This window comes from Colletotrichum phormii (assembly GCF_030913505.1).
Source record: "Colletotrichum phormii strain CBS 102054 chromosome Unknown BDP81scaffold_3, whole genome shotgun sequence".
Lineage (NCBI taxonomy): Eukaryota > Fungi > Ascomycota > Sordariomycetes > Glomerellales > Glomerellaceae > Colletotrichum > Colletotrichum phormii.
The window spans coordinates 494,046-1,017,398 of NW_026851445.1; the positions used below are offsets into that span (position 1 = coordinate 494,046).

Sequence of the window (523,353 nt, forward strand, 5' to 3'; positions counted from 1 at the left end):
GTTCAGAGGGGAAGTCACGAAAGAATAGCGAGGTCTAGAACCTCGTCTGAAAACACAGACCGTTGCATCCGGATCAGCAAGACGTACGGCCCGGGCAAATCAGTCTACGCCGTTTGGGGTGTGGTTGTGCCGACGTAGTACTCAACGCGTATAGACTTTCCATTCGCGCTTCTAGGTCGTCTTAACACAGGGAATAACGCGGTATACACCCGTACAGCAAATGAAACATCGTTGAAGGCCGACCTAAGAATTGATGTGACAAGTAAAGTTGGAGAAGCCTAGAAATAAGTCGAGATTCGCCTGTCGCAAGTGTCAAGCTTGTGGGCTGTGGTATATCGCTGAGAACTTTCTCTTCGGGGGATCAGACACGCATTCGCCGTCGCAAGACAACGTATATCTCAGCCTGGACAGTGGCAATACCACTAGATATCTTGCCGTGGACTGGTAAGATCGACGTTGGCAATAAGCGCTGCAATGGCAGCTAATAGGCGCGCGTGCGGATAAATGACTGTCTTGGGCTCAAAAACATGCCTCGCCGAGGACTGATTATCCTCGTATACAGGGTGAAAGTGCTTACATCGCCACCCACATTGCAATGTACGCATTACCATCGCACGCTCGTCCGTCGAGACGTCATTGAGACCGCATAGTCAACGTGCCATTGCGGCGACAGAATATAGACGATCTTGGGCAAACACTGCGAAGACGGGCAACTTGCGTAATTCCAGGAGACGAATGGCGCTTGCAAGGCATCATTGCGTCAATGGCGAAGAAGACAGCCACCATACAGCTGTAGATGCTGTATGACAACCCCGGCTTCGGACGCTTGCATGTTGGACGCAGGTTGCCCTCCTCAAGCTCAACGGATGATGAAGTTACCCAATCCTGTGAGTCGACACAGACTTACGTTGCAAAATACTGTATGTTTCGTGCAGGAGTATATCTTCTAGACCCGACAATCAGGCCCAAAACGCGGCAGGTAGGGACACATCCGTACCGTAGCGAGGAGGCTATCCAGTAAATGTCGAAAGCCAGTTCCACGGGATCATGAGCACAACTGAGCCGCTCAACGACAATATTGATCCATCCTTACGTCGAGGAGATGTTCCGTAAAATCTGCCATTCTTGGTAAGGTCTGCCGAGGGCCAAGCGCCGGGTAGTAGCCCGAGAGGAACGCGGACCAAGGAACGCGTACGAGGAAGTCGGCGGGAGTGTCGCTGCCGCACCGATCGGCGGTAACTACTGATTGATAGTTGGCCAGAGATTGATGCCGCCTATGACACGTTTAGCAGTCGTATGCAGAGACTGACAGAATCCTTGCACTATGACTCTAAGGTTATGAGACGCCGCATAATCTGGGCCGCAGGGTGAGGTCGATTAAGCACGAGAACTGTGTGGTAGACCAACATGTCCCGAGGGCGCCGGAATCGATGCCATCTGGTCGCCTGTCCCATAAACGAGATGGAATCTGGATGCCTGATTGTTCACCCTGTACCGCATCATGGTGAAGTGTGCGTTGGGCCGCCAGTAGACCCTGAAAACGCAGCAGCAGTTGATAGGGGCGGGACTCCGCGCCGTCCTACGGAGTACAGCATCAGTCGAAGAGGCCTGTCAGAGAAGACTCAGAGCAGCGATGAGATAGCACGTGTTGGGTGCTCAAGATCTGTCGTGAGCAGGGCCGATTCTCGGGAGTGGTGAAGTAGTAGATCCAGCGAATCATCATCTGACACACGGCGGTGGTCGGAAACCAAGATGACAGCAACCCGCATAAGCGAAGGTACAAAGAATTTGGCAGAAACGGTCTCTGAGCAGACGCAGGTTCGGTCATTCTGCTGCAAGTTCGTAAGACAAGCGTGTCTCAAATGCCTGCAGATGGGGTTGCAGGAGCTGGACACTCTGCATTCTCCTCTGGAAGACCTGATGGACTTCGTCATACCGAGCTGTCAAGCAGCACAATCAATCGAGGATTGTGAGACTTCCATCGCAAGGCCCTGGGTAGGAATTGAATCTGGCAACCACATAACCATGAAGGCCGCCCTGTAGCCTCTGCGAATCGATGCTAACCAATGACAGAGCTGAATTTGGGCTGTAGATAGGATGCATGCCGAGTAAATAGGGGTTCGAAAGTTTTTGCGCACCAGACGCAGATGCTAGGTAGCATGCACATTGTTGCCAGGTCCCAAATCCCAAGAACGCCTGCCGAGTCGGAACTGCAGGAACTTGAGCCTGGTACCCAGAGGACAGCGAAGCGAGAGCGGGCTCTGGGGCTTTGATCGTGACCGCCTGCTCCAATGAATCAAGTGCGGCATGCAGCCTCGACTCTGACCAATTCGTGGGGCTAGCTCGGCCGTTGGGCATCAGCGAGGGCGACGCTCGAAACAAAAAAGAGGCGGTGGATGATTCGTCACGATGTTGTTATTGGGGCATCGGACAGGGCTTGGAGATGAAATGCGGTTCTTGACGCCGCGGCCGCTGTAGGCGAAAGGGACGTCGGTGTCGAAGAGGACCGTTTGGCAATCCCCGAAGCGTTACGCAAGACACATCGGCGCGTCTTCATAGCACGATGCAGGCAGCCCTAGAGGCCCCCAAAGATCCCACCGCCATCGTCATCCCAGGCCAGCTGAGGACGAGGTTGCGGTGTATGAAGACTGAAGCGGCAGCATCGTGGGGAAAGACGGCGTAACGATGGCGGCTGGTTGTGGCTGACGATGGAGGAGCTAAATTAAGCGCAAGAGACCAGGCGGCCAACAAAGCTGGTGGGATTCGTCAAAGACAGTCCCTGACTCTCTGGGACTGCGGCGTGCCTCGTGCTCCGTATCGAAATGGAGACGACGCAGAACTAAAGTCGGATATATTGACTTTTGTCAGACGCCATGACAGCAGCCACAGTCCACAAAAGTCAGGTCTCCAAGGGCGGGCCGGCCTGAGGGCTGTGTGTATCCGTACAGTAAGCGTTGCTTGTGAACCGTGGGGTACAGAGCAGGGTCTGGTGTTGCGCACGATGTGTCATCCGTTCCCTCTGTGATCAACAGGTTGGATACCTGAGCTGGACTGGACTGGCTGACGCAGGATTACGGCTATGCAGTGCAGTGGCTATCGACGGGAATTCTAGAAGGCCTTTTTAGTCTACACGTGTTGATGGGGTCTTATGGGGCGCTTGAGGGTGGCATCGCGGATGTGACGACGGGAGGCCGTCGTCGATTGGGCAGCGGGGCAGAGGGGCAAGTCGAACGTTGCGCCGCGATGAATTCATTGCGTGAGACGGAGTTGGACGGAGTATTGCGTAGTAAGACGAAGAAAAGGCCAAAGGTCGTAGGTGGCACGTCAGTATCTTGAAATCGAGTGAGTGGTGCGGCGTGGAGCTTGAGGGACGACGAAGGGGTATTACACAGAGATAACGGCGTTGCCAGCGAATGAAGAGAAGATGACGGAGAGGAGGGGGGCGGGTGAGGGAAAAGAGGACATTCTAGATGCAGGTCGAAGTGTCGGGAAGTTGGCAGGCAGGCAGGGAGTCATTTCCAAGCTGGAGGAACTCAAGGAGGCAAGGAGGGTAAGCTGCGAGTCGACGAGTCCAGCCGGTGACCAAGAAAGCGGGAAGGGATCCGGGAAGGGCGATGAGTGCCGATCGTTGAAGCTACGGATCAATCAGATGGGCAGGAAAGAAAAATCGGCAGGAGGAAATTCTCCCTGGTGGACGGACGATCCTCGCGAGATGATTTGGTCATTTTGCATTCTTTTGGGCGAGTAACAGCATGATTCTGCCGGCGTTTCCCTCCTTCCCTTCTTCCGTACTCTTTTCGCTGTAGTAATCCCCTACCTAGGTGATGAAGTGTCAGGTATTCCTAATAGCCGCGCGAGAAAGAACGATGATGACTGAAAATGGCAATGACACAAGAGCCAGAATTGTTCGGATAAAGTCCCTTCCCTACCCGATGACACGACGACATGTTCAATCAGGCTTGAGTCGCCGCCCAAACCACAGAAGGCGGCCTACGATGTACTGGGTCATTGGCCGTTGAGGAAAGAGACCATCTCCAAGAGGGTCGGGCCAAGCAGGCACGCAGGCAGGAGTGAATCTTTTCGGTCACTGCTGGGATATCCAGTGGCCTGGAGACCATCCGAAAGACCGCCTTGACTTTGGAATTCAAACCGGCCTGAGTCTTGCCGTGGGTTTCGATAGCGATGAGTGTGACTTTTCGCTCAGCCATGAGAGGCGCCAGCTGGTTCAAGAAGAAGTGACTGTATTCGTAGTAGTGAACATGGGGGGACGTGGGCGGACGTGGCGGTCGTCGGGCTGGAATCGTTAGCTCACAAACAGAGTTTTGGGGGCTTTTAATCAAATGGATGGGCAAACCGAGTGTTCCCGGGCCTGCCTTGCGGCTTGCCTGCGTCTCCAGCGGGAACGACGCCAGGAATAAGCTCCAAAGCAGGTCTCCATTCCGACCGTTCCAGCGGGACACTCCCAAGACTTGCTCTGTCCACAGTCCAGGTCCTTGAACTTTGAAGTGAAGAATCTGGGTGCGACTGTGGGCTGGCTCACAGGCTACCAAGGACCCTTAACGGGCAGACAGGGTCAAGGTCTCTAGGAAACATGCCACCGGAAGCTAAAACCGCGAGACCTGTGGTGCCACCCTGGCTCCCTTTCGAGCATGCTGCGAGACGTATTCGTTGTCGCCGGCCGGGTGTCTCTGAAATCTTCAGTGTTGGAGTCGCGAATAGGTACTGTGGTAAGGTACCAGCGAGAAATTTGCAAATGCGACACGGCGCCTTATTCGTGGGACATTGTTGCTCCCCTAAAACTTCCTTCGGCCAGGCCTGAATCAAAAGACAAGAGGTCACCAGCAATTCGTACCGTTTCGGGCAGGGAACATCCCACGGCGGGCCACCGTTCCTGTTTTCCCCGTTTCTTACCCAAGCACCCAAGGTAAGGTACGGAGTACGGACACCTTATTACTGAGGAAGGAGGAGTGAGAAGGCCGAGAGACCGCTGGCTCCTTCCCGATGTTTCTTTCCCTCGGCCGGGTGACTTGTCTGCATTGCAAAGCCAAGCCCAGCGAGACTTCCTCCCATCTTTTTCCCCCACACATGCAGTGCCTTCGTGTCTCTCTCGTTGTCGCCAAAAATGGGGGAAGGAATCAGAGAATGAGCAAGGTAGCTGACAGAGTACGGGTTTGTGTACTTGTTGCCATGTTACGACTTGACCATTCCGAGTCCTCCTTCACGCCAACTCGCCCGAGGATGAAGCACCGAATGACTTGTCGGTGACTTTCAACTCGTCCTCACCGTCGCTCACGCATCCACATTCCCCAAAAGGCAGACCGTCCGTCCATTTGGGCGACTCACGCCTCTGGCGGCGGCCTGCCCTCTCGCCAGCCAAACGGAAAACCCTGTCGCTCCTCTCCCTTCTCCAACCCATCCATCCCGTCTTGTCCAATCTTTTGGGGTTCTGAGGGAGAAGACCACACGCAGCACCTGGCAGTGGGCACCGTAAGGCATCTCGGGTCAAGCAGGGGGGAAGACGTACCTTACTAATAGGTACTTCTGAGTTGTACCCAAGGGAAGGTAGCAGTGCAGGGCCTGTTGTTCCAATTCCAGTCGTGTGGTGTCGTACGGTCTGGGGTCCATCTCTTGGTACAGCGATACTTGGGTATTCGTATCTACGTACCTTGAACTGTGGGTGACTTTCCCTGTCTCTGCCGTCGCTGCCTCTGCCATCTCCGATCCCCGTCCCACGTATTCCCTGCCCGTCCGCACAATAGCTGCCCACCCTCCGTTAAGAAGCAAACCACCTCCCACCCGTCGCGCCCCGACCCCCAGCATCACGTATTACTCTTTCCGTCTCTGCACTTTTTTTTTTCCCTGCTCTCATCGGACTGCTCTCCTGCCTGATGGCTATATTCTTGCACTTGTATCATATCCACCAACTCTTGACCATACTCACTTTATAATCACTCTCACATCTCAATTCCTCTCCATTCCCAACCGCCTCGGAATCATACACCCCCTGCTTTATCCAACCGGCCCCATCGCCTCAGGTCCTCGTCGGAAACCAACACCCTGGCTTCAGGTCAAACACACGTTATTGCCTAATCCTTCACCAACCTGCACAATACTTCACGCCCTCTTCCCCCAATCTCTAGAGCCCAATCCTCCAGGTCGCTTATTCAGAGACCTTATTCCATTCGGGTTATATGAAGCCTTGCTCCCTCCCCTAGCATCCTTGGCATACATACCTCTACTACATCGTACAACACCAACAACACACACTCCTCTCTCAACCTCTCGAGTCTCCCATTCGGCTCACCCAACACAACACACAACAACACATCACCATGTCACATTCATATCGGAAAAACAGCTCCAAGAGCTCGACAAGTAGTCGGGACTTCCCTAGGAGTAGTGAGTCTTGCGACTCGTACGAGACGTATGAATCACAGAGCACAACACCTACTTCTTACTATGCGAGCACCGAGGCCTCTTCAGTCAAAGAAGCCAGGACCGTCTCCAACAAGATCCCGCCTGTCTACGAAGAAGACATATCACCTTCCACCAGCAACTGTCTGAGATCGTCCGTCGACACCTTCGACTCAAGTCTGGCCTCGGATGACGAGGACGAGCTTGAACTCCAACGGGAAGCCGAACTAGATAACTTCGACAAGCACCGCGACATCCCGCCTTTGCCCACCTACTACCGCGACATTATCGACACCGACGTACGACCCTCAACGCCCCAGAATTTTGGCAAGCTGTTCCCCTCCATGAACAGGTTATCCGTCTGCCATGACGAGTTTACCCCGGACGGCAACATGAACCTCAGAGTAGACACCGTCGCCCCCGGTCGTCGACCCTTCAATATCCAGCTCTTCCACCTGCGCATGTACGACCTCAGCAAGCGTGAGTTCTCGCTTCGCCGGTACTGCCGCGACTCCGGCCGCGAAGTCTGCAATTCCAAGCGCAAGTACGTCGAGGAAAACAACCAAGAGCGACCAACTCTCCAGCGATCCGTCTCAAGTGCCATCAAGACCCTCTCCATGAGGAAGCCTCCTCTGTCGCGCACCAACTCGGGCGGCTTGATCTTCGGAGGGAAGGGCAAGGAGGGAGCTTCACAGCGCCCGCAGTCAAGCTCCTCGTCTACGCGCACTTATGGTGACGACGCGGCAAGCTTCAAGCGTTCAGCCTCGTTCGAAACGAAGTCCAAGGCTCGACCGGTTCCCAGCAACACCTTGAAGCTCGAGTTCTCCAACTATGCGCGCGTCGACGTCTCACGCCGCGGCGGTGCCAACAACAAGCGCTACGAGTTTGACTGGTGGGGTCACAAGTACCAGTGGAAGCGTGTCACCGACAAGAACCTTGGCGTCGTCTCTTTCCACCTCGTCAAGGACGGCAACAACGACGCCCGCGATGCCGTCGCGCACATCGTCCCCGAAACGCGATCGCCCAACCAGATTATTGAGGATGAAAGTGCCGGTGGCTGGGTGCCCCCTTGCCACATGTGGATCAGCGACCGCAGCGTCCTCGATGCCGTCACCGACGTCGCCGATGTGATCATCGCCACCGGCCTCATGGCCCTTGTCGACGACTGCATCAAGACCCGCTGGCAAACGAAGAAGTTCACCCGCATACCGGTGCCCATGACCTCCCGGTCCGTCGATGTCGAGCACGTAGGCCCCAAGGCCTTTATGCAACACCTTTTCCAGCGTCGCCCCTCTGATCAAGCTTCAAGTCCATTGCGGCAACGTCCGATTTCGACTTATTGAGATGAAAACAGGATGCATTGGTTTTTGACGTCCATCTTCCATCCTTGGGTTTTTCATCGTTGGAAAACAAAATCATCACTTTACTGCGAATTTCTCATTTCTGATGGGGGAGGAAAAAGAAAACAAAAACAAAGCCCACCTTCAGATGGAAGCTCCAAGTCGACTTCTGATCGACTTACACAGACTCCAAGAAGGGGAGCAAAACACAAAATAGCGGATTGCGCGCAGCACATACAGAACAGAACAGCACACAACACACAGATGACAGCAATGTGGATATGATGGGCAGGATACGGTACCATGGGGGAAATTCCTCCGGCTCACGGCATGGAGTGGAATGGCGTTTCAGGCTCCCCCTTTTTTTTTGTTTCTTTTTTCTTTTTGAGTGTGTGCATCCATCTCTCTGTATGTATTTTCTTACTTTTTTTTTCTTCTTCTGCGGAAGATGCATCAAACAGGCGCTGGATCCGGTTTGGATTGGAAACCCCCAAGAGCTGGGATGGAATGGATGAATTGCGGAAGCAAGCAAGCCCTGTACGAATTGAAACGACTACCCTTGAAACCTCTTCCTCCTTTATGGATTAGGTATTTCGTAAATATGAATGAAGGCACAAAGATGCATCATTGCCTCGATTCTGATTTTGCCCATACTATTTTGTACCGCTGAGGAATAAGGTGACCATGGTATATTTTTCAACGCCCAGTGCTAATGCTAATGCTCGAAGCTCAAAAACGGGGAGAAGAGGATAAGATAAATCCCTTGTACAAAAGCCGATTATACGAGTTTGACCAGAAAAACAGAAGCTTTCCCGTTGCCAGTAAACAGATCATCGTCAATGTCACACCACCACCCCCGGCCCCATCATCGTGAGATTTCGGTACGACGCCAAGGAAACCCCACGTCAAACGATATCCGTACCGACCTGGCGACACCAGCTCCGCTCTGGCGTGACCCATGACGTCCTAGCCCGGTCCGTCCCGCCGGTATATAAATAAATAAAAAAGAAAAGACAAACAGCCAATTTACTACTGCTGGGCCCCGGCCGGCCGAAATCACCCCACATGCGCTGCACGAACACGTTCTTTGTCTTTCCCACGCATCGTGGCATCGTAGTTTGCAACGGACCTCCCCGCAGATAAGCGTGTGTTTATGTGTTCCCCGTTTTTTGGAGAGCGGTTTCAAGATTCGGGTTTATGACGGCATGTCCTTTGCATCGTCGTACTACTCGTCCCCGCTTCAATACCCTCGTTCCACGATCTTCATCGGTTGTGGTGGTTGTTTGTATTGGATGAAGTCTCTTCTCTCCAGCATCTGCTCATTGCGGGGGGAGGGGTGGCGAGATGTTCCCTTCCACAGGGCTCTGTTCTGTGTGCGTATTGCATATGTGCGATCCCAACTCTTCGTAATCCATGTCCATGTCGCCTTGTTCAGTACTCACTAAACACGAACCCAAAATCATCCTTCCTCTCCCCAAACCACCCCGCCAAATCAAGCTTCATCAACAACCTCTCCACGCCACCGACCCTTAGGGGCACATACTCCCCCTCCTCCTTCAAAACCCCTTCCTCCCCGCCCTCCTCCTCGTCCGCAAACGCCGCCGGGTCCGCCTCCAGGCTCCGCAACGCGGCAATCACATCCCGGATCCCGTCCTTGACATGCTTCTCCACGTCGCGGATCGCGGCGCGGACCTCCGTCTCCTCAATCTCGAGGTCCACAAAGGCGTCGACGACGCCCGCGTCCGCTTCGAGGTCCATTGAGGTCCAGACGGCGTGGAGACGCTGCGTCAGGGCGACGAGGTGGTCCGTGTGCGTGAGGAGGTTGTACAGCGGGTCCGTGTAGGTGGGAAAGGTGAGGAGGAGGCGGGTGGAGAGGGCGCGGAGGTAGGCTCTGTGAGCTGTGGCGAGACTTTGGGGGTCGTGGGTTGTGGTGGGCTCTGTTGGTTTGGGTGACTTGGTTGTAGGTGAGCTCTGGGCTAGCCAGATGTCGTCGTCTTCTTCGTCTTCTGCCTCGACTTCTGTCGTGGGTTTCGATGCCGCCTTGGTCGACGAACCAGAAGGTCCTGTTTCAGGGCCGTCCGTCTCTTCCTTGGGAGTCAGCCAGTCGTGAAAGCCGTCCCATAGCCCAGCCACTACTTCCGTTTGCAGATATGCCTCCGTCTCGGAGAGGAAGAATAACGCAGAGCTGCATGTCACCCAGGCACTGCGCAAAGCATTGGACCTCTCCGTATAGCGCTTACGCAGCAGTATCACCTTAGATCGCCCTGCTCGAGTGCTTCCGGCTGGTGGTCCCGGAGGTGCCGGGTGATGCCGGCGTAAGGATGTAATCTTCCATAGCTCAGTGAGACGGATGTGTGCTCGGCGGATAGAGAGAAGATATGAATTAATAGTAGAGTAGATCTGCAAGTCGGAGGGGGTAAGAAACATATCCATGGGCGAAGGAATCTGCATCGTTAAGACGACGGGGACTGATAAAAGGAGGTTGCGGAAAGGGGTCGTGGCCAGAGTCTTCGTCGTTGGCCGCGATACGCTAGCCTCGAGCTTGAGAGGCACTGCCGGCTTAGACTTTGTGAGAGTCAACCGCAGAAGCTCCCGCGCAATCTCCAACCCCTCGTCTTCGTCTGCGTGCTGCCCCTGCATCAAGCCCATGGCCGCCCACGTCTTGGCCAGCACGGCGGCGACCTCGCCCTCCTTGACGGCAAAAGTGCCAAGGCCTTCTCGCTTTTCGTACGCGAGGTTGTCGGATCTCTTCCATCGACTCCGAAGCTTCTCGTCAGCCTGCTGTGTCAGAGCCATGGCGAATTCGCCGCGGCCAAGGAGGAAGAACTCTCGCAAAACCTGGAGTGCCTCAACGACTTTGGTGAGAGGCAATAGCTTCAGCAGGATCGTCCGTGAAAGTGTAAGGCGAATCGACGTAATGGCGCGAGAGAAGCTCGCCGTGTGGAGAGGGTAAGTTAAGGCGGATAGCTCTTTCAGTTGCGAAGATAGGTGATCGAGTCCTTGAAGGCCTGATTCGACGCTGCCCTTGACACGAACGTGGTTGAGTGACCTGCCGATAAACAGCATTGATGATGCTGTTGGTAGGGTTACGAAGTTGGGCAAGAAAGATGGTACTGAGACGTATTCCTATGACGGTCAGTCACAAACCTCACAAACCACCCAATGTCGATGACATACCTGGTCACCTCCCTCAGACTTTTGTACGAAAAAGTCCTCTCCTCCAAACGTAGGCAATCGCCCGTAAAGGATCCAGGCAGAAACCTGCTTTAGCCACGCCGTTTCTGCCACAGACACAAGGCTCATAGCCGTCCTCTCAATATCGACATAACCGCTCTGAAGCTCACTCCTCAGTCTGTCAATCAGCTGTGCGCCGCGACACGTCTGACCTTGCTGCTTCTTCAGCATGAACTGCACAATCTCCCACAACCACTCCATCCGTCTCGTCCATTCGGAAAACTCCCCCACAACGGCCGTTAGTGGCACAATGTTGTAGGCGCCGACAAGACTTGAGTCCTTGCGCAGTATCGTCTCCTCGACCTCGAGGACCTTGCGCTGGAAAGCGGCTAGATGGACGGACTGTATCGCGGTCGCCGTGGCGCGACATATCGTCGACGGGTGCTCGGCGGCGATGGGGGCGGTGTAGCTCTGCAGTTTGACGTGGAGGTCGCTCAGGTGGGCGGCGGTGGCTAGGAGTTCGCGCTCCGGTGGTGAGATTGCCGTTGATAGCGCATTGGGATCTGAGTTGTCGGTTCGGAGGAGAGGGGAGGGGTGCCCAGAGAGGGCGAGGAGGATTTCGTGGAGCATGCTGGCTGTTTACTTCTATCGAGGGAAGAGAATCGAGGTGTTAGTTGGTGACAAGGTACAAACAGGGATCCGATCATGGGTTCAAGGAGGAAGACGGAGGAGGAGGATGTGGCACATTTCGCGTGGTTGAGGCGGCTTCTTGGACTTTGACTTTTCGCCAAAGTCGCGGAGAAGCAAGATGAAAGCGCCTAATAGCTCGAAGCGACACATTTACTCGTCTGTCGGCAAGTGTGGAGGTTGGCAGTACGGCGGAGAAGAAAATCGCCGGGTGTCGTCCAGGATCTGGCGGGATGGCGGGGCAGGTCGGCGGGAGGAAGCAAAAGACGGGGAGAGTTGGGCTGCGTTGCAACAACAGACGGCGGATGGTTGGCAAATGAATAAATTACCTGATCGGTTTGGGCTGCATGTAACTAAGGTATCGTAGGACGAACCCAAAAGGAAATCCCTCTTTTTCTTCTCAGTCTCTCTCAGACGGGAACAGGAGAGCGCGAGCCAAAACAAAACAGCACCGACGTCAAGGAGGCTCCATGCTGAGGGCCTGATCCCTTTCAATATCACAGTAGTCGCATTGATGGAAGTGGGCGTCGGAAGGAAAGCGCGATCTGACGCGACCGGACGGGCTAAAGTGGCTGCACTGAGACCCAGCGAGGCGTTTGCGGGTCCACGTGACCTAGCGTCTAAGCTTATGTAATCGCCGACGGCTGCCGGCACACCGGCACCTGGCGGCATTGGATGTGCACTCCCGTCCGTCTTACCCGTCCAAGGCTTATCCCGAACACACTTGGATTAAGGTAAGTTACTCCAACCAGAGTTCTGACTTTACAGATGCGGCCAGTGGACTCCAATATTAGTGTCTTGAGGTTTCTTAATTGAGCTACCTACGTTTCGTTTACTCGTATTGAATACGCACTGGTTGGACCAAACTGCAGAGTGGCCCACCATTCCCTTCGTTCCAAATCTTTCAACACTGAGCTCAGTACCTCATAAATGTCCACGGGTCCCATCTATTCCATTCAGAACCATTGTCATCCATTGCACGCTCATGGCCTCTTGCCAGCTGGCTGCTTGCCAGTACCCTCATACGCCGTGTACATACTGGCCGTATCGCTCTGGTCGTCTCTGCGAGTCTTCTGGTCTTCCAAATAACCGACTGCTCCGCCATCGCCGCCTCCGACGATGATCTGTCCGCCACCCTTTACCTTACCGACGACCATACCCTTTGCTACGCTCTTCAGGATTGCTCTGCGGGAAACACCTGTTACATCGATGTACACCAAGCCAACGTTCTTGAAGCCGCCGCCAATGTTCCTCGACACTTGGCCAGCCTCAGAACCCCAACGATGCTCCACCATCTGTGATACGCTGGACGAGGTGCCAGTCAACAGATTGCGTCCTGCTTGATCAATACCATCCGCAACAGTGTTGAAAGCCATCAAGCTTCTGTTCAGCAGGCCAGGCTTGTAACCCTCAATGGGGTTGCCATCCTTGTCGTAGCCTCTTCCACTGCCATCCTTCTTTCTAGCAAGGGTGGCGCCTAGGTTTTGGGCTACTTTGCCCACTGCACCAACCGTGGTCGCCGACAAACCAGCCGCCTTGGTGGAAAACTGGTTGATGCGTCGGACACGATCGTGCGCTGCAGGAGTAAACGTCACGGGTTCGGTCGTCGCCTTCGTCTTCTTTGTGAAATTGTCGGCCGAGGACTGCAAACCCTTTGTGATCAAGTCCGACGATGTCACAATGAGTCGGGATGCTTTTGAAGCATTCGACACCAAGAACGACTTCTTGTACGATGGGTGCATAATCATCTCGCGATATTCCTGCGACACGGGCTGAACGGTAATGGCTTGGCTGTTGTCGGCAGGGAGTGTAATCTCCACCGGATCTAGCATGCCATGTGAGTCAAGCTCGGCCGAGGTGCCGCCAAACTTACCTTTTGTTCCAGGCTTGACGCCCAGCTCCTCTACAACTTGATAGTTCTCGGTCAGCTCCCCAATGACACTACCGTCTTCTTCGTCAATCAAGACGATGCGACCGCCATTGTGCTGAGAGCTGTGGGCTCCAGGAGCATAGCCCTGTCCGGGCTGGTAATCGGCCGGGTTGTAGGCGGGGAGGCCATCGGCGGCGGCAGCTCTAGACTTGGCAGAGGGAGCGTCGGTGACGGGGTCATCGAAGGGGTATGCGGAGGCCGCGGCGGCGGCTTTGGCCGACTTGGACGAGGTCTTCGGCGGCGGGGCTCGCTCGAGGAACGCGGTGCATTGCGCAAGGATCGTTTCGAAGGTGTCGACGTCCTCCTGCAGTCCTTTCCGGCTACCGGTATCCGGGAACTCAATACGGGTGAAAGCACCACTGTCTGGGCCCAGATCCCATCTCGGAATCAGGTAGCTTGTTGGTGGCTGGTGGTAGATCTGGGTTGTCGCAGGAAGAGGAAGATCGAGCTCGGGAGGTAGATGGAGGTGCAAGTAGAAGTCCTCGGCGGGGGAGTCTGCGTCGGTGAAGGGTGAAGAAGTCGGTACCATCAACAGCGACAAAGTCTGGGGGCCAGCGGGTGTGAGAGACTCCTCCTTGCCATTGGAGATGTGGAAGGCTTGGACGCCGTTGATGGCATACAGGAGCTTGGGGTCCTGGTTTCAAAGTCAGTGAGGGCGGTCGCAATACTTTGTCCTTCTTGGAGGGCGTACGTTGTGTCCCGAAGCCATGGTGAAGATGGGTGCGCAAAGCAGGCGCAGAAAGTTGAGATCTTGGTTACGTCAGGTCAGGCCAGGCCTCGCACAAGATGGTTGCTCGTGGGCGGTGGTTGTCTCGAGATGCGACTGGCGCGTAATGTCGTGAAGAACTTTTTGGTGAGAGACCGCGGGGTCCAAAGAGTCTAAGGGGGTTCTGTTTGCAAGTGGGAGAGAGAGCGTTTGTTAGGATGGTTGTCGAAGCGAGATGCGCTCCGGAGGATTAAAGGTCTGGTTGGTAGGTGGAAGCCAGCGATCAGACAAAGTGACGACTGTGTAGGGGAACCGCGACAGCTATTCGCCAGCAGGAAACCTGGCCAGGAATGGCAAAAGGCGAGGGGCACTTCGGATGGTGCTCTGAGACTTTGTGACGACGAGCCGAGCTCTGTCTATTCAAGGACCGGGGGTGTAGTGAGGGCGAATATGGTTGGATTGCGGGTGTCGAAACAGCTTGCATGGCGCTTAAAACCAGCTATTGGTGGTGGTGCGCCGTGCTTTAGCTTGGTGATGGCGCTGGTGCGTGCCCGAGAGGCCTCTGGGCGGCGAGCGACGTCATTGGCCACTGTTGATACTCAAGGTGTTCCCTGTCCTTGCACCAACGACACCTTGTTGAATGGAAAACTGGACGACAAGTGACGGACCCCTTTTTCGCCCCCCCTCCACTCTCTCCAGTGGATTCGTCACTCGAGCATATTGATTGTTCAGTGTCGATTGCTTGCACAGCCACCTTGATTGCTGCAAAGGAGGCGGGGTTCCAGGTGCTTGGAGGAGGAGGAGCAAGACTTGGCAGAGAGAACCAGAGACATGGGAAGCTCTGACCACCTTTTGATGCTCCTTCCAGCGGCTGTCACACGCACTGACCCCCCCCCCCCCCCCCCCAAATGTGCTTTCTGGCGCGCCCCACCCGCTCATCGTTGATTGCAGTGACGAATACTCCCAAGTCAAAGAGAAGCAAGCAATCCATGGTGAAGGTGAAGGTGGCGGCATCAACACCTTCGACAAGGGTACAGATAGGCGCTTCACCTGATTGGTCAAGACTTCGAGATCCTCAACTGCTCGTTAGCTGTGTTGGATAAAGAAGCTCAGAGACTTGACTTACCCGTGGAGCATGTGACCCGAACCACCAACACCAGTAATGGAGAGCAGCTTCATCAAACATGAAGTGAGCCATAATGGAAACCAGACACGAGCTGAGGGGCACAGAACCTGCAGAAGACATTAGTTGCGTGTTCAGGTAACAAAGAAAAAAGGCAAGGAAGCCATACCATTGAGTTCGTGCAGATAGCTATCCTCAGACTTGGACGTAAAGACCAGGACAGATGATCGAGAAGCCTCCTCGTCCGGAAGTCCAGTCTGACCAAAGATGTTCGACGATGATGTTGACATTGACAAGTTTTCTGGAGACTGTCCGGGTGGGAACGACACCACGACAGCCAGGAAGGGCAGTCACCCTACAGCACCCGATAGACGACAAGTCTTCGTGTTCAGACCATTGACAAGAAAGTTGTTGGGATATAGCAATGGGATAGAGCAATCAGTCGGTCATCTTATGGAAGACAGACTCGTGAGTCGAGATCATGACGAACAGCTTTGGCAGTGACCTTGGACAAGCCGAATAGAAGTACAATGACTTCGTCACGGCACATGGGCCCGGTGAATGAAGATAAGCCAGTGTAGACGCCTTGGTAGATGACACCATGCCGTGAGATGCTGTGGTAGGAAGCGTCGTGATAGCAGACGGCCATGACGAAAGACGTTTTGATAGAAGACGTCGTGAAAGAAATCGTCGTGATGGAAGACTTATAATGGGAGATGCTGCTGTACGAGATGCGGTGACGGAGATGTTTGGATGAGAGACAACCACGACGGAGAGCGCTTAATGAAGGACGTCGTGATGGGGCATCCAAGCTGAGAGACGATGATGTAAAAGATGCCGTGATAGAAGGATGGTGTGATGGGAAATCTCGTGATAGGGGACAGCCATGGCAGAAGATGTTTTGGTGAAAGACGTCCTGATAGGAGATGCCGTGATGGGAGAGGCCGCCGTACAAGATGCCGTGATGCAAGATGTCGTAAGAAAACTCGTCGTCAAGAAAGCTCCCGAGAGAGCACATAATACTTAAAGTCCCCCGCTGGAGCCCAAGTACCGGGCGTCGGAGATTGTCGAAAGAAGACACTGTCGGGCGAGACACCCTCTGTGAACCACAATGGGTCCATGGGAGCAAACGTCCACCAGCACCACCCTGAGCGGCACTAGGCGTCGGCATGCCCGTCATTCCTCTCCAGATTAACAGAGAGATCTCCTTGAAGATCTGCTTCCCGGGCATGCTGATTCCTCTTTCCCCGTTCCCCAGTCCAACACGGTTCAGCTGGCATTCCTGCCTAACCTCATCCCTGTGGACGATAGGTACTCGATACCTTCCCTCGCATCGGCCATGGCAAACAGCTTCCCCATATCCTTCTGCACAGTGACGTCTCGGCCATGATCATCATTGGCAACAGAGCCTGATGGCGACGCTTCTCTGTGAAATCCTAGTAAAGGTTACCCGTAATAGAGCATTTACGTCCGTTACTGAGTGGTTCCAGTCTCGATTCACTATCCTTCATGGAAGAATATTGCTGAGAGGTTTGTCATGTCATCTCGCCCTCAGCCCTTGAAACGTTTGGAGGGCGTTGTTGCAGAAGATGTCGCTACGTGACCGTTGTTACTGAGATCAAATGCGACAGTGGAACAACAGTCTACGTATCCGACTCAAAGTAATCCTCTGTCCGATTATTGCTGCGGAACAGTATGGTTCAGCAGCAAGCGTTTTTGGCTCAGGCACGCGGTCTCATTCAATGAAGGCATGGACCCTATTACCTAAACTAGGAGAAGCTTCCCACTCCTCTTGATGTTGCTTGATCTTCTCGTTGCATTGATCCGCATGAAATATTCGCAGCCCCTCTGATCTTCCCCGTGAGTAGTGGTTGCAACCCACAAATTACACCAGGGTTAACGACTTCGGTTTTTTTTTCTTTGATCTCTTCTCTTGTAGTGTTGGTAATGTCGCTCCTTTTCCAACCTCTTTCATCTTTCGCATAATGCTCCTCCACCCGCGGCCTCCCCTTACTCGCATACCTTCACACATCCTCTACAAGTCGGCAGCGAGCGAATTTGGCTAGCGTCTGGTTTACGTGCTCCAGCACAATCAGAGCAAGTATCGATTCGAATGGATGATCATAGTAAGACTGACTGCCCGCTGAAGAACATGGGCACGAGCGACAAGATGTATATGATTAAGTGCTTCAGCTCGAGTTCCGGGTTTTCAATGCCGCGCTCTTTCTCGGCGAGTTGATGAGCGGCTATGCTAGTGCGAGCGTTGTGTATGGCCCAGTGCACGATGGGTCCGAAGATTTTCCATCCATCCAACCCATCAATGCCATCACCAACACCCTTGCCGTATCTGCGCAGGACCAACCTGTAGTTGGGCTCTTGGCCGGGCGTTGTTCCGTTCAGGACATCCAAACTGTCGATGTTCCCGTTGTTGTCACCCTGTTGCATGTCGTATTCTTCAGTACTGCCGACATCGTAGATCTTGGTGTGCTTGGACATAATGAATCCCCATGGGTCGTGGCCGAGTGTGTGCCACGGCTGTTCCTCTGCGTCGAATCGAAGCACGAGGAGCAAGAAGAAATAGTCCATGATGCCGAGGAGGACCGTTCCGTATATCTCGCAAATGATGCGCATGCATTAATTGAGGAAGTAGTAGTCTGATAGTGTGCCGTCATAAGCTTCGATGGCACTACCGACTGCGTCGAAAACCCGCCATAAGTACATTTTGTATGCGGTATGAGTGTGCTTTGCGAGTCGAAGAGTGACGAGGCGATGGGTTTTTTTTTTTTTTTTTTCGATGGTTGGTATATGTGATCGGAAGACCAGGGTGGCGAGAGGATGGTCGGTCTCCCAGGGATGGGAACATTGTCCCTTTAATAGTCCAGGAAGAGCCGGAGAAAGACCACAATCATCCATAAAGGTAGACTCACAAGAGTGGCCGAGGGATAGTCGAGGACAGTGAGTGCTGGCAAAGTGACCGGAGATGAATAGACGCTGCGGTCGCCATGGTTCAACGAAACCTGGCCAGACAGGTATCCTAGAACCATCAATATTTCAGTAATGCCGCTGTACCCCATTTCTCAAGGAAGCCGTGATTAACTAAGTAGAACCCCTCCTGTATCTGTCCCCAAAGAAAGCTTTGGCTCCTTTCGCCAAGGGCATCGTGGATCATGCGTCAATAGGTATCGTCTGGCGTTGTGACTAAAATTTGCCTTGCCTTCCTTCGTGAAGATTTCGTCGAGAAAGATCGTGGCAAGTGCCTTTCCGCCTAGGGCTTCAGTAAGGGCGGAAAGGAAACTCTTGGCGCCCTTACACGGGTGTTGAGTTGATCCGTCTCGCGGAGCATTTGGTGTAATAGGTCTGGTAGCCTTGGCTGGTGGCCTGTTTTGGTTTATTCGCTATAGAATAACCTCGGTATAGAAGAGGGCGGGAATGAACGATTTGCAAGTGCTTGCTTTCGGTCGATATGGCCCACGGCATGATCTATGTTGCCCAAGACACACAAACAGGTAAGAGACCCAGCATGCTCTCCACGACAACTTACGAGCTCGAGTATTGCTGGGCTCAAAACCCGAGATACAGGCCAATGAACGCTGTATATATGGCATCCGTAGATACGGTACATGACTACCAGCTGGGTGGGTGGATAGGTAAGTAAGTAGGTGGTCAAATTAAGCAGTCATTCAATGTAGCCGATCTGTATCAAGCTCTCTTGTACTAGCAGATACAAAGTACAACTAACGGCTTCTTTCTATGTGTATGTGTACAGGATTCTCATCCAGATGCCCAAAGTACACGCAGACAGGCACAATCTACAACATGCTATTCTAATGCATCATATCCGACTCCACGACCGGCCTCTTGATCCGCCTGACACGCCCAGATGAGAAACATCCTCAAACCCCTTTTGACTCATTTTCCACCCTCAAAAAGCTCCTCCAAATCGTTTTTCTCACCACTATGATGGACCATGTCATAAAACATGCCCCTCGCCTTATACAACTCTACCGGCCGTCCCGCCTCGACGACCCTTCCGGCCCCCATGACAACAACCGTATCATAGTCCGCAATCGTCCGCAGGCGGTGGGCAATCGTGACCAGCGTACGGTCGTCGCCGTCGCCGTCGCCATCCCCGTTAACCTCCCTCCTCAACACAGCCTGAATCCCCCTATCCGTCTCATAGTCCATGCTCGCAGTCGCCTCGTCCAGCAACATCAACCTGCTACCCCTTACCAGCGCACGGCACAGCGAAAGAACCTGGCGCTGCCCGTGGGAGAAGTTCTCACCCTTGGCATTCACCACCGTCGACAGCGCCAGCTTAGAAGAGTCATCGTCCCGCGCCACCACCGCGTCATCCGCGTCGGTATCCACATCCGAAGACGACTGATACTGGAACGACGCAATCCCCTGACACGACTCGAGCGCCCTCTCAAGCACCGGCTCCGCAATCTTGCCCGTCGGATCGAGGTTCGTCCGCAGCGTGCCGTTAAAGAGCACAGCCTCCTGCGGGATAATCGTCAGCGCCTCGCGGAGGCGGCGGCGCGGGATCTTGGTAATGTCGATGCCGTCGTAGAGGATCTGGCCCGACACGATGTGCGTGAAGCGCAGGAGGGAGAGGACGAGCGTGGATTTGCCACTGCCCGTGCGGCCGACGATGGCGACGCGCTCGCCGGCTTTGAATCGGAGGTTGACGTCTGTGAGGATGTTGGGCCCGTCTTGGTCGTAGCGGATGGTGACGTTGCGGAACTCGATTTCGCCTGTCGCGGGCCAGGTTTTGGGGATGACGTGGGTTGGGGTGTCGGTGTATTCGACTTGGCCCTCTTCGGGGTAGGATTCGTCTTCCTTTTCTTCGGTGTCGAGGCCGGCGTATTCTTTGATACGTACGAACTGTTTTGCAATGTTAGCCGGCCAGCACTTCTTACACACGCAAGACAGGGGGGCGGAAAGAGACGGAAGCAACTTACACTCTGCAGCTCAACCTCGAGATCGTTCATACTACGGACGAGACCAAGGATAGTCTGACTCAGACCAGTCGCATTGTGCAGCGAGAAACCCACCAGACCGGCGCCGACAAGGCCGGCCTTGGACACGGCAATGATACCCGCGCTCAAACCGACCAGGGCCGTGATGACATCGACGCGCATCGCAACCCACCGGTTGCAGTTGAAGTGCGCCTCCGCCGCCCTAGACCAGACGCGGAGCTTGTCGGCGAGGTTATCGCCAAAGGTATCGGGCATCCCAGCCCGCGCGCGAATAATAGGCAGACCCGCGAGGGTATCCGCAAACTGCGAAAAGATGGGCGACTGCGAGCTCGCGACGAGGCGCTTGATAGTGACGGCGGTGCGCGTGTAGATCTCGCCGACGACGAGGCCGCACGTGGACGCGACGGCGGCGGGCACGATAAAAATCGGCATGATGGAGCTAATGGCAAAGATGCGGATGACGAGGGCGAGGGAGCTCTCGAGAAAGGCGCGGAGCTGCGGGCTGACGCTGAGGTCGAGCGAGGACATGTCGCTCGAGAAGCGGTTGATGATGCGGCCGACGGGCGTCTGCTTGTACCAGCTCAGGGAGACGCGCATGACGGCGCGGATGAAGTCGTTGTGCAGCTTGCGGGCGGCGTGCCAGGCGCCGTTCTCGAAGACGAGGAAGACGGCGGCGTAGAGGACCGACTCGGTGACGGTGACGGCGGCGTAGACGCCGAGGTAGAAGGCGATGTCGACGGCCGTCTGCCTGTCGTAGGCGTCTACCCAGACCGAGAGCCAGAGGGTGCCGCCCATGACGGAGAGCTGGGAGAGGAGCATCAGGAACATGCAGAATACGGCGTAGCCTGGGCCGCCAAAGTAGGTCATGTACTTGAAGACTGTATTTCATGACGTATGTCAGCTTTGCCCCTTTGAGGGCTGTCGGGGCAACACTTACACATTAAACGGGCGCTCTTCCCGCTGGCCTTCATCTCCTGAGCCACCACATCCTTCGTCCCCTTATCGACGGCGACCTTGCTCGTGTCGTTGAGCGCATCCGTCTGCGTCTCGACTTCGGTGTCCGAGTTGTCGGAAACCTCAGTGCTGCTCTCGCCCTCAACGTCCTTCGCAGCAGCAACCGGATGGCGGGCGACACCAATATTCTGTTCGACGTGCTTGACCGCTCCGTCCTCGAGAGTAACGGCAACATCAGCCTGAGCCGCAACCCAGGGCTGCTGCGCCACCAGGACCACCGTCCGCCCCTTCAACAAGTCAGAGCAGAAACACCGCTCCCAAAGCGAGGCCGCCGTCTTGGCGTCGAGCGCCGAAAAGATGTCGTCGAGAAGCAGCAGGGGCGCCTTGGAGTACAACGCCCTAGCCAGCGCAACACGCGCCTTCTGGCCACCCGAGAGGGACGCTCCGTTTTCGCCGACGACGGTCTGGTCGCCGGCGTCCAGCTCCCGTAGGTCGACGGGGAGACAGCACGCGTTGACGACGCTGTCGTAGCGCACCGGCTCGAGGGGGCTGTTGAAGAGGATATTCTCCTTGATGGTGTCGTTTTGCAGCCACGACGTCTGCGACGCAAATGCGACGTCCTTGGGTCGCGTAATGGCACCGCCCTCCTTGACCGTCTCGCCCAGGATCGCAAGCAGCAGCGTCGTCTTGCCACTTCCGCTGACGCCCGAGACGACGTTGAGTCCGCCTTGGGCAAAGTCGATAGAAAGGTCCTTCAGTTGGAATGAGGCCGTCTTGTTACGGCGGAAGGTGGCGTCTTGCATGCGGAGGGGTCCCTCGGGGTACTCGTCCAGCGGCGTCGTGGTAGCAAAGTACCTATCGAGACGGCTGACGGCGATAGCGGCACCGGTAATCTGGCGCGACATGAAGGCGACCTGGCCGACGTTGCGGCGGATCTGCTTGACAAGGTACGTCGTCGTAAAAGCCGTAGCGGCCGTCATGGGCTGCCCGCAGACGCCGACGTAGAGGGAGAACATTGTAATCATGGAGACGTATGGCACGAGGGCGCTGATCTGGTTAAGCATGACAAACGACAGCGACACGCGCCAGAGGTCGCGCTGCTCGCTGGCGCGCGCGTCCTCGATCGTCTCGATGATGGCGTCCTCCCACGCAAAGTATTTGACGGCGCGGATGGAGGCGAGGTACTCGGAGACGAGCGAGATGCGGGCGTCCTGCGCGCGCCGGGCCTTGCGGGTCAGCCGGCCCATGAGCCGCGAAATGGTGACGGACACGGGCGCGGCGAGGAGGAGGATCAGCGTGCCCACGAGGGCGGGCCAGCCGAGCATCCTGTACAGGCCGATGCCGGAGAGGATGGTGCCCACGGGCACACCGGTCCCGGCCATGACGACGTCGCGCGCGCCAAAGATGGCTTGCACGTCGGCCGCCATGAGGTTCGCCAGACGACCGGCCGACGTCGTGGATCGCCCGGCCTCCTCTTCCTTCTTGTTCCTCTTCTTATCCTTGTCCTTGTTCTTGTCCCCTGCGCCGTCGGGCTTGGGTGCGAAAATGTCCTCCTCGAGCTCCATGGACCCCATGGCGCGGTGATACAGCTCCTGCGTCAGAGCAGACCGCAGACGCACGACCAGACGGGTCGACGTGAAGACATACTGCTGGAACAGGACAGAGCGCGACAGCGGGCCGCAGAACATGAGTACGAGCCAGAGCCAGGGCTTGATGGACGCGCCCTGAGGATCCGCGAGGTAGCCCAGGAGGTGGTACAGGCCGTACGGCGCGATGAGCTCCGAGGCGTAGGCCGAGGAGATGTAAAAGGCCATGAGGTTGACCTCCTTGCGCAGCAAATAGAACAGAGTCCACGTCGTCGTGACGCCCCTGGCCCTCGCCTTCTTCATCCGCGCGAGCAGCAGCAGCGGCTCGTCGTACCAGGGCAGCTGGGGCAGGTCCTCGAGGACGACCTCGCCGGTGCGCGCGCCCTTCCACATGACGGGCGTGAGCCACTCAAAGGTGAGGTAGTAGTTTGCCCAGCTGCACGTCTCCTCGGGCGCCGGCCCGCGCTTCTCGTAGCCCTCGGGCACAGGCACGGGCACGGGCACGGGCACGTCGTTTGCGAGCGAGGGGGGAACCCATTCTCTGGGCGTGATGACGGAGATCACCACGGCGGCGGCCAAGCTCGCGAGGCCGCCCTTGACTGGCGCCGCGACGGCGCACTCGGACGAGGCCTCGATGCAGGGCAGGGCGGAGGAGGCAGCGAAGATGAGGAGCTCGAGGCCGAGGGTGAAGTTGACCTGGTGCAGGGCGACGTGCCGCCACTCGAGGTCGTTGACGAGCCTCGAGAGGCCGAGGACGAGGGCGTAGGCGGCGACGAGGGCGTTTAGCCAGGGTGTCTGGCCGCGGGCGGCCGCGAGGGCGAGGAAGGCCAGGGTGGAGGCGCGGACGAGCTGGGCGAGGAGTTCCCAGGGCCATCTGATGCTGGCGGCGCGGACAGTGGTGGCTGTGGTGGGTTGAGATGATGATGATGATGATGATGAGGGCTTGTTGCGGCGCTGGATGAGGCGGGAGACAATCCAGAGCGCAGAGATGGCGAGGACGAGGGCTTGAGGGTATCCTGAGTCGGCGAGCTGGGTCACGTCGTTGATCCAGGGCAGTTCTGCATGGCTATCCGGGGTCTGTCAGTCCTGTTCCTTTTCAACGTCTACTCAGATACGTGGGAGCAATGGATGAGACTGGAATTGCCGACCACACGCTCTCACGCGCCATCACACATAAGAATGTGCAAAAAGCATTTGATGACATAGATCCAGTGGGCTCTGAATCGAGCCCGGAAAAGAGTTCCATAAGACTGTTCGGTCGCAGTCTTTGCATCCCACATCTAAACCCGGAACTTTTCCCCTTCCATGACCATGTGGCGGTCAAGCTTCTGTGTGGAACTCACCTCTGAGCAGTCGCCAGTAAAGTCTGGGACCGCAATCGCGCCTCAGCCGCGAGCGCGAACACTCGCTGAGGTATGAGATCCATCATCGTTGGAGGGCGCGCAGCGAAGGGGGCGCCGTTGTCAACCCCGTAGCCTCGTCTCTGTTGTGGCTCCTCGTGGTGTAGGATTCTTGAAGACTGCTGCGAGCACCGCGTGTCATGAGTGAGTTTGACGAAATGTCGTGGAAACGAAGGAGTGCGATTCACTAGGGATCTCGTCCAGTCGAGTTCCCGTTCAAACGCAGATAGGCAGCCAAGTCAGAAGCAAAGTCTACGCAAAAGAGCGAAAGTGCTACAATATATCAAAACATGTCAAGAAGGCATTCATAGTAGAAGGATAAAAGAGAATCCCGAGACGTTGTATTCGTAAGAAAGGTCGATTAGATACGGCGAGACAGGGGATCCCTAGCTTCCTAGGCTGTGCACCCGCTCTAGAGCAAATGGGAAACGGTCAATTGAGGCCTTCTACTGGGGTCCCCCCAGCTGTGGAGCCAGGCCTATTTGGATGCGTTCATCCTCATTGCTCAAATGTTCGTTCGTCCATCCTTCTGGGGGTGTGGTTTGTGACGGGAAGGGGGGCCGATTGCTGAGAATGCGGGAGTGATGACTGGTAAGAATGCTAGTAGCTAATGAGATGGGGTATCCGCGCCGTATTTGGGAGGGTCACCGGTTGCGAAAGCGGCATCCAGAGTGTTGCAATTCAACACCGACATGGATATTCCTCCCGCCCTTGGATTTGCATACATAGTACGGAGTAGGTATTAGATCCAAAGCCTGGCCCCAACTGATCGACAACGTCAGATCGAACCCCCCCAAAGCTTCTCCTGTGCACTGGCTTTCACAAGGACGCCCTTTGCGAGTTGCACTGGAAGAATCAAGTTCCAGCAATACAGCTCTCGGGCAACTTTGCCGGTCTCGGGACCGGAAAGTGGGGCATCCATATCATCATCCAAACGTCGGGGAGCGGATGCGGAATGGGGTTGCCGGCCGAAGCAGCAAGCAGCCCAGCGAATCACTGAACGCCACTCCCGTCAGTACCTACCAGGGAACCTTTGATAGTTGGTGACGGTCGAACTTGACCAAAGTCCCCAAGATACAAAGACCTAATTACCTTTTAATGTACTTTTGGTTAGCCTGCTGATAAGAAATCTCGACTGCACTGTCCCAAAGAGACTTACTTCGCTTTAAACGTATTCCTAGTTTCATGTCCATGCGGTCCAGAAGGGTAATACGGCGGGCGCCCCATCGCATCCCGTCCATCTAGTTCCCGTCCCTTGTAAAAGCTTGACATTTACAAGGAACCAAACTTCTCACTCCCCGGGAGGGCCATGTCCAGTCTGTCTCCCCTTGCTTGAAATAGACAAGCAAGTGGGAACAGAAATTCGTCCCAGGAGCATTACCGTCTCTCCAAGAGCGATATGAACGGTCTCTGACTGCCACGTAAGTACCTAACCTCATGTAACCCTCGTCTTACCTCTACTTCCCAGAGCCCTGTATTGGACTCGTACCCCGTACGTAGCCGAGTACAAAATCCTGCAATGTGCTGTCGTTGAGAAGTCCTCCCGAGAAGTATCAAAAGTGCAATTTCCTACATCAAACATGGCAACGCAGCGGCCGCCGCACCAAGTAACCCCTACCTACCTACCTACCTACACCACATTTCATTCCAAACCCCGCCTGTGAGCCTAGTTAGCTGACACCATCGGCATCAAGGGTTCTCTCGTCGCTCAAAACGGCAGGTCCAGCTCCCTTACCACCTACATCTCATTGGATCATGGCCGTCACCTCGAGAGCTCATCGGTCTTTGGGAAATCTAGACATGGCAATCATGCCATAGCATCTTTTTGGGTTGCCACCATATTCTCGCCGTTTTAGCCGTGATTTGAATCACCATCGCAGGCAAGCGATTACCATCCTTATTTCAACAATTATCAGCTAACGATAAAAGGCGAAAGAAAGAGCCCCGGTAAGATGGCAACAAAACAAGGCAAGGCCACGAGACAAGATAGGCACAAATCACATTCAAACGTTGAGACAGAATCTAATTATACGTTTGATAATCTTTGCCCCCCCCCCCCCCCCCCCCCCCCGCCGAACCTATACAAATTCTCTGAAACACAATACACACTTTGGCCTTCTGGCCGTAAGGAATCTGTTTTCGTCATATGTACTTTGTGTGCGATGATCCATCTTCCAATGGCTTCTCGCGCCTCATGGCTTTCCACGTTACGGTAGACAAAGAGACGAACAGAGAGAGACCGATAGATAGACGAGCACATACTCAACCACCAGTATAAAACGCCAAAGCCTCAACGCACCTGGTTGGACTTTTGTTTCGCCCCAGAAACTTGTTTTGACGCCGCCAGGCAATGCAATTAATGAGCGCCTCCTCCCCCGCCGTTCTTTCCTTTCCTTTCCTTTCCATTGTTTCCTCTCGTCGTGTGTCGAGAATCAACATTAGGGAACACCCGCTGTCCAAACTAAAACATTAAACGACGAAACCCCCGCGGGTTTTAGTCTGCCTTGATGGCTCTGTCACAAACGTCAGCTTCACTTCAAGGTAAATATAAAGGGGAGTAGAGGGAGGTGCTTACCCGTAAATCCTCCGAACAAACGCGTACGCGCTCAGGAACCCGACCGTCCCCGTCAAGAGACCGTACACGCAGCACGCCATGAAGCTGTAGCTGAAGAACAGCATACTGCTCACGAAGCCGGTAATGTGCAGCTTGAAAAAGTAGTACCACACGCAGTACAAGAACACCCACACGGCACTACCACCGCCGACGGCAAACGACTGCCACCACCAGCTGTAGTTCTCGGCGCACAGCCGGACGTAAATCGTCACGACCGTCACCTCGGCAATCGTCACAATCAGGATCACCGACACTACGGCCAGAAATCCAAACACGTAGTAGTAGCCGCTCTTATCCTGCCAGACGGACTGGAACACGAAGAGCAGCTCGATGAAGATGACCGCAAAGGGAATCAGCCCCGCGAGCAGGACAGACTGCCACGACTTGATGTACCACGCCTGCCTGGGCACCTGGCGGGGGGCGACGCTCGTCTTGGTCGGGTGCTCCCAGTTGCCGCTGCGGACGAAACCGAACCAGGAGCCGGCGTAGACGAGGGGCACCTGGATGCAGAGCCAGAGGAAGATGATGGCGACGAGGGTGCCGAACGGGATCGCGGTACTCGAGGCCTGCGCCCAGACGAATAGGTTGAGAATGAAGACGACGCCAAAGAGGAGACCCGGGAAGAGGACGGCGGTGACGAGCGCGTTCTTGCGGAAGTCCTGGCCGTCAAAGGTCTTGTAGACGCGCGCGGAGAAGTAGCCCGAGAAGAGGCCGGCAAAAACGAACAGGCCGACGCCGACGCTGATGAAGCCGCCGCGGAAGCTGGGGTTGAGGACGCCGAGGGCGCTCAGGAAGACGAGGCCCACGGCCATGAAGAGCAGCTGCATGCCGGACCCGACGAGCGGGGCCAGGAGGTAGCCATGATGGGGTGTCCGGAAGACGTCGGCGTGGAGCAGCTTCCAACCCGTGACGTCCTCGAGGGCCTCTTCGTCGGATGACACATCGGCGTCATTTTCGGCGTCGATGGCTCCCCCCTGGTCGAGCAGTCCGCCGGTCTTCTCCGAGAGTCTGGGGGACTTGCTTCCGGTCGTTTTCTTGCGCTTCAGCTTCGGCTTGCCGTCCTCGAGAGGCACCTCCTTGTATCCCTTGATATCGGAGCGGATCGTCCTCGCGAGGATCATCAGGACGATGCCCGTAAGCAGACCGCAGATGATGAGGGAATTGACAATAGCCAGCCAGTGGATCTTTTGGCCCTCCTCCTGGTTGACAAAGTACAGATCCCATCGGCGCGACCACTCGACGTTGTTGTCCTCTCGGAAGTAGACGGAGTAGGTGTAGGGCACGGTCAGCTTGGCGCCGTCGTCAGTGAGGTCCTCGTCGTCGTCGGCGGGGTGGTACGAGGAGTCGAGGTTCTGCTGCTGCTTCGGCGTCTCGGAAGACTTGTTCGGGGCGAGGTAGAGCTCAAAGTTCTGGTCAATGTTCTGCAAATCCGCGGGGCACCCGTCGTCGTCGCGCTTGTTGTTTGGGCCGATGCTCTTGGGGTACACCTCGAAGCCGACGACGACTTTACCGCCGCGCTCGCCGGCCTTCCCCGGGGCCTTGCGCCAGCGAACGACAATGGTGTGGTGGTTGTTGAGGAAGTAGCGCGGCTTGCCGCTGCTGGCCGAGTAATCCGTGAAGCCGAGCTTGAAGCCGGCGGCGTAGTACTTGCGACTCTTGTCGACGGTGACGAAGCTCGTGGCGCCTGGGAGGTTATCGACGATCCACTCGGTTACGTAGCCGTCGTGCACCATGTCCTTTGCGCGGCGCATATCCTTGCGGCTCATCTCGCGGTTGCACAGCAAGTTGCACGGCTTGTCCTGTCCGACGACCAGGTCAATGTCGGACGTCTTGATCCTGTCGCCGCGGAGGACCTCGCCGAGGTTCAAGGGGATGCTCTGTCCGCTGAGGAGTCCCGTGCCGGGCTTGCGCTGGCCCGTCGGCGGGCACACGAAGGGGAGGTCGTAGTAGGCATACTGCAGCTGGGTGTTGTCGGAGTAGACCTTGTTCACGAGCAGGGGTACCTGCTCGCCGTCCTTGTAGCTCTTAACCGACCAGCCTATAGTTTTATTCCGAGGTACTGTCAGCGGGCAATTGCTCGAGCGAGAGGTAGAGGTTGGAGGTCATGAGCTGGGACTTCTTTCTGAGGGCGCCGAACCTGGAATGTAGAATGCGTCGGCTGGTGCGGCGAGCAGCAGGGAGACGAGGCACCCCAAGCCGGCCTTGAGCACCTGTCGCATCGTGATATGGTAAGGTGTTTGCGAATTTGTCGCCGTCGGATTATATCCGCGTAGACCGTCTCGGCGAAGCTTGTGTAAGTGGTGAAGAGGTGTCCAGATAAGATGGGCGACCTGTCTTCTGTGGTGTTGGTGGTTGTGGTATATTCGGGGTACCTTTTCGGATTCGAGGGAATTGAAAGACGATTGAGGATAAAATTAGCCAAGTCAGGAACGCAATCAAGGTAAGACGGGTCCGGTCGCGTTCAGGTTCAGTCGAGGGTCCGTGGCTGCACGGTGTCTCTCTCCGCGCCACGCCGCCGCAAATGGGTGAGAGGGCGGAATTCAAAAATTGGATCGAACTGCGCTGCGCAGATGTCCCGAATCGAAGGATCGAAAGAGGAGGGTCTCGGGAGGTAAAAAGGTAAAAAAGGTGAGGTAAGCTGCGGTGGAAACGAGTGGAATTGGTACCAAGTACCCAAGAAGAAGTCTAAAGGTAAATAGCTAGTATCAAGCTTCAAAATCTAGAACTTCCGTCTTGTTGGGGATGACGCAAGTGAGCCCGCCGTCGGCCGTTATCGTTTTTGTTTCGAAACGGGGCGAGTTGGGATGTTGTTGGAAGTAGGTAGGTTGAGTGGCGGGAGATAATGCGCGCGGAACGGAGGGAAGAGGGACAAGAGGAATACAAGCACAAGCACACAGTCCAGATGGAAGGGGAGGGGAGGGGATGAAGAGGCAATTGGAAGAAACCGAGGACGTTGACGGGACGCAGCTGGCAGATGGAGGAGGACGGGACGGAATCGGCGGGCAATAAGACCAGTTCACAAGGGGGAGGAGATGGAAGAGCATGGGAATGAGAATGGAAATGGGAGATTCACTGGGGATTGCATTGCATGGCATGGGCACATGGGCTGCAAGCATGGGGATGGATGGTCTGGTCAGGATGGATGGGGGGGGGGGGGGGGTTCGATGATGGGCGCACGCTTCAATACCACTTTACGACCACTGAGAGGTGAAGCATCGATCAGAGAGAGGCCCGGAATAATTCATAAATTGTTTTTAATCACTCTCCTCAATGTGAGATGCCGTCTTCCAGCGTTGCATCGCGGCCATCGAGTGCCATCGCCTCGATGCAGTCCCCATCCAGCATCTGGGGGGTTCCATCTTCCCCTCTCTTCTCTTCCGTAGACACTTACGGATACCTCACCTCACCGTAGCTAACACCCATACCCCTATCCTAGTCTCTGACGGATAGGCACGCTTCCCTACGCGCTTTAGTTCCTATCTCGCGCCTGCCAAGACCACATGTCTCCCAAGCAGCACTTAAGACATCGGCGGGAAGGCTTATCGCAATTCACCAATACAATCCGTACCTTGAAATTCTTCCAACACCCCGTCACCCAATCCCACAAACGCAAGCGGTAGCACAGGCATTTCTACAGGTTAAGACCCCCTAAGAGGAGACGGGAGTGCGCCCCCAACCCCTATATCTGCCGCCGCCCGCTGTCCCGCCGCACCAATCAAGGGCTGCTGTTGGGGAAGCTAAATCCAACCGACACGAGGGGTTCACTCTTTGGGCAGGTCGCAGCCAAGATGAAAGGGGTGTCGGCGTCGTCGTCGTCACGTGTATTGTTATCCGATGTGCAATTGCGAACATTTTAATTGAATTGGATGTGCAATCGGGATTGTGGAAAAAATTCAACACCTAGTAAAACGACGAATGGCTGATTATTTGTGCACAGCTTACCTCACCTCAGAACTTGCGCATCAGCCTCATCCTCGGCTTACAAGCCTTCGACTCACGAGTCGCCGCACTAGAAACGGTGCCATGTGGAACAGACGATCGATCCTCTTAGTGTGGGCAGTTTACGGGGCTCCCCTTCCCTTAGTCAAGGTGCTATCAATAGAAACACAGGACAAACCGCTTCTGTTTGTACAAACCCTCGATGGCGATCGCTCCCTCCCTTGAATAAACAGCACCGGGAGAGTGGGCTGTTTAGACAGTGACAGGCCGGTGTTAAGACCAACAAGATATCGTCATCTTCCCCATTCCCAATGTCACGGAGGAATCGCATGCACTGATGCAGCTTGTCAGGTCATGCGCAGTGCCAGCTTGTGCCGGATAATCACCCCCACCTTTCCTCCTCCTCCTCCTCCTCCTCCCCCCAAATCCCCTCATTTGCCCAGTGAGTGCCCAGCCACTGGCAGTGACCTTCCAGTCCGAGCTTCTTGGGAAAAAAAAAAGTTGATCATCATGCTGGGCGTCCGGGGACAAGAAGCAGGAAAAAAGCGGGATACCAGCAAAACTCCACCGCAATCTTAAGTCTAGAAGCAAGAGGGGGGAAGTGGAAAAACAAAATCAACGGGCCTAGAACTTTCTGGGTTTTCCGGCACCTTTCTCCCGTCTTTCGTCTCCACCTTTCCTCCGGCCCCGGCTCCTTTGGGTGCCGGCCCCTTCAACTCCCGTCCCATCATCCCGTCTCCGGAGTGCCAGACACTGCCCCGGGCCGCCTTCTCTTGGCAATTCCAGTTCAGAGACGGATCCGGCCACTGATTACGGATTGTACGGCCCATGTCCAACATGCCGTGTGGGGTCAAGCATCATTCGAATCCGACTTAAACTAGGCTCTAGACGCTTGGGTCGGTGCCTCACTTCCATCAAATTTCTTGTACTAGGTGGTTCATCTTTTGTACGCGGGAGAACACAAGCTTCTTCCTGTGTAAGATTCAGTGCCAAGGTAAGTAGGCAGGCTTCATCAGGTTGTATAACGGAACAGTCGACTCGGCAAGATCACACACGAGCCCGCGGTTGAGTGATTTTGTCATATTATTACTAAGTATTGATGTGCTTATCCAATTTGCCTCTTGCTCTTTGGGTATCTTCAATTCCAACAGACAAAAATTCCAAATGAGTAGCAGAAATACACCAAGTCCAAGTATCCCAAATTTTTAATATCCAAAACTCCAATAACCAACCAGCTTGATCCTCTACTGGTATCATCGTCTTCAAAACATTGAAACAAAGGAAATTGCTGAAAAGTGGCATCGTCCGTGAAAGAATACCCCCATAAGTCGTAATTCGTCAATGCAAGGAAACAAGAGCTCAGACTGCAAAATCTTCAAGCAGCAGAGACCTCGCCTCGCCTTGCAGACAGATCGCCGTAGCTGGGCAACACAGCAGTGCCCTGAAATTCGGGCGCAGGTTGCTGCATCAATCTCGGCTGAAGGAACGCATCGGCGTCCGCCTCCTCTTGCTGCGCCATCACGGCCTCGAAGCTGGGAAGACCCATGTCGAGCGAATCGAGCTGCACGGGCGGCTCGAGGGCGATTTGCAGAGGGATGTTCAAGTTGATCTTGGAATCGCCAACGACCAGTGTCAACTGCAGCGAGTACGTGCGAGAAACGAGGCAGGCGTGGAAGGTCGGGATAAAGGTCTTTCGGGCCGTGGGTAGCGTGAAAGGGATCTGGAGAGCGGCCTTGTGGAAGATGGGAGACGAGCGGTCCTTGCTCGAGCGGCGGCTGTTGCTCTGGCGCTGGCTGTCCGAGTCGGAGGGACTGCCTTCACGCATGCCATCGCTAGAGTATCCGGAGTCACGGCGAGCGGTGGAAGCCAACTGTTGGCGCCAAGCAACCTTGTCGACTGATGTCGAGAAGAGGGAAACCGAGGTCTGGTATGCGAGCTGCTGGATCATGGCATATGCCTCTTGACTGTTTCCCATGTTGGGGAGCGACGACATGGGTGCTGCGCCATACCAGGTCTGGGCTTGGACCTTGGCCGAGACGGTGCTGACCTTGGGAGGCAGGATATCGGCAGACGCAGGCTCGAAGTTGAGGTTGACCAGGACTGAGCCCTCGGAGGCTCCGCGGCCGTCGGCAGTGAGGTAGACAGCACCGGGCTGGGCGGTTGCAGCTGTAACAGTGCCCTGCTTGGAGGAAAAGATGTTCTTGCGAATGGTCTTGGTCTTGCTGAGGGCGTAGTTCCTGTCCTGCTTGGTGATGTTCAGGGGCGGGTCCTCGGGGGATCGAGGGAGAACTTTGATGTGGTGGGTGTCCTCCATGACCTTAGTCGGCTTTCCACCGAGCTCGTCCTGTCGCACAACGCGGGCCTTGATGACATACTGAATTTGGGCCATGTCAGGAGCCATATCGTCCCTCTCCCAGCCGCCCATGGTCGGGGGCAGGCGCATGTGGTAGTCTTGGATGTAATCGGACTGGGCCTTGTGGGTGCAGGCGCTCAGTGTCAGCTGGTGGGGGATGACAAAGTTGAAGGGAATGGTGTAAGCCCTGCCGGCCTCGAAGATCCGGGGTACGGGGTAGGCGGATGCGGGAATGGGCATCTCGAGCTTGAGAAAGGTGTGAGAAGAGAGCTGGGGAATCTGAACGGCATCGAGGCGAGTCCTTGAGATGCCAATGAGGATAATCTGGACAAAGTCGAACCGGCTGTCATGGCTGGGCGTGATTGTGACCTCTCCGAAAATGGGGTTGCCCGATGTGTAGACCTTGGAGCTGTAGTGGTCGTTGATCTTGACCTCGATGCTCTGCTTCCTGGTGGAAGCAGGCTGTCGGGCAAAAGAGATGACCGAGCTCATGTCACTGTGGCTCGACATTTTGGGCGATTGTTGATAGATGGAGCCTGCTAAGCGTGACGATGACGATGGTGGGAATGTCCCCGAGGTGGGAGTGTAGCTTATATGTATGTAGACGACGGCTTAAATGAAGATCCCCCGGGTATTGGATGGGAACCAGATGGAGTCTTGTGAGTGACGATATGGTAATGAAACCAAGTTGAAAGCCTGTGAGTGGTACGGAGAAATATAGACATTTCCATGGCAAGAGGGTGGGCGAGGCGTGTCTCTTTAAGGTCGGGTCAAAGTCAAGGATGGGAAGGGAGAAGATGGATGGGCAGGAGTGCAATGCAGCAGCATGTTTGTTTGACTCGACTCGACTTGAGCAGATCCATGGCAGCAAACGCCAGGGCCGGAAACAACCTGGAAACCCTCCACCGTCGACGTCTTTGCACTTGCAAAGGGCGGGCTCCTCATCCTCAGCCTGCGTGATGGAGGGAGGTGGGAAAACGTACCGGTACCTGGCCAAGGTACATGTGGTACTACGGGTGAGGTACCGAGAGTCGACCTGGGAACCTACCTAAGAGTGGTGGTGGGTGGCAGGCAGGTGCCGGGGCGGGAGACTCGCGCTTGCACAGGCAGTGGCCGACGGGAACTTGAACTGTTGACCGGCTGTTCAGTGTGTTCAGAGTGCAAGAGAAGGTGGAAAAAGTGGAGAAGAAGACAGCAGAAACAGAAAATCTAAAGGATGGGATCCACTAGAATGGTGGATGGCACGGCGGATGACTGGCGCTCCCAAAGACGAGCTTGGGTGCTTGGTCTCGACAAGTGACGCCCTTCCTGTCGAGCTTACCTTATACAACAATACGCTAGAGACCCCCGACTTCCATACGCTCTGTAACTCCCGTCTCTAGACTGTACGGAGGAGCCCAGCGGTTGTTGGCCGCAACTAGGTGGAGACTCCGAGACTCCGACCTCAAAAGGTCGCCAACAGCTGTGACAAAACGGCGTGAAAGGCGTGAATGGCAGCTATGACTCCGTCTCCTGCTCCGCAACTTCTCTGGGCCATCCAGGTTTCTCGTCCCCGGTTCTCTACATAGTAAGGTGAGGAGGTATTGAATACCTATTGAAGTTGCCTATGTTACCTAAGCTCCCGTAATCGAAGATGTATTGATATGAAAGTCCACTGTTGCACAGAGAAGTATTCAGCTGCAACAGACTCTGATTTCCAATGCTCCAAATGATGCCATGCAGACCATGCAAGACGCATCCAACCCCCAAGCTCATCTTTACCCAGTAATGCTTCTACTGTCTCTCCCTGCTGTTTCAAAATTAAAGGCTGCTTAGAATGCTTTCAGATTGGTAATCCAAGGTTGGGAATCTCAGACTCAACTTTGCTAGCGTGTCGCACTTGCTCGCCAAAAGAGTCATCATGTCAACTTGGACGTCGTGGAAAGGCGCGGGACCCGCTTTAACATGATGAGAACCGAGCAAGATCCTTTGACTGGACCTTCCTCCACCGCAACACACGGCGCCGATGATCGGCAGGTGCTCCTTGCAACGCACCTCACTTGCTTTGGGAAGAACGAGACAGCAATTCCCGCCGACTAACTTCAAAATGCTTGCTAAGGTGGTAAAGCACCTCAATAGTCTCTGAATCAAGGGAAACTTTCATCTTGCCGACCGATGCTTCTGACATGCATCTCCACCCACTCGGATTTCCAACCATCGCCAACGGAACCCGGCTCAAGCTTCTGGTACAGTCAGTCTGCTGACATGACGGATCAAATTCGACCCTGATGACTGTGACGCCAGCGCCAGTCAATTAGTGAAAGTCCAAAGCTCTCGCCGATCGCATCCTCGAATTGACAATGGCCAACAAGAACCAAAACAGTGTAAACAACACGCAGCCCGCCGAGGCACTTGGCTGCAACCTTGGTCGAGAACCTGTCGTACTCTATCCGTACAAACGCGTTATTCCATTGGATCGGCACCCAACTATTGTCTATCATGCATACTCAGGCCACTGATATGGCTCCATGCCCTGCTGCCGTCACGCTGTCGTCCGACCCCAAAGAGATAGTCAGCCGAATCTCCCAGCGCCCTACCGGATGACATTGACGCAAAAGACAAAGACTGCACTAGCACCTGTTCAAGAATCTTTACAGCCAATGTCGCGGACCACTGCTCTCGGAGCTCAATCGGAGCCGTGCCAGACTCCAGCCGTTGCCATCTCCAGACTGGGGAATGGGGAATCGGAATAGAGCTAAGAGAGCCGCCCCCGCGACACCACGCAAGAAACAACTCAAACCGAGGGCAATGCGGGCACGCGGGGAGCAATCATGGGACTCAAGATCCGCGACCCCAGCAATCTGTCAACGGCTGCAGCAGACCAGCATCCAGACAGTCACACTGTTATCTGCCTCTCGCATCAACAACTCACCGTCGCCCCCTGCGGCCTGCCGCTTCTTTCAACACCAAGCTGTGATGAGACGCACGAGGCAGCAGGAGAACCACAGCTGGGTAGCCAGTGGCACACTTCTCAGCCTACTACCGAGGAGAAGTCTTGTTCGCTGTCCTTCAATGATCGACCCCAATCGCGTTGCCAGTCCGACACCGCTGTCCCAATCAGCAGCTTAAACTCGTTCTACCACCCTCCACGACGACTGCAGGCAAGGGTGGGAAATTTCCTCCCCTAGCACTTCACTTCGTCATGGCTGCAATACTCAGTCACACGCACCAGGCGTATTTTCAAGCATGGGAGTAGGTGTGTCGTTGGTCGAAAAATCCCAAGCCCGTCGAACAAACAAGGGCGGCCTGGGTAGACTGACGAAAGGTACAAGCACACGACAAGTACAACAAGTATCGCAAGTACCTCTACCTCGAATCAATCATCTTCACCCTCAAACACACGCGAGGTGGATATCGCAATCCAGTGGACAAACGACGTGGATGAGAAAGAAAGAAAAAAAACCTAATTCAGTTGCAAAGTTCGCAAAAACACACGACAACCGGCTGGGCTTTACGTACACGGAATCGATGTCTAATGAGATCCATCCAGGGGCGCGGCGCTTTGCCTTTAGGTGCCTGGCGGCTGGTGCTGGCATTACACGAGATCCATGCCATCGGGTCCCCTTGACGTACACGGTCGAAAGTGGACTCCCGCGGCGGAGGCACATCGGCCACCCGCTTCGGCCTCCCGTTAGCGGTCGATGCGCTCTGTCAAGCCGGTGGATCCCCCGGTTGTCTGGGGCCCTGGAGATTGCCCTGATCCATCTCAAGGGTGCGCTTATGGGGGCGTGCCTCGCGAGTTCTTAACGTTAGGGGACGCCGAAAGTAATGAGATCCATCAGAGCTACGACCATGACCATCGTGAAGTGAAAATTTTACATTCGATCCCACGCTTTCGAAGTTTCGAAGGTCTCGAATGGCCACTTGCCAAGGTAGTGGCCGCATGGACCATTGGATGGCACACACACACACACACACACACACATGGAACATGCAAAAGAACAAACAGAGAGAAGCCATTACTGTCACATCACGACTCGTCAACCAATTTAGGGAACGGCAGGAGAAACCCCCGGGCGTACAGCTGACCACGTTGCCGCCTACCAGGAGCGCAATTGGATGTCAAGCAACACCAGCCGCACGACGATGGTGAGCTTATGACTGATGAGATCCATCGGGACGATGACGCTAGAATGCATGGAACGCCTGGATGGAAGGCTAGAACGAGCCAAGTACGTCAGGCCAAGGCACGGCAGCAAGCGGATCTTGAAAGTTAAGACAAGACAACTTGAGGCTCCATCGCGGAACAGGATGGGGCTCTTCGGGTTACGGCCTACGGCGTAACACTGCCTGCAATGCTGCATGGCCGTGCTGTGCGGCTCATCTGCGAGCAGCAGCTGGAGCCGCCGTGAGGTTCTGATCGACTGACCCAAATCAGGGGTGCATACGGGAAGCAGGCCAATGTTGAACGGGCATGCTTGAGAACAACAGGAGACAACTGTGGGTTTGTTTGATGTGGATTGTGGATGTCAGTGACGATGGTGCAATACCACGAATATCCCAAGCACGATATCCACTTTGAGCCGACGACAAACGAGCCGTGAATGGCCGCGTTGCGGTCTACGATGGCACATGGGTATCTACGATGTCGACAGTCGGGGCTCGGACAATGTGGTTGAAGTTTTTTTCGAGAAAATTCTTACGAGCACTTTGTTGCCTCTTTTGCGAAGAGTGGAGTGCCATAAGCGCCATTTGTCCAAGGGAAAAAGGACCCACGATGCGCCTTTGGATGGACAGCACTGGAGACATCCTGGAGACATCCCACGCTCCGGAACGAGAGTCCGGAAGTATTACCTAACACTCCCGTTAACCGCCCTTCAGCACATGGCCTCATCGACAAACGTCTTTGGCCAGACCCCCAGCGGGCCAACGATGATGGGATTCCGCCTCCAATCGGGACGGAGAGATCCTTCGGACGACGGATGGGACAACCTTTTTTCCACTTCCAGGTCATTCCCGAACCAAAAGGCGTCATGCACACATGGCCATGCACGCACCCACATGAAGGTGTATAGACTTTGCAAGTCAAGCGCAAGACTCATATTAACTCACGCGCCCAGGGCGCCCAGCTGTTCTCATGTACACCGCGCCCTGCAGGGCGCCTCATGTCAATGTCGCTATTGCGCTAGGCGGTGGTAGGCCATAGACGTGGACAACAACGCATATTACTTGGGCATCTCCCGGTTCATTGGCGACCAACCCAGAAGAGACAAGAGCTGACCAAGCTCTATGTTGAATAATTATCGTCTTTTTGCTGGACCGGAAATCATAATTCTCAAGGCTGAGGTGAAACCAAACACCATCTCTAGGACTGTGTTGCGTCAACCCTCTCGACATTTGCTCATCAAGCTCATTGCGTGCTTGACAGCCGCAAACTTCCAGACCGCCCAGAAAGTGCATCATACACACCTCCACTGGTTCTATGCTGCCTGAGTTACGGAGTAGGGAGGTAGCAAAGCGGTCAGGCCAAGCTTGAGCAACACTAGGTACTCCGTACAAAGTGCGATTGCATGCAAACCCACAAGCCTACTCGGAATACCCAAGGCTCATTGAAACAACGGGAGTCCTTAACCCCGGCCTTGACAAGCTTATTCCTTCGTGGGGAACAGCGTCGTGTGTGTATTATTCAGCTTCCATTGCTCTTCAGTAGTCGAGCACACAAGAAGTTCCTCTACATTGTCTACTTCTCCTTACCCCGACTTTTCGACGACGCCACATGCCTTTTCTTGCGCCCGCACTTCTACCAAAGACGGTCCGACGGTCAGGACTAGACGATCCGTCAACCGAGTTGTTGGAAAAATGGGTTTTCGGACGGTCTCTGCTATGGGATGCGCCGTTTTTGGTTGGAGTTGGTCATGCTTCCTCGTCCCCAGCTTACTTTAACCGTATGGATGCCGCTTGACATGTCTCCAATTTTTCTAGAGTTAAGGTTGAAGAAGGCTTGGCGACGGCTTGCTTTGAAGTCACTTTTTGGCTGGAGCAATACCAACTCATCTAGCAGCGATGGACGGTCTTGCACGGTCTATTGTCTCTATATATTCTACATTGGACTTACGCCTTTTTGGCTTTTTTCCAGCAGTCACACCTCATCTAACGTGAGGCATGTTTACATGTGCACGGAGGCAAAAAAATTCAAGCACCATTTTTTTTATTTTTAAAAAAAAAAGGGGTGCATTCATCTAGTCGTGCCACGAGATGTACAGCATGATGCCGGCACCGACAGCGATGGCGGCAAACTGAACGAGGGTCTTGCGCAGCTCGGCCATCTTGTTCGGGCCCGTCTCGAGCAGCTCGGGGATAACGGCGACGGTGCCCACGTAGAGGAACGTGCCCGCGGTGAAGGGGAGAAGCAGGTCGCCCAGGGTCTGTCCGTCACAGTCAGCACTTGTAGTCGTCACGCAGGGGTAGTGTGAAAACCAATGAACCAGGTCAAGTTCCAGAAGTCCGCAAGAGGGAGAGAAGAGAGAGAAAGGAAAGAAAGAAAAGAAACTCACCAAGCTGGTACCCCAGAGCCCCGCGTTGCGCGGCATACCGCCCTCGCCGGAGCTGGAGCCGCTTCCGCCAAGCTCCTGGACGGCGATACCGATGAGGGTGCCGAGCAGGGCGCCGAGGGCCGTGACGAACTGGGCGCCCATGGCGGCGCGCTTGCTGAAGCCGGACTGCACGAGGAGGGCAAAGTCGCCGACCTCGTGGGGGATCTCGTGGAAGAAGACGGCCACCGTGGTGGTTGCGCCGATGGTCGGGGATGCGTAGAAGCTGGCGGACATGGCGAGGCCGTCTGTGATGTTGTGCGTGAAGTCGGCGCTGTGGGGATCTAAGTCAGTACAGAGCAACCAGTCATTTTAGTAGAATTCGTTGCCCGGCGGCCGGAGGAGAGTAGGTTAAGGGAATGGCCGTACATCAGGTTCAGGTAGCCTCCGAGTCTCACGCTGGGGTTCATCTCCTTCTCCGGCTTGTCCACGGCGTCGTCGCATCCGGATCCGGAGTCGGTGCCGGCGCCGCCCTTCTTCTTCTTGTTGCGCGAGGTGACTTCGCCCGCCTTCTCCACGGCAGACGACACGCCCTCGGCCTTGGCCTCCCCGTGCTCCTGCGCGTGCGAGTGTCCGTGATCATGCGAATGCCCTGCCCCGCCCGTAGCGATCCTCAACCCCTTATCCATGGCCACGAACGTCATGAAGCCCACCAGGATCGCGACGCCGAGCAACAGGTTACGGTTCGGTTCGACGAGCACCAATCTCGCGCGCTCGGGCTCGTCCTCGCCGAGGAAGATTTCGGGGAGGAGGTGGAATAGGGTGTCGCCCATGAGCCCTCCGACGGCGAAGGCGACCATGACGGAGAGGGAGGAGGGGTCAATGTCGGTCGGGCAGAGGGCGAGGAGGAAGTTGGGCGGGCCGGAGATGTAGAGGGTTGCCAGGAGGGCGTTTACGGCGGGGGAGCCGGGGAAGAGGGTTCCGAAGGCGCGGGAGAGGAGGGAGGGGGTTTCGGAGAGGGAGGCGAGTTTGGACGAGGTTAGAGATTGGACTATCGAGCATTGCTGGGCATCGTATGGTCAGTTATGAAGCTCTAGGCTGATGGTTTTCGATGCTCTGAGCTCTCCCGTGGGATTCGATCGGGTTGGCCTTCGTCTTCTTCTTCTTCTTCTTCTTCTTCTTCTTCTTCTTCTTCTTCTCTTCGCACTTACCTGCAGCTGCTCGTCAATCTCCTCGAGGCTCAGCGATGCCACGGGTTTGCTCGTCAGACCAATTTTCTCGGCGACGGTGGAGGCGAGGCCGAGCTGGACCATCAGGAAGAGGGCCCAGAAGGCGGGCTTCGAGGAACGAGCCATTGTCGTTGTCGTTGCCTACGAAGTTCGGAATTTGATTTTGAGAGTTTTCTCGAGCTAAATCTCGTGTTCAATCTCACCGTGGTCAAACGATTGACGGGAGGGAGGTGTTGTGGGAAAACGAGTGGAAGCTCTCGATTGCACGACGAGAATTGTCGAGAGAAGCGAAGAAAGCTGTGGCGGTGATCCTAACACTTGTTGAGATCTCTCGTTGCCTACTCCAATGTCCGCATAGTGCAGAAGGCCCCCCTCCCTCCCTCCCTGGATAAGCTGTCATCTTATTCCTCCAACCTTGGCGAGCACGTCCGCTGCCGCTGCCGCTGCAGTGCCGGCCGAGGGAGACCACTGTAATTCCGACCATTTTTCGGCCGGGGAACGCTTACGCCGATAACCGGTGCGAGCTGTCCAGTGCTTTCTCGCTGGAGGAGCTTGCTGGAAGGAGCTGAGAGGGTCGCGTGCCCGCTGATTGTGAGGTGCTGCTCGATGGAGGGGGTAATGCGAGCTTGCTGTGCAAGCCGGGAAGCATAAAAACGCCGCTATGCCGTTTTCGGGAGTTGTTGTGCAAGTCTTGCGTCCGATGTTGGAATTGGTAGGATAAACTCATCCGTATTACCTACCCGATAAGCGATATGGGATGGAATTTGGTCCAAGGACACGGTCAGAGTTGCCAAAGATACTTGGAAACAGAAAGTGCAAAAGGAAGGGGGGTCTCGAAGCATTTATTCATTTTTCTCGACACTCCTGCTTGGACCTTACGAGAACGGACTAAAGCTCTTGGTACTGGGAAAGAAGCTGGGGCTCCCGAGGTTTCGAGTACCCGGACGGGTCGGTGACCGTTTCCACCACCACTTGCCGCGTAACGACATTCCCTCTTCAGCTCGCAGGAAAGAGCAAAGGCAGGGTCTGTTTGGCCAATGCTGTTGCAGAGTACTTGAGCACTGACAGAGGATGGGTAATGCTTGGGAAGTGATGGACCCTGATTTGCTGGGGACCGCTGGGAGGTTGCATCTTGCTCTTCGGGATGTGGGAGCGGAGGCGGGTGTCACCGAGCTTTTTGGGTGTGAGTTCTGACGTCGCTTCGTCAATCAACTTTGGCGAGCTCCTCGACGCTCTGTCTGTTGAATATGATGTCTTCATCTGCTCTCCATGAGTCTTGTAAAGTACCATTGACTTTGTTCGGAATGGTGCGAGTGAACAATGGCACGATGGCTATATGCGCCTACTTCACTCGAGAGGGCCGAATACTACCTATGTGCGCCATGTTGCATGCCCAGGAAAGAGCACGCATGGCATCTATCAACTAGCTGGATATCAAAAAAAATGAAAGCCCGAGAGCTGTATCCATGCTCTATGCGGGATGAAAAGCCCATGTTTTAGGCTCGAAGTGGCCCGGATTTCATATAAACCAGTATCTCTCGAACCGGCGCCTTCCACCAAGAAGCACCTACCGAGCGACCAATGATCTTACGCTAGTGACTCACCGTTTGGGGTTCTAGGGACTGCAGCAAAGCCTTGACTGCCAGGTCTCCTGCATTTCTTTGCGACTTCATCCCCATGATTATATTGTTCCTCTTGGGAGCGTTCCTGTAGATGGCTTCATTAATGATTCTGAGTAGTTCCTTCTCTGGTCCTTGGAGACCGCATGCTTTGCGATAGACATTATGTAAGTAGGGACGTTTGGGTAGATCGTACTCTACAGTTCCACTCGATTCTACTGAATATATTATTTCAGCTTGTCTGTAGAATTCTTTAGATCGCCCTTGAAACTTGGAGGCATCCAGAGTGACATGACATCTGAGGAAGCCCCCATGGGGCGTTTGTTGATGAGTGAACGATGGAGAAGCGATATCGATTAGACCTGACTATGTTCACTTGTTTGCTCGCGGCTTTCAAAGTGGTATATAAAAAGGGGTTGGTCCGGGTCAAATCTGATCTAAGAGAACCCGACCTCGTTCTTGTCTTCTGGGTCCGTTCGGGTGCGAAGCCTTCTTTCTGGGGTCCTTGGTCTTGGGCGATGCAGATTGGGGAAATCCAGCGAGATTATCACAGCCGACACAAGTACTAACCAAGAGTCTGGACACCCTTGTTCCCGTCCCGTCATTATTTATGTCGAACGTAGTACATGACGAATACGTGAGGAAGCCCGTCGGGACGTACGAACCGCTGGATCTCTCTTTGATGTGACGGCTGAGGGGTTCAGTCTGATGTACCTTGCCTTAGGCTAGCCACCAAAGCCGGTATACATGATGCTCCAGACCAATGACCGGTCGGGATGCGTACCCACTAAGTCCTGGAGACAACGATTCACTATGGCGTGGTCTCCCTATCATATATCTATGTTTACAGGTCACTGAAGATGCCCAAGGTATTCTAGAATTCCCTGCTGACTCCAACAAAACGGCAGGCCACTCTTCATTGCCGCCAAGTACCAGTCACTCGGAACGCAGATTCAGGTCACATCAGATGCTGATAGAGACAGATAGAGGCAGAAATGTAGTTAGTACCCATGACAGCATCTCAGCTTATCTGATCGTAATAGTCCTAGGGATCCTGTCCGGCCAGTGAGAAAGAACCTCTATCTGTAAGTTGGCATACGACTCTTTGTCTTATGATGGGAGACTCACGTGTTTGTTATAATATTTAGCTGCTCTTTGCTCATCGCTCTTAGTTACGTACATGTCTCAAGGTATGATCCTCTACCTTACTACCTTACATAGCGAGTCACGAGACTATAAAGTACTACGGCCAGGGGAGCTTCGGTATGTGAGCCCATGTAGGGTCTCGGGATAGAGATTGCGGTCCCACTTGACAGGATTCTCCTGTATTTGTTTTCAAGAAAGAATACCTCGCCTTAGCGCTCCTCTCCCTAGGTACGTATTATTGAATATAAGTAGAGGTTCCCACAAACATGGCCTCCATTTTCGATTTGATGAGGTCTCGGGTTTCGGGTTTCGGGTTTCGTGACTAAGGTTGAGGTCGTTTCTGACGTCTCTCTTGATGAAGTTTTCTGGGGTTTGGATCCAAGCCCCCTGCATCTTCGGTCGGCTGGTCTTCTCGGATTCCAGAACGAAGTGTCGCTTCCACCTGCTGGTCATGTGTTGGATACTCGTTTTCTCTTCTTCACCCCAGTGAGTTTACTGTACATGGAATCAACACGGGACGACGACGGGGGATGAGTAGACTTCTTGTTAAGTAGGTTAGTGTAAATAGCGTTCTATAGAAAAGGCAATAAGTGAGTGGCTAAGAGCTCCCGTACCAAAGTCAGATGTTGCGAGATCTATCGATGGAGGGAGCGGTTCAACGTACACCACTTGTTGTGGGGAACAAAATCTAGTCATCGACGCTCTGGAGACAACTTCTTATACTGTTTCTGGCAGGAAGACTTGTTTGACTTATCACGTTGTTCATCTCGCGCAGCTGCAGACAGGACATACATATCATTCCCACGCAACATTGGAGGTAAACTTCACTTGTCGTCAAAGTCACTAAACCTTTTTAGTGACAATCGAAATCGAAGCTGCTCATTCTGCTTGGAATTCACATTCATTATCAACACCCCCATCTCAACTCTCACATCTTATACGCCACACCCGACTCACGCTCCATCATATCAAAAGTAGGCTTCCCCGAAAACCACCCCGTCATCTCGGACCCGATAGACTTGTACGTAAACTCGGCATCCTCATCATCAATCTTGACCGTCTCGTGTCCCCTACCCCCGGCAGCAGCATCGGCAAGTAGCTGCTGGTGACAGCACCGCTCGAGGCTGAGGAACCAGTAGACGCAGCTCTCGACGCTCTTGCCGCAGGTGATGAGCCCGTGGTTCTGCAGGATGGCGGCCTTCTTGTCGCCGAGGGCGGCGGCGATGCGCAGACCTTCCTCCTTGCCGAGGACGATGCCGCCGAACGAGTTGTAGAGGACGACGTCGTTGTAGAAGGCGCAGGTGTCCTGGGTGGTGATGTCGAGGTTGCGGCCGAGGGCGGAGAAGGCTTGGCCGTAGAGGGAGTGGGAGTGGGCTACGCAGTTTATTTCTGGGCGGGCTTCGTGGACTGCGTGATGGATCATGTATGCTGCCGGATCGATGTTTAGCTTGGATCATTTTGAGATGGCCCTAGTGATGATGATGAGCCTTTGAGAAGGGGGACGAACCGGCGGTGTTCAAGAGCCTGACGGGGCCTCCTTCGACTACGTCACCGTTCTCATCTACGCGGATGAGATCCGATGCCTTGAGCAGTGGCCAAGGAACGCCAAAGGGATTCAGCCAGAATGTTTGCGGCTCAACGGGGTCCTTTCGCCAAGCACGGTCAGTTCAAGATTCCGAGCCGTCCCCAATGTTTCTGAGACGGGAGAAGACGTACCCTGACTGTGATGTGGCCAGCGACGCCAGCATCGAAGCCGTTCTTTGCGAAAATGCGGAAACCCAGGGCTAAACGCTCCTTGAGATGCTGACGCTGCTGGTACGGATCATCAAACTTTTGAGGCCGGGGGAAGCCCTTGGTCTCCAGAGTCTTGGACTTGTCTTGCCCGGTCTTCTTTTCAGGCGCAATGGTAGAGCTGGGCAGGATGCCGTTGCCGTTCGTGTGTTTGACGGCGGAGGCGTCTGCGTGGGGGATCTGGCTGACTGAAGTTGATGGTGCCATGTTTGCTTCCTGATGCCGGGTTGTCACTTCACAAAGTATGTATGTGTTGTGTGCTTCAAGCGGGAATGGGCGATATCAACGGGAAGTGCCGACGTGGATTCGAGCTTCATAAGAGTGAGGTGAAGTATGAGAGAACTATCCGTACTCGCCACGCAAATGTCCATCCGAAAGGTTCGCACTTAAGCTTTATTCATGCGGGATAGCTCAAGCTTCGGCTGCCGATATCCCACCCCGTCCACTGGGCCTATTCGGGGAGATAGCTTCCACATCACTAACAGAATGGAACAATAATCTGCGGGTATCAAGACGGACATCAATGCCGGAGCTGCTAAGGGTTGGCCACGCCCTCCCCCCGACTACCGGTACGCGGGTCCCGAGGCAAACCCCGCATTATACGTCGATTGTGCCGCTCTGGCGTTTTGGCCCCCCCAGTCCCTGACGATGCGTGCCTCGGTGCCCACCTCCATTTAGGCCAGGTATCCAATGGTTGTCGAAATATTAATACGACGGAGAGGATTACTTGGTTGTTTAGTGAGAGAGCGGAATGAGCTCCGCGACGGCGATCGGGGAGAGGCTCTTGAAAACAACGAAAGGCGCACGATTTACGATTTGCTTGTTACGCCCTGCAGATGCTACGGGTCCATGAGGTGCAGACTTCCAGGAAGCTTGGGCCCCCGTATGTAGAGTAATCGGCGCCGCGTCTGCGGTCTCATCCCGTATTGGTGAGTCGCCAAAGTATGTTCACATGGAAAGCAGTCGATATCGCCAGAATACAAATATCACCCCAGACACCGAAGATGGGAGGATGATGAGATGAAGGTTGAGTAAGGTATCTTGAGAGACTTGTGTATGTACACACTGAGGTGATGAATGCGGGACGCTTCTCAGCGGGCTCCAGCGGGCTCCAGCGGGCTTCAGCGGATACAAGCCGGGCGGGGGGCCGGGGCGGACCCTGAGGTTACAGGGGTGCGATGCGGGGTGATTAGATGCTCCCCATAGCTGACGTTTGATTGGCCAATCATCTCCAATCGAGGGGCTGGCCGCAGGTTGGCGCAACTTTTTTTTTTTCTCCATTACTCTTTTCTGGTGACGGCAAAATTTCACACCGCGCGACACCACCAGCGCTGATAGGATCGGAACTACGTGCGACTCTCACCTCAAGACTTCCCTTCCTTTCGAACAACACACGCGTGCGCAACCTATACCCCTCCACGCACGTCAACTTAATCTCCCCCCCCCGCGACGCATCATGGGTCGCAAGTTCAGAGTGAGTTTTCCGATCGCTTTCAATTCACTGATGCCCGTTCGCGCGCGCTGACAATCATTCCATCAGGGAGGCAAGAAGGGCAAGTCCCGCGGCGGCAGCAACGCCGAGGGCGGTGGTGACCGCGGTCGCCAGCCTCGCAGCGAGTCGTGGCAGAACTATCCCGCCGTAAAGAAGGAGAATGAGAGACTCCAGCGCTACTACAACACCATCTTTGGCCTCTCCGAAGAGGAGCAGGGTCCTTTCTGGGATGCTCTGCGCAGAGATCTGCCCAACAGCTTCCGCTTCTGCGGCTCCAAAGGGTAAGGCATCTGTCACTTGACAGCATCGACATTTTGTTTCGCGCGACCTCGACTGACCTCAACTTTAGTCACGCCTTGGCCGTGAAGAAGCTGCTGCAATCCCGATACATGCCCGAGATCCAGAACATCCAGCACGCCGATGGACGCACCGTCGAACCCCCCCAGCCCTTGTCTTGGTACCCCAACGAGCTCGCCTGGTGGATGACCACCCCGAAGAACATCATTCGCAAATACCCTCCCTTTGCCGCCTTCCAGAAGTTCCTCGTCTCCGAGACGACCGTCGGCAACATCAGCAGACAGGAGGTCGTCAGCATGATTCCCCCCCTCTTGATGGACGTCCGCCCCGGCATGACTGTGTTGGACATGTGCGCTGCGCCCGGCAGCAAGGCCGGCCAGCTTCTCGAGATGATTCACCTGGGCGAGGAGGCGAGAGTCAGAAAGGTTCTGCGCGCCTTCGCCCAGGAGGACGGCCTCGACCTCGGCGACGAGACGGAGGAGGAGCGCCAGGCTGACCTATCGGCTGACCCTTCGGATTCTGGCCGCACCACCGGCCTCCTCATTGCCAACGACTCCGACTACAAGCGCGGCCACATGCTTGTCCACCAGCTCAAGCGCCTCGGATCCCCCAACCTGCTCGTGACCAACCACGACGCCACTCAGTACCCCGCGATCAAGCTCCCCTCGAACCCCGAGACCCCGACCAAGCCTCGATACCTCAAGTTCGACCGAATCCTCGCCGATGTGCCGTGCTCGGGTGACGGCACCATGAGAAAGAACATGAACCTGTGGAAGGACTGGCAGCCCGGCAATGCGCTGGGTCTTCACGTCACCCAGGTCAGAATCTTGCTGCGCGCGCTCGCCATGCTCAAGGTCGGAGGCCGCGTCGTCTACTCCACCTGCAGTATGAACCCCGTCGAGAACGAGTCCGTCGTCGCAGCCGCCATCGACCGCGCCGGTGGCCCTGACAAGGTCGAGATCGTCGACTGCAGCAACGAGCTGCAGAGTCTGGTTCGCGCCCCCGGTATGAAGAAGTGGCAAATCATGGACAAGTCTGGCAGGCTGTGGAGCTCCCAGGCCGAGGTCGATGAGTGGACCAAGAACAGCACCGAGGGTGTTGCTCCTGGAAGACTCGTCGAGACCATGTTCCCGCCGTTGGAGGGCAGCGTCTGCGCCGACCTGCCTCTCGAGCGCTGCATGCGAGTCTACGCTCACCAGCAGGATACTGGTGGCTTCTTCATCACCGTCCTGCAGAAGAAAGCCGAGGTCAAGATCCGTCCCGAGGACCAGAAGCAGGGCGACGAGACCACCAAGTCAAATGGAGCGACCGCGGCTGCCACACCCGCTATTGCTACACCCGCGACTGAGACCGCGGCCGAGACCGAGAACACCGAGACGAAGATGGAGGTCGACGCTGCTGAGAAGACCGAAGAGGTCGTCGAGGCTGCCGAGGCTGCCCCCGAGACGGCCCCTGAGACCACTACCGAGGCCACCGAAGAAGTAAAAAGTGAGGAAAAGGCCGAGGAGGCAGAGCATGATGCTACGAACGGTGTTAAGCGACCGAGAGAAGACGAGGCGGCTGACGGCGAGACTCAAGAGACCAAGAAGGCCAAGCTCGAGGCGACGACGACGACGACGACACAAGAGAAGCCCAAGAACTCGAACCGTAATATCCATGGCCGTGTCGAGGAGCCATTTAAGTACCTGGACCCCAAGCACGAGGTCATCAAGAACATTCGGGAATTCTACCACATCTCGTCGCGCTTCCCTGACGACCGCTACATGGTCCGCAACGCCACGGGCGAGCCCGCCAAGGCCGTCTACTACACCTCTGCGCTGGCTCGCGACATCCTTTCGGAGAACGAGGGCCGCGGCATCAAGGTCATCCACGGCGGCGTCAAAATGTTCATGAAGCAGGACGCCCCCTCGGCCGAGATCTGCCGCTGGCGCATCCAGTCCGAGGGCATGCCCATCCTCCAGGGCTACGTCGGCGAGCAGCGCGTCGTCCGCCTGACCAAGAAGGAAACGCTGCGCCGTCTGCTGATTGAAATGTTCCCCCGCATCGCCGACGGCGAGTGGGAGCAGATGGGCGAGATTGGCGAGCGCGTGCGCGACATCGGCATGGGCTGCTGCGTGCTCCGCGTCGAGCCCGACGGCTCCGACCCGGCGTTTAGCGAGCGCATGGCGCTCCCCCTGTGGAAGAGCATTCACTCGCTCAACCTCATGCTGCCCAAGGAGGACCGGACGGCCATGCTGCTCCGCATCTTTAACGACACCACCCCGCTCATCAATAACAGTCTGCAGAAGCAGCGGGCCATTGACGAGGCTGCTAAGAAGCAGGCCGCCGCGGAGGACGCCGCGGAGGACGCCTATGTCGCGGAGAAGGAACTCATTGACATTGAGGACGCCCCCACGCCCGAGGGGATGGAGATCGAGTCTGCGCCTGTTGTTGCAGAGGCTGAGGACACTGCTGCCGCTGCTGCTGCCGTTGCTCCTACCACTGAGGAGGCTTAGAAGGCGAACTCGGACTCGAGCGAGTTTGACCTGGACGCTCTGTTGGGTAGAATGGGTAAACGTGCGGCAAAGCGCGCGAGAGCAGCCAAGCGCCGGCAGACTGATTATGCGCAGAGGAGCGTGGACTTGGTCATGCGTGATGCGGCGGAGGGAGGATGGCTTGTCAGCGATGACGATTGAGCCTTGTCCGTAGATGTCCTGCCTTGGAAGTATCACGATACCTGGTATCGTGGGTTGATATAGACAAGGGGTTATCCGAGATGGACGAAAGAAGGAAAAGTAAATGTATGAGTACATGAAAAAAACTCGTCGAGATGGGCGTTTTTGCATTTTGCACAGTTTAGAGAAATACACAGGGAGATCAAATCAGAGACCCAAGCTTATATTGCTCTTTCGAAACGCATTCCGGAGGTTGAGTTGACATAACTATATATAGAAAACTTTGGAAATCATGTATGCTTGCATAGACTCGCAAAATCTTGACTCTCAATCATCAAACTCACTCGAATAACCACACACACACACCATCCAACCATCTACTCGATCGGATTGCAAAATCAAATCTTCCTTCAACCACCGCCGATTTCCCCAAAGACCTCCAAAAAGGATGAGTGCGCTTCAATCGCGGACGGGAATTGAGCCCGACGTGGCTGGGAGGAGTTAGTTTGAATGTTTTGAACATCGTCAAACAATGAGTCGTAACTTACGGGTCGAACCCACAACCTTGAGATTAAGAGTCTCACGCTCTACCGATTGAGCTAGCCGGGCAGGCTTTGTACATATGGTTGGTGACGAGGTGGGAGGATGGGAGGGTCTATGATGCGGGTCGAAGGGGAGGGGAGAGGAGGTGGATATTGTGTGTTGTGGGTTTGGGGGGTTTGGATGTCGACCTTTTGCTGGAGGATACCTGGAGTAACGAAAAGTATGATTGAAAAGGTCTGAGGGGTATAGCAGGGAGGCAGGACTTGGTTCAAAAAGCAGAGTGTAAGGATCCTAGGGTTGGCTCAATAGACTGCTCGGAATGCTCTCAATTTGGGTTGATGATACTTGCATAAGACGAGAACAAATTGCGAGGCTTGCACATGCACATACTGGTGTGGTTGTGGTAAACATTGACTTATCAATCCATTGAATTCTACTCAGGAGCTATGCTCGAGTTTTTTGTAATCCCTACCACGCAATTATCCTAACAATACTTCTTTCGCCGCTTTACAAATGAGAATTCTTTTTTGATATGCTTCTAGCAACACTCCTCATCAACGTGGACCTTGCCATGTGTGCTGGAGCTCTTCATCTCCTCAGCATTAAGCTTCTTCAAGACTTCGGGCTCGAAGCCAGCCGCAGCATACGTAGCCTTGTCCTGGTTCAGGTTCTTGCCATTTGACAGGCCGTACTCGGGTGTCGAGGAACCGTTGGAAGAGACAGTGTCGTCGCGGGTGACGGCCTGCTCAACGCCGTTCATGAACTTGCGGGACTCGTCCTCTACGGAGGAGCCGTTGATCGTATAGCCAGTGTCGCTGGCATCAACGTAGGCCTCGAGACCGGCACCCTGGCGGGGGTACTCCTTCATGAGCTCCTTGTGCACCTTGAGGGCAGCACACATATCCTCGTGAGAGACGTCATTGAGGAACTCGCAAGTGCCGATGGGTGCAGGAATGGCGGCGCGAAGCTTGCCGTCACGGGTCTTGAGGATGGCAGAGGTAGCCTTGTCGAGCATGCTCTCGTCAAACAGGGGGTGGTCCATGGAGAGACCGGCGCGAGAGAAGAGGTTCAGCAGGCGGCGGTGCTCATTCGATGATAGCTTTCCGAGAACGTGCGCGAGAGTTGCGGAGTAGGCCATGTCAATAGAGATGGCGTGGCCGTGGCGCAGGGGCACATCAGGGGAGAGCTCGTGGAGAGGGGACCAACTGCGCGGGATTAGCTTCTAGGGCCTCGTGGCGCATGCAGGGCAAAAAGTGACTTACGTGTGGCCGTAGGCAATGACACGGTCGAGCATGATCTCGTGCAAGTTGGGAGTCTCAAGCTTCAACATCTCGTGGATACCATTGCGGTTGATCTTGTCAGCCGCATCCCTGACCTCCTTGCTAGCTCCATCAGTGCGACCGAAACCAGTCTTGATCAACTCCTCACAGAAGCGATCAAGCAGGTCAAAGGTCTCGAGGTGGGCACAAGTAGAGATCTTAATCAGCTCTGCGAAACCATTGCGGATCTGTGCGGTGGGAAGAGTTCGCAAGAAAGTGAAGTCGAGGAAGGTGTGTGTCGGTGCGTGGTATGCGCCCAGACGGTTCTTGTAGTTGCCGTAGTTGACAGCGACCTTGATGGATACGGAAGCATCGATCAGGCCAATGACTGTTGTGGGAATGCGGATGAATGGCGTGTTGCGGCGGTAAGCAGCGCATGCGAAGCTGGGTTGTGTGAGAAGTCTAGCAGACCAGGGAGTAATTCGGGGGAAACATACCCAGCAACATCTGTGACCAATCCACCTCCAACAACAAGAACAGGCTCCTTCAAGGGGTGTTAAACAGGTTCAGGAACTTCAAGACAGACTACATACCTTGCGGTAGACACCAAACTCAGTCATGGAGTCGACGATGCTCAGCAGCGTCTCCATGGACTTGGCCTTCTCGCCAATCATGGTCTTGTGAATCTTGAGCTCAATGTTGTAGTGGTCAAAGTACTCCTTCATCTCCTTTCCATAGATGTTGAAGATGTTGAGGTCCATGACAGCCAGGCATCGCTTCCAGCGCGAGTAGCAATCAGCCAGCTGGCTGTTCTGCTTGTTGAAGACACCATCGAGGAACTCGAAGTCGTACTCGATCTTCTCGTAACCACAGACGGAGAAGCCCTTCTTGGTGGGCTCAACCGTCGCCTTCATGTCTGATGCCATCTTGAGAAAAGGGGGATTGGGATTGACTGAGTCTGGGTATTGCGCAATGGGGAGAAGAGTGCGTTTGTCAAGATGAAAGGAATCTGCCAGAGAGGTGCTTCCAACACCAGGCTTTTGAATGAATTAAGCTTCCACAGTCAGAATTGCGAGACAAGACCGCAGCCGTATGAGATACTTCTCGTTCCAGTAGACAATGCTCTTTCGGCGAATGTCAATCCCCGGAGAATTGTCGACGAATTGTCGACATCATCACTTGCGCCTCCAACGCTCACCTAGGCCCACTCCAGGTTGACCGACTCCTCAAAAGAGGATCAAGTTACACAATCCCAAGGCAGACGAAAGCAAGTCATCGGAAGACGACAAGCAAGGGTCGGAGCCCAAAAGGCAAGACCCCGGCTTGTCCCGGGCGCGTAAGCTTGGAGCTATGCTGCTTTACCTTTGGGGAAAGCAGCTGGCGCAACGCGGTAGTTGACAAGAGAGGAGAAACGGTGACAAGTACATTCGACTCGATGCTGCCGTCAAACTTTGGTGGCGCAAGCGAGTTGCTAGTACGGGCAAGCTTGGATGGGATCGCCCTCGTTGAATGCGTGGTTTTTTTTTTTCCTTCATCAGATCTCTTTCGTTCCTCTCGTATTACGGTTGCTGCGTGACGGCAATGTGCAGAGGGAGTGTCGTGATGCTCATGACGTTGGCCAATGAGGCCTACAGCTTCTGGCCCCGGAGACGTCTAGAAGCGAGGCCTGGCGTCCGTTCTGGCGTTAGTTCCGCATGCCACAGGCTCTCTGCTTGTTGTGTCACGTAACCAATGCGGTCCGCGGGGCGGGAAGATGGCGTGCTATACTCGGAGTGTCTTCCGATGTTCCCTATTTGCCGCCTGTCGAGCATAACGGCAAACAGAATGAGAGCTAGAGAAATTCCATGTTTCAGTCTGGAAAGTCGATTCCGTCATCGACATTCGATAATTCTTCGGTAGGAACGCGGAGCCAAGCGTAGCTAGAGCAAGCTAGAGCAAGCTAGAGAGGAACGAGAGGCTGGCTGTCAGAGACAAGCCCAGGCCCCAAGTGCTGCTTGCCTTTGCTTCCAGGAGATGATCGACACGAGTCGTGAGATCTAGATCTCGCACGTGGGGAAAAGGGTGGGAGGACAAACCAGGGGAGAAAACCCTCCGGCGAGCCGCATCGGGTCGTTGACAGCTTCTCGTTGGCTGGGGGAAGCACAGCGTCCGTTGCGAACATGGATTCAGGTGGCATTTCTGGTTCATCGGATTTGTTCGAATGCTGTCAAGCGTGGGAGCCATGGATCGGATGAAAGCATCGAGTCGCATGCTGGTTGTTGGATCAGCGGCGTCCCCCCTGGTTTCGTGCTACCGTTGGCTTGACGCACCTTGATTGGAAAAAAGACAAAAGGCAGTTAAGACGTTTGGAAAACCCCGCAGTCGGCCGAGAAAGCTGGCATGAGCTGAGAAAGCTGCAGTTGGTCTGCAGTTGGGAAAGCTCGAATGTAAAACTCAATTACATCTTTGACGCGGTCGATGAGGCGTTATGCGCGTCATGACTTGCCGTGCCCAGCCAACTGCCCCTCTCCGCGTGCCACTACCCGCAATCGTCGCGAAAGCACATGATTTTGTACTCCCGTACTGATGTACCTTTGTAACTGTCTATGTACCTGACCGTATTCTTACTCAACACATTGCGGAAGCTGCGAATCACCATCTTTGCGGGATGCAAGGTCCGGTCAGTTACCCCGCCATGGCCAGATGTCTCTCTTTCTCAGGTCGGAGCTACATAGGTACCCTGTGGCGCCTAACCTCAAGGCAGCTTTCAAATAGCCCAAAGGCATGTCAATGATCATGGATGATGGCTGAGCTTTCTTCCCGCTGCTGCTGTGCTTCGCCGGCAATTATTGCCTGGTCGATTCAATTTGGGAAGATCGGAGGAGGGGAGGGGCAGCTCCACAGGTGTGAGGGGGGGGGGGGGGGGGGGGGGGGGGGACGGGAAAGTTGGGGTAGGAGGGTGTGGAAAAGGTGGTCAAGGTCGCCGAGAGCTACGGTTCCCGTCAATGTTGCCTGCTTTGCTCGGAATTCCTTGCTTACGCGCGACGGAGTCGGCGTTTAGTGGTGGGTGGAAAGGTCTGTTTCATCCATCGTGATGATAACTAGGCCTGTGGCCCTTGGTATGAACTGCTTGGGGAACGCGTTCTGTTCTGCTTTTCCCTTCCTTCTCGCCCCCTTCTTCAAGTATTTTGTCTACATAGATCTTTCTTCAGAAGGACCCATCGATCCCAATTGAGGTATAAGCAATACCAGAACACGAGTGGTGTTTCCCGTCACAATCAACAGCCAAGATGCCTCACTTTGACGAAAGCAAGGCATACGCCGTCCAGGAAGAAGTATTCTTCGACGACGGCCGCGAGATCGAACTCCTACACTTCGTGTACAGCCAGCCCAATCTCGATGAGATCCGCGGCTCGCCCGAGGGCGTCCTGAAGGCGATTGACGACTTTGGCCGGACCAAGAAGTACCTGATGAATGTGGGCGAGGACAAGGGCAAGATCGTGACAGACTTGATCGCCGAGGTCAAGCCCAAGGTGATGGTAAGAAGCAACATCTCATCTCAAAACTTGGGTTTCCGTCGCAAGTTGAGCAGACTTGAGACGGAAAATTGAACATGCAAACCATCCGAAGGCTTTGTTTTGTTGGTGTTCTGTTCTGACCATGAACGAATGATCTGAAACTTTTTTTGAGAAACCCTTTCATCCAATCTCATCTCATCTCTAACACCCACCAACAGGTCGAATTAGGAGGCTACGTAGGCTACTCCTGCATCCTCTTCGGCGCCGCCGTCCGCAAAGCCTCCCCCGGAGGCGGAGCGCAATACTTCTCCCTCGAGCGCAACCCCGAATTCGCCGCCGTCATCGGCTCCCTCGTCGACCTCGCCGGCCTCACCGACACGGTCAAAGTCGTCGTCGGCCCCAGCGACGCCTCCATCGCGCGCCTGCACTCCCTTGGTTCCACCTCCGGCGGCTTTTCCAAAATCGACCTCATGTTCCTGGACCACTACAAACCCGCCTACACCACAGACATCAAACTCGCCGAACAACTAGGCCTCGTCACGCCCGGCTCCGTCCTCGCCGCCGACAACGTCATCAAGCCGGGCAACCCGCCGTACCTCGAGTACGTCCGCAGCTCGGTGGCCGAGAAGCGCGCCGCTGCAAAGGACGTCGGCGCGGCGCGCAAGGCGGCTGGGTGGCATGACGAGCGAACGGCGAAGCAGTACGAGAAGAGGGAGGGGGAGGAGAGGTTGGATTTGTCGCGTATCGGGAACCCGAATCTGCGGTATGAGAGCAAGTTGAGCAACAGCTTTGAGCCGACTGGTGTGCCTGTAAGTGCTCTCTCTCGGTCTGGAGATTGATTGCTCTAGCTCATATGAGTGCTGACGATATTTTCATTAGGATGGTGTTGAGATTACGAGATGCGTTGGCGAAGAGAAGGAATGAAATTGATGAATTACGATTTAGAGTACCATGCCCCTGTTCCATATCTTCGGACACATCCAATAGAGCGGTCATCATATACATCTCACAGTGAAACGCCACGGTATTGGCATGTAGCGCAACAAATCCAGAAATGTATTGGATGTATGGCATGTGCAGAACAGCCGCCATTTTAGTGCTCCTTCTTACTCCTTTGGTTTGGTCCCAAGAGAACTGCTCCTCTAAACCGCGTGTTTCATGAAAAAAAGAAAATCCCCCCTAAAAAATGCTTGTTTGTCCCAGTGTTCCAACAACGCCAAACTCAAACAGCCCCCACGCAACAGAGGATAGCCGGTCTAAATTCCCAGCCAGATCTTGGATCTCTCGTACGTGTAAAAGGCGACCGCTGCCATGGGCACAACCTTGACGTAGCCAATAGTCAAGCCCACGAAGAACCCCGGCATACCCCTCTCCCGGAAAATCATGGCGGCCGTCTCGCTGATGCGCAGTCGGTGACCGTCGCCTACAGCGCCACCGACCTGCATCCGCCGGCGAATGACCTCCAAGGGGTACGACGCAGTCTGGGAGATGAGGCCGGCAACACCACCGGCGAGTAGTTCGGCCCAGGATCGCAGCGGCGTGGGCTTGCCCGCAGGCAAGTTCTCGGGCCGCGGAAGCGTTGTCCATTTGGCGAGCTTGGGGTGGCGGAGAACGTCGCCGGCCGTGTCGTGCGTCAAAAAGGACATGCCGGCGTAGGGGAGCATGCCCAGCATGGTCGGTGTGAAGCCTCTGTAAAAGTTGATCAGACCCGAGCGCGGGGCAACGGCGGTGACGGCGGAGGCGGCCGCCTCAGTTGCCGAGGTGCCGGCCGCTTGCGAGGCGGGGGACGTCCGCACAAAACGCTCGTTGTAGATCCGCCGGCAAATCGCGGATAACGAAGAACCGCCGTGTTTTGTCTCAAACGCTAACCGGACCCGAATCACCTCCAAGGGATATGTGAAAAATACGGATGTAATGCCCGCCAGGGAGCCGCTGATAAGCCGGCGCCAGGGCGTCTCTTGGTCTTGCCTCCGGATAATCATGGAGCGGATCTGCTCGTAGGCAAGAAACTTGATTCCGGCGTAGGGGAAGATGCGGAGGAGAGTGGCCGAGTGTCCTCTGTACAACCCCGTGAAGCCTTCGTGGGAGCGGATATCCTTCATTGCCGTCACGACACCGAACCATGACCCCGTGTATTTTGCGAATTGCGGACTGCTCGCCTGGAACAGGATCTTGACTCGGTCAAGGGGTGCGACAACCGTCTTTGCCTGTGATGCAAACCTGCGTCAGCTTGGCGGATCTTCCACTCCCAGGTTTCAACGCTGATTTCTTCTGCTACTTACAGCACATCCTGCCAGGCCTCCCGCGACACCAGATCGCCAGATATAGTCGAACGTCCGCGTCTGCTTCCTAACGGCTACCGTCTCGTCGTCGTCGGTCGGGCAGACGGGAGGGGCCCTCGCGTCTGGCTTCGGTCGCGCAGCATTTCGTTGGTTGTTCGGTGCTACCTCCGACATGGAGGCATGTTCCAGCAGCGCTGACGGCATCACCTAGTCAGCGCAACCCGCGAGCGCGCTCGTTCGCTTGGCTGGATGTTTGAAAGTTGTTTGGCCCGGTGTTACTCGAGAAGCATTCCGCAAGTCGTTCTTTCGAGGTGTGTGTTTCTAGGTTTTCGAGGTCGAGGGTTTCGGGGACTGGTATAGGAGAAACAAAAGGAGCCCGAGGCACGAGCTGGCACGCAAGGAGTGTAAGGATCGTGGGGGGGGGAGTGGTGATCGTGGAGAAGGTTCCAAGGAGGCAGAGCGCGGGAAGGGAAGGGTAGGGAAGGGTCTAAAGCTGAAATGCGACGGGGCGGGACGTCATAAAGGCGAGATTTTAAAAAGGCTCCCTCTCATTGCACACAACTGTTGCTCTACGGGGGGGGGGGAGGAGCGTGGCGCACGAGCGGTAAATTGGGGGTTGCCCGCTGAGAGTTCTAGTACGGAGTACAGGGGTCTGGGCCACGAGCCGAAGATTGCCGAGCGTCGACGCGGGCGGATGGTCATTTTCAACTTCTCGACCTCTACGGAGTACAGCGGGCTGTCTTTTCCAGGATCTTCTCTGCTTTACTCAGCTCCGGTCCGGGGTTAGGCCTTTGATACCCACGATACCTCCGCAAATTCACTCCATGTGGGCAGTCGAATCGGGGACTGCAGAGAACTTTTCTCACACAAAAAAACTAACACCAGACCGCTTGTCCAAGGGGGAAACCACACCAACGCAGGAGGGCCCTCGGTAGGATTGGACTACAAGCACCGGACTATTTTCTCCCACGGCCACCCCAGTTAAGCCCCCGGGTCCGGTCGAGGGGCACTTGGACTGCGCCGGGCCTCAAATCAAGCCTCCGGGGAAGACGCCCCGGGTCAAAGCCACGAGGCACACTGGCCCTGATTAAGGTGAAGAATGAGAAGAAGAAACAATTCTATCTATGGCCTCTAGCCTTTCATCAATGTCCTCTCAGGCATGCCCGTCGCCAAGATGCGTCTTATTCCACAATGAAGACCGATCCGTCTTCCTCATCGACATCCCCGCCTCGCTAGAGGGGAGCCAGTTCTTACCGGGCCAAGGTGCCGAGACAACAGGACAACCACCACAGAGACGGCTCCTCTCGGTTGACCCCGTTTCCGCACCATTTACGCTACCAGAGCCCCGGGACCCCCAAACCAACAACCAGACGCCGGCCAGCCAGCTCGCAGACCTCATGATCGAGGCAGCGGTGAAGACTGCCCTCGACACGCTAAGACGGGGCTACGACGCGCCGTTTTGTCTCCCTCGTGTGATGAGCAGCGGGAGCAGCAACGTCAGCAGCGGTCGTGAAAACAGCGCGAGCAGCCCGCAGGATCATCCCGCGCGCAAGGACGACAACGATGCTGCCGCGGCTGCGGCGCACTTTATCCCCCCAGAATCTACGTATCTGAACGGCTCGATCCAGGAGACTAGAGAATCCTTCCTTTCCACGGCGCCCAAGTTTGACCTCATCATCATGGACCCTCCCTGGCCGAATAAGTCCGCGAGGAGGAAGAAGAAGAAGACTGGCGGCTATGCCACCGTCTACGGTCTCAAGGAGACGCGCGCGCTGCTGGAGCAGATCCCCGTCGCCGCCCACCTCGCGGACGGCGGTCTCGTTGCGGTCTGGGTGACGAACAAGGCGACGCTGGTGGACTTGCTCACCTCGCCCAAGGGCGTCCTTGCATCGTGGGGCCTCGAGGCCGCTGCCGAGTGGCAATGGGTCAAGATTACGTCGCAAGGCGATCCCATCTTTGACACGGAGTCTGCGTGGAGGAAACCTTGGGAGAGGCTGATTATTGCGAGGAAACGGGGTGACAATAGAAAGGTGCCTGGAAGGGTCATTGCTGCCGTCCCTGATGTTCACTCGCGGAAGCCAAATCTCCGTTGCATGTTTGACGATCTGCTGCCCCAAGGGCACCGCGGCCTCGAGGTGTTTGCACGTAATCTGACTGCCGGGTGGTGGGGATGGGGCAATGAAGCTCTTCACTTTCAAGAGTCTCATTACTGGGTCGCATCATCTGAATCAAGGCAAAATACGACTGAGAAACATGAATCCAAAGACACCAAAACCAATTGACACTTTTTCTATATCTCATGCCATCCTTGTTGTGTGTTGTATATTGTACAAAACATGCCGATCCGCATGCTCACCACTCTTCTCGCAACTTTTTGTACACGCGATGGCTCCCCCCTTTTGTCGCCATACCTTCTCCGACAGGACAAACCCATTTACTCTTTGCTCCTACACCCGTGCCCGTGCTTCCTGACCCACGACTAATTCCTCTTGCCCTTCTTCTTCACAGGCCGATCCCACTTGCTGTCCAAGTCAACCTTCTCCTCACCCTTATCCCACTTGCCGGCGGCAGAACCCCTCAAAATTCTACCCGCCTGCTTCCGCAAGAACTTTCTCTCAGACGACTCCTTGTCCTTGCTCGGGTTCGCCAGCTTGCCGAGCTGCTTGCGGATATCGCCGCGGTACTGCTCCCGCGAGACGCCCTCGCGCGCCTCCCACAGCTTCTTGTTCCACGGCTCGAGGTCCTCGGGCGGGGTCGGCCAGACGAAGGGCTTCGTGAGCTGCACCGTCATGACCTTGGTGTTCTGCGGGCGGAAGTAGCCCGACCCCGTCGACCGCCGTTCAATGGCCGACTGTTTGACTTGCGAGCGCACCGCCGTCGTCTCGACGCCGTAGAGGTTCCAGAGGTAGTCGCGTATGTCGAACTTTGTGAAGGTTAGGGGCACGTTGAAGGTGGCCATCTTTGGTGGGGACTTGTCCTTGCGGACGAAGGTGACGACATGGTTCGGCCTGGGGATGAGAGATGTTAGCTTTCTGTAAGCGATGTTTTCGAGGTGCGTGGCGCCAGGGGGGAGGGGGGGGGGAGGCGATTTCGGGTGAAGGTGTCTGTGATTGGGAAAGTGAACGTACAAAAACACCGCCTTCGTTCCCAGCTTGAAGGACGCCGGCCCTTGGCGGGCTATCGCTTGTGTCAATGCCTCCGCCATCTTGTCGTCGTTGATCTGCTGAGCTTGAGCCGACCGTGGAGCTTCTGTGATGCGAGAATCCAAAAAGTTGATGGTCAGGATTGATCTGATTGCTGATTGGTTCAATCGGGGCTACGTATTTCCGTCCTCCCCGAGCAGTGAGGTGGGTCCAGACAGGTTCCGGGCGCAGATGCGGTAAAATTGGGTCACCGGTAGCTCCCTCAAGGTGTCTCCACAAGAGGTGGATAACTCCGACCGGACCCGCACCCGGGCTTCGACTTTCTGGTTTATAATGGGCAACTGAGCTTGATCTCATGCATCACCAGTCACGGCTAAATTCAGAGTGCCAACAGACGCACATCAACTCATCGCTCTGTTCCTGAGTGCACTAATCATTCGCAGCTGGCAGAAATGCTAAAACCGAGTGCAAGGATGCACTGCTCGTGTGTCGAGCAGATGTGGAGTCAAGGCATGTCACGCGACGTCCTGCCATGCGTAGATCTCGGACTCCGAAAGTTTGAGCCGGACAGATCAATACTCGCTCTCGCCAATTCAGTCTGTATTGCCGATGCCCAATCATGAGAATCTGCCGAGCTGCTCCTCTGCAATTGCGGACACAACTGTCGAGTCTTGGCCGCCTCATTCTGAGGTATCTTCGACTACATCGAGATGTACAAGACCAGCGGTACACTCACCTCCCTATCCGATGTTTTACCTGGCACGAGCAAATAGCCAACGAGGCAAGAGCAGTGCCGATCAAGGATTGGCCTGGTCCGTCAGAGCTCCAACCCCAGATTCCAAGACCAGACGGGTTATGTAAGGCCGCGCACAAACCTGAGTCTAATCTCCACTGGTTTATGAGGGGAATTGGGAATGCCACAGCTGGCAGTTTTTGGGATTGAGAGACGCATTCCCCCCTCCGTTGCGATACCATTTCAATCCGTTTGTTTAAGAGATGTGCACAATTCCTGCGGGACATGGGGTTGACTACAAGTGGAATTGTGACTGATTTTGGACTCACACGACGGACCGCAGAACTTGTTTCCCGAAAAAGAAGTAAGGGTGGATTGTACTAATAAACACAGCATTGCTAGCAACATGGAGACGCAATTATCCCGTACACATCTGGAAGGCTTTTCCCGTCCTTCTTACAGATCTTCGTGAATCATGATGAACTTCTACCATCCATCTGTCATGGCTATTGGTGTCTGACTTAGACATCAAGGCCGTCAACAACCACACCCTTGTTCCAGGTCCAGTTCATGTAGCGAGCGGTCTCCTCGGCCGAAGCGTCGTCGACAAGAGCGCTAATCAGGTACAGAGCGGCATCGACGCCGGCGCTGACCCCACCGGCGGTAATGACACGAAGGCCGCCGAGACGCATCGCGGCACGGCGGGTAATGGACTCGCGGCGGCCGGAGCTCTTGAAGGACATGCTGCCCTTTCTATTCAATGAGTTAGCTTTGCTGATAGTAGTGTAGATAGGAGGGGAATTTGGTAACGTACCTAGCATTAGAGGGTCGGCGACCGGAGTCGGACTTGCGGCGGACATAGGGGTTCTCGTCCTCATCTCCAAGCTCGAAGCGGAGGTTGTTCACGACGTAGCGAGCATCGTCAATGACATCAGTTCTCTCAGTGAGGTTGCGGGTAGCGGCCTCGCTGCAGAGGATCTCGAACTTGGTAATGTAGTCGGAGTGGGTAGTGGCGGACAGGCCAGCGAGGACACCCTGCTTGGCGAGGAAGAGGGAACCAGTGCAGATGGAAAGGAGAGTACGCTCGTGGGAGGGGTCCTTCTGCTGCAGCTCGGAGAAGGCCTGGATGAGAGGAAGGGGCTCGGAGTTGTTCTTGAGAATGTTCTCACTGTCGCCGCCAACAATGACAAGAACGTCAAAGTCGCTGAGGCGCTCATAGGCCTCCTTGAAGGGGATCTGGGTGCCAATGGTAACACCAGAGTCGGAGACGACCTTGGGCTCTGCGGCCGTGATGGTACACTCGAAGGCCTTGGAGTCTGCGGGGTTGGGCACTGATTAGCATGGCTGGGTCACAGCGGCGTGGCGGAAGGAGCGGGGAAGGAAGTGAGGAGGAGCTGCCCAGGAGCTTTCAGGAACAAGGTAGGTACTTACTCTTGTCCTTCTGATCGTGAAGGGCAGTAGACAAAGCCTCCATTGGGCCTGCCATGTCAAGAAGGTCGAAGTTGGGTTGCAGGGCGAACAGAACCTCAATGGGCTCGTCCGCCACTGCAGAGCTCTTGTTTGCCATCGTGCCGGTTGTTATTGGGGTTGTTCAAGGGGGGAAGAGTAAGTAATACAGCTTGTGCTAGCTGTTGGTTTGTGTTGGAGTAATTGGGGTACCGAGATGAGTTCTCGGAGAAGGTCGTTGCCTGGAATTGGGGATTGATTGATTGATTGATTGATTGATGGGATTGGATTGTTCGTTGGTGATGATGGAAAGAAAAGAAGGAGAAGAGGGAAGCTCTGAGCTATTTGGATGGAAGGAGGGAGGGGGACGGAAGTAATAAGGGTCGAGTCATCTGGACAAAGGAGGGGTTGGCAGTTGCACCACCAACCGACCTCTCCTTCTCCTTACCTCCTTACGGTTTACCTGACCTTACCATACTTGACTTCCCGGAATGTTTACCTCCAAACGCATTACACTTGAGGTGGACGTTGAGGTACCTCATCTCGCGGCATGTCCCCCTCACCCCTTGGATCTGCGCAGCTGGCCGGCTTCAAACCAAAGCAACCCCTCCTGCCCACGCGTGCTACGCTTGCCTCCAGCTCAGCTGAGTCAACTGGCCATTGAGTGAGTGATCAGGTGCGTTTCTGGAAAAGGCCACAACCCACAACAGCTTCAAGTGGTCCAATGGTCCCACTGTCTCCCGTACGTTTTCTGGGGTCGGGTGCATCGGTGGCCCACGGTGCATGGCGCTCTTTCGCGGATTGCGGGGTTAGTCTCCCCGTGAGGTCACTGGTGGGTCCCGGTACATGCCTGCAGGGCAGCCGGACCACCGAGATCCAAGTATCTCCACTTTGAACTCTCCTCGTTGCGGCGTCGCCCGCCCTTGTCGCACTGGCAATTAATTGAGCCTTGCGAGTTGCGACAGCACTGTGAGACCCAGCAGGTTAAAGACCCACAGCAACACTAAGCGAGACCAACCAGAAGCTGTGTTGCAGGCTGTTTGGCCGCGTGCTGCCGAAGAGTGGTCTTTCGTCAGGCCCCTCCCATGCCTTGTAGCGTGCCGTCCAATGATCCAACCTATCTTATCGGCCATCTACAGCGTTCCCGGCCTTGTTCGACAGAGGGTCCCCAGCAAAGCTTGTACCTTGCATCAGCAGATTCCGTTGCCGTTGCCTGACAGTTGCATGATATCGACTTGCCCACCTGCGCCCACAGACGGACGTTGCCTTGCTTTTTCGACAAGCACCTAGAACATCGTGAGGCTCGATGAAGAGTCACCGCTAAGAAAATGGCGTCGTCAGCGTAAGTGGCCAGACTTCTTCTTCGTATTTTTCCTCATTTCCGCTCAACCTTGGTCGCTGCGTTATGTGGTGCGCGATATTCCGTTGCGCAACTTACCTGCACCTGCAACTTGCGACAACGTACACGATAGACTGACAGCGAACTCACTAGGTCTCTCAAGGACCTGTCCAAAGCCTTGGCGTCCTTCTTTGCTTCGCCTTCCCTCCCACTACCCGACGATGTCGCCGAAGTCATCGATGCCTACCTGAACAAGCACGAGAAATACGAGGATTCGAGCGCCGAGAGACTACAAGATGACTTCCTCAGCATCTGGGATAAGCACGTCAAGGGTGCACCGCCCAAGTATGCCGCCTTCATCCACGTCTTCCGTCTTCTAGTACCCGCGATCCGCACGCCGACCCGCCTTCTCAAATGGTGGAACCTGCTCAACGACCCGATCCTGGAGAACTTCACTCGGGAGAAGGGCTTAATGGAAGAGTCTCACCATGCGACGCTGGAGGTTCTGATGCTGGACGCGCACGAAGAAGACGATCCAAACGAAGAACGAGTTGTGAATCCTTTTGCCAAGAGGCTCTTGTTGTCTTGGTTGGAAAAGTACTACAAGATACAGTATGAAAGTGACTTGACTGCGCAGTCCAGCGAGCGCGCGATACGCCAGGCCTTAATTACGTATGGCAGGAGGAAGCCCAAGGTACGTCAAACATTATATTTGTTGTGAATGCGACTAGTTGTCTCATGTCATGAAAGGACTTTCTTTTCACCCTGGATACGTGCTTCGTGCGGAGTGAATTCCGCGCGAGAGCCGCCAAACTGTTGTGCGAATTTGTCCAGAGCCAGCCACCGCACCTACACCTGATACTGCAGACGCCGCTGTTCAATAATCTGCTGCGATGCCTGCAACAGGACACATCGACAACTGCCATTTCGATGGCCATCACCGCCCTCATCATGATATTGCCACATATGCCTAGTTCCTTGGTGCCACATCTCCCGAATTTGTTCAACATCTATGCGCGGTTGCTCTTCTGGGACAGCGAACGGACGGGCATCATTGCGGCGATATCAGATGAAAGCGAGCAGAAAAGCCTCGCGTCGCCTTCAGGGTGGGAAACATGCCAGTACTCTCCCGAGACCGACGATATCGAGGTCCCCCATCTCGCCAATTACTTCACCGTCCTCTATGGCTTGTATCCTATCAATTTCATGGACTACATTCGGAAGCCACAGCGGTATCTTCGTCATGCGAACGCGGCCAATCTGGACGAGGTCGAAGTTCAACCAACAGAAATCAGGTACAAGTCTGAGCGATATAGGCAAAGCCATCTTCTGCATCCCAACTTCTACACTCTGACGATCGAGTCTGAAAAGACTGATTTCGGGCGATGGATGACGAGCGAACCGGCAGAAGTCGTGGCTGAGTGTATGGCGCTGCGTTCCTCCCCAGAGACATTCGCGCCTATCGAACCGGACAGCATGCAGACGGCTGAAGGCGACATCTCCCTTCTCAGCGATGAATCTGATCGAGACGGTCTCGGGCCCGCCTTGCTAAGTGGATCCAGCTTGGAACCTGGCGCCGAGAGCTGGAGAAGCAATCAAGATCTGGACCAGAACTCGAGAGCAAGCAGCCGTGTATATTCAACCAGCCAACGACAGAGCTCTCTTTCCAGTCAGCCCTCGCACAGAAACTCCTTGGAAGCCCCCAAAGCAGACATCGTCGGGGACAGTCCGACCTTGCCCCCTCAGCTTGTCCCGTCGACCTCCCACACCCATTTGCAGGACATGATCCAATCGAACAAGGCCATCAAGTCTGGACTCCACCAGTCTTTGGCCAATGATAGCGTTCCATCACTTGCACTAAGCCATCCAGACTCAGCAGCAGAGAAGGCTCCTACTGGCCACATGCCTCCACCTCTGCCAGTCATTTCTACACCGAGGTCTGTTGCTGAAGGACAATCTCAGGTTGCGCATTTGCAAAGGCAGATTCTTCTACTCCACAATGACTTAAACTTTGAAAGGTACCTAAAGCAGCAACACATGGCGCATATTGGCGAGTTGCGCCGGAAACAGGTGCGGGAAGCTGCAAGTGAAGCCGAAACGCAGAATCTGATCTTGACGAATCGAACGTTGAGGAAACGATTGGAAGACTCGAAGAAGGCCGAGAGTCAAATCAGGAAAGAGTCAGAAAAGAGCCGAACGTTGGCCAAGAAGTGGGAGTCCGATCTATCCGCAAAACTACGAACCCTGCGTGAGGAGTCGAGGAAGACCAAGACAGAGATTCAGTCTCTACAGCAGGAGTTGCAGGGTGCACGCGAGGAGAGCGAGAAGCTGAAGAAGCTGGTGTGTGATGCTGAGGTCAAGGAGCTAAACTCAAAGCAGACTATGCAGTCCGTCGAAATCAATGCTGCCGAGAACGACCGCTTGAAGGCCGATGTAGAACGGCTGTCGATCTCTGAAAGAAATCTGCAAGCCAAGGAGTCAGAAAGACAGGCGGCAATCACATCGGCTGCAGAAGCGGAGAACCGAGCCGAGATACTGCACTTGAAGCTTCAAGCGCGCGAAGGGGAACTTCAGAAGACAAAGAAGCTCTTCCAGACGCAGATTGGCGTGCTCAACTCGAAGCTCCTGGAGGCTCATGAAGGCATTCACAGCAGAAGAAACGCCGAAACCAAGGCGGCGGTCGAGAGTGCGCTGGCTGCGAGCCGGGCAAAGCAGGCTGAGCTGCAAAAGCAGTACACGAGTCTGATGAGGAAGTACACGGTTCTGCAGTCGCAGCTAGAGGAGAACCGATTCTCGGTAGGATCTTCGAATTCTCACGGCCGTGGCGACTTCGTCTTCCGCATGGACGGTGATGGAGAGGGCTCAACGCACTCGGGCAGCCCGGTCACGACCAGAGGTAGCCACTCGGGGATCCATAGGGTCTTGTCGGAGCACGACTTCCTCAACCTGACGTCGTACAATGCGACGCCGCCCATTATGTCGAAGCCGTCGACTCCGGTTCCCTCGAGCTCGCATCTCCCGCCCGTACCTTCCAGTCCGATAGAGACGGACGAGGCCATTAGCCCGACCACGACAGATCCGAGATATTTCGGCAGAGGTGAGTCTGGAACAACGGCCCGGCTTCGGCTCCGAGATGGGTTCTGGCGGATCAACTAATCGAGACTTGTTTTTCTTTTTCTTTCCAGGTGGAGTACAGAATCGACGGAAAGATGAAAAGGGGAAGAAGACGCAAGAGGGTGGTGGTGGCGGCGGCGGCGGCGGCGGAGTTAGCGACAAGAGGGAGAAAAAGTCAGGTGTGATACGGGGTATCCGTGGATACATGTGATTAGCCAGCATGAGCGAGTCTTTGGCGTGGTCGAGAGAAGACGGAAACGTGGTCCATGAAGAAAGATACCCAATCACTAAAAGTTTTGCTAGATTTGTGGCCAAGATGAGATCACCCCCGGTATGACACACATCGTTCTTCTAAGATAAATCGCTACGGGCAATCTGGTGGGTTTAATTGCCTCTTGAGACCTAGAGGCCGCATCTGGGGCATATCTGACTACTGCTGAACGAGAACAGAAAGCTCAGCTCGTGGGAAAGCTGAGCACATGAAGTAGGTACTTGCTGTTGGGTAAAAGGACAGAGCAAGATCCTACAGAGCCTCTGACCACCATGCCACCATCCAGATACAGAGCTTCTATCGACTTCCTAGAACAGTGGCGTTCCTCAACATATCAACTTTCGGAGAATAAGAAGTGCCCGGGCTGACAAAGCAGGTAGAATATACTGGAGCAGACGACATCAGCCAAAGAAAGACTCCCTGCTACAAGAATCCGCCTCGACAATTGGAAACCAGTCAGTGGTGCGCAGCCTCATTATGCAGGAGCTCCCACGGACACGGCGGAAGCGGTCTGCTCTCTGTCTCCCTCTGGAGCTTAACACACAGCCTGCCATGACTCTATTTCTTCCGGACAAACTTGAGATCATCAACTGAATTCGGTCACCTGAACTCGCTTACCCTCTAGGAAAAGGACGGGAGCGGAGGCAGGCCCAAGGGATCAAGTGAGGCTTACGAAGAGATCAAGTCTTATTGAAAGGGACTATTCGACGAACGACAGCTTTGGTCAATCGTTCCCGAGATTGATAGCCTCAGTTTCTCAGCTTTGACTCCTTGCCTAATTGGTCAGAGGGAAGGAAGCTTGGAAATTACCTCCTGTCAAGCGCAAGCGCAAAGACATTGACGCAGCAAAGTCCGCCTCACAGAATTCCATGCCTTAGAGTTGAAAAGGGGGAATACCGATCACTTCCTTCCTCACATCGATACAGTGCACTCTGCAGCTTGCAGCATCGCCACCCGTATCAGTCTTGCAAGTGCAACTCCGAGCCCCGAGGACGTTCCACCGATGCATAAGTCTTTGCTTTGGACTGCTTACCATATTGTTACTTGAAAGATGTCTACGGAGAGTCGGGTATGAGAAGACTACCGTGATTGGTCCAAACTCGCCGATTATCTCTTAGATCGAACCCGGATTCCCGAGCGCACGGCTCTTCCGCCTTTCAAAAAACGGTGGTTCGTGAGGCCCTGGCAGTAGTTTGCATATCTGTCAAGTGTTCTGTCTGAGACAGCTTCAAGCGTGGGAAGAGCTTCCCAGAGACGAACTGTTGGAAGAGGTACGGAAATGAAAGGGGGGAATCGCATCGGACCTTCATCAAGTCCCAGGTCTATGGAAGACTGAGAATTTTACTTCAACTCGTCATCAGATCTTTTTATGGTTTTTTTACTTCGGTCTTGCCGTCGCGAAAGGAACAATCTCATCATGGTAGCTCTCAGCTCGTTTTTTATTCTCGGACCTCCACTTACACGGCCTATCGACAGCAGTGCCTCGTTTCGATTTGCTGCATGCACATTGCCATCCAGAGGGAAAACGAGATAGGGCAAAAGAAGAGGCCCAAGAACCCAGAGAAAAGGACGTCCGTCTCTTTGAAGCACGAGGTCAGACCTTCTGACGTCAAAACATCAGTGGGACAAAAAAAAAGTGATCAGAATGAAATGAAGCAAGCAGGAAAGCATCCGGACGGACGGATTTCTCACACCCCCAAAAGTAACCTTGAATTTCCTTCTCCTGTCAAAATCTGGAAGGAAACTGTCAGACTAACACACGGAAGAAAAAAGGGGCACTAATCTAGGACGGAAAGCCTCCTTGCACGACATCGACATCTATACGCCATAAACAGAAGATCAAGCTCAAGAGGCACGACGACAACACCTACGAAGGGTGGTGCCAAACAATGGCGAAGAGTCCAGTCCGAACCGACGAGATCACCTCGACGACGGGTACACAGGCTCCATTGCGAAAGCCAAAGTTTGCGGATTATCTCAGGGTCTTTACTTACGCGACAAAATGGGACTTCTTTGTCTACGTGATTGCGGCGTTCGCGTCCATCGCGGCGGGCGTGACGCTTCCGCTGATGAACATCATCTTTGGCCAGCTCGTCGGCCAGTTCACGGGCTACTTTGCCAACGGCTCGACCGTTACTACGGCACAGTTTGAGAGCCTCCTGAACCGCCAGGCCCTGTACATCACGGCTCTATTCCTCGGCCGATGGTTCCTCAACGCCATCAACAAGTTCTGCTTTCGCATGATTGGCATCCGGCTCTCGTCCGCTATCCGCCTGCACTACCTCCGGTCGCTGTTTGACCAGTCGATTCACGTCATTGACTCGATGCCTCCCGGCGCCGCCGCGACGGCTATCACGGGCACGTCTGCCACCTTGCAAATCGGCATCTCTGATCGTCTGGGGACGTTCTTACAGTTCAACGGCACGATCTGGGCCGCCCTGGTCATTGCCTTTATTTGGAGCTGGGATCTCACCCTGGTCACTTCCTCGCTGATCCTGTACATCCTCCTGGTTCTGTCCTTCTGCTTGCCGGTAATTGTCAAGGGAGAGACCGCAACGACCGAAGCTGATGCTCAGGGTACCGCCATCGCCAGCGAGGCTCTCGAAGGAGTGCGGTTGGTTATGGCTTGTGGTGCTCAGAAGCACATCATTTCTCGTTACGAGGGATGGGTGCACGAAGCCAGGAGACGGGCTCAGAAAACTGCTCCAGTTGTCGCAATTCAATTTGGCCTCATTGTACGTCCTCCCCTGTTCAGATAAGTTCCCAAAGCGTAAGCGAGAGCTAACATGATTTCAGTTCTTCGGCGTATTCGGCGCTTTCGGCCTGGCTTTCTGGTATGGCACTCAGAGATACATCGCCGGCGCCCTCAGCGATGCCGGCGTGGTTGTCGTGGTGCTCATGTCAGTTATGATGATTCTGACTTCATTGGAGAGAATTTCAACACCGGTCATCGCTGTCAGCAAGGCCATGGTCGCGGCCTGTGAGCTCTTTACGGTGATTGACGCTCCTTTGCCGCCTTCTGGCACTCTGAAGCCGGAAATCGACGCAGAGGATATTGTCTTCGAGGACGTGGCATTTGAATATCCCAGCCGAGCCGGCGTCAAAGTTCTCAACTCACTGAGTTTCCGCATCCAGCCAGGTCAAAACATCGCCCTCGTCGGGCCATCTGGGTCAGGCAAGAGCACCATCGTCGGCTTGCTGGAGCGGTGGTATAGTTTGAGGGAGCAGCACGCCTTGCCCCGGGTTGTTGAGGATTCGGCGTCCGAGAAGCCGGGAGCTGAGAGCGTTGAGAGCGTCACGGATGAGTCCAAATCGCTCATTCGACCCGAGTTATCCGGCTCAATCACCGTCGGCGGCGTGAACCTGGAAGATCTCGACCTCAAGTGGTGGAGATCGCAAGTTGGTCTGGTGCAGCAGGAGCCTTTCCTCTTCAACAACACCATCTTCAGTAACGTCGCAAATGGTCTCATTGGCACCGAGTGGGAGAAGGAGCCTGAGACGGTGAAACGGGAGCTTGTTCGTGACGCATGCCAGGAATCATACGCCCATGAGTTTATCAGCCGACTACCTGATGTGAGTTCATCGCTGCTGTCTCTCCCCTTCAGTTGATTGCGCTGGGGAACATCTGGACTGACTTTGGACTTTTTAACAGGGCTATGATACGCGAGTCGGTGACGGCGGAGCGAAGCTTTCGGGTGGCCAAAAACAACGACTTGCCATTGCCAGAAGTATCATTAAGAAGCCGCGCATCATCATCCTCGACGAAGCGACCAGTGCTATCGATGCCAAGAGCGAAAAGATAGTGCAGGCAGCACTCGACAGAGTGACGCAGGGTCGAACTACCATCACCATCGCCCATCGGCTTTCAACAATCAAGAAAGCCGACAACATTGTGGTATTACAGAAGGGCCAGGCGGTCGAGCAAGGAACACATCAAAGCCTCCTGAGCGACCCATCCAGCGTCTACAGCTCCCTCGTCAGGGCTCAAGCATTGAACTTGTCAACGCCTGGAAAGTCATTGTCCGAGGCATCCACCTCTGGGCTTGATTCGGAAACAGAGGAGAAGGTCAATGGCCATGAACATTTCAGGAGTGCCGCCTTTACCGACACTGCCGAGGGTGATTCGTCTCACGAGTCCCGAGGCCTAGTCCGTAGCTTTGGCAAACTTCTCTTTGAGAGGCGAGCAAAGTGGACGTCGTATGCCGCCGTCATCTTATCTTGCATGGCGACCGCGGCCGGCACGCCGATACAGGCATGGCTGTTTTCCAAAGTCATTGCCGTCTTTTTACTATCTGGCGACGAGCTGAGGAGACAGGCGAGCTTTTGGGGTCTGATGTGGCTCGCTCTCGCCGGAGGCGTCGGTCTCGCGTACGTCGCCCAGGGCTGGGTAGGCCTGCGGCTGCAGTACTTTGTCAGCGCCGAGTACAAGAGGCAATATCTGACCGACATGCTTCACCAGAAGGTTAGCTTTTTCGACCAGGATAAGAATTCCCACGGCGCCCTGAGCGCCAGAGTCTCGGGCGACGCGAAGCTGCTGGAGGAACTCCTCGGGCTGAACCTGGCCATGTTGCTCTCTGGTGTCTTTACCGTTCTCGGATGCGTCATTCTTGCTCTCATCTTTGGCTGGAAGCTCGGTCTGGTTGCCATGTTCATCACCATGCCCATCATGTTGGGTGCAGGTCTCTGGAAGTACAGACACGAGGTCCAATTCGACAAGATGAACATGGCTGTTTTCGGAGAGAGCTCGCAGTTTGCCACCGAGGCCATTGGGGCAATCAGAACGGTCTCTTCCCTCGGCATGGAGTCCACCATCAACGCAAGATACGAGAAGCTCCTCAACGGTCACATCCTCGAGGCACGCCGCAAAGCACAGTGGACAGCTGCGCTGTATGGGTTTGCCGACAGCGTGAGTCTCGGTTGCCAGGCGTTGGTGTTCTACTATGGTGGCAGGCTCCTTGCTACTGGCGAGTACTCCATGGAGTCATTCTTCGTCTGTTTCATGGCCATTATCCAGGGTGCCGAGGCGGCGAGTCAAACGTTGGCCGTGGCGCCCAGCGCTGCGCAGGCAGCCGCAGCCGCTGATCGCATTCTCGACGTCCGGGAGTCGGCAGACGTCGGCCAGAGTGCGACGAGAGGGGTCGAAGACATTGCTGAGTCGGAAGGTGGCGTGCGGATCGAATTGCAGGATGTCCATTTCAAGTACCCTACGCGCGATGTCGTCGTTTTCGAGGGCTTGAACTTGACGATTGAGAAAGGTCAATATGCGGCCTTTGTCGGACCCTCGGGATGCGGTAAGACGACAATCATCTCGCTGCTGGAACGCTTCTACGACCTAAACCGCAACCACGGTTCGATTCTCTGCAATGGCGTCGATATCAACGAGCTCGACGTCTACGACTACCGCCGGAACCTATCTCTGGTCTCCCAAGAACCCATCATGTTCCGGGGCACGGTCCGAGACAACATCCTCTTCGGCATCGACGACCCAACCGCCATCTCGGACGAGAGGATCCACGAGGTCTGCATTGACGCCTTCATTCACGACTTTATCATCTCGCTGCCCGAAGGATACGATACCGACGTCGGTGCAAAGGGTGTCTCCATGTCGGGCGGCCAGAAGCAGCGCATCGCCATCGCGCGCGCCCTCATCCGCCGTCCAAAGCTCCTGCTCTTGGACGAGGCCACGTCGGCGCTCGATTCCGAGTCGGAGAAGATTGTGCAGGCGGCGTTTGAGAGGGCGCGCGACGGCCGCACCGTCGTCGCCGTGGCCCACCGGCTGTCGACGATTCAAACCGCCGACGTGATTTTTGTGTTTAGCGAGGGGCGGGTGGTGGAGAAGGGAAGCCACAGCGAGCTCATTAGGAAACAGGGCGTATACTGGGAAATGGTAAGTTGTGCTTTTGTTCTGCCTAACTTTGATGTTGCTTTGCTAACATATTTCGTGAAAACAGTGTCAAAGTCAGGCATTGGACCAATAGTTTCGGTCCACAGTAGGAGCAAGGCGTGGGAATACTTGCAGTTGGAAGTAAACGAAGTGAGAACATGTGGAGGTCTTGAGCAGAAATCATACTCATCAAACAGGCAGCGTGTTGTAAATGTACTGTTGTGTTGTTCAGTTTCATTATCGGGGGTATCAAACTAGCATATTTAGAGACGTCACTTGAATCTACTCTAGAAAAATACCTCTCTTCCAACCTCTCAGCACGGCCTGCCAATTGGTAACCTCGAGTCCATGTCACCCTGAGCCACGGCATTAAACAGGTCCAAGATGAGCAGTCCGCTATGCATCGTGAGAGGTTGCCGCTTCCACTGGGCCTCCCCGCCATCTCTGGGGATATCGGCCGCCTCTTCCACCAGCTGCCATTTCCCCGCAGCCTCGTCTCTCTCCATGTACCGCAACACGACGCGGTCGCCGCTGTCTTCGAAGACGAACTCGCGGCGCCATAGCCGCCGCCACTGTTCATCAGGCGTGCCCATCGCGTTCACCCGCTCGACGTGGCGGTTCCGCAGGGCCAGGGCGTACAGAGCGCGGATGCTCCATATACCGTCCTGGCCCGGATATTCCTTCAGTATCCACATGGCCTCGTCGCGCACGAGGGGGTCGCGGCAGAAGAGGGATATGACGAGCAGGCACCAGCTCAGGCTGCACTGCAGCGAGAGGTGATGGGCCGGGTTTGTCTGGAACTCCTTCTTGGCGGCCCTCGTGGCGATGTGCGCGAGGGAGATGTACTCGCGGTACAGCGGCGTTATAGCCCGGGCGCTCTTGTCTTCTATGAAGGCGGGCGCGTTGCTGAAGATGTAGACGCCCATGAACTCGATGCGCAGGAGGATGGCGCGGAGGTAGGTGGGGGATCCGACGTCGACTTGCATGATTTGGTTAAAGAGGGGTTGGAAGCCCGTGTTGAGCTTGACCATGGACTTGTGGAAGTTTTCGCAGAAGCTGACGATCCGAGGATTCCTAAAGAGTTCGAAATGAAGCTTGTTGATGGTGACGTCGTCGTCGGCACCGCGGAGGCCAGAGGTTTTGAATACGTCCTCCATGACGGCGCCCATGGCGGCTTGGTGACGTCGTATGGCTGGCCATATCTGCTCAAACTGCTCGAGGGTGTCAAAGGAGTCGGGATACGAGTCTGGTGAGTTGGCGGCTTCGCTCTGCGTCTGGTTGAGGAGCATCATGAAGGTCTCCATGGTCTGCTTTGTACTCCGCAGGCGCTTTGCGAGATTTGGGAGGGGCGGACCGTCGACGATACGACCCCTGAAGACGGTGCGGGCCTGCTTGGCTAGGTGGTTGAAGACATCTGCCACGGCGCCGATGACGGGCTTCGGGTTGGGGGCCAGGTCGGCTAGGCGATGATGGGCGTCTGTGTCTGTCACGATGGCGAGCAGTAGGGACAGGGCGTGGTTGACGTGGTCGAGGGCGGCTTTCCTGTTGCCCCTTAGAGTCTCAAAGAAGAGGAGGAGAACGGACAGGAAGACGGCGTCCTGAGCGGAGGCCCGTCGGCACTGCATCTTGAGAGAGTCGCAGTAGTGAGCCACAGCCTGGAAGTAATGGGTGTCCCCTTGGGCGATGGGTTGGTCGGGTACGGTGATGGCATGGAGAGAGACGTGGGCGGACTGGCGATACCACACGCTCAAGGCACCGATGGCCATGGCGGCAGAGCGGAGTGTGCCATTGTTGCGGGACAGCTGCGGCAGCATGACTTCCCACAGGTCGCCGGTAGAGACAGCTCTCATCCAGGGGCCTCGAACCAGGCCGACGAATTCCTGGAAGTAGGACATGCTGTTGTCATCGCGGAAGTCGACCGTGTTGGTATTCAGTTTCGTCTGCGCCGTGGGTGATGCTGCTGCACGAGGGATGATGGCCTGAGTGGAATTCCAACACAGCTCTGCGGGCCCCGAGGACTTTTTGTTCTTCTTCTGATCCGGGAGATAACCTTCACATTGACCCCGGGTTTGGAGGCAGTTGGTACAATGTGGTTTGGATTCGTCACATTTAATGTGGCGTTTCTTACATGTAATGCATCCAGTGCGTACTTTGCGTGTGCTTGTACGCGATAGCTTCACTTTGGTCACACGGACGGCTGGCGTTGGCTCGGGGCCGTGTTAGAGTCCGAGATGATGGACCTGAGAATGTCAGTTGACTTCTTATGACTGATGCCGATGCTTTCATTCCACTTCTTACCCTTGTGGGATGACGGGTAGTATTGCCTTGTATTCTGCCATGGCGATACGTCCCCACGATAAGCGTTGGTTGGCATCTTTTGAGAACGTATCCGTAAGGCGAGTAATTATCGGCCGGTACCTTATGATGACAATGTGAAGTTGCCTAGTTCCCTGTCCCACTTTTACCCGTCTGACGACGGGACGTTCGATGAACCAAATTGGGCACTTTATCGACCGAGTTGCCAGATGTTGCCAGATGTATTTCTAAGTTGCCAACTGTCCGTCAAGAGATTCCAGTCGCCTCTTATATTTGGCGCTTTGCTGTCCGTTTCCCAGTTGGCGATGACCATCTCCTTCAGCTAGGTGGGGTCAGTCCAGAATAGACGTGATGACATCGAGCATTGAATCCATCCCAATGGTTCAGGTCAGGTCTTCTTTGCCGGAATGATCAATGAAAAGAAACGTGATGAACTTTGCAGAATTAAGGTCCAGGAATGCAGTCAGAATCAGCCCCGGCGTCTACTACCCAGAGCCCCTGCATAGTAGGCAGGGAAGCAGGCGCTTTGCTTGCATTGGTACCTGCAGATGTCACGCTGCTTCCCTGCTCTATGGCTTTTCCCTCCAGTCCTCAAAACTTCTTTCCGTCGTCAATATTTCCTCGGCCGGCTTCTCCTGCAGCAGTATGCTTTCTTCCAAAGGCATAATAAATGCCTGAGTTCGCTCTTATTCGGTTTGTGGGCAATGGTCGACAGCGCCACTGCATCAACACGTCGGGACGGGAAGAGCAACTTGGGAGGTTGCTGATCATTGCAACACGAGGATAGATAGATTGGCGGGATTGACAACTAACGATTGACACATCAAACGTCTCGCTCGTAAATTTTTTTTTTGCAGAATAACCCCGCGGGACAACGGCACCAAAACAACTCGGTAAACAGTGGTGAGTGACAGACAGTGTGATGGCCTGAATGGAATGTCCCGCATACAGGTGGAGTGTTTGTGTTGGTCACCGGGAAGGGCATCGATGATCGTGGTTGCTGGAAAATACGGGGGAGGGGCGCCACGGCCTGGCCGGACGACAGCGACAGGGGCATGGGGGTAGGGAATAGTGGGTGTGGACTGCTAAATATGGGCAAGCCAGCAGGGACCCACCCGGCCGTCCCAGTTGGGAGCAAATGGAAGCCCTGGGACGCCGGTAAAATGGGATGGCAGCCGTGATTGGGTCGGTGTTTCGACCGGGCCTGCCCCGAATGCCTTGCCCTGCGCCCAGCGTGACCTCATCGCCACCATCGTTCCAGGGGCAAGACCATACCTTATAGCACCTTTTGTATGGTGCTAAAGTTGTTGTGGACGGAGTAAAGAATACAGTCCACACCAGTGACCTCACCTTGGCTCGTTCCTGCATGTGAGTTGTGTTGTTGTTTTGATGGAGGTACCTTAGGGGATGAGGAAGAGACACACTAGTGCTGTCACGTTGGTGCGGTGGCACCACTCAACTGGCTTCTTTACTTGCCTCTTTCAGACTTTTTTACCTGTGCCATCCTTCAAGGTTCTTCTTGTTGAGAGTGTGGCACGCGTAGGAAATCCCAAAGAGCGGAAGAGAGCTTCCCAAAGGGGAGAGACGGGGAAGCCCAAGGAACAGGGAACCCTGCAAGACACCCAGCTTCCCAAGCTTGTGATGTGATCTGATCAAGCATCCCTCCTACTGTCTGGGGAATCCCTCCTTACCTGCTCTGCCCTACCCTGTCACTTGCTTTTTCCCTTTTCTATCCTTTCATCGCCCAGCCGACTTCATCACTCTTCTTCCTCCTTACCTTCACTGTCACTCACGATACCTTACCTGGCCCTCATCCTTCTCTATACCTACGGGACTCTGGGACAATCTCACCAATCCGTCTCTCGTTTTTGGAATACCTTGGACCTACCTGCCTGCCTCTTGTGTATTTACTCGTAGTCAACACTTCGTACTCCTACTAGAGTGCCCGGTCTCTCCTCCAACTGTAACTTTGGATCTTGCCGCCAACCTTCAACCGAAACCCAATTCCACACAACGCTCATCATTTTGCCCACCTCGCATCACATCGTCACCGTTGTAACACATCAAGACCTCCTTCAGCGTTGCAAAAATGCGCGCCTCTCTGAGCTTGGCGGCTGTGTATGCCGCAGCCACGGCCAGCGCCTTTCAGGGGTTCAACTACGGATCTACCTTCATCGACGGTAAAGCGAAAGCACAGTCAGACTTCGAATCCGAGTTCAAGACCGCAGCTAGCCTCGAGGGCACCAATGGCGCCTTCACGTCCGGTCGTCTCTACACCATGGTCCAGGGAGGAAGCACTAACGATGTCATCTCTGCTATTCCCGCCGCCATTTCCACAAAGACGACTCTTCTGCTCGGTCTGTGGGCCTCCGCCGGTGATGCTGCTTTCGCCAACGAGCTTGAGGCACTGAAGAAGACTGTCTCGCAGTATGGAAGTCAGCTGAATGGCCTGATTGCTGGTATCTCTGTCGGTAGCGAAGACCTCTACCGCCACTCGCCTACCGGTATCGCCAACGGCGAATTCTCCGGCGCCGAACCCAGCATTCTCGTCAAGTACTTTGAGCAAGTCCGAGAGGTCATCAAGAACTCGCCCCTGAGCAGTGCTCCTATCGGTCACGTCGACACATGGACCGCCTGGGTTAACGGCAGCAACAAGGCGGTCATCGACGCCTGCGACTGGATTGGAATGGACGCTTACCCCTACTTCGAGGACACCAAGCCCAACTCCATTTCTGACAGCAAGGACCGCTGGGCCGAAGCTTTGGCTGCCACCCAGGGAGCTGTTGGTGGAAAGCCCGTTTGGGTCGCTGAGACTGGTTGGCCCGTCAGCGGCAAGACTGTTGGTGCTGCCGTTCCATCTCTCGAGAACGCAAAGAAATTCTGGAATGACGTCGGCTGCCCCATGTTCGGCAAGACAAATGTCTGGTGGTACACATTCCAGGACTCTTCTCCAACAACACCCAACCCCAGCTTCGGTGTTATTGGCTCGACCTTGACCACCAAGCCTCTCTACGACCTCTCATGTGACAGTGTCAGCTCTAGTTCATCCGCATTGGCCTCGGCCTCCTCTACGAACACTGCGTCTGCTAGTGCGTCTACCCAGGCCAGCAGCGCAGTCTCAGCATCTGCTACTGCAACGGCTACTGCTACAGGAGGCGGACCCGGTGGTTCAGGTTCAAGCCAGCAGAGCTCTGATGCTGGTACCGCTACCACTCTCTCGACTGTGGTGCCTACTGATGGTGGCTCGGGTGGAAGCGGTGGTGGAAGTGCCACTGCTACGGGCACTGCTACAGACGGTGCTTCGCCTTCTGCCTCTCAGAGCTCCGGCTCCGGCGGTGGCTCCGGCGGAGGTTCCGGCGGAGGTTCCGGCACTGGTGGCCCCGGTACTAATGGCACCGTCAGCGTTCCAACGACGGCACCGACGGTTGTCCCTGGTAGCAGTGCAACCACGACGACCTTCAGCGTTGTTGTTCTGGCTGGAGCGATTGTTCTCGCCATGTTGTAAGGCCTTCGTGACGAGGAGAAGAGGAATTGATCTCAGCATGATCATTATTGACCTTGTAATATTCTAATTGTTATTCGGGTTGACTTGGAACGTGGGGGACGTACACTTGGGAGGCAGAAGTGGTCTGGAAGGTCGACCTCTTACGGTTGAGCAGCAACTCCTAGGCCTTGCACGGCTTTGGGTCTTCGAGCACGTGTCCAAACCCTGGATACTGAGTTGGATGGAAGCACCTACGCATCCTCGAGGCGATAAGAGTCGCCCTAGACGGAGTAGTCATTACGAATGAATGCCAAAAAAGTTTCTGATGTTAAATTCTGAGTGTGGATTCTACCTCCTCTCTATGCATTCCACCTCCCTTATTGACTGCACCTGAGGTACTTTCCTGGATGAATGACCGAAGCTCTGTAGTGCTGGAGACGTCTTGGATACACCTTACTGTATCCATACATTCTGAGTTCGGCAATTCTGCAAGGCGCAGTCATTGACGTTTCCCGTACATAGAACTGCCTTCTTGTTCCGGTACTCGAAAACCGGGTTTCAGGGGCTGGACCAAGTGAAGCAGGTAGAAAGAGCACAGCACGTTCTTTCATAAAGTGGCATTATACGGTGGTGATACACAAATCATATGATACAATTATCTCTCTTCTCCTTTACTCGTCGAGTAATCCCACAGTCCAGTGGACAATCCGATCAACACCCTGGCCATTGATAGCACTAATGGGAATAGCGGTGACGTTCTCCGTCCACGCATTCTCGATCCCGCTCGGGTGCGGCGTGGTCCCTTGCTTAATCTCGTCGAGATAGGTCTTGAGCTCCCTGAAATTCTCCTGCGTCTCGGGGAGGTCGGCCTTGGTGGCGACCACGTACCACGGCTTGGCCGCGATGTGCAGGCCTGACTCCTGCCGGGGCGCCGGCGGGGCGTCGGCCACCATCATGGTGCCGGTGCCGTGCGTGCCCCGCAGAGCGGCCTCGCTGCTGGTACCCGAGTTTAGGTCCCAGTCGACGCGGGCGTCGATCTCGCGCGCGCGTTCTTCTTCTTCGCGCATCTGCGCGTAGAGGCCGACTTCGTTCCATAGAGCCTTGAGTGCCTTGACGGCGGGGCCGGCGGAGAGGTCGACGACGAAGGCGAGCACGCCGGCACGCTCGACGTGGCGTAGGAACGCGATGCCGAGCCCGCGGTCTAGGTGGGCTCCCTCGATGAGACCCGGGATGTCGGCGACGGTGAACCGGGTCCGCTGCTCGACCAGGACCTCCTCCGCGCCGGGTTGTCCGCCGCCGTACGCGGGGTCGGCGGCCGGGTACCGCTTGTAGCTCTTGATCACGGGCCGTCCCTTGTAGCTGTCTAGCACGACGGTGCCGATGTTTGGCTGCAGCGTCGTGAAGGCCCAGTTGCCGACGCGCGTGCGCGAGTTGGTGATGGCGCGAAGCAGAGTGCTCTTACCGGCGTTGGGCAGTCCCACGAGCCCGACGTCGGCGAGGAGCTTGAGCTCCAGCTCGATATCCATGGTCACGGCGCGCTCGCCCTTTGTGGCGAAGATGGGCCGCGGAAACTCGCGCGACGTAAAGTGCGGGTTGCCGAGCCCGCCAATGCCACCGACGGCGAGCAGGATGGGCTGCGGAGACGGGCGCGACAGGTCGAGCTGGATCGGACCAGGTGGCTGGTGGTAGAGACGTGTGCGTGTGGGAGCTTTGGGTAGGGATATCGTCTTCAGATCCGACTTCGAGAGGCCGGGGTACAGAAGAAACTTGTTGCGATCCGGGTCTTCGGGCTCGTCAAATTCATCCTCGGCCTGCCTTTTCGCCTTCGCCTCCCTTTCCGCCGCCATCTCTTCATCCTCCTCTTCAATTCCCTCCTCCAACTCCCGCCTGGCCTGCTCCGCCAATTCAGCCTGACGGGCCAATTTGGCCCTTTTCTCGGCCTTTCTTTGCGCCTTCATGGCGCGCTGCATTATCGCATCCTCAGCAATAGGGTCCTCCCGGCTCAGCTCGCGGACGACAGTACCAACTGGCACAGTGATGATGACGTCGTCGCCTCGCTGACCGCCTTTGGAGCTGCCCTGACCAGACTTTCCCTTTCCTGCTCGAATGAAGCGCCGCCTAGCTAATTTGTGCAGTGACGTCTCGCCGTGTACAGCTTGGATGTAGATGTTGCCTCCATGACCACCATCGCCGCCATTGGGGGGTCCGTCGGGAAGGTATGCGTCGCGGAAGAAGGAGATGCAGCCGTGGCCACCAGGGCCTGCGTAGAGGGTTACCGAGGCTTTGTCGGCGAAGATGGGCTGGGAATAGTCGTCGGGAGCTGGGTTGAGTCTGGTGGATTTCGATTCTTGGGCTACCTGGGTGGAGCTATGGCGGCGACTTGCGACTGCTCTCGCAGCGAGACGAGGTGCAGCGGTACTCTTGGAAAGAAATAACGAAGGGTACAGAAACGGGAGCAACACCGCATGTCCGCCCGAACATCTTGGCGCCATGTTTCGTTTCTTGTTCGGCACCAGATGATGCCGGTCGTTGTCGTCGCCGTTATGGTCGTCGCCGAGTGCCTGTGACTCGGTGGGATGAGACAAGCTCGAAATTTTGGATGCCCTGCTTCCATCCCATCTGAAGTGCCTTATCCGTAGCTGTCGATAAGATAAGAAGATGGGTTACATAATCTGGCAGGGGCGGGAGCAACCGTTGTGAGACCAGGATCAACGACCGAACGGCATTGTCAAACGGGCCAGTGCCCAAATCATCGGGAAACAAACTGGGGCTGACATGATATCCGGCGCCGCGCACTGCCTCGTAAGCTCCCCTTGAGTTGGCTGGGGAAGATTAGAAGACTGAAAAGGGAAACGGGACCTCACTTGTCTTTTCAGCCTCTTCAACGTCACTCCTTCATCTCCCGACTTTGAGATGCGGCTCCATGAGGGGCCACTGTGAGCCTGTGAGGCAAATTCGACCGACTCAGGCAGAGGCATGGTATCATGTATGGCGGTGCAGCTTACCAATGGCGACTTGCCACAGCTTCTTTTCGAATCCATAATCTGACAGAAAGGAATTGCTCGGTTATGTTTTGCGCGCATGCAGCGGGCTCTAATCGAGAAGCGAGGTGCATAAGGTAGGGCAAGATGCGGTGAGCCAACCAGCCTGATCCCATGACCCAATGCATTGTAGGGCCATCAGAAAAGCAGCGGCCATCGTCGAGACCAAGAGCATCTTGCTGGAAGGGGCCGGTGGTGGATGAATAGTCGATGGAGAGATGCCAATAGGTAGTATGGCACTGAGAGCACCTAGGTAAGGTAAGTTAAGGTGGCCCGAGTTGGGCTTGATCTTCGATACCTTAAGGTAAGGTAGGCGTTCGTTGGCGTTCTGGAAGCACACGTTCGGACGTTGCATCAGATGGAACCAAGTGGTTCCCAGCTGATCAGTTACAATAGGTAGTGACTTGCCCCCCTCCTTCCTGTCTAAGGCACGCAGTAGTGTGGACTGGTTCGTCCCTTGTGCATCGTACTTTCCCTCAATGAGATGGATGGTGTTGCTGGCCTGGTATCTCCAAAGTTGGGCCACTTCCATTGACGAGAACCTGTGGAAGGTGCTCTGGTGTCTGGGTCCAGGTCTGGGAAGACGGGGCAGTCACAGTCCAGCCACCCCACCCCGCCGGTCGTCTCGGCCTACAGACGCTGACCCGCCCGACATCTCCTGCCCCTCTCCGCTTTCTTTCCTCTTCGGTGTCTCCCGTTGGACCATCGGCGCTGTCTTGCTTGTAGACCCAGGTAGTACTCCGTAAGGTCAGGTACCTGATGGATTCACCCAACCTCCCGTACTGTCAAGTACCCCCGCTTCACTGCAAACCCTCCCCTGGCCCTTGACCGCCTTGAAGCCCAAAGCTAAAGGCGGGAACGGCACCGGAAGGACAAACGAGGGGCGGCGACAACGCACACACATAATCTGCCCCTCCACTCATCGACCTGCTTCTTGTCGTGCTCTCTCTCTCTCCTCTCGTCTGCCGACTGACTGCAATTTTCATCAATTTTCTCTCGTCTTCCACCAACCATCCCTTCTCTTAACATCTCCTTCAGCAGACCTACCTTGTCTACGGATACCTCAAAATAACCGGCCTCTTACTGGTCCCTCTTATTGGAGCTCATTGGGACTTGGTCAGGCAGACGACCTCTCTCGCTTGGCGCCCCCTTCATTGGGCCATCGTCGGACCCCCCAAGACTTGCATATTGGAAGCTGCTGGCATTCGAGCCACGACACTCGCGCTGCAGTCAAAACCCCCTTCCCATTCGATCCTCTCTTCATCTACCTGCGTTCTCGTGGATCAAGCTATCTCTCTCCCCACGTCTCCTCCGCATCTTCTGCTTCTGCTTCTGCTTCTCGTTGAATGAGAGCCCGCCGTTTGTTTGCTACGACTACGACTTCGTTGCTATCGATTCGATCTTCTCTGTTGTTGCAGGAAACTTAGGAAGCCTACCTTAGCCTGCTGCTTTCTTGCTTGCTTGTCTTATTGTTTCATGCTTCGATGCTGCAGGATACATAGCACCAACACACGGGAGCAACTCGCTTTATTCGTCCTAGTTTTGTTTATTCCCATCTACCTTACGGATATTCACTCTCTCACCCTACAACCGACGCTCTGCCGGGCTGTAACCATCCACCCCCTCTTAATAATCTCTTAAGCCAGGTCAGTCCATCACCGCTTTTCCTTCACTCCTCTCTTCTTCCACTCCTTCTGCCCGTCTGCCGAGCCTCATCCCCAACCCCATACTCTCCAAATTCTCTCCATGAGACCCAATCTCAGGGTCTCGAGAGGAATAATGACATTTGTACTAGTAATAGATGACCCATCTTGACCTCCTTGTACAATATCCTCTCATCTTCACCTCCTCTCCCCCTCCGCTAGAGACAGACCCCTAGTGTCCCATCTGGTGATCCCTTCGCTAAGATGTATCCATATTCCCACAGAGACTACAGGCCGCGCACTCCACGCACTCCGCGTGTGCGCAAGACTACCACCAGGATGGACCCGGACTGTGCTATATGTCACGCTCCTGCCTCTGCAGCTTGCGACTGCGAGGCCAAGGGACTTGATGTTGCCATTAAACAGGCTGAGCAGCGCATGATGCAGTCCATATACACCGATATTCGGTAAGCCTGACATTTCATGTTTGCCTATGGAAGACCTCTCATGCTAACTACATACACAGGAGCTGGGTTCGGGCTCACGCGCAAGACTATATCCTGGAATATTTCCGTCTCCTCACCGAGCGCCGAAAGACAGCTCACGCCTCTAACCTTGAACGCATCAACGCCACCGCATACCATTACTATCACGCTCCGCCTCATCCCAGCGAGCTTGCCCAGGCGCAGGCCGCATTGAAACATGGCATTGACGAAGATTGGCAATCCAGTGTCCAGCGATATCCCGAAGTCCTCGAGTATTTCTTCAGTCTGGTCGAGCTGAACGTCCCTCCAGATGATGACCCTTTCGTTAAGGATCCTCCATTGAGCGCCCTCAGTGGCGGGTCCAAGAATAGATCTGGAAGAAGAATCGGAGGAGGCGGACCTCCTTCAGGCGGGCCTCCAGCCATTGCTGCGCCTAGCAGTCATGACAGAGATCCGTTTGGAAGAAGAACCCCACCCCCACCCATGGACATGCCACCGATGCCGATGCCTAGTAGAATGGGCGGGAGAACGCCGGCCTTGAGGGAAAGAGAAAGAAGGTCATTGCCGCCAGGTATGCCGCCTATGGGACCGTCAATGGGACACCCCGGACACCCCGGACACCCCGGAGGGCCACCGCCTGGATATGGACGAACCGCACCTCCGCCTGCGGGTGCGTACTATGGATGGGGTCAGCCATGAAAGCCGACATGGACGAAACACACCATCCAGAGCTAGGAGCTCCCGAAGTTCGAATATCATTTGGTACGAATTACGGCGTCTTTTGCAATTTTCTTATGATATTATTTTGATGAGACCCACGAACTGCATTAGCGGTCTTTTTGGTGTATTGACGCGGGATAAGCAGGCATATATATGCATTGCAAAGCGTAGCGGTGGCCTTGGAGGCCCCCCATTTTCTGCGCATTTTCCCTTCATTATGTTCGAGACGACCCGGAATTTGTGATTGAGTCTCGTACGTTTGTATCCTTTATTTGGTTTCATCCTATTCCATTTTCTTTGGGAGGGTAGGCACCGGAGTACGGATCACGGAAAGAGGGCATTGTTTGCATTTGCGACGGCGCAGGCCGGATACTATTTGTTTTCCTCTTCCTGGATGTTGCGGGAGGAATTCTCTAAAGGATCAACAGCCCTCAAACCAGTGGCCGCTAGAGCAATAATCCATAAACCATATAAATATTGTCTCACGTTTTATCCAACTTCGTGCTGCCCAGATCCGTGGTGAAGGAAAGTGAGGTGAAGCAAGAGGACCGATTGGCAATCATTCTGCACGCAAACAACATCATGAGACTGCAACATGGGACCCGAAGCGTTACTGCCGAGGCTACACACGTGCTTGTCTTGTGCCATGATACCCTCGACGACGTGTTTGCTCAAGTTTCCCCGGAATCATTCTAGGACATCACGTCATGGCTGTATTGTCCTGGACATGCCCGGCACGACATGACTTGCCTGCTGCACAAGCACACCTGCCCGACGAGGACGGCCCAAGGCAATGGACCAATGGGCGTTGATGTTGATGGTCTATCCTGTTGATAGGGGGGATGGACCTACCGGATGGCATTACGCTGGACAGCTGGACGGATCCTATTATTTCAAGGCTGCTTAAGGTACTGTTAAATGGCTATTTCCGATAGTCACGCAACATGCCCCGTCAATGATTAGGGACGTTTCCAGTCGTTGCTGCTTTTTAAAAAATCGAAGAAAAGCTTTTTCTCTTTTACCTCTCATTTTTCAAGTGTGGCTGGGACTACAAACGGTTATAGGGGGGTGGAGGAAGCTGCTAAGTACAAGAAAGCCACTTTTGCCTCGAGGGACAAATTTTTGGCTAGGAAGACGCAAAACAAGGCCAGAGAGTTTATAAAAGGTTTTTGCATTCCCCGCCCCATTTTGAATCCGAAGGAAGTTCCTTTGTTTCCTCTTTTTTGAAATGCCAAGAGTGCTTTTGTGTGAGAAGGGGGTGTCGTATGCGTGTATCGGGTTGAGTGGGGAAAAAAAGAGGAAGAGAGGCAGAGAGGTGAGAGAGTTCACGTTCCCCCAGTCGATGACATCGGCAAGAGAACGTCAGGCAGATGTATCGGACTTGAAAGTCAGTGGGTTTCAGTCAGGCAAAAGTTGTAGGCGGAGTCAGTGAGAGGACTATGCCTTCTCCTCAACGGAGGTCTCCTTGAGGTCCTTGGTAACCTCCTCGACCGAGTCGCCGTTGCTAACACCGTTGGCCTCATCGGCCTCAATCTTCTCGAGCTGCTTCTTCGCCTTCTCAATGTTCTGGAAGTCGAGTCAGCATGGAAAATCAAAGAGAACAACAGGAATCATTAGAACTTACGCGTTGGGTCTGGGCCTCCTGGTCGCTCTTCCAGTGATCGAGCTTGGCCTTGACCTTCTCGGCGACGGCGGGGACGTCGGAAGCGGCCATGGGGGGATCGATACCCATGAAGGCGCAGTCCTCGACAACGGAGGGCGGGCAGTTGTACTTGCCGGCCTTGTCCTCGGAGGCACCACCCTTCTTGCCCTTCTTTCCCTTCTTGACGGCAGGGAAGAAGTCATCGTCGCGGTCCTTCTTGGAAACGACCTTCATGCCCTTAATACCTGAATCGTCAACAGTACGCGAAGCCTGAGCGGTGAGGCCGCTGGCAGCCTGGAGAGGAGCCTTCTCGACCTTGTGGGTGGGGTCGAGGAACTGGAGGAGGCTGTTGGCGCGGCGGATCTCCTCGAGGTAGGCGGGGTCGCTGGCGTCGGCAAGGAACTTCTCGGCATCGGCCTTCTTGCGCTCCTTCTGGTAACGCTCGGCCTCGTTCTTCCTTCTCTCGCGGGCCTTCTCGCGAGCCTCACGCTCGTGGGACTGGGCCGCCTTGCGCTGCTGCCAGTACTCATCCTTGATGGTTTTGAGGGCAGCGTACTTCTCGTTTTGGAGGTTGTGCAGTCTGGTGCGCTCGTCGCGAAGGGTAGACAGGCTCTTGTAGGCCTCGTCGCCCTCGGCCTTGATGGCGTCCAGCTCGGCCTGGATCTTGTTGTACTGCTCAGACATGGCCTTGGCCTCGGGGTCTTCCATCGAGTCCTTGATCTCCTTAATCTTGGCCTTCAGGTCGTCAATGGACTTCTGGGAGTCGTCGAACTGGGAGAAGTTCTTCTTCAGCTTGCGAAGCGAAGAGATCTCGGCAAGAGCCTTCTTCTCATCGACAATCTTCATGCGGCCAGAGTTGACCTCGGAGTCAAGCTTCTCGATCTGGCGGTCGACCTCCTCGACGCTCTTGAAGTTGACCTTGGAGCGGGCCGTCTTCTGCTCGTTGATGCGGGAGCGCATCTGCTCGTCGAGGCGCTTGATCTGGTCGAGCTTGGAGGTGCGGGCGTTCTTGCCGGCGCCCTGCTTCTGGCGGATCTCGTTGGCCTGAGCAATGAGCTCGGCGCGACGCTTCTGGGTCGGGGATTGCTGCTCCTTGTTCTTGTTGGGCATAGCGATCTCGATCTTGGCCTTGATAGCGCTCTGGAGAAGTAATTGTGTGAGCCATTCGCGGTCCAATGGCAATGTGTCATTTTCAGATATCTGGGGCTCGACTGCGATTCTCCCAGCCAGGAAAGGGATTCGAGAAGCAAGTCGCCAATGGAACTGGAGATGAAACTTACCAGCTGGTCGAGGGCCTCCTTATGCTCCTTCTCGGCAACCTTGAGCTTCTTCTGGTACTCGGCCTCGTCAGGCATGGTGGGACGAGCCTTGGTCTCGGTCTTGGTCTCTGCCGCCGCAGGAGCAGCAGCAGGTGCCTGCTTGGTGTCGGCCATTGTGACGGTAGGAAGAAGCTTGTTAATTGATGCAAAGGGTGATCAATTAGACAAAGCTGGCGATTGCGCACACTGCCGTAGTGGGAGTGGACAGCAAAGTCGGGTTGGTGATGTGGAGGATGGAGGATGGAGAAGTGGAATCGGAATTAACCACGCAAAAGGGTGAACTTTTCGTCAAAAGGATCCCCCAATTTTTGTTGAAATTCACTCTTTTGGGTTCCGTGGCAGGTACCTTCTGGAGAAGGTAAGGCCACCTGCCATCCTGGACTCGATTGTGGGGTTCGACTCAAATATGGCACGTGCGTGCACTGTGACTCTGGACCCTTGAAAGGCCCATGGCTGGAGCTGGCTGGAGCGTGCACCTGCCACCTGGTCAACGCTGCTGGGGGTCTGTCAATTCCCATCCACATAGGAACCTTGGTAGAATATTCCGGGCTGTCTCCGGATTATCCTCTCCGGAGTTATTCCAGAAGAACTGCCCGCTGCCCGGGACCGAACCAGGATTAAGCAACCGCGGTCAAAGGCCCCACTCAAACTTTTGCTCTAGCCTGCAAGGCTGAATCCGCCGCCAGAACTTTTTGGCTGAACCCGTTTTGCGACGCCAATCTTTTTCGAGGTTCTCGAACTTTTCGTCGCGACAAGAACCAATCCACCACCGACGCCCTCATCTCGATCAACCATCTTTCCTCGGCGATTACGATACCAATTTTGACCACGAAATCGACGGGAGATTTAATAAAGACGCAGCATCGCGAAGATGTCGGACCAGAAGGACGTCAACAAGGAGGTTACCAGGCTGTGGAGAGCATGGAGGACAGCCCACGAGATGGCTGCGGACCGCGTACGGAACCCTTGATTTTCCATCGACAAGGAAGAGTGTGCGAATAGACGCTCCTCGTCCTCCGACGGACGATGCATTCCCGCTGTTTGGCAACATATGTGCTGATGACGGATCGCAGGGCTATGAACTCGCCGAGGACGAACTCACAATCTCTCTCGACCGCTTCAAGATGGAGTACACCAGCGCCGACGGCAGCGTCAAGTACGTCCATCCGCAATCTGTCAAAGTATATGTGTCTCCAGTACTAACGCGATAACCCCCTCAGCCGCGGCAAGCTCCAGTTCTCCGCCAACCCCTCCGCCGACATGATCCGCAAATTCACACCCCCCGCGACGCCCAACAACCCGAGCCCGACGCCCGACTGCGGTACCCTCTGGGTCGAGTTCCTCGCCGACACGACGTTCGGCATCAAGGAGATCAAGAAATTCATCCACCACCTCATCAGCAACAAGTACTCGTCCGGCATCATGGTCACCCACGTGCCCCTCTCCCCGGCGGCCCGCAAGATGCTCGTCACCATCGAGTCTTTCGCCAAGGTCGAGTGCTTCCTCGAGGACGACCTGCTCGTCAACATCACCCAGCACGAGCTCGTGCCCAAGCACATCCTCCTCAGCCGCGAGGAGAAGATTGCCCTCCTCAAGCGCTACCGCCTCAAGGAGACGCAGCTGCCGCGCATCTTGCAAAAGGACCCCGTCGCAAAGTACCTCGGTCTCAAGCGCGGGCACGTTGTCAAGATTATCCGTACCTCGGAGACGGCGGGTCGTTACGCCAGTTACAGATTGTGCGTGTAAAAGAAAGGGGGTCTTGCTTGTGGCAGTTAAAAGGCTTGCGGCGGGGAAGGCAAGGTTTGAGAAAGAGGGGAAACCCGGTAGGAGAAGGGGTCAACGTTGGCGCTGGGATTGGGGACTCACCTTCTCAGCAGGATGACTTGACGCCCTGGTAGACGGGGGGGGGGGGGGGGGGGGGGGAGGGAAAGGGAGTTCTTAGTATACTCTTTGCATCACTCTTGAGTCTGGCGTTGAGGGTACGGCTACGGTCTACTGTTTTGTGTACGACAACCGAAAAAAAGAGATGGAGGGCTTCCTCTAGATGGGCAACATAAATAACTTATTTTTTTCGACCGTTTTGCTCCTGTGACTTCACGTCTCTTCATCAACTGGAGTGAAAATTAATGTGAAAATTAATGTGAAAAATACCTGCATTTTATAAAGTCTGGCCGAATTCTTGCAAATGCGACAATCACTCATTGTAGTAGTGATATACAACCCTCTGTTTTCATCTTACTTTAAAGGCTCAATCACTCAATATTGCACCTTTCCCAATCGCCCGTTAGAGAAAGTTACAATCCACTTCTCCTTCCAAAACATTCTTAAGCAACGGAGATCTCAGGCTACACATGGCATCGACAATTTTCCCTTATCCCAATTGACCTCTCTCTCAGTTCAATCGTCTTTGGACACTCAGTCAGCTAGAACACGTTCGAGATACTCCCTTTGCCTCTTCCTGTAACCAAGCAGAGCCATCGCCTGCATATATCATCACGATAATCCCTTCTTCTTGGTCACTGCTTTGATGCATCTTCATCTCACAAAGTATGAGAGCACCTGCTCCGGTGACGAAGAGAAAATGGAAAATCCTCTACACCACCGCATCAAGAATTAGAGAGCCCCAGGATACCACTATGATGAAAAAATGGGAGTTCGAGAGAGACTAACACACGGGATGAACACCTCAAGCACCACAGTTCCCTTCATATTCCCATTCATCGCCACCGGGTTGGTTCTCCTATATCTATCGAAACCCCGATCGTAGCCCAGAAAACACCAAACCCCCTATATCCACCGCGCATAGTATAAAGTAACTCCCATCACAAACGAAAGAGAGGCTGTGACACGGGATTAACACCCCACCGGGCTGTGATACATACCATCATATCCTCTATGTCTTCAACATGTCCCATGTGTGGGTTTAGTATATATCAAAAACGATCTCAGCCCCCACTCTCCTCCTTATCTACTCAGTAAAGGTATGCCAGACTAAGCATTGTACACTCACACACCAGCAAGCTCCTTGCCATAAAAGCTGCTCGAAACACAAGTAATTATGCTTCCTATCCCGAACACCAGCGGCGTATTCGGATTCTCGGGTAGGGATGAAGTGGAAAGGGGCAGAGTCGGGCGCTCGGCGTCAAGCGGCCGCCATTGAGTCATGGGAACGCAATAGATAGCCAGATAAGAATACCCACCTAGTAACAAAGTTGAATGCACATTTCTTGATCCGTCGGACTCGAGACGACTCACCCCATGAGATTATAGGAGTTAAAAAACAAAAAAAGATAAGGCTAATAATGAGAAAGAAAAAAAACGTAAAAGGCCAAGGAAACTCTAAAAGGAAAGGGTCAAAAAAACAAAAGAAAAAAGGGAAGAACCATTACCACACTACAGTAAGTACACCACCTCAGGGGTAAGTTGAAGAAGGGATTCTGCTGGTAGCGGGCAGTTGCGACAGAGTCAGTCGTTGGATTTTTGGTGGTAGGGAACAGGGTCGTCGGCCAAGATGCGAAAACAAACGTTGTGCAGGGAGCAGGCATCATGGAAAGGTCTCCCGGGACCGGGCTTTTACGCGTTGTTGCGGATGCGGAAAAGCAAAGCCGGCAGGACAAAGATTAGTAAGGGCGGCAACCAATTCTAGATGTGGAAAAAAAGTCATTCGTCGTTTGTATATGGTGATGATATTGGAACAAGTTGTTCGGGGTAACAAAGCATGACGGCTATTTGCGCCGGGGGTATATATAACGATAAACAGTGAAGCAAAAAAATGACGGCTTTCAGGTATCATCGTGAGGGCCGCTCCGGGGGCTTCTTCCAACGCCCATTTCCCTTCGGTCGTAAGTAGTTCTTCCCTTTAAAATTCCAAAACGTAAAAGTATGTTCGTATCCGGTCCCTCATTGACCTAGAGAAACGCCGGTCAAAGGCTCTAAACCTCTAATAACTCCTCGTGTCCAAAAAGGGTCCCCAGCAATGTCGCTGAGATCGTCAACATACATATACATATACTGTCTCATAAAATATAGTCATGGTTTCGTAGTCGTGATATGTTGTGATTAGATGATTGTGTGTTGTGTCACAAGGTGGCTTCTGCGTAGTTGTGTCCCAACTACTTCAGTAAGCCACCGGGATCAATAAGGGTTGGCTCGCCGGGGCGAGGGTTGTAAGACGGATGGTCATCGTGTTGCGATTGAGGAATCGGTTGCAATTCGGTGCCGGTCCGGGATCTTTGTCGCGACGGTTTCGTGGGTCCCAAAAGTCCCCCAAGATCTTGCAAGAGTGCAGTAGACCCGCGACGTAATCCATTTGATCCAGCGGGCAAAGTGGGCGATGGGACGCCATGGACGTTAGATGCCATAGGATCCACGCTTGAGACGATGCTGTCCCTGCGGAACGTCTGGCTGACTCCAACCTGATCCTCTGATAGCAAACCCCCGACGTCGAAAAAGGAGACCCTGCGCGGTGTCGTGGTCGAGTTGCTCCTCGAGGAAGAGAGGTCGTGGGGTAACAGAGAAGCGTCGCTGCGCTCGGCGTTGCTTCTTTGCCGCTGAGGGAATTGCCACTGTATCAGCTCCTCGCCGAACGGTCTAGCCATCGGCGCGGGAGTGTATCGTTGTTGTTCGTTGTCGAACTCATCTCGTTCCTCGTCGCGTTCTCGTAGGCCAGGATCGACACCAATGCCGACATCTCGGACGAGATCCTCGTCACTTCCCCAGTGACGATGAAGAGTGGGACGGCGCGAATCGGAGCCTCTGCGGTCTATCGAGTCTTCTGCCACGGATCCGTATTTGAACTTTTGTTTCTTCAGGCCGCGATCACGAACAAATGAGCCCAAGACCAGAGCATTTGCGGCCGTTGTCGCGAAGAGGAGCTCAACAGATGCTAGCACAGAACGCAGCTGCTGTCTGCCATGTGCCCTCATGACGTGAGGGACACGATAGATAGTAACACCGACGACGGCCAGGCTGAGCGAGAAAAGTAGTGTGAGCTGTATCTTTCTCTTCACATTCATCTGACTTCGCAGAATAATGGGAATCGGGAAGAAGACCAGTAAGAAGTCGGTGATGATGTTGCATGTCGCCATAGTGAGGAGGTGAGCGAAACCTTGGCGACATTGACCGCCCGGGTCAGGGGTGACCTGCCAGTAGTGGTTGAAAGGTCGACATTCCGCCAAATCGCTAATGACGATGGCGATGAAGGTTGCGACCAAGGTGCATCTGATGAAAACGAGCGTCTGTTCGTAGGAACGTGCCCAAGTCACGCCAGTCAGACGCTTAAAGAACTCTAAAATAGTGTTCTTGAGAATCCACAGTCTGCACAGACAAAGCGTTAGCAAGCCATCCTACCGTCCCACTGGATGCAGTGATGAAATTGCTGCATAGAATGCTGTGGGCGTAAGGCGCAAAGGGGGAAAAAAAAAAGAGTTCATGAAGGGGATTCCGTGACATACGTTGCTGCGTAGAAGATGCGGCTGGCAAGCACGAGACCACTTGCGATTTCCTTCCTGCGCTCGACTTCCGCAGATAATGTGATGCCGTCAAATTCGGCATTGTTAGTCCCGTAGAGCAAGACAAAATGCACGCAAACCATGCGGAGCCATAGAGGGATCAGGGCGAGTGCTGCGACTTTGTCCTCTTGAAATAGTTTTTCGGTTCGAATGAAGCGGCCGGCAACCCGCAGTAGGATGATAAGAGTGCAGAATGACGTTATCCACCAACAAACCAATAGCGAAGGCTTGTCCTGCGAGGAACTGCGCAGCTCGGGCGGCTCAGTATAGAGGCTCATGGTGGACTGGAGCAATCCACGCCCGTCGACCTCCGCGGAGGGCACGACGAGCGAGGAAAAGGATGCGTCGTCGAAGGTCGAGACGTGACGTAGCGGGCGGGTCGAATTTCGTGCAAGGAATCGGCTCGGCTAACTGTCCCAATGGCGAAGATGTTGGTGGCTATTTCGAGGCTGAAGCAGCGCAACCTATCGGTTGATCGAGGAGCAGCGCAATATTGCTAGGGAGGTTGGTGAGGGTATTGTAGCGTCTGTTGTTGCGTCTGATGCATGAACTTTGCGATTGCGAAGGGACGGACGGTGCGACATGAAGCGGGCCGGATCCGGGCGTGAATGGAAGCGGTGATGAAGGCGAGTGTACTCCGTATAAACCGTCTTGGCCACGGTAAGAGCGAACGAGAAACGCTTCCGAATTCTGTGAACCTCAACCTCTGGACCGACTGAATGGCGAAGTAGAAAAGGCGGACAGATGTCGAATGTGGTGGAAGGAGAACACGGAACGGAGCCTAGTCTAGATACTACGGAGGAGTGGGTGGAAGTAATAAGCTGCACCGCCGAGTAGACGCAGATAGAGGCAGGTCTCTGGTGAGCATACCGCCGCTCTCCTAGTGGCTTCTAGGATGACATGGGCGATGAGATAGGCTGGGCCGGGATGGGCCAAGTTGGGGGGCAGTCAAGGATACCTGGTGAAGGTCCCTTTGCACGCTAAGGATGAATGGGGGAAGGAGTAGGGAAGACTCGAGAGTCGGGGGGTGTGGGACGGAGTGACAAGGGACTGGGCGAGGGTGTGCCGTCAGGGACTTGGTGGTGTGCATCACCAGCTTTTCTTGGCTGGCCAATCCTGATCCTGTCGGCTGGAGGGCGACAGGTGAGAGGATGTGAGGAGGTCGGGTGGGTGAACGGATTGGCGGCGCACTCGACGAGAGTACAGGGGCATCAGTCGAGGCTGGCCGTGTCCTTTGCTTCCCACGTCCGTGGCGGACCGAGATGCTGTCAGGCATTGGCATTGGCGTTGTCGCTTGTCGTTAGTTGTCTGCGTTCCTCGGTCCCTTTCCAGCGCCATGTATACGTGTCTCTCGTAGGTATCCGTACTGCGTACCGAAAGAGAGATACGGCGGTCAGCCGTGGCCCGTCGCAGAACTGCCAACGCTGATTGGAATGACGCTAATCCGCGTCCAAGATGTAACCGATTCGCTCATCTGGTGGGAGTGATTCGGAGCTGGCTGGGAAGCTAGGAGCTAAGGTGGTAAAGACAAGTAGCCTTGAGCCTTGAGTCGTTCGCCTCGACCGAATGTGTCCCGCGGCACCCGGGCCCAAGGTAAGGTGAGTTGAGGCAAGAATAATACTCCGTAGCCCGTCTTCGCTTTACGGTCAGCATGGCTTCTTCGCATACTTCGGCGGGCTCCAGTTTGAACGCGACAATAGTCTTTTGGGGCCTCGGCGCTTGTTGCGCAGACACTGCGGCTGGACGGGCAAAGAGTCGAGACCGATGAAAAAACGGGTATTGAACCGGCGCTGCTGCGCTTGTTGCAGCACGCGCGAAAAAGCTCACAGAACTGCCTCCACATCTCTTGCCACAGCACTTTCCACCTGCAGTAGGATACTCGAAGAATTTGCCCATCGACCGAGTCTGATCAGCTGGATTCGCAGCATTGTCTTCTCCATAAGCAAAGAGCACATGTCCTAGCAGTCGGCGTCGGAGCTGCCCGTAAGCTGTTCCATGGACTTGGCCGCACCTTTCTCAGGTTGTCGACGTTCCGCTATCAACCTCGATTCGTGGTATCCGTAGGAAGCAAAAGTATCTGTAATCCCAAGAAACCGTACATGGCCCTAGAGCCATTGGCTGCATTGGCAAGCCTCTCCGTTATCGTATGTATACCGGCATACGAAGTACAAACAGAGCGCCAACGAAACCCCCTCTCCACTTGTCTCGTCTTGTCTTGACTGCCTGCGAGGTGGTCTTGATTTCCCAGTCGTGTGCGCCTCTCCACTTAGATAAGGCGACGGCAGACGAGAGGCCAGCCTTTCTTCGCAGGATTGGTGGACCGGCCGTTGAACGGCCGTGTTGCGCACGCCCCCCCCCCCCCCCCTTGACCGACATGGGCGGAAAAGTTGCGAATTCAGTGCCTTGGTTCATCGCATCAGAGTATGGATACACAGTACCTAGCTCACATGCTGACTCCCTTTCAAGAGTCAATCATTGTATAAACTAACCGTACGGAGTACGAGCATAGTGTACTCCGTACGGATCCTGCTTTACTGCGTGCATTCGAGGACCCCGTACGGATAGTCCGTACGTAGACGCGCAGAGAAGATGCGGAGGCGATTTGGCCCTTGCCCTCTTTCTTTACCGGGGAAGAGTCGTCCACAAGGATGTCCAATGGCTGTCAAGTTAAATCGACAGGGGAAGGCTTTCACAGGCTGTGGAGGGTCAAAGTGTCTCTGGATGCCAGTGGTTGTTGCCCTGCCCTGCACTGCTCTGCACTGTCCTGCTGACTGAAGAAAGAGTGGTGGCATGGTCCGACGCGTTGGTAAGCTTTGCAATTTAATTAGTAGATCAGGGCAGACAGGTTTTTGGCACTTGGTAGTACCAATGGTCGCCGGCACGATGCATACCTCCTTGGTTGCTTCGATGCAGTTGATGGCCGCCATGGCCTGATGGCGCTGCACGGCTGAGGGTTGGGATTCCTAGAGGAGGAGAGACATAGATAACCGCGGTTTGTTTAATTGGACTTTGCCAGGCGGCCGAGCCTGGGCTTATGGACTGACTGATAGTTTGACATTGGCCATGTGGTGGATAGTTCGGAGGTGTTGGCTGCACTGCCAGGATTCTTGGTAGACCGGAGGTGAATTGGAGGCCCCATTGATTGCCGCTGCGGCGCAGACAGGCGAAAGGTTGTCGCTGCTGGTGATAGAGCAGGAATGGTGGTGATAGGATTGAGGCGATGGGTGGGCTCGGCCGGCGGAATTGGATAGCGCAGCAGGAGCTGGAGAGGAGCTCAGTCGCGTCTCGGCTGGCGTCCTAAAGTGGACGGCTGCATTGCCTCGTGTGCCCCCGCATTTTATCATTGCTTTCTGGGAAGGTTCATGTAATATCAGTCGCCCAGTCGAGTACGTATGTTACTTTAGCGTTGGCGCTGCGCAAAGTCCACGATTCTCGGCCTGGAGTGCCTGGGCATCTGTTGAGCTGGCGCGGGTGGGAGGCAACAGCCGATGCCGAGGAGTCAAATGGTCGGCGAGGAATATCCGTAAGCGGATGACATAAAACCCATGGCGGACGCCTTTGAGATCGAGGGGGTGAAGGTTGATGATTTGCCAAGCCAGTCAGGTGGCTGACGCAGGAGACGGAAGCCATGGCCGTTACGTTGCCGCCCAGTGAGGTGAGTCAACTACTTCATCGAAAAGAAGTGCAATATCAGAGCGTCGTCTGATGGCTCGAGGTCAACGCTGTTTGTTTCCTCCCTTGGGTATCAGCATCTCACGATGGCAGCCAAGTGCTCCGTAGACTACCTAACAAGGAGGGATGTGCGCAACATGGGCCGACGATGGCACAGACCAGGCATCAACCGCGGTCCGATAGCGCTGGCGGTTGAGGTGGTAAATCAACAAGACCAGTGAACAGTCACGGGGTTCTTTCCCCTGCCTGATCAGAAGATGTCTCTTTCTCGCCAGAGAAAGATCTCCGAGGAGGGCTGCCGCGTGGGAAAGTCGAGACTCGAGACTTGAGAGCATGGTTGACGTGAGGCTAGACCGTTCCTGAATCGAGAGTGTGCCCAAGTGTTGGGTAACTTGGGTCCCAAAGAATTTAGCGGTGCTAAGGTGATTAAGGTAAGATAGTCGACAGTCCAGCTGAAATTTGAGTTCAATCGATGGCAGGTCAAAAATGCAGGGTATATGCGGGCAACGAGTAAAGTTAGGATAAGGCGGTGGTGGGGGAGGATTTGGAGATCGGAGAAGAGGAGAGCTGCGATCCAGTGACTGAGGGTGAGGAAGAAGAGGGACGACTGGGACTGTGGGACGTGGAGGAGTGGGGAGGAAGGGGGGAGGGGGGGCGTGGGTGTAAAGAGGGGGCGTGTGTTGAGCAAGGGTCGGAGGGAAGGAAGGAAGGAAAGCAACGCAGATTGCAGGCAGGCACGGCAGGCTGGCAGGTACCGTACGGAGAGCAGGAGCAAGTTAAACAAGTGCAAGAGCAATGGACCAGGTGCGTTCGTATCTCACAGTTACAGATACGGATGCTCTTTTTCTTTTCCCCCTTCTGACTCTCCGTCAGGGCCTTATTGCTGAGTATCCGTGCTTATTCGTACGGCAACGAAAGATACGGGCATCGACCTGATATCTTTCAGTTTCCGAGTCAGGTGAGAAAACCATCTGTGTGCCTTTTCCCTCCCACTCTGAGACCAGACTAACCGACTGTGGCGGGCACTGCCCTTGGAGATTTGGAGCACTATCTGTACGATACTATCCGTACAGAGTACCTGAGATACCGCGATATTCGTTACCCCATGTGCTCGGGATACCTTGCCTTGGACACCAGAACGCCATTGCCGTGTCCTCACGACCACAATTACCTAGCAAAACGCAACGGTCACGGCAACGGCAACTGCAAGTCGCAGTCGAGTCCACTCAAGGCACGCCGCACATCGTGTCTTGCCCTGCGATGCAGCGATGCACCTGTGTCTCTGCCGTACCTTGCTTGCGATTTACCCTGCCTCGCCTGCGGCTTGCCCTGCTCTGCTCCCCTGCGTGCGGCCCCAACAGTGGACAGCGCGGGAGAGGCCATCTCGTCATCTGTTGGTCAGGCCCCCCGCCAGCAACAAGTGGATGACACCCGCTCAACCACCACTGACCAGTGAACACTGAGGTGAAGACTACGGAGTACGGAGTGCGGATACTACTCTGGGGAGGAAGGGGCACGGGTGGGAATTTGGGAAGAAAGCACACAACTTGAACATCGGGGGAGAAGCATGGGCCACCGCTTAGGTTGCCCTCTCCCGCCTCCCACTGGCCAGATCTATCCGGTTTCCTGTCACTGGGAACCACGATGGAGTCCACGGCTTGCACGGGGTCCCGTAAGTGGCCCGATTCGGCCGTGACAATCGAGATGGATCAATGGAGATGGGTTGGTTGCTCTGTCTTTACGTACTCATCATGTTTCAACCACTCTACGTATACTCATACTTCACGGCCCGGATACAGCACCCTCTACCTTATGGATGCCATGTATATGTAAGCCGTCCAAGTACTCCGTATACAGATACTAACATCTCTTCCGTCTCACGCACCTCCCTACCTTGCCACGCCGTGCGGGTCAGATCCGGTCCCGCCCGTAGTCACGGGCAGTAGCGGAGGTGTTGCAGCGGCTGTCAGCATCGAGCAAGAGGGTGCCTTGCGGATTTAATCTGCTTCCCCAACGGAAGGCAAGGGCAAAGGTATCTCATGCGCATCTGCACCTGCTGCTTACCTAGCTTTCCCTATCTCCGCCTCGACAGAATACCGCGCCGCCTGCCCCATGTCATGCCATGCCACGCCACGCCACGCCACGCAAACCGCATCTCATCTTATTCTACGGATACCTCATCCTACCTTTTATCGGGAAGACTGCCTGAACTCTGGACGCAGTACGGAGTACAAGCCCGACAATCCCAGAGCCACAAGATCAAGAGAAAAGACGCGTGCGTCGAGTGGCATCTTGAGAATCATTCGCTTGCTCGCCCCTTGCAAAGTCGGGTTTAGCTACGGATACTTACGGATACCTAGTACGGATAGTAATCAAAGTTTCAGCACACCACGTTTCGACGACGATACGGAGTAGAAAATCATCGAAATGCAACCCAACTTCCACACCAGGTACCTGTCCACTACCTACCATCAACCCTGACCTCCGGCCAGAATCGGCGCCACCAGCCATCAAAAACATCGATACTGGCGCCTGGGACTCGAGGTACCCTTGCCACAGATGACCTATCTCAGCACCTTACCTCAGATATGCGTATCCCTTCTAGGTACCTCCCTAGCCATGCCATTCCCAATCATATCTCTACCGGCTTACACCAGCTTCGGCCATTCGGCTGGAACAACAGATATCCAACTTCAGCGTTGACTAACGCCTCTTCAAGATGATGAATACCATAATTATTGCAGTCTTGATTTGCCCTTCTTCAACGCCCAGAGCTCGCGAAACTGATTGGGATGCACGAGACAACACCAACCAACAGGCGGCGTGGCGTTCCCGAGTCTGCCTCATCACACCGCTCCGAGCCTCGATTCGGACCAATAATGCTAATCCCAAAGTCGGAGGACAAGAAACCCCACACAACCAACAGATACGATACCAATGGCGCCGAGTCTTTAACTAGTAACTAGTATCCGTCTAGTAACCGCTTGTCCGGCATGCCTTCAGACACCAGTATCTTAGCTTACCATAGGAATTGTTCCCGACCCCAACATCCATCCTTAGCCAGGCCCAGTGGCTGAGTCTCGCAATCTTCGTGCTCAACCGGCCGCATCGAAGCAACTCCTGAAAGTGCATGGGCTGGTTTTACCTGTCAAAGAACAACCACTCGGTCCCTTCGATATGTTGAAGAGTTTCACTGCATATCTGCCAACTTGCCCGACTGAGCAGGTCCTTTCAATGATACCATTTGGGGGGAGTTCCACGCTAACCTGACACCCGTCAATCGACCAATCCCAGCCCCTCTCTCCATCCAAAGTAGCTCAAGATAATACTCTGTACTTATCAAAATCCCACATCGATGCCCGCACCCCCATCCGTCTATCGCACTACGCCTCCGACTTACCCCTCGCCATATTGGGTCGCCTACTGTCACTGGCCTGGCCTTTCCTTCTTCGGGCTTGGTCTTTCACCCGTCCATCTCCTAGCGCCCACCTGACAAGCCCTCAATCTGGGGGGAGAAGGGCTTTTTTTTTTTTTTTTTTTTTTTTTGGTCTCACCAGCTTGCGCCTTGGGGAATCCGAGGTAAACCTTGTCCGCCACACCATGGCTAAATCGAGACTAACTCCCCGGCACCCATCATACTGCGTCCCTTGAAGCTGAAATTGCTTTCCAGGGTTCTTTGTGTCAAATCCACGTGGAAGAGTAGAGGACCGTCAGGGAGAAACGAACGGCGAGCCAGACTATCGAAGAATGGCAACAGGCACGCACAGGTTGACAAGGGGATCACCAAGCCTTGCACCTGGTTATCAACACAGCGACTTGTCTGTTACGTGTGCAAAACGGCCTTGGATAAGGTGCCCAAGTCAAATGCCTCCAGGGCCTCGCTGCCACTTGCGTGTTGATGGCGTTGCCAAAACGCGGCGCAGGCTACTTCAGTCTCCCAGCCTCTACTGGCATAAACAAATTCCCGCGGGAATATCAGCCAAGAGAGCGGCCGCTGTACCAGACATCACATTATCTTGAGACATGAAAGGATCCGATCACATCCTCCCAAAGACACTCCCACGGCTCCTAGACAATTGGCTGGTTCGAGTTATGGCACGGTCACAACGGCCCGATTCTGCGCATTGGACGACCCCCCAAAGCCCAGAGCACCAGCCTCCATCGTCATACTCAACAGTTGGCTACGGGCTGCAGACTTTGCCTGTGTGCCTGTGCACCTGTCGATTGATCCGCTTCGGCATCTGATACTGGTGGCTGCTCACCAGGCAGAATTACTCTACGCCTTACAGTCTCACTAGCCGTGCGTGTCATCCGATCGACAAAACGTCACCAACGTCCGTGTATAGTGTGTATACCTCGTACTTCTCCAACCTACACGACGCAAAGACATGAGGGAGGGTTGTTTTGCGGATGCTTGGCTCACATTCGTAAACAGGAGACATTTAAAAGTACGACGGTGTCAACCCGCAATCTCTGCTAGCCAATGCTCTCACTCACTACTCCAGAACGTCGGAAACTCGGTCTCGGGTCTGAGTTTCTGCTGAAGGATTTTCCCAGCCCAAGGATTTCCAAGCTAAAAAGCGTGGTTGGACCAGGCATTTGGAGACCTACAGATACAGTCCAAGATCGACCAACCATCGCGGATTTTTGAACGAGAGGTGAAGAGTTTGCGATTAGGTAGGTGCCTGGGGCCAACGGGGGGCTTGGCATTATTCAACAACAATTCACTGGCTTTGTTTCGGACCCAGCATCTCGTTTCCGCTGGATAGCGGAAGTCAAAAAAAGCTGATCGACATGAAAGTCGACAAAAGTGACAATGCACCAGATGATACTAGTGTATTTTTCTGCTTTTGCTGCCCCGGAAGCGATTCATCGGTAATCTGTCGGTAGCAAAATCCCGGCGAGATGTCCGTCGAACCCCGGCGGCCGCGGGAGATGGTCTATGCATTATACCGCCAGCATTGAGGGCTTTGATGATGGGGGCCCTGGCGATTTCCGTGTACTTCGGCCTCATAAACCGAGCTGAATATGGCTGTCGAGTCCCATGGATATATCCAGAATGCAGTTGGTTGGAGGGTGTATATGTTGAATTCACTACCGTATCAGAACTACAACGAGGAAACGTCTTGCCATGCCGTAACATAACACGGCAACAACTCGGGCATGAAGGGTTCGGCCCTCTCTCATCAGCGAGCATATTTTTTCCCGTCTTCTTTTGTCTGCAACCCTATTCCCAAACTCACCCTTCCTTGCCCGGTAACACACCGTCTGGGGAGCGGCAAATCAAACCCACCACCCCCTCCCGCCGATGAACTGACTGAACCCTCATGAAGGCGTGCTTTTGGATAGGCTGTCACCACGTGGATATGTCTGAGCTTCTGCTTTGAGTTTCTGTCCCGACTTGGTATTGTTTACTTGATTTTCAACTGTTTTTTTGCCGGCCAAAGGACCAAAAGTTTCAGGGATGAGGCCGAACCTTGATATCTGGCGGGACGACGGGAAGGGGGCAGTAGTGTTCCCTTTCTGTTGACAGCCCGCCGTCCCTCTTCTTTCCCGCCTCCCGCGAAGCGTCGCGATCCGGCAGATGAATATACACTTTTCTTCTCGAAGAGACTGGCCCGCACTGACTGAAAAAGGTACAACCTTGGTTTGGGACGAAAGGAACATTCTCTGTCACGGCGTTCCGCGCAACCCACGAAGCCGCATTGTATTATGCTATGCTTGACTACGCTGCCCGAGACAATGCAAACCGGTCCACGACGCGGTTGATGGAAGCTTTGTCGGCTTTACTCCAGTCGACGCTCTTGAGCGACTCGGCGCCGCCGCCATTCTCACCCTCCTCCCCGAACAATTTCCACAGCTCGTCGACGACCAAGCTTCTCACCCTCGGCCAGGGATGAAACATCAACGCACCAAGACGCTTCCTGGCCTCTGAGATGCCGTCCCGCCTCTTACCCCGGAGGATCTCCTCCTCCTCCTCCTTCACACCGGCACACTCCTCATCGAACCCGGCCACGCAGCCGTACACCTTGATGCAAGCCTCCAGCTTCCTAACATTGCCAGTCTTGTAACCCGCCTTTTGGACCTGCAAGCACAGGTGCCGCAAATCGACCTCGCGACATTGTTGAAAGAGTCCGACGTGGCATAGGAACGCCACAATCTCGAGCGTCGGCACCACCACGCGGTCTCCCTGGCCCTGGCCCTGGCCTGGTGTCTGCTGCTGCTGCCTGGTCTTGACGTTGCTCACCAGCGCCACGCAGACGGCGTCCAGGTTCCGCGGCGACGCGGCGCAAAAGTCGGCCAGCGCCGCGCGGGACGCAATCACCAGGTCCTCGTTGCCCGTGTCGGCCGACGTGACGTAGCCCGCCAGCAGCTCCGCCATCCAGGCACCCGCGTCGGCCCTGGCCGGCTCCGCGATGGGCGGTCGGAGGCTGTTGTCTGTTGCGTAGAGGTTGAGCAGCGTTTGGAAGTAAGGTTTTGATGAAAAGGTGAGCTTTGTAAAGGTTGTTGCGAAGCTGTGAGTGTGTGTATTTCTTGTTAGTCAGGGGGGACTATTGGGGTTTTCCTTTTTTCTCTCGCCTCGTGGCTCGTGAGAAGATTGTGATGATTAAAGGGGAAAAGGGGGTGGGGGGTTTCTTACCTAGACTCAACAGTCAAAGCAAGGACCGCGTGCGCTTCAGTACGCACGCGATCCAGCTTCTCGGCGGCCAGACGTAAGATTCGGAGGAAAAGCTTCGAGACCGCCTCGGGAAGCCAGTCCATCTTGTTTGTTCTTTCCCCTGACAATGCCATCATCATTATCCCCAGTAGAGTGAGAACGATCCACGCTAAGAGCCATAGTCCACAACGACTTGGTCGCCTTGAGCGCCTCCAGCCTGACGTGGGACCCGACGTCGCCCCTCGCGTTGGTCGTATAATCGTTCAGGCCCTCCGCCAGCAGATCGAGGAACACAAGCGCCTGGTCCCGTAGTAAACCGCTCTGCGAGAGGGCCTGTAGGATCGCCACGCGCGTGTCAATGTCGTTGTCGGTGGCCCATCTTGCGAGGATCGTGTCGCAGACGACGCAGCAGCTGCTGCTGCTGTTTCTGTCGTCGCCGCCAAAGGTAGTCGTGACAGCGTACGACATCGTCAGCGCGAACAGCGTGCCCGTATCGCTGGCCGCGCGCGACGTCGGCCGCTGCCTCACGGCGCCGGCCCATTCTGTGACGATGCGCTTGCGCTCTTCTGCTGGTGAGAAGACGAGGAGGACGAGGGCTGCTTCCGAGGACGCGGCGACGGCTTCCTTTTCTGTGCGGGCGAGGCCTGCGCTGACGATGGGGTGGAAGGTGGAGACTAAGTTTGCTATGCTGTCGGGGATCTTGTTGTTGTTGTTGTTGTTGTTGTTGTTGTCCTGGGCGTCGAGTGTCTTGATTGCGGCGATTAGGCTTTTGGTGTTGTCTGTTGAGACGACCTTGTAGCCTGGTTCTAGGTTTGTGGTTTGGCTGCTCGGTGATGATGTAGCTTGTAGGACAGGGAATGATGAAGTGATTAGACGGCTGTATGCTTCGGCGATGAGTTCTGGTCGACGGTATGTTGTCGTTTGGAATTCTGTGAAGAGTGATTCTAGTTCGCGGATGATGCGGTGAGCAATCTCAGTGATGACGGTATCGATCGGTTTACCGGCGAGCAGCTCGGGGAATTTATCCAGGACGGAGGCGAGGCAGAGCACGAGACCATGTCGTTCGTCGACCTGGCGCGTCTGGAGCGTACGCAGGCGCGCGAGAACCCTCTCGATGGACGCCGTGAACTGAGCAACGCTCCCGTCGTCATTGTCGTCACTAGACTCGCTAGACGGGGACGTTGACGAAGAAGCAGCCGAAGCCGAAGCAGAAGCCGTCGTCTGCCGCGCGAGTTCCAGCGTAAGCGTACCAAACGAAGCACCAGCCACGCGCCGCGAGACGACGTCGGCGTCGCCTATGCCCCGCCAGCCGAGCAGGCCGTCCAGTAGCGCGGCGCCGTACTGCGACGAAAGTTTTGTCGCGCTGAGGGCTACATCGTGTACCGCGCGCGAGCGCAGTGCGACGGTGTGGTAGTCTACGGCCTGGACTACCCAGATGCCCTTTTCGACGGTATCCGGGTGCCGGCCGATGAGTTCCTGCAGGGCGGCGGAGGCACCGCGGCGGATGTTGCCTGCTGGGTCGAGGGAGGCTGTTACGGTGAGTTCTGTGGCGAGGACTTGGAGGATAGAGACGCTGGAGGCGGATACGTTGGACGAAGCGTTGGAGGAGGTGGAAGAGGTTTGATGGTAGCTGCGTGCCGCGACGACGGACGCGGTGGGAACGTGGAGGAGTTCTGGGGTGGTGTAGCGGCGTGCGAGGGCCCAGATGCCGAAGCAGGCTGCGTCGCGGACGTTTGTGCCGATGGAGCCGCCTGAGGTGCTGCGTTTCTCGAACGAGAGGCCGAGGAGGAGGCCGTGGACGATGGAGGGGAGTTGGGAGGCGGGCGGGGAGCGGCGGTAGAGGAGGTGGGAGAGGGTGAGCATTAGGCCGTGCCATTCTAGGGGGTCGACGGCTGTGAGGTCGCGCGTGGAGGTGGTGGTGGTTGCGGAAGAAGAGGTTCCTTTGGAGGTGCCCGGGTCGCGGGTCCAAAAGACGTTGCGGTTGAGGGAGTCTAGCACGGCATCGACGACTTGGGAGGCCATGTCTGGGTCGAGTTTGAGGGTGACGATGCTGAGGGCTTTGGAGGCGGCCAGGCGGACGGGGGTGTCGTTGTCGGCGAGGGATTCGAGGAGGTAGCCTATGGACATTTCGACTAGCTCGTCGGTGCTCTGGTGGTCTGATGGGGACTTGTTGCTGCGTAGGAGGAGGACAGTGACGGAGCGGATGACTTTGATGAGCATTTTGCGCGCTACGGCGACGGAGCGGATGGCGGCTGAGACGGACGGGGCGGCCGCGGCCGTGGTGTCCGAGGCGTCTTCGGCGGAGGCGACTGCGTGCGCGGTGAGGAAGATGGACGAGAGGTAGGCGTCCATGTCGGAGGTGTTTATGGAGGATCGGAGGACGCCGGCAAGGAAGGAGAGGACGCCGATGTAGAAGTAGGGCGGCTGCGGTGATGATGCCGGTGTCGTGGCGTCGGAGGAGGATGGTGAGGGTGAGGGTGAAGGTTTCAGGGAGGCGAGGGACCAGCGGACGAGGGCGGAGAGGACGCCTTGGGATTGCATGTCACGGCGCATGGCGACGCGAACGAGGAGAGCGCGGGCGCCGTCGCGTTCTTTGCCGGAGGAGGCGAGATACTTGATGGCGATCGGGAGGATGCGGACGGTGATTCCGGGGAGGTCCTCGGGCCAGTCAAAGTCTGGGATCGAGGGAAGGGTGAGATCCGGTTCGGCAGAGGCGGAGGAGATGGTGGAGAGGTCGAAGGGGGCGAGGAGGAGGTGGGAGAGCCAGAGGAGGACGAGGTAGCGCTCTTCCCAAGACCATTGTGCGGTGCCGACGGGGGTTGCTGATGAGGACGCTGTGGCGGACTGGGGAGAAGAAAGGGGGTTAAGCGCAGGGCGGGCGGTTGACGAGGCGCGCTCCGAGGCCTCGAGGGCCGAGAGGAGGGGCTCGATGTGGCGGGACTCGACGTTGAGGAAGCGAACAATGACCTTTTCGCCGCGGATCTTGGTGAAGTGGTAGATGATTTTGGCAATGGCGAGACTCAGGGGCTCGAGGAGCTGGGAGCGGGTTGAAGCCGATGGCCGAGCCCGGGTGCGGGTGCGGGTGTTGAGGTGCTCTAGGTACGTTGACGCAAGGAGGGGAAGCCATTCCGGGAGGTGAGGGTCCAGTAGTTGAGGGAGTTCTTGGAATGGGTCAAGGAGCTGTGAAGTGTGTCAGCATCATGAGTTCTACGTTTTTTGATAGGGAAGAATATGAGATTGAGTGCAGAGGAGTAGTTACGCTTGAAGTCAGACGTGAGGTCTCCGACACCCTGACGCGGGCGCGGAGGGTCTTGCCATCGGGCTTGCGAAGGAAGAGCGGGAGTGAGCGAGAGAATTCTGCAATGAGTTCCGACGATGCCTTTTGCAGCTTGATGTCGCTATCGTCTTCATGGGCGTCCATGTTGGCTGATCGCCGATGGTTGAAATAGGTTGAGAGGTTCGTGGATAGTTGGCTGGGCTTTTATTCCATGTCTTGTAGCGGCGGCGTGAGATGAGATGCCCGAAGATCCCTGAATGCCGACTTGAGAACTTCAATCTGAACCTCAAATGTGAAATTTTTGTCTTGATCCTCGTTTTATCTGGTCGAGGAATGTTAAGCACCAGACCTCGGATGAGAAGTTGATCTGATGAATGAGTGAGGTTGAAGTTGTGGATACCTCGAATTCAGGCAGTGAAGTTGGGACAGTGCCGGTCACTGGGTGGGCACATGCTAGTCGTACTGTACGCGAATTGTACCTTCTCACTCCCAGGCCCAGTTGCTTTCGGTATCCCTCTCTCAACATCACTTCCAACTGCCATCAACACCAGCTTCCATTAAATAATACCCTTTGTCCCTCATTTTTGAAAACTCTTCAGTCTGACTCCTCTTTCCATACCAGCTACCTATAATTCCTGAGGGTCATCTGCGAACTCACAACAGATTCTGGGGGGAAAGGAGCGGGTCTGCGTACATGGTGTCCATCAACAGCTGTGTATGATTCAAGACGACAGTCACTCTGTCCGATTTCTGTGCCAGATTTTATCTCGAAAACCAATCGAGCCCTATCGTAAAATGAGTGAAGAAACAAATCAATCATCTACCGGAAAAGGGCCGACGAAACGGACCATACAATTCGACGACAACCCACCCCCAAAACATCGTCAGCTCCATCGTCCAACCCTCACCCACTCAAACGACACCGTTCTCTGCACCGCGTGCAAAAAACGCTTTCAGCAAAGACGCAGTGAAGGCCGATGATTCTCGTCGAAGACGTCGAAATCAGCATCATGAAACCCACGAGGATCTTGTAAAGGCGGTCAAAGAGGGGTGTTACTTCTGTAAGCGCTTTGCGAGGCACTCCGCAGACCCGGGCATTTCGACTTCCCTGAATGAGGACATCATTCTTCATCCAAGACCTGATCCCGTGAGACTTTTCTTCGCCGGTTCTGAACAGCATACAGGACCTGCGTAGAGAGAAGGTGATCTGAACGACCTAGTTTGTTTTAATCTCTTGAAACGTGGTCCCGGTGAGTTATTATGTCCCGATTGCAAGTTGATACGAGGATTTGAGACTTGTGAACTTTGCCACTGAAATGACTGGCGGTGCTTCATATGACGAGCCACCTGCGCGGTTGGGCCCTCGTATGGACTCGCAAGATACACTGGGGACAATAAGCAAGTGGCTCGACGACTGCGTCCAAAACCATCGCGAGTGTAGAGTCTTCTATAGCCATTCGACTTCGCTACCTTCTAGGCTAATTGATGTTGGAGACCCCGGCAGCTACTTGTGGAAGATCATCACCACCGAGGAACACATAACTCCTCTCAATTATCGAGGCTATCTCACATTGAGCCACCGCTGGGGCTTTTCGCCATCCGTACAGCTCACATCGGACACGCTTCCCACATTCCGAAACTACACAGCTATCGAGAATCTCCCCAAGACTTTCCGCGATACCGTTACTTTGGCACATCACTTGAATATTCGTCACATCTGGATCGACTCACTATGCATCCTTCAAGATAGCTCATTTGACTGGAAGAAAGAGTCTTTCAGAATGGACCACGTATACTCCAACTCCACCTGCAACATCGTTGCAGCACACTCTGAAGGATCTGACGGTGGTCTCTTCGCAGTGAGAGACCCATCCGTTTTGGAAACGTTTGTTGTTTGCTCAGAGAGGACGGATATCCCATCCGGCGAGTACACCGTCTGGGATCACACGTCCATCTTAAACGACTACAACAGAGCTCCGCTGTACAAGCGCGGCTGGGTCTTTCAAGAGCGCCTACTGCCCAAAATAACTCTTCATTTCCGGCAAATACCAAGTCTTTTGGAAATGTTCAAGGTGCTTTGCCTGCGAGAGCTTGCCCGACGGCATACCAGTGGTTCCAGACAACGAAGTGGTCGAGCGCGGAAAAGCCGTGACCCGAATTCGCAGAATGCGCCCCCCAGCGGACCCATCGCCAGGTGATTCACCAGAGGATGACGATTTTTTTCGCAGATATCTGGGAGCACCTGGTTGAGGAGTACTCGGGCTGTAGCTTGACCTACGAAAAGGATAGACTCGCAGCCTTGAACGGAATGGCAGGCCTCTTTTCTGATGCCTCTTTGAGTAGATACATCTCCGCTACCTGGAACATACGCATCGCCCGACAAATCTGCTGGAGCTTGAACCCTGCAGCGGAAAAGAAGCCCCGACCTAGTCATCCCGTGCCATCTTGGTCGTGGGCATCCGTGCAAGACAAAGTCTCAATCAAGGCCATCATGAATAGCGATGAGAGTATCCTACACCTCGCGCGTCATTTTTACCACAGTGCCCATGACAGCACTCCCGCAGGACGCCGGATACCACCTGGAGGCTACGTTGGCTTGAGCGGTAGCGTCTACACTCTCAAAGTGTCGGACATGTCCGACGACGGGGTTTCGCTGAGTCTTGATGGAAAGTAGGAGCGACTGGATTACAATCCTTTTGTCTTTGACTTTTATCGGGATGACCTCATTCCAACGGAGCTGGTCATCTTACCCCTGATGTGTACCAAGGAACCTCCCGTCAACGCAAAGGGCGTCGAGATTGCCGGTCTGATACTGCAACCGTTGAGCGACAAACATCACCGAGACGCCATAGACGATCCCCGTAACACCACGCGTCAATTTCTGGACGCCATCGAAGACTCGATTCTGCGGAAACATTGCAGGTACGAACGTGTGGGGTTCTTCAACTTCAGGCCATGTGACGGGAAAGGACAGCACTTGCTCTATGGTTCACATATGACGCAGAAAATGGATGGCCGATATTTTTATCGACAAGAGTGATCAACGTATATTACTAGAGTAGACTCTCTTTCCCAATGATAGCGGACTCTCAGCATCCATCCTTTGCAAGGGAACCATGTATATAATCGTGTCGGCCGAACTTCAGCCTTCTAGAGTAGAAATCTTTCCTCGACTGGCAGCTCAAGACTTCTCGAGACCGTGTTCTATTATCTGAACCATTCACTTCTTACCCCATTTCTCGGTTGGTAGACTTGAACAGAGGCCTACTTGCTTGAGTCTGTCTGCCTTGTCCCCGATTGCTCAGGATGAGTCGGGCACCCACAGACAACTGAGTTGAAATATCACAATGACGATCAAGGGGCTTTTTTATACTCCTAAATCCGACTCACTCCCCCTTCCTTCCTCGACTGCCTACCTTACATTTAATGATACTGGTCGAGGAAGCCCTTAGGCAAGCAAGCATTCTTCACGTGGCTCCGACGATGACTTATCAGGTCTTCCAACTCTCGCAGCCTACAAACTTAGAGAGAGGGCGGCCTTGTTGAACCCATCGACGAAGACTCCTGAGTAATTTCAAGGAAGAAATATCACTAAAGACTAGGTAGAGAATTTGGTCAAGGTATGACACACACACACAACAAAAGTGATAATTCTATAAAGTCTAAAAAAGAGGATAAGAGATATAAAGGCGTATCAAGAAAATAATACCTGTATTAGGGTAATGATAATGATGATGGCGGTGATAAGGATGTGAGGGTTGATAATGATGCTGAAGTTGGTTAATAATACCCCAATCGAAACTCCCCCTTTCCTCCCTTCCATCCTTCCCCCCCTCTTATGACAGAACCCAGCAAAAAAAAAACAAGATTCTAACAAAGGAGATTGATCTTTCGTCCCCTTTTCATCCACTGAAGCAGTTTCCATCCCGCCCATCCCCCAGTCTTTCACCCAGGTTCTAGCGGAATACTGCCATGAGAAATGCTGCTGTTTCCCCATCCGACAACAATCTTCCCTCTTCGTCTAAAATTCCCCAATGCAAGGTAAGAAAGTATTCTCCTCATCTCTGGGCGTAATCGGGCGTAATACAATAACGGGGCGTGATAAAACAATGATGATGAAAGAACCAAAACAAAAAACACACTAAAACCAATAATGATATTGTCAAAACCTTGGAACCACCAAACATCCCTAAAAAGCTTTTGATCGATGGTTGGTTTCCCCCAATTCTGGAGTTGGCAAAACCACACTCTCCCCGAAAACCGTCCGCAAGGAAGAGATGACGATTGTAAGAAAGAGGAAAAAAAAAGAAACCCGTCAACTCATACGAGTGAGGCAGAGAGAAAAAACAGAGTGAAAAAAAGAGTGCAGAAGGCGCAGACGAAATCTGGCTTCACTTCACCCCCTCCACTTCCGTCCATCCCTCCCCACAACACACACACAAGTCTCCAGATCCCCCCTCCCCTCTTTGGAAGTCTCTCCCCATTACCGAAACGGTGAGGAAAGAATGATGCGCAAACTCATAAAACGAGAGAAAAGAGCTTCGGAAAATTGTAGGGAAAAGCTGTTGGGGGATGTGTGGTCTTTGCAGAGAAAGTGCGTCTCCCCCCTGCCGCTTTACAGAGCCAAAACGGCAACGAAGCCAGCAACGAGAGCAACGCCAGCAGCAGCGACGTTCTTCTCGGCACCGGCGACGATGACGGTGGAAGGCTTGGCGCCGCCGCTGCCGCCTGCGCCGCCCGCGGCGGTGCTGGAGCCGGTGGCGGGGCAGTTGGGGCTGCCGGGGCAGACGAGGGCGCCGGTCTGGCTGGGGGTAGCGGCACCGCCGGATCCACCAGCACCACCAGCACCACCAGCACCGCCGGACGCACCGCCAGAGCCGCCAGAGGCAGCGGGAGGGCAGTCGGGGCTACCAGGGCAGACGAGGCCGGCACTGCCGGTCTGAGCGGGGGGCGCGATGGAACCCGAGGCGCCGGGGGGGCAGTAGGGGCTGCCGGGGCAGGTGATGAGGCCGGTCTGGGTGGGGACGGCGGGGGGCACGTCGCCGGTGCCGGTTTGGGCCGGGGGGTTGGGGACGACGTAGCCGGTTGGGGTTTGGCACTCGGAGCACTGGTTGGTGGTCTGGTATTTCGGGGGGTGTATGTGTTAGTCTATGGTTCCCTAGCTAAAGAGTTGGGGGGTGGGGAGTGGGAGACTGGAGAGAGAACAAGAGAAAATACTCACGTAGGTCTGGGTGCAGGGGCAGTCAGGGATGATGAAGGTGGTGGGCTGCTCAATGGTGTAGGTGCGGTTGTTGAAGCAGAGGGTGGTGGGCTGGGGGCAGTAGGTCGTGACAGCGTCCCAGACCTTTGTGATGGTGAAGGTGCCGTTGGTGTAGACGTGCTCGTAGGCCGAGGCCGTGCCGGCGACGAGGGTGAGGGAGATGAGGGCGGATTGGATCTGCATCTTGACTGTTGGTTTGGTTTGGTTGGTGTAAAGTGTGTGTGTGTGTGTGTGTGTGTGTGTGTGTGTGTGGTGAATTGGTCTTGTTGTTTGATTGTTATCGAGGTATCGAGTTACTTGCTGAGCGAGAGAGAGAGTGTGTGTGAGGATTGTCCGGAGAGCAACAGAGCTGGTTAATGATTGTTGAGTTTTTTTTGGTTATTTTGGTTAAGGAGAGTGAGTTGCAATGTTTTGATTGTGATGTTTCAAGAGAGTGACTGAGGCCAATTAAAGCAATAAACGAAAGGGGGGGAACCTCCGAACAAACGAAAGAGTTCTAGTCCTGTGGGATGATATGTGAGAAGTGTGTGTGTGTGTGTGTGTGTGTGAGGGATGGAAAAGAAGAAGTGTGACACAAGAAACGGTTCAAGAGCCTCCTTCTTATGTCAATCTCATACCGATACAAACAACACACCAAAACACACATACACATACCTACACACACTTAGTTACACATGAAGATATCCACCTGAACGGCACGCTCAGGGGTCGGCGATACCTAGACAAGCTGACGAAAAGGCTTAGCCTGGCAGACGGGAGGGGAGGAAAGGGAGAGAGAAAATGCTAAGCCGGGAACCCAAAAAAAGGTCTCAGGAACACGACGACTCTCACTGGCAAAGGGAAAAAAAGGAGACTTCCTCTGGAACACGGCAAGATTAGATGGCTGTGACTTTTTGGTCGTTCAAGACCAATGAGAGGCTCCGGACTCGCGGCCGGGAATGCTGGTGGAGTCGTCCCGGGCCCGTGTTTGTTGTGGTCCGTCGACTTGCCAAGAATGTTTCCACCGGCCGCCGGTAATGTGGCGCATTCCAACCGTTCAGGTCCAGAAGGGAAGAAGTCGGCAAAGACGGAAACTAAGGGTAGATAGATGGGATGAATTGGACAAACACGTGGAGGAAGGGACCAGGAGTAAACACACCTTCCTGTCTGGACTGTGCACTTCCTCTCATCCTATTTTGAGCACTGCGAATTTCATCATTGAAGCATTCCTACCGCACGGGGGGGGGGACATGAGCATGTAAAGGATTGGTGGTACCACTTTCATTTGCTTTCCTTTCATTCGGAGGCGAGTTGGAAGGTCGAGCGTTGTGTGCCCCCCCACTCGGTTCGCGGAGCTCTGAGATATGTACAGTTGGGTCAGAATCGCTCCTCGACCGCTCGTCTCCCTTTTTGTCCTTCCCCCTTATCCCACAGCAAGTTAATCGCTTCGTAATGTCCACACGACATCCACTTCCGGCATGCCAACTGGCAGCGGAATCGCCCTCGTCCTCCACTCTGTGACGAATAAAATCGTTCATCCGTCGCCGTAAGCTCGTCTCGGGGGTCGTGGTTGAGACTGCGCTCTTTCATGCCGTCCTTCTATGATCGTCCGCCCACCCAGCCAGTTATGATTGAAACAAAATGAGAAATTAGAAGAGAAAAAGAAAAAAGAAAAAAAAAACGGAAGAATCAAAAAAGTCGAGTCCGCATGTGATGATGACAACGTGGTCATGTACAAGCGGTTTCAGTTTCGCCGACTCATGGGGTCTCCCTCTAAGAATAGTTCCATCCCCAACGCCTTCATTTCCAAAATAATCCAGATGGCGGCCAAGATCAGCCCTGGTTGGGGGCCCCTCTGTTGGAAAAACTGAAAGATCTTGCCCACCGCCCGTTAATGAATCAAAGACCATCCACCACGTATGCACAAGATTATGGTTCGAGGAAGTGCCGAGAATTGCCAAACGGCCTGCGTGTACCAGCATCGATGGAGTCGATCCTAGGAACGCGATCCGGTCTTGTTGTGACGAGATTGTGCAAAAAAAAATTATGCTGTCTCATATTGAGTTTGGGGGGAAGAGTTGCGTAATATCAAAAAAATTGTTCATTTGCGGTTCGATCGGCTCGTGCTTCGCTCCAAGCCGCGGCCGCCGCCGGTGACTGAGTCGAAATCGTAGTTCTTCAGGGTGTGCTCATACTTGGGGCTTCTCAGGAATTTGGGAACCGAGTCCTGGAAAGACAAGTCAGGTTAGCATGAAAAGTTCTCACATTCCACAGTTATCGGCGGGAACAATAAACATACGCTTGCCATCAGTTTAAAAACTGCGTTCTGAGCATCCTCGAACAAGGACATGACTTCCTGCAGTGTGTCGATCATGGCTACATCCTGTCCGACAGCCTTGGTCATTCGGGTCGCCAAGTTGTTGCGAAGCTGATGATCAATGTTCAACTCGCAGGGAGAGCCGGGGGCGAGGAATGCGTTATAAATCCCGTACGCCTGGGCCATGATCTCCTTGATGCCGTCCATTGAGCTCGCGTTGGGGTTCTTCTGCGCGACACGAATCGCCTGCCGGCAGCTCCGAACAAAGTCATCGACGTCCAGGTAAAAAGAAAGGTTCTCCTCGCAATGTGTTTCGCGCAGGTTTTCTCTGAACAGCAGGCGAAGGGCTGCGTCGTTGAGAATCTTGTCCAACCGTTGGGTGTTGGAGTCTCGCGCGATAGCGTTGCGAGAGGGTGCGACGACCTCGCTTTCTGACCTTCTTCCCCGCGAACCGAGACCGTTGATCAGATCCTTGCCCTTTGCCGTCAATTGGTAAATGGCATGCTTTGTGGGCTGGAACAGGTTGTTGCTGGGATATTGTGCCATATGAGCACGGTCTTGTACCACGGGCTCCACCAAGTCGTACTCCACGAACAGGGACGCGATGTCGTACGTCTCCCGCCTGTCTACGGTTGTGCAGCAGTCCATCAACCAATCAGTGGCGGCCTTGCCAGTAAAAGTATCTTTGTACGTCTTGCCGTTCACCTTACGCTCGCTAGCCATCTTGACACCAGTCAAGCCATCCTTGTAGTCGCTAAGTGAGTCTGAATCGGCTGAGCTGACGCTCGACTTGACGTTGGGGCCGTGTTCCAATGAATCTCCTGAAAATGACCTCAATTGTGCCGCGATCCGTGATGAGCTTGTCCGTCTGGCCGTCCCGCTCGAGAATGACGAGTTGCGACAGGGTCGCGCCGACCAGGTCGGATATCGACTTTTGTTGGATACCATTGCGTGAGCAGAAGCGATCCAACACGGTCACGCCCTTGGGCGTCAATTGCCACACGGAACCCTTCATGTTGTACACCTGCTGGTACTTTCCGTCGGCCGACTCGATAAATCTCGCTTCGAGGAACTTTTGGCAAATGGAGCGTGCCATGTCCTTGGCCATGGAGAAGGTCGTCGTTGTGGTCGTCGTGACTATCCTAGAGGGGTCTTTGGGGTCGGGCATACGGTTGGATTGGGAAAACTTGAGGGATCCCAAGTTGTTGATCGCATCTTCGGACAAGAACGTGTTTTCCACACGTGTTAAGCGTACTCGGTGTGCGGACAAAGGCAAAAGGCTGACAATCAGTGTTGAGTAGAGATCCTTGAAGTCCTGTCATTGTTCCACGTTAGCCATCTCTGAATCGCGGGGTTCGATCGAAGCGACTAGGAATGCGACCGTCACTGGATGCGCGATTCTCGCCGAGCAGATCAGAATTGAGACAAATGAACTGACCTTTGTGAATGGCCGGTCGTCATCCGTCATGCGGAGAAGCCGCGAGGAGGTTTGGTGCATTTTGCTTTCAATACTCGGCAATCGAATGGGAAGGGGCCTGGTCGGATCGGTCTCGCTATATGGCTGAGAGGGGATATCCTGTACCAGCGACACCTGGCTTGGGTACTTGCCCTCTATGTTGTTCAGGGTGCTGCTGGAAGAAGACGAGTAATTGGAGGGGCTCGTATATCGTGGGTATTTGTCTTGAGAGCCCAGATTGGCAGAGTAGTCGGAGACAGAGTCGGGGGTCAAAGAGGCGCGGCCCAATGCGGAACTGGAGGCGCGCTGGCGGACAGACTGGTCCGAGGAGAAGGCAGCGAGTGCAGATTGGGTCTTGTCAAAGGCGGCAGCAGCGAAGCCGAAAATACCACCAGACCGCTGAAGTTTGTAGAGAGAACTGGTAGAAGGCGAGTGGTGATGAGAGCGATAATTCGGACGCTTCACCGAGGGGGCCTGTTGTTGTTGGTGGTGTTGTTGAGCGTGGTAGGGATCGGTCGATGATGATGCAGTGGTGGTGGCAATGGTAGTTGCAGCAGAAGGAGGAGTGCTGGAAGTGGTGGTGGTAGTAGCGGTGGATCGTGGATTAGCACTGGTAGGGTTGGGGTTGGCTTTGTGTGTGATAGTTTGAGAGCTGGCCTCGTTTGACAATGGCTCGTGGTTCGGAGGTCGGGATGTCTTGGAGACAGCGGCCATCTAATGGGAAGAAGAGGGTTAGAAGAGGCGCGGACGGCAAGACGGGTGTTCAAATAAAAGGCACGGCGCAGAAAATGGAGAGGGAAAAAAAAAAAAGAAGAGAAAGCGGGTGGTTTGGTGAGGCAGGGCGTGAAGGAGGAGAGGAGGTGTGTGGTGGTAGTGGTAATGATGGAGGAGAAGGAGAATAAGGGACAAGGGCTGCGAATGGAGCGAGAGGGAAAAAAAGGTACTTGGCCGGGACGAGGTACAGTACGGAGTACACAGGCCTCAAGGGGCTGGTGTACATGTAGACGGTGGAACCCTGTAAGTAAAAGATACAAGGGGGGGAGGCTAGTGGGGGTGGGAAGAGCGTGGGAGTGAGACTACTGACTGACAAGGGGAGTGGGGGGGGGAGTGCAAGTGGGAGGAGGGTAAGGTACGGGAGTACTTGGGGACTTTGCTTGGCCTGACGCTTCCACGCTACCGCTAACAGCGAGCAGAAAGAGCGGGCAGTAGGCGGGCAGAACTAAGGCAATGGGAGTCAGGGCCAGCAAGAGAGCAGAGCCCAGTACCCCGTACCTTAAGTTGATTGAACCACCACCTCTGCCACAATTGAGTGGATGTAGACGGAGTACGAATACCTGTGTAATCAGAGCAGAGGGGAAAGGGAAGAGGAAGGGAGATGGGATGCCGATGATGAGCGAAAACCAAAAGCGAGATAATGGGATTAGACAGGCAGTCATTCCAGGTAAGGTAGGTACACTCCAGGACGAGAGAGCGAACGAGACGAGATGATGTCGGACGTCGCGAACAAGGCTCTCTCTCTCTCTCTCTCTGTCTCTCTCTTCTCTCTATGCACGCCACACTTGTTCATTGCTGCTTGAATCTGCCACCACCGGGGACCTGCTCACCTGCTGCTAGGTAGGGGGGACCACGGGAGGAGAGGTAATTCGCACTAGGTATAGGGTAGGTTGTAATGTACTCGGATGGCAATGGTTCAACAAGATTGGATAGAGAAAGGGAATGGGGAAAAATTTTGAATTTTGGGCGCTGGCATACGAGCAAGTCGAGACTTGGAAGGACGAGACGATGACTGGGAAGAACGTGGATGGGGGAGATTTGAGAAATGCGGGCTACGGATATGACCGTCGTGCCTGAGCGCCGGACAGGGTAAATAGGTAAGGTAAGGTACTGACTTGACTTGAAGCTGAGATACGATGATCCAACAATTCGATGGGGGTTTTTTTTGTGGCCAAAGGTCCAGGCGTGACGTGATAGTCAAAGCTATTCGTCTCTGGGATGGCACCGGCGGCCTGGGCTTGGAAGGATTCTGTCTGCAGATTTCCTCACGCCGCGCTTGGTGACATGTGTGTTATGTGTGCCAGTGTGTGTGTGGTGGAACGGACGGGCGGCGCGGGCGGGCGCGGACGATGGATGACTGGCGACGGTGATGTGCGAAAAGGCGACGGCTCTTCAGAAAGAAGGCCGACGAAAGGGTGGACGATGCAGATGATGCGCTGCGTACGGAGTATGTGTGTGTGTGTGTGTGTGTGTGTGTGTGTGAGATGAGACGGGAATAAGAGGTTGTAACAGATGGCAATAAGCCCCAGCCTAGCATCCAATCCCAAGCACCTTTCACAGTACCGTACTGCAGAGAGGAGCACGAGGGAATTGGGATTGGTGTATGGATAGTGACAAGTTAGGCGTGGTGGCTGACGCTGGGATGGAGTAGATGGGAAACGAGGGCGTTGGTCTGGCGGGTTGCCCTTCTCCTTTTTTCCCAGGTTCGAGGTTTTACGGAGTGGTCAAGGTCAAGGTGTAGTAGGTAGGGTAAGTAAAGTATGGTAAGGCCAGCCAATGTATCCGTAGTATAGGTAGTCGGTATCCGTAGTTCCAGGTCCAAGGTGTGAGGTCTCAGGTGTGGACGGTAAGGTCAGGCCATGGGGGAGGAAATTTCAGAAAGAAAAATGATGCGCCTTTGGAATAGCGAGGTATGGGAGTGTGCTGGTGGTAAGAGGCTAGAGCAGGATCGGAATAGGGTCCTGTTTGATATTTTGCGAACTATGCCGCCCCCGTACGATATAGGAGCAGTGGTAGTTCGATTAGACTGAAAATTGGCGTGCGGGTTGGGTGAACTAATTTTCCCCTCTCTCTCATTCCTGGGTTTCTCTCTCGTGGTTCTGCATGAGAAGAGGTACCCTCTTCTCGTAGGATTCGGGAAAGGTAAACCGAAAAAGAAGAAAATAAAATAAAAACGGGGTGTGGACTCGTGGAGGCAATTTTGGCGTTTGACTGATGGATCGATGGATTGATCTAGAGTCCCAAGGTACGGGATACTAGCTGGGCTAGCTGGATGGAGATTCGGGTCGAGAGTTGAGTTTCCCCCCCCCCTTGATCGCAACTTGTCCAGCACGAGTCCCACGAACAGGCGAAGAAGAGTGGACGAAACGTGAAGAAGTTACGAGACTAAGAAATCCCAGGACAAAAAGTCAACCAGGCCGGCGCGGGTTCCAAACATGGACCAGGGGGCAAGGGAAAAGGGAAGCCAGCGAAACCGATCTTTTTTAGGGGCGAGCGAGAGCTGCTGACGGGTGAGAGAAGTAGGGAATGATGTGCAAGACGGAATAGGAATAGGAACAGGAACGGGATCAAGAGGGGCACGAGGTAAAGTAAAGCAAAGTATCCGTAAAGTTGGGGGAATCCATCCAACGTGTTTTATTCTTATTTTGCCCAACTTTTTGTTGTTTTCCTTACGCTCTCTCTCACACCCGACACGACATGTTTGTCGTACTCATAGTCTCTTTCTCTGATACCATCTACCTTATACTTACTCCGTACTGTGAAGGGTGGGCCTGGAATGGGCTGTCTGTCTGCATTTCTCATTCGATAGCATGCAAGGCGGGCTTTCGTCCACGCACCAGAAGACGGGAGCTATGCCGTGTGGCCAGCCATGCCGCAACCCCTTCATGGAAGAATAGAGCTGCTTGCCACGAGGCAGATTGATAATGGTGGTGCCGCTGCATGCATGTCCCTCCGTGGCCGTCGCTCACCGGCCGCCGTCCACCGTTCGCTATCCACTGTCTGTAAGGTACCTTTTTTTTTTAACCCGATGATGAGCCCATCATATGCATCCGTGGCATTGTGCTGTGAGGTTGTTTCTGTAAGTTTCCGACGTTCTAGAACGGTTGCTCCTTAGTTCCCTTCCATTCTTCTTTGCCCATCCGGAAAAATGCCTTTCCCTAACGGTTGACGATGTGGGCCTATGGAATGTCGTTATTGTATCCGTATTGTACTTTTATATCCGTAATAAGGGTTTTGTATCCGTATCGCACCGTTCAGACTCCAGAGTATGGATGGAGGAGGAAACTGCCACCTGCCGTTAGTCCAGGTCCCGGTTGAGAGAAATCCACCACCAAACAAGTCCCCGCTGGACGGCGGCCCATTGCAGTGAAAAAAAAAAGTGTCGTGTGTGGACCCTCTGGCCTGGATCCTCAATGGAAGGTCCCCATTCCAGCGCACTCCCCCCTCTTGAGAGCACACATGGCCGTTCAGAAGTTGTAAGTGATGGAACCCCCCTCCACTCCGTTGCTCCTTCTTCACCCCTCACCATCCGGGACGGAGTGACGGAGGACGGCGGGGAGTGAGAGACAACTCTCTCATATGAGAGCTCCTCTCATCCACTCATCTCGAAAGACATACCTCTTTCACTCACATTCATCCACTCACTCACTCACTCACTCACTCACTCACTCACTCACACTCACAGCCACCAATACCCTACCCAATCAACGTCGCATTCCAAACTGAACCGCCGCACATGCGAGCAATGAAGCATCCATCCATCCAAATACCTAGGCCACACTTCAAAAGTTGTATACCTTACCCTTGCTCAACACCACCCCCCCGTTTTTCCTCAACTCAACGCCCAGGGGGGGGAGGGGGGCTCCTCACTCTGGCTGCCATGTGCCCTGCCTGCGCCTTCGCCATGAGGCACGGCGCCTCCCATTCCATCACTCCTCACTCAATCACACCTCACCCTACCCAAAGGTGTGCCGCTGGCTGGCTACCCTACCCCAGCACGCCTTACGCAGCACGTCGTAGGGATATCATATCTCGCCACGCGCCGCACCTTCGCCTTATTGCAGAACTCCCGACTGTGCGCCGCCGCACGCCGTATTGCCTCCGTCCGCCCCCTCCCCTTACCCTTACCGTTAACCCTTTGCCCCCGAGCGGCTCCCCTGGTTCGATGCCGTAGGTATCCATAGGGACCATTCCCTCTTTCCCTAGTATAGGCTCCTTGTCACCCTGGCTACGTGTGCGTGTGACCCCGTCCACTCATCCTTACCTCATCTTCTCGAATGGGAGAGAAAAAAAAAAGCTCCTTTGTGATATCAATGGAGTTGAGATACGCGGTGTGCTGAGATTCGCGGCCATCGGGGGAAGTCAAGGGGGGGAGGCTGTCCGGGCCCCATGAGCCTGGCTATGTCCCATATGGGGGGGTGGTGGGCAAGGGGAGAAGAAGGGGGGCCGTATTCAAGGTGTGAAAAAAAGGTGAGAGGGTCATGAATGGACGACGGCGGTAGGGATTATCATGCGCTCCCCCCCACCTCCTTGTGGTGGGTAGGGAACAGGGAGCCATGGAGGTGTTCCTCAACCCATCGCGCCTAGCTCCATCAAAAGCCGTTGCCTACAGTGTGAACCGGGAGAGGAATGATGCAAAGACACGATTTTGAACAGCCGCGAGTTCTATTGGGTTTTTTTTTTCTATTGCCGTCCGGCAAGTCTGGCAGTGCTGTATGGTTTATTTCTATTTTTGCTCAACAACCGATCGTTACTCTAGGGCCGGGAACTAAGAAGAAGAATTCCAAGAGAGAGAGACAACAAGTCGCCGGCCCGCGGTGTATACTACCGGAAATGGTTTAACTTGGTAATATGGACATATCCCCGAAAAGATACGACAACCTCGCGAGACCTTGGACCCTCGCGAAAGCTTTTACGTTTGACAGAAAGATACCATGTGGTCAATGTGATACGGACATTCCGCTGGTCTTGTCCGGCCAAGTGGATCACTAGCTCCCGAAGCCGTTCGAAACTAAAAAGCTGCGGCCTTGTGCTGCATCGACATCACATCAACAATTATCAATCGTTGCTAGCAAAGAAACCAGAACCCATCTGCCTGGTTCGGCGCCGTCGTTTCCCCTTTGGCATAATCCACTTCGCTTTCCCGAAGGCTCGCTTGTTTTTGGTGACACTTAGTGGCTCGTGTTGATATCAACTTGCCTACTCCTTTTTGTTTTTTTGTCTTTTCTATGATACGAATATAGATGCACAGAGAGTCATGAACCTTCAGGACCCGACAATTCTGCTCTCTCTTCTTTATCAATCTTTCTGCCACACGTAAATCTGAGTTCGTCCCCCCCCTCCCCCCCCTCCCCCGTCTTCCGATATCGACTTCCGATATCGACTTCCGATATCGAATTCCGATATTCGATTCGGAAGACGGACGCATGGCCGAGGTATCAAAAGGGACGCAATGACCCGTCCGTCCAACTCTCTCCGTTCAAGGAACGACGTTGCCCCCTTCCTAACCTTTTTTGTCCTTTTCGTTTATTTTTTTTTCTTCTTTTTCTTTCCGCCCGTTTGTACCAATCCTACTCCAGTAAGAACCAGGAACAGAGTACCTAGTTTCATAGGCCACGCGCCGGGTGCCATTTGATCGGATGCGACGGACAGAACATCTGCTATGTCATTACATCCGGCCGCGCCTAAGTGCGCTGTTGCCATGCATACATACCTCCCCCCTCGCTCCCTCATGCGCCCAGCCCAACCCCCAAAAGGCAAGACAGGATATGGGCACAAAAAAAAAGGCAGATATACCTCGCAGGTACGGCGTTACAGAGCGTTTCGCAACCCATAGAGCCCTACCAATCGAACCTTACGGATACTCCCTCTCTCCCAATGACTGGATAGTCTTGGCATAGCATAGTCTGATAAGGAAAAAAGTCGATCATATGCTGGACCACCCTTTGGCAACGAAATGCCCCTAGAATGGTTCGCAAAACAGCGTAATGTGGCTGTTGTAAGGAGCCTCTCCCGCTCCCAATAGGTTTTGACTTTTGCACTATATTGCAGGCTATATATAGTATGCAGCATCCATCTCGCCATCTGGCCCCCGTTGACTGCACCAAGACAATGTGTGAATGAGCTATCACCTGCAGGCCATGCATCTATGAGTCCTTTCACGGGAGGCAGGAAGTGGCGCAACTGTGATACGATTTACATACTACGTACGACCTTGCGATGTCGGGGCTTTCATGCTCCCAGGCACACTTCCTCTATCGGTGCCTGCCGCCGCCGCTCCTGGCAATAGACGTCCATCTTATGTTGTGTGCCTTACTCTGATGTCAGAGGACTTTGGACAGGGCCTAGGCCCCCGGGTAAGCACGCACGCACGGCACAAGGCACCTGCGGGGAACCAACGGGGAAGAGATAGAGAGAAGGTTGAGAGAGGTCAACTAGGTAGGCTCGTTCGGAAGACATGGCCAAGAGGGCGTGTGAGGTGCAGCGGACATGCTAGGCGGCCAGGCAGGCAAGCGTGCGGGTTCTTCGCCGTCTGATATCTGGTTCTGAACTCAGATTACCCCCGCCATGTCGGCTCCAGGAGGAGAGTGCCTAACAAGGACGACTGTTGAGCTCTGTGAGGATTGGCGCGGCAACACGAGCGGCCGGTAGATTATACTACACTATACTAGCCCGCCCTGAACTATCCATCGCAAGAGGAACCTGCAACGTGGGGTTGTTTGGTTGTGAAGATGAGCGGAGCGTGGGATAGTGTAGAGAGAGGCGTTGTCAAAACACGTGCGTATATGCTATGATCTGTAAAGCTTGGATTGAGAAGGGGGACTACCTTAGTCAGGCGGGCTTGGAAATCGGGACATGAGCGTGTATTTCGAAGAACCGAGAGAGTCCACAGCTTCGATTATATCGGCCTTGCAGGTACAAAACGGTCATCTAGCTGGCACAGTGAGGATACCCGATTGCGGGTAGACGAACACGTCCAGACTCCATCGAACGGGATCCAGAAATTGGGAAACTCGTGCGGCGGGTAGTCCCACCGGTGGATGAGGCTGGGGGGGGGGGGGGGGGGGGAGGGCCTAGAGGGGAGGTTGAAAAGGCGGTGATGATGATGTTTTGATGCGAATACGCTGCGCAGCGAGAGCGAGCGAACGAGAGGTCTTTTTTGGCTGACGACGCCGTCGGGTTACCGTGAAGGGTCGCGGTTGATAGTCCATGCTGCTACCAGTTGTGGTGGTTAATTGGATGCTTGAGGACGGACCAAAGTGGATATTGAGTGGGAATGAGTTGAGAGATCGTGAGGGTGACAGGAGAGCGAAAGAAGGTACTTCTGAGGAAGCGGGGGCTTCGCACTCTTCCCACTGTGTACACACACTTTCGGCAAAAAAAAAAAAGAATTGACAAGAGGCGTGCAGAAACAAAACCGGGTGGCTCCCATCTCATGGCTCCCATGTGTCGCCGGATGATCCAGGCAGGTACCCATATCTATCGACCAATGATGGTGGAATGACTGGAGAAGAAGTGGAGATGATAAGGGTACGAGGCAAGATGCCTTTCGAGTACGGATACAAGGTGGCGAGGCGGTGGAAGGCAGGCAGTAACGAGTACTTACTACTCCGTACTTCCTGCCCATCCATGAGCGCAGGGAGGTGCGGAAAGGAAAGAAGAAGGGAAGAAAAAAAAGGAGACAAGCTTAACGCAGCCTGGCATACCTGACAGGCAGGAGGAACTGCCCGTCCGCCGGCCGCCGTTGTCTCTCTCTCCGTTTCTTTCCTTATTTCCGTTGCCCGCGTGCGGCGTGCGGCATGCCTGAATACTCCATTACCTAAGCAAGAGAGAGGGAAAAAACTGTGACCAAAGTCTGGAACATGACCGTACGGTCCGTACCTCATCCCACCGGCACATTTGGTCTGCGCCCACCAGACGCCTGACGTTCCTAATGTCAGATGTACCTCAAATTTCCCCCGGTTCCGTAATCTTTCGCGCAGTAGTGGTGTAGCGAGTGAAAGTGTATTTGCTGGGTCTGCACCGTTTTTTCCCACTCCTTTGAAGCGATGCGATGGTCGACATTACCTCAGGTTCCCTGTCACACCTGTTTACGGCGTGTTCTGGTGTTCTGAAGTTCTGAGGTACTGTACGGAGTAAGGTACAGGGGAACCACCTGCACTGCACCGTCGTGGAAAAAAAAAAAAAGAGACGGGTATCCATACGGAGGTACAGCAAGGCGGGTCTCCGCCAATGAGGCATGAGTTATGGGGCCGCACCTGGAAGTCTTACCACCAGGCCGAACAGATCGGCGCGTGGCCTCAGGGATCCTTCCCACCAAGCCAAGCTATTTTGGGCCCGCACCTTCCCTGCAGCCACGCAGTGGATCCAGATAGGCCCGCGTCTTTCTTTGGCGGCGTCACGTTGCTGCCATGCAGAGCCACCACACCCCTGGTCCTTCCTTCCTAGGGACTGGCCCTGCCGCCCCTCCCCTCATTTCCCCTTTAATCCTTTTCGGCTGCCATCTTTCGCACCTATCCACATACCTACCTTACCTATCCACCTACGAATACCTACCTATCCAATGTACTCCGTACTCCGTACCAAACGCTGCTACGCTGCCTTTTTGAATTTTCGACACAACCACGTTCTCGACACTCCAAGGTCGGGATGCTCGTCGCTCATTGATCGTCAGTCACCATGCAGGACATCCAAACCCAAATTCGCCCACGCCACCTCCAATCCTCCCCCCGGGGCCCCTACCTGACAATACCACAGTAATTACCTTACTACGCATTGTGGCATCCTACGGTACCCGTAACTAACCTTTCTCTCCCACTCACCTGCTGACTGATTGAAGCCCCGGCACCCCAGCCGACCGGCACCGTCGTCCCAATCGACGCTCGCTATGCCTGCCCATTGACATTCTGCCCAAGCACAGCGTCACAGCATCCTACCTTACGTTAGCCTACGAATACTTCTTTGGCTTCCGCACCCGTCCCCTCACTTCACCTCAACGGGCTGGTGCGGGAAGCCCAATACGCACCCAACGTCATCCAATGTTTGTCTGCACTTGCATGGTCAACCGAGACTGACAGAGACTGGCAGAGTCAGAGCATCTACACCACAGAGTACCTACTCTGTAGGATGGATACCGGTACGGAGTACTCGTATCTAGTCTAGGACCCTCGGTCTCTTGACTTCACCTCAAATTCACCCCACTGGACGAGAAAGTCGGCGTTCTCTCCGTCGGCGATTCAGGACGCCTGAAACAACTCGACGGCAATCGAAAGAGTCACTGCCACAATATTGAAGACAAACCACGACAAACGCAAAATAGCAGAAAACACAATCCAATCGGCGATGTTCTTCGGCAATCCATCTCGGATGTTGCACTGCAGTTTCTTCACCACTCGTCACGGTCGCGCGACGCATTCAATCGCGCACAGGCACTCTGCTATTGGCAAAGGGGCAACAGCCTTCTGAGTGGTATCCCGTTGGCAAACCCGACCTCACGGTACCCTCTCTTGACACCATAGAGAAGCTGACCGAGCCCGCCTCCAGCTCAACGGCCCGTATCGACGATGTGCACTCGATACCTTCCTTGCCCCGCTGCTACGCTTTAACAGTCTCACATATGTTCGGATACGCTGAGCTGACTGATGGGTATGTGCTCAGATATCCGTAGACGCGCCCTGGAAATACACGTAAACTTCGGAGTCACCGTAATGATGGAGGAGCTGCTGGATGGACCCTCCGTGGCCCGTTATTTCCGACAGAGTTGCTTTGGTGCCTTGGTCCCTGGACGCCGATCTTTACCCCCTTGGCAGTCGGAGCCTTGCGTCCCCCAAAACGCCCACTCGGACGCCGTTTGCCAACCAGGCCTACCTTTCCAGTTGACTAACAAAGGATGGATGGAGCGCTAGGCGACAAGCAGCCTCTTCAGGTTCATCTGCAGCTTGGCGCCTTGCTACAGAAGTCGTCTTTGACTCCATGTTCTCGGCCAATCAGCGTCAATAGGCAACATAGGACACTAATGTGTCTATCAATCCACGGTTCACACCGCAAGCTTTGGCCTCTCCCGGCTTACGGATACACAGGGTAACATCAACGAAAGGCGCTCCAGGCTGTTCGAACTTCGGCGGTGACAGGTCGACAACCGGTTGCATCATCCACCTGCTCTCTTTTCAGGCTACGAACTACAGCCCTGCTGCAATAACCAGACACGTTTCATCAAAACCTCTTATGCCAACTAATAAAGCCCACGCAACGCAGGCCCTGCCGGGTCTATAATTTGGCTCGGCTGCTTGTCTACCGGCCCGCTACCTATCAATACATCCCGTAGCATCAAGCCACGCGGTGACAGCACAGAGACAACGGATGCTACGGATGGATGCGCTCCATGACTGGTCCGGCCTATCGTTTCTGTGATACCGGGGTGGGTGGGGTCTAAGGATACTTGCAGTCTTGCACCGCCGCCTGACGCCCACATCTAAGTTCCGCACAAGTATGGAGTAACGTCCAGGCTTCTAGAAGCCTTCGTGGAAACACGAACTAAAACCCCCAGGCCATACAGGGGTTGGTGACTGCGGTTTGATTCAAGCTGAATGGGTCTCACCTCTCAAAGTCCCATAACGGAGGTGAGGACAACCGGGCAACCTTGCTGTGGAATATCACAATGATGACGAAAAAGGAAGACGGGCCCTGCTTACAATTAGCCAGTTCGACGACGCCTTATCCCATTCAGTCTGGACTTCTAACCTTCGCTTCAGCCAACCTTGCTATCTCTCGGTTTCAAACGTCTGACGTTTCGCTCGTTGACCTCCCGCGTCTGTCCCTGATGTGGAAGCGAACCAAGTTTTGGTAGCGATTGGGTAGCCAAACTTCCTGCACTGCTGCTGCAGTGCCAGCACGAACCTTACATTCTATCCGCGCCCAAGTCGAATTTCAGCTCAAACGAAAACCCGCGGAAGCCCGGCGCAACGGACCAAGTCTATTATGCTCGCAGCACACCATCAGAAGTTGAAGATGCAAAAGGCATCTAAACATGCAAGGCATGGTGGATGCTAGACCACTAACCGATCTTGGCTTGTCACTTCCTTCGTGGCGCATTATCGCGAGCAATGGGTTCACGTTGGATACACACATTCATCCATCTAATCGATCCTATGATAGGTGGATACCGCGTTGTGTTTCATCCACGACGAATAACGCCGCGGTGGTGCTAGATGAGCCTCGCTGCCAAGAGCTACATCGCTGTAGCAACACAGTCACCAGACGCTGGTAGGGCGCATTCAGCGATTATGCAGCAAAGATAGGTTCACGAGTTGAAAGCTGCTAGCACGGGTCAGAGTTCGTTGGGATGCTCCCTGTCAAGGGAGCTACCCATGATAGGCCACTACACCAATCTTCAGTCAATATCGCAGCGCGAGGTTCGGATACCTCTGCCCATTTCGCTCTCTTAGGCCCTGTGGGTCGCGCCACAGTGCACCAAGCTCAATACGGAGCAGAGAACAATCCGACTACCGCTCTGCATTTGAGTCTTGTCTTTCGGCTGTAAAGCATTTGCGCTCTGAAACCTGACGAGAACGCAAGCATAGGGGCAGGATTCCGGTGACGAAATGTGGCCTCAACAAGTCCGTACTATCAAGCCATAAGTTTGCATCGACGATTCGACATACTTCCCCCCAACAGCTAGAATGATGAATTGTGGAGAAACTTGGCGGCGCCATGTGGCGCTCACTCAACACGTGTCGAATCTCGTGGCTAATCAGCTGAAAGCCGTTTCAGAGGCATCTGAGACGGGCTGGCGATTGGAGGCTGGAAGGAAAAAGCAACCAAAAATCGACAGATCAAAGACATGGCTCATCGTTCGCGGGGCCGACAGGGGTTGTGACGAAGCTATCGACTTGACACCGTGTGGCCTGGCCTGGGGCTGATGCTCGCAAGCAGATGCATACGGCTGATCCTGCAGCACGAAATGGCTCAACAGCCTAGCTTCAGGGCTAGCGACCTGGGGCATCGATCGTCCCATCACCGAAGCAATCATCAGGTGTTACTCAGTCATAGCCAATGGCGATTATTCCTAGCGAACGGCGAGTTGTTTACCTTTGATTGGCCTACCAACTACCAGTACGGCATCTTGGACGTTCGACGTTGATCTTCCATGGGCCGTTGGAGAACCCCACAATGCGTCAATTCCCACAGACTTGAGGGAAAACGTTACTGCTACACTGCGCGCGTGGGTGGCAGCTGCAGTTGCTGGTCCAGGAAAATTTCCCGCGACTGACAGGGAGAAGGCCGCATAAATCACTCTGGATCAAACAATCCCCACCTCCTCCTTTGCATCACGCGCATATCCGTATGGAATCTAATGCTAGGGAGCGAGGAGCGCTCAAGATGGAGTCGCGAGATCATACGATGGGTGCCCAGCGGTTGGAGATGCCCTGCCTCTCATCAGTTTGCTCACCCCCCTCCCCCTTTATTTCCACGTGGATATCTCGTGAGGGGGTTCTGCAACTTCTTCTCCCGTTTCTGCCGCCAATCCGGATGCGGGGTGGCTTCCGTCATTCTGCAGCCACACGTGTGTTGGGAAGGCTTATCTCGAACGGTTGGTTTCTTCTTGCCGTTGTTTGTTCGTTGGGGGTCTACCCTGAGAGCCTGGCGAGCTCCCGCATTTTCTGTCCACGACGCTACGGAGACAGACAACTTTAGTATCGAGCAAGCGCGTGACTTGATGCGGGTTGAAATAAGCCAGGCCGGCATCTCGGTTCGTGGCTCAGGGGAGGAAACGTTTACTGCCACTTTCGACATGGCTAGTCTCGATAGCGCCAATACCAAGGTCATCTATACGGATATCTCTGCAAGAGTCATGGTGCGGTAAACTTTGCGCGCAAGCCCTTGCACACTCAAGAGTCAAAGAGCTTTCCGGTGCCGTTCACCCATCGGGCGTCAAACCAGTTCGTCTTATCGACCACAAACCCTGTTCACCACACAAACCTATTGATAAGCGCGCGATCCCGCTTCGACGAAGCGAGACAGCCTACCATCGACGTGCAGATGTCAAAATGTCCAAGTGCCCCAAGCATCCTAGTCTTCAGTTCTCGGCTGGATACCATGCACGATCGAGCGCCTCAATTTACATTCAACTGTCACACACTCTTCTTCTAGCGGCTGTCGAGAGCTCGCGGCGATGCGTATTGGTGCAGTGTGAAGGCACGAACCGTACGATGCGTTTCTTGGCCCGCCCAACGGTACTCGTGCCCGCCCCCACTTTAATTGGATTTCGACACATCTCACCCACTAAAAGTGGGTGCTTTTCACCCAAACGGCCATGTCACCCAAACGCGCATTTCATGCAATTCGGGGGTTTTGAACTCGGGGAAGAGACCAAAAGAAAGAGAACCTTGAGGGTATTATGGTTACATAGTTGCTTAATGTTGCTGATAACGGGTGGTCGTTGAGAAGGCAATCTGTAAACTGGGATTTGAACTTTACTATGGGTGCGCGTTTGGGTGACATGGTCGTTTGGGTGAAAAGCACCCACTTTTAGTGGGTGAGATGTGTCGAAATCCAATTAAAGTGGGGGCGGGCACGAGTAGCAAACACTGTGGGAAGCTTCAGGCAGAACACAAAATCCAGAAATGATACCAGATTCGGGCTGGCTCGGTCTCAGTGGTGGAGATTGCCACGTGGCTAGGCAAGCCACACGGAAATTCGAACACGATGTTTCCAGGGCCCTGGTCGTAAGGAGGATTTGGGGTTGGGCTGGGGGGGCTTGCCGGGCACACCTGGGGTTAGGCTGGTACGCTGGCACATGGTAGGCCGGGCTGGGAAAAAGGCAGAGAGCTGACGCCGCTTATTATGAGGTAGAGAGACGTTGAGCTACAAGGGGGGGCCAGCAGCTGACGTTTCGCAACGACCTGTCTTCCCCTCGAGTCAACCACTGTCACCGACACCTCATCCGGTTGGCCAACGATTACCTATCATCCGTCATATACGGATACAATACCAGCTTGACAGGTACGGCCCCCAACGACCGACCGACCGACCGACCGGTTGGGCCTGGAGCCATTGGATTCACTAGAGGAGAACTGTTCAACCTCATCGGGAGCCATCGCCAATCTCGCGCGGTGCGGCCGATCAAGCGTGAAACCAGGGAAGCCGCGCAGGAAGACAAGACAGGGTGCGGTAACGGCAAATCGGAGGCGGCTTGCTCTCCTCGCACTTGATGATGCATGCCCACGGATGTTGCTAGATTGCAGACCCGATGGGAAATCGCGGGACCAATATCTCCAATGCCACATGGCAAGGGACCGGGAGCTCCCTTGCCATCTTTGTCACGCCTGAGATCGGTAGTTCAAGCGGCCGTTTCTTTCCCTTGGCCTTGAGGAGCAAGCCACACAATCTCACGTCACACAACTCCCGCGCGCGTTCGCCTTCGTCTTTTCCGGCATTGCGCAGATGATGTCTAACCCCCTTGTAACCTTGGGATCGGAAGGGGGCAAACAAGTTTGGAGGATGCAGTTTGCAACAGTGCCGCCCTCTCCGGCCGGACAGAGATGGCTAGCCTGGTCCCTTGCCATGCGGGATTCGGAAAACAGAGGCGTCCATGGAATTCAGCGACGACGACGGGCCTCAAGACACCAACTTGACGGCATGGTGCCCTATTGGCCATGATTTACGTACGCGATACACATGTGCCAGTGAGACACGCAGTAGGAGGGTTTTGGAAAGCTCGAGCTTTTTGCGGCTCGATAGCCAATGATGCCATCCAAACAAACGCATCACATAATAACTCTGTCTTGGGATGCCACAAGTTAGGACTTTGCTTTTTTGTCCCTGCCACGTCGGGGACACTCCCCGGGTCAGCAAGAGAGACATGAAAAGGCAAATAAGTTTCTCCTCAGCTTTGCAGAAGGTCGAGACGATGGTGGTTGCCCTTTACCACCGAATGGGGAGAATGCATCATGGCCCAGGTTTATCAAGGTCCATCGTCGCTTTGCGGCTTTTCCTTGGGTAAGGCCGCAAGGGGTCAGTCAATCATGGATTGGAAGGTTCGAAACCTATTTTCCCTTTCGACCCTGGATCAGTCAACACCGCCTTTTTCATCCCGTCCGTCCCCGTCCTCGCTCCCGGCTCATGACACCGGATCTAGAGGCGATTACACACCCCCATGGCCCATGTCAATATCCAATAGGCAGCACCCCGTTCAGTCCCTGGGTTGGGTTTGAAGTACCGAACACTCTCTCACCGCATCGTTGCCGCCTATGTAGTGTACACCAGACGAAAGCAAGGGAGAGTATGGATAGGGCAGCGGCTTTCTCGGTGGACTTCTGGGCGATCGGCACCCCTCCGTCGTACGACACGACCACGGACATTTGGGCTCACCCTCCTCACAGCCTCCCTCCGAGGCTGGGTAGGCATGGGGGAGTATGGCATGCCATGGCCCATGATAATGGAACTCCCGTACATGGTACAGATACATCAGTACCGATATGTGGCTTTGAGTATGCGTCGCGTCGCCGGCGATGAGAGAGAAAGAGACGTGGGGTTCGTCCACCTTGAACTGCCCGACCTCATTTCCCAGGCTTGTTTGAACTTGGGTGCCGGCATCCATGTATTCTTGTCTCTCCAGGCTCCAAGGCTACGTTTGGGGACTAGAAGGGGTTTCGTTTCATTGAAGAAAGCTCACAAATTGGGGGTGACGGTGAGGGAAGGGGGTGGAAAGGCTCGAAGGGGCTTTTCATCAAACGCTCATGATCTCATCCGAGAACCCGCATTTACGTGGCTCCCGAGCCCCCCGTCAGGTCCCCGTCAACTTTCAAGGGCCCGTCAATTTGACGGAAGGGGGGTTCTATCCAAGTTCTAGAATGCCATTAGAAGGTTGAGCTTAATCCCACGGCAACAAGGGGGGGGTGCAGAAGAAATCTCCATTCTCCAAGGGTTACTACCACCGCCAGGGTTTGGTCTCTTTTAATTAGGGAGACCAAAAGTTGCGCGCGCAACGGCTGACAGCTACCGAGCCATGGCTAACGGCAACTGGAACCACCCTCCAAACCCCCAACTACCGGGACATTTTGAACTACAGGTCTTGTCCAATCTCTGGTAGATTGCAGCCTCTCATCAATGTTCGGTCTCGCGGACGCCGATTTTGTTGCTAGATTGTTACAACGGGTGTTATGCAACGGAAGCTGAGCCTCGCGGCAAGTGCCATAAAACAAACGGTTTGCCGGTGGGCTGGGCTTGGCTGGGCTTTCCTTTGCTTTGCTTTGCTTTGTTTCGATACAGAATCCCCCGGTGCGTGTGGGTGTGTGTGTGTGCCGTTCTTGTCTTACATTTCCGAACATTCTTTGATGGATTTTTGTGTTGTGACACACACAATGCCGTACTATGATGTACGTTCTCTAGACCGGTTCCGGTCAGCCTCTCTCCCCCTCTCTTCCTCCAGCGGCGTTGAACCAAGTTACGTTTATAGTCTAGCTAACAATATGCAGTATCACAGTCCCAACAGGATGCGGCAACTACCCGGGATCACCAGAGTGTGTTTCTGTGTGTGGTTTTCCCGGTGATGGGGGGGAGCCTCGATATTGATGTTGGGTAGCGTGGGCGCCGCGGTTCCTGTCGTCCTACCTTTTTCTCACGTGGCTGGAAGACACTTCGTCTCTCCCTTCCGTATGACCGGCGATGTTGGGTGTCACCACTTGTTGCTGGTCCTTTTGACTAAATGGACGGAAAGATGCCATCTTACGCTTCTCCTCTACTCTGCTCCCCACCCCGGTATGAGGGATACCTACCTACCACAACGCACACAATGAGATTTCTTCCCACATCGTGGCTTGAGGCCATGTGGTGCCCCGAGTCTCACAATGCCATAAACGAGTTTAGTCTGTGGCGAACTATCCTCCACGGCGCGCTGCTTGACAGGTTACTGGAGGAAAGCCATGCCGTGCCATGCCATGCCCATAGACTGGCAAAGACAGGTTCCGCTCTTCTGGGTGCGAGCTAACCGTGTAGTAGCATCCACGCATCTTGGGACAACCCCCCTTTTCCCCTTGTCCGTCTTTCGAATAGAAGGCTTTGGCGTGGGACCATGAGGTTCACTAGAGAACCATCACAAACCCTCCTATTGTCCTACCACCTAGTAGGAAGAGTCCTCTGGAAGGGGGGCTTGGGGGGAGTTGCGGAACCGCAGTCCTGGGTTGAAGTTGTGTTCGCTTCTAGACTAGTTTTATGACGCCGGCTATCAGAGTCCAGACCAGTGTTCGGCCGTGCCAACATCTAACCATCTCTTTTCACCAGTCTTGTCATTCAGATAAACAACTACGCGGTGTAAAGATGACAAGGCCGCCGCCTCTGGGTTGTAGAAGTCCAGCAACCGGGCCCTGCAGTCTTTCCACCGCGTGAGTAGTCAGTCCCCCAGAAGGGAGCATAAATGGCGTTCTGTCTGCGTTGGGTATACATTACATTAGCCTCGGCTGCCCGCTAGAAGGAAACAAAACAAAACGCGTGCCTGGCTTTAGGCTTGCATCGTTGCCCGTTCGGACCTACTATTTTCTTGCTACTGCTTGATACACTTTGCAGCCCCAAATGGCCTGATTATCTGATCCCACATGGGTACTTACTCACAGACAGAGACGTCCACGTGGCTCAGAAGGAAGTCCGGATTCCGCATCACTCGTGTGTAGTGGGCAGCGGAAGTCCGCCGTCTCATTGAAATGCCGGGGTTTAGTTGGCACACATGTGCGTGGCTCTCTCTCCCGGATTTTGGTTTAATGTCCTTTTTTTTTCCTGCGGGTTTGTCCAATCGGAAAACGAACTCAACGGTGCATAAGGCATTCTAGGGGTTCGATCCGAGAGACACTGGTCTCTCCTCCCCTCCCTCCCTTCATCTGCTCTGAGATGCCGTTCAATTTGCGTGTGAATCCGTGAGGTTGCCGAACAAGTACCGGATCGACAGCGTCAGCGATTTGCTTGATCAGCAACAGCCGGGGGGTGTGTGTGAGTGTGTGTGTGCGGAGAAAAGGGAGAAAAACAAGGAGATGCCCCGGATCTAAAGGCAATGCGACGATAGCCACACTTCCCGTTTGCATGGCCCGTGACCGCTCTTTTTCACCCTCCTTTTTTTTTCCCTCTCTTCCTGTCTGCCGGGACCAGCGTTGCCCGCAGGTTCATTTCACGTCGCTCTTTTCGTACTCGGCGTATCAGCAGTTCAGAGGGGGGAAAAGAAAGGGCCCCACGCTCCCAGCCTGTATGGAGGAAAGAAAGCTATTGTTCGGTCGAAGACTTGAAGAAGAAAACGAACTAAGGTAATTCCGTAGTGCAGTATCCATTGATAGACGAGCAGAAAATTGAGTCTTTCTCCGTAGACTACGTTTCCTAGCGTCCAAGTTGTCGGTCATCTTCCGTGGGGGGGGGGAGCGGAGGGGGATGAACGAACTATCACAACGCTCTGGTTGTGTCAACTTGTCAAGACTATCTCGAACGTCGTGCCGCACCATGTTGCCGGATTATCTGCCTTGCGACGTTGGACGACAGCTAGCTAGTGCCTGCCTCCCCCTTCCTCAGAACGTCCGAGCATTGTGCAGACTTTAGACGCCATGAAGAATCGAGCGGCGGGCGGCCGAGGCCGTGAATCTTGGCGGAATCCATTCCGAAATTTCCAATCGCCGGTTCGGCCGCCGGCGACACCATTGATAAAAAAACCCCTTGGGAGGAGGGGGGGTTAATTCTCATCCCGTAGGGAAGCAAGCCATGGTTTTGGAAGCACTGCAGAGTTCCGACGATGACATGTCGCGACTGACTCGACCCAAGTGGCAAAATAAAACGAAGGATGATGAAGGATTGGGAGGAAGCACGGGTGAAAGGTGAAATGCTGCTACAACAGCTAGAACCCGTGGACGAGGAGAACAGACCTGCTAGAGAGAGAGAGAGAGAGAGAGAGAGAGAGAGACCCCACGTTCCGAAACCGAACAAGAACGAAGCCGACGCCGACGGTGTATACGATCGCCTTTGCAGGATTCGCCCGGCCGGCACATCGTCGACATCGGCCGGGTGTGTCTCCCGATTTCCCCAGAGCCCCGCCGGACGCCAACATCGTTGCCTACTGCGTGCGGTCTGCGCTTTTCCCGAGTGAGAGAACGAAAAGAGGGGGCAAAACCGGCGGGCGCGTGGTGCGTTTGCCATACATACGAGACGACGGCGGACGCACGCACGAAACATTTGGATTGCCGGGCGGTTCCCGAGAAATCTCAAGTCGGCCAAGACTTTATGCTGTTCTCTTTCGTATAGTACGGGCAAGGATCTAGGCTTTTTGGCTTCCCTATTTTTTGTCGTATATCTCTACAATGTGTTGGCGGGATGATCTTACACATATCACAGGTAAGGCATGCACATACATACATCCACACACATATTGTTATAGACAAAGCACGCACACGGGACGGGATGCTAGTTACTACTGCTACTATTACCTACCTCCCCTCACCCAAGGTATAGAAGACGCAACCGAGAAACGGCACGTCAAACTATGAGAGGTATCATTGAGACAGGGACGTTACGCTGCGTGGAAACAACTAGGACCCTCGGACCCTTGGGATGCAACTTGGACTCCAAGACTCTTTACCGTACCTTTCTTTCCGTCTTTCTTGTTCCTCCCGATGACGTATGGGTAATGCTCAGCCGCCCCTTTTACACGCCTTGGAGGGGGAGGGGGAGGGGGGCAAGTCGAGGAGACCGCAAGAAACATAAGCCCGCCTCAGAACCGCGGGCCAAGGCTGCGAGGGTAAAGGCTGCGAGGGTAAAGCTTGAGCCAAGCAAGTCCAAAGTCAATCTGGGGTTTCGTTCATAGGTCGGAAGAGGAGGAGGGGCTGTCTCAATGCTTCACCGTGCACCGCCCGACCAGCGTCCCAAGTGAGGCTCAGCAAAGAAGCAGAAGAAAGTATGGACGGAAAGGCGGGAGTGGCTGGAAAGAGAGAAATGGGTTCGGTATGCGCGGGCACGTCGTTCAGTTCGTCGACGGGGGGGGGGGGGGGGGGAACCTGTCAAAGTTGTGCGTATTAGCCACCATCACCAGCCCTGCCTTTCTTCACCAACCCCGCGTGTATGCGTTGTCACCAACATCCCGTCTTCGCCGTTCGTCGTGTTGCCTCTGGAGTTCAACACGAAATCCCCCTCCCATCGTTATCCGGGGCCTCCGCATACGTACGCGCAAGTGCGAGATCCGTCGTGCTCGTCATACGTCGTCGGAGAAAGCTGGACGTTGAGTGCATCCTGCCCTGAGCGTCATCTGGTGCCGAGTCAGTAGGGGCTCCAGTTTGGTTGTTTGATACAGATTCCCTTACCCCCCATCCCCCTTTCGACGTCACTTGAACTTTGCGGCCCAACGTACGGTTTACCCTGCCCTATCAAGAAAAGGGTAAGTCGCCAGTAGCTGTCCTCTGACAAGGCCTGCGGTGACCTTACTCCTCTTTCTTCCCCCTTGGATCACATATACCCCCATCAAAGATGTTATCCTCCAAAGTGTACTCCCCGCCAGAGATGGAGCGTCCGGCGCTGCAGCTGCAGGAGCTTCAGGAGCTGCAGAAGCAACATAACCAGCAGGTGCAGGAGGCGCAACAGCAACAACCGCAGGGCGTAACGGGACTGGGAGGTCTTGCGCGAGGAGCAGGAGCAGCCGAGCTCCCAGCCCCCAACAACGGCGGCGAGCGTCCTGTTCGGGAGTCCAACTACAACGGACGAGTCCGCAACAGTGAACGAGCCAGTGTCCGAGCAAGCTCTGGCGTCCTTGGTCGACAACACCCTCACCGTAGCTCCTTTTCCATCTATTCCAACTATTCGTCCTATTCTTCCTCATCAGACGGAGGAGGGGCCCGAGGCTCGGTTCCAACTGGCGCCGGAGCTGGAGTAGGAGGGGGGGCACCAACGCACCCACCACCGCTACCACGTCAACCGACGCCGACCCCGTATACGGCGCAACAGCCGCGGCGTATCCCCATGATGGAGATGGTGACGCCGCAGGCTCCCGGAACGGCAGGCACGGCTAACACGGCGGGGACGGACGCCACGGCCGTGGCGGGAACCGAGTCGGTGAAGCGGCAGCCCTCGCAGCAGCAAGTGCGGCAACCGCCGCCGACGTACGCCCCGTCGCAGGATCCGTACAGCCGAGTGAGGTTCGCGGACGAGGAGCGGAGGCGAGAAGAGGCGGCGGCGAGGGCCAGGGCGGGGCACCCGTCCGGACAGATCGATATGGCGCAGATCGCGGGCGGGCACAGCATGCGTGCCCTCTGGGTGTTTGCGTGTTGTGCCTTCTTCTGCTATCGGTGTTTGATGGATGAGGATTTTTGACGCTGCGTCCTGTTTCCTCTCTCTCCTCCATTCCTCACTCTTCTTTCCTTTCTTTCACTCTCATCTTGGTTCACTTCTCTTCTTCTCTTCCTCACGTTTTCCAGTCCACATCCATGTCCTCGGCCTGAGGACGATATGGTCGGAATGTCCTCTCCAATGGACAGTGAACTAGCTTTGGTTTACGAACAAAACCAGTCGCCGAGTTCCAGCCACGGATATCCGCGGTACTTTCCTTTTTATATATCTTTCTTTACCCGACACGTGATGTCAACGACGAAACGAACGGTCGAGCTCAGTAACGTTATCTCTCACGACCAACACCACAACCACAGGAAACTCAAGAGGAGGGCAAGGAAAACGAAGTCGTGGCGACATGACGATGATGTAAAAATGCCAAAGAAACAATCATGAATGATGATAAGGTGGGAAACGGAAACGAACAAAAGAGGATTGGAACACACACGCACGACATGGCAACAACGGCGACAGAAGTATATATACACACAGAAATGATAAGACGGCCAACAGGAATATTTGGGACAAAGGTATCCGCTTGAAGAATATAAAATAAAATAAAAGCTGGCATACCGGGTGTTATGGGAATGGATGCTTGAGGTATGGGGAATATGGGATCTGCTTATGATATAGATCGACTTGTACTTGCACTACACAGTATACTTTATTTTCTCCGCCTGCCAGCATATGAAAGAAATATTTTTTTTATATTTTTTTTTTTTTGAATGACTAGCACATGGATTTTCAAGGAGGGGAGGGTGAGCATGACGACGACGATGATTTGATATAAGCCGGGCTCTTCGATATCGCGCACGCAATCGCCGTCCCATGTCCATGTTCGTCCCAGTTTCTGGTGAGATTAGAGGGAGGGGTAAAAGCAAGAGAGCGGGATAGGCATCCCGAAGAGACGGCGCGTGCGGTACAACGGCGAACATACTTGCCGTCCCACAAAGTTTTCTTTCCCTTGCCAAGCAAGGTCACGAAGAGAAGGAAGGGGTGGGAATATTTGGCTGGGTTTGGGTTGCGGTTGGGTTGGGTTGGGTTCCTGTCCAGAGGTTCGCCGTTCACCGTTCATCGGTCCTCTTTTTTCCCCTTCATTTCTTGTTGGAAGAAGACCTCCGATTGGAACCAGAAGGAAAAAAAGAAAAAAAAAACTTGGGATCAATAGGTTCATGCTAATGCATGGTCATTGTATGTTATATATCGTGTCGCAGGAAAATGGGGGAGAGGGGTGAATAACAAGAGAAAAAGGCGGGACCCTTGCCTTGCTTCCCGCTCTCTTGATGCGCAGGAATCACGGAGAATTTTCGAGACAATTTTTGGGGATACATTGATGTCACGCTGATGTCGACGCCCCGGGACTGAGCTCGTCCATACCGACGCAGAATTTCTGGGCCAATCTGGTGTAATCATATGTGCTTGGCTTGCAAATACCTCCCTGCTTTTCAAGAAGAGGCATGCATGGTAGAGTTGGTGATGTTGTCTCGTGGTAATGATCGGAGCAGAGAATGGTTGCCTTTTGATCAGCTCTGGCTTTTCGAATGAACCCAAGGATTCAGCAGATAATACCAAAAGGATGAGTGAGTTTGAGAGTCGACGTCCGCCATCTGTTACACAGCTAATACAGTCGCAAGGGGATTCGGCAGTAGATTAGGGCCTGCACGTTGCTTAGCCGTGGAAAGTATCATTGCGCTCTTCGTGGTCAGCACGAAGCAGACAGCCGCTGTTTGATAGCATGAGCTGCTATTTTCAAGTAAGACGATGCGTAAACTGAATTCATGTTCGGCTCACAGGATGTCTACTCCACAACTTCCACTGTCTTGCGAAGGCTGGTCCTGGACATCTAGCAAGCACGGTAGCAAATGCTGATGACTACCAAACCCACCTTTGGTTCTTAACAAGAGCCATCAGCTTTGCTCTAAAACTATGGTAATGAACATCAGGTGTCTCTTTGGCTCCCTTGTGGGTGGAACAAGCCAGATGAAGCAATTGTAGCAGAGGGTAAAATGGTTTGGCTCAATGATGGTCTTTTAGTAGTCATATCATGTGTAAAGAACCAAGTGAAGCACTATCACCACTCGGAGGGTCTTGGAACCTTACTCCCGTGATGAGCAAGCGGAAGAGTCATGTCGATTAGCAGGGAAACTTTTGTGAGACATGACTTCACTCGGACGTCAGACGGCCTTTGGAATTTTCACAAATTCTCTATCCTTTCGTGCGCATCTGACCTGTGATATGAATCTAGAGTGGAACTTCAATGATACTCAGAAAAAGGAAGCTGAGCATATGGCAACATCCTCACAGCGTGTGCCCTATCCATTCTCCAACCTCCATCATAATCTCAAACGCCTCAAGCGCCTTGGTCCTCATCTCCTTTCCCAACCCAGCATCCTCACTCTTCGCAAGCCACTCGAGCCGAACCATCCAAAACTCCCACCGCTGCCGACACATGATCGGCGGCCCCTCGTACAGGACCCCTTGATATGATATCGCTTCCTCCGTCAAGTCTCTCTCATACTCTGGCATCTCCAGATAGCCAATGTTCTCTTGTGACCACCAGAGGAGAGACCTCGCGCTGTGACGGATCCATTCGCAGGCGAGGCGCAGCCGGCACTCTGCGACCGCCGGGATGGAGCTCGGCTCCTCCTCGAGCGCCGAGCGCAATGCGTCCATTGCCTGCGTGTGGAGGCCCAGGACGCCGCTTCCTAGTAAGAGAGCGCCGAATCTGTTGATGTTGCGCCATTCTTGTGCGTCTTTTGTGGTGAAACTTTCTGTAGTGGATTCTTGGGTCGGGTCTATCTCGCATTAGGCCACCAGGTCTGACGTGGTCGAGTCTCTTCACGACTGACGGCAGGAGTAAAGTGGTAACTCACCGCCAGGGGAAGCCTCGACGGCTACGTAGAACAATGGCAGGTCTTTCCAAACAGGTTGTCTGTCTGCTTCGTTCTATTAAGTTTCAAATGGTCAGTCATGAGATCCGTATCCTGAATCTTCATTGAGCAACGAAGCACACTTACACCCCAAATGTTGCTTTCACCTTTCGCACATTGCTGCAATGCTAAAAGGATGTTGGTGAGATGATTTTGCGTCTCTTTTGTCACGTCGAAACTGGTAGCAGTATCTGTCATGAGGTCCCAAGTGACATAAAAGTAGCTCTCTGCCTCTTTGCGCTGCTCTAGACGGGGGCACAGGGCGTCCAAGGAAGATGCAGCCTCTGCAGCGGTCTCCCAAGTGGCCGCTCGAATGTCATAGGCTAGAATATCAAGAATCTGAATCTCAACATCCGAAAGATCCAGTTTCTTCAAACGCTCCAGTTGACGCAAGATGTTTTTCATCTGCTGCGGCCTTCACTTCCATGTCTCGTGCGTCGTCAAGTTCGCGAAGCACCTTCAGGGCTGGCAGTGCATCGTAGATATCCAAAGGTCTATCACAACAAGCCCCCCCCCCCCCCCCCCCCCCCCCCGTGCCTCTCTCTTCTGTTCCCCCGTACCGGGAGTTTCCCATTGTTCCAAGCCCGCAAAACGGATCAGCGCCAAAGAATTTCACTCGTGCCACCCCGGAATCTGGTCCTGTTCGCGCCTTTTACAACGAGGACGACCGGACCGCATTCGACGTCGGATACAAGGACGTGTCCCTCGCGCCGAGAGGCCCGCGGAACGGCGCGCGGCACGCAAACTTGAATTTCAGTTTGGCAACGTATCATCCGGCACCCACGCACGTTGACTGCAGCACTGTGAAGCGTTAGAGTGCCAGGAAACGGGAGGCGAGGTGACTGTTGTCGCCGTTCCAGAAAACTGGACGCTCTGTGCGAATGACTATGACGGAAATGGGTCATACAACGTGAGATTGCATATAACTATGTCAAGATGAGAAGAGTCAAGAAGATGCTATTGGTGGAGCAGAAGGAAAGAAGAGTGCAGCGAGAGCCGCGGGAGCCGCGGGAGTTGCCTCTGAACCAATGGTCAATACCAAGTGAGATAAGTAGAATGATATAGCAGAATGTTGTGTAGTAATCAAAAAATTGCAATGTTAGACTGACAGAGTGATACATGGCGACCAAAGGTGATGCTCCCCTCAACGAACAGCGTCCGTTGTAGTCGATGGCCGAGCGGTACAATTCTAGCCTTGAATGGCGGGAGCGTATGCTGGCTCACGGCCCTACATAATGCCATGGACAGTTTGGTTTTTTGGTCGCATTTTACTCCATAGTAATTTGGGTGACGGACGATGTTCATCATGTGATAATTGCGTATTCACAAAAGTACCTTTTTTTTTTAATATGAGAATCTAATGGCAGATTTAGCAGGTCGCGAGTGCGAGTTAATTTGCCTCCCTTCTTCTTTTCTTTCATCTATTTCCGTTTGCTCCTCATCTTTTGTGTTGTATGAGCGCAAACGTCTTTCTTGAGCAAGCTCCGCCCAAGAGGTTGCATTTCGATCCACGGGATGATGATCCGAAATACCTCAATTCCTTCAAGGGGCGCGTGGTTGACTTCCCAGTAGAGTCTTGATGATTCTAATCGCCCATCAACAGAAAAACCGAATCTCCCACTTGGCTAAATAAAGGCGAAGGAATTGATATCCTACTGAAACTTCAACGCCTCTTGGCGATCTCATTTCCACAACTGGTTCCAGGGCTTGGCGCCGCGTGAGCTTTGCGTCGTCTCAGGGTTCGTAGGGCGCGTTTGTCACACATGGTCCACGAAGTACAGCAGACGTGCCAAAAGAATGACTTGTAGGCACGTAGGTTGGAAAACGGGTAAATCAGTTGGACCAGGTTAGTTCTTTGGTGCGGCGCTAGGAAAGACGATCCGGCCCGGTGTCTACGCTACTTTTTGTCAAGTTCGTCCCGGGGTCGTGGGTTTGCTTGTTTGGAATCAAGGCTATGCAGTCTGCTTGGTGATATAAACATGTAGTTAGGGTGAAAGGAGAATCCGAGGACGGCGAGCAGTATTTCTATCTTGAAGGGTTAGATATGCTGGGGGCGATTATGTGGGATTTTATGTTTAGTGATCATGAGGGTAGCGTGTGTTGGATAGCGTCAGATGGGCGAATTTTGTAGACTATGGTGTGGGCTACCGGTATCTAAGTGTAGTATGAGGAAGCGGCCCTTGATTCTTGGCCTGCTGTCAAGCTCTAGTCGGAAGTCTAAAATGCTTTGTGGTGTGGTGGTTGATGGCGTTGTTTGGAATCTGATAGCCATGTAACGGCCGTAACGTCGTTTGACGCGGGGGAGAAGGTTGACATGCAGATGATCAGGGACTTTGGGCATCCCTTCCTTCCTCTTTCCCCATAGCCACCCTGAACATCTGTTTGCGGTCTACCTATGCCCCCCCCCCGTCAAAAGGCAGGGGTGAAGGACAGAGGTTGGGTAGACTGTCATCATGTAGCGGATAATGGATAGAGACATAGAGTAGATGATGTCACGATGTCACGACATCGCGGAGAAACACGTGCTGAATAAGATAGAGTATGATCCCTTTTGGCCGGAGATATATAATTAGGCAATCAATCTTCAGGAGACAGGGGGTTGCGGTTGATCTGGCGGGATGATGGGGTCGTGAAACCTTTGATCACCACAGTTAGTTAGGTGGTTAGTAAGGAAGCGCCAAGCGCAGGCGGCCGCCTCGGGTAGTTTGCGGTAGCTTAAGGTAGAACTTTAGACGACGTTGGGGGTGACGTTCCTCGGGCGGCCGCGTGCCAAGATAGAGGGTTTTCTTACAACCAAGGTACCTAGCCTCATCTACAAAAGTCTGGACCTCATTGGATCCTTTCCGAGTCCGCACATGGCTATGCATCGTCTCCTACCTTTCCATGTTGTATGTGAAAGAGGCGTTCTCTCAAGAATCCCATTGTTCTCGTATTCGCTCGCAGTTGCGAAAGATGAAGAAAGGTGAGCATGCAAGCCGCACGCGTGGTTGATGGTGTAGCTAGCTACCTTGGCCATGTATCCGTACTTGGGCTTTGGGGACGGTCGTTGCGGAAAGGTCCTGCAGCTCGGAGCGTCTGTCTTAGTGTTGTAACTTGTGAATCTTGCATCGGGCCCAATGGCAGCTCCCGTCTCGTTACTTTCCAGTCTTTCAGTCTTTCGGGTACAGGGTGGTCCCACAAGTCTGGGAACCCGGCGGCCGCCCGCCGCCACGTTGCGGCGGGTTGAATTCCGCACACGGGGGGTTTGAACTTTGGGGTGTGTGGTTCTTCTTTTTCCCTTTGAGTTTTGAGTGTCTGGGTCCTCCAGGTGCCACTGTCATCTGTCATCGATCCGAGTTAGCCATGTGCCGAGAAAACCAGATCAGCCTTTTTTCTCCATCTTCCTCCCCAGGACCACTACTCCGTACCGAGAAAATGTCTTTTGGAAACATCCAGTGGGACACAGACCAGCCACATGATCTGTTTGTCTCTGAGTCTGGCTCATAGTTTCGAGAGGGGGGGGGGGGCTGAGCTGAATGGGACGACAGAAATGACAAGAGAAACGTCCGAGCCGAGCCAGCGGTTTCTCCTCTCGAGCGCAGCTGCCTTGGTTTTAGTGGCAGCACAGAGAACTGTCCACCGACTTCCCTTGTTGTACTTTGTGTGTGTGTGTGTGTGTGTGTGTGTGTGTGCGAGAGAGGGCGGCGGCCGCCCATGCTTCTCCTCCCCCTCCCCCTCCCCCCATGCCATCCCAATCCATCCCGTGCCCCCCCGACGACTCGAGGACGGATACAGAAGTACGAAGACCTCAGTTCAGCCAAAAGTATGAGGTAAGGTATGCATGGATCCGTCCGGCTGATGGGGGTTTTGGAATTATTATTTTTTTCCCAATTTGTGTATCCCTCCGAAGCTGGTAAAACTGGGAGGTTGACCGCATCTTTTACGACATGACATGGGACTACAAGTACTAGACAGACTGGCATCACTTCCTTCTTACCCGCTCTCCGCCGCTTCTTTCATTGATTGGTCTTTTTCTTTCGCTCTTATTGACGCTGTTCTTGATCAATCATTGTTGGTTTGCGGTTGACTAGGTATACCTACCTAAGCTACCTATCCCCTACCTACAGATCATCCCAGCGTCAATCTTGTTTCCCTCAAATCTCTCACGAACTCATTCCCAAAATAAAGTACCAACCCTTACATCACTCACCTACCTGACCTTGTTTGGTATACTCCTTAGTAAAATCCCTTCTTGTTTCTTTCTACGGATATTCGACTCCCTCATCGCCAACCCTGCTCTTCACGGTAATCCTTGTCCTGCTCCCCTTCCCCAGAGCCCTGTCTTTTTACCGGCTCCAACCCTTTCCGGCAGGGAACCCAGCTCGAGGGACACATAATACCTAGCTAGTACCTACGGATACTAGTAGTTCAGTTCGGGCTTCACCGTGCTACCACCGCCCACCACGCACAGCTACGCCTCACGGAGCCCTCCTCACCCGGCCGTCCTCCGTCCTCCGTCTCCGTGCCAAGCTGGCACTGCCTCCGAACCATAACAACCGCATCGCTTCCTCTTCGACCGCATATCCTGGGGTTTCTTTTCGCAAGTCCCCATTTCGATACCTGCCGGCTTCAAACTGCCAATTACTGCAACTCAACTTTTCTCTTTGGCGATTTTCAACCCGAAGTCCTGGGACTATCTACCGACCTGCTCAACCGACTCCATTTCACCAAATCTTTTCTACCGTACTTTTAGTTCTTGTTCCATCCCATTTCCGGTTCAGCACCAGAGCTGTTTCTCTCCAAGAACTTAAACCTTAGCAACCTTACACTCACCTCGCATCCTCAACGGTCAACTCTCGTTTCTGGTTACAGACCTCCTGCACATGGGGTCGCTCACGCGCATCTAGACCCTCAAACTCCCCTCCGCCCGCCCAACCCATCTCTCTTCGCCAACCATGTCAAAACGTACAACTTTCACCACAATCTCCCCTCTACCCCCCGGCATCAGTCGCGATGCCGTCCTCGCCTTCCTACACAACCACATGGAGATGATTGACCTGAACCCCCTCATCAAAGAGCGTCACCTCATCACCGCCCCCGCCAACGCCCCTCCCGAAGAGCACGCATGCGCCTGGTACTCCCTCACCGATGAAATCTCCTACCTGCCCGGCGGCCTGGCCACGGGCAACGTCAGCTACACCTGCTGCTTCCACGACCTACCCACCGGCCTGCAGACCCACTGCTACGCGCCCATGGGCCTCGAGATCCGCGACAAGTGGACCGTCGCCGGCTCCCTGCCCGGAGAACCCGTCGAGCCCGTCGAGCTCGGCATCGGCGCCCCGCTGACGGGCCTCTACATCCGCGAAGACGTCGACATGCGCTGCAACGTCTTCACCACTTCGTTTGTTAAAAAGACGCTGAAAAAGAGCCACGGTCTGCTGGTCGACCGTCTCAAGTCAAAGGTCCACCGCACAGTCATCGCCGCCGCACATCAACGGCACGACAGTCAAAACTCACTATCGGGATCCGTCAGGTCCGGCTCCAGCGGGAACAGCACATCGCAGTCGCAGCATCAAATGTACCCGAATCCGGCTTACACGAACAACACCCTCGGCAATCAGATCAGTCTCCCGTACAGACCATCATATCACAACCCAGCAAGTGCACCAACACCAGCACCAGCACCAACACCACCAGCCAGCGACGGCTCTGCAAACTCACTTAACGCCTACCCGGAACCTCTCCGCGTCCGCCGCACTACCCAAAGCGCAACCTCGACGTCTCATCATCATCATCATCATCATCATCATCAACAGAAGCCCTCGTGGCCGGATATCAAATCACAGCCGTCCACCGCCGTCCTCGCCAACGGTTATGCTGCTCAGGCCAACTTCATGGGCGGCCTTAACGCCTACGACGCGAAACCTTTGCCTCCGTCGCCGTACGCGGGTGGGAGAGCGGGAGACGATGCCGGTCAGCAGCGGAATGGGTGTCAGCAGAACAGTGGCGCAACTCTGCAAGGGCCCTTTGTTGCTGAGCTGGAGTGAGACTTCGGGAGAGGGCTGTTTTGTGTGTGTGTGTGTGTGTGTGCCTTTGTGTCCATCGTGTTGGTGTTCCCGTCGTTTCGGCCTAGGCCTTTTTGTGTCAGTCATACAAACTCGATACCCCATAAGTTTTTATTTCTCAATTCATTCAAGACATATATACCTAAGAAGAACTTCTTTCATCGTCGCGTGAGATCTGGGCGTGTGTATCACGTGTGTGACGGGTGTGGCGCTGGCTCCGCCCTTGTGTGGTGGTTTTGATCCGGACCGAGTCTTGTCTCTAGATCTGAGGCTGGGGCTGAGCTCTTGTCATCTCTCAAATACCATTCAATGACGAAGATCATATACACTAAACTAAGCTTTTCTAGACAGGCCAATTCTTTTACATCACAACACCAACCAATAACGTCAGATCGCTCTACATACCAAGAATCCTCCTCAGTAGAGACATCAAATCTCCCGGCAACTTTCTCATCAAACTCATCATACCCTCCCGAGCCAGTGGAGCCTCCTGAGCCTGTTGCTTTTGCTCCTTTTGCTGCTTCTGCTGCTCTTTCACCAGTGTCTTTCCTTTCTTCGCTGTAGGCGTATACCTCCTCTCCTCATCCAACCTCTGCATCCCATACCGCTTCGTAACCAGCGTAGACCAAACCTCCATCCCCAAGATCCACGAAACGCACCCGTCCCGCAAGATTCTCAAATTCGTATCATCAACCTCGTCCTCCAACGCCGGGCCATCCTCAACCAAGCCCACGAATTCCCTCACTAGTACTTTTGTCTCCTGTCCCAACTTCGTCATGGCCTCCTGCACACCAACCCCGTCCTCCTCCACGAGGACCCTTACACCATTATGTCCGTCCTCCCCCTTGGCCTGCTCTTTATCGAAGCTGTAGATATCGTTCTGGTTGATAATGATGTCGACGCAGAGACGCAGCAGCGAGTCCACGGCTGGAATCTGCCAAAAGTTGGGGCGGATCGCGCGGTCAATGAGGAGGAGCGCCATCCCCGGCAAGACACCGATCGTAAGGCGCCGAACGGCAATGTACCCCTCCCGACTCGGCACGCACTCTTTGCCCTTCCCGTCCACCTTCCTCCGGAGCGCCACCTCGTCGCCCACGCCGTCGAGGTACTCTGCGAAACTATCCACAAAGAAATCCCACGAGTCGGATGTGCCGCCTACCGCGTCGCTGCGGTAGCGTATCGCAATGTCGGCCGCCATCCGGACGCCCACCCACTCTTCATCTTCCCCCGTCGTGGCCGAGACCTCAATCTCCTCGGGATGCCGAAACGCGTGGACCATGGCAGCAGACTGCCTCCTCACCTGCCGCTCGCCGTCCACCGTATCCTCGACGTTATCCGTAAACTCGTCAATGACAAAGAAGTGGAGCATGACGAGCGCGGCGAGGAGGACGTGGCGCGTGGGTTGGTGGGCGTAGATGAGGCATGCTATCTCGGGGAAATCGCCGGCGATGATTTTGGAGATGAAGAGGTCGTTGATGCCCTTGTTGATGGACTTGGGCTTAGGCTTAGTGGTGGAGGTGGAGCAGGAATAGCGTCGTAGCCAGTTTTCGGATTCAGACTTGATGTAGTCGGAGTCTGGGTGGCGGTTTGGGGGGTAAGGGGATGGCCAGCTTGCGGTTTGGCGCCAGTCTGCTAGGAAATCTGGGATTTGGATTGTGGTTTGTTGGGGAGTGTGCTTCTCGGTGATTGAGGACGCCATGATGGATGGCTTGGTGAGGTAGATCTAGTTGTCTGGATCCTGGACTTCTATGACTCGATAATGTTTGTGATTAGACGATGTTTATAACTCAACCTCTGAGAAGGAAGAGAGAATATCCGAGGCAAAGAGAGAGAAAGAGGCTTTGGTTTAATGTCTTGAGGCTTCAAACATTTCCTCAGCCACTGATTGGAACCGGGAGCTTTATAGCCGTCTTCGAAAGACTGAGCCGTACGACTCGTAGACTTTGAATCACGAGGCACAGCAACGAGGCAAAAGAAGCCTAGAACTTGATGTCATCCAAGATAAACGATATCACAATCAAGGGTCAAACTTGTCACTTTCCAGACTTCATGATGGGGTAATCATATCACACCGAAATACTTCGCAACCAGGATTGTAAAACGGGGCGCCTTCTCACGCCGGAAACAGGGACAAAGGCGAAAAACCCCGGTGTGAGTAGACGATCCCCCCTCCCCTCCAATACGAAAAAAATTAAATACCAAGGTCATAAGGCATATATCTTCCAAGACTAGTCGTCTTCGAAGACTAGGCTATCGCCGTAGCACACCGGAGAACCAACCCCCCACGCAAAACTTGGCAACTCAGCCCTATCACCCTGGAGGTAAGGAACGCTTGTTGGTTCGCAAACGCGTCCAAGCCAATCAATCCATGGCCCCCAAGCACATAGGGCTGAGACTTGCTTTGGTCTTGTTGAAGAATCCGGTTCCGGGGCTGAGGGATCCCCCCTCTTCCTTCCTGTGCCTCGGGCGGTGGCACGGTGATGACTGGTTATTTCCACACACACAGAAACACAACCACACACACACACTCTCTCTCTCTCTCTTTCGCAGACACTCACTCACATTCTCTTTCCACATTAGCACACACTCACACAGAACCAACGCCCTCGTACTAGTCTCGATGAACATGGACAAACCCCCAAAACAAAAAAGAAACATGCAACACCAGGCATTCGCCGGTCGTCTCCGACCCGACTACTACTCTGGCCCTCGCCGGTTTATCAATGGGAGAGCGGACGGGATCCCGAGTTCTCCAGTGGGTATGGTCGCATGTGTTGTCTTCTCTCATTGATGCTGGTTATCCCGGCGTTAGTCGTTGGACGGGGCTCGGCGGATTACCAGAACCAGGTCCCCGGGATCGACGTTTACCAGGCTACACTTGGGACGATTAGTCACACTGCGGCTAAGCCCCCCCCACATTGGGGTCTGGAAAGTGGGATGTGGATAACTTACTTGTTGGTTCACAAACTTACAAAAGTGTACGTCTTCTTATTACTCGATTCGGCATCATCTTACCCCCTCCCCCTTGTTGGTTGTGGTCGACCGGTGGGAGCTGACTGTGACTGTTGCTTCGCCGCGAGGCTAGCAGCGGTGGTCCAGGCTTACACACGGGCGGGGGGGATGGTTCGCTCGAGTTCTCGGCCCGGGAAAAGCGGGACCGGGCGGGCGTCCGGGTTTAGCAGGCAGCACAAGGCTTGGATGGAAGCCTGCCAGGCAGACATGACGAAAAGTCGTCAGGGGAAGAAGATTTCTCACTTCAAGGTGGTTTCAGACACGATGTGATAACAGATCAAGACTTTTGTAGACTTGTTATCTGGCCGCGTGACCTTTGCGGACGAGCATTAAGCGCGAGAAATAAGAGTGATAACTCTTTCCTAAGGTACTTACATACCTTAGGTACTGTCACAGGTCCCAAGGGCGGGGGGCGATATTATGAAAGCATCGTAATGGTTGATAACTGGTGTATTGCCTTGGTCTATACGCCCTCGGCCATGTCATAATGCCTTCAATACGTAAACCCTAGACACTTCATCAAAGCGTGAATTCACCCACGCTCAAATCTCCTTACACCACCGCGCCAACACGTTATTCAACTTCAACCCCGCCGGAATCTCCTCCAGCGCCATATCCACCTTCCACATCTTCCCCTCCAACCCGCCGTACCCCGAAGCCCGACCCGTCCCGAGACCCGCCGGCACCAGCAGCCCCAGGGCAACGAGCCTCTCCCACGCAAGACCAGCCACACCGCGGCCCCACACCCGCACGCCGCCGCCCAGGGCCAGCAGGCCCGAACTGGCCGACTGCACGCGCTGCCGACCCATCAGCGAGCCGTACTCGTCGTACGCCATCGCAAAGTTGACCGTGTCCGTGTGTGCGACAATGTCGAGTCGCGCTGCTGCGATGAGAAGGCCCAGGTCAAGCTCCGAGAGCGACGATAAAAGGTGAAGCTTGGAGTTTGGCGGTGTGAGGGAGACGACTGCACCGCTTGGCGTTGGTGGGATGACGAGGTCTAGCGATGTAGGCGAGAGCGCGGAAAGGGGAAGAATACACGCTGATAGGAACGCCGAGACGGATTTCGTTGTCGCGTAGTGGTATTGCAAAAGACTTTGGAATGCCTTTTCTTTGTATAGAACCTATCGAAAGGTGAGTCAGTATCCAAACCGCCTTTTGCAATCTGTGTCGGAAACATACCTCAATCATAGCCTTCCAATTTGCGTGGAAAGCTTCGTGCCCGTCCACACTGACGTCGATGCCCTCAACGTCCATGTCCTCGTCGTCCACGCAGAGGCCCTGCTTGCATACTTTCCAGTACGCAGGCAAACTCTTTGGGAGAGACAAGTAGACGTAGCGGTGGCCGAAACGACTCTTGACGCGCTTTTCCAGCGTTTCTACTACGTCCATCCGAGTCGTGCAACCCAGCACTGCAATAGGGGCTTTTCTTGCCTGTGCAATATCAAACAGATTGTAAAGCAGCGTTTGGCGGGGATGTGCTGCAAACATGTCAAACTCATCAATGACGAAGACAACTGCTTGCGAGGTCACGCCCTCCTCCGCCTGTGCCATTTCTGACGGGTGAGATAGCAGCGCAAGTAGCGAAGCCATTGTATCGGCATAATTTGACTGCCGTATTGTCAGTTTCTTCTCTTTTTAGTCAGAGTGATAGGAATGCAAACCCGAGCGTTGGCCTCGTCCTCCGCCTCCATCTCTTTGCCCAGTTGCCGCCAAATCTCCTTGAGAGCGAGCTTGTCGTCGGTGTGAATGAACCCGTTTAGTCTTACAACGTGGAATTCCTTCTTATGCTGCAAAGACAGGTCGTCGACTATGCTCTCGATGAGCTACTGTGCGTTAGAATGGCCCCACTGCAAGGTAAACGGCTTTGCGACTTACCATGGTCTTGCCGCAACCCCGAGCCCCTATTACGAGCATGGAATTGCCCTCCCCAGCCAGTACCGTCTGCTCTACCAGCTGATGCGCCTTGTCGTAGGCATCATCCTGGTCAATCAGCTTGATACGACGGCGACCCGTACACCGGTCTAATAGCACTCTTTGCAGATTGCTCAGATGTTGCGCGAAATTGGGAGTCTTCACCGCCTCATCTGCGGCCACCGCGCGCGACTGCTTCTGCCCTACACAGTCGTTGCAGAACCAGTCTCCCCGGGGAACCTTTGGGACCTTGTAGCATTTCTGATGGAACGCCTTATCGCAGCCATCACAGAACAGGATTCTGTTTCCAGGCTTGGAATCGGGCTTTGTGCATATCGAACAAACGTCCTCGTCTTCCTCTTCTTCTTCCTCTTCTTCTCCCTCTGACGCTTCTGCTACCGGTTCTTCTGCTTCTTGTGGCTCAACTTCTGATTCCGCCTCTTCCTCCTCCTGTGGCTCCTCATCAATGACTTTTGGGGGCACTTTCCGTGACTTCGCGGTCTTCGCCACTATTGTTTTAGCTTCGACCACTTTTTGTGATGATTTCCGGCTTCTCCCAGACTTGGTCGCCGACTTGGTCGGGAGATCTTCGAAGAACACCTCCTCTTGAGCCAAAGCGCTCGTGGAGTCGAAGGCTACGCTCTTACTTCTTCTCGGCGTACCGTCCCGCTTGGACGGCGTCAAGATGCCTTTTAGTGGCATAGACACATTGCGATTCACCTTCCCCGTGGTCTTCTTGGATTTCGGGACTTCATCCACTGCGGCGGAAGATCTCGCGTGAGAAGTCGGAGTAGCAGAGCGGCTCGCAACCTTTTCCACATGCTCAAGGGCTTTCGCAGTCAGAGTTCTGCGTCGTCCGCTGGCTCGTATCTGCGAGGATGACTCTTCCGTCGAAGCAACCTTCTCATCCTGGCCCATCACTTTGTTGATCTTGCCTTTCCGAGGAAAGGGCTTCTCGACTGTCTCCCCTCCGTTGACCTCGCCCACATCTTCAACGACCACGAGGCTGCTCTTTCTCTTCGTAGGGTTTGTCCTCTGCGAATTCACCTCCTTCGGGCTCGAATGTAACTCGTCGTCGGAGAGGGGAATATCGTAAATGTCATCGTTGACATTGCGGCGAGGCGGGATCGGAACCTTGGCAGTCGGTCGGTCAACGCTCCTGACGTTGCGGATTCGCCGTGGCGGGTTGTCTTCGGGGGAGTCTGGCACATCGTAGGCCGAGACGGGCGAAGATGTGATTTTATTCCGAGCGGACTTCTTTGCAGCAGAAGAATTGGCTCCGGAAGTAGTCTTGGGTGTTGTCGGAGAGGAGGCGACAATAGGGTTGCCATTGGCGTCTAGCTTCCGTTTCTTGAAGCTCGATGGGACACTATGGTCTGGTTTCGCTGGTGTGGCACGACTGCGCTTGCGGCTCTCAGTGCTGTCGTCAGCACCCATTCTGAAAGTAGCCGCAGACACGGGAGATCGCGAAATCCAACCTAGGACAAAGAAAATATCGTTTCGCGAGTCCGAGTCAAGAAATTGGTAAATGGTTTGGCAGCTCCTGAATACTGTTGGAGGTTACCGTCGGGAAATTTGGAGAGCGACAAGGGTCCAGCGCGTTAACTACCTATTGCCTAGGTGCACGACCGCGTCGGATCCTGGCAGGTACGGTCAAAGCGTTGGGGCGGTTGCCTCGTTAACGAGCATGACACAACCCCAGCACAGGGCTACCTCTCAATCTCATGTACGGATACACCATCGGATGAAAGATGGAAGCTCTGGGCACCATGACAGCCAGCCCCCTCGAATGCATATTCAGCTTGCAGATATCATACCACGAGATTGATCATAGTTTCAGAGTCCATGCGAGAATGTCATTTTGTTGAATATTAACACGGTCATAATTGTATGCTTTATGCTGCCCAACGCCCCGCAATAAAGGTTTCTTGCTTCCTTGCAAGAATAAAGAATACACCAGGCTTTACTCAGCCATCTGAGCAGCCGTATGATCTGCTTCCATATGTCCCTTCGTGAGCACGTTCGCATGTGTAATCCACACAGTTGTCACCCAACCGCCAAAATCAACGCCAAGTCTGCGGCGACTCTCACATCAAGTCCTTGCTCATTTCGTAGGACCAACCGCCCTCTCTGCGCAGCTTGTCGCGAGCTGCCAGATCCTTCCTAATCTCGTCTTCTGTCAAACGATCCGATCCACTCCAGTTTGCGCTCGATGTGCGCGCGCGGAACTTGTGCCATCTCTCCTTGTTGTTAAACACTTCCTCCATATTGAGGGCGCGAGGAGGTCCAAAGATACCCTCTGGGTTCATGGTTTCTTGTTTCATGAGGGCGCGTCTCAAATCAGGCGAATCAGCCCAAGGGGCAACGCCAAAGTGGGAGTCGTCATCATCCTCGTCCTCATCTGTGTCGATTTCGGGCAGCTCAATCTTCTCGCCATCTTGGAATCGAGGCGACGATCTCGTAGCCTTGGCGGTGGACTTTGTGCTTGCAGCACCTATAGGTCGCGCCGGTGTCTTATGAGCCGGACCGGCAGGGTTTGTATTGGGCGCAAACGGGATGTGTCCCTGAGCAAACTGATTCATATCCACTTGCTTTGTGGACTTGATTGTGCTGTGGTGTTGGGCGGTGACGGTGGACTTGAACAAATCTCTGGAAGCACTCGGTGGTGCGTTGGTGTAGCCGTACGTCGACTTAGTGGGCATGTCCTGATGATCCACATTAGCAAAGATTCCGTCATTCGCACTGAGCAATGCATAACTAACCTTCTTGAAACCGACTGACGGAGGGCGAACCGGTGGGCCCTTGATGTTGGGTGGTTGAATGTCCATGTCAAGCTCATCAGCAAAGTCATCGCTAGTGCGACGACGCTTGGCTTCCTGGGTCTTGTAAGATTGCCCGTTGCGTGCGGGAGGGTTGCGAGAGCCAGTGTCCTCTCTGCTGTCTTGCGGCAGGGGACGCTTCGAGCCTGGCCTCGAAGCGTTGGAGAGAACAGCATTGACTGGTCGATCCTCTTGAGACCGATGGGCCATTGAGTTCATTCGGGATGGAGGCCGGGGAGGCTGGCCATCGGAGCGTTGGCTGGCGGTGTAGTCGGGAGGACCGTTGGGCTGAGAGCGCACAGCAGGTGGCGGTGCTCGCGTCTGCTTGGCACGTTCAATTGCGGCCTGTCTCTGCGCGCTCTTCTTCGCCTCGGCTTGCTCTTTCTCCCTCTCTCTCTGTCTCTCCGCCTCTTGCCGCCTTTGAAATTCCTGCTTGCGCTCCTCCTCTTGTATCGCAGCGCGTTTGCGTTCGAGTTCGAGTTTCGCATCTTTCTTCCTTTGAGCCTCCCGCTCTTCCTGTTCCTTTCGCTTGGCGGCAAGCTCGAGTGCTTTCGGTCGGCCATTGGACGAGACAGAGCTCTTCATGCTCGCCAGAGATTGCTTGCTATGTGAGCCTGGCTGGCTCGACTTGGACTTGACCGATGATCCTAGTGTCTCTTGCAGGCCCGATGATAGTGTGCTGTTGGAGGGATGGAATTGCGAGTGTTGCGAGCCGGTGTTAACGCGAATGACGGTAGGTGCTTGCTTGATCTTGCTGGGTGCTTCCTTGGTCGGCTTCATCGGACGCCGGAGTTCTCGCTGCCTGGCCGTCTGGGATGGGCCAACAGAGCGAGGAGCGGATGGCGGCGGCCTTGGAGTTGGCGCTTCAGCCATTTCTACGTCAGGCTTTTCTGATTGTGACGCCTGGGCAGCAGCCTCAGCCTCAGCCTGAGCCTTGGCCTTGCGAGGGCTAGTTCTCGTGGGCTTGGGTGCTTCCTTCGGGGCCGGCGTTCGGGCAGGTCGTTCAACCTCCTTGATCTGCTCCTGTTCAGGTTCCTTCTCCTTTTGAGCAGCAATCTTCTTCTCCATCGCGGCAATCTTTTCTTGTTCTTTGCTGAAAGTCCGGGCTTTTTCCCGCTCATCTGCACGAGCTTTGTCCAGCTTGCTCATCTGATCAGCCATCAGCTTGGCCTCCTTCTCTTTTCGCTTGTCTTCCTTCTCCTTCTCAACGGAAGCACGCGTTCTGCGCGCAACGGGTTTCTCAGGGCTTCCCATGCTAGACAGTGTTTGAACATCGGCTGCGATGCGCTTGGAAAGGTCAGGATACAATGGCTCCGCAGTGACTGACTGGGGTACAATCGAGTCAGTAGAGGGACCGGGGTAGATGCCGAAGCGAGTGGTGGAAGGTGACATCAGCGAAGATTTTCCCTCTGCGCTGATGGCTGCACTGCTCGCAAGAAGACCCTTGGAACTTTTCAGGATGGAAGACAGCTTGTTCTTGACCTGCTTCAATGGACTATCCCTGAAGCTTCGTGTAGGCGATTGAGGAGTCTCGGGGCGTCCATCCTCTGGCACGGCTGACAGAGGGTTGGAGACCGAAACATGCTTCTTGGCTGGGGACAGGTCTTCAACCATTTTGTCCTTGGAAAGATCGGGCAAGACGGAGACGGAGGCAGATTTGCCATGTCCAAACACACTGGTAGTACGCTCAGGGATGACAGGTGCCCGCTTGGGGGAGCCTGAGCGACCAGGAGATTGCCGCTGCTTAGGCAAAGCAAATTCGGGACCGCTGACAGTGTCTGCCCTGTCGATGCCTTCCATGACATCCGCAGTGTGGCTCTTAGGCAAATGCGGTCGTGGACTGGCCAAGGGCGTATCTTTCGCGGGCACAGGAGGCGCAATCCAGTCATCCTCTTCGGCTTCTTCCACTTCGTCTTCTTCATCGTCCTCCGGGAAAGCTCCTGGAGTGGGTGGCGCAGCAGACTTCTTTGCAGGTGTTGCTGCCTTGGCATCTGCAACTGATTGAGCCGCAGACGTCTGCGCGAGCTGTTGCGCAACCGCTGAGCTCGGGATCGACTTTGAAGGCCGGCTTGCGTTCGGTTGAGATTTACCGAGCAAGTTGATTTGGTCTTGTAGTCGTTGAGTGTATGTTTTGTTGTGGTTAGAAGCGTAGTTGTCGACTTCCTTTGTCTCTTCGGCTGAGCCATCGATGCTCATTCCGTCGTCGTTGCCTTCCTCATCGTCTGATTCTCCAAGTAGCTCCACGTTGTTTCCCAGACTCTTTCCTCCCGTCTGCCTGCCATAGTAGCTCTGACGATTCATGTCCAAATGGCTGGTCCTGGAGACACGAGCCCCGATGCTCTTGTTCTTGAGAGGCTCTCTAGCCGGAAGTGAAGCAAAGTTGAGACTGCTCTTCCTGACTGGGCGGATCGGGCTCGACTCGTCGTCGGACGGCGATCGTGTATCATCGTCCATGTGGACATCTACATCATCCTGCGATTCGGCAGCAGGCGAAGGTTCGGGCATCGGAGATGGTGCAGCTCCAAGCACAGGTGACGACGGCGGTGAAGACTGCTTCGCTGGGGAGCGCTTCTGAGGCGAGGTCTTGATAGGTGACGAGCTCTTCTTTGCGGAATGAGGTTTGGGTGACACCACAGGAGGCGAGGGCGTCCTGGCTTCCTTGGCCGGGCTTGGGGAAGCTGAGGCCTTGGACGAAGCTGGAGATGGCGCTTCCTCGGTGAGATCGCGTATAACCCGCGTTGTCTGTTCCTCCTTGGCCGTTTGGAACGTAACTTCAGGAGAGCGCATGGTACGTGTTTCGGTAGGGCTGTGAGGCGCGTTCTGCTCGATCATCTCGAAGGCAACATGTCCAGTCCGTCCAGCAGTCTTTGGGGGGCTCGACCGTGGCTCGCCAATCTGTGTCTCCTCTTCGATGAGGTCGACATCCATGTCGTCGTCGTCTTCTTCGTTGTCCAAATTGTCGACATCCTGGCTACCATAATATCCGGAATCGGCTAGTGCAACGGGCTGTTTCGAAACCGGCCTAGGGGAGGGGGCAGCCTTGAGAGGCGAAATATTCCTGTTGATCAAAGGTGATGATGTTGATGGCGCAGGGTTGGCAGTAGGAGTGGCACGAGTAAGATGTTGTGTGAACGTGTTCGGGGCGCCGTTGGGAGTGGAAGAGAACACATCTGACAGTGGCTGCACCTTGTTAGCGGACGTTGGCGTGCATGAGAGCAGTAAACTCACGATACGAGGCTCGCCATTGTCGACCTTACGCGCCGTTCGAGGCGTTTTGCTTCGAAGCTTTCCAGGCGTCTTGAATATCTCGGCGACATTGCTGTTGAGATCGTTAGCAATCGGTATAGAGCTGTTGACCAGGGGTCACTGTACATTTCGTTCTCGTTGAAGACCCCAGCCATATGCTCATTAAGCCAGTCAAACTCGTTTCTCGCGGCAAAGGAAAACTCCTCGGCCTCAGCCTGAACAATGCTAAGGGCTGTAGTTCGTTCTTCGTTCACCCATGACGCGGAGCCAATAGGCACACGCGTTCCTCGCATCGTCGCCATTGTGAGGGGTAGATCGCGACGCGCGCAAGAGTGTCGCTATGAAGGAGAAGAGAAATGCTAGCTGGTCATCGAGTTCGGAATGTGGTAGATGGGTGAGGTAAGGTAGTTGCTGGAGAAGAAGGGGTGAAGAAAGCAAAAAGTGGAAAGCACACAAAAGCTGTATGGATGTGTAGTGGTGTTGATGGACCTGGATTGAATTGCATTGCGAACTTAATGTTTTGGTCGAGTCCGAATCCGGCTTAGCGCGGCTGAAGTTCGTGGGGCTGCCTGAGCCGGGGCAATCACAGATTGACAGTCGCGCTTGCGGTTTGCGGGAGACTCGCGGTGTGCAGGCGCCCTCCACTACCTTACCTTAGGTGGTGTGTGTGCTGTCGCCGATAAGGGCCTTATCGGGGGGGGGGGGGGGGGGGGAGGGAGTGCGGGAGGGTCCAAACCTTGGCCCTTGGGAAGGGGGGTGAAGTGGAAACGCGACCGATCGAAAGTAAACAAAAAGACCTTGACACCGACAACACTCCTCAGCAACACCATCGCCAACCACTAACTACTGCAGCATGAGGGTCATAGAGGTTATTATAGACGTATGCGATCACGTTTCTGTATTTTATTTGTCCATACTAACTATCCCCAGGGCTTCAAGTCGTATGCCGTGCGAACGGTGATTTCGGGATGGTAAACAAACCCCTTGCCTTGACTGTGAGGGGACGAAAGCTCACACAACACAGGGACGAAAGTTTCAACTCGATCACCGGTCTCAACGGTTCCGGAAAGTCCAACATCTTGGACGCCATCTGCTTTGTTTTGGGCATCACAAACATGACAACAGTCCGAGCGCAAAACCTCCAGGTGCGTAGCCATCCATCGTGGTGGATTCTGCTTGTGGCCTGTGAAGCTGATGCTATTCACAACAGGATCTTATCTACAAGCGCGGCCAAGCCGGTGTGACAAAAGCGAGTGTTACGATTGTTTTCGACAACAGAGACAAGAAGAAGTCACCCATCGGCTTCGAAGAGTATTCGACCATTAGTGTGACTCGACAAATCGTCCTCGGCGGCACGTCCAAGTACCTCATCAATGGACACCGAGCCCAACAACAGACTGTACAAAACCTGTTCCAGTCTGTTCAATTAAACATCAACAATCCCAACTTCCTCATTATGCAAGGCCGAATCACCAAGGTTCTCAACATGAAGCCGGTCGAGATTCTGGCTATGATTGAGGAAGCCGCGGGAACGAGAATGTTTGAGGACAGGAGAGACAAGGCGCTTAAGACCATGGCGAAAAAGGAGATGAAGCTGCAAGAAATCACAGAGCTACTACGAGATGAGATCGAGCCAAAGCTCGAGAAGCTCAGGACAGAGAAGCGCGCATTCCTCGACTTCCAACAAACCCAAAACGATCTCGAGCGCCTCACACGAGTGGTCGTCGCGCACGACTACGTAAGGTGCCAGGAAAAGCTTGAGCAGTCCGCAGCAGACCTGGAGGGCAAGAAACAAAGACAAAAGGATCTCGAGGAATCCGCGGCACGGCTAAAGAGCGAAATCTCTCACCTTGAAGAGGATGTCAAACGAGTCCGGGCTCAGCGCGACAAGGAATTGAAGAAGGGAGGAAAGGCGCAAGGCTTGGAGGATGCCGTCAAGAAGCATTCGAACGAGCTGGTCAGACTTGCCACGGTCATGGACCTGAAGAAGTCCAGCATGGCGGAAGAGGAAGAGAAGAAGACGGCCGTCGAGAAGAACGTGGCGGAGCTGGAGGCGACTCTGCAAGAAAAGACCCAGGCATTCGAGGAAATCAAGGCTAGATTTGACGCAGCCAAGGACGACCTGGAGAAGCAAAGCCAAGAAGCCGAATCCAAGGAGGAACTCTTGCAAACCCTACAGACTGGTGTTGCATCCAAGGATGGTCAAGAAAGCGGCTACCAAGGCCAGCTTCAAGACGCAAGAAACCGCGCGACAGCAGCGGTCACCGAACAGGAGCAAGCAAAGATGAAAATCGCCCATCTCGAAAAGCGAATCAAGGAGGAAGAGCCACGAGCCAAGAAGGCGAAGGAGCAGAATGCCGACCTTCTCAGAGATCTCGAAGGCCTAAGGTCGCAAGCGCAGAAGCTCGAGAAAGAGCTCGGACGACTAGGCTTTGAGCCCGGTCAGGAAGAGCAGTTGTACCAGAAGCAGTCATCCCTGCAGCAGCAGATCCGAGGTCTTCGTCAGGAGGCTGACGGCCTGAAGCGCAAGGTCGCCAATATTGACTTCAACTATGCCGACCCGACACCCAACTTTGATAGATCAAAGGTCAAGGGTTTGGTTGCTCAGCTATTCACGCTCGACAAGCAAAACACACAAGCCGGTACTGCACTCGAAATCTGCGCTGGTGGTCGTCTTTACAACGTCGTGGTTGACTCTGAAGTCACGGGCACTCAACTGCTCCAAGGCGGAAAGCTCCGCAAGCGTGTCACCATCATCCCGCTGAACAAGATCGCCGCCTTCAAAGCTTCGGCTCAGGCCATCGGGGCTGCCCAAAGGATTGCGCCAGGCAAGGTCGATCTGGCCTTGTCACTCGTCGGCTACGATCATGAGGTCTCCGCCGCTATGGAGTATGTATTCGGCAACACACTCATCTGCGCAGATGCAGAGACGGCCAAGAGGGTCACCTTTGACCCCAACGTTAGAATGAGGTCTATCACCCTCGAGGGTGATTCCTATGACCCTTCAGGTACACTTTCTGGCGGTAGCTCTCCCAACTCCAGCGGTGTACTGGTCACGCTGCAAAAGCTCAACGAGATCACACGCCAACTCAAGGAGGCCGAGTCTTCGTTGCACCAGCTTCAGCTCACCATCGCGAGTGAGAAGTCGAAACTTGACCACGCGCGCAAGATCAAGCAGGAGCTTGACCTGAAGAGCCACGAGATCAAGCTTGGTGAAGAGCAGATTAGCAGCAACTCTTCTTCTTCAATCATCCAGGAGGTGCAGAACATGAAGGAAACGATTGCCCAACTCAAGACCGACACTGCAGAGGCCAAGAAGAGGCACACCGAAGCCACTGCTGACGTCAAGCGGATTGAGAAGGACATGAAGGATTTCGATAACAACAAGGATGCGAAGCTTGTTGAGCTCCAAAAGTCACTAGACAAGTTGAGAGCCGACCTTACGAAGAACACTGCTTCCGTCAAGGTTCTGCAGAAGGAAGTGCAGGGCGCCCAGCTTGACTCGGAACAAGTCTCGGGCGATCTGTCCGCAGCCCGCGAACAGCAGCAAGAGGTTGAAGTAGCCATCAAGGCCCAGCAGCAGGACATCGAGGATCTTGTCAAGCAGCAAAGCACTCTACAAGAGACTCTTGACGGTGTTCAGGCCGAGCTCGACGATGAGCGGGCCAAGCTTCATGGCTTCGATGACGAACTCCACGCCCTTGAAGATGTTACGCGATCCAAGAACGCCCGCATCGCCGAGGAGAGTCTCGAGAAGCAGAAGCTTGGTCATCAGGTCGAGAGGTTCCACAAGGAGCAGCAATCGGCCGTGCAAACAGTCGCGCACATGGAGAAGGAGCACGACTGGATCGCCGACGAGAAGGAGAACTTTGGCCGCACGGGAACGCCATATGACTTCAAGGGTCAGAACATTGGCGAGTGCAAATCGACGCTCCGCAACCTCACAGACCGCTTCCAGGGCATGAAGAAGAAGATCAACCCCAAGGTCATGAACATGATTGAGAGTGTAGAGAAGAAGGAGGTCTCGCTCAAGCACATGATGAAGACTGTCATCCGCGACAAGCGCAAGATTGAGGAGACCATCATCAGCTTGGACGACTACAAGAAGAAGGCCCTGCAGGAGACCTGGGAGAAGGTCAACGGCGACTTTGGTCAGATCTTCAACGAGCTCCTGCCCGGCAGTTTCGCCAAGCTGGACCCCCCTGAAGGCAAGACCATTAGCGACGGTCTCGAAGTCAAGGTTTCCCTTGGCAAGGTGTGGAAGCAGAGCTTGACTGAGCTGTCTGGTGGACAGAGGTAAGGATGCTCTCACCCCTTGGCTACTATGGATTCGGACTAACACGTGCAATCTAGATCACTCATCGCCCTTTCACTCATCATGGCCCTGCTGCAGTTTAAGCCTGCGCCCATGTACATTCTCGACGAGGTCGATGCCGCGCTGGATCTGTCCCACACGCAAAACATTGGTCGTCTGATCAAGACGCGCTTCAAGGGATCGCAGTTCATCGTCGTCTCCCTCAAGGACGGCATGTTCCAGAACGCGAACCGCATCTTCCGGACTCGCTTCAGCGAAGGAACCAGTATGGTTCAAGCGCTGACGCCTGCCGATATGAAGTAGATGTGTTTTGTGAGCGTTTGCTCATGGGTGTGTTTTGAAAACGGCTTCCGGATCGCGACATGATGATGATGACGATGATGGGATATTTCTTCCCCCTTCCTGTTTACCATTGGGGCCTCCTTTCTCCGGGTTGAAGAAGAGGCGTAAGGGTACTCGACGGGGTTTCTGGGTCGGGTTGTATTTTCATTTGGTTGGATACCACGGCGGAGCACGCTTTTTGTCGTTTTTTCTGCGGGTTGTCTGTCGTCTCACAAACAAACCGGAACTATGGGAGTAATGGCATGATATCTAATGGAGGCTGCGAGTGCGAAAAATTACGAATCCAATTTCTTTTTCCGGTTTCTAACCTACAACATTCTCCTTTCTGCATGTGATTGTGGCCCAAGTCTATATCTATTATGCCTCCACACCATACCCAAGCAGTGACAACCCCCAACACACTCTCCTCGGCAGCATCCACATCCTTTCATCAGCCGCTGCTGCCCGGACATCCTTTCTCCGACGTAAGATCGAGATAGGGCGCGAAAGAGAGAGAGCTAGACATGCTTTTTTCACTGCTTGATGTAGACGTGCTCGCCGCGCTCCAGCACAGAGACGTCCATGCCGACCTCGAGCCAGGCCTGCATGTACTCGACGCGGTCGGTGCCCTCGAAGAGCGGGCACATTTGCATGCCGAGGCACCCCATGCGCGGGGCGCCCTCGTCGACGTCGCGGAGTTTGCGGAGGGATCTGTCTGGTTCGACGGTGTGGCGGGCGCCGGTGACTGGGTCGACGTTTGGCATTTTGCAGCTTTTTGTCCAGCCGTGTTAGTTTCTCAATTATTTGGGGTTTTGAGGAAGATGAAAATGGGATGAGGAAGTGAGTGAGTGAGAGTGCTTACCGGACTGTACGGCACGAGACTTGGAACTTTGCCGGGACGGTGACCTTTGAGGTGCCCTGGGTGAAGTTTACCCATTTCCATGATTCTTCGTCGTAGGCTGGCGCACCAGAGACTATGTAGTTGCAGTATTTCGGTCAGTAAAGCTCTTGAGCCTGGAACTTCGCCCACTATCCAGTCTCTAGAGTGTCTCAAGGGGGGGGGGGGGGTCATCATCTCATGCCGTGTCAGATCGCAACTTACCAATGATGTTGGACCGGAACCGCCTGACGTCGAAATGCTTGAGCTCGTCGTCCTTGGGCACCTTGGTGTCAAAGTCCTGGAGACTGCTAATGTTCATGATATGCAGGGGATACTGGTTTCCAAGAACAAAATTCGTTAGCCTCAAGTCACACATCTCTCTCTGTCTCTCACTCTCCATCCATATCTCTCATACCTCCCAGAAGGAAAGAGAGAGGAAGCGAGAGAAAAGGGGGGACGCAAAGAAAAGACATCAAACTCACAGCATCCTGAAATCCAACAATAGGTTGATACCCAGCCTCCTCCTTCCGCGGCGCACACCGATACACCTCCCTCAACTGCCCCGGATCAACCCGAAACAGCGCCAACTTATTACTCACCCCCAAATACCGACACAGCTCCCCCGGCAACTCCTTTTCCATATTCAGCGCCGGCACAACCTCCTTCCACACCTTCACGTCCTCGCGCGTATACCCGCGCTCCGCAATCTCCGCCTCGGTCGGGAACTCGACGGGCAACAACACCTCCATCTCGGGCTGGCCCCGCCTCCACCCGCCCCGGATCTTGGACGCCACCCACGACATGGTGCCCCTCCACCCCGGTTCCCTCCAAGGGAAACGCATCACGATCCACGCGTCCGAGGACTTCTCCATAAAGACTGTGGACTTTGTCGCGTCGGGGACGTAGACGTCGACTTTGACTGTGGCCAGGAGGGGGAACTGGCGCTGCGTGACGAATTCCCAGGTGTGTTGGTCCTTTGCCTCGGCCGAGTCGTCTACGGCGGCCGGAAAGCGGGATTTGAGCTGTGCGAAAGTGTACAGCCTGTCGAATTCCAGGCCGGTGGGCAGGAGCTTGCTCCGGGTCACCTCGATGCCGCGGCATGATTTGATGGGGTAGACGCAGAGCGCCTTGAGCTGGGCGACGGGGCCGCTTGCGCCGGTGCCGGCATTGGAGGCGGTGTTGGAAGCGGTGTTGGAGGCGGTGTTGCTGTTGCTGTTGTTGCTGTTGTTGTCGGCCTTGACGGAGTGCTGGCCCCGGAGGTTGCTCTTTGGCGGCGGGACGCCAATCTTGGTGTGCGTTGACCGCAGGGCGTCGCTGGTGGTGGCCGGGATCGGGGGGAAGATGTAGAGGACCGGGACGAGGAAGCAGAGGAACGTGGCGAAGGGGAGGAGGTAGAAGCCGATGCCGAGGTGTTGTGGCTCACCCAGAGCGGATGCCGAGATATTTGGGTCCATTATGATTATACTTCTTCCGCTTTCCGTGTCTTCTGTTCTTTCTCAGACCCAATGATCTTCCTGTTGCTCGGGTTCTCAACGTCTGTTTGTCGTGTGCTTTCTGTTTACAACAGTCTCCGGTTTCTCCCTGTGATCACTCACTCACTCACTCACTCCCTTGCTTGTAAGACGGATTTTGGGTGGGTTCTGATGAGAGGCAGGCGGTCGCGTGGTTGAAAGCTCCACCACAAAATCTCTCACACGCAATGTTTTATTTCGTCGACGGTATAATTGAGGGTTTTCTTAGTTTATGGTACGATATGAGCTTCACATCATCTCACCCCTTTAGACCACGCTTCCTATTGACAGCGCGGCTGAAACTTTCCATTCATCCCTTTCAGCAGGGTCCAAGACCCCTACGGCCCGGGCGCGCGTTTGATACTGCCATCACGTGCAGGATCAAGTGACCTTTCCCCCCCGGACAGAGAGATATTCGCTTAGTCATTCAATTGTCTCGAGAGAAGCTGGTCTGTGCTTGAAACGAAACTTGGTCCAAGGAAATTCGGTCCCAAATCCCCCGCGCCTAATTTCAGAACCGCACGTGTGGGTGGGCGTGGGTATTTGCAGTTCCGTGACTTGGTATCCCTATCTGTACTCCGTAAGGAGTACCGCACCCAAGGCCACCTCGAGACGTGTAATCGTCAATTCGAAACAAAAGCAGGGGAACTGTTGTGATCTTCATTGCGAAAAGCGGGATGATGCCATCAGCACGGGGGGGGGATTGCAGATGCCACGTACCGTACTGGCAACCCCTACACCCCTATCAGCCACAGCAGATGGATGACGCCAACATCTCCATCACCCTCCCACGCCTCCTTGTCGATTCTTACGTCCGTATGCGTAATAGCCTTAGAGGTGCGGTGACACATCTCTAGCGGCAGTTAGTTCCGGCGCCTTTGAATTTTTTTCTTCTTCTTCAATTGGCTCCTGTGTTGTACGACGAATCAACTACACATCTCCGTGAGGGCTTCAGCACTGAGATTAAGTGTCAAATGTGGAGGAAGGGGGAGCATGAGATCGCCCTCTAACCTCCAGGTCCAGCACAACCTCTATGTACGGTGTACCTTGGCAAGTCGATCTGGAAGGGTAAACTCCGTTCACTCGGGGCCAAATGTTAAGGACCCGACGAGGTTCGTCCGACAACCTCTGGGCGCAATGCAATGGCATTCGCAAAGTACCGACAGCTTTAGCCGCCGCTTCCAACTCGGCCGTCGTATTAACCGACGTAGCAGGAGTGACTGCAACGCTTGGTTCGTATATCACCAAGGAAGAACGCCTCCGGTCGAGAGTGACTCTTTGCGCCCGTTGTAATCTGATGGCACGGATGAGAGTTGGGCTGTTGTAGAGTGTGACAAAAATGACACTCGGTCTGATCGCAATGTCGCAATGGGCTGGCGAACATAGTCCGTTCTTTGCGTAGTATCCATTGGGAGTCTCCCGCATAATCCCCGAGAGGAAACCCCAAACTGGTAGCATTGCAACAGGAGAGGAAGGCGAGGTGATGTCGTTGGCGCCCGTTGCGATTGGATATTCAAATCCAGAGTAGTATTCCCTCGTCGGATCGGAAAATTCGAAGGCGGGCTGTCCCTGAGATTGCGCGAAAGAACTTTGAGGCTGCATGGATCCAGTTCCATGGGATCTACAAACACGGTCTGGTCTGGTCTGATCATTTCTGATCAAACCCTTCAATCCGCCCACGGCCAGCTGCGCATACCATATGTCTCCTGTGATTTATGCGCGCATCTGTAAACTGTCTCTGGGAAATGATTATGGGAGGTTTGCAACTTGCCATGTTCAACTCCAGCAACGGAGACAGAGGAGTATCAAGACGAAGCCGATGTCACATAATGTATGACTGTGTAGTAGATCGATCATGAACATCTTTCCAATAGGAGGGAATAGTAATGGTTACACCGATACTATGCGCCCAGAGAAGCTTTGAAATATCGGCAGATCATTTGCATCGTTCCTGCGCCTCTGGCCCATCTGGGACGCGCGTTATAGGTAGGTAGGAGCCCGGAGGAATTCAGCCCGGACGAAGAAGAGCCGCACGTCCGACAAGAGTCTGAGGTACCGTATGGAAGGGGCCATTGTGATGCTCAATGCCGAAAATACCTCGTCAATCACGTCGGAGATTGAGAAAGTAGGCGCATGTATCAACTTCTCCTACACCGGATGGCGCTTTAACGCGAATTTCGAAGAGAAGATCAGGATGCTACTCTGATACTGTGACGGTGGCTTTGAAGTCTGGACACATAGACCCTGACTGGGGATGAAAGAGAGAGAGAGAGAGAGAGAGAGAGAGAGATGTCATCCCACAACCCGGCTAAAATCGCATGGCTGAGCAAAGACGACATACCGGGACGGTTGGTCCACTCAGCGCCCGTCTGGGGTAAGAACTTGATATCAAAGCGCACGATGAGTACGGTTGCAGATGTTCAACAGCCTCACGAGGCTTTCGCTAAGCAGCATGAGCCGGGATGCAGAAGCCACCGACCGCGTCTTCCATCAGCTCAGTAACCCCGTCTGATAGAAAGGCAGATAGCTGGATGAGTAGGAGTAGATACGGAGCATCTCAAAGAGACCAACACCAAAGTGTCCTGAACATGGAACACGAAACAGAAATTACAAGAGGCCTTTGCGCCCGTAGTAAGACATGGCTGACCCCATAGCAACTGGGTATGGATGACGACCAACGAACCATGATTAGAAAAAAAGAGAAATGACGATGATGGCCGTTACAATAGGTCGACCTTCACTCTAAGGGAGTCGGGGCCAGGGCCTTCTCTCCGAAACTGACATAGGTCTGGCCTCTGTGTTTTGATGTCTCTTCCAGGATGCGGTGTTTTTTTTTTCTTTCTCGATTTCTCGTGTAGGCAGTGATGTTCCTCTGTCAATATGCCGTCCTTGATGCTGTTGGTCACTTCTGCTCCCTGTTCATAGGTAGCCAAGTATGTTGATGTCAACATGGGGGCTGTAGTAGAGGCATGCTGTTAGGCCAGTCCGGCTGATTCAACCTGAAAACGCCTTCCGTATTGTGTCAGCCATCCGCTTGATCCTTTAGATAAGTTAGTCATCGGAGCATATGCCAACATTGGTATGGTGAGCATACCTACTGTCGATTTGGCCAGCCACAACGCCAGGGCCTCTTTGCTGATCTCACTTGACGGCACTTCACAAGTTCACATTGCTTCAAAGCCAACGCTGGCTGCTTTTGCCCCACTGCGGAAGGGATGGGAAAGCGTAGAGAACGACGTGAAGCCTTGGGTTCATCTGAGGACGAGCCCCCCATGCCCCCGTCTTTGCGATCCTTCTAGGCCCTGGCTAGGCAGATTTTGGAAAGATGCCAAGCATCGTTGGCCTTTTGTTTTCGCGCTAGATTTCTGGACGAAAGACGTTCGTAGTATGGCGAGTGGCTGCATACGTGTTAACTAAATGCGGGTTCGCGTTCTTTGTTCAATTCCGTACCTCTCTCTCTCTCGGAGATCGGTACAATCGTATCTGCCGCCTGGGTTCTTGAGCTTGAGTAAAGACCGATCGACTTTGCCAGTCTAAGCACGGTTGCGAATTGGCCGACTCTCGGAAGAGCTACGGCTTACTTCGAGCCTGGCAGCAGTGCAGCACTCGAGCATATTCTACCGCTTGTCGCCATTGACGCATTTGAAGAAGCCATGCCTAGCATATGGGACTCTTCTCCGGGTCAGCGGGAGTTGGGGGCGGGTCTCTTTTGATTTGTTACAATAGTGAGCAGCTTCCCGCCTTTGGGGTTACTAGGATAGGATATGAGCAAGGGAGCCATTATCGCTTTCGTTCGGCGCTGTGCTCGTTTGATCACTGTGTGCAAAGCTAGACGGCTATATCAAGCCATCTTATTGTTTGTGATTTGCAAACTGGATCCGTCGTGTTGCGCTGCCAAATATGGCTGTCTTCTGGTACTACCAGCCTTTCGCAGGCCGTTCATCCGATGGGCGTCAAGCTCGAAAAGGCAAGACGTTCTGCTGGCACTATTGAGGAGATTAAGCCAACGGCCGTTACCGTTAAACGTCTGCAGCGATCAAGACTCGCCGCGCCATAAATGGTCCAACGGCTGTTGGGAAGCGTGCGATACAATTGTCCTCGCTGTTGGCAGCTCACGAATGTCATTTTGCAGAGCTTCCCACCCTAACCCAGGGCCGTATGCCATATTACCTTGTCCATGGCTTCCCTCCATTTTGGGGTGGGTTTGTTGTCAAATCCGTGTCACAACTTCGTAAGTACGGAGTAGGCCAGTTTAACCATGCTGGATCAGGACGTTGTCAGAATTCGAGTAGGGAGCTTGGGGCCGTAGCTGCCTGACTGCGGGAACTGTCGCGCGAGATGCTTGCGCTTCTGCGAGGGGGGCCTATCTAGGGCGCATTCCCTTTTTCTACGGATAGATGCATCATGTCCTTGTCGCGGAGTGTTGATACACAGAAGGAAAGGCCGCATAGCTGCCCGCCAATATGTTATTTGTTCCAGTACACGGGTGGCGCTTCCTGTTGTCACCTCTCCGTGGCAACATTGACTGCTCTGTACTGGCAGAATGTTGGAAAAACACGTCTTGGCTGTCGTTGAGCCCAGTAGTCACCATCGAGGTTCCGAGGCGGCCGACATATTGAGAAACAAATCTGCAGTCGGATTCATAACCCATGATCCCAACAAGGACCCAGAACTATGACCGCCTCCGTGGTGGGGTTTGGGAAAAAGCAATGAAGGAAGAGTTGCGAGAGGCTTCAGGGCTCAGGCCTGTCGTATGCCCCCTTGTCTCGGGGCGTGCCTTGCCACGGGAAATATGCAACCCTGCGCCGGCAGCGGACGGCCTAGGTCTCCAAGAAAGGCGGGAGAATATGAGGTGCGTCTGCTGCGTGGGATTTACACCTGACGACTGGCACCCTCGACGCTGAACTAAGTAGGACGCAGAGCGCTGCAAATAAAATTGCGAGACGATGGCGGTTTTGTGGCAAATCCTGCAGATAAGACCATGCATTATCTTTTCCGGATAAAGCGTCTTCTCCGTCATATATGACGGGTTTGACGACTCGTCCCGGTGGGCCAGATCCTGCTATAGGGTGCTATTGCTGATATTGAAGCAAACAACATGGATGGGACGAAGTCGCAGCTTCGAGCAGCTGATTGCGCCGTGACTCGGGTTCTCCCGAGCCAAAGCAGACTGCGGTGCGGTACGACGCGGATAGGACGATTGGATTAAGACGCAAAGGGCCCAGAAGCGCTGCAAGCTTCCGTCCAGCCCAGGCTGTCATGCTGAAAAAGAAAGTTGAGTGGAATTTTCTGTTCTAGAAGCCGGGCCGGTGGTGACGGGCGTGACAGAACCAAACCAAGCAAAAGTAAGGACAGAATTGGGTTCCATTATGCGGCAAACTCGGAGCAGATGAGACGTTGCAGTCCATCTGGATAATCGAAATGTTCGCACTGTCGACTGAGAGGGAGAGCGTAGGGCGCAGCAAAGTCTAAAGCTTCAGCTCAGCTGGTCTTTTTCGTGAGGCCAAGATGCTTAAGAGATGCATATGAAGCATGCCGTTTTTGGCCACAGACGCACAGGGCGCTTGCTGTTTGATGTGAGGGCGATGTGAGGTGTGTTTAGACTGTGGCGGCGTGCAATAAGGCTGATTATCCGGTATTGCTTGACAGCTGCAAGCAGCAAAACAAGGGAATGGAGTGGATGGCCGAAATGATCCAAGTCCAGGTCCAGCTGAAATGTCTCGGAAAGTACCGCAATTCGCCTTTGTTTGATGAGTTAGTATGGCGCTGTTGTTGAGGGGCCGTAGTTTATTTTAGAAATTGCTGCATGGCGATGGAATTGTTGCTGTGAATGTGCGAGGGAAGATGCAATGCGGTGCTATGCAGTGCAGCGCATGACATGACATGGCATTGCAGCAGCTGAGTCTAAGTTACAGCACGCTATTGCCGTCCACAACCGTCCCAAGCTGGGAGGGCGAATGAGGCAAGTGTGGCCACACGAGATGCACCTCAGGCAAATTATGACCATGGGCCAGTTCCTAGGGGCGGAACCAAGGCGGAACAAGGCGGAAAGTGACTGACCGGAGGAGGGACCTTAGATGGTAGGTAGGTACGGATATGGGGACCTTGGTTTCTCAATAATAATAAAGCGACTAATATCAGGTGAGTACGGATATATACGACTGATCCGACTGCAGCCAAATATACTCCTCCGTATGCCAGTGGCAGCTGCAGTGGTTATTCGTAGGTACCCCGTAATACAGTGAAAAGAAAAGAGACAAATACATCAATCCCGAGAAAACATACAATAGAGGCAAACCCCCCCCCCCCCCCCCCCCCCCCAGACCGGCAGGGGCACAATGCTGCAGCGCACCTTCGATCGGTCTGGGCCGCTAGAAACCATTGGATCGGGTCATTACAGGTTAAATTCACAATACCGCAACGCCGCAACGAGGCATATCCCGGTTCAAACCGACATCTGACTGGCTGGGGGCGACATGGGGAGAGTGAGATTGAGAGAGAGAGAGAGAGAGAGAGAGAGAGAGAGGGAGAGGGAGAAGATGGACAATTGCAAGTCAGCTTGGGCTGTACATAGCACCGTGGGGGAGAGGAGGCAACTTGGAGAGGTGAGAGGAAAGGAAAGGATGTTGTTGTTGGAAGTGAGGAGGAGCTGTGTGAGTGTGCTGCGTGAGAGTGTGAGGCAAGGCGCAATGATCAAGAGCCGGCACTTTCCCTACCATCCGGATCTTACCTGAGGATTTGAAAGCACGCGCTACATATTGCAGGCCCCTGTCCAGCCTCCGTCTTCCTTGCTCAAGCTCGGCCCCTAAAGCAGGTGCAATGCGGAGATGAAGCCACCGTGCAAGGTTGGACGCTGTAATTTTGCATTCTGCACTGAGGCACTTGCGGATATTGAAGCCAACTTTGGCATACGTTGGCAGTATCGTGACTTGGGCATTCATTCTTACGGGTACACGGTATTATAGTGTATCCGTAGAGGGTTGACGGGGTACGGAGTATGGATTCATGGAATATGGAGTCATGGTTAACACATCTTGACAAGGTAGGTAGGTAGGTAGACAATCTGGGAACTCGGATTGATCATTGAGGTGCCTTCCATGCCTCGGTGCTGCTGCTGGGGTTCCGCCACCCACCGCTTTTTACTTATTTTTGTTTCTCAATTTGTGGGATTCCACTCATGTATCAAGATAGGTGATAGGTATAATAGCAGACAATAAATAGTATTGAATGCTTCAGGAAGGTCCATCGGAAAACCGAGGTTCATGAGACCATGTGTGCATAGACACAATTCCTTGGCTGTAGATTATCCAATGATCGACTCGCTCAGAACCTTGACTGGTATATATTTGGCCATAGGGGAACGAAGTCTCGTTGGATGGATGCACAATGTCTCCAGTGTATCATCGGATCTTGCGTTGCCGCGCATTCCTCGAATCCATGAATATGACTGCATACTCAGTAGTCCGTACTGAGTTACTACTGACTCTTGAGTCTCAATGCCAACCCCGACTCCTTCTGACCCATCCTCGTATGCTTGAAGTAAAGTGTTGAATGCAAATGCAAATGCATTCAGGTCCAGGATGAGTGCAGGGCCATGGCCACCATGCTCCTACTCCGTACGGATAGACCACGGGGCCATGTCATGTTTCTCTCCGATTACCAACTTGGCAGAAACGAGGCAGGCACGGCAGGAAATGCAGGGGGGGGAGGGGCATTGGACGTGCCGTGGGCCGCCTGTCTCCTGCCTCCTGCTGGTTGAGTCTTCCATTGACAAAAGGCCCCCCGACAGTCGACGCCGACGGCACAATGGGACCGAATCGTGGGAACTTGGAAGGTGGACCCGGCCCGTCCAGTTTTTGACTCCTGCTGTTTCGAGACTTGATCATCCAAAGAGGCCCTGCTATTCCTGCCCTCTTTTGCAGCACATTAATTACATAATACTCTTTTAAACTCACCATCCCCACTCGGGCTACTCTCCACTTTCTTTTTTTTCCCCCTCCGGTCCGCGGATGTCTTGTTCGTCCGCCTTTTTCTTCTGCGTCTTCCAAGTTCCATCCATCCATGCCTGTGCTGCGATACAACACGACGAACACAATCCCACGTGACTCCCACGCTTTTTTTCACTTCTCGATATGGCTGGTCGGCCACGCGATATGCAAAGCCTGGTCTGAACCAACCTGGATCAAAGTAAACGGTGCCTAGGTTCATCGTTGTCGCATCGCAATCCAGCCCCTGCGACCTCGAGTTGTTTGGGCACGAATGGAATCCGGATGAATCAACAACTGTCAAGACCTCTACGGAAACGGGTACGGAGTAACACTGCACAATACCAATGCGCCCGCCGTTCATGATCAATTCGATGGATCTGGCCATTGGTACAAAGCAGTCCGGACACTTCTCCATCTCCTGAATCCCAGCTCCTCTTCCAAATATCCTCCTTACCGCGCACGACAGCGATGGCTGCATATCGACTAATGCAGGCTCGACCTCCCCGCCTTGAACGAGCCCTGTCAGATCAACCTTTGGCACGCCCACTTTGCTGGCTTTTTACAGTAGCTGCGCAAAGTACGTATTACGGAGCAAGAAACCACCCTCGCCTTCTGCCGCTCATCCTGGCATGGGACGATGTTGCTCTGCTTGCATGTTGGGATTGTTGATCAGTGCCCGCTTTCGATCCACAAACGACGCCTCCATTGGTCTCAATCACTGGCATGGCCCTCCCTGTCCCGACTGTCCTGGGACGGAAGCCAGTCTCGATCGTCGACTCCTACAAAGTTTCCTTATACACAGTACTCCGTACCTACACAGCACTCCTCTCCTGCTTTTGGTCGAAATGCGCCAACGCCAGACGCCCCCGAGCGGGTGCTCCTTTTGTGTATTCACCGCAAGCGCTGGACATTTTCGATCTTGCCCACCAACCGTTGTCCCCGAGATCTCATCTGGCTTATTCCATAGGTATAGCCGTCATAGTACGTACGGATAGGCAATACCCAAGTGCCCTCTTCTGGCATAGACTCAAGGAGGTTAGACAATTCAACGAGCTTCTCGGGACCACAGGGGGGAACGGCCCAGGCACTGGGATTACATGAACCAACAGGGCGGAGAAACTTTCAATCAGGTACCCTTTTGCCAGGGCCGGTCCCCTCCCCTGGCATCTTGCTAGCTTTCCGGTGCTTCAGCTGCGACGTTTTCCTTTTCTCAACCGTCAGTACTGAATCGAGTCGCTCCCTCAGCTGCATCTTGCTGTCAACGCCCGCCCCCTTCGATCCCGGCCGACTCCCGTTCTCCAAATCCAGCTTCCCCACTCGAGTGCGACATGTCACTGAGCACAGGCACCGGCAGCTACTCTACAGTAACAGACGACGGCGGCAACGGCACCGACCTGAACTCATTTCTCGACCGCCGCCTTTTAAGCATGGGCGCTAGCGGCATCAGGTTCCCAAAGCCAAGAAAGCTAGATTATGCTGCCGTTGCTGCTCTCACATCTCCTTCTGCCCTTGCGCCCTCCGCCACACCACCCCGGCCGCACCTCCCGACCCCATGTCTGTGCTCCCGCTCCAACGACACCCCCTTCACCATTTCAATGACACCAAAACCTGGAAGTGGGTGGGGAGTGTGAGTGTGGCTAGGGTTGATGAGGGGTGCTGGTCTCTCCGTCCTGCTCCTCCTCCTGATGCCTCCACCAAGGCCATGGCTCTACGCCCCGACAGCCTGGGAACACGCAAAGCATCCATGAGTGCCTAGCCAGTCAGTCAGTCCCCTTCTTCTGGCATTCCACCGTAGCTCTGGCTGTTCGTGCCGCTGCAAATTGGGGTGTTCCACGGGTCCTTGACTCCTTTCTACGACCTCTGCTAGTAACGATAGCTCGGACTCGGCGGGGGGCATCTCTTCTTGCCATGCTGCGGATACTGCTCATATGGTTCGAAATTCGAATACGATCATTCCGAGCAGTCCACCCGTTGTGACGGATAGCTGTCAACAGATCCACGGGAGCTTCCCTTGATCAATCTCCGCCGTCTTAGACAGGACCAGGCCCACCTTGTCCAGGAGTGACCTTTTAACACGAGCTTATAGGCCTAGAGCTGTGACTGGACGCCAGGGCTTGGACAAGTTCCGCGCTAGAGTGGCACAGAAGAACGCGCCCACGGTTTTCTTAAACTGCCAGACGAACGCTGGCGCCGCTCAACGCATTTGCGCTACATGGTAAATTTGCGCCGACAGGCTTTTAGGAACGCGAGTTTCAAACGATGGGCCTGGCGGCGATGTATAAGCAACTTGGGTTGTACTAAGCAACTAGTGAGAACGCCGCCGTTCACTCATCCATGTCGATTCCAGGGCGACTATGCCCAGCTGTCACGGCTCTTCTCTCGCGGGATCCGAGATCAGAACATCAGATCAACAACAGGAACCTCCACATCATTTTCAGCTAGCCTGGTGTTGATCAAACTTCAACAACCAGATGTTGACAGGGCTTCAACTGTCGCTTTTCCGCCCAACCCCCAGCAAGCTCATTCCCAGCTTTGCCCCCACCACCGACCTGGGCGCTTGCTTTGGCCCGTTACATCACCTTAGACACAAGATCCTTGTCTCAAATTTTTTTTTTTTTTTTTTTTGCCAGGGCTTATCTGTGCCTCTTCTTCCGTCGGGTTCTGACGTCCAGTCCAGTTCCTGATCCAGACTTCTTTGTACTTTGTACGCAAGTGAGGAGGAAACCCATCTCTTCAGGCTGAGGGGTGAGTCGAACCTGTCTACCGGTACCGCTGGGTCGGACGATCTTTACTCTTCTCCCTATGCTAAGACTTTGGGCAGACGGCCAGACCAATTTGAGCACAGCCCGCGGACATTCACAGCCGTTTGGGCTTAGGACGACCAGCCGTTGCCACGTTCATCAGTAGACACGGGTGGTGACGGGACTCCATATCACGCCTTGGATCGGCCTCTTGCCAGCGTCTGCCACGCCTCAGCCGTCCCAGCACTCACGCGCCATCCCGGAACCTTAATCAATCTAGGGCCGTCTTTCCAAACCGCTTCTCCCGAGGCTAGGGAACCACCAGCAAGACACAGAGCTCGCAAAGGTGGCTGCGCCAAAAACCCCTTCACCCCGCGCCAGCTTCTTTCATCACTTTTCAGGACAACCGTTCTCTATCCCAGTCCATTCCTGAGGATACTATTACTGTTGTGGACTGTCCAACCGTCTAGACATTTCACATTTTCCGGCAAGTCACATACTCTAGGCTACCTCAGAGCTGCCTATCTGGTCGACTTTCGCTCCCTACTTGGCGCCACCCACCCGTACACCATCACGCACCGGCGGGCTTTTTGACTTTGGAATTCACATTCCGCGCCTTTTCTGGCTGTAACGCAGCTACAATACCCACATGTTTGGGCAGTTTCGTCTCACTTTTGGCCTTACTGCTGGCTTCGAATCTTCAGATCTGACGTATTCATCCGCTTGAATCTCTTCGACAACCCCCTTCTCTCGATCTAGTCCCCTTGTCGGGCCCAAGTGAGTGGAACACGGCACATTGATACTCACCAAGCCGTTGCCGTGTATCTCATCTCACAATACGGCGTATTCTTCACATCCGTCACTATTCAAGACCAATATCCATGCCAGCTGGTGCTTCGCCGGACCCTTCAGTTCCAACTAGGCTTAGGTCAACCACAACGGCCAGCCGCCCTCTCAACAGCTTCCCAGTGCTTTCGAGCTCTGCCGGGATCGATTCGGACGCGGAGACCAGACAACACCACCTCGCCATCTCCGTCTAGGTCTTGACTTCCCTTCCTAGCGTAGTAGCTTCCAGGAGCCCCCGCCAGCAGATCACCAGAGCGCGAGCTGCGACACCCGCTCTCCAGTCAACCCAGTTACATTGTGGCCGTTCCAGTGCCCCACTACCGTCATCATCACCCGCAGTAAAAGCTATCGGAAGAACTGGTGTGGCTCTGGGTGACCGAGACCCTCCTCTGGGTGGCACAGTTCGCCCTTCTGCTTCCCCAAAAACAAGGAGTGAATAATCTCCCTCTCAAGTCCGCTCACAACTACAACCACAGACCCCTCTCGACATATGCCGGATCCGCCGTTGCTACTCCCCTAGTCATTTTTATGAAATACGTAGGTTGCCACGGATTCAAGCTACAGTTTTGAAGGAGCAGTATCCATGCCCCGGATCAGATTCCACGAGCTCGCCATCTCAAGCTCCCGATTTGATCTACCTAACCGGGCCACCGCGCCCCTCTATTCGGGCGGCTCCTCCTTCCACAACTCTCCGTCTTTTCACCTCAAGGAATTCATTCCCTAACAACAACTTGGCTCACTCCATCCTTTGGCTTGCTCAGACGTATTCCGCCTAGTCTGACCACCCCACCGCAGCTCGCATTGCCGTCACGATTAGCGACCCACGAACTCCAAGGGATACGGCTTTGCTGTTCCTCTGAGTACGGGCAGAGCATGCCAGCTCCCCCCCAGGACATCGTAGCACACGATCCACAAAATCTCACCTTCTCAGTCCCTTGCCTTCCACTTGAAAACCACGGCGTCGGCCCCTTCCAGCCGCAAATATGGGGGACTATTATCACCATTTTCTCACCTCCATGACGGGGGTGGCAGCCAGCCAAAGTACAAGCCCGCAGGACATACATCCTCCCCAATTTCCAGGTGCCCAGATGCCGATGATGGGCGGTGCCATGCCTGGGCCATATCCCAATCTTGGATACTTCACCGGCTTCCCTGACCCCGTTGGGCTTACCGCCCCCAAATCCTCGAGGAACCGAAGAAAGTCGGCTTCAGGCTTAGATCACGTCAAGCATCGACGAACACGATCTGGTTGCTACATGTGTAGGAGTAGGAGAGTGAAGGTATGTCCTCCCGTTCTCTGTATGAGGATGGTCTTCTGACCCTCTAGGTAGTGCGATGAAACTCGTCCAGTTTGCGATAGTATGTCTAGCCGAAAGAGGTATTGACGCGTCGCATCGTTAACATGGCCACAGGATGTCGAAAAGGTAGCCGTGAATGTATCTATCCAGAGCCGCCAGCAACCAAGGGGTCTCCAGCCCAGGGATCCTCGTCCAAGGATGGGACTTCTACTCAACAGCAAGCCAGCCCGGACTCTTCCAACGATGCTGAAGACGGGGAGGACGACACGGAGCCTGCCGGTCTAGACACCATTCTTGATGAGGACGAAGGAGAGGAAGAGTCTTTTCAGAGACAGTTTTCTGGGCCGAGTAGAAGCAGCACAGCTTCTTCCTTCAACTTGCAACGTACGGGAGGTACACGGCACGGCTCCGAGACGCCGTCACACGAGGGGACTAAGAGCGCCTCGCCTTCTACATCTACTGCGAGTAGCCAAACAACAACCGCCTATACGATGCCAGATCTTGCAATCTTGTCCCTGGGTGGTCACGCCGACTGGTCACATTTACCCCCCGACCTCCGGCAGCATCTGGAATACTTTTGCGAAAACGTTACTCACTATCATTACTGCATGCTCACTGACGCACACGAGTTCTTTCGCGTGATTCTGCCGAATTTTGCGTTGCAGAACGAGGCTCTGTTGTACGCAGTCGTGGGCTTCGCAGCTTACCAACGTACAATACAAGATCCCAACGGCAAGATGGAAGAGTTTCTGAAATACTACAACAAGAGTGTTATCCTGTTGCTCAACTCTCTGAAGAGGAAGGAAAAGCACAACGTTGCTATGTTATTGACTGTCCTTCAGCTTGCCACGATCGAGGTACGGAAGCCCCCAGAAACATTCGGATAGCAAAATGTGGCTAATCGAAGATGTAGGAGTACCTGGGCGACTGGATCAACCTCATGGGGCATCAAAAGGCTGCATTCGAGATGCTAACACACTTGTTCACACCTGAGACGGCCACGCAGAGCCCTCTAGGCAGAATGATTGTCTCCTGGTATGGACGTTTCGACATCTTCATCGCTATGATGGGCGGCTTCCCCACGATGTTAGCCCCTGAGTGGTTCACAACGTTCGTAGAATACTGCGACCAACAAGCCATTTCGGACGAAGCAGACAGTCTACACTGGAAACTGGAAGCGGAGTCAGGTCGCCTGCGGGTGATTTCGAGAGAAATGTCGACCCTCTTCGCCCGAGGTAGCAGAGGCCAAATCACACCGGAAGATTTCGCGACAGAGCACGAACGACTGCAAAACTCGCTACAGGGCTGGAAAGACGGATGGGATCACGCACTTACTGACCCTGCTTATTTTGTCACGGACTTTAGCCACGCGAGCCCCTTGGGCGATGACGATATCGTCGACCCGTTCATCACAGGAGTCCTGTACGATTTCCCGATATTCTCCACGACGCTGCTTACCAGCGAGTTCAACTCTACCATGATGATGCACAAGTGCCAGTCTTCGACGACGCAGCGAGAGCACCTATACGGCGAGCTCAGAGGCCACGCCTACGCCATCTGCCAAATATTTGAGGCTGTCGAGAGGTGGCCGTCAAGCCCGAGGGGCAGTTTGATCCTGATCCAGGCCTGTATTGCCCTGTCGGCGCTGTTCTTACCGCAGGATGCCAAACATCACAACTGGATTCGGAACAAGTTTGCTTTGCTAGAGACTAAGGGGTAAGTGACGTTACTGGCTGCATTTTTTCTGTTTCTTTTTTCTTTACCTCGCCCACGACGGAGACACTGACGTTTGATGGAAACTTACCAGATACATACACCCAATATCACTCCGCGCCAAAATGGCTGAAATGTTCCACGAGCCCAGCTGCGTGCGCTGGTGGCTGCCCAACGACGAGGGCTACAGCCGGATCCTGCAAGACGTACGGACCTTTGCCGATGAACGTAACGCCAACGCCGCATCCGCACAGGCGGAGAACCTTCGAGAAGTCAGACACATTTTTGCAAAGATGCAGATGGCGGAGGAGAACACAACACGAGCGGCATAGATCACGTTACAGACGAACTATTCGAAAGGGGGGTTAGGGAGGATGGGGGAATTTCGAGAACTTGAGAGACGAAATGTCATGGTCAAAATAAAATTCAGAGGGGCAGTCTTGGTCGAACCGGTCGGTATACACGAATCGAGGAAGGCGTAGCTGAAAAGTCGGACAGCATACGCTGAATATCATGGGAGATAGAGTGGAGGGTCGATTGGAAGCTCGCACGTTGGGAGCGGACAAAAGGAGGAATACAAGAGAAACGAAAAAGGCTTCGAGCATTGGTGGACGGGTCAAAACAAAAGCCGTGTAGGACGCACGCATTTTCCGAAACAAAAAAACTTCTTACCCATCGGGCGGCATCTTTCTTCTCCCCCCTATTTAGAGGGCTACATCTATAAACCCATAGAGGCTTCGCCATACCCCCAGGCAAAGCCATACGCATTTTGGCGTTGGGTCATTTTTTTGCTTCCATTTCCCTTCCCCCCTTTTTTGTTCCCATCCGATTATTCGGTAAAGCAGGATCCCTCCCTCTGCACCTTGGTAGGAGGATTAATGTATTATATTTCTGTAACTACATCTTCTTGGACATTTTTTTCTTCTGTTTCTTCATCATCACACATATTACTTTGGCTTCGGCACACCACCATCTATCTACCTTGTTAGACATAGATCTGTGTGAAAACTTGTTTCTCTTCCTATTTATACACACACCTAGTGATGCGTTTTCCAAACAAAAAAAAACATCACGAGATATTTTTAAAAGAGAAAATCCCAAAAGAAGAAGAATACTATACATACGTGGACCTCATCTCATTACAATAATAGGGAAAAGAAAAAAGGTCTACCAGTATCAGAACCACCACCACTGGTATGACGGATAGGCAACAAGTCTGTAGCTTGAACTTTCATCAATACGCAAAGTCATTAAACTTCCCTCTCCCTCTGTCATGTCTCCTTCTCCTTGTCGTCCTCCTTCTCCGCCTTCTCCTCTTTCGCCTCAGGTTCAGGTTCCGTTTCCACCTTGTCGGCTTCTTCGGCCTTGCTGTCGGCGTCCACAGCGTCTGTTGTCGTTGTAGTCTCGTCTGCTTTGACAGCAGGTGACTCCTGAGCAAAGTCATGGGTGCTGACGTCTGCAAGCTCGCCAGACTCATCGTCCTTGGCTGCAGTGGGGTTCTCGTCAGCCGTCTGGTCATCGGCCTCTTTGGTTTCGTCCGCCCCTTCTTCTGCTGCTGCTTCGCTTCTTGATGCAGAAATGTCCTCATCCTCATCCTCCCTCCAGGTTCCATCTGGCTCTTGGTTTACGGAGGCCATGCCGCGCTCGCTTTCTTCGTAGACCAATGTTGTTTCCGCATCGGATTCTGTGTCAGAGTAGTCGGTTTCAACCACTTGAGGCTCCGCCGCAGCGGCCTCTTCCTTTTCTTCTGTGGGCGATGCATCCCCGATAATCTCCTTTTCAACAATCACCGGCACGTCGGCCACTTCGGGCTCCTCCTCGAGCGTCTCAGGGGCAGAGATTCTCATCTCCCGCAATTTATTTGTTACAACGTTATCTTCTTCGTCAGCCTCCACCACCGTGGTTACAGAACTACCAACAGAGGGGCTCGCCCTGACGTGACGTCTCGTAGCAGTGCGGCCAACAGGCTGGAAGTTGTCGTCTTCGCCCTGACCGAGGCTCTCACGGTGGCTGGGCTTCACAATAGACATTGGAAGCTGCTTCTTATCGCCGCCGTTGGCGTCAGGCACCGCCGTTGCCGTCTCCAGACCCTCTGCCTCGGGCGGGAGCTTGTAGTTCTCGGCGGGGAGGAGGTCGTACATGTCGCAGACGGTCTTGAAGAAGACGTACAGCCCAGTCTGGCCCTCAATGGTCCAGAAAACGGCGCGGTGCTGGAACCAGGCGTGCGCAAAGATGCGATGCAGGCGGCGGAAGACGTTGACGAGGTTCTTGACGGCGACGCCTTTGTTGTGGACGTCGGAGAGGACGACGAAGCGCGAGGGGAAGATTTTGGGGTCCGTAACGATGTTGGCGGCCCAGTCGAGCGTGTGACAGCAGTAGTCGATGGCGCAGCAGCTCTTGGGCTGCTCGTGGACGGCGCAGAGAAACTGCCACTCTGATGCGCGCATCTCGGGACACGTCGCGGCGCTGCAGGGCGGGGAGTCGAAGAGGAAGCCGACGATGAGGGTGTTGCACTGCGAGATGAGGAAGCGGCACAGTTCATACAGCCAGAGGGTGCGGTCGATGCCCGGCGGGGGCGTCGCGAGTTGGATTGCGGTCGTACGGGTTATCGGGACGCTGTTGCTCTTGGTGTGGTGGTAGTGGAGGGCGGCGAGGTGCTCTTGGAGCTGGAAGGCCGAGTCGAGCTATACAAAAAGGTCGTGTGAGTGGCAGGATCATAAATTGTATTTCACTGTTCACGGTGTTGCGTTGCTACGAACCTCATTAAGGGGGATAAGCGGCGGTCCAGCAGCCATGTCGGCGGCCTTTGTGCCCGGGTGTATGCGACGCCTCGAGTTGGCTTCGATGAGAGACTGCTCCATCGGCGAGGCCTCACGGTTCGATTGCGCGCCCATCGAAGGTGATTTGCGGCCGATTTGGATCTCAGCAGGCGGCGGCGGACTGGGCAGCCGGGGCGAGCTCGGCGCCATTGCCATTGTGCAAAGAGTCGATCGAGTGGTTGTGGTGTGGGAGAGTTATCTTCGGGATGGGAAGGATGCAGAGGAAACGAGCGACTGGAGAAGTGTTCTGCAACCGCGGTTCGAGTCCTTTAATGATTCCCCCTTTCGCCTCCAGAAGTCGCGGTCACACGAAGCGTCGTAGATGGGTTGGTATGTCGTGGATGGGTTGAGTTTGTCAAAGCTGGGCGAAAAGTCGTTGTTCGGGCGGCTAATCAAGAGCTCCAGGTCACCCACATCGAATGGAAGCGCTTTGGGGGCCAGAGCTCCTGGTTCGTTCTGCCGTGTCGCTGCTTTCGCAACCCCGGTACACCCAGCTCGGCTTAGTCAGGAAAACATCCCCAGCCGTCGTCGTGTGTCCCTTCTTTATTTTTTGGGCGAGTGCCGGTGTGTGGGACCCGACGACGTCAAATAGGTACGTACCCTTGCCTTGAATACTACTTCCTTCTCGCCTGGGGAACTTTCTTCGCTTGACAAGTCAGTTGAAGGGCATATTCTTCATAGAGAACTCTCTCGACTCTGCAGCTTTTTCTCGAGACCAACAAAATCCACTTATCTACAAGGTACTCGCAGCTTCTTTGCATTCGACTTTTGAAGCTGTAAAGAACTGGTCTGAGCTCTCTAGCAGGGTTCCCCTCCATCCCAGCATGGATTTCGACGATGATGCCCCGCCTGATCTGGTAGAGGCCGGAACTGTCCCTGAGGATGACCTGCCACCATCGGAGAGCCAGATCAAGGTCCCGATCACCATCGTGACCGGATATCTTGGTGCTGGAAAGACGACTCTCCTCAACTACATCTTGACGGCGCAGCATGGAAAGAAGATTGCAGTGATTATGAACGGTATGCCAATCGCATGAATGAATTTCATCCTAGTTTTTATACTAACATTAATCACAGAGTTTGGCGACTGTAAGCTTTCTGTGGTGTAATCATATAGTGGAACTCACTGACACTTTTCAGCGCTCGACATTGAAAAGTCGCTCACTGTCAACAAAGGCGATGAGCAAGTTGAGGAGTGGCTTGAAGTCGGCAACGGCTGCATATGTTGTTCCGTGAAGTAGGAGACACCCTCACAACTGATCATATCCGTGTTAACACGTCCAGGGACACTGGTGTCAACGCCATTGAGTCGCTCATGGAGAAGAAGGGTGCGTTCGATTACATTTTGCTAGAGACCACAGGCCTTGCCGACCCTGGCAACCTTGCGCCACTATTCTGGGTCGACGATGGCCTGGGGAGCACAATCTACTTGGACGGTATCGTGACTCTGGTAGATGCGAAGAATATCCTTCGCAGTCTCGACGATCCCGCCGGCAAGATTGAGATCGACGAGGATCACAAAGAGGATGACGGCCACAGTCACGGTCCGCTCATGACAACGGCGCACGTCCAGATCTCGCATGCCGATGTCATCGTCATCAACAAGTCGGATCTGGTTTCCGAAGAAGAGTTGGTGCAGGTCAGGTCGAGGATAGAGTCTATCAATGGACTCGCCAAGATCCACGTCACCAAGCAGAGTGAGGTGCCGAAACTGGAAGGGTTCTTGCTGGATCTGCATGCCTATGACCAGGTCACGGAGCTTGATACCAGCCAAAAGGGCCACAGTCATCTAGATCCGGTAAGTGATACCACGAAAGTCGCAACAAGTCTCTTTTGCTGATCAAGTGTAGACCATTTCGACCGTCTCGATACCCGTGCCAAAGTTGGCACCTTCGCAGTTGAAGAATATTGATTGGTGGTTGAGAAAGATCCTCTGGGACCGTAAGCTTCCTGGGAACGAGAAGATGACACTTGAAGTTCATCGGTCAAAGGGTCGGCTCATCTTTGATAACGGCGATGTCAAACTCATCCAGGGTGTGAGGGAGATATTCGAGATTCTTGACTCGCCTGACCAATCGCGCGAGGCTGCGCAAGCTCAGGAAGGTAAGATCATTCTCATTGGAAGGCACCTCAAGGGCGTCAACTTCGAGAAGAGCTTGGTAGATACAATCAACTCGAGCGTATGAATAGAAATTCTGAGACACATCGCGTTATTATGTGCACATGATCATTGAGACATTGACCGCAAGGTTTGCAGGAAAGAAACTTCAAGAACAACAGGGGAAGCAGCTCTTCAGCGAGAGAGCGAGTGCCTCGGCTGGTGGAAAGCATTAAATCAACGCATGCTCGGAGCTGCCATCTCATGTGTCGGAAAGGAGATGATGTCAAAAAAAGGCCCCAGGCACATGTACGGCAGTAGCGCGTGTTCGCACCGATGCAGGGGTTTTTTGGAGGGGCTCTGGGCGCACAGGCCATCGGATCCATCTTTGACCGGTCCTCCGTGCGTTAGTGTTGGCTGGGCTTCGACGTCTGTACACTGTACGCCAGGAATCCGCATAGAGCTTCCTTCGTGCGCAAGCTTCAGAGCCAGAATAATCTTTCAAGCCATCTCGACCACGAACGCATCCTAATTGACCCCCGAACCCCACGCGACGACGAACCATACAACGCGACTCCCGATAGCGACCGTATATTTCCCGAGCCTTCATCATGAACCGACCAGGTAGGCCTGACCCTCTAGTCGTCCCCTTTCAGCCTCGGGGTACCCCGCCGTTTGCATGTCCATCAAGGCCACTTGGATCTCGTCGCACCTCTCAATTGTGGTCGCCGCGCCTCTATATCGTCGAGTAAACCTGAGGAGCATCGAACGCATGCACGCGAAACGTCACGCCACCGATGATGCACTCAGTAGACAGTTGCCACTGTTAGCGCCGACGTGAAGCCCTCATCCTCGAGATCTAGCGCTGGTTCACCTCGACGTAGATACGGCCTTGGGATAAACAAGAAGGGGCTTCTTATACACACGCTAGTCTTGTACACGACGGTTTCGACCTTCGTTAATCTCAGGCGACAGACACTCTTCAAGACCTCCAAGCTGACAATGGGCGCAACCAGTAGGAGTAGCTCCTCAATCACTGCGTGGCATACCGGCAGGTTTTGGTGGCCAGCAGCAGCAACAGCAGCAGCAGCAACAACAAGCTGGGAGAGCAGTATCAAACAGGTTACCGAATGGCAAAATAGGTAGGGACACTCAGCTCTGTCTCCATATGTGTGGTGTGATTGTATACAAGAGGGGCGTAAGCAGGAAGACCCGACGTTAACATGGAATTTCTTGGAATATACAGGCAGTAATGGGTCTGGCTGGGCATTTGGAGGAGGAGTTCCCATGGGAGGCGCTGGTCTGCCAAATCAAGCCCGTCAACTTGGAGGAAATGTGAGCTTTGCACAGAGCTTAAGCGGGTCGCAACCGGCAACACCGCTGGACCTTTCGTACGTTCTTTCCTCCTTCACCGGCTACCCTGCACCACCACCTGCCACTTGTCCCATGATCACCTCCCAAAGTAGCAGCACCAGCCGCATTTCAAGCTTCACGGCCAGCCGCACTTGAGTCTGCCTACTTTTTTCAGCCCTTTCTAGCCCTTGTCTCTTCTCTTCCTCCTTTCATCATGGGCAGAAAGCAACGCTTGGTCCGAAAGAAAGAAGCAGCGAGACAAGAGAAGATGAGTAGACCGTCGTCTTCTTCGCCTGGCGAGAAGCCCAAGAAGGGCTATGCGGATGTCCTCAAGACGTATTTGTGTTTACTCCCTTCCTCTCCTTCCTCATCATTGCATCTGTCGCGATCGCGGGCGATTACTTCGCTCATGATTTCTGGCAACGATAGTGGTACTGACTTCTGAAGTAGCGAATTTCCGTCCCTCTCCAACAACGCCCAGATGAACACCACCGGACAATCAAACATGTGGTCATCAACAGCATCGCGTAACCTGGGGGCTGGTCCAGTGCCGCGCAACCAGCAGTCGACGCCGCTGTCGGCTCAGAGCGGCCAGGACGAGCTCTTCACGCCAACCTCGGCTCGTCAAGGCGCCTTTCGCTTCGGTGGCCAGAGCAGCGCAGGTCCGGCGCCTCAGGCGCAGTCCAATCCCGTGGACGACTTCCCGCCGTTGAACAGAAACTCGAACGGCGAAATCGGTGGTGAGCGAAGTGCTAATCTCATGCCCTCTTTGGGATTCGGTGGCAGCCAACCGAGTGGCTCAGCCCCCGCGATACCTCCTGCCCGAAGCGCAGGTGCCGGCAATGGTCTTCTCAATGCGCTCTCCGCGAACAGCAGAACCTCAGATGGTCGCTCACCTTCCATCGCTAGCGTGCAAGGTAGGTCGAACCCACCACATCGGACGATAACGCACTCACCGACGCGATACAGATCAAGCAAGAATACAAGAGGCATCTGCCGAGAGAGGCGGCTCCTTCTCTGAAGAGATCGGTGGCGACAGCGCGTCTCAGTTGGTAGAGACCAGAAACCCCCCTGGAGCCATTGGCAACGACGCAGTCGCTGGCAACGGCAAGGCCAAAGAGGAGAAGGAAGGCCAAGCACCCGACGTGCAGGACCCTCTAGCAGGAATGGCGCCCATCGACAAGTTCGGCATGAAGGGTCTACGTGTTCTCATGAACAACTACCCTAGCTATGGCGCCCTGATGCAGGGAATGGACCCCAACGAGTTCGGACTCAACGTCAATTCGCCAGAGTAAGCAGTCTAACTCTTCATCAAGAAGCGCCAACTAACTGTGATAGTCTCATCTCCACGCAGATCTACTCTCTCTTCGACGACACGCCTCCGCGTCCTGCGATTCCCAGTGTCCGGCTTCCTGAGTGTTACAAAGTGACTAATGTGCAGCCTATTGACACCAAGATTCCGTCGTTCAACGAAGAGACCCTGTTCTGGATCTTCTATAGCTGTACACAGGATATCAAGCAGCAATTAGCTGCGGTCGAGCTGTAGGTATTCCTAACATCTAAGGTGATTACGGCTAACAACCTTCTAGGCATAGCCGAAACTGGCGCTGGCACAAGAAGCTGCATTTCTGGCTGACCAAGGACGAGCTTATGATGCCCGCTAGCCTTGGTCCCCACCATGAACGCGGCTACTACATCGTCTGGGACACCACCAACTGGCGCAAGGAGCGGGTACGTCTTGGATTCCTTTCTTCGAGGTATCGAGTGCAAATGACTAACCTGGAATACAGAGAGAACTCACTCTCCACTACGGTGACCTGGAGACGAATCTGGTACAACCGGTTGCATAGTTGAATTGGGGGTTATGGTTCATTGGCTTTCTCGTTTTACTGACGAGGCTGGAAACGACTTGGTACCTGGGCACTGGGCATGAGACCCGACAGGCGTTAAGTCATGTTGATACGGCATGGTTTTACAAGCTTCCGGTATGAAGCTGACCAGGCAAATGGCAGCCGCTGCATATCTGCCGCTGCTTTGTGTGTATGAATCACTGATCAATGGGAGTTACCCACGGCCGTCAAACGAAGGGAAATAAAATGACGACGCCGATGCTGCGAACGAAAACTTTATTCTGTTCCCGTGCTTCTAAGTATACGTGACCTCACCTTTCTTATACGGGAAGCGCCTGGTATAGCAAGGAATTTCTCCTCTTGTGTTACACCTTTGAGGATACCCATAATCAAAAGACAGGCAAGGTACCTTGGTGAGCTTGAGTGGTTGTTACGGTGGTCCGTGCTCGACTTCCTCACACGGAAAAGCGCGGGAAACTCCGACCTCGCGCCACATAAGCTCCAAACCCCTGCTCCCTGAGGAGGGCTGATGAACTCATCAACTCCATAAAAGCTTCCAGCGGGACTCCACGCATCTAATCCGACCACATCCCTATCCCATGCGCAACGGCGATACGCTCCTCCGACTCTCTTTATTAATGTTGCAATCTCCATGAGGCGTGCACCACTTTGAGCTCCCAATCGCCATCTCCGATAGCGAAAGCCCGCAATCACTTCGACCTTACGTGAAACCGACTACTTTCACCGGCCAGTCCGGCACGACACAGACACCGAACCCGCAACTATGGCGAACGAGCAGATCTCACTGCCGTACCTGGTGATGATACTGCTGGTGACGGCATTTGTGATACGGTTCCTCTTCTTCTCGCCGGCCCCACCGCCGGCGCCGCGACAGAGCGCTGCGGCGGTGCTGCGCACCCGTGAGGCGGCGGTCGAGAGGATACAGCAGATGTTCCCGCAAGTGGACAGGCGGACGATTCTGTGGGATCTGCAGAGGAATGGTGGGAATATCCAGGCGACGTCTGAGAGGATTCTTGCAGGACGGATGGAAGCTGTAAGTTTGGAACCTCTACTCCTATCTCGGACGAATGCTCGGCGTGCCGAATACGCGGCGCCGGCTACAACGTCATGGCTGGAGCTACTATGCCCCATGATGCCCGGGAATTACTTCTCCCAATATATCGCAATCCTTTTGCTGACCTGGTATGTGACCGTCTACAGCCCCCCATCACCTTCCAGCCCCCTCCCCCGCCGGGAGCGAACAACGCCGCGTCCAGCTCCTCGGCACCGGCCAAGGCGCCCGAGAAGCCCACGCAGCCGGACCTGATTACGAGGTACAAGCTTCAAGACAAGATTTCGACGCAGCAGCGGCAAGCGGAAGCGGACGCCGCCGCTGAGAAGGAGAAGGAGAAGGCGGCCAAGGGGTGGAGCTCGAACAGGGACGAGAGGCAGTCGCTGTTGCAGAAGCGGAGAGACGAGATGATTCTCGCGGCGCGACGGAAGATGGAGGCCAAGATTGCTGCGGAGAAGGCGGCATAGCCTTGGCCCCTTGGATCGAGACGGGTGGGATGGCTTTTCACAGCGTATGTTATTTTGCTTGTTGAGGGCATAGGGAAGATCGGTGGGGGTTACGTGCATTTGGGAATCTGTACACTCACGCACACACACATACAGTAACAGAGGGAGTCTACGGCTTCAGTGTCTAGTCGGTAAGGTGGACGGGGATATAACGGCACATATCCAATTTCATATGCCTCCAACGCAGTGGGGAGCCTACCCTTACCTTGCGCTCTCCGTACACACGTCACTTTCCCCTCGGAAGCGTGGGCTCAGCGGCAGCGGGCTGATGGCGCGATGTGGACCTCCACCGGCTTGACTATGCGTTGAGGAAAACCTGGGACCTTGATGACTGGAGCTTGATAAGCACGTGCTACGGTTCGAACGGTTTGAACTTGGTTGAGACAAGAAGGGGCCGCCGCCACGCCCGGTACCTTAGTTGTCAAGTAAGCGGGTAACCCTTGCGCCGTTCTTCCAAGTGCCATCGTCGGGCGGTTTTTTTTTTCTTTTCTTTTTTAGTTCATCGGTTTTTAAATGACACGAGCTTGACGTATCCTGTGGCTTGACTCGCCCTCGTTTTGTTCCATTTGGCGCTTGCTCGCAAGTACAGCTAGGAACCTTCTTCGGTGATTTCTCTGCAAGGTAGGAGTCATGCAATGGAGTGAGAAATGTGTAAATGGAGGTTGTGTAGAGACCATGGGGTAGGTAGGCATGATAGGATACTCTTGTCATTGTCAAATCCCAATGCCCCCGGTATCTAACCTTGGCATCACGTTTCCAGCCACAGCACATGTGACTGAGGCTCTCTCTCTTTCTCTGTCTCGGCCGAGCCGCATGATACATTTTTATATGACTGGCAGGACCTTTGGGGGGTTTCTTGTCTCGCCGTGGGGGGCAACGGCGTTGAGGTGGGATCTTGTCTTACATGATGTGGCTCCCGATATAATTGATGGCACATGCACATGCAAATCACCATTCCGACTTTCCGTGTGTGTGTGTGTGTGTGTTTGTCTTATCTCGACGTCGAATTTGTTTTGCATCCGCCTTACCTGTCGGTTGCACGTTCCCGAGTTCGGGGGAGCACGGGACGGCTTGGATATGACTCGGGGAAACACACACGAGGTTCCTGAGTTCCTCGGGCCTTGACGACCTGAGAGACACGTGGGGGTCCTATCCCGCTGAGATTCGCGGATGCAAGGCCACAAGGCTTAGAAAGCATGAACCGAATTTTTGGGGTGGCTCAAAGACTTCAAAGACAAGAAAAGAGATACTGAGACATGGGCGCAACATTGTACAGGCGCCATGGTCAAAGATGAACCTGGGCCTGGGCTGCGGGTAATTCTTCATCTTTCCCCGATGCGGCGAGTTTGTAATACAGCATTGGGAGTTCGTCACACTGAAGAAGGTCAGATCGTTGTAAAATGTCAGATCTCATCGTCTCCCGGGGTTACCCAGAACGGGACTGATGTTGGTAGTTTTTCATTCTTAATTCTCCGACTGGCATCGTTCGACTGATAAGAAAGTGCTTGAAATCTAATCTCGGGATGACGAGGAACCCCCCCCCGCTCTCTTCATACCTCCCGAATACTAAGGTAGAAAACAATCCGAGGTTTCCTGCTGTGTAAACGGAAAGTGTGGACAGAAATTACCGCTAGTGGCAAGAGAGAAGCAAGTGCCTCGTTACTGAGTTGTGAATGGGTTCGTCTTGTGGTTGGTGGGGCCCCTTTCTGACTTGGGAGGAATCTTGCCTGGACTGCGGAATGGTGAGTGAGAGTGAGTGAGAGAGAGTGTATGAGGTGTTGTAGGGCGTGGAGGGGTTCAATCCTGGTACGGGATGCTACAGCCCAGTGTCCGTACCAAGATTCGGAGGCGTGTTCTGGCGGCTGGATCTCACTTGCTGTACGACTCTAGTGTCTTTCGGTTTTATTTTTTTCACCCCTCTTCCACTCTCTTTTTCCTTGTTACCGTTTTAGCGCCACCGGTTCTTTGGTTGGAGAATATAGATGTTGTGTCACTGTTTGTCACTCTCAGGCTGCTGCCGATCCCATGCGACGCTCGTTCAACGGTTGAATCAAGTTGCCCTCCCCCCTACAATGGGGAAAAGGGTTCAAGGAAAGACCCACAGGAAGATGCAGCGTGACACAGCCGGGCTTTGCGACATGGTGACTTGCAGAATAGTGACGAAAGACTACAATCCTTCAATTGCACGCGCTGCTATGCTGCGGTATCTACCAACTGTGTGTGTGTGTGTGTGTGTGTGTGTGAGGCCTTGAGTGCCAGGAGCCTCTAGATACTGGACCCTTGTAACGCTTAGCTTCCCAATTGCGCGCATGCCAGCGGGGACCCTCAAAAGAGAGAGAGACTCAGGGAGTAGGGCGTATCCGTACTTCGTACTCCGTACCGCGTGAGGGCTACCCTCTCCATGCATTCGTTGCATTGGCGCCATGCGCCATGTGTTTTGTGGGTGGCTATGGGCATGGGGCATGGATGGATCAGATAGAGAAAGACAAGACCGATAGAGAGCCCCGCTTCGACCCAACATTTCTGTCTTTCACATGCTTTTCGACAGACTGCAGTCAGTCCCTCCCCGTGGGCCCGTCTTCACCGCGCAGGACATCTCCACTGGCAGAGGGGAGAAAATGATGAAGAAAACAGGGCGAGCGAGTCTGCGATGATTCTTGCATGGGTCAGAGACGGAAGAGAAAGACAGGAGGAAAAAGACTCGTGGGCATACCTAGCCAACTAAGATGGGAGGCGGAGGGCCCCTTTGTGTATGGTTCGACCAACATGTTGCGCAATTCTGCTACGCAACACGCTGGGACGCGCATAGTAGGATGTAACAAAGACAAAAGGATTTCGAGGTACCTTTTTCTCCATCGGTAAAGTTATCTGCACCTTTCTCTGACTCCCCATTTGGCAGCCAAAGTTCCGTGCTTGCAGAGACTCGAGGAACGGATACCGGATACCTAATAGCTACCTATCTCACAAAACATGAGGTAAACTTTCCTTCATCTGACGGGACGCTCTTTCCACTTCGTATCAGACTATCTGCGAGCCTGCCACCGCCGATTCGATCCATCCGCCCATCATCAGATTCCCGCCCCAGCCCGCTCTCAGCGGGAACGACTGCCAAAAGGAACAAGACGCAAACCGGGGCAGAAACGGCTTGGCCTTATCCACGGGTTCCTTTTTCCACTGTCATTCACCACTACCAACCGATACACTCCGTCGTCTCCCCCTCCACTTCCAGGTTCTTTCGCTTCTTAGTTCAGACTCCAAAGTACCTACTACTACGGATACCCTGCTCTACTACTGACTGACTGGCCTTACTTTACCTTGCCTCTTCTCTTAAGCCTTTTACCCCCCTCCCCTTCGCTTTCTTTGTCTCACCTTTGGATTTTTCAACTCGCTCAAAGAAGCTTCACACCTACTACCCTGGGACTCGACCTGGATCTGCCAACCATTGCTTTTTTGCCAATTCATCGTCGTTGTCGTCCTCGACCTCAGCTTAGCATCTTACATATCTTAGACTCAAGAATTCCAACTACTCCACTTGGATACAACCGTTGCCGCAAGCGCATCTGAACGTGGGATTCACAACAGCGGGGCAATTTCTTATCAACACTTTTTCTCTACAAACATTCCCTCAGTCGCAAAGTAGCGGGCGCTTGGGCTAGATCTCGACGTTCTTGGTCCGTAACATTCCTTCTCTGTCGACAACGCTCTCGCGATCACAAGCCTGGGGACTTACCAGAATAGCAGACCGAGAACAGACCGCCACGCCATCTCACCGAATTCCCCGACAACCAAAGATTGTCAACACAGGCGGACGGACGGACGGACGGTAGCGCCCACGCCTTGCTCCCGCCCAAGAGGAAATAATAAAACAACAATGCCCCCCTTGCGACCCTGGGGTACCATTTTCGAGGAGATTACTCTCCCGCAGAATAGAATGTCATCAACGGTCTTCTCGATGCTGCCAACCTCTCTTCAGTCCCGGCTACCGCCGCTGCGGTCTATCCGCAAGAGCGCAAGCATGCAAACCCTCACCTCGAGCAGGCAATCACACACCCGCACTCTGTCGGGGCTCGACGACGGCGTGCACCGAAACATCACGCAGGCGCGCCTCGTCTCCGAGAGCACGGAAGAGCAGCACATGAGCTTGGTGGCTACCGAACATCACCAGTCATCGCGGACGTATGAGGTGCGCTCAGCCGCCGAGAAGCATGAGCAGCAGCGGCAACAAGCGGAACAGTACTATCAGCAACAGCAAGCGTCTAGCCAATGTTCAAATGTAGATTGGCGCTTCGCCCAGCAAGGTAGGAACCGTTCTGATGATGGGGGTAACTAGGACTGACCTTTTGCTCTCTAGGACTTGCTTTGATTGCCGTTGCCCAAGATGAGTTGAGGCATCCGTCAAGGCGGCCGGCAGTCGATTTTGAAAGGAAAGCATTCCTCGACGGCGTCGAGTACATCCTCAAGGCCCTTCCCAGCGACCTAAACGAACACGAGCTTCACCGACTCCGCACGTCAACACCCTCCAACTTCATCCCCCCACCGAGTCCAGGCGGTCGGGCGTATTCTCCGTCGCGGGGTGCGAACAACGGCAGATCGATTCTTCACCGGGGCGTGCAAATCGCAGTCGTTAATATCTTCATTCTCATCCACCTGGCGCTGCCGTACATCATCCTCATGCTGCGGTTAGCGGCCCGCACGGAGCGGGAGTACCGGATATCGGAGAACCTCGTGGGTGCGGGCATGGGTCTCGCCAACGCGATCGGCAGCAAGGGAATGCGCATAACCGGGGCGTTGTACAATGTCGGTGACGGCAGGCTCGGACAGGCTCTCACGGAGGCCGTTGCCTGGACAGTTGAGGGCCTCACGGGAGGTCTCTCTGATGGCGTCGGCGAGGGCTTGTCTATCGTGGCGCCCAAGCGACAATGAGATGAACGATAATGAGGACATTTTTAACGCAATATGGTATAGGGATTTTCATCATATTTTTCGGGTTTAGACTTTGGGAGTACATCTTCGTTTTCTTATGTCAGGTCAGGTACGGTTACTGCAAATGCAGATTTTTTTTAGATTTTTTTCCCTCGGTGGAAATTTTCCATTTGAAAGATTCAGTTAGACCATGTGTGTGACGGAAAGGCCTCTACTAGAGCTTTACGATAGCTCACACTAGCTTGCTGGGTCGAGCTCAGCTGGACTAGAGCGCTCATGTGATGATTTGACTGTGAGGTTTGCTGCAATGATCAAAGAGATCGGGGTCTAGCCTGGGCGTCACTATAGGGTATTGATGATGCGCAAGGATTGGGTCATAGAGAAGCTCATTTGCAATACTAATGAATTCAATGACTTTTGATGTTTGTTGGCACGAATGAGCGAGAGTTGGCTCTCGTGAGATTTTTATGATGTGTAAGGTGGTGAGAGAAAACTTGGAGAATAGGTAGTTATGGCAAATTGGCTAATAGTCATAAATCCCCTCATAGGTTTGGTCCATTTTTTACTGTCAGTCTTGACAGAACTTTGAGAAAGTATTGGGTTGACTGTCAGCTCTCGTCATAGTCGGGATTTCAATGTGGTCTTGAGCAAGCCGACTAGGTAGGTAAAGGATCATGACTGTTTAGGTACCTCAATTGAATTGAGAGAGCAAAAGTACGAGTGCTCCCATGATACCTAAGACGCTAAAAGCTTGCCTCGCAGGGGTCGAAGCCGGAGCCTCCCGGGCGCGCCAATGAGTGGCTGTTCCACCCCGTCCCCTGTCGGTCGCAGGAAAGACCCACCAAAAACCAGAGAACCAACCGAAGCTCAGGGAAAAAAAAGGTGAGTGATGGGCAGATAAGGCCGGGAAAAAATTCTTATCGGCTCGCCTCCTGTCTCCCAGCTCTTTCTCGCAATCCAACTGGCGAAAAAGAGGACGACAGATTTGCATCCTACACACCCTCCTTCATCCACTCCCTTTTTTCTTCCAGAACCAAAGAAGCTGTATTGTATCGTCCTTTTTTTCTTCAGTAGCTACTGTTTTTTAATCCACATCCTCTACACACACATACACAAATGTTTCGTCAATCTCTCAGGAGGTGCGCTCGCATCAGCGGCGCAACCTTTGCCGCCCCGGCTCTCCGAACGACCACCAGACCTGCCACCCTTCAGACGATTGCGAAGTCTTCGCCCAGCGCGCTTCGCGTGCCCCTTAGCATTCATGCATTCAGACTCTACTCTAGCGAGGCCGCCGACGCTGCGGCCGCGCCGGTCGCCGAGGATGAAGGAAAGGCCTCTGGTCTGACGACCAAGTTCGCCGATTTGACCAAGTTGGACGTCCACACTACCCTTGTCGACACCATCACGCAGAGGATGCGGTACGAGGACATGACGGATGTCCAGAGCAAGACCATCGAACCCGCGCTGAAGGGCATGGACCTGTAAGTCAATGATCATCGATGCGACTCTGCCGTACAATGTACTGACGCTCCCTACTAGGGTCGCCCAAGCAAAGACAGGTACCGGAAAGACCCTGGCGTTCCTCATTCCCATCGTGCAGAGAATGCTTGCGGCGGACCCGTCGCTCGCGACCAGAAGAGCGCGGTACCAAGCCAGCTCCAAGGACATTCGTGGAATCATCATCTCTCCTACACGTGAGCTTGCCGAGCAAATCGCCATCGAAGCCGAGAAGCTGTGCGCGAACACGGGCCTGGTCGTCCAGCGCGCCGTCGGTGGAACACGAAAGGGCGAGATGCTGCATAAGACCCGTAGAGAAGGTTGCCACTTGCTTGTTGGTACGCCCGGACGTCTCAACGACCTTCTCGAGGATCCCTACAGCGGAATCGAGGCCCCCAACCTGGCTGCGATTGTCCTCGATGAGGCCGACCGCATGCTTGACGTCGGGTTCGAGAGGGAGCTGCAGTCTATTGTCGACCAGCTGCCCGACGTCCGCACTTCTAACCGCCAGACTCTGCTCTTCTCTGCCACCATCCCCAAGAACGTCATCGCTCTTGCCCGCCAATGGGTTCGCCCCGACAACTTTGACTTCATCCAGACCATCGATAAGGACGACGTTCTCACCCACGACAGAGTTGATCAGCACGTTGTTCACTGCAGAGGCTGGGCCAACGTCTTCCCTGCCATGTACGAGCTTATCGACAAGGAAATCGCGAAGAGAACGGCCGATCGGGAAATGATGCCCTTCAAGGCCCTCGTGTTCTTGCCCACGTCGGCTCTGGTCGATCTTGTCGGCGATGTTGATATTTCGATGAGAGGGGATCGCGATCGCGTCCAGGGCTGGAGAATCCACTCCAAGCTCACCCAGGCCCAGCGTACGAAGTCTGCAGAGTTGTTCCGCAAGGCCAGGTCCGGTATCCTGTTCTCCACCGACGTTACTGCCAGAGGTCTCGATTTCCCCAACGTCACCCACGTTATCCAGATCGGCGCTACCTCGGACCGTGAGCAGTACATCCACAGACTTGGCCGCACGGCTCGCGCTGGCAAGGAGGGTGAGGGATGGATATTCCTCTCTGATAGCGAAATGGAGACTGCCCGCCGGGAACTTCAAGGCCTTCCCTTGAAGCCCAACAAGACGATCGAGTGTGCCCAGCACGACTTCACCAGCGGAGCCGAGCCCACAGCGCTGTGCAAGAAGGTGACCGAGGCTTCTTCTCGGGTTGACCCTCAAGTCTTGGAAGTTGCCTACCTGTCTATGTTTGGCCAGAACCGCGACAACGTCCAGGCCAAGGTTGACGAGCTCCGCGAGTGGTGGATCGATGCCATGGAGCAAGACGACACGCCCGCCTTGAGTGCTTCCACTGTCGAGAAGCGTGGTCTGCGCAGAATCAAGGGTCTCAACGTCAGACAACCTGGCTCCAGGTACGGTAGCGACAGCGGCGACCGTGGAGGCTTCAGCCGTGGTGGTGACCGCGGCGATCGCGGTGGCTTCAGCCGTGGTGGTGACCGCGGCGACCGCGGTGGCTTCAGCCGTCGCGAGCCCCGTGACGCTTTTGAGAAGATGGAGATGGACGGCTCCAGCTCTGACCGCCGCTCAGGTGGTTTCAGCCGGGGTGGCGGCCGCGACGGCGGACGTGGCTTCGGTGGAAGAGACCGTCAGCAGAGATCCTCTTTCTAAGCGGAAGATGATGACAACGGCCCCCGGAAGCGTAGCGGGTGATCGAGCGAAGGAAGAAGAGAAGCAAGCAAAACGAAAAAAAGCAAAAAGGCCCCAATGAATCGGAAGAGGTCTGTGAGACACGGAAGACGTTTTTTTAACGACCTCGGAAACTGAATTAGACATGTCATACCCCCCTACACATTACCACCACTCCCCTTTCTTCCTGTTTTTTTTTTTAAGGGAAACAGGCTTGTATCATACCAATTTTTGCAACGGAGCACAGGAAAAAAAAGGGGGGCTTTACTCGAGGGAGTTGTGCTTGTATTACCACCACCACCGACATTGAGACGCGGGGCTACAACGTTCCCAAAGAGATTTTCAACTGTACGAGATTAAAGGGGGCGGAAAAAAGGATGCTCAACTGTAGCGCCATGTAAATAATACTGGGGGATATCAAATCTCCAACTCTCATCTTCAAGATACAGAAACTACCATTCGCTCTTGTTTTGTGTGAAGTTACCCTGTCTATCAATGCTTCCTCAATATCATTTATTTTGAGCCAAGGCGTTGCCCGTCCATACGTGTGTGCTTGTTGACTTTATCAACAACCCTGGTCTGCGCTTCACGTGTAGCTCCCGAGTAGAATAACCCAGTCATGTATTGCGAGGCCCATCTGCTCCCAGCAACGCCAGACGAACGTTCATTTACAGCCAATTACTATTTTCCCAACAAAGGGATGGCCGGTCCCCTTTTTCTGTTTCTGAAAATTGTCACCAAAAATCGTAGCCCTCTAGGACCGCCCCCCTGAACGCCCAGATAATGAAATGAATGCGCGCCTCTTCCGAGAGAAGGGTATCAGCATCCCCCCCCAAACCCAAACGACAAAAACAATTACCGCACGAAGCACAAGGCTCATTTGCCAAACCTCGTCCGTCTTTCACCGGCCACCCAACAGCGCATTGGCATCCCACAAAAGAACCCTCTCATCCCAGCCGACGGTAGCAACCCACCCACCAACACCAAACAGACACCAGTCGACACCGACAACAAACTCAGTATGCCGATTCATAACCCCAACCTGCGCACCAATCTGCGCCCCGCCCGGAGGTCCACCGACCGGCGGCGCGTTCGACCGATCATCCCACAACCTGACCGTCATATCATAACTCGCCGTCAACAACAAGTCACTCGCATGCGGACTCCACGCGAGCCTCCGAACGGCATACTCGTGGCCCTGCATCACCGCCACGGGACCCCCCGTCGGGTTCCGAATGTCAAAGGTGCGGACGGCGCGGTCGACGCCGCCGGTGGCGATGACGGTGTCGCGGTACTTGTTCCAGTCGTGGGTGAGGACCTCGGCGGGCGCGGCGGACGGGTGGGAGGGGCCCGCGGCGTGGACGGGGATCATGGAGGTGAGGTGGTAGCGGGAGGAGACGGGGGTGCGGAGGTCAAAGATGCGGATTTGGGAGTCGGAGGAGACGGAGGAGATGATGTGCGGGTTGGAGGGTTGGAAGGCGGCGGAGTAGGTGCAGTTTCCTACGGGGAGGGTGCGGAGGGAGTGGTCGCGGGTTGGGGACCACTGGGAGCGGTTTGTCAGTATACGAAGGTCCTCCCTGTCTCTCTCTCTCTCTCTCTCTCTCTCTCTCTCTCTCTCTCTCTCTCTCTCTCTTTCCTCTCTTGTGAAGTTTTGGGGGGGTGGTTTCTACCAACGTACCACTTTGATCGTGCCATCCCACGAGCTCGAGACGAAGGTGTCCTTTGTGATGGGGCTCCAGTTTACGGAAAAGGTCTCGCGCTTGTGTTCGTGGAAGTTCATGATGGGGAAGTCCTTTACGCCGAGGTCGAAGAGCTTGATGGAGCCATCGCCGCAGGCGACGACGAGCTGGTTCTCGTTGATCTCGGACCAGGCAAGGTCATATTGCGAATCGTTGGTGTCGAATCTGTTGTTTTTGTCATGGGTTGTGTGAGCTATCTAACTACCTAAGGAGGGGTAGCAAAAGGGGGGAATGAGGAAACGGGGAGGGCTCACGTCGTCTCGACTTCGATCCCTCGCGCCGTCAGCCCTAGGCAGAAGACGCGGCCGTTGCCGACGATGCCAAAGTTGGCCGACGATGCTACGGCGATGCGCGAGTCGTAGTAGGGCGAGTATTTTACGGCGTAGGGGTTGTAGCCCTGCGTACGGAATTCGAGCATCGGGGCCATGGCGGGCGCGGAGGGGAATTCGCAAACGCAATGCGCGATGCGGGCCCGTGGTTTTTTGTCTTTTGGTCGAGAGCGAGGGGAAAGGTTTTGGTTGTTGGCACAGGCAAAGGTGCTGAGGTGAACAATCAAGCCAAAGAGGTACCGCTACCTACACACACACGCTCACAGAAAAAAAGCATATGACCGCGGGACGGGATAGCTCTGGCCGGTCGACGGCTACATCACCGCGCCCGATCCGGGGTACCTCGGCAGACTGGGGAGAAGGGCCAAGGGCCAGGCGGGTTTGCGGGCAACGCCGCCAGTGGGGTGGTGCGGATGGCGGGGCAGAAAATGCAGTAAAGTGGGAGATGCGATTATCGGGGGCGCTATGGAAGACAGCAGTAATTGACTGTTTGGAGGTGGGGGAGAAGCACGTGCTTTCGCGCTACACACGCGCCTCCTCACTACGCCCTTTGCAATGACACTTGCTAGAAACATGGAGTCTGGACTGGTGGGGTGTTATGCTTCGGTTTTTGACTCGGATGCATTCGCTTTCCAAAATTTCCATGAGATTGGTGGGCATGCACATATCTTCATGACTTTCTCCAAGGTCGTCCACTCGTGTGGTCACTGACGACATACGTCATGGACTCGTTTCTCATCAGGAAGAAGCGGAAGCTCATTCAAGAGGAAAAGCCAGCAGACGATGATGAGCCGACCGAGGTGAAGCTAGCTATTCTCTCTTCACTTCACCCAAATTTGGAGCAAGATGTACTGTTAGACGTCCTCTTGGCACACAATGGCTCCGTCGCCGAATCGCTCGAGGCTCTCAAGGCGCCAATCCCGATCAAAAAGTCGAATGGAGTCAATGGTGCCCAAAGCTCTCTTCGGCACTTTGGTGTAAAGTCGGAAGATGGCAGCAACGGTCCACAACCAAAGAAGAAACTCATGTCCAAGAAGGGGGCCACGCTTCACTTATACGATCCGGTCGACATTGCTGAACACACGCCATGCACCGTCATCCACAACTTCCTCCCGCAAGAGGAAGCCAACGACCTCTTGCGAGAACTCATGACGGAAGCAAAGTCTTTTGAGAAGAACGTCACGTTCAAATTGTTCGACAATGTCGTCGCTAGCCCGCACACATCGAGTTTCTACGTCGAAAGCTACGACGAGATCCAAACGCAGAAGACGGACTACCTCTACAACGGCGCCAAGCTGAGCGACATTCGCCGCATCACGCCGCAGCTTATCAAGGTCAAGCCCAAAGTCGCAGAAGCCGTGAATCAAGAGATCCAGACAAGAATGAAGACCCGCTACCCCGGGGGCAAGAAGCTTCGGTACCAGTCGCCCAGGCCGTGGGCTCCCAACATGGCTTTTGTCAACTGCTACGACGGGCCGCAGGAGAATGTTGGGTGGCACAGCGACCAGCTGACCTACCTCGGCCCCCGCACCGTAATCGGGTCGGTATCACTGGGCGTCGCCCGGGAGTTCCGCGTGCGAAGGATCATCCCCAAGGACGGCGGCGGCGGCGAGAACGGGAACAGCACGACAACGACGGCTGAGGACGCCGACGCAGAGGGCCAGATCTCGATCCACCTCCCTCACAACTCCCTCCTCGTGATGCACGCCGAGATGCAGGAAGAGTGGAAGCACAGCATCGCGGCGGCGCAGGCCATCGACCCGCACCGCGTCGCCGGCAACAAGCGCATCAACATCACCTACCGCGATTACAGGGCCGATATGCACCCGAGACACACGCCAAAATGCGACTGCGGGATTCCGTGCGTGCTGAGGGTCGTGCAGAGGAAGAAGGAGAACCACGGGAGGTACTTTTGGATGTGTCACGGAGGCAACGTGCCCGGCAAGGACAGTTGCTCGTTTTTCCAGTGGGCCAAGTTTGACGACGATGGGGCTCCTATATGGACTCATACGACTCGGAAGCTCAACACTTGATTTCTTTTTCAACGCCTAGAATCTTTCTACTCGACTACGGAACAACCTCGTCCTCAACGCCTCGCCTAATTCACCGGTGAAAGCCGCTACAGTCCCGCCTCAGGGGTTCACGTATCCAGGCTGATGCTCAGTCTTGCCATCGATCTGGAGAACCTTCAGACTCTTCAGTTCCACTCCGTCGAGGACCCGCGCGTTGACGGGATGTCTCGTCTTCGACCTCTCGTACCAGTACTGCGCTCGCTCCACCAGATTACTCTGCTCCTCCTCGCTCAGAGGGTTGATCGCATTGGTGACGGGGACGCCGCACGTCTTGCAAAACGTCTTTGCGAGGATGTGGTGCCCGAAAATGTAGCGGCCAATCTTGGCGTCGTCTCCCGTCAGCACGACTTGGTCGGTGTTGGGGTACAACCAGACGTATCCATTCTATTCAAAAAGTCAGCATGACATTTCTCCTTTCCCCGACACGGGCATTTAGTAGGGGGGCCCTTTTGCTGACCCTTTCGCAGATGCTGCAGTTGCACTCGATGATTTCGGCTTCGTACGTCTCGTCAATGGGCTTGCTGACGACGGCGACCGTCAGAGCGCCGCAGTGGCAGCTGCCGGTGTAGAGCTTGCCCCCTTCGACCTCGGCCGTCGGCCTGGGGCCCTTGTGGGTGTGAGGCTCGTATTTGGCGCCGGAAGACGCGCCGTCCCAACTGCAGAGATCGGGTCAGCTTTTTGTTTTCGACCGGCTTTGTAGGGGTTATGGGTTGCATACGTCTTCTTCTCCATCCCGAAAATATCGAGATCTTGGATCGAGCGCACCTGCAGAAATGTGTCAGCCCTAGTGTTTTTCCCCCCTCGGATAGATCTTGAGACGGGGGAAAGGATGCAAGACACTCACGTTTAGGACTATTCCGTTGGGGGAATCCGCCAGGATGGGCGTAGCACAGTTTCCGCAGAACTTCCACAGCTGTCAGCAAACTACTCGGAGGAGACTTTCTTGTTTCCCATTGGCATTTCTTGATTTCGGCTCACCTTGTGCGTAATCTGGCCCGGACCAAAGTTGTACGTCGAGAGATCGTCCTCGGCGCCCTTGACGAAGCGCAGGTCGTCGCGTTGGGGAATCACCCAGAGGGTCCCCTTCCTGGTGCAGAGGCTGCAGTTGCAGGCGTTGGCGGACTTGATCTCTGGGAGCTGGACCTCGTAGACGAAGGCTTTGCAGTGGCAGTTGCCGCGGTAGGTCTGCTTTGGCTCTTCGGTGGTGGTCATGTTGATAGAATGGTAATGAGACAGAAACGATGTTGATCACGTGGGTAATGAGGTTGTGAGATGTTTGGGTGATGATGTAAAGATGAATTGTATGAGATCACAAGTTTAGAGCGGCTATTTGCACGGTTCTTTATAGAATTGATTTAAGAGTTCTCCATAACCTGCATCGAGACGAAGCTGACCAGTTGAGGGGGGAACCTTGTCTCTCTCCCTAGCCATTTACTTAGCGCCACAATCTGTTGAGACAAGGATGTGTGGATTTGGATTGCACGGGAGTTCAATGTGGACTATCGTAAACTTCGGACTGGGGATACGATCGTACGCGGGAAGTAGGACACAGTATTTTCGGACGAGGGGTTTCTACAAGTATCGTCCGTGAACGCCAGAGATCAGCATTCGCTGAGAGCTAACATTCATGAGGTAAGTTTGTAAGAACGGAGCGAGGGGCATGTTTGGTTCTAGGGCCAACGCCACAAACGACGCCTCCGCGCGCGATTGACTGAGAAAGGGAACGCCATATTATCACGTTGTCAGGTGACTCTGTACACTCTTGAAGATTGGTTTCCCCGGGCAATTTAGATTCTATACGGGAGACTGGGTGACCCCGCATTAAAGAGGCGTTACCAGACATCAAAGTCTGGCTGGATTATTGTTTCGTGAGAGGTCTCCCTCGTGGTTGGCGTGAGACAAACACAATATGCACAGAAGTTTGAGGTGTACCAGTCGTGAACCGGACCTGCATGATCACTACCGATATCTTCACAGCGTGTCCATTTTTTGTTGTGGCGCCGGGTTATCTTACAGCTGGGCATGCAGACCTCGGTTCAGCTGAGAATGAGATGAGACCGTCTTGAAGAGTGAGATGAGGCTGGCGAGTAAGCGAGGGGTTAGTTGAGGAGATGGGAAATCGAAACACGCAGCAGGCAGCAGTCAGCAGTCATCAAGGAATTATCCATCAGGACAGACGTCATATCCTTCGTCCTCAATTGCAACGATAAAGATGAGCAAGTTTTTGTTGGGCGGCCAATGGCCATTGGAGTCCATCTATTGTGGTAAGCGAGGATTTCAAATTTTTTTTTTGGCATTGTGTGATCTGGCATGTTGGGGTGAAAGGAAGGACGAACGAAGCGACGAACGTTGGATGTTGAGATGAACGCGCCCACTTATCGGGGAGGCTTGTGTCATCCTTCCGTCCGTCCGAACGGGACTTTAGGTGCCGTTAATGGGGCTCGGCGGAGAAGGGGGCCCCCTTCGGAGTCGGAGGGATTCAAAGAAAGAAAAGAGAAGCCATCTCGACGACGGTTCAAAAAGAGCAGTGCATCCTTCCTCGGGTCGTTCGATCGACATTGGAGGGACAGTGAACCCCGGATTCGAGGTCTGCGGGCAAGTTGTTGATCGGACTTTAGCGGATATCTGATGTCAGCCGGTCCAGTGTCATCGACGGCAGAGCAGAGGGTTCGCTAAGCTCGCCCGACTTACACTCACCGACGACCGTCGGCCGATAGAAATGTCCGCGTACGGTTGTACCTTTACCTTGGCTACATCATCCATCTCAATAGTCCAAAAGACAGGAGAATTGTGAACACCGTTTTCTCTTTATTTTCCGATACTCTGGTTTCTGAACGTTTCTTTGCGAATTTCTTCCACGTCTAGTATCACGTCTAGTTGTGTGCTCTAGCAGAAAAGTTATTGGTTTGCGTTCAGAACGATACAGATTATCCTTCCGTCTGACGTAGATAGACAAGCACGCAAAAGACGCCAATACGGAGCACTATCCAGTGCCTGTATTCTTTCAATGTAACAGGCACGGTTTATAATCGCTTAATCAGTTACGCAGCAATATCTCCGTCCAATCGGCGGGATGCAAAAAGAGGTCGCCAAGATCTGGGCGCCAGGTTGAATACTCCCCCCAACTATCCCAAGTTCGTCTCATTTAAGGTAAGGAGATTTATTCCCCCTCCCCGCATAGAGATTTCGAATCACACCTTGCAAGCATGCAACACCAGGGATCGGCCGTCGCCTTCTTTCCGCTTACAGATCCGTACCGGCTCCCGTAAACTCCGGGCCACCCGTTTCCGCGGATGACAACCTTAATGCAACGGCTATTGTTCAAGGCCCCCATTCTGACCTTGGAGTCCTCCGGGCTCAACCCCCTTGGGTCCATCACATCCCCTCTCGCCTTGACTTTATCCCTGAGAAAAATCACCGTTGTTACTCAAAACCGCGCGCGCGCGCGCCCCCTTTCCACATTCCATTCAACCCGCAGCCTCTGCCAAGACTGATCATCATCAGCAGGTTACATTCTTTGATGACATGGCTGCCGATTCGTTCAAAAAGAAGACTCTCTTTTCTGAGACCTCGTCAACCTTGTTTCTCGTCATACCTGTATAAAGTGGAAACACCAGCCCTCCCTTGTCCATGGTTTCCCGTGGATTTGCCCAAACCAACATTGCACAGGTCTTGGAAATAAGGTAAGGTTACCTTCCTTTTACAACAACCCTAGTCTCCGCAGTACCGTTGCTTGGGACCTGCTCTGATGGGAAGTCACCCGCCGGCAATTCGTTGCATCGCGTACTACGTGATTTGGCTTGGCGGCGCGGAAAAAGGGGAGTCCACCACCTTTGGTGACAAAGATTCATTCCATCACATCCTCGGTCTTCGGCTAGATACGTGCATGGTATAGATGGCCCCCAGGGAGAGAGAGATCTGCCTTCCTATGCGGTGACAGGGTGATCCTGTGTAAAATGTAGTCCATCGCTATACTCCGTACAAGACGCCTGCCGGCACTTTGCTTGAGCAGCATGCTGTGGAATACAGGGAGGACGGATGATGGGCCAAGATCTACAACTTTGTCATTCCCCCGCTCCCGGTCTGCCAGGGAAGAAGGCCAGTGTGATGACCCAGGTCTGGTATTAACGATCTGTAGTGTAGGGCAGCTGGAAGGCAAGTTCGGATGGAAAACGCTTCCGTGCTGCCTGGCCCTTGCCATGATAGACTGGTTAATGACTTGGAAAGCTGGTCCTTGCCTTCTTGGCCCCCGGTCTTAAAGAGCGAGGAAGGACGTCGGTTCCTCTTCCTTGATTCTGGCTTTCGATTGCTGTTCTCTCGTCTTTATCCATCCATACCTCCCATATCCAATTTGTGGAGTTGAAGATTCGGGGCGTGCTCTTCATCTTCCTTTCCAGAGCATCAATCTCGGCCTCCGTCAGGTTGTTCTGAGACGATCATCTATCACGTAGCCTCCTTGGCGATCGCCTGCCCTCGTCACGAGTCAATACAATGGCACCCATCACGTCCTTCGCCGCGGTTGCTGCCGCCGGCGCGGCTTTGTTCTCGACAGTCGCGGCTCAATGCGCGAACCTCACTCCCGTCGCGCAACCCCAGCTGGCGCCAGGGTATACCTCCAAACTCATCTTGAACGGGCTGTCGAGGCCCCGCAGTCTTCAGTTTGACACTCTGGGCAACCTGCTCATCGCCGAGCAAGGAGGCACGGGTGTCAAGTACGTGAAGCTCACAGGCAATGGCGGAGTGAACGTCTGCGTGGCTTCCCAGAAGACACTCATCTCCAACGCAAATGTAGGAAGTCCCGTCATTCCGTCTGCATCTTCATACCAGCGCAGCAGCTAACCCTTCGTCTAGCTCGCTCACGGTTTGGCCCTGTCTGCTGACGGCAAGACCATCTATGCAGCAACGGCATCCGAAGTGCTTGCGTACTCTTACGACGCTGCTGCCGGTACTGTTGGGCAGGCGAGGTCCATCATCAACGGCATGACGCAGACCGGCCACCAGAGCCGCACTTTGCTGATCCCCAAGGACAAGCCGAATGTCTTGCTCGTTTCCCGCGGCTCCGCTCCGAATCTTGACCTTCCAACTGCCGAGGCTGCGTCCGGCCGCAGTCAGATCCGCGCCTTTGATCTGACAAAATTGACGGGCAGCGCCGTGAATTACACAACGGGAGAACTGTTTGGATGGGGACTGCGTAATAGTGTCGGTGTTGGAGAGAACCCCTTGGATGGAGGCATTGTAAGTGCTTGCTGCATACTCGCAGAGACTCCAGCCAGCTAATGGTCTGTCAGTGGTCCGTCGAGAACTCTCTGGATAACATGGACCGCAACAGCGTGGATATTCACAATGATAACCCGGGCGAGGAACTGAACTACCACGGCAGCTACAGAGCGGCGTCGAACCCGCAGAAGGGCGCAAACTATGGCTACCCCAACTGCTTTGCCGTCTGGGAGACCAGCACCGTCACGGGCGTACCCAATGTGAAAGTGGGAAGCCAAGTCATCCAGGGTAATGCGTCTGGCAGCGTCACAGACCAGTATTGCCAGACTGTTCCCACTCCACCGCGGCTCACTTTCCAGGCTCACATGGCGCCGCTGGACGTTAAGTTTTCTCCGAATGGATCATCCGCATACATTTCCTTCCATGGCAGCTGGTAAGTACTTCCGGAGTGTGGACACAGTACAAACAAATGTTGACGCTCTTGACAGGAACCGCTCTCCTGGTGACGGCTATCGCCTCAGCAGAGTCGACTTTGGTGCCAACGGACAGCCGCTTGCAGCGTCTACCAGCAAGACGGCCGAGGTCGAGGTTGCGTGGAACGTCAACAACGCTGTTTGCCCTGGAAGCTGCTTCCGACCCGTTGGTCTTGCGTTTGACAAGAAGGGAAGGTTGTTCATGCTTAGCGATTCTACCGGCGAGCTATTTGTCCTTACGGTGCCTGCTTAGAATTCGGGTAAGCCGTGCCACCGTCACAATTGAAGGTGGGGTTGGAGGGGTTTATGGCAGAAATTTGGTGGGCTCTATGCGAGGAGATGGGCGCGTATGAAGGGCATTTCTTATACATGGTTATCTTAGCCAACCTGGCAATGACGATATTTTGACAAAGCAATCGGATAAAGATGCTGATTGACGAGGGGAACGCTGTGTGTCAAACGAGTCAAACAAAACATTTCCTCCCAACGAGGTTCCCCAAGACAGAGACAAGCGGGGAAGTTCTGACAGTACAGAGCCCTGGAGGACCTAGGTAAGTACCCACTAGTGGTTGCTGTGCAGCAACGCAGAGCTCGACCCCTGCCTCGGCCCGGACTTTGGGTGGGCCAAACGGGGGTCTCCCAGAGTCCAATGGGCGCGTTGGCTATCCCGTTTTGCACCCATTTGGGGAAGGCCCTTTCTGTGCCGCCCACGCCAGAATCCGTGTTTCCCGCGATGATGTGCGCCAGGCAGGCACGACAGGCACAAGTGGAAGCCTCTAGTTCAGTGGACGGATCGGTGACAGGCAGGCGCAAACCGCGGGTGGTGTCGCGCAGACGCAACTAATGGCACAGCGCTCCAATCACACGTCGCGCTGCCCGCCCTTCAGTCTCACCCGTCCCGTCCCTCCGTGCCTTCCATCCATCCATTCTCTTCCATCCCTCTGTGACTCTCTCGTCTTTCGCCTTTTCTCTCTCACCCAGCAGCCTGACCAAGGAACTTGCTCCCGCATTCTTTCCAGGTGGGACTGAACCATCGCATCAGACATTGAATTTGCCATTTCTCGTCCCGTCATTTCAGAGCCATCTTTGCGGTCGATAGACGATATCATCGAGCGACATTTTTTTTGTCGCCGTTTACTCGACGCCCCCGGCCAAGCGCTCGGAATCTGTGTCAGGCTTTGCGACGCTGCAACGTCGGAGCCAAAGCCGTTCAACCTAAGAACGCCGACGCGCGCGCGCTGTTTGGCACGACCTCTGGTGCTAGCCTGATCCTTTCGTTTTCCAACGTCTTTGCGTGCATTGCACATTGCACATTGCACCCCTCATCGTCGCTTCGCCGCGCCATCCGACAAACGCCTGCGACAAATTCCCACGAGCCTGCACGTGCAGCCCTACGAGCGAACGACCGACCGTCACTGCGTTCCTGCAGGCGATTTACCCTACGACTACGCATGCGAGTCTAACCATCGCGCCACGGACTATACGTCATCACGAAGTACCTTAGTTTCCGACTAAAGGCACAGCAATGCCCATCCTTCCTCGACAAACCACCACGGACGGTGTCGTCGTGGTCCCCGCCACGTACGGCGGCTGGTCGAGCCTCCCCGCCGGCGCGATCGTGGGCATCACTCTTGGCGCCGTCGCCGGATTCCTGCTCGTCCTGTGGATGGTCTACACCTGTCTCAACTTTGGCCGGCCGGTTGAGGCCTCGTCGTCATCCGTATACACCGGCACCGCGTCGGTCGTCTCGGTGCGGCGGCAGCGGTCCAAGAGCCGGTATCGACACCATAAACACCGCAGCCCGCGGGCGAGAGTGATTGCGACGGAGGAGGTGCGGGTCAGAGAGAGCGTGAGTAGGCCGCCGCCGGGGCCGGGGGGCAGCGGCGGTCCTATTATTGTTGAAGCGGCGCCGCCGCCGCCGATGCAGGAGCGGCGGAGCTATAGTCGGGTACCGCCGCCGAGGGTCGTGACGGACGACGAGGAGGATGAGGTGGTTGTGATTGAGGAGCATTCGCCGTCGGATAGAAGGAGACGGCGGCATAGTAGCTCGCGGCGGCACAGTCATCGGGGAGAGAGCCGGCGTCGGAGCCGGGACTACTGAGGTTTGGCGTGCCTACCTGACGTCCAAGATCGCGTTGTTCTTTTCTCTTCTTTTCAAGCGACTGGATTAGTGTTGGGACCGTTTTTGTAATAGATTCTGTTGCGGTGCCGTGAGTGCGGCATATTCACGTAGGCGATGAGCGAAGTTGTACGAACCTTTTTTGTTGGGATGGACGATATACTAGGGCGATGTACGTCAAACACGGACATGGGATACTGGATACTGGAGATACCGATCGGAGCGGGAAGGTAAGGATGGGGAAAGGAGGGGAGGAAGTGTCAGATGGAAGATCAAGTGTGGGGTGACTCCGGACAGCGGGATGGGGCCGAAGACGTGTTCGGTTTCGATACGAAAGCCCGTATTGCCATAAGTTGGGATCTGAAGTTGGGATGTGGTCGATCTCAAAGTATTTCCCGAATACGGCGGATTTGGTGATCCCATGATCGTTTAGCACGCCAATGGATGGGCATTGTGGTGCTGCCTCGGTAGCTGGTGCGCGCGCGTGAAGAGGTTGCAATGTTTTGGGCCTCGTCACCTGTTATCACGCATGAGGAGACATCTGAAGGGAATAAGTGATGAAATAAGACCTGTTACGGTCGAGTACTTTTTGGAGGGAATCGAGCGCATTTTGATGGATGAGACGGAAGGCGATTGATACCAAAGCGCGGATATAATCTGGACTATTCTTCCCATTTCATCTCATTGCTCTACTCTAATCTGCTGAAAACCCATTGATGAACAACGCAGTCGAGGTCCGTCAGTTCCCTCACTAACACGGAGTTTCCGCGCCCATGGTGTGATTGGTGTTTGCAATAGTGACATGCTCGCTCTCTGGAATATGCAGCTACTGCAAGGTACCTAAGGGTAAGGCATGATGAACAGAAATCGACGATGCCCCTAGCAGAACTTTGGATGAATGAGATGGGTAAGTAAGGTAAGTAAGACTTGTAACCTCTTCCCCGTCAAGTCGACCTAAATAAATAAATAATGCACTGGCAGCAGGTGTGGTCAAACGGGGATTGGCCAATGACGGCAGCAGGAGCCGCATTTCACATGCTTTCCCCGGACTTGTGGAGGAGGGCACGCCCATGCTCCAAATAGTTTCAGAATGACATCACCTGCGAGCTTTCGGCTTCCCGGTCGTGGGTAAGAGCGCCACCACGTCCACACCTCAGGTACCATAGGTGCATAGGTACCGGTATCCAATTCTTTACGAGACAAATCAAACAATCAGGCACAGGCACAGGCAAGTTCCTAATCCGGCAATTGGTAGGAAAGGGCGTCGTCCATTTGCACACACATACACACACACTCCCTTTCCCGATTCTACCACTTTCGACGCTAGGTAGCTTACCTAGGGTGCTCGAGGTACCTCACCTCTGAGGAGAGCTCTTGTTGTCTGGCTTGTGAGACATCATAGCTCCCACTTCCATCCTTCCCGCGGCCGACGTATAGCTCCGAGTAGTGTAGCTCGGGGCGTCTCTCCCTCCCTTTTAACGTTTGACCTTTCCCTTCCCACCTTTCCTGCCTCTGTGCCTCTCCTGTGACGTTTATCTTTTCCCACCAACTCGAACATCTGTGTCTGCCCAAACTGAGGATAACAACAACACCTCCCCCGCAAGACATCAACGAAGCCTGAACTTCATTTGGCTCCAGGTACTATACAAGAGAACCAAATTGGTCCGTTCGCCAGCTTGAAGGATTCACCTACGATTCCATAGCTCCACACGGCAAAATAGCAAGACGTCTTTCGATTCGACGCTGACACGAGCGCAAGATGGATCATCCAGGTACGCAGACGTCACCCATACACACACACACACACGAACACCCTGAACGAGACGGCAGCATCTCGCTGCCAACACTTGCAAGAACCCTGGCTGTAGCTCATGGCGGCTAAGAGACGCTATCCCCCACGCCTGCAACTCGGTGCTTCGGGGTGGTCGAATCTTGAGTCGCTGCGCCGCTCGCCCTTCCCCCCCTCTTAGATTCAACTAGACGAGCCCAAGGGCGTATTCTTACTGACAAACATCCGGCTACAGTCAAGGAGATCAAGACCATAATCCGGGACCTAGTCCAGGGATCCCCCGAGAAGCAGCAGAATGCTCTCTACTCCAACTTCACCGAGGACGCCTCCTTCACCCACCCATTTTGCCATGTCCCGTCCTTTGGCAACATCCAGATCCCGTTTCTCTTCACCATCAACTCGCGCTGGCTGGTCCTCATGATTTACCGCTGGTACCGCATTTTGAGCCCTAATATTGAAATGGAGATTGAGTCTTCCGGTACGTTCCCTGTCGTTAGTCTGGTCAGCTATCTCTCTTGGAGGCAGCTTTCTACGGCATAACAATGTACTACAGTCCGAAATGCTAAACCCCCTACAGTCCAAGACCAGAAGACAAACCTGCTCTACGTCAAGATGCGCCAAGACTTCCGCCTGTGGTTCGTTCCCTTCTACTCGGCCCCCGTCGACTTTGTCGTCGTCCTTCGCCTAGAGACCCGCACAATCGACGCCAACGGCAACCCGCTGCCCCGCGGCTACGGCGACACCGCCTCTGTCGGAACCCGTCAACGCCAGTTCATCGTCAGTCAGGAGGATCACTACCAGGTCGGCGAGTGGCTCAAGTTTATCGCCCCCTTCTTTGGTTACTGGGCCTGGCACGCCTGGACCCTCTTGGCAACGGCGCTGTGTGTCGTTGGCGCCTTCTTTGGATATCCCCTCACCCTGCTTTTCGGACAGATGGCTGGCCCCAACAGTAATGGCAACGGCCAGGAGAGTAAGCGAGAGTAGGACGCCGCGGTTGACGATCTATTTATTTTTTTGGGAGAGTTTCAGAATGGCCTAGCAAGAGTAGCTGATGAGGTGTCAAGCAAGTCTTGGTATTGATTGTGCGAAAGCTGAGTGAGGAGGAAGGGATATCTTTGAAATATGAATAGTCAACTGGAATGGTATTGGGTTTGCACTATTAGCGAATAGTTGCCGGTACTGAATGGGGTATGTTTAGCAACCTACGCAGGGCATTGGACTTTGAACTATGGTCACTGAGTTTGACTTGATCATGCTTTCCGTGGATACGGGCTCGTGTAAAGGAGTGACCTTCATCGTTGACCATCCCAGCTAGTGTAGAGAAGCGAGGTGAAGTCAGTCCTCCCCTGAGCTCCCATCCCATCCATCCGAATATAAGGTAGCCCGTCCCACAGGCACCTGCCTCGCTTCTTCTCACACCTATGTTCCTCTCCTTCCTCCTCCCGTCCTTAGACCTACCATCTCGTGCGGGGCCAAGGGGTATATATACCACCCCAACTCCGTTCCTGTCACCAGCACAGCAGCGTCCGTCTAGGTCGGCGGGTCAGGTCAAGCTGTGTGCGAGGTGGTCGAGTTGGTTAAAACAATAAAAATAAATACTCCAGTGAAGTCAGATTTCGGGTTGACTGAGGGGCGCGCTGTTCGATTCCGGGCAGGGGCGTGGGTTCTAGTTCAGTTATACCCCCCCTCCCCCGTCCCTTTTCCTTTGTTCTTTGATATAGTAGAGGCAGAGGTTCATTGATGATAAGTTAATCCTATTCGGCGCTGGTCATGAGTTGCTCAACATACGTAAATCCAACACTTTCGAGTACAATCAACTTGGTGATGGCATAGTAAAGAAGCGTAAAGTGATCCATTTTCTCATTCAACCCAACGAGAAGACTTAGTATAATCGGCAAAAGTCTCGCTGGCTCTCCTCTCTCTCTCTCTACACTCACTACCTTACTTCACCTCTACTTTTTCCCTCTCTCCCACTCACTCGCTTTTCTGGGTATACCAAAATTCAGACTGCAAGCAACAGATTTTCCTTGCGCCCACGGGACCAGCCTCCCTTCCCCCAGCTTCATCTCAACACGAAAACCACTCTCGCCATTCATTTTTTGAATATGTCCATCCGCGCAATATACATCTGTCCGCACCGAGTTGGTCCCTTTTGTGTTGTGTGTTTTGAAAGATCTGCTTCCCCCCCTTTTTGCCAATCCGGTTCGTCAATATATATAAAATAAAAAAAGGTCTTGCCTGCCATCCCTGCTTTTTCTGATCCGTTTTTCCGGGCTGTGTCCGTATCTTTCGTACGGGTTGAGATTCATCACAAAATATACTATACTGCAAGTCATGAAGTCCGGCTGGCGTCATCCTTCCCTTCAAAGAGAGAAGGCGGCGTGTTCGGCACGGAGGCGTCAACTGAGATTTATCCCAGAGGCCGCCGGCGTCGTGGCCTAAGCACACACACACACACACACACACACACGTCAGCCCTTCCATTTTGGCGTTTCCCAGCCGTTTTTGTTTTGTGTTGGTATCATCATAAGGGCTAGTAATGCATTTCTAGCACGGAGGCGTCATCGTGGAATCATCTCTTTCCAAGAAGCCGCCGGCGTCGTGCCATTTTCTCTTTTTTCTTTCTTTCTTTCGTTCGTTGTTGGCTTTCCTCATCTTCTTCACATCCCATTTCGCCCGTTCGCGTTGCCGTTCGGACCCTGCTGCTGATTCGGGGATTGTTGTTGCTGTTGCTGTTGCTGCGCCTGTGACTGCTGCTGTCCCCCAAAGAAGAAGCCATCGAAAATGTTCATCTGCTGGCCGTCACTGAAGTCGTGGTGCATGTTATCCCAGTTGATGCCGAATCCCAGGTCAAGCTGTGGCGTCGTCACGTCCCCGGACCCGCCGAGCTCGCCGTTGGGGTTACCGCCTTGCAGGCTCTGGAAGAAATCCATGGTCTGGATGTCTGGGTAATCGGCCACACCATACGATGATGACCCCTGCTGCTGCTGCTGCTGATGATTCAAGAAGGATCCGCCGCTGCTGGTCCGCTGATTCGCCACGCGGCGGGGCACCGGAGGCGAGGCCACGAAGGAAGGATCGATTTCCGAAGGGCTGCCCTGGCTGGGGGCCATCATATTGAAGTCCGTGGCGCGAGGGGAATGGCGTGGTGGGAGGTCGCCAGCGACGGAGAGACTCGGAGACGAAAGGGTATCGGACAGCGCCAGGTCCATCTGAAAGTTGCCCTGCCCCGACGACTGGTGTTGCTGGTGGCGGCGGCGGGGTGCGACGCTCGCAGCCGATGTCGATGCCCCGTCACCCGAGGCGGAGCTCCACTCGAACTGTCTCTCGCGCATCTTGCGCGGGGGCACCGAGTTGAAGCCGCCGGTCGAGTTGGCCATCTTGATGGTGGCCTTTGCGGTACGATCAAATGCGTCGCGGCAGGTCTCGGCCGGTGGGCACTTGTCAATCAGGTCAGTGAAGACAGACTTGGCGGCCAGGATGGTGAAGTCGACTTCGTCCATTGTCTGTGTCATTGCACGTTAGAGCTTTTCCAATTGATCTCAAAACCAAAGAAGTTAACTTACCAGTCGGCTTCTGACAATGGGCGAGTGCCAGATGGCGTAGAGGTAGGATATGCCAGCCATGAAAAGATGATGAGTCGACAGATACGTGTAGCTGACTAGCCCGCTCAAGTGTAGCTGGCGGTAGATACGCAAGATCTTTTGCCCGGCCTCGGCGACCTTGAGATAGATTCTGTCCTCGTCCTCCCGCAACTCCGCCTGGAAAGCTGTCGGGCTGTTCACCTCGTTGGAGGTGTTGTACTCGCCCTCGAACATGGCGGGCACGCTCAGACTCTGGCGGTAGAGCATAATGATGGCCTGCCAGTAGTTGAGCTCCAGGAACTCGGTCGAAAACGCCACGCCCGTCTCCTCCCGCGTCGGGGCCGAGTTCTTCCACTGGTAAAGCCTACGGTCGATATCGATGCGCCACGAGCGGAAGGAGTCGAACTTGACGAGAAACGGTGATGGCAGGTGGGTGTGCATGTCCGAGTTGGTCAGGTTCTGGCCCGACGCCCGAACGACCTGTGTCTGGTTGTATTGCAGCACTTGGAGGATCTCAGACTGCAACAGCCGGAGCTTGAAGTAGTGGTAAGCCACGTGCTTGTAGCTCGGCTCAGATGAGTCGGCGGGCTTCTCCAAAAATCCAGTCGATGCGATGTACTGATCGTCCAAGAGCGAGGGGAATTCGGTTGTGATGACCTGGTCGCTGATGCCGAATGGTCGTCCGACGCAGGTGCTCACCAGACGATCCAAGGAGTAGGTGCACCACCAGAGCCTCCGCCTCATGTCGCGGATGTACAGTCTTCGGCCCCTTTCGCGTGACTGGGCGTTCCTCGCTTCGTTCACTTCGCCGTTCTCATCCTTGACCAGATCTCGCATGGCCGGTTCTACGTCGCTTCCGTCTTCGTAGTGCAAGCCTAGATCCACAGCTAAGCGCACGGCAACGCCAATGATGTACCTGTCAACTTGTCAGCATCGTGTCTCATAATGTGATCGGCTTGTCAGGGACGGAACTCACCACAGACCAGGAGGAACAGGTCGGAGGAGCGCAAAGTTGGCCAACAGCAGCACAGCTTGCAATACCTCCAACCCACCGCCGCTATTGCCTAGACAAGCCTCGAGATGCACGATGGCGCTCGCATGGTACTCCTCTGGCTGTGCCTGGCCAAACTTGTTCGCATCCGCTGGATTGCGCGGTCCGGCACCTGAACCCTCGGATTTCACAGGCTCGCCCACAATCACACCACATCCGATTGCAAAGACCATGTTCAGCATGTACAGCTCTCGAGCTCCCTTTGGCCCACTGGGATCAGCGTACGCCTGGTCGAACATTTGCATAAACTCCCCTCGGTGCAGAATGGGGATCTGGGGATTCGCGTGCTCAAAGTACAGAGTCACAAGCCTCATACCCACGTCTTTCTCAGGGAAATTTGCCGGCCGGATCGTGGGTTTCGTGTGCAGCCCGAAGAAGGAGTCGCGCATAGATGTCCCGCTGCCAATCGGTAAGCCCTTGCCGCCAATTCGGTCCTGCGTCCCGTTGTGATCCGACACAGAGTACTGCACGGCGGCGAAGACCACACGATTGAACGAGACCCCTGAAGCCGAAGCCAATGATCGTGGTTTCGATGGGCTGACGATATCAAGCATTCCCGTACCACCGCTCTCTGCCTTTTTGGCCTTCTCCAGGTCGGGGCGGTGTATGCTATTCTTCGCTGGCCCGGCCCCATCAATACTCTCCGAGCGCGCCGAGGGAGCAATGTCTGTCGTCGATTGCGCGATCTCGGCACCGGGACGTGAGCATAGCTCCAGGTTCTCGGCAGGTGAAAAAGGTATGTTTTGGTTGGCGAGCAGTGCCTCTAGCTGCTCTACGCGGGTTTCGAGATAAAAGACGTAGCTTCACGAGGCACAATATTAGCACTCAATCGACAACCGAAGTGATGCCTATTGCGCGCACATGCGCGCACATGCGCGCGCACTAAGCAACTCCAAACACAGGTACGCTATACGGACAAGTGGTTTATACCTTCTGGGAATCTCCTTCTTTGTGATGGGGTCGTAGCCCACGCAGGCGACGCCGGCCTTTGCGCAGCTCGCACAACTGGGCAGCTGCTGGTCGCATCTGTTCTTCCGTAGGCGACAGCGGTTACAGGCGCTCACGTTGCGGAAGTTGCTGCTCTGGCCTGCTTTGCCTCCTCCGCTTCCTCCGTTCTTCTCAGCGGAAGTGAGGGCCGCGCCGGCATTGGCCAACAGATCGTTTTGTTCGGCTGCTGACGGGCTCTGGTCGATGCCAGCGGAGGGGGGCGGGGAGACGTCGACATCGTAGGAGCCTTGGCGCGGGCGCTTCGTCGGCTTGAGGGTGGGCGATGGCGGTGAGTGAGCCGGCATCGTGTCAGGTGAACGTCTCTTAATCGGACGGTACCAGGCGGCTTTTCGGAAAGAGGAGACGGAGCGGGGAAGGTTGGGACGAGTATAGGGTTGGGATTGACTTCCGGAGGCGCGGCTACCGGCCGGTCGGGGTGAGTCGGAGGCTGGTGATAGAGCCGACTCTAGACGAGGTAGAGAGTAGGAGGCACAGGCCGTCCTGTACACTTCAAGGTGAGCGCAAGTCCCTCGGCCAGGACTGGCGAAAGATGCGGTTGTGAGCGGGAGTAGGAAGAGGTGAGAGTGAAGGTGGGAAAGGCTGGGCGTCGTTGAGACATACAAAAGTGTTGGAAACAGCCTGTTATCGCGACGCTATCTCGACTTGCACAGTGACAGCTCCACACATCATTCGGCAGTGGGCACAGACGGTAGGAAGAAGGGGACCTCTTGTCTCGTCTACCTAATCCCAGTGGACTAAGGCGGCGCTAGAGGCAAGGGTCGGTTCTAGGCCGGACACACGTAGACGATGGGGGGTTTCTCTGCAACGGAGTGGCGACGGGCCTGGGAAATGGCAAAGGCGATCGGGACTGTGAAGGTCACGAAGTATGTACAGATTGGCGAGCGAGAGAACCCTTCAGCTGGGATCGCTCTGGATGTTGGGGTTCTGACCGAGATTCAGGTCAGGACTGCGCATGTCGAGTCGGTCAGGGGACAGGCGGAGAGCGGACGGCGGAAGACGGCGGCGGCGGGGGGATGCTGCAGAAGCGAGAGGGAGAGATAGACAGGCCCAGTAACTTGTTTGAAGGATGGGAAAAGAGACAAAGTGATTCAACGGTGGTGGGAATTCCCGCATACGACAAAGGTCAAGCTACCTCGACTCGAGCTGGGCTGTAGGATATGCGCAGCGGTAGGTGAAGAAAGAGGCGGGCGGGCTAACTGCGACGTTATGGGGAGGCGGTCGGTGAAATGACAAGAGCAAAGAGCACCCCAATCTGAGGTAAACGGGATGGATGGACGCGCTAATCGGAAGGGACCAATCTGCAGCCGGCGATATTACTTTTCGTTAACCTAAGCACTTTTTTTTTCCCCTTCCTTCCTTCAGCTGATAAGGAAAGCAGGAAGGAGGGTCCATCGTACTCGGCCGGTTAGTTTGTGGTGCGCCTGGCACGGAAAGTGGAGGTCTGGAGACAACTAGAAAGTTGAAGGAGTCTCAGTCAAGCCACAGGTGAGAAGTGACTGCGCATCCTACAAACATCATCCTCCTTCTTCTTCACAATTAACCAATTCCCTCTATCATTCAGCTTGAGTTGATGGGCCTAACAGAGAGCTTGATAAGTCTTCAGCCACAAGGCACGAGGCACACGACCAACAACCAACTCTCTTATTAATCTTCATGTCTCTCTCTCGTCCCCCCCCACTCTCCCCCCCCCCCCCCCCCAAACCACCAAAAGACCCCCAAACGAGAACGAGCGAACAAGTCAGCGTACGCCGTATGGTGCCTTGGGTGCCTTACTAAGGAATATGATCCCTCACCCTCTCTGAGTCTCTCTATCATCTCTGTACGAGCATCATCTAGGTAGGGTACGCAGACTGCCCGCCTGTCTGCCCCCCGCACGACGACATACACCAAATACACCAATCATCGAGATCCTGACCGGCAATGCCTCGTTTGGGAACTCCATCCCGCGCTGCCGCATCGGCCTGAGCCTTTTGGCGCGCCCTCGCTTGGCCATGATGGCCGCCGGGTATCAGTTGACCATGCCCTTGGAAACCGAAAGCAAGCCACCCACCCCCCAGCGAGCTAAAAATGCCAATTGCTTTGCTCTCATTTGAAACTTGGCATTGGTTCCCTTTTTACGAGGGTCCAATTCACCCTCTTACACACATTTGTGTGAGTGTGCCTGTTATCACCAAGAACCGCCCCCCCCCCCCCCCCTTATCTCTCCGTCGAATCCGGGACCGTTTACGATTGAGACCGCCACACCCTTTAGAAGACGCCTTCTTCCTCCGTACCGGCCGCCGCCTCTAACTCTCTGCTGAGTTCATATCTGAATCATATCTTGTCTCCTCCTTTACCATGTCGTGGTGTTGTGACGTCCTTAGGATTACTATCCGTACCACCTTACTAATCGAGTTTGAAGCCACCGCCCACTTCACGATGTGTGCCCCAAGATGCCCTCGAGAGTCGAGATGCGCAATTGCGATCCGTCGTTTTGAATTGACCAAACCCCAATCTCGCCAAGCGAAACTCTCAACGTTGTCATCTACCGTTAATTCGCCCCCGCAAATAGCAATACCGAGGTCCCCTCGGCTCCGTAGAGGTCTACCGTATCTCACGTACCCACGCCCAGCGCCAACGTACCCAACGGTCCAGCACAGGCTTAGTACACCTTTGCTAACTGACGGGGATTCTCCAATCCATCACAAGTCACGACTAACCCGTTCGCCGTTATCGATTACTCCGTACTATAATCTTGATCCCCTTCTGGCTGTCAAAAGATCCCAATGTCCATTTGTGATCCCTATCCAATGAGCGATGCCAATATCGACGACCAACACGCGCATGTGAAACCCCCACAAATGTCCAACCTAGCCTCGCTCACGATACCATCATCTATCTGCCTAACCTCCCATCTCTGAATCCCGATTCTTTCTCTTCTAGTCCCCCCTTCTCTTACCATCCCGCCGCCACCCCACAAACCCGGGGGAGCGTCGTACCAAACTGCCTCATCCTTCGGATGAACCAAGGCCGGGAAATCGTACAGCAGTAGTAGTATAGTAGTATAATATAGGGTTAGGTACGGATTAGTTGTAATCATGAGACCGGGATAGCATTCGGGGAACCGCGTCACTGAACCCTGCGAATTTGGATTCGAGACCAACCTTACCCCGGGTTTCTTCAAAGACAAAAAAAAAGGAGAAGAAGAAGAAGAAGAAGAGCATGTTAGTACTTGCTTCACCCCCCCACGCATGTCTCATACAGCAAAACGCTCAATCCATGTACCACAGCATGTACGTCACCAATGTTTCGCTTGGCATCGAACAGAAACCACCCGAGAAACACCACGGCCTCCAAGCTCATGAGGCTTGGAATCAGGGCCGGTAGACAGGTATGTTGGTCAGGTCATGGAAGCCCGTTTCAATCGTCACAGCGCAGTGCATGGTCAAGTAAGGAGGAAAACAGCATGTTTGTCAAGGGTTTGTTCCCTATCAATTCTCTAAGAAATAAGCCATCATTAAAACATCAAGAGCAATAGACCTTTGTAAGTCTTGGCAGGCCCCATAGAACAAATCGAGTTTCCCCCCAGGTCAAAATCCCTTCCTTGCCAAAATTCCTGTCCCGCTCCTCCACTCTCTTTCCTCGGGTTGGTTTGGTAGGTCAGGTCGCTGTGGTATTCCCCCCCAAACAAATACCATTCGCTTTTCTCTTGTTGCGCCCTGTGCGGTTTCCTGTCTCCTGTCTCTTCGCGCTCCCTGCTCTCTTTCCAGTGTCGGTTGTTCCCTTGGACTTCCATGGTATCTCCAACTCCATATCCGAAAAGAATAATCCGTATACCAAAAAAAAAAAAAAAAAAAAAAAAAAAAAAAAAACAAATAGATGGTCGAGGATCGTCGCCTGACCCGATACATGATGTGATGTTGAGCGCCTCCCTAAAGGTTTGAAAAAGTCGAAATGAACAAGAACTGAAAATCCAATCATGCAGCCCGCTGATGGAAATGGTCGAAATAAAACAAAGTAACAAGTCGTGAGAATCACGTATATGCTCTCTCCTCGGCCCGTCTGAAATAAATCGTTTCATCTTAATAACTCTTTTCTCTGATTCCTTCCGTCGTGTCCCGTGAGCGATAGTCTATGTCTTGTTGTGTCCCTTCCTGTCGATGATAACGCCGTAGGATGAAAACTCCGATTGTTGAATAATGATGTAAAAAATAAATTGTGCAAGTCCCATGGCGCCGTTCCGGGGTATCGAGTTTGAGGGATATGATAGTCAACGTCTGTGATCACGGTGGTGATCACGATCTCCGGCTGGGGCCGGCCTCGACCTCGTATTCGTCGTCTTCAATGGGGACCAGGAGACCCTCGATCTCGGTGGGCTCCACTGCCGTCTCGATGTCTCTGGTAGGCTCGTCAAGGCGTCCACGAGGCTCGGTGAGGTGCATGCTGAGGAAGGCGCCGAGGATGGTGATGGCGCCACTGGTCCACCAAGCGAGTCCTGAGTAGCCAGTTCGAATACCAAGAGTGTATAGGAAACCCGAGATCGTTGGTCCGAAAGCTCTGCACAAGCTCGCTGTCGAGGCCGCAACGCCGTTGATTGTTCCGAGGGACATGAGGCTCGGTGCCGAGTTGGTGAGCAAAATCGCATTGCTGGGATACGCCATGGTTGAGAAAGTGCACTTCCAGATAACCATGATGTAGATGCCAACCATTCGCAGGTTCTCAGGCAAGAGAGCCAGGTAAGGTGTCGTCAGGTAGAGCAAGAAGTACGAAATCGCCAGCAGTCTGAACAGTCGGAGGGGGCCGAGGCGTCTGGTAACCCACGGGAAGATGAACACGGTCGAGATCATGGAGTAGACACCCTGAACCGCGAGAATGATGCCGATGCGCTTAGTGTCCATGGAAAAGCCGCCGTCGAACTTGAAGGGAAGGTGAACATCCGAGTTCTGGGGAGGCGTGGTGCTGAGGAAGACGGGGAACAGTTGATCGAAGGTCATGGTGTGGCTGGTGGGAGAGTCAGCATGCTGATGCGAGTGTCAGGATCTCAAGACGTAGGTGGGTGACTTACAAGGCCAGGATACCGTAGGAGATAATATTCAAGATGACTGGTCTGGTGAAGATCACCTTGGGCTGCTCCGCAATCTCGTCAATGATTGATGCCTCTGTGAGATCCAGGGTTTCAGTCGGCTCGGGGATGGTAGACTCGGATCCCACAAGTTGAGGAGAGCTCTCGTTCGTGCGGTAGCCGGGAAGTTCGTCGTCGTCGTCGAGCAGTGCCTGCTTCTCCGCTTTCCGCGCAGGGATTTGACAGCTCTTAGCCGACACCCATGAGATGATGCGCCTTCCCAATTCCACACCGGGGTCTCTCCTCTTCTTCCTCTCAGCATGAGTTTCCTCCAGGAAGAGCAAGCCAATGACAACTCCACAGAAAACAGTGGCGGCGCTGAAAAGGTTGGGCAGGAGGAAGGGATATTGCTCCCAGATCGTGCCAGCCTTGAAATACTGAGGGTAGCTTTTCACAGGCTCGGCGAGTAAGCCACCAAGAGCAGGTCCGACGATGGAGCTGTGCACAGTCAGACACTGGTCAATTAACTCTGGCGAGTCGCGTAGTAGGGGTACGCTCGCCACAAACTCAACTTACCCAAGACACCAAACTAGGGGCATAATAGTGTATGCGCGGGCTAGACAGAGTTAGCTTGTCACCTGTAACCGGGGAAGGCTTCCGAACTTACGCTGATGCTCCTTGACCGTAACCAACTCTGCGACGGTCGTTTGCAGGACACCAATGTTTCTTTGCCCAAAGTCAGCCAAAAAAAACAAGAACAAAAAAGTCAATTTTCACCAGTCAGCTCATGGGCTCGACATACCCGTTCAACAAGCCACCGAGAGCTCGCGCAATGAGTGCGACAGTCAAGTTGGGGGCAAATCCGAAAACCAGAGAGCTCAAAGCCGTGCCAAAGAGACCCATCAAAAGAACAGGCTTGCGACCAATCTTGTCGCTGAGCCTTCCCCAAACGACTCCTGTCGAAAACTCGGCCAAAGTGAATGCAGATGTGATCATGCCGGCGTAGACGGAAATTTTGCTCGTGTCTTCGGTGATGTTGAAGTGTTCGACCATCTTATAGACGTAAGGGAAGATGGACATGAACGCAATCGGTTCGCATATCCTGCAGAGTGCTGGTTGAGGAGCGTGTTAGCGGCCATCCTGCGGTAAACTCGTGTAAGACCGCTGGACGAGGACATGCATACCGAGAACAAACATCTGTGTCGTGGGAAAGGGTGCAAGCTTGGATTTCATGCTCCCCGAGGAGCCGCCTCGACGGCCTCCCGTCATGTAGCCGGACCTCTTCATCTTGGTTGATCCTTGGTGTATGCGCAGTTGACAAGCTGGATTGGTGTAAGGCGCGAGGAGATTCGGTAGGCGTTTTAAAAGTTGTCGGATCAAGGGATGGGTGGGCGATGTTGCAATATATAGCACTGCAGTTCATGAAATGTCTCCGGTAAACTCAAGAATCGAGGGAGAAAAACGGTATCGTGGAGCTGGTGGTCCAGATCGGTGTGGGCAAGAATTTGTTTTGCTAGTCTCGTGGAAGGGAGGAAAGCGTGTTGATGCTCGAGACTGATGATGTAACCATGAAAAGCAACGGTGGAAAAGCAAAGATAAAACAAGAGCAGATCGAGACCAAAGCTATTCAGGCAGCGTGGCGGAAGGGTTACCTTATGGAAGAAAGTATCAGATGGGACAAAAAAGAGCAAGCTCTGGGGAAGCAAGCAACTTAATATGAAGGGAGCGCGGACGGTGACGATGAGAGGACCAAGAGACGTCAAAGCCCAGGGCCACCCCAGACACAGACCAGACCCAGCTGGGTTGGACAGGCCACCGGGACCGTACCATTCATTGCCTGGGTCGCGGAAGCAAATTTTAGATCTAAGATTGGAACGGCGGTGACCATGGACCATGGCATGTCCAGCGCAAAAAAGCAACAAGACGATCCTCCCACTTGTCCACCGGGGAGGGATTCAGGGAGATGCGGCGGCGAAAGGTCCCACGTCGTGGGAAGGGATCCAACTGCCCGGCATGACGGCCGTGGGGCCTGAGAAGCCCTGTACCTGATCCAGGGGTGAACCCCCCAGACAAGACTCGGTGGGCTTTTTTCTCCATACATGCGCAGTCGGGGGGTGTGCGTGTGTGTGTGTGCGGCGCGGCGTGCCCCCTTACCCATGTCGAGATGACGGTCCCAAGGCCATGAGTGTTCGCCTTACAACTGTGGGTAAGTGTAAGTCGGTACGTCCACGGCTCGGCCACTACCTACGCGACGGGTACTACCCGGATGAGATTCCCTAGGCGCAATCCGTTGTTAGCAGGCCAGTGGTGTCAAGGAGAGATAGGGTTCGGAGCGAGCGGGTGCGTCGGCGGTGGGTGTGTGAAAGGGAGACTGAGAGACACGCACACACACACACACACACACACACACACACACACACACACCACACACATACACAAAGTGAAAGAGACGTGGGAGAGAGTATCCGAAGGTACGAGGGTACTTCACTTGACCGGACGAAGAGAGTACGTACTCAGCAGACCGACATGGAAGGAGTAGGAAAAGTAGGCAAGGGGTGGTAGACTCGGGGAAGGATGGCGCCAGACCGGGAGGGCAGGGATCAACAGAGGAAAAAAAAGAGGTTTCACAAGAGGCAACGAGGCTAGAGCCTCGATGGGACTGGGCTGGATTTGGGAGAGGGAGACTTTTTGGAGCAAATGGAGCCAACTCGGAATTGGGGTGTGGGTAGTTGCAGGGCGCCAGAAATAAGAAAAGGCAAAAGAAAATTAGCCAACGGACGCAACAGGTTACAACAGGAAAGCCAACATTTACCTGCACTTTCATCGATGGCCGCTGTGTAGCGACTACGCGTCCATCAAGTGCTTGTCACTGTTCTGATCCGTATCGCAATACTCCGTACCAAAACCTGTGATCACTGATGCGCAACGCAGCGGCATCTGTCCCGTCCCGATCCCGGTCCCTTGCTCCCATCTCGCCTTGTCTGCCCCGGTGGCAACTACATCGAGTGCTGTAGGTAGGTATGAATGTAGCCGTATCCGTAGACACATTGTGCTCGTCTCGGAAAATCAACCTCGAATAATTACCCGGGTTTCGGGCTTCATTCTCCAGCATGTATCAGCCTTGGGGTCTTCCGCAGTGTCTAGGTTCTTTTCAATCTGAATTCTGTGCTCCGGATACCGTAAGGAGCTTGCTAGAACCATGCGCACCAGATTGATGGTATGATAACTTCCGTCAGATGTATTCCGATGAGTTGCGAGAAGAGCACCTTGACACTGTACTGTTGGTTCCTTGTCTTTCACGGGCGGACGAGAAGACGAGATGCATCTTGTCTGCGATGTGAAGCACGCAAGGTGTGTACTTACGGCCCAAGGTTCAAACCCCCGGCACTTGGGTCGCATGGTTGGCTCTGCTGTAGGCCGTAGCAGGGGGGGGGGGGGGGGTTCGACATTGGATTGTTGGATGAAAGCGACAAACCATCCGCCGAGGGCTGGTCAAACGCTAGTTGACTGTATTGTCGAGGGAGGGCGACATGGGGAAAAAACCCAGGCTGTCCCTGTGGCTCAGGAATAGACCGCCTCCTTAGCAGGGTGAACTAATCCTGTTCCCCGCGCTGCCTGTGCCTGTTCTTTTGCGGTGAGCGGCAGTACGGAGTACAAATACAAGACGTTAGCTTTGCTGCCTTTGATTGGGGTATCAGGGGTGGGCTTCCATTACGGATCATCCTGAATATTCCCTCTGGAGCTCTCCCTGACTCCCTATTGTTGGGCAAACTGAGGTGGGACGCGGGTATGCTTCCTGTCGCACGCGGAGCTTATCACGCCCCAGAGAGCATGCATCAGAGCGCCGAGGATCTGAGCGACAAGGCCGGGCTGATAGAACCACCTCGTCGTCCGCTTTTGTGAGGCGGTGAATGAAAGCAGGGCCAGGGCTGCGGAGTGTACCTCCCGGCGGATATCGACGCTTGTTACACCAGCGTCGGCCCTCAACTTTTCGAAATTACAGAAGCCGTTGCCGTTACGGTTTACCGCTGCCGCTGCCGCCGCACATCGACTCGGAGCCTGTCTGCCGGATTTCTGGAATCAGGACGCAGGTTACTGTGTAGGTAGACTCGTAACTCGCGCAACGGCTCGTAGGAAGAGTACGTGTCGCTAGATACACAACGTGCGGCCCGTAGATGTGTTTGCCTCGGCGTACTGCTGAATACGAGAGGGCATCCATAGTCACACAGTACTGGTGCTTGCAGCGGCCGTATGCGATTGTGGAGAGGCGCCTCTCGAACGTCGCACAGCTCTATCGGCCGAGACGTGTTTCCGCCTGTGTCTGTAAACCAAGGTAGCGTCGACGTTGTATGTGCCGTGACGTCTGAAAAGGGCGACCCTCGAGACTGCTGCAGCTTGCTCAAGCGCTCAGCGTACGGCTCGAGGTCCTGTTGGTCGCATGCAACCCTGACCACGACAGCTTCCGATTGGAATGACAACAGCACACCTTTTTTTTTTTTTTTTGCGCGCGAACGGTCGATTTACCCCCCCCCCCCCCCCCCCCCCCCTTCAACGGTGTAGAGGTTGTAAGGCGAACGGATACCCAAGCGAACCGACTCAGGCGGTGCAATGCAAGCCCAACCTCAGTTTCCCATCCGTCCCTCTAACTATCCCCTCTTTCAAAGAGTCATATCGTGACATGTCGGCATCTTACTTGCGCACGCCTGGTCACTTGACGATGCATCTTACTCCGCAGCAAAGAGGGTTGTGTTGCGCTGGCAAACAGTCAGCCTGTTTGCTTGCTGTCCTATTCAATGACAATCGCGTTGCCCCGGTTCAGACTCTCGGCAGGCGTTTCCGCATCCTGGATTTGCCCACTCGACCGACACGTCGGCGCCCGGAGGCAGACTGGTTGGATCGGCGGGCTCACGTGCTTGTTGTATCCGTAGTGTACGGAGTATTGTACTGTCCTGTACGGATTCGTGACTGAGGATTGACGTTGTCCTGGCGTCGCCTGCAATTGCAATCCTCGATTGTTCCCACAGCATGGGGCAGCACGAAATAACCCTGGTGTCACCTTGATTAACAGCGACAAGTGGGCGATGGAGACGAACCAACGGACTGGGCCAGCATGGGCTGGGTAGGTACAAATATCCATAGACCAGGCCGCAATGTTGGCCCTTCTCCAGAGGCATCCGTAGTGTCGGTGAAGTTGTAAACACGAGCCGACAAATGAAGCAGCCGGGGTTGTGATGAATGGAAAAAGTCTTTTTTTCTTCTTTGACAGGGTTAAGGAACCCTGGTCCGTCGGCCGTCGTTTCTCTTACCCTGCTCGCAGAATCCTCGCTGATAGATCTCGCATTCCCAACCACTCTAGCCGGACAGCCTTCTGTCGAGTGTAGACTGTTGCAGCAAGGCGAGGCTGTTTAATTGTCGCTCCGGGTGGCTGCCGCAGTTCATCACCCCGACTACGTTTCTTCCCAATGCTTCATAGGGGTCTTGAACTGCTCGGCATCGTGCAGGAACGCTCGGACTCGGTGGTCACAACTCATTGATTGAATAGCTTGTTTGGGCGTCGCGGAAGCCGGGACGGTATGTGATAGTCAGGAGTGTGCTGGTTGCCAACTTGCCACTTCCAAAATTGACGGTCCATCTGACAAGGTCAAGGGGCTGAACGTCAGCGCAAAGTTTGAGAGGCGCGGAAAATGAGGGCGTCCTTTGGCGAGGATTGCAGGCTTGGGCTCGAGCTTGGGCACCGCGGCTGGTTTCGAGCCAAGTGCCTGTGTGTTCTGAACAGCAGTGTATGCGCACAAAGTCCCTCTTCTTCTTCTTCTTACCCCCTTCCCCCCCCCCCCCTCGTTGCCGCAGCTTTTCACTGCTGAGCCCAGAACCGAGGTCTACCCCAGTTTGTAGGACATGAGTCTCCGTACGAATATAGTGGATTGATGATGGCTGGTCCCTGCTCAAAACCATGTGGCATGGCTGGTACTCTTCCCCAAGCTGCATCATCGCTCCCAAAATCTCCCTTCACCATGGGATAGGTGAGTGCAACACCTGTCTGACGTCTCTACTTCCGATTTCGTACCCAGGTGCACTCTACGTAGTGACAGCCGGCAACACTTCGGTAACCCTACGTTCGCGACGAGGATGCTTATTGTGATGGGCGATCTTCTCGTGGCGTCGTGAACTACCCGTATTCAGTGAGGAATTATTGGCTTACCCTGAATAAAACCAGCCGTGTGAGTGTCGTGCCGGGGCTCTTGAACCGGAAGCCGGAATACCTCTTCCCTCAATCCCTTTCCGGAAATAGAGTTTGCCATTGTCTGCGATCTTGCGCTGCGCAGAGGCGTGCTGTGTCGAGCAGGTTGTTGCAGCGGCGTGGGACTGTTTCCCATCTACTTTACGGAGTACTCCTCTCCTCCAAACAAAGCGTGACCGGATAACATCCGCGCTTTCGCCGTTGGTGAACCCAGAACAACCCTGGCTCAGGGTAGTCATAGCTCTGGCGGCAACTGTTATCGTGCAATTTGCGACTGATGTCGACCGCCGAAGAAGAAAGCTGAGCCTTGAGCACCCGTACTGAGCTACCACGAGCACCAACAAAGTCGGCCCGCAAAACGAAATGGCGGTGATCCCCTCCAAGGTACATCGCAATCAGGGAAATTGGCTTTCGTTTCCGCGCTAGGTCAGGGGTACCCAGTATCGAATCCCAGTAAAGCGTCCAAGCACCCCCATACAACCGTTCCTCTGGGCCCTGATCGGGCGAGTGCCGGAACCGGTGCCGAAACGCCAGGTAGCTGGTTCTGAGAGTGTATCAGTGCAGAGGTACCGTTTTGTATCCTGTCGTTCTCTCCTCAACGGTCCCATATTTCCGTTGCCTCAATATTCGCAGTGGCAGATTCCGCCGCCGACTATCATCATATCCATCTTCCAGCGGATTATTCCTCCCCATAGTCGACAGAAGATCGCAAGGAGGATAGTCATTGCGGAGAGGCCAAGTGACTCGCTTCTTCCCTGTCCAGAAGAGTAGCATGCCAAGGAGGAAATGCGATGGATGGCTGCGTCTCGCCTCATGCATACTTCATCAGTCGAAGACAGTTCATGGAGCTCGTAGAAGCTGTGGCCAAATAGACCTCGGGTCCGGGGGACAGGGCGACTAGCTAAAGGCAGGGGGTCATTCATGTATGTAGGTATGTCATGCAGGTGATTCTCAACTAGACCTCCGAAGTTGAACAAGATGTTGGCAGCTTTCCACCAAAACTTTGACGTCGTTAATCGATGAGCCAGCCTAATCGCCCAAACTCTATCGATCTCGTCCAAGTATTGATGGTGCATTCAGCGCAATGGAATGCTGGTAGACAATCATTTTCCGGATGAATTGAGACTGGGCAATTTTGTCTCCAGCCTGTGAGCCGGTGAAATGCGACGGGCCGTTCGGGATCATGATCTTGACGAGTTGGCTCATGTCCCGCTTGGAAGTGAGAACCGAATATGTGTACGGAGTGGACAACTGATTTACTGGGGTCCGGACCGCCATAACTTGTCATTTTTGCGATCGTACGACAAACGGTCTGCTCATCTTACGAGCAATCGTACCTCGTCCTTAGGGTTGGCGCAAGACCTGCTGGTCTGGAGCGAATAGCACTACCGACGAGCTTGTTGCAAACCTGTCCGAGCGGCCAACGGTATAGGTACGGAAAAGTACGCACCCTCACTCTTACGCAATGTTCTCAAGACCCGGATGACCGGATCTCAGGGGTAGCGGAAAGTCTCCTAGCCCTTCGCCACGCGGCGCTTGGCGACCCATCAAAGGGGAGCAGCCGAATGGCTGGGGATGTGCTCCCAGTTCTCCCTTGACCGAGCCTAGCTAAATCCGCGTGTAGTCAGGATCCAGAAAAGGGGTGGTTCACTTCCGATGGGACGGCCGGTTTGGAATTGTACAACCACATGACCTGTCAACGTCAGGAACGGGGCTCGCTAGTGGAAGCCAGGCCAGGATGAGTCCCTGCTTGGAAGGCTGATCATAGAACCTTGACTCCTCGTCGTCGGTTTCAGAATCATCTTCGGTCTTGCCGGGGAGGGATCCTGGTGGCTACCATTTCGTCTCCATGCCGATGCTTCGAATTCTTCTGTGGATCCTTTGGAGCTTCTCTGCCACTTCCTAAATGAGGATGAGTGGGTTTTGAACAGTCACCCACTGCGTGTTGCTGCCCTCGGTTCACAGGGATGGCGTGGTATAGTTGGCGAGACGGTGAGAAAGGCAACGAGGCAATTCTTGGGTGCGGCCTACGTAGTTGGCAGGCCGGTTGTCCGCAGTTCGCCAAACAATGGCCAGTAATTAGCTGAGCAATGAACAGCACAAAGTGGTTGAGATGAGCATCTTGCATTGTTGATCAAAATGCGAGCGAAGCAAGGCAGGTCCTCTCATAGCTCGACAGTCCGGCCCTGGGCAGCAACTTACAGTCCCGTCGGGTGGGAAGCCCCGCGCACGCGGAGGTGACGACAATATCAAAGACTGCCGACCAGCGCTCTGGAAGTTTCCTCACCCCCGGTGGTATCATCTCGCGCTGGCGGCGCTGGACCTGTCGTCTGGGTTGCTGGGTACGGGTACTCCTAGGATCCCGGGTTGAGTGGGGGAGGATAGTAGGGGTTACTCCCAAGAAACCCAACGGCCGGGTTGATTGCGAGGAGCAATTTCAGGGTCAAACAAGCCCGTGGTTTGCAGCAAATTTACCAGCACGGGGGAGTGCCGCCCGCTTGCCGGACGAATCGTAAGACTGCGTTTCCCGACGTTGATCACTTCGCGTGAAGGCGAGACGACTTCCAAGTCGAAGAGGCGGCGCGAGCACGAGCGGAGCCCCAAGCTTTGTTGCGTAAGGTATCCGTATCCTAAGAGGACGGGAGCATGCCACGATGTGATGTCCCGTCCGTCCCGTCCCAATTGACTGGAAACTGCGGGCTGCATGTATCAATGCTTGCATCGAGATCATACTGTACTCGGTGGTCTGTACGTTGTGTGCGGCGAAGCGGGCACGGCGGGTAGACGACGCTGGAGGCTGGAGCAGGTGGCTATTGCAACCTGGGGGTTAGGTATTAGGGTGCAAGTGTTTTCGTAGTGCGTACAGGTGCTTTTGTATCAGCTGGCGCATCCTTGACTCTGAGCTTTGCAGGTAGCGCTCCAGATGGGGTCTGATGGCTTGATTGATGGGCAGTCAATGTCGGCATGTCTCAGTCCTGACAGGCTGTCTTGTCTGTATTCTCTGTCATGTCAGTTGTCGTCGATCCGGAGGGTCTGTCTCAGTTATGTCGATTGGCGATTGACTTTCTTGGGTCAACAACTAGGAGGCCACTGAGGGGTGCGGGCCGATAAGAATCGGTCAAGAGTCGAGCATGAAGAAATGGCTCCGACCACAGCGGTACGGATACCTACCCATTGACTTTGGTTTCGCCCAGTCGTCGGCAGGTGAGATGTGGGTGGCATGGTCTGAGGCGGTGGGGGGAGAATGCTTCTGGCGAAAGGAAATCGATGAGCAGAAAAAGGAAGCATACATCCAAGGGTGAGATTGGCGGTGGGCGTGATGCGCGAGGAATGATGTAGGGTTGACCGAGGCTGACGACGTTGCTTTTTCGTCTCTGGCAACCTGGCAAGCCGCCTTGCTGGCCAAGATGTTCTCTTCTTTCCGCCTCGACCGCTTCCTTTTTCCTCCGCTCTGCGACCTGCCCGCCTTTGTCGTGCCGTTTGGTTCTCTGGATCTGTTGCATAACAGGACTCCGTTCCCTTCTTGGCCGTGGTTGTCGATCCGAGATGCGTCTCTATGGGGTCCCGAAGTTGGATGCAGTCGGTGAGGCAACGGGTTCGACAGGGACGGGAGTATCGGTAGACTCGAGAAACCAACCGTACGCACGTAACCTGCAGTCTTGAATCCGTGACTGGTCATTTCTGCCTGGACCTGCTACTTCCGCGTTTCTTCTTGGGGGCAGGAAGCTCACAAACTTAGACACGCAGACAATATAACATGCAGATACGCAAGCGTAGCTGATGCTGGTGCTGGTAATGGCTGGGTCGCGGTGTTCTCGGGTGCAGCTGCGCCTGCTTACTATAGTGAATCTGCACAAACACACCTGCCTGGGATTAGGAAAAACAATAGTAGCCACGCAGCACATCTTGCTTCGCATGGGTCCATGGGATCATGCTGCGTAAAGCAGAAGGAAGGCACGTTGAATGCGAAGATCGCGGGTCGTTGAGGCCATGTGCTTCCAAAAAGCAAGGAGCACGAAAAAAGTGAAGCAAAGACCAAAGTCTCATTCCCTGTTTGGCTGAGGTACCTTGGTACGGTACCCAGGCGCGCTAGGCTAGGGAAGGAGGTATGTACCTTTCCTTCCTTCCCTCTCTGCCTCTATTTTAGGTAGGCTTTCCCCAAGATCCCCTTCCAGCTTACCTAAGACATGGGGTACGTACGCCGGTGTAAGTGGGCAAGGCAGGCACGTCGCACGAGGGATTCTGATAAGGCAAGATGGCAGGTACCTAAGGAACTACCTCTGGGTGACCCAGGTCTAGGTAATCTTTCATCCGTTTGCTCGCTCTGCGCATGCGATCGATGCCTGAGTACATAAGGTATAGCACCACAGGCAACCCCCTGATTCCAGCATGAACTACATGGGAAGACGCAGCCGAGGACGGGAATGTTTGTCGGCGACTTCTACCAACAATACGCCAAGCTAACATTGGCTTTGGTGCAGCTTGCGAATGCCCTCAGTGGTATCCACCCGCAGTCGGGATTCTTTACCAATCCTCAATCCTCCCCGATGTTCGATCCGCCTTCCGACCCTCGCCTTCCTGCAGCTTACCGCCTCATCTCGATGCCTTAAGATGCTCAGAAATGAAAGAAAGAAAAACAATGCGGTGGACACCAGTTGCTGCAGGATGCGGCTGCCTTCTTCCCTGCCCTGCAGTCGTTCGCTCTTCTTTTCCATGCTTCTGCCAAGATGGGCACTTGCTTGTCATCCCTACATTGGCCAGCTGCTCGGCAAATGTCAATAAGCTGAGACCTCTCTTCTGCCAGGTAACTCGTGATCTGCGTCTGTCACATCACGAACTAATGTCTCGCGCAGCATCACCTGATCGGTCTTCCTTTTTTGGCCGCAGCATCAAGCATGTTGCCGCATGCCGCATGCCGCATGCCGCACTCCGCTTACCGTCTACCGCCTACCGCCTACCGCCTACCGCCTACCGCCTACCGCCTCGCTGGCCCGTCATTCTCTTGCGATACCTGCAAGGCCTGCAAGGGGACTTTCAGTGACCGTCAACTCGGTGTGATGATGCTACCCAATCCCCTCCTCGGTCACCTTTACTCGCCCACTCTCGCCTACCAGTTGGCCAATCTGCACGGCTGTCGCTGTGCGTGTCCCAAGCATATCAAACCATTCGAAGCGAAAACCGGCCGTTGATCCAACTATCCTCACGTCCGGAGTTGCATTTCATCCCGCACTTCATTGCATCCGGGCTGAGCTAAGCTGTCCATCCCTTGATTTGATCACGCTATCAAACGCCTTATCCGTGAAGCGAGGAGGCGATACCCCTGCACTGAACCCCGGCATCCGTCTGCATCAACGGCAACAGTCAAGTCAAACTTCGAGCCACTGGCAACATGGCATTTTGGCCCCCATTCTCGACTGCTTGCTGGCAAAGGGTCACGCCACCTCGACAAACAACGCCAAGACAACCCTGTCACCCACATGTATGCATCATGTCCATCACCGCCGAGCCGTTCATACGAAATGAACGCTTGAGGGACAGCTCGCATTCAGGCGCTGGCCTGCGAGATCCCTCTTCTGGGGTCGGCGTGTGTCGACGCTTTCATAAGTTCCGACCTGGATGCGCGAAGGCAGTTGCCTCAATCAACATTATCGCTTCCGACGTAGCACCATTTCACATCACGGTACACTTCCATTCGCTGCCCAATGGTCTCAAGTTCTGCTAGTTGCGTTGCCTAGATCCGAATACAGCTGGCTCCTGCGTCGACTCTATCTGTTTACTTTCCATCAGATCATGTCCCGATCTACCCTTTTCAGGGCATCTAGACGAGGCCCAAACCCTGGCCTTGAGAAACGCATTTACTATGCGTAATAGGACGGTCTGACCATGGGTGATGGATTCCACATTGTCGCCAAAGCTTGCCACCTCTCCGAAGAACTACGAAGTTCGTTCTGAACCTGGTATTTTTCGCAAACCTCACCTGAAAGTAGGCAACCCCTGCAACGCCACTTCGGTTCAGCCCTTTGTTCGCCATTGAGTTTCTACGATAACGGTGACGGTGCTTCCTAGACGACTGAGTCAACTTATTGCTCCAACACACTGCAACTCAGATGGTCAACATCGTGGGATGTATCTGTGGATGCGACCAAGTAATACGCTGCTGCAAACAGCACGGTTTTCGTCTGCAGCAGTAATCACTACCCACTTCTATGGGGCGGCCCGATACCGTCCACGACAAGTTCCCGCTTCAGAAACGCCCTAACCCTGGAGCACAATTTCGAACTCTGAACAGTGACGAGGTTCCGCCATCCATATGCACTTGAAACGACGCAGACCCCACGATCAAGCCCCCTTCCTTACTGACTCATTTCGAGTATCCCCGGTGGCACAATTGGCTAGCGCGTCAGACTGTTAATCTGGAGGTTCGTGGTTCGAGCCCACGCCGGGGAGTTGCTATGGTTCAATTCCATTATACGAGGATTGGTCTCCATTTTTACGACTTTTTTTTTACTTGCTAGATACTTCAGTGTTCGAGATTAGGTACGTACGAATGCTGCACCGCACCTAACTGAAGTGCTATGTTTCGCCGACTGTGAGCTAGGCACACCTTTGAGCTTATGATAACTTTAGCTTCTTAAAATAGGAACATTGCAGCATCTCACCCGCTTGAGGGTACACCTTGAATGCGGGACCTATGATTGGGCGCAAGTTTCTATCGACGGGGCTTCTCGGCAGCCTCGTACGGATAGGCTCATCTGCTGCCTCTTTAGTACAGATATCCATGGCTTATGAAATTCGGCTTCATTTATACGATAAGGAAAGGTATGCTGAATGATCATGTTGTGGAGGAGTGTAAATTTTGTCGTGTTATTGATCTTTGGAAAGGAATCAAATTATGGTTAATGACCGTATCGACGGGCAACAGCTGATTCTGGCCAGGTGGCGGTCGCGGAAACTTTCAGTACCTTCAAGCCCTGTCGTTACAATTTCGAACGCTTGCTTTTGCTACCAATGGCTGATGAAAATGGTCGGATCCAGCGCAACTTTCGGCTCAGGAATCCTTGTCCAGACACACGAGTGACGAAAGAAGGACGAGTACGGATACGGAGTACTCCCTACGGATTCCTCACCTTCGGTCAGTCGACTCACCGGCTCGGTAGGTCGCCAGGTACGGGGTTTCTTGTGTCTGGGAAAGAGGGTACTTCTCCACCGCAGAATCACTAGGCTAGAAGCCTTAAAGCTTGACTCCCACATTGGGTTCTGCGCGCGCGCGCCCCCTGGTAAGTTTTCCCCGTAATCGATATGTGACATGTCACTTACCAACTCGTTACAGCCCTGTAGATCTCTCACCGCCTGCAAGCCCATCTCCTTTCTTACATTGACGCCGTGAGCTGGGAATTTGCAAGGGTAGCCTACACCAGAGCCAGCAGGATGAGCAAGGGGACTTGACATCCTAGCCTGCTCCCCGGGAGCGGAATTTCCGGACTCAAACTATATCCAGACAAGGCTTTAAGGTCTATTCCACACGTGTTTTTTTTCGGTTCCATCAGTCCGTGAGTGTATCCGTACGGATACAGATACCTTCAACGGGTATTCTTCGAGCATGGCAGGCGATATTAAGCGCCCGGGGGAAGAGCAACTTCGCGTCACACGACTGTTGTCATGACCAGCCGTCGTGTAAAGATCCTCACAGGCTGCCTGAACAAGAGCAACATACCTGGGTTCGGTCGCCTTGCTCTCTCGCCTTGGCATCCGTGCTTGACCTTGGAAACTCGAAATGGCTGGCTGGCTGCCCTCAAGCCTCCCGTGGTTGACTAGGGGTCCGGGGCGTCCGGATGCCTCTGCGCTCAATACTTCAAAGAAAACAACAACGAGGTGACGTTACGGTTGCTGCGATACGTGGCTGCCATGGGTCCCACCCTGGGTCTAAGAGCCAGTGATTACTTGCTTACACCGCTGATTAGACCGCAGCAAAATTCAAGATCAACCCAAGGGACCGTGAGCCTCAAGACTGTCGACAACTTCCTAGACCCTGCTCAAAAGGGTGGTTCGCCCGTTGACTCACCGAAGTTCAGATCAAGGCATATGCCACGGTTGGCTAGCCCTAGGCAACAAACTTTGACGGGCCGGGCCATGGAAGCCTTGGGGCCACCTTTAACAAGGCTCAGGGGTGAAAGTGTTCTGAATTATCCGAGACTATTCTGGAACTTCTACCGACGGGAATTTCATCCCGCTCCTAGGATGCTGAAGGTCATGGAGCCTGTGTCAGGCGCTCTTCCGTATGGTCAATCAACGACACAGCACCACAACATTGCGGACACGTCAGAGCGGAGGGCTGACGTGGACACGAAAGGTCATGGAATTTCTACACCCTGGGGACAGAGACGCGCGCTATGATATCACTGACAGAAGACACCTGATTTGGGCTTATAGATGCGTGATGGCGAGCTGGGCCATCTTCTGCTCCCCACAAGGATCGAGTCGCATTTGTCTCTGCTCGCGCTCTCGTCTACTACTGCTCATTTCTTATCTCCATCTTTGTCAGCAGACAAAAGTATACAGAGGAGGTATCCGAACCCGAGAATATACTGTACAGTGTTCAGAAAGCAACCAGGGCGGTGTCTGCCCCCTTTCCTGTATACTTCATCACTCACTGTGGCATATATCTAGCCGAGACTGGCAGAGACTGGCAATGAATGCGCCTTCGGCAACCGTCGGCCTGTCACTCCAGCACTGAGACCATGATCATGCAAAAAGGTTGGGCTCATGCACGTTATCCGGACGTTGATCACCATTATTGCGCGAGATATTTGGCTGTCACAGCGGGTATGATCCGGGCAGACCAGGGTGGCCTGCTGCAAAGACGTGGCCGCTGAGTTCCGGTTGGCCAACACCCAGCTGTTTGGCGCGAAACAAGCCAACGGACCGCTGTTGCGCTGTTTTGTGTAACAGAAGAACAGAAATTTCCATTTCTGACACTGCCGACGGGGAGTCAGGATTGGCATGGTGAAGAGGCAACACTGCATTAGCACCAAGGGACTCAGCCGACTACCTACTTAGGCGCGGTCCGATGAGCCTGGGAGAGATCTTTATCCAGGGTTAGACGTCCAGTGAACAAAGAAATACAACCCTGGCAAAACGTATGCAAAGCTGTCAGACCTAACAACGTCTCAATTCCTGCAAGCTCTAAGCCTCCCAGAAAGCCAGCTGCACGTGGCACAACTCGACGGACCTACGATGGCAGGCCTCGATACCGAAAAGGGCAGGGTACTGCAGGTCGTGCTCACCGAAGCTCTCTCTGAGTGGCTGATGCGTCGACTCGGTGAAAAGCACAAGCATAAGTAGCTTGGTACGTGGGGATCAGGTTCCTGGTACATCTTGTGCGAGGACGCGGAAGACGGCGCGAAGGAGGGGCAAAAGACATGCATCAATGTAAGCTCAGCAAACACGGGATGCTGATTTGAGTAACACGATGGAAGATGATTCATGTCCAGTGGAAGGACTGGATCGGATAGACTGGCGCTGGATAAAGGAGATGGCTCGATCTATCCGGACAATAGTCGGGGAATACGGAAGACGCTACCCGGCATTCGTTCCGTTTATGGAGACCGAAAGAGAGAGAGAGAGAAAGAGCACCCTGACGGCGAGCAACTTGCATCGATGCCGGCCTACTCAATCTTGCCTCGTACGTGTAAGCTATCGAATGCTGTGCTAATGAGGTTTTAGATGGTCGGGAAGGACGACAGGTGCTGCTGCTATGCGCGGTGTATAACATGTAGCTGCCTTCTTTACATTTACCAATCACCTGAAGGTCTAGTATCCGTATAAGGTAGGTATTCATGGATTCGTAAAGGTAAGTACGGATAGGTACGGATAGATAGGTAGGCACGTACCGTACCTAGGTATTGACCTTAGTAGGTGGTAGTCAGTCAAGGCCGTGTGGTGTGACGCACATTGCAAGCGGGCTGTCCCCACAATCGCCCGCACGGTGTGTCGCACAAAGACCGACACTGTAACTCGGTTGCGATTCCATCACCGAGTTACCTTTACGTGTGAGAGACTCGTACTCACTGCTTCAGCTCCTTCGGTTCAACCTGACCTTGGAAATACGTGCGACATGAGCAGGTGAGGTGAAATTAGGTAGTCGAAGAACACGAGTTAGCCTCTGCTAACCTACCTCTAAAGCCATGCTGTGGCTACCTTGTCAATTAAAGACATGGACCTCGGATTACTAGGTCCACGATCTTTTCATCCGATTACCAGTGGCCCACAAGCATTGGATGAAAACCGTCCTCAATGATCAATCAGATCCGGTGACGGCGACCAACAGACACGATCGCTTCAGGACTCGGTGCATAAGGTCTAAGGTACCGTCCAAATCCCCGGCTTTTACACTGTCCGCCACCTCCCGCCAGCTTCTTTTGACAACCTCACCCCATCCATCCCTGGCCCGCCGCACCGGCCCTAGCTAAGGTACTTTACACTACCTAAGACCTTACAGTCCACCACGGAGGGTCCAACGCTACGCTGCCTTACCTCACGCTCCGCTCCGCTTTACTCATTCTCCATTTAGCCCATCTGCGGAGGAGGCAACGACGTCCAACTTGTTTTCTCCCCTCTCCCATCATCTCCATCGGGTTTCACAACATCTCTCACACGCACCACTTGCTCGACTGCAACATCCCGGGCGCAAGCCACGAACCACGCACGCGGCCACACAGAGAAGCAAGCAAGCAAGCTACATACAGCATACGCATCCGAACACCTGTCGCAAACCCGCGCATCGCATCGCATATCGCGCATACCGCCGACCAGTAACCGACAGAACAACCCAGCATCACAACGAAACAACATGGCTGGCAAGAAGGGAGCAGGCGAGAACAGCAAAAAGGCTGCCGGGAACGCCCGTAAGGCCGATGCTGCTGCACAGAAGGCCGCTGCCGAGGACGCGAAGAAGTCGGCCGCTGAAGACACTGACTGGGGCAAGGGCGCCAAGGGAACTGCAAAGAAGTGAGTAAGAGTCACCGACAACGTTACGGCAACCTCCCTCGAGCGCCACGATGTGTTTATCCCACATGTGACACCACCGGCTTCCATGCATCACGTTTCCTCAATCTCTCGAGATCTTCACTACCCCGCAGAGAGGAAACCAACCCAGTGCCATGGCTGACCACACCTTTCATCGTCTAGGGAGGCGGAAGCCGCCAAGAAGGCAGAGGCAGCCAGGAAGAAGGCCGAGAAGGATGCGCTGCTGAAGGAGGAGGAGGCCAGCACCCCCGGGCGGGCTGGACCGAAGAATAACAAGACGGCCGTCAAGAAGACACGTGGGCTCGATCTGTCACAGTTGGATGGCGACCAGAGCGGAGGCTCGCTCAACGCGCTCAACGCCACGGGTATCGACAACGCCCTCGATGCCCTCTCCCTCACCGGCTCCGACAACAACGCAAAAGTCGACCGACATCCCGAGCGACGTTTCAAGGCGGCGTACGCGGCCTTTGAGGAGCGCCGACTCAAGGAGATGGAGGACGACGGCTCGGGCCAGGGCCTGCGCCAGCAGCAGAAGAAGGACAAGATTAGAAAGGAGTTTGAGAAGAGCCCGGAGAACCCCTTCAACCAGGTGAACGCGAGGTTCGACACTACCAAGGAGGAGTTGGCCGAGATCAAGGCGAAGGAGAAGGGCAAGATCGAGGCCCGCCTCGGGAAATAATGGCCCAGTAAGAAGCGTCTCGAGCATGTCATTTTCCATCCCTTCGGAGACCTCACTGCTTTGGGGGACTACATGTAAACGTGGCACGAAGATGCTAGGGCTGTAAGAGTGACGAGCATCAGTCACCTGCATATTGGGATATCATCTCTCGGATGTGAATAGATCATGAGACCAAATTTTTGCCCCTCCATTTCTGAACGGATGGATGTCATCGTGAAGCTTGCTTCCACCCACGCGTCACTATTGTGTGCATGGCGAACCCGCGCTACGATCCGCAAACCCTTTCGGGCCCACGAAATTGAGCAACCCATAATCTGCGCCTCCTCCACTGAGATCTTTCTCCGCCCGAGCCGCCAGCCTCGACGAAGAGTGACGCCGACGCGACGGCCGAGATGACCGAGATCGCTGCGCCTGCCGCGAACACTTTTTGGTGGGGTAGCTTGTGACGTACAGTGGAGGTGGGGTTAAAAAACAACAACTTCACTGTCACTGATAAGATAACAAGCTTCTTATCACGATAACGAATTGAGCCGGCAGAATTCCTTACCGCTTTTCTTGACCGCCCTTGCTTCACGCATGAATGAGACGTTGTTCAACACGTCTCAAGACGAGCTCCCTCTCATCGCGGCAGATTCATCCTCATTAAATTCTTTCTTTTGATGCTTCGTATATAACCGAAAATGGCGAGTCTAAGGATGGGAAGTATGCCGTCGTTGCGGCGACAGCATCTCCTGGCCGAATTGTGAGTTTCCCCCAAAACCCAGACCCCATCGTGCGACCCCCCCTGAGGTCTGAATTAAGCGTGTAAATTGCTAACCCCTGTACGCCAGCGCCGGTCTGAAGCAGGCTTGTCCGGAGGGGGTCTTTGTGAGCTTGACGCCAGGAGACCCGATGCTGTGGTCTGGCGTCATGTTTGTGAGGCACGGTATGGAAGCCCCGGACTCGGTCTCACGATGAGAGGGAGACCAGGGTGGAGAGAGGAACCGCACAAGACTGAGACTGTTCGCAGGACCCTACGCCACGGCCATCCTGAGATTTCAGATTTCGTTTTCAGACACATATCCCCGACTACCGCCGCTCGTCACCTTTTCAACAGACATCTTCCACCCCCTCATCACACCATTAACGACGTACATGTACACCACCGACATCCAGGACAACGGCACCGTCAGCGCCACCGACGCAGAGCGCTTGCCTCCCGGAGGGTTCAGTCTACGACACGGATTCCCCGCTTGGTTCGGGCGGGGCAGCAAAAGCAACGCGGGGAGCCGACAGGTCAGCGGCCAGCAGCAACCGCCCGCGACTCCAGCCAGAGGCGGCGGTGGACCATCCAGCACTACTTCGACGCCTAACTCAAAGGCGACGCCTCTCGGGGGTCGGCCGGGGTATCTCGACACTTCGAGGCGGGAGGTCTCTACGTACGAGGTTTTGCGATATATCCGGAGCACGTTCGACGACGAAAAGGTGCTGGACTCGGTGCCGCTCGAAGCCGCGGGGAACCCTGGCGCGTGGCACGCATGGAGGTCGCGGCAGCGACAGGCGGGCAAGAGTTTCCCTGGCGATCCGGTGCCACAAGAGAAGAAGGAGGAGGAGCAGGAGGGTGAGAAAGCGGCAGAGGCCGCCGACGATTCTGCTCAGGAGAAGAAGGAAGGGGAAGGGGAAGGAGAAGGAGAAGAAAAGGTGGAGGAGGCGTCGCCTCCGCTGCCCGAGAGGAAGCCTTCTACAAGTGGGAGTGTTCACTCCATCGTTAGGAAACCTATCGGCAGTGCGCCTTCCGTCTCCAGAAAGCCTGGCGAATGGAACTGGGAAGGTGTTTGGGAGGATCGAGTGCAGAAGGGCATTGCGACGTCGCTCTCTGAGGCGGTCTTGTATGGGGCGACATCGGGTGGTGATGACCTGGTGAGTTATCTTTCTCGTTGAAGCGCGTGGACTTCGGAACGATGACGGTTGCTGACCATGAATGATACAGATCAACTTCCTTGCAATGGAGGAAGGCGACGTGGACGCTGTGAGGGAAAACTTGCAGCGGACGTTGGGAAGCAGCCCGGCGATACCTGAGGAACGCAGAAGCATGCAGGGCGTGCCTGCGGCGGAATGATGGATTTGACTTTGCTTGAAAGCGACTACCTTCAAAACTTCATGACACTACCTACCTACGTTTCTTAGCATGCATGTCCACCTTCCCCTCGTCGCGGATGGGATGTAGACGTGCCTGGGTACCTTAGCTTTATTCTCCTCTTCCACGTAGCCTTACCACGTACAACCCTCCATCGACCCCTGAATAATAGATCATCATTCCAAGACGTCAGAGATCATCACGTAAGGTACATTACTTACTGTCTTGTTACTTCGACTATGGGCCTCTCAACTCCCGTAGCTGCAGTCCTCATCGTCCTCGTCACTGTCGTACCCATGCTACTTATCGCGGGTTTCACTGCCCGCTTCATCTCCCGCAACTTCAGAGACGCAGCCGGCGCCATCGAACCGAGGCCAGCGAGACGCTGGTTCGGACTCCGACGCGTCAAGTCGACCGACAGCACAACCACCAGCCTCGCTACCCACACGCAACACTACGCAGACTCGTGGCCGGATCTCGAAAGTCTCAGGACGTACCGGGATACGCCCAATCCTTCTATCCAGCACGGCATCCACGAGATAGCCAGCTTCGTATGCCCGGCACCCCAACAAGCCACTACTACAGTCCAGATCCAGCCACCTCCCGAGACATGGCATCCCTCGAGGGCCAGTCGATTGAGCTGGAGCTTCTCGCCGACAAGGCGAAGGACAGATCGAGGAGGACCGCTCCCGAAGTCCCGCAGCCGCTCAAAGTTCTCAAGAGACTCGGGCGTGGTTCTGGAGGGGAGTTCCGAGGAGATGCAAGCGGCTCGCGATCAGTTGCCGAGACTGACGAGGGTCTAGATGGTTTCCGGGGGCCGTTTGATGAGCCCCTCGTTGTGAGGAAGAAGCGAAGGAACCACAGGACCGGGCAAACGCCTAGTTTGAAGGATGTTGGATAGGGACAATCATCACTTGGTGGACGACCACAAGCACATCGTGAGTCTAGATTTGGACTTCGAACGTAACCTGCTGATATAGCTCAGGACCACATGTTTGGGACAGCTTCGTTGCACATGCCATCTCTGGGCCATTAGATGACGATGATGGCGTTGAGACAACGTTCCCAGCACCAATACACAGCACTCCTTATTTGAATTACTCGACGCGATCTTCATCTAAGTCATCCCTGATTGCCCAGGCCAGCACTTTTTTTGACTTGGACGCTCCCGAAGGAAGAATTACGTCTGACAGCTCCCTTGTGCTCGTACCGAAGATTTCCATCACTCCAGAGATCAAAGCTCTTGATAGCAGCACGGCAAGTTTCTGGGTTGCCGTCGAGGTTTCAGGACAATTGTGCCAACCACTCAATGGGTCAGCCTGCCCTAATATGTCTGCTACTGACGGCTCTATCATGGCCAGCGCAATTCGCGGTCAATCTTCTACAGGTTTGTAGACTAAAACATTGATACTATTTTCTATACTAACATCGACGTAGATCCTTTCATGCATGGATGTATTCACAGCATGGATATCCAAGTTGTTCCACTTGGTAATAGTTGTGTTCTTGACACCATCAGGGACGATCCTATCCAAACGTGAGTACTTTCGCCTGGAGTAATTGATGATTATCTGACGGTGGTCTAGAACACTAGGCAATGGCGAAAAGGTACTGCTGCTTGCGCAAGTCCATATCAAATCGTCTCACTCCACCAAGCAGCCGGGCCATGTCAGACACAGGTCAGATGATCTGATTGATGACTTGGAGTATCAACTGGGAGATTCCAATCTCGAGTACATACGCGTCTCTGTCAAGTACAATCATTCGGCATTCTTTTGCCAAAGTCGACCTGACATCATCGATAACATGATTGAAGGAGGCACAAAACTAGAGACATTTGCAACGGCCGTCATCAAGCAACACGATCACCGATCACCGTGGTCTCCAAACATAGCCCCAACATATAACCCCATTACGAGCATCGTCCATGACAACTAGGAGCTGACGAAAGCTCGTAATGCAATGAAGCGCATATCAATGAGGCCTTCAGCACCACAAAGGGCCCTCAGGGCAAAGTCCAGGATGGACTTGTCCATGGAAGACAAACCAATGTCCATGCTGACCCCTCCAGTGGTTCCCAGGCGAGAGGCAAGCCTCGGCAGAGACGTCACAGTCAGACAACCAGAAGCAATGTACAATGGGTGGTCTCCTGGGCATCGGAGGACGTTAGCGGTGGATTTGGATTGGGGTAGGCCCCGTGCGGGACAGGGGGAGCGGAAGCCATCAACTGCAACGTGCCCCGGTGAGGCGGCTACCGGAGCCGCATTCAAAAATAGGCTCGGGAACCATTTGACCGCACTGAGAAGCCCGCGCTCGATAGGCCCGGGCGTCTTGAGAAGCTTGGCATCTTCAGTCGCCGACAGCCGAGATGACGGTCATGTTGTAGAGAAGAGAGAGGCGTTTGGAGGAGACTCTCCCCGCGGTCAGGGAAGAAAGCCATCCAGCCGGTGGAGTTGGACGAATTGGTGGTCGTGAGAGGCTTCGCGACTTGTACGTTGTTCAGTTTCGGTTTAAAGGGGTAGTAGACATAGACACACACTCTCTCTTCTGAGAGTCATTAAATCAAGACCAGTCGAATTCCGATTCATATGGTGTTTCTCCAACCTTTTTGACTGATGTTTTGTCCGTTAATGCTTGAATGAAATATGCTTTTCTTTGTTTTTGGATTACGTTTTACGTTTTTACGTTTTTACTTTATTTCACGCAGCCCTCCTTTACAGCAACTCATCCCTCCAAGGAATAGAGGTCTGCGCGCCCTTGCGCTCTACCGTCTTGGCCGCCGCGTTGTTGGCGCTCTTGATGGCCGAGGAAATGTCAAAAGCCACACCCTTGGCCTGAGCAGTGACGGCAGCGACGCAGTAGGAACCGACAAAGGTGTCGCCGGCGGCGGTGGTGTCGACGACCTTGACCTTTTGAGCGGCGATGAGCTCGGCGGCGCCCTCCTTGTTGGCGTAGTAGACGCCGCGGCCGCCGAGGGTGATGATGACGTTGCTGACCTTTTTGGCCATGAACCACTCGCCGACGCGCTTGAGGCCCTCGGGGGTGTCGAGCTCGGACTCGTCGCAGCCGGAGAGGATGGCGGCCTCGGTCTCGTTGACGACGAGGTGGGCGAGTCCGTCGTAGGCCTCGTCGGGGAGGCGCTGTGCCGGGGCCGGGTTGAGGAGGACGGGGACGGAGGCAGCCTTTGCGGATCGGAGGGCGGCGAGGACGGTCTCAAGGGGCACCTCGAGCTGCATCACCAGGAGGTCGGGCTTGGGGTCGAGGGTCTCGGGAAGGGTACCAAACTTTTCGGGGGTGACGGCGTGGTTGGCCTCGGGGGCGAGGATGATGCGGTTCTGTCCGGTGGGCTCATCGACGACGATGATGGCCATGCCGGTCTTGAGGTCGGTGCCGACGGCGATGCGGTCGGTGCGGACGCCGTGCTCGCCGAGGTTCTTGAGGAGGAGGTCGCCGTACGAGTCGCTACCGACGGCGCCGATCATGGAGACGGAGGCGGTTTCGGAGGCGGCATCGTTGGGGGCTTCGCGGGAGCGTGAGAGCTTGGCGCAGGCGACGGCCTGGTTTGCGCCCTTTCCTCCGGGCGAAATAACAACAGAGTTCGAGGTGAGGGTCTCGCCCGGCATGGGGTGGTGGGGGACGTAGGAGGTCAGGTCGATGTTGAGGGAGCCGAGAACGGTGATCTGGGGGGTCTTGGTGGCAGCCATTTCGGGCAGTTTGATTATCTTTCTCGGTGTTCGGGTTCTCGTGTTTTTCCTCCTCGGCGATGATGATATCGTCGTCGTCGTCGTCGTCGTCGTCGTCGTCAACAAAGACAACCTGAACAGGCTACTAGGGATATTTTATGATTCGGATCGTGTGGTCGCAAATCGGGTATCTTGATGAGACTGAGGCTTCCCTTTCCGAGCGAAAGAATGCAGCTCGGGTACTGAGGTGAGATAACGGTAGATCAGGTGGTGAGGGGCAGAGAGATGGATGTGAGGCATTGAATTTTCCCAGCCGACGAACGGTGAGAGGACCCCGACAACGCCAACGGAGGTGGGATGATGATGCACTTGGCGGGGCAATGGCTGCCAGGTTCGCGGTTGGAATTCTGTATGCACACAGTAATACGGAGTACCTAACGTATTACATAGTGTAAAGGTGGGAGGGGCCGTCGTGGGATGTCGCAGGGGGCTCAGGTGGGACTTGTCTCCATGGTCTGCCCGAGGGATTGGCCCTACGGACCGGGAGGGCTCGGAAAGAGTTGCAGTCTTTGCAGATGGTGCATCTTTGGGTTGTTGGCGTTGATGGAGAATTTCCACCGAAAAAGCTGTGAAAGCAGGGAAAAAGAGTCAAAAGACAGGGTCCACAGTCCGCTAGTTTTTCTCGCTAACGACTCTGGTCACAGTGGTCAGCATGGTCAGGTCGTTTGAGGCCCAGTGCGGTGCAGTGATTTGATATGGCAATACGATACGGTTTCTGACAAGATGTCTATCCGCAGGAATAAAGAGAGATCCAACCCGACACCTTACCTTAGTCAGTTAGAGAGACAGATGCCATGCCTAACATGCCCCATTTTACCGTCCCCAGTCCCTGCCGAAACAAAGCGGAAAGACTGATACGGTGACACCTTGGGAGTTCGCAGTTTGGAGGCTGAGCCACTACTTCGTACACACATAAAGCGCCGAGCCGAAGAACGGAGCCACCAAATGAGAAGTGGAAGGTTAGTGGAAGCGTATCCGACCCCCTTACCGTTCATGCTCAATCCGATCGGGTGTTGCAATGGAACCTGTCAGGTCGCCATGCCGTCCATTCCTAGACCTTCCAGAAGTTCCAGTCCATCCACCGGCCACCAGCCGTCCGCCGAGACGGGATCTTCAGCTGCTGGGGAACCATTCATGGATACCTTACTCCGTAGACGGGAGAAAGGGAAGGGTCTGGACCTTTTGATGTAGGTATCCGTACTCTGTACCTTACCCAGCACACTCGAGTCTCGGCCTCCCCTCCGCTTCTTGGGTGAAAGGGGCCTAGGAGGGCATCCATCTTTTCGGCGCCATGAGCGGAATGGCTGCGCTGTTCTTGCCGTGCGGCACTCGGCATTCGCTGACACCGCCGGTTTGGGCGCCGGCTTGAACCGACCGTTTGTTTCGTTCTGTTCGACACGTGGAAATGAACGACATCATGCCGGATTAGACTTTGAGGGTGCATACGGCATGCCGTTAGACTCGATCCCCTATTGTCTTCCACGCCCGCCACGCCATGCTGCATTTGGCGCGCCGTCATGTCTGGGTCTAGGCCGGGGTTTACGTTGGTGTGGATGCGAATGCGGCGCCTGTGTGTGAGGGTGTGAGTGTGTGTGGGTGAAAAAAGTGTAGATGTCGTTGGGTCAAGATGGGATGAATGACTTGTGGACTTTGACAGCCCGAGAAAGGGAGGAAGACGGGAAAGTGAACGAGGCAGAGAGACCGAGAGCAAACACCAACGAACAAGAAACCACCCGGGAAAAGCAAAACCGAGAGAAGGGCAAGAAGAGAACGAGTGACTTGCAACCTGCCTTCCGTTTCTATTGCGCGGAAGTACCTTACCTTCCTTCCCTCACCTTCCACTGTCTCCCTATCCACCTGCCTACCTACCTTCCATTACCTGATACGCTCCTGCTCTCTTGCCTCCAGCCGTCAGAGGTGCTTGCTTGCCTTCCAAGGCTTCCATTTGCTCGACACTCGACGGGCGCACGACACACGACACTGCACTGTTATGCGCTCCTGGACAAAGTAGGCAAGGGCCGTGTCCAAGACCCAGATGGATGCCTCCTTCCCGTCTCTTTCACGAATAAGCGGCTTCCTATTCACTGGTTGCCCAAGCTCCATGCCCTTAGCGTCGACTTCATTCTTCTTCGACCGTCCCCCTTGGCTGGATGTCTATTTCCGACTTCAGAACAGCACTTCACCTTATTCTTGAGCCTCTATGCTCGTTGCAGGTTTGTCCGGAATCACATCACCGGACTTCTCTTGCTGGTGGACTCAGACCCTCAACCCCATCAACATCGGCTTGTCCAACTCCATACTTCCAATGGACTCGTATCAAAGCACCTCGGCCTGGACCACAACAGCTGCATGCGCAGCTATTGTATTCCTTCTCATCTTGATGAGACCACGGTCATCATGGGGGCATCCGCCATTACCTCCGGGTCCGCCGGGTGAATTCCTTCTCGGCCACCTCCGTGTTATACCCAAAGAGAACACAGCCCAAACGTACGCAGAGTGGGCAAGAAAGTATGGTCAGTCCACTTCCTCCTCTATCCCAGCTTTTTCGAGAACTCCCCGTGGCTAACATAATAGTAGACTCGGATGTCATTCACGTCAAATCTCTCGGCCAATCCATCGTGGTGCTGAACAGTGTTGAGGCTGCCAAGGATCTCCTCGACCGTAGGGGGGCCAATTACTGTGACAGGCCCAGATTCACTCTGTTTGAGGTGTAAGTCGCCCCGAATTCCACCCTGAAATGTCTTGTTGGCATGCTGATGCAGGCTGTCCCCTCCGCAGCATGGGCTGGGGCAAGACGCTGACCTTCCTTCCCTTCGGACCCCGCTGGCAGATGCACCGAAAGCTGCTGCAAACCACTTTCAGTAACACCAATGTCCGGCAGTGGTACCCTCTGCAGGTCGTCGAGGCCCGCCAGTCCGTCCATGGCATCATTAGCAACCCTGACAGCTGGCAAGTGTCCATGAAAAGGTGAACCGATTCTTGGCCTTGACATTGTTGTTTCTTAGCTAACCATTCCAGGTTCGCCGTTGCCATCGTTCTCAAAGTGAGCTATGGAGTCGACGTTCACGAGGACAACGACCCGTACGTCAAGATTGCCGAAGATGCCATGTACGCGACTGGAAACGGCGGCGCACCCGCTAACAGCATCGTCGACATCTTTCCCCCTGGTAAGTTACGGATGTAACACGATCCCGACTCTCGCTCCTCTAGTAACCTTGGCCGTTGTTATAGCTCGTCATTTGCCCGTCTGGTTAGTTCGAGACTGGTCGCTGAAATTTGCGCGAGAATGGGGATGGGCTATACGGAAGTTGCATGACGTTCCGTTTGCTGTTGCGCAGGAAGAGTTGGTGAGTGTATGCTCCTGGTCAAGCCCCGCAGCACTAACAAGTCAAGGCTCGCGGCAAGGACAGCCCTTCCTTCGCACATAGGTTATTGGAAACCTATACTTCCAACGCCAAGAGAGGACTCTACAATGAGTGGTCACTTGACGACATCAAGGGAGCAGCAGGCGCCATATTCATCGCAGGAGCCGACACGGTAACTTTGCTCCTCGAGGACAACGCTCTGATGTTTGATACACTGCTGACTCTGACTTGCACCAGACTTGGGCAACCATTGTGGTCTTTGTTTTGAACATGGTTCTCCATCCTGAGATTCAAGAAAAGGCGCAGGCATGCATCGATCGCGTGGTCGGGCCTGATAGACTGCCCGATCTTTCAGACAGGCCATCCCTCCAATACATTGACCATATTGTTCAGGAAGTCTACCGGTAAGCTTGCTCATGCTACTCAGGTCCTGACCCACGTGGGATAGCTTCTAACGAGAAAGAAACAGATGGTCGCCATTGACACCGTTAGGAATTCCCCACAAATCTCTCGAGAACGACGTCTATAACGGCATGTTCATCCCTAAAGGGTAGGTTCACTTACCCCCCCTTTCACCCCTCAACGGGCCGAAAAGATGCATGCTTCGGAAAGGAAGTACTGACTGCTTTCCCCAGGTCTATTGTCTTCTTCAATTCAAGCGCAATGACTCAGGACGAGCGGGTGTACCAGGACCCCAAGTCTTTCAACCCGGACAGATACCAGCCAGAGTCTTCTGGAGGTCATGGTGAGCCCTTGCCGCTTGGTCAATTTGGCTTCGGACGCCGAGTCTGCGTTGGACGCTTTCTGGCAGACAACAGTGTCTGGATAGCAGTTGCAACAATGCTTGCCACTCTCGAGTTTGGCAAGAAAGTCGGACAAGATGGCCAGGTCATGGAGCCCAAGGTTGCCTTCACCAATGGTGGAACCTGGTGAGTTTGTGTGCTGCTCCATAACTGTCAAAAACTTTTGAAATGTTGACGTCAAACCGACAGTCATCCGGAACATTTTGAATGCTCCATAACACCACGCAGCCAAAGAGCACAGGAGTTGCTGCAACATTCGGTTTCTTCTTGAAGAGCAGAGGACAAAGTGAGGCGGTCTCGCCCTTATGCCAACACACATTTACTAAGCTTTTAGGCTTCGGGTTGATGAAACCGTGCACAGTCGATTTCGAGGGGGGACCTGGACGTTCAAAGTACGCATAGGAGATTCCTTGCAACCGACTGACGACTGAGTAAGTCGTAGCCTTGAGGTTCAAGACCTTATTCAACGACGGCTGCTTTACGTAGCCCAGCCAAGAAAGACAGAATGTACAATTGTTGAAGCCAACATAGCCGATGTTGCATCTGGACCGACTGGAGGAGCCACGTCCACGTCAATAATGCGGAGCCTGACACCATTTCTGAACAGGATTCTGAAAAAAATGGGATTTTATCATCCGGGACTTCTCCTAGGCGTAGGGGGGGTTTTGCCATCTTCTTTTGTCGATCTTATCAACTTCAGAAGGACGAGCTGCATTCATATCCAACCTGCGTCAGGGCTCCTCTCAACGAGGGTCCGGATCCGCCCCGAGACAAGTCTGATTGGAGCTTTGCCCACCACCAAGAAAGAAATATCTCTTGGCCCCGACTCGACGTATCCAACTTCTCCATGAGTACGCATGACGGGTATGAGTTTTTCATTTCCTGCGAACCGTCGCTTGACGTTACGGTGAAGAGGATAACGAGCGCTTGGAGAGTCATGTACACAAGTGGTTTGAGCAACGTTATTCGTCCCGTGTCAAACCACTGCATAAGCCATGTCACCCTCCATCCAAACCCTGACGCGAGGGAGAAAAACGTGGCAACGAGTAGAATCTCTGTGACGGTAGGAGATAGAGATTCCACGAGGCATCACGCAGTCAATCAATGACCCGATGTCCGTACTGAAAACGTGGCAGACAGCGGGCAGACAACACAATGTCCTGTGCTAGCAGTGTCTCAATAGTCGAAACGCACCAAACCTTCAGGCTCGCACCGCATAAAGCCACCACTCAGCATTGGCTGCTGTGATACTATTGTGAGGGTTTTCGAGATGCCCTATCGACAGGGTCACGACTCGCGGAAGTGGAAAAGAGCGGGAAGGGAAGGCTCTTCCTGCATGGAAAGATCTGGATCGCCAGCCGCGATGCAACGACTTAGATCTGGAATTACGCCAAATTCGCCGTATTGAAGGAATCATCGCAAGTCATGAGCCACGCGGTGGACCGGGATCAAGCCCCCCGATCCTCCCTTGGGGGCTGAAGTCCAGGCGCGACGCTATTGACCATTCGCCCTTCATTACGGGAACTCGGGGTTCGTTTCCTTTGCCTAAACGGGACGCAGATGCAGCTGATGGCTTGCTTGCACACATTTGACGTCGGCCAAGGATGCTGAAGACGCGACTTCTGCGTAATAGCTATCGTGACGGCCCGGAGGAAGTCATAGCCGTACAAGCTCAGCACGCCGTCGCAGGCTTCTTAATCACTTGATGCGCGAGGCAGCGCGACTAATACTTGACCGCAAAAGACGGAAATTTCTTTTACTCGGCTTGGCTCGACGGTCACCGAAGCTGTCCGCTCGAGCCGAGTCCTAGCCTGCAAGGACTAGAGGCTGGTCAACCCGGCAAGTGCATCACGTCCCGAGGGAGGTGTACTAGGTGACAGGGTCTTGAGCTATCAGAATTTTGGTGGATGCTACACCTATACAGGCAGCTTTGCTTGGCCCGGGCAGTCCGTCGAGCTGATAAGAAGTGCCGTCGGGCGTTGCAGGCACGTGCGGCTAGACCGTGAGACAGCCAGACAAGGGGATTTCAGAGCGAGAGAGTGAATAGGTAGTGAGCGACCGAGGGAGAGCAAGGTACGAGGAAGGAGACACCGATCAAGTTCCATTGCAACGGCACACGGCCAAAACCGGCGGGAGTAGAATTCCAGAAAACCGCCCAGTCCGGACGAAGGAACCCGACGACTTGGGGCTAAGGTAAAGGCAGTTAGGAATGTGCCAATGTGCCATGGTGCGTTTGACGGTGCGTTTGATGGTGCGAACTCTACGACGTTTCCCCCAGAGAAGCGGCGGTGGTGGGATGAGATAGGCTGAAAGTCAGGCACTAGGAAAAAAGAACCCTAACAAGTTGAAGGGCGGCGGCGTTTGCGGACTTGTTGATCGACCGCCAGGCTGACACTAACATCGGCCGGGGACCTAATTACCCTTCTTCTGCGTTGTGAGGTTGTCTCTATCGTAGGTAAAGCAGGTAGGTATTGCTTTCCCTTCCTTGGGATAGGTAGGCTACCCCGTGGGATCCTGACACCCCCAAAGCGGCGAGGCTTGCATTGGGTTATTCGATTATTCCAACACACACCTAGGTACCTCATGTGAGGAGTAGCTTGGGAAGGGAGCCTTGAGTTGCAGAGTCAGGTCATCACCACCTTGGGCAGCTAGTAAGGCAGCTCAAGGTAAGGTCAGGTAGACAAGCTGGCAAGGTGAGGACGAGGTAAGGCAGCTTGGGACAGGTAGATGAGGAATGTGGATGGGGGGGGGGGGAAGAGGTGACGGGGATTCTGTGCTTTACAAAGCAACTCAATAATTCCCACGCAAGCAAAACCCAATTCAGAGCTTGGCCCTTTTTTTTTGCTTCCTTTTGCCTGTTCGCTCCCATCCCCCTTCTGCAATTGGACTTTGGGCTCCTTTCTCTTCAGCCCTTTCATCCCTCCCCTCCTCCCCAAAAATCCTTCCGGCTCCGGCCAGACTCCCACAGTGACGTTTTGACACACTCCTTTGCCCCTCACTAAAATAGCTGCTTTCTTTCCCCATCTGTTTCGCGCTTGACGAAGTAACCCCCACTTGGGATTAACTCGGGATGGATACCGTAGGATGGGACGGATAGGACTGGCGTGTAAATCCCGAAAGAAAATAGGCCTGAGAGAAGAATGGATTGCAAATAAAAATTGTGTGCTTGTGGAAATGAAAATATAGCAGCCCGTGGAGTAATGATACCCGTTGTCTTGGCTCTTGGGAACAAGTCGCTGGGAGTTGCAGTCCGGTTCCCTTCACAACCCTCGCTCGTTCTCTGCAACTCCACCCCTCATCCATGCTCGCTCCCATCTCCCCCCCATGCCGCCCCCCCTTGTCCCGGTTGACTCTTCTGTCTGCTTCCTTTAACCTTTGGAGCGAAACGGTGCTTTCGAACTGTAGCTGCTGCTGCTGCTGGGGGGTTCAGATCGTCGTATCAAGGAACGACCTTCGACCGTTCGTCAGCATAACGATGACTCGAGCCGTTTCGGAGGGCGAGAGCTTGCCTACAGGCGACTCGTAATCCTAACGTTAATCACTGTCGCCAATCTGGGCCATCATCGCCTGCCAGAGCCGCTGACACTGTTGCTGCTGCTTGCCGTACTGGCCTTCCATATTGCACAAACTGTGCATCGCCCGCGAGGCAAAGAGACAAGTCAAATCCATGGGCCAATGTCCGTCCGCTCGTCGTCCCATTTGCGTCAACTGCTGCACTCTCCGGCTTCTGCAACGAGTCTTTTCAGACGGTCATCGTCCATCTGTTCCTGCCTCGTCTTCGCTCGTCAATCAAACTCCAGAGCAACACCCAAGGAAAGAGCCACCAACGCCTGGATCCGATTCAGCCCGGGCCGAATACACCGAATATACGGACTCTCGTCTTTGCAACCGCGCGGCAAGAGCCTCCCGACCTGCTTCCCTCTACGCGTCTGTTGCGAGAGAGCATTCACCACCTTGACCGTGGCGTCGATCCTGCCTTTTTATTTTCCGGGACTGTAGAAGTTTCCTTCTTCTTCCACCAAGGACCGGAAGCTCTTAGAGAAAGACGAATTATTCTCCAACAAAATCTCGGATTTTCGGGAGTTCCCCCGCTTCGACGAAGTGCCCTCTGCCGGTCCAGGCTGCCCAATCTCGACCTGCTGCTTAATCGGTTCCCAAGGTTGCGTGCTTCTGGGCGTAGCTTCTAGGAACGGTTGGCCAGCACCCGCAAAAGTCCAAATTCGGTGCTCACTTCGCCAGGGATACCGCAAAAGGATCAGTGCAGGTGACAACCGCCCACACGTCTCCTTAATCCCGCATCCAAGATTCCCTACCATGTCATCCCGAACCTCGATCACGCTGAAGGAACAGGCTGACACGTACGATATGGAGAGTCAGCCTCCTGTCTCGAAAGGCCATGGCGGCATTACCCATTTGCTGACCGTCCAGGATGGCGATCAAGACCGGAAGGAGACGAGACGAAATCCGAAATGGTATCAGCGACTGCTAGATGCTGGCGTGGAGGAAAACGGGATCCAACCGGTGCCTCTAGACGAGCGGACCAATACCAACTACAGCAACCTCTTCACTGTATTCTTCACAAGTCTGCTTTGCTTGTTGCCGTGAGTACTTTCAACAACTCCAATGAAGCTGAAGACCTTTGGTTTGCTGACAGCTTGCGGTAGAATCCCAACCGGCGCCTTAGCCACAGCCCAGCTCGGACTGAGTCTGAGGGATGCCTCACTGGTCATCATCTTCTTCGCTTTGTTGACCTGTCTGCCTCCGGCATTCATGGGCATTGCCGGCTCCCATACCGGACTCAGGCAGCTCGTCCAAGCCAGGTACTCCTTTGGGTAAGTCGATGTCTCTGTGACACACAGCTTGATGCGTAGACTGACGATTCGGTGGTTCAGGTACTATCTTGTTGGCATTCCTCTTCTTCTAAACGCCGCGACTGTGACCGGATTCTCTCTCTCGTCTTCGATTGTTGGCGGCCAAACTCTCGCGGCTGTTAATCCAGGACATATCGATGTGAAAATCGGTATTGTCATCGCGTGCCTGGTGAGCTTTGCAGCTTCGTTCGTTGGTTACCGCGCGCTCCATATGTGGGAACGCTGGCAATGGCTCCCCAATCTCGTTGCAATTGTCATTGCCGTGGGTTGCGGTGGGAAACACCTGTGGAAACAGGCCGAGACGTCCCCTCCAACAGCAGCTCAGATACTCAACTATGGAGGTCTGATGGCCGGTTACTTCATAACCTTTGGCGGTACTGCGTCGGACTTCACTGCCTACCACAACCCCAACAAGACGACCAAGTGAGCAACGCCTGGTTCCAAGTTAGTCACACTGCTAACGATTTTCAGGCTCAGGATCTTTTCCTATATTTACCTAGGAATCTTGACAGCTTCTGTCCCGCTGCTTATCTTGGGAGCGGCAATCGGAGGCGCTCTAAACAATGTCCCTGAATGGAAATCGGGATGGGATACGTATGGCATTGGTGGCGTTATGGCAGCTATGCTGGCTCCTGCTGGTGGCTTCGGCAAATTCGTACTGGTCATCCTCGCACTGAGTGTTATCGGCAACATCGCGACGTCCATGTACTCCGTTGCTCTCTGTATGCAGCAGATGCTCCCGGTTTTCACAAAGGTCCCTCGAATTGTCTTTGTCGTTGTTGCGCTTGGAATCATGATTCCTATGGCAATTCGCGCTGCTGAGTCGTGGGCTGATTCGCTCGAGAACTTCTTGGGGTTGATTGGTTACTGGGCCGGCTGCTTCGATGCCGTCATTATCGAGGAACTGGTGATATTCCGTCGAATGGACTACAGCTCGTACGACCCTGCAGCGTGGAACGTTGCTCGACTGTTGCCTTCTGGACTCGCTGCCCTTGGAGCGAGCCTATTGAGCTTCGGGCTCATAATACCAGGGATGGACCAAGCCTGGTACACTGGTCCGATCGCGAGAACAACTGGAGATATTGGCTTCGAGTCCGCATTTGTCCTGACGGCGATGTTCTATACACCCTTGAGATGGTTGGAAATCAGGAAGCGAGGACACGTCTAAGATGGCTGGACGTTGGAGCGGCAGAGTAAAGATGGAAAGGGGGGATATACCCAGGCAAGCGAGGTATGATGAACCGTCATTTTCGTTAAGCGCCCCGGTGGGGGGGAAGCAGGGGCATGTTGATATCTGCAGGGCCCTGACAGGATAGGGCAGTTTCGACAGTTGACCAACAATGGCACGGGTTCTTAGGCAATACGGCGGGTGCGTCGCGGCGGCGTCTTGCTTGACCATTCAACGGTGATCGGCCAGCTGTAGTTCTCCATGTTGGCCTCTGAGGTTTGCCGCTGGTATCACAAGATGTGATCAGGAGCCTGTCTAGTGTGAGCTGATAGCCACTTCCGTATTGACCCTGCCATTCAGTTGAAAGGGAAATAGTCACCTAGGCATCTAGACTTGGTTGACCGGAAAGAACTATATCTTCACCGAACTGGTGCCACGCAACATCTGTGAGCCTGGCGGCTGGCACAGGCATGCCCTCGGTATCCTGGACACGGTCGGGGGATACAACAACACCGCCGCGTCCAAGCCAAGTCGGCGCAATAGTTACGATGACTCTATCAACGAGGTGCTGGTAGGCAGGGTCTAGAAGCGAGTTGATTACCTGCCCGCCGCCTTCGATCATGACGCTTTCGAGACCCTCAGCATGGATAGCAGAGAGGATCGATGGCCAGTCGAATCGCGGCTCGGTCTTCCGGGGTTCGAGGATGACGAATTTACCGCCATGGGCCTCCAGAATTGCCTTTCTTTCCGGATTGACGGCAGACGGGCCTACTAGCACGAATGGTGCCAAGCCGTTGTTGGTGCGGGCGACTTCGAAAACTTTGCTGTGTTCGGTGAAGTCCCATCGGCCACGAGGGTCCAGGACAAAGGGGCGCGGCTGGGCGTCGATATTTGCACCGTCGATGCGGCAGTTCAAGCCCGGGTCATCGGCGAGGACAGTCCCGACGCCAACGAGGATGGCGGCATGGTGACGACGAAGGTGGTGTGTCATGGCCTTGGACTCGGAACCCGAAAGGCGCGTACGCACGCCAGGGGCGAGGGAAAGGGAAGAATCCAGTGATGTTGCAAAGGTTAGAGTAACAAAAGGACGGCCCTGGGATTTCGCTGACTGGATGGCAGATTCTGACGGTAGACGAGGAGCCAACCAGGCCACGTCTGGGCCCGGGATCTGCAGAGTTTCCGCCATTGTCGTTGAAGTGGCCTTTTCCGTGGGCAGAAGAGCGAATTTCTCCGGGAACCAAGAGGGTTGCACGTACGGATACGGGTTTACGCAAGTGACAACTCCCTGCGTAGCGCAAGAGGTGATGCTGTGGCTATTGCAGTACCGGCCAGGTGGACCCCAGTCGTCTCAAAGCCTAGACTGTTGTCCCTGTTCAAACTGCCAACGGCGATCAAGACAGGCTACCTATCGAAAGGGCGGTCCAAGAAGCAGTATCGCTAGCTATGCTTTCCTTGTCAGGAAGTAGGATATTTGCAGTAGCGATATTGGCTGATTGACTAAGGTAGATGCTCAGCAAAGCAGTCTCACCAGTCAGTTGACTGAGACTAACGGCTGAAAGTAGTCGGGATGAAGTTGAGCAAGGACCCGAAACCCAATGGCCTCCAGAAGGCTTGAGTGACAAAGCCTAACCCTAAAGGGGCACCAGTTACAACTATTGGGACGAGAAAAGGTTACAGATGCCTGCCGGAAGAAAGTCCAAGCAGCTTGGATGACAGGGTCGTTGTTGAAGTCAGCAGTCACAAGACCGCAAGAGGCAGTCGTCGTCGTTCTCTTCGTCGACAATGATTGTCACCTTGATAAACCTTGAGTGAGGCGATGACCAAGGATGCAGTGATAGAGAGCAGACGCGCGGTCGATGACAAGAGTTGCGGGGGGGCAGAGAGCCTGAGATGGCAACAGTCCAGTCGTGTCGATGTACCGTGACCAAGTGCGAGTACCCGGCACAGGTCTGGATGTATTCGTACCGTCCTGGGGCGAACCAAACAGGATTTGAGATGTTTTGTGCTTTTGGACTCTTGAGGAGAGATCGGCAAGATGTGGATGCCCTGGTGATCTGATTCGAAGGCTGGTGTTTCCCTACGCCTTTGGACTGGGTGCGGCGGAGTTGTCCGCAGAGATGGTCCTTGCTACGCCTACCGCCACTCAGGTTGAGCGTTGAGTCAAGGGCTACCACAGACGCGATATAGTGTCGAATGACAAGGACACGACGAACAAGCCGAATGTCAGAGAACGGCCGAGAAGCCGGTTGAATGTTTTGGACGAGATGTTTGATGAGTCTCTTTCGACCCGTGCAAGTAACACGTCGTCGAAAAGAGATTTATGAGTTGACTCAGGAAAGCTAGCAGTTTCTGTGTCAGAGGAATCAGGATGGTGTGGGTGGGCGGGTGGATGGATGACTGTTTGTCTGGTTGTGAATTTTGTGGTAGAGGGGAGAAAAAAAACCCCAGATGGAATTGGACCGGACGATGCAAGTGCTTTTCGTGTGGGACATGCAGCGGAGGGCGCGGGCGAGCTGGAAGTTTGAATGAAGTTGACGGGAAGGTGGAAGACAAGGGAGGAACTAATCAGCTGCAAGTGCAATGTTGATGAGGGCCAGTGCCAGTTGCAATATGCAAATGCAGGTGGAAAATGCAGATCAGGCAGGCGAAGTACCTGGAGCTGAAGTTTTTGACAATGTGTGGGATGATTTGGGTTGGTTGATTCGTGAAGCCAGTGCGCGGCGGGTTGAAGATGAGGTCGGGTGGATGAAAATGGGAAGGGCAAAGATGCAAGTGCTTGGTGGTGGAGTGAGTGCTGGTGTGTGCAAAGAGGCAGTCACGATGGATGATTGGATCTCGCACCTGCCCTGGTGTCGACACAACCTCTTTCTCCGAATTCTCCAATCTCCAACGTTGCGCGCCAGGCCAACAACACCCAACAGTAACACCTCACACACCTCAGACCCCTACCTACTAGTCGTTTGCCGCCTCACCCCCCTCCAAAGCCTCAAAGGGAAAGGGAACCCAACGTGCAACGTGAGGTGCCAACGTCTTTTCGTTCCTTCCCCTTCCAGATCACCAAATCGCAAGTCGCGCATCGCTCATCGGTATCCAATCTGGTGGACCTCAGAATAGCCGACAGCCCCACAACAACGTGCGTTTTCCTCGGGAGGTGGACACTTGAATGGATCCTCTCCAAGGGCCAACTCGATGATTCCTCACTACCTTATTAGCCCCGCCTCTTTGGGGACCCTGACTTGCCTTACACAGTACTGGGACGATCCAGAGACAGTTCTCCTCTGTATCTGTACACGGTACGGATATTACCTATACCATACTATCTATACAACTCAACTCCAGTCTCCAGCTCGACAGGGCCACCGCAAGGCAGAGTCAGGACTGGACCGCCAAGCCCATGGAGACTTCAATCATCCAAGCCTTGGAAACACCACGCACATGGCCGTGAGGCTGTGACGGCGCGCGCGCAACGTGTCCTTGGACCCAACTTTCACACAGCACACCACCCACTCTGCCGGCACGGCGGGTATCCATCCATACTTGGACTGTGGACATACGAATACACCCCACGAACCTGACTGACCAAGAGCCAGGAAGCGAAAGAGAGAGAGAGAAAGAGAAAAAAAGAGAGGACCACTTACACTAGACAGGCACCTAGCCTCTAGTTTCCGAACATATCTCTCATCTACGGAGTACCTGTGCGGATAGTACCACCACCACCTACCTCATTTCCCCTCGAGTCGTACGGAATTACGAATACATGACAAGAGTCCAAGACACGACCAACAAATACGCTAGCTAGACAACGGTTTCCGAGGCGGGCCTTTTCCGCCGCATGTGTCGTCCATCACCCCTCCGATATGGCGGGCGGGCGGCTGAAGTCGCCTTTGCCTTTCCCATGGCCTCAATCCCATCCCTGGCCCGGCCACTCCTCGGCTTACACCGCCCAGGGCTGCCCCTCCTGACCGTGAACTCTAAACTTCGGTGTTACAGTGGGGGGAGGGGGGGGGCATGCGAGGTCGACTTGCAGTCTGCGAGTTGCGGGCAGGCAATTCCGCATACACGGCACCATCGAGCACTAACCACGGCTCCGAATCCTCTGTTCTCTCACCTCGCAACCGCCGTGCCAAGAAAAGGCGTCATGGTCCAAGGTCATGGGTCTCTCCTAGCAGCATAGGCTTTTACGAAATCAAGATTCGCCCGCGTTCCGCCCCTAGACTGACAGGCATCTCTAGCCTCTGCCGCCTGCCTACGTAGCCTTCGGGGCTCTGGACTCTCATCACTGACGATAATCCGGATTATCCCTACTTGCTTTGGCATCCAGGCCATGTAAGACGAGATGCCTCACTTTTTAGCCTTTCCGGCTTTCTGGTTTGGTCTGCTACCGGATACTCGCAAACTTGGGCAGAGCTCGCAACACCCAGGCCATCACCTGCAGCCGCCGACACGCCATTTCGGGCCACTTGGGCCGTACATTCCTTGGAACTCCCAGGCTGCCCTTGCGCTTCGCATAGTTACGGGATACTCGCTTCCTCCAGCACCCAGTTTGTGGAGGTTATCCTGAACTCAACCGCCTATCACATGGCATCAAGTGGGCAAGTGGGCTTCAGCATGCAGCATGCAGCATGTAGTTGCACTGGTAGCTGCAATCGTAGTTGCAGTTACACTCACGGTTGAGGACCGAGACACTACACTATCTTACGCATACTTTGCCAACTGCATCTTCCTGCTGTACAACCTTACACCGGCCGGAGTTGGACTACTTCTCGGGCGGTTGCAACACAGCACACGCGACGAAAGTCTGGAGTCTCCCGAAGCCACTTTACGCGACTACGCCCGCCGCATGGAGTTTGGCGACTGTTTAGTCCACAAGGTTAGTACCCATCGCTTTGCCTGTTAGACTCTCCTCGACCTTAACCTCGACGGCCTTAGCCTCCCACTTCGTCACACCCATCACCCAACGGACTGTATTACTGTCTCCTTCCATCTCATCATCCCGCTCTCATCTCGTTTGCCTTCATTGGCTCGGTCGTAACTCCGTCTACGTCTTGGAGCATTTCATCCCGCCTGTCTCTGTCGTCTCTGAGGCACCATCCTGGTTCCCGAAAAGTGCCTAGGCGCTCCGAACTGGGCTTTTTTAAGCACCCCTCTCGTGCACGGAACTACGTTGACAGAAACGCTGCCTCACACGCCATCAGACTCCTTTCACACCTATTTTCTTCGGATGTGGGGAGCCTTCGCAGCGGTATTGGCTTCTGAGGGAGATACCCTAGGAAAGTTTGCTTGCCCAGGCAATCTTCGATCACGCTCGATTATTGCCCATGTTGTCGAACGGGCCGTCAACGAACCCCCCATTACAAGATGAGCCCACCCGAGAAGTCACGCCATTATTGCAGTATGTTTTGCCTTGCGTTCTATTATCAAGTTGAACCTCACGCCCAAAGCCAAAAAGAGAGGCAGCCTCCTCGTCCAAGAGTTATCGGTGATCGGTCGCATCGTTGCGGCGGGCGCAGTTAGATAGCTCGGCGCCTTCAGGGGAAAACTTGCTCAGTGCTAACAACGCAAACTGATGACCACACAGAATACGAGCAAACGAGCTTTACTGCAAACAGAAAAATCACCATTGAAGCGACCGATATGAAGTCAAATAAGGGGGGCAGGTAGAAAGACTCAACGCCAAACGAGCCTCTAGGCCTAGGCCAGCCTGAAAGCGGCTTGTGTCAGAGGCGATCGGCAGGGGCCTCTCTTAAGTGCGTGCCTAGCGCAGAGGGACACTGCCCTCCAGACTCTGGGTAATCCGTCGTCACAGACTATTCGTGGACAGTAAGGGTTGGACCGCCCTTGCATCAACCTCCCCACGTATGCAACGCACTTTTGGTACCGAGACAAGTCATCCACATCCGAATATTATACCTGGAAAGGCATACGTCGGCCAGTATCAGCCCGAAGAAGCTGACGGGCTTGTTTCGTGTCTCACTCTGCTTGGGGCCGCCCGGCGATGGCGGAAGCGCAATAGCTCCGCGACTACAGTACGATGTTGCCCAAACGTCTATCTGTACACCCAGCGAGATCAAACGCTGGAAAGCTATCCGTACTGCGGATACAGTGCGCAAAGATCCGACGATCACTCACTGCCGAATCCCAATCTAACTCCCATCTGGGGCTAGCGATTGCCGGCCGCGAGTGGATGGTTTATCTTTGCGCGCCACATAGAGTCCAGTCATGGCCTTTCTTTTGTCAGGGATGTGACACCTGTCAACCGGTCGCTTTCAACTCCTTTACTCTATATCGGTACTCCGTACTCCGTACAGTCAAGTTTTCTGTACGGATACTTTTCAAGTACATGGCCCCATTCGCGGCTCGCCATGGAATCTCGCCTATGCCCTGCCCCCTTCTCCGCCACATTGGGTCACGAGCAGAATCTACGGAACATACGGGAGTGATGGTCCAATCCGCGTGCCGGACATGGCCGTAGCTGGCCTTTTCGTCCACGATCTCAGGACATCTCACGTCGTCAGAAGCAGAATTGTGTTGGAAATCGAACACGGGATCCTGGCTCGGATATCGACCGACTGATCTTGCTGCACAGCGGGTGCCCCAGATGGGAAATGGGAATTAGCCAGCCCGGGCCAAATTGCGGTCATCAACTCGACCGTTGTGCGAGAAATCGGGCCTGCTTTAACCTGATATTTCCCACTAAGGCCGCCTTATTGCGCAAAGGCGACTGATGGCCAAAGCTTACATCGACCCATTCTCAGAAGGCATTGCACTAGTGTTTCGCTCTTCTGGTGACATCCTGAGATCTGGCCAATACCCGGAGGTGTTTGTTCAGTTTGAGTTGCAGCAAATCGGTGTTCGTGGTGGGGGGGGGGGGAGAAGGGAGGGGAGACGAGGCACACCAGATGCCCAGGAACCCAGTTCCTGTGCTCCCGCATGCCGGCAGGCAATGGGCGGGACGTTCCCTCGCCCGGCCATTTGGGAATACGTACCGACTGGAAGTACCGCTGGTGCCGAAAGAGATCTGTCTATCATTGTGCTCTGCGCGATCGAACGCTGGTCCGATTGATCTCTTTTAGTGTCATCGGATGCAAGGGCCTACTCTCGAGCCAAAGTTAGTTGTGCCGTCAATACTGGCCGGCTGCGGACGCCACAAATGTCGTATGTGGAACATGGCATTTATCACTCGTGATGCCCGTCTACTTCTGTCTGTAACAATACGGCCGTTGCGTTTCACAACCCTCATTGAACCGCTCTGAGAGAATGCCAACAACTAGATTCGCTCCTGTTCTCGCCTTTCTTCATACGATAACTAAACATGGGAGCCATTATTCCCAGCTCTGAGAGGTATCCCATGGCCTCAGACCCCGTACTGACGATGGGCGCCTCTGCCCAGCACGCCTTTACTACGGAGTCCTATCCGAACGATCCGTATGCCTATCAAGTTGGATTTGGGAACAGATTCTCTTCTGAAGCCATGTAAGTTGACATCCCACCATTCTCGGTCAAGAGTCTGAGCTGATCAATAAGCCCCGGGACTCTGCCTCGATCATGTAATGTACCGCAGAAAGTGAAGTACAACCTCTATTCCGAGCAGCTCAACGGTTCGACCTTCGTTGCCTCTCGAACCGACATTCAAAATGCTTGGTTTTACCGCGTATTCCCATCTGTAGCCCACGGAGATATCACAAAGATGCCACGAAACCCAGATGTAAGTCATTTTTCATTCCTTGGGTCCCCTACCTTCTGCCGTAACGCAACTGCCACTAAAATGGACTCACCCCTGACTTGTTTATACCCTCAAGATCGAGTCAAGATTCACATCTGGGAATGAGAATGTTGAGTTTGTTCCCGGAGGACTCTGCTGGAGAGCATTCCCCGTGCCGAAGGCAGGCGATCCGACCATCGACTTCGTCCAGGGGCTCAAGACGATAGTTGGAAACGGCGAATCAACAACCAAAGACGGCTTGGCTGTACACGTGTACGCCGCAAACTCTTCGATGAAGAAACGCGCATTCTGCAGCAATGACGGCGACATGCTGTTCGTGCCTCAGACTGGCAGGCTGGACATCCAGACAGAATTCGGGAGGTGGGCAGTCACCGGTTCCAGTTGGTGACCAAAATTCCGTTGACAATCTTTCCAGAATGATGGTACGGCCTGGCGAGCTGGCGGTGATCCAGAGTGGCATCCGCTTCAAGGTCGGGTTGCCGGATGGTCCGGCCCGGGGTTGTGAGTCATTTGACGGTTGCCATATGCATGAGAAGGAACATTCAGCTGATGGGCTTAGACATCCAAGAGATATTCGGGAGCCGGTACGAGCTGCCAGAACTAGGACCGCTCGGAAGCAACGGGATGGCTTTGCCTCGCGATTTCGAGTTCCCCGTCGCCTCCTTTGACATGGATACGTCAGAGTGGGAGAGTAAGTTGTCTGCCTTATCACTTTTGCCAAGACGCAACTGCGCTGACTGACGCGGTGTGTTAGTCGTGTATAAACTGGCTGGCAAGCTGTGGTCCTGCAAACAGAATCACACGCCCTTTGACGTGGTTGCATGGGATGGCAAGTAAGAGAAACGCCCGCTCCAAGACCCATCCCCCCCCCCCCCCCCATTTTATTCTGTTCAGGTGCTGACACTGTCTGATAGCTACGTGCCTTTCAAGTATGCCGCCGAAAAGTTCGTCAACGCCGCCTTTGCGGACAAGGACCAAGCCGACCCTAGTTTGTACACCGTCTTGACGGCGAAGTCCAAGATGCCCGGGGTACCCGCAACGGATGTCATGTTCTTCACGCCAAAGTGGTCTTCGGCGACGAATACCTTTCGACCTCCCGTACGTGTTGGCTCTTGTTCGGGGGTGGGTGACGCGTGCCGTAGCTAATAGCGTGGCAGTATTACCATAGAAACATGTCGACGGAGGTGGTGGGAATCGTATACGGCGATTACAAGGGCACCAGTCGCAACTTGGAAGCTGGTGGCCTGAGTTTTCAATCGAGCTTCATGCCTCACGGAGGTATGAAATCCGGGAGACATCTTCCTTCAAACATGAGACTAGATACTAATAGGGGGCCTACAGAAACACATGAGGCGTTTGTGCAGGCGACCACCAACGAACTGAAGGCCCAACGCGTGGGAGAAGGATACCTCGGTAAGGACAGCAATGAACCGTAACACCAATCGCCACGACTGACATTCTCGTTGCAGGTTTCATGTTCCAGATCAGTACTCACTGCGCAGTGACACAATACGCCTTGGAAAGAACCGGATTGCTGGAAGGTAAGGAGAAAATTTGCTTTGAGAAGGGAATGGGAGTCACTAATAAGCCGTTGGTAGTACCGCCGGCATCTCTCTGGGACTCGATGCAAGGTCACTTTCTCGAGCACGCCGAAGAAGTGAATAGCGACTTGCGAAGACGAGGACTGCCGACCCTCGGGGCTACCCTGGGCCATTGAAAGTGACGTCGATCCATCATCACTGAAAGCGGCTTTTTTTTTCCTTTTCTTCTCTTAAGCCTCGTCTCTTCTCCATTTGATCCGAAATAGCGAAGCGATGCACAGCGATAAACAAACCTTTGCCAGCGGTTTCTGAAAGTTTTATATATCTTTTTCAAATGTTACATGATCAACGATTCGGTTGTGGGTGGTATGTTTGTCGAAAGGATTTCCTCTTTTTTGCTGTAGTCTCTTGGGCGGTGACACGAGTGGAGGCGTGTTAGTGAAGAGGGATGGACGCTATTTTAGGGGGGGGGGCTTGGGTTAGTTGCCAGCATGCGGAGGAACCCTGAGCATGACGATAATCTGAAGAAGAGAATTGATCTGGGCAGTGGAACAATTTAGGATATATATACCTCCGATGAAAATTTGAGATATCGTGACTCGACCTTGAAGAGTCGTGCCTGGTGTTGTGGTGTGGTGTGCCGGTGAATTACCGGCTTCACTGCGGGGTACCTTGATTTGGTCACAATCTCTCCGAAAATTTCACCAACATCCGATATGGTGTAGTGGCCAACATGATGCCCTCTCATTCACTTGAGAGGTTAGGCATAGCCCCGAGTTCGATTCTCGGTTTCGGAAATTTTGCCCTTTATTACAATGAATTTCGTTACTTTTTTTGCTTCTATCGCACGATTAACTGGTTGATTGATCGATTCACACAGTGAGTGTTCTGCTTGTATTGTTGATTTCTTGTCTCCATGGATCCTAGAGTATCCACAACGGGCGTTTTCGACCCTTCCGAGGTGAGTAGTAGTAACTGTCCCTTCCCTCGGATTTATTCTCTACGGCTGGTGCACATTTCAACTACCTATTTATCTTAGAGAGTGATTGGTTTCCTTTTTTTTCTTTCTTTTTTGGGTGTCGTCTTTACTCAGGTTCCAGCTTCATCCTTCCATGTTACTTATCTAGAGCTGGGCTCTGGCGAAGGTAATCTCCCACCGGGCCCGTAGTTGGATTCTATGTATGTTTGAGGCTGTGGTATTTTCGGGAGACTTTCATGACCAGGAGCATAGATACTACAGTTACTGTCTGACGCTGCGAGCTGCTTCTGTAAGAACCTGTTGCCCCCCCCTGTGGAGTAAGGTATGTGGAGTTGTTGATCCACGATGTTTTGAGCGAGTCTGAACCATGTACAGGCAACAAGAGGGAGGCTATACCATATTGTCACCCGTTTCTACGTTTCTGGATCCTCTTGACTACTTACTGCACCCTTTTGGCTGCGTATTTCTTTCCTCGAACTCCTAATCTCTATGTTTCTACTTGTATCTAGTACCTACTTAGTATGCAGATAAGCGAGTAACTGAGGCGATATTGTGGTACTACATGGGTCGATGGCGCGGAAGGCTAATGATTGCTCACCTACAGGATTCCTGTCAGTCGTGCAATCGGAGATCTGGAGACCGAGTCGTACGGGTACACAAGAAGCTCACTGAGTGAGTAGAACCTAAGTGCTAATTAATGTAAACCATATTCTTTCAGTGGCGTGAGGAGAGACTTCGATACTTGATGCGGGCTGTTCAATGAATAAGCTACAATTAGATTAGATTACCACGTTTACATGAAATTTGAACTCTATGAAAAATTCAAGTTGGTGTGACTGTTTTTAGTTCAGTCTATAGGGGGTCTTATCAGGCAAACATGATATCCTGCAAACCTGAGTTAAGACCAGCGCTTGCCATGAGATTACCAACCTGTAACTGCCTCGCTTCCAAAACGTGATGCATTTCCCCATGAATTAAAGATGGCGGCGAGGCCATGAGCCACTTAGCTCTCTCTCGACGGTATTGAAACCTACCAGCTACCAAAACGGAGAAGAGGTCGGAGATGGCCGGATGCTTCACACAGCCCCGGGGCCCGGGCCGAGAATGTCGGCCGCCGTGACGGTAACAGTGGGTCTCCCTTATTCTTCGTCGGCGGAGCACCGCTGTGTGATCCATTCCGTCTGCCAGACCCTTGTTAGACGCCTTCTTTGGTGACATGCTGCGTCGCCAGGGACCCGAGCAGCCCGAGCGGGTCTGCTCTAGCACGCTTGATGACCGCGCAGGTAGATTGCTGCGCCGGTGATTGGGTGCATGCCGCATCGGGACGGCGGCAGGCACTGTCTTGGTCCCGTGGGAGGAGCTCCTGTTGAAGTGCGGAAGTGGAATTGGGCGGGTATGCTCGGACCAGAACGAGCAATCTGGATCCATAATAATCTGTGTGAGACCAACCAATGAAAATGCAGGAATCCAGTTGCCTCAGATGAGGGATATTCCTGGCTGCATCTGGAAAGGAGAACTACAGAACATAGACAAAGAAAATGATCACGAATAATCCACGACAGCTCCAGCCTCCAGCAGCGAGCAACGGCGTGATCAGATGGGGCGACGTGTAGAATTATACTACTTATATACTATATACTCTCCCTCTCGGATCAAGCAGTCTTACTAAAGCTTTACGTATTTTAGTAATCTTGGTTAAGATGACTAATTTAGCTTTAAAATGTTATAAAGGCTTAAATTTAAGCTTTATAAAAATTTATTGATTTAATATAACATGGTTTCCCAGTCAGCCGCGCATTTCCTTATCGCATATTAAATTGCATATTTACTTAATTTCTTTGAATAATAACTAATTAGAAAAATTTCAGTATCTTCATAATATATTTAAAATATAACTAACGTGGTTCATCAGTCAGCCGGCCGGACCAGTCAGCCGGACGTTTTTCCCCACGTCTACAACAACATCTAGTATTTCTCAACCACAACGCATTAAATCAATTATTAGTTATCGTTATTAGAATCTCCTGATGATTCGACATCTTTGAAACAAGTTTGTATATTATGCACAGTCTTACTACACGCACTACAGCGTCTCTAAGTCGGCTGGGCTCTCTTTAATATACCCCCCTCCTCATCCTCTCGAGGTGCCGGACGTTTACCTTTTTGTTTCTCTTCCAGCAAACCCTGAGATTCCTCTATACTAAGTGCCCCTCTAAGCTGCACATACGACCTTTTAGCCCTCCGACGCTTAGCAAGTGCTACATTCGTATCCTTAAGGGTACGAAGCCGATTAGTTAAAATAGTGATTGAGTGTGCCATTGTCTGCGTACCCTTTGATAATTGCTCAACTGTAGCAATAATTGGTGTCGTTGAGCTTCCTTTATGAGCAGAGATCCGGCTTTTAATAAAGTTGGACTGCGAGACGGCTTGTTGTAGGTTAGAGGGCGTTTGCGATTGCCAAGGTGGTGGTGTTGAAGGGTTGGCCATAGGAGGTGTAGGCGTCTGTAAATGCACATCAAGCTTTTTGATGACATAGTCTGGGTCCCATGGTGAAATTCCAGCGCCTTGGAAAGCAGACCTGATGTTTTCCTCATTAAAAACCTTGTTGTGGGCCTGGTGGAAGGCAATAAAGAACTCAGACTTGGTAATGTGATTTATGGAGGCTCTGATAAATAGGTTGATTTTATCACCGTATGCGCGTTTCAAAGGCGAATAAAGCGCAATATCCAATGGCTGTAATAAATGCGACGAATGTGCAGGCATACTGACCGTTACAATATTGTTCTACTTACAGTAATCGTCGAATTCGGCCGATAAATGGCTCTCATGGCCGTCGATAATGAGCATCCGGTAGACGCCCTTAGTTCGGTTCTTAGTATGTTTGTCGAAGTGTTTAATCCAGTCAAGACCCGTCTGATTATCCGTTCATCCATTAGCAGTGGGCTTGATGACCCAGTTGCCCGGAAAACCTAATTCCGTGGTCCAACTAGCAAGGTGATATGCGCCCTTAACAATCACGAACAGAGGGATGCACCGCCCGCTTGAATTAACATATTCAATAACTATAGCCCATTCATGGTTACCCGGCTAGACAGACTTTACTTTACCACGTCGATCGGTGCATATTACCACCATTAACGCGGTAATTATGCCCATTATGAAGCCAGTCTCGTTGAAATTATATAGGTCCTCCTCTTAGATTCCACACTTGGTCATTATGTTACATAATAATACAAACCACTTTAAAATAACCTCTAGGTCTTCTTAAAGAGCCCTTTGATAATCGTATAGACGATTAAACTTTGTTTTCAAAGCAGGCTATGAGTCCACAAACCGCCTAGCCTATCGCTTACCAACAGGCTTGGCATTACGCGCTCGCAGCAGGAGATTGGCCATATCTTCCATACCGCCAAGGTACAAAGGAAATCCTCTGGAATCCTGTTCAATAATATATTATAGAAGTGTTTTCTCTTCGATCGGATCGAGTTTATATCGTTAGGGTTGAGTTAATTCGCGTTGCGGTCGGTTATTCATTTTATCGGCTAAGGTACTCTTCGGGATACTGTAGGTCTTTACGGCATGCGAAATACTCAAGTTACTACCTATAGCGCGTATTGATCGGATCGCTTCAATCGCAAGAATGACTTTATCTTCTTGGGTATAGATTGGCATTATGATTGTTGAGATTTTATGCGTCAAAGGTTTACGTGGTTTGGATATAAGTGTGTTTAGAAAAAAACGTCCGGCTAACTGATGAACCACGTTAGTTATTAATAACATATAACGTACATGATAAGCGAGTGGGCCAGACAAGCGAGTGGGCCACCCAACCACGACCACATGACATGAAGGAGCAAATATCAACACCCACCTCATGGATTCAATCGAAACTATTCAGAGTCCTCTTCCTCAGACATTTCCTCATTAAATCGATATGTTCGCGCATTATAACCAGTGTTCCCGTAGACGTTATATCGTCGTTAGCCCGTCTCAGTCCTCGGTCGGCGACCACTACTCCGGCGCGTTTCCTCCTCTACCTAGGCTATAGCCTCTCTTTACGACTAAAGGTCCTCTCCCTCAGCTATAGTAAGGCTTCCTCCTTATTGGAGACGGTTTTTTTTTTTAGCTCTCCAGCGTCGACTAAATAGGTTATTCTCCTCTCGAAGGATCTAGTTCTCAGATCTTAATAAGGCGATCTAGTACATAAATCCACGAGCCCCCTTAGATAGATACTCTATAACCTTGATAATTAAAGTTAGTGAGCTATTTTGATAACGGGAGATTCGATTCTTAATAAGTTCTGATTAAGAAGATGCTTTCGTTGGGTTGTTTAGTATCTGAGAAGTCTATGCCGGTGGTATTATCGGGAAGGATCCTGGAGGCGTCGGAGTATATAACTTCATATTAAGCTTTGAGAGCATACTCTCTGCACTCAAAGGCACAATTCCTGCCCCTCTGAATCCTCCCTGGATGTTTTTCTCCGTGATCGCTTGTGTGAAAGCCCTGTGAAACGCCGGGAAGAAGTCCTCCTTGGTAATATACGTATTACCCCGACGCATCTTATCCTCGATTTCTCAACCATACGCCGTTTTTAGAGGCCTAAAACATCCAATATCCAAGGGCTAGAGTAGATAAAACGAATAAGCCGGCATATATAGGGTTACGATATTATTCTTCTTACAAAAAATCTCGAAATCCGCGGAGTGGTGACTTTCGTATCCGTTGACGATGAGGAGGCGGTATTGACCCTTTATACGCGGTCTTATATACCGTTTGAAGTGCCGAGCCTATTCTAGACCTCTTTTATTTATTATCTATCTATTTTTAGACGTTACGATGACCTAGTCGTATAGGAGACCGGATTCCGTGTACTAGGTAGAGAGGTGATATTAGCCCGTAACGATGATGTACGGCGGAACGCTATAGCCCGACGGGCTGATAGCCTGAATGACCGTAACCCATTCACGATTGCTAGGCTGCATCATTTTCGTGTTTGAACGCCTTTCGGCACTGGTCACGACCATGCCGGTTGAGATCTGGCCCATCATAAAGCTAGTCTCGTTAAAGTTGCAGATGTCTAAGTCTACGATGCCGTACTTCGCGATTGTGTTCGCCACAAGCAAGAGCCACGCGTTAATCGCGCCCGGATCTTCGCATTAGGTCCTCTTATAGTCGTACTTACGAAAACGACGCGTTCGCAACTCTGCTTATCGCTTTACGAAGTTCGAAGCCCATCGCTTCCCAACATAGGGCGCATCACGATCAGCAAGCAATTGATTCGCCATTTCTTCAACACCATAAAGACGGGGAGGAAACCATCTGGCGTCCAGGTCGAGGATATATTTAATCAGCTTCTTCTCTTCTAGCAGCGTCAAATTCCGTGAGTTAAGTATACTATCACGTCATGATAACGTTCCCTCTAATCTACGGCCTAAGGTAACGCGACTAATATTATAGATCTTTACCGCGGCCCGAATACTGAGATTTCGGTCTTTCTGGGTAGCCTGAACCGCTAAGTTTAATTGGGTATCTTTGTTATGTACTGTCATTGTTTTCGATGGAAAAATGCGTGTTGTGATGATGTAGGTGGCACGATGGCGGTTGGGTGGCCCACTCGCTTGTCTGGCCCACTCGCTTATCATGTACGTTATTAAATTATTAATTTTAAAATCATATTATTTATATATTAGAAAGTTTTTTAGGTTTAGTATTTTTATTAAAGCTTTATATATTTTAGCGATCTCGGTCGAGATTATTAATCTAGTTTTAGAGCACTATAGAGGCCCGAGTTTAAGCTATGTAGAGGCTTGCCAATCTAACACAATGCGAACGCGACCTTTGGGGATGGCGACTGACCTCTCATTGGATTGCTAGGTCTTTGCCGGGGAGCCGAAGGGCCGGGGGGGTTGTTGGTGTCATGGTGGTTGGGTGAGCTTGACAGGTGGGGAGGAGGAGAAGGAGAAGGGGAGGGCGGATGGATTTGAGACAGGGGCAGTTTGGGGCTGGCGAATGTCACAGGTGCTTGCTTTAGATGCTAGGCAAGTAGGTACTGCTTGATGCTGTGTATTTGTTTCCCCTCCGTACCCGGATATGCTTGTCGCCTTGCGTCGCGCATGGAAATATTGGATGAAGGAGGGGAAGAAGGCTGTCGCAGGAAGCTTCATTGGACTTTTCTTCTTCGTGCCTGAACCACTACTTTATTGATCTTAATGATCTCTAATTGTTGTCCCGTGTTAGTCGCAGGAATCATGTCGGTTTGTTCGCGAATGACGGGGAACCTCCGTCAAAAACGGAGACATACGGATCCCCATCGCAATTACACTGCAAAAAAGGGACCCAGCAAAAAAGTACATGGCAAAGACAAGCTTACGAACACTCCAAGACCCCAAGACCCCCCAAGACCCCCCCCCCGCGGCGCGCGCCCAGAGACTTGGTGCGCATAAGCCTATTTCAGGCTAGAGTCACGAGCAACCCGCAAACTTAACGCCGCCCGCTAAAACGAAAGAGGCGCGAAACGAGTCGCAGGCGACCAGCAGGTGCAGTTACTTACTGTGGTGAGACATGTAGGTAGGCACGTAGGTACCTTCACCGACAAGGGTCAGGCAGGTTGCCTCCCCCAAAATCGCGGCTTGGCTCTCTCCCGTCCAATCCATCCACGCACGCAACGCACGTCCTTTCCGGGTGGTGTGTTCATTCCCTCTGTCTGTCCAGTGTGTATGTGTGCGTGGCTCTATCGATACCCGTTCCTTAAACTCCTCGCACCGATTTCTTCCCCTGCGCCATCCGCAACTGCATTCTTCTTCCTCCATCCTCTACATACGTAATCCCGCCTCCGAGCCCTCCGCCGCCTCCGTCCGACAAAGGGGAATCTCGCCGCACCGCTTCGAGCAAACGGACTTCTTCCCTTCTTTTTTTTATTTTCTGAAATCATCGTCGAAAGGCAAACCGAAAAAGTAATTTACTTCACCTCTCACCCAACCCGCGACACATTCGAACCGTCGCGCCTAGCACTCCCATCTTCCTACAACACACTCAACAAACAACAACAACCTTCCCTCCCACAATGGCCGACCACGACAAGCCCCCCGCGTACGGCGGCCCTCCCCCTCAACACCCGCAACAAGCCTACCAGGGCTACGGCTCCCCGCCTCCCCCCGGCGGCCCAGGAGGCTACGGCGGCCCTCCGCCCGGCCAATACTACTCCCCCGGCCCGGAGATGAATTACGGCCACCAGCAAGGGCCCTACCCGCCTCCGGGACAGTACCCTCCCGGGCAATATCCTCCCCAGGGACAGTACCCGCCCCAGGGCCAGTACGGGCAGCAGTACCCGCCGCAAGGCGGCTACTACCAGGACAACCGCGGCGGCGGCTCGGGAGGCGGCATCATGGCTGGTCTGCTCGGTGCGCTCGCGTGCTGCTGCTGTCTTGACTGCTTGTTCTAAGCGGCTGTTCGAACGGGTCGTACTGGGGCCTAGGGCCTACTTGAACGGAGCAATATTGCGATACAAATCACACGATACCCCCAACTAAACTACCTTGCGAACGAAACGTCAAATCAGCACCACATCTGAGTGGATGGTGAGAGGAGAGAAGGAGGCCTGAATGGAGTGTGGTGGAGACTATCTTGTCTGGACACGATGCGATGCTGAGATACGCATGGCATCGCGTGGAAGAGTACACGACAGACGATCCCCCCGCCGGTTGTGATAGGTGGTAAACCAGAGCCGAAAGGGCCGGGCCGACCTTGCGCTTTCCATCATCGTTGAGCCATGGAGGGGATTCTTGCATGTCTCGCACGGCGTCAAAGGGACGACGGGGTTTCTGAATTCCTCGAGGTGGAATTCGGGAACAGCTTTTTTCTTTTTGGGTCTGTGGCTTGAGAGACGGGTATGTTTCACAGGAGACAAACCCCCTTTCAATCGTTTTGAGGGCCTCCATGTCCCTTTTGTTGTTGTTTTTTTCAAATCCAATGGGATCCGGGAGTTTCGATAGCTTTTACCGCATAGCATAATATCATCACGGATACGCCATGAAACTTGCTGTCCTGTTTTCTGAACTCAAATTTGTGTGACTCGAGTGCCTATCGGCAAAGCTCAGTTGAGCTGAGCTCTCGAGTGCGGGGTATGCTTCATCGAGAGTGGCTTGGCCGAGGACGCAAGCATCCTAGGCTCAACGCCAGGGAGACTTTGACGCTACATGTGTGAAGAGGTATCGGAGGGCAAAAGTGAAGGCCGAGAACTCCACCAAAAAATTAAGAGATTCAGGTATCTACAAAGTGTGTATCAAATGTATCTGCCGTTCCAGTTTCTATGCTACGCTACTGAAAAACTCGTCAAAGTCTCTTTGGATGTTGGCCACGCAGTCGTTTGTATAAATCATCTTTTGCACGTCGGGCGAGGCCCACTTATCCGGCACAGCGCCGGTCTGCCTGGACTCGGCAAACATGCGATCGCGCTCCTCCTTGGCCTTGCCCTCGCCGAGGTGCAGCTGCTTGCCCGAGAGGAAGGCCATGTTGACGAGCTGGGAGGTCCAGTCGCGCCGGGAGAGCTCGTATGCCTTGAGGCAGCGCCGGAGCGTCGCGGGGGACGTGTCGGGCGCGCGGGCGAGGACCTCGGCGACGACGGAGCCGTCTTCGATGGCCATGGCGGCGCCCTGGCTCAGGTGCGGGAGGGTCGGGTGGCAGGCGTCGCCGAGGAGGGCGACGGGCCCGTCGGTGTGGACCCAGGTCGGTAGGGGCTTGTGCATGCGCAGGCGCCACTCGCAGACCTCGCCGTCCGGGACGAGGTTGAGCATGCGGTGGACGAGGGGGCAGAAGTCGTGGAAGACGTCGAGCATGGCCTTTTTGGAACCCTTTGTGGTGTAGGTCGCGTTCGTGGCGACGGCGAAGTTGGAGTCGGGCTGGGTGGTGGAGAGGTTGTAGATCGTGTGGGAGGAGACGGGGTAGGCGATGATGTGGCGCTTCTCGCCGATCCAGCGGATGACCTCGTCCGAGTCGAGGAGGGCGAGGAGTTCCGGGTCGTCGGCGATCTGCTCGCGCTTGAGCATGATGCGGTAGGCGGCCTGGCCCGTATCCTCCTCCCCGCCGACGGCGCCGATGGACTCGAGCAGTTGAGCACGGATGATGCTCTTGATGCCGTCGCAGGCGATGAGGACGTCGGACTCGACTGAGTAGGCCTCGCCGTCGCGCGGTTGCAGGGTAAACTTTGGCTTGGGCGCAAAGGATTCGACCGATAGCAAAGCCTGTGAGAAGTGGAATGTAATAGCGGATTCCTTCTTGCAGGCGTCGTACATGCCGCTGGCGAGGGAGGAACGGTGGCCGTTGCAGTGGGGGAAGCCGTAGAGTTTCCGAATGTCGGGCATCTCGACGTGAGCGAGCTCGACGTTGGTGGCGCCCTCTATAGTGATATGTCAGTAACCTTTTTAACTTGGCAAGGTGAGCGGGTGGTGCAGAAGTCCTCCTTACGTCGGATGCTTGAACTCTTCACGTCTGTACATGTCTTCTCGATCTCGGGCCAGCAGCCTAGGCGATCGAGTACGCGAACGACGTTTGGCGGCATTTGAATGCCGGCGCCGACGAAGCCGAGGTTGGAGGCCGTCTCATAGACATCGATGTGCTTGAATCCCTTCTTGGCCAGTGCGAGTGCGCAACCCAGGCCGCCCATTCCTAAGCGGATTCGTGTTAGTGAACGTGGGTTCAGAGAATGTGAAGCTGACAGCTAGTACCTGCGCCAATGATGGCAATTTTCAAATCCTTGGGGTCTGCCATTGTGTCTAGTATGGTGCTGTAGTATTCGTTTTAAAGGGTATCGAACTGCAGAGCTCAATTGTACCAAGGCTTTTGGGAATGTCGTCCCAAGGGCTACTTATGAAGTAGACAGCACGGAGCCTCACATGGAGGGGCATGTGGGGGATCGGAGGTAAGCTCGGGGTCCATTATTAGCTGTAGAAGCGGGGAAGCGATCGAGAATGAGGGGGATGCTGCGATATTCCCTAACTCCCCTTGGTCCTTTGATGAGCTGGTAGAGAGCCGGGATCGCAGGACGGGAAGTAAATACGATTCGTCGGAATTGCCATTGGCAGACGAGCCAACTGCCGGTGCGCCGACGGTGCTGTGGGGGTGATGCGAACTTTAGGATACTGCCGAACCCCAAACCCCAATTTCGGGCGGTCAAAGTTGCTCGAATGTTTATCCAGTGTTGGTAGGTAGTGGCGGTGGTGGTTGACGGAGCTGTCAGATGTCGTGTCAAATGAACTGGCTTAGTCACCGGTGCGCGATTCGGATGTGAAAGTCGGCATGCGTGCGTCCAGACTCCAACGCAGACATATGCAGGTGGCCCGTCTGTGTGGAAATGTGGTTCGCTAGCTTCATCGTTGACAGCGGCGATTGTGTCTGTGTTGTGGTGCCGTATACTGTGGCTTGCTAACAGGCGCCCATCCGGGTTTGGAGGGGAAATCCCCGCAATCGGCCAGAATGCGGAGGGAGGGCCGAAATCTCGTCGTCATGTTGCGAGAGAAAACGGCACGGTGCCCCGGCGCCGGGACTGTTATGATTTGCCTCGGCCGCTTAAGGGGTGGGAACCCCTGGTGATGGCTTGCTACCCTCTGTCACGCTCCCAATAGCACGATCCCGGGGTGGGCAGGTTCGCTCCGATATCTGGAGGCCGGGAACCCAAAAGCGACAGCTAGAAGAAAGCAAGGGCTTGTATGGGTGGACGGGTGGACGGATGACGGAGGAGGTAGGCGGTGGCATGTGAAGCCAGTTGTTCATGAATCCTTGTCAAGAGCAGGATTTTCCATCGTGGGCATCATTGCCAGCTCCCTCTTTTGGACATTTCAGATGACGGCTGATGTTGTTGTCGGAACATTGTGCCAAGAAATGGGATCCTAATGGACCAGTGCGGTACGCGGAAAAAAGACGCCCTCGTTCCCACTGGTGGTCAATAACCAGCTTCTGCGCTCATCTGCCTTGGCAACGTTGGTGACGCAGGGTGGCAGACCAGACTAGACACCATTTTGGATGCTTTGTGGCGTAGACAGCATGGTGTCGCTTTCTTGTCATCGGGAGACGTGAATGGACAGCGTCTCGGCGAAAGCTTCGTTTTCCGAGGCGCAGGTCGTTTTGTTCAAGACCTTCAAGCCAACTCGATTGGGATACCCCACGATTCGAAATGCTAGAGGACGGCGCGGACAACGGCAACGAAAGGGTTGGCGAATTCCACAGCGAGTCCACCATGGATATTCAGAGTGGCACAGCCACGCAACCTCGCCCCATTTAGCCACGATAACGTCTCTCGGTAAGCTTGTCTATGTGGATAAGGTTCATTGTCGATTCGCCTTGCTCGCACAGGGATGGCCCGGTCGATTGATGGTTCACGAGCGGCAAATAGCCACAAGCGTTCCATTGTGCAGTGTTCATGTTGTTGTTTGTGTCCGTAGTATGTACGAGGGAATAAGAGATTGTTTCGCCAGGCTGAGAGGAATCGACAAATGATGATGTTCTCAGGGGTATTCAAGTCTTGGACCTGGGAAGCAAGCTGATTTGGCTAGCGAGGAGCGTCTTTTCGGTTGGTACTTGGCACGAAGCGCGCGCTGATCTATTTCTGAGGCATGCGTCAGAACAGCGCGTCAAGGTGGGGTGGTGAAAAACTGCCCATGCTCACCACATCTGTTGAACAGACTGGACGACGGAAGGGCCAAGGGTCGTTCTGTACGCACTGTGTGTATGTATACCTATTATAGCGGGTAAATTAGCGATTGTTGACATGCGAATTAAGATGGGAGAGAAAAGCACAATCTTACAGCTACAGAGAAGGCACGAGAGGCAAAGTCGGATGAGTCTGTGAGAGGCAGCCGTGGACCGTGGTCGAGGTCCCCTACCTAGGTACGTACATTGTAGGGAAGACGGTACGTACTCTGGCGACATCTGGTGACTGGCAGATGATTGGCCAAGAGTCATGGCGAACCGCGGCGGGATTCCACTTTGTCCCGCAGGTTAGCAGGGGTCTGTTTCGTTTCAAGCGAACAACCAATGAAGCCGCTGATGTCACCAGTTGCAGGGCTCCTGAAGCGATGGAGGTATCCCCAGGGAAAACCAGCAACAGCGCACCCAGCGATTGACTCTGGGGGGCCTGCAGCGACTTGAAGCAGTAAAGTGCACCTGCAGTACCCCTGTCCGAGCCCTGGTCATTGTTGTATCTGCACCTTGTCGGCCAATCAAAGAAGCACAACTACTTCGGTCAAACCCTTTGGCTGCGATTCCTTGGCACTGGCTCGCCTCTGGCCTCTTACTCTTGACCTCTGTCTCTCTTTCTCTCGTCGTTTCTTAGCCCGGCTAGTCTACCTTAATTACTTGACATCTGCCTCTTCCCGAAGCTGGAGAATCCGGTAATACGATCGGTCTTGAATACGATAAACAACGTAGCCACACGTGGTAATTTTTCTGCACAACTATCCGACACGAACGAAAAACACAGACTTCGACACGACCACCATGCCTATTTCGTTAACATCGTGAACTATTCGCCTCCCCCCCACGTCTTTCCTCCCCAGGCCGACCTCGACCTCATTTCGATCTACCTTTTTCCCGCCAAGACTACCTCCTTTCCCAACAACTTCCTCACAACACCCATACAAGCACGACGACAACATATTGTTGTCGAGGCTGGTAGCCACCCGGTGATTCGACACATCGGCACCTCTTTGGCCAACTAGTGGACGATGTCGACGACTCCGACAGCGACACCCTCAGGCTCGGCCACCCTGACGGGCACCCTCGCGTCGTCTCTCGCCTCCTCGCTCTCAACCGCCCTTTCCACTACGCTCTCTGCGACGTTGAGCTCCAATGGAACCATAACATCAACATCGAGTGCCTCGGCAACATCAGATACTGCCGCAGCTACTTCATCAGCACTCAATGTCGCAGGAAGCGAGAAATACCAAGGAATCACGCTTGTTGCCTTTCTCACTGCCTTGGCCACTGGTTTGGTGGTTTTTGCCATCCAAATCCTCGCCTTCCTCATCCTGAGAAATAAGATCGCGCGTATCTTGTGCGTGTACCTCCTTGACTCTCCCTTGCTCTCCAACACTGACAAACCGTAGTAAACCAAAAACATACCTCGTCCCTGAACGCGAAAGAACCGATTCACCTCCAAGTGCACCATGGAGTCTAATTAGCACGCTGGTTAAATACGACGATCGAGAGATCATCAAGAAATGCGGATTGGACGCCTATTTCTTCTTACGATACCTCAGAACTCTTCTCACCATCTTTATTCCGATTGCGGCCATCGTCATTCCCATTTTGACTCCGCTGAACTACAACGATGGCCAAGGCCACAATCTCGTCGACGATGCCAAGGACGAGACCACCAATGGCACCAGCTCTTCTTCAGCCCGTCTCATGGCCAGAGACAATACCGCCGATACGTCAGTGCCTACTGGTCTGGACACTTTGGCATGGGGTAATGTGGGTAAGAACCACACCGGTCGATACTGGGCACACTTGATTCTTGCATTGCTCGTAATCATTTGGGTCTGCACAGTCTTCTTCTTCGAATTGCGCGTTTATGTCAAAGTTCGTCAGGACTACTTGACAAGTGCCGAGCACAGACTCCGTGCTTCTGCCACGACCATCCTCGTCAACAGCATTCCTTCCAAATGGTTGACTGAAGAGGCTCTTATGGGTCTGTTCGATGTTTTCCCCGGTCAAATTCGAAACATCTGGCTCAACCGCGACCTCACTCCACTCCTCGAAAAGATCCAGCAGCGGGAAGACGTCCATCTGAAACTCGAATCCGCTGAGACGGATCTTGTCAAAGCTGCGAAGAACAAGCAACTCAAAAGGAAGAAACAAGAAGAAAAGGCTGCAAGAAAAGCGTCCAAGTCCAAGGGCCCATCAAGGCAGGAGCAGGCTCTCAGGAGACAGGCAGAAGATGCCGAGGCTAAAAAGAGGGCCGAAGCTGGTCAAGGTGTTAGTTCCGGTGAACATGACGAGGTCCCTCACGATATCAGCGCCGTCATCAACGAGAATCGCGACGATGCAAAGTCAAGACGCTCAAGCACTTCATCTTCGAGCTCATCCGAAGATGGTAATAGACCCCAGTCTAAGGGCTTCGGGCTTGGCCTTATCGGCGATGGTGTCACCAAGGTTGGGAAAGGGTTGCTTGGCGGGCTTGGAAAGGCTCAAAAGGATATCAAAGAATTCACTGAAGATGTAGACGACACCGTGGAGACTACAAACGGATTCGCCATGCTACACCCAGACAACCGTCCGCGCAAAGTTCAAATCCTGACCGACAACGAACGACCCGCCACGCCCAAAAGTACAAAGGACACCACGGAGCAGGTCGAGCCGCTTGCCAACACTGAGACGCACAAGACTCACTCTAGGAATGTCTCTGCCGTCTCTCAGGAAACTGCCGATCCGAACTACAAGCGAAGCTACGAGCCATTTGGCAATGGCAATACCGTTCGCAAAGTCAGCGACCTGGACCACATGTACGATAGGGAAACGCGTAAATTCTGGCAGTTTTGGAAAACCCCCGCTGGCGGCTACGCGTCTCCTGTGCCTCAGGGATTCGACGGTGGAGAGTACCCATTCAACCAATCATCAAAGGACAAGACCATCTGGCAGACGATCAAGTCTTACATTCCCTTCGTGGGTGACGATGACCAAATCCCCGTCGATTATCCTGAGTGGAATGCTGTCGGAGGCGAGTACAAGAACATTCTGGACGATGACGCAGAATGGCGCAAATGGGTCAAGGAGAAGAACAGGCCGACTCACCGACTTCCGCGCTGGGGTTTCCCGAACTGGCTCGCATGGCTTACATTTGGCCCGAAGGTTGACACAATCTACTGGTGCCGCTCTGAGCTGGCCCGTCTGAACGTCGAGATTGAAGATGATCAAGCACACCCAGAGCGGTATCCCCTCATGAACTCCGCCTTCATCCAGTTCAATCACCAGGTCTCAGCGCACATGGCCTGCCAAAGTCTCATGCACCATATTCCAAAGCACATGTCACCTCGAATCAACGAAGTCTCACCAAAGGATGTGATTTGGGATAACATGGCCATGAAGTGGTGGCATGAGTCAATCAGATCTGGCACCGTCACCATCGTCATCGCAGCCATGGCTTTCTTCTGGGCTATTCCCATTGCCTTCACGGCGTCAATTGCCAACATCGATGGCCTGGTTGACCGCTTTCCCTGGCTGGACTGGATTAAGAAGGCACCCATCGACAAGGTCGCTTCTGCCATTGCTGGTGTCTTGCCAGCGATTCTGCTCGCCCTCCTGCTCTTCGTTGTCCCTCATATCCTCGAACAACTTGCCCTCTTCCGGGGTGTCAAGACGGGATCACAGAAAGCAGAGTTTGTCCAACGATTCTACTTCGTCTTCCTTTTCATCCAAGTCTTCCTCGTCGTATCCATCGCGTCGTTCTTCACCGCGTCAGCCGAAAAGTTAGCCAAGAACGTCGAAGGCCTTACCAATGTCACGAATATTCTGGACCTACTTGCCGACAACCTACCAAGAGCGTCAAACTACTTCTTCTCCTACATGTTGCTCCAGGCATTGTCTGTCAGTTCCGGTACATTACTTCAGATCGGTGCTGTCTTGGTTTGGTACATTCTGGCCAGGATTCTCGACTCCACAGCCCGCGACAAATGGAAGCGAAACACGACCTTGTCCAAGATTGCATGGGGTCAATTCTTCCCTGTCTACACCAACTTTGCGTGTATTGCACTTGTCTACTGCGTCGTTGCCCCGCTCATTTCGCTTTTCGCGGTCCTGACGTTTGGCCTGCTGTGGTTTGCCCAACGCTACAGCATGCTTTATGTTACGCGGTTCGAGAGCGACACAGGCGGCGTCTTGTATCCCCGCGCGATCAACCAGACGTTTACAGGCCTGTACGTGATGGAAGCTTGCTTGGCAGGCTTGTTCTTCATTGTGCAAGATGCGCAAGGCACGAACACCGCCGTGCCGCAGGGCATCATCATGCTGATCACCATTGGATTCACGGCCGTGTATCAAATCTCGCTCAATACGTCCTTTTCGCCGCTGTTCCGGTATCTGCCCATCACTGTCGAGGACGAGGCAGTCATCAGAGACGAAGCATTCCAGCAAGCACAAAATAAGCGCCTAGGACTCGGCGGCGAAGATAGTGACGACGCCGACGAGAAAACGCCCATGAGAAACGGAGACGGCGCCGGATCGGTCAACCGCGATATCGAAATGCAAAACTTGAACAATGGGGCGCCAAAGAGGAAGCCTTCGACCATGCGTAAGGTCAAGGATGTCGGCCACTGGGCTAAGCGGGAAGGCAAGAACCTGCGCAGCAAGACCTGGAAGATGGGCCCGGCCCCCGTACATACGGCGGCTGAGTACCGACGTCAGCAGCGAAATAAGGATCTCGAGGCTCAACGGGCACTGGGAGAAGCGTTGTATGGCGGGTTCCACGACGAAATTGAAGACTTGACGCCCGATGAGCGTGATGCACTCGTTAAGAACGCGTTCAAGCATTACGCTCTTCGGGCGCGCGCACCTGCAGTCTGGTTGCCTCGTGACGATATTGGGGTGAGCGACGACGAGATCCGGCGTACGAAGGAGTACAGCGAACACATCTGGATCAGTAACGAGGGCACGGCTCTCGACAGCAAGGTTCGCGTGGTGTATGGCGCCAACCCGCCCGATTTCTCAGAGATTGACATTATCAACCTTTGAATTGTGTATTTGAATATGTAATGAAACAAACGCATATACCCAGCCGGCGTTAAGGGGAAACATTAGCATTAGAGAAAACAGAATAGCGTTAGTGGTTTATGAGTATTGGAAATGCAGCTCTTGAATACTCTGAAGTAGCATTACTACCACCACCTCCTTCTCACGTCAGAAAGCATCGTGAATCTAACAAAGACAAGAACCCAGAAAGAGGAACATTGGACGACTACCTAGTGCTTATAAATCATCAAAGACCAATGACGTTGGAGACTCGAACGAAGATTCAAAGGCGCATAGACGACGCATTCCCCGCATCCCCTCCTCACTTCCGCTTATAAGCCGTTGATCTATCCACTACCAAGCCAGTCGAGGAAGGCCAAAGTTTCATCTTGAACCAGCAGGTTGCACTTACTCTGAGACTATTTTTTCTTCAAAACGAGGACACAAGGAGCGGAAAAGATGACCAAGACAGGAAAAGCAAAGGCCGTCGTGAACGGCACCACGCTCGCCGAGGCGACGGAGTGGGAAGAGGTCGAGGGCAACGTCTACTTCCCGCCCTCGGCGGTCAAGACGGAGGCGTTTGAGAAGACGGAGACGACTACGTTTTGTCCTTGGAAGGGGACTGCGAATTATTACTCGGTTAACGTTGGAGGTAATTTTTCCCCTGATGTATAAACTTATTCGGAGTTCTTCTCACTCTGATTCCCTTTTGTATCTCTTTTTTACGGCGGCTGACGATGGACTGGCGGGTGTGTTTAGATGACAAGTTGAAGGACGCGGCTTGGTATTATCCTACGCCCAAGGATGGGGCTAAGGAGATTAAGGACCATGTTGCCTTTTGTGAGTACTTCCCGTGTTGCTTTCAGGTTCCTGCTGTGGGGAGTTACTTTGGAAGATGGGCTAATTGTGTGATAGACAAGAGTAAGGTGACTGTTACTGTTGAGTAGGAGATCTTGGATGTTGAGAGAGAGCTGAGCTACGTGAGCTACCAAGGGGGATGCTAAAGACCGTCAGACATCGAAGGTATTAGGCAGATCAACAACTCAGAGCCGTATCCCTTCTCAATCTAGTGACTCATATGTATTGCTCCTTTAGTTCGGATCGACGGGATGTCGTCGGCGTGCCCCACTTTCAAAATATACTATCATGATATCTCACCTCAGGAAGGAAAGAGCGAGGGTATGGAAGTCACAAAAACAGCAAAAAAGTGCCCAAGATGAGGATCGAACCCAGCGCCAATTCAGGCAGCGATGAAAGTAGTCATGCGCGCTGCATCCAGATAGCACAGACAGACGAGCCAAATGTCCAAGAAATTTAGGAAGACGAACGGAGAGATGATTTATATACCCTCTGGGTTCGGTGCCTTCCTCACGCATGTCACTCGCTCCTGGCTCGAAGTTTCCCAAGATGAAAAATAACCAACTTTTTGGACCTGGGTATCCGCCCCTTCTACGTAAGCCATGACCAAAAGAAACAATGCAAACCTTATCACGATGCTACCCGTCTAGACCTCAACAATCTCATTGTCGTCGTCGTCATCGTCGTCATCGTCGACCTCCTCGACATTTGAGCCGTTGGTAAGCTCCTTGGGCTTGGATTCTGCCTCACCCTCGCCCTCCTCCGGCTCCTCATCTCTCATCAGCACTTGCACCAGACGATCGCAGGCATCCTTGACGCCCTCGTCGTTGACGCGGGAGTGGTTTTCGCGGATGATGGGGTACACGCTAACCCGCCTTAGCAAATCGCGGCCTCCTCTCGTCGTGGTGAAGAGCAGAAGCGTCTCAATGTGCGTCTGGATGATCTTGGGGTCCGAGTCGCGCTTCTTGTCGGGGGGGAGGAGCTGCAGGTCGGGCAGCATGTCCACGGTGTCGTCCTCGTCGTACTCTTCGTTACCGGTGATGGGAAGGAGGATGTACGGCAGGATGTCGACCTCGTCATCGTCCATGAAGGTGGAGTGGAACTGGATCTCGAATGCGACGTTCTTGATTGTGCTGGCGACACCTTTTCTGCGGATCTCGGACTGGTGCTCGGTAAAGACCTTGAGCTTGGTGATGGGGATGACTTCGTCGTAGTCTTGCCGAGTAACAAAGTGCCGGCGTACTTCAGCGTGCTTGGTGAGATCTGCAAAGAGGTAGGCGAGATAGTCGTAGTCAGCATCCTTGTTATAGGCACCCTTTTCCTTGACGAAGAGGTCGACCAGCTGGTTGAGAACCAAGTCGTTGGACTTGAGCTCCGCTGGTGGTGTTTGCTTCTTGGTCACGATAGTGTTGAGACCGTCGAACTTTGCCAAGTTGGCAAGAAGCATTGCCATCAGGTTGGCATTTGCCTCATCGGGTTTCTGTAAGGGGGTCAGCAAAACACATAGTCCCTTTACTGGAAAGCTCTATGCCAAGGCAAATAGTTTGACATACTACTACCAAGTCCAGCAGAATATCAATAAACTTCTGGTCTGTCGCCACGTTTTCAAGAACATCTTTCTCGGCAGTGAGGTTGACGAGGATTGTCAACGCATGTTCCGCAATTTTCTGGAAACTGTCAATATCGGGATCAGGTGAGCGACGGAAGGCTTGGACCTACAGGGTGATCTCTGACTAGGAACTTGAGGTGCTTTACGGGCGTCAAGTTCTCTGTCTTGAAAATTGACGGGTCCGCCTGTGAGTAGCCAACGAGGTTCTCGATGGCAACCTTTCTGAGATTCGCATTGGGATGAGCGATGAAGCCCACGAGCTGTCACATCATGAGACGAGTCCAAAAAAGTGTAGGCATTTCTGATCGAGTAAGCGTACCTCTTCCAATTCTGTCGGCATTTTGTGTTTGTTTTCAGTGGTTATCGTGAGACAAAAGGTAGAATTGCGTAAAATATGTCAATTCCCTGAAGCCTTTCGAAGAGTTGTCTCAATTTCACTGTAAGACAGACTCGCGGAGTCACTTGCAGAAGCTTTTTGGTGGGGGTTTGGTGGCGGGGCATTGACTCTGCTCGCCGATGAAGTCAACATCAGGGGGTTTGATTGGACAAAGGACCACACAGGCCCCGTAACAAACCGGTCCAGGGTTCTGGGCACTAATCAGGCGCGGGGCAATCGATAAGAAAATCAAAAATTTCTGGCTCACAGGAAAAAAAAAAAAAGAGAGGCACCGCACCGCTTTATCCCGCCTGTCAGTCGCACTCCGCCACGACCATTTCTGACCAAGTGACTCTCAAAAATGGGCAAGGCTACCACCCCGACCGACCGCCAGTCGCGGAGACACAACCCTCTGCAGGATGATATCCTTGCTACAGGTCCTTTGAAGAACAAGGCGCCGAAGAAAAAGAAGGGCAAGAACACGGACGAAGACGACAATGGTGAAGGCTTCGTCGATGCGACACGGAGTCGCACCATTCTCAAGCTAGGCCGAGAGCTTGCCGAGGAGGACGGCTCCGCGAAGCCAGAAACCGCAGCGAAACCTACTGTCGACCTTTTCGGAATTGAATCGAGATACGGTACCGATGTTGGCGACGAGCAGGCCTACGACGACGAGGAGGCCTGGGGCGAGGAGGACGAGATTGTTGAGGAGATCGAGGTCGACCCTGAAGACCTCGAAACATACCGAAAGTTCTTGCCCGAGGCCGAAGATGACCCTGCGGCGATGCTGAACCAGCACGGCTGGGGTAGCCAGGGTCCCGACGACGAGATGGCCGGTGGTGGCACCAACTTGACGGAGCTCATCCTGGAGAAGATCGCGGCGCACGAGGCTGCCGAGGCCCGGAAAGCAGCTGGCGTCCCTGTCCGCGATGAGGATTATGAGCTTCCTCCGAAGGTCATTGAAGTGTACACAAAGTATGTACCTTGGGTTTGCTCTCACCGGAAGACTGTTGCTAACCGTTCGCTAGGGTTGGGCATATTCTGTCGCGATACAAGAGCGGCCCGCTGCCGAAGCCCTTCAAGATTTTGCCGACTCTGCCTCATTGGGAGGACATTATTGAGGTTACGGAACCCCAAAAGTGGACGCCGAACGCTGTTTACCAGGCGACGAGGATCTTTTCTGCGTCGAAGCCAATCGTGTGCCAGAAGTTCATGGAGCTTGTTGTCCTGGACAAGGTCCGCGAGGATATCTACGAGAACAAGAAGCTGAATGTGCACTTGTTCGATGCGCTGAAGAAGAGTCTGTACAAGCCCCGGGCGTTCTTCCTCGGCTTCTTGTTTCCCCTTCTTTCCAGCGGCTGCACGATTCGTGAGGCGCATATTGTTTCTGCTGTGCTCGTCAGAGTGTCAGTGCCGGTACTTCATTCCGCCGCGGCCTTGAAGGGTATCACCGAGATGTAAGTTCTCCTCTTCTTCGATCTGTGGCGTGGTTCTGTGCTAATTCGACTCTAGTGCTGCTCAGGAAGCTTCGGCGGGTACCGAGGGCGGTGGTGCGGCCAACATCTTTATCAAGGCCCTGCTGGAGAAGAAATACGCTCTTCCGTACCAGGTTATCGACTCGCTCGTCTTCCATTTCCTGCGATTCCGAAGCGTGGACCCTGCATCTATCAAGGAGGGACAGTCATTCTCTGGAGACATGGTCAAGTCGCTGCCCGTCGTCTTCCACCAAAATCTTCTGGCGTTCGCCCAGAGATACAGAAACGACCTGAGCGAGGACCAGCGTGAGGCGCTGCTGGACTTGCTGTTGACCCACGGCCACCACTCCATTGCGCCTGAGATTAGGCGAGAGTTGCTGGCTGGCAGAGGAAAGGGAGTGGCTGTTGAGCAGAGCGCCGCATTCGACGGCGATGATACGATGCTTGTGGATTGAACGACACATGAAAAAATTGGGAAATGGGAAATGGAGCTTGGCCAACCCCTGGGCATTAGAAGGCGTTAGCAGGTCTGATTTGATACCCGCAATCCTAATCGAATGGATTCTGAGAAGCTCCTGACATCTTGATATGTTGACCCACGTTTCTCTGGACTTTCCACTTGGCAGGAGCTGCTCCACTCGCCTTGGTAAGGTAGGTGCCCCATCCTGCCGTAGACCGAGATCAACGAGGACCACCACGTGCCGCCTTCAGCATTCAACTTCCCAGGCCCTGCGACAAGGCTTCCGACTAACCATCGTTCTGAAATCTTTTCTCTTGATCACCTATCGAGTATCTCTATGATCCTCCCTATAACCTGCCTAGCCCTACTCATTCGGCCGACCATTCACTGCACGAATCCCTAGCAAGCCGTCCTCGGCCTAATGGCCTCTATCTTTGCACGCAACAAACATGATGCAGCGACAGGACGTCAGGGATCTGGGCCTGGTCTGCCGATGAGTATCGCGGCATTCGATGACCCTTTCCAAGACCCCGTGCGTACTCGCACACGGTCGTAAGTCTGCCAGGTGCTAGCAATGACAGCTTCCGACACTGACCCCAATTCACAGACCGTCTTCGCAGTCTTATCCCGTATCCCGTCGCGATGTTCAAAGGCTGTCCTTCAAAACGGCGCTCCGAATCACTTGTCCTGAGGGATCGCAATTTGATCCTGGAGATAGCTGGGATGGATCCAGTTCGCCCAAGAGAGGACAGTGTGATGGTTACTTTGGGTCGCTGCCAGGAACACCCACTACGCCGCAGTCGCTGCCCCGACCCAGCACCAGGTCAACTCCCACTCAGCCGTCTCCAAGAGACTGGCCAATGACTCCGCGGCCTGGAAGCTATCACGACCCCCCAAGGCCCCCCAAAGAAGGATGCGAGTAGGTCTGGTTTCCAGAAGGATATTGGGCTGAGCGAGAGATCATCTCTGGGAAAGAGCGCCAAGGCAGCGCGAACAAGCGTTGGAGATTCGGCAACAGATCCCCTAAATTTCAAAATGTCAGCAGCACCAGTGAGCAAGAGATGCTGCCTCCAGATGTTTCCCCGTCTACAATGTCCGCCCTCGGCTCCAATGGGCCACTTAGCCCCTCCTCGGAGGCGTTTCAGACTCAGCTCTTGCAGAGTTCGTTGCTTCACGCAGTACGACCTACTTTGGACCGGCTGCCGAGCATTCAGCGGACCATGAATCTGCCGGAGGAGAAACTGACAATGATACCCCAAGAGCCTCCACCAGAGCTGGCGCAGCCGTTGGAACCAGCTAGCCGCGCAAGTTCTGGTGCTCCGTCGATAAGCCAAAGCATCCAGAGCCGGAGAAGCATCAAATTGTTCTCTTTGTTCAAGAATATGAATGTCAGTACATGATTGTTAACTTGAGCGGGGTGTATTCTAATGTCGGGCAGAAACAATCGTCCGGGTCAATATCAGAGTCTCAGACCTCCGAGCAACTCGTTGACGCACCAAAGAATGTTTCAATCTCTCCGATGTCCAAAACACTGACTTGGTTCACCAACAAAGAAGACCAAAGGTCTACGGCAACAGGCATAGGCTGGTTCGGCAAGGCCCCTTGGCACCGAAAAGACTCCAATGATACCATCAGCAGTGCCACAAGCTCCGTGCGAGACGTTTTGGCCGGCAAAACGCCACCTGTCACGCCTGATCCCGAGGGCTTTCTGAGTCGTAGGACATAAGCAATCGTCGATCTTGACTTAAGCTGACATCAAGATACAGGCCAACAAGACTCTACACTGACGCCATATCCTGCTGGAGTGAGTGCATCCTGATCACCTTTAAGCAGGAATTGACTGACCATAATGCCAGGAAGCAACAAGGGTGAGAACTCCGCCAACGCACGAGGACACTGCGGATGGGAAGCCACGAGGCTTTTTCACAGACATGGTACCACCTGGGGAAGACAGTGATACCTGGGACGCTGCTCAACCGGCCAGATCTACAAGCATTAAACGAAACCAAACGAGATGTGACGATAGTCTCCCGAAAAGACCCAAAGAGTGGTGGGAAGCGAAGCAACGAACACAACCCAAGCGGAGACTAACAGGACCTCGCAATTTCGAATTTGATCTCCCGGAGCACCTACCCAGCAGTCCAATGTGTCCGGCGAACCCTAAACACTTGTCAGGTGGTATTGGTGTTTGTGTTTATCATGGAAGAGGGAGAAAAGAGTCTACACTCAAGTTGGAGCATAAAATGAGTGACAGACGCCAAGGATCAGAAGTGTCAATCACTTCGGAGACCGATGAGAGATCAACGTGGGACTGATGCCGGCTTAGGCTTCGTTCATGACCTAGATGAAATCAAATTAACGTATTCTTGCAGTCCTATTATATCTCTTGAGCGCCACTCGAAGTAATTGATCCCCCAATTCAATAATATCTAGGAAATTATTAGTCAAAGTTGAGAGAAAGCAGCCTGAATCTTTGAGGTGTAAAGAAGGCCTAATTGTGGCGCAGCTGTATTGATGTGCGATTAATATGGGCCATGAGATGTGGCTGAAAATGGTGATGGCCAGCATGTGAGGCTGAACTTCTAGCCCCAAATTTCGAGGCTGGCAAACACCCCGTCGCATCTACACAATACCTTACAACCTAAGTCACGCTCAATTCGATCATCCACGCCTTTTGGCCATCTGTCCAGGCTTCCAGAAGCTCTAGAAGGGCCCGAAATATATCAGCCTCATCGTTTTCTCTACCCTTCATCATGGCTGCTAACGAGCAGGATCCATTGCTCCTGCTGCGGCAATCCATCGCATCCAAACGACCTGCAGTTCCCACAGCTTCAGCCGATGCTTCTGCGACCGAGGTTCCTCTCTCGCAAGCGACCCATCTACTCTTCTCACACCCAGCCCCCGTTTCTGTATCGCTCTCTACACCGACGCGTTTCATTTCAAGCGACCGCCCGGTCGATCTGCGATCCATCTACTTCGCCTGGCTCAACAAGGATGTTGCGATTCCCGAATACAACGCGAGCGCGACTCGCCTTAACGAAGAGCTGGGCAGCCTGGGCACTGTCCAGAACCTTGCGTTCGTCGAACGTTTAGATTTGTTTACTTGGCTGGAAGGCGCTAGTGAGGAGAGTGAACACATCAAGCCTTTGGCTGGCGACAAGGACGGCAAGGAGGGAGCTAGTGCGAGCGCGTCCAAAACTGCCACAGCAACTGCGGCGAGTCGAGCTGGACGAGGCGCTTTGGATCCTAGACTGGCGGTCATCTACAATGGAGAGCGCAAGATGGGGGATCGCAACTCTGTGTTGCGCGGCGTGAAGCACACGGTGAGTCGCGATCAATCTGGCAACCAAGTAACATATGGCTGACTCGATTCTTCTCAGGATTTCTCCCATGTCCGCAAACTCGCTGTTCCCTTCATCCAGAAGAAGCCCAATGGCTCGTCGAACATAAGCACCAACCCGTCCCTCGCGCTCAACCAGAAGGCCCCGACGCGCCGGCCAGACCCGATTATCCTCCTCTCGCCCTCTGCATCCTCTCTTCTGCGCCTGTCTAACATTCGCTCCTTCCTCGAGGGAGGGCGCTACGTGCAACCCGACGGCAGTGCTGCTGCGAGCATGCTGCACGTCTCCCGCGTCATGAAAGAGATCGACCCATCGCGGCCCATGCGTTTTATTCTCGTCGAGGGCCCTGAGCAGTTCAAGCCCGAGTACTGGAATCGCGTCGTTGCCGTCTTTACCACTGGTCAGTCGTGGCAGTTCAAGAACTACAAGTGGAGCTCTCCTCCGGATCTGTTCCGTCGTATTTTGGGCATCTTCATCGGCTGGCGCGGGGAGCAGCCGCCAGACAGCGTCAAGGACTGGGGTCACCGCGTGTTGCAGCTCGGCGTTGACCGCTGGCGTGACGGAACTGGTGCTCAGGAGGCGGCGAAGTTCAGGGACAAGGAAGCTGCGGAGTCGATCTGGAGGGCTATCGAGGCGAACATGAAGAACAGGGGGTGGACGAAGACCACTGCGCCGACCCAGCTGTGAGTTTCCGCGAGGGAATCATTGAGGAAAGCTCACGAAGATGGTTGCCATTGATGCTACGGGACCGAGGCCTGGGGTACCCGACTTCCATATAACATCCAAAGTCTACTATGCATGTAAAAGTAAAACACAGAGGGGCTGGGAAACAACTTCACAGCGATGGCGTTCAAGGACTGATTTGTGCTAGGCGGCTAGCAGAGGGGACAGCTTTGGGGCAGCGTTTAAGGTTTCAGAGACTAGAGTGACTACCACGACATCAGAGTCTCGAACAGGAATATTCGAAAAGTATCTAGATTATCTGTGTGACAATAGCGAGGAGATGCGACCCAGTTCAGAAAAGCACCCATGAGTACATGTGTTATGTACTCTTGTAGGTCGAGATGAACGGAGCCGCCCAGCTAGAGATGAGAGAAGGACCTACCTATGTCTATATAATCATCTTGAGATCATATTCACCACAAGGCGACCACTGATAGAGATCAATGTTGCTGGAGCAGGGCAACAGAGCAACTGGGCATCCCATATGACCCTTGTCTGTCTAGATGGCGGGGGCGGGTCCTGATCCTGACGTCGTCTAGCACAAGTGTTTGATCCCAAGGCAAGGTGGTCGTCGATCATCCCCTCCCACACGTTGTTGCGTACATTTGGATGGGGTTCAAGCTTGGGAAGAAATAAACCGGCTTTGTGGCGCGGGACATATGCTGTTGCAGCTCTGGAGGATGTTTACGTAGGTTCGGCCGGCGCAGCTAGGACTTGGTTCATGCGGGGGAGGCGTCCGGCGCGCTTACTGCAGATGAGCCAAGCTGGGAGTCGGGGCAACGGTCAGGTAGGTAGTTCTGTGACGACGAACTGGTTGTTTATGTTTATAATCGCCTCAACTTATTGCAAAATACTTGATTGACTAGACATAGGCAGCTCATACACACCAGCTGGCTCAGATAATCTTGAAGAGGCGTCATAGGCATAGGTATATGAGGCGCAATGGGGGGTTCTGAGGCCTTCTTGTTCCTCAGCTCAACTAGCTCCAGTCGGAGATTTTCAAGCTCCTTCACTACCTACCTTAGTGTTAGCTTAGGCCGGTGCGAGTTTGCCGAAGATTGGATTCGCCTTCAAACGTTTTGTCTCTGAAGATTTGAGGATACCCCCGTGACTGGAATGCATCGGCACAGAAGCCGTCGAATCAGCAAAGTGTCCACAGCATACGAGGTACCTTGGGCAATGTGGGAGCTTCAGCCTTCAGCCTCCAACTCTTCGTTGGCCCAGACGATGCCCGCGCATCACGCCTGCCGAGATTCCACGCTAGAATGGTGGCTTAGCACCAGCTGGATAGGCTGACTAAAGAGAGGTTAGGCAACTCGGGTGAGGCTTGAGGCGATGATATCCCCACAATGAGGGCGGCGTGATGCTAATCACGGCTACCTATCCGTAAATACCTACCTTGCGCTTTCAGTGCCTACGTAGGGACATGTGGCGATGATTGGGCTAGATTGTAGCTTTGCAAAGGTTATGTTGAATCAAGGATGTGAACAGCGTCAAGCGCACTTACACGCGTTCTTGCCGCCAGGAGAGGGGCAGGTGCCGTCCGTGTTGGTGGAGAGAAATAAGCAGGCGCAGACAGGCGGGCAGGGCAGGCAACGGTCGGGGAGCTCGAGGCAGCCGAGGATCCAGGTAGCCGGGGAGTCCCTGGAAACCCTTCTAAAAAACTAGACCCTTTTACCCCATCCATCCCTCCTTGCTGCCCGCGCAACCGAACGGACAGAGGTGGATTGGGACTGGACGGCCCGTCAAAAACAAAGGTTCAGTTGCAGATAATATTTGCTTCTTCCTTTTCGGTTTCGCACCTGCCGATGCGGCTCCTTTCTTCTCTTCTTGACGAACTACCCGCGAACCCCTTTCCTTGGAACAACGTCGCATTACATCTGCGTCTCTTCCATCTCGCGTCTCCCGTTGGGCACCCGCGGCTCTCGTCCGACATTCGCCCACGGCAGTCAGCTTTTGGCATCTGCGGCAGCAGCAGCAGCTTCCCAGTTTGACGTCATCTCGGTGAGTTGCTTTCCCACACACGCACGTCGCATCGCATCTACCCAATCATCACCGCGTCTTTCCTTTATGTGAGATGGTCTAGCAGAACGACGGTGAAGGACCAACCACTGTCGAAGACCTCCCTGCCCCTCCAGTCCCTTCGTCGACTGGTTGGTTCGACCTCTCAGCATGGCAAGTCCATCCTGCTTCGGATCGCTTCTCTCCCCCCCCCCCCCCCCCCCCACGGTGCCTGCTTCCGTCATCTAGCATCGACGCATATCCTTGCTGTGCAGTAGTCGCCTATTCAACATAACACTGCGACCTGCGTGGGGCAACAAACAGCAAGCCTTCCAGATCCGTGGGGAGCAGCTGCCGACCTTCTCCCCGTCATCTTACAACTGGGCGACTGCTACCCTCGTGTTACTTCCGCGACTGCTTACCTCGTCCGAGCCTACTGCCGTGCCTTTCACAACGATAACTTCCGCTTGCGCAAACCTTTAGTACTTTGTCCCGAACTACTCGTGACCCGACTGCTGACTTCCTTTGCTGTCTTAGTCCACTCATTCTTTTACTTTCCCCCCTTACAGACATCCATAACTTTCGATCGGCCTTCCGAAGACGAACCTCCGTCTGCCAACGTGGTAGAAACCGAAGCTGCAGACAGCTCTTACGACTACGTTTTCCGGATCGAAACAACGGTGCTTGGAGAACCCGATCATTTCGCGACTCTTGACTGTCACGTCAGTTTGCTCAGCCACCATCTACGCAGGCGACACTTCTGAGCTACGCCACACCAACACCTACCCGGCACAAGGCTGTGTTGCTAGATCCCGGCACCCTTCAACGCAGACGGGCGAAGCTACTTTCGATAACCTCAAGTGTGCTTCAGTTGGTCTACGACTCTACAACTCTTCGCCACAACGAGATATCCTGAACTTGGTATGCGTTTTGGACAAAAAAGCCAGCATTTCCAGAGTCTTTAGTCTGTCAAGCATCAATCCACCGTCAGGATGGGAGGTGTTGACATGAGCCGCGATTACTACGCGGACCTGGAGCTCCCGGCAGACGCAGATACCAATGAGATCAAGAAGCAGTTCCGAAAGCTAGGTAAGGCAAGACTGATCTCTTCCCACCGAACAAGTTGATTAACCCGAGCTAGCACTCAAGTACCACCCCGATCGAAACCCAGGCAGAGAAGCCGAAGTCAACTCCCGATTTCAGGTCATTCAGTCAGCACACGAAATTCTTACTGATCCTCAACAACGAGCCAAGTACGATGCCGGGCGAACACGATCGAGATATCCCACAGCGTCCGGAGTCCGAGGCAACCCCTGGCAAAACGCCGGTGCCAACTTTCCTCCCCCGCCTCGTCGTAATGCGACAGCTCGCAATCCGCCGCCGCCTCCGCCCCCCTCAGGAGCCAGCAGATATCGCAACTTTGCCTCGGGCACGGCTCCCACGGCTAAGACCCAGACGAGAGATGACCCAGAAGCGAAGCGGAATGCCTGGCACGCCTTTGAGAATATGAAGGGTCGAGCCAGTCAATCTCAGCCAAAGCCTACCAAGGCCCCCGAGACTCCAAAGCGACCAGTCCCCCGGACTCCTTCTCAGAAACAGAGGGCGGAGGCTTCTTTTGGGCGGAAACCTGGCTACACTCCTCACTCGCCAGTCCCTGCAGATGAACCTCCGGTGAACTCGTCCAACTACTCCACCTCGTCCCGGCACACCAATATTTTCGCAGACAATGCGCGCAGACAGCAAGAGGCAGGAGTGCCAGACCCTCTGGCACAATTTAGAGACAACTCAGATTCCCGCCAAAGCACTCCTTACATGTCACATGGCGGCGAGAAACTGAACCCGTTCGATGGCATCTCTGTGGGGCGAGCCAAAAGCACCCGGGAAAGCCCTCGGCCACCCCAGGAAAGCTACGGGCCCAACCTTTCGCCTGGCAGCGCTCGTCAGCGTGCCCAGAGTGTCCCGCGCCAAGCAAGGACTGAGCCGTCGAGCCCGCGCACGTCGACTTCGACGCCGCAAGACGACCGCCCTAACACGGCGACTGAGACTGCGTCCAACTCCCCTAAGGACCCCTTTAGATCCCGCGCAAGCGCAAGATATACCCCACCGAATACGGCTACTGGTCCTGCTTCGAACAGTGCGAAGGCCTCTGCTTCTCAGAATACCAATGGTGAGGTGATTAAAGTGTTATCAGTCGGCAAAAGCTAATACTTTTCGCAGGTGCGAGGAACACAAACACGCCACAAGGAGCTTCAATGTACGAAACATCTTTTTCCCCGGGTTCTTTTTCTCCTTTTGCGGTCCCGAACCTGCGGCGTAAATCAGCAGCCGAGGCTCGCACAGGTCATGCAACCCAGCATCCGCTTCCTGGGCAGTCGAGCAACGCAAAACTGTACGATTCGCCGTCTCCCAGTGGAGACAGGTCGAGAAGCGACTCACTCACGCCATTCGAGCGAAAGCAGGGTGAACTTCTGAGCAAGCTCGTCAAAAGACAGGCGCCAGACCTGACACCGCTTGGTCGTGACAAGCGCCACACGATTGACACTGAGCATGATACTACACCGAACCAAGCTGACAAGAAAACTACTAATAGCTTTAATTTCCCGATCGACGATGATACCTTTACCCGAACTGCTGCTCCAGAGCAGCCAACATTCAGCCGAAGGAGCACTGAGGAAATTGACACCAGCTTTGTAAACGGCGATGGTCCAGACGATTGGAAATTCAGTGCCGGCAGTCCGATCCAGGACCAAGCCGCCAAGGTTCGTTCGCAGTCCGGAAGCCGCGTAGGCCGTCGATCCCCGATCAAGCGCCCAAGCCTGAGACACCAGAAGGACATGTCGGGCCAGCCGGCAGGATCACCGTCTGCAGAAGGCAAGTTTGATGCTCAGGACTGGACTCAGCAGATTGGAGCCCAAAACTTCGTACCGCACAAGACGCACTCTACATCAACATCCCCTACCCGGGTTTCTCGAGTGAACTCTAGGAAGACCAAGGTCAAGCCGACGGCAGGAGGCAATGCAGGGCTGGTGAATGATGACTATGATAGTGACGAGGAGGCCGAGTGGAGAGGAAGGAAATCAATGGCGGAGCCCATCGGTGCGAATAGCCCGAATGCTATGGACATCGATCCTCCGCAGACTGGATCTTCTCAAAAGCGAGATCATTCGAACAGCGCGAGAAACATTCCTGTGGAGCCATCTCGACCAGAATGGAGGCCTGGCAATGGCTTGCAAGAAAATGGCCCGAAGCTACCTGTACGAAAGTCGGAATTCAACCCGAACAACGCCGGTTCTGAAGACAGCGAGGAGTTTAGGGCCAGCCTTGCCGATCTCAAGAACGTGGCGCCATTCGCGCAAAGCTCTTCAGGCCTAGGTTCCCTGAATGATCTCAAGATGAATCTGCCGTTCGAGAGTCAGCCCTCAGGCCGCGCTCCGATCGAGAAGGAGAAGAAACCGTCGCTCGATTTCCCGGTCATCCCGCAAGCACCCCGACCCCCGCCTACTTTCGCGGTCAATTTGAAGCCAACTGGCGGTGCCTGGCAGAAATACACCCAGGACTTCCAGAGTTACGTTTTGAGATGGGAGATCTTCAACGCTCAAGTAATTGAGCATTTCAATGCTCGTAAGGCAAACATCGCCGATCTCCGAGCTCGCAAGGGGTATTCATTCCTAGTCTCCCGCGGCGATGATGAGATTCACGAATATCTTGAGTGGATGGCACAAGACAAGGAGGTTCGGAGAAAGTGGGCTGTCGCATGCGAAGACCATGAAGCACGCATTCGCGAGTTCATGGTATACAAGGGCAAGATGGCATGAGCGGAGACTCTTATTCTACTAGCGCCTCCTATCTGGGAAGAATTATTCTGCCCTCGAAATCCTTGTTCTTACCTTACGGAGGTGTATTTTTCAACTTTGACGACAGCTCGGACTAAATGGGAAACGACACGGAACGATACCCGGCATTTGGGAGGATATTAATCACGGTTCGACCTTGTCTCTTGACTGGCACAATCGACCAGGCCGCGTTGCACATACACTCACTCGCCGACATCGTACACGGCGATAACCCTATTATGACTTAGACGAGGAGGAAGGCGTGTGTGTGTATACACCCCATATTTGCGCTACATTCTGCAGTTTGCTCTCTTACGTTGGGTTTTTGGGGTTCTTAGGCTCGATCCTTTGCGATTGTGCTGACCTACGGTTACCACGGTCTCGCATGGCCAGGCCTTGGTTGTTTCTTGCCTTGGCTACTATGGGTGGATCGGGTTGTGTAATATGTATCGGACACTTAGCCCCCTTTTGAGGCTATCCCCGCCAAGCTTGGTTGAAACTCTTCAACGCCAACTAGGTATGGGAAGATGAATAGACAACCAGCATCATTAGAATTATGCATTTTATCGTTTACACTTTGGTCCACTGCTCGTGAGTTTCCACCTGTGTTACTGTTTGCGTGTTGTTTCGGCAATTGTCATCCTCCGCCGCTCCTGTAGTTGAATGGAAAGGGATGTTTCGTGGAATTCTATGTCAAGAAGTCAGCTTCTCTGGATACTGCGTCAACGTCAATGAAGTGCGAGTTGAAATCATCACGAGTTCCTATGTATCTACAAACTAGCCCCTCTCCCTTCCTTTAGCTAAGACCTTTTGTTTTGTTTCATTTTCTTTCTACGGGTTGCTTATGTCGTCCTTTATGATCCTAGGCTCACAGCCACATGCCTTGTTTACTGTGTGTCTCTCCCAAAAAAGGGCGGAGACTTGGTCGTGCCTCGAGGGAGTGACGTTTCTAGATCTGACGATCCAGTGAAGGAAACGTCCAGCTACGCTTAGTCGTGACTTTGGTCCAATGAAACTTGCTCGCCTTTCTTCTCTTTTTCGAACCGTTGCTGAAACAACTTCTTCGTTTGCAATCATTACCTACCTATCTTTGAAAGGCTCGAGTCTAGGGGTGATCGGTTGCCGCCATACGGTATCGAAACGACATTCGAATATTGCTCTACTTTGCCTCTACTCGCCTACCCGTATTTTCTCTGCTTCCCACCGAAACTCATGGCGAAGACTCTTGGTGTGCGGAAGGAGGCAGTGGCGCTTCCTCCGCTGAGACCCGCGAGACCTAAGCTGAAGACGAGCTTTGGGGAGGGGCCCAAATACTTCGCTAACGACATGTGCTGGCATCAACATGGGCACAACTTGGGGATCTTACTGAAGCATCTAAGCTGCGACATGTGAGTTTGAGGAGTTCTCTATGGTTCTTTGATTTATTTCCCTTTCTCTCACTTTGAGGATCTCTTATGGAAATTGAGATCTCATCACTGGGATCTACACTTGTTGCCTGTTTTGGTTCATCGAGAGTGGTGAGGTCTCTGAGCGAGTTGACTGCCTTCCTTCCTCTCGTCTTTCTATCTCCTTCTTTCCTCCGAACAACTTGCTCTGAGAACGGGACCCCATCCGGTCTCACTGTGAGCTCTAGGCAGTTCTGAATTCCTCTGCGACGGTGGAAACCTTTGAGGAAAGAGACGCCTTGAACCTGCCTTTCACTGCCCTTCCTTCCCTTCCTTCCCTTCCTGATTTCCACCCACAGAGGCCTTCATCCCCATCCATCTCTCGCATAAAACCCAGCTCTTCCACCCTCTCACTCAATCCTTCTCACTTCCTCACCCTCATACTTCTTTCACACTCGCACACTTGTCTTCTCACCCAAATACCATCGCACCTCAGCAACAAAGCTTAGCTGTATCAGCTTCATCATCCTTCATCACTCATACTCTTGTACGTGATCAGTCAATATTCATACCTGAACACTTCACCTACCTCACTCAGACTCCTTCCATCATTATCACCGTCGATTTAATTTATCACCCCACATACCTTCCTCCATCTATTACCATCATTCCCACTTTCCTCCCTGCCTTACCGTTTTCCCTCCATTCTGCTCATCTCCTCGTCTCTCTTACCCTCCACCTATGATCTCGACATCAACCTCATCTTCAGTGACTGACAGAACCAATCATTTCTAGAGCACGAGAATACCATCCTTTCAACATGGCTGACACCAAGGCTACTACCGCTAACGGCAGCGAGGCTGCTCCTGCTGGTGCTCGCGTCGGTGCTTGGACCGATGCTGCGCGCGTAAGTCTGGCACTTTCACTTTCACTTTTCATGTGGCTGACATTCAGACATACAGTTCCAGCTTGTCCTTCGCGTGCTTGCGACTGTGCTCCCCGAGGGCAAGGGCGTCGAGTGGAAGAACGTGAGCATGGAGGGCCGCACTACGAAGGCCCTGCAGGGCCAGTGGACTGCTATCGTCGCTCAGATGCGTGAGCTCAACACCGGCGAGAACGGAGAGGCTCCTGCCCCGAAGCCCAAGACTCGTAAGTTCTCTCTCTTCCACTCATGTCTTTAGTCCATTCTGACATCTCTCCAAGCTCGCAAGACTGCCGCCAAGAAGAAGGCCGTCGCTGCTGCTGAGGATGATGAGGAGGCCAACGGCGACCAGGAGGGCAGCGAGGAGACCAAGGCGGTCGCTCCCAAGAAGCGCGCTGCTTCCACCACCGCTGGTAAGTGTCACCTCCGAATACTCTTTGCTCAACGGGCCATATAACTAATTCATTGCCAAACAGACGGAACTCCCAAAAAGCGTCGCACCCCGGCTAAGAAGGCGGCCCAGGTCAAGGCCGAGGAGGCTGAGGCTAAGGTTGAAGCTGATGATGAGGCCCAGGCTGAGACCAAGGATGAGAAGGATGGCGAGCAGTAGGTTACCTTATACTTACTACCATCGCTAAATGGCCGTCTCATTCGACATGGCTGCGGTTGGCTTTCATTGGGTTCCGCGCGAGGAATGGATATTGCTCTGAAATGGCTTGGAAGGGGAGACACACAATGTGACCCAGTGCTCTTGCATTCACATACGTCTCTTAGGTAGTTCAGGCCAACAGAAATCAAAAGGGATACTTTTTACTCTCATATCTTGGCTCTCTTGCTGTCCCCATCGTCTTAAGGCCTCACGCTCCTTCGGTGTGTCTTTTCACTGTGTCTCCTCTCTGAATCCTCTCCCGGCGCGGCAGCTGTTGCTCGGAAACTGAGAGAATAGACAGCTCGGAACCAGATGTGGCTGGAGGGCGGTGGCGACGAATACTTGTTCGTATTGGGGAACAATATCAACCGACTTACCTTAGGCTGGTGGGTGGTGGTGAAGCCCCGAACCTCGCCCGACAATCGATAAACCGGCTGTCCAACGAATCAGGTCGCCGAACATAGACTCCCATTCAAGGTGCATCCCGGCCGGTCATTCGAGCAGGACGTTGTGAGACCTGCATATTCTTGCAGCCTGGAGTTCGGTCGTTGGTGGTGTGCTGCGTGAGAGCATGATCCATTCCGTCCCATCTCGACCTGCGGACCAGGCACACACTCATTGACGTCTGCCGTCAAGAGTGTTAAAGTGAACTCTGCCAGAGTGCCAGACCGCCTTAGCGAACTGTACGGACCTCAACAGGGACGCTAGTCTCACATTACATCAGCAACCGGGGAATTAGTGGAGAAATAGCAGGGATGGACACCCACCCGGTACATGCACCCATTAAGCGGGCTCTTATGCATCTAGCCTGGTGATCTCACCTGGGTGACCCCCATATCGGACAGATCCTGTTTGTTTGCCATCGTCCCGCACCTGAAATTTTTGACGACAAACGACGTTGGAAAAGGTGTTCGCGTTCAGCACAACTTTTCTTAGATTGCCTCCTCTCCCACACTCATAGGGGATCACATGCGCAATAGCTTCAGGTTCTGTCGCACTCTACCCTGATAGCCCAAAACAACCAATTCCCTGCCGTTCATTTGACAAAGGCATTGTTCATTTTCGTATCCACAGCTGAAGGTTGCCATCCTTTTCTTCCACCTTCTCTCGCTGGATGCGCTCCGTCTTTACTAGAGGCAGAGGGACTTGCTTGAGCCTTGCATCCACCCCGGCAGTACTAGCACGACGACCTTGGACAGCATCCATCACCACCACCACCACCTTCACTCTTACCTCCCCCCAGCTTTTTCGACGCCAACTCGAGCTCCTCCCGTTCGCACAACGCGGCTACTCCCGTATAGCTCGAGCCATTTCTCCCAGAGACACCAGCTATAAGACAACGCGACGAACCATCTGCGCCCAGACTCGCCGCCCTTTCTCAGCCGCCGTCGAACCTAACCCTTCGCCGACGCCGCAGCAAACCGAGCAGTCCTCTACCCAGACCACAACGACCGAGACCGCAAACATGAACGGCAACAGCGCATCACCGCGCTCCAAGCGCAAGGCTCCTACCAGCCCCGAGGGCCTGCGACCCCACAAGCAGCACCGCGCCCTGAACGGCAAGCTGTCTGCCGGCGACAACACACCCGAGGTTGAGCGCGTCGAAGAGAGTGAGGAGGACAGCGAGTTCGATGATGCCGCGCGGCTGAACGGCATGCTTCCCATAACGCAGGAGCCGGAGGCGTGGCAAAAGACAATTGAGAATGTTGTCAGCAACGTTGTCTCGATTCGCTTCTGCCAGACATGCTCCTTTGACACGGACGCGGCGTTGACGAGTGAGGCGACTGGCTTTGTGGTGGACGCTCAGAAGGGGTAAGACAAGGATTTCGCTGTTGCAGGTCACAGGGAGGTCGAGGGCTGACGAAGTGGACTACAGATACATCTTGACGAACCGACACGTGGTTGGATCCGGTCCGTTCTGGGGTTACGTCGTCTTCGACAACCACGAAGAGGTTGATGCGTACCCCGTCTACCGCGACCCCGTTCACGATTTCGGTATTCTTCGATTCGACCCCAAGGCCGTCAAGTACATGAAGCTGAATGCGCTGGTGCTTCGCCCGGACCTTGCGAAGGGTAGGCATACACCTTGATGGGTAGTCTTTTCAAGGAGTGGATCCGCTAACAGCTTGACAGTTGGTGTTGAGATCAGAGTGGTGGGTAACGATGCCGGAGAGAAGCTCAGTATCTTGTCTGGCTTCATCAGTCGTCTGGACCGAAACGCGCCAGAGTACGGGGAAGGATACAGCGACTTCAACACCTGCTACTACCAAGCCAATGCTGCCGCCAGCGGTGGTAGTTCTGGCAGTCCGGTTGTGAACGTGGACGGCTTTGCCGTGGCGCTGCAAGCTGGTGGACGATCCGACGGTGCTTCGACAGATTACTTCCTGCCATTGGACCGACCGTTACGGGCCTTGGAATGCATCCGCCAGGGCAAGCCTGTCACAAGAGGTGACATCCAGTGTCAATTCCTCCTCAAGCCTTTCGACGAGTGTAGACGTCTCGGCCTTACCCCAGAGACGGAGGCTGCCACTCGTCAGCATTTCCCCAAGGACAACAACATGCTTGTTGCGGAAATCGTCCTTCCCAAGGGACAGTCTGACCAGAAGATCGAGGAGGGCGACATTCTCGTCAAGGTGAACGGCGAGCGTGTGGGCCAATTCATCCGTCTGGATGACTTGTTGGACTCAAATGTTGGAAAGACCATCCATCTCCAGATTCAAAGAGGCGGCGAGGATATTGAGGTCGATGTCGAGGTTGGTGACCTTCACCAGATCACCCCTGACCGCTTCGTATCCGTCGCAGGTGCCAGCTTCCACAGCCTGTCATACCAGCAGGCCCGTCTATACGGTGTTGCGTGCCAAGGTGTCTTCGTTTGCGAGGCGACTGGCTCTTTCAGATTCGATAACGCGGACAATGGCTGGTTGATTCAAACCGTGGACCACAAGAAGACCCCTGATCTGGAGACCTTTATCGAGGTGATGAAGACGATCCCTGACAAGTCCCGCGTGGTTGTCACTTACAAGCACCTGCGTGATCTGCACACTCTGAACACCACAATCATCTACGTCGACCGACATTGGTCAGCAAAGATGAAGATGGCTGTCCGGAATGACGAGACTGGACTTTGGGACTTCACTGACCTGGCTGATCCCCTTCCTCCCAAGGCGCCTGTTGCTCGCTCCGCTTCGTTCATCCAGCTCGAGAATATGAAGCACACAGCTATTGCCGATCTGGTGCGCAGCTTCGTCCACGTCAACTGCACCATGCCTGTTAAGCTGGACGGCTTCCCTAAGAATCGGAAGTGGGGCATGGGCTTGGTGATTGATGCCGACAAGGGTCTTGTCGTCATCTCAAGAGCAATTGTGCCTTACGATTTGTGCGATGTGACAATCACCATTGCGGACTCAATCATTGTCGAGGGCAAGGTCGTCTTCCTCCACCCTCTGCAGAACTATGCCATTGTGCAGTACGACCCGGCGCTGGTCAATGCTCCCGTTCAAAGTGCGAGGTTGAGCACGGACAACATCACCCAAGGAGCTTCTACCAACTTCATGGGATACAACAGGATTGGAAAGATTGTCCATGCCTCTACCACAGTCACAGAGGTCACCGCCGTGGCTATCCCAGCCAACTCTGGTGCACCCAGATACCGTGCCATCAACGTCGATGCCATCACTGTTGACACGAGTCTGAGCAATCAGTGCGGCAGCGGTGTTCTCATCGCTGACGATGGTACGGTTCAGGCCCTCTGGCTCACTTACTTGGGCGAGCGCTCCCCTTGCAGCAACCGTGATGAGGAGTACCACCTTGGTCTTGCTACGCCCACTCTGTTGCCTGTGGTGTCTCAGATCCAACAGGGCATCGTTCCCAAGCTGCGCATGCTCTCCGTCGAGTTCAGAGCCATCGCCATGGCTCAAGCTAGAGTGATGGGCGTCTCTGACGAGTGGATCGGCAAGGTCACCGAAGCCAACAAGACACACCACCAGCTGTTCATGGTCAGCAAGCGAACCTTTGAGCGCAGTGAGCAGTCAAGCGCTCTGCTCGAGGGCGACATCTTGCTCACGCTCAACGGCAAGGTCATCACCAAGGTCTCCGAGTTGGACATCATGTATTCTCACGAGGTCCTCGACGCCGTCATCGTCCGCAACTGCGAGGAGATCCACATCAAGGCCCACACCGTCGCCGCCGACGATGTTGAGACCGACCATGCCATCTCTTTCTGTGGTGCCATTCTGCACCGACCTCACCACGCCGTCAGACAGCAGATTAGCAAGCTGCACAGCGAGGTGTATGTCTCGGCCCGCACTCGCGGTTCGCCTTCGTACCAGTACGGTCTCGCGCCCACCAACTTCATTACCCACGTCAACGGCAAGGCGACGCCCGATCTGGAGACCTTCCTCGCTTCCGTCCAGAAGATCCCAGACAACACCTGTAAGTGGCTTTTCTGCCGTGTGTTCTCTTGTTTATCAGCTGACCGTGCTTTCTTTTTCTGCAGACTTCCGACTGAAGGCTGTCACTTTTGATAGTGTACCTTGGGTCATCACCATGAAGAAGAACGAGCACTACTTCCCGACAACGGAATGGACCAAGGACCCGTCGGAGTCTTGCGGCTGGAGACGGAAGACGTACGAGGGCGGCAAGACGTATGATGGCGAGGGCCCCGACGGTGTGCTCGACTCCGTGCTCGCCGTCGCTGAGGACGCTGAGATGGTTGACGAGCCCCCTGCCCCCATGTAGAGCACACGACCTCCACACTTCCACATTCATGAATCAAGAAAGACTGTCGTACTAGGCGACGACAGCATTGTATCCCCCCCGGACTCGGCATCACGAGATCCGGGTCATTTTAATGACAAAACACCATTCACACACACATCACTGGGAAAACTTCTAGACAAGGACAGGACAGGACACGGGCAAAGGGGCTGAGGGATTCAAGGGCATGGGCTAAGGCGAAACGCGAACGCGCACGGCCGTGAGGACAGCATTCTCAACTGGATGTTCTTGTATTTACATGTATAAATAGGGGCTATAGGGAAGGGGGGAGGGTCATGCTTTCCGATGGGAACCTTGTCCTTCCTTTTTTTCCTAGACTTTCTTCTTTTGCTTCGATTCTCTGTTGAATACCCGTTAGACTTCGTGAGGGAAGTCTGTTTATCATCTCAATACGTCTTGCATTCTGGGATATGCCGTGATGCCTCTCTTATGCGGGTTGTGATTCTTGATAGCAAGTCAATTGTCACGAAATAGGAATGGGATCAGCACTCGTCAGGCACCTTGCAACGTGCTTTATCACGTGGATATCATATTCCTTCAGTATGTAGACTGCTCTCTTTTCTTCATTCTAGATGGGTTAGTTCAAGCCACTTTAACCCACTTCATATGCCCATTGCTTTTTGCCATAACTCGTGACAAAGGAGCTGTATGAGATCATCGAAAGACTCAATATCATGACGGGGAAGCAAGATAAGATATCCTGATGACAAGACTGGAAAAGGTCGTAGCATGATTGGACGATACGATGGAAAGTCTGAACGAGGTTTCTTAGACCTGCCGACCCTCGCTGTGGAAGGCGGCGTTCATACAAGTTCTTCATGGGGTTGGATTTAGTCCCCCGATGAATTTCGTTACGACATATGTTTGCTGATATTGGCAGTTCTTCTTCTCGCCAGGAAAATTCACCTGGAGATACATCAAGATAAATTACTTAACTTCCCTGCATGTCCACAGGTTTTCGCCCTGGCTCTCGTCCCTGACGTACGATAATTAATGGAGACTCAGTTCTTATCACATGAGAGCTATAATGATCTCATAGTGGGAAACACGTGAGCTTGAGAGAAGGAGGCACAGTAGCTTGATTTCTCTTCTTTCTTAGGAAAACAGCATGCTTAGTCTCAGGTTATCAAAGCATCTTTCCCACGTCCTCGTTTAGCCCATCTCTGTCGTACGCATCTTGCTTCATCGCGATGGTCTTTCGAAAAAGGTCTCCTCAACATAGGCTCCTGTTGATAGACGCCTCCGCTTAGCACTCTGCTCAGGGCGTGTGTTTTCGTCGCCGACATTGAACGATGGAAAAGTGAGAGTTCCTTGTTCTCCTAGATCGACATTAAATGCGGAACTAGCGATATATGTATCTAAGCCACTTTCGAACAGGCGGTGTCGTATGCTCAGTTCATAGTTGTCCAGGCTGTCACTTGTCGAAGCGTAGGCGGAATCTAAGCTTGCGTGACTCGTAGGGTTTCACAACGAACTCTCCGTAGTTGAAGAAGCCGAGGTGACATCCTTACCGCGTGCCAGCGAGCGAAAGTGGCCAGAGAAAACTTGCTCGAATGTGCAGTCTTGCGGAGAAGGTAGATGAACAGATTCTGCGCCCAGACTTCTTTGAATGTCTGCGAATGTTTGGTCCAAAGGGACAATGTATGCGTCGCCGAACATATCTGCCGCGATCGTGTGGCCGAAAACGTCGTGAGAGGATGAACCCACAACCCATGCACCAGAGTCGCCTTCGCCAACTAGGGCACAGGCTCTGTCAGTGCTATTTCCATGCATCCCGGGATTCAACCAGACTTACCTTCGCCCACGTTCAATGTGAGAATGTACGCCGGTGTGAATGCATCAGATGTTTCCAACAGAATTCGAGCCGGCTCACACGAAAGCAAACCGGACCTACTGAATTCAGCATCTGCAATCATCTCAACCTCTTGGTAAGGCTCATCCCCTGAAAACGATCCAAGTTTGGTCGTGAGGGGATAGTTGATGAATCCCGATGTGTCGTTTTTTGGGCCCATATTTGAGCCGAAGAGAAGAAGCTCGTCAGATTTGACTAGAGCCCAATCGAAATCCGGACCTTTCTCTTCGGACTTATCCTTTTTTCAAGACCTGCCATGTGCGGAATTCTCCCCACACTTCAGAATCAGAGTTTCGTTCCCGTAAGGCTGGGACTAAGCTTCCGCTGCTGTAGTATTCGATGGAGTGGATGCAGCTTGTCGTAATCTCGTCATCGAAAACATGGCTCGCCGTCATTCCGTACAGTTCGCTTCAACCATCCATAGCCACCACCCTTATCATGCCGCTGAAGGTTGCGGTCTTGCCGACTTTCTCGACATCTTGGAGCATCAGAGAACATCCGGGAAGTTTCGGCCTCTCATATCCGGTCGCGAAGCAAACATTGATGGGACGTTGGTCTATTGACATGTTTGAACGCGATAGCTTTGCGGTTAAACGTGGTTCTCGACCCTCAACGATGATGCTGAGTCTCGGCGTCTGTTCGGTTGGTCCGCACATCTCTTTGATTATCTTGGTCTTATCGAAGAAATCATTGACAGTATCCAACAACTTTTTGGGACAAAGCACGACAATGTACTCGCCAGCGTCTTCTTCATTCGTCCCGAGTATCATTGTTCGAAATGACATCGGTCCAACTCGACCTCCGGTTTTCTTCAAGCGGGAGAGTAGCAATGGCTCTATCTTATCGATAACGTGGTTGAGTCGATCATTCATTGCCTTGCTTGGTGTGCCTTTGAACCTGAGGAGATTCTGGCCCCCCAACTTGACTATGATTCCTTTAGGCCTAGGTGGTTTGCTGTCTTGGGAGGCGTTAGGCTCATCTGGAGATGAGTATCCCGAATCTGTGGACTTTTGCGACATGGACGATGATTCTGCGGTAGGAGTTACGCGACCTGGAGCTGGCTTCGAAGCTCGTGGCTCCCGGTGTGTTTGTTTGAAGCGACTGATAACTTCATCGCGAGTGACGACTGCCGGAGATACTTCGGCCATGGTGACTGCACTGAAAGACTCATGCGAAGGAAAGAAACGTTCGTCTGGCTCAGAGCTGAGGTAAAATGGCTGGTACATATAAGGCGAGGTTGCTCAAGTACGGCCGGGCTTGCTTATGCCACACCTCGAGATTCGTGACTGCCACGTCAACAGCTCAGCCCCCCAACACTAAGTGATGCAATATGCATGCAACCACGGCGCCAGAGTTGTACAGACGACCCAATTACAGCCTTCAATCACGCAGCCTGCTTCCAGCGTGCGAGCGCCGCGGCTGGCATCGCCTCGCTCCATTCCTTCTTGATGACCTGGTATCCGTTTGAGAACCTGAGTTTTTAGTAGAAAACTTGGACTGCCGTGTCTCTTTAACCTGTTAAGTAAAACATCCTCTGGGTATCTTCGCCCATAATGGACGAGTGTGAGATGAAACATTCCCGTTGGAGTCGATCACAAGGTCGCAACTACGGCATCTAGGTGAAGCTCTGTGGGGTTGGAAAATATGCGTTAACGATGGAGACAGGAGCTCTACGCTGGAGATGACGAAATTTGAACCCTACTTCCAGTACTACAGAGAGACAACGGTATCCTACGTCTCTGATGCTTTCCCACCGGACGAGGTACAAGCTTTGCGATCGCATAACGATCTACATGACATTATCGCGTTGATCAAATCCAAACCAGAGGCTCAGAGAGCCGAGTTGATGGAAGAATACTTCTTGAAGAGGCAAGAAGACAAGAGCACCCTGCCGGAAGACGAGAATCAGGCCTTCAACCTTGCCATCAAGGCTATCCTGATGGTCAGCTGTTCTTGCGAGGGTCAGGCTGGCGGCAGCGATTCCAGCATCTGGGGGAACGAGCAATCTGCGCGGGATCTGGTATCAACTATGTTCCCAGTGAGGGACCATCCTGACCTCAATGAGCCTGACGATTCACTGCCCGATTTCAAGTCAGCCTTGAAAGCAACAAGGCTCAAAAAAGTCGCTGGACTGTCGTTCCGAGGCACAGATGACCTTCGAAACCACCTTCGGATGGATCTCAAGACTGGGGTGGTCGAGCTTTATCACCATACTGCATTCTGAAAAGAGTGTCTCAAAGCCTCGAAAGATACCAATGTGGAGTAAGAGGTTGAAAGCAGATGAATTGAATGCTAATACTAACATATCATTGGCCTCTCCTCCGAGAGAGATATTAGATACTATTACTGGGGTTCACGGTTAATGGACCTGTACGACGAACTTGAGAACCCAAGACCTCGAAGACCTATCTATGTCTGGTTGGAACGGCGAGGTAAGGCTAGGCACGTGATGCTGGCGACACTTATTGGAGTGATCATTGCGATCATTCTTGGGATACTAGGACTAGCTGTTGGTATTTTCCAGGCTTGGGTAGCATATGAAGCGTGGAAACATCCAGTGCAAGTATAAACTGCTGTACTTAGCTTTGCGAAGCACTTTTGCGAAGCAAGCACCCCACCTTTCCAAGGTTCAAGTTGCTGGCAAGCAGCAGCTGTGCTCCTTGAGGCAAGATCTGGTGTTGTTCACGGCGAAACTCAGAGCCACTGAGATTAGGGAATGATGGACGTCCTTGCAACGGCCCTCTATCGAATGTTTGAGGAGATCGTCTGCTTCTTTACTTGATGGTGGGGAAAGCTCTAGCTCAGGTGGGGACCATGTTCCCCGCGCTCCCTCGGGTAACCGGCTGGCTTATCAGTGCAGGCCTCATCTTCAATACAAGCGTTAGATAAACTTCTTCAAGTTTGAAATAAACGTGACCCTAGGTATTCATATCATACACTGGCTCTAATTTGTCTCTCTAACCTTAGTACCAATGGCGACGAGTCCAACTTACACGGCGACGTTACCAGTCGGCAACTCAACATCTGCGTTCTGGCAGTCCAAACCAGATCCAGTCATAAGCAACCACCAGTCGTAAGTCAAATGAGCCCAAATCCTGATTCCGCAAACGAGGATTGCGTTCTCCAGAGTGAAGAGTCATTGAGGCGTTTCCCATTCTTATCAAACATTAGTGCAATCCTGCATTTGACATGATGATGGCGAGCGGTGCTCGTCAGCGCCCTGCCTCTTCTTTTGTTAACGGTCCATAGTAGCGGACGGGCTGATGTTTGAGCGCTTCTAGCCATGAAATTCCGACCTCAGCAGATGTTGTCATCATCGGAGCTGGCATTTCTGGGGCCTTTATTGCCCATCGGCTGCTCACAGATCAGTCGCCCAACAGACCGAAGTCTGTGTTGATGCTCGAAGCCCGAGCCGCGGTCAGCGGACCTACAGGTAGAAATGGTAAGCAATCTCATGTCGTTCGCCTACATTCGGCCAAAGAGGGTTGAATTTGTGCCGTAGGTGGACATATCAAACCCGATTGCTACCGGGGGTTCACTGCATAGCTCAAGCTACATGGCTCTAAGGTAGCTATGGCGCAATGCACGTTTGAAGCAGCCAACCATCTTTATCTTTTATCAGAGAAAATGGCTTGGAAGACGAGATTGACCTCGTCGAGTATCGGTCCGCGGATGTGTACCTGACGGAAAACACCTGGAAAGCCGGACTGGCATCCTACAACGGCTTCAAGGAAGCAGGTGGTGACGTCTCCGAAATTACTGTCTTGTCAAAGGCCGAAGCCGAAGAAACACTTCGTATCACGAGTTGCTATGGCGCTATCACGTTTCCCGCTTCAAGTCTCTGGCCGTATAAGCTGGCTATGGCCATGATACGAAAGTCTCTTGAGGTTGGCCTTCTGTTTGAGACTAATACCCCAGTGATGGAAGTTTCTCAAGCCGACAGTGACTCTGGTAGTTGGACTATCACAACTAGTCGTGGTAACATCACTACCAATAAGGTGATACACGCCACCAATGGGTATGCCTCCCATCTACTGCCAGAACTCGATGGGCGCATCATTCCCCTGAAGGGTCACGTTGCGGCCATCGCACCTCCGCCCGCTTACGTTGACTTACCGCTATCTACTTCCTTTGCTTTCGTGTCCGATAGCAACTACGACTATCTCGTTCAACGTCCCGGCTCGCAAAAGTTCCTGATCTGGGGTGGAGGAGAAGGCGCACATCCGAACGGGCCTGAGGGCGGCTATGGAGATTGTGATGACTCCTTTACCGTCCCCGAGGTGCTTGACTTCATCAAAGAAGGGCCATCTCGGACTTCGGGGGCTGGAAAGAGTCTATCGAGAGTCCAAGTTCCAGCGGCGAAGATCCTGTTCCATTCGCTTGGAGCGGGATCATGGGGCTCAGTAAGGCCTGTTGCCTTTCATAGGAGAGCTACCTGGAAAGCCTGGCCAGTATCTCATCGGCGGTTATCATGGTCACGGTATGTTACATACGGTTTTTCAATCTTTCTCAACTCCACTTTCTGAGACAATAGTTCCGGGGAAACTCGAGTCGCCTCTCTTAAAGCGATCGTGCCCATGTCCTCGATTGCATGCTGACGAAGCATCATTTCTCCAGGAATGGCCCGCGTATTTCTGTCAACGAAAATCTTCTGCGAGCTTTTCCTCGGCCAAGAAATCGACTCCCGCGTTCCGTTGCCTTACTTTGATCTTGAATCCAGACTTAAAGAGCCAGTTAATATGTCCAAAGTGGGGCACATCTTGTAGTCCGCCGGGTGCTCGATGACAGGTCCCGCAGAACATGCGACTGCGTGTAAGTTGGTCTGATGCATCGCTTTCGCATTGTGCTTAAGCGGTATGCTTCTTCGCTAGGTTTACGTCTGAAATAAGAGATGAATTCAATAGCTTGATCGCATGTGATTAGATGAAACACCGAAGTGGACGCCTGGTGCTGTTTTAGCTAGCCAACGAGAGTTTCAAGCTTGAGGGAAACATCAGAGGATAGGAAATGGGGGCCGCAGTTTGAGACGCTGACATATGTCACACCAAAGGAAGTTAAGACGGAATCAAGAAGTAGTTTCAACAACCTATAAGTCAGAGGTTCGCCTAGCAACTTCCATGTTGCCTATGGGTGCCTTTTCTGCCCTGCACGGATGGGCTTGGGTCAGCAGTCACACCGCCGTGGGAAACTCCATCTCGTTCTCCGTCGATGGGGACTGGAGAGGCATTCCATCTCATATTCTGGGATCTTCCCACCAAAACAACTTTGACATGCCCAAGCTAGGAAGGCCCAAACGATTTTTTATCAACATGATTGATCTTCACTCTCAATGCCTGGTGAACGAAAGCAGACACACCTGATCGCGATTGCTATAAAGGTGCCATCGGTGACTCCAAGTATGTAGTTGGAAGTACCTCATCTCACTTCATAACTTTCCTCTAGTCTTTCAGCTTTCTTCGCCCACTACTCAGGCAGTAGTTATCGTCCTACAACTTTCGTAATCTTACTACTATACCTCGGATCAGCAATCTTCTTTATTCCTTCTATCATCAGCAAAAATGAAGTTCTCCACCGTCGCAGTTCTATTCTTAAGCAGTGTCGTGACTGCACTTCCCCAGCCCTTGGCTGGCAAGGAAGCCATCTCGGACCTTCAGGCACGAGTCGCCTCGAACAACCCCGGTGGCGACGTAGGCGGCGCTATCCTTGTCGACAGAGACCTTGAACAAGATGACGATGAGGGCCAGGAAATCAACACATTGGACACGAGAGAACCAAAGCAAGGTGGAAATGGAGGTGGTGGTGGCTCAAGCTTGATCGAGCAGCTCCAGAGCACCTTTGACCGCAACAACCCCAACGGAACCCCCACAGCACCCGGTGACCCGGCTGATCTCAACGGCGACGGTGTTATCAACGTTTTCGAGGCTGGTGCCCAAGCATCCTAGGCTTTATGAATGAGGGGTCAAAAGATTAAAACAAGATGTAAAGTAGTGGAGTGGTCTACGCTAATTAAATCAACTCGCTTAAAAGCATCGCAAGTTTAGCGACAAAGCTTCGTTTCTTGATCAGGTGTTCTACATATGGCCTTTCTTCAAGGACAACCAATCTTGTTTGTCCATCTAGTCGAACTTGTCAACAACGGAGTATGTTCAAAGGCCCTGTCTCGAAGGTATTGTGGTGACGTGGGTCAATGCCTCTATATCAGACCATCATTGATCAGAGCGCTCAGTGTAAAGAATCAGTCGTGGGAGAGGACACTTCCAAGCGGATTTGTCCATGGCGGTCGATTTGCTAGATTAGTGCGACTCTGCCTCCTACGAATACATGCCTAACAATAGCAAGAAAGGCCTCTTTTCAAGCAGTATTCCACGCGTAACTGTCGGTCAAGGGCGACGACGGAAGACCGATTCGCTCACGCCTGATGTAGATACCTATCTAGGTGCCATTTTGATTGAAACATCCCGTTTCTTTCCATCAACCGGAAAAGTTGGGCTGGTTCTTGTAAGGCTCTGAGTGCAATACTCTGGGATCCAGCAAGGATGCCTAAAAACTCTTCAAGGGGCTTCTCTTATTTCCACAACAAGGATGGAGGCTCTGTGTTGAAAAGGAAAATGCTATATTTGGCAAACTGTGCCCGCTGCTATTGCAGCCCTCGTGGCCTATTCAAATTGCACCCTCTATAGCTGGAACCGTGAAAAAAACACCATGCTTAGACAAAGAGATCATGTTTAAAGAATACATCGCAAGTACAATTCCATTATCCTCGGCTCAATGAAGAGCCTGCAAGCGCACGTAGCAGTCCTTGGGCTTATACGTGAAGCCTTCCTTGGGAGCGTAGCTAGACAGCTCCTTAGGGCAGGGCAGCAGCTGGAAGTTCCATACAATCATTGTGACAATCATGCGCATTTCTAAATATGCCAGACGTCGTCCATAGCAGCCTCGGGTACCGAAGCCGAACGCAAGCTGAGGTCCGGCCTGCTGGTCAAATTCGGGCGAGGCATCGTTGGGATCGACCAGCCAGCGCTCCGGTTTGAACTGCGTGATGTCTGCGTCGTCCCAGGCTCTAGCTTTCGCGTTCTGGCTGCTCTTGCTGCGTCTCGACTCGTCGACCGGGATGGAGGGCTTTAAGATGCTCTGTCCGCGGGCGGGCGAGAGGATGACGGTGCCCTTTGGGATGCGGTAGCCGAGGAGTTCCGTATCACAGACAGCCTCGCGATCAAGAAGAACGGCGGCACTTCCATGTCGAACGATCTCCTCTACAACAGCATCTAGATATGGGATCTTGGTTCCGATGATCTCCTTGATTGTCGGGTTCCGGTCCTCGGCAGCAGCGTCGGCAAAAGCGGATTTGAGGACTTCGCGGAGCTTAGACTGGGAGTCTGTGTTATCGCCCAGGAGCTTGACACCCCAGCCTAAGGTGGAGCTGGTAGTGTCGTGTCCTGCTATTATGAGTCCGTAGATCTAAGAATGTGTGAGATGTGGGACGATCAACGAATAAGAGCGGATACTTCAATAACTTACCTCGTCCATCATCGTAGAAGAGAAGAAGTCTGGTTTCCTCCCATCATTGTCGGCGAGCTTCTTTTCCCTCAAGACCATGAGTTCAACGGCAGAAGAGAGCCCCTTGGAACCCGTAGAGTTCTGGGTTCTGCCAAGGGCCTTGCCAATCTCCTCGCGGAGGAAATCGTTCTTAATCTCGACGGCTCGGCGAACAGCGGGTTGTCTCTCAACGAATTTCCACTTGATTCTAGGGACAGGCGATCCTTGGAGCTGCTCAATTGCATCCGCCACATCAAGCGATGCCTTGAGGTTCTCATCGATTTCAGCTGTGGGAAAGCTCATAGGCTGCTCGCCGCCAGCAGGCGTTAGTCCTCGGAGCCGGCGAATATCATCAGCACCCAAGCCTCTCACAAGCTCCATGGTGGGGCGAATAGCACTCCTGGCATTGGCACCAAATGAAAAGGCCGTCGTCGCATCAAGAACGGAGTAGTAGATGTCAGAGTCGGCCAGGAAGGGGCGACCCTCCGCAATGCGAGTCTTGTCGTTCCAGAGTTGGATGAGTTGCAAAATGCCGGAGTAGATGATGGGCGCAGCGTTCTCGTTCAGGAATTGAGGAGACATGAGATCTTGCAGGAGTCTGCGGTGGTGTTTCCACTCGCTGTTCGTCTTCATGATGATGTGGTGATTGGGCACAACTCCTGAGATCATGTCGCCCACGATACTTGCTCTGTCAAACTCCTTGCTCCGTCGCAAAAGCACATCCTGGGCCTCTCTGAAATCTGAGAGGATGAGCATAGGTTTCCCAAAAGGGCGGATGAAGATTTGGAAAAGGGGCGAGTTGTATTTAGCCGCTTGTTCGTGAAGCCATATCTGGAACGTGCCCGTCCGGGCTATGCCCTCTTGCAGTGAAGCGACATCACCAAGTATGCTTTTTGTTGCGACCTCATTGTAAGGAATGCCAGGAATCGGTTTGGGAAGAGCTTGTCTATAGAGGAAGTAGAGTAGCAAGCCCGCCGCAATGAAGAAAATGGCGTGGGGTGGTGAAAAGACGGTAACTTCGGTCGGTGTCTCCTCACCGAGTGATCGGTTCGGTAGTACAGTACCCAACATCTTTGTGAGACGAGCTGACGTTGTCTGAAGGCTGTGACTGGATAATAATTCTCTGAGACTGGATTGTTAAGGTTTGGGACTAGCCTGAATACCACTGCCTGTGACTGTTGGTCGCACCATGTCTTTTATATCATCGTTTCGGGAGCGCAATAAACAAAGCTGCAAGAATTGAGATTCAATTCTCCGTTGCTACTCGGGCAATAAAATGCAACTGAACGGGAGCCCAAGAACCCCCAAGAAACCATCATTCCATGAGGGTCTTCCAACAACATGATCTTCAAGATGCTGGTGTTAGTTCTGTTCCGGAGGCTGATGTCACTCGTGACGATCGTCGCCGACTCAAAATCCCGAGCTGTGAGGCCTTGCGGGCCAAGTTGGCGGGCTTTGGCACGGCGCATCACCTCCGCCAACGGTCGCTGGGCCAAGTGCTTCGCCATCACCACGTCTTGGCATATTACGAATAACCGCTCCTCAAAAATCCACAGCTATGCGGCTGACATATGACGTACGAATGGTGGATAAGTCAATCAGAACGTGCCTTTGGTTGCCTTGAGCGGGCTGTGGCGATCCTCATGCACCTAAATCCACGCCAAGACAGGATGTGATTCCCACGCTCGGCACTCACTCAACGCAAAGTTTGAGGATCCAGAATGTTGCTTTCAGCGAAGGCGTTTCAGATGAATACTTCGATGTGACTTGATCGTTCATTTCCTATTGAGGTCGGAGCAATTCCCGCAGTCGCCTCCCATAATCATTGCCATTCGGAAGTCTCTGTATTGTGTGGATGTGATACTTGGCGGGCTCTTCGTTGGTCAGGAAGACCCCCGAGTGGTGTTCAACCTCAAAAAGTGCCACCGGACTCTGAATCCGGTAGTAGAAAGAGTCATCTGGTCCGAACCCGCCAATCCAACAAAAGTGCGTTTCCGCGAGGTGCTTGAGTATCTGCTTCAGGCGGCGGCGGAGTGATTCAGAAGGCCACAGAGCCAAGAACTCATGCACAATAGCCATGACAAGTATCTGCTGCTCCTCAGGCATGTCCGTGACGACGACGCCTTCGTAAGGAATCACACGGTTGTCTTGGAAAGCTCCAGCCATGTGTCTCTATAAATATCTGTTGGCAACGTGTCTGCAGACAAGAGTAGGACATCTTACCTGATCGGCTCGGTTCCACCGACCTTCTTGCATTGCGGGATCTTTCATTGTGGGATAAATTTGAGCTGCCTGTTGCAGCTTTGGAGGTAGAGACTGCATCAATTGCAGGCCCAGCTGGCCTTCGTTGGCACATAGCGTGAGACCCTTGTCGGGGCCTTCGTCAATGGTCTTTCGCACCGTCAGCTATGTCAATGACCTAGGTTAAACTGAAGAAGCAGAACCTACATTTGGCTCGGCCCCGATAAATACTGGTCCTATCACCATTTGCTGACGAGCGATGAAAAAAATTCAAGCATAGATGATGACGAAATAGCATGTAACCCCAGGGCTCTGTTTCTGAGGGGACGCCGAACAACGTGAACCTAAACGTAAGCAATGTCTCAGTCAGATGGAAAAGAAAGGTGACTGCGGGATTCTTACGAGTAACTGTGTTCGTTCAAGATGACTTCTTTGCCACAAATTTATCCCAAGAACTTGTTCACTCTCATTGCCCCTCGGACCTTGGCAAAGCCGCCTGGGCTCAGAGATTGCTTCAAAAGACTTATGATGGCCTCGGTTTTCGGTTCTTCGAGGTCTTCGAGACGAACACCGCATTTATGTAACACAAACTCTGGATTACTCCATTTTCTCCTGCTCAGGCGACGGTTGCCAATCAAAACTCTAGTTCATATCATCTGGGGTGAGCGACGTACCAAGTCTCTGAGTCCAAGTCGTGGACTGTGTCTGTCTTTTCTGACGGACTGAGCGACTTGAGCACGCTGCGGGCCGCTTCGACCTGCTAGCAGTCAGCACGTAACTCAGCGCGATGTATCAGCTTACCTAGAGTTGAGCGTTGTCATTTACCATCATTTTCGTTGGCGCGCCCTCATCTCGAAGTTGATACAAGCCCTCTTTCCTTTTCCCATCGTGTGTGATGCCGTAGAATGGGACCTCGAGGTTCTTTCTCCAAGCTTCCCGAACAGTCTCAAGATGCGGGCTTTCCAGGATGGTTTCCGAATACTTATGACGATCACTGACGTCTATCCCTTCAAACCGCGACCAGTCTGCTTGTTGTTAGCGTTTCGCCACTCGGTATTGAAGACAACAATGCAATGAAGTCTCAGTGAATGAGTGCTTCCCTTTTGGTGGGACGTAACGTCTGTAGTCATGTGTGGTTGTCTCTGTTGTGTTCGCCATCTCAAGAGTCGGTCGCCTGAGGGTGCATTTGCTAGAGTGAATAGTCTCAGAGGATGGCCGAGGTCGGGTATGATTCTATTAGGGCCGCTTCCAACATATACTTGATTTTCGCCATAAACGTTTCCCCGCAGTAGATCCTAGAGCCCCTGCTTCCACGACGTGTGGGTTCGGGTTTCTCAGTGAACGGTGGATGTCGGAATCTCGGAACCAGACCTTGAAATCGACGATGAAGAGTTCGCCAAGCCTTGTGTCATCTTTGACAACCCAACTTCTGGGAGAGAAGGGTACTTGTACTCAAAGGCTTGGCTTCTATTCATTGCACAAGCGCGGCCATGTGGCATGATGGAGAGTTTGCGCTGATATTAGCCTAATAGCTCATGTGGCTAGCAGAATTACTGCTGGAATAGACTTTTGACACATGCTTGGTCAGACTCTCTACGGTGTTGTCGCCCACCACGGACTCCGCGGTATCAAACACTCAGTAGCACTAATGGGGCAATGATCTGGTGCTCGGAAAGACTTTCTAGGAAGTCCTTCTTGGGGAAAGATGGTATCGGGATGTGATACATGTTTGAGGCTGTCCCGGTTTTTTGGTCCGTTGAGAGGGGCACCGAACCGCGTCGGATTCCACTTTCCGGCATTTGTTCACGTCCGACCACCGCCTCGATCGGCTTCTTGTGGGGCCCGACCACCGTTGAGCTCCGACCAGACCTCCCGTCGGCACGAGAGCTTTGATCGTTTCGTTCACAAACCCTCTGCCCATTGACTTACTTAAACACACCGAATGCAAAGTTTGGCTCAATCTGCTGGTTTCTTCGACTCAATTCAGTCTAGGATGAGATACGAGTGGAGAAGGTGCCCCGATTGGGCGATTTCAGCCGCAGTTTTGTCTTCACCGAACTACACCTCCAATCTCTCATCATGTGAGTAAAAACCAAATGTGAAGAAAAGTCAAAGGTACTGGTACTGATTACAGACTGCAATATTTCCGGGACTCAAGGATTTAAATCCGGACCGGGCCAAGGCTCTGCGCCGTACTAAGCCTTGATGTACAAGAACGGCGTAGACAAATCGTAGCCTGATAAGCCAGCGTGATCGGAACTAGGCAATATTTATGGGAACTCAGAGTCAATATATGGATCTTTTCGGTGTATAAATCACCGAAGAAAAGAGTCCTGGATCTTTTACGAGGCTCTTCTGAGATGACTCGGAGCTGACGACAGTGCCCAGACGGAGAGTGCTGAGGTGGAAGGTCAGCCTTACACTGGCACCAGCGCAGTTTTGGGCTCGAGTGACATGTTCACGATAACTCACTGGGGTCGACGGATTCCATAGCCCCCATATTGTTCCAATTTCTGACATACGCTCAGCCCAGAGAGTCAGCATTCCGACATCACGCGAAGACGATAACAGCTGTTTCCGCAATTACGCTGAGAGCTTGGGCGTCAAGACCTCGATGACCGGGCGAGATGTAGCCCCCATTGGGGTCTGTTGCTGCCTTCGGTAATACTGGAAACTCAAGATGTTTCCTATTGCGGCTTCATTTCTAGTTGCCCCGGGCGAAGAATGATTCACTTGCTTTGACACATTGTCTGTGACCCTTGGATGTTATTTACTGTTAGCTGTATCCCTCGTGACCCAGGCAAAAAACTGATGTACTGTGAAGTGACACACGGTACGAGAATCCTGAATATTCAAATCTGATGTAGATGCTCTTCTCAAGCTGGAAGAGAGAGAGGGAAGCAGCATCATCATCAACCAAACTACAACAACCTTCGATACCATGAACAGCGAGTACACTATTCAAGCAGCCGTCCAATCTCAGGACAACTCAATGAGTACCATCAAAGATTTACAGGATTTGAGCAAACAACCTTCTACTCAAAAAAGCCATACTATGAAGAAAATCCTCAAGAGCGATGAGGCTCAGAAGCTTCATCCAGAATACTTGCGTTTGAGAAACTCATTCTGGAGCAAGGCTTACAACATCGGCGCCGCTACCGCTTCCTATGCTTCTGAACCTTTCAGTAAACTAAGCCATACATTCACTATGCTGAAGATGGGCATTCCCCGGGCTGTCCAAAACTTGATGCTGCCCACACAGCTCGCGCGCAGTCTACTCTTCCGGACCAAGGCCGATCCCTCTAGCGGGACTCTGACAGTCTGCGACAACCGTACCCAGCGGCGGTACGAGATTCCAATCGACCGAAACTCAATCAAAGCCCTCGAGCTTCAAAAGATCATTTCTGTTCAGGCTGATGCCAACTCTGTCAGTTACTCTGGTCTGAAAATTCTCGATCCTGGATACCTTAATACTGCCTGCGTCGAGTCGAACATTACCTTCATCGACGGCGGCCATGGATCCATTCATTACCGAGGCTACTCGATTGAATACCTCTTCGAGAATCACGACTACGAAGAGGTTGTCTTTCTCTTGATCTGGGGTCATCTCCCCGACGCGGTTGAGAAGAAGACGTTCCAGCGCAAGATTGCTGCCGGCTGTATTCCCCCTCCGCACGTTGTCCAAGTCATTGAGTCTTTCCCTCGAGATTCGTTGACAAGCACAATGGTCTTTGCTGGCATGGCCGCCTATGCCAGCCATGACGAAGGCGCAATCACCACACTCCAGTCCGGACGGCCAGCCTTCATGGGCCAGGCTGACAAGGTCGATGAGGCGCTCATCGGTTGCATCTCTGCCCTCGCCACTGTTGTTGCACTTGTATACTGCCGCAAGCGCAACAAGACTTTCACTCCTGCCGATCCCGAAGACTCCTTCATCGCCAACATGTTGCGCATGATGGGCTTTCATGAAGACAGCCAAAGTGGCAAGCCCGATCAGGAGATTGTCAAGTGCTTCGAGAAGCTCTGGATCCTCTACGCCGACCATGAGATGACCAACTCGACCGCCGCCTTCTTGCACGCTGCCTCGACCCTGACAGACCCCCTGGCATGCTGCATCTCTGGTCTTGTCTCTGGGTACGGCCCGCTCCATGGAGGCGCCATCGAACTAGCCTACAAGGCCTTTGAGGATCTCGGAACCCCTAAAAACGTGCCGATGCTGATAGCAGACGTCAAGGCCAAGAAGCAGCGTCTCTTCGGGTACGGCCACCGTATCTACAAAGCCGTCGACCCCCGAGCCAAGTTCATCCGCGCCATGATCGACCAGTACAAGGACAGGGTGGAGTCGAATACTCTACTTTCCATCGCGATGGAGGTTGACCGCGTTGCCAATACCGAAAAGTACTTTACCAGCCGTAACTTGAAGGCTAACGCGGACCTTTACGGGTGCTTCCTGTATACTGCTTTTGGCTTCGAAACCGACATCATCGTAGCCATGGCGTGCTTGTCGCGCATTCCTGGTGTGTTGGCGCACTGGCGGGAGGCGATGCTCGAAAAGGGTCCCATGCTATGGAGGCCGCAGCAGGTCTTTACTGGTCCGCCGCCGAGAGAAGGCAACTCGAGTAATTTCTAATGTCAGAGAAGACGGAAGGTTAGCCGGGTCATCTTCTTCAAGTCTGACGCAGCCATCTTCGAGGCGACAACGAATAGGAAAGATGCCGAAAGCCTTAGGGCTGCAGTAGACATGGGAGAGGTACCTAGCGAGAGTAAGACGCTTGCCCGAACCGGAAAACAATGTGGTCGGATGGAGTGGGGGCTTAAATCCGGAGCTCCTCCGTGCGACGTTGACGGTACGGCTTATGTGGCTACGGCATTCCACTTCGAGAGATTTTCCTTCCTTCGTATTTTTGCATTGAGTGTTTCTCGTTCATCATAGCTTACATCGTCTCACCTGGTAGATTAGATCATCGTTGCTGTCATTGCGTTATAGTACTTGCATTTCCATATAATTTCACTGCCACCATGCCACCTGACTTCGCGTTCGTGAATGTCAACGATTCGGGACGGACACAGTCCACAGATCGATCAGTCATTCGTAGCCGATGTATGCTCGGTAAACATCGACAAGAAGGCTCGAGGCGATCCAAACAAGCAGCTCGCAAAGCGCAGAGGGCAGCTGCTCAAACTGCGAGGGAGAATCCGGAATTACAGACGCTCAACCCTTCGCTTCCCCCCATCAAAAAATGGCTCTCCAGGACGAATAATGAGAAGCAGGGAGCTGGGAAAGAATCTCAGGTCCAGAGGATAGAAGGGACAGCTCAGGATGATAGCTCAGCACTCATGCCTCCGGTTCCTCGTCCGCCACCCAGCGACATGTCTCTCATCCACTTTGCAGAGGAGTTGGAGAGGCCCTCTCAGGAAATACTCTTCAGACGTAAGACAGTCCCTTTTCGTGCCGAAAAACTCACTTCATCTGTCTGACTGAGACCAGTGGTCAACTTCAATGCTCTCAAGGGCACCTTCTATCCCATCGAGCACTGCGTCGACCTCCCTCGCAGCGCGAATTCCGAAGCACTTTCATTTTCATGGATTCTCCAGGACAAAATCTTCCTGCATAGCGCCTTGTTCTACTCATCCGCTGTTCATGAACATGCCCAGCGTTGTCAGCCAGGACAGATGACACAATTCCATCTCCGACGCACAATCAAAATCCTCAACGAGACGCTTTCTCAACCAGACTCGCATCGAAATGAGGCCATTTTCCACGTCGTACTCACTCTAGCCTTGATGGCAGGTCTTTGGGGCGACTTCGGCAACACGGCCGTACACTTGTCAGGCTTGCGGCAGATTGTACGCCTTCGTGGGGGGCTCAGGTATCTTCGACGTCATCCAAAGCTTCATTTCAAGCTCGATCGGTGAGTGAATCTGCCATCTGCCATCTGCCAACTGTTATGAGTAGGCCGACTCTGACAATACGGCCTTGCTCTCTCGTGGTCTCTTGGCACGGGAGGTACATCTTGTTTCTTCAACGGCCCTGTCAGCTGGGAGTCATGCTTTGACGCGCAGTCAAGAGATCCAACTTTCGGGGCTGAGATCCTCTCCTGCAATGTTGTGCGTGACTGGAGGCTGGCAGCTGTTTGGCAAGACCTCAAGCATTTAGTGAACTTGATCAACCATCACCTCGCCTGCAATTCGCTGCTTGATGGCTCGCTTTTCCAAGACTCCTTGGGATCGATTCAAACACGACTCGTACATCTACAGGACGGAATCGACGACCAATTTGATGAGTGCCTTCGGCTAGGGATGTTGGCTTTTCTGTCAACCACATTGCAAATCCCAGGCGGCAGGTTTCCTTATAAGTATCTCGCTGAGAGTCTTAGGAGCATATGCCAGACTACCGCCAGTGGCACGTTAGGAAACGAGGACATCTTGTTCTGGCTCTTGATGGTGTGCGCGATCTCCTTCTTTGAGGCTGAGGAGGCCTGGCTGCGGCCTCTGTGGTTGAAATTGGGGGTAAAGCATTTGTCGTGGGACAGCGCGCGATCTCGGTTGCAGACCGTCATGTGGATAAATAAACTACAGGGGACACTCGGTCAGACGGTTTGGGCGAAGCTTGCTTTGATAGAAGTAGTGTAAACTCTTCAACTAGTTCTCCTTATTGGTATGTTAATTCATAGGTTGAGTTGAGCAGCGCCGTCATGCTGATCACCTGCGGACGATGGAGTTTTTGTAAACGATGCCTTACGTAAGACAAACATGGAAGGTAATTCGCTGTTCGGAAGTTATCTTTTCCGATTTCAGTGGAAGGAACCTGGAAAGTAGGCTGGTACCTTAGGTACCTCCCCCGTCTGGCCCCTGCCTTAGATAATAGTGGGTCTGGTCAATGCACCCCAGCTTGTGTCGCTGTCGCTGTCGCTGAGCCGGACCACAATCCAGAGTCCAGACACCTCCAGCCTTAGCTTTCCGCCTCTTATCCTTCTCACCACATTTCGTCGACTGCTATAAGCCTCATCCACTTGGAGAAAGCGTTCCTAGTAGCTCCACCGATTACAACAGACAATAGCAACTACAGTCTTCATACAGGAGTTTTCGGGCCTTGGTCTATCGTCTACCTTGATCGTCAGCAGTGCGATTATCGGTCTTGCTCGGTCTTGCTCCTCGGGGTACTTCAACATTCACCGGCATCCCCCTACCCCCGCATCAGCTTCCACTCTGTACTCAACAACAGAAAACAGAACATTGAATTCATTCAAGCTACTCACATCAAGTCTGAGGCTCGCCTTTAAACACCGACAAGATGGCTTCAAAGGATGATAAGGCGTTCAAGTATCGCCAGGAGATCAGCCAGGTTAGTGAAGATGCTGTCGATTTTCTTTCTTTCAATCTCGTATTGCTTTGCTCTTCTTTGAGATTTGCAGGCACATGGCAGCTAGCGACCTCAAAATTGGAAGCCCAGTAGAGGAAAAGAAGGGCTTGACACTTGCCTCCCGGAGTTGACCACGGCTCATCTCGACACTCATGCCCTCACACTTGTATGCTTGACTGGCCTCCACGATGGCCTCCGCTCCTTCCAAATATGAGCATTGGAAATCTACCCAAGGCGGTACCTTCCATCCACCGTACCTAGCATAAGGCTAGATATCATCATTACTTCCGCCACTGGTATCGACAGAAGCTGCTTCGAAAACACCATGCTCGTCCCTAGAGAGACACGTCCACGTCCATGCAGAACAGAAGGGAGCAATCGTTTGTGAGCTGGAGATCCCACTTCGACCGAGATGGTGGCGGCTGCCTCATGAGCCACCTCGTCGGATGTCTCGAAATTACTCGGCATATTTGAACAGTGTACCGAACCGTTGGTCGCCAACAACAGTGACGCCGAGTTTGAGACTCTCACGAAGAAACCGAAATACCACAGGCACTCCAGAGCAAAGGCGGCAGTCGCTGCGCGTGTTCAGCGCCAGAGCATGGAGCTATTTCAATCCGCCTTCGACCAAGTTCGTGGCATCGTGGTCAACTCCGGCTTCAAGTCCATCCTTGACCTCCCGTGCGGAGAGGTGCAGAAGCAAAGGATCACGCGTCCAGAGTCAAACAAGCCTGCTTTCGTTTTGCCTCAGCATTTGAATAACGAGGGGCCGTACGGCTGGTCAGATCGTTTTACTAACGTTGCGCGCAAGATGATGTATGTCTCTGGTGAGACCGCCGAACCGTCGATTGAGACTACTAGCATGATTGAGGACATTGTGCGCCAGCAAGTTATTGAGCTGGTAAGTTGTGCAAGCACCATAGATCTCTATGTCACTAATACTCCGCCAGCTTCGAAACTGCACTGAGCTCGCAGCTCGCCGCGGCGCGCGAGCCATCACGATTAATGACCTGATCTTCCAAATTCGCCATGATCAAGCCAAAGTTTCTCGTCTGCGTACATTCTTGTCATGGAAAGATGTCAGAAAGAACGTGAAGGACTCCGACGACAAGGGAGGTGAAGCGGATCTGGGTGCTGGCGAAGATCCCAGCGGTGGTGTGGTCCCTGGTGGCCCTGTCGACGATGCGACCAAGAAGAACAAAAAGGCCAAGGTTGGCCTGCCCTGGGAGCCTTCCTCATTCTACAGTCAAGAAGTCCCTGAACGTGATGACGAGGAAGATGAAGAAGAGGAAGAGATGAACTTCATCACCCTTCAACGTCTCCGCAAGGCCGACGAGCGCACTAAGGCCATGACGAAGGAGGAGTACGTGACATGGTCCGAATACCGTCAAGCCTCGTTCACGTACCGCAAGGGCAAAAGATTCAGAGAATGGGCCGGGTTTGGTATTGTCACAGACAGCAAACCTTCCGACGATATTGTCGATATCTTGGGTTTCTTGACCTTCGAGATGGTCCAGACCCTTACCGAGCACGCACTCAAGGTCAAGGAGCAAGAGGATCTGTTCAAGGCGCAGAGCGGCGGTGAGAACGCAGGATCAAAGAAGCGCAAGGTGACCACTGGTCTCTTCGACCCACCTAGCGAGGGGAGAAGTCCCATCGAGCCTCGTCACGTTCAAGAAGCCTTCAGACGCCTTCAGCAGCGACCCAAAAAGACTCGAGCCATGCTCAACGGTACGAGGCTTCCGCAGCACACCGCGCTCAACATTGTAAGTTTCCTCCCCATGAAGCAAAGAATACGCGCTAATCTCATCCTAGTTCTGAGCCCCATTCCTCGAGCGTACGAGCTGCTGGTTTTGTGGCTGCGTCAATCCAACTACAACTTCACCTTTGGAACAATGTAACGATACCCACGCATGGACAGGTGGACTTGGCGCTTTTGTTTTGTGAATTTTGTTTTTACTTATGGGCGTTACAAGGCAAGGTTTACATCGGATGGATAAGGTAGTCACCTCAGTGGCTCGACGAAGAGATCAGTTGACGAGTGCAGTTCTTCTCTTGCTGATGACTGTGACCTGTAGGCTTGACAAGGAACTGTAATCACGCTTTTCGTAAGGCATACATCATGAGCAAATGAATCTACTTTGAGAAGATGGGCAAGTAGCGAGGACTGAGTAGTACGTCAGGTGTAAGTGACATATCTCAGGTATGCAGTGACTCTGGGGCCTGCATGGCCCTTGCTGGATTCGCCCGCTTTAGAACGCACCCTGGTCCCTCCCACTTGGGCACGAACAAGTACCCCGCAGTGAGGCGCAAGCTCCAGCCATCCCACCAACCTGTAGCGATTAGATAAGGCAGACTGGACCCCTTCCGGACTTGCCCACTCTCCTGGGCTGCTTCAATTCTGTTGCCTTGTGTCCCGTTACTTAACATACCTTATTTGAGGTGGCATCTATCCCTTTTGACTCGGGCCTCGTGGCATCTCCCTCTTTCAAATCGCAACAGAAAAGTCACCAAAATGCCTCCTCAACCATCAGTCGTCGTGAGTCGCGCATCCTTGACATGCCCCGCTGACACTTATGACGACATGGCTTTGCTAACCGCGGCCTTCTTGCTCCAATAGACGAAGCTCAAGGTCCAGCTCAAGCTGGCCATTGCACGGCTGCGCATGGTCCAACAGCGCGATGACTCCATGGGAAAGACACAACGACGTGCGATGGCGCAGCTCCTCGAGGTGGGCAAAATCGACTCTGCGCGCATTCGCGTCGAGAACATCATTCGATCCGATATCACGACCGAGCTGCACGAGATACTAGAGCTGTACTGCGAATTGCTGATCGCACGCGCGGGGCTACTCGAGGGATCAGCCTGTGATCCGGGGCTGGAGGAGGCGGTAAAGAGCATCATCTACGCCGCGCCGAAGACGGAGATCAAGGAGCTGCAGGTGGTGCGAACGCTATTGGCGGAGAAGTACGGCAAGGAGTTTGTTTTTGCAGCGATGGACAACTCAGATGGTAAGGTGTCGGATAAGGTTGTCAAGAAGCTGAGCGTCACGCCGCCACGGGAAGAACTCGTACAAGGGTACTTGGAGGAAATCGCGAAGGCGTACAACGTGGACTGGCCGAAGCGACCTCTGGCTGACGAGCCGCCGGACCTGCTGGACGATGACGACGACGATAACCCAAGCGGGGGATTGGAGTGAGAATACCAGAGGGTCCGTTGGGAAACAGCTCCAAAGTGGCCAAGGAACAGGAGGAGCTGAGCAAGGCGACACCGCCGAGGACGATTGGAGGTCCCAGCAGCCCTCTGACTGTCACACCGCCAAGGATGACAACAGACAACGTCCACCCGAAAGTTACGCTCAACTCGCTGGAGCTGAAGCCTAACAAGAAGATGGACGCGGCGGCGCAGAAGAAACCAGCTGGAAAGGGTCCAGGAGGCAACGTACCTGACATTACGGAGCTGGAGAGGAGATTTCAAGCTTTGAAGCGATGAGCCTGATGTGTCTAGGCAAGGGGTGATTTGATACGAGGATATCTGGAGGGTATTTGAGGGCTTGTGTGCTTCTTGTTAAAGGTCTAGGCATGGCGCGGAATGAATTCATATTACAGGCGTCCTGCATCGACATGATCTCGTTCTCTCAATAGTATGGGGTTTGCAACATTTACCCCGGGATGTGTAACAAGTCCAAGTGCAGGTCCTGTCATCATCTTCACTGAGGCACGTCCAATAAGTGAGTAAGGCGAATCTACGTTACCGATTTCTTGTAATGATACATGAGGAAGGCAATCAGCGATTGAAGATTGTGCCCCGAAGAAGAGCTCCTAGTATCCCGTCTGCTTTTAGGGTTCATGTAGGAAGGGTAGGAGCGTGCCACTTACCTTGGCCGGGCCAGAAACAAATTTGAAGGAAGGAGGTCTTGTCTTGACTGTGCCTAATGAGTCCATCAAATTGGAGAAGGCTCGATCAGTGTCTTTGAAGGCCTTCCTCATTGAGCATATCTGCCTTGCCTAGGTACTACCTAGGTGGCCTCCATCCCTTTTTCCTCTCGTACCGGGGCCTGCTCTGAACGAGCTTTCCGTTCACAACAAATACTAGCTGCAGTTATCGGTTACCAAGCGGTCCACTAAATTCACGATATCCTCAACACATCACATAGTTGCATCTCAGAGCAAAGCGGCTACCGGATGAGCTCTTTTCCCCAATTATTCTGAAGACCTTTCCCCTATTCTCGTCACGATCTTTTACTTCTCCGTTCAAATTCTGCTCCTTTCACGGCGGATCTCCCTCTGTGTGCTGCCCCACGGCTTGGTTTTTCTCACGTCCAGCCAGCTTCTAGCCCCGGAAGGAGCGAGGGGGTTCCAAGGACGAGCAAGAAATTTCACGGCAGTTTCACCTCTGAAAGGCCAGTACCTCACTTGCTCTCTCGTCATGCTTTCTCTGACACTTCCACAGCGAACAAAGATGGCGGACTCGAAGCTCCTCATCCTTGAGATGCACCCTCGAGAGTTCTACAGCCTGGACCAAAGAGACATCGAGTGGGAGTTGACTCACCGATACTCAAGGGACATTGAAGACAAGAAGCCTCTGGAACTTTACACCAAGTGGCTTGCAAAGCAGATTCCTTTTCTGGGTCTTACGGGTCACACAGCCTCTTCCAGGGTCATTCGAGATGCTTGCGACTACCTAAGCACTAGGAAGTACGAAAAGCATCTCGTGCTCAACGCCTTTAATCAGCACAAGGAAGACTACCTCAGAGACCGACCCAAAGATACTCGGACCTTCAACCTTGCCAGACGAGAGATCGAGATTAACTACAAATTACGTAGTGTGCACCGCAAGGTGAAGAACTCATCTGCCCCAAAGGAGGCAGTCTTGGCAACGTGCCTGCCAGATTTGTCCCAACCTGCTAGGCTTTCCAACCAAGCAAACGAGCCGATCCCGGGGATCCGGGATTCAGGAAATATACACTCTGACCCTGAAGATTCCCATCTCAGTCGTCGACAGAAGCTCCTTGCCCAATTGGACAAGCTCAAGTCCGGAACACCACCGCCCGAGACTTCGTCTTCAAACGAGCAGACACCTCGTGCTGGTTACGTATGCAGACTCTGCGGAATACCAGGTAGCTGAGAATGAAGTCGAGAGAAAAGTCGTCGGAAAACTAACGAGAACCTTGCCAACACAGGTCACTTCATTCATCACTGTACCTCGAACTCCTCAAAGAAACCTTTCGTCCCAAAGAACTACGTCTGCCGCACCTGTGGAGAGCATAGAGATCACCTTGTCCAGGACTGTCCTCGGAAGCAAGCTACCACTTCCACCGATTCACTCCGACAACGGCCTCAAAACCCGCCGATGTCGAGCGAAGACCTGAGACAGAGCTCATCGAGAAAGCACAGTCACTCCAGATCTACCAGCAAAAGTTCGAGTGCCAGTGGCCCCTATATGAATGAGGAGCGAGCCCGACTTTTGCAAACCAGGCCTAGCAGACACCAAGACGAATCACCCGACTTCCAAGAGTCTGCTGTAGGCCCTTCTCGGTCTGGAAGCAACTCTAAACCAGTCGGACATCGCTCTCGTTCCGGATCCAGTCGCCTTATCGACTCCCACCTTGCGGATGATAGTTACCATCCAGAAAGACCCCGCCAACGCGTCGACACATACCGCCCCAACGACCCTCGCCAATCTATCGACACGTACCGTCCTGATACTTCCCGCCGTCTTGACGATAGATACCGCCCTAGTGAGAACCGTCATCTCCATCTTGCCTATCGCCCTAAGGAATCGGAGAGGATCGGTCATTCGGATCTCAAGAAATCCGCAGAGGAGATTCCAGCTAGGAACGTGGGCGAAAAAGAGGCGAAGCTGTCATCCCGCCTGAACAAACGGCGCACTGACGACGGTAGACTCTCTCCCTGGGACGACATCGAAAGACCAGCGAAGAGACAGCGACCGGCGAAGAGACAGCGGCACGAAGACCCTTTTGCTAGTGGCCTGCCCTGGGACGACGTCGATATATCTCCCAAAGAGAAACAGCAAGTTGCTCCCGTGGACCAGATTACGCAAAACCTTGGACCTGGCAAGAAAGACTTGGGCGTCGACATAAAGGCGAAGCAAGCTGGCGCATCCGAGGATATTCCCATGGAGACAGGCGGAGCTATGGACTCAGCCGAAGCTATGGAGCGCAAGAAAGTGACCGATACACAGTGGAAGCAAGCTGGCATTGAGGCGGATGACCTCCTTGCGGCGTTGGAGAAAGATCTGTTCTTCCAAGCGAAGCCAGATGCTGTCGAGGCCATGGTCGGCACTCAGCCGAACGGTGCAAGTATGATCATGCCGTCTTCTTCCCCGCCGCCTGTGACTTCCTACCGAAGCATCATACCCGATGTCCCCGATTGGGATGATTACGACAATGGCAACGATGGCGACGACGATGTTTACATGGAAGACGCCCCTGAGGGAATGGACCAAGCTCCAAGCAGCCCCATTGAGGTGGACCATTACTCTATTCACACGAAGGAGGCAATTGTCCCCTTGCAAACCCCGAAGCCTCTTCAGAGAGTCCCTCCATACGATCCTGCCGTCTTGGCCCTGTTCCGAGGCAGAGAGCACGATAACGTTTACCTAAACATTGCTCGCCGACGCACCGCTGTTGAGATGTATGAGGCTGAGGAGAAGGAGGCGGAGGAACCCCCTACCACTCCGAAGGTGAACGAGTAGCCTTGCATTCGAAGGCTACCCAGCTGCTTTCAACTCGCTCCGATCTGGCAATCATCGGCCAGATACTTTGAACTTGAACCCCGGCACTGATTGACCTGCCTACAATATTCTTACACATTTCCCGTCGACTTTGGAGCTGCGGATCTGTCGTTGACCAAGTAACCTTGGCCCACGATTGAATGCCGGCTCTTACACCTCTTCATTATTCAGGAGGTTGGGTCATGTTCTCCGAGCTCGGCCGTCGGCATTTGCTTCTTCTTTTCTTTCATACGCGTCTGGATTGCGTTCCATAGCTCGGGCGTGAAATGGCCTCTCAGGCCTCGCCCGAGTAACACTTGCTTGGGACTGGGAATCGGAGGACTTATCTTTGGCCTTTTGGGTGGTTCCGTAGTATTTTGCATTGGGCAGTCGGATGGGTGTGCAGCCTGACTGCATTTGCCGATGTGGACGTCTTTCTCACGTCCCGAAGATGTATCAAGGATGCTTCCGAGCATCTAGCCGTATCATCTCCTCGGAATTTTGCCCAGCAGGTTTCTTCAAGGACAGCTGGGTTGAGATTACAGGGAGAAGATGATGCACCGTTTTTTTGATTCCAGTAGGGGAGGTTATCCCTGAAATTGCTTTACATAGCATTATTTCCCACGAAATCAAAAGTTTGTCAAATGACGTTGCAGCCAGTCGCGTGCGTATTGCTCTTGGCGAAACTCCAGACTCCAGCCCACCCGTACGCCCATATATGACAGTGCAGAAGTCCGCCAGTCTCCAAACGTGATTAAGCCCCAGACCGGACGAGCGCGACCCCTCCAGTCTTCTACAACACCGGACCGTGCCGGGAATCCTTCACGCCGGACAGTTTACTCATTCTAATTTATCCAAGTGTTCTAACCTCGTCAAGACAACCTGCTTGCTCGTCTCCTCAATCTCGCCGGCCAAGAAGACCTCGTCGAGGATGGCGTAGACCTTGTAAAAGTTGAAGACGAGGTCGAGCTCGCAGACGTTGCCGAAGAAGGCGTCGAGTACCTCGACGAAAAAGTGGATGGCCTCGAGGAAGGCGAGCTCGTTGTCGTTTGTGTCGACGCAGGCGCAGAAGAAGAGGCCTGCGTAGCGGCGGTAGACGATCTTGTTGTTGCGGAACTCGACGAAGTTGGACTGGTATTTTTGGTCTCGGGGGGCGACGAGGCGGTGGACCTGTTTACGGGGAGTGACGTTGTTAGAGTAATGTCCATTTGAGGATGCGACGTGTTATTGGGATGGGAGCGTTCGTACCTCGCCCTTCATCTTGATCTTCTCATCGTCGCTGTAGGGTGCGTACCACTTCGCGAGACGGGTCTTGCCCCTGGATGGCGCGGGCGATATGTCAGCGGGAGCTTTTTCTCTACACGTTCTCTGCATCGGAGGCGACTGGACATACTGGCGATTCTGAATCAGGATGAATGAGAGCATTTTGGCAGCGTCGGCGATATTCGCATGTCGGACTCTTGTCAATGACTTCAGGTCCCCGCGCGCGCGTGCTTCAGGTTTCGAGATGTGAAGTCGGCGGCCACGGAGCTTCGGTGCGGGTACGTACCGGGGGACGGGTGCTGACAGCTTCGCATTCCATTCCTGCAGTGTTTCCTCTTCCCCTGAACTGTTTCAAGTGGGGACTGAGGCGTCAAAAATGGAAAGGTGTGGCACAGGCACGACAGGGTGGTTCATCTGGAGACTGGGAGCAATGGAGACAGGCACTGAGGACCTTAGGTTGTGAGGCTCAGGCCACTGAGGCCGCTGAGGCCAAAGGAACGTACCGCGGCTGCCTCCCGCGCACCCTTGTGGACGCTGGAAGAGCAGCTACCTATAAAATCCCCTCGACCCCACGCCCGATTTTCAGTCCTTTTTTTTCTTCTTTTCTCTTCTTCATCTGAGTGCAAGGGCTTTACGCGTATCAGTGAGGATTCGTCCGAGATCGTGTTTTTGCTAGTTGAAAACTATAACTATGACCACTCCTAGTTGGCTTCGGCCGGCTAGGGAATTTTTGAAACCCTTATTCTTCTCGATGGAGATTTGTTTTGCTTTCATTGCTTGCGGCCCCTTGTTTGGGTCGTGGTGAAGAAGGCTACTTGTGCTGTGTTGGAGTGACGACTACCTACCTCGGACGCAGACGCGGACGCTTGTTGGGTACTTTGGACTAGTTTCAAGTGATGATGTCGATGCCTGGCGGTGATTTTTAGACGATGTATCGTCAAATTCGTCTTCCACGGCGCTGCAAGGACTCGCTACATGCCCATCCATAGATAGATTTTAACATGATGATTTTGCCTGTCTAGACGGCAGCCATCTCCATCTCCATTGACATACCCTTCTTGCATTCCATGTTCCTGTCGGGTCAGAGTGATTGCCGACCTGGACATCGATGCTCTCCATCCTTTTTTTGCCTGCGTGGTTGATGGTGTTGATATTGATCTTGGCCTGCCGCCCCACCTCGGTCAAGACACCCTGATTGACGTGAAGACGAGGAGAAAGCGCTATCTGACATTGGCGATACCAGCCCCAGTAGACGGGAACTTCGCGCGGTGACCTAACACAAGTCCTCATCATTTACTGTTTGCGTAGAATTAGACCATCAGTTCCAGGATTTCACACCTTGCCCGACTGGTCAATTCCACGAGTGCGTCTTGAGCAGACCACACCGAAAATAATCTAGTCAACATGCGGGGCTTAGATGCGAATAGGGTATCATTTCTTCCTTTTCCATGAATCGGTAAGCTCCAGCATCTATATAGAAACCATGATTCTCCCCAAAAGCGCTTTCAAGCTCGCCACTTGAGATAGTCCTGCAATGATTGCTTCGCTCAACCCTTCACCCACCCAGGCACATGATCCAAGTCCAGGTCCTCTTCGTACTGCCTCTCCCGAATAGCCGTCCACGGCGTCGGCCACCCAGCCAACACGGGGCTCTTCTTCGTGGCGCCCATGACGGCGAACCTCCCCTGCGAATGCGCAATGAAGCCGTGCATGAAACCGAGCTGGATCAGCACCGATACGTTCATCTCCACGTCGTCCATCTCGACTGGGGAGTTGCCCCAGACCAGTCCCTCGTTGGGGCGCAGCTTCTTGGTTCCGCCGGGTGGCGGGACGAGCGTCGAGGCCGCGTCGTGGCTTACTGCTCTGAGGAAGGCGGGGGACGCTGTAGACGGTGCGAAGGAGGAGGGCGATTTGGAGGGGATGTAGCCTTCGAGTCGGTGCTGGAGGTACTGAGATGTCGCGTGGAGGTCTGCGAGGTCCATTGTTGCGGCGCGGCGGTTCGTGTTGGAGGGGTTGGCGTCGTCTTGGCCCGGGGCGTAGGTGAGGAGGAACGTCCTGCGGGAGAGGGAGCGCCATAGCAGAGGCCGGAGGCGGTGGGTGAGGACGAGGAGGAGACCCTTGTCGAAGAGGTACTTTTCGTGCTGGGCTAGCGTGTGTTGGAAGAGGACAAAGTCGCCCTTTCGGATCGCTTGGATCAGTGGTTGGTAAACGGGTACCAGCGAGGATGCTTCTGGACGAGAGAGCAGGAGCTGGGAGGGTAGACGGCCCAGCAAGAAGTTGCAGGGGACAAGGTAGCTGAGTACCAGGGCGCGATGAGATGTGAGGGGTGGTGGGATCTGAAGGTACGCTTCTTCGAGGCAGAGCGCCGCGCGGAGGAAGTGGCAGTTTGCGAGGTTGAAGCGGCCTAGGTAGTAGAGGAAGTTGACGCGCTGTGACGCTGGGTAGAATGATAGTGGTGGCGAGTTGGTGGAGATGTTTGTGAATATTTGTTTCGCTAGATGCGTTCTCCGGCACTGGGCATCAGTCCATCAGTCAACACGTTCGAGCCGTAGGCAAATTAGGGCACTAGGAATGGAGACAGAAGACGTACGGCGAAGAGAAGCTTTAGCACTAGGTTGGCAAACATGTAAACGCCAACCTTCTTGCCTTCCGGCTTGCTGTACCGCGCGCTGGAGCGGTCCGTTAGGCAGGTGGTAAAGATCTTTTGGATGATCTCCGCCGAAGATTCGGCAATCGACTTGCGGTCGTCGGCGTCGACGTTGCGGATGTTGCGCGTGAGGTCAGGACGCTTTGACAGCATCATTGTCAAACGCGAGAGAGACTCGCAGAGAGACATTGCCGTCTTGAGGAGCATGCCTCCATATGTAGGATGGGCAAAGGCGGTACTGCAGGAGCTATATGGGTGTTAGCCAACTGCTGCTTTCACTTTGAAAGGCACGTGTGAGGGCCACGAGGTCCGCGCCAGCATAGGTGATGAGGGATTCTCGTCGGTAACTCACTTCACCAGCCCGCTGAGCAGCGTATGCGCGCCCAAAAGGTCATCATAGTCGACGTCGCGCCAGAAGACCATGTAGTCCTTCATGAAAGTCACAAAGCCCGGCCACGGCGAGCCCTGGCCCTCGGGCACGTCGTCCTCTTCGGGGAGGCATTTCTCGATCGTGCTCTCAAGGGCTGTGCTGCTTGTTCCGTTGGCGCCATGCCGTGATGAGCGAAACTGCGTCCGTAGCTCATTCGCGAGGGCGTGATATTGCTGGTTTGCGTTGGGCTCAACGAGGAGCCAGTTCCGGAGCTCGTCAATGTTCTGAGCACGGACGAATGTGCGGATCTGGCTGAGGAATTGGATTAATAGGGACATCGTTGGCACGAAGTTTTGAGGCGCCGAAGATGAAGCTTCATGTGGGGAGGGGGGCGAGGCCGCGAATCGTGAAAATCGAGGCGAGGAAATCTTGCGGGTTGTGATGAAGGTGGAAGTCCAAGGTGTGAGAGCTCGAGCTCAGACGAGGTGAGGTGAGTTGAGGTGGATTCTTCGGTGTACGGAGAACAAGGGTACGTGCTCGGTGAGACGTTGGCACGGGGCTGGTCGGTGGTCACTTTTCTTAGCTTCAACATACTTTGTCCAGGGTAACATTTACTGATGATCTGCGTCAAGTTTTCTACGAAGTACATGGGATATTGTATTTCCAAAAGCATCCAAACATAATCTGCTTTTTTCAGTTGGCTCCTTCAATTTTTCACAGTTTTACGCCTTGTCATACAACGCGCCTCGAATCCCTTATGATCACCACAATCTGAGCGGAAAGTAGCTCCCAAGTTACGCATGAAGCTAAGCATCTTGTGCATGCCGCTTCCCCTTTCCATCCGGCCTAGACGCTGCCGGGAAGCCTATCCGCGACGACGAACACATGGCCAATCACACAGACTCGATGCGCTGCACGACGATTGCCGTGGCCGCGCCGCCTCCGTTGCAGATGGCCGCAACACCGTATTCGCCAGGCTTCAGCTGGTGCAGCAGAGTAACGATAATTCGTGATCCGGAGCTACCCAGAGCGTGGCCGAGGGAGATTGCTCCACCGAGAGGGTTGACTCGGGCACCCTCCAATCCGAGGATCTACGCCATGGCTGTCAGTCACGATTGATCAATTGTGGACGCTTCACATACCTTTTCGTTCGCCTTGATGACAGCGGCAAAAGCTTCGTTGAACTCCCACACGGCGACTTGGTCCTTGGTGATACCTGCCCTCTTAAGCGCGATGGGCACCGCCTTAGCTGGAGCGATGGGGAAGTCGATAGGATCAACCGCGGCGTCGGCCGAGCCGCAGATCTTTGCCAACACTCGAGAACCGGAACCGTATTTTTGCGCAATCTCCTTGCTGCCCAAAACAAGTGCACTGGCACCGTCGTTCAGCGTGGAGGAGTTGGCAGCGGTGACAGTGCCGGTGCCGTCGCGCACAAAGGCCGGCTTCAGAGTAGGTACCCTGTCGAACTTGACGTCGAGGTATCCCTCGTCAGACTCGATAACTGTGTCGCCCTTCCTTCCGGGTACGGTGACGGGAGCGATTTCCTCGGCAAAGGCGTTGGCTTTCCACGCAGCCTGGGCGCGCTTATAGGACTCGATAGCGTACTCGTCTTGCATCTCGCGAGAAATCTCGTACTTCTTAGCCGTGTTCTCGGCGCAGTTGCCCATGTGGAATTGATCGTAGACATCGGTCAAGCCGTCTTTGATCAGGCCGTCCTCCATCTTCACATGCCCGAACGGGGGCAAGCTAGAAGCGCGAGGCACATAGTACGGCACCCTCGTCATGTTCTCCATGCCACCAGCAATCTGCGCATCCGAGAGACCGAGCTGAATGTTTTGTGCAGCAAAAACGACAGCTTTCATGCCAGATGCGCAGACCTTGTTGATGGTGATCGCTTCCACGCTAGACGGGAGACCGGCAAAGATCGAGGCCTGGCGAGCCGGCGCCTGCCCAACGGATCCTTGTAGGACATTGCCCATGTACACGTCGGTGATCTTATCGACGGGGACTTTGGACTTTTCGAGAGCGGACTTGATGGCGACGGCGCCCAGCTTCGGCGCAGTTACACTCGTGTATGAGCCATTGAACTGGTGGCCGTGTTAGTTATGAGAGCTTCGTAGAAGCTTACGGAGTTGTTATTACCTTTGCTGTTGGTGTTCTTGAGGCACTAAGAATGTATGCGTCCCGAATCTCTTGCCGAAGCGCAGCTCGCGTGGAGAACTGACGAGAAGCCGCTTGCCTAGTGAATTGGCTCGGAAGCCTCGATGACTGCCTCATAAACATGGTGGTATATGTTACAATTGGTGTCCGGGGTTTCGCAGCAGAAATGCACAAAGTGATAGCGACTTGAGACGATCTTGCAGAAGGAAAAGGGAAGGAAGAAAAAACATAGGATGGTGGCTTAACAGTTTACTTCAGAGGGATGAAGCGAACATGTGGAAGGCGCGGGATGACAATACCCCAGGTTCTGCGGTCTTCCTCGGCTTAAGAGAGGGGGGTGTCTGAGAGGTACAAGGGTGGGGCCGAGCTTCCAAGTGAGGAGTGAGGTCACTTCCCCCAGGTCTTTGGGGGAACCGATCCCCCACCCCGGACCGTGGGAGTAGACCCAATTCCGCTCGGAAAGCTCGTCGGGCCAAAGGGGTGGAACCGGTTCCGGCTGTCTCTGCAACGATGTCACTCTTGCCTGCATTCTGGATGTCATTTAACCCCGGAATTTCGCGGCAAAGGTATGGATGATCGCCGTTATGGCGATGCTGCGGCGCAAATATAAAAGTTGAACGAGTCCAACTCCAAACTAAAATGCAGCCCGCCCATGTGGAAGAAAAGCTACACCTCGCTAGTTGCATGCGAGTTGATGCAACTAAGTATCTTTCAATACCTTTGACTGCCCTCAAGGTAAGGAACATACGACTGTCAGCAACATGACAATATAGCAAGTAGTAAACCAAAACCCTCCGAGTGTCTGTCAGAAGCAACTAATAAATGGTCCAACCTGAGGCTCAGACGGCGTCATGAAGAGAGGCTTGAGTCGTGACTGCCGCCGGCGTTTGTGTTGGAGGCCTTTGGGCCTTGAGTGCAGTTTTGTTATCGGGTGATTCGCGCTTGGTATCGCCTATCATGATTGGACCAAAATGTGAGACCCACCCATTGGCCCAAGCGGAAGGCGGTGGTGAAGGCGAGTGCTTCCCGCGCCATTCTTTCGGACTGTCGTCTGTGATCCATCCGGCCTTTCTACAACTCTCTCCATCACATATCGTTAGCGACGGAGATCCTCAGAATTTTCAGCTTGCTCGATACCCAGCGAGTATATCTGCAACGATCACCTACACTTTGAACCACCTCTCTGGTTCTCTTCCGTCCTTCATCGACGGCCGTTGCGATCCTCCGACCCCTCAGTCTTGGTAATCAGTCACCGTCCGCCACCATGTCTACCGCCGCCCGCCGTCGCTTGATGCGTGACTTCAAGGTTAGCTACGATCCTCGATATGCCGTTATTCTGTGTACGATCTTAACGCAATGAGTAGCGTATGCAGACTGATCCTCCCGCTGGCGTTTCTGCCTCGCCTGTCCCCGACAACGTCATGACCTGGTAGGCTTGGCCAAACTCCGAACCTGCCGGACGTGCCAACGGCGACTGACAAGGCATTCTCTAGGAACGCCGTGATTATTGGTCCCGCCGATACCCCATTCGAAGACGGCACTTTCAGACTCGTTATGCAGTTCGAGGAGCAATACCCCAACAAGCCCCCCGCGGTCAAGTTCATCAGCCAGATGTTCCACCCGAACGTCTACGCCACAGGAGAGCTTTGCTTGGATATCCTGCAGAACCGCTGGAGTCCCACGTATGACGTCGCGGCAGTGTTGACGAGCATTCAGAGGTGAGAGCTGTCCTATTCGGTGGATCCCGGATGCCACTCTACGAGGGACGGAGCTGTTTTTGGGGCTAACTTGCATCATTAGTTTGCTTAACGACCCAAACACGGGCTCCCCAGCGAACGTTGAAGCGTCGAACCTCTACAAGGACAACCGGAAGGAGTACACGAAGCGGGTTCGTGAGACGGTTGAGAAGAGCTGGGACGACTAAGTCGTCACGATTATCACGACGCATACATACGACTGTTATGAACGAGAATGTCCACGCCTTACTTCAGCAGGGTATGGCTCGTGTAGGAATAAGCTGCTGGGCTGCGAGGGGATGCTAGAGGGCCAAACGAGGGGCAGATTGACATGAGCTACGCCCAGGGCTGACCAGACATATGTCTTGATCTGCTTCGCATTAAGCAACTGGGGTACCCGATGAGGTGGGAGTGGGGGGATTGGGCGTTTCGGCTCGTGCTGTCCTCTCTAAGTGGCTTTTGGGGCGACCCCATGTTGCGATAGGCGTTTCGTGGACGTGCTTTGCTTTTCCTATCCGTTGGGTCACCCGTTGTCGGTGACGTTAGGTTCGTCTTCATCTGGCTTTACAGGGGAGTTCGTGGGAAGTGCATTTGGGACCTCATAAGTAGCGAAATACCAAATCTGTTGAACAACATGCGGCCCGTAGTTGTTTATTATGAATTCATTGGCGAAAGCGGAGCAGTCCACTATAACAAGACTCGCCCAAATGGCCATTCCCCAAAACCCAGTCCACTTGGTCAGCCGTGCAAAGTGCAAACTCTCGTCAGCAATCTCTGTCGCGTGCTCGGCCGGGTATTCCTCTAATTAGTGTGCAATGCACCGGGCCATCTGTTGTACCAACATGCCTGCCGTGATGGTCAGTGTGCTGTATCCGTCCATTCCAGCAGAGGAACAGGGGACTTTGCCCTTCTGGGACGGGGAGACCCCTCGGCTGTGCTTTGGGAAGGACGACGAGGTGGGGATGAAACGACCAGCGTGAAGTGTCCATGGCAGGATGGGATTGGTCTGTTTTTCTTGTCTCCATTCCCTCTACGAAGTACTGGAGGCCGGCGACCGGGAGGATGGGGCCTGAAGAGTACCTTAGCCTTAGGTAGTGACTTGTGACTCTGGGAACTGAAGGAACTGTGGGAAGGTACCCGTGGACCCTCCTTCCCCCCTCTGCACCTGCATTCTGTGCTTTGTCTTGCTACAATCAAATAATTCTACGCGATTTCTAGCGCGTCCCGTCATTTACATCTCAACCCCCCAAAAGGCCCCCCAAAACCCGTTTTCCGAACAATACAACCACTCATCTCCCTCTCCTCTCGCTTTCTGACCGACTGCCTTTCTGGCTGCTACTGCCGCTGGTTTGTGCTGTCGCTGTTCGTTTCTCCTTGCATCATCGCCCTGCAACACCTGCGATATGTCATTCTAGCAGCCTTTCCACATCCGCACACCGTCATTTCATCCCACCCGCCTTGTTTGTGTGTGTCCTTTCAACACAAACCCCCCCGTTGCCGAGCTGCGGCCGCCGAGCGCTTCGCAACCACACCCCCCTATCCTGCAGCATCTTGTCCCGATCGCAATCCCACGATATTGGCTTCGACCTCGCTTAGTCTGAAATACCGTCACCATGTCTGGCGCAAACAACAGTATCAAGGTCGTGGCCCGATTCCGTCCACAGAACAAAGTGGAACTGGCGTCGGGCGGCCAGCCCATCGTCTCCTTCAGCAGCGAGGAAACATGTACTCTCGACGTAAGTGCTTCTCCTACTCAGTGCTTGACGTTGCGCATGCGAGCACCCAGTTGACTCATATGCTTCTAGTCCAAGGAGGCCCAGGGCTCCTTCACCTTCGACCGTGTCTTCGACATGGAATGTAAGCAGTCCGATATTTTCGACTTTTCCATCCGATCGACTGTCGACGATATCCTCAACGGTTACAATGGAACCGTCTTCGCCTACGGCCAGACAGGTGCCGGAAAATCCTACACCATGATGGGTTCCAGCATCGACGACGAGGAAGGCCGAGGTATTATTCCCCGTATCATCGAACAGATCTTCGCCAGTATTATGTCTAGTCCCAGCACTATCGAGTACACGGTTCGAGTCAGTTATATGGAAATTTACATGGAGAGGATTCGCGATTTGCTTGCGCCCCAAAACGACAACCTTCCCGTTCACGAAGAAAAGAATCGCGGTGTCTACGTCAAGGGTCTTCTCGAGGTCTACGTCTCCAGCGTCCAGGAGGTGTACGAGGTTATGAGAAGAGGTGGAAACGCCCGAGCCGTTGCTGCAACCAACATGAACCAGGAATCTTCCCGTTCGCATTCCATCTTCGTCGTCACCATTACCCAAAAGAATGTCGAGACCGGATCGGCAAAGAGTGGTCAGCTTTTCTTGGTCGATTTGGCCGGTAGCGAAAAGGTTGGAAAGACAGGCGCCAGTGGTCAGACGCTGGAGGAAGCAAAGAAGATCAACAAGAGTTTGAGTGCTCTCGGAATGGTCATCAACGCCTTGACCGACGGCAGATCATCCCACGTCCCCTACCGCGATTCCAAGTTGACCCGTATCCTCCAAGAATCTCTGGGAGGTAACAGTCGGACAACCCTCATCATTAATTGCTCTCCCAGTAGTTACAACGACGCTGAAACCCTCGGCACCCTCCGATTCGGTACCCGTGCAAAGGCAATCAAGAACAAGGCCAAGATCAACGCCGAGCTAAGTCCCTCCGAACTCAAGGCCTTGCTCGGCAAGGCCAGAGGTCAAATCTCGACCTTCGAAACCTATCTCTCAAATTTGGAAGGCGAAGTTCAGCTCTGGCGTGCCGGAGAGGCCGTACCCAAGGACAGATGGGTGGCCCCCTTATCTGCAGATGGCGTAGCCGGGACCAAGGCCGAAGCAAAGGCGCCTCGCCCTTCAACACCATCTCGCCTGTTGCCCGACAGCAGATCCGAGACCCCAGCCATCTCAGAGCGGTCAGGAACACCAAGCTTACCCCTTGACAAAGATGAGCGCGACGAGTTCCTGCGCCGGGAGAACGAGCTACAGGATCAAATTGCCGAGAAGGAGTCTCAGTACAACGCGGCAGAAAAGTCTCTTCGGGAGACCAAGGAGGAGCTTGCCTACCTCAAGGAACACGATGCGAAGACTGGAAAGGAAAATGAGAAGCTGAACGGGGAGGTGAACGAGGTCAAGATGCAAATTGAGCGACTTACCTTTGAGGGCAAGGAGGCGCAGATCACCATGGATGCGCTCAAGGAGCAAAATGCCGAGCTAACTGCGGAGCTGGACGAGGTCAAGCAGCAGCTTCTCGACGTGAAGATGAGCGCCAAGGAAACAAGCGCCGTGCTGGATGAGAAGGAGAAGAAGAAGGCTGAGAAGATGGCCAAGATGATGGCTGGCTTCGACCTCGGCGCCGATGTGTTCAGCGACAACGAGAAGGCCATTTCAGAGGCTATTTCCCAACTGGAGGCCCTTCACGAAGTCAGCTCCACTGGTGAGGTTGTCAACCCCGATGAGCTTCAGGCTCTCAAGTCGCGCTTCGTCGAGATCCAAGGAATCGTAAGACAAGCCGAGCTATCCGTCTACAGCGCCTCCTCGAGCGAAGCCGATGCCCGGCGCAGAGCCGAGCTCGAAGACCGCCTCTCGGCTCTCCAGCAGGAGTACGAGGAGCTTCTGACTCGCAACCTCGGGGAGAACGATGTTGAGGAGATCAAGGCTCGCCTGGAGAGTGCCTACTCTAACAAGCAAACCACCTCCATGGAGCTTGTGGATGAGCTGAAGGCTGAGATTGCGCAGAAGGCCGCCGAGAACTCAAAGATGAAGACCCTTATCGAGGATCTCCAACAGAGAGTCAAGGCTGGTACCGCCGCGCCCATGGCGAACGGCAAGTCGATTCAGCAGCAGATTGCCGAGTTCGATATCATGAAGAAGAGCCTCATGCGCGATCTTCAGAACCGTTGCGAGCGTGTGGTTGAGCTTGAAATCTCGCTTGACGAGACTAGAGAGCAGTATAACAATGTGCTTCGGTCATCCAACAACAGGGCCCAACAGAAGAAGATGGCCTTCCTGGAGAGGAACCTCGAGCAGCTTACTCAGGTTCAGCGCCAGCTGGTCGAGCAGAACTCGGCGCTCAAGAAGGAGGTGGCCATTGCTGAGCGTAAACTCATTGCTCGTAACGAGCGCATCCAGAGCCTGGAGAGCCTGCTACAGGATAGCCAGGAGAAGATGGCTTCTGCGAACCACAAGTACGGCCCCCCTTGCGATCCACATTTCTGCCTGTCCCTCGATCCCTCAATCCCAATGTTCCCCTCTGTTCTGTGCCGTGCCATTGCTAACGATTTGTGCTCTGCAGGTTTGAGGTTCAACTTGCTGCTGTCAAGGAGAGACTGGAGGCCGCCAAGGCCGGCAGCACTCGCGGCCTGAACTCTCCATCACTGGGTGGCTTCAGCTTCTCTGGCGCCGGCAGCCGCATCGCCAAGCCCCTCCGCGGTGGCGGTGCTGATAACCAGGGACCTTCCATCCCCGTTATCAACAGCATCCAGCAGAACGAGGGCAGTACTGGCAAGAGAAGCAGTTGGTTCTTCTCCCAGAAGTCCTAAGTTGCGCGACACATGCCCTGGTTTACCCTTGATCCTTTGGGGTCCCTTACGTCGGGATACCGTCCAGGGAGATACACCCTCACCCTTCGAATAGACACACGACAAAGTACAAGTTAGATCACAGCTTGGTGCGGACTAGACCGCTATACCCCCCGCTGTGTTGACCCTGGCGGCGGCACTACTCCCTTGCTCTTTAGAGAGGTCTTTCTTTTACCTTTTTTCTTGGTCAGTATACTGGATGAGAAGAAGATGATGAACCTGGCAAAGATTCACATGCAAGCTCGAGCATAAATTACGGAAATGGCAAAGGAGAGGTTTTTTCCTCTCCTGTGATGTTGAATTCTTTTTTCTTCCTCCTTTTCTTTTGTTTGGGCAGGGTTCTGCATTGCTCTTGGATTCTGGCTTGTCAAGCACGTTTCTGGGCGGTCTTTTGTCTTGTTTTTTCTTCTGGTCAAAGGGAAGATTTGGGTGGCAGTGAATTGTGTAGAGGTGTGGGGGGAGGGGTTGAAGGGAATGAAGAGATCCATATCATGCGTGTGTGGGTGGGTGGACGACAAACACAAGACGGCCACAAACACACATGATGGATGAGAAGAACGGATTAGCTGACGAGGCAACACTTTGCCTTTTTTTGCTGCCGCTACTGCATTGTCTGGGGAGTTGGTATTGTTCACGAAAGGACCTCACTACTTATGAAACCCAAGACATTTGACGGTTTAATGACACTAGAAAGAAAGACTTTGCTTCTCACTCACGTTCCGTTGATAATGGTGATGGCCATGGTGATTCAAGTGATTCCAATGTTCAATTTCTGTTCTCTGTTTTATTTGGGGTATGGAGTTGTGACAAGAAGACATGAAGCAGCTACTACTATCCAGCTAGAGACGATTTGGAGCGTGGTAATGCTAATTCAAGTACAACCTAGGAGTCTTGTCCGCTTTCTTCCCATCAACGGATTTTTGCGAGCCGTGAGGGGATAACCGATTATAATTGCAATAGCCTGAGAGTTGAGACGTGGCGTTTGTAGATGTCAGATGCAAACCAAACATTTATTTGGCGAGCTTGCTGAAGACAATGATCTCGGGAATGACAACAGCGGCCATGAGCGCGAAAGTGGCAAAGGAGACGGCAAAGATCTTGACGTAGAGAATGACCAGGCGCTTCCAGGCGTTGCGGGAGAATCCGCTCCAGGCGTCGTCCATAGTAGCATAGCCCTTACCTCCGACGACGCGGGGCTCGACCTTGCCCTCGAAGGAGCGGTCAAAGGGGATGATGGTGTTGGCCTCCTCGGGGATGAGGGAGGCCTGGACGCGGACGAGGACGATGTGGGCGGGGATGACGATGATGATCTGGAAGGAGATGCTGATGAGGGTGATGACGATGCTCTTCCAGGCGTCGGAGCTCTGGGGCTGGGAGACGACCGAGTTGGGCTTGCCGAACTCGAAGTTGGGGAGGTCGAGGCCGAGGGCCCAGCCGACGGCGATGGGGACCCAGATGGCGACCTGCTGGGTGAGCCAGTAGGCGGCGACGGGCTTCGCGGTGGCGTCAAAGGTGCGCTTGAATGGCGGGAGGCGCTTCCAGAAGTACTCAGGGCTCGGAGGGGTGATGACGATGTGGACCCAGACGGTGGAGAGCTGGACGAGGGCCAGGGCGGAGAGGAGGGTCGCGAGGGAGGCGAGGATATTGGGGAGGAAGGAGGAGAAGATGCCATAGAGGAAGTCCGTGGCGAGGGCCTGGACGAGGTAGACGCCGATGCCGCGGAAGTTTGCGCGCCAGCCGCCGTAGGTAGTCAGGAGGCGGTTGATGGAGCGGATGGAGAAGGTGACCGGAGGCCGTCCCACTACCGTCACCTTTGTCTGGGAAACGGGGCCGTCGGGGCGAACCTCGGGGCCGGCGGAGGGGATGGCGCCTTCATCTTCGGCGAGGTTGACGGGGTCGTACGCGGGCGGGTTCTCGTCCTCGACGATAGTGAAGATGGGGTAGACCTGGTGGAGAGTGTAGGTCGTCTAGAGGGTGCGCGTGTTAGTGGGAAAGGGTTCATGATACGTATGAAGGGCCTGACTGAAGGTGGCCTCGATGGGAAGGAGACAAGGCTTACCCAGAGGATGACGGGGAGGAAGACGATGAAGTCGGCGAGGAAGAGCCAAAAGGTCCAGCCGGGAAGCTCGGGTTCGCGAGGAGACTCTTCGACGGCCCTCTTATAGACGGCGTCGGCAAAGTGCTGCAGCCGCGTGTACATGTTTGCGGGGTGTTTGGTTCCCAAAAATCAAAATTACGATGATATTGCTGAGAAAGGTATGACTGTTGGGGTTCGGAAGTTCTTTTAGATGAATGAGAAAGAAAGAGTCGTCGGGAAATGGAGGGGTGTCAGACGTTAAAAGGGAAACGAACTGTAGGCGGCGATTCACTTGAACATGTCACTGGTCACTGCGCAGGTGGCGCTGTAGACGCAGCGGCAGCTTTTCGCCAGGCAGCAGGCTGGCACAGCCACTCTCTGTGCCCCCTCCCCCCTTCGACCCACTAGATCCTTCCACATTGAACATTTCGCCTCCCCAGCAGCCAACGGGATGGGCGGTAACGTGGAACGGAGCAATGACGATGCGCCGCGCCATACGACTTCTTACTCTCGGACAAGCGACTGGGCTACATGGTTTCCGTGCCGCTGGCGTGCATGCTTGCTTACCCGCGATGTCTACAACTTCACGCCGGCTCCCACTTTTATACTTAGGTAGGTTGCTTCTTCCAATCCATTCGCTGAGATCAGGTATGTGTAGGTGCCCGGCCAGAGTTGACTTTTATTTACGAGGCTGTCGACTTTGAAAATATACCACGCTTTGCATCGCCTTATTTCGTGACGGCTCTGTTCGCCATTTGGTCTTTTGGGATAGGAGGTGCATGAAACTTCGCATCTGCCTTTTCCTTTCTCTAGCGCCAACTTGTACGGCCCCCGTGTCTGTCTATGCATGATCAACATCAGATTCGTTCGTCGGTTTCGAAAAAGTCTCTATGCCATCCGGGATATCGGACGATCTCCCAAATCGTTTTCAAGGCCGTAATAAATAGCGGCGCATGTTCTTGAAGCTTATTCGGTCATGAGACGCCAGACCTCGACATATCCGAAAGGATTCGGACATTTGTTTTGGGGGTCCTCTAATGGCGACGCTGGCCCTCGTTAGCAGTATCTTTGTTCATTAGGTACGTCTACAGCCAGTTGATCAAACGTTGAGCCACGCCCGCTCGGTGTTTGTTGGACTTTTTGGCCTCCATGCTCAAGAAGACTACATCACAGTTCGAGTACAATCATCCAGAGCCGCGCTTTGAAGTTATAGTCTACAAGTCTACGTGCAAAATTTCCTCGAGTTGGACCAACAGATCCATGTGCATTTGTGTTAGCATTATCATGCGCGAAGATATTGTTCTCGCTGCCATGTCTTGATATTGTAGACAAACTGTATGTATCAGTAACTGGTAATGTGTTAGCGTTCAGCATTCAAGGTCAGACTTCACAGTATTCACCTACCAGTGGTCAGTCTTGTGCATACTTTGAGTCTCAACACATTCCCCTTGATCATGTTACCCAGGTGCGCAATTATTTGGTGGCATTGGTCAATGGGAAGATCGACAATTACGGACTGGACTGCCAATGACCTCTTTGGCTTAGTGGCAAGACATTCCCAGGGGTATTGGACCGCGATACTAGAATTGCTCTCCGTAAAAGAAACGCAAACGCAATAGCGATATGACTACATCGGTTTGAGCTGTATTGATTCACTTGAACAGTGATCCGAGGGTATTTATGGTACTACCCGTGTGAAGTCGCAGATGAGGAAAGAATAATTCCGGACCAGGCGATTGTGAATCCCAGAAGTCTTAGCTCGTTATAGCATCAGCGGCAGATTCTACATCGTTTTTACTCCTTAGTCATTGCAGGCCGCGCTCCTACAATAACCAATTCTTGTCCCTTTGATCGTATTGAAAGTTCCGACTTCTGACCCACCATACGAGAATCATTTCCCAGAGTTTATTCAAAGGTGTGAGTGAGTAGCGGCTCCGACTATTCTACTAAGGGAAATTGTGACCAAAAACGTAGGTAAACCTCATAGCCAGGGATGTCATTTAAACCTAACTCACCAGAGTTGAGGCTCCAATATATTTCATAGCTCGAAGGCACCTAGTGATCGTTCGGACACCAGCAATAGAGGGAAGAGAACGATGTTGCGGGAGTTCCTGGCGCCGGTTCCTGAGTGGACGACGGAGCCGGCTCCGGACCGTTGGAGGCGTCTGGGCACGGGCCATACCCTATTCCACTGAATGACACTCAGCGTTGCGCTACGATGCCCCCCACCTAGCAGTTTCCCTCCTACGTCACCCGTACCTACTCACCAACGCTGCTCCCCGGAACATCCTTCACCTCACGCCCGCCCCCCGCAACAACATCTCCCATGTCCGGAAATCCAATACCAAACCTACTTTCCCTTCGCGGAGCGAGAGGTGGCCGGGTCGGTCGCGGGCGCGGAAGAGGTCCCGGCGGTGGCCCATCGTCCTCGGGCCCGACTCATGATCAGACGATTCAGGGAACCGACGATGACGCTGCTGGCTCACGTTGGAGTGCCGTCAATGTGGGATATCTCGCCGACCCCTACGCACACTTCTTCGTCGATAACATCAATGGCCCTCCTCCGAGGAGACTCCCAATCATTAACCGAGGTCCGTGTCTCTGGTCTGCTTCCGCCAAGTATGGAGGCTGACCTCTATTTCAGGCACTTATACGAGGACCGTTGCTCTCGACAACCTCATTGACAGCTTCTTGAACGAGGCTGACAATGCGCAACCTGGTTCAAATGAGAGACAAATCATCTCATTAGGCGCCGGCACCGACACACGCCCGTTTCGTCTCTTTCCCCGGGCAAAAAGGCCTCAGCTGGTCTACCATGAGATAGACTTCTCAATCACAGTTCGCAAGAAAGCACGTATAGTACAGGCAGCCCCTCCATTGCGAAACATCCTTGGAGTCCCCTCGGTTGAGGAAGACGGGTCATGGAGCTGTCAACCATCCTCGTCAGACAAGTACTATTGTCATGCACGGGATCTCCGAGAAATGGTGCAGGACGGCGCAACACCTCTTACGGGCATCAGAACAGATATCCCTACTCTACTAATCTCAGAATGTTGTCTCTGCTACCTAGAGACATCTACAACGAAGAAAGTCGTATCTCTGTTCGAGAAGAAGATTCCTAATCTTGCCATTGTGGTTTACGAACCAATCAGGCCCGACGACCCTTTCGGCAAGATGATGACTTCCAACCTTGCGGCAAGGAGAATACGCATGCCTACTCTGGAGAATTACAAGCTACCGCAGGACCAGACGCAGCGTCTCCGCGAGGCAGGCTTCGAGCACGCCAAAGCGCTGACCGTGGAACGGATTTGGGAAAGCTGGGTGCCAAGTGAGGAAAAGGAGAGAGTGGATCGTTTAGAGGGCCTCGACGAGGTGGAGGAGTGGAAGCTGTTGGCTGACCACTACGTTATCGCATGGGGATGGAGAGGCGCCGGATTTACGATGGGCAATGCCGACGGGGAGTTGTGAGTGACCCAGGCAAGCCGCAAGACAGCTGTGCCGCTTCGCTTAAGCAGAGACATTATTAATCGAGATGTGTCTCAGACCGGTGAACCAACGCTGAAGTGTTAGTTACCCCCTTCTGACAGACGAATGTTTCCCCCCATTCGCCACCAACTCAATTGAGGCTCTGCTTGGCTTCGCGGACTTTGGGTCAAATGGCTCTTTCTTGAAGCCGCCATGGGCATGGGCATGTTACGTGTGTGGCCGTTGGAAAACTTCCCAAGGTTTGTCTATTTCTGAGGTAATCACTTCCATTATTATTATTATTATTAGTACTCGAGCAGCCAAGCTGCAGTTGGCCGTTGGAAGAGCAGAACTCGCCTACTTTGACCCAACTGTCTCGGCCAACACCTTCCCAGCCCGGCGTCTTTTCCGTTCCCACGTCGGTTGGAAGCCGGCCCACGACTTCCGACTTCCTGATTGTCGTTGGTTGGTGACTTTGTGTGCGTTCTTGCACCAACCAATCCTTCCCTTTTCCCTATCAGGACTCCAAACCCACTCTTCTCTAGCAAGCAATGCAAGTGAGCCAACCTCGCCCGAGGTGCTTTTTCCTCGTCCAACACGTTTCTGTCTCCTGTCGACGCAAGCCCACCCACGATGTCTCTGATTATCCTTCTTCATCCTCGTCGAGTGCTTCTTCTGCGACTGCGATACCAGCCGAGCGACTGAAGCGACTGAAGCGACAATGACCGCCAGAATATTGGACATCCTTCCGGCCGAGACCCTCATCAGCATCGCGGGGCATCTCGACGGCATTGCTGGACCGGATTTGTCCTCCTTTTCCCTCACCAACAAAGCATTCCATGCCGCCGCCGCCGGCTTCTTGTTCAGCGACATCCACATCCTCGTCAAGCATCCTCGAAAGCTACAGCGCGATGTCGATTCCTGGCTCGCAGTCCTGGGACGTACAAACTCCGCCAGGCATGTCAGGCGCGTTAGGATGACCTTCCATGACAAAACGCTCCCTCACAGCGATCTCTACTCGCCTGACCGACAGATGGTAGTGCCGACGACACATAAATGGGCATACTACAGCAAGCACGAGTCACCCGAGAACCGACGCCTCCGCGATGCCTTTGTCGATCCCGAAGCGTGGACTCCCATGATCAGACTGCTCGAAGCCCTGCCCGGACTGGTCAACATGGTCATTGAACATGAAAGTAGCTTTTCGCCTCTTCTCCTCGAAACCATTCGCACGCATCACCCAACTTGTCGGCTAGAACTCAGAGTTTTCGATTTCCATTGCAGCGAAGGCGCTGCTATCGATGTCCATGACGTTGCCCTCCTTCTTGCACCCCAACTGCATGGCATCTCGATCAAAGAGTATTTCCAGGTGTCCACTGGACACACAAACGAATCGGCCATTCTGCGTCTCATTGGAGGCCTATCACCGAGCCTCAAGACAGTAGAGCTGGAACCAGTCTTTGGAGGCAGGCATAGGCGAAAATTCGACGCGGATTTCGAGAGTGAGTTGCAAGCGTTGATCGCGCAAGCAGCCAATCACAGTCTCATACCTGGGAAGGATCTGTTGAAGATTTTAAAGTCACCAGAACTGGGCACACTGCGGTCTCTGACACTACAGAAAACCAACCCGGATAGGCTCAGGGCATGGTCCAAGGCGACGGACTTCGCGACACTGCGTCATTTGAGATTGACTGCAACTCCTGGAGAGTTACCGTGGCTTACGATGCATGCCGGATTCCAGCATCTCGAAAGTCTGGAGTTAAACTATAATGAAGTTATTGCGGGCCCCGGAACTGCATGGGAGAAGGGCAGAGCACCCGGAAATGTGGCTGTTGAGTTTCTGGCCATCATGCCAGCCTTAACATCCCTCTCACTCGAGGGCCGGATACCTTCACCAGCCATACAGTTTGCGCTGTCCAAATTCGGAGGATCGCTACGCAAACTAAGCATTCGTCCTTCCTACGGCTCTCATTCCAGCCAAGATCCCCCCAGAGTCACGTTACAGGACTTATGCGTGCTGTCTAAGACATGCATCCGGGCGCAGGATCTAACACTCACGCTCGCTGTACCTACGTTCCAGACGATCACACCAGAGATGACAGAGGCATGTGAGTCTCTCGGGCGGATGCAGAGCCTCCGAAATCTCTACCTAACACTTCGACACGAGACACTTGAAGTGCGGGCTGGTGATGGCGGGTGTAGAAGAAGAGCTCGTGCATATCAGAGAATAGTCGAAGACCCGATAATGGCAGACATGGCGGGGCTGACACCTGCGGAAGTTGCCAAGTCGGTATGGGATACAATTTGTGGACAAGGCTGCCGCCTGGAGTTACTACAGATCGACACTATAGGTGACTGGTGTGGCACACGCAAGTCAGACCGTGTTCATCAGATACGCAGAGTCGGAGCCATGGGTGAGGGGGTGGTGGAGACTACTCTGTTCCGAGTGAACAAGAAACTGTATTGGAGAGATTTGGATTTTCTCGGAAATAAGGTACCATGACAGTCTTTGGGTACCAGTGTTAGCTTCATGGGAGGCAGTGCCCATCTGAGACTCTAGAAGAAAGTACGCGGGCGACGTTTGTAAGGACCAAATCGGGGTTGTGTATAAGGAAGCACGTTGAGCGGGTTGAAGCATTCCGTGTCGGAAAACAGGCGAGACGGCGAGTGTGCTTTGTTTCGTTATAGGAGATATTTGCCACATTCAACATCTCATTTCGGTGTTACCTGCATCGAGAGATTTCGTCAATTCATGGAAATCCAAGTCATTTTATCGTCAAGTTGCTCCCCTACGATGGCATTGACTCTATCAAAAGCGGCCTTTCAACGGGACATAGCTGTCGAGACTTCTCCAATGCGAATGTATGTTCATCATTAAGCAAGGAAGTAGACAATGTTCCATCAGTCAAAAATTTATATCATTGCATGTATGATCCCTATCTGCGTGTACTAGAAAGTCTCAATAGGCTGGATTCCGTATAGCGGAGACTGCTTGACGAAATCGACCTCGCACCAGAGCTACATTGTCAAGAGACGTCACTTCCGACGTTCACTTCTGACCAAAGGGTTTACATGTGTTTTTCAAAGGATCAGAAAAGGTTCGAAATCGACCTTCCATGGGTCTCCAGTCTCTGATATCATCAATCTTCGATTTTGAAGCGAGCAGGTATCATAAAACTTCATCGAGGTCCTCCAGAGGAGGCAACATCCTTTCCCAAACCTGGCAACAAAAGCTGGGGGCCATCTTTCCCAAACTCGGCGCCAACGAAAAACACAAAGCCCAACATCTTTTTGTTTTTCTCTCAGATTAAGTCTGATACACACATTTATCGGAACTCAAAAACAACCTCGTCTTCTTCCCCCTTTTAGTAGATGTATCTGAACCCAGCAGCCCTCTTCTCCTGCTTCAGATCGACGGGCGCCGCCTTCTCGCCGCCTCCCTCGGCCAGCACGGCGGCGTCCAGCTCCGCCTTTTCGAGCTTCTTGTTCTCCCACTTGTGCAGGTAGCGGAGGACGAGGGCGAGGGCGGCGACGAGGACGCAGATTGCCGTGTTGGCGCTGCCGCCTGGGACGTATTGGGGTTCTGTGCTGCTCGGGTACACTTTTTGGTTTTTGGTTAGTCAGTCAGTCGTTCTCGGGCTGCCGTTTCATAGGTAGCAGGAGAGAAACTCACTATAGGATCCGTAGATTGTTGCCGTGTTGCCTATCATGTTGGCGATGGCGATGCAGGCTGATCGTTTGACGAGAGGGCGGGGGAAGGAGTTTGCCACCCAAGAGACGATAATTTGATCTATGGGGTTTTGGATTGTGTCAGTCATGTATGATTCCACTGCTGATAGAGCGGGATTCAGTGCTGCATCCAGAGGACTTACATGCGGAGATGGCGCCCATCGGCATGAGGAACATGGCAAAGTACCGCGCGCCGAGATTGCTCGAGCCGGTGGCGATGGCGTTCCCGACGGCGGAGACGAGCGTGAGGCAGACGATGTGAAGGGAGCGGTCTTTGGTCTTGGCGGAGGACCAGGTGACGCAGAGTGAAATGAGGAACGTCGCGGCCTGTGAAGTAATGGTAAGCCGGAAATTTCTCACACCTCCCATACTAGACGAAGGAACAGGTTATTCTGGAAAGGAATAACAAACATACCCACGCGGGAGCAGTCAGCCAAAGCGTCGTAATCTTGCCGTACCCCAGCGTCCCGACAATGGTTGGGAAAAAGTACTGAAACGTCTGCGAGATGAGGGAGACGTGCTGCATCAGGACAAAGATGTAGAGGCGGTAGTCCCGCACGGCCATCTTGACGCCGTCGAGGACGCTCTGCTCGCCGTACGTGTCGGCCTCCTGGATGTCCTCGATGAGGCGCCAGGCGGCGTAGGCACGCTCCTCTTCCGAGAGCCATTTGGTCGTGTGAGGGTAGTCTGGGAGGATCCACATTGCAACGAGGGAGAATGCGATGGCTGCTACGCCTTCCTGTTGTCGCAATCTCTGTCAGTCATTGTCTTTTCTTTGGACCTGAAGTTCTTTCACGCAGGGGGGGGTCACTCACAATGATGAATAACCACCTCCACCCCGCGATCCCCTGTGCTCCCTCCAGACCGCCGAGGATGCCCGCGCCGAGGAGCCCGCCAAACATGTTGGCGAGGGCGTTGCCGGCGTAGAGGTAGGCTATGCGGCGGGTGAGCTCGGCGCGGGTGTACCACGAGGACATGAGGAAGACGGCTCCCGGGAAAAAGGGGGCCTCGACGAAGCCGAGGAAGAAGCGGATGACAATGAGGTGCGTAAAGGAGTCGGCGGCGGCGTTGCAGGTCGAGACGACGCCCCAGAGGCAGCAGGAGGCGGCGAGGTAGAAGGAGGGTTTTACTTTGGTCAGCAGGAGGTTGGAGGGGAGCTGCATTAGGAGGTAGCCGACGAAGAAGATTGAGGTGGCGAGGTTGAAGTCGGTTCCCGTCATGCCTAGGTCCCGTTCGAGGGTGCCCTGGCGAGCTTGGGCTAGGTTGGAGCGGTCGAGGAAGTTGAGGAGGTACTGGTGGTGTTTTACTTCATGTCAGGACTTTTGAAGCTTTTGATGGAATCTTCTCTTGTATTCAAGTTTTGAGACTCACCATGACTACGAGGGCCGGCATGAGGCGCCGGTCTACACGTCGTAGGAGGGTCTTGTCCATGGCCTTGTGCCAGGCCTCATCCTGGCTTGTGAAGTGTTGAGCCCATTCAACCGGAGTCGGGTTCGATGCCGTGGGCTTTATGACGCTCTCGGTCTCGCCCTTTACAGTATTCTCATCCTGCTCTATACTGGGCTTGTTGGTCTCCATGGCGCCGGTGAGAGCTTATAGTCTTGGTCTATGTTTTCCGGGCGTCGTCGTCGCTGTGTCACGGGGAAGACGATGAGTGAAGGTTGGGATGACCTTGAGAAGCTTAAACCCACGAGGGAACAAGATGAGGTAGCACAAGGAAGCAGAACCTCTCTGGTATTAAGCTACTTAGTAGGATTTCCGTTACCCCGTGGGGAAGAGGGGTGAACACGGGAACTAATTGAATTACATGGGGAAAAGATGAGGGGAAACTTGCGGTAGCAAGCTCGGTAAATGGACTACCGAAGGCAGTTGATGCTATGGATACATGGGAAGCGGCATTCTCGCCGATCTCGAGCATGGGGTTGAGCTACCCGGTAGGCGTGAGGAGGTTGGTTGGAGTTTATGACGCGTGTGTCGCAACATCGCATGCGGGTGAGCTGCAGATCCGAGCAACCACGCGCGACTCCAATTCGCCCGGATGCACACAAACCCAAGACAAAGCCTCTCTCTCTCTCTCCACGTTTCTTTTCTGGGCCCGGCATGAAAGCCGGGCGGGCTTGTTTTAATCTCATGGTCATCTCATCCCCAAGATGTTGTGTTTAACCTCTGTTTGCCTGAGCGTGGATGCGAGATCTGATGCGTGCGCCAATCAGATGAGGGTTGTGGGCGGCCGATCTCTTAGGGTGCGTTTTGGAGGCAGGGTGGTTACCCCTCAAACGGTTGACCCAGCTCCAACTGTTGAAGTTGCCGTATTCGGGAACCCGGTGGTATATCCGTCTTTTCCGTCTTTCGGTGAGACATGGGGATTGTCGGGGTTGAAGTAAGACAATCTGTTGGACAATGTCTCTCCAGCTCCAGGTTGTAAATCCACGGGAAACATTTTCGAGTACTGGCACGGCCTTTGGGGTGTACAGAGACGCGATCGTTTCTCCGGACATATACAGCAATAAGTCGCTCGTGTGTAGACTTTTATATCGCTACGTGAAGGCTCAGGTTAACATTGCGAGCGTAATAATGAAGTAAAGAAGGATTGTGACAGCTTTAGCCCACGACTTACTTCGCAAGGTACCGACCAAAGGCTCGAATGTACACCTTTACGTTTCATGCCGCGTGTTGGGAAAGAAACAGACTGTGGTCAACGTGACGATGAACTTCCATGAACGTTATCCTCCCTCAAATACAAGTCCTAAACCCAAATTTATGCCTTCTACGAGAGGGGATGTGTGTTTACTCCAAGTGGCACACAGGGATGCCTCGACGAAGCTGCCCTACCGCCCGCGCTCTCCCATTTCAGGCCAAGAACGACTGCCTAGAGCAAATTCTCTTGGAGTGCGCTGGAAAGCTTGAAGAGTGGCGGGAGGGTCATGTTCCATCTGATTGACAAGAGACGAAAGTGTGGGGGCTGCGGATGGTGGAAGCTCGGAGGGCAGGCTGGGTGCCTGCCGAAACCTTCGGAGATGTGGATATTTCGGCCCCACCGTTCGGGGCGCCGTGTGGCGCGAAGAAGCTCGGTGCGTCAAGGGAGTACGAAGCAAGATGGACCATTCACTCGGCACATGGGCCAAAAGTCCCGCGCATGCGCATTGTATGCTAATTCTCCATATCCCGTCTGATCCTGCGGCCTTGCAAACTGGAGCGAGCTCATGATTTGGCTCATAGGCGGTGCAAGGAGGCTCGTATGCGTCGTCTATCCCCTGTTTTCCTGCCTACTGAAGCAGGGACCAGACGAACGAATGAATATCTTGAACAAAACAAAAGTAGAAGAATGGACAAAAGGATGGATCGGTCGAGGGTCAAGAATGAACCCCGACATCGAACCGGAGACTTCGTCTAATCAGGGTCTCTACAACCCGGAATCCCTCGATCATATGGCCCAGTGCTTGTATCATGAGGATAAGAAGCTGATCGTAATGCAAGAGAATGATCTCACCCGATGTCGAGGTACTCAAAGGACAGGTATGTATGACCATGTCTTCAACCCAGCACAGTATTTTGTGCAGTCGGGCCGAAACAACGATAATCTGTGATTCACTTCTTCGAAAGCGGATTTCGTCTCTTCAGTAATTTACTGGTCAGAAACCGATCATCTACAGAAGGCTGGGGACGGGGTAGGCTGAGGAGGGCGGAACCGCCAAATCACCTCACTGTGTGAAGTACCTAGTTACAGGGTTCTAAAAGGGAAGCATAGCGTTGGAAATTCCACTATATGGATAGTTTGGTAGGAATTTCCGCATGTTACTTTGAATGGCATAATACGTGTACTTCGTACGCTACGAACTGCTCGGATTGGTCGTGTTCGAGATATCTTGAACATATTCGGGAGTTGAAGTACTCTTTGGGTAGCATTTGCCGAGCACCCATCGCGAATGCCGCGCAGTCCCGCCCGGTGTTTATGATAAGAGGACGGAAATCCGTAGCCCACTGAGAAGCGTGATGAGCCAGTTTTCAAACGTTACTATTCGAGGAACATTTGATTCGAAGGCAGTTCATTAGGAGTGGCCGAGGTTGTTCTTTGGGCTGGCCTAGAGGGCTCTGTCTATATAAGGAGGGCAAATGCTCTGTTTTTTTCGGGTAAAGAGGATATTCAAGACACCAGTAGTAGCCTTGAATCATCAAAAATACATTTTTCCAAGATCACGATGTTACAGACTCCCGGAAGATCCTTGGCTCTCTTCCTTCTGCCTCTCCTGGCTGTTAGTGGAGTAAAGTTTCGCCCTGAAGAAGGCGGCATTCTCCCTAATGAAATGGTGAGATTCACCAGCACAGTCGGTGTACAAAAATTCAACTAACTATCTCCCAGTACCAGTTGCCTACCCCCTTCGACATAGCAGCGACCCAGACAACCAAAGAAGGGACCGATAGCCCCTCCTTTTGGTCGTCTTCGTTTATCCTCGGATCCAACAACCATAGCTATTTGATTCTTTCCCACTTTCTGGCCGACCTCTCCCTATACAGGGCATCCATTCTCGACATCACGGACCCATCGCAGTACACTCAGTTTGATACACTCTCGAATTCTTCAACCTTTTACTCCGACACTGGTGTATTCAACGCGTCGTTTCCCGACCACGGCTTTGGCTCTACGAGCCCCTCGGACGGTCTATCTGAGATGCGAACCTGGAGCACTGTTCCCGGAACCGCATTCGACTTGACTTTCGAATCAACTTCCTCCGTGCTCCTAAATGGTGGTCTCGGGGTGTTCAAAGCCGGGAATGCCACGGTCTACGAATGAAGTATGCCTGCGGGCAAGACGAGAGGCTGGCTGAATGTCAACGGAACGAGGGTCGTCGTGGATATGGCGCAGTCCTTGACGTGGTACGACAGGCAATGGGGCGGCGCGCCGCCAAATTGGTCCTGGTTTGAGCTGCATCTCGAGAACGTCAATGGAACTGACGTTCCCCTCTCCATCTGGGTTTGGGACGAGGAGGAAGGACAGAGAGGCCTTGCGACGATCCGCGACGGAGGCGTACAAAATGTCGTCTCGGTCGCGTCTTTGAAGACGTCTGGACGTACGTATACTTCCGAGGCGTCGGGTGCCACCTACCCGCTTGATTGGATCCTCTCCCTGGCTGATGGAACTGAGCTCTCCGTTTCGAGTGTGAGAGAGGATCAAGAGCTGTACGCGCTGGGTGGAAAGTTGCCAACGTATGAAGGATATGTCACTGTGACGGGTGTTTACAAGGGGTGCCAGAAGGTTGAAGGGTATGGTCTGATTGAGGTCACCCCTCCCGGTGCACTCTGAGTGTAAAAGCGACGCGACATTCTTGACAACTGTCAGAAGGAAGATTTGCTCTCTCGGAAGCGCTCCACTCCGCCCCTTCCGTCCTCATCCCCCATCTCTTGATCCACCAACATCGTTTTTCTTTCACCTCTTTGTTCAGGACGAACATTGGAGTCTCACAGTTATGAAGAAGTTGCAAGGAGATTGTATATGGTAGCTAGATATCGAGAGCCTTGCTCAAAGGCTACATGTACATGTAGTGTGATGCTGAAACTTAGCATCACCCACATATTACACTGAGTTCATGGTCTTGCATTGGCACCCTCTCGAGCGCGGATGATCAAGAAGTCTCATGTCAAGCCAACTGATAGGCGTTGCTTGGACGTGAAGTTGATGCCTCTGCTACTTAATATCATGACCATCACGGCCTTCAACGAGACACGTACTTAACGACATGAGCGGATATCAAAACGCTCACGCTGTCAAACACGTTAGTCACGTTTAAGTACCTATTTCAGGCCACTTGATGGAGTAGTCAAGTCATGATTGACTTCCACACTTGCTTCATGTAAGCGGACAATATGGTAAATCGAACAGACCGCCTTCCAGAAGCCGAGCTGCTCGTGTTATTAGGCTTTCTATCCCAGTGAAGCCTATTACTTGAGAATAGCTTCATGGAAACAGGGGCAATTGGGACGCAGGGCCAGACTAGCTCGAATAAGTCTTCCACACCAAACCTTAGTACTGTCGGATCTCGGCCAGAAACTAAATAAATGATGCCCTACGTGACTAATAACCTAATGATTAATAAACTCATTGATTGCTTGTGTGAGTTGAATCCTGATGCCGTGGCGGCAAAGACGAAACCATATTGATCAACCCATGTAATTAAGATCTTTCAGAAGCCCAGGGTCTTGTGTTTTTGCTTACGTCTCCTGCGTCAATCAGCCCCCAATGTCTAATAAATGCTACTATGCCACACAGCTTTCTGATCGGTGCTGACTACCTAGGAGACGCTTTAGCAAAGGACGCGGGGGTCACATATGTGTAGATCACGGACCCCGCGGACCTCACTTTCGGCCATCCAAAGAACCTATTCCGGGTGACCAGCAACGAATGAGGAGAGCACACCAACCATACATGATTCTTCGTAGTTTAGATGTTGGCGTGAATCGCACGTGTTCTTCTGGCTCGAGAACGAGAGTAATTCGATTGTGGTTATCTTTGCTCGTGGTTCCAGCAACGAGTGAGGTTGAATACTTATGTATCATGGTGCAGAGTCTTGGTTTTGAACATCAACTGTTGAACTCTAACGCGTATCTGGCAACCCAAGACGAGCTGCGCTTGTTGAATTCGCCCAGTGATTAAAGTTGATAACCGAGACCGAGAGGTTATTTTGTCACCTCAACCACGGTCAACAACGGCATTGCCGCGCCGTCCCCACTTGCCTTAGTACTTTAGAGATGCGACGATTTCCAGCGATTTGGTTCAGACTTTTATCCCCCTAAGGGGCTAGATACTCCTTATTACATATCCATACATTGCGTAGTTACATGCACTTTACCATCCACCTACTATACTTAGGCACTCTTGAGGTACACCTATTTCAATCAATCACCATGTGAATCGTTGATTACTTATCAAAGGGCATCGAGGTCTCTTCGAGACTAAGTCAGACCCACAAGACCTCATACGTGGTTCCCTCCTTGCTCGGAGAATACACCTATGGATCAAGAGTCTCGTCGTAGCCGATGGCAGAAAGAGGTGCCAACCTTATCCCATCTAGCTTCATCCCTTCTGGCACTGTCGCCAGCTGATGGATTTTGGGAAAACATCTCGTAACTTTGGGGGCACAAGGGAGAGGGAGGGGGGCTTGAAGCCATAAGTAGCTGCATTTATTTCGACTTTGAACGCTGTCCTATCGCTACCTTTTCCCTTGCAGCCTAGACTGGCATTACCATAACCATTGTCTCCTGGTTGTCTTCAGTACCAATAGTAAAAATGCTATCAACGAAATACTTGGCCGTCAAGTTATCATTCACATTCACTCTCTTCGTCATCATATTCCTGTCCAGAACCTACTACTCTCCCATCCGACTCGGAGACCAATCCGCCAGGGAGCCGAGTAAAACCGTACCCGCGCCAGTACCCTTCTCAAAAGTCACAGACAACAGCACGTTCGGATTCCCCAAAATCTTCTTCATCAACATCCCAACCCGCTTCGATCTCCTGGATGCGGCAACAATCCAAGCCTTTCTGTCCGGTGTTCAATTCGAGGTCTTTCCGGCCGTCGAGGCCAACATGGTCAAGGATAAGGGTATGCCTCCGACACATGACAAGGAGAGACTGACAGGCGCTGAGAAGGGTTGCTGGAGAGCTCACGCCAACGTTAGGAACCCCCCCCCCCCTTAGAGTATTTCTTGAGACCACATCTAGCTAACGTATGGGGTTTAGATCTGGTATCATATGCTTCGTGAGGAACTACCGTCCGCCTTGATCTTGGAGGGCGATGCAGCCTGGGATATCCACGTCCGCACCATCATGACCAACTTCCACGAGCACTTTACTGCACTTCTACATCAGTTGAACTCTACTCAAACTCCCAATGTCGGAAGACGTGAACAAGCAGCAGCAGCAGCAAATGATTCGGCGCAACTTGTCTTCCCGGACCCCCAAGACCCGTGGCACAGCAAACACTGGGATATCCTCTCCCTCAGCCACTGCGCAGAGACCCCGCTCAACCACGAGCTCATGCTCAGATACGACGACGAACACGTCCCCGCCGGGCCCAAAAGCTACTACGGCCTCCCGCTCGGCAGCGAACGAGTCGTCCGCAAGTCGGGCGGCATAGCGTGCACGACGGCATACGCCGTCAGCCGATCCGGGGCGGCCAAGCTTCTCCTGCGCACGGCGACGGACCTCGATTTGCCAGTCGATCTGGTTATCAAATCGATGATTCTGTCCGGGGATCTGGTTGCGTATAGTGTCCAGCCGACCATCATGTCACAGTGGAAGTATGTGCCTGGTGTCGGTATGAATCTACGAGGCTCGGACAGCGACGTACAAGAGAGTACCAGGCAGGAAGTAGACGATGAAGACCCAAAGGCGTGGGAAACAATCAGCCAAACTGGAATCGTATGGAGGCCGATGGAATACTTTATAGACGCGGCTCTCAAGGAGATGACATTGGAGGTAGCCTGGAAGGAGATATTTGGAGGAGAACGACCACCGTTGCAGGTGACGGGAGTTTAGAAGAGAATGTAAGGCGTGTGCGTGTAGTCCTCTGCTCATCCACGTTGTTACTTCATCGGCCTGCTGAATGGAAGCGCCAGGAAGCGGAACCATTCATCAGCTTCGCGCAAAGAAAAGTAGGCAAGTCATTGATAGGGCTACGAATGACGACTGGCATCATCAATAGAAGGGAACAAGCTGACTGAGAAGGCAGTATCCGATATGGTCATGGCTGACTGATACCACAACGTGCAACCCAAAGACGAGGCAGCGACAGGCGCTGCCTCGACCTCGATCGGGACTTGTGGTTGAGAAAACGGGCCGGTCCCTCCCATAATTCCCAATGATTCCTTTGATGCCTGACTAGCTCGATGACCGCGAAATCAATGCTGATGCGCTGCTGGTGACCTTTCTAGTCCGCTTCAACTCACAGGGGGTTAGCCACATTCCTACGAGTCGACCGCAGAGACCCAGCTGCCATCCCATCATTGACAAACGCCGTCTCTAATAGTCATTGAGCACTACTAGGTCACCAACAATGTCGCAAAAGGGTTGGTAGGACGTGATTGTTCTTACAACAAAACCGAGTGGCTCGCAGGAAACTCGACAGCAGGCACACTCAGGGGAGTTGAGATTAGTCTGTTGAGTCAAGCTTAGCCGCTACCCGATGTCGGCCGGCTAATGATCTCCATCGGCATACGAGAGCCGCTGCTAGAGCGGGCCGACACAACGAAACATGCATCAAGAGTTGCTCCAGTACAGGACTCTTAAAGAGCTCAAGTAAGACTGAGGGTAGCTAGTTGTGTAGCAATTAGCGCAGGGCACAGCGCTGCTCAAGTTCCAACTCATCAAACCAAGCGAGTAACAGAGCGGGCGTGGCGTGATCTGGCCACAGGCCGTATTTCTCGGTTGATGGTCAGAACTTGAGCGAGAGTGCAGGTTCCTCCCGCCGAATACTGCAAATGATCAGCAACGGACGAGGGCCACTCTTTGGATACGAGATGTATCCATGGATGGATGATGGAGGAGCACAAAAATCGCTGGCCGAGGAGAAAAGCTTTCAGCTCAACATCGTGAAGCTACTCGGGAGTGGCAAGTGTCGGGAAGTCTGCCAATGGAGGTTAACACTATCCGTACAGAGCGTATCGGCGAACACCGCGAGTTTACGAATGTAAAGCTAACTGGTCCAGAAAGGACGCCGCGCACACCAACACTGGTGCAATCTCGCACAATTTGGTAGGCGCAATTTCCTTGCTCCGTCACCAGTGTCCTAGAAGGGAGTGGCGACAGATGACAGGCCCAGATCTATCGCACGGGCACAGTCGATAGATCGCGTTCGGCGGTTTTGCTGACGACTGACAGACAGCCTGACAGGCTCTCTGCCGTTGGCTCGTTCACCCAGGCGAGATGGAGATGGAGACGTTTGACGAGAAGTTGCTCGGTCTCTTTCCAGGTCAAGTCTCTATCCGTAGGGGTAGAGACAAAGCACGGGGCACGTGAGTTGCGGGTGGAGGAGGATTCGTGACATGAGGCTCATGCAAAACGGCCCACATGGGCAAGGGATGGCGTCTCTTCCTCGAGAGTTGTGCAACAAATGCTCAGCAAGTCGACGACATGGCATACGTAAAGGGAAGAGAAATCCGTCTTGGTCTGGAGATGGCCTGGTTGAGGTTTGAAGATGGCGGAGGATGAGGTTCAAAAGAGGGCAAGCACATTTCGGTAAGTGGTGCGAGCCTGCGAGGCGCCGACAAGCAGTGAACAGTGGACTCGTGGAGGGCGAAAGACTCCTCTTACTAAGTCTTGGCACGAAAGGGGTTCCGGTTAAGATGGAAAGAATGGCCCACTCTCCGGCGTTATCTATGCAAGTACGTACCTTTCCACCTAGTAAAAGGTAGGTAAGGTAGGCACGGCGACGCCTCGGCACAGTGGAATCTGTCCTAGATATTGCGAGTGCCGTCCGCGACAATTGGAGACTTTCTTCCAGAAGCAGAAGGCAAGACCGCTGAGTCGTGTGGCGTTACTGGCGTTGTGTGTTGAAGAAGAAGGCGCTTTGCAGCATTCCAGTGCGGTAGAAAGATACCGTTGAGAGTCGCCCGAGACATTGTGTTCCCCTGTAGCCCGCTGCCCACCCAAGACGTGATCCATGCGGTCTTTTCTCGCCCATTCTTTCGTCGCACTAGAATGCGGGTTCCAGTTCAAGGAGGTGGCTGTGGCACAGCATCAGTCTCAGTCAATGACAGTCAGTCGGTTAAAGACAGCAAGCACTGCTAAGCAGTAGGAAAATTCTGTCGAGTCTGGATCGAGTTCGAGTATTTCATAGGTAGGATGCAGTGCAACCTACAGCCTGTTTACCCCGTGGCGGCACGTGGAATTAAGCTTGAAGGTTAAGATTGGATGACAGCAGGCGCGTGTGACATTACGAGCGGCGGTCTCTCACCAGCTTTGGTGGTCGCTGACTGCCAATTAGTCACTCGAGTGCACCTCTTTGCGCTCGAATTGTGAATGGCGCCAGCAAGCTCATCTCATCAATCGCCCAAAAAGGCAACTCTCCCTAGCCGACCAACGAAGCGGTGCGGTCTGTTCTGCCCCCCTGTTTTCTGAAGATGTTCCCAGTTTCCATCTGGACGAGTCGGCGACGCGAACTGACAGCAAATGGGAAAAGGCACAATACCTAGGTAGGAAGGTTTCAGTCCATGCCGCCAATCAGAGCTGGTGTCTGAGGGATGTTCTGTGGAGATGGGCAAATTGTGCATGACTTGATTGGTTGAGTGTGGAAACAATGCAAACTTATGCAGGTACGAATACCTCCTCAAGGCTCAGGTACCTTCCATGCCTCAAGGCAGGTACGTACCGCAGTCTGGAGTGCTACGTCGACCCCGGCTGGGAGCCCCGTTGGGAACCATGCGTTGGTGTCCTCATTTCATTTGGCTCCAAACGGCAGCAACGGCTTGGATGCGCAACGTCTCTCATTGGCTCTTTCCAGGAACAAGTCAAGCTTTGCCGAGATGATGGCCCTGTCTGATTGGCGAGTTCGTCCAAGGTCGAGGGGCCATGTCATTTTCATTTCCCCCCGGGCCTCGAATCCTTGGCCTCCTTAATCCCTACTCTTCCGACTGCGCGATTCTCCTCAAGCTCGTCGCATCGACGCTTGTCCGCCTCAACCGCCCCCGGCCTAAGCCAAGCATCACCGCTCGCCCATTGCCCAATGTCACCATGACCAGCCAGAATCCTTGCGCCCGCCCCTCAAATGGCCCTGGTCGACCCAGCTCCCTCTCCCCCCGTTCTGGCTAACAGGGGGAGGATCGCGCGCAAGGTTCTGTCAACCCATCTCTCAGGCTCTATCAGTCTCTGCCTTTTGCGGCAAGCCCAGTAGAGACGGGCAAATGGGCCCCTACCACAGTAGGCTGAACGATTCCCACCCCGGATAACTTGCTGCTCTCTCTCATTTTATCGTCGACCCATCCTGCCACCTCCACCCTCGCTCGTTCTCCTCTTCTTTCTCTTGTCCTTGCACCGCATCCTTACGCCTTGTCCAGTCTCTGCTTTGAGACGTTCCGCTCTTTATACCGATATTCGCTGTCTAGTCATTCGCTTTCGAAGACATCACGTTCTTTACGAATCCAACACGCTTGCGCGCTGTTGCTAGTTCAATTCGCCATCTCCATGTTATAGCATTGAATCCGGACGCCAAACCCGACCGCCGTTGTCATCACGTTGCGCGACGCGCCAACCGCCAGGAATCAGCTCCTGCTTTCTTGAATTGTCTTTGGAGGAAACCACGTCGACTCCCGACGAAACCCCGCTTCCGAGATGAAGCTCTCTACTATGAAGGCTGCTCTGGGCTCGGCTTTGGTCCTGCTCTCTGCCCAACCCGCCGAGGCTCACGATGGCTCTCACCGCCACCTTCACAAGTTGAAGTCCGGTCTGGGCCCCAACGAGGAAATCGAACCGCTTGCTGAGAGGGATGTCATCAAGAGAACTTCAGACGGCAAGGCCATTTGCAGCTTGCCCAGCGATGGCGATCTGGTCAAGGTCCCTGGTGCCATGAACAATGGCTTTGCCATGAGTCCCGATCAGGCCTGTGTTGAAGGAAGCTACTGCCCTATTGCCTGCAAAGCCGGCAAAGTCATGGCGCAATGGGAGCCCGATTCGTCCTACACGTATCCCTCGTCCATGGTAAGAATCTAGCCATCTTTTTCCACTGCAGTCCGAAGGCTAACCAGTTCAGAACGGTGGTCTGTACTGTGGATCTGATGGTAAAGCGACAAAGCCCATCAAAGGCTCTCCCTACTGCGTCGATGGAGCTGGTAGCGTTGAGGTCTTCAACAAGTGTGGCAAGACTCTGTCGTTCTGCCAGACAGTTCTGCCGGGCAACGAAGCCATGCTCATTCCCAGCGTCATTGACAAGTCCATCACTCTTGCCGTTCCCGACCCTAGTTACTGGTGCAGCACCAGTGCTCAGTGAGTTCGCCTTGATGAATCTGAGTGGACGTGAAGAAACTAATAACGTCTAGCTACTACATCAACCCTCCTGGTGTTACGGATGAGGGTTGCATCTGGGGTGATTCCTCCAAGGCAGTCGGTAACTGGGCTGCCTACGTCGCAGGAGCCAACCAGGACAGCCAGGGACGAACTTTCGTCACTCTCGGTTACAACCCCATCTGGGAGGGTTCCGCGCTCAAGAACACAAAGCCTGCCTACGGAGTCCGGATCGAGTGCCCCGATGGCGGCTGCAATGGCACTCCTTGCTCTATCGACCCCTCTGCCAATGCTGTTGGAGAGGTGAACAGCAACCTGGCTGGTACTGGCGCCGGCAATGCCAAGTACTGCGTTGTTACTGTTCCCAAGGGAAAGAAGGGTCGCATCATTGTCTTCCCACTTGACGGATCCGGCGGAAGCGACTCTGACGACGACGAGAAGGATACCAAGGTCGAAATCAAGGTCGCCAAGTCTTCGGCTGCTCCGTCACCTACTCCCACTCCGACACCAACTCCTACTCCCATCCCTACTCCCACCCCTACTCCCACCCCTACTCCTACGCCGACACCGACGCCTTCGCCTTCCTCGTCCTCTTCCGCTGCGCCTTCCTCCAAGGCCGTCAAGAGCTCCAGCTCCAAGGCCTCCAGCGCAGCTACCTCCGCTTCCTCGACGTCATCAAGTGCCCCCACTGTCATGGCCGGTATGTTCCACGAGAACGATAACTCAACAACCACTTCTTCCGACTCCGATGTTACGACTTCCAAGCCTGCCACCGCCACAGAGACGGAAGAATCAGCACCCGCAACGACTTCGAAGGAGAATGAAGGGGTCAAGCAAGGCGGTGGTGCCATTGCCGGCCTCGTCATCGCCTTTGTGGCAGCCACTTTCCTCTACTGATTGTGGTCAGTTGATAGTCGTATTCTTCCTTTCGCCCCAGCCAGCCAGCCAGCAGCAGCAGCAGCCGCCGCCTGTCCTTCGCTTCCACGTCCATGCTTGTCAACACGACGCAGCGCCGTCCTTTTGCTGCCATCCGACCTCGATTGTCTCGGAACCAGCTCGCTCGGTCGGATATCCTATTCCCACCTTTTGGGCAAGCTCGCTTGCTACGTATCATTTGCGCTGCTGGCATTTCTTCATTTCAACCAGCCGCTTACGACCATGCGGTAAAATCTTGCATATACGCCGGTAACAGATGGCACCTTCATCCATTACAACTTATCTGGACGTATACATCGAATCCCCGCGATATTATCGCGACAGTCTAGTGTTTATTGTCTTAGCATTCTCGTGTTGACCACACGAGCAGGCAAAGCTTTCTTTCGGGTATTAATTACTCGGCTCTTCTGACGAGGGGCATTTACATACTTTCGGATCGGTTTGCTTCTCATCTATACCCATTTACGCACGTATTATTTTGATCTTATACTATATTATTCGAGGAACATGTGGAGGAAGCTTTTATGTGAAATGGAACATCGGTCATGACTTGGAGGGGAAGCGGGGTATCTTGGACCGGAAAATCTTATTCCATGAGGGGAACTGTATTATGTGAGAACGTGCTTGGAGAACGTGTGGCTGAGCCTTGCCCGACGTCAAGGGGAGGTGATGTGGAGTATGTGGACATGTCATGATGGCTTGTCGAGCGTCGTTTATGTCTGTTCTAGGGTAGTTCAGACCTCGATCGGGACGTATTGGGCCTGACACTTGCTCTACGGTCCAGTCCAACCAATCAACGAAACGTTCAGGCTCAATAGTATTGCGGTGCCTCCAATCAATTCTCAAATCGTCTTTCCTGACTGTCCACCCTAGATTTCGCTGTTCTACAATCACCGGTAACAGACCGCCGTATCGAAGCAAGATGGGAGAATTAAGCCGCTCCTTACTATAGCGCTTGCTAGAGCATGACGGCAGCGAGCTTGTACAGTGTCATGAGGCAAGACATGGATGCTCACGCCTCATGGAATCCATGAGCTGCCACACGAAACAGTCTGAGTCTTGAGGAAGGGTTGAGGCCAATCATTCGCGTATGTACAGGGTAATTCATTTTTCCACGATGCTAGGTACTTCTACTGAGGTGCTCACCAAATCTAGGTACAACGAATGAAGGTAAAAAATCGCAAAGCTAGCTAAAAGGGATGAAAGGCGGGGATGTGAAGGATGACAAAAAGCGCAAATGCAAAACGCCCAAAGCCCATACGATAAGTCGAATGTCAAACCAAATGCTCGCTTGCCAGATGCATGACGCCATGCTCTCTCTCTCTCTCTCTCTCTCTCTCTCTCTCCCTGCAGTCAAGTGCCTCGCCACTCCCAATCTCTCTCGCGCAACCTTTACAAAGCACGCTTCTGGATGTTGCACTTCTTCAAGCACTCGTCAACTCCAAGCGCAATACTGGTAGGAATAGCCTTGCGCACACGATCGATATCCGCACCAGCAATGCTCTGCCCAAACGTAGCAGCAATAACATCGTCAGTCAAAGCAAAGGTACTATCAGCAACCTGTCCGGTACCAAAGTCCTCGGCCGCAAAACTCGCCACGAACACGGCATCGCCGCAGTCCGGGTTGAACTGCGTGTGCAGAGAGCCCTGGTAAAACGGCGTCATCTGGAAGGGACCGAGTTCGGTGCGGATGGCGCGGCGGGTCTTGCCGTCCGCCGCGAGGACGACGCCGTTCTCGGGCGTCATTTCGGTGATGAGGCGGCCCTGGACGACGATTTGCAGCTCGGCGGAGCGGGGGTGGACGTGGAGGGTGTTCATGCCGCAGGGGCCGACGCGGCCTACGGCCATGCCGGCGCCGGTGCCGACTAGGGCGGGGAAGGTTTTGCGGTTTGCGGCGACGAGTTCGCCTCCTTTTCCGGGGTTTTGTTGGGGTTGGTTGAAGTCGAAGATGAATTGCTTGTCATCTGGGAGGAGCTTGAAGCGGTCTGCGGCGCTGTTTTGGGTTATTAGTAAGTTGGGAAGAGAGGGTGAGGGGATGGGAGGAGGCTTACGTGTCGGCGAGGAAGAGCTGCTGGGTGAGAGATAGAGTGGGAGCGGCAGCGGCGGCGGTGGTTGTTTCTGCGCGAGGGCTGTTGTAGGGGGCTGCTAGGGCCGAGGAGGCGAGGGCCAGGGTGGCGGCGACGGAGCTGGTGGTGAAGTACATTTTGGAGTCTTGTTGCTTATGTATGCTGGCTCGAGATACCGATGTCGAAGAGTGCTAGTTCAAGTCGAGAGGAGACAAGGAGATGAGAGTCAAGGAATGTTGAGATTAGATGGTATTGCTATGCGTTCACTGTGTGATGAGATGCAAGAGAGAAGCCACCATGAAAAGGGGATCTGATGTCTAGTTATATACTGGCATCCCATCTATTCGGATGGGACGAACATGAACAGTCCAAGTTGGTGGTGCGTAGTCTAATCTGGGATGTCATCCAACCTCAAGGTCCATCCATCGTCGACCAAAGTCCATAATTCTGCCATCCCGCATGGTCTTGAAAGACGGCTAGGCTTAGACCTTGACCAACATTTGGCTCAACTCTCATCCTGTCCGCAGCAAGAAAAAAAGCCACTCGCTACTTTCAAGATGACAGAACAAACGGACAGAACGGCTCCCGCGTGCCATTGCTCACAAAGTTCCTTCTCGGGAGCAGTGTAGTCCGGTAAGAATTGACAGGGGGGAGCTGCAGGGCTTGGAATTTTGATCTCGTTGTCAGCACTAGCGCGGAGTTTGGGTCGTTGGACTACATCGGCCACGAGGTTGGGGGTTAACCGTGGAGGTCGAAGCAGGATGGGAGGATGGATGTTGAATAATCCTGGTCGGCGTTTGTTTATTTGGGGGGGAAACGTTTCCTGCGGCCGCGGGTCTCTGATCCAATCACGAATAAGCTCAGCCCACACTAGCGCCGCTGTAAATGTTCTCTCATTGGTTGCTGCGCTTCTCGGAGACCGCTACCCGGGCCCCACATGTCGGCTGTGCAACGTCCACCCGCCAAACCGACCTCCCCTCCGGCGCTTGTTTTCTCTCGTCCTTCCAAGCCAAACTAAAAATAACAGGGGGAAGGCAGGATGCGCACGTTTTTGTTTGTTCATCCCAAAGACACTTGTTCGGTAGGAGAGATTCCATTTTGTTTCCTCACATACCTTGCACCGAAGGATCTCCAGTAGGGTCGCAACCCGGCCGGTCGGTCTTGTTTCCCTGATCTACGCCTCGCGGATCAGTGTCGCTCCGGGTTGAGTGGGATGCGACCACGTGGGTTGGGACAGGTGTCTTTGATGTTAGACGGGATTGTGGTCTATATGTTGTGGTATCGGAGGTCTTCTTGTTGCACGGCGCCGGCGGATATCGTTATTCTGGTGAAGTCTTATCTTTGGAAGCGTTTGCCCGCAGTGGTGGCACCTTGATCAATACTCAAAGTCAAGACTTCACAGCCGCTGTCTACGGAATGAGGACTCACGTTTGCTGCAACTGCTGAGAGTTTGGTTTGTTGTACGGATCTTTGGGTTATTGGCTGGAGCTAGTATACGACCCAGTGGTCTACAGACGTCTTACTCACTCCACTAGCAGCTACACACTACTACGGCCAAGCTTCATAAGCATAGTGCTTATCGATCCGGGGAACAGCCAGGAGTCTGAATACAGTCAGACTCATGAGTGGAATTTGAGCGGTATTCTTCAGTGATCCCTCAACAGGACTAAGCGTCGGCTCGGTCAACACCGAGATGACCAAAAGGCGGGACCGGCGGACCCCTTCTTCACCGACAAGAATCTGACTCCACACTCACACAGCCGTCATCGTCATCTGGAAAGAGACACCCCGGTTACTCCAAGGCAACTATGACTTGAGGATAGCAGCATTTCGCACCCGCATCGAGTGGAGCTTGAACTACTGGGCTGGGTCCGGAGCAAGTGGTTTCCGGCTCCATTGGGAGGGGCTACGGTTCCTTCGGGATATTGACTTGCACAGTTGCGACGGTCAGCAAGGTATACCAGCTCAACGGTACGACCGGAACATGGAATCCTACCGAAGAGAGGTTCCCGTGGCCAAGGCACTGCTTGCTGTGAATCCCGACCTAGGAAACCCCGGCCACTCACGCGCAACTGCGGATATGAATCGTCACCAACCGCACAAATACCACATGCGACCATACCCACTGGAGAATTCGGGATCCCGTCCGCTCTCCCATAGACAAGCCGGTGAGGGCCAGAGTAGTAGTCAGGTCGGTGACGACTGGCGAATGCCTGGTGTTGCATGTTGTTTTCTGTTTTGTTTTTTTGGTGAAGATTGGTTGGCTGTCGTTTAGGTACCCGTGGTAAATGTCTCCCTCCATGTCTGTCTATTTTTGGGTATTCCTGCGATTATTCCATGACTGGGCAAGTATGACTTTCTTCTTGTACACAGAACATCAACTATTACGAACCCTGATCTCATCATCGTGCATGCTCTTCATCTGCGCCGGAGATGGGTCGTCTCCAACCCAGACCGCTCCTGCGCATCCCCCTCAAAAAGCCGGGCGAATACCTCATCTACATTTGGCATCAAAGTCCCGGCCGACTTGGTGAATCAATCGAGTGCTTTTTGGAACTTCTGCGGTTTGGCCTCCCTGGCAACATATGCTTCCGCAATGCTCTCAATCTAGTGTCAGTCCTAGTCACTGTTTCCACAGGGAAAACATTTATCAAGCCCGTACATTTAGAGACGAATACGCCACTGCTCTCTTTTCTTCGACTTGAACGTAGAGCCGAGCAGTCGAAGTCTTGTCAATAATTGCGTTGAGTTCCGCAGCCTGTGCGTGTTCTCCGAGACTAGAGAAGAGTTCCAAGGCCTATGATAATAGTGTCAGCATGTTGGACCCCAAAATACAATCACCGCTGCGATTAGTCCATACTATCGATTATTAGCATGATCAGCACTTAACCATATACAAGGAACGCCCCCATTAACGACCTACGATGCCAGCTCGCGCAAGTCCTTCAACCCGTTCCTGGCCAACGAGACGAGGAACTTTGTGCAGGGCGTCATCGACACGCTGCGGCGGTACTCGGGCGTTATGACGGTCGACGACGGGTCTCGGAGCGCTGTATGCATTTTTGTATAGTTTAGTTTTTTCATGCGGTTTTATTGTTGTGTATTTTGTTACCCGCTTTTGAATTTGACTTATCCAGCCACACGAGATGTCGACGGTGCTAAATAGCCATCTAAGTCGACCCCACGAACTATACTTATCGTCCCCAAACCGCCCACGGCCCAGATCCCTCCCCCCTTCCATCGCCTCACTTGCCGCTTGACATCTTGCTCGTTAGCGATGACCCGGTCAGCTCGCCGTTATACACAGGCATCTTGTCCGCGGATCTCGCACCAGGCGCGATGCTAGCCAGATCGCACACCGGCATCTCGGTACACAAATCGACCACGCTGCGGGTCGTCATCTTCATCCAGCCAGACCACATCCCGGCTGCTGCTCTACCCCTCCCCCGGGACGCCAGGGCTCTGTACGCCTCGGCCAAGTCTCCCTCGGCGAAATCAGCCTCGACGCACTTGACCCAGAAGTAGGGGTCCCGGTCGACGCCCTCTAGCACCTCTGCATCAGCAAGGAGGAACGCGCGCTGGTTAGGGCTGTCGCCCATGAGGGGCAGCGACTGGCTGTTGTCGTTGTCATCGTCGTCACCGGAGCTGCGACTGGCCACAGCCGCCTGCTTGTAAATCTCGCGCACCTCGCCCATGGTCTTGTCCGCGAGCAGGGCGGCGTCGGAGCGAGTGTCGAGGACGAAGAGGGACTTGAGCTGTGCGGCGAGGTCCTCCTCGCCGGCCTCGACGTAGCAGTCTATCTCGGAAATGACCTGGTCCCGGATCTCGTCGAGGAGAGTGCGCCACTGCGCGTCGGTGGCCGGGCCGTAGGCGGTGCGGTAGATGGTGAAGCCCCAGCCGCGGTAGTATTCGCTCACGTCATCTCCGGCGGTCCACGAGGTGCAGGCCGGGGGGCGAAAAGAATTCTTGAGGATTGTGGGTAGTTTGGAGTTGGCCATTGTGTGTGTGACTGTGACTGTAACTGATGTGTGTGCGGGGTGTTGGATGGGATTGTGAGCCGGACAAGGCTTGGCCGATGCTGTTCTGGAATCAGGAGACTGAAATGCTGGCTGCTGCCTATGCTAGTCTAAGCGGGCATCTTCTCCAATCTTTACGATCTCGTTATACACATGAGATATGTTTGTTTCCATCCACATATTCTCAACCAAAGAGCGCAGGGACTGGGCACCGCCTTCCACAATCAAAGCCTTAGTAGTTCGGTTATACTTATCCACCAAGGCCTCAAGTTAATCAGGATTTTCGTACAGCCCGGTGTACCCGCTGTACGTTGCGGTGATGTTGACAGTGCTGTCGTCAGAAAACGACACAACGACATATCCGCCCTCTGTCCTCTCGTCGTCATAAACTTGCTCCATGATGACTTCTCCTGAGAGCTTCTGCACAGCTTCATTCCCCACTAGAGTATTGTTGAAGATAAACGGACTGCTCAAGTCCAGCAGCACCGCCGCGGCAAGGCAAAACAAGACGCTGTACTGTGCTTGATCCAGCGTCTTGGGGTGAGCGATCTGATGCGATTCCCGCAAGAGACGAGGACCGGCGTAGGCCGTGACCCCCTTCACCTCCTTGTCCCAGGGATCCTTCTTTTTATAATCTTGTATGCTGGAAACGAGCGTTTGGAATCTCGAGTGCATGGGATAGTGCTTCGCCGTCGTCGCCTCGCAATCCCAACGATCACCAAGCTGATCCGTGAGCGCGGTAGCGTTCGGTTCCGGCGAGAAGGCGTGCAGGAACCCCATCTCGTTCTCCAACACATCAGGCGGTCCCGTGACGCCCGCGCGAGCCATGAGCGCAGCCTCGATTCCCAAAGGTCTGCCGTGGCCCGGATGGATCTGATTCGTCTTGGCATCCGTCGTCTGGAAGGCCACGAGCCCGCCCGAGCTCGACGCCGCGACACCCATGGCGGACGCGATGGTCTCGGCGTCCCAACCGAGGAGGTTGCCAACCGCTGCCGCGGCGGCGAGTTGTCCATTGATGGCCGGGTTGTGAAAGCCGCGCTCGTCTTGTACCGAGGCCCCTGATGCGAGACCGATGCGCGCGCAGACTTCGTAGCCTGCGGCGAGGGCGGTGAGGAAGTCCTCGCCGGTGGTGGTTGTGTTCCTGGTGGAGGCGTAGACTAGTAGAGCGGGCAGGACGGAGGAGGACGGGTGCGCGTTCAAAACGACGTGCTCGATTTGGAATGCACCGGCTGCGATGCCGTTGAGGTACATTGCGCCGAAGATTGTGGTTTCTGTGCCGTCGATGGCTGCGACTAATTGGGGTCCCCCGTTGCCGTGGATAGAGGTGAGTGCCTCGGTTGACGATTTGTAGACGGGTTGGACCATGCCGGTCAGCATGGCGGTGACGATGTCGAGTACGAGTATCGGGAGAGAGCCGTATAGGCTCTTTGGCAGCGCTTTAGAGGTGAGGCTAGCCGCGAACTTCGCAAGGTCCATCGTGTAATTTCCGGAGGCCATGGTAGTTGAACTTTCCCGGGATTCAACAAGAGAAGTATTACACCCAGATGAATGACTACAAAGTAAGGTGATTCAGTCTCTTTATAAAGAAACTCAAGAGGATGTTCAACAGCAGAATCGATAAACTTCGTGTCGTTCATTGTACGTGATGTATAACGATGATAAGATTGCTCCACACGCCTGGAGTCGTAGTCGGAGTTTTGCCGCAGCACCCGCTCGAAGACGGTGAATCTCCGCTGGCAGATGTATTACCCAATGACACGCTTGAACTATACTCCCCTGAGTCGACCTTGAATTTTCTTGTGAGATACGCTTAGCATGAGTTTGTTTGTCTGACATAACTCTCCGGGAACCTAAGTTTTCGCGTTGTGTCATTGGGCAGTCCCACCTCCGGCTATAGGCTCATCATTTGCACAAAGGTCCCCGAGGCTCTCACAAATCATGTAAAGCAGACGTGAGTAATCTCCTATCCTCCACTTCTTCATATCGTCCAATAGACTGGCAAAGTCTAGAAGAACCCGTTGCGCGGAACGAAGCCCACCCAGGCACCTTTCGTTGCACATGGAGACAGGGCCTCCCAGCCGGATAAAGTCCGCAGCTGCGTTACCCGTCTCGCTGCTTGATATCTCATCAATGTTATCAGACAGACCCTCGGTGCCGAGGGACTTCCAGTCGACGTTGCAGAGCAACTCAAACTCCTTGACGCAGCCGCTGTTATCATTCTTTTCCGAGGGCGAGGTGAGAAGATACAACGCCAGCACGAGGGCAGCGCTGAACAAATTCTTGGAAGCCGAGAATGATCCACCGTCTTGGGTTCGTCGCCGAGATGTGGCCCTGAAAGCTTGCGCCGCGTGAAGACAGGCTCGCCTCGCTGCCGGGGTCTGGGTTCAGATCCTGACCTTGGGTGTGGCGTTCTTCGCGGCTTCGACGCCGTTCCGCCCCGCCGCTTCTTCGAAAAGACAACAGTCTGTCGTCAGCATGATGCCTATCCAGTTCCATGTGACTAGGCAGTCGGAGCCAATATCTTCCATCACGGTTCCATAGACCTCCATGATTTCCAATGATAGTTCTGTATTTTCCCTTCCTTTTTCTTCTAGCGCGAAGCACTTCCAAGGGATATAGTGACACCTAGCTAGCGTTTCGTCGTCGCAGGCGGAGAGGTAGGTGCGGTGGTTGTCGTAGATCCGTAAAAGGGATGATATAACAGGCTCCTGGAGAACCGGAAGTTCCGCTTCTCCGCGAAGGAGGCAGAAGCGCGGGTGTGCGGCCAGTGAGTCTAGTCTTCCGAGTCGAATCCACGCACTGACCGTCGTTGCTTAGAAGAGCCCTCCATCGCATGGAAGGAACAGATTGATGTTCCCCGTGCAGATAATCGGGCTTGTCGAAAAATGATCCGAGAACCAAGCGTCAACCAGTATCAGTAGCACGATAATTCTTCGAAGCGGCGTAGTCAGTAATCATTGTTCATTCATCCTAAGTCCACTAGATCAGAATATCTCACCGTTTAGTCTTTTCGATCCGACTCCATGCTATCCACTCCTCATCTTCTTTATTTGTAGTTTTGAGAGCACATGAGCTAGGTTGTTTTGCATCCCAGTATCAAAGAGACCGTGTTGCCGTGCTGCCTTATATTAGGTAAGTATCTTATCTCTGAGAAAGTGCGCGAAGAAATCTACTTACTGTAAGAGTGTTGATGTATAGCAGTCGCATTTGATCGGAGGACGAAGTTCCCTGGCTACGTGTTAGGCCATAGCTGGAGTAGAAGGGAATAGTGATGTTCTTACTCCGTTAAGGATGAAGAGGGCAGAGACAAGGCCCGAGGTCGCAAACATGCTCATTTTCTGCTCTAGGATGGTATCGGCAAAGGAGTTGGCGATAACTTCCGAGTACACTCGGTCCAGGACAAACTGCTCAATGGTGGATGGTTAGTTTCAGTGTTGAAAAAGGAACCAAAGAGGCAAGGGGACGACTCACTGGAAAAGCAATAGAACCAAATGCCGCAGCCTCCTCCGTATTCAAGTAAGTAAGACCCAGTAAACAAATAACACACATAATTGTGGAAGGTGTGTTGTCGACGCAAAAAGTCGACAAATGTATCACTGGAAATGTAGGGTGAAACTTCCTCTTGTACTGCTCCAGACCGAAGCTCAGAAGCTCGGAGTAGCTGCTACACGTTCGACAATAATTGGGCATCTGTTGCGGCTGCAATGAGCCGGGAACAGACGGAGGTGTAGCGTTGTTCTTGGAAGAGAAGCTCAGTGAAGTGCAGGTACAGCGTGAGCCTGCGCTGTAACTGGTTAAGGGCCGTAGTTTCTCAAACAACACGTTCATGGTGTTGACGCCAGGATACTGTGTGTTTCCACTGCAGCTAATCTTCTTGCATGCTGGAGCTTGCGAGAAGAGGTTTCTGTCCGTTCGAGATGCTATGTCACGCCACAGAGTGGACATCATGGGGGCAACTCGACATGGCCTGGCCGGGCACAGACTTCGTAGCTTTTCACACTTTGATTGTGCAGTTCCACACTGCGGCTCCAAGTCTAGAGTGTTATCGGGAGTTGGCAAGTCAGTTGTTAGGTTTGTGAGAAAGAATTGAGGATCGAAAGCGTCACAAGTTTGTGGCCGCAGAAGAGTTGCGACTCCTCTCAACGGTTGCATGGCTCCAAAGACAACATCACTTTGCATTCCGGGCCCAGATGCCCAGAAGTTCAACCCATCGCCTGTCTGGTTAGGAAATATGCTCCATGAGTTCTCCGATAGAGGGAGAGGATCAGGGTCTGTTGAATGGTCGAGGGCCATGAAATTAGGAATCTCATCTCCGAGCCCGTCTCGGTCATGCAGCCTACTGCATGTTGAGCCTTGCTGTCTTGGGCCGGCGCATTCGGTGATCGGCTCTCCAGCTTCACTCAACGGGGATGAAAGGGTTGAATTGGGTCCGGCAGCGACATCGGCCGATGCGTGAGCTCGACAATGACGGACCATGACGTCCCTGATGATTGAAGATGCCACAATTAGCCCAAAACCTCAGTTAAGTTCGGCTTGAGAATACTACCGTCGGGCAAAATGCTTTCCGCACACAGCGCATTTGAAGGGTCGCTCTCCCGTGTCTAAATAGATGGTCAGTGGTGAGCTCGCCGAGAGAAGACATTTACAGAGAGAATGATGAACTCACGTGTTCGCTGGTGTCTCTTGAAATGTTGGAATTTGGTGAAAGTTCAGTCGCATACGGGGCATTTGGCAATCATAGTGTGATCCGGGAGAATCAATCGGCCCAGAAAGAAAGCTGGTACTGCTGATGGAAAGAGTGCAATTGCCAACTTGCTTGAATACTCGAAGCATCATCATGAGTACCTTCACGAACCTATCCCTATCTCACTAGCCAAAAAGGGTGTTAATTTGCCGAGATCTGGGGAACATGCAGGAGACGGAGGCAGGCCGGAGATCCCGGCGCCGTAGCTCATGGACACACGGACTTGACGGACTTGCGACTTGCAACCTTGCCCGTCTCCGCTGACAAACTCTTTGATCTAAGTGGACGAGCAACATTCAAGCACACCGCGACACTGTTAGAGCCAGTCACTCACCGTTGTGAAGTAATGCGGGTAGACTTCAGAGCTATGAACATCCTCAAGCGTTATGATCAGGGAGAAGTTGAACCTGAGCCACGCCCCGATTGTCATGCGGATAGCCAAGTCACATTCACAAGGGATTTTTCAAGCCCATAAGTTAGAATGAATAGCCAGTTGAAAGCTCGGGGGTCTTCAATTTTTTATGGAGAAGTTGCTGCTAGTTTTCGTTCGGGAAGATGACATCTGTGAGTGTGAGAGAACATCCCCTGAAACCCACGCAGTCTCTTTGACCAGATAATCTTTGTATGGTGTTTTCTGTCTCCTAAGGCTCATGGCAGGGCAAGGTCAAACACCAAGTACACATCGCATGTGGCTCTAGTGTCAATTTTACCGGCTCTGCTGGGGTGTGACTTCAATGTGGCTCTGCGATGGCCAACGCTCAATAGAGTGATTGATGTGAGTGACATCAATGATCATTCTTCACGGCAGACTAAGGAGCCACATGTGGTCGTTCCAACTTGACAGAATGAATACTCTCAAGAACCCGAGACGGCGGGTTACTGTATCCCTGTTGAACGCTGAGGCACAGGTTCTCATCTGACTATAAAGTAAAGTTGCTCGAGGCGAGATGTAGTCGCTTCGAGGGAGTAACCAGCAAAGCATCTGAGCACTACCATTAGACTCCTCTATTTAATTTGCTTGATAAGACTACAACAACCAAAATGGTCAGGGCTGCCGATTTCGCTGCTGCGTCACGTCCATTCAGGGCAGATGTCAAGATCCACGATGTCGAGGTTGAAGGAGTAATCCCGAAAGAGCTAGACGGCACTTCCTATAGAGTAAGCCCATCTTCTTTGACATCATTTACCCCTGACCTTATTCTCACCTTCCGTCTAACTACTTCTCAGGTGGTTCAAGACCAGTATTACGACGGGTCCTACTACGAAAATGGGTCCAAGGCCATCCCCTTTGACGGAGACGGGAGCGTCAGCGCCTTCCGGATCAAAGACGGGAAAGTCTCTTTCCAGCAGAAATATGTCTTGACAGAGCGGCTGGTTGCCGAGTGAAAGGCCGGTCGATCCCTCTTCGGGATCAACAAGAACCCCTTCACTCATCACCCGTGCGTACGTGCCGTCGTCGATACTTCGGCCAACACCAACGTCGTGGTGCATGCCAACAAACTTCTGGCGGTGAGCGAGGGCGGGCCGGCATACGAGCTCGATCCCAGTAAGTTCGACTCTAAGCTATGTGTGAAGGGTTGGTTGCTGAGATTTCGAAACCATTAGACGGCCTACGAACCATTGGACACGCACCATTTCCGGACATTCATCCCACCAAGGCGTTCACGGCGCATCCTCATGTGAGTCTCAAAGATCCAACTTCAAGTTTTGGTACTGATGTCATTCTAGGTTGATCCCGAGACGGGTGACCTGATTGCTTTCGGCTAAGAAACCGAAGGACTGGACAGCCCAAATGTAAGATTGAAGATGGCGACTTCCCATTTAATCATTAACAGCACCTGAAACATCTATAGATCTCGATCTACATCATAAGCAGGGATGGAAAGCTCACGTATCAACGGGATATCGAATTCTACCCTACCGGAGGGATGTTCCACGACTGCGCGATTGTACGATCACACCCGCAAAACCATGCATTGTCGTGTAACTAATATTGACAGACGCGAAACTACATCGTCCTCACTCGGATGCCCTTCACAATCGATCTTAAAGACTTAGAGAAGCCAGGAAACCATCAATGGTGAGACTGATCCTCAGAACTACTTGAGACTCGAAGCTTACGCTCAGTAGGTACTATGATGAGGAGTGTCCCGCGTATTTTGGACTGGTGCCACGCGACCTTAAGAAGCCAGTTCGCTGGTTCAAGTATCAAAATTCGATGCCGATTCATACGGGCGCATCTTGAGAGGAAGATGGGAAGGTGTAAGCATTATAACCGAGGCTCCAATACAACAGCTGACAGCCGATGAAAGGCACTCCGACACGACTCTTGCTTCGCACAATGGGCTCAGTTTTCTCCGTAAGTGATACCTGATCATAAGACTCTGTGAACAGTTTTTGGCTTACAGGGACAATCACAGCGAGCCGCCGCGGCCCCAACCCTGAGCCAAAGGACGTTACGGTCAACCACGTCAAATTCTGCATCGACCCCAACAGCGAATCCGATGAACTCCCGGACCCAGGTAGAAAGAGATCAAACAACACCCAGTGAGGATATTAAATGCTGAAAAACGTTCAGAAATTGTACTTCGCGGCCCTTGCGAGTTCCCAAGGATCGACGAACGGTTCCTCATGAGCAAGAGTAAGTAGGCGTGTCACAGCTACGGTACCAGCATTGTACTAACGAACACGAACAACAGCTCGTATCACCTGGCTCGATTGCTTCAACCCAAATGAAGATCCCACCCGCCAGCTCTTCCAAGGCCTCAACACTTTGGCCTGCGTCGACTACGAAACGGGCGAGGTCGAGTACTTCTCGCCCAGCCCCATCTGCCTGGTTCAGGAACCAGCTTTCAGCCCCAGACACCCTGATGCGCCGGAGGCCGATGGTTTCCTCGTCACCATGGTGGATAACATGGAGCTTGGCAGGAATGAGTTGGTAAGTTGAAGAGGCACGGTTTCCTCAAGCTGTCTAGCAATGGTAATCTCATCTCCTTGGCAGATAATTCAAGACAAGCGTGATTTCCAAACGGTTGTCGCCAAGGTCATCCTGCCCTTCCGTGAGTACTATCCGAAAATCTAGCCTTATTGGCGCCACGACAACTAACAGCTTTAGGTCTTCGTTCCGCTGTACATGGAAACTGGGTTGATGCGACGAGGATCGCGGATGCCGAGCCGTACGAGGTGCAGTCTTTCAAGGACCTCTACCCCATATTCCGACAGTTGGACCTGATTCAGGCAGCAAGGCCAACGTGGCGTCCAAGATATGATATTTTGAGTGATTTTTGAATACACATGGCTAGTCTATCACAAATTGGCAATAGTTTCTCGAGTAGAAGTAAAGTAGAATAAATGAAGAAGATGAGTGGTTGCGACTTGCAAAGGCTTGGATGGAGTGAGCGATTGGTTGAGGGTGTGTGAGTCACAGCTCCACAACTATGTGGAATAAAAGTTGCAAAGCCGTTAGAATTTTCACTAACAAGCCTGAGCACAATAGCTCAGGGGTAGAGCGCTGGGCTCATAACCCAGAGGTCCCTGGATCGAAACCAGGTTGTGCTACATTATCTTTTGCATTTTGCGGCAATGTGTTCTTTTTCAACTAGATTGTCATATTTCTTTTGGTTTGGCTCAATTCACACCGTTGGGGGGTGCGGTCTCTATCTTTGAACACTTGAGTGCTGCTTAGTCAGGATATTTCACTCGTCCAGCGACATCGGACTCACGTCCGTGTATTCGGACTACTTGCCATCTCACCAACTAGTGGTCTATGAGTGTATAGGTGAATGCTTGACGAATTGCGCAACACGTTCGGGAAGGTGAAGAAGGTATCCGAGTTCATATAAAATCTAAGACTTTTACTTTACATAAGGTAGTACATGCACACTTTCTATCTTTACAATGCCTTCTCTCGCTGGCCAACAACACGGTCAAAGCTGTCAAACGCCATCGTCATCGAGTGTCTTCCACCAGTCTTGCCTCTCAGCTGCTCGTCAAAGTTTAAGACCTCCTTGAACGGCACCTTGGCCACGATCTCCACCGTCCTCGCCAACGACTTCTTGCCCCTCAGCGAAGCTACAATCTCGTACGGGTCAGGCGGTGCGTAGATGCTGCTCACGTCGATCCGCGAACTCGACTCGGCGGACTTATCATTGACCTCTAGCACATGCCCACCGGCTCCCGAGCTGATGTCGTGCTGCACCAAGCCCGCGACCGCCTCGGGACAGCTGATGTGTAGAAGCATGACGGGCTCGAGGACGCCGACGGCATTCCGTGAGATGTGCGCATCGCGGAGTGCTTCGCGCACGGCGCGAGATGCTGCGCCGGCGAAGTGACCGCCGGATGGGCTCTCGGCGGCTGCGGCGTCGACGGTAATGGTGATGTGGCAGCCCTGGACTGGGGAACCGCGGCGCGGGCCGCGAGCCACGGCTGCGACGGCGCCGTTGATGAGCTGTTGTCGAGCTTCTTCAGGGTCGAATGCGAAGTTGCCCTCTTCAGGGAGATCAATAATGACGTGAATCATGTTCCCGTCGCGTTCGATAGTTGGTTCGAGTGCGGCTTGGCGGTGGTGGTCTTCCAGAGGTTCCAGAGTCGCGGTACATGATACCTTGCCAGACTTGCTTGCGACAACCCTGTCGAACGTAACGTGATGCGGTCCGATGGAAGATGTGAGGCACTCCTTGTAGTCGACCTCGATCGGGCCGAAGTCGGCTTGGACCTTGGGGTTCTGCTTGAGGTTATAGACGGCGATATCCAGATGCAGTTTTCCCATACCCTGCAGTATGAACTGTTCCGTCTTCTCATCGCGGCTCCATCTCAAGCTGGGATCTTCTCGTGACGCATTATCGAGCGCGATTTCTAGCTCCTTGGAAGCCGTGGGTCCGAGGGGATCAATCGCGAGGAAAGCCACGGGCGGAGGAATTTCCGGTGGCCTGATCTGGATATGCTTGAGGGCGTCCGGAATCTGTTTCTGAGCGACGGTCGCGAGTAGCGTGTCGCCCGTACGAGCCTTCTTCAGACCCTTGATAGCGCCGATCTGGCCCGTGGCGAGGTGCTGTATATCTTCCGTCTTTTCCGCGGATATCTGCAACAAGCCGAACGGACGCTCTGAAAGCTGGTTATGCGTGTTCCAGGTGGACGAGTTCTTGTGAAGTTCGCCAAAGTAGACTCGCACGAAGCTCAAAATACCCTCCTTGGGGTGATTAAAGACCTTGAAGACGGAGGCGACTGCTGCCACGCGCTGCTGGCCTGGCTTCTTGTTCGAGTTCTGATCGAGTAGCGAAACGAGATTGTGCTTCGCCGACCCCGCGCGAATCTCAAGGTCAGGTCGTTCATCAGGACTGGGAAGGTAGTCAACGATGGCGTCCATCAGGGGCTCGACACCGATGTGCCGGAAGCTGGCACCTGCTAGAACAGGAATGACATTTCCGTCGCCACTGCGGATGGCGCTTCGGACGCTGTCCTTCAACATCTTCCCTGTGATCTTGCTTGGATCGTCTGCAAACAGATCCATTATGGACTCATCCCACTCAGCGAGGCCTTCAATGAGCCGCTCTCGAGCTGTCTCAATCTCATCAAGGAGATAGTTGCCTTTGAGCACCTCTTGAAGTTCCGCGAACTCGTACTTCGTCTTCTGTTTCTCTGCCTTCCACCGATATCCAACTCTGTCAATGACGTCGATTACACCGACAAACTGTTCGCCATCCCACCAAGGGATTTGGCATACAAGTGGCCATCCATTCAGACGTGACCCAATCTCCAACACGGATTTGCGAAATGACGCGCCGTCTCGGTCGAGCTTGTTGACGAAGACGATGCGAGGGATTTTATGGTCGTGTGCTGAAGCCCACACTCTCTCCGTGTGAGCTTCTACGCCCTTGACTGAGTCGATGATGCACACAGCCCCATCGAGAACGGGGAGGCACCTGTCCACCTCAAATCTGAAGTCTTGATGGCCTGGTGTGTCGATGAGATTGATCGTTTTGGGTGTTATGCCTGGCGCGCACTCCTCACGAAGGGGCCAGTTGAAAGTGATGGCTGCTGACTGAATTGTGATACCTCGTTCCCGCTCCAGGTCGAGGAAGTCGGTTACTGTATTTCCTGCATCGACGTCTATAGTGTTGCGGTCAGCCGGGGGGGCCTTGGCACATTCACAGCCGCCGCTGCAGTTCTCATCCAGTCTCGCGACAGCGAATGTCTATATGAAGATAAAGGCAAGATGCAGTGAATCCTACGTACCTCCAACACGGCGTGTCACGCCGCTATAATACAGCATGCGCTCAGTCGTTGTGGTTTTGCCCTGAGACTGAATCAGCCATCTGGTCACTCAAGCTCCAAAACGACTGAATACGCACAGCATCGACATGGGCAATGATTCCGATGTTTCTTATATCCTTGGTAGGGGACCGGTGTTTCGATTGCACCGGAGGTGTGTGTATTGATCTTCGAAAGCTCACGATCCCAGCGAAATAAGACTGCCCTGGCAACCGGCCGACATGGCCTTGCCTGGGCACTGAAGCTCGAAAGACTAGCATGACTAGATCATGAAAATGCGCGTTTTGGTAGTACAAAATATGAATGGGAAAGGTTTTGAGGAACTCCAATTACATTTTAAAATGCAATGAGGTAAGCGCGAACAGCAATTAGTCGTCGTAAACGTCGTGAAATCAGATCATGGATGAAGCTGCTCAGGATCTGATGGCATGAGAGCTCTCTCATCGACTGCACTTTCACTTTGATCAGTCGGCAATCAACCAATCCGCGCAGCATTTATTCATACATCCATGTCTTCCACGTTGGGAAGGCGGTCAACCGAGCTTTGGCTCGTTCCTGCCAGAGCGGATGTCAGTGTCAAGTCAGTGACCTCCCTCAGAAAAGAGGCTGGGTGTGTGGCTGGTGCTAGTTGCTGCAACCTGAAGGTACCTCTGATGTGCGCTTGCTACGTGTACAAGTACCGGGTAGATATACTTGCTCCATCAAGTATCCACCAGCACACTCCTTCTATCTGCCAGGAGCTTCAGGAGCCAAAGAGTTACGGACCTTGACTCGTCAGCCTCTTGTCCGGACGTCACACCTTGCACCCAACTTGCTTCTTCTTCACACCCACACCCACATCACAACACATCCTTCTCCAAACCTGCGATATCCAGCTGCCTGGCCACTTCATCCACGTCAGCTTCTCTCCTTCTTCTCTCATTCACCTCGCTCATCCTCCACCATCGAATCTACGTCCAATCCCGACAGTACCGCAATCTACAACTCGCCAAAATGGAGCTCTCCGACGCCTTGTATGTGGTCCCTTGTCTTCGGGATGCGGTAGCTATCTCGAAGCTATCCTGCACATGCGCAAAAAGCTAATCAGCCGTCACTCGCATCAGCCGTATTGTCAACTTGGCCACCGCGACCATCATGGTCCTGGGCGGCATTGCCCAATTCTTCAACTTCAACTTGTACGTCGTATCCGATTCCCCCGACGGACCTCCCCTGTCTACGACCTCGATTTGCGCGCGCGCACGGATTCTTCGTGCGACAGCTAAACCCCTTCATCGTGACGGAGGAGACATGTGGTGGAATGGCAACCCAAAGACTCTATACTGACAACTCTGTCCGCGTAGCCAGGGTATTATTGTGGGCGCCTACGTGATCATCTTCGGTCTCTGTAAGCTCCCGCCCCCTCCTGACGCTTGCGTAGAATGCATTCTTGTTCGTGACATGACTAATGCGATTTGACTAGGCACCGCCCTGCTCGGTAATTGACAACGATTCCTCCACCTTCGAAGCTCCTCTAACAAAATCCCAGAGTTCCAAATCCCTCCCCAAGTCTCCCGCTACGCCTCATTCCTCTTCTCGTTCGTTGGCCGTGGTGTCTGTAAGTCTAGAAGCCCTATCGCCCGTCTCGTAGTCGATGCACATTGGTTCTAATGCAGCCTTCTTCTCCCAGTCTACATCTTCATCGGTTCCATTCTTCTCTCCGACGGCGTCTTCAAGATCATTGCCGGCTCTATTGTCGGCCTCATTGGCGTCGCCTACGTCGTCCTCGAGTTTGTTCCCCAGATCGAGCCGCCAGCCAACATGCGCGAGGCCGACGGCGGCTGGGGCGCAGAGCAGGTGTAAGCTAGCAGCCCCTTTTCAACCACACAAAGAAACCAAATTTCATCTCGGATGCCTTTTGCACTCTCCCAACATTTAAACCGTTGGAAGAGCGGGAAAGGCACGGATTCTTTCCCCCGTGTTACAATTCGCGAAACAAGACAATGAACCGGATTTGCTGAGGCTTTTTTTCTTTCGAAACTCAAGATACTGAAAAGAGACGGGGAACTCGACATCGCGCAAACACGATCACGACAATCAATCCTCAGCTTCATCCATAATGGGGAAGAGAAAGAGCGAGAAGAGAAGCGACCAAATAGGAACCACAGTGTGGGAAATTTCGACGAGAAGCTCCCTTATGATGTTTGGCCCCACCGGACAGGCTGTATATTGTGTGTATTCACCACTGTAAGGCAGGAAGGTTGCGAGTGTGTGTTGTGTAGGGAAAGAGCATATGCTTCATTGCGTTTCGACTGTACGACGGAAGACTGTGCCAGGCCTAGTGGCACGGCACCTTGTATGACTTTTTTCTTAGATGGTGTAAAGGAGAAAGGGAGGCCGGGAAAAGTAGGGTATTGTTTGGGATCCGCAATGGCTAGTCGTAACAGACCTGATTTTTGCCCTCCAGAAGCTTTGCCCACACACACTACCTAACGTTTGTGATGTAATCGCCGGTGATACATATACTATTGTGATGTCCACGATTCTCACTTATTGAAAATGGTCCGCTAGGGAGGATCGCACGGGAAATAAAAGCCGTATTTCACGTAAAAAAGGGGGATCGTCCCATTGTTGGGTTGAGATTGTGAGCAACTAAACGTGCGAGCAAAGTACATTGCTTCAGCTTTTGATATTTCGACGCGCAGACTTCTGATGGAAAAAGGGGCAACTACGCCCAGCATCCAAGGACGCGCCTTTACCATGCCAGTTTTTTGTCCCTCTTCATACCTTGGAGCACGAAAATATCTATGTCTTCCCGAATGCTTCTCACCTCTCCCAATAACCACTTTCCGAATGGTTCGGTATCTCTCAATAAAACACCACTGAAATACACATCCGCCCTAAACAACAAAACTCCTAGCTTTGAAACCTCCCATCTTTCTCCGTTCCGCACTCAACGTCCATTTTGTAATTCATTTGGTTGTTGTAAACGGAAGAAAACGCCCTCTTCTTGAGCTGGAGAAAACCACGGTAGAAGAAAGATGCCATTTTTTCGGAGTGGGCGCCAGAATGCGTTCCCAAAAACAATCATCCTCTCCCATTTTGTGTAAGGCCAGACCCTGTCCGTTTTTGTTTTTCTCTTTCGCCCCAGGTGAAGCCAGAAAATGGAAGAAAAAGCTTCAACCTGTTTTGGTGATGGAGAGACGGCCCCAGCCGACCGCTTCGCATAAAAAGGAACTCCAAGCCATGATGTGTGTGTGTGTGCCCATACTGTCCCCGATAAACTCAAGTGTCCGATGATCCCGTGGTTCGTTTGTATCGTGATGGAACTTTCATTAGTTTCCCATATCCGCTAGTTCCTTCTCCTTCGCTGCCAACATCTCCCTCATCCGTTCAGCTTCCCGAATCAGTGCTGCCCTCTTCTCTGCCTTGACTCTTTCGTTTTCTGGCCTGAATCCTGGGTTGCTCGTCTGACTGCTTGGTCCAGGCGATGGAAGAGGTGTCATGTGGGCATTCGAGTAGGATCCTGGGCTCGGTGCAGAGGCGGCCGGCGACATGGCAGATCGGGCGTAGTGTTCCGCGGCATCATCACTGCCTGAATGGTAGGCCGGGCTGTCATCTGCCGTTGTAGGGTTGAGGATTGACTTGATGGACGACAACCGTTTCGACGTATCTGGTCCACCATCACCAGACGGGTTTCCTTCCGCAGAAAGTGACCGTTTCCTCGACGGAGACAAGAAAGAACCGGGTGACAAAGAAGGTTGGCGTTCTCCCATAGCGGCGAGCGATGTGATCGGAGCAAGGCGATTATCGTCGTTTAGCGATCCTGGATAGGGGTTCGTAGTTCGGGAACTCGAAGACTGATACGCGGCCAAGTCATGCGAGGGCAGCGGCGAGCCCTGTTGATTCGGACGCATCAGTGGATCTGGAAGCATGGTGGCAGGATTCTCTTCCCGACGTCGAAAGCCCAAGTTGATGGACCCATCCTCGTTCATCGTGCCCCTTTCCGGACTTCCTTCTGGTGCTACGCTCTGCGTCTCCGAACCCTCCAGCATCTCTTCTGTCCATTCGCCACCAAACGAAGATGGTATGACTCGTTTCCTTCTCTTGATAATCGACTTCTTCATGGTCACAGGCCGGTGAACACCGTGAAGTTTGTAGTAGAGACCTGTATATGTCAGCATGTTGAAAATTTCTCCAGAAAAAAGACGGCACGTACCGCAGGCATTGCAGATCGTGTGGCCACTTTCGTCTCGTCTCCATAGCGGGGTGATTGTAGTGCCGCAATTTTGGCAGGCGATCACAACCGTGTGATTCGGATTTTGTGCTTGCTGAATTTGCAGTGCGGCGATGTCGACAGGAGCAACAGGATCGTCCACAACCATCGGTTCACCTTGAGATTGACTAGACGAACCGCCGCCGCCGCCGCCACCACCACAACCTTGCCCCTGAACGTTCAAATGGGCGGATTTCGATACTCGATTGTTGTACGCAGGACATCCACTGCAGCCTTCCGCACCACCGGTACCGTTGCACTTTCCACCGCCTGGACAGGTGCCTGACGGCGCCTGTTCTTCGGTAACATACGTCGGAGCGGGAGCACTGAGATATTTCGGACCTGGGCCTGGCGCTGGCGCAATCTTTGGGGGAGCCGTCCGCGGTGCTGCAGCAACCAGATGTGGGGGTTTCTTGAGGTTAGTTGGGCGTGAAGCGTTTCTCGCCTTCTGATACAGGCCGCAGGCGTTGCATATCGTCGTTCCCTGGGGAGATCTCCTCCACAAAGGTGTTCGTGTTGTGCCGCAATTACTGTGGCTGGTCAGCATCCCTGTCCAAGGCGGGTTGGAAAGGAGCTCCATCACTCTCTTACCTGCAGACTTGACCCGTCTGGCCTGAAGAAGACGTTGTCGCAGTTGACGGTGCCGGGCTGGGTCTCGGTTCTGATCTCACGTCCTTCGGGGATCCATCACTGGATACTGAGACCGGACTCCTGGCCTGTGACCTTGACAAGGCGTCGCTCGACGGACTACGTCGAGAGTTTGGGCGCAGAGTCGGTGGTCCCTCGAGGCCTACTGGACTAGGGCCTCTCGCCTGGTCCACGGCAGCGTACTGCCCTCCTTCACGGGCCTTGGGGGACATTCGTCGGGATGGGAGAGCGGTTCGGATGGTCGAGAGGGGCTGTTTCGCCGTCCCCTGTGCCGCCGACGACATGCCATCGGCCATAGCCATTCGTGGAGAGCGAGGTTTCGGTCGAGGTGGAATGTACTAGCCGTAGTTTGGTGTTGAAAGCAGCAGAAGACGTGTACTAGTCGAGGCGAAGTGTTAAAGGACCTTGACGAGTAGGAAAAGGAGGTATCGAGTAGGTTGATTTGATGACTTCGTTAGGCAGAGACAATGCTTGGCCCGGAGAAAGGAAACGGCTTCTGAGGAGGAAGGAGATAACTAGCGGCGAGACGGTCGTAGTATGGCGTATAAAGGAGGAGGGAGAGAAGTAGGGCCCGAGTCAAACTTAGACAACCCCACCACGGTGCAAAGGTGGTTCGACGGTCGGCAGTCCGGAGGAAGAGAGGGTCAGGGAATGGAACTGCACCGTCCTCGAGTAAACGACAACGTCAAGAAGTGGCTGTGGAAGACCGGCTGACGGAGCAGGAAGGCGGAATCGGAGGCCGGGGGAAGGAAGCAAGCACCAGAGAGGGTCGCCACCGTTGATCCAGGGCAACAGAGGTCCTCTAGGTGTCGATGCCTCTTTACGGGGTACACAGTGTGGTATGAGAGGCTGAAGGGCCTACTGTACGCCAGGGGTCGGTTTCTGCTACAGACCCGGATTCGGTTTCTCTTGCTCTACCAAGAAGAAGCGGGGTGTGAGGGTTGCAGAAGAGGTGAGAGAGAGAGCGTGTACGACAGCCTAGGAAGGTAATAATGGTGATTTCGAGTGCATGCTGGGGAGAAAACAACGGGCGTTGCTGGCGTTGACAGACATGTAAGAGCCCCTCGTCGATGGGAAGGGCAGCGAGTTCCCTCTAGAGGGTTCACCGGGCGGTGAGAGAGGTATCGGCGGGTGTTTGGTAGGTAGGCCTTGGGGGACAGCTAGGTAGGTGGGAAAGGGGGGGTGGGAGGTTGCTTGATGTCAAGAAGCAAGCCAGAATTCTGGAACAGTGGAAGCCAGACTGGAAGCGTAGTGAACCTGTGTTGATCTTGGACAGGGGCGGGTGTTGGTCTAGTCTAGACTTGAGTGTGTACGGATACTGCGTAGGGCGGCGATGATGTGAGGGACGAGGAGGAACCGCGGCGCTGGAAGTGCGTGAGGTGGTGGCAGAAAATCACGAGAACAGACTGGACAGCCCACGCTACGGCTCCTGCCTGCGACTAAACTGCTGCGTCCGCGTCTGGGCTCTCTCTCGCTTCCCAATGACGAGTGACGGACGACAAATGGGGGAAAATCGGAGCCCAGGTGCTAGGTCACCGAGGGTGATCTGGGCTGAGAGGTCACGGATTACAACAGGTTGTCGCTGATTGGCCGTAAGGGGGAATGTCGCTAAGGCACAACGACAAGGGTGACAGGGGGGGGCTTCGATACTTTTGAATCCACCCGCTGGTCCAAGAGTCCACCTTGATGCGTCCAACATCGCGGCATTGATGGCACTTGGGTCCAAGAGACTTTTTTTTTCTCTTCCTCCATTTCTACATGGATGGGACTCATTTCTTTCTACACAGTAGGTATCAACTTGTCACGGTTTCCGCGTATGACCGGAGACTATCTCTCGGGCTGTTTCGTCATCTTGCCTGCTGCCACAAGGCTACGTACCTCTCCATCCGTGAATCTTGTCTCGATATCTGGCCATATCTCACTCTCTCAAATGGAATCCTTTGACGAAAGCAGATCGTGACCAAGACACCACAACCAAGATCCCTCCAGACCAGTCACCAAACATCTGGACCACGATAGCGATAGGCAGGGGCCCTATGAGACGATAAGTACCCAGAATCCAGGTCTAGTCCCGAACAATACGGCGTAATTAGCCTTTCCCGGGCTGGCGTCGCCCAGACTTCCCTGCTGGTGCTGGCCGCTGGATGCTAGCGACTGGGTACTGGGGGGGGGGAAGACGCCGGTTCGCTGCGACTCCATCTAGCGGACGGTGGACACCCCCCTCTGATTTGCTTGACTCTGGAATGGATCAATCGGCACGTCTGGCGAACATACGCCGTCTCCATGTCAATGCTGCGCCAAACCCTTGGAGGGGGGGTCCTTCGCTGTCCACCCCGCGAAGGACGGAATTGACGAAGAATTTGTTGCGGTAACCTTAAAGCCGAGTGTGACGGCCCTGCCTAGCGCAGCATTGGGTTCGACTGACACGCGCGTGTTTGTGAACGTAGCACCAGTCAGGTTAGTCCCATCAAGTCATATTCCTGTCGTATTTCAGGACATGCTTCACCGACTGATACTGCAGTGTGCTGACATCCCCTATGAGGCGTCAGCGCGGCTCGTGTAAGAAGAAAGGATATCATCCTACCTTACCTATTCCTGTATGAATAGGCGGTATGGCAGCTGAAAAGGCACCATTGTGCGGCCTACGAATAGGTGTGTCTAGGAGATCTCGTGAGGGTGCGCCAACCCAGGTCCCAGCATCGTACAGCTGCATCATCTCTCACATCACCGGCACTCTTCCGCCGGCCGAAGCGAGATGCAGCACCTCGAATGGGGGTGGGCAACTTAACCCAAGACGACGACCCCAGGAGCCCAGGGGCCATCTCCTGCCCGCCAGCTCGGTCTCCGGTTCCAGTTTCCAGAGGACAACTCGCCCATGTGTTCTTGTGTCCACGATTGTGTGTCTGCCCCCCCAGTGCTCTGGAATCGAAACAGGGCTGTCCGAATAGTGTAAGCCAGCCGCCGCCCCAAAGATGCAATGCAACACACCCGACGAAGGTCGGCTCTCCGACACTGAGCGGACGTACGAATAGGTACAGGTGAGATGCTGTAAGCAAGGCAAGTATTGTCGAAGCAAGGTCTCTCCCGGGGATGCGACTTACACCCTTCCGCCACCGCTAGCGCAGGCAAAGTTGAAGAGACCGAACAGAGGAGAATGCGAAATTTCACTTTCCCCGATTATGACAAAGGGCAAATCGAGGATCCCGAGGATTTCGTTCAACTTCGGCTCTTGACCTATCATCCCACCACACGGCATGATACACGTGCCCGTTCCTCCTATTGCAGGCTGTAGGACTTTTTTCTCCATTAGCGCCTCGGTACCGAAAGAAGAGAACGGAAAGAAAAAGATGACAAAAAAGTACGCCAGAAGTCCCAGAAGGCAAGAACCATGGTCCATCAAACCTGCAGCGGGTGGACCATGAACCGGAGTCCGGGTCCGAGTAACTGGCGAGCCTTCCCTTCCCGTCCAGTGACAATCGACATGAATAAGCTGACAGGGTCCTTCTACCGCAGTAAAGGCGGTGACGAATGAGGCAATCGGGGGTCATGCCAGTTCCCCCATTTCCACCCCCAAAAACGCCTTGTTCTTTTTTTTTTCCTTCTGTTCCTTCCTGCGAGAAAATAGGTAATCCCGAGGTCTGGCAGGGTCCTCCCCTCGGTGATAGGAGCACCACATTTGATCAGACCGGAAGATCAATGATAACAATGCAACCCGCAACGGCGTTGTAATTTGATGTGTGTGTGGCTTGAGCTTCCACCTCCTTCCAAGATCCGAGATCCATGGATGCGTTTCCCAATCGACGACCCCCTCCGCCCTCGGTGACCGAACCTCCTCAACGTCCCATGGCGCCGAGATGGAATCATCGCCGAGCTTGCTGCGGTCTTTTTTGTCGTTTGTCAATTTGTCTATCTGCGGAGGTTTCGTGTAACTGGTGAGACATTCGAAGCGGGCATCATAAACCATGACGAAGTCAAAATGCCGGATCCGAACCAAGATACGCGGTCTTGTTCGGTGATAAAAAAAAAAAAAAAAAGGCTTGATGAAAATCTCGTGGATTGGGGCACTTTTGTTCCCACAGTGCCCAGGGAAAAAAAAAGCTGAGGGGCATGCCGAGGCTCGCATCCATCTCCCGACAATTATTGGCCAATCGCCTTATTCTAAAATGTCATCTGGGGCCTTTCATTCATCATATCATGCCTGCCGCCTTCCTAACTGAGCCAGCGGACTCTTTTACTTAGAATGGAAACAATGGCAAAGCGCGCGTCAGGTGACCTATTGTCCTTCGACAACGTGCTCAGTACTAAGGTAGCGCGGTAGCTTGGCAAAGTTTGTGTCATTATCAACTAAATGGGTATCTGCATCTAGTCCGCCCGTAATCATGAAAGGGGTATACGCATTCAAAGAAGTCCCCGTCGTACGAGTCATAAAAAAAGAGCCCGAGGCCTGCTGATGACCGCGTGCTAGCCTCATTCCTTCGTTCCGTCGTATCAAGCGTCAGGGTCGCTGTCCCCGTTAACGATTGAAGTGTTGAAGTCCTCCTTCATTTCCATCATTGCGTCTCTCGCGAGGCAAACCACTATAGCGATGGTAATGGCATTCCAAACTGCCTGGTAGTTTTTGCTGAGACCAACCTCAACTTGATAACTGACGTAGGCCTCATCCCCTTCTTTCGCAGAGTCAATGGTGAGAACCATGACAGATGTGTTGACAATGAAAAGCCCGTATATCACGGGCGGCTGACGGGTGTACTCTTCTTCCTGCCAAGGCGAAGACTGCCTCGCCGGACTGAGGAGCTTCGAGCCCAGTATTTCGTGCTTCTGGCCATCGTCGTATTTGGCTCCGTTGCTTGGAGGAGTAGAAGGGCGCAACGTGCGCGGTTTCTTTGGCGACGGTGTCTGATACGTGTCAGGCACAAGGACAACTCTATTGTCCTCGATGTCGGCATCTTCATCCTCGTCTTCTCCATAGTCAGGATTCGCTGCATCGTTCCTCCAGTGAGCGCGATGCGTAGCGGCAGCCGCCTTGAGGCGAAACTGCATGTGCTCTTCAATAGCTTGAGGCGACGTTTTGGTGTCCACCATGTCGATGACGAGATTTGGCAAATACTCGAGGCTGTTGTATCCACCGTCTTGTTCGGCCCATTTCGCATATTCGTGGAGTTCCTTTTCAATAAGAGCGCGTGCTCTGTGTCTTTGGCGTGTTTGGCACAAGCCTCGCACATGCGCCGTCAGCTCAATGAGCCGAGCAAGTGCTCTCGTCGCTTCATACTGTTAGCCGTCATTTTCCTCCAAATTGTCTTGATTTCGGAACCTCACCCTTGAAGTCGTTTCCACTTCTTGAGTTGATGATGGGCGGGTGCGCATCAGAGCTTGCAAAGAGAACATCCGGGATGGGGATGCCTCGGAAGTCCATGTCCCAATGCGATGGGAGTAGAGGACTGTACTGCCTCATATACAGAATCTGGAAGAGCCTGTTCTCTTCGTCTGTCCAGTCGTCGCTGCCCGGGAATAGCTTCCTTTCCTCGTCCATCTCGTCCAGCTGCCGCCTCTCCTCTTCCTTCTCCTTTTCGCTCAACACATCTTCTTTTCTGTTGGAAACTTTGCGCGGTGTCTTCTTGACACGTCCGGTCAAGATTTTGTCGGATGCCGGCGTGCCGTCTCTGCCAGCACTCGTGCTCGTCGGTGGAGTTTCGGTGAGCGGCGTTGCGCTAAGACGACTGCGACCGAGTGGTCTGTTGATTTGCGGAGTACGCGCCGGTGAGGCACTCCCCACGGATCCCGATGATTGTCGGTCCATGTTAAAGGAAATTGTGGTGACGTTGACTGCGCGGTGTAGAAGAGATATTCAAATGGCAAAATGCCAGTTTCGTGGCGGAAGTTGAAAGCTGGATAAAGTTCAACAATTGATGGCGCTGCGGGAGTTGCGCGGTTTTTGTCATCTCACGAAGGTGGTGTGTGAGAATAGCAGCTGCGAATATGCATCTCTTTGTCAAGTCAATTTCCCTGGTTTCTTCATCTGGAGACTACTATTTTGACAACCTACTTGCAGTGACTTGGCGAATACGCAGGAAGCAAGGAGATGTCCGCTCCTCGTCGCATTGACCCTGAGTTTCAAGGACGGCAGCAAGGTCCTCACTATCGTATTGTCTGCGACGGATGCGGCGACCAAACAAAAAAGCCGTTGATGTCCTCTGTTTAAAGTCGATAGTGACGCGGTGAGACAATAGCAATTGAGACAAAAGCCGCGCTTGCTGCAGGCGCTCTCAAGGCAAGGCAGCACTTGCCTGACAAGGTGTAAGTAAGTGTAAGGGCCCGTGCTCCTTCTTTACTCTTTCGTCATCCAATATTTTTTGGTTGCAGGCCACGTGACTGATATCCCGGCAGATAACCGGCCTAGCGAAGAATTATGGGTCCGCTGGCAGAAATGACATCTCTCCCAGACGGGATCGATCACTAAAAGGTGGGAAGGAACCCCTGCACTAGTGACTTCCCTGCTTTATTAGCGTGCCCGTTTACAGTGGAGAGGCTCTGGTTTGCATGACGGGGCAATTTTTCAGGTCGCGACGACGCGCCTCAGAGCAATCAAGCGCCTTCACTTAGGCTCATCACGTTCACGTCCTGCAACTACAACCCGAATAGGCCAACATCGCTTTTTCCATCATACGAGAATCATCTTACCAAAGCCGAGCGCATCTTTCAATACACGCGCCTGCTACAGAAACATTTCTACGAGTAGTCTAGCTATGCGCCAGCTTTTGCGCCGAGCCAGCAGTTAATTCATCATGAATTGGAGCAAGCAAACCGTTGTTCAACTCAAGGCGGAGTTGAAACGTCGAGGACTCGCCACCGCTGGCCTCAAACAGGAGCTCGTCGAGCGACTGACCACCAGCGACGAGGCCGCCGAGGAAGAGACGCAGGAAGAGGCCCAGGAGGAAGAAGAAGAAGCTTCCCCAGAGCCTGAGCCACAACCCGCCGAGTCTGCGGAAGCGCCAGCCGAAGCTGCCCTCATCGACACCACCACCGAAGATGTTGCCGATAACGAGACCACATCTGCGCAAGCAGTGGTAGCAAGCCCAGAACCCACCCCTGAGCAATCAGCAGCCGAGCCGACTGCCCAAGATACGAAGACGACCATTCCGGAATCAATCGCCGCCGCGAACCCTACGCCTCCTGCCCCTGCCGAGATAGCGCAAGATGCGCAGAAGCGAAAGCGCCGATCTCAGAGCCCTGCCGAATCGTCAGAGTCAATCACTCGCAAGCGCATCAAGGCAGACCAAGACCGCATCGAGGCAGACAATGTCGAGGAGGCACCGAGCTCAGAGTCAACCGGCGTCGCTGGTGTCATAAACCAAGTCAAGGAGGGTGTGAAGGGCGCTTTGAAGGAAACTCTGGAGGGAGGTAGCGGTCTTCTTGAAGATGTTGCGAAGGAGGCAAAGGACACGTCGAAAGACGTTGAAGAGCTCACTGAGGGCCACCCTATCGAAGAGGATCAGCCGACAGAAGCAAACGCCGAAGAAGACACGGAGATGCAAGGTGAACTCAACGGAAAGGTGGACACAGTCTTTGCCACCGGTCCTGACCATCACCAGGCCTCACTTCACGGTGAAGAGCAGCCCGCGGACGGTCCGGTCACCGATCAAGAGCGACATGAAACTGCGCCAGCGGACGACAATAACGCCATGGAGTACGAAAGAACGGTGCAGCCAGCTACCCACCCTGCCACCAGAGCCCTCTACATCAAGAACTTGATGAGACCACTTAAGGAGTCAACGGTTCATGATCGTCTCGTTGAGCTAGCAACTCCTCTTGGCGCACAACCCAACCCGGATGATGTCGAAGACGTATACCTGGATTCCATCAAATCTCATGCATTTGCAGTGTTCAGAACTACGACACTGGCCTCGCGTGTCCGCAACGCTTTGCATGACGTCACCTGGCCAGACGAAAGCAACCGCAAGCCATTGTCAGTGGACTTTGTGCCACCGGAGAAAGTGAGGGATTGGATTCACGAGGAGGAGGCTGAAGGAAAATCTAACAGAAGCGCTCGATTTGCAGTGCGTTACGACATCGAGGATGACGGATACGTCACCGCCCGCCTGGTCTCTGGTAATGGCCTGCCACCGGCTGAGCCCACTAGGGGTGTACCTGCAGGCCCTGCCGTCAAGGATGTCAACGCCATTCCTCTCGGCCCTCGTGGCGGCCGAGGATTCGAAGGCGCTCCCCTGGGCCCCAGAGGAGACTCACAGCGTGGGCCTGGTCCGAGACCTCCACGACTGATTGAAAACTTCCCCGGGGGCCCTGTACAAACCACGCGAGCTCATCCTCCTGTTTCCTTCCAGGCCGTCTCAGATGACCTCGTCAACAGACGACTGCGAAACATGCGTTCTTACTACACCAAAGATGTCGACCGAGATATGGGCCCGGAGACTGAGATCAACCGCTACATCTTCGAAGAGGGCGACAAGTTTGTTGACCGCGGTCACGAGAACTTTGTCGGCATCCGGCCCCCGCACAGAGAGGCTGAGCGGCGTCGACAGATGGGTGGCGGAGGACCGCCGCCGAGGGGACCGCCTCCTCAAGCGCGCGGCGGTGGCGGCAGGCGCAGTGGCAACGGCCGTCGCGGTCCCCGAATGGTCAGCGACAGGTATCTGCCGGGAATCAATGAGAGTGGCCCTTACCGCCAGGGCGACCGTGGAAACTTTGGTGGTTCTCGCCCCGACGGTGGCCGCCGTTTCCGTTCCGACGACCGAGGCAGCCGGTACTAGGAGTCCAAATCATCTATTCAAGGTGATCAGTTGGCTGCTTCGGCTTTCACCATGTCTTTGGCTGCGTCTCAAACGCCGCATATGACCATGTTCGGGCCTCCGTTGCCTCTTGGCATTCGCGAGTTCAATCGTCGCCAAGTTCATGAACCCGGGTGCCCCAACTGTTTAGAGAAAGACTACTGCGACTGCCCGTGGCGTGCCGATGACGCCAGCGATCCTCAAAACCAAATTACGGACCACTTCCCATACTGCAACAACGCCGCTGACTGTGGCTTATGCTTTTGTCCCTCGCGCACTCGCCCTCTGACGCCCCCGTTGGTACCTCCAGACCGACCTGGGTATTCTTCACCTTCAGTGTCACCGATAGAGGTGGTGACTCCATCTCCACCACGGGGACCCGCGTGGCAGAGACGACTCGGGGTGTTGGTAGTAGAGGATGATTTTGAGGTCGACGACATTCGGCAACAGATTTGGCTACAGCAGGCTGCTGACGAACTGGAACGATTACTCCGAGAAACCCGTTCTTTATAATGGCCATGGAGAAACGGGATGCCCATTCCACAAACCCTCTCTCTCTCTTCCTCGGGGCCATTGGGAATACCATGGCTGGCAGTCAAGACGAAGCGAAGGAATCGGTCACCAGTCAAGGGGAATGAATCACTTTAATGGAGCATTTGGTAGAATTCCAAACTGCTGCTGGGCGAAAAGGACGAACACAAAAAATAGATTAGGTCTAGACTGTATGATTCTCTCTCTCTCTTCTTCTTTTCCCCCCCTCTTTTACCAACGACGATCGAACTCATAGAGAGACGTGGAGCAGGCACACGCCCACGCTGCGATACCACACCATGACACTGTTTCCCAGGAGGGGAAGGGACACTTGGATCTCTCTCTCTCTCTTCATTGGGAGTAGCTAGCTAATTGAAGAAGCTTCCTTGAAAATCTTGTTCGATTGTTCGTGATATCTTGGCTGTGTAGTATTTCTTGTTGGGGTGAGTTGACATGATTCTGCAAGGGATGTGATGTCGCCTTGTGTCGACCATCTCTCTATTCCCTCGAACGTGAGTCTAGATCGTTTTATAGTTCTTCTTCTGCCCGTCCCCCCCCCCCCTTCTTTTTAGACGACCGGTTGAATTCATATTGAGACGTGGGGGTATACACCCGACCATGCTGTGATACCACACTGCCTTGCTGCCAGTGAAGACACGCAGGGCTTTTTATCCATGTTCTTTATAGGAACTGAATCCCTCTTTTAGTTTGGAGTATCTAGCCAATTAAAGAAGCTTTAAAGCAACCATGGTTTTACTGTACTGCCGGCGATGTTTTTGGGCGGAAAAAGTATTTCTCGTGTCGATCGTAGCTAACGGGGAAGATCATATCGCGTCGTTTTGAGATCAATCCTTTTCGTACATGTGCCCCTCCTGGTTTCTTCTCTCTAGGCGGAGATCTCCCCCGACATGCCTATCTGTGATGACCCTCATCCTGCCTGGGCATGGCATCTTCGTCCACCTCAGATGCATTGCCACTAGACTGAACCCAGAAAGAAAGAGCATCAAACGCTCTTCAGTCAACAGAATCCTCCACAATCAGTATGAGATGTTAGGAAGAAGTAAGTCCAGGATTGATATGCGCATCCAATGGAAGCGATCTTCGAAAGAAACTCGAGTGCGATTTCGATAGATTTGAGTCCATATACTTCCAGGTTCGATCTTGAGAACAGAATTGGCAATGATTTCAGCAAAGAAGAGGAGTCCTTGATTAACAATGTCTGAGATGCATTCTGGAAGCCTCGTCTCCGTCGGTATATTCCATCGGCATATACTCAGGGTACTAGGACCAGTAGAGAGGGCACCTACAAGAAGAAGGGGGTCTGAAGGATTGCGAGGGCTCAACGTGAAGTGACCTCATAACCAGCCCCTCAGTGAGAAGTTGTTTCTTCCACACTCTCCCCTAGTCAATCTGCCCCGGCAATAACCTGCTTGCCTCGGGCAACGCCTTTGGTTGCTTTTGTCACCAGCTTCACTGGTCTCCTTGTTTCCCTCGGTATTGATTCCTAATTCCATTCAACCTGAAAATTTGAGATACAGCCCATCTCAAGAGCTCCTTGTGTGTCGCGTGTCTCAATTCATCATTCCAAGACTCATGGTGAGCGTGGTACGCCTTATAGGCCGGCCTATCATACCAGGAATCATTATATGCACTTTTCCTTCACCACCACGATGTACTTACCAGGCGATTTCGTCAAAGTATTCCTCAGCCAATTCCCTTGCGGGGTAGCTGAACACACTTTTGTGCTGACTGTACTGCTCATGCCGATCTAATGCCCACATTCTTGCAGTTCGCATTGGAACGTTGGGACACAAGTTGAGATCAATTATCGTTCGCAAAGCTTCCTATGCTTTCTGTTGCGCATCGCTGCGAAAAATTCCAAATCCCGACTGTCGAGGCGGTAAGGCTGTAGGGCAAACAGCGTTCATGAGGGGGCCTTCGATCAGTATTAGCTGTGACGGCAAGGATGTCGAATTCTCTAAATTGTCTGTGAGTGTCTTGGAACAAAAGCGAGCTAGCCAGAAGCTCCGAAGACCTGGTTTGGTTGTCTTCGAGAGAGTTGTCTTTCTTTGACGAACAACGTCATTAATATCAATAGTGCTCATATGCGGCATGCTAGCGTTGCAACCCTTTCCGGTGGCTTCTGTCTCCCTGATTCGATCCGGCCCGGAACTACAGTTGCCTGCTTTCAGATTATTGACATCTTTTATCATGTCTTCCCAATCAACTGAGAACAAGCAGTCTCTGTGAACAACGCGCTTCCCACTTTGTAGAGTTATTTGTGGACAATCTGCAGACGGGAGGAGGTAGGCGTCTTGCGAGATTATAAAGACTCTACTGAGCGGTCCAAATTTTTTGAAAACGTAGCTGAGGTGCGAGGCTAGTGTTGACTTGCCACTCGAAGGGCTACCGCCGATGCCGATGATGTAGGTTGGGATGTGAGAGGCCTGTCCTTCGGTTGCAACATCTTTGCTCGACGAAGGATGCATATGCGAAGGTAGTGATGGGGTGACAGATTCCTCCAAGAACGGTAGAGGAAAGTAAAAAAACGGCAGAGAGGACGACTGCCATGGCGAGATGTTTTGATAAGCGCCTATTTCCTTGTAGTACCTTTCCGAACCGCGTGCGGTTCCAATCCGGCCACCCGGATCACCAAAGCACATATTCGCTTGGACAAAGGGTTTAGGAGGAGAGGCGCCTTCGCTATGAAGAGGCATTTGCGCCCGCCATACGTGTGAGTTGACTGGTAGTTGCCCGTAGCTTACACAGGAGGTTCCTGGGTGCGAGCCATCGGTAGCGCAGAAGTCCGCCCGTTCACCATAGACTGGGTATACCGGGACGGTTAACAGGGAGTCGATTTTCTTCGACTCTTCTGACGAGAACAACGGACCTTGGTGCGAGGCGTCGGCAGCGTGGAGATCCGCCCAGTCATCGTATAGAAGACAATGCAGATTATCCATGCTGGTGTATGTCGAAGAGCTATCCTGTGGTTGATGTTGATCTCTTATGCTGACGATACGGATACGGAAAAGGTATGAACGGCCAAGAGAACGAGCAATCAAGAAAGGCAGAGGGATAGCTGTGCTTTCAATTCGTGTGGATGTATGTGCCAGAGTGATGTTGAAATGAAGTGCGTACGGAGCTCGGTGTCTGAGAATTGAACGACATCCGTCGAGAAGTAGGATGGTTATCGCTCTTGCAGTCGTTTCCGTCGTGCCAGCCTTCACAATGGCTATCTATGCCTGCCATGATCAGCACCTCTTTCTTCCCCGTCGCAACGGCCACATTCATACTCCACGCCGCACCTACCTTCACCAGTGTGTTTGTCATTGGTTGCTTTAGCATCGCATCACATGAGAAGGAAGTGAGGAAGAGTGATGTTTCCAGATCATGAACGTTTTTGTGTTTCAATTTGGGAAGGTAGCTTTCTTGAGAGCTGCTATGGAACTGTGTAATGAAAAAAAGCGAGGAAGGAACCACCAAATCCCACTTGATGATGTGTATGCCCAAGGTCGAAAAGAGACCCTAAAACCAACTGCCGCGACACCCATAACTACAAGACAAAGAACCAGAAACCCCATTTTGCACCAGGACGCAAGTAACCCCCTATTCACACCAAAGCACTACGGACTCAATTAAGCAGCCGCGGCGAGGGTGGTGGGCTCAACACCGACACGCTCCCTGCTGAGGATGTCGAGCATGAGCTGGGTGGGACGGTTGTCCTTGAAGATCTTCTCGCTGTCCTTGAACATCTGGACGTTCTCAATGTACTTGTCAAAGAGGTAGGAGCTGTCCATGGGGCCGCCCTTGGCCTCGGGGTGGAACTGGGTGGAGAAGATGGGGCGGGTCTTGTGCATCATGCCCTCGTTGGAGCCGTCGTTGAGGTTGACAAAGTACTCCTTGAAGTCGCTGGGGAGGGTGGAAGAGTCGACGGCGTAACCGTGGTTCTGGCTGGTGATGTGGCACTGGCCGGTGGTCAAGTCGAGGGCGGGGATGTTGTGGGCGCGGTTGCCGTACTTGAGCTTGATGGTGCGGGCACCGACGGCCAGGGCGAGGAGCTGGTGGCCGAGGCAAATTCCCATGATGGGGACGGGGGAGGTCTCCATGAGGCGGCCAAGGTTGTAGATGGTCTCCTGGCAATGAGTCGGGTCACCGGGGCCGTTGGAGATGAAGACACCGTCAAAGTTGCTGGAAACCTTGTGGATGGGGTAGTTGTAGGGGAAGACGGTGACGGAGGCGCCACGGCTGACCAAGCTGCGAAGGATGTTCTCCTTGACACCGCAGTCAATCAGGGCAACGTGGAAGCGAGCACCCGGGGACTCGACAACGAAGGGAGCCTTGGTGCTGACACGCTTGACCAGGTTGATGGCGCCGGGGTCGATGAAGCTCTCGTCCTCGTCGGCGTCGTACTCGTCACCAATAGTGATCCTAGCGAGGGAGGAACCCTGCTCACGGAGGTAGGTGACGATCTCACGAGTGTCGACGCCCGAGATGGCGGGAACACCCTCACGGGCGCACCAGTTGCTCAAGCTCTCAACGGCGGTCCAGTGGCTGTACTGGGTGGCGACGTCGGCGACGACGACACCGGCGCACTGGATGTGAGGGGACTCAAAGTACTTGAGGAGGTTCCACTCATCACGCTGGTTGGAGGGCACACCGTAGTTGCCGATCAGGGGCTGGGTGAAGACCAGAATCTGGCCGCGGTAGGAGGGGTCGGTCATGGACTCGGGGTATCCAACCAGGGAGGTGGTGAAGACGGCCTCGCCGGAGATGTTGGAGTTTGCTCCGAAGGCTCGGCCCGAGAAGACGGGGCCATCCTGAAGGGATTGTTAGCAAGCTTGTTTCTGTATCGCTGGCACGACGTAGATATCTCGGCGGTGACATACTCGGATGGTCAGGGTAGCGTCGAGGTTGGCGACGGGGGTGGTGGCACGGGTCTGGGTGAAGGGCATCTTGCGGCCCTTGCTACCAGCGGCCTGGCCGGAGAGGAATCGGGTCTGAACTCGGAGGCCGGAGCTCAACCCGGCGGCACCGTTGGCCGCGGGCTTGGTGAGGGACGCCAATCGGGAGAACATGTTGGCTTGGGTTTAGGTTGAGGTGATGTAGAAGAAGTTGCTAGTGGTTTGGATAGACACTTTAGGGGCTGGCAGCCTTCCACAAGTGGTCTGTTGGGGGGTGGGAAACATGGTCAGTCTCGCGTGCCACGTTGGAGGGGCGGTGAGTCAATCGAGGGTATTATGCTAACCTGAGAGATAATCCTGAAGATAGCGAGTCAGCAACCGAAATTTAGCAATATTAATGGTTGTAAAGAAGCAATGCGTCTTCAGTGCAAGTAGACTGGACACCCGAGAGCTTCAATTGGGCTATGGGCACCAGCTTGAGACAGAGTTTGGCAGCGGGGTCAAGAGGTATCACGAAGACCGTGAGCTCAGACGAACCAACATGGCGGGATCTGATAAGAGAGAGAAAGACGAAAATCATTTGACATACCTGAGAGGTGAAGACTGAAGGACGCCCGTTCATAAGGGCAGCTTGCAAATGGTCAATCAGTAGAAGAAGGGTAGTGAAGTGCTCGAGGCGAGGTTGTGGATGGATGATGGCTGGATATAATCTGTGACGAGTGTGTTGCACGATGTTGCAGGATTTTTGGATCTGGAGGAGGAAAAGGGAAAGAAAAAAAGAGAAGGGAAGCGGTGGGAGGAGATCGGGTAGAAAAATAGGAAGCACGAGCGCCGGCACACGGAGTCACACAGCGCGCAGCAAACGGGGCCCTTTCCTCTCCTCCTCCTGCTCCTCCGCCTCCACCACCGCTCACCCCGTCCAAGTCCCAGTTACCCAGTTCCCAGGTATTCAACGTCAGGTCAACCTGGGAAAGAGTACCGCAGTAAAAGTCCCCGCCGCCCAAGTCACAGCCAGCAGCAATACTTGGGTTGGGCAAGGCAAATTTTTTTGGGGAGCTTGTCATTGGACCCTTTGGGGAAAGATCGGTCGCTGATTAGCCAGTAATGGGGTCAACGGGCCCCCCCGTTATGAGGATGCCTGCAGGGGAAACTCTCGCCGCCCAGCCCCAAGCACTGGTATCCGTACACCAGGGCAAGCTGTCACCAAAGCACCGGGCACTGGCAACCGGGCAGGTAAGGTAAGGTACCTCCCCGCCCCAGCACAAGGGCGCCCGCACCGCCGATGTCGTTCCTTATCGCGGGGCTTTACATAATTCGCCCAGCCTTTTAGCAATTCCGCCCTTTAATCACTTTCTTCCCCCCTGGTTCTTATCAGCCCTGCTGAGCCGAATTGGACTGGTCTTATCCGTACTCTTGGACAATTACATCACCGCCTCTCGCTTTGTACTTTGTACGGAAATACTCTGTTCAGCACTAGAAAAAATCTAGCCGTGCCATTGAGCCGGCATTGGGCTGCGGAAAGACGCTTTCGACCCAGGGATCACCTTTGCAGCTACTCGGCACATTGTTCCAATGCTTCATTCTCCCAAAATTGACGCAATATCAGAGTTGGTGGGCTCTTTTTTGTCTTGCTTTTCTCTCGCGCCCTCCCCATCCCGCCGCCGGGTTCGGAGTCCCACTTTTCAGCTGGGTGAGTTAAAACTGCTGACATTGCATACCGTAGACAGCCCTGTGTTTCCCTGCATAAAATCGCCTACATGCATCAATCCATCCATCCAATTCATCCAATTCATCCAATTCACCTCTCCCCGGTTGGGCTAGACCGAGTGAACAACTCTTTCTGTCTCTTCCAACGGGACTGTCAAACGGGGACGCGCATTGGCGGCCAGCCTATCGCAAGCTATCGGGTCCTCCCTTGCCAACCAGATACGGAAACCATCAAACTTGAGTCCCTTTCAACCCTTTCTCCGGGGTCCTGCAGTCTACACCGACTCGAGTCCCGCGTCCCTTTTGTTCCTGTCTGGAGGGGCGCGCGTTTGAACTTTGAAAGAAGACAGATGCAGGACCTTGCAGCACCCATCTGCTCGGAAACCCCGGCTCACTCAAGGCGGTCTGTCTCTCTCAACCAATTGAGATGATACAACATGATTCTGAGCACGCAACCATGCGAACACGCACAGCGGGCCATCATGTTCGAGTCTCTTGTGAGCGGTGGTTTTTCTTTTTCCTGTCTTTCTGTCTCATTCGTCTTTTGTGTTTAGACTTGCGAGATTCTGAGGAATGCCACCTCAACTTACATGTGGTCTCATCGTGTCAGCAGCTGTCCGGTTGAATACGCTTGGTTACATACATGCCAAGGATGCAGTCGAAGAAGTTTGGCTTCTGATTGAGTGCCCTCTGACGACTCGACCCCTCATCTCGTGTTCAAGAGTTCTAATTACGCTGCCGCCCACAGACGTCAAGTCAGCATTGAAGATGGAGAAGTCAACGTTCGCGGCAGAGTCACGACGTTCTCACACAGCGTTTGCTGTGACCCTCTAAACTCTATATGGATTGTGAAGCTACCAAAGTGGGGACGGACGCTTCACCTTTAAGGACCACTCCAAGGACATTGCAGTGAAGCTACGAATGGCAGTCAAGATGAGATATCCTCGTTTCGCAGAGATTCACAGAAGTGATCAAATTAGTTGCTGCTAGCCAATGACCTTGCGCTGAAGTCAGCTTGAGATGACTGAAGACCATGATGAAGACATTGCTGGGATGCTTTCATAAAGTTTCATACTCTTCATTTTCTATAAGCTTCGTCAAGTCATACATCAAGTGATGGTGCCCCCGAATCGAAAAAAACTCTAACTCCAACGCCAACCCCCCATTCTACCCTCTTCCATCCTCTCATCAGAGTATATACAGTCTCACTCTCCTCCCCGTCCCCTCAGCCTCATCCACCATCCTCCGATTCGCCCTCCCCAGCGACCACCTCATCCAAAACACAGTCCCGATACACATGGCCGAAAAAACCATCATCAACAAGAAAGCAAGCAAATACCTCGGATTATCCGCCGGCCTAAAGAAAATACGGACTCCAAATATTGCCCACCTGCGCCAACAAACACACAATCGACGTCGCCGTAGCCCTCTTCTCAGGCGTCTCGCTCGCCACGCTCGCCGCCCAGCTGAAAATCAGGCCCGTCGACGCGAACGCACCAGGGAGGTACAGGAAACTGGCAGAGTACCGCGCGGGCCGGTTCGTCGTCACCGCCGAGATGAAGAAGCCGAGCATGGCGACGCACACGGGGCCGACGATGTGGAGACCCCGGTCGGCGCGGCGGTCCGAGGAGACGGCTACGCAGAGGGCGACGACGGCGGCGAGGAGGTAGGGCGGCGCTGTGAGCATGAGGGTTGTTGTGTTGGAGCCTAGGCGGAAGCCTTGGACGATTGTCGGGAAGAAGCTGTTGAGGCCGTGGGAGGAGAGGTAGAAGGCCATCATGCAGACCTGCCCCCAAGTCAGTCGAGAACATACCTCTTCTACTTTTACGTTTCTCAGGGGGAAGCTACGCTCTCAAAGAGCGGCAGGAGAAAAGAGAGGGAAAGGGGTGTAGAGTCGACAAAAAACTCACAAAAGCCCACGTCCTCGCATCCTTAACAGCAAGCGCCAACCCCCTCCACACACTCGACTTCTCCTCGGGCACCGAAACCCGATCAGCGTCCATCCTCTGCGCCGCGACCTGTAGCTCCCTCTCCGACATGAGCCACGAGCACATGCCCGTGCGAGACCCGACGTAATCCGGCAGGAAAGCTAGCGCCGCGAACGCGGACGTGAAGCTCCCGGCTCCTTCGATGATGAAGAGCCACTGCCAGCCCGCGAGCCCGCGCGCGCCGTCGAGGTGCGCAAATACGGCGGCGGCGATGAAGCCCGAGAAAGCCGTCGCGATGAGCATGCCCGAGTAGAGGATTGCTGTGCGGAAGGCGATTTCTTTTTGGGTGTACCAGCAGGAGAGGACGTAGAAGATCTATGTGTTCCCCGTGAGCATAGCGTCGGCAGGAGTTCAGGAGTCTTTACGCCATGAAGAGGGGAACCTCCAGCTCGGGTGCCCCTTAAAGGGGGTTTCACGAGAAGAGCAGAGGGCAAAAGAGAGTGTGTTCAACTTACCCCTGGGAAGAACGGGGCTTCGACGACGCCTAGAATCACTCTAATAGCGACGAGGCTCGAAAAGTTCTTTGCTGCCGCCGTCGACGCCGATACACACGACCACAGGAGCACGCAGCACGGCAGGTATATGCTCGGACGCACGCGGGTGATGAGCATGTTGGGCGGTAACTGGGCGACCATGTACCTAATTCGCCAAGACGAAAAAGGGGTCAGCGGCAGTCCCAAATAGAGAGAGAGAGAGAGAGAGAAACGGCACAAAAGGATCCCCAATAGGACTCACCCGACGTTGAATATCGCTACGGCGGTATTGAACTGCTCCCCCACGAGCCCGAGATCCGCCTCAAACTTATTCAACTTGGCCTGTCTATACCGCGAACCACCATCATACGTCAGTGTACTGGCGACAAGCTCTCGTGCGGCTGCGAAGAGCGAACACCCACTCCATTATCAGAGCGAACCTCGGGGGAAAAAGAACGTACGCGAGATTATTCCTGTCGAGGTAGTTGAACATGTACAACGTCCAAATCACCGGCATAAGCGTCATATCGAGCTTTCGCACCAGCCTCTTCTCCGCCGCGCGCCACTCGGGGTGTGCCATGGCCACTTCTTCGGGGGTCTCGAGCCGCGGTGACGAGGGAGATGCCGGCAACGAAGACGACATTGGTGACGCGTCGGGTAGAGGCCCCTTTTCGATCGTGTCGACCGAGACCTCCCCTTTACTCGTAGAGGTGATTTTACCCATGTTGGCGAACTCCAATTCTTTTCCAGGCTACGATTATCAGAGCGAACAATAATCGATGGTTGTCTGACCTGAGGTTGGGTGTGTATAAGGGTGACAGCGAATATGAACCGTTGACCAAGGAGTTTGAGGTGGGTGTGGCAGCTTTTGTCTTTTTGATATATCGAGTCGAGCCAACCCAGTCTCGCCTCGCTTTCGGACGTTAGCATGACCTGCAAAAAGGTTTGTATCTTTCCCCTTCCCCCCTCATCCACACTCACATCCATCACTCACGTGGCAGCACATGGGAAACTGCTCAAAAGCAAGACAAACAGCAAAACATTGATAAGCCGAAAATAAACGTCCCGATAACGAGCTTGGCTTCCAGGTTTTGCCGGGTTGCCATTATGAGAGTCGAGTCTCAGCAATATCACCATACATGAGCGTGTTCTCACCACATTGGGCGGGGGTGGACGGGAGTGCCCATCCAACGTTCCAGGCTCCAAAGTCAAAAAAAAATTCAGTGATCCGCCGCTACCCCCGGGGCCCGAGATGCTTAATTTGCCAACAACCCAAGTGTATGCAGACTATTGAACTCTACGACGCGTCGCGGCTGCGACGTTGGGGGAGGGAGGGGTAAGGTTGTTCTCAGTAGGTCATCTTCGAAAGCTTGGACTTCAAGCTGTGGAAAAGTCTGACCGTCTCATACCGTCGTCTACTGTGGTCGTCTACTGTGGTATGGACGAGCGTGTGATCGGACGGAGACTTTTTTGACTCGGCCGATGCGCTCCCGTGGAGGGGTTAGGGGACGGACCCCTCTAGAATCGTGATCTTGGTTTGCGTCTTTCTCTTGTGTATAGTGAACGGTGGCTATCATGCACGCCATGATGAGCGAGTTCTTTTACTATGTGGTGACAGAGGACGAGAGATGTGCTTGTGATACCAATACATGAGTATACTCAACGAACTTACATCACAAGTTTCCTATAGTTAGTCACTAAGAAAGACTAGATCAATATTAGACATGTGATATTGAGAGGCTATGCCGAACACCGAAGCCATCGCACTAGTAAATCTCAGGGTAACATACCGTATACACATCGTCCATTCCATCCTGAAGATTGTGACACTGTCTTCCGAAGCTCGCAGTGAGCCGACGGAACCCAAGACTATTCCGCTCACCACCAAACTTACATACGTACCTATTTATCCACATCTCCGAGCCCATTTCAGTTGACAAACTCGCCGCAATGGCTCCGATGTTTTAGAAAGTAGAAACCCACGCAAATCCCGAACCGACTTCGGAAGTCTTCCATACGCAACACACAGCAACTCATGTCTATTATTCAGCAGGAAACCCTGCGAACCCAGCGAACAAGACGGGAATAACACCGGCCTCTCCATCGCCTAGTGCCGTACAACAGTCCTAGCCCCCCCCCGCCCCCCGCGCAACGCAACGTGAGGCCCTCTGAATGGTCAGTCGTGGAAATAGACTACTCCCAGCAAGCCGTTGCCGTCTGCCCGAAATGTCCGAATGGCGAGTTGGCCCTCATTTTACAACGGGGAGTCGTTGAAGAAAAGGAGGGAAACCACGGGAATGTGGGGATGGGAATAAATCAACGCAACACTAGCACTAACTGCACCCCACGGCAAGTTGCGTCATGAGGAGGCAAGATCCGTTGAATAATCTCCGGATATAAACTATTTCGGCGCGTCTTGGCGGATTCCTCGGACTTTGAACTTCTCTCTTTGCCTTCGTCCTCAACTTCCTGAAAGGTCAAATTCAACGTATATTAGTTGATAGATTATTCCAAATCATTGGTTCAGAGATCGATATCAATTAGACTTCCATCACAGACAATTGATCCAGCTCGCTCTTGATAACAAAAATGGCATCAAACAACGACAATACCCCAGCCCCAATCCCAGCAGCAACAAAGTTGAGACAACGCCTCAACGAGACGGACGACTTAATCCTCCTACCAGGCGTATACGATGGCTTCAGCGCCAGAATCGCACTCGAAGTCGGCTTCGACGGTCTCTACATGGTAAAGCCCACCCACAACCACACTCAGCCCCTCACTCTCACTCTCACTCCCACACATTCACTAACACCAAGAACCTCAGACCGGCGCAGGAACATCAGCCTCAAAACTAGGCCTCCCAGACCTAGGCTACGCCACTCTAGACGACATGCGCTCCCACGCCGAAATGCTCGCCAATCTAGACCCTTCCATCCCCCTAGTAGCCGACGCAGACACAGGCTACGGTGGGCCCAACATGGTCGCCCGCACCGTAACCCAATACGCCCGAAGCGGCGTCGCGGGTCTCCACATCGAAGACCAGGTCCAGACGAAACGCTGCGGCCATCTAACAGGCAAACAAGTCGTCGACACAGACGTCTTCATCTCCCGCATCAAAGCCGCCGCCCTCGCGCGCCGCAAAATCGGCTCCGACATTGTCGTCATCGCCCGCACCGACGCGATCCAGACGCACGGCTTCGACGAGGCTCTGCGCCGGCTTCGGGCGGCTGTGGAGGCGGGCGCGGATGTCGCGTTCCTTGAGGGCGTGACGTCGGCGGAGCAGGCGAGGACGGTGTGTAAGGCTCTTGCGCCGACGCCGGTGCTGCTGAACATGGTCGAGCACGGCGCGACGCCCTCGTGGACGGCTGCTGAGGCCAAGGAGCTTGGGTACCGCATAATGATTGTGCCGTTTGCGGCCATTGCGCCGGCGTACGAGGCGATTCGCGATTCGTTGGCGAGGTTGAAGGAGACGGGCGTGGTCGGGACGAAGTCTGATTTCTCGCCGAGGAAGCTGTTTAGCATTGTTGGGCTGCAGGAAGCGATGGAGTTTGATAAGGCTGCCGGTGGGAGCTCGTACAGACAGGTGTGATGGCCGAAAGACTGATAACCACCGAGGACTAGATCCAATGGAGAGAATTAGACGACGGTCTCTGTGATCCCATGTTTGCTCCTGTGGAATATACACCCGACCCACTCAGGCTGACTGCCTGCCTCTTGAATACTTTCCTGCTGAGCACTTGCCTGATGAGTGCTTGCCTTACCTTATATTCAAATTGAGGTCCCTTTTTTTCAACCAAGCCCAACTGATCCCCGTGGTCAGATGGTATAACGTCCAGCTACGTTAGTATACAATATGAACTTGGTATGAAATCTCACCGGGAGGTTTCGTAACGCGTCCAGTTCGAATCCCGAACTGGGTGCCTGAGCTTTTGCTTTTTTTGCCCTTTTTGATACTACGAGGTACTGACAGGCTGCGGCGATGAACTCTCCATGCAACCGACGTCATTCGTTCGGAGATACACCTAGACATGCTGACGTACATCGCGATGGTTAATTTGGAAGATTCAATAAGTTCGGTACGTCAGACGTTCATGCCGGTCGAGCAATTATCGCGTCCCATGTGCCTTCGCATTCCGAGATTTATTTCCGAGATGCGTCACATTCTTAATACACTCTCGCCGGTTCCGTTGGGGCGGTACATTACGTGCTCGGTTTCAACCTCGCTGACCGGACCGTTCCGTTGACTCCCCTGTGATGCGTAACCGCCCACTGAAGGGTTGAAAGCGCAGCGGACGGTTCCCGCGCAACATCTACCCGAGGCCGAGCTCCTCGACTGAGATGCTAAGGGGGGCAAGGTATATCAGCTTGCTTTTCCATCTTAACAATTGATGGATATATCGGTTCTCGTTCTCGCTCAACCTCAAGATGGCAGAAGTCAGCCGATTCGAGCCACGCAAGGTGGTGTGGTGACTGGATTTCTTCATGTGATAGGTAGGCCCTTAGGCCCAGGCCGGGACCCGGTACATCCTTTTGACGCAATGCGGGGCTCGGAATACCGCAAGTCTAGTTTGTAGTAGTATGTGCAAGCAACTGTGATATCAGTATCCTTACACAACATGCCATAGGAGTTGAGCTTTGCCATGTATATTGAGAATGTCTCGACAATGCATTCGTACTCCGAACGCTCTCCGTAATCACGTCCGAATGTCCGAGAAGCCTGCGTTTGAATCGATTCTATTGCAAAAAAGGGTCTCTTCGTACTGGTACAAGCCATTACACGCCCCCTACAAGGCGCCGAGCTCCTTGAGCTTCGCAACGAGACCGTCAACGTCCTCGACCTTGCCGCCACCCTGGCGTTGAGGGGGCTCTGTGAAGATTCGTTAGCTCGCAATTCTCCAGAGGAAAGCAATGCAAATCCAGTTTCTGTAGCAGACGCATCGGGGAAATAGACAACGACGCCATAAAGAGCGCAGAAGAAAGACTCACCAGTAACCTTCAAAACCTTCAACCTCTTCTCGACACCAATCCCGTAATCGGCCAGCTTCTTCTTCTCAAGCGGCTTCTTCTTCGCCTTCATAATATTCGGCAAGCTCGCGTACCGCGGCTCATTGAGCCGCAGATCCGTCGTAATCACCATCGGCAACTTCGCCTTGACCGTCTCCACGCCACCGTCAACCTCGCGCGTGACGCTCACACTATCCCCCTCGCCAAACTCCACCACGCTCGCCGACGTAGCCTGCGGCCACCCCAACAGACCAGCGAGCATCTGGCCCGTCTGGTTCGCGTCGTCGTCGATGCTCTGCTTGCCGAGGATGACGAGGTTGGACTTGTGCTCCTCGGCGGCCTTGCGCAGCAGCTTGGCCACGCTCAAGGGCTCCAGGTCGTCGCCCTCCTTGGTCTCGACGTGGATCGCGCGGTCGGCGCCCATGGCCATGGCGGTGCGCAGCACGTCGACGGCTTTGGGGGGTCCCGCCGAGATGACGGTGATGTCCTCGACGCCGCCGGGCGCCCGCTTCTTCTCGCGGATGCGGACCGACTCCTCGACCGAGAGCTCGTCAAAGGGGTTCATGGAGTGTTTGACGCCGGCCGTCTCGACGCCCGTTTGGGCCTTGTTGACTCGGGGTTTGACCTGTTTTGTCGCGGAACACATCCAATGTTAGCTGGAGGACCATAATCACAAGCCAATTTTGCGCAGAAAGTGCCAATTGCGGTCGGGTAGCGTGGGCAGAGCTTTGGTAGACGTACGGCATAGTCAATGACCCGCTTCACGGGAACGAGAATTCGGAGGGCGGACATGGTTCGGGCTCTCTCTCTCGCTCTGCTTCTTCAATGGCCCGTTGTTGATGCGTGGAGGGGGTTGCTTGTGGGATTGCGCAGATGGGAATTGGAGGGTGTGGTGGGAGCTTGAGGTCTTCAGTGGTCAAGGTCCGTGTCGTCACTGGGGAAAATGGGACTCCGTCGTTAGCGATACCGGCTAACCTCGGGTCACCGCCCCACCGTAAGCCCTTTTCGGTCATTCGAGCGTAGACGCTGACTTGCGGGCTCGTAATCCCGAAGCTCTGTTGATTTTGGTCGTACTGCTCCTTTGGACGTTCCGCCCTCATCTGAAGGCATCTCGGCTTTGAGATGTTCGCTTGTTTCAACACTACCCATTAGGTAGGTAGGACACTGTCACAGTATCACTTCGAGGACCATAAGACATGCTCAGCTACACGGTTGCAAAGTCAGTGGCACTTTAGGCCACAGCGTCTCCAATCTCGAAATAAGTGATATTGCAGTCTAAATTGATATTCTTCGACTAGCAGGCCTGCCAAAGCACAACAACCGCTCACCCGCCCGCCCCTAACACACTCTCCGGACACCGTATAACGCCCGAACTCACCAGTCATCCCACCCATCATTCTCCTTCTTCGTAGCCGGTGCCGCGGCACCTCCAGTCTTCTTGCCCATAGCAGAAGTACCAATCGAGCTTCCGCTCTGCGTCTGCCTCTGGTCTGCCAGATTGCTAAAGCTGTCCCAAAAGTCCTTTTTGCTCTCATCCAACGGCGCCTGTCTCGAGGCTCCGCCCTGGCCCCCTTGGCTGGGACCGCCCTCGACGAAGCGGTTAAAGCCGTCGTGGGCATTGCGGGCACCCTGCTGCGCGACGCGGCCCGCGTTGGCCGCCGCGATCTGAGCTTGCTTTGCAAAGTCGGATTCCGCAAGCTAATTTCAAGGAGGGCGTCGGATTAGTCCGGAGTTCTTCGTTCGGGCCGGCGCCGGAGGAGATATGATTGAACTAGAAGGGTCACCCACCTGTTTCGCTGTGGGCTGAATGTAGCCATCGTTGACCGTCTTGGCCGTCTTGGAGACGGTGGTTGTGAACCAGCCGAATCCCTTGGTCAGAGCGGCCACTGGATCCCTTTGCAGATCGTCCACAGTCGGGATGCCACCCTCCTTCTTCTCGGGCATGGGACTGCTGCCGAATCCTGCGTATTTGCCTCCCTGACTGGGAGGCAAGTCCTCGGATCGGGAGGCGTTCTCGGCGCCGAGCTTGGAGAAGTATTTATCGTCCACCTTGACCTTCCTGCCGGGACTGGCGGAGCGGCTGTTCGTGCTGCCGAGAGGTGTGCCCGTTCGGCTGGCGGGCTTCGCCGCCGGTGCTGGTGCGGGCTTCTTCTCGCCGGGAACGTACTCCTTGCCCTCTACCTTGGCAGAGAGCCTGTCCTTCCACTCATCGCCGACCTCGCCACTGTATCGCTCCGCGATCGTCGCGTCGTCCCACGAGATGCCCCTCATCTTTGTGTCCTCGTGCTGTTCGAAGAAAGTGCGCCAGTTCTCGTTGCCACCCAGGCGCATCCGCTCGATCTCGACCTGCTTGAATGCGTCCATTGAAATGCTGCGTACGAAGGAGATGTGCACGCCGAGACCGCGGTGGACGCCGGCGCATGACAGGCAGATAAAGATGCCAAACTTCGGAGAGGCCCATTGCGGGGATGGTGCGTTGCAGTCACAGCAGACGTTGTTCTTGGCCTCCTTTTGGATCGCGGCCAGCTGTGAGGAGACGTTGGGTTAGCGGCGAGTCGCGAAGTCGCAAGCAAGGCACTCGACTTGGGAGAGAACTCACCTTGGCGCGCGTCTCGGGATCGACCTCCCACATGGCCTTGGAAGCCATCGTGGGAAGAGCTCAGGGCTGGTGAATGGGTATGAGCGGAAAATACGTGGCAAAGAAGGGCAGGTTGAGGTACGTGGGAGGTTGTCGCAGTGAGGAATTGTGGAGGGGCTTTCTTGATGCCGATAAGGGGTTTGCTGGCAGTCGACTAGGGTGCGGGAGTCTGGGCGTCTGGCCGGGTACCTTTTAGTGACTGACGTTGCCCTCAATTTCATCCATGTATTTGAGTTCCTTGGCCCAGGGGAACGGACACGTGAGCTACCAAGTCTCTGGTAACACCAACCAGCCAGTATGTGCTTTAACGTCTATGGAGGTATTGTTATGCTCGAATCTATGGATTTCCCCTCGAGCAATCGGAGCATTATTGACTCTCACAAGTTAGACAGGGGACTTCGACTCCATGGGGCTTTGCTGGAGACTCGACAGACAAGGAAAGGTCCAGACTTCGATCTGGGACACTTGGCTTTTGGGTCTCTGCCGCCACCCAATGATAGTCCTCGAAACGCCATACATGCACCACTGAAACCAACCACGGATTCCCACCGAATGGACGACGAAAAGTGTCAAGGTCCAAGGAACCACATGCTTTGTTTTGCATGGCCAACTCTATGTGCAAACAGTGCAAAGCAGCACTCTGTTATTAGCCATTCAGACGATTTCTGCGAACTCGAACCACATAGCACAACCTTAAAATCACTTGACAACAATAATGCACTCGCTCAACGATTTTTTTGGTGTTGCACCGCCCTTTTTGTTTTGTTTTTTTTTAACTGTAAAAAGCTACCCGATTTGAAACGTTTTGCGCCAAACTTTTCCTCTTCCTTCTAAGCCGCCTCCAGCTTAAGCTAATTTACAACCCAGCAGAGGGTGACGGAGAAAATGGGAGGTTAGGTAACAGGTACAGAAGAGGTGGCCGGTAAGATCATGTGTATTAGTTTAGGGATGGTGGCAGCCCTGCACATCTTGTTTGGCCTATCTACCGAGAGCGAATCTGGTCAAAAGGCAGACGTAGATGTCGTTGGCCACCTTTTTGGTGGGCACTTCCAAAAAATTGAAATCGTCGTAACAGGTACCGCATCGTAAAGCTCGTAAAGGCAGTGTCTCGGGAGGTTGGGCCGAGACACATTGCCGGGGCTGTAGGTTGGTCGTCTACATTTAGGCGGTGGTGGCGGGAGCGGCGGCGGCCGGGGTCTCAGTAGCAGCAGCAGGAGCAGCCGCGGCCTCGGTGGCAGCCTCCGGGGTGCCGTTGGCCTTGGTCTCCTCCTTGGGGGCGTTGGCCTCCTCATCGGTCTTGTCGGGGCTATCGATAGCGACCTTGACGGCGATCTCGCGGCCCTCAATCTCCTTGCCATTCATCTCGGAGACAGCCTTCTGCTGGAGCTCCTCAGAGGCGAGGGTGACGAAGCCGAAGCCACGACCCTTGCGGGGCTCGCCGCGAGCCTGAAGCTTCTTGATCATGAAGCGGGGGATGGGGCGGAGAGCGATCTTGGCGGAAGAAGGCTCGTAGGCGGCGAAGAGCTCCTTGAGCTATTGGAATGTGTCAGCACGGGGCAACAAACAGAGCGAATAATGAGATAATACCTTCTCCTCGGTCAGGTCGTAGGGGAGGTTGGCGACCATGACCTTGGTCTTGGAGGCAATGCCGTCGGCGGGAGGGCCACGCTCGCGACGCTCACGGGGGGCACGAGCCTCAGCGGACTCGCCGGCCTTTTGGGTCTTGGCGGCATCCTTGTTGGTGGCGTCGGTCAGAGGCAGAACCTCAGAGGTAGCGGGAGCACCGGCAGGGACCTCGGCGGCAGCGCCCTCGATGGGAGTGCCATCCTCCTGTACAATTGTAAGTAGCTCCTCGGCGACTATGTTTTGACTTCAACTTACGTTGCGACCACCGCGGGCACCACGACCGCCACGGCCGCGGCCACGTCCACGGCCACGACCGGAGGCGCGGCGGCGGTTACCCTCACCAGCACCCTCACCGTTGACACCCTCAGTCTTCTCTCCAGCGGGCTCAGGCTTGCGGGCAAGCTGAACAGAGACCTTACGCTCGAGAATCTCCTTGCCGGAAAGCTCAGAGATGGCGCGCTCAGCCTCGGAGGGGGTGGAGAGGTCGACGAAGGCGTAGCCAACAGGTCGGTCGGTGCGAGGGTTCTTGGGAATGGAGACGGACTCGCTACGGGAAAAGGCGGGTCAGTATGAGTTGGCATGTGTGACGCAAGTGGGTGGAACTTTGCGGGGCAGGGAGGGATGAGAGGCCACGCTGCAACATCGTGACAGCTGAGAGAAGCGGTCTAGGCAGCAGCAGCAGCAGCAGCAGCAGGGCAGCAACAGACACAACGCGACGCCCAACCTCGATGCATCGTGAGTCAAGTGCAAACGATGCAAGCAAGTGGGCATCGATGCGATGTCAGAAGCAGTGCCGTAGAGGATATGTGGGGAACAGGTGCTTTGGGAAGGTACAGCTTCCACGGGGACGAGCTCGCACTACCGCGTACAGCAGGCCCCAGGATGATATGACGACAGGTAGGGGATGACAATGAGGTCGGTGACGACCAAAGTGACGACGAGAAGATTCGCAACAACTTACACAAGGTAACCCTTGAAGAACTCCTTCAACTCCCCCTCCGTTGTCGCGTAGGCCAGGTTGCCGATGTACAGACGGCGTCCCTCAGCAGCGCTGGCGAGGACGGCATCGTTGTTGGCGGCAGGCTTATCGGCGGCCTTGTCGGAGATAGTGGCATTGCTCAGAGCATTGGTAACGTCATTGACGGCTTCGGAAACCTTCTCGACGGCAGCAGACATTTTGGCGGTATTGGTCTGGTGGATGGAGACGGAGGTTTGTGGTGGTTGAGGCTGCGTTTCGGTGAAGTGCGTGATAACAGATGACGTGCGAACTTGGACCCGGTGACAGGAACGAAGATTCGGATTGATGGAGAATGGAAGTTCGGTGGATTAGAACTCTGAAACAATGAGGGGGAATTTTCTCAGGGTAGCTTGGTGCCCTAGAAAGCTTGAAAAAAGTTGACAGACGACGTTGCGTTGCGCGGTGACACAGGATCTTGAATTTGTGATGTGGAGGGAAAGGAGAGAGGAAAGGGATGGCTCAAGCCGCGACCTCAAATACAAATATTTTTTTTTCTGGTGAGCAGGGGGAACGGCGGACGAGGGTAAGCGAGGCGCAAACCCACCGAACAGCAGGTGCGGCCCACGTTCTGGGTACCTTGGGATGGCAAGAGCGGGCTCCTAGGCTGCTGTGGCGGTGCGGAAAGACGAGGGTGTGGGTGGGTACTTGCCTATTGTGTCTGCAGCAGCCGGGCAGGGGGTATGGGGTAAGGAGAAGGGGGAAGGGGAAGGCACGAATGGAAATGACGGCAGGGCAGCAGCTTTCCATATGTTTCTCGCCGGATGACGTGATGGACCTGTTGTTTTTCTGTGATTACGATATATTTATCAATTAGAACCTAAGGCCGAACAGTGCTTTTGTGCAAACGCGAGATGACAGCTTCGTTCCTACTTTAATGGATCAAGTTGTTCATCTCCTTCCTCGCGCGTCAACTGTTACAAAGGTGCACAGGTGCGAAGGTGCCTTATTAAGCCGAACCTTCCTGAAAGGTGTTCTCGCCAGTGATGAAGTGGAAGGAGGTCCCCTTACCAAGACTGGGGAGGCAAGGCGGTGGAATGCCATCCATCCAGGAAAGACCCATACGATAGTGTTGGACATGGCAGGTACCTGACAAGCCATCTTTTCAAGCCACAGAGCACGGGCTTTTCGAGATGGGCCAGACGGCAACCCCTGCTAGGAGAAGAAAGGTGCAGCTTCTTCATTGCTTCTTTTTCTTCTTCTTTCTTTCCCCCCCTTTCCATCGACGTAGGTACCTTGCTGTACTCTTTAGCGATGCCGTGACATTCATTTTTATATCAGACCTTATCAGCCACATTGGTCGCCAATACAGACGATGACTGGCTGTAGCACATGCTGAGCAATACGACCATCAACAAAAAACATGCAACTCACACGAGAAGAAACCTGTGTGATCTGCCCAGGCGGTGACAAGAGTACCGGCCTATCAGGGCGGTGGTATGACTCTTCCCCGCAAAATGGTCGCGATGGGATCCCAGCCAAGCCAGGCCTGAACCAGTGCCCACCCGCTGATGTGCGTGTTCGTGGAGCCACTGGCCGCCGGAAGATGCGACAAAGATTTCGGCAGCTACGGTCTGGTCTTTCCAGAGGGTCTGGTCCCGACCTGTCTGTCTGTCGGCCCAAAGTTTGCGGTTTGCGCCCACTGTGGTTGCTCACGTGCGATGTTCAGTCTACAAACCTTGGGGTCTGATATTCTGGCATCTTCAACATGGCCAGGTGCTTGTCGACCCGATTTGCTCAAGTTTGCCGCATCCACAAATCCCGATTGGCCACCGGTATCCGTACCTCGCAGTTCTCCCCAACATCGGCAAGAGTTGCAACAATCAACTTGGCTTTCTTGGGACCCACCTGTCAACTATTGGGAAGAGTCACCAAGCGATACTCTCCTGATCCATGACGACAGCTATGATATCCGAAGAATGCTCGTCTTTATCTGGTTACAGTCCCTCATCTTTATGCTATGAGAGCTGCCGGATGGGACACTCTCGTGCAAACATTATCTCGGAAAGCTCAGAATCAGCCCAACATCGGCAAATCTTGCTGGTTGGTCTTCTACTGATTGGTAGTTCATCCTTTCTGGTACAGGTCGAAATCATACTCGTCCGCCGGAAGACGAGTTGATTCCTCTTGAGGCTAAGGCTGTGCAATTGTCCTCTTTGTCAATGATCACGACCAACCTTTTCTCCAGACTATTCCGTGCGAGAGACACATATCGGAGATTTAAATCTACGGCCTGCGTGGACTAACTGCCATGCATGTGTACGTCCATCGAACGTTTCTGTCTTGCCTAACCTTGCCTCACTTTACCTGGCTCTACTCAGCTAAAACATCTGTCAATGCAGTTTGTTTTCTAGGTCGGTCTGCACCTTACAGTAGTCAACTAACTAGACTGGACGGCGAGACTAGAGCAAGCGACACAGTCAGCAGTGTAATTACACGTCGCCAATTCCAAGCTCCAGCCACGGCAATGCAATGGCAGCTCGCACACACATGCGAGTGACGCGACGGCTGGTCCGGCCGGTTCAGCAATGGGGCTCCGGCGGATGCCAATTCAGGGCCCGTCTCCCGTCCCCGGTCAACATCGTCCTCCCGTATCTATGGGACCGCGGAGAGATGCTTTGGCGTCCGGAATGATACAATTTCCCATGGCCCACTGGATCTCGCGGAGCGCATGAAGACTTTGGTGAGGGTCCCCTAGCAACCTACGCTAAGGCTCCATGGGTCCTAACGGTCCCATGCAGGGGGGTAAGCCAACAGTGCAAAGAAGGGACGAAGGCAGAAGTTTCCCCTTGTCCCTTGTCCTAGACTCAGCTTCTCCTATCAATCCCGCGCTCTCATGTCCGATATTGATATCAACACGAGCCAATATCCGTACTCAACCAACACCAATCAGCAAGGGAATGACTGTCGCGCGTACAGATCGACAGATAATCTCCCAACCAGGATGGTAATGAGATTGTAGCGCAAAGGGCATCTGCCCGGGCAGAACGGATGGCCCTCGTCGTCAAACCCGCACATATTATTTCACTCTTTGGTCGGCATTGTCAGCAGCAATTTAAGCTCGCGTGGGATTCGGTGAGGACGGAAACAGTCGTGTCAGCAGCTTGAGGCGTGGTGAGGCGGAGACCTGAGTCGTGAAGGTTTTCCCTGACTTTGCCTCATCTGTCGTCTCGCAGTAAGGCGCCTCAAGCTTCTCCACAGGAGCTTCTTCAGAATGGGGAATGCTGTCACTCGCCTTGCCTGGGGAGTGACACCAGCGCCGACCTCCCGTGTGTGAGGTGGTCCCAGCCCGCCCAACCGTTACCTTGCATGCAAGGCAGCACACCGCCGCATCTTTAGTCCTTAGGGGGTCTCAGCCCACGAATCGCCGCTCTAATCTGGTTGGGATTAGTGACTGTCTAGGTTCCGGCACTGGGTCCTGGTGCCCTGCATCTCTTCGATGGGATTCTCTCGCATCTGTGGCGCATGTGAAAAGGTACCTGAATCTTGGGAGTCGGGTCACTGGGTGTTATCCATGCTTGTGGCTGACCGTCACACAGGCCTTGACAGGCTACGCTCGCAGGAGCATTTGCCCCAGACAATGCCGGGCACTCAATGACGTTTCGAGGGTTGTCTCTAAACTCGACTATCACGACTTGGACTCTCTCTTTTTTCGACAATTACATCTGAGTGAGAATCAGAAATTCCGACTTGTACCTGGGTAGCTCAAGACCAAGCAAGTGCGATAACACGTGACTTCATAGAGCACATGCATTTTTGCATTTCCGCGCCTTGAGAGCCCGAATGGCTCCTGCAGCTCCGATGCCGCTTGGAAGGCAAAGAAAAACGTTTCTGAGAAGCTGCACCCCCGCGCTAGCAGACCCAAGAGCCGCACCTTCTTAGAGTCACGATTTTTGAAAGGTTCCACCCGGACCACGCTGCTGTTCACTTCAACGTTACAAGCACGTACGGATGAAACTTGCCATCAACTTTTCACAAGTAACAAGTTCCCCGCTTCGAAGTCGGTCCAAGAACATGACCGCCGAACCCACCAGCCCCGAGCCGGCTGTGGTGGCTAACCTGCCCGGCCGGTCCATGTTGGTTCTTTACGGCTCGGAGACCGGCAATGCTCAGGACATTGCTGAAGAAATCGGTCGCAACGCCCAGCGTCTGCATTTCAGGACGAAGGTTGATGAAATGAACGGGGCCCACTTGGTGAGTTTTGCTCTAGGCTGTCAAGACAAAAGTGTGCTGCTGCGAATCCGCCTAGGGTTGCGGTCTAATACACACGGATCAAAGTCTCTGGACATGGTGCCTTACACATGGCTGACTTCTCTGGTAGAGCATGTTACTCCAATATTCGCTGGTCGTCTTCGTCATATCAACGACGGGCCAGGGAGATATGCCCCGCAACTCGATTGCCTTTTGGAAAAGCCTTCTGAGGAAGAAGCTACCACCAGGCTGCCTTGGTGCGGTCAAGTTTACGACCTTTGGACTTGGCGATAGCCTGTACATCAAGTATGTCTTTTGGCTCTCTGACGTTGTTCCCCCTTCTTTCACTCCTTGGAGAACAAGGTAACTGTTGTCGGTAACGATTTCAATGGCTGACATTTTCTGCAGATTTAACTGGGCTGCTAGGAAGCTGCATAAGCGGCTAGAGCAACTAGGTGCCGTGGAATGTTATCCACGTGGTGAAGCAGACGAGCAAGACTCGGATGGGTAGGTTTATTTCGGTGCTCTTTTACTTCGCCCTTGTTTTCTGTCTTCATCTCGGGGGCTCCCCATTCTGTTCAGTGACAGAGTTGTCCTCAACACTGAGATACGAGTTCGCCCTCACCTCCTGGGATCCTTTCCACGTGAGCTTCTTGAATATTGGATATCCTTCCCATATTAAGCCTGAACAAGCCTTGTAGTGGAGTTCCTCGTCAACCCCACTGCTCACGCTAGAACATGTGTTTCAAAGTATCGAAATGCGAGTGCGTTCGAATAGGCCTACCTTTGGATTCGATTGCGCTTGAGTTACTGTCTTATTGGCCGAGGCCTATGGTGACTGTGTCTCCCGAGCCTTTTTCGGAACTTTTTGACATCCCCTTGCCCTTCTCTCTATGTCATTTGTTATCCACTGCTGAACATACGGGAGGAAGCAAAACCTCTCTCTTATGTTGAGTATCCTAGCAATTACCCTTATCACAGTTTGCTTCAATGATGTTTACTAACGCAAGAGCAGAGCGGACGAGAGATACATGCCCTGGGCTGCAGACTTGCAAAAGAGGTTACTCGAGCTGTATCCTCTTCCAGAAAGCGTCTCTCCCGTCCCAGACGGCGCTCTTCTACCCCCGAGATACACGGTCGAGCTAGCCACGAGCTCAGAGACACTACAAAACGGAACTTTAAGCAACAGCTTCGAGCACAAAACGAACGGGCATGTGGTAGAGACCGAAGGCGATGACCAGCCCAGCGGAACTTCTCTCAACCCAGACACAGCAGCCGCTATCGAGGATCTGACACATGCGACCGATGCAATGACTTTTGCCGGGCCTTCGCCAACGGTAGACGAGCTCGCATCTGAAAATCAGACTCCCCCAACAACTCTCCTACCCATCCCTAGCGGCCATGCTGCTTCTCTCGAAGTCAATAAACGAGTGACGCCCACGACACACTTTCAAGACGTCCGCCTCGTCCAACTCGCCCTCGACCCATCCCCCACCGGACCTCCTACAATAAACCCCTTTGATAGCCTGACGATTTACCCAAAGAACTTCCCCCACGACGTTCAAAAGCTCATAGATCTCATGCAATGGAACCCCATCGCAGACCTTCCCCTAACATTCACCTCCTCTTCTTCTAAAGGCACCGATCTCCCCCGTGGCCTCTACATCAACCACGACCGCCCGACGACCCTCCGCGACTTGCTCACGCACAACCTCGACATCACCTGCACCCCGCGCCGCAGCTTCCTCAAAGAAATGTACTACTTCTCCGACGATGAATACCACAAGCAGCGACTCCTCGAGTTCACCATGCGAGAGTACACGGACGAGTTCTTCGACTACACCACCAGGCCCCGGCGCACCATTCTCGAGGTCCTCGAGGAGTTCACCTCCGTCCGGATACCCCTGAGCCGCGTCCTCGACATGTTCCCCGTCATGCGCGGCCGGGACTTTAGCATAGCCAGCATTGCCCATCAAACTAGCCTCCCGCCATCTCAAGAGACGACGATGACTACAATAGGAACGAAGACGAGCATAACCCTCCTGATAGCCCTCGTCAAATACAAGACCATCCTCCGCAAAATCCGTCAGGGCCTCTGCTCCCGCTACCTCGAGTCCCTGACCTCACCGGGAACCCCTCTCCGCATAACCCTCAACCGCAGCTCCGCATCCCTCCACGGACCCGTCCACGCCCGCCGCCCCCTCTGCGCCATCGCAACCGGTACCGGCGTCGCGCCCCTCCGCCTCTTCATCGAAGAACGCCTCTCCCACCTCGCCTCAGCCGTGAGCGTCGGCGATACCGCCGTCTTCTTCGGCAGCCGTAGCAGAGAAGCAGATTTCCACTTTAGCGACGTCTGGGAGAACCTCAAGACGAGGTATACCCTACCTTCTTTCACTCCTACTACCGATGCTACCACTCCTGCTATCGACGACACCGCCTCACCCGCAAGCAGACCCAAATTCGACGTCTTCACAGCCTTTTCCCGCGACAAGTCTACCCCGCGCGCCTACGTTCAGGACGTGATCCGCCAACACCCAGAGGCCGTCCGCGCCATGGTCGCTTCAGACGCCATCTTCGTCGTCTGCGGCGGCAGCCTAAAGATGTCGCGTGCAGTAAAGGAGGCCGTCAAGGATTGTTTGCGGGGCGACCCGGCCGCGGCGGTGAAGTCCCCGGACGACACGGCCGTGGAGGCTGCTTTTGCTAGGTTGACTTGGTGGGAGGAGATTTGGTAGTTTGTTCTTCTAGAAATCTGCGTTGGGGTGGTTTTCGTTGATGGCGGCTCCCTAGACGACCTTGGCATTTGGCAGGAAAGATTATGGCCGCTGTTGAAAGTTTTGGGTTGAGGACTTTTGCAGAGGTGTTTTTTACATTTCAACGCATACTTTGCAATAGATTAGATGTAAAGCTACCCCCAAATCAAGGCTTGGACGTGCTGTCTCGCCTATCAGACAATGCATGCAGATTATCGTTCTTCAAGGCGAATTCTCTCCTCCCTGCCAACAACACCATCCCGGCTAGATTCGATAACCGTGCTACGTGCTAGGTGTTGGACGCTATCGCTGTATACATGTATGTATGCTAGAGATGACCAACTATTCCTATCCTTGGTGGAGAGGGGATTAATCTTGGCGGCATTCTTGTCCCTTCCTAGCGTTTTCTAACCTCCACGGGACCTCACGCACATGGAAATCACGGAGGGAAGAGATGGATCATTCATTTGATTTTGATCTTGATTTATTTGTTTTCTGTCTCTTGTGATACTGCAAGCTGAGACTAGACATGACACGTCAGAAAGTCTTCAGAATGTAGTAGCTTGAGGAGCCCCCCCCCCATCTTCCTATATCGCTTCCTTTTGAGCGTATTGCTAACAGAACTCAAGCTCCTGTTCAAGTCTTATTGTAGCTTTCCTCTGTACCGTCATCTTCAAATGGAAGATGGAGCTTCCCGCAGGTAAACACTTCCCAAGACCATTGTATGGGCACCTAAAACGCCGGCAAGTCTGCATGCTGATATCCCTGTGCCCCCCCCCTTTCTGGGGAGAAATCCTATCCCAAACTCCTTCGCTTTATTTTGATTGATTCGAATGTGAACAAATCAGACTACTGAGAAAAAGAAGAAGAAAAAGAAAGAAGTAGAAATAGTGCCGGCCGCGTTCTGTGCGGTCGTGCATTATAATTGGTTATTCGTAAAGATCAAGTTGTTTTGAAAGAATGGCAGGCTTTTGATGTCGTTAATTCTCCCAGCTGTAGCGTCGCTCTGCCATCTGAGGAATATGGATGAATTCGGAGCCGTCGAGGCGTTGTAGGCTTCGTAAGGAGTTTGACTCCGCTTGCTGACTCCTCTCATCATCTGGTAGGCTCACTTGTCTCGTCAAGTTGTCTTGAGCCATCAGCTCCTCCTCAAACTCGGTCCAGTTGCTTCCCAAGGTATCGGTAGATAGGCGATGAGCGGTGAGGTCCTCGGGGATAGCAAGTTTGGTCCCTTGAGAGTATGCTAGCGGAGGAGGAATCACCTCGGGCTTTGGAAGAGACACGTTCTCTGGCAAAGGACCCAAGCAGACGATGTTGGATGGGTCGATTGGTGCTCTTTGATGAGTCGAAGGAGGCGGTGAAGGAAGAGCAGGCAGAGGTACGTTTGGCGGCATGGGCGAGAAGGTGGAGCGGTTTGCTGTAAACGCCTCGCTCTCGGGGGACACAGGTTGAGGCAGTGTGTTGCCGGGGTTGCTGACTGTGAAGGTTGGCGACGGGTACGACGGTCCTTCTGTCAGGGGCGATGGGAGATCGGACAGGTGGTTCGTCCATTCTCCTACGCGGGGACTCATGGGTGACGGCAAGGATCCATGGGTCGATGACGAGTTCTCGCACACCGTCGGAGACGATGGCGAAGAGGCAGATGCCGGGGACGAAGCGGCCACTAATCCAAACTCTTCAGGTCTGAAAGGCGCGACAGGGCTCATGTGCTGCATCGGCTTCTCCGCAGGCGGGAAGTCGGCCGGGTTCTCCGGAGGGGAGTACGCCGGAACGGGGCCCTGCAGCTGAAATTCGACTTTTCTTCTCGCCAGCTCGTAGGCGCTCACATCTTGTGTGTCTTCCGTGCCGAATTCGGTGTGCTCATGAACCGACTTGTCGTCGTCTCCATCCAGCTCAGCCGGGCCTATCGGTGCAGGCAACTCGTACACTGCGTGGTTCGCATCAGCCGCGACCTCCACAGGTTGAGCCGTGCTGCCCATTACTTTGTGTGTCGATACGCGCTGAGTCTTCTTTTTGCCCCGCACCTTGGTAAAGAACTTGGCCATGGGGCTTCTTGGAGACTCTGGCATGATTGATGACGCGGCATATTTCCCATCTTCCAAGGACCTTGTCATCTCCTGTGTCTTTCTTTGGCGACGGCGATAGAAAAAGAAACAAGCGAGCATGATCAGGCAAGCGGCGATGACGCCTGCCGCAATGCCACCCATTTGCGCTGTTGAGAGACCTGTATGAGTGTTCACCTGGGCCGGTGGCGGGAAAGGGCTATTGCTTGGCTGCACGACGCTCTTCAACTGATATGATTGCAAAGGCGCGTCCGGGAATAGGGCCTGATGAAGAGAGAACACGCCTGTATCGTACTTGGTGATCAAGTAAGCTTCTTGAAGAAATGATCTTCCAATGATGAACGTGTTGGTCAAGTTGGACGCTCTTCGAAGAGGAAAGTAAGGCACTGAAGGTTCGCCATACTTGATAGTCTCGCTCTGAAATGGATATCGCAACACTTGCGCAAAGGCTGCAGCTGTGATTGTGATGTTGACCACGCCTGGTACGGTGAGAGGGTGACCAAAGTCGTCGCTGTTGTCGTGGCTCGAGAAGGAGAAGGTGAACGAGTAGGAAGATGCGCCGGCCTTGAAGTCAGCGTACTGTTCGTCGGTGAGAGTATATAGGTTGAAGGTGTTGTTGTAGGTCAGATTGAATGCACTGGCGAATTCATCGCAAATAGCGTCAGGGAGCCAAAGAAAGGGGGTCGAGCTGTCAATCATGGCACTGAAAGACGTGGACATGCTGGACAAGATTCTCGTCTTGGCATCCCAGCCGCTCGGCATTTCCTTGCTTTGAGGCACAGTAACTTCGACGCCACGGACCAGGGCGTGAGGCAGGCCATCGCTCGGATCCAGAGAGAACTCGTTGTTATGCGGGACAAAACGGCTTGCATCGTAACCTCCCAAAGTAACAGAGCACGGCGTGCCAGACATACCCACTGCAAGAGTCAGATTATTACCGGAGGAGGGGGGTTAGGTGGCATGCACTTACTGTAGTAGGCGCCAGCAGTATAGCCGTAACTGTAACTAGGAATCCATCCGTAATTCTTGACCGCTTGCGTTAATGGTGATTCGGCAACCTGATTGCCAAAACTTCCCTTGGTGATGCCGAGTCCGAGATATCCAAGATAGTAGTCGGTGCTGTTGATTGACGCGGTAACAATGTTGTCCATGCTCATTCCATCCCCAGTCAAAAGCGTGCTTGAAAGCTTGTCCAGTCCATAATCGCCGTTTCCACCATAGCCGAGATAATCAAGACCAAGTTGCCATGCGCCCAACGGATTCCAGGATTTCGAGTCGGCAATGGTGAATACGTTGCCTCTGGCGGTGTTGCACAGGGGCTCCTCTTGATGAGATATTAGTTCTGACAAGTCTAGGCCAGAGCCAGGGCTGGCACCTATAAGCTGAAGAACGGCAGCTGGAGAGGACTTACTTGCAAGACAGCCACCGGCCCCAATGGCCCAGAATTCAGACAAAGACGTGCTCGCAAGAACATTGACAGACTGTCCTGGCGTGCCGACCTGGAGCTTCACCGTTGACCAGTTGCCGTCGACGCCGTACCTTGATTCAGTTAGAGGTGAGGTTGCGGGCCAGATTTGGGGTATCTCTCAGCGTACCAGTCGTTTGAAGGGGTGAGAGCCACTGCGGATTGACTCTGTGCGCAAACGATGCCAGCGAGCACCGTTGCGACGAAGATTGTTGGAAACATGTCGTCGATCTTGAGGCGGAACGCAGTGGGTGGTTCGTTCGAGGTGGGCCGAGTCACCAAGGCGTCTTTGCGGTGTGCATGAGCGTCCCGAGGGAAGGCTGGCCGTGTGAAGGGGCGTCTCCATTAACCAAAACTGTCGTCGAGCCGTGTTTACGAATCGCTTTTCGTATCTTCGTATGCCGTGTGCCCGTCCCAATGCCTCACGGTTTCCGAAGCTAAGAGAATTCGTGTCGAACGAGTGATCAGCCGTGAAGAGCAGAAAAATTGGGAAGGGAAGAGGGGGACACGGGCAATTGAACTCTGCGGGATGATCAACAGGAAAAACTAACTTCTGCCATCCATCGGATTGAGTGGGTGGCAGCCAAAGCAAGATAGCGTCCATGGTTATCCAAGCAAGGACAAGCCCGCGCTCTGCCAACTACGTACGGCCAAGGGCTGTGCCGCAACAAGCAAGGGAAGGCCGGAAGGCCAAATGGCACAAGGACCAGGCCCCCGTCCAGCACCGGTCTGGGGGTCCCGTCGTTCTTGGGAAAGCTGGGGACCGGGGTACAAAGCAGGTATCCCTGTCTTCTTATCGACACACAGTGCTTTTGCCTGCTTCAGGAAAAGTGCAGAGTGCGGCAGAGCCATGACAAACCCTCCCTTCTCAGCATGGCGCTGCCGCCGTCGCGCCTCATCGACGACCATGTGTCCGCCCCGCAGATGGATCGAGACCTCCCGCGCCGACAAGAATCAGCAGAGGTCCGAGGGAATGGCCGACGGGGCCTGATGAAGTAGCCGTCGCGGGCGGCGAGAGGGGTCTTTCGACACGGTAGCGTAATGGGCCAGTGACATGGGAAGAGGGGAGCATCCGTAAGTTGACTGGTTCTGGAGACGACGGGGAGAGGCTCCATTTGCTTACCCGGTGAGCAGGGAGGATTGGGATTAGACGCGGTAGGCGAGGGCAGCGGAACCTCATCCGTCGATTTGAGGAGAGAGTCGAGACTTTGGACGACTCGCACTTCAGTCCGGAAGAGCCAGACTTAGTGTGGACGCCTCCCGTCTGTTGGCAATGGTCTGGCGTCTCTCTTGGTAGCACAGGCATGCATCTAGCCCACCGATTCCATGATGGACTCTCTTTAAGTTTTGGCCATTCCCGTAGCGGGACGCTCAACCGGTGGTGCAGAAGCATGTACCGTATTACTCTGGCGAGTCTGACAGCGGTAAAGGATTCCATGTGAGGTTAAAATAAAATAAAAATAAAAAAGAGGGTCAGGAAACCCGCTAGTTCGGCCACAGTCGACTTTTCGAATGTCTGGACCTCCTTTGTCCCTATCCGTAGTGTTGCCCCTCGAGATGCGACAGAGTAGCGGCAGTCGGGACGGCCGAGCGACTTGCTAGCCAGGCATGTTTGTAGACAGGCCACTGCAACGGATGATTCAAGGGGTAGCAATCTCGATAGACGTTGAAGGGTTGCGATGACAGCCTTTGGTTTGTGACTAGTCAGTCACATATATCAAGTCGCTCCTTCAGCCTTGAAAAAGAGGGCGATAGGTCCATGACATAGCTTGAGGCAGTGTGTCTTCATACAGCGGACGATGGGATGCTGCCGATGTATTCGTACGGATAGTAGTGTCTGTGAATGTGCCTCGTCGGGTTGTCTGGCGATGATCATATTGCCAAGGACGTGAAGGCGAGGCAATCTACCTGGGGGCATGGAGCTGAAGGTCCGAGGCGAGGAAGTCCCTGGATTCTCCCGCCGGATCTTATCCCCGTTGGCCTGCGAGTGAGCGACGGGCGCGAGGAGACACCTCAGTATATCCGTAAGGTACAAAGGTATCCTTGGAGTACGTATTAAAGTAGGTGCAGATACATGACTTGGGATGCTTGAGAAAGAACGCCCAACTGTCTTACATAATAATGGGGAGGAACCGGGGAGATGGCAACAGCGACCCATGGGCTTCCCGCGACTTCCAACTTTTGTTCTTTCCCAAACCCCAAACGGCGCCTCTTCTACCCCAAGAAGGAAGGAAGCTGGCGACCCAAGCCATCGGTTGAACCGTGCACTCAATACTCGCGCACACACACACACACGGCAGGTGCAGGTTGTCGCTACGTACCTTGGTCACTGCCGCATTGATTGTCCACCCATGGGCAGTGTGCCAGTCGACCACACTTGGCCGGAGTCTCCGTCTCTTCCTCTCTCTTCTCCTTCTTCCTGCATATTCAATACCTACGGATACTCAACCATCGTCATCAACAACGACTAACAAGACGCTATCTTCTCAACGGCACTGGTGAATCGACTGACAAGCCGCCATCAACATCTCGCGAATCACAGCTGATGTGGAGACGAGTAGCCGAGTGTAACTGCATCTTCACTCTTTTCCCCCTCCTCCCGAGTCCAAGAGATCCGGCCTGCGACATGCAGACCAAGAACCGGACCACCAACCACAGTTGCGGCCACACGGCGTAGCAACAAATGCACATCACGGTCCCGCAGAGACGGGTTGGCCTCGACCCCCAATGTGACGTGGGCCAACTGATGGATCCTCAATGCGCTTCTTCAATTCAATTGTCCCAACAGGCTCGCACCATTCATTGCCAAACATCCGCGCCACAGCTGAACGAGGACCCTATGTCTTATCACGCCGCTTATATGCTACTCACCAGGGACACCTCTATTCTGGGTTCACCTGCTTTCTCTGACATTGAATCGCGATTTCGACTTTGTGCTTCGCTTCATTCCATCGTCATCCTCGTCGCCTCGTCTCTCACGTTTTACCTCTGTGACTAGGTGTTGGGAAGGCGGTCATCCCAGAGATGTTCGTAGTGTTGACAGCTGCCGCTTAGACGTTTAGATGACTGCATTGCAGCCACACCTACCGCCACTGCCGACCGGCCCGCCTCCTCCAGACTGCCAGCATCGACAACGAGGACAACGAGGACAACAACGACAGTGCGTTGAGTGTTCGGCGCCTCCCCACCGGATGAAAGCCCAGTGCCGGGATGTGGAAAAACGCCCGCGCGTGGAATCTGTCATTCTCAAGCTCCAACTCCTGTCGATAATTTCAAACCTAGAGAATCTATCGGCTTCTTCGGACCTCACCTCACTTCTCACTCGTCGCCAATTTGAATTATAATGAAGGCTATAGCTGACAGCCAAGAGCCGTGCGAAAGAGAGATCAACAAAACAAGGTTTTCACTTTCAATGTTCGAATTTCATCAACATGATACACCCCATCAGCCTAGCCAAGCACAGAACCTACAGTACCACATGGAGCGCGCTAGCCAAAGGCAAGCGGAGAGAGGGGTGCCGCGGAAGAGAAGTTGGAACTCAAGCTGCGTGTCATTCTCAAGCCTGTTGTTCCGCCCTCCGTCGGCGCCCTCCGTCGGCGCGGGGCCTGCGTCTTCCGGCACATCCTCGCTTGCCGTCCCTCTGGACTGGAACCTCGGGCGGCATCAACGACACAATTGCATCTGCACAAGTACTCCGTAAGGATTCGACAGTGAAGGCTAGGCTTACACTTTCGGTATCGATTTTCTGTCTCCATGTCACTCACGAACGTACAAAAGTCGTTCCGTAGAGCGAACTGCAGAGAGCCAATTTTCGACACACCTGACTCGCAGTCTGTGCCATACAAGCTGTCATCGGCAACGTCAAATTGATCACTCCCATGCCACTAAAGTGTCTTGTCACAGTGCCATGGCTCGGCAGTTTTCAACTGCATCGAGGTGCCTTGGCTCGCTGCGTTGGCTGAGTGCCGCTCCAAAGTGCGACGCGATACACTGAAAAGAAGTCAAAACGCGTCATCTAGTACAACGTATCAGGCCGCTACGGCGCCATGGTCTGATGTCGGTCTTCACCGCAGCTGTCAAACGCAGGTCGGAAATGGCGAGAAGCATTTCATGCCCTGGCGCCCGCTCATTCATTGCCCCCACGCGCAACGGTGCGCTAAACATGGAGGCCGATTACGGACGATTTATTCGTCATTTTGGAAAGGCAGAATTGGATGGTATCATCCAATCTCTCTCCCAATGCCGAGCGGAGAAGATGCGCTAGTCCTGGCTTAATAGACCTGGGTTGCCCCTATTCACAATCGTTCTTGCACCGGATGACGAAGTCTGGCATATTGAGTCCACGAAAACAATGCTCAAAGTCCGAATCGGCATTTTAGAAGATATTCAACTACTTTGACGCCGAGTTCCCATACCACGAGCAGAATCAAGATCACCAGCCATACAGTGCCTGCATACCACCTTTTCGATCAGCCCTATCTTAGGTATCATACATGCCAGCTGCTGATTCATCCGACGGGACATGGAGCCGACTTGCGGCGCCAGTACTGCAACATTTGCCAGCATTTTTGGCAGTCAATCTCATCTGGCTGATAATCAAGCCGGGCATCTCTGAAGTCTTATCACTTTAAAGACGCACAAACAATTCAAGAGGTCTGCGTGTCCTAGACATGTTTGCACTCCGCACATTTAGACGCACATCTCCCGGACGCACGGTGGTTGCACCCGTACACACTAAGGTAGGCAGACTTTGGCACAAGCGGGCCACAACAAATTGTCTCAAGCCACCGTCATCGTCGACAACTATGCGAAGTGTCTCTCGGAGGAAGGACGACGTACGAAGCTAGTTGAGACTACCAACCGACCACTTTACGGATACAAAATGATATAGGCTTGGCCTTTCGAGCACTAGCTGCAAAGGCATGGGTAACGAGGGTTTCTCGGTGTGCCTGGGCGATCATCCCGGGTGCCTTTGACATAATGTCAATCATCTCTCACCCTCGCCGCCGAATGTTGCTAGTCACTATTGTGGCCATCAGGTCTTCGAACCTTTTCATTGCCAGTCATGAGGGAGCTCTCTTGAAAAATGGATTGCTCGTCACTGTTGTCACAAAACCACAATTGATCCGTCAATCGCAGACCTAAGTTGCCACCAAGCAAATCTGCGTGGCTGGACCCTCCCTTCGACGGAGGCCGGATTGTCTTAGACATTTCTAGCTCATGGCCAGCACTGCCTTCGGTTGACACTAAAGACTAGAAGGAGAGACACTACAGCACGTTTCTTGACTCGAACATCAACGAATGGATGCGAACCAAGACGATGCTTTTCAGCCGTCATCGACCAGCAATAGGTGCCTAGTGGTCCTTCTGAGAAACTTTTCTCCCTTGCAGTCGCACACCGTCTTCTTCTTCGAGGAGCACTGACGCCAAAATCTTGCTACCTAAACAGAGCTCAGTGTTAAAGACCGAGTCTGCGAAGATGCTCTCCTGCTTCGTGCAGCTCGAGGAAGAGCTTGGGGCTGGCAGTGCCGCCGCCGGTACCAGCTAAAGCTCCGGTGCCACTCTGTTGCGTCGGCCCCTTGTCCTTGAAAGGTAGCTCTTGGTAGTCACCGCGACGCTAGAGGCCCAGCCGCGTCGGTTTTGATTGACGGCGGGCCATTTCAAATGAGATGGCTCCTGTCACTGCTACACTACATCAGTGGCGCACACAAAGCCGGGAAGTTAAGGTGCAATGGTAAATGAACTAACTGGCTGGCTCCCCTGTTCTTCCCCCCCCCCGAAGTTGCCAGGTTACGCGCCGGCGCACCCACCTTACGGTCCGAAGACAGCAGAGAATATGAACCCCTTCTACGCCCCAATCGCCGCCCGGCGCCCGGCGCCCGGCGTCCATGGCCGTTTCCTCACAACTTCATCGCCCGAGAATTCCGCTTCGTCTCAGACCTCGCAATGAGTGTGTGGGCTATACGTGACCACTTGAGAGCCACGAGTACTTGGTTGTTGTCGCCGCGTCAGTTCGTGTGTCGCAGTTACGAATAGAGTTGAACATCAAAGGGGGCAAGGATGCGTGGGAGAAGGACAGGCTGCGACTCGAGACGACACATCGATATGAAACTCCTCAAGCTGGCGTTGCTTTCCCTGGTGGCATTCTCGAAGCCAGTCCAAGCTCTTCAATTCGGTATGTTGGCTATTGTTAATTTTCTTTCAAAGACCGGGAGACTGACTGCGTGGCAGCAAATCACATTCCTCACAGTAGGAGACAGGTCGTCGGCTTTAACAGCACAATATCATCGGCCGCAACAAGCTCAGCACTGCAAATTACGTCCTCGACTACCAGCTCATCCATCAGGCAGGAAACCCGTCAACTAGCACAGCCGGGACCGAAACTCTTTCGTCCGCTTCAATCAGCCAATAATTATCAGGGTCTCAAAGTTCAATAGGGTCCTCAGTCACAGCAGAGTCAGGGATAGGCGGCTCATTTTTTACGACATCAGACGAAACCAGTTCGCAGATCTCGGCCGCAGGAAGCACACTGACACTAGCCAATGGGACAACGCAAACCACGGCCCTCGTCACCACGACAGATGCGACGACCTCGCAATCCGGCAGATCATCTTCGTCCATTGGAGCCAGCACTCCTTCCATTGCTTCTACCCGAGCTTCGACGACAGTAGGTTTCAACGTTGCGGCCTCGGGCAATCAAACTCGTACTGTGTTCACGTCGTCTTTACTGGCAACTCCCACGGGTATCAGATCTTTCTTTCCTATCAGCAACGTTTCAATATCCGCGTCACCCAGCGGAAACTACACGAATGGAAACTACAGCGATGGTGGCGGGGATTATGTGTCTTTGACACTCAAGGGTGGTTACGAGCCATCCGTTGTCTGCATAACGACCACACAGGGTGCCGTACCGACAACTTGGTCAATCGTATACACGACAACGACGACAATCTATGGAGATCCGACGGATTACACTCCACCGGAACCTGACATCACGATCCCAGTCACATGCAGTCCTCCTGCGGGCCTGGAAGGCAACAAGGGGAAGACAAAAGTGTCTGCGAGTGTAGCATGTACCTCGGAGGATGGTGTGGACATCTGCAGGACCGAGGCGCCTGAACTCCCAACCTTCAGTTCAACACTTGGTCCAGAAACGACGTTCACTTTCGTCACCACAGCCAAGAATCCTTCTGTCGTCTTCTCGCCTATCAGCACACCCCGATACGGCCACGATCCTGAGACACAGGCCCCGCAAGAAAGGCGCTCATCTACGAAACCCACGGGAAAGCCCACACCGAAACCGACGGCCTCGGTCCAGTCGCCGAACAACGATCCAAGGCCACCCGGCTCGCCTGGCTCGCCACGTGAAAGTGCCAAGGTATCGCCGAAAGCGACTTACATGATCACCGTAGCGCCGACCAAGATCATCATCAACGACCAAACTTTTACGCAGAGCGACCCCTCAAAGACGACCAAAGTGACGGTGAACGGCGATGAATTCACTATTAACCCGAGTGAGGTCATTGGTGGTGGAACGATCGTTGATCGGCCCGGCAACGTCGGTCGAAGCACCATGGTCCCATCTAGAACGATGGTGGGCGACTTGCCCATTGTGATTGCGCCTGCAGGAACGCAAAACGTTGTTGTCGTCGGTGGGACGACGTTTGGGGTCCAGGCTACCCCCATAACGGCCGTGGTGGAAGGCCAGACGATCACCATTGAGCCGACCGCCGTCATTGTCCCGGATCAAAACGCTCCAAGCGGCGGTGCAGCTCCGGTAACGACGGTGGTGAAAGGGCAGACTATCACACTTGTGCCATCAGCGACCGGTGACCCCGGGGGAACTGCTGTTTCATCCGGCCGCGCTGCTCCACTGACGACCGTGATCGATGGACAGAAGACGACAATTCAGCCATCCGCAGCGGCCGTCCCCAAACGAACCGTTTCGATCAGCCGTGCGTCCCCGGTCCAAACGGAGATCGTCGTGGCAGGCGGCGAGATGATTACTACCATTGGCCCATCCGTGGTTGTCATTCGCTCGACCACATTTACTTACGGACTAGTTTCAACAATCATTACAAAGGTTGTAGATGACGATACTATTTCGATTGGACCCTCAGGGGTCACTGTGCGCAACATCACCGTGGGAGGGCCCGGGGCCAAGGCAACGGACACCACCTACGAGATTGTAGGCGGTGCTTCAGTCACGCAAGTCGGGGCATCGGTGGTGGTTGTAGACGGTACAAGCTTCACCGTCGGGCCAGGAAAGGCAACGACAACAGAGGTGTTTGGCGGCGAGACCATTACGATTGGTCCGTCTGGCGTGGTTGTTTCGACGATTACTCTCCCGTACCCGTTTGGGCCGACGGTGATTACGACAATCGACGTGCCTTCGACGGCGGCGGCGCCGTCGCCGGTGCCGTCTGAGACGAAGAAGAATGGTGGTGGTGCCGTCAGGCCGGCGAGGGCATTGACAGGGTTGCATTTAGATCTTTGCATAGCGATCGGCGTCTGGGTTCTGGGGCACATGTTTTGAGACACACCAGGGACATGACATGTGCATGTGCACGTGCTGCTGGCGTTGAACGCGTTCTTCTTTGGGATACAGTGCAAAACAGGGCACAATAAGACAAGCGAGGGTTGTATACATAGATTTGGGAATGGGGCTCTGCAACCGCGGGAAGGGCTGAACAATGACACCTCCAAGGGGAGGGAAGGAATCATGATGGATGGCGCGATACGGCAGGGTCCGGCACAAGCGGAACCCGGGGTTCTGGTGCAGTGCGACTCTGTGGTCAACGACGCCGACGAAAACTGTATTATTATAAACTTTGAAACTTTGAAATGTAAACATAATCTACACGGTATATCACGAAGACCGAGAAGCAAACAGGGCCTCCAGCATGGGCGGCAGCGAGGCCACACACGATCCAATGCACACAGCACACAGCCTTCCGCGGGTTACAGGAATGCCGAAAGCCCCCACCGCCGTGCCGATGGGGCCGGTCTCCGTCGGCGCCGACGGGCTTTTTTGGCTGACACTTACAGAATTGGAGGGTGGCGAACGATGAATATGACGCGCATTATATCATCTCATCTTTGTGCGTCCTGTCCTGGATGAATAACCTGCCAAATTTGGGATGGAAGGCTTCTGGAAAAAGGGGGGGGGGGGCACGAGTGATGTGATTGGTGCACCCGCGCCTTCGGGTCTATGTGCCCATGGGCTGGGAGTTTGGGGCTGAAGGCGAGATGGTTCAGATGATACACTTGCGCGAGTCGAGGACCAGATGACGGAGGTATGGTGGTGAGCCTTGGGGTGCAGGATGGGAAAAGAGCCTCTTCTTTAGCGGGTGTGGTTGGGGTGGTAGACACGGTGTAAATGGTGTGAATGTGCTCCAAGCGAGGTGGATCTAGATTCTGATGCGGGCGGGAAAGGCATGGAGGGGTAAAGAATGAGGGGTTCGAGTTCGGGATTCTCACATGGCTATAGACGTCACGGTTCCCTTGTCTCGGGGAGGACGAGCGACGGCGAGGGTGGCTTGTTTTGACTTGCGGATCCCTGGAAATCGGGGGGCGCATCGCGACCGTTTGTCCTAAAAAAGGATGGACCCATGTTATTTTCAGCCTTGGTGGTTTTCATTGTGTCCATTGTAATTTGTCCCTCTCTCGCCGTCCGAGTCTCTCAGCCTTGGACGTGGAGTTGACATGGGGTGGGATTTGGTTCTATGGGATAGGGATCGTGATATACCACGTTCATAATCCCCTGCCTTCGCGCCCGCGGACTCCCGCGCGCGTCTTTCTTGATGGAGGGATCTCGAGGCCGGAATATCTGATGGATGGCTGAAACCACGGCCTTGTCCCCCAGCCTAGCTCACCCGCTACCTCTCCTCTTGCCTCCAGAAGAAACGTATAGGGCTAGAAAGGGAAGAAACCAGCTTCTCCAAACGAGTGTCAGAACGCGGGAGCAGGCTGTTGACGTGGAGTATCTTGCCTGCTTGCATCCCACAGGACAATCTATCCACGACCCTCACTGTGTGGGGTGGGGGTTTCGAACGCCAAGGCATCTAGACTGGACTTGAGCACTCGGACGCTATGCGTTCACGGTCCACATGCTTTTGATGGATCTGGAAATGGCTGGTGATGGTTTTGTATAGATTGGATATTCACTCTCAGCCTTGTTTCGTAGTTTGAGGGTCTTGTAGTGTCCACTTTTCTTTTTGTTGCTGTTCTGAGTTTGGACTTGTAAGGCGGATGGGAGGTGCGACGTTGAGGCGTGGGTTTGGGGTTCTAGTTTCTGTTCTTGTCTCCTGTCAAATGTTACTCTCCCGTCCAGACGAGGCTTAGTTTGTGGGGTGAGTGTAAGTAAAGCTGCAGGAGCATAAGAGAACGGAGAATGAGACTGGAGTGAGTATATAGAAAAAAGGTTCTAGAACTTCTTTTCTTAGACGATGCCACAGCATAGGGTGAATGTTTGATGGGGTATCTACCGACTTGGACCCCTTCCAAGAAAAGGTATCCAAACCGCCTGATTTTCTCGCGCCGATACTCATCCCATCATGCCACATTCCTTAGGGGGTTTATTATGCTATGAAGACTCATATGTTAGCAGGAGTGATATGTACCTGAATTTGAGAGGTTTAGAGTAGACTGGTTTTCTCTTGGGATGGGGAGGGAGCTACGGGGTCCGGGGTCTGGGGTATCGGACCTTTTGAGGGCGTGGAGGTTCGGGCCAGAGATGGAGGTTTAGGGACCGGTGTCCCGGGGATCGGTAGAAATTGTTCTCCGGGCATGGCGTAGTATTTTCTTTTCGGTTTCTGGGTGACTAGGATGTCTCTTGGGCTAGGCGGGCACTGTGTTATTGGCAGTGTGTTGCTGTGTACGGACTAAGGGATATGGTCGGAGCCAGGAAAGTTGGTTCTCCAGAGAGAGAGGGCCAATTCAGATTAATTCAGTCTCTCCAAAGCTTCTGTTTATCGTATCGTTGGGTTGAGTACGAGTAAACAGAGGTGGTTAATGATAGGTGGTAAATGGTTGACACTGATGCTCTCTGGCGTACTCTTTCCGCCTCTCGCTCCTCGCTCCCACTGTGACCATGATGAGTTTAACACAATAGTGCGATGTTGGGTCGCGAACACTTCGCTTCTATACCTATATCATAAGCTACCCAGTCTCGCTCGACGCAGAAAGATCGATCACCTATGGCAGCTTTTACCGGGGGCCGCCTGATGAATTTAAGTATGCTGATGATACCCAGCGGCGTAAGAGTGTAAGCCTGGTGCTGACTTCTTGCAGCACCCACTGAGTGAATTCTCGGCGATTTTACTTGATTTTGATGTCTATTATAGCGTCACTGAGATACTTGGTCCTTGGCTGTCGGGCCGCAGACGTTCGGTCATTGAGCCAGTCGTGCAAGTGATTTCTTACGTCCGGAGACTTCCGCGACTAAAGCTTTTACGAATGAAGGTCATGACAAGTGGAATCCTTCCTGGAAGCAGTTTTCGTATCCCGGAGTCTAGCAGACTGAGACGACTTGACCTCGTAGTTCACCCATTCCACAGTGCAGCTCAGCCTGGGGTCAGTGGCAGGAAAGCTCGGAGTAGCTCTTGATATCAAAGCATATGTAGGCAGCTTCAGTACCTCTACAATTCCAAGCCCATATGATGCGGCTGCCGGGTTTGACAGGTGAGCCTGCAGCAGAACGCGTGCTGACCTGCGGAGATGGCGATTCGTCGAGCCGTTCATGACGAGATATGGGGATGAAATTCCGATCCAACCCTCTCACCTGGCCGTTATCTCTTGTGTTTACTTCATACCAAAGACACATGTTCTTCATTTAGACGCCTTCACGATGCACAGAGGGCAAGTCTCTGTTCGCCGGCGCTGATTCCCAGACCTGCTCCGCAAAAGCAGCACTTCATTATCGACTTACATGCCTCAAACCGTCACATACGACCATACCCATTGGAAAATTCGGGATCCCGTCCGCTCTCCCATAGACAAGCCAATGAGGGCCGGATTAGTAGTTGGGTCGGTGACGACCAGCGAATACCTGGTGTTGTATGTTTTTTTGGTCGACGCACGTTATGACTTTTCGTTTTGGTGGTTCACGATGTTCTTCAACCCCACTTCCACGCCCACCTATGCTTCAGGGGTACAACGGCACGTCAAGACTCAGAGCGATTGGTGACGAGGAAACTTTTGATAATGATGATTGTTTTTTTTGGGGGGTTTTTGGGGGGGTTTTTTTTTGTGAGTAAGTATACTATTTATAGGACTTGGATTTCGTTCTTTAGTGGAGGTAAAGACTGTGGTGTTGTAGAGACCGATCCGAGGAAGTATTAACTAATCATGGTGGAATGTAGAAGTCCAAATGATTTGATATGCAAACAAGCAGCAAAGACAAGCTCGTCTAGCCCATAAGAAGCCCACAAGATAAGAGGTTGACCATGTTCGATACCTCTGGCTGACGTCTCAGGTTGCTTTTCACCAAGACGACTTGGCTACATGGCGAGGAGCAAAGCGGACTGAATGACCTTGACACCATTTTGCGTACGGAATTGTCTGCTTGCCACCGAGTGCGCGGAATGATATTCCTTCCTTTGTTTGGCTTATCTGGCTTTCTCTCGAAGACTGGCCAGGTCCCTCTCTATTCCATGTATTTCGTTTTCAACGGCTTCCTTTCTCGCATCCAACTTGGTTTGTAACCCCAAAATGTTTACTGCCACTGGGTCTAAGACTTTTAGCACTTCCTTTACGACTTCTATTCTGCCTTCCTCTTTATGCTTATTTTTCTTGAGACTTTTAATAGCATACTCCAGCTGCTCGTCATTGACTTCCATGTCGGTCTTTGTCGCTCGAGTGTTTGTTAAGGTTTTAGAAGGCCGAGTTCCGGTAGAAGGATATACGTGATCCTTTTTTGTTCATAAGTAATACGATTGTGAGCTTCGGTGGGCCTGTTCAAGCTTCGGTGGGCCTTTGCTTTGTACTCTTGTTTCTTGTTATTGAGTATGCTGCGGTGCTTTACTGAATAGATTTGTCGGTAGATGATCTTGCGGCGTACGTGCTTAGATCTAGTAGCTGTGTAGAGATGACTCAAGACAGAGAATTTGAAATGTATTTGGTAGATTATCAATGAACAACACATGGTATGAGGCGACTGTTAGGTTCTTATAGTCAGTATGCCCAGGGCCTGGGACTGTCTTAGACGGAGCGGCTGCTTTGGGTAGGCTGAACGCGTAATGCAGTAGTGGCAGGGCCAGGTGATCCGAGAAACAGTGGCAGATGAAGTTTCCGAAAGGATAAAGAGAATCGTGAAGGGGGGGGAGGGGGGGGCGGCTAAGTTTGTAGGGTGAAGTAGATCACCCAAACATAATCATCGTTCACCCAATGAAAAGATGAAAGGGCACATCTTCCGTCACTTGGGAGCGTCAGATTTGGAGCCAAAAAGGCGTTTACCGGCAATATGTCTGGTAGATACTCATGGTGAATTCCTTTGACTGCTGCAAACATGTTTTTACACCCGAACAGTGTGCTTTGCCCACATAACATGCAAATTGGCGCGTAGCTTTGGTCTGGTAGACAGAGTCTTGTTACTTTGGGAAACAAACTGATATTTGACGGGAGACTTTTGACATACACGTCAGCAGGGCACAGAATCCCGGCTGGTACGAAGCTCAGTCATCGTATGTTGAACTGCGTGATTGGGATGTGCAAGGAGTAAGGAATGGGTGAATGCCCTGCTGCTCGGTATTAATTCGTCTTACATCTGCTACCAATGTGTCCAAATCTACTCCTTAGCAGGCTCTTAGTAGCTTACGGATGTGTTTCAGTTGCTCAAGTATTCGTTGATGGTTCCTGAGGTAGAGACAGGGTATCAAAATGGCGCGATGCTTCTTTCTGTTGGCGGATACGGGCTTGGTCATTGAGAAGGGTTGTGTCATGTTAATTTTTCTTCTTTTTCTCGATCAATCACGTAGAGTGAGCTCGTATGATGAAGCTTAATATTGACGTGACGCATCTCACCGGAATGGGAATCGTATGGGTGAGTCGATGCGAAGGGGCTGGTTTAATCTTGTTTCCTTGTGGAAGACAGAAAGCATAGCAAAGAAGCGATGGGGATAGCTCGACATTAGATTAAACAGTCGGCATGTTCATTCCCTTAACTCTCAGAAAGGTACTGTAGACGTGGAAGAAAGAGGGATGTCAGCTGCCGTGGATAGGTACGCAGGACTTGGACTACAGCAGTAGCTACGACAAATTGAGTCAATGAATATTGATGGGAAACCAAAGAAAAAGAGAGATACAGGGGCAGCGCTCCTAAGAGCATGGAATATCTTTGGTGTGGCTGTTTGCTTGGTGTTTATGCCGGTGAATCTTGGTCATTCAAAGGACCAGCTTTTACCCAAACAAAACTGGTGATTACCAAGACGTCCACACTTAACACTGACAGTTAGTCTAAGTTTACGCTGCAGCAGCGCTTAAACCGCCACAGAGGCAAGCGCCCGAGCGACTGTTCACCGTCGGCTGTTCGACAGCAACGAACTTGCCAATGAGACCTGCAGGTAATGACTTTGCGTTGAACCGCCCTCCTGGGGATCAAGGTCTTTCGTCTCATGGGTCTGAAGTCATTCTCTGCGGAGGCTCAGGTCATTTCTTTCATTCTAGGACAACTAGGACAAGAAAGATATGTTCTGGCCAAGATTTGTAGATAGGTACTGAGGTAGGCCGGGCTAGGAAGGTGGAAATGTAGCTTGGTGAACAGCTGCCTCTGAACTTGTGCCCCCCGCCCCCTGGAAGTCTTGCCAGATGGCGTACTTTTACGAATGGGCTTGGTGTTTGAACAGTCTGACCTTATATCAAAAGATCAGCGTTAACCTTTACGTAGTAAGGGGTCACAGATCGGTTACGAAGTATGGCGATCAGAAAAGACCACTCTGGAGTGCCTGAACGGCAAACCGAAGCCCACTTCTTGCCCTACTATATCAATGAATCATTCGAGCTCTCTGCTTGAATGCCAGACATCTGGCTTATCAGAAGTCGTCACGACGAGATATGGTAGTGATGACTGTCTGTTGACCCCCAGGACGGCCCTCCCGATGACGCCGGACCCCCCTCTGCAGCACACACGGCATCGAGGAGTCGGCACAGACTGACGTGCCGGACATCACGACGCCATGGAATCTGCGCCGACGTGCCTGGTACCCCCAATCCCGCGGTACTACTACCACATTACCAATGGTATGCCCGGCACCCCGGAGCTAGAATTCTCAAAACCATGGTTCCAACTCCCCGGGCATCGTCTAATAGGAGACATCAGTAGACTTAACCAACGGCCTGATGGTGAGATCAGTGATACAAAGACGATAGTCTTGGTCCATCGGCCGCATCATCAGACCACCACACGCGGAGAATTTCGACGAGAAGCCCCTCATTACCAGGTCTCGTCTGCCAGTATAGAATCCAGTCAGTATTGGAACGGAAGGGAAACAAATTACGCATCCTGTAGTTGCCCTCATGCTACTCATGTATAGCCTGAGATTTATGCATCTAGTCCTTCTCGCCAAATCAATTTTCCTTCTTCACGGAGAAACAGTTCCACAGTATTGATATTCTTTGACGCCCTTGGTGGTCTTGTTAGGCGCCACGCCCCCTTGACCTTTGATACGTTCTTCCCAACAGAGATTGTAGATTTCTCGCTCGCCCAACCATGGGAATACTTGCAACGAAGTGGCTCAGTTATGTTTTTAAAGCAAAGCTTCCGTCTCCTCCTCTATAGGATAATACCTTTGCCGTGTCTGATCTGTATTTTGCTAGCGATATAGATTCCTCATTGCAAATCGGCTCGGGTATTCGGGGATAAGGTGGCCGTAATCAAACGGTCGTACCCGATCTCGTATCCAAGTTTTTGTCTTTACCGCGATTTGGTCTTCCAAGTCTATATGGGCCTTCTTAAGCCGGGCTTGACTCTCTTTTTCGGCATGAGGCAACGCTTTGTAACTCCCCACTTCAACGCCTCAGTCACGCACGCATCGCACATTCAAGGGCAGTTTGGGGTCCTCAAGAGCGAAGGAATTTTAAGAATGATTCTTTTTCATCTTTTTCGGAGGTTTTTGACTGACGAACTAATGATACTAGCCGCAGGACCATGAAACGAAAGTTACAGAGCCGCTGCAAGGGTCTGCTTCGAGCAATTTCTGCCTAGCCATAACACATACTTGTATAACGGGCAACTGCTTGTCACCCAGATGACTCAAGTCCAAGCTAGGGAGCGGCGAGCCGAGTGCCCATCATCTGGCTCTGCATAAGAGACGGCCTTTCACCCGAGGCATAAATAGCTCCAATCTCACTTTGCCTTCGCGTCAACCGCGATCTGCAACTCCTTCAGCAGTTCTGCTGCCTCCGCGATCGTGACCGTATCTGAGGGCTTGGGCCCATTGGCTACTATTTCATTGAAAGTCTTGATCATGTCATCGGTTGCCTTGTTTCCAGACATGTTTGTCGTCGGGCGACGGGCTATCGAGGTAGCTTTTGGGAAGCTGGGACAACGTGGGAGGAGTTTTTGGGGGCTTTTGACGTTGGCGGATGGCTCGAGGTTTTTGTCCAAATATGGAGTATAGATAAGGAATTGTGGCAGTGAGTGCAGTGTCGAGACAACGGGTTGATCTCTGCAGAAGATTCGAGGCAAGGAGTCTGATACTTTTCTGGGAGAGAAGCTGTGAAGAAGAACGAGGATTACGGGGCTGGACATTGGGTCTTATAATCGGTAGGTTCGAGATCTGGAACCTCGCAGCAAGGTAGACATCATGGATGGAGGGCTGAGAGGAGAGAGCAAGCTGCTGTGAGCAAGTAGGACGCTGAAGTCAATGGTAATACCGCCAAAACGATTCAATGAACAGTGGTAGATGGAGTTGTCGAAGAAGATAAAGGGCGAAGGGGGGTTTCATCAGGCGCAGTGTTCAAAGTCCGTTGCGTCGTTTTGCATTTGGTATTTAGGTCGGCAATCCTGTGCTACTCGGAGATGAACGGCCTTTACCCAAATGAAACCGAGGAACGTCCATTCTCATTCATGGAGGTTCGCCAACGGGCTCTGGGGCTACACAGAGGCGGTTACATCATTAGCAAAGCGTCTAAGACAGTGGTCATGGCGGGCCTGTCGATTGCCGCAAACGCATGAACGCCTGACCCGTGCGCCTTTTCTACACCGCATCAAACTCAGCGTACTGAAGGTAATGATTTCTATTTGAGGTGACAGCTCTTTTTGAAGATAATGACTCCTATTGAGGGTAATGGCTGTGTTACGAGAACCGCTTCCAGAATAATACTGCCGGACCATAGCAAATATAGAACCAAAATCTTATGAGCATTAGGGCAGAGAAACCAAAACAAATAGCAAATATAAACCAAAATAACTCGATATAAGTACGCGCGATAGATAGTATGCTAAATACCCAGCGGCTTGGATTACTTAATATCAAGACGACTTGGCTACGGGATGAGGAGTAGCGGGCCGACTGACCATGATCTGGTTATTTACAGGGAACGACCTGCTTTCTGTCGTGTAGCTTCAATTTCCCTCTTGGTCCGAATTCTTGTTGTCCCATTCCTCTAGAAGAATATTTATTTCCGCGTTCATGTTCTCGATAATGCTGTCGTCTACGACTTTGTGATCCGCTATCTGTTCCTCCACGACCTTTATTTTATCGCGAACAATTTGCAGGCTTTCCGCCTTGAATTTATCGTTCCCGTCTTGACGTTTCTTTATATGCGCTTCAATTCTGGCAGCTGTCACTTCAAATTTCTGCGCCTTTTCAGCCAGGTCTTCGTTGCTCGCCATTGTCCAGGTTTTCAGAGGCTGAGAAGCGATAGAGGGGGACGCGATTGTCCTCTCTATTGGCGAATTAGGACCGCTAGCTTGGTTGTTATTTGCTGTTGGTCAAGCTGCTGCGCTGAACGGAGTAGATGTGGTTCAGTTCTTTCGTAGGGTGTCCTGTTGGTATGCTTTCTTAGATCAAGCGGCGGTGTGTGAATTATTTGAGGTAATGATCTTAAAGTGCTTGCAGCAGAATCTTAAAGATGTAAATGGGAGGTCGCTCACGAGTTCTTATAGTCGATAGCCTCGGGACCTAGGACCTGAGAGCAAGGCATTGTGGAAGAGAGACTACAGGAGTCAGCTCCTTGGGATCGGCTGGACATGAGAAGTGGCAGCAGCGTCATGCGGTTCTATGAACAGCAATAGATGGATTTATTGGACGATGCTGAATGACCGAATCAGATATAAACGCACAAAGGCGGAAAATTGACCACACAGGCGTCTGAGTGAGTGTTTGTGGTAAAGCCCTTTGACTGCTGCAAACATGGGTGCATGCCTGATCAGTGTGCTTTGTCCGCATAACACCAAACTCGGCCCATGGCATGATCCGGTATAGAAGATCATGCGGATATGAGAATAAAAGTGATGTTATTCTGAGACACCCAGTATTCAAACATTCAAGGTCTCTCATCCTGTGATCTCAAGATTGCTTTTCGCTAGTTAGTAAAGGGGGGTGGTGCTGATATTTGCATCGCTCTCAGATAATACCGCCCAGCTATCACAATACTCAAGAGGAAAGGACTTGAAAACGCCACCCCAGTGTTGTTCCCATATCATCTTCCATAAGATAATGCCTCAGTCGTGTTCGAACCATATGTTACCGGCGGTCTAGATTGCCCGACTCCACAACTAGTCGAGTACTTCACCCATGATTTCCAGTCAAACTCTTTTTCGGTCGGTCCTATTGCCTTGATTTCCTCCAACAACTTCTCTCGGTTTGCTAATTCTTCTTTCAGCTTTTCATACCAGTCTGCATTCTTTCTGTCGCCCTTGGCCTCCTCTGTATTAACCCGTGTCCGCGAAGCAGTAACATAACGGCCTGCACGTCTTATATCCCTGATCAATCTGGCCTCTGCAGCAGGTTTTTCCTTGATTTCGTGGGCTGTTTTTCCGCATCGATTGCATAAGCTGCCCCTACTTGACCAAAATCCATTCCAGCAAAGTCAATGCGGCCATCTTCGTCGTAGTAGTTGGGCTTGGGATGTGCCGAGTTGTCTGAGGAGCTTTCAGGCATGTTTAAATTGCTCCAATAGCTAGCTTAAGGGGCTTTTAGAGTTTGAGGTGGAGTGAAAGTTGGTGCGATGTCACTGTCTTCTGGCGTTGGATCCGAGTACTATCGTCTTGATAAATATCCTTAATGCCGATTAGATCTGGCGCTGAGCTGGCCGAGCGAAGTTGAAATCTGATATAGGTATCCGGCAAAAACCTTTACGAAACAGAAACAGCCTTATTTTAGTGAATGAGGATAATATGTATTACACAAGTATGAAAAAACTCATCACGGAAGATCAGGATGGACATCTTACGTCGTGACTGGTAGGTGTTTGACTTGGAACCTCGTGGGAACGCATCGTGAGCAAGTGAATTAATGCTGAGTAGGTCGCTTTTGGTCAGTAGAAACTTGGAAACAGGTAGAACAAAGTCAAAGAGGTGGAATGAGCAGTGGCATAGAAATGGGGTTTGGAGGATAAAGACAGGAGTCGGAACGAATATGCTCTCTGGACAATAGCCACCCAACTTCGTCTGATTATTCCTGTCCAATGGTCTCGAATCGACGTGACCGTTGCTCCATGTAAACCTTTGATAACGGATTTTCCATGGGTGAAGCCTTGCAAGGTGGTCTCTTGTCATTCAATGGCGGTAGAAATTAGGCGCCTACACTATTGTCCATGGTAAGCGGTTTTCAACCATTGACATACACAGTGCACCTCATGATGAGTCGTAAATCGCCCATCAAGAATGTGGATGTCCTCTTCCTCTCTCCAGGGTAGTAGAGAACACGTTATCGCTGGAATTTAGAAGACACTGAGGTGAGCGGAGCCAAGTGGTAAGTAGAAATGTGGTTTGTTGAACATGTACCCTTTGTTGGTGGATGATTGCCATGTGCCTCTTCTGTAACCGAACTTGGTCCTTGAACATCACCTCGAAAGACAATTGTTACAAGTGCCGTTTGAAAGATCTGTCTCGACTAGTCGACCATGCCCGATGACCTCATCGCCTACTCCCACTCCCTCATCAGCGAGTTACTCTCAATCTCCTTATCGAAATCAACAATATGCGTAGAATGGCACCAAGGCTTCATCCCCTCCTCCCGCCTCACAGTCCCAGCAAACCAAGAACACCACCCAAGCCTCGGCCACGCTTCATTAATCTCCCTCCGCGTCTCCCCATGAATCATTCTCTCAAACCCACTCACCCGCGGATGCCGGCCAACATTATCGTACAGCGTCGCGAGCTGGATCAGCTGGCCCAGGTACGTGATGGTTCCGTCGACGCCCGTGTCCTGGTGCCTTACGATGGCCTCGGCGACGGCCTCGGCTTGATCTGCGGTCGCGCCCAGATCCTTCAAGACCTGTAGAGCCTTGAATCCGCCGTAGATGTCAAAGGACATGCGAGTTGCTGTGAGGTTCTCCTCTGCGGTACCGAGGTCGTGGAGGAGGCTGGTTAGGGCCCAGGTGGAGGGGGAGAGGATGGCTGCTTGTTCTGGGAATTGCTCTTTTGTGATGGCCATGCCTGGGTTACTATCAGTCCTTGCGATGGTCTTCTCAAGTACATGTGTCTAGACTTTTAGGTCACTGGCTAACAGCCCGCCTGCACTTACCATAGTAGAATACTCGCATGGAGTGGTTCAAGGTCTCAGGATGAAGACGTTCTTTGGAATACCGTAGCGTCTGCGCCACCACAGGGTCATTCGCAGCTAACTTGATGTCGTTGACCCTGATGTGTGTAGGTTCGTTCAGAAAGGGCTTATCGCCAAAGATTTTGCCGGCGTCAACCGGGACCGCGGTCCATCCGTTAAGACCGACTTCGTCTTGACACATGTTGGACTGGTGGGATATGAAGAGCCTCGGTGGACGAATTAGTAATTAGTGGAGAAAGAGCGTTCACTTTATGTAGTATTCTGTACAATACGCAAGCAGGATGTATCGGGAGAAGGAGCTTCTATATCGACGAAGAAGTCAGGACGAGGATTTATACTCGACTTGGAGCATCCTGTCAGAAACCTCACGTCACATCTCGGGATCTGTAATGGTCAGAGTTGGTCGTCATCGACAGAAAATCGAATGCCAAAAAGTTGCATCTCCGGATGATTACCAAGTGTCACACGTTCCGGTTCTTCGGCCGCAGGCCGCCGCCGGGCGTGGTTCAAACCCACGGGGTCTCCTGCCTGTCAGACACAGCCTGCGAACGAAAGGGCGCCCAATCAAGGTGCAGAAACAGAAACTCGGACCTCATGCAATCATGACAAGTGCCGTAGAGCCGCCCCCGTGCGTTCGAGTTGACATGTGGGCAAGAAGAGACTAGTCATCGCTTGATTGATAATGGCGTCGTGGGGGTAGGTGAAAATTACCTGTTCTGAAGGGATCTAGGAATCTCATACTCACAATGTTTTTGCTGTGGCCAGTCGGGACGTGGCCACGATACTGAGATTACGTAGCACTCACCTTGTTCCTATGGGCTCTGGTCAGCCAGACTGGCGAAGAAGCTCCCGTGGCAGGCAGTTATCATCGTTTACATCATGTTGTCTCTGCCTTCCGGGGCTTCTTAATGTAAATGTGTGCCGTGGTTTGATAGCAAGCAGACTTCATCAATTACCAGTCACAAGGCTTCATGCGTAGGAGCAGGCAAATCAATTTTTTTACGGTTCAAAGTGTATATTTCACTGACTCTTGATCAAGTGTACCCTAGGGTAAATATGCTAGTGGCTTAAAACGCAGAGTCTAAATTCCGCGTGTAGAAGAAGTGAAAAAGCATTATCTGCAGTCAAGCGGGGGACAGAACGGCAGCGGAAAAAAATGACAATCAAACAAGATGACTGAACAGCCATCGCGACGACCTGAAATTGCGGCCTTTACATTTTGCCCTTGCCCTTGCCCCGAGTCTCCAGCATCGGAAACTCCTCTTGCTCCTGCTGAATACCCAGGCCCGAGATATCGCGGGCACCATTTTCCTGCAGGCTCAGCTGCAAAGCCAGCTCCAAATCGTCGTCTCGTGGCGCAGGGTGGCTGGTCGATCCAGCACTACTGAGCAAGAGAGCCGACTCAAGATCATCGTCTCTAGGCGTGGCCTTGCTGGAAGAGCCTGCTTTGGCTTTGGCTCCTGCGACTGGCTTGTAGCTTGCTGGGGGAGACATGGAGGGTGTTCGTTTTGTTGTCTTCTTCGCCGGTTTGGACTTGTACTTAATGGCAAATTCGAAATCACTGGAGCTGTTCTTGCGGGGAGACTGGGCAATATCATCGGTGGCCTCCATCAGAGAAAGTCGTAGAGCTTGCTGAAGTTGCTGTTCGTACTCGTCTTCTTCCTCGACGACGGGAGGCGGCGGGGTGAAGCCAGTAATACTGGGCTCTGGTGTGACTGTGTCCACAGTACTTTCGCTGAAGGACGATACCGTGTCGAAGCCAGCATCGGCAGCAGAACCAGTGTCGCTGGCGCTAGTACGACGCTGCTCCTCGAGTAGGAGTGTTTCTTGAGAGATCATCTCGGCATACTGGAGAGCCTCCTCCTCGGTCAAGTCACCAAAGGCGCCAACGCCAAACCTGTTGCGCAACCAGGCTTCTTCCTTGATGTCCTGCTCCTCCTCTCTTCGAAGCTCTGCAGTCTCAGCGGCAATGTAGCCTGAAACATTCCCACCCTGGCGCCTAGTAGCAAGACGGCCGTGGACATCAGCATGTCGAAGCCGACGTTTACGACCAGGCGGCTGGTGAGTGGCGCTATAAGACCAGTAACGCAGGAAGGCACCGAAAGATGTGATACCACGCAACACAGTAGGATCAGGGTCGAGGTAGATGGCCCGAGCAGCCGAATATGTGTCGATGGGAAGCGCGGGGTTCATCGTCATCATATGACGAGGTACTCGTCCGTTTGAACGTCCATTGAGGGTACGCAGAGGCTCGAGCGAAGATGCTAGCGGGTCCCATGCTTGCACTAAGCCATCATTTCCGCCGTACACCAGGTATAAAGCCGTCAAGGCCAAGCAACTGATCTCGGGGGACTCTGTTTGAATGATGCGAAGAGGGGAGATAACGGATATACTGCGTTGCTCGCGACAATTCCAAACAACGACAGCCCCGTCCTTGGTGCCCACGGCTAGCATTCGAGTTCGTCGACCAGGAATTTCTGTCATCGATTCGGCCGTCTGTGGTGTCATCGTAGGAGTGGCAGCAGATCTGTACCCAAATTGCAGAGGGTCTTCTGTCAGTGTGAGAAGTGCGTGTGACGACAGATCAAGAGCCGACGTAGTGATTTCCGAGTCTCCATGATTGCCAAGTGACATTGTAGCAGCGGCCCATTCATCCATGGAATTGAGCTTTGCCTGGGGTGTCAAGGAGCCGGACGAAGTGGGCGTATTATCGCCCTTTGCCGCAGTCTTGGTGGGCTTGGACTGAGACTCCTGCTTGTAATCTCTTCCCGGTCCAAATATTGACTGCTGCACTTGTGGGATATCCTGCTGGACGGCAGAAGCATCATCCGCGCTGATTTCAGTCTGTCGCGGCGTCTGGAACATGGCTCGGACATAGCGGGTGACGCTTGGGGGGTGTGCCTCATCGAGCCCGCAGTCAATAGAGACGATGACCTCCCCGGCACACTCGGCGTCATCATTTGCGAAATCGACCTCCAGTCTTCTCCGCATATCCCAGCCATCGCAGACCTTGCGGAAATGCGACGGCTTGTAACGGAGGAACTTTTCGATCTCGCGGGCTTCGGCAACAAGCTGCTCTTTGCTCAGATTCATCGCGTCTGCGGGAGATCGAGGAGAATAAGCACCTCGGAGAGCATGCTTGTCGAACTCATCGGGCCGAGCTTGGCGACGGGAGTCATCGATAAGCCGCCAATAGACTGAGCGTCCAGCAAACCATGCGTTCTTGGTGACATCTTCGCCTTTAGATCGCTCCAAGCTCGTCTTCGGCACATCGACCAGGTAGAATACCTCCCCCAACGCGTTAAGCGCCACGGCCCAGACGCGCTGGGCAGTCTTGCGCTTCTGAGTATACTGATCGTCGACTTTGATTGAGACGATCGGAACACCGGGGCTGAGCACCCATCGCGCTGTCATCTCACCATTGGGATGCCGCGGACCACTGCCGTCTCCGTGAAGCGCATACGTAGTGACGATTCCGAGGGTAGAGCCGGTAATAATACCGACCGTGGAGTGCGTGATGTTGGGTACAGCAGTGGATTTGGCAACCCAAACAGCAGAGATCGCTTCTGATAATTCAGGGATCTTAGGAATATCGGGGTAGGTGTCGATCACGCCAGTGTCGCTACCAAGATACCGGCCATGCATTTCATTGATCGGGCGGTAGTAAGCACGGCCGCCGGGAAAGCCTTCGCCGGAGAGCATGCCATAGGGCTGGCTGACATCCATGACGTTCGGGCACGCGGCGGGTCCATCGCCGACACCGTATGGCTCAAGATTGGGGAACACCTCGTCTAGCTGTAGAATAGTGAAAGGGTCTCTGAATCCCCATTTTTCCACCTTGCCAATGAAAGAGTCACTCAAGGTCGCGGCACCGAGGTCGGCAGCGCCGTGAATAACCCTAGGAGCCTTCTTGACAGTGAAGTCGGCGTGGATATGTGTCACGGCCCAGGGCAGCTTCGAGTTATAGGTCAAGACAGCGCTTGTCTTCTTGCTGCTTCGGCCAGTTGCCCCAATGCCGCCAGGCTTTGTGCCTGGTTTTCCTCTGATGAGGCCCCGCAGAAGACGGGTCCGTAGTAGGTATTCGCTTCTCCACGTCGCAAGAGAAGTCAAGCGAGAAAAGTAGCGAGACTCTGAGCGGACGAATTCGAAAGAGTCATGGTCCAAGGGCCCTGCGCGACTCTGCTCGTCAGACTTTGTGGCCAGACTATCGTGACCCGGGAAGAATCGAAGAAAGGCCATTCGCCACGCATGGGGCGTCGTGACAAGCGAGTAAAAACGCTTTGACACGAGAGCTATCGCCGAGTGCGAATCAGGATGTAGGTGAGATAGAACATGGGTCAGAAGCTCTACAATCTATGCGTCAGCGAGATTCCAAGTGTATTCTCTCCGTCTTGTTTCGCATACCATTTGGGAAGTCTGTCAACTGCACGCTATCGGGTCGATTATCTGATCGCTTGATGACCTTGAAGCCCAAGGCTTGACGAGGGGTCGACGGAGTTTGCGCATTTTCGTAATCAATCACTCGCTGACCAGCGACGGCTGAGTGACCTTCGGCAGAGGCCGAATCGTCAACACTCAGCCGACGAAGCTTCTCGTCGAGCTGGGCGGCGCTGACGGCGTCAGATGAGTCACGGCGCCCTCCATCTGGAATAGATCTTGGGGATGCGCTGGCTGTCTCCTCGCAACGAAGGACAGCGACGCCGTTGGGCTGCTGACGCGAACAAAAGCCATGCTGAACTGAGGTAGTGGTGTCCGAGGGGTTGTCTTGTTGATGTTGCGTTTCTGAAGACTCTGTCGGCCAATGTTGCATAAAGCTGTGGAACGGGAGGTCGTGGGCAGGTGGCGGGCGACTGTGCAAGGACAATGTGCACAGTCTTGGGAGATGGAGATGCTATGTTCGAAAGAACAAGTATGCGCGGAATGCGGGAGGATTGCGAATCGATTGCTGCTTGAGGGTGTGATAACGTGTCTAATTCGTGTATGATGCCTAAGTGAAGCTTTTCGTGGTCGCGTTTCGTGACGAAATGACCTACCGTCCCGGGAGATTGCGGGCGATGGAACATCCCCGGGCCGGTGCTTATCAGTGGCGGGGTGTAGCGGTTTTCTTATCGGAATCACTTCAACGCCGTCATCAACACCATCACCAAAACGTTTTGTCAATCAGGTCCACTTTGTGTATGATACAAACAGAGAACCAATCAGTTGGTTGATACTTTTGGCTAATCGATGACAGATATGTGCACGCGTGCTATCATTTCACCTCAGTATTCGCTACTGCCACAACTTCGATGCGCTGAAGCAACCGCAGTGTCAAAAAGTCTTCCTGCGGTAATTGGCCTCGTTGACTCAACGAGAAGGAAAAAAGTACTTCGTGCCTGGCGGAGCTACTGGATGTTGATTACACCCGCTGCGCTACCGCCGCATTTACTCTTACAGCCAAGTCGAAGGCAATCCAAGCATAAAGCAAAAGTCAGCCATCCCCAACGCAGCCTCAGGGAGGAACGACAAAAGATGAAGATGCGGCCAGTGTGGATTGAACACACGACCTTCAGATTAAGTGATTGAAGTTGACTTCAGTCTGACGCTCTCCCAACTGAGCTATGTCCGCCACGATCTTCGAATTGCGATGTCGTAATGACTGGCGCAAGTGGAACAAGTCCCCATTGCAAGTGGGGAGCAATTTCGTAAACGCTGAGTTGGTCTCCTGGAGTGGGTCCTCGAGAGTTCGCCCTTCCGAACGTTGACGAGAACAGAGAGATCGTGGTGGTCGACTGTACCTGAGGGAAACAGATGGAAATGCAGGAACCACTCGGCAGGTGGCCTCCATCAAGAGGGCGAATGACAGGAAAGAGGGGGCAATGGGGTTGCTGAATATTGTCTCTCGTCAGCTTCTCTCTCAGCTGTTTCGGGTTCTCTCCCTTTCAACTCCCGACTCCTCCAGCAGCCCCAAGGTTTCCAAGAAGAATTGATGCGCGAGTGCGGCAGGTTTGACAGGTTTGACAGGTTGCTTTACATGCCGAGACAAGGGACAATAACGGCTGACAACATTCTGACAGATTATTGACGACAAGTTTGCAACCAACGAGTCCACGCTAGCGGTGTCAGTCAGGGCCCGCCGCGTTGGTAAGGATGGCAGTTAATATCGGCCTCATCCTACTGACCTGCTCTCGTTTCTCCCGGTCCACCTCAGCAATCGGGCCCTCTTCTTCTTGAAACAATTTCAACTTTACGGTGTTGCTCGACCGAGTTTCCTCCAAGTTCCCTGTCCGTATGCGAAGGTACTATTAGACAAGAGCACCGGGCCTCTGTGCCCCGGAGTGCAAATCGACCATGGCACCACCGAGCGGCCGACGGTCAGCCTGAACCGTGACAGCCACCGACCACAGCCGCCCCAAGTGGTATCATGAACATCCGGAACGCCCCCAAAGACGGACCTGTTCCGATCCCAGTACCTCGGTTCGGCCTCGTGTCTTCTCAAAGACTCCAAAGCGGCCTCCGGAGACCTTTATTTTCTTTCACGCCTGCTGTGACACCAGCACGGAGTCAACTCTCATCGGCTCAATTACCAAGTATCGAGACGTCTTTGCAGTTTGCACCGCCATCGCGGCACCGCCCCCCATCACCATTTTCACGAGAAGAAGCACAGACACCTTACGGATACACACCCCCAGGCTCTTCAAATCTTGGACACCGACTCATCATGCTGCCGCAATTCCGCACAACATGAGTCGCGCGGCCAAGGCAGAGCAATCTGGCAATCTCAGCCCGGTTACCAACACACAGGGTTCCCGGGGCTGGGCCGCGTAACGGTGCCATGAGACCATGGCCCAGTCCCCTCCCATTTCCCCTTCTCTCTTTCGCACCCCCCTTGGTCCCTGGGCCCTGGCACCTCCAAATCTCCATCTTCGGTGAAGCCCTATGAAGAACGAGTGGAAACCCTCCCCTGGAACTTGTGTGTTCGGATGTCAAGGGTCCTCTTCCCACACTCTCCCGCGCTCTTGACTCTCGCGGGTCGCTTTGTACTCTGTTCACGAGGGCGGATACTCCGTACTAACAAATCCCATCGGTGCGGTCCAGTTCCGTTTTTTTCGCGCTTCAGCCGTCGCTATAATAACCCATGTGCGGCACAGCAAAGACTTACTTGAATCCCCGGGGCTATTTGATACGATAGACCGCTATTATGCCTCGGCGACTTCATCCATACAAACTCAGGGGTGTCAAGCGGCTCAAGCCCTCTCTCGATCATCAGATCATGGCATCTGAGGCAGTTTCCTCCACCACTGAGTCAGGACTTGTCACTATATCCCTCGATTCCCAGATTTTCTCGATGATCTCTCATCTATCACAAAGACCGTGCACTGTAGCGCACTGACAGTCAACTGAGCACACACACAAAAGATTAAGAATTCCCGACTTTCGGGGGCCGGCCCCGAACCACAAGATTCCAACATCCCCCACCGCATGGGTGCCCAGAACGACATCCAGGATCCTAGGGTAACCATACAGATATCCACCTACCAAGTCCACTTCATTCAAAAACGGCCGAGTCAAATCTGTGAGAGAAGGGAGCCACATCGTTATGGTCAGAGTGACGTAGGACTCCGCACAGTCGCCCATTCCCTTGGGCCGCGCTTGGACGGAGAGGAGAGCGCAGAAAGGCAATTCATTCGGGCCAAGAGAGCGTCTCCATTGTATCTGCGGATGTGGACATGGAGCCCACCATGAACAACACCACAGGGCCCCTATCACATATCCGTACCACGATATCGACAGCTACCTAATCACACTCCGCGCTCCTCGCATAACAAGCCCTGGCCTCGACTCGCTCCAAAAGGCTGAACAATCACTACTCCGTACGGGCAGAAAAAACTTCCACACAAGAAAAATCGGTAACGAGAGCAATCCCCGGCCTTGTCGGCACACAAACTCACACACATACGGATACACACATCTGACCAAAGACTACGGATATTAGACGTCCCTTATACGGTACGAGCCAGAACGACGGGGGCCCAGTCTTGCCCGCGGGTGTCTCCTTTCCCTTTCCAGGTCTAGCGTTCTGGAGCCAACGCTGAACGGGGGCCCTGTCAAAACGGCTGTCAAAACGGCTGTCAAAAAGTCAAAAAGAAAGTCATCTAAGAAACTTCCCGATACGTCCAGAAGACTGCAGTCTTCGACTCCTTAACCCAGGATCCAGGGCTCCCTCTCCTGGGTGGGTTGTCCCTGATGAGAAAGTCTCATGAAGAAGAGATCACGAATCAGGGCCAACTGAACTTACTGCCCTTTCTGGGAAAAAATTCTGGTTTGACGCGGGCAAAATACTGCGCCAAGCCCTTTCAACAAGCAAAAAAGACATACACCATGAACACGAACCATCCCCCCCCAATAAACTCCTTGCAAAGTTGCCTAGATTCATCCTAGGACAGGCATTCGAGATGAGCTCTCTCCCGCCGATGCCGTCGTCCATCTTGTTTCCTCACGTCTAGTGTACCTGCCACGGTCACCGCAGCATTCCGTCTTCCCGCGGTCCAGCTTCGGTGCAGAGAGAGCAAGCAAAGCCTGAACATAACCCCCAGTTCAACAGGAACTCAGGCACTCATCCGAAGTTTCCTTACACTAAACTTCTTGCTCAGCCTTCAGGGGCTTCGTCCGAAATGGAGTCACTGTCAACTTTGTAGTATCCGTATGTACTGAGTCTGCAAGTGCAAAGAGAGTTACAATTTCAACGGGGCCAAAATGCAAAGAGACAAAACTCGCAATGCTGATCAGCAGTTGACAACACCCTATTCAGTCTAAACCAGAATCAAAACATAGGATACAACGACCTCACGCCAGTGTCCCTAGCGAAAGAACGATTTTCCCTTTACCAAAACTCGACCCCCCGGTCCGGCGCCGCGGGCCCTCCCGCTCGCCTCTCAACGCCCATCCAAACTTCCCTGGGAGGAACCCCGTTGCAAGTTTCAACTCCCTCAATATCCACCGTCCGCCGGTCCAATCGACAGTGGTGCCCAACGTACGAGCTCCATTGAACCCGAAAAATTAAGAGAGAACACTGGGGAATTTAGTTCTTCGTCACACCGGTACGCAGGGAAGAGAAACAAGAATTCGGACCCAACACACCCAACTTCGCCCTTGATCGCCAATTTACTTCTCAGGTTGCATATAGTCGTACGCAACGGGTGACGGCGCGGGACATCACAGCCCTCTGACAGGGAGACACCATGAGCATGGTTTCTGCAATCAGAGGCTCGGAGCAGAGTCTCCCATCTGCATCCTAGTCGCCTAGTGACATTGCCATGCACGGATACAGCGCGTCAATAACGTCTCTCTGCTCGGTTCTATTTCCATAACCCCTGACCGTAATTCAACTCGTCTACCGGGGAAGCCACGCGCTGCCAGTGCCGCACTGCCCGTCGGTCGTCGCCGCCCTCGTCGTCGTCTGCATATGTACGGATACGTATAGTTGTCGTCGTCGTCGTTGTCGATTGTCGACACACCACAATAGCTGGGGAGCTTTTCTTGCCGTGCGAAAGGATGGAGACAAGACGATGCGTTCGCAACCACCCCACCAAAGGCGTTTGAACGAGCGACCTCTACCGCGGCTCTACGGCGCATCTCCCGACATGGACAGTGCAAACCCCATCCCCAACTAACCCCCCGAACTCCTGTCCCATTCGGAGCCTCGCAGGACTCCTCAACCGCCGCTGACCTGCCCTCTTGGGCACTGGCCGTGCAAGGCCCCGAACCACAGCGCTCTTGGCAAACAATGATTACATGATTACGGAGTACGGAGTACAGAAAGGGCCAGCTATCATGAAACGGGACTTCTTTGCTAAAGCGGTCGAACAACCCTCCGGGGCACCGGGGTCGAACGAAGCACCCAACAGAGTTCACTTTCATTGGCCCTGACTACGGAACACAAGCCGTCGTTGCCTCGTTGGTGGGTGATGACTACCCAGTTCGGCGTTGCCAGCCCGTGTCGAATTCCGCGTTCCTCCCATTGGCGCGCTCTGTCGCTCTTATTGTGTCGTATGAAACTTCGTAAATCTCATAACCCCAACATGCCAACACAGACGAACTTCGGATATTCTTCGCAAGATTCACACATGCAACGTCTGTGTGTTCAAGTGTTTTGTCGTCCGATGCGTCCGCTCTCTGCCCAGTGCCGCCTGGGCAGAAAAAGTATACCCTACTGACCTACGTGCCTACCAAGGCGCCAAGTCAAGGACTCTTCGGACACAATGCCGATGGGGGGAGGGGAAACAAACCCCAGGCTATCGGCGTGTAGACATGCTGTTGCAAAGTAAATCGGCCCTTTGCAGGGACAAGCGCACGTCGAGTATTGAACATCGCTATCCGGATGCCTGCCCCTTGCACTTTGACACAGAGAAGGGATCGATAAGGCACGTTCGGATGATCTTCGCGGCAGTTGTACGCAGTATAGTAGCTAGCTGCTCAAATCTGCGAATGCCTTCATCGCCAGCTCGTGATAAGGGTCTCGAGTATTATCTGTGCACCAGTGAATGCGACACAGAAACTCTAAGCAGGGCCGCCAAGACCCTTGCGAGCCACGCAGTGACAGTCGATAACATGCGTCTGGTGGGCTGCCACGCTGCCTTGGAGTTCAAGCCTTGTGAAGCTCCCCCGGAGCAGCAAGGATGCCCATAAACTCTCGTCAAGCCGGACCAAAATTCGGGTCCGGATTCGCGGGGGTGGCGGACGCCAACGTCTGCGAGCCGATTCACCTCTGTCCCAGCGATGATGACAATCTAACACGGCCCCCAAAAAACAGCAGATTAGAAATACAAAGCCTCAGAACTGGCTTTCACCTGGCAGCGGCCACGGTAATGATCGCCAACAAGGAGAAAGGGAGGGGTGACCGAGGGGAAAACGAGTAGAGATGACGCTTCCTCTCGGCCCGTTCGACAGGGACCGGGGAGGCTGAGAATTCCAGAAGAAACGGTGATCAGATGAAACCCGTGCAATAAGTTCAACGACACAGCTGAACAAGGTAGCGATAGTCTTCCCTTGACGAGACACTCGTGACACTCTCGTATGTTATGCTGTGAAGATGGAGTATTATGTGCTGGATGTACCCTAGATGTTGTTTGCGGAACTCATCGCTGATTTGCAATCTCTAACGTCTGTTAGCAGTTGACTTGTTGCAGAGGCGTAAGAGACAAGGGGAGAGTGTTTTCCAGGCCAATCTCGGTATACAGCGGGCAGGTCATGGGAGACGCTCAAAGGAGTAAACATTGACATATGATTTGGAAGCTCTGATGGAGCAGAATCGACGCGCCCAAGCCCATCGCAGCTACGCAGAGGACGCCATCAATGCAACGAAGCGGTAACCCAAAGTGGAGGTTTGGAGAGGTCTCATGACGGACGCCCCCGACGCCAATCACTACCGAAGACGAGCCGCCGCACCGAAACCGTTGAGAGCGGCGCACCGTCTGCTTGGGAATTTGGATTGACGAGTGGCGTACCTAGATTGAGGTGGTGCGGTGTTCCGGAAATAACAGCGGGCGGGCGCGAAGGCGCCGCAGATTTGCAAGATCTGTTCATGCCAGGCACTCGTAGCGGCTAACGAGACTGGCGGCTGGGGCAGCTGTCGATACGCCGACGGCCTGGTTCGGCGTATCCGTAGTCTGCGACCCTGAAACGAAGGAGGCGACGACGTTTTTGCCCCGCCAAGTTTACAAGGCTGTAGATGTTGTTGATACGTTCCATCTATCCCGTGGCATTTGGAATGAAGGGGTTAGCTACCTGTGAGATTATACGGCTTGGCCTAGGTCTCCGAAGGTGGTCAGGTTTGGGCTGGTGGTATGATGTTCTTAAACCCCAGGTCTAGGTCAGCAGTCTTTGTTGACGTTGTCGTTCCGTACACCTATTGGCCCCCTTGAAATGAGCTGAGCAGAGCTTCCTGGCAACGAGTTTGCAGCTGACTGAAGGATCACCTCCGAATTGAGTTGTTGGTTTTGGCAATAAAACTGTAAAAGACAAAGCCGCTCACGTAAAGGAGCCAATTGGGCAATCGAGAGGTCGAGGTGGATCTGCCCTGCAAGCCTAGGCACGCGTATTGAAACCTATCGAGCATTAAGCTGCCTCTTCGGGGGCAACTCCCTCTGATGCCCTGGTTGTAAGAATCCTTCGTTCAAGGTAGTTGAACTCTCAAGACAATGGTTCAGCCGCTGATTGGCCTCGGACAGGCAGTGAGAGAGGAAACAGATCTTCTCTCCTTCGTGATAGAGAGTTTGCGAAGTCACCGAAAGCCCCGGTTGACGGAGCTGAGAGATGAGGTTGGAAGAGAGACACAGAGAGCGAACAAAGCCCTTGCCGCCCGCATCATCAACCGCTCGGTTGGGGTCTCCCGACCCTCTGGCTCGACTGCCCTAGATTGAACCCGGCACAGTGACAACTGCAGTGTGATACGTCAAGAGGTACTCCGTAGGCCGAACGCATTCAATACCTATCGGCCCTGATCCACGTACATTCAATAAGTCTTTTTTGCATGTCGAAAACGTGCTCCGTAAATAGAGAAAAGGGTCCGACGGCTAATCAACACATAGGAGCGTCGATCCAAGCCAATCTTTCCGTAGCGCCACTCAAACCCGCAGACTTCATTAGTCGGCGGGTATGATCTGCCACCAAAGAGGCTCCATTTGTTGCGACCGAGTTGTCGGTCTGCTGTTTGACCCTTCCCGTTAGAGCAAAGACGCAGGAGACGGAGTCCATGAAGTCCGAGCCGATTCAGACAGCCTGTGACAGCAATCAACAAAGAGGGGAAGCGGCCGCCTTGCAGAATAATAGAAAAATCTTCCTGGTCGATACATGAGCGGGCATGCATACGAAAGGGTCGAGGAGATGTAGCCGCTGCAAGTCATTCGAGTCGTGCGTGACATGACGACACAAAACAGAGCTGTTCGAGTCTTGCTGTCTGGTTACTCTGGTAGAATTGTCGAGGGCTGTCCTTCCACGGGCCCCGCACCATGCAGAGAAAACCGTTTCCAGTAAAGCTTGGAGCCGGAATTGAGGCCAGTTGCATCGATGCTGTCCACGGGTGGTATTCGAGCGGGGCTCAGGGAACTTCTTGAGAGCTTGGGACCGCTAACTCTAGGGGGTCGTCCCTCGGCTGGCAGAACTTCGATAGCATTGCTGAAGATTTCATCGACCCGACTGGCCAGATGGGTTTATTTTCTTTGGAGGGTATCATCGCCGTGATCGCCAACTCCGGCGGGCAGCGGGTCATATGCGGCTGCTATGCGGTTGGTTCTAACAGTCACTGCTCGTTGGCCAGAACGATCCCACGTTGCTCCCATTTACCCTGAGTCGGGGGCTGGTTGATGCACATGACGAGAACACCTGTCTGTATCTAATCCAAGGAGGGTCTTTAGAAAGTCCTGGTCGTCTGCAAAGATGTTTGCACCAATAGTTGCCCGCCTGCAGCGCCGGCGATACGCTTGATTGGATACAGGCAGGTTGGCGGCAATCCGTGCACCAAGACGTGTCATCTCTCACCTGCCACTGAAAGACGTCGTTGCAGCCGGTCTGCATCTTGACTTTTGCCTCGCAGTCCGCATTGGGAACAGGGGTGATAGCTAGTATTCCCGTGTCATGGAGCCTCTGCCCCTTTGTCTGGCTAAGGCGGAACTTGAAAGTTATAGCTCGTTACCTGTCAGTTGCCGTCGGCCGAGTGGGCATGCTTGAGTCGTCCGCCGAGACGATGGCCGGGTCTGGACTAGGTAAGCTCGTGGATGGGATACATTGCAAACGCCTCAAGCCAGGTGTGTCTTTTTGATGAGGCAGCCATCTCGAAGTTGGACCCGGCCGCGTGAGTAGAAGAGGGAGGCCGTCTTCGGTTCGCGTGTCGAAGCAAAGTAAATCGGGTGGCGTGGCGTCAGGGTTCCGTCAAATCGTTTACGGCCGTTTCAGCCATATCTCCAAGCGAGAATCCCGCCCCCGCAGCGCGGACCCAGGGCAACCACAGGGTGAATCGCCCGCCTCCCCGAGGCCCGCCCAGGAGGAGTGACAACAGTGGGTGCCACCGGTATGCAGCTTGTGGTGTTCCGGACCTACGATGCGGTGCACCGCTGTGCAGCTGCGGGGTGGCATGATTCTTCTTTAGTTATGTAGTGTCAGGCAAGTGGGCGAGTGCCTGAATGGCCCAGAAATACTCCTGTCTGCTTGTGGTCGGGTCGCTGCATTGTAAGGAGTAGACACCGGCTGTCCCTGGGGTTACCATGTATGTGGTGTAAGTTCGAGGCAAGTTGTATGGTAGTAAGTCAGTCTATGTGTCTGTAAGGATAGCTGCACCCGTGTCTGATGGGTCAGTACTGGTGTTTGCGCGCACCAAGACCCTAGGTTGACGTCGACGGCGGCTTTGGCATTCGACGTTGACACTGTCCGCCGTCCTGATCGGTAGTGACACAAAGATGAGTCGACATATGGATACGTCGTTCAATGTGCGCATGTCAATAAGCAAAAGATGGCGTAGAAGCACGCATGGAACAATGTCGTTTTGGCGCAAGAGACCAATGAGGGTGGAGAGAACCCCATTGCCCCTTCGGCCGAGTTGGTACGTGTGAAAGCAAACAAGTGTCCTGTGTAGCCGTCCGTGGTGGACGTGTCTGTATTCGTAGTTCCGTACGAATAGGTATCCGCAGTTGGGGTCTAGAATAGAGCAAAGGCATCCTTACTCCGTATTCAAGTATATATCCGTAGGTAGGCATCGGCCAAAACAACCCAAATAGGGCACTTTGCGGGCAAAGACAGTCTGGCAGGTCTGGCGTTTTTTTTTTTTTCCGTGGTTGCTAAGACTTTGCGGGCGGTGATGTCTGACCGCCTCGTGCATTGGCATTGATGAATCGATGATCCAACTGTGCCGTTCGCTGCTTTCGTCTCCCGCGGGCGATTATCCCAATGAGCTGGTTCTGCTTTGGCGATTCCCTGTTTGCCTTGGACCAGATCCTTGGGGAGACCTTGGAGAGGGAGGGAGGGAGGGAGAGAGGCAATTCTTGATTCTCCTCTGCGCGTTAGACAGCTAAACGCCCGTGCCAATGCTTCTCGAACAAAAAAAAAGCATTGTCGTGACCGCTGGGCTGGGATTGAAGAGGGCACTGTGTACGGATAATGTGTATCAATGGCTAGATGCCCCGTGATTGCGGCCGTAAGATGAGAGTGGGGAGGAGAGCAGACCACCTATTTTCGCGTGGATGCCGCCCAAAAGAGAAGGCCTTTCGAGGAGTTGGAGGCTGGCACTTGGAAGTCGAAAGGAGTTTGGAATTTGACGGGAGCATCAGGCTGGACAACCTGGAAACGAACGATGCCTTCCACACGCCCTGGGAGGCAATGCAGTACCCGCAGGGGCCCGGCTGTGATTCATCAATTCAACCGTCCGTAGCTCCTTCTACCTTGCTTACTGCTCATGGTTCTTACCAATGCTGGCAGTTGCCAGTGTCTCTGTTCTTGCTCCTGCTCCTGCCTTCGCACTCTGGCTCCTGCCCCATACATCGTGAGGTGGGCAGGCAGGCCCAGGAGGCTGGGGGCATCTGGCGAGGAAGGGACAGACAGTTTCGGGAAGTCGGTCCTTTCAGTGCTGTTTCCACGGGCTTGGACCCAGGCCTTACCTTAAGGTACCCCTAGGTACTCCGTGTACGCCCCGCCCGGGGATACGGGTCGGTCCAGATCGCTCCTTACATAATCCCGCGACTACTCATGTTTGGTTTGTGCTGGAGAAGACGGGACGAAATGTGCAGTGCGCTTGCCTCGCCCCGGTGCTTGGGCTCGGAATCTCTGATGGCCCACGGGAAATCTCGAGTTCGTCTCTCGTCTCCGCAGGCGCCTGGACCTCGATGCGCCCAGAGAGCGTGTCCCGTGTCCCGCGGCGAATGATGAATCTCGAGAGTGAGATACAGTATGAACAGTGTTACTCCGTAGTAAATGAAAACCTAACAAAATGGTAAAAAAACAGACACCTCCGCCTCACACTGGGAGCTTTGGAAATAGTGGTCCTTACCGAATCCCAGGCTCCCCGTCATCCCTGTCCTATCCATAATCCGCCCAAACGTGAAATCCACACCGGCCCGTCCAAGATCCAACAGTGCAATCCCCGTTCCGGCGCCGAGAAACCCCAAAGGACCACCGACCAACGCATGAGAAAGTGGCTAGTGCAGGGCACCCAGATACGTGGGACAGTCTATCGGTATCCGTACGGAGTACACTACAGTAGGCAAACGGGGTTATTACGGATACCTTAGTGTTCAGAGACAGCAAAACAACTGTGACGAGAGTGAGACAGCATTTCAGAGAAAAGAATAAGCAAACAATCCAACCGCTAGAAGAAGAATCAAGACGCAAATGGGCTTTGCCATGAGCAAGGGGAAAACCCCCCCGGTATGCGGGCTCGTGAGACTGCCCGCTCGTTGGGACACCACCACACACGCACCCCCAGATCGACTCATATCTGACACGTGCTGACAACGAAGAAAAATAAAGGAGCGGTAAAGAGGAGACATCTGACGAACAAACACAAGAGCGAACAGCAAGCTGGCTAGTTTGCCGGGCTTTGGCAGCATGGATTCGCGAATCCTTCCTGTTGGTAACGGAAGTTCAATCCCTCTCTCCTTTCTCACCTAACCCTTACCTTGCTGCTTCGCCTCATCATTGCTTCCAACCTACACCTCCTTCTCGGGATTGTGGAACGTGGATGTTCCCCTTTGACGGATTTTTTGATCCTGGGTCTCGTCGGGGATGAATTGCTGGGATCGTCGTCGGTTTATGGATAGGAATAACATCCGACCGGGGGGGTGATTGGGATTGGAATGGGGCGAGGGAGAGGCCTAACGGTTTGGAAGTCACATCGCGGCGCGAGTGAACCTCACTAATAACTTAATAGAGAGTTGTTTGGGTGGAAGAGACGGACCATGTTGTAAAAGTCTGGACTCTAAAGAGCACTTGATCAGCAAGGGACGGAGAATATACGGAGTATTGCTCAGTGCAGAACAAAACCGTCTCATTACATGGTGAATGAAGTACGTATCCTTAGCAATTCTTCTCCAATCGAGAACCCCTCAGATGCTCGGCCATCAATCATGTCAGCCTTTGGCGCGCGTACTGAAGCAAAGCAGGAGACTGAGATGATGATAAGGTACGATAGATGCACATTTAGATGAACAAGGTGCAACCACCCGCATTTAGCCTCTCCTCGAAAAAGAAGGCGTGCCCATCCGTACCTGAACGTTTGATCGCTGGACCACGCGCTTGGCCTTCCCCCCTTCCTCATGATGAATGCATGTACGAACAGGTAGGTACGGTGTGTTCCTCTTTTGGGACGCTAGGTCCGAACATCTCGTTTCATTGGCCTGGCGTCAAAAGGGAAAGAGAGGGGAGGGGCAAAGGTACGTAGTGTACGTAGAGCTGGGGAAACAGATGTCGCGAATAGCTCGGATGAGAAGACGGAGTAGGTGGAGGTTTCCTCGGTTCATATCCGTACTTCCAATGAACAACACAACCCACGAGCCCTTTCTGCCACAGGATGGGAGATGAGACCGACGACGGGGCGCCGGGGAAAGCGTCCTTTTTTGCATCAATCTGGGCTAGCCCGCCCAGAAAGATTACACTTATATCCGCGACCCGGTGCGGGAAGGTAAAAAAGAAGGGAAAGGAAGAGACCCGTCCGCTAATCCATTTCGGGTCCGGCTTGCTATCAAGATGCCCCCCCGTCCCGTTCGAACGATAGGTACGTGAATGGTGGTGCACAACATACCGCAGGTTGGGACTAGGTCGGTAATACAACCCGTAGTTGTCAATCCGTACTCTGTAAGGTAAGTTTCTTTTTTCTGCTTCTCCCCTTTTCCCTCTGATTGCACCGAGTCGATCTAGATTTCCCAGCCCGCAAAATGATATCTCGGATGGTGAGGTACCAAACATCGCTTACGAAAAAGAAAAAAAAAGTGTCAGCCAATTGACGAACCGTTTTCGACGTTTTTTTAATCCGAGGTTCTGGTTGCCGGCTTTTTCTTCAACACCAGCCCAACAAACACGAAACCCCGTCTTTGCATTCCCTCTCTCCTGGGTCCCGTACGCCCGTTCCTTCCTTGGCTATTTCCCTTCTCCTGAGTCTGGCCTTACCGCCCTTTCCTGTCCGAATCTAAGCGATCAGTGAGACAAAGTCCACAGGCCCGGCGGCTGGAATGCTAAGAAGTGGAGGGGGGACGGGAAGGCTGAATACTAATAGTCACATAGCAAGGAAGTTGGAGACTCTCGAGTTTTAATTACGTCCAACAATACCATATCCTATTCGTAGGTTTGGCTATAGTAGTCCAGGGCTTAGTTGGCTTGGTAGGGTACTTTTGCATCAGCCACAAAGTTGTTTACTCGGAGGGCGGTCTTCTAGGTGGGAAAGATGGCGACGCTACGGAACGCCTGAATATGAGCAATGGCGCGCGCTATCTTTCGAGGCTAGCTGATCGCTTACCGCCCTTCTCAAGTTTTCTTTCGAATCTGGGCGCGACCACGACCTGGGGGCGTGGCTGCGTAGCTGCTTTAGTTAGAGAGGCACAGAGGACATCATAGGTAGCCTATGCCCGTGCCGAGCCTCTACCTCCAAAGTTAGCGCACCCGACGATATGGGGGACTTGTGATGGTGGTGTTTTTGTTTGTATGAGGCGTGTGAGGCGTTATGTGTTTCTGTTCCTTTCTCCGCGGAAGCAAGCACGAGGCTTTCGACAGAGTCGTTATCCTTCAAGTCTCTCCCTGTGTGCCTGAGTTGTCTCTGAGCCTCACATGCAATGCAATCAGCGGTTCCAGACTCTGCACATCTTGCTTCCTGCTGCTGCAAGTTGGCAAAAGTACGATGTACGATGGGAAGGGGGGGGGGTCTCAGCTAAGACGTGTATCACGGATGTCAGACTCAGGAACGAACACACACCTCCAAGAAGTTTGGGTTCTTTGGGTTCCTCGGCTCCCAGGGAGAGAGATACTTTGGACAAGGGAGACCCCCCTTCCTTCCCGATGGGCTAAGCTCCGGACATATTCCAGAACCAGCTCCGTGCGAATCCCCGGGCATGTGGATCCACACTTTTACCAATTCCCACAGTCCCAGTGGAGGTCGTGCCTTTCAACTGGGACAGGGATATCTGCGACTTGGTCGTGCTGGACAGGGTTGCCAGGGTTTTGATTCTGACCCCACTTTTGGAACACGGTTTGTGAAAGGCCCCCCGCTCTCCCAGTGCCAGAGATTCGCAGCTCTGGGAGAACGGGGAGGACTGGGAGTTCTGGGAAGTTGGGAACCGCAACATCGCAGAAACCAGAAAAGCTCGGACATTCTTCCCAATTGGAAGGTACCAGGACCCCCCGCTTCTCTGGGCCTCGCCTTCTCCACCCTTGTGTGCCAGCCGATGGTTCACCTTTTTTCACCAGTGACCACCTCACATTCACAGAGGTGAGAGGTGAGCGCAGAGACCGGGAGGGTACTCCGTATGTGTTCGTCGTCGTTGTGTCTTCCAACACGCCCACTCGCCGCCCCTCCCTCGTCTCCCGTCCTCGTCGTCCAACCCAACTTCCCAAGAGAACCTGAGGTGGATCGTGGATTGTGGATTGCTGGGATAGGTTTCTGGCGGTACGTATCGTTCTCCTCCCCACCCGCCACGACCACCCCGTCCACAGTCTATATATACTTCGTAGTCCATAGTCCACACACCCCCCGGTCCCAAGTGTCCCAGCGCCTGTGCTGACGCTTGGTATGCTTGGTGCTGGCTGGCTGGAATGTGTCTCTGGGCTGTCGGGTGTCTGTCGCAATTCTGGTGTGTCCTTCCCTCCGGTACGGTAAGGTACGTACCTCTCAAACACTTTAGCAGCAGCAGGAGGGGGACCCGCCCCATTTGTGGATATCGTCTCCGGCATGGGGCCATTCCACAGTTCCACTCGACGAGGAGCCATGGGAGCCACCGTGCTGTGACCAGTCACCAGTTTCCCAGCGAGGTGGGTTTTTAGTGTTACCACTGCATTGGAGTCCATGTTTGGTTTGGCCGCCGTCTGGTCTTTTTGTCGTGCCCTGGGCTCTGTCTCTTGCGGCCTTGCCCGGTCTCTTTCTTGCTGCCCACGCCTCTGTTGTGTCTGCATTGCGTATCCGTACGCTGTGCTGCTGCTGCTGCTGCTGCTGCTGCACCTGGGCCTAGTATGCGTACACACCTAGACAGAACTTCCTCTTGATACGGATACAGATACGCTGCTGCAACTTGCAATAAGTTGCCAAATCGACCGACCGGGCATAGAGCATGGGGCGTGAACATGAACGTGTGGTGCGGTGCACCGGGGGTGGATGATGGACGACTGCAAAGTCTGGGACCGAACTGGCATTGGCGTTGGTGAATGGATTGGATTGGCCGTGGTATCGTGGAGCTGCAACCCGACACACAAGACGCAACCTGCAAGAGAAGAAAGAGGCAGAGCCATCGGTAATGAGAGAGAGAGAGAGAGAGGCCCAGGTACACATTGACACAGTAAACTAAGGTAGTAGGTAAGGTAAGGTTGCAAAAGGAATTGAGGAGGTATCCGTAGTGTACGAATAGAGACTGGAAGACTTGGGGGTGGTGGCTTCTGGACTCTCAGTCAAATGGAAGTCGCCAAGGAAGTCCAACCCAAGCCGCCTGGCACCTGCCTTTCCACCCAGCACTAGCCCTTCTCGACTCTAGTCTCCCTCAACCTTGCCTCTTAGCACGCTGCACCTTGTTTTCCCACTTTTTTCCACACTTCCTTTCAACCACCTCCTCCCCGTCAACTTACCCAGCTTTCCCGTCCTTCTTCTTCCTCGTCTTCCCCCTTCTTACACCACACCCTCTCTCCCAGGCCGACTCATCCCGAACGACTAAAACAGTTCGTTCGTGATCCGACTTTTGCTCTCTCTCTCGCCCGTCCCAAAAGGTCACGGCAAGAAGAGAACAAACACCACCGTCTTGCGAAGGAACTTGCTTTCGCCAGCACTCACATCTCGACTCGCTGTAACCGCCGACGATCGACGCCCCGTTAATCGCCTCCGGTCCCTAGTCCCATCTGTCTAAGAGTGCACCAACCAACATAACCCAACCACACAGCACCATTTCTCCCGCCCATCTTCGCATTACACCCCCACGCACGCCACCCGTACACTCGATTTGTACAAAACGACAATCCGATTTCTCGTTCTTGTCAAAACAACTGTTCCTCTCGCAAACTCATCTAAACAGCAATCCTAGTCCTGCTCGATTGGATTTTAGTGCACTGCAGATCCCATCATCTGTCCCCAGAGCAGCCCACAATTGACCCAGGGATCCCACGTTTTCGAAATCGATCCGACTTCAACACCAACCTACAACAACATCGCCAAACATGAGTTCGCCAGCACAGGCCGGGCCTTCGGTCCCGAAGGAGAAGAAGGGCTTGGGCAAGATTCTGTCTCGCGCCAAGACTGTGTTCAAGAGAGGCGATAGCTCCAAGCGCATGTCGACGCTGTCCACCACTGGTCAGCAGTCTTCTGCGCAAGCCGCTACCACTCCTGGGTAAGCAAGACATTTCGCATGCCCTGTTGTCTTTCAACAGTTTCTGGTGTCACGGCACCCTGCCTGCGTTACCTGTCTAACGTGCATACAGTCCCTCCACCGCCCCCGCGACCGAGCAACCCGCCGCCGCTACCACCGCCAAGGACACCACCAAGAAGGAGGCCCCTAAGAGCAAGTACGAGGACCTCGAGGGCGTCACCAGGGTTCCCCGATCCGAGCTCTTTGAGGAGCGCGCCAGGAAGTTGGGCGAGAGATTCGGTCTCGAGATCAAGCAGAGCGAGTGGATCTCTACCGAAGGCACCGCTCTCCGCGTCGAGAAGCCCATCCGCATGCGCGTCCACCGAACCTGCCACAAGTGCAATGCTACTTTTGCTGCCGCCAAAGAGTGTCCGAGCTGCCAGCACGTTCGTTGCACCAAGTGCGTCCGCCACCCACCCAAGCGGACCGAGGCCGAGCGCATCGCCAGCCGGGAGAAGCGGGCCGCCATTCTCAAGGCCCAGAAGGAGAACGCGCCCATCGTTCCCGACTACTCCTATGACGCCAAGAACGCAAAGGACACCGTCCTCAAGCGTCCCAGCAAGACTGGAGGACAGGATCTCATTTACAAGAAGCCGCGCCAGAGGGTCAGGAGAACTTGCCACGAGTGCCAGACGCTCTTCACTGCCGGCAGCAAGACATGCTCCAAGTGCAACCACAACCGCTGCACCGACTGTCCCAGAGACCCGTATGTTGCGCCATTCTGCTGTGTGTCGAGACTGACAGCTAACATTATTTCAGGCCCAAGAAGGACAAGTATCCCTTTGGTTACCCTGGCGACGAATTTGGTCCGAATGCTGTGCCGCACCACGAATGCCACAAATGCAAGACGATATACCCTGGAGGTGTGGCCGACGGAACCGCATGCAAGAAATGTCAGCATGAGAAGTGTGTCGACTGTTCTCGTCTGAAGCCACGCAAGGTCGAACCTGAGCCCGACCCAGAGATACTCAAGAGCATACAGGCCAAGATCGAGAGTCTAAAACTCAAGTAATGACACAGCCAGCCATGACTTTTTACACCGTCGGGCCTGATTGAGTTGGATTGAAGGCGCTTGGATATGGCAGAGTGGTGGATGGTCTCCTAGCGAGCCTACGGCATTTACTAGTCAACCTCCATCCCTACGCAGCACACAGGACCTTCATCCGATTTGTTCAAGTCGCACATGCATTCAACATCTTTTTCTTTCTTACACTACAACGACACTACACGACTATCCATCACCATCATCATCTGCATCACCTCATACCTTTTATTCCGCCGCTGCCATACCCCTCTGTCTTGGTCACCAGTCAGAGGGATGAAGATGAAAAAAAAAAAAAGCAATCACGCACCACGCGATCACGACCCAGCATTGTCTTGACCAAACAAAGTACCTTTTGCTGCCGAGCGAAGCGACCTATACCTACTGCATACAACTAGCCTGTTTCGAAGAGTTTTTAAAAAGAAAGGAAGAATTGAGGGAGAGGAGAGGAGAGGAGACGTACCCTGACGCACCTGGATTGGGAGGAGGGGGTGGATCAGGCCATAATCGCGGAAGACGGGACGAAGCAGAGGAGTTGCATTGCAGCGACAAAGAACAGAGCAGTAATAGGCGTACGGACCAGAACCGACAAGACGGGTCCAATCAGGGTGGGCGGATTATCCAGCCTACGAGCGGAAAGCGAATTATTCTCCTTTCATCTCATCGTCACCTTCTTCCCATCTCTCACGAATCATCATTTACTCATACTACTACCACTTAGTACTTTTTATCAAAGTATACCCAAAGACGGGCATTTTTGACCCCAAAACTCGCCTCGCATAGGCTATTGTCCCTTTTCCCCTCGTGTCATTGAGACCGTGATCGACTCCTTGCCGTGAAATGTCCGAGACGTATCATCGGCCCGAATGTTCAGGGTGTCTTTATACTAAGAGAATAATCTCATCTGACCTTTTTCTTTCTAGTGGTAGGTGACGGAAGACTGAGTCGTTGCGGTTGTGCTTTTTTCCTCCGACGATGTCACGTAGTGTAACGTAACCTGTGGATGTCTTAACTCCAAAACTGTTAAGAACCAGTGCGTGTGTGTGTGTGTGTGTGTGCGTGGAAAAGCAAGTTGGCAGACAACGGGATTTTGTCTGATTGAGTTGTCGGGTACCATGGTACGGGGGCTACACAATTTCCAAGCACAGATCGACTAATGGTACAATAATAACAACAACAAGCTGCTTCAAAACCCGGGAAGTCGGTCGGCAACGGTTATGGAGGTTCTATTGGTGTTGTTGAGTTTTTCTGGGCACCACGAGCCCGTGAGCCCGGGAGGTGGTGGTGATGGTTGAAAGGGGGTGGCGGAAGCGGGAATCGGGGTTCATTGGGTGCGGTGTGATGGAGGGGTGTGTGTGTGGGTGAGGTGGGTGTTGGTGTTCCATTGGGGGCTGGGTTTGGTGGGCGGTGTTGTAGTGAGGGCGAATTCGATGAGGGGCCTCGGAGTAGTAACGCTGAGAAGGTTTTGAAGCTATGGATACAATGGCTTTGCCCTTTTTTTTTTTTTATGGTTCTTGGGAAGGGTTCCCATCGACTTGGTTGGTCTTTACTGACTGTGGTTGCAAGATGATGTGTCGTTTGGTTGGTTGTCAGTTGCATCTTTCCGTACACTTGTGAGTGGTGTGTATGGGTGACCTCAGCCGACCCGGCCCTCCATGAACCCCCAATAATCCGTAAATCCGTATAGTTGTTCCTTCTAGCTTCCCTTCTAGAAAAGGGGCCGAAAAGAAGGAACGTTCACTTCAAAAATCAAGTGCTTAGATGCCAAGGTCGTTTAGGACGAATAAGGGTCCTAGGAACAGCAAGACAGGTTAACACTTGGGGGTTGCAGGCTCTGCTGACGTGCGGTTTTGGGGGCCGAGTTCGTGTCTGCACGTGTACGGTTATAGCGTTGCAGAGTTATAGAGAGATATAGGTCGGTGTGTGTAGTGAAGTCAAGGTATGAAGTGGCGTTCACTTGGTCTCCCAATCATTCAGAACACTTCGGTCCTATCCGCCCGGGTGTGTGGGTGTGATCGTGGTGAGTGAACCCGTCAGCCCCGTGTGTGTTGCGCGTCTGCCCCGTCCGGCAGTTTGGGTTCTGATGGATGGTTGGCTGGCTGGCTAGTATGATTGAAATCCCGCGGAACGTTTCTTCTCTCTTTTTCTCTCTCCTCCCTCCGTCACATTCCCATCCCTCACTTCATGTTATCAGACCTCATCTGTGGGTAGCTTATTATGGTAGGTATAATACGATGTTCATAGGATGAGGTTTATTTAAGATCGTCTTGGGAGAAGGGAGTGGCGGAGCTGGAGAGATGGAGTGTGGCTGGGTTTTCTGCGCTAATTGGACGGTGCCGTTGTTTCTTGTTAATATGATGGCGTTTATGTGTGTGTCTGTGTGTATGTGATATACTTGTTTTTCCAAAGCTGATATCTAGCGGTTGATGTTGTGGATGTTGCGGATCCTAGTTTGGATGTGTCACCTACCTATCTCGTCGACTTACTTTTTGACGACCATTGTCTCTGGAGGGGAGTGAGGATGTTACCGCCTGGGCAGGGCTTACCGCCCGGCGTATCCGTCTTGGCTTGTTGTCCAAGGGGTATTGGCTAAGGGCTGAGATGAGGATGCGCTCTAGCCAGCTATACAGCCTGGATGGCTCACAGAAAATTTCCAAGTAATGGAAAGGCACGTTCACGTCGACTAAACACTCCAGAGAACCGGATGGTCACATCAAGAACCCAACGGCGGCGTCTATGTAGTATTCCTATTCTATACAGGGCTCTGTCTGATGCCTGTCTATCCTAACAAGTACGGTCTCATACTCCTTCGTCACCAATGAGACACTTCTCTCCTTAACGGCGTCGTAGGCGTCCCGCCTAGGCACCATCCTCACGCACGGATTGCTCAAACTGGATCACGCTGCCCGGAGGCAGGGCAGGGCCGATGGTCTCGACGCGGGTCCGCTTCTGACCAATGTACGCCGTCTTGAACGTGTCGATGCGCTGGTTCAGTCGCTGCTGCACGTCACGCACAATGCCTTTCTGCACCTCAGCAAGGACCTTAGCTTGGCCATCGAGCAGGGGCAGGAGCTTGTGCGTGGGGTAGAATCGGCCCTTGAGGTCCGGCTCGCGGAGGACGGCGTTCTGTTTGAGCAGCACGCAGCGCCAGCGATCGCTCGCGGCAAACTTATTGCGGAACGCAATCTCGTCGCGCAGCGGGCGCGGGAGTTTGTCATCCGGTACGGGGATGCCACCCACGGGCTGTGTGTCGCCGGTGATGGGCTGGTAAATATCTCCCTTAAAGAATGCGTTACCAGGTGAATCGATAGGCGCGGTGCAAATCTCACGGAGGCCGAGTAGTGCATCGGGGAGATTCGCCGCCGCGGGAGGCACGCCTTGATCGGCAGAAAGACGCACGCGGAGGACATCGCCAAGTTCGATCCGCTCGGCGCCCAGGAAGATACCGTGGTAGTCAATCTTCTTGCCCCCGTTTGTCTCGGAAAGGCGGCTGAATACGGAGAATGACACACCCACCTTCTGGGCGGCCATCTTTGAAGAGTCGAGCAGCGCAACCTCACGACGATGCGTGTCTTCCGGAGTGATTGTCTGGAAGAAGGCGTCCCAGTTGACCTCGTCGTAGGCCTTATTTTGCAGCTCTGAAATGCTGACGTTGGGCACCGAAAATGCAAGGAACGGGCGCGTTGTCGATTCCAGCGTGTGGATTGGCGACTGGTTGAAGTTGACGTGAGACATTGGGAGAATTTGAAGCTCGGCTTTATTGGTATTAGGGTTGACAATGTTTGTAGCAGCCACGATACCCAGACGCCAACCCGACGATATCTGGAACCAAACCAGTTCTCCGACGCGGAACAGAGCTGGGGCTACAATTCCGCCGTAAGGCTGAGGGTAAGGTAGGAACTGCGGCTGCTGATAGACTGGTTGTGCCGGCGCTTGTACTTGGGGTTGAACCTGCTGTTGAGCCTGGGCCGGTGCTGGAGCAGGTTGCTGCGGGATTTGCTGTTGGATCGGCTGCTGGACTGGTTGCTGGACTTGAGACTGAATGGGAACCTGTGATGGGGCTTGAGCTTGCGGATGAACAGGAGTTGCCTGGTTCGGCTGAGGAGTGTGCTGCTGCTGCTGCTGTTGCTGCTGTTGCTGCTGCTGTATAGTAGGCTGTATCTGAATTGGGGCTTGCACAGGGGCGGGCGCCGGCACCGCGCGTGAGGGTATCGTCGGTATCGGGACTGGAGTCTCCTTCTTCACCATTGGAGTGGGCACTGGCACAGGTGTCTCCTTCTTCGCGATAGGAGGCGTTGCCGCTGCCGCGGGGACGGGTATCGGGGACGCCGCGGCGCCTGGGGGGATTTGAGGCGTGATCTTGCGCATCTTAGACGGAGGCTGAGTGTTATTCGCTGCTGGCAGAGGTCTCGGGATATCCGATACCGTCAAGTCCTCCATGTTTGGCATTTCGCGAACGTTGCAGTGAATGCAACGGCAGTCAGTTCGGTCCATTGAGCCGGACAAGAGCCACAGGACATGAAGACCAAATTCTTGCGGGCTCTTGTACAGCTTCGACTTGACTGGATGTCCCGAAACCCAAAGATGCTTGGATTTTTCGTACAACCAGTAGCCCCGTGGAAAATGCATGAGCCAGGGGAGGCCCTCTATGAAGGGTGTCAGTGACCTTGCTTCTTCCTTTTCACGGACGGCATGCCTACCTGTGGGAGAGAGCTCTTGCTTCAACAAGATCCCCAACTTTATGCGCCATTCTTGAAATCTTGCGTCATCTTTGTCTAACCGCATCATTTGAGGTTTCGCTCTCGGTACCTTCTCCAATGCAGTCTTCTTCGCGTTCTTCGCAGCCGTGTCGGCAGGGGTTGGCCAGTACCCCACCCCATTGTCCTGGCCGTCGCTTCGACACACGTTGACTACCGAGTATTCTACTAGGTCCGACATTCTGGACTGATGTAGAGTTGCTCAGAGAGCCGACGGTAGGGAGGTATGCGCCGGAGCCGAATGAGAGCTCCAGTGAGATGAATGGCCGCCTCAGACGGTCCTCGAGGCTCCAGAGGCAGCCTGCCAGTAATTGCGTGAGTCGAATCGATGAGAATGCAATGACTTAGATGACCGAGAGATAAGCTGGATGTGCTAGCACATACTGCGCTCTGGTTGATGAAGTTCGTCGCAAGCTGTGAAGTGGAGCTGGTCTCGTGGTGGGTTCACTTTGTTTGCTGTTTCCCAGGCCAGTAACCGCCTTCCCTAATTAGCCTATCGATCCAATTCGAATCCGGGACGACGACAAGAAATATTCGGAGGTAGCCAGGTACGATCAATGTGCAATTATCCACTGTTCGTTGCAAGTATTTGTTTGTCGTGAAGTTGAGCAACTCGAAGCGGAAAGAGGTTGAATGTTCATGGAGCTCGGAGGTGGACGTGCACGGCGCCTGTTGCCTTAGTCAGCGGGTCCACCCCTTGCTGAAGGTACCGCGATGGGTCCCCTCGCCTAATCCAACCTCCCTTCTTCGGGAAAGGACACAGCCGCGGAGGATTACATTCACCTTACTTATGCCACTTAACTTCTCCTAGGCGTGTATCCGTCGCCCCCTCGAAAAGGCACGCTGAGAATCTTTGTACTTGTTAAGACCAATGGTTTCGCTTTGTCCAGCTAGGCGACACGTTGATCTACATCAATTGACGTGGTTTTTGCCAATTCCGCGAACTACTTACTCATCACAAGCCAGCCAACGAAGCTATGAATGCCATCAGGCCACAGGCAGCAGGGAATGAAATAGTCATTTAGAGTGTCAATGAATGATTGTTACAGGGCAGCATTCCTGATCGTGTCTTCGGTTCTCAACTCCAGAGTCAGATTCAATACCAGTAGAGCTTTGAAAGTTCCCTCCAATATTCAGCGCCATAACATGTAAACCAAAGAGTCGTAATCTTCCTCTTGCGGATGCATTTGTGGTACTTCGTATTCTGCGTGGTCCTCCTCGGAAACAGCTTTTGGCTTTTCGACACGCTTCCAGTAGAGCTCCTCGGCTTCTTTGAGCAGCCGGTCCGCCTCCAATTCACGACCAGGCATCCGATAGAGAGCCTCTGAAAGCTTGTAGAGACTGCGGACATGCTCTCCCACCTGGACATCCTTTCGCAATGTTGTAATTGCCATCGCATCTTGGAGAAATTTCCTGTGCCGTGTTAGTAAAGGCAAGGTATCTACTTCATCTCTCCCGAACTAGACTTACACAGCTCGTTCCACTTCTCCTTCGAGTAGCGCGCAACATCCCATGCGGTAGATCGTAGCCGCGTAGAAGTCTGACGTTCTGGAACTATTCCCCATGAGCCATATGCTCTGTGCCTTCTGGAACAAGAGCTCAGCAAGCTTGAAGTCTCCTTCAAACATGGCCAGTCTAGCACGAGAGAACTGGCACCTGAGCAAAACACCGAAACGTCAGTCGGGGCTGTCCGAAACCATTGAGATTAGGTTCACTCCCGGGGCCTCGAAACTTACTCTCCTGCCGTTCCCCAGATGACCGGCTTGCTTGTCATCATGTCTTCTAGGGACTCGTCTATGTGCCCTCTAGCTTCGTCGTACTTCTTCATGTACGCCAAAGTTCTTCCCTGGCCGTATCTTTGGTTCGGATGCCAATGAAATTCAACGTTCTCAGACTTGGCCCACTGCTCCCAGCACACCCTGCTGATTTCCTGCCATTCCAGAGCGGTCTCATACTCGCCTAGGCAGGAGTAAAAACAAGATATGTTGTTCGCCATCCAGCTCGAGTTTTGGTGGTCTTCCTGGGGGGCCGTCAACTTCATGTTGCGTGCGCTCACCATCACTTCTATCGCCAAACGGTAACGACCTCGACGTGCCCACATTTGCGCAATATGCGTTTTCGGCGAGGTAAGGTTGTACAGCTCAGGGTCCTGTTCAGGTAGAGTTGCCAAAGCCAGTTTGCCTACCTCGACGAGGTCCTCAAGCTCGGGAAAGGTTTGCTGCTCCAATAGAAATCTAGAGGAAATGTCAGCTAGCATGAATGGTATTCTGGATAGAAGTATGCAAACCGTCCACATTGAGCCCACATTGCGCAGGTCTTCGTGCAAGCGTAGAAACCAGGATCGCGCCTCTTTTCCAGCCTGAAACGATTCTTGAGCTGCAATACATGCTGCACCCACAGTTGACATTGCTCCCACATGTTGTACATCGTTGCTATCTTGCCGTCGGGTCTTTTTGGGAAAACGTTTTCCATTAGATGCGATGCCTCTATGAACGACTTTTGCCGGTTCTCTGGCGTCACGTAACGTAGAAAATGAGTCTGGATGAGCCGATGGATGGAGTACGTCCCGGACTTTCTGTCTCTCTTAACGAGTGCCAGAGTCAAGAGCTCTTCCATTGCATCGTCAAATCTGCCAGGCAGGTTGTCAGCAACCCTAATGCTTACAGTTGACAGGGGCGTTGTTACCTATCCACATCTAGTAACCAGAGTAAGCTATCGGGGAGGTCCACGGCTTCCTTCAAGTCAAAGAGCGAATGCGGAATGCTGTCAGGAGCGCAGTGGCTGAAGGCAGCCAGCAAAGTAGCGCTGTCAGGCTTCAGATTTTTGAAGGAAATTTCCCAGACTGCCTCCAACCCGTCTTTGAAGTTCAAACTACTTCCGTATTTGTCGAGAAGCTCGGAGATGGTCCAGGACCGCCGATGAATGAGTCCGCTCATGTTCGAAATTGCCAGCGCATGGCCACTGAGTCTTTCGGCCAAACTGTACGCCGACTTGGCTTCGCTTGCTAGAAGATCTGCACTAACGTGACCGGCCAGGAGGTGTAGGAGGAACTTGGTACCATTCGCTGTGTCCCATGGGAGAACCTCGAGACCTCCGTTAGCTGGGTCAAAAGCTAGCGAGTGATTCCGTGTCGTGATAAGTGCCAACCCCTGACTTCCTGGCGAGGGCCAATTAGCCCGCAGGAGACCGAAATCCTCCACATTATCGTACACCAGTAGCCATTTGCATTCTGTTCGCGTTAGCAAACCTCCAGGGATCAAGGTGATTTGCCGACTGACCCGTCTCCTGTAGCCAACTCTTCACAAGTAGTCGATTCTCGTCATGCAAGGTTTTTCCAGCCCCGTTGAGTTCTAGCCTAAGAGCAATGTCGGTGAAGCTCTCCTGGACCGAGAACAAAGTCTCCGCGCGAATCCAGAAGATGGCACGTAGCCCTTTTTCTGCCTTCTTCTTCTCAATGTACTTCAAAGCGACATGGCTCTTGCCCACGCCGCCCATGCCATAGAGTGCGAGCGACCGCAGACCTTCTTTCTTCTGCTCCTCAAACTGGCTGTCTATCTCCTCGATGACTTCGTCACGGTTGAAGAATCGATTCGTACTGGCAGGTGGTAGAACGAAGCATGGCAACTTGGCACTGTCAACGAAGGAACGAGGCGAGCTGGAAAGGAATGATAACTGGGCGGTCTGTTTCTTCCCAAACTTTGCCATCTTTTCGATGCGATTCAGCCGCTCGTTAATATCGGTCTGAGCTCTGTCGTACGTGGCCGTCAATTCAACCCACGACTCTTGCGCGTAGCCTGCGATGAATTAACAATCACAACCATTACTGGGGTTTTCAGATCATACCACGACCGTAGGAGAGATTGTCAATATCTCCAGCTTCCCGTAGAAACCTGACAACATCCAAAAGGAACCTCGTCATCAATACGAAGATCTCAAAGCATGCCTCCTTTTCTCCTGTCGAGAGATTGGAAATCTGATGTGCATGTAATTGAAAGTCTCCACAAGAGTAGCCCAGCTTACTGAGCATTTGAGCGATTCGTTTCATTGCTTCTTCGTGAGGCAGGACAATCTGCGATCTTGTTAGCCCAATCTAGCTCCGCCACGTCGACAACATGCTGACTTACCGTCAGAACAAGCCCGATCAGACCCCAAAAAGCCTTTGGGTCGAGCTTAGGTCCCAGTCTCGTGGAAAAGAAATCACTGAAGCCTTTGAGGTCCATCAGTCGCGGCTGGAGCATATCTAGGTCCTGGACAGCGGAATCCGATGGTGTATCGTCCAGCTCCGTGAGAACGTTTTCGTTCACATCGTCCAGATTTCTGAAACTTCTGATTGTCCGACGATCATTTGGTTCCATACGGTCGGCTCCCGACGTAGAAGTAGACGCCCAGTGCCGCTCAAAATGAGCCTCCCTAGTGCACAGTCAGAGTCTGTTACATCAACCGATACCGTACAAGACCAACATACAATTCAGACAGCTCCATCGGGAAAGCTGGTTGACTTGCTTCGATATAGCCTGTAGATGGGACAGGACTGGGGAACAGAAAGTTCTCGTTGGTTTAGGGCACACTCGTCTACATATGGTCTGACCTGAAGCCTCGAATGCGGCATGGTACTTCCATCCAATGACTGGAAGGTATTTGATTTGTGACACTTCAGGAAGTCCCCATTTACCTTATGTGTTTCCGTCAGCTAGAAAAACGACTGCAACGTCCATTTAGACATGGACATCGACCTGAACATGCTGTACATCATTTCCGAGCTTGTTAAACGCTCCATCTTTTCAATCCAGCAGTTCCTCGAGTAGAGTGCATTTGTACTTGAAGTGCCCTGGTGAGTATATAAAGAATTGGTCTCAGGACGTGTGGAGAGATCCTTCCTGACATGAAGCCTTCTCACTGGAAATGGATACATGTAGAGACGGACACATAGAACTTCGGTAACGACCGAGAAGTGCGGGGCTTGCACACGCACTTGGGGTACAGGCTGCTATGCATTGCCAAGGTCGGCGTCAAATGACATACCCCTTTGAGCCAAGAGAGCTTATGATAGGATAGCCTGATCTGGACTGCAAAAAATCATGCCATTTCGGTTGTGAAGTGGTGTAGGACTTGTTGCCCCCGTGTGTGTGTCCTCACTCAGCCTGCTTCCCATCCACAGAATCGGAACGAAATTTCGTCAACATCATCTTACGAGGGCGAAATGGAGGTGAGAAGGCGATCAATTTCGGTGGCTAGTTTGTAGTCTTATGACCAGCCCTCGCACACTCGCTTATAGGATTGGGCGCCACACTTGCTTCAACGATCAGGAATAGTCGGATGCCCGAGATATCACTGGGTTTTCTTGAGGTTGAGGCCAAACAAGATTGTTATTGGAGTTCTAAAGCTGCTGTGATACCTCGCAAACGTACCTCGGAAGTTGAAAGTGACTCAGCCGAGACAAGAGGGTTTCAAAAACCTATTGCTGCCTATCGCTAAACATTCAGCTGCAGCTATCTCTCTCTCTCTCTCTCTCTCTCTTGCAGATGACCGAGAACTCCCAGCTTACGGCCTAGGCAAAGTAAGCGCCGGATCCTTGGCTCGTAGGCTTCATTCGGGCACATGTTTAAAGGAAAGAGCATGGCGGTTTCTGTCCCAGCACCTGGACAATATCCCTCTAGCCTAGTCGTTTCTCTCTCCGCCAAATAGCCACAACCCTTATTTATTCACAAAAGGAAACAGCCTAGTCCTTGGCTTTGCTGTCTTACTGTCTGATAGTGTATAAAAGTATAATCGAACTCGCAGTTATCGGTCAATCCATACCTTTCCCGCAGCGAGCAACGTTTCTGTTCGGCTATATTCATCAAAGACACCGCGAAAGTGGTCGTAATGTTCGTGCGATATTGGCCCGTGAGCTTTGTCTAGTGTTTTGGATATTGATAGGACATAGGGACAATATGCGGACAGTTTCAACCTTTCGTTCGATGTTACCACTACCTAAGCCGAGGACAGAAGTTGACTTGGAGATGCAAAGCCAAGAATCTCAAACCCCAGAAAGATCGCTCTCGTTTAAACATCGCTTGAAAACCTTGGGGACCATTTTCTGTCTTCCGAGGGAAAGTGTTGACAAATTTCCGAGCATTAATGCGTACTGCGGCTACATCGAATCCCAGTTCCCACCGCTATCAGGCTCAGACTCCATACCTTTGTGGTCGTCGTTTCTCGACACAACGGCAGGAGAAACAGAATGTTACTGGAAGTTTATGTACGAGGTAGCTGCTGCTTTGAAATCGGCAGAAAAAGACGCTAGTATAGAGGAGCTGAAAAATCACATTGTATCCTCACACGGAAATGTGAGAGATGATGGGGACTTTCATATATCGATGGCTGTCTTCGCTGCAGTGTGCTGGTTGACCCTGACAGTTCAGCCATCGCTGGAGTTGGAAACTCCCGGCACCCAGGCTTCACTCGCATGTAAGTTTCCAAGCTTGACCGAAGGCCCGAGTATAAGCAGTCGGATTATCAAGCAGAGCCTGAGAGAGGCAAAGCGGCCGATCAAACGAGTATTTGAGTTATTCAGACGCAACGCTTGGGGCGATCAGCCTCCAAACATGGATACTTCGGCTGGGGAAAATGATAATCTATACGAAGGCAGTCTGAATCTTGAGGTTCTGCTATTCGGGCGGATCAGAATCCAGTGGGTAGACACTCTAAGTGAACATCTCATGTTCGACCCGGTCAGCCGACATCTTTCCATCTTTCGATTCCCGACATTTTGCGTCTTGTCTGCCCTGCGAAAGGAGGGAAAAGAAACACTTCCTGTTCTCGATAGGTAAGCACACTTTCATGGATGCAACCTCCTAATAGCCGTTCTAACGAGGTTATGAGCAGCATTAACGAAGGATTCATGCCGACTTCCGCGGAGAACCGGTACCAGAACTACGTCACTTTGGAACAAGAGGTCTTGGTCTCTTATCGCCTCCTCTTCGGAAAGAGCGCTCGGTCGAGGAAGATCATCAGGTCGGATCTCAAGAAGCTGGAGAAAAGTGGCCAGCCGTTCGACACCCTACTACATACTCTTTGCGGCCCGAAGAAGGAGGTCGACAAACTGCCGCGCAACATCTGGCCGGTGGGATGTAGAGACTTTGAGAAGGAGACGCTCTTGGAGAGCGACGTCTACAGCGCCCAGAGCGATTTCCCACGGCTGGGCTATCGCCTGATCAATCTCCAGAGGTTCAGCCTGCGCCAGAAGCCTCGCCGGTTGACGGATCTTTGGAGAGATCGCAGGAATCCCCTGCAGTGGTATACATTTTGGGCAGTCCTGTGGGTAGGAGGTGCTGGTATTGTACTGGCTATTATACAAACGGTTCTTGCAGGTTGTCAAGTTGCCAGATCTTGAAGATCTCAATCACTCGGCCAAAGGAAGTTTTCGGGCAAAGAAGTCGAGTTTGTTCTGTACGGGAGCAGTTTCCGTATCTGGGTTTTGTTGCTCAGCCTGAGAAGTAAAACTGTATTAAGATGCAACTATTAGAATCACTCACAGTCAAAGTTGTGAAGAGGCTTCGTGTAGCTTCAACGGCAATATTGGCACTGATCGGGAAGACAGCATCGATAACAGTCAAATCATCGACATCAGAATTAAAGTCAGACATCCCCCATTCTTCGGTACTTCTCAGACTTCAAATCAACGCACTGATGTAAATGTCTCTCATCAAAGGAACTACCGAATCAAGGGAGTTTAAAGGAAGCTTCTTCTGACTCGCGGTGGCATCCCTCTGACCTGACAGCCACTTCGGAACAAATCCAGAGATCTGGGTCAAGGACCGTGACACCCACCACCACCTTTATTCACATAAGATTTTGCGGGCAATTTCTGAAAAGATTACACATGCCACACACAAGCGCGCACAACGACTGAATGTGGAAGGCGGCGGCAGCGGTATCTTTAAAAATGATGGGATTCTTGACTCGTGAGAAAATCGACTGTTCTGGCCAACGGCTGGCTGGCTCTACACAATCTCGCCAAGGCCACCTTGGGATACACGGTATGGAAGGGGGTTGGATTGGACTGTTTTCTTTCTAAGGCATGGCTTGGCCGCTAGATCGTAGTAACAAATCCCCCTAATGTGTGTGTCGTGAGCTCTTTGAATCTCCGTGTCATATAAGACACTGGGAAATCTGTCATGACCTTGTGTAACTGTGGCTGGGGGGCCTATATCGAATGCGGCGTCGTGCTTGAGCAAGAACGGCTGGCGATTTATGACTCTGATCGTCGATGATGTCTCTGCCCTCTCTTACCCCAGATCTAGGCACCCCCAGATGTTGATGATTTAGGACGCGGAGGTTCAAGCCCCGCACCGCCGGGCAGTCATCCGGGTTACTTCATCTGCTCGTGAGGGGGTTGACGAGACCCCGACTTGACCCATTTACCCGCACACCAGGTTCAAAGAATCTAGCAAAAAGTGAATCAATACGGGCCTTTAGCCCAAGTGGTATCATTTCGATCATAACTCGTAAAACTATTGCTTCGGGTACAAATACACATTTACAGGTTTCGCGGGCCCATCAGACGTGTCAGACGCATCAGACCCAACAAGCGGCCATTGGTCGTCCTCGGCGACCTTTCTCGAGCCATCGATATTCAGCTCCCTCAGCTGAATCCCATTCCCATTGGCCGTAGGCGTGTACAAGCCGGCATCGTCCGAAACGTACGGCGTCAAGGAAATTCGTGGCGGATACGTCAAGCCCCTCCTCCCCATCCCCATCCTCGAAGAAAACGCTTGCGACATTCGTGTGCGGGTGTTGCGTCGCTGCTGCTGGCGGTTGCTGCTCATCCTCCTACTATTCCTCTCGCGGAGCCGCCTCGGAACGAGTCGTGCCACCAGGTAATCTCGAAACGTCTTGGTCGTGCCAAAAACGACAAACGTCAGCAGGCTAGCGGATACGCCGGGCAGGAAAATTATGAGGTCCAAATGCAGTCGTTCCGTGCTGAGGTCCGGGCTCTCGCTCAAAGAGTCGCGAGAATTTTGTTTTGCGGATGAAACTTGAAACATAATGGTTACCACCTGGAATATACTTTTTCGAAGGAAAAACCACCCGGTTAGCTTCATTGACCCATACGACAGACTTTGAGGCTTGGGGACACCAGTTGAGGCTGTACTCACGCTAACGCAACGAAAGCTATGCTGAATCGTACAACAAGCCACCGATCGTAGATACTTCGGCGGCGTGTTTCGTTGCCGCTATCGAAGACGAGCGTGTCGCTGCTTTTCGAGCTATTGGAGCGTTGCCCGTATTGGACATTCCAGGAAAGAAGGTTTCGGCGCGTGTGAATGTATTTGACCAAGATGACAATGAGCAGAACTCCGCTGCCGCTCAGACAGAAACCCACTGGGCAAAGAGTTAGATGGAATCATTGAATAACTGAATAAGGAGACTTACTGATACCATCAGCCAAAACCAAAAAGGGCACTGTCTGTTTCTGGACAGCCTCGAGTCGTAGGATCCCCATCAAGATCGCGGGCAGCAAAATAGCAAAGGCTTTTGCAACGTAGTTAACTCGTTTGCGGGTGGACTTTACGGGCTCCAACTGGAAGATCGATTGAGTAAGAGCAACAGCCCAGAAGAAGGTCAGGGCTGCTTCAACATTGTAGCTGTAGAACTCTGTAGGGGTTTTGTCAGAGACAGACTTGGAGCTTGTTGACGAGTTGGATCTTACGGATATAGAAAAGTACAAGGTCTAGACCAGTTGACTGGCCGGCGATGGCAAGCTCAGGATTGCCAACATTGGCGTTTGAATGCTTGAATTGTGCAAGCTTGATGTCTCTCCATCGAACAATCGTGTGAATCTGCTGAGCTACAGAAGCAGCCGTCGACAAACCAGTGAAATATGATACCAGGGCGACGTCTGTTCACGAAGGATGCAAGTTAGTGTCTGAGTCACCTCTTGGGTTCACAACCAAAGCTACTTACAGCTGAGACCTTCACGATGGGTATACACCAGACATGCCATGAGAACACTGCATGCTAGGCAGAACAAGGAGTAAACGAGCATTCCTATAGCTGTGCCTAGCTCTTCTTGAGGCAGCTGAATGGCCATATCACCCCCTTGGATGTTGGCCCAGTAGGCCAGACATGAATACGGAGCTGTTGACCACGGGCAGGGAACAAGGTGACGGGGGACGAGGAGAAAGAAGCAATTAAGAACCGGGGAGCAAGCAACGGCATGGCCATGTTTATCATGCGGCCCAGAGATCTTACCGCCCCCTGCGATCGACGCAAGGTTGTCTCCCCGGACCCGACTTGAAGAGTAATGGAAAGGGAACCCAAGATCGGTCGGCTTGGACACAAGCGCCGACGAACCTTGTTCAGGTGCTCGCAACGATATGAGGTGTGCTACCCAGGCGCAGGCGGTAAAATGACGAGATGGGACTTCCCAGCATTCCAGAGACAAGGCAAGGGAGTTTGGGCCGACTTGAGAACACCAAGCCCCCCCTACAGCGTATAGCCGGCGGACTAGAAATGTCTTGGCTGGGGATCCTACGAGGGGGTGGTGGCGGGGCCGCTCGCGATGGTAATGAAGAGTTCTACCTTGTTGTAGGGTGGATAATAAGGGTTGAAACACGATAGTGTGCGAAGGCGATCTCCAGAACAATATTACACTCAGGTTGGATGGCTTCGGAGGCTGTCCATTTGGTTATGTCAAGGCGAGACAGATTGACATTGTAACGGCATTCTAGCTGGCTTCTGGGTGCGATTCTGGCGGCATCTGCCGACCACAGACTCGGTGGCTTCTCGACCCGAGATGAAAACGTTGGACGCCACGCTCCGTCTAATAGAAGACATCACTAGTTTGCGTGGGTTAGGCCGAAGCAGCAGTGCGCAAGCGTCGTCGCAACTGCTGCGGAATACAAGTCCATAGGCCGGCCAAGTGTCAAACTAAGGGCTGCTAGAGGTTAAGTGGCATGGCAACGTACGAGTTCGACCGAACTCTCCGCCTCCCACATTGAGACCAACCACACTCGTCGCTGGGGTTTGAGGCAACGATGGCTCGAAACATGTCTGGTAAGTGGAGGCGCGTACTCGAGGCAAGATTCGTTGCCGACTGAGGGTGTGTGGACGGACGGACGTTGCGGAGGGGTCTCCCGGACCAGCCTCAACCCGGCAGAGGCGACCGGGCCGATGGGAGGCAACATACTGCGTATGGTAACCTCCAGCAATGCGATGCCATTGGGATTGGCTGCGCTGTTTGTCAACGGCGAATTCGAGTCAGTCGGTGGCTGAAAAACACATTCTCTATCTTCTGGAAGTCAAGACCCCCTAATGGAAGGTCCGAACATGTCAAAGTTTCCACCAGTTCGATACGATGCTCATCATATCATCTCATTGTTGAGCTGAGTTCGATGGCAGGGGAGCATGCCGCCTACCAAGTGCTCGGTGCTTGGGCTCATAGGAGGACAGGGTGATCCATGAAGGTGATTGGGGCTAGTGGTTTTGTATTAATCTTGGTCCTCCTGAGTCAGAAATGGACACGAAAGGCCCTCAAACCACTGCCCAATCTAGCCCGAGCGACGGACGTGGCTTCGGGTGTTGGACCCAAGAAGGCAAGCTGCGGAATCCTAGTGCTGAACCAAGAAGCAGGTTTAGTCGCGGAGGCGCAGATTATTGAGATGAAAGGCCGACGGCGTGTGGTGTCAGTCCTGCCATTCCTGCTAGATGGAAGGTTGCTGAACGTCTGCCGCGCGACACAATCTTGGATCTAAGGCATATCGAGTCTGCGTAACGGTCGGACCACTCCCACGTGCTGATGAGTGAGCCGGCTCCAATGAAGAGCGAGTGCGAGGCCGTCAAGACTGTATTAAAGCTGAACCTTGGAGGGAGCCCGGAGGGTGTGAGTATGATCGGCAGTCACAGCAAAGTGCCGTGTCGTCGGCATGTGGCGTCTTGTAAGCTTGAGAGAGAGCAAGGTTCGCTGGAATGAACTTCAGCTGCTGCCCAAGTGAGCAATGCACACCATGCCCTTCTCCTGCCTGCTGCCCAGCAAGAAGGTTGGTGTTCAGGGGTTGAAGGATCTGGAAACTCCACTCGGAGCGAGGATCCCGTTCAGAATGGACCCAGAGCCACGGAGAGGCCCTGCCCGCTGGCCGATGCGCAATGCAATTTGGGAAAGGAAGATCTCATTCCAAGAAGATGGAAATTCTCCGGCGAAGTGCCGCAGTCTCTTTTCCAGCCACTTTGTGGCTCACCGATGGCCCCATTTTCCAATCCGGCCCCACTTCGGTGGAAGGCACGGTGGGGTCTCCAGAAGCTCTGGCTTTCAATTAATTCCTCGCCAGCGAAGCGCGTCTTGGACGCGTTTAGACGCTTCCCCCGCGAAAACCTTACCGACTCGAAAAGCCTCTAGTACAATCCAACTACGGCCGTTATGTCATTCTATCAACCCCCCAGATACACGATTCAGTCTTAAGCCCTACCACGCCGAAATGAACATCGTCCGAGAACACTACAATGATGGCAACCGTGCCTTCCTCCAAGCCTTTCTGGCTCGGGGCACCCTCACCTACGAAGACGCACAACCTATCCTAGCCGGGATCTTCACCATTGAAGCCCAAGATGGCGAGCCAGTCGCCCCCGAGCAGGTCACGATGGAGGACTTTGACTCCTACCTGCAAGCTGCAGCCGAGGGCGTCTCTTTCTTCGACTACGAAATACGAAGCGCGATCCATCAAGTCTCCAAGAAGCGCATCTACGCTCTCGTGAACACGGCCTCCGATCCCATGACACAACTCGCGACCACGTACAACGCCGAGCAGATTGCCTTCACAAAGAGGCTATTAGACGCCATGTTCGAGACGTACAACTCCCCGCGGATGGAGCTCATGTGCATCACGGAGATGCAGGCTATTAAGCTGGCCCGCCCTCCACGACAGAACAACAACAATAACGACGAGAACGGAGAACCCACGCAAACGCAGTCTTCCTCAGATAAGGGACTTAAGCATAGCGAAGTAGAAGACATGCTGGCGAACCTGGTGAATCAGGGCTGGCTGGAGAAGTCCAAGGACGGTTTCTACAGCCTCAGCCCGCGAGCGCTGCTCGAGCTCCGAGCATGGCTGATTGACTCGTTCAACGACCCCGACGCGGCGGCGCAAGACTGGCAGCGCATCAAGTTCTGCGAGGCGTGCAGGGAGATCGTCACAGTCGGACAAAGGTGCGCGGAACGAGACTGTAACGCGCGCCTGCACAACACATGCCAAGAAGGGTACTGGCGCACCCAGCGGAGTCACAAGTGCCCCAAGTGCTCAAAGGACTGGGATGGGGAACATTATGTGGGAGAGCAGGCCATGACTAGCACAGAGGCGTACCAAAGGGGCTGTCGGAGGAGTGGAGGTGGCAGGAAGAGCAATGCCGCAGACGAAATCATGCACGAAAACGGTGAGGAAGAAGAAGACGGCGAGGATGAGGCATGATGAAGCATAGAGAAAGACGCGGAAGCTCTATACCTGGGATGCGAAGGGCAGTTTTCACGAAAGATACCCCATGATGGCGGCTAACTCAGCCGAACCACTCAATATTTACCAATAGCATACTACATATCGTCCAAGACAGCTGTCAAAGGAGACTGGATGAGCCGCAATGCTCTCAGAGGTTCTTCATTTCTCCATTTTAGCCCCAACAAAAGAGGCGAAATCTGAACCGGTGATCATTCATGCTCTTCCATTGCATGCCTCCGGCGCAACCTCAAACAACCGCTCTTAAGCGAACCGGCAGCTGGATCCGGGTCTCCACTCTTTTCTAACTGCACCGCCACACCGGAGGCCGCTCCAAGGGTGACATCACATGTGGCTGTGCGAGCTACCCCAGCTTGCCCGCTCAACCAATCCCACACATGAGCTTGCACGACATGACGCCGCATGATAGATAGAGTGCAGGGCCCTGGCCCAGGCCCAGGCCCAGACCGCATGTGATACAGAACAAGCGCTTGGCCGTTGCAATAAAATAAACCGGTTCCGACCGCCTCATTACAACGCTCTTGCATCTACGTCTACAAGACACTATACTTTCTTCGCCGTGATTCTTTGAAAGCCAGATCACGACTCTGGGTCAACTAGTACGCCACCCTTGGACCTTGTCGATTTCTCGCTAGAGAAACCTCACCTACATCGCCCAAGATGTTGGAATACCTGAGCTACAAGAAGTTCAAAAAGTACAAGACCGAGAAGGAGGCAGCAGAAGTCGAGCGCGAACACAACAACGGATCGCCAGCACCCTCATCATCAGCAGGCAAGCTTCACCCAGATTCGCGACCATCGCCAACCCGACGCCAGACGAGCTCGCAGTCCGTCTCAACGACAGCAAGCGCAGCAACGGGAGGCGGGGGCCCCGCACCCCTCCTCAACCGCAAAGATGAGGCCTTCTTTAGACGAATCCTCGCCGACGCAAACGATGTTGACTCGGACGACGAGAGCGTCCGGCCCGCGCTGCCCCCGCGCAGCAAGACGCCAGAGTACACCTGGGAAGACTCTGACGAGTCCCGGCGCACCGCCGCTACTGAAAAGCAGACGCCCAAGAAAGCCGCGACAGTAGCGGTAGACATCAAAGACGCCGCCGCGTCGGGCGCTTCCAAAATCCCCAGCAAAATCGCCTTCCTCTTCAACAAAGCCAAGGGAACAGACAAGGACAAGCAACTCGCCCCAACAAAGGCAAACATCCCACCCAAAGAAGCCGCCCGCGAAGAAGACGACCTCTCCCGCGTCCTAGACGACCTCAACCTCTCAGCGCGCAACAACAAAGCCGTGCCCCTCTCCGCAGAATCCTCCGAGCTCGTCTCCAAATTCACCCTCGTCCTAAAAGACCTCGTCAACGGCGTGCCCACCGCCGCGGACGACCTCAAGGCCCTCGTCGAGGACCGCGACGGCACCCTCGCAAAGACGTTTGACAAGCTCCCCAACAGCATGAAGAAGCTCGTCACCCAGCTGCCGGACAAGTTCACCGCCAGCCTGGGGCCCGAGGTCCTCGCGGCCGCCGCGAAGGCCCAGGGCATCAACCACGCGGAATTCGCCGCCGAGGAAGGGATCAAGGGCGCCGCGAAGAAGATGTTCACGCCCGCTAGCTTCGCGGACCTCGTCACCAAACCGGGTGCCGTCGTGGGCATGCTCAAGGCCATCGTCAACGCGCTCAAGCTGCGCTGGCCGGCGTTTATCGGCGCAAACGTCATTTGGAGCGTTTCCATATTCCGTAAGTCTTTTTGCCCCTCCCTGTTCTAGTTTCACGAATACGTTACTAACATAACTACCCCTCAAAAGTCCTCCTCTTCGTCTTGTGGTACTGCCACAAGCGCGGCCGCGAAGAACGCATCAAGCGCGAAAACGCGCCCGAGATCATCGACGGCACCGGCCGCATCGAGGAACTCCCCGACGACCCGGCCCTCATGGCGGGGCCCTCGCGCTCACGCACCGAGCCGGTGCGATCAGATCGCCCACGCAGCCAGCGGAGCGAACGCAGCCGGCGGAGCGGACGACACAGTTCCGGAAGGACGACGCCTCAGCGACGGGCGTCGCCTGGCCCCGATTCCCCGAGACGAAGGTCGACGAGGAAGTAAAAAGAAGGGGTGGCCGCGTGCTCTGGAAGTTGACCGACCTCTTTTTATTTCATCATTCTTCATGTTTAATGATCTTTATGGCTTGCGTCTCCTTTACTTTGCGACGAACGACTGGAAATGACGTATGAAATGGGATGGGCACAGGATGAGAACCCCAAGGATGTGAGGGTGAAATACACTCATTCTCGTTTTGTAATGACCTGCCCAAGACTCCTTTTAACGAGTTCAACTATCTCCTCTGGAAAAATTAGAGGCCTGTATGTAGAGAGGGACATTGATCCCACTAAATGTTCCTCGCCCCCCTTGATAGTATAATGTACAGCTATGAATTGGAATGCGCAAAGACCTTTGTAATACCAAAGAGTCTGTCTGGGGTATCTTCCGGAGCGAAAATCATAAGAATCGCCTACTGTATCTCTCAACATTGCCTCCTCCATCGGGGGAGCATCTCCTTCAGTCATCCTGAACCAACTCCTTAATCTCCTCACGTCCACCAGCCGCAAGACTGCCCGTCTGGCCAGCCTTCTCGCCCTGGCCGCCGAAACGATCAATGACCTTGCAGCCATCCTGGATCCAGAAGTCGACTTCGTCAATGATGTCATAAACGATATCCTCAACAATTTGCTCCGTGTACCGCTCGGAGACGGGCCGCACCTGATTCAGACCAGGGTACGCGGGCACCGACGACGACGGCGCCGGATTCTTGGAATCTTCCTGTCCGGCATCGATCATCGAGACCTCATTGTCGTCGGGACCGTCTTCAAGCCCGGGAGGCGGGAACCAAAAGTCGGGGCCAAAGTTGACCTCGGCAGCACCGCCTCTAAAGACGCTCACGGCGGGATAGTAGCCGAGCATGCCGTTGTCGAGGCCCTCGCGAGCGCCGATTTGTCCTTGCGGCTTGGAGGCCGGGGGCAGGAAGGCCAGGAGGTCGGTGAACGGGGTGCCCATGAGAACGCCGTTCTTGTACACCTTGATAAAGGATCCGGGAAGCGTGCGGAGGGCGGGAACGGCGTGGTTAGGATTGGGCGCTTCGACCGAGTTGGCGGGACCAGAGGAGACGGGCGAGGGGTTCATGAGGTCCTCGAGCTCCTTGGTTGTGTGGTAGTCAATCTTTTCAAAGTAGATGTGCGACTTGAAGCGAATCGGGATACGATCGCGGACGATATTCGGCGCATCAAAGTTTGTGCTGTCATCGTCCAAGCCGGTATCAACAGCCGGGTTGTACTGACCAGCCAGGACCTTGCGCTGCAATCGTTCCGAGGGTAGCTGAATCTCCAGGCCGATGACATCGCCCTCCCGGATGCCCTCTCCCTCGGGGAAGAAGGCCTTGGGTCGTGACATGTACACCTTCTCGCCGCCGACGTCGCGCACACCGTAACTGTACGCATCAAATCCAACCGGCGCATCCAGAGTCGCCTCTCTTCTCGCGAAACCCATGCGCACATGGCCATGCGATTCGGGCTTCTCATCTCTGGTCGTCTTGTCGACAATTCCTCTTGTAATCTTGGTCTCCCAGTAAAAGCGTCCCTCTCGGATTGCGACGTTCGCACGCGTCATGCGAAAACCCTTGTTCGTAGTAATATGGAGGCCCGTCCGGTCAAAGAACAGATGAGTTGCGCTGTCCTCGAAGCTGAGATGAGGTCCCGTGGGCTCTGCCTCGGTACCGCGGTAGTATAGTGCCGAGGGGAACCCGGGGTCCGCTATGCAGTGAGTGTAGTGGTAGCTTTTCTTGTTGTGAACACTTTGGTATCGTTAGCATTTTCAATCAGGCGCATAGAGCTGGTCGGTAAACTCACTGCTCCGACGTCTCGTAGAACCGGATCTCGGTTCCGTCCAAAGCAGGGACGTCATGGTGATGAGTGAAGCTGGCTCCGCGAGCAGGTTCAAAGTCGGAAGGCTTAGGAGGCGCCAGCTTGTAGCGCATCGGACTGTAGTCGGACTGCTTAGGTTCACGATGCTTAGGGTCCGGCGTGCCACGGTTGCTGTCGCCGCCAAAGGCACCCTTGGACTCGCGCTTCTTCAGCGACTCCTTCTTGTTGCGCTTTGCTGGCATCTCGTCGACGCCTGATGGTTTTGGTGTAGATCTGACGTCGGGGTTGAGTGGCGAAGGTACAGAAGGAGTGAAATCTTCTTCGAGAGCTGGTCTCTTCAAGGGGATTGCAGTCGAAGAAGGAAGGGAGCCGCCCGGGGTCGGCTCCCGTGGAGGAGGGGGTGTGCCTGATTCGGAGGCCATTGGAACGTCCTTTCAATTCGAACGTGAAGTTTCGTTGTGTATTTAAGCTGTGAAGCGGGTGCTTGGTTGGATCGGTGGTGTGGTGGATGTAGGAGTCGTGAACAATGGGAGAGATCTGAGGTCTTGGTTCCTGTCGCGAGGCGCGTGTTTCAAAGGTCGAAATTTTGAGAGCTGCACCAGGGAAGCTTCAGCACACCCCGCGTCAGCCATGGAAGCTCGGTCTGTCGTCACACAGGGGGTCTCAGCGGGTAGCCAGGGGTCTAGTCCCTCCATTGATTAGGTACTCGGGCTAGAACCTGGCGGGGCAGGCAGGTACCTTAAGGTAGTGCAGGCTGTTGCATTTGACAACTGGAGCTTGGTCATCCCAGGGAACCAACCTGGAAACCTTACTTCATTGCAGCCTCTCTCACATGTCTTTCACTCGAGAGCTCGTTCGCTTTGAGATATACCTCAGCTAGCTAGGTATACTATCACAATACCTACGACACTTGACTCAAGTGGGCTTTGTGATGATTCAGTCTCTTTGAGAATAACGACTTCAAGCCACATCGCATACGTTGACTTCAGCTCTTTGTAAATCAGATCAGCACTTGAAGTGAGACTTGTCTTTCGCTCTATCAGCTCTCTATCGGACACCATGTCCCTCTACTATGCCGTCAAACGCCAGTCCCATGTTTATCCTTACAAAGTGTACAGAGGGGGTTGTTTGTACAATGTCCTTTTGTTTCTCCATCCAACCCTGGTATCACCCGTTCCAGCCCCAAGCTCCAAATCCTCCTTTAGATGGCGCGCTCCTGCTCTTCCACTGGTGGATCCCAAGTCTCTAATGACTTGAGAATGCGTTGGTACAAGAACAGCATGGTGCCGCTCTGAATAAAAGTCCAGACGCCACGGGGACCCACGCCCCTGAACCATCCGCTGATACCCTCCGTCTGATAGATGACCTTGAGACCTTCGATAACGGATGAAGTCTGCAAGTTGACTGCACCTGGTCGCGGAGTATGCGTCGAGGGTGACGACGTTGAGATATTGCGCGTTTGGGATTTTGACGTTGAGGCGTGCGCGGCGCCCTTGGCTACCGGCTTCGCCTCCTTGGGCAAAAGATCAGGGTGTACTTGCGTCTGTAAACGCGTCTTGACGACATCCAGAGGACATGTCATGATACCGGCCAAGCTGCCGGCAAGACCACCGGTAAGGAGCTCCAGCGGCACACCGACATCTCTGCTCTGCTTGTAGGTGCGCGCCCAGGCGTGGAACTGCTCCCAAAACATAAACTGAAGTGCGGAAAATGGGAGGTCACGAGCCAGTGTTGCTTGGTAACCGTGAAAGAGCGCAGCCGGTCCTTCATGACGGACAATCGTCCGCGCCGCATCAACGGTGCCTCTGTAGTTGTAGCCCGATTTGAAATAAGGGTTATTATAGCGTCCTTGCAACTGCAAGCGGGTCTTCAACACCTCGGATGGAACGTAAACGATGGAGCCAGCCAAGTCTCCGAGAAAGCCTTGATAACAGTCAGTTAGTAGATGCCTCTCGATAGCAGAGCGCAAGGATCAACGAACCAGCTGTGAGATAGGCCAGGTGCTGTTGCACACCGTGGTCGATGAGAAACCGTTTGCTCCATTCATACGTCCCAAAGAACATCATCGTGCCCGGAAGAGAACCACCCAAAGCCGGTATCCATCCGCCATAAAGACCTCGTCGGATGCCCTCTTGCCGCAATATTGTGTAATAGGATGAGCCCAGAGACGTGTATTTTGGCGGGATGTGCGGGTCGCCCTGTTGCCGCGTCTTGACCGTGTCCAGGGAGTGCATGAGCATGTCGCCCGTCGAACCTCCTACACCTCCAGCAATCATGGCGTGGAGGTAAGGCGGGCGGCCCTCCTCTTCGAAAGAGTCATCTTGAAGACTCATGTCCTTTTCTCTGAATGAATGTCCGACTGTTCTGATATCCGGCAAAAGTCCTCCCGTCTGTACCGCATATCTATCCTCCTCGAACGAGGCCGCCGCCGCCGGGGTCGAAGCCGAGATGCCCCCCTGAATCGTTTGCGCGTTGTTGTCGGCAGGAGCTAGGTAGCTGACGATGCGATCAGCGGCAGACATTTGCGAGTGGTGCCTGTCGTAGATTGACCAGGCACTCTCCGGTCTGCGTCAAGGGTTCGGTCCCTCTCGGTCCTAAAATGCTGACGTCGGTCGGTTTCGATGTCGAAGGGGGAGGAGAGAGATTCGGCGTTGACACGGTTGGGTTCCCGCTGCGGGACGACAGGAACAACAACGCAGTGTAGGATTTTCGAGGGGAATTTGAAGGAGAGGCCTCCTCGTCGTTGATTGTCGCGTGGGTTAATTGGCGCAGGCGAAAACTTGGCGGCGGCGAGGAGGAGCAGCAGCTGCAGATAATGATATCGAAATTTCATGCAGGGTTCCAGCGACTCTGGAATTTTTGTTGGCGGTGCACAGACCACATGCAATGCTGTTCTCCCGCTGCGTCACTGTCGGGTGAGCTCCCGTCTCTTTCATCAGCTGGAAGTGTCGACTGAATCACGGACCTACCTACCTACCTACGGAGTACATGAGGCCCTGAGCTGAAAGCCCGGTCCCGAGAGCTCCGAGCTGCAACGCGGGACAGCCCGCGCCGCTTCAAAGTGGCGGGATTCCAAGATCACCCAGACTTAAGAGGCCAGTGGAATCAATCATCAAAATCCAAGCGGGATTTCAAGATGAAGGTACAGTCATTGACTGCTTCATACTATACATAAACTTTAAAAGACCTTGCAGCCCGAATCGAGGGTTTCCTCACAGGTATCCCGCTCACATGCTTATTCATACACGAAGCCATTCCCACTTTAGTATCTATCCTTGAATTTGTGTTCTTCCCATCTCACGCGGCCAAACTTACGCCAAGGCCAAATATTCCACACGCATTTCCCCGTCACCAACGCCATGGATATCGGACCGTACGTATTGCTGTCCAGCGTCTGATCCTGCGGCCCATCCCCTTCCACCCAAATATGGCCCTGCGGTACCCTAACCACTCTCTCCGGATACGGTGCTCTCGTCGTAACATATTCGCCTTCCAGCGCGACAACTCTCTTGATCGCTACAGTCTCGGGATGAAAGGGGCTCCTGCGAAAAGCAAGCAAAAAGGGTCAGCTCGCCGCCCAGCTTTTCAACATTGATAATTGGGGGGGGTACAGAGGGCCAGTGAAAACGTACCTTAACGTAACAATCATGCCTCTCTGGAGCCCGTAGGAGGGTTTCCACCTCCAATTGAGAACCATGTCGTTTGCCGTCGTCGTATTGCGATCCTCATTGTAGTAGGGGTACATGGAGCCGCCGCTGATGCTCGTGATGGTTGCGACATGGTCGTTGAAAGTGATCACGACCGGGATCCAGGTCGCAAGCCCGAGCAGCCGGAGCGTGGTGTCACCGAGAAAGCTCCCTCGTGCGCGCGCCCATAGCGAACGGGAAGCCATGGGCGCAGAATATTCTCAGGTTGTCGCGGAGGTTTGCCGCGCTGTGTGTGCCTTGGGAACAGCACCTTCTCACAGGTGAGAAGGTGGAATAGTCGCGAGGAAGGTTTCGAGCTCTCCATCATCTCATGTTCTTATCTAATCTCTTATCTTATCGGATTCAATGCTCGCTGTCAACAACAACCGAATGTTGTAATAAGCCTTCCATTCTTAACTCAATCATACACAATGCGATCTTTTTGCCCTTCATGTTTTTTTTTGTTCTTTTCTACGAGACAATTCCTTGTATTTTGCACAACAAAGAGACAGGACTCAAAGATAAGTGACGAGTAAGGAAATTGAATTAGAAAGAGGAAGGCATGATGACCAATAGTGCTGATTTTACGGGGCGATCTTGCCTCTGCTCAACTTGCCCAAGCTTCGTCTTCCGAGTCGTCTATATCTCCATACAGGTGGCCGTTGCTATTAGCACTCAACGGACGAGAAGAAAATGGTCAAGTCCACAAAGTAGAGTCATAACGACAAGCAGCATCATCAGATCCCAAAAAAGAGTTCACCCCACCCGGTGCTGATTTGGGGGCTACATCTCTTGGTGCTCATGCTGGGAAATTTTTAGTGCTCATGCTGGGATTCGAACTCGTATGCGCTTAGCCCGTCGTCGAGTAGGCTGGTTGGCGATTTGATTGTTGACCATAAACCACTCCACCACCCAGCCAGTTTGACCTGACCCGTCGACCTAGACGGGCGCCTCCTGGCTGGTGATCGGAATGGAATTGGAGGGACCTATATGGGGCCTCCTGTGTGTATTCAGGTGATGGGAAATTTTATCGGATGAAGGTTTTGGTAACATGGTACCTGGTAGGATGAACTGTCACTCGTTCTTGCCCTCGTCCATCTCGTCTCACATGTAAGTCTCCAGTTACATACACCGTTAGTAGGTAGCTCCCTCTGCTACGCGGGACGTCAAACAGCCTTTTCACCGCAATAATAATACCAACATCCGTTCCGACCAGATGGCAAGCACCCAAGCATTGTTCTATGAGTGCATTTTGAATATACGGTCATCGAAGGACAACGTTGTCGACGGAACCATTACTGAGGATTGTTCTACGCCGAGCCGTCAATCGCATGCGGGGAAAGCTGCCATCGTCAATTTGGTTGATTATAGTGGTCATTCTCGTTCCCTCGCTGTTATAGTAGAGTGCCCCATCTTGTAGCAAGTTTAGCGGAACTTAATGCTTACAAAGACGTCCATTATTAGCACCAGTCCGTTGCTCACTCACAATCAGCCAGGGGAAATAAGTTTTGAAATGCTTAGACTCTTTTTTGGTCGTCTCATTAGAATCACTCTGGATTCCCAGCCTGCCAGTACGCTCATTCTACCAGCTGCCCCTTTTTTGTTGTGATGACGTTGACTCCAGAGAAAAAATCTAAACCTCCGGGTTGTCGTCGCTCTCGGAGACACTCTCGTCACCGCTGACCTCGGCGTTCTCGCGCTCCCTCTTCTCCATGAGGGCCTGCAGCTCGGCGTCATCGTTCTCCGTAACGGCCTTGGGCTCCATCTTCACCACCAATGAACCGCCGGCAGCCTCGATACTGTTGCGGATCTCGACAATGGCCTCCTCGAGGCGGGTAATACCGAGGTTCTTGTCCAGGCACGTGCTGGTCAGGACGTACAGAGGGGGGGACACGAGTCTGACCTTGACCTGGGTCTGGTCGTCGTTGCGCGCCTCGGCGGTGCGCAGGGCGTTCTTGACGGCGTCGATACCCTCGTATCCGAAGCAGGTGACCTCAACGTCGGCACGGACCTTTGTGGGTTGAGGGGTGAGACGCTTCGCGATATATGACTTCAACTCCTCGGAGACGGCCTCGGTGGGGAAGGTGGCGTCGTTCCAGACCTCGACGTTCCTATCCTTACGCATCAGTATTCTTGTTTCCTCTTGCCATAGCTGCAGATAGTCTCCAACTCACGTGATAGACAGCTTGAAGGCGTCAATCGCATGGCCGTACTTCTTGTTGAGGGGCCATGCGATGGTCTCGTAGAGCTGCTCGATCGGGGTAAGGGTCTTCTCGGCGACGTGGCGCATGATGGAGTGGACCATCTTGCCCTTGTTGTACCGCTCCTCGCACTTGATGATATCCTCTGGCGACACACGACGCTTGGAAAGATCGATATAACCCTTCTCCTTGTCGACACGCAGGACGACGACAACCTCGTTACGGCCCACACGGATGAGCTTCTGGATACTTCTGATACGACGTCTCGAAAGTTCGGAAAGCAGAATCATGCCGTCAATGTTGTCGTACTCGAGAAGCTTGACGTAGGCACCCATCTCGGCAATCTATATCACCAGTCAGACCTGGACGTTCCCTCTCTCTTGTACGCTTCCTATCCACGGCGACCGGGTGGGTTTGGTCGGTTCGGCTCGCCATGTGCGTTGGGCCGGCGGGGCACAAACCTGCTTGACGTTGACCATGACGAACTCATCGATCTCGGGGTACTTGTTTTCGAAGTATCGAAAGTGACTGTAGTTCGGTTCCGCCATCTTGGCTACTGGTGCTCGAAGTCGTCGAGTACGAAGGGTGGTGGTGGCGGTTGGGTGGTGTTGTTGAAGGTGGTCGGCCGAAAGGTGTGGAGGAGGGGCGGGGTGCGAAAGAAGGCGCGCGGGCTTTTTACACGTTCCTCCAGTCTTTGGATAGCTTGTTTCTCTGTGTTCGGTGGAGATTTCGCCTACTCTTTGGTCTCGATATCGCTTGCGGTGGGATCGGTTGCTCGGGGGCGACGTCGAAAAGCAACTTTTGGGGGTGAGCGGCGTTACGTTGGTGATTGGGCGATCGAGTCACAATTTTGCTACTGCGGTTCACAAATCGCAGAAATCCGAACAATGGTGGGGGGTGCTTTCGGGGCGGTAGTCCCTGGCAGAATCTGTGCTGATTCGGCCGATAAGCTCTGCTTCGCTTATCGCCACGTGAGCGCCCCTCCAACCAAATTGTTCAGGTAAACAGACCCCAGAAGCTAACATCCAGGTACACCCAGAGCTGCTTGTTGTTAGAGGCGCCGAGAGCTACTTCACCGTAAGAGCTTCAACAACACCAGAACAACAACCCCAAAATGGCACCTGGTGAGTTCTTGGAGGACCTAGACCTCAAATTTCACTCTAACAACATTGACCAATTACTAATACTTCGACAGCATCCCAATTCGAGCTGGCGCAACCGCCTAGCGACGCCATCTCCTCGCTCTCGTATGCGCCCGAGTCGCCCACCAGGCTTCTGGTGTCATGCTGGGACAAGAAGATCTACCTCTACGACACACACAGTGGAATCGAAGATGCGCCAGGCGTACTTATCAAAGCCATTGAGTTCCGGGCGCCCGTCCTCGACGTAACGTTTGGCGCCACAGACAACGAGGCCTACGCGGCGTGTTTAGATCACTGCGTCTACAAGTACGGGGACCTACGAAGCTCTCTCTGGCCATTTGGCAAAACTGACGCTTTAAATCTAGGATCGACCTCGAGACAGAAGAGAAGCAAGTCGTTGCGCGGCACAGCGCACCTGCACGTTGTGTAGTCTACAGCCCGGAGCACTGTAAGTGATGTCACCGCCCTGCCAATCTGTAGACACGCCCTCTAACCAGACCTCGCAGCTCTCCTCATCTCCGCCTCCTGGGACCTCACCCTCCAGATCCATAACGCGAAGTCGCCTTCTGATACGAACATCAGCGTCCAGCTACCCGGGAAGCCCCACGCCCTGGCAGCCAGCCCCTCAAAGGTCGTCGTCGCCATGACCGCGCGCCTCGTCAACATCTACGACCTGTCCAACATTCCCGCCCTCTTCGGAGAACCAGGCCCCCACGACATCAAGCCCTGGCAGCAGCGCGAGTCGTCTCTCAAGTTCCTCACTCGCGCCATCTCATGCATGCCCAACGACGCCGGCTACGCCACCAGCAGTATCGAGGGTCGCGTCGCCGTTGAGTGGTTCGAGGACTCGGCGGAGTCTCAGGCTCGCAAGTACGCCTTCAAGTGCCATCGCGCGGCTGCGCCTGATGGCGAGGGTGATATCGTGTACCCGGTCAACGCCATGACGTTCCACCCCGTCTACGGCACCTTTGCGTCTGGTGGCGGTGATGGAACGGTCGCCTTGTGGGACGCCGAGGCCAAGCGCAGAATGAAGCAGTACCAGAAGTTCCCCGATAGCGTTGCGGCCCTAGCTTTCTCCAAGGATGGCAAATACCTTGCAGTTGGTGTCTGCCCGGGCTTCGAAACAGGCATGGAGGACTACAGCGCTGAGGGCAAGGCCAGCGTCTTCATCCGTGAGCTTGGCGAGACGGAAGCCAAGGGCAAGGGCGCGAAGTGATCGACTACGGACTTAGGAACCTGTGATGGAATCTTACAGATTTGTGGGCGCACGGCGTTTGAGGTGGTTTACATATGCAAGCATTTCATTTTAACGGACCGGGAGGGTTACGGAAAAGCCTGGTATGTATTATATCAGATGATACCCATTGTATTGGGTGAGAAGCGTGGCTGTTGATATATCTTGGTAGTCTCCATCAAGCTGATTCTCCCAACAGTCTCTCAGCGAGGAAGCTATGTACACAACCACGATGATCAAGCATGCTCCTACTTCCTCCGCACTCCCGAAATTCGCGTGCATACCCACATCCCTATTATTCTGCTAAATCGTACCCAGGCACGGCGAGTGCTGGCTTTCCGCACCTCTGTTCTCGCGGGACAAGGTTCCGACGGGACGTGGTCTAAGGTCTGCGAATGCGACCGCCCAAGTAGCCGGTCCTCCCTGTAACACAGTTCCAGCCAGCAGCGAAGCGTCTGGAGTTTCATTGTTTACAGATGTTTCCTCGGTTCTCACGGGACCAAATGAGGTCTTGCGTCCAGCGCCTGGCTTCATCTTACTCGTGGTATCGGTTGGTGATGTACTGTTTGTTTCTGCCAGCTGCTCGTCGAGAAAACCGTCGTCCACCAGTGCTGTACTTGAAGCCTCCCGCAAGATGCTTGAGGCGCCTACGTGAGAGTCATCACGAGAGAATGTGCTCGCTCGGTCCGAGTCTAGTGTGTCGCATCTTGCGTGATCGGTTTCTTCAGCAAGATCACATAAGATGAATAAGTTATCGGAACAGTGGCCCGATCCTCTGCGTATTGGTAATACTTCTATGGTGCGCAGGGATGGCAAGACTCTTGGGCTTCCCGAATTCCCGTTGACAGTATTCCTCTCGGCGTGGTGGAAGTTATTCGGAGTGGCCTGTCCCGGAGACTCTGGCATCACCTGTGAATCGACAGCCGTAGTCGGAGTCTTGGCTCTGGTATTTCCTTGTAGATCAGGATCGATGACAAATCTTTCGCGCATTCTCGTACTCTTCGTGGTGCTTCGAAATGATGCAGGTTTGATTCCGCAAGACACAGCAAGGGAGCCTATTCCAGATGGCGCCGGAGATCTCTTGCGCCGCTTTGTGCTCTGCAGCTTGCTGGATCCGTTGATTTCCCCTGTATCAAAGCCATCCCTGATACTCCGATACAGCGGCGCCTGAGATCTTTCCGGTGCTGATAACGTCTTGTAGTTATCGACGGTCATTTTTGTGTAGCATCTCAACGAGGGCCTCCCGCGCTGTCTCTTGAAAGGGCTTGATATCTTTAGCGCAGATGAACGATATCGTTTCTGAACCGGAGCATCTTCTGCCGGAACCCATGCTGGTAAAAGCTGTCAGAAAACTTCCACTTTCATCACATGAGACTTACCTTCGTTTCGGTCGAATCGACTACTCGATTTTGGGAGAGGCGAAAAAGTGTAATCAGAGTCGAGGGGCGTGGCGGGCATGGTGCTCCCCATTCTCTGGGACGGTGACTCGCCAACCAAAAAGCTTTCCTCGATGCTTGGGATCGGAGAGCTTCGGTCGTGAGTAACGAAATCCCAATCTTCGAAGCTCTGGTCAAATTCTTCGACCTTCACGGATACTTCAGCAAAGATGTCTGGATTGATGTGGTGTGGGAGGCCAGGCAGGCTTCGTCTTGCGTGATTGACCAGGTGCTCTTCTTTGACCGCATGCAGTATTCTAGGGGGCTCGGATTCGAATATTTGCCTTTCGATGAATGTGGAAATATTCGTTGAAGCTGACACGCACTCCTGAAGCCTGTCACTCCAATTAGCTAGCTCCAAGAGGCAGGCATCTAGACTCACGACGACATGGTTGAACAAGAGTGAACAGCGTACCGCCAGATAATCGAGACAATTAGAGGGACGTCTACTAGAGAATGTCCCAAAGCATCCCACGTGCCCGTCTAGGTGGTTTCCTCGGCTAGAATCACCCTCCTAGGCGCACAATATTCGTCTCCTCTTCGCAAAATAATTTTCGAAGGTTATCCCTGGCTAGCGGTTTGGTGGTGAACAGAATTAAGGACGGAAGGAGATATCATCAATCATGGCGGTTGGGAAAAGTGAAGATTTGAAGGTATGACATTGAAAAAGGTAGTAAAGTGTGGCAGGAAATGCCCAAGTGTTCTTTGCAAGTAGGTGGCAGCTGACGAGTTGTTTGAGGAAAGAGCGAACGATGGAGCTACTACTGCTTTCTGAATACCTCCTGCGATATCCCACGCCACACCTTCCCTGTGCTGCGAGAACAGGCACCAAAGTCAACACTTTCTCACATGGTACCAAAGTACCTGCGGTGAGTGTTGACATGAATCCATCTTAATGATTGAGTGGGAAGCAGGTTGATAAATGCCAAGTAGTCCCCTTCTGATTATACTGGCTGGGAGAGAACTCATCTTGCCCTTTCTTCACATAGCCTCCCTAGATCTATGATTGTTTTCTTGATTAAGGTCAACATTCCTCGTTTAGTTTGGGGTCTGCAGTAATATGCTGCCTTTGGCGGCTTCTAGGGGATTATCATGCAATGCAAACATCAAAAGAAAGAGCACAGCACCTCGATTTCCCAGGCGTCAGTCTTGATCAATTCTCTTAACTTAACTGCTCGAGGCCAGCAATTCCAGTCAATGATATGCTTCATGCCTGCATAAGCGATGTGGAGAGAATGAGTGGTGATTGGTGTACAAGCCAAGTAAGCCGCATGCTACATTGCAGAGCCTTGAATAGTCAACAGACTGACGACATCCCCAGACGCCATCTGTCTGTGATTCATAACTACATTCAACATCACAAACCGGACCGGTACCTGACCAGAAACGTGTATAAGATTGTACTTAAAGGTAACTACGCAGCGACTTTGGCAACCATGTCGCTTCCACAGCCTCTCAGTAGTCTGCTGGCCGCCACCTTTTGTACTGATTCCGCACTCGATAGTACTACTTTCCGCCTTCCTTGGGTGCGATGGCCTTAGGCTCTGGAACATAATCGAAGTTTCCTCCCATGTTCAGCAACCAGACCTCGCCAGGGTTCGACGGGACCTTCTCTCCCCACAAGAAGTTGTGGGGGAAGCCCATATCGAACGGGACAGCTCCTTCGATCTCCTGAATTTCTTCATCGGAGAGATCGAGGGCCAACGCCTCGATGTTCTGCTTCAGATGATCGACAGTGCGGCCGCCGACGATAGGGAAGACGTAAGGCGTTTTTTGCATGACATAAGCCAAAGCAACACTCGTGATGATCGTGCCTTTGCTGTTGGCAATCTTTTCCAGCACCTGGCTGATCTTGATTTGCGCTTCGTTAGCCTGAACTTTGCGGCCCTCCTGGGACTTGCGTTGCTCTTCCGTCTTGAAAGCCTGTTTCGAAGTTAGTCCTGCTCTTCCATAAGAGGGTAACAAAATATGAGTTAGGAGTACTCACGCCGCCGCCGAGCGCGCCCCAGGGTGCCAAGCTCATTCCTAATCAGATGTCAGAGGATAATTTCCAGTTTTACTTTAAGGCACTGCAACAAACCTTCAGCCTTGGTCATTGGAATGATCTCTCGCTCAAAGTCTCTTGAGGCTGCAGACCATCGACCTTGGTAGACTGAGAATTGACGTAGTCCATGATTTCTCGCGTACTCATTGGCCTTGCTGATGGGGAAGTCAGCCCTGCTCCTTTGACGGAGATATGCCTTTGGGTACTTACCTGACGATCCAAGCGGGGGTGTCACTGATACCGAGAAACAGGACCTTGCCGGTGACGACGAGGTTGTTGAGGGACTGCATCAGCTCCGGAATAGAAGTAGAGTAGTCCCACCAGTGCACATAGAGCTATTCTGTGTAAGTGACGTCACTTGAAAGATGAGAGACAAAGCCGCTCACCAGGTCAATGTAGTCGGTTTGCAGCTTGCGCAAGCTAGCCTCTACAGACGTGTGCAAGCTCTTGGATCCGTTACCGGTGAAGTTGGCCATGATGCTCGGCGCGTTGGGGCCAGCTTGGAAGTTTGTGGTGTACTTGGTTGCAATGACTGTGTCGATCTCAGACATAGCTTCTCTTGGAATAGACGGCCGAACTTACCCATCTGGTCACGGACACCTCTCTTTTTCATCCATTGGCCAATCCAAGCTTCGGATTCTTCGAATTGGTAGTTGTTGGCGGTGTCGATAAAGTTGCCTCCCTGCTCATGGAAGAAGTCAAGAATCTCTTCGACAGTCTTTTGATCGCAAGTTCCCATGTATCCCTTCCTGTCAAACTCATTAGAAAAGGACGTGTGAGACACATGTCGCCAGCATCATCTTACCAGGCGTCGCCAAAGTTCATGGCGCCCAGACACAGGGGGCTCACTCGAACGGAAGCCGTCGGGGACAGAATGCGGTAACGAGCCAAGGGGGTCTTGGGCGGACCTGCCATAGGTAGGGCCGACATGATGATAGGTAGTGAGTGATGTATGAGGAAGTAAGTCGAATGCAGCTCAGAACGAGAGAAGCTTAGGATGAAGTTAGGTCAACGGTTTGGTCTGTGGATGAATTTGTGCGCTGACGAGGTGGATTTTATATATTTTACATGAGGGAGACTTAGAGCAGGAAGGCGGGGGATCAACTAAAACCGACCGCTCTTTCCCTCTCCGGACGAAACTGGATGTACGACAGGCAACATGGAAGGAAAGGAGGCAGGACCCTTCAGTTGGCAGGGCAGGCTGTAGATCAAGGCACAGATGATCTCATGGTAAGGTAGCTCGTCCAGTGTCTTCAGACGCTGTCAGTCCAATTGGATATGTGGACATTTAGAGTTAGCTCCTGCGCCAGTCTCCAAGTCCGTGATGCTCCAGCCGAAGTGCCATGCATTAGGACCCTGCGCGAGTCCCGCATACCACCTTAGCTTACACGGGAGACGCTTTGTGCCTAATCACCGGTCTTAACCCCGACGATTCGCACTACCGGTTGCGGGCTGCAGGCGGCCGGGCGAACTGATTTCAAGCAATCGGACCAAATGAAGTCTCCGGTGCCCTGCAGGTTTGAAATATGGGCTTGTAAGAAGAATGTGAGCTGGCGATGGGCCTTCTTCGCCGTGGGTAGATGATGATTGATAAGCCCTGCCTTTCTGTCTTTACTATCCCTCACTAGAGCATCAATATTCTGGTAAAGTGCTATTGACTTCTGATGTTATGGGCTTTGATTTACTCAAAGCTTACTGCATGAACTAAAATCTCCGATCAGCGGCGACCATGGAGACAATGTAGCTTCTGAGATCTCTGAAATCTGCATGTTGCCAGAATTACAAACGGATGGACTTTGCGATATGGGCGATTGAAGCCAAAGGAAGGGAGCTGGCGTTCGGGTTCGGGTTCGGGTCCCTTGCATGTCAGGTTCTGGTGATGACTAAGGTAAACTGCAGCGGAGCGGATCAACTCCAGTTCCTCCCCTCCACCTCGATCCTGGGGTCCAGCGCGCCGGGTTTGGTGTCAGCGGGCAAAAAGCGACCGCATACCTTAGCAAAGGCCGAGGGTGGTACGACAGTGGGCGTAGATGTGACAAGGGTCCTTCAACATTTGACTAGCAGTCTCAATGACCCATTGACAACCGCGCCCAACATCGCGATACCCCCCTTTCGAGCGATTGACCACTTCCGACTGCGAAATGATCCGATAATCAAGTCCCGAACGATCATGGCAATTGTCGAGCTTGCACAATGTCTGCCCCCGCCCCCGTCCCCTCGAAAGCCGCGATCCATGCACTTCGAGGTTTACTCTTCGGAACTTCTTGCTCTCTCGTCCTCTTGGCAGAAGAGCGTCGCCAGCGAATCAAGATAGCAAGATCTGCGGTCGAAAATGGCAGGAGACTGAAGTCCTTGAAACGATACAGCACCAGCGGCGTCGCTGCCCTCGAGGCCCTCCAGGAAGAAGTTGCCACCGACCCAAATTTCATTAGCTGGCCAGCACGATCTCGGAGCCGCAATTCCTCACACGAACACGGGAGGTTGGCGTTCGATAGCTCGTACTTGGATCAGAACGTCAATGGAAACGGCCCCGACGCACGACGTCCAACGAGAGCAACGAGCGAACGAGATCTTCCGCAAAAATCATCAGACAAGAGAGAGGCAACGCAGGAAAGTGGCCGGCCGGCCTCAACCGCTGCGCAGAGGAAGAGCCATGACCCCTTTGTGTCCCATTTCTCGTCCGCAGTCCCTGCGATACAGGACTTGTCTGCTGGAGACGGCGTTCTAAGGTCACTTGGAAATCAACCAAACGGAGGCCCAGTACAAAGGAACGCCATTGCCCTGGCAGTAGAACGTGTAATCAGCAACCATTCCGATGCTATTGCACAGGCTGCTGGGCTAGAGGAGCTGCTTCGTAATTCGACGTCTATCCGGCGCGAGACGGATATTCCACCCGCCGCCCTGAATCTTGTTGGCCGAGTCTACAAGTTTGTGGACCAGTCGCAAGCGCTGCCTGAATGGTTTTCGGAATTGTCTTCGCTGCTATCAAAAGCTTGCCATCGGTGGAGCGAATTTCGAATTGCCGGACAAATTCTAGAGTTTGGAGTCCATCATAAGGTAGCCACTGAGAACGACATGCTGGCGCAATGTGTTCTTGAGTTTGCTACATCTTTGGTCTCCCCGACAACGCAACAGCCTAAGGAAGACCCATCTGCCCACGAAAGATTACAAGCAGCGGCAAGGCTGTATGTGGGCAACTTGCTATTGCCTCCGCTGGAAAAATCGAAAATACGATCTGGCTACGTGAAAGTGGGCAAAGACTTGATTAGCCAAGCCCTTGTGGAGGACGACTGCCCCATTGACGTTGTTCAAACATTTCAACAAGTTTCTACGTGGAGTTTCGATAAGCTTGGAACCATGGTCTGGTTCATGAAGGAACTTTTCGAGCACAAGCAGCACGCACTGACCATCGACACATTTATCGGAATCTTCGCCGAGTTGAAAAAGACCTCTGCATACTCTAAGCGCCTCTGCATGGGCGTGGCCAATTCAGTTATTGCAACCGGAGGTTACCAGTGTCGCGAAGTTCTCCAGACATTCAACCGGCTGAGGGAGCGCGATGGATGGGAAATGCCATGGAAATGGCTAGAAGACTGCATGTGGGTGCATTGGAGGTCGACACGCAACTTCACGGAGACGCTTCAGCTTTTCGAAGACGCAAAAGACAACGGATTTTACGGTATCCAAGACACTCTCGGGATTCAATCGAGGATGGTGCGAATCTGCATCGAGGCTAATAAAGCCGAGAGAGCAGACTTACTGATGGAGGAACTTATATCTATACACCCAGAAGCTCAAACCGATGTTAAGATACTCGGCGAATTCACCCTACAAAAGGCCAGGCAAGGAGATTGGGCCGGAGTTCTCAGCGATTTTGAGGCGATGAAGACGATGCAAACAACCAACCCCCACAACGAACGGCACTTCAAGCGCGTGTTTGCGGCAGTACTGGAAACTTATGCTAAGACTCACACGTGGGGCGAGGTCGAGACATTCATGGAAACGTACATCTCGGAATTCGGATTGGGGCTTGACCGCCATCTGGTCACATTCATTGCCGACAGACATGCAAAATGTCGCGATATACATGCACTGAAGCAATGGCTGGTGTTCTGTAGGGATTCCGGGTACACCGTGGATGATAAATTCTGGAAGGCAATGTTGGTCAATTGCCGCCGAGACTGGAAGTACGACGTCAAACAGTTGTCCCAACTGTACCATGTCATGAAAGGTGCTGGCATCAGCACGGCCTTCCCCGGCCTCGAGCAATGCTACAAAAACCTGACGAATACGACAAGCCCGCGAGCCAAACAAGTCCGGCTGAGGTCTTACATGGCGAGCCCTGCCCACGAGAGGGGTGCCTTCGAATCCATGAGAGCGGACGCGCAGATCGGGCGGTGGAATAGTGTGCTGGCTCTTTACAAGCGTGCGCTCCACAACGGCATGGGACACACGAGTCGGTGTCTCAAGCTGGCAGTCAGAGCCGTTGTTGAAACCGAAGGCCCTCGAAGCAGACAGGCAATGTCACTCTTGAGCAGTGCGCAGTCCGAAGGTTGCGACACCAAGGAGGCCATGTACCCCATCGTCCTCGGTCAACTCGAGGAAATCGGAGAGCGCCACGCCGGTATGGCGGGTGAAGACGGCCGAAGCCCAGCCTTTCCCGAAATGAAGGCCGTCTTCGACGACCTCCGCCTCAAACACGTCCACATCGACGACGGCCTGTTCCACCGCGCCGCCCGCATCTGCGAGAAGCTCCGCCAGTACCGGGAGATGGTCCAATTCTGCATCATCGCCGCCGAGGTCAACGGCCGCGGCGACCTCTGCTACAGCGCCTACAACTTCAACAACCTTCTCGCCGCCTACGTCATCCGGCACGAGTACGACAAGGTGCGCTGGCTGCTCGCCGAGCTCCGGACGCGCGCGTATCGCACTTCCAGGGAGGTCAGGTACCGCCTCTACTGGGCGGTGCAATACCTCCGGAGGGCCGCCGAATCCGACAAGGACGAGGCGCTCATCCAGTCCGACATCGAGATCCTGACTCTTGTCCACGAGACCCGCGAGGCCTTGAGAAAGGAGAACCTCGACCAGAAGATGAAGGTTAAGGAGGTTCTCCTGGACGCCATCTCCCACAACGCTTCTAGGCCCAAGCCCACCGGCAAGGCTGACAGTCTTGCACCGGCGGCCTTTGAAGAAGAAGACAGTATGACTTTTGCGCCTGCTTCTGCCCCTGTCACGCAGCCGACGCGGGTCAGGAGGGTTCAAACCAAGCGCGAGGGGCCTCTGGACTCCACGACGATGCCTGGAGGTTCGAACGGGACCGAGTCGCAACCGGCGAAGAGAGCCTATTCGTGGAGATCGACCACACTTAGATAGAAACGACGGATTGGGGGATGGGGAGGGGGGGGTTCCGAATGATGTGAACCCCCGTGTAAGATGTCACGTTGGATTCATCAACACCAAGTGGCGGATAAAATATGTCTTCATACAAATGTAAGCTTGTACGGCGACGATAGTTATATACATGTAAAAATAGCCAAACATAGAATGCATATTCAACCAGAGACCATCGAAAGCCAGTGACGACCATCTGTTTTGTGCCAAATGTATCTAATGCCACTCGCAGGAATATTAAATAAATTCTGCTCACTTCACTTCACCGGCACGAGACTCGAAAAATTGGTTCAATCCAAATTGGTATTTGCTCAGAGATGGGTTTGGAACGGTTACGCGCCCGAGTGCAAAATAAAGCCTTGTAGAAACAGGCTCGCCGGCCGCAAGAGCCCAGTGTCGAAGCAAAAACTTCAACAAATATGGTACACGATGCTACTTTGGCGATTCCAGCCCGCAGAGCCCACATACCACGATGGGACTTATCCTCTTTTCTTCTTTCCCCTCTCTCTCTCGCTTTCTCTCCCACCCAAGGGCGCCAAGCGGTGGGAAGAGGGCCCCTTTCTGCTGTCGGCGCACTCTGAAATGTCAACTTTGCCGTCCTGCACGACAGATCCTCGAAACAACCTCTAGCCACTCTCACCTCGGCGCACCTTCTGGCTCTCTAGCTAGTTCTGGTTACTCTTCTCGGTTTCCCATGTCGTGGCTGTGATAATAACGCCTCACCGCCCCCAAACTCGCCCGTCCGTAGTTAAAGCATGATAGAAACAGTAGTCATCGCCAATCGTATCTGCAATCTGCCATGCAGTGAATGCTAGGGTAAACGCTCAGGATTCATCATCCGACCTCGCCGTCCCACCAGTTTTCACTGAAGGTGATATACTGATCGCTATCTTTTTCGGCGCTGCTGTGCTTGACCGGTCCGCAAAGGTCTTCTTCCTCCTGACCATACTTGATGTCATTGACGCATTCGACCCTGCAGAACTACTGTTTCGGCGCTTGTTGTGCATCAACTTCCCAAGCTCATCATCGTCATCTTCTTCGCGACGTCTCTTCTCGGACAGACGTTCTGGCGGTGCCACCGAGGATGATTCACTGCTCGTATCGGAAGCGCCATCAGTTCCGTCTTGCTTCTCTCCAGACGTTGGCAGCACCTCGGGATCAGCGTTTTCGTCCACCTCTTCATCCGAAGGATAATCGACCAGCGGTTTTGAGGTTGGTGTGGACGCTGGTGAGCCATTTGTGGGCTGCACCTTGTCAAAAGCCCTGCTCTCAGGTCCATCTTCGTCATCCGAGGTGTTGAAGTAATCCTCCTCGGCTTGATCTACAGCGATGTGTTCCATCATCCTCTGGTTGGTGTTGGCAGCCGTCCGTCTTGCCAGATCCTCTTCTGATTCTGTGTAGAACTCGGCGGTGTGGCCTTGAGTCTGATCGTAAAGCACTAGAACGTTGCGGAAAGTTTCCATGTAACTCAAGTCGACTAGCCGTTCCCGATAGTTTTGGACGAGGAACTTGTTCATGGCCTTTCTGTGCTCTTGCCCGGTAACGAACACGAAAAACTCGACACAGGCGGAGCTGAGGAGATTGTCCCGATGCATAGATTGGGAGACCATGTCAAGCAAAGGCTCCAAGATGCCATGTTCCATGATGAGCCGGTCGTAGAACTCGTCTTGCATTCCTGCTAGATTACGGAAGAAGCGAATGGCAACTGACATTCATGGTTAGTAAAGCACGAGACCGGTTGGGAAGCTGATCACTAACCTAGTCGGAGATATTTCTCCGGGCAGGCAAATAGCTGAGCAATTCGCCGGAGTAGATCTTGTTGGTGAACGAAGGGTCTGCATTTCGCATGGTGTTGCCTGATGAAGAAGCAAAGTATTTCAATGAGATATGTGAACATTGACGCTTGTTGCAAGGGGAAAGCCATGTTGGTGCGGCCTCGGAGGTCGGTGAGGGGCCTGAAGAGCCGTATTGCTGATGAAGCGTAGAAGTTGTCAAGGAGATTTGAGTGCTGAGGATCCTGCATTGCCTGAGGCCGTCGGCCTGGGAACTCTCCGTTGGCTTTTGCGAAAGCCTCCTGCGACTGAAGCGGAGGGCCCTGGTCAAGAAGGACCTTCAAGGCATCCGAAATCTGTGCCTTGACGCCAAGATCGACTTCTACCAAAAGCAGATCAATGAGCGAATCTGTCAAGGGCGGTTGCCTTTCATGGAGTTGTCGATAAATAGTGCCTCGAATCATGTGCGGATCGTGGTCTATTAGGGATACGAGGACGTCGGTCGCGCCCACCCGAACACTCACGTCAGGGTGACGCAGGCCAAAGTTGATGACCTGAAGCAGGCCGTGACCGATGAAGTTGTTGTAAAGAGTTTGGCGAGCCGGCGGCTGCAAGTTCTTTGCAATGGCGCAGCATTGCTGAATGAACAGAACAGCCTCCTTCTTCCGTCTCTGATCTGTTTGCGTTATCTTGAAGATGCCGAAAAGTTCACCAAGGAATTCCCCGTTCCCTTGCAGATGCTGGACGATATCCACTTGATTGAAGAAAATCAGAGAGTTGAGAACGGAGAAAGTCGGATCGTCCAGTATGCGCGCCAGTACAACGTCCTTCAAGTACTGGAGTCGGTAGGTCTGATGGATTTTCCTCCTGATCTGGTCGTCCTGGATCGGTACAACCTCCTTGTATCGTCCTTGGTTATCTAGCCAGTGGCGATGGTTGGCTTTGTGGCTCGGGAAATCGGGGTCGTATTCGAGAGCGCCCACGACGCCAAGAACGCAATCGTCGGATACGGCATGTTCTATTATGGCGGTGTCATTGAGAAGAATGACGGTCTTCATGATGTTGCAAAGTCGGTGCAAATCTGATAGGCTCTCGAGATCTTCGGCCATCTCGACCAAAGGAATCAGCTTGCCAATGTAGTCCTCGCCCATGATGCACTTAGCCAGCGCGTCTCGTCCATTGACTGTCTGACTCATGATGCGCATGCTAGTCTCAATTTCCTGGAGGTTCCCTATTTCGGCTGGTGGAAGGCTAATGGTGCTGGGCATCTCCATAGCCAGATCGTCGGAAAGACTGTCGTCTGAATGGAAAACGTTAGATTGGGGTCGTCCAAAGCGGTCCCCGTTAGCACGCGACTTACCGGCAGCGGCCATGCCGCCCTGGAAAGTCTGTTGCACGCTGTTGACGAATTTCCTGTTATGAAGACCAATGGTGAGCAACAAACATCAAACGATGAAAATGCGAAGCCAGCGCTTACCATATCAGTGCACAGCCATCCGCCTCCTGGAAGGAGAGGGCCATGTCGATGCCATTGCTGGGTTCTGTCCAGACGATGAGGGTCTCTGTTTTCTCGAGTCAGCCTATCTGCGCCGCACACAGAGGTGCCATGGAACTTGCCTTGCTGCTTCTGGAAGCCATCCTCTTTGCAGATCTTGGTTTCTAGTAGAAGCCTATCAGGGTGGTCTTCCGATTCAACTATGACTCTGGGGTCTCGAGGTTGGCCATCTTCCGCCTGACGAGCATCATCGGGTTAGCATCAGACTTTGATATGTACATGGAGACATCGACATGGACGGCAAAGAAGGCGAGACCGCGACGGTGTAGAGGCGCGTGACAAGACATACCTGCATGAAAGCAGCGGTACAGAAGCCGGTGCCGCGATCGAACCAGTCATTGTTGCGCAGCTCGTAGACCTTGACGCGTTTCTTGTCCGTCGCATGATGAGGCACGGGTTGTGCCATCATCAATGGTTCGGTGCCCCCCTCGGTAGTGAGACGGGGGTAGCTAAGGATATCGGGAGCGAGGTCGAGATGTTGTTGGAGGGAAAGCTCAGCGTCGGTCTGGGTGAGGATGGTGAGCGCCACTTTCCCGTCGTTCGGTCGCGCCTGGAATGGGGCGCGGCTCTCTAGCGAGAGGTCGGTCGGGGACGAGAAGTCTTGAGCTCGTGCGAGAAGAGGCTTGTCGTCGTCGATGAATGCGTGGCAACGAGATGTGCCCGGGTGACGTAGGGTCGAGATGATCAGGGAGCCATCAAAATGGGAGGGGGCGGTCGGGTCGCGCGATTGGCGGGTGCCGGGGGATTTTTTTGAGCGACGCAAGGCACCGTATGCGTAGGGGAGAAAGAAGGATGCTGCGGCTGACGCGACAGCGATAGCGATAGCGGAGTACAGGCGACAATGATAAGCAACGCGCTTGCACGGATGGAAGGCGGCGAGACTGGAATTTGGATGTCGTCGACTGCGGCGTCGCGGCGCAAAATTTTTGGGTTGCGTGGGATGGCAGATGATGATGAGATGGAAGAACTTTGAGGCTGTATTCGGTCGGTCGGTCGGTCGGTTGGTCGGACAGAGGAGGCAAACTGGGGACTGGGACTGGGAGTCTGGGACTGGGTACGAAGTACGGGACTTGACTGGGCTGGCACCTTGGGTACGCTGCTGGGACGGAAACTGGGCGGGCTGCTGCTGTCGCTGGCACTGGGTAGGTAGGTAGGTAGTGGAGTGGAGGTGGGCACCTCTGCGTGCTGCGTGCTGCGTGCTGCGTGGCCGTGGATGGTGGGACGGAACAGTGTCCAATGCGCGTGATTCCCTTGGGCTGGCAGGTTTGCTGGTTGCTCAACGAAGTCCCCACAGTGCCCACCCACCGTGCTGTGACCCTACCGCTCATCGCTCCCACTCGCCGCTTTCTGGCTTGGTACCCGCATCGCACTAGCCGATTGTGGACTCGACGCACCTACCACCTCGCACCCGCGACAACCACTGGGGCAGGTGAGAGGTGGGAGGCTTGCGTCAACGTGCGGCTACTCGTCTAATTATCCCCTTTTGGTAGGCGCTCGCCTGCCGTTCATCACCTGTGCATGACTAAGCATCGGACATCAAGCACACTACGGAGTACAGGTCCACCTCGTGTTTTTCAAGGTTCCCATGAAAGGCGATGTCTAGCTATCGTGGACCCCTGCGTCAAACTATCTGTTCCTTCCATCTCTGTACGCTACTTGACAGGAACCTTCCATAAGGTAAGTTGCAGATTGGAGGCAACAAGAAGACCCTGCCTTTCTCATCCGAGGCAAAGCAAGGTACCTAGCAACCCAGGAAGAAGGCACCAAGGGTTGGCGGCACAGTGAGGTCCCTGCAAGGCAAGCGCCCAAGGTAATGTACTAAGTCTCGTTTCAATATGTACCTTATGCTCGTTCGTGGGACACACCTTTATTTAACCTTATCTCAAATTACAGCTCAACCTCGTCATTGTATGTTTCTGCTTTTCGATGCCAGACGTTGGGCCAGGCCGTTCCGTGGAACCAGCGTTTGTTCAACCAAAAACAAAGACACCCCTACCTTACCTCGAACCACTGCGTCAGATGGGTATGTAGACTTCTTCCCCGCATCTCATGTGCTTATTGATCAATGCCTGGGGATCCCAACTGCCCGGAATGAAAACGGGGGCAACATTCCTCACCACCAACTTACGACCAGAGTACCTCTTGGCCTTGCTATGTCGCTGTTGCAAAACCGTTGAGTCCACGTGCCGCTGAATACCTAGGTACATCATACAAGCACTCTCATGAAACTATCTTCGCCAACCGGCAGCAGAGTACCGATCTAAATATCTAGCCTTTCGAAACATCGCCGTTCCATTTCTTGGCAGAAAAGCATCTGTCGCATCTGATCAAGTGCATGTACGCATGTAACAATGGACCCAGAGGAACTGAAAAAGCCCCAGTTCTTGCTTGGGTGCTCCCGTGCAGATCATCCCAAGAGCTCGTGCCACATCACTGGGGCATCGGAACAATGGCCCATGGGCTTTCTGGGAATCAAAGGTTAAACAGAACACGCAGGGATTCAAGGCTCCATCTCCACGAATCACATTTTCTACCCCCACTTCCGACATCTTTCATATTCGCTTTCTCTCCGGATGCCAATGCTGCTTGTTTATTTTCTCATGAACTGACAAAGTCTGATTGAGCTCTACAGGGGGGTGCTATCTACAAAGTGAATCGGCATTGATGTCATGTCACAGGCCGGCAAGTTCAATCATCGAACGATACGTCAATGCGATGCGCTACACTTCTGCTTCCGCACAACGGGCTCTTGGTCAATACCACAGGCGTGGTTCACCCAACAACCCAAGTACGAACTTCGCTAAGGCCATCGCGCATTGTGAATATTCCCTCTCCAATGCAAGTGTCAGGCAAGCCACGACTAATGGCTGATCCGAGTCCATCTTTCAGCATGGCGCGCAGACCACGACACGAGCCCATTACGATCAGCAAAAATGCCCTCAACCTGGACGAAAGGGTCCCTCGTCATCGTCACTGCGATCAAGAAAAATCCGAACTTCGGCTCTCGCTAGCTCCTCTCAATGCCGTCAGAAGAGCCGACAGTGGTCTAAAATTATTTAGCCGCAGATCCCTTGCATTGACGATCTTGACGATTCGGGGTTTACCAGTCCGGCATACGAGTCCGGGGAAGCCAAGATTATTGCCATCGTGGACCGATCAACCGGCGCATCATTGTGTACATGTTGAAGTCGGACAACGCCGCTTAGGCGGGCCCGGTACTTTGGAAGATGATGGAAGCAGTCCTTGTATCAATTGATTCCATTCGGACCACTTCGAGCTTGCGATGCCACAGTCACGAGTACGCAAGGCCGATCAGCTCTGGTGGAGATGGTGCGGTGGCGCAGAAGGAAACAAAGAAAAGATGGACGACTCGGGTCTATTCCAACGGCAGCCTACAGTTTCACGATTTAGGCTCAGCCGATTCTCCCGAATCGGCGTGCTTGATGGTACGCGACCTACCACCTCACAAGCGAGAGACTTCCGAATCTGTCAGCTGTTAGTCCCCGCGACCTCTGGTCCGTCACAATCCAGGGGACCTCTAGCCAAAAGTTAGCCACGAATGACCTTACCAGCTGCAGTTGACGCGTACTCCTGATCGTCAGGGTTCGCATAGCGAAAGTTGTGGGAATAGAGGCAACTAACTAGCCTGCGCCAAAAGACCAGACATCATTGAGAGGAAACGAAACAATTACTGAGGCTGACATCTTTTTGCAGCGCTTTTGCATCTCTTTGCAGTTTCTCACTCCTGTCACTGCATCCATTTCTCACGCAAGGCAATCTCGACAAGGCGATTGTGAAGTAGCCTCTTGCAGTGGGATTTGACAGTAACACCTCGGAGGCTGGAGCAGGGGTTCGGTTCTCTGCCAGACAGAACTAGCCGGGAAACCTGGAGAAATAATCAACGAACGGCGTCGGGGCCTAGGAAACAATCATCGAGTGCCCTAGCAGGGGATGGGGGTGGGCACTGGGAACCGCAACCCGGGCGGGCCGGGAATATTTGCTGGCGAAAGCCTGAAGGCTCGTCGAACGGAGAAAATTCCACCTTTCGGGGGTGCGGCGCGCGCAGAAACCAGGGTCCTTGTCAACTTACATGGTCACAGGGAACTAGTGTGGCGCCTTGTTTAGTCCCAACAATCTTGATGATGCAGGACAAACAAGGTTTTTTTCTCCCTCTCTCTTTGGAGGTCTCTTTGGAGGAGGAGGAGGAGGAGGAGCCTGCAGGTAAGAAAAGGAGATGAGATGAGATGAGATGAGATGGTGCTTCGATTCAGCCAGCATCTTATCTATGTCGCTTTCCGGTGCCTCGACTGAGGTTGCTCGCGAGGCTTTTATTCGTTCTGTGTTGATGGGTGTATGAGAGGGCGTTCTGGTACCTAGTTATGCATGTCAGACTGGACGATATTACCTCGATACGGCCGCTCCAAATGTCGCGGAAGCACGTTTGTGACGGAGCGATTCGAAACGTGGCAGCGGCATGCGAGTCTGACTTGCACCTGAGTGATCTCAACTTTCCAAAATGTGTTCTCTTACTCATTCGCATGTTCTTGCCGATGAAGGTGTTTTTACGACTTGCCTCTCCCATACATATCCGTACATGATTACGGCTCGGCGAGGAAATGAACCCCCATGGGATGCAACGGAACATTATCCCATGGCATGGGCAGGGTCGTATTGGGATGGCGCAGAATATTGATAGGCAACGCCGCACCACCCATGCGTTGATCGGGACGGTCCAGCCACGAACTTGAAATAACCCCCCCCCCCCGCGTGGGCCGTGACCGACTGAGACTCTGATTGAGAGAGATATCCGTACACACCCTCGGCGAGTTTGAGACACGCACCCTGGAAGAGGTAGGTAGAATAGCTAGGCCAAGATTGGATGGCTTCGACGCGGCTGACTGCCAACCGGTGCGTGGCAGCTCGCGAGTTGTGAGTATTTCTCGGTCGCCCGTCCGGCATGATCACGGCAGCTCTATAGAGCTCCCGAGGGCTAGCCTCATGAGCCTCCTTCACCAATTTTCGAAACTCTACCAAGACGGCTAATCTAGGCTTTTTCCCAGCTTTGGTACGGGTGCGGCTGGCTGAAGTCTGAGGGCATACGTCGACCCCTTCGCCGACCAAAAAAAAAAGTCACAGATATTGTACTTTGGAGTTTCACACGGGCGACGAGAAATGATGGTAGTACCGATTCTGCCCTTATGATCACACTTTGAATGTGAGGCTGAACAGCCACTCTTCGACGCCAGACCCGTGAGACTTCTAGGGTCCAGTTGACTGGACATGTTTCGACGTCGAAAAAGCCTACTTTTCGAGTCTACCGGTACAGCCCCCTCGTGGCCTCGTCTCATTACCGCAGCAGGCAGGGATCCTAGAGATAAGGAGAAATATGCAAGAGGGTTGAATCCGGCGCCCGGTGATGCAACAGTAGCCTGCATGGCGAGTTCTATCTCTCGAATCTGGCGGCGATAGCCAAAACTCAGCGCGGGATGTTTCTAGCCTGGCCAAGGCTTTAAGGCAGTGGCTTCTCACGACGTCGACAAGGCTAGAGAAAAATCAATATTCCCAGGGCCGGGCTACTGGGGGTTCAAGATAGGGAAGTAGGTAGGCAGCTGAAAGCTCCATATGCCCAAACTGAGCTGCGCGTGGCCCCAAGCGGGCGCGCTCCACGTACTTTGACAACGACTGCTGCTGCTTTCAGGTGGACGAACGTTGAGCACACCCCGGTTCAGCGTGCTGTCTATCGTCTGCTTTTGGTCCAAGCAACCGGGTCGGGCTAGGTATCATGCAAGAGCATGTGCGTCGGAACGCGAAGGAGGATGTTGGCGACGGTCGGGGAATTTTTTTTCCTCTTCTTTTCTATGTTGCGGTGTGTAAGTAGGTGTATGTACGTGGTGTGCCGGTGCCGAGCGAGAAAGCACGCAATGCTGGCTTGTTTGGGCGTTTATCCAGATTGTGCGGTAAGAAAGGCTGGGTATCTATCCGTATCTGTAGGTGAAATGAAGGGCTTGATATGCGAGCTCGGAATCATTGAGTCATCCTGGTCGATTGTGATGAGATGGGCTTGGGACTGCGTCAAGGATTGTGAAAGTGTCCGAGTGAATGACAGCAGCAATCCAGCCTATCCAGGTGAGTTTGAGACGCCTTACTTGGCACCAGGAACCAGGCACCATGTGCATTTAGTTCTTGATAGTCAGAGGACCACCACATTAGGCGAATTGATAGGTTGTCTCGACTCACCAGGCTGAACTGAGCTCGATACAGACAGACGAAGAGGAGGACATGGAATCCTCGCATGGCCCGGCTGTCAGTTCCGCTTTGGCGAGGTATGCCCTGCAGTTGAGAGACACACTGACTCTCGGTGCAAGAAGACGAACCAATTATTGAAGCAGGTATGTACATATGCACCTGTACGTTTGTCCGAACTCATTGGATGAAGACTGAATTCCAGATGATGAAGAGAGAAAGATAAGATCAGTCGAGCACATGAACGTTCCACGACCTAAGGGACCTTGGAATAGGTAAGACAGTTAAGGTAAGCACGACGAATGAATCGCAACGATGCATACCTTACCTACCTAAGGTATACCTTATCTTACGGATGGGATGGATACCTTGATTGAGAACCTGAGACGGGAAAGTACGTACCGCTGGAATGCAGTTCAATCGCACCACATGGAAGGAGGCAAGATTGCTATTCGATAATTCCTTCCTTCGTGAGGTCAAGGTCGGTTCGCCTGCCCTTCCTGCCTGCAGCAGGCCTACGGAGTAGGTAGGTACACCTCTTACTACAAAGTACGGAGGTACAAGCAGCTGGGACATTGGATTGTCCGTGGCGGCAGATGGTTCCCGCCATCCGACCCCCCCAACAAGTTACCTTAACAACTTACAATCGTCGATATGCCTCTTCGCTGTGTGGCCGTTCCGCCAACCCATCTCACATCTTAATGCAATCCATGTTCATACCAGCTGCCTAGCCCTGCTGGCTATCCACCGGCACGAGCAAGCTTCAGACAGGGGTATAATCTTACATACATGATACTCTCCCACGCTCACACACTCAATGCCACGCCAAAACACTTTCAACGATTACGATGCCCACAAAAAAGCAAGAAATGGCAAACCGCCGTCGACCAAGGGGAATTTGCGATATCCAGCCGCTCCATGGTCTCGTTTGCGACCTGCCTGCCCTGGAACCTGTGGGCCTTGCTTCGGCATGAGGCCGAACCTTTTTCAAAGGAGCACTTCGTTGCCGTCGGGACATCGTCGCCGTCTCTTTCAGGCACTTCCACCTCATTTGGACGTCAACAGTCTTGGTATAACAAAAGAATACTGACGACACTGGATGACGACGACGAAGAAGAAGACGGATAGCGGAAATCGGCCCCAGGATCGTCATATCCGGTCAAAGTTTCGGTCTCGTGTAACAAACAAGAGGATGGTCGTTGATGTAATGGGAAGACGTGCCGAGTGGCGTATGGGACACCTACGATGGAAGCCCAAAGATAGACAACGCTGCAGTAGCTTTCTGCTTCCCCCGCCCCGTTGCCATGGTCGGCTTTGAGAACAAAAGACCCGTTGACAAAAACGTCAGACAGACGACCGCTAGTCTTACTTGACCTAGCCTAGTCGACGGCGGCGAAGACGAGGGCGATGCGTGGTGGTGGTCAGGCACACTCGTGGTAGCGATATTGGTGGTGATGGGAGGACGAGACTTACGGGACGGACGGGGGAAGGGGCACATTGGCACACCATCAGCAATTCGCCAATTCATCATCGGCATCATCCACCCTCACAGAGTATCCATCACCGGGCCCTTATTCCCCTGAAGCGGACCAGCGAATTTAGCTCAACATGCCCCTGGAATGTCCGCGCGAGTTTCCGTGCTGATGATCTGGTACTGGGTACCTGGGCGTCGCCTAGCGGCTTGTCTCCCACCGACGCTATCGAATTCCAACCAAAGACTTTCTTTTCCTGCCACGATCACAACGCTCGTGCTGGAGCCGGCGCATCCCTGCAGCAAGGTACCGCTACCTGTCTCTCGAATACGAGGGCCGTTTGGTCAAGCAAAAAAAAAAAAAAGGCACAGAACTTAGAAGGCCAAACGTCTTCTCTGCTGCATAAGCCTACACGTATTACGGGCCCAATCAAGCCAAGCAGAAGAGACAGCCGCCAATCTTTACCGGGCGACCAGTCCTTGCTGAGCCGCTGCAGCTGTGATTTGCTGTGCAGCGCTGGGAAAAGGCAGTAGGAAACTTGAACCCAACTTTGGCTACGGCACGAAACGAGGCGAGGCCAATGCCTACCAACCAGCCTGAGTAGGTTGTCACCAGGGTTCGGAGACGATATTCAAAGGCCCCGTGCCAGTCCAGTCCTACACATCCTCAAAATCCGGTGCCGAGCGTTGGTTCCAAATCTGTCAAAAGCTTGAGCTAGTGACCTTCTCGTCGGTTCATTCGCGTCCTACCTTGAACCCCCAGCCGCGAGTCGTCGAAAGACGCTATCTCAGTCAGCTTCTGGACCTGGACCTGACCGTGCGATTCAGGGGTATCGACAGATGGACCGGGACGAACGAAGACGTAGGTACTGAAGTCTGACGGCAGCCCGGCGACACCATTGACACTATCGTACGGGTTCTTCTACCCAAGAAGCGGGACTGACGGCGGCGCCATCTTCCAGCGTCTTAGTTGGGATAGTCCTGAAGGCTGGACTCGCCTTGGTTGCCAAGAAAAGACACACATTGGAGCCCTCGGGAGCCAGAAGCTGCACGTCGTCTGGGACCCCCGCTTGGGAATTGTCCCAATCCACGTCGTCCATGCACCCATCCCATCTCCCTCTGCCACCACCCCCATGCATATCCCATGTCCAACCCCGAGACACACACCACCGCCACGCCTTAAAGCAACCTGGGCTCCCGACCGAACCCAGCTGCTGTTCCGCGCTGCCTAGTGTTCCTCCCAACTCTCGCTCATCTATCCATATTACTTTGGCTTTTGCAATCCGCTTTCCCGGAGCAGCATTACATAAGGCTGTTTATAATTATT

At 53.6% G+C, this 523,353-nt stretch overlaps 155 protein-coding genes and 5 non-coding genes across 160 annotated transcripts; 83 read left to right on the plus strand and 77 right to left on the minus strand.

Annotated features, from left to right (window-relative positions):
• Positions 1-6,332: 6,332 nt before the first annotated feature.
• On the plus strand, positions 6,333-7,757 carry BDP81DRAFT_309534 (uncharacterized protein; the record flags this gene model as incomplete). The annotated part of the gene is made up of 1 exon (XM_060583554.1): positions 6,333-7,757. One exon carries the CDS (start codon positions 6,333-6,335, stop codon positions 7,755-7,757), a length of 1,425 nt encoding a protein of 474 aa, XP_060449540.1.
• A 1,428-nt stretch (positions 7,758-9,185) lies between these two features.
• Positions 9,186-11,558, minus strand: BDP81DRAFT_309572 (Spc97/Spc98 family protein; the record flags this gene model as incomplete). The annotated part of the gene is made up of 2 exons (XM_060583559.1): positions 9,186-10,880; positions 10,932-11,558. The coding sequence occupies 2 exons, from the start codon at positions 11,556-11,558 to the stop codon at positions 9,186-9,188; spliced, it is 2,322 nt and encodes a 773-aa protein (XP_060449541.1).
• Positions 11,559-12,598: 1,040 nt separating this feature from the next.
• On the minus strand, positions 12,599-14,254 carry BDP81DRAFT_457888 (senescence-associated protein-domain-containing protein; the record flags this gene model as incomplete). Its single annotated transcript, XM_060593341.1, has 2 exons — positions 12,599-14,179; positions 14,237-14,254. 2 exons carry the CDS (start codon positions 14,252-14,254, stop codon positions 12,599-12,601), a joined length of 1,599 nt encoding a protein of 532 aa, XP_060449542.1.
• A 3,027-nt stretch (positions 14,255-17,281) lies between these two features.
• Positions 17,282-18,019, minus strand: BDP81DRAFT_504214 (uncharacterized protein). Its single transcript, XM_060595617.1, has one exon. It carries the CDS (start codon positions 18,003-18,005, stop codon positions 17,496-17,498), a length of 510 nt encoding a protein of 169 aa, XP_060449543.1. The 5' UTR covers positions 18,006-18,019; the 3' UTR covers positions 17,282-17,495.
• Positions 18,020-19,283: 1,264 nt separating this feature from the next.
• On the minus strand, positions 19,284-24,322 carry BDP81DRAFT_445935 (ABC transporter; the record flags this gene model as incomplete). The annotated part of the gene is made up of 4 exons (XM_060592011.1): positions 19,284-20,258; positions 20,336-21,231; positions 21,291-23,959; positions 24,237-24,322. The coding sequence occupies 4 exons, from the start codon at positions 24,320-24,322 to the stop codon at positions 19,284-19,286; spliced, it is 4,626 nt and encodes a 1,541-aa protein (XP_060449544.1).
• Positions 24,323-26,787: 2,465 nt separating this feature from the next.
• BDP81DRAFT_390270 (endomembrane protein 70) lies at positions 26,788-29,126 on the minus strand (the record flags this gene model as incomplete). Its single annotated transcript, XM_060587377.1, has 3 exons — positions 26,788-26,806; positions 26,869-28,945; positions 29,045-29,126. The coding sequence occupies 3 exons, from the start codon at positions 29,124-29,126 to the stop codon at positions 26,788-26,790; spliced, it is 2,178 nt and encodes a 725-aa protein (XP_060449545.1).
• A 2,785-nt stretch (positions 29,127-31,911) lies between these two features.
• BDP81DRAFT_417719 (arrestin) lies at positions 31,912-33,950 on the minus strand. Its single transcript, XM_060589650.1, has one exon. The coding sequence runs from the start codon at positions 33,707-33,709 to the stop codon at positions 32,222-32,224; it is 1,488 nt and encodes a 495-aa protein (XP_060449546.1). The 5' UTR covers positions 33,710-33,950; the 3' UTR covers positions 31,912-32,221.
• Positions 33,951-36,052: 2,102 nt separating this feature from the next.
• BDP81DRAFT_124921 (uncharacterized protein) lies at positions 36,053-37,090 on the plus strand. The gene has a single exon (XM_060581652.1). It carries the CDS (start codon positions 36,425-36,427, stop codon positions 36,983-36,985), a length of 561 nt encoding a protein of 186 aa, XP_060449547.1. The 5' UTR covers positions 36,053-36,424; the 3' UTR covers positions 36,986-37,090.
• A 586-nt stretch (positions 37,091-37,676) lies between these two features.
• On the plus strand, positions 37,677-38,473 carry BDP81DRAFT_124927 (uncharacterized protein). The gene has a single exon (XM_060581653.1). The coding sequence runs from the start codon at positions 37,811-37,813 to the stop codon at positions 38,375-38,377; it is 567 nt and encodes a 188-aa protein (XP_060449548.1). The 5' UTR covers positions 37,677-37,810; the 3' UTR covers positions 38,378-38,473.
• Positions 38,474-39,417: 944 nt separating this feature from the next.
• Positions 39,418-41,063, minus strand: BDP81DRAFT_310567 (ZIP zinc transporter; the record flags this gene model as incomplete). The annotated part of the gene is made up of 4 exons (XM_060583648.1): positions 39,418-39,603; positions 39,733-40,042; positions 40,138-40,772; positions 40,920-41,063. 4 exons carry the CDS (start codon positions 41,061-41,063, stop codon positions 39,418-39,420), a joined length of 1,275 nt encoding a protein of 424 aa, XP_060449549.1.
• A 3,361-nt stretch (positions 41,064-44,424) lies between these two features.
• Positions 44,425-45,994, minus strand: BDP81DRAFT_468539 (class II aldolase and Adducin domain-containing protein). Its single transcript, XM_060594489.1, has 3 exons — positions 45,419-45,994; positions 45,210-45,348; positions 44,425-45,130 (listed from the first exon to the last, which is right to left on the minus strand). Exons 1-3 carry the CDS (start codon positions 45,698-45,700, stop codon positions 44,631-44,633), a joined length of 921 nt encoding a protein of 306 aa, XP_060449550.1. The 5' UTR covers positions 45,701-45,994; the 3' UTR covers positions 44,425-44,630.
• An 811-nt stretch (positions 45,995-46,805) lies between these two features.
• Positions 46,806-50,199, plus strand: BDP81DRAFT_468540 (NOL1/NOP2/sun family protein). The gene is made up of 3 exons (XM_060594490.1): positions 46,806-46,967; positions 47,034-47,266; positions 47,335-50,199. The coding sequence occupies exons 1-3, from the start codon at positions 46,950-46,952 to the stop codon at positions 49,775-49,777; spliced, it is 2,694 nt and encodes an 897-aa protein (XP_060449551.1). The 5' UTR covers positions 46,806-46,949; the 3' UTR covers positions 49,778-50,199.
• Positions 50,200-50,476: 277 nt separating this feature from the next.
• BDP81DRAFT_t83 lies at positions 50,477-50,541 on the minus strand. Its single transcript has one exon. It is a non-coding gene; the product is annotated as a tRNA-Lys (tRNA).
• Positions 50,542-51,017: 476 nt separating this feature from the next.
• BDP81DRAFT_457895 (3-dehydroquinate synthase) lies at positions 51,018-52,664 on the minus strand (the record flags this gene model as incomplete). The annotated part of the gene is made up of 4 exons (XM_060593342.1): positions 51,018-51,684; positions 51,742-52,182; positions 52,236-52,282; positions 52,332-52,664. The coding sequence occupies 4 exons, from the start codon at positions 52,662-52,664 to the stop codon at positions 51,018-51,020; spliced, it is 1,488 nt and encodes a 495-aa protein (XP_060449552.1).
• Positions 52,665-54,772: 2,108 nt separating this feature from the next.
• BDP81DRAFT_124995 (S-adenosyl-L-methionine-dependent methyltransferase) lies at positions 54,773-56,325 on the plus strand. The gene is made up of 3 exons (XM_060581654.1): positions 54,773-55,256; positions 55,454-56,044; positions 56,115-56,325. The coding sequence occupies exons 1-3, from the start codon at positions 55,008-55,010 to the stop codon at positions 56,157-56,159; spliced, it is 885 nt and encodes a 294-aa protein (XP_060449553.1). The 5' UTR covers positions 54,773-55,007; the 3' UTR covers positions 56,160-56,325.
• A 166-nt stretch (positions 56,326-56,491) lies between these two features.
• Positions 56,492-57,691, minus strand: BDP81DRAFT_457897 (mitochondrial carrier domain-containing protein; the record flags this gene model as incomplete). The annotated part of the gene is made up of 2 exons (XM_060593343.1): positions 56,492-57,442; positions 57,518-57,691. The coding sequence occupies 2 exons, from the start codon at positions 57,689-57,691 to the stop codon at positions 56,492-56,494; spliced, it is 1,125 nt and encodes a 374-aa protein (XP_060449554.1).
• A 950-nt stretch (positions 57,692-58,641) lies between these two features.
• BDP81DRAFT_309669 (MT-A70-domain-containing protein) lies at positions 58,642-59,799 on the plus strand (the record flags this gene model as incomplete). Its single annotated transcript, XM_060583565.1, has 1 exon — positions 58,642-59,799. One exon carries the CDS (start codon positions 58,642-58,644, stop codon positions 59,797-59,799), a length of 1,158 nt encoding a protein of 385 aa, XP_060449555.1.
• Positions 59,800-59,996: 197 nt separating this feature from the next.
• On the minus strand, positions 59,997-60,722 carry BDP81DRAFT_310088 (ribosomal protein L23; the record flags this gene model as incomplete). Its single annotated transcript, XM_060583605.1, has 2 exons — positions 59,997-60,525; positions 60,646-60,722. 2 exons carry the CDS (start codon positions 60,720-60,722, stop codon positions 59,997-59,999), a joined length of 606 nt encoding a protein of 201 aa, XP_060449556.1.
• A 1,192-nt stretch (positions 60,723-61,914) lies between these two features.
• On the minus strand, positions 61,915-62,960 carry BDP81DRAFT_445946 (class I glutamine amidotransferase-like protein; the record flags this gene model as incomplete). The annotated part of the gene is made up of 3 exons (XM_060592012.1): positions 61,915-62,146; positions 62,208-62,709; positions 62,825-62,960. The coding sequence occupies 3 exons, from the start codon at positions 62,958-62,960 to the stop codon at positions 61,915-61,917; spliced, it is 870 nt and encodes a 289-aa protein (XP_060449557.1).
• A 96-nt stretch (positions 62,961-63,056) lies between these two features.
• On the plus strand, positions 63,057-67,503 carry BDP81DRAFT_457901 (tuberous sclerosis 1; the record flags this gene model as incomplete). Its single annotated transcript, XM_060593344.1, has 5 exons — positions 63,057-63,073; positions 63,653-63,671; positions 64,342-64,872; positions 64,929-67,026; positions 67,364-67,503. The coding sequence occupies 5 exons, from the start codon at positions 63,057-63,059 to the stop codon at positions 67,501-67,503; spliced, it is 2,805 nt and encodes a 934-aa protein (XP_060449558.1).
• A 1,949-nt stretch (positions 67,504-69,452) lies between these two features.
• BDP81DRAFT_310069 (ABC transporter) lies at positions 69,453-73,541 on the plus strand (the record flags this gene model as incomplete). The annotated part of the gene is made up of 4 exons (XM_060583601.1): positions 69,453-70,298; positions 70,360-71,136; positions 71,216-73,450; positions 73,515-73,541. The coding sequence occupies 4 exons, from the start codon at positions 69,453-69,455 to the stop codon at positions 73,539-73,541; spliced, it is 3,885 nt and encodes a 1,294-aa protein (XP_060449559.1).
• Positions 73,542-73,761: 220 nt separating this feature from the next.
• BDP81DRAFT_309790 (uncharacterized protein) lies at positions 73,762-75,639 on the minus strand (the record flags this gene model as incomplete). Its single annotated transcript, XM_060583573.1, has 1 exon — positions 73,762-75,639. A coding segment is annotated over one exon (1,878 nt), but the record flags the coding sequence as incomplete, so codon positions are not given.
• A 2,213-nt stretch (positions 75,640-77,852) lies between these two features.
• On the plus strand, positions 77,853-79,268 carry BDP81DRAFT_309769 (glycoside hydrolase superfamily; the record flags this gene model as incomplete). The annotated part of the gene is made up of 2 exons (XM_060583571.1): positions 77,853-78,844; positions 79,031-79,268. The coding sequence occupies 2 exons, from the start codon at positions 77,853-77,855 to the stop codon at positions 79,266-79,268; spliced, it is 1,230 nt and encodes a 409-aa protein (XP_060449561.1).
• A 650-nt stretch (positions 79,269-79,918) lies between these two features.
• On the minus strand, positions 79,919-81,739 carry BDP81DRAFT_445951 (obg family GTPase CgtA; the record flags this gene model as incomplete). Its single annotated transcript, XM_060592013.1, has 1 exon — positions 79,919-81,739. The coding sequence occupies one exon, from the start codon at positions 81,737-81,739 to the stop codon at positions 79,919-79,921; it is 1,821 nt and encodes a 606-aa protein (XP_060449562.1).
• Positions 81,740-84,195: 2,456 nt separating this feature from the next.
• On the plus strand, positions 84,196-85,115 carry BDP81DRAFT_310156 (uncharacterized protein; the record flags this gene model as incomplete). Its single annotated transcript, XM_060583616.1, has 2 exons — positions 84,196-84,398; positions 84,458-85,115. The coding sequence occupies 2 exons, from the start codon at positions 84,196-84,198 to the stop codon at positions 85,113-85,115; spliced, it is 861 nt and encodes a 286-aa protein (XP_060449563.1).
• Positions 85,116-87,971: 2,856 nt separating this feature from the next.
• Positions 87,972-88,498, plus strand: BDP81DRAFT_417750 (uncharacterized protein). Its single transcript, XM_060589651.1, has one exon. It carries the CDS (start codon positions 88,036-88,038, stop codon positions 88,375-88,377), a length of 342 nt encoding a protein of 113 aa, XP_060449564.1. The 5' UTR covers positions 87,972-88,035; the 3' UTR covers positions 88,378-88,498.
• A 470-nt stretch (positions 88,499-88,968) lies between these two features.
• On the plus strand, positions 88,969-89,843 carry BDP81DRAFT_457907 (RNA polymerase Rpb5 domain-containing protein; the record flags this gene model as incomplete). Its single annotated transcript, XM_060593345.1, has 3 exons — positions 88,969-89,052; positions 89,171-89,253; positions 89,318-89,843. The coding sequence occupies 3 exons, from the start codon at positions 88,969-88,971 to the stop codon at positions 89,841-89,843; spliced, it is 693 nt and encodes a 230-aa protein (XP_060449565.1).
• A 2,366-nt stretch (positions 89,844-92,209) lies between these two features.
• BDP81DRAFT_445955 (uncharacterized protein) lies at positions 92,210-93,885 on the minus strand (the record flags this gene model as incomplete). The annotated part of the gene is made up of 2 exons (XM_060592014.1): positions 92,210-93,413; positions 93,551-93,885. 2 exons carry the CDS (start codon positions 93,883-93,885, stop codon positions 92,210-92,212), a joined length of 1,539 nt encoding a protein of 512 aa, XP_060449566.1.
• Positions 93,886-98,877: 4,992 nt separating this feature from the next.
• On the plus strand, positions 98,878-99,305 carry BDP81DRAFT_417760 (uncharacterized protein). The gene has a single exon (XM_060589652.1). The coding sequence runs from the start codon at positions 98,992-98,994 to the stop codon at positions 99,223-99,225; it is 234 nt and encodes a 77-aa protein (XP_060449567.1). The 5' UTR covers positions 98,878-98,991; the 3' UTR covers positions 99,226-99,305.
• Positions 99,306-99,846: 541 nt separating this feature from the next.
• On the plus strand, positions 99,847-100,306 carry BDP81DRAFT_125217 (uncharacterized protein). The gene has a single exon (XM_060581655.1). It carries the CDS (start codon positions 99,999-100,001, stop codon positions 100,236-100,238), a length of 240 nt encoding a protein of 79 aa, XP_060449568.1. The 5' UTR covers positions 99,847-99,998; the 3' UTR covers positions 100,239-100,306.
• Positions 100,307-101,621: 1,315 nt separating this feature from the next.
• On the plus strand, positions 101,622-102,023 carry BDP81DRAFT_125227 (uncharacterized protein). Its single transcript, XM_060581656.1, has 2 exons — positions 101,622-101,624; positions 101,715-102,023. Exon 2 carries the CDS (start codon positions 101,763-101,765, stop codon positions 101,928-101,930), a length of 168 nt encoding a protein of 55 aa, XP_060449569.1. The 5' UTR covers positions 101,622-101,624; positions 101,715-101,762; the 3' UTR covers positions 101,931-102,023.
• Positions 102,024-102,871: 848 nt separating this feature from the next.
• Positions 102,872-107,568, minus strand: BDP81DRAFT_478525 (beta-tubulin cofactor d). The gene is made up of 4 exons (XM_060594857.1): positions 107,197-107,568; positions 104,099-107,117; positions 103,920-104,058; positions 102,872-103,794 (listed from the first exon to the last, which is right to left on the minus strand). The coding sequence occupies exons 1-4, from the start codon at positions 107,356-107,358 to the stop codon at positions 103,005-103,007; spliced, it is 4,110 nt and encodes a 1,369-aa protein (XP_060449570.1). The 5' UTR covers positions 107,359-107,568; the 3' UTR covers positions 102,872-103,004.
• Positions 107,569-108,332: 764 nt separating this feature from the next.
• BDP81DRAFT_504251 (heterokaryon incompatibility protein-domain-containing protein) lies at positions 108,333-109,790 on the plus strand. Its single transcript, XM_060595618.1, has 2 exons — positions 108,333-109,344; positions 109,394-109,790. The coding sequence occupies exons 1-2, from the start codon at positions 108,531-108,533 to the stop codon at positions 109,462-109,464; spliced, it is 885 nt and encodes a 294-aa protein (XP_060449571.1). The 5' UTR covers positions 108,333-108,530; the 3' UTR covers positions 109,465-109,790.
• A 2,039-nt stretch (positions 109,791-111,829) lies between these two features.
• Positions 111,830-112,657, minus strand: BDP81DRAFT_390291 (uncharacterized protein; the record flags this gene model as incomplete). Its single annotated transcript, XM_060587378.1, has 2 exons — positions 111,830-112,333; positions 112,436-112,657. The coding sequence occupies 2 exons, from the start codon at positions 112,655-112,657 to the stop codon at positions 111,830-111,832; spliced, it is 726 nt and encodes a 241-aa protein (XP_060449572.1).
• Positions 112,658-114,554: 1,897 nt separating this feature from the next.
• BDP81DRAFT_445958 (domain found in Dishevelled) lies at positions 114,555-116,940 on the minus strand (the record flags this gene model as incomplete). Its single annotated transcript, XM_060592015.1, has 4 exons — positions 114,555-114,680; positions 114,753-115,559; positions 115,603-116,085; positions 116,209-116,940. The coding sequence occupies 4 exons, from the start codon at positions 116,938-116,940 to the stop codon at positions 114,555-114,557; spliced, it is 2,148 nt and encodes a 715-aa protein (XP_060449573.1).
• Positions 116,941-117,263: 323 nt separating this feature from the next.
• On the minus strand, positions 117,264-117,940 carry BDP81DRAFT_125321 (uncharacterized protein). The gene has a single exon (XM_060581658.1). The coding sequence runs from the start codon at positions 117,660-117,662 to the stop codon at positions 117,303-117,305; it is 360 nt and encodes a 119-aa protein (XP_060449574.1). The 5' UTR covers positions 117,663-117,940; the 3' UTR covers positions 117,264-117,302.
• A 4,417-nt stretch (positions 117,941-122,357) lies between these two features.
• BDP81DRAFT_417779 (uncharacterized protein) lies at positions 122,358-123,965 on the minus strand (the record flags this gene model as incomplete). The annotated part of the gene is made up of 1 exon (XM_060589653.1): positions 122,358-123,965. A coding segment is annotated over one exon (270 nt), but the record flags the coding sequence as incomplete, so codon positions are not given.
• Positions 123,966-129,190: 5,225 nt separating this feature from the next.
• On the plus strand, positions 129,191-129,954 carry BDP81DRAFT_125343 (uncharacterized protein). Its single transcript, XM_060581659.1, has one exon. It carries the CDS (start codon positions 129,353-129,355, stop codon positions 129,860-129,862), a length of 510 nt encoding a protein of 169 aa, XP_060449576.1. The 5' UTR covers positions 129,191-129,352; the 3' UTR covers positions 129,863-129,954.
• A 5,339-nt stretch (positions 129,955-135,293) lies between these two features.
• On the minus strand, positions 135,294-136,353 carry BDP81DRAFT_125391 (uncharacterized protein). Its single transcript, XM_060581660.1, has one exon. The coding sequence runs from the start codon at positions 136,198-136,200 to the stop codon at positions 135,517-135,519; it is 684 nt and encodes a 227-aa protein (XP_060449577.1). The 5' UTR covers positions 136,201-136,353; the 3' UTR covers positions 135,294-135,516.
• Positions 136,354-137,484: 1,131 nt separating this feature from the next.
• BDP81DRAFT_445959 (uncharacterized protein) lies at positions 137,485-138,324 on the plus strand (the record flags this gene model as incomplete). The annotated part of the gene is made up of 1 exon (XM_060592016.1): positions 137,485-138,324. The coding sequence occupies one exon, from the start codon at positions 137,485-137,487 to the stop codon at positions 138,322-138,324; it is 840 nt and encodes a 279-aa protein (XP_060449578.1).
• Positions 138,325-140,637: 2,313 nt separating this feature from the next.
• On the minus strand, positions 140,638-141,674 carry BDP81DRAFT_390295 (uncharacterized protein; the record flags this gene model as incomplete). Its single annotated transcript, XM_060587379.1, has 3 exons — positions 140,638-141,134; positions 141,213-141,285; positions 141,357-141,674. 3 exons carry the CDS (start codon positions 141,672-141,674, stop codon positions 140,638-140,640), a joined length of 888 nt encoding a protein of 295 aa, XP_060449579.1.
• A 4,529-nt stretch (positions 141,675-146,203) lies between these two features.
• Positions 146,204-146,701, plus strand: BDP81DRAFT_276833 (uncharacterized protein; the record flags this gene model as incomplete). The annotated part of the gene is made up of 1 exon (XM_060582972.1): positions 146,204-146,701. A coding segment is annotated over one exon (498 nt), but the record flags the coding sequence as incomplete, so codon positions are not given.
• A 574-nt stretch (positions 146,702-147,275) lies between these two features.
• BDP81DRAFT_417792 (isoprenoid synthase domain-containing protein) lies at positions 147,276-149,369 on the minus strand. The gene has a single exon (XM_060589654.1). It carries the CDS (start codon positions 149,010-149,012, stop codon positions 147,711-147,713), a length of 1,302 nt encoding a protein of 433 aa, XP_060449581.1. The 5' UTR covers positions 149,013-149,369; the 3' UTR covers positions 147,276-147,710.
• Positions 149,370-150,867: 1,498 nt separating this feature from the next.
• BDP81DRAFT_468560 (origin recognition complex subunit 4) lies at positions 150,868-153,792 on the minus strand (the record flags this gene model as incomplete). The annotated part of the gene is made up of 4 exons (XM_060594491.1): positions 152,201-153,792; positions 151,987-152,148; positions 151,505-151,933; positions 150,868-151,446 (listed from the first exon to the last, which is right to left on the minus strand). The coding sequence occupies exons 1-4, from the start codon at positions 153,671-153,673 to the stop codon at positions 150,868-150,870; spliced, it is 2,643 nt and encodes an 880-aa protein (XP_060449582.1). The 5' UTR covers positions 153,674-153,792.
• Positions 153,793-154,042: 250 nt separating this feature from the next.
• Positions 154,043-158,763, minus strand: BDP81DRAFT_403166 (inner centromere protein). Its single transcript, XM_060588871.1, has 4 exons — positions 158,428-158,763; positions 158,284-158,374; positions 154,999-158,235; positions 154,043-154,941 (listed from the first exon to the last, which is right to left on the minus strand). Exons 1-4 carry the CDS (start codon positions 158,601-158,603, stop codon positions 154,324-154,326), a joined length of 4,122 nt encoding a protein of 1,373 aa, XP_060449583.1. The 5' UTR covers positions 158,604-158,763; the 3' UTR covers positions 154,043-154,323.
• Positions 158,764-159,154: 391 nt separating this feature from the next.
• On the plus strand, positions 159,155-162,919 carry BDP81DRAFT_310123 (RecF/RecN/SMC N terminal domain-containing protein; the record flags this gene model as incomplete). Its single annotated transcript, XM_060583609.1, has 5 exons — positions 159,155-159,181; positions 159,232-159,272; positions 159,326-159,446; positions 159,512-162,597; positions 162,655-162,919. 5 exons carry the CDS (start codon positions 159,155-159,157, stop codon positions 162,917-162,919), a joined length of 3,540 nt encoding a protein of 1,179 aa, XP_060449584.1.
• A 551-nt stretch (positions 162,920-163,470) lies between these two features.
• BDP81DRAFT_310086 (MOSC domain-containing protein) lies at positions 163,471-165,271 on the minus strand (the record flags this gene model as incomplete). Its single annotated transcript, XM_060583604.1, has 4 exons — positions 163,471-163,708; positions 163,800-163,911; positions 164,040-164,151; positions 164,300-165,271. The coding sequence occupies 4 exons, from the start codon at positions 165,269-165,271 to the stop codon at positions 163,471-163,473; spliced, it is 1,434 nt and encodes a 477-aa protein (XP_060449585.1).
• Positions 165,272-166,238: 967 nt separating this feature from the next.
• Positions 166,239-167,115, minus strand: BDP81DRAFT_125493 (uncharacterized protein). Its single transcript, XM_060581661.1, has one exon. The coding sequence runs from the start codon at positions 166,928-166,930 to the stop codon at positions 166,292-166,294; it is 639 nt and encodes a 212-aa protein (XP_060449586.1). The 5' UTR covers positions 166,931-167,115; the 3' UTR covers positions 166,239-166,291.
• A 10,771-nt stretch (positions 167,116-177,886) lies between these two features.
• BDP81DRAFT_457917 (uncharacterized protein) lies at positions 177,887-180,246 on the plus strand (the record flags this gene model as incomplete). Its single annotated transcript, XM_060593346.1, has 5 exons — positions 177,887-178,183; positions 178,235-178,262; positions 178,316-179,058; positions 179,115-179,917; positions 180,009-180,246. The coding sequence occupies 5 exons, from the start codon at positions 177,887-177,889 to the stop codon at positions 180,244-180,246; spliced, it is 2,109 nt and encodes a 702-aa protein (XP_060449587.1).
• Positions 180,247-181,185: 939 nt separating this feature from the next.
• On the minus strand, positions 181,186-182,889 carry BDP81DRAFT_310751 (Mob1/phocein family protein; the record flags this gene model as incomplete). The annotated part of the gene is made up of 2 exons (XM_060583666.1): positions 181,186-182,598; positions 182,674-182,889. The coding sequence occupies 2 exons, from the start codon at positions 182,887-182,889 to the stop codon at positions 181,186-181,188; spliced, it is 1,629 nt and encodes a 542-aa protein (XP_060449588.1).
• A 444-nt stretch (positions 182,890-183,333) lies between these two features.
• On the plus strand, positions 183,334-188,320 carry BDP81DRAFT_478533 (CobW/HypB/UreG, nucleotide-binding domain-containing protein). The gene is made up of 13 exons (XM_060594858.1): positions 183,334-183,473; positions 183,539-183,753; positions 183,811-183,822; positions 183,874-183,970; positions 184,018-184,531; positions 184,584-184,836; positions 185,848-185,973; positions 186,078-186,222; positions 186,635-187,101; positions 187,154-187,475; positions 187,523-187,726; positions 187,774-187,915; positions 187,975-188,320. The coding sequence occupies exons 2-13, from the start codon at positions 183,558-183,560 to the stop codon at positions 188,032-188,034; spliced, it is 2,538 nt and encodes an 845-aa protein (XP_060449589.1). The 5' UTR covers positions 183,334-183,473; positions 183,539-183,557; the 3' UTR covers positions 188,035-188,320.
• A 498-nt stretch (positions 188,321-188,818) lies between these two features.
• On the plus strand, positions 188,819-189,573 carry BDP81DRAFT_311058 (uncharacterized protein; the record flags this gene model as incomplete). The annotated part of the gene is made up of 2 exons (XM_060583695.1): positions 188,819-189,088; positions 189,256-189,573. 2 exons carry the CDS (start codon positions 188,819-188,821, stop codon positions 189,571-189,573), a joined length of 588 nt encoding a protein of 195 aa, XP_060449590.1.
• An 828-nt stretch (positions 189,574-190,401) lies between these two features.
• BDP81DRAFT_417809 (uncharacterized protein) lies at positions 190,402-190,666 on the minus strand. Its single transcript, XM_060589655.1, has one exon. It carries the CDS (start codon positions 190,629-190,631, stop codon positions 190,437-190,439), a length of 195 nt encoding a protein of 64 aa, XP_060449591.1. The 5' UTR covers positions 190,632-190,666; the 3' UTR covers positions 190,402-190,436.
• Positions 190,667-192,077: 1,411 nt separating this feature from the next.
• On the plus strand, positions 192,078-193,162 carry BDP81DRAFT_125680 (uncharacterized protein). The gene is made up of 2 exons (XM_060581662.1): positions 192,078-192,452; positions 192,512-193,162. The coding sequence occupies exons 1-2, from the start codon at positions 192,274-192,276 to the stop codon at positions 192,909-192,911; spliced, it is 579 nt and encodes a 192-aa protein (XP_060449592.1). The 5' UTR covers positions 192,078-192,273; the 3' UTR covers positions 192,912-193,162.
• Positions 193,163-193,483: 321 nt separating this feature from the next.
• BDP81DRAFT_445971 (uncharacterized protein) lies at positions 193,484-194,535 on the plus strand (the record flags this gene model as incomplete). The annotated part of the gene is made up of 2 exons (XM_060592017.1): positions 193,484-193,910; positions 193,964-194,535. The coding sequence occupies 2 exons, from the start codon at positions 193,484-193,486 to the stop codon at positions 194,533-194,535; spliced, it is 999 nt and encodes a 332-aa protein (XP_060449593.1).
• Positions 194,536-195,651: 1,116 nt separating this feature from the next.
• Positions 195,652-197,710, plus strand: BDP81DRAFT_310525 (DEAD/DEAH box helicase; the record flags this gene model as incomplete). Its single annotated transcript, XM_060583645.1, has 2 exons — positions 195,652-196,016; positions 196,075-197,710. The coding sequence occupies 2 exons, from the start codon at positions 195,652-195,654 to the stop codon at positions 197,708-197,710; spliced, it is 2,001 nt and encodes a 666-aa protein (XP_060449594.1).
• Positions 197,711-198,333: 623 nt separating this feature from the next.
• Positions 198,334-200,105, minus strand: BDP81DRAFT_125691 (WD repeat domain-containing protein). The gene is made up of 3 exons (XM_060581663.1): positions 199,722-200,105; positions 199,407-199,632; positions 198,334-199,271 (listed from the first exon to the last, which is right to left on the minus strand). Exons 1-3 carry the CDS (start codon positions 199,892-199,894, stop codon positions 198,630-198,632), a joined length of 1,041 nt encoding a protein of 346 aa, XP_060449595.1. The 5' UTR covers positions 199,895-200,105; the 3' UTR covers positions 198,334-198,629.
• A 252-nt stretch (positions 200,106-200,357) lies between these two features.
• Positions 200,358-202,090, plus strand: BDP81DRAFT_125719 (GRF zinc finger protein). Its single transcript, XM_060581665.1, has 2 exons — positions 200,358-201,887; positions 201,933-202,090. Exon 1 carries the CDS (start codon positions 200,519-200,521, stop codon positions 201,827-201,829), a length of 1,311 nt encoding a protein of 436 aa, XP_060449596.1. The 5' UTR covers positions 200,358-200,518; the 3' UTR covers positions 201,830-201,887; positions 201,933-202,090.
• Positions 201,879-203,262, minus strand: BDP81DRAFT_125702 (glutathione-dependent formaldehyde-activating enzyme). The gene is made up of 5 exons (XM_060581664.1): positions 202,847-203,262; positions 202,713-202,772; positions 202,587-202,633; positions 202,326-202,524; positions 201,879-202,252 (listed from the first exon to the last, which is right to left on the minus strand). Exons 1-5 carry the CDS (start codon positions 203,078-203,080, stop codon positions 201,929-201,931), a joined length of 864 nt encoding a protein of 287 aa, XP_060449597.1. The 5' UTR covers positions 203,081-203,262; the 3' UTR covers positions 201,879-201,928.
• Positions 203,263-206,359: 3,097 nt separating this feature from the next.
• BDP81DRAFT_504279 (soluble quino protein glucose/sorbosone dehydrogenase) lies at positions 206,360-207,984 on the plus strand (the record flags this gene model as incomplete). Its single annotated transcript, XM_060595619.1, has 4 exons — positions 206,360-206,656; positions 206,720-207,103; positions 207,157-207,518; positions 207,574-207,984. 4 exons carry the CDS (start codon positions 206,360-206,362, stop codon positions 207,809-207,811), a joined length of 1,281 nt encoding a protein of 426 aa, XP_060449598.1. The 3' UTR covers positions 207,812-207,984.
• A 990-nt stretch (positions 207,985-208,974) lies between these two features.
• BDP81DRAFT_125751 (uncharacterized protein) lies at positions 208,975-209,757 on the plus strand. The gene has a single exon (XM_060581666.1). It carries the CDS (start codon positions 209,084-209,086, stop codon positions 209,657-209,659), a length of 576 nt encoding a protein of 191 aa, XP_060449599.1. The 5' UTR covers positions 208,975-209,083; the 3' UTR covers positions 209,660-209,757.
• On the minus strand, positions 209,758-210,233 carry BDP81DRAFT_125752 (uncharacterized protein). Its single transcript, XM_060581667.1, has one exon. The coding sequence runs from the start codon at positions 210,098-210,100 to the stop codon at positions 209,855-209,857; it is 246 nt and encodes an 81-aa protein (XP_060449600.1). The 5' UTR covers positions 210,101-210,233; the 3' UTR covers positions 209,758-209,854.
• Positions 210,234-211,046: 813 nt separating this feature from the next.
• Positions 211,047-212,813, plus strand: BDP81DRAFT_468572 (uncharacterized protein). The gene is made up of 3 exons (XM_060594492.1): positions 211,047-211,449; positions 211,702-211,944; positions 212,044-212,813. The coding sequence occupies exons 1-3, from the start codon at positions 211,437-211,439 to the stop codon at positions 212,448-212,450; spliced, it is 663 nt and encodes a 220-aa protein (XP_060449601.1). The 5' UTR covers positions 211,047-211,436; the 3' UTR covers positions 212,451-212,813.
• Positions 212,814-214,126: 1,313 nt separating this feature from the next.
• On the minus strand, positions 214,127-217,393 carry BDP81DRAFT_309756 (fungal-specific transcription factor; the record flags this gene model as incomplete). The annotated part of the gene is made up of 4 exons (XM_060583569.1): positions 214,127-214,972; positions 215,033-215,966; positions 216,027-216,902; positions 217,032-217,393. The coding sequence occupies 4 exons, from the start codon at positions 217,391-217,393 to the stop codon at positions 214,127-214,129; spliced, it is 3,018 nt and encodes a 1,005-aa protein (XP_060449602.1).
• Positions 217,394-220,443: 3,050 nt separating this feature from the next.
• BDP81DRAFT_125791 (uncharacterized protein) lies at positions 220,444-221,276 on the minus strand. The gene has a single exon (XM_060581668.1). It carries the CDS (start codon positions 221,167-221,169, stop codon positions 220,606-220,608), a length of 564 nt encoding a protein of 187 aa, XP_060449603.1. The 5' UTR covers positions 221,170-221,276; the 3' UTR covers positions 220,444-220,605.
• A 107-nt stretch (positions 221,277-221,383) lies between these two features.
• Positions 221,384-223,383, minus strand: BDP81DRAFT_309639 (major facilitator superfamily transporter; the record flags this gene model as incomplete). The annotated part of the gene is made up of 6 exons (XM_060583562.1): positions 221,384-222,089; positions 222,154-222,648; positions 222,727-222,766; positions 222,818-222,876; positions 222,953-223,262; positions 223,335-223,383. 6 exons carry the CDS (start codon positions 223,381-223,383, stop codon positions 221,384-221,386), a joined length of 1,659 nt encoding a protein of 552 aa, XP_060449604.1.
• Positions 223,384-234,761: 11,378 nt separating this feature from the next.
• Positions 234,762-234,835, plus strand: BDP81DRAFT_t73. The gene has a single exon. It is a non-coding gene; the product is annotated as a tRNA-Asn (tRNA).
• A 1,158-nt stretch (positions 234,836-235,993) lies between these two features.
• BDP81DRAFT_125876 (uncharacterized protein) lies at positions 235,994-236,917 on the plus strand. The gene has a single exon (XM_060581669.1). The coding sequence runs from the start codon at positions 236,294-236,296 to the stop codon at positions 236,780-236,782; it is 489 nt and encodes a 162-aa protein (XP_060449605.1). The 5' UTR covers positions 235,994-236,293; the 3' UTR covers positions 236,783-236,917.
• A 2,320-nt stretch (positions 236,918-239,237) lies between these two features.
• On the plus strand, positions 239,238-240,092 carry BDP81DRAFT_310594 (uncharacterized protein; the record flags this gene model as incomplete). The annotated part of the gene is made up of 2 exons (XM_060583651.1): positions 239,238-239,395; positions 239,576-240,092. The coding sequence occupies 2 exons, from the start codon at positions 239,238-239,240 to the stop codon at positions 240,090-240,092; spliced, it is 675 nt and encodes a 224-aa protein (XP_060449606.1).
• Positions 240,093-240,551: 459 nt separating this feature from the next.
• BDP81DRAFT_417839 (ubiquitin-conjugating enzyme/RWD-like protein) lies at positions 240,552-242,453 on the plus strand. Its single transcript, XM_060589656.1, has 4 exons — positions 240,552-240,834; positions 240,923-241,017; positions 241,102-241,991; positions 242,062-242,453. The coding sequence occupies exons 1-4, from the start codon at positions 240,773-240,775 to the stop codon at positions 242,188-242,190; spliced, it is 1,176 nt and encodes a 391-aa protein (XP_060449607.1). The 5' UTR covers positions 240,552-240,772; the 3' UTR covers positions 242,191-242,453.
• Positions 242,448-243,109, plus strand: BDP81DRAFT_390318 (uncharacterized protein; the record flags this gene model as incomplete). Its single annotated transcript, XM_060587380.1, has 2 exons — positions 242,448-242,759; positions 242,834-243,109. 2 exons carry the CDS (start codon positions 242,448-242,450, stop codon positions 243,107-243,109), a joined length of 588 nt encoding a protein of 195 aa, XP_060449608.1.
• Positions 243,110-243,537: 428 nt separating this feature from the next.
• On the plus strand, positions 243,538-244,146 carry BDP81DRAFT_390319 (uncharacterized protein; the record flags this gene model as incomplete). The annotated part of the gene is made up of 3 exons (XM_060587381.1): positions 243,538-243,595; positions 243,646-243,745; positions 243,795-244,146. 3 exons carry the CDS (start codon positions 243,538-243,540, stop codon positions 244,144-244,146), a joined length of 510 nt encoding a protein of 169 aa, XP_060449609.1.
• Positions 244,147-244,922: 776 nt separating this feature from the next.
• On the minus strand, positions 244,923-245,912 carry BDP81DRAFT_309701 (ribokinase; the record flags this gene model as incomplete). The annotated part of the gene is made up of 1 exon (XM_060583568.1): positions 244,923-245,912. The coding sequence occupies one exon, from the start codon at positions 245,910-245,912 to the stop codon at positions 244,923-244,925; it is 990 nt and encodes a 329-aa protein (XP_060449610.1).
• Positions 245,913-248,256: 2,344 nt separating this feature from the next.
• BDP81DRAFT_310682 (cytochrome P450) lies at positions 248,257-250,390 on the plus strand (the record flags this gene model as incomplete). Its single annotated transcript, XM_060583663.1, has 10 exons — positions 248,257-248,464; positions 248,529-248,661; positions 248,730-248,918; positions 248,970-249,118; positions 249,183-249,298; positions 249,345-249,488; positions 249,554-249,720; positions 249,786-249,866; positions 249,952-250,245; positions 250,309-250,390. 10 exons carry the CDS (start codon positions 248,257-248,259, stop codon positions 250,388-250,390), a joined length of 1,563 nt encoding a protein of 520 aa, XP_060449611.1.
• Positions 250,391-254,276: 3,886 nt separating this feature from the next.
• On the plus strand, positions 254,277-256,348 carry BDP81DRAFT_126020 (NCS1 nucleoside transporter). Its single transcript, XM_060581671.1, has 4 exons — positions 254,277-254,720; positions 254,784-254,951; positions 255,012-255,413; positions 255,462-256,348. The coding sequence occupies exons 1-4, from the start codon at positions 254,434-254,436 to the stop codon at positions 256,156-256,158; spliced, it is 1,554 nt and encodes a 517-aa protein (XP_060449612.1). The 5' UTR covers positions 254,277-254,433; the 3' UTR covers positions 256,159-256,348.
• Positions 256,078-257,696, minus strand: BDP81DRAFT_126028 (riboflavin biosynthesis protein RibD domain-containing protein). The gene is made up of 3 exons (XM_060581672.1): positions 256,538-257,696; positions 256,209-256,469; positions 256,078-256,109 (listed from the first exon to the last, which is right to left on the minus strand). Exon 1 carries the CDS (start codon positions 257,342-257,344, stop codon positions 256,538-256,540), a length of 807 nt encoding a protein of 268 aa, XP_060449613.1. The 5' UTR covers positions 257,345-257,696; the 3' UTR covers positions 256,078-256,109; positions 256,209-256,469.
• A 5,353-nt stretch (positions 257,697-263,049) lies between these two features.
• Positions 263,050-265,598, plus strand: BDP81DRAFT_478549 (homogentisate 1,2-dioxygenase; the record flags this gene model as incomplete). The annotated part of the gene is made up of 11 exons (XM_060594859.1): positions 263,050-263,631; positions 263,683-263,863; positions 263,958-264,241; positions 264,297-264,382; positions 264,441-264,572; positions 264,636-264,714; positions 264,796-264,979; positions 265,039-265,159; positions 265,223-265,294; positions 265,351-265,422; positions 265,480-265,598. Exons 1-11 carry the CDS (start codon positions 263,471-263,473, stop codon positions 265,596-265,598), a joined length of 1,491 nt encoding a protein of 496 aa, XP_060449614.1. The 5' UTR covers positions 263,050-263,470.
• Positions 265,599-266,132: 534 nt separating this feature from the next.
• Positions 266,133-266,219, plus strand: BDP81DRAFT_t74. The gene has a single exon. It is a non-coding gene; the product is annotated as a tRNA-Glu (tRNA).
• A 7,245-nt stretch (positions 266,220-273,464) lies between these two features.
• On the plus strand, positions 273,465-273,842 carry BDP81DRAFT_445988 (uncharacterized protein; the record flags this gene model as incomplete). The annotated part of the gene is made up of 1 exon (XM_060592018.1): positions 273,465-273,842. One exon carries the CDS (start codon positions 273,465-273,467, stop codon positions 273,840-273,842), a length of 378 nt encoding a protein of 125 aa, XP_060449615.1.
• An 865-nt stretch (positions 273,843-274,707) lies between these two features.
• On the minus strand, positions 274,708-276,166 carry BDP81DRAFT_310634 (uncharacterized protein; the record flags this gene model as incomplete). Its single annotated transcript, XM_060583657.1, has 3 exons — positions 274,708-275,795; positions 275,864-276,064; positions 276,124-276,166. 3 exons carry the CDS (start codon positions 276,164-276,166, stop codon positions 274,708-274,710), a joined length of 1,332 nt encoding a protein of 443 aa, XP_060449616.1.
• Positions 276,167-279,117: 2,951 nt separating this feature from the next.
• Positions 279,118-283,120, plus strand: BDP81DRAFT_457939 (uncharacterized protein; the record flags this gene model as incomplete). The annotated part of the gene is made up of 2 exons (XM_060593347.1): positions 279,118-279,446; positions 279,499-283,120. The coding sequence occupies 2 exons, from the start codon at positions 279,118-279,120 to the stop codon at positions 283,118-283,120; spliced, it is 3,951 nt and encodes a 1,316-aa protein (XP_060449617.1).
• A 303-nt stretch (positions 283,121-283,423) lies between these two features.
• On the plus strand, positions 283,424-284,322 carry BDP81DRAFT_126187 (uncharacterized protein). The gene is made up of 3 exons (XM_060581673.1): positions 283,424-283,769; positions 283,877-283,957; positions 284,033-284,322. The coding sequence occupies exons 1-3, from the start codon at positions 283,577-283,579 to the stop codon at positions 284,062-284,064; spliced, it is 306 nt and encodes a 101-aa protein (XP_060449618.1). The 5' UTR covers positions 283,424-283,576; the 3' UTR covers positions 284,065-284,322.
• A 61-nt stretch (positions 284,323-284,383) lies between these two features.
• BDP81DRAFT_478553 (uncharacterized protein) lies at positions 284,384-285,996 on the minus strand. The gene is made up of 4 exons (XM_060594860.1): positions 285,904-285,996; positions 285,695-285,844; positions 285,529-285,642; positions 284,384-285,455 (listed from the first exon to the last, which is right to left on the minus strand). Exons 1-4 carry the CDS (start codon positions 285,922-285,924, stop codon positions 284,622-284,624), a joined length of 1,119 nt encoding a protein of 372 aa, XP_060449619.1. The 5' UTR covers positions 285,925-285,996; the 3' UTR covers positions 284,384-284,621.
• Positions 285,997-286,321: 325 nt separating this feature from the next.
• Positions 286,322-287,890, plus strand: BDP81DRAFT_310050 (bystin; the record flags this gene model as incomplete). Its single annotated transcript, XM_060583598.1, has 3 exons — positions 286,322-286,935; positions 286,989-287,417; positions 287,473-287,890. 3 exons carry the CDS (start codon positions 286,322-286,324, stop codon positions 287,888-287,890), a joined length of 1,461 nt encoding a protein of 486 aa, XP_060449620.1.
• A 1,870-nt stretch (positions 287,891-289,760) lies between these two features.
• On the plus strand, positions 289,761-290,329 carry BDP81DRAFT_417882 (uncharacterized protein). Its single transcript, XM_060589657.1, has one exon. The coding sequence runs from the start codon at positions 289,827-289,829 to the stop codon at positions 290,208-290,210; it is 384 nt and encodes a 127-aa protein (XP_060449621.1). The 5' UTR covers positions 289,761-289,826; the 3' UTR covers positions 290,211-290,329.
• A 319-nt stretch (positions 290,330-290,648) lies between these two features.
• BDP81DRAFT_390331 (Cdc73 family RNA pol II accessory factor) lies at positions 290,649-291,923 on the plus strand (the record flags this gene model as incomplete). The annotated part of the gene is made up of 2 exons (XM_060587382.1): positions 290,649-291,218; positions 291,276-291,923. 2 exons carry the CDS (start codon positions 290,649-290,651, stop codon positions 291,921-291,923), a joined length of 1,218 nt encoding a protein of 405 aa, XP_060449622.1.
• A 2,781-nt stretch (positions 291,924-294,704) lies between these two features.
• BDP81DRAFT_126233 (uncharacterized protein) lies at positions 294,705-298,013 on the plus strand. Its single transcript, XM_060581674.1, has 4 exons — positions 294,705-295,049; positions 295,102-296,127; positions 296,178-296,214; positions 296,551-298,013. Exons 1-4 carry the CDS (start codon positions 294,953-294,955, stop codon positions 297,773-297,775), a joined length of 2,385 nt encoding a protein of 794 aa, XP_060449623.1. The 5' UTR covers positions 294,705-294,952; the 3' UTR covers positions 297,776-298,013.
• A 1,985-nt stretch (positions 298,014-299,998) lies between these two features.
• On the plus strand, positions 299,999-300,973 carry BDP81DRAFT_504309 (uncharacterized protein; the record flags this gene model as incomplete). The annotated part of the gene is made up of 4 exons (XM_060595620.1): positions 299,999-300,085; positions 300,141-300,327; positions 300,382-300,513; positions 300,577-300,973. 4 exons carry the CDS (start codon positions 299,999-300,001, stop codon positions 300,708-300,710), a joined length of 540 nt encoding a protein of 179 aa, XP_060449624.1. The 3' UTR covers positions 300,711-300,973.
• Positions 300,974-302,214: 1,241 nt separating this feature from the next.
• On the plus strand, positions 302,215-305,486 carry BDP81DRAFT_445997 (Pro-apoptotic serine protease NMA111; the record flags this gene model as incomplete). Its single annotated transcript, XM_060592019.1, has 4 exons — positions 302,215-302,561; positions 302,626-302,822; positions 302,883-305,180; positions 305,245-305,486. 4 exons carry the CDS (start codon positions 302,215-302,217, stop codon positions 305,484-305,486), a joined length of 3,084 nt encoding a protein of 1,027 aa, XP_060449625.1.
• A 1,092-nt stretch (positions 305,487-306,578) lies between these two features.
• BDP81DRAFT_417890 (uncharacterized protein) lies at positions 306,579-307,512 on the minus strand. Its single transcript, XM_060589658.1, has 2 exons — positions 307,321-307,512; positions 306,579-307,261 (listed from the first exon to the last, which is right to left on the minus strand). Exons 1-2 carry the CDS (start codon positions 307,439-307,441, stop codon positions 306,990-306,992), a joined length of 393 nt encoding a protein of 130 aa, XP_060449626.1. The 5' UTR covers positions 307,442-307,512; the 3' UTR covers positions 306,579-306,989.
• Positions 307,458-308,511, minus strand: BDP81DRAFT_417891 (uncharacterized protein). Its single transcript, XM_060589659.1, has one exon. It carries the CDS (start codon positions 308,394-308,396, stop codon positions 307,788-307,790), a length of 609 nt encoding a protein of 202 aa, XP_060449627.1. The 5' UTR covers positions 308,397-308,511; the 3' UTR covers positions 307,458-307,787.
• Positions 308,512-309,538: 1,027 nt separating this feature from the next.
• Positions 309,539-309,970, plus strand: BDP81DRAFT_417893 (uncharacterized protein). Its single transcript, XM_060589660.1, has 2 exons — positions 309,539-309,639; positions 309,690-309,970. The coding sequence occupies exons 1-2, from the start codon at positions 309,633-309,635 to the stop codon at positions 309,944-309,946; spliced, it is 264 nt and encodes an 87-aa protein (XP_060449628.1). The 5' UTR covers positions 309,539-309,632; the 3' UTR covers positions 309,947-309,970.
• Positions 309,971-310,349: 379 nt separating this feature from the next.
• On the plus strand, positions 310,350-312,266 carry BDP81DRAFT_478558 (FAD dependent oxidoreductase-domain-containing protein; the record flags this gene model as incomplete). The annotated part of the gene is made up of 6 exons (XM_060594861.1): positions 310,350-310,450; positions 310,659-310,819; positions 310,880-310,910; positions 311,000-311,657; positions 311,809-311,857; positions 311,995-312,266. 6 exons carry the CDS (start codon positions 310,350-310,352, stop codon positions 312,141-312,143), a joined length of 1,149 nt encoding a protein of 382 aa, XP_060449629.1. The 3' UTR covers positions 312,144-312,266.
• A 669-nt stretch (positions 312,267-312,935) lies between these two features.
• Positions 312,936-313,319, plus strand: BDP81DRAFT_445999 (uncharacterized protein; the record flags this gene model as incomplete). The annotated part of the gene is made up of 1 exon (XM_060592020.1): positions 312,936-313,319. The coding sequence occupies one exon, from the start codon at positions 312,936-312,938 to the stop codon at positions 313,317-313,319; it is 384 nt and encodes a 127-aa protein (XP_060449630.1).
• Positions 313,320-313,962: 643 nt separating this feature from the next.
• On the minus strand, positions 313,963-315,984 carry BDP81DRAFT_341068 (cytochrome P450; the record flags this gene model as incomplete). The annotated part of the gene is made up of 2 exons (XM_060586029.1): positions 313,963-314,835; positions 314,896-315,984. The coding sequence occupies 2 exons, from the start codon at positions 315,982-315,984 to the stop codon at positions 314,143-314,145; spliced, it is 1,782 nt and encodes a 593-aa protein (XP_060449631.1). The 3' UTR covers positions 313,963-314,142.
• A 711-nt stretch (positions 315,985-316,695) lies between these two features.
• BDP81DRAFT_457948 (uncharacterized protein) lies at positions 316,696-318,653 on the minus strand (the record flags this gene model as incomplete). The annotated part of the gene is made up of 7 exons (XM_060593348.1): positions 316,696-317,085; positions 317,137-317,304; positions 317,362-317,403; positions 317,619-317,766; positions 317,829-317,911; positions 317,980-318,112; positions 318,601-318,653. 7 exons carry the CDS (start codon positions 318,651-318,653, stop codon positions 316,696-316,698), a joined length of 1,017 nt encoding a protein of 338 aa, XP_060449632.1.
• Positions 318,654-320,401: 1,748 nt separating this feature from the next.
• BDP81DRAFT_309971 (citrate synthase) lies at positions 320,402-321,784 on the plus strand (the record flags this gene model as incomplete). The annotated part of the gene is made up of 1 exon (XM_060583587.1): positions 320,402-321,784. The coding sequence occupies one exon, from the start codon at positions 320,402-320,404 to the stop codon at positions 321,782-321,784; it is 1,383 nt and encodes a 460-aa protein (XP_060449633.1).
• Positions 321,785-321,868: 84 nt separating this feature from the next.
• BDP81DRAFT_126327 (uncharacterized protein) lies at positions 321,869-323,262 on the plus strand. Its single transcript, XM_060581675.1, has 2 exons — positions 321,869-322,585; positions 322,643-323,262. Exons 1-2 carry the CDS (start codon positions 322,174-322,176, stop codon positions 323,068-323,070), a joined length of 840 nt encoding a protein of 279 aa, XP_060449634.1. The 5' UTR covers positions 321,869-322,173; the 3' UTR covers positions 323,071-323,262.
• BDP81DRAFT_126328 (uncharacterized protein) lies at positions 323,263-323,871 on the plus strand. Its single transcript, XM_060581676.1, has one exon. It carries the CDS (start codon positions 323,455-323,457, stop codon positions 323,785-323,787), a length of 333 nt encoding a protein of 110 aa, XP_060449635.1. The 5' UTR covers positions 323,263-323,454; the 3' UTR covers positions 323,788-323,871.
• Positions 323,872-324,088: 217 nt separating this feature from the next.
• Positions 324,089-326,700, plus strand: BDP81DRAFT_417905 (transcription initiation factor IID, 18kD subunit-domain-containing protein). The gene is made up of 4 exons (XM_060589661.1): positions 324,089-324,499; positions 325,329-325,418; positions 325,468-326,283; positions 326,333-326,700. Exons 1-4 carry the CDS (start codon positions 324,449-324,451, stop codon positions 326,336-326,338), a joined length of 963 nt encoding a protein of 320 aa, XP_060449636.1. The 5' UTR covers positions 324,089-324,448; the 3' UTR covers positions 326,339-326,700.
• Positions 326,701-326,933: 233 nt separating this feature from the next.
• Positions 326,934-328,300, plus strand: BDP81DRAFT_417907 (regulator of Vps4 activity in the MVB pathway-domain-containing protein). Its single transcript, XM_060589662.1, has 3 exons — positions 326,934-327,056; positions 327,138-327,712; positions 327,745-328,300. The coding sequence occupies exons 1-3, from the start codon at positions 327,033-327,035 to the stop codon at positions 328,007-328,009; spliced, it is 864 nt and encodes a 287-aa protein (XP_060449637.1). The 5' UTR covers positions 326,934-327,032; the 3' UTR covers positions 328,010-328,300.
• Positions 328,301-328,978: 678 nt separating this feature from the next.
• Positions 328,979-331,234, plus strand: BDP81DRAFT_504333 (uncharacterized protein; the record flags this gene model as incomplete). The annotated part of the gene is made up of 2 exons (XM_060595621.1): positions 328,979-329,611; positions 329,738-331,234. The coding sequence occupies 2 exons, from the start codon at positions 328,979-328,981 to the stop codon at positions 331,232-331,234; spliced, it is 2,130 nt and encodes a 709-aa protein (XP_060449638.1).
• Positions 331,235-331,636: 402 nt separating this feature from the next.
• BDP81DRAFT_366718 (adaptor protein complex AP-2 small subunit) lies at positions 331,637-332,756 on the minus strand. The gene is made up of 2 exons (XM_060586524.1): positions 332,501-332,756; positions 331,637-332,422 (listed from the first exon to the last, which is right to left on the minus strand). Exons 1-2 carry the CDS (start codon positions 332,675-332,677, stop codon positions 332,093-332,095), a joined length of 507 nt encoding a protein of 168 aa, XP_060449639.1. The 5' UTR covers positions 332,678-332,756; the 3' UTR covers positions 331,637-332,092.
• An 874-nt stretch (positions 332,757-333,630) lies between these two features.
• BDP81DRAFT_366719 (PCI domain-containing protein) lies at positions 333,631-335,923 on the minus strand. The gene is made up of 3 exons (XM_060586525.1): positions 335,515-335,923; positions 335,106-335,409; positions 333,631-335,028 (listed from the first exon to the last, which is right to left on the minus strand). The coding sequence occupies exons 1-3, from the start codon at positions 335,868-335,870 to the stop codon at positions 334,063-334,065; spliced, it is 1,626 nt and encodes a 541-aa protein (XP_060449640.1). The 5' UTR covers positions 335,871-335,923; the 3' UTR covers positions 333,631-334,062.
• Positions 335,924-336,106: 183 nt separating this feature from the next.
• Positions 336,107-337,966, minus strand: BDP81DRAFT_417911 (acetyl-CoA acetyltransferase). The gene is made up of 3 exons (XM_060589663.1): positions 337,675-337,966; positions 336,675-337,619; positions 336,107-336,623 (listed from the first exon to the last, which is right to left on the minus strand). The coding sequence occupies exons 1-3, from the start codon at positions 337,813-337,815 to the stop codon at positions 336,426-336,428; spliced, it is 1,284 nt and encodes a 427-aa protein (XP_060449641.1). The 5' UTR covers positions 337,816-337,966; the 3' UTR covers positions 336,107-336,425.
• A 990-nt stretch (positions 337,967-338,956) lies between these two features.
• BDP81DRAFT_457954 (ubiquitin-conjugating enzyme E2 2) lies at positions 338,957-339,616 on the plus strand (the record flags this gene model as incomplete). The annotated part of the gene is made up of 4 exons (XM_060593349.1): positions 338,957-338,998; positions 339,057-339,121; positions 339,186-339,410; positions 339,493-339,616. The coding sequence occupies 4 exons, from the start codon at positions 338,957-338,959 to the stop codon at positions 339,614-339,616; spliced, it is 456 nt and encodes a 151-aa protein (XP_060449642.1).
• A 1,425-nt stretch (positions 339,617-341,041) lies between these two features.
• On the plus strand, positions 341,042-344,010 carry BDP81DRAFT_390345 (kinesin heavy chain; the record flags this gene model as incomplete). The annotated part of the gene is made up of 3 exons (XM_060587383.1): positions 341,042-341,164; positions 341,234-343,656; positions 343,764-344,010. The coding sequence occupies 3 exons, from the start codon at positions 341,042-341,044 to the stop codon at positions 344,008-344,010; spliced, it is 2,793 nt and encodes a 930-aa protein (XP_060449643.1).
• A 1,049-nt stretch (positions 344,011-345,059) lies between these two features.
• Positions 345,060-346,249, minus strand: BDP81DRAFT_457956 (ubiquitin carrier protein; the record flags this gene model as incomplete). Its single annotated transcript, XM_060593350.1, has 2 exons — positions 345,060-346,016; positions 346,109-346,249. 2 exons carry the CDS (start codon positions 346,247-346,249, stop codon positions 345,060-345,062), a joined length of 1,098 nt encoding a protein of 365 aa, XP_060449644.1.
• A 2,116-nt stretch (positions 346,250-348,365) lies between these two features.
• BDP81DRAFT_126444 (leucine carboxyl methyltransferase) lies at positions 348,366-349,966 on the plus strand. The gene is made up of 3 exons (XM_060581677.1): positions 348,366-348,717; positions 348,771-349,590; positions 349,670-349,966. Exons 1-3 carry the CDS (start codon positions 348,453-348,455, stop codon positions 349,686-349,688), a joined length of 1,104 nt encoding a protein of 367 aa, XP_060449645.1. The 5' UTR covers positions 348,366-348,452; the 3' UTR covers positions 349,689-349,966.
• Positions 349,967-350,312: 346 nt separating this feature from the next.
• On the plus strand, positions 350,313-352,094 carry BDP81DRAFT_457958 (uncharacterized protein; the record flags this gene model as incomplete). Its single annotated transcript, XM_060593351.1, has 2 exons — positions 350,313-351,777; positions 351,844-352,094. The coding sequence occupies 2 exons, from the start codon at positions 350,313-350,315 to the stop codon at positions 352,092-352,094; spliced, it is 1,716 nt and encodes a 571-aa protein (XP_060449646.1).
• A 424-nt stretch (positions 352,095-352,518) lies between these two features.
• BDP81DRAFT_341095 (major facilitator superfamily transporter) lies at positions 352,519-355,169 on the minus strand. Its single transcript, XM_060586030.1, has 6 exons — positions 354,692-355,169; positions 354,136-354,612; positions 353,736-354,059; positions 353,464-353,647; positions 353,265-353,381; positions 352,519-353,192 (listed from the first exon to the last, which is right to left on the minus strand). The coding sequence occupies exons 1-6, from the start codon at positions 354,896-354,898 to the stop codon at positions 352,957-352,959; spliced, it is 1,545 nt and encodes a 514-aa protein (XP_060449647.1). The 5' UTR covers positions 354,899-355,169; the 3' UTR covers positions 352,519-352,956.
• Positions 355,170-357,519: 2,350 nt separating this feature from the next.
• On the plus strand, positions 357,520-358,622 carry BDP81DRAFT_446012 (uncharacterized protein; the record flags this gene model as incomplete). The annotated part of the gene is made up of 3 exons (XM_060592021.1): positions 357,520-357,627; positions 357,681-358,100; positions 358,131-358,622. 3 exons carry the CDS (start codon positions 357,520-357,522, stop codon positions 358,620-358,622), a joined length of 1,020 nt encoding a protein of 339 aa, XP_060449648.1.
• A 1,980-nt stretch (positions 358,623-360,602) lies between these two features.
• Positions 360,603-361,853, plus strand: BDP81DRAFT_390352 (uncharacterized protein; the record flags this gene model as incomplete). The annotated part of the gene is made up of 2 exons (XM_060587385.1): positions 360,603-360,989; positions 361,056-361,853. The coding sequence occupies 2 exons, from the start codon at positions 360,603-360,605 to the stop codon at positions 361,851-361,853; spliced, it is 1,185 nt and encodes a 394-aa protein (XP_060449649.1).
• Positions 361,854-365,642: 3,789 nt separating this feature from the next.
• On the plus strand, positions 365,643-367,208 carry BDP81DRAFT_446014 (beta-glucosidase; the record flags this gene model as incomplete). Its single annotated transcript, XM_060592022.1, has 3 exons — positions 365,643-366,008; positions 366,061-366,293; positions 366,347-367,208. The coding sequence occupies 3 exons, from the start codon at positions 365,643-365,645 to the stop codon at positions 367,206-367,208; spliced, it is 1,461 nt and encodes a 486-aa protein (XP_060449650.1).
• Positions 367,209-368,639: 1,431 nt separating this feature from the next.
• On the minus strand, positions 368,640-369,450 carry BDP81DRAFT_390354 (RmlC-like cupin domain-containing protein; the record flags this gene model as incomplete). The annotated part of the gene is made up of 2 exons (XM_060587386.1): positions 368,640-369,240; positions 369,299-369,450. 2 exons carry the CDS (start codon positions 369,448-369,450, stop codon positions 368,640-368,642), a joined length of 753 nt encoding a protein of 250 aa, XP_060449651.1.
• Positions 369,451-370,342: 892 nt separating this feature from the next.
• On the plus strand, positions 370,343-371,326 carry BDP81DRAFT_417937 (uncharacterized protein). Its single transcript, XM_060589664.1, has one exon. The coding sequence runs from the start codon at positions 370,527-370,529 to the stop codon at positions 370,686-370,688; it is 162 nt and encodes a 53-aa protein (XP_060449652.1). The 5' UTR covers positions 370,343-370,526; the 3' UTR covers positions 370,689-371,326.
• Positions 371,327-372,558: 1,232 nt separating this feature from the next.
• BDP81DRAFT_390356 (uncharacterized protein) lies at positions 372,559-373,311 on the minus strand (the record flags this gene model as incomplete). The annotated part of the gene is made up of 1 exon (XM_060587387.1): positions 372,559-373,311. One exon carries the CDS (start codon positions 373,309-373,311, stop codon positions 372,559-372,561), a length of 753 nt encoding a protein of 250 aa, XP_060449653.1.
• Positions 373,312-373,599: 288 nt separating this feature from the next.
• BDP81DRAFT_390357 (uncharacterized protein) lies at positions 373,600-374,826 on the minus strand (the record flags this gene model as incomplete). The annotated part of the gene is made up of 1 exon (XM_060587388.1): positions 373,600-374,826. One exon carries the CDS (start codon positions 374,824-374,826, stop codon positions 373,600-373,602), a length of 1,227 nt encoding a protein of 408 aa, XP_060449654.1.
• A 4,288-nt stretch (positions 374,827-379,114) lies between these two features.
• BDP81DRAFT_457962 (carotenoid oxygenase) lies at positions 379,115-381,424 on the plus strand (the record flags this gene model as incomplete). Its single annotated transcript, XM_060593352.1, has 16 exons — positions 379,115-379,231; positions 379,301-379,447; positions 379,493-379,619; positions 379,679-379,752; positions 379,802-379,817; positions 379,851-379,867; positions 379,927-380,022; positions 380,074-380,153; positions 380,204-380,278; positions 380,386-380,432; positions 380,494-380,595; positions 380,652-380,714; positions 380,773-381,011; positions 381,075-381,132; positions 381,189-381,294; positions 381,397-381,424. The coding sequence occupies 16 exons, from the start codon at positions 379,115-379,117 to the stop codon at positions 381,422-381,424; spliced, it is 1,392 nt and encodes a 463-aa protein (XP_060449655.1).
• A 135-nt stretch (positions 381,425-381,559) lies between these two features.
• Positions 381,560-381,631, plus strand: BDP81DRAFT_t75. Its single transcript has one exon. It is a non-coding gene; the product is annotated as a tRNA-Met (tRNA).
• A 334-nt stretch (positions 381,632-381,965) lies between these two features.
• Positions 381,966-384,603, minus strand: BDP81DRAFT_309634 (translation elongation factor G; the record flags this gene model as incomplete). Its single annotated transcript, XM_060583561.1, has 3 exons — positions 381,966-384,181; positions 384,308-384,387; positions 384,413-384,603. 3 exons carry the CDS (start codon positions 384,601-384,603, stop codon positions 381,966-381,968), a joined length of 2,487 nt encoding a protein of 828 aa, XP_060449656.1.
• A 733-nt stretch (positions 384,604-385,336) lies between these two features.
• On the plus strand, positions 385,337-386,182 carry BDP81DRAFT_390360 (COPI associated protein; the record flags this gene model as incomplete). The annotated part of the gene is made up of 6 exons (XM_060587389.1): positions 385,337-385,356; positions 385,447-385,518; positions 385,684-385,727; positions 385,803-385,817; positions 385,869-385,937; positions 386,010-386,182. The coding sequence occupies 6 exons, from the start codon at positions 385,337-385,339 to the stop codon at positions 386,180-386,182; spliced, it is 393 nt and encodes a 130-aa protein (XP_060449657.1).
• Positions 386,183-387,654: 1,472 nt separating this feature from the next.
• On the minus strand, positions 387,655-389,545 carry BDP81DRAFT_390361 (GATA zinc finger protein; the record flags this gene model as incomplete). The annotated part of the gene is made up of 3 exons (XM_060587390.1): positions 387,655-388,487; positions 388,539-389,125; positions 389,187-389,545. The coding sequence occupies 3 exons, from the start codon at positions 389,543-389,545 to the stop codon at positions 387,655-387,657; spliced, it is 1,779 nt and encodes a 592-aa protein (XP_060449658.1).
• A 2,993-nt stretch (positions 389,546-392,538) lies between these two features.
• On the minus strand, positions 392,539-393,516 carry BDP81DRAFT_126637 (uncharacterized protein). Its single transcript, XM_060581678.1, has one exon. It carries the CDS (start codon positions 393,364-393,366, stop codon positions 392,788-392,790), a length of 579 nt encoding a protein of 192 aa, XP_060449659.1. The 5' UTR covers positions 393,367-393,516; the 3' UTR covers positions 392,539-392,787.
• Positions 393,517-393,712: 196 nt separating this feature from the next.
• BDP81DRAFT_126640 (uncharacterized protein) lies at positions 393,713-395,503 on the minus strand. Its single transcript, XM_060581679.1, has 3 exons — positions 395,287-395,503; positions 394,560-395,227; positions 393,713-394,504 (listed from the first exon to the last, which is right to left on the minus strand). Exons 2-3 carry the CDS (start codon positions 395,038-395,040, stop codon positions 393,732-393,734), a joined length of 1,254 nt encoding a protein of 417 aa, XP_060449660.1. The 5' UTR covers positions 395,041-395,227; positions 395,287-395,503; the 3' UTR covers positions 393,713-393,731.
• A 522-nt stretch (positions 395,504-396,025) lies between these two features.
• Positions 396,026-398,008, plus strand: BDP81DRAFT_310890 (uncharacterized protein; the record flags this gene model as incomplete). The annotated part of the gene is made up of 1 exon (XM_060583677.1): positions 396,026-398,008. The coding sequence occupies one exon, from the start codon at positions 396,026-396,028 to the stop codon at positions 398,006-398,008; it is 1,983 nt and encodes a 660-aa protein (XP_060449661.1).
• BDP81DRAFT_417952 (uncharacterized protein) lies at positions 397,817-398,939 on the plus strand. Its single transcript, XM_060589665.1, has one exon. The coding sequence runs from the start codon at positions 398,060-398,062 to the stop codon at positions 398,537-398,539; it is 480 nt and encodes a 159-aa protein (XP_060449662.1). The 5' UTR covers positions 397,817-398,059; the 3' UTR covers positions 398,540-398,939.
• Positions 398,940-402,192: 3,253 nt separating this feature from the next.
• BDP81DRAFT_310927 (carbamoyl-phosphate synthase subunit arginine-specific small) lies at positions 402,193-403,632 on the minus strand (the record flags this gene model as incomplete). The annotated part of the gene is made up of 2 exons (XM_060583679.1): positions 402,193-403,374; positions 403,444-403,632. The coding sequence occupies 2 exons, from the start codon at positions 403,630-403,632 to the stop codon at positions 402,193-402,195; spliced, it is 1,371 nt and encodes a 456-aa protein (XP_060449663.1).
• A 2,721-nt stretch (positions 403,633-406,353) lies between these two features.
• BDP81DRAFT_504369 (major facilitator superfamily transporter) lies at positions 406,354-408,786 on the minus strand (the record flags this gene model as incomplete). The annotated part of the gene is made up of 6 exons (XM_060595622.1): positions 408,088-408,786; positions 407,889-407,972; positions 407,609-407,792; positions 407,076-407,468; positions 406,570-406,951; positions 406,354-406,538 (listed from the first exon to the last, which is right to left on the minus strand). Exons 1-6 carry the CDS (start codon positions 408,348-408,350, stop codon positions 406,354-406,356), a joined length of 1,491 nt encoding a protein of 496 aa, XP_060449664.1. The 5' UTR covers positions 408,351-408,786.
• A 1,335-nt stretch (positions 408,787-410,121) lies between these two features.
• BDP81DRAFT_403224 (Pyruvate/Phosphoenolpyruvate kinase-like domain-containing protein) lies at positions 410,122-411,485 on the plus strand. The gene is made up of 2 exons (XM_060588872.1): positions 410,122-410,374; positions 410,454-411,485. The coding sequence occupies exons 1-2, from the start codon at positions 410,216-410,218 to the stop codon at positions 411,216-411,218; spliced, it is 924 nt and encodes a 307-aa protein (XP_060449665.1). The 5' UTR covers positions 410,122-410,215; the 3' UTR covers positions 411,219-411,485.
• A 928-nt stretch (positions 411,486-412,413) lies between these two features.
• Positions 412,414-413,425, minus strand: BDP81DRAFT_390367 (electron transfer flavoprotein domain-containing protein; the record flags this gene model as incomplete). Its single annotated transcript, XM_060587391.1, has 3 exons — positions 412,414-412,496; positions 412,616-413,258; positions 413,375-413,425. The coding sequence occupies 3 exons, from the start codon at positions 413,423-413,425 to the stop codon at positions 412,414-412,416; spliced, it is 777 nt and encodes a 258-aa protein (XP_060449666.1).
• A 582-nt stretch (positions 413,426-414,007) lies between these two features.
• Positions 414,008-415,280, minus strand: BDP81DRAFT_310436 (uncharacterized protein; the record flags this gene model as incomplete). The annotated part of the gene is made up of 3 exons (XM_060583640.1): positions 414,008-414,331; positions 414,422-415,159; positions 415,233-415,280. 3 exons carry the CDS (start codon positions 415,278-415,280, stop codon positions 414,008-414,010), a joined length of 1,110 nt encoding a protein of 369 aa, XP_060449667.1.
• A 2-nt stretch (positions 415,281-415,282) lies between these two features.
• BDP81DRAFT_126740 (uncharacterized protein) lies at positions 415,283-416,268 on the plus strand. The gene has a single exon (XM_060581681.1). The coding sequence runs from the start codon at positions 415,569-415,571 to the stop codon at positions 416,103-416,105; it is 537 nt and encodes a 178-aa protein (XP_060449668.1). The 5' UTR covers positions 415,283-415,568; the 3' UTR covers positions 416,106-416,268.
• On the minus strand, positions 416,269-418,425 carry BDP81DRAFT_126715 (uncharacterized protein). Its single transcript, XM_060581680.1, has 4 exons — positions 417,859-418,425; positions 417,153-417,444; positions 416,859-417,101; positions 416,269-416,804 (listed from the first exon to the last, which is right to left on the minus strand). Exons 1-4 carry the CDS (start codon positions 418,071-418,073, stop codon positions 416,433-416,435), a joined length of 1,122 nt encoding a protein of 373 aa, XP_060449669.1. The 5' UTR covers positions 418,074-418,425; the 3' UTR covers positions 416,269-416,432.
• Positions 418,426-421,926: 3,501 nt separating this feature from the next.
• BDP81DRAFT_390370 (flavodoxin) lies at positions 421,927-424,835 on the plus strand (the record flags this gene model as incomplete). The annotated part of the gene is made up of 4 exons (XM_060587392.1): positions 421,927-422,106; positions 422,234-422,409; positions 422,512-422,610; positions 423,119-424,835. 4 exons carry the CDS (start codon positions 421,927-421,929, stop codon positions 424,833-424,835), a joined length of 2,172 nt encoding a protein of 723 aa, XP_060449670.1.
• A 998-nt stretch (positions 424,836-425,833) lies between these two features.
• On the minus strand, positions 425,834-428,603 carry BDP81DRAFT_310643 (eukaryotic aspartyl protease; the record flags this gene model as incomplete). Its single annotated transcript, XM_060583660.1, has 4 exons — positions 425,834-427,833; positions 427,887-428,240; positions 428,328-428,455; positions 428,512-428,603. 4 exons carry the CDS (start codon positions 428,601-428,603, stop codon positions 425,834-425,836), a joined length of 2,574 nt encoding a protein of 857 aa, XP_060449671.1.
• Positions 428,604-429,267: 664 nt separating this feature from the next.
• BDP81DRAFT_417969 (uncharacterized protein) lies at positions 429,268-429,953 on the minus strand. The gene is made up of 2 exons (XM_060589666.1): positions 429,516-429,953; positions 429,268-429,455 (listed from the first exon to the last, which is right to left on the minus strand). Exons 1-2 carry the CDS (start codon positions 429,817-429,819, stop codon positions 429,277-429,279), a joined length of 483 nt encoding a protein of 160 aa, XP_060449672.1. The 5' UTR covers positions 429,820-429,953; the 3' UTR covers positions 429,268-429,276.
• A 4,333-nt stretch (positions 429,954-434,286) lies between these two features.
• Positions 434,287-437,242, plus strand: BDP81DRAFT_468621 (uncharacterized protein). The gene is made up of 2 exons (XM_060594493.1): positions 434,287-434,556; positions 434,873-437,242. Exons 1-2 carry the CDS (start codon positions 434,442-434,444, stop codon positions 436,915-436,917), a joined length of 2,160 nt encoding a protein of 719 aa, XP_060449673.1. The 5' UTR covers positions 434,287-434,441; the 3' UTR covers positions 436,918-437,242.
• An 11,056-nt stretch (positions 437,243-448,298) lies between these two features.
• Positions 448,299-449,489, minus strand: BDP81DRAFT_417975 (cyanamide hydratase family HD domain-containing protein). Its single transcript, XM_060589667.1, has 2 exons — positions 449,072-449,489; positions 448,299-448,983 (listed from the first exon to the last, which is right to left on the minus strand). The coding sequence occupies exons 1-2, from the start codon at positions 449,289-449,291 to the stop codon at positions 448,469-448,471; spliced, it is 735 nt and encodes a 244-aa protein (XP_060449674.1). The 5' UTR covers positions 449,292-449,489; the 3' UTR covers positions 448,299-448,468.
• Positions 449,490-450,322: 833 nt separating this feature from the next.
• Positions 450,323-453,920, minus strand: BDP81DRAFT_311026 (F-box domain-containing protein; the record flags this gene model as incomplete). Its single annotated transcript, XM_060583689.1, has 2 exons — positions 450,323-453,456; positions 453,515-453,920. The coding sequence occupies 2 exons, from the start codon at positions 453,918-453,920 to the stop codon at positions 450,323-450,325; spliced, it is 3,540 nt and encodes a 1,179-aa protein (XP_060449675.1).
• A 708-nt stretch (positions 453,921-454,628) lies between these two features.
• On the minus strand, positions 454,629-454,718 carry BDP81DRAFT_t82. The gene has a single exon. It is a non-coding gene; the product is annotated as a tRNA-Phe (tRNA).
• Positions 454,719-457,985: 3,267 nt separating this feature from the next.
• Positions 457,986-459,205, minus strand: BDP81DRAFT_126843 (uncharacterized protein). Its single transcript, XM_060581682.1, has one exon. It carries the CDS (start codon positions 459,008-459,010, stop codon positions 458,393-458,395), a length of 618 nt encoding a protein of 205 aa, XP_060449676.1. The 5' UTR covers positions 459,011-459,205; the 3' UTR covers positions 457,986-458,392.
• Positions 459,206-469,264: 10,059 nt separating this feature from the next.
• BDP81DRAFT_417988 (uncharacterized protein) lies at positions 469,265-469,769 on the minus strand. The gene has a single exon (XM_060589668.1). The coding sequence runs from the start codon at positions 469,602-469,604 to the stop codon at positions 469,284-469,286; it is 321 nt and encodes a 106-aa protein (XP_060449677.1). The 5' UTR covers positions 469,605-469,769; the 3' UTR covers positions 469,265-469,283.
• Positions 469,770-470,476: 707 nt separating this feature from the next.
• On the plus strand, positions 470,477-471,676 carry BDP81DRAFT_390375 (uncharacterized protein; the record flags this gene model as incomplete). Its single annotated transcript, XM_060587393.1, has 3 exons — positions 470,477-470,646; positions 470,738-471,370; positions 471,424-471,676. 3 exons carry the CDS (start codon positions 470,477-470,479, stop codon positions 471,674-471,676), a joined length of 1,056 nt encoding a protein of 351 aa, XP_060449678.1.
• Positions 471,677-474,427: 2,751 nt separating this feature from the next.
• BDP81DRAFT_126953 (uncharacterized protein) lies at positions 474,428-477,053 on the minus strand. Its single transcript, XM_060581683.1, has 2 exons — positions 476,407-477,053; positions 474,428-476,352 (listed from the first exon to the last, which is right to left on the minus strand). Exons 1-2 carry the CDS (start codon positions 476,642-476,644, stop codon positions 474,566-474,568), a joined length of 2,025 nt encoding a protein of 674 aa, XP_060449679.1. The 5' UTR covers positions 476,645-477,053; the 3' UTR covers positions 474,428-474,565.
• A 197-nt stretch (positions 477,054-477,250) lies between these two features.
• BDP81DRAFT_417992 (uncharacterized protein) lies at positions 477,251-481,364 on the minus strand. Its single transcript, XM_060589669.1, has 9 exons — positions 480,929-481,364; positions 480,588-480,873; positions 480,307-480,532; positions 479,742-480,257; positions 479,149-479,692; positions 478,751-479,092; positions 478,200-478,697; positions 477,934-478,119; positions 477,251-477,876 (listed from the first exon to the last, which is right to left on the minus strand). The coding sequence occupies exons 1-9, from the start codon at positions 480,943-480,945 to the stop codon at positions 477,597-477,599; spliced, it is 2,895 nt and encodes a 964-aa protein (XP_060449680.1). The 5' UTR covers positions 480,946-481,364; the 3' UTR covers positions 477,251-477,596.
• A 594-nt stretch (positions 481,365-481,958) lies between these two features.
• Positions 481,959-484,114, plus strand: BDP81DRAFT_417996 (uncharacterized protein). Its single transcript, XM_060589670.1, has 3 exons — positions 481,959-482,330; positions 482,390-483,271; positions 483,331-484,114. Coding segments are annotated over exons 1-3 (1,392 nt in total). The 5' UTR covers positions 481,959-482,328; the 3' UTR covers positions 483,839-484,114.
• A 757-nt stretch (positions 484,115-484,871) lies between these two features.
• Positions 484,872-486,767, minus strand: BDP81DRAFT_418001 (uncharacterized protein). The gene is made up of 5 exons (XM_060589671.1): positions 486,412-486,767; positions 486,158-486,346; positions 485,881-486,102; positions 485,604-485,829; positions 484,872-485,514 (listed from the first exon to the last, which is right to left on the minus strand). Exons 1-5 carry the CDS (start codon positions 486,536-486,538, stop codon positions 484,959-484,961), a joined length of 1,320 nt encoding a protein of 439 aa, XP_060449682.1. The 5' UTR covers positions 486,539-486,767; the 3' UTR covers positions 484,872-484,958.
• A 2,035-nt stretch (positions 486,768-488,802) lies between these two features.
• BDP81DRAFT_418005 (RING-like domain-containing protein) lies at positions 488,803-490,134 on the plus strand. Its single transcript, XM_060589672.1, has one exon. It carries the CDS (start codon positions 488,922-488,924, stop codon positions 489,906-489,908), a length of 987 nt encoding a protein of 328 aa, XP_060449683.1. The 5' UTR covers positions 488,803-488,921; the 3' UTR covers positions 489,909-490,134.
• A 476-nt stretch (positions 490,135-490,610) lies between these two features.
• BDP81DRAFT_446041 (uncharacterized protein) lies at positions 490,611-492,040 on the plus strand (the record flags this gene model as incomplete). Its single annotated transcript, XM_060592023.1, has 2 exons — positions 490,611-491,676; positions 491,745-492,040. 2 exons carry the CDS (start codon positions 490,611-490,613, stop codon positions 492,038-492,040), a joined length of 1,362 nt encoding a protein of 453 aa, XP_060449684.1.
• Positions 492,041-492,493: 453 nt separating this feature from the next.
• Positions 492,494-494,273, minus strand: BDP81DRAFT_310127 (SPRY domain-containing protein; the record flags this gene model as incomplete). Its single annotated transcript, XM_060583610.1, has 2 exons — positions 492,494-493,781; positions 493,837-494,273. The coding sequence occupies 2 exons, from the start codon at positions 494,271-494,273 to the stop codon at positions 492,494-492,496; spliced, it is 1,725 nt and encodes a 574-aa protein (XP_060449685.1).
• A 549-nt stretch (positions 494,274-494,822) lies between these two features.
• On the minus strand, positions 494,823-496,698 carry BDP81DRAFT_366782 (mitochondrial carrier domain-containing protein). The gene is made up of 2 exons (XM_060586526.1): positions 495,833-496,698; positions 494,823-495,774 (listed from the first exon to the last, which is right to left on the minus strand). Exons 1-2 carry the CDS (start codon positions 496,371-496,373, stop codon positions 495,053-495,055), a joined length of 1,263 nt encoding a protein of 420 aa, XP_060449686.1. The 5' UTR covers positions 496,374-496,698; the 3' UTR covers positions 494,823-495,052.
• A 371-nt stretch (positions 496,699-497,069) lies between these two features.
• On the minus strand, positions 497,070-497,921 carry BDP81DRAFT_127047 (peptidase S24/S26A/S26B/S26C). Its single transcript, XM_060581685.1, has 2 exons — positions 497,484-497,921; positions 497,070-497,393 (listed from the first exon to the last, which is right to left on the minus strand). The coding sequence occupies exons 1-2, from the start codon at positions 497,741-497,743 to the stop codon at positions 497,114-497,116; spliced, it is 540 nt and encodes a 179-aa protein (XP_060449687.1). The 5' UTR covers positions 497,744-497,921; the 3' UTR covers positions 497,070-497,113.
• Positions 497,922-499,063: 1,142 nt separating this feature from the next.
• Positions 499,064-500,443, minus strand: BDP81DRAFT_127044 (eukaryotic translation initiation factor 2 alpha subunit). Its single transcript, XM_060581684.1, has 3 exons — positions 500,200-500,443; positions 499,712-500,082; positions 499,064-499,648 (listed from the first exon to the last, which is right to left on the minus strand). Exons 1-3 carry the CDS (start codon positions 500,284-500,286, stop codon positions 499,171-499,173), a joined length of 936 nt encoding a protein of 311 aa, XP_060449688.1. The 5' UTR covers positions 500,287-500,443; the 3' UTR covers positions 499,064-499,170.
• Positions 500,444-500,852: 409 nt separating this feature from the next.
• BDP81DRAFT_446045 (WD repeat domain-containing protein) lies at positions 500,853-502,096 on the plus strand (the record flags this gene model as incomplete). The annotated part of the gene is made up of 4 exons (XM_060592024.1): positions 500,853-500,862; positions 500,934-501,186; positions 501,246-501,328; positions 501,387-502,096. 4 exons carry the CDS (start codon positions 500,853-500,855, stop codon positions 502,094-502,096), a joined length of 1,056 nt encoding a protein of 351 aa, XP_060449689.1.
• A 527-nt stretch (positions 502,097-502,623) lies between these two features.
• BDP81DRAFT_418016 (uncharacterized protein) lies at positions 502,624-503,183 on the plus strand. Its single transcript, XM_060589674.1, has one exon. The coding sequence runs from the start codon at positions 502,672-502,674 to the stop codon at positions 502,858-502,860; it is 189 nt and encodes a 62-aa protein (XP_060449690.1). The 5' UTR covers positions 502,624-502,671; the 3' UTR covers positions 502,861-503,183.
• A 1,648-nt stretch (positions 503,184-504,831) lies between these two features.
• BDP81DRAFT_418019 (aldo/keto reductase) lies at positions 504,832-506,826 on the minus strand. The gene is made up of 8 exons (XM_060589675.1): positions 506,400-506,826; positions 506,177-506,343; positions 505,981-506,126; positions 505,805-505,929; positions 505,631-505,749; positions 505,538-505,575; positions 505,048-505,473; positions 504,832-504,953 (listed from the first exon to the last, which is right to left on the minus strand). Exons 1-7 carry the CDS (start codon positions 506,522-506,524, stop codon positions 505,057-505,059), a joined length of 1,137 nt encoding a protein of 378 aa, XP_060449691.1. The 5' UTR covers positions 506,525-506,826; the 3' UTR covers positions 504,832-504,953; positions 505,048-505,056.
• Positions 506,827-507,787: 961 nt separating this feature from the next.
• BDP81DRAFT_457984 (uncharacterized protein) lies at positions 507,788-510,967 on the plus strand (the record flags this gene model as incomplete). Its single annotated transcript, XM_060593353.1, has 3 exons — positions 507,788-507,839; positions 508,356-509,411; positions 509,457-510,967. 3 exons carry the CDS (start codon positions 507,788-507,790, stop codon positions 510,965-510,967), a joined length of 2,619 nt encoding a protein of 872 aa, XP_060449692.1.
• An 842-nt stretch (positions 510,968-511,809) lies between these two features.
• On the minus strand, positions 511,810-514,278 carry BDP81DRAFT_311070 (component of IIS longevity pathway SMK-1-domain-containing protein; the record flags this gene model as incomplete). Its single annotated transcript, XM_060583698.1, has 4 exons — positions 511,810-512,690; positions 512,744-514,057; positions 514,118-514,170; positions 514,235-514,278. The coding sequence occupies 4 exons, from the start codon at positions 514,276-514,278 to the stop codon at positions 511,810-511,812; spliced, it is 2,292 nt and encodes a 763-aa protein (XP_060449693.1).
• A 2,393-nt stretch (positions 514,279-516,671) lies between these two features.
• BDP81DRAFT_127105 (uncharacterized protein) lies at positions 516,672-517,668 on the plus strand. The gene is made up of 2 exons (XM_060581686.1): positions 516,672-516,790; positions 516,991-517,668. Exons 1-2 carry the CDS (start codon positions 516,769-516,771, stop codon positions 517,566-517,568), a joined length of 600 nt encoding a protein of 199 aa, XP_060449694.1. The 5' UTR covers positions 516,672-516,768; the 3' UTR covers positions 517,569-517,668.
• Positions 517,669-523,353: the final 5,685 nt, after the last annotated feature.

Excerpts from the sequence above, each read along its gene's own strand:
- BDP81DRAFT_504214 (XM_060595617.1), bottom strand. The coding sequence starts at position 18,005 with ATGCGCATCATTTGCGAGATATACGGAACGGTCCTCCTCGGCATCATG.
- BDP81DRAFT_417719 (XM_060589650.1), bottom strand. The coding sequence starts at position 33,709 with ATGTCGAGCCACAGTGACATGAGCTCGGTCATCTCTTTTGCCCGACAG.
- BDP81DRAFT_124921 (XM_060581652.1), top strand. The coding sequence starts at position 36,425 with ATGGGAGTAGGTGTGTCGTTGGTCGAAAAATCCCAAGCCCGTCGAACA.
- BDP81DRAFT_124927 (XM_060581653.1), top strand. The coding sequence starts at position 37,811 with ATGGGTATCTACGATGTCGACAGTCGGGGCTCGGACAATGTGGTTGAA.
- BDP81DRAFT_468539 (XM_060594489.1), bottom strand. The coding sequence starts at position 45,700 with ATGGCACCATCAACTTCAGTCAGCCAGATCCCCCACGCAGACGCCTCC. Across the intron at positions 45,349-45,418 it reads CTGGCCACATCACAGTCAGG|GACCCCGTTGAGCCGCAAAC; the intron begins GTACGTCTTCTC and ends GCTTGGCGAAAG. Across the intron at positions 45,131-45,209 it reads CAGGCTCTTGAACACCGCCG|CATACATGATCCATCACGCA; the intron begins GTTCGTCCCCCT and ends TCGATCCGGCAG.
- BDP81DRAFT_468540 (XM_060594490.1), top strand. Across the intron at positions 47,267-47,334 it reads CGCTTCTGCGGCTCCAAAGG|TCACGCCTTGGCCGTGAAGA; the intron begins GTAAGGCATCTG and ends CCTCAACTTTAG.
- BDP81DRAFT_124995 (XM_060581654.1), top strand. The coding sequence starts at position 55,008 with ATGCCTCACTTTGACGAAAGCAAGGCATACGCCGTCCAGGAAGAAGTA. Across the intron at positions 55,257-55,453 it reads AGGTCAAGCCCAAGGTGATG|GTCGAATTAGGAGGCTACGT; the intron begins GTAAGAAGCAAC and ends ACCCACCAACAG. Across the intron at positions 56,045-56,114 it reads TTGAGCCGACTGGTGTGCCT|GATGGTGTTGAGATTACGAG; the intron begins GTAAGTGCTCTC and ends TATTTTCATTAG.
- BDP81DRAFT_417750 (XM_060589651.1), top strand. The coding sequence starts at position 88,036 with ATGGAACTGGAGATGAAACTTACCAGCTGGTCGAGGGCCTCCTTATGC.
- BDP81DRAFT_417760 (XM_060589652.1), top strand. The coding sequence starts at position 98,992 with ATGGAGATGGGTTGGTTGCTCTGTCTTTACGTACTCATCATGTTTCAA.
- BDP81DRAFT_125217 (XM_060581655.1), top strand. The coding sequence starts at position 99,999 with ATGATGAATACCATAATTATTGCAGTCTTGATTTGCCCTTCTTCAACG.
- BDP81DRAFT_125227 (XM_060581656.1), top strand. The coding sequence starts at position 101,763 with ATGCTCTCACTCACTACTCCAGAACGTCGGAAACTCGGTCTCGGGTCT.
- BDP81DRAFT_478525 (XM_060594857.1), bottom strand. The coding sequence starts at position 107,358 with ATGGACGCCCATGAAGACGATAGCGACATCAAGCTGCAAAAGGCATCG. Across the intron at positions 107,118-107,196 it reads CCTCACGTCTGACTTCAAGC|CTCCTTGACCCATTCCAAGA; the intron begins GTAACTACTCCT and ends CACACTTCACAG. Across the intron at positions 104,059-104,098 it reads TATGGCTCTTAGCGTGGATC|GGGAAAGAACAAACAAGATG; the intron begins GTTCTCACTCTA and ends TGGCATTGTCAG.
- BDP81DRAFT_504251 (XM_060595618.1), top strand. The coding sequence starts at position 108,531 with ATGACTGGCGGTGCTTCATATGACGAGCCACCTGCGCGGTTGGGCCCT. Across the intron at positions 109,345-109,393 it reads TGGTTCCAGACAACGAAGTG|CGGACCCATCGCCAGGTGAT; the intron begins GTCGAGCGCGGA and ends TGCGCCCCCCAG.
- BDP81DRAFT_125321 (XM_060581658.1), bottom strand. The coding sequence starts at position 117,662 with ATGACTGCCTGTCTAATCCCATTATCTCGCTTTTGGTTTTCGCTCATC.
- BDP81DRAFT_125343 (XM_060581659.1), top strand. The coding sequence starts at position 129,353 with ATGCTAGGGAGCGAGGAGCGCTCAAGATGGAGTCGCGAGATCATACGA.
- BDP81DRAFT_125391 (XM_060581660.1), bottom strand. The coding sequence starts at position 136,200 with ATGTTTCGTGCGTGCGTCCGCCGTCGTCTCGTATGTATGGCAAACGCA.
- BDP81DRAFT_417792 (XM_060589654.1), bottom strand. The coding sequence starts at position 149,012 with ATGGCGTCCTCAATCACCGAGAAGCACACTCCCCAACAAACCACAATC.
- BDP81DRAFT_403166 (XM_060588871.1), bottom strand. The coding sequence starts at position 158,603 with ATGGCGACGATGCGAGGAACGCGTGTGCCTATTGGCTCCGCGTCATGG. Across the intron at positions 158,375-158,427 it reads GTCTTCAACGAGAACGAAAT|CAATGTCGCCGAGATATTCA; the intron begins GTACAGTGACCC and ends CGATCTCAACAG. Across the intron at positions 154,942-154,998 it reads CGTCAGTCGGTTTCAAGAAG|GACATGCCCACTAAGTCGAC; the intron begins GTTAGTTATGCA and ends GTGGATCATCAG.
- BDP81DRAFT_125493 (XM_060581661.1), bottom strand. The coding sequence starts at position 166,930 with ATGCAGCCTCAAAGTTCTTTCGCGCAATCTCAGGGACAGCCCGCCTTC.
- BDP81DRAFT_478533 (XM_060594858.1), top strand. The coding sequence starts at position 183,558 with ATGGATTTCGACGATGATGCCCCGCCTGATCTGGTAGAGGCCGGAACT. Across the intron at positions 184,532-184,583 it reads GCCACAGTCATCTAGATCCG|ACCATTTCGACCGTCTCGAT; the intron begins GTAAGTGATACC and ends GATCAAGTGTAG. Across the intron at positions 187,476-187,522 it reads CTCAACGTCAATTCGCCAGA|TCTCATCTCCACGCAGATCT; the intron begins GTAAGCAGTCTA and ends TAACTGTGATAG.
- BDP81DRAFT_417809 (XM_060589655.1), bottom strand. The coding sequence starts at position 190,631 with ATGCAAAACAAATTCGACGTCGAGATAAGACAAACACACACACACACA.
- BDP81DRAFT_125680 (XM_060581662.1), top strand. The coding sequence starts at position 192,274 with ATGGGTCAGAGACGGAAGAGAAAGACAGGAGGAAAAAGACTCGTGGGC. Across the intron at positions 192,453-192,511 it reads AAAGACAAAAGGATTTCGAG|CCAAAGTTCCGTGCTTGCAG; the intron begins GTACCTTTTTCT and ends CCCATTTGGCAG.
- BDP81DRAFT_125691 (XM_060581663.1), bottom strand. The coding sequence starts at position 199,894 with ATGGCCCCGATGCTCGAATTCCGTACGCAGGGCTACAACCCCTACGCC. Across the intron at positions 199,633-199,721 it reads GGGATCGAAGTCGAGACGAC|ATTCGACACCAACGATTCGC; the intron begins GTGAGCCCTCCC and ends CAAAAACAACAG. Across the intron at positions 199,272-199,406 it reads GGGATGGCACGATCAAAGTG|TGGTCCCCAACCCGCGACCA; the intron begins GTACGTTGGTAG and ends AACCGCTCCCAG.
- BDP81DRAFT_125719 (XM_060581665.1), top strand. The coding sequence starts at position 200,519 with ATGGACTCGTTTCTCATCAGGAAGAAGCGGAAGCTCATTCAAGAGGAA.
- BDP81DRAFT_125702 (XM_060581664.1), bottom strand. The coding sequence starts at position 203,080 with ATGACCACCACCGAAGAGCCAAAGCAGACCTACCGCGGCAACTGCCAC. Across the intron at positions 202,773-202,846 it reads CGGGCCAGATTACGCACAAG|TTCTGCGGAAACTGTGCTAC; the intron begins GTGAGCCGAAAT and ends CAGCTGTGGAAG. Across the intron at positions 202,634-202,712 it reads CCAACGGAATAGTCCTAAAC|GTGCGCTCGATCCAAGATCT; the intron begins GTGAGTGTCTTG and ends ACATTTCTGCAG.
- BDP81DRAFT_125751 (XM_060581666.1), top strand. The coding sequence starts at position 209,084 with ATGCCCATCCTTCCTCGACAAACCACCACGGACGGTGTCGTCGTGGTC.
- BDP81DRAFT_125752 (XM_060581667.1), bottom strand. The coding sequence starts at position 210,100 with ATGGGATCACCAAATCCGCCGTATTCGGGAAATACTTTGAGATCGACC.
- BDP81DRAFT_468572 (XM_060594492.1), top strand. Across the intron at positions 211,945-212,043 it reads AATGGAGATTGAGTCTTCCG|TCCAAGACCAGAAGACAAAC; the intron begins GTACGTTCCCTG and ends AACCCCCTACAG.
- BDP81DRAFT_125791 (XM_060581668.1), bottom strand. The coding sequence starts at position 221,169 with ATGAAACGATTTATTTCAGACGGGCCGAGGAGAGAGCATATACGTGAT.
- BDP81DRAFT_125876 (XM_060581669.1), top strand. The coding sequence starts at position 236,294 with ATGGGTCCCACCCTGGGTCTAAGAGCCAGTGATTACTTGCTTACACCG.
- BDP81DRAFT_417839 (XM_060589656.1), top strand. The coding sequence starts at position 240,773 with ATGGCGAGTCTAAGGATGGGAAGTATGCCGTCGTTGCGGCGACAGCAT. Across the intron at positions 240,835-240,922 it reads CAGCATCTCCTGGCCGAATT|CGCCGGTCTGAAGCAGGCTT; the intron begins GTGAGTTTCCCC and ends CCTGTACGCCAG. Across the intron at positions 241,018-241,101 it reads CGTCATGTTTGTGAGGCACG|GACCCTACGCCACGGCCATC; the intron begins GTATGGAAGCCC and ends GACTGTTCGCAG.
- BDP81DRAFT_126020 (XM_060581671.1), top strand. The coding sequence starts at position 254,434 with ATGTCATCCCGAACCTCGATCACGCTGAAGGAACAGGCTGACACGTAC. Across the intron at positions 254,721-254,783 it reads AGTCTGCTTTGCTTGTTGCC|AATCCCAACCGGCGCCTTAG; the intron begins GTGAGTACTTTC and ends AGCTTGCGGTAG. Across the intron at positions 254,952-255,011 it reads CAAGCCAGGTACTCCTTTGG|GTACTATCTTGTTGGCATTC; the intron begins GTAAGTCGATGT and ends TCGGTGGTTCAG.
- BDP81DRAFT_126028 (XM_060581672.1), bottom strand. The coding sequence starts at position 257,344 with ATGGCGGAAACTCTGCAGATCCCGGGCCCAGACGTGGCCTGGTTGGCT.
- BDP81DRAFT_126187 (XM_060581673.1), top strand. The coding sequence starts at position 283,577 with ATGACCAAGACAGGAAAAGCAAAGGCCGTCGTGAACGGCACCACGCTC. Across the intron at positions 283,770-283,876 it reads TTACTCGGTTAACGTTGGAG|ATGACAAGTTGAAGGACGCG; the intron begins GTAATTTTTCCC and ends GGGTGTGTTTAG. Across the intron at positions 283,958-284,032 it reads TAAGGACCATGTTGCCTTTT|ACAAGAGTAAGGTGACTGTT; the intron begins GTGAGTACTTCC and ends ATTGTGTGATAG.
- BDP81DRAFT_478553 (XM_060594860.1), bottom strand. The coding sequence starts at position 285,924 with ATGCCGACAGAATTGGAAGAG. Across the intron at positions 285,845-285,903 it reads TGCCGACAGAATTGGAAGAG|CTCGTGGGCTTCATCGCTCA; the intron begins GTACGCTTACTC and ends ATGATGTGACAG. Across the intron at positions 285,643-285,694 it reads TCCTAGTCAGAGATCACCCT|AAAATTGCGGAACATGCGTT; the intron begins GTAGGTCCAAGC and ends GACAGTTTCCAG.
- BDP81DRAFT_417882 (XM_060589657.1), top strand. The coding sequence starts at position 289,827 with ATGGTACCACCTGGGGAAGACAGTGATACCTGGGACGCTGCTCAACCG.
- BDP81DRAFT_126233 (XM_060581674.1), top strand. The coding sequence starts at position 294,953 with ATGGGAGGTGTTGACATGAGCCGCGATTACTACGCGGACCTGGAGCTC. Across the intron at positions 296,128-296,177 it reads TGCTTCTCAGAATACCAATG|GTGCGAGGAACACAAACACG; the intron begins GTGAGGTGATTA and ends TACTTTTCGCAG. Across the intron at positions 296,215-296,550 it reads ACGCCACAAGGAGCTTCAAT|CTTTAATTTCCCGATCGACG; the intron begins GTACGAAACATC and ends AACTACTAATAG.
- BDP81DRAFT_417890 (XM_060589658.1), bottom strand. The coding sequence starts at position 307,441 with ATGATTGCAGATGCTGAATTCAGTAGGTCCGGTTTGCTTTCGTGTGAG. Across the intron at positions 307,262-307,320 it reads CACATTGAACGTGGGCGAAG|TTGGCGAAGGCGACTCTGGT; the intron begins GTAAGTCTGGTT and ends CCTGTGCCCTAG.
- BDP81DRAFT_417891 (XM_060589659.1), bottom strand. The coding sequence starts at position 308,396 with ATGTCGCAAAAGTCCACAGATTCGGGATACTCATCTCCAGATGAGCCT.
- BDP81DRAFT_126327 (XM_060581675.1), top strand. The coding sequence starts at position 322,174 with ATGCCACCTGACTTCGCGTTCGTGAATGTCAACGATTCGGGACGGACA. Across the intron at positions 322,586-322,642 it reads TCAGGAAATACTCTTCAGAC|TGGTCAACTTCAATGCTCTC; the intron begins GTAAGACAGTCC and ends GACTGAGACCAG.
- BDP81DRAFT_126328 (XM_060581676.1), top strand. The coding sequence starts at position 323,455 with ATGTTGGCTTTTCTGTCAACCACATTGCAAATCCCAGGCGGCAGGTTT.
- BDP81DRAFT_417905 (XM_060589661.1), top strand. The coding sequence starts at position 324,449 with ATGGCTTCAAAGGATGATAAGGCGTTCAAGTATCGCCAGGAGATCAGC. Across the intron at positions 324,500-325,328 it reads ATCGCCAGGAGATCAGCCAG|ATGATGTATGTCTCTGGTGA; the intron begins GTTAGTGAAGAT and ends GTTGCGCGCAAG. Across the intron at positions 325,419-325,467 it reads GCCAGCAAGTTATTGAGCTG|CTTCGAAACTGCACTGAGCT; the intron begins GTAAGTTGTGCA and ends ATACTCCGCCAG.
- BDP81DRAFT_417907 (XM_060589662.1), top strand. The coding sequence starts at position 327,033 with ATGCCTCCTCAACCATCAGTCGTC. Across the intron at positions 327,057-327,137 it reads CTCCTCAACCATCAGTCGTC|ACGAAGCTCAAGGTCCAGCT; the intron begins GTGAGTCGCGCA and ends TTGCTCCAATAG. Across the intron at positions 327,713-327,744 it reads AACCCAAGCGGGGGATTGGA|CTCCAAAGTGGCCAAGGAAC; the intron begins GTGAGAATACCA and ends GTTGGGAAACAG.
- BDP81DRAFT_366718 (XM_060586524.1), bottom strand. The coding sequence starts at position 332,677 with ATGCTCTCATTCATCCTGATTCAGAATCGCCAGTATGTCCAGTCGCCT. Across the intron at positions 332,423-332,500 it reads AGATCAAGATGAAGGGCGAG|GTCCACCGCCTCGTCGCCCC; the intron begins GTACGAACGCTC and ends CCCCGTAAACAG.
- BDP81DRAFT_366719 (XM_060586525.1), bottom strand. The coding sequence starts at position 335,870 with ATGTCCCTATTAATCCAATTCCTCAGCCAGATCCGCACATTCGTCCGT. Across the intron at positions 335,410-335,514 it reads CTGCTCAGCGGGCTGGTGAA|CTCCTGCAGTACCGCCTTTG; the intron begins GTGAGTTACCGA and ends ACACCCATATAG. Across the intron at positions 335,029-335,105 it reads TGCTAAAGCTTCTCTTCGCC|TGCCGGAGAACGCATCTAGC; the intron begins GTACGTCTTCTG and ends ACTGATGCCCAG.
- BDP81DRAFT_417911 (XM_060589663.1), bottom strand. The coding sequence starts at position 337,815 with ATGTTTATGAGGCAGTCATCGAGGCTTCCGAGCCAATTCACTAGGCAA. Across the intron at positions 337,620-337,674 it reads CAAGAACACCAACAGCAAAG|TTCAATGGCTCATACACGAG; the intron begins GTAATAACAACT and ends CACGGCCACCAG. Across the intron at positions 336,624-336,674 it reads TCATCAAGGCGAACGAAAAG|ATCCTCGGATTGGAGGGTGC; the intron begins GTATGTGAAGCG and ends GCCATGGCGTAG.
- BDP81DRAFT_126444 (XM_060581677.1), top strand. The coding sequence starts at position 348,453 with ATGTCCGGAAATCCAATACCAAACCTACTTTCCCTTCGCGGAGCGAGA. Across the intron at positions 348,718-348,770 it reads ACTCCCAATCATTAACCGAG|GCACTTATACGAGGACCGTT; the intron begins GTCCGTGTCTCT and ends CCTCTATTTCAG.
- BDP81DRAFT_341095 (XM_060586030.1), bottom strand. The coding sequence starts at position 354,898 with ATGGAGACCAACAAGCCCAGTATAGAGCAGGATGAGAATACTGTAAAG. Across the intron at positions 354,060-354,135 it reads GGAGGTGGTTATTCATCATT|GAAGGCGTAGCAGCCATCGC; the intron begins GTGAGTGACCCC and ends TTGCGACAACAG. Across the intron at positions 353,193-353,264 it reads AACAATCTACGGATCCTATA|TGTACCCGAGCAGCACAGAA; the intron begins GTGAGTTTCTCT and ends AAAACCAAAAAG.
- BDP81DRAFT_417937 (XM_060589664.1), top strand. The coding sequence starts at position 370,527 with ATGCGACCACGTGGGTTGGGACAGGTGTCTTTGATGTTAGACGGGATT.
- BDP81DRAFT_126637 (XM_060581678.1), bottom strand. The coding sequence starts at position 393,366 with ATGCGAGCCTCGGCATGCCCCTCAGCTTTTTTTTTCCCTGGGCACTGT.
- BDP81DRAFT_126640 (XM_060581679.1), bottom strand. The coding sequence starts at position 395,040 with ATGGACCGACAATCATCGGGATCCGTGGGGAGTGCCTCACCGGCGCGT. Across the intron at positions 394,505-394,559 it reads AAGTGGAAACGACTTCAAGG|CGACGAGAGCACTTGCTCGG; the intron begins GTGAGGTTCCGA and ends AACAGTATGAAG.
- BDP81DRAFT_417952 (XM_060589665.1), top strand. The coding sequence starts at position 398,060 with ATGTCTTTGGCTGCGTCTCAAACGCCGCATATGACCATGTTCGGGCCT.
- BDP81DRAFT_403224 (XM_060588872.1), top strand. The coding sequence starts at position 410,216 with ATGGCATCAAACAACGACAATACCCCAGCCCCAATCCCAGCAGCAACA. Across the intron at positions 410,375-410,453 it reads GCTTCGACGGTCTCTACATG|ACCGGCGCAGGAACATCAGC; the intron begins GTAAAGCCCACC and ends CAAGAACCTCAG.
- BDP81DRAFT_126740 (XM_060581681.1), top strand. The coding sequence starts at position 415,569 with ATGTGCTTTAACGTCTATGGAGGTATTGTTATGCTCGAATCTATGGAT.
- BDP81DRAFT_126715 (XM_060581680.1), bottom strand. The coding sequence starts at position 418,073 with ATGTCTGCTGCCGTCGAGAAGGTTTCCGAAGCCGTCAATGACGTTACC. Across the intron at positions 417,445-417,858 it reads TTCTTCAAGGGTTACCTTGT|CGAGTCCGTCTCCATTCCCA; the intron begins GTAAGTTGTTGC and ends CTTTTCCCGTAG. Across the intron at positions 416,805-416,858 it reads ACGACCTGACCGAGGAGAAG|CTCAAGGAGCTCTTCGCCGC; the intron begins GTATTATCTCAT and ends ACATTCCAATAG.
- BDP81DRAFT_417969 (XM_060589666.1), bottom strand. The coding sequence starts at position 429,819 with ATGGAATCCTTTACCGCTGTCAGACTCGCCAGAGTAATACGGTACATG. Across the intron at positions 429,456-429,515 it reads GCGTCTAATCCCAATCCTCC|GGATGCTCCCCTCTTCCCAT; the intron begins CTGCTCACCGGG and ends CAGTCAACTTAC.
- BDP81DRAFT_468621 (XM_060594493.1), top strand. The coding sequence starts at position 434,442 with ATGCGTGGGAGAAGGACAGGCTGCGACTCGAGACGACACATCGATATG. Across the intron at positions 434,557-434,872 it reads AGTCCAAGCTCTTCAATTCG|ACGAAACCAGTTCGCAGATC; the intron begins GTATGTTGGCTA and ends TTACGACATCAG.
- BDP81DRAFT_417975 (XM_060589667.1), bottom strand. The coding sequence starts at position 449,291 with ATGTGTCAAGACGAAGTCGGTCTTAACGGATGGACCGCGGTCCCGGTT. Across the intron at positions 448,984-449,071 it reads CATGCGAGTATTCTACTATG|GCATGGCCATCACAAAAGAG; the intron begins GTAAGTGCAGGC and ends ATAGTAACCCAG.
- BDP81DRAFT_126843 (XM_060581682.1), bottom strand. The coding sequence starts at position 459,010 with ATGAAAGTGAACTCTGTTGGGTGCTTCGTTCGACCCCGGTGCCCCGGA.
- BDP81DRAFT_417988 (XM_060589668.1), bottom strand. The coding sequence starts at position 469,604 with ATGTGTACCTGGGCCTCTCTCTCTCTCTCTCTCATTACCGATGGCTCT.
- BDP81DRAFT_126953 (XM_060581683.1), bottom strand. The coding sequence starts at position 476,644 with ATGTCGGACCTAGTAGAATACTCGGTAGTCAACGTGTGTCGAAGCGAC. Across the intron at positions 476,353-476,406 it reads GCAAGAGCTCTCTCCCACAG|AGGGCCTCCCCTGGCTCATG; the intron begins GTAGGCATGCCG and ends CACCCTTCATAG.
- BDP81DRAFT_417992 (XM_060589669.1), bottom strand. Across the intron at positions 480,533-480,587 it reads TGATCGGGCTTGTTCTGACG|ATTGTCCTGCCTCACGAAGA; the intron begins GTAAGTCAGCAT and ends ACAAGATCGCAG. Across the intron at positions 478,120-478,199 it reads ATCTGGGGAACGGCAGGAGA|GTGCCAGTTCTCTCGTGCTA; the intron begins GTAAGTTTCGAG and ends TGTTTTGCTCAG.
- BDP81DRAFT_417996 (XM_060589670.1), top strand. Across the intron at positions 483,272-483,330 it reads ACACTTCCTGTTCTCGATAG|CATTAACGAAGGATTCATGC; the intron begins GTAAGCACACTT and ends GGTTATGAGCAG.
- BDP81DRAFT_418001 (XM_060589671.1), bottom strand. The coding sequence starts at position 486,538 with ATGGCCATTCAGCTGCCTCAAGAAGAGCTAGGCACAGCTATAGGAATG. Across the intron at positions 486,347-486,411 it reads CCATCGTGAAGGTCTCAGCT|ACGTCGCCCTGGTATCATAT; the intron begins GTAAGTAGCTTT and ends CTTCGTGAACAG. Across the intron at positions 486,103-486,157 it reads CCTTGTACTTTTCTATATCC|AGTTCTACAGCTACAATGTT; the intron begins GTAAGATCCAAC and ends AAACCCCTACAG.
- BDP81DRAFT_418005 (XM_060589672.1), top strand. The coding sequence starts at position 488,922 with ATGAACATCGTCCGAGAACACTACAATGATGGCAACCGTGCCTTCCTC.
- BDP81DRAFT_366782 (XM_060586526.1), bottom strand. The coding sequence starts at position 496,373 with ATGTCTGCCGCTGATCGCATCGTCAGCTACCTAGCTCCTGCCGACAAC. Across the intron at positions 495,775-495,832 it reads CCTGGCCTATCTCACAGCTG|GCTTTCTCGGAGACTTGGCT; the intron begins GTTCGTTGATCC and ends ACTGTTATCAAG.
- BDP81DRAFT_127047 (XM_060581685.1), bottom strand. The coding sequence starts at position 497,743 with ATGGCTTCCCGTTCGCTATGGGCGCGCGCACGAGGGAGCTTTCTCGGT. Across the intron at positions 497,394-497,483 it reads GGCATGATTGTTACGTTAAG|GAGCCCCTTTCATCCCGAGA; the intron begins GTACGTTTTCAC and ends TGCTTTTCGCAG.
- BDP81DRAFT_127044 (XM_060581684.1), bottom strand. The coding sequence starts at position 500,286 with ATGGCGGAACCGAACTACAGTCACTTTCGATACTTCGAAAACAAGTAC. Across the intron at positions 500,083-500,199 it reads TCATGGTCAACGTCAAGCAG|ATTGCCGAGATGGGTGCCTA; the intron begins GTTTGTGCCCCG and ends CTGGTGATATAG. Across the intron at positions 499,649-499,711 it reads GCCTTCAAGCTGTCTATCAC|GAACGTCGAGGTCTGGAACG; the intron begins GTGAGTTGGAGA and ends GCGTAAGGATAG.
- BDP81DRAFT_418016 (XM_060589674.1), top strand. The coding sequence starts at position 502,672 with ATGTACTGTTTGTTTCTGCCAGCTGCTCGTCGAGAAAACCGTCGTCCA.
- BDP81DRAFT_418019 (XM_060589675.1), bottom strand. The coding sequence starts at position 506,524 with ATGTCGGCCCTACCTATGGCAGGTCCGCCCAAGACCCCCTTGGCTCGT. Across the intron at positions 506,127-506,176 it reads AGGTGTCCGTGACCAGATGG|TCATTGCAACCAAGTACACC; the intron begins GTAAGTTCGGCC and ends AGATCGACACAG. Across the intron at positions 505,474-505,537 it reads GGGGCGCGCTCGGCGGCGGC|GCTTTCAAGACGGAAGAGCA; the intron begins GTGAGTACTCCT and ends ACTTCGAAACAG.
- BDP81DRAFT_127105 (XM_060581686.1), top strand. The coding sequence starts at position 516,769 with ATGGGCTTTCTGGGAATCAAAG. Across the intron at positions 516,791-516,990 it reads GGGCTTTCTGGGAATCAAAG|GCCGGCAAGTTCAATCATCG; the intron begins GTTAAACAGAAC and ends GTCATGTCACAG.